This window comes from Sinohyriopsis cumingii, chromosome 18 (genome assembly GCF_028554795.1).
Source record: "Sinohyriopsis cumingii isolate HCF-2022 chromosome 18, ASM2855479v2, whole genome shotgun sequence".
Classification (NCBI taxonomy): domain Eukaryota; kingdom Metazoa; phylum Mollusca; class Bivalvia; order Unionida; family Unionidae; genus Sinohyriopsis; species Sinohyriopsis cumingii.
Window position 1 is genome coordinate 28,928,010 of NC_142978.1, and position 515,260 is coordinate 29,443,269.

The following is a 515,260-nucleotide window of genomic DNA, read 5'->3' on the forward strand; positions in this document are numbered from 1 at the left end:
ATAAAATGAGTATTCAGCCATTAAATAGCCCTTCCTGTGGTTTTGTTGATATCCAATGGGGTTGGCATCAGTTTGTATGTTCTGGCAGTCCCTCAGTAACTTGTTCCCTGACTTGCTGTGTGGTCTTTGTTTTGTGCATGAGCCATCAAGTAAAGGTGTAATTCTTAACTGAACATTTATGGTTAACCAGGGCTGGATTGATCAATTCCTAACTAAAACATTTCATGTGATGTGCTGTAAGTGAAGACAACTTTTAAATTAAAAATTTCACAAACTTGTCATAATCTAAACGGATAAACATAACACATTCATTCTCATGCCACCCATTGTAGGGATATACAATGGTCTTTTTTCTGACTTCCATATTTTTTTCATTTATTGCATATTTATGACCCCACTAAGGTTGCCTTTATTGGGCCTTCTTTGAGTTTGTCAGATATTTTAGTGTGAATGGCAGATGTCTGCTTTCTAAGAGTTGCTTAGGTTATAGTTTGAGTGGAAGATGTCTATTTTCTAAGCGTTTGTTAGATGTTATGGTTTGAGTGGAAGATGTCTGCTTTCTAAGAGTTTGTCAGATATTATACTTTGAGTGGAAGATGTCCATATTGTCTAGATGGTTACGCTAATTTAATTTCTTTTTGTTCAGTTATTAACAGATTTAGTGAATATATGTGTGTGTGTGTTTTAATCTAAGGGTTAAATGTTTTTAAGATTGTTATTTTATTTCGAAATTTATCTTCAGATTCCTTGTCGGAAGTGCCGAAAGAAATGCATCCAAATAGATTGGTCAAATTTGATGAAATCTTCAAAATGTCAGCTAAGAACAGAGAGAACACAGATGTGATAAAGCAGCGTTTACGAGAATTTCTTGATCTCTATGCAGGACTGAAGGAAACCAATAATTCCCTCCTTGCAGACTTGCAGAATCTTCCATCTGGGGATGAACCCTATAGTTCTAAAAAGGAAATCAGAAAAATAAAATTAGTTTAGCCATTAATTATTTTCTGCTCATTTTGTTTTATATAAATTTTAAAAGTTCTGGATTTCACACCAGAGGTAAAGACACATACACTCACACAGAACAGTACAACATTATGAAAAATTAGAAATTCATTTGCAGCTTTCTGCTTTCTAGGAGAAATTGTCACATCCGTTTATAAAACATTGCCAGCTTTTAAATTATTCTTTGTTTCACTCAGTATATTATATTTATCTATTTCCCGTTGATACTGTCTGTGAAAGTAAAAAGTGTGGAAATATTCCTACAGTCAGTCAGTGAGAATATATTAATAGTATGTGTGCAAATATTGCTGCATGCACACTGATACTGCAAATTGAAATGGACCCATCATTGGCTTGAAAATCTTGTTGTGTGACTTCTCCTGAATGAAAGTAATATTGCATTTTTGTTTTAACTAGAAGACTTCTTGTGGTGTCTAGTAGGTCCATCATGAAAATGGTGCCTTTTGGACATTCTGATAGGGCTGCCACAGTGTCCATCGTGAATGAATGGTTGTAGCAACATGGAGATTTTACTAAATGACTTCTTACAATGTCTGGTTGGTTCAAAGTGAAGATGTGCTGCTCAGAAATCAAGTATAACCACCACATTGCCCATCTAAAAAATCTTATCAGAACTCCAGAGAGATTGGTGGGGTTTTGACAAGAAGACTTTTTGTGATGTCTAGTTGATCATTGGTGAAAATGGTGGTGATCTGAATTTCATTATGGCCACATACTGGCCATCTTGAAATACCATCCCAACTTTGGGGCTGGTCATATCAGTATTGTGCTTCAAATGAAAGATAACATCTGACATAAAATATGGCCACCATTGCAACCATCTTGAAAATCTTGTCATTCCTCCTCCAGAATGGAACATCATATAAACATAGGCATACATGCCAATAATTTTGGCATAATCATTAGCTTTTGTTCACCTAATTTCATCTTCTGCTCACCTATATATGAATTATGCCTTACTGGTACATTAAAAAATTAATATAAAGCAGTAAGTTTTGTCATTTTTACCATCAATTCCTTAATCCCACTCATAATATAAATTTGAGAATATTCTAAAAACAATGACTGCTGTATAAGAATGGCATAAGAGTTAATTTGTACATTCTACATCTACTTCCCTTATTTTCTATTTATACCAAATATATATGACCCATTTCCAAGAAAACACGAGTTTCTTTAACTTGAAAGATTGTCTTGCAGATTCATTATATTGACAGTGAAGGTAGTTAGTGGTCCATACTTTTAAAGAAAATGGCACTAGTAGTTTAGCAAAACAGGATTTTATGGTGTCTTGTGGATGAAAATTGTTACAGCAGATGGGTATTTTTAAACTTAAAATCATATCCAATCAGAAAAATGACAAATCAAAAACCACTTAATAAATTTGAAAAGAAGAATATTGGAGTGATATAATACAGACTTTGGATTGAGTACAAAAGAATTTGTAGACTTTATGATCATTCACCAATAGTTAGGCATGTAGAGTAGGTAATATAAATAATCTGTCGGTATGTTTTGTATTTGTATTCTGGTTCAAATCCACATGTATTTGCCAATAATGTTCGCATGCTGCAAAAATAAATGTTTATTTTTCATACAGTCTACTGTAATCAGGGCATATAATATATAGATTACACTTTTTATGCTCGGATTACACCTTTTTTCCCCATTTATATTACTAAAAGTTGTGCATATACCTTACTTAGGGTTGGCATGTATGCATAGGGTTTCCAAAAGAAGACTTATTATAATTTCTTCTTAGTCCTAAATAAAATCTTGCTGTTTCTAAATTATAATGTTGCCACTCTGACATCCAGTATATCTACCACAGTAGCTAAAATGAAAATTTTGTCATTGCTAAAGAATATTATTAACACAGTTTCATCACCCAGTAGTTAAAAAGGAAGATATGGCCTTATCTTGAATTCATGGAAATTCTTTTTGACCAGTAGAGTTTCAGTCCCATTTGAGGTACTCTTGTTTATTTTTATTGGTTTTAATAGCACTTTAACACTTTATTAACCATAGCAAGCTGGACATACAAAGGCATCTGACCCATGCTGGCCCGGTTGGGTGTCAAACCTGCAATCCTTGGATTTTGAGTCTGCCAATCTGCCAACCGAGTTACTACAGTTACCTGTTGAAATCTGAATTGATGTTGAACATTGTCAGCACAAGACAAAGTTTGAATCTTGGAACATACTATATTTAGCACTTGCCAATGAACCATTGCCACTAATGTTAAGGCTTGAAACAATGCAAGAAAATTTGGAAATATGACACAAGATTGTTCTCAGCATTTCATATTTAGCTTCTGATTAAGTTTATGCTATTCACACCCATACAATTTTGCATTATTCGTCGTAACCTTCATTTTGAATCTGGGGGCCCCGAGTGGCCGAGTGGTCTAAAGCGCTGTCCGTTACGGACCACTGCCATCTCACCTCTGTCTGCGTGGGTTCGAGTCTCGGATTCAGCCAATGTGGGTATGTGAGAAAGCTTGCCAGTAGCTTCTCGTGGGTCGGTGGTTCTTTCCAGGGTTTTCCCAGGTTCTTCCTCCACCATTAATACTGGCCGCCATATATGGCCTATCGTGTGCTGAAAAATGGCGTTAAACCCTACAACAACAACAACAACATTTTGAATCCTAAAAATGTTTTATAAGTGCTAGACCAGTCGTGAACTGCTTATCACTTTAAATGAAGGTTTTAAAATCCTACTAATAATTTGGCTTTTGGGGACTTTCAGAAATTGCAACTTTCATAAAGCAAAAACTAGCTTTGCTGATCATATTTTAAAAATGTCAATATTTTAAAAAAAAAATTCAGATAAACTACTTAAACCATACCTAATACCAACACCGTGTGTAGTGTGTCAAATTCCTATCAGTTTCAACAAATTCCAATAATGTTTATTCCCATTAATTCCTTGATATCAAATGTTTTCTGATTTGAAATGTTGAAATTAGCCAAATCACTTGGTAAAGCCTTATAAAAAATTAGTCTATTATTCCAGTTTAGGAAGTTACTCAGTTTCCAAATAGTTTGCTCTTGTACATATATGTCACAAAGCACTAGCACTTAATAACAAACAGATTCACATATTCTTCATGACTGAGGAAAGCTTGTCTAGCACCATTTCAACTCCTCATACCATAGGTAGATGAGATTTAAAAAGTCAATAGGAATTTAAAGCAAGTAGCAAAGATAATTCACATGATCAATCCTGTTTCTTGGTATATCACTGACAGCAGTTGAAATGTAGCCAATAGATTTATTATAAATCATAAGACTTGTTTGCCTCCACAACAGTGACAGGAGTGGACATTATTTTGCTGATATTCATCTGCATGGACACAAATCTGTGAGTCTGTCCTAAATTTGTCTGCTTGAACCACTAAAGAGTATACTTTCAGCGTCACCATCTCAGTGAAAATGCATTGTTGCTTCGTTGCGACTTCTGCTTCGTTTCATTGTTGGTGTCTGTCCAAGTTCAGAATGCAGGCCCATGATCTTTTCCAATCCGCTGTATCGTTCTTCTCATCATAAGCTAAAGCAACGACGATGGGATGGGCTAAGCACATTTCATCTTGACTTATTAATTTGAACGATACTCTTTTTGGTATGCAAATTTCATCCACAGATAACATTTAGATGCCTTGTCTGCTAAGTCAAGTTGGTGAAATGTGTGCATTGTGAGGATTTTTTCCCATCAAACTATGTCAAACTTGTCATTTAATTGTTTAATGTGTTGAATTTTGTCGATAATTTTGGATGGTGGTAATTCTGCCGGTGTACTAAATTCTATCCATATAGGAGGCTTTAAGATGTCATGATTGATTGTGAGTCTCAAACGATCAACATCATTTGCTTGGCACTGTCATTTCAATGCCTCTAACAACGAATTCCATAAATCTGTAATTAAACCTGCTGTTTTCTCTGGTGGCTACTGAGACTTTAACTATTTAAATTTCTCTGTGTATGTGTAAGCAGTCGGTCAAAATTTTCTGGAAGTCACCTTCAGGATCTCATGAATGTGAAAATAATCTTTAGTTGCTACTGAATGATTTTTCTGGTGGGTCTTGAATCTTTTGGCCTGGCGGTGGAAGTAGATGGTGTAGGTTCAGATTCACTCCTGTCATCTTCGAAATCACTGGGATGCACTTTTGTTAATATTTCACTAAGCATCTGAGGCAACACCAAAAGTCGTCATCTCTTGGGGTTTTTTCTGGTTTCTATGAATAATGTATACGACTGCATGAACGACATACAAGAGGACAACACAGTTTCAATTGACTCGTCACCATACATTTGGGATACAGAATTTCAGCGGCAACCATTAGCAGCATTTGAACCTGTCTCTATGGATTTAGTACATACAGTTGTGACGAAGAGTGTACCAGAGACATGTGAACTTGATCCAGTTTTAACATCACTGCTGCTTGAGTGATTAGATCCTGTATTGTCTTCACTAACTCATGTTATTAATACCTCTCTCTCATTCGGGGAATTTCTATCATTTTTCAAAACTGCCATTGTAAAGCGTCTGCTGAAGAAACCAACACTTGACTATATCGATTTAAAGATCTACCACCCAGTTTCTAATCTCCCATTTAGATTAAAAAATCTTAGAAAAAGTTGTTCTGTTCCAACTTGTATCTCATCTGAATTCCAATAGTCTTTTTAGCAATGTACAGTCTACATATCGCCCTTGCCACAGTAATAAAACTACTTTTCTGAAAGTAGTTAATGACATTCTCTCTGCATTGGACAGCGGAAAGATTATAGTCCTCACCCTCCTTGATTTGTCTGCAGCATTTGACACAACAGACCATGATATATTACTTCACCATCTCCAACATGTATTTGGCATTCATGATACAGCCTTACAATACACTCCAGCCCAGTTGATCTATGTTGTGGTGTTCCACAGGGCTCTGTTCTTGGACCTGTTCTCTTCATTCTATACACTCAACTGCTCTCATGTGTCATAGATCATCATCCAGTATCTCACCAATTGTACACTGACAACACCCAAATATACAAATCTAGCCACCCAACTGAAGTTGATGCTACCATCCAAAGTGTAGAGAGGTGCATTTCTGATGTGAAATCATGGATGACTTGTAACAAGCTGCAGATAAATGATGATAAAACTGAGGCCATTCTGATCACAACACAAAGACTTTCTCATTCACATCCTTTACCTCAAACAATAAATATCAACAACACCAACATTAAATTCATGCAGTCAGTATGAAACCTAGGTGTTACTCTGGACAGTACTCTCACATTGCATCAACATGTCACGAACATATGCAAGGCTGCATATCTTGAGCTCAGATGCATCAGCTCCATTCGCAGATATCTTTCGTTGATGCCACTAAAACACTTGTATGTTCATTACTACTTTCAAGACTGGACTATTGTAATTCAATTGTATCTGGTTCGTCTCAATATCTACTCCAGAAACTTAAGAGAGTTCAAAACACAGCTGCTTGGATCATCCTTAGAGTACCATGATCAGAGCACACCTTCCCACTGCTCTGTACCCTACACTGGCTATCCATTCGATCCAGAATCAAACACAAAATTTGTTCTCTGTGCTATGTTTCTCTGATGGACTCCAGTCCAACATACCTATCCAACCTCATCCATGTGTACACACCAGCAAGATAATTATTCTCCTCTTCTGACAATCATATACTCATTATTTCCATTATGAAAACAAAGTCATATGGACAGCGTTCTTTTGCATACCAGTGCCCACATAGACACCGTGATCCCAATCAAGAGTGCTTTTAAACTCAATAATTTCAACTGCAAGAACAAAAAAACTTAAAGACCTAATAATGTTTCCTATCTTCAATATTTTCAGCATGTTTTTTATGTTTTCTAATTTCATGGTGTTTTTTTGGGAGGGGGTTGTAATCATATTATATGCATAACCTATCATGGACTGAACATATCAAACATATCAGTACAAAAGCCAATTCAAGTTTATGGCTTTTTTATGTTATAGATGTTCTCTAATGTCTTAAAGCACTTAGAGCTTTTAAAGATTAGGTGCTATACAACGTCTTCATTATTATTATTATTATTATTATTCTCCAAAAAGGGGAGATGTTTGGTATCATAGTTTACTTGCTAGTTCTAACTAATAACTGCTCCTCTTGGTAGCTGCAACATTAGATAGGGACTGCTCCCTGAGGAGGCAGAGGGTGCCATGATCCATCATAGAAGCTTATTGATGTATACTCAGAACGTGTGTGAATAAATACTCTTTGTGTAACAACTTGAGACTCCTCGTTTTCATGACACCAGCTAAATTTTCCTTTCTTTCATTCTGGATTGATAATAGCCCTAATGCTCTTTTTTGAAGATGTCCTAGCTTTGCTATGTTTTTATCATTTGAATTACCCCATACTGTATTACAGTAGTGTAAATACAGTTGTAACTGTTATAAAATAGTTTTCTGTGCTTTTCAGGGAGAAAATGATTTATCCTACTGAGAAGCCATAAACTTGAATTGGCTTTTGTACTGATATGTTTGATATGTTCAGTCCATGATAGGTTATTATCTACCAAAACACCAAGCAATCTATCATGACAGACCATTTGCAAATTTTTATCCTTCCACGTCAGACATAGTCCATCACTGTCGAGATTTGTTCTTTTTTGCCATGTTGATATAAGTGATATTTTAGTTTTACCAGTGTTTACCACCATGCCATTGTATGTGCACCAGCTGTCCAGTTTGTTAAGGGCATCCTTTAAAGAAATTTCCAGTTCATGCTTTGTGTTTTGAATGTCTGACAATGTTGTATCATCTGCATATAGATCTGTAAATGAAATTGAATCCCCTATAATAAAAAAGTGGTAGGTCATTAATAAATAATATAAATAGTTATGGATCTAGAACTGAGCCTTGTGGTACTCCAGATCTAACTGTTCCAGGTTCAGACAGAACATTATTTATATAAACATGTTATGTTCTCTCACGTAAGTATGACGTAAACCATCTAATTATGCTTTCACCACATTGGTAAATTTTCAGTTTCTTCAAAAGGATTTCATGATCGACCATGCCAAAAGCTTTCCTTAAATCTACAAAATTTAATACAGATCCTACAATTCTACCTTGATCAAGTGCATGAAGCCATTTATCAATTAGGGAGATCAAGGCAGTCTAACATAAATGTTCCTGTCTAAAGCCTGATTGATTAGGGTTAACATTAAGTGTTTGGTTAAATATGATATGAATGAGTCATGGACATGTTTTTTAATCAATTTTGTCAAGTGTGGTAGTATTGAGATTGGTCAGTAGTTATCAACATCATCCTTAGAACCAGATTTGTGAATAGGCATTACTTTTGCATTTTACCATATTTTGGGGACAGATGAGGTTGCAATACTTAAATTGATTATGAATGTTATGGTATTTAAAATATTAGAGGCAGAAGATTTAATGAGTTGTGGACCAATCTGATCAAATCCTGTAGCTTTTTTGGTATAAAGTTCACTGAAAGATTTATTTTAGCAAAGTGTTTTTTTTATACTGGTGGGATCAAGTTTATATCCATGCTCAATTATATTAAAGAATTCCATTTACTGCAAGAGGTAATCTGTGTCAGAAATGCAGCAGTGATTTCTGTTCACAGTAATAGTTATTGTATACATCTGCAATGTGATATTGAATTTTCTATACAGTAACAGTTATTGCATACCTCTGCAATGTGATATTGAATTTTCTATACAGTAACAGTTATTGTATACAGCTGCAATGTGATATCGAATTTTCTATACAGTAACAGTTATTGTATACAGCTGCAATGTGATATTGAATTTTCTATGCAGTAACAGTTATTGTATACAGCTGCAATGTGATATTGAATTTTCTTTACAGTAACAGTGACTGTATGTGTCTGAAATGCAATACCAATTGTGTACTTATAAGAGTTTTTAAACAAAATAGCATACATTTAATTTATCGGCTACTAATGATTTGTTTGCTTTTGAAGCATGTTTTTATGGAGTAACAACAGTCGCATTGTATCCCCATCTGTCAGTCTTTCGGTCAGGCTAACTAAAGATTATGTGTCCAAAAATAATCATATCCCCTATTTTATCAGTGACCTGTCATTAGACTTATATTAGTGATGTCTTGCTACACTTGTTGTATAGGTTCAGGATGTGAGGAAAATTGACCTTTAAGATTTGAAGGTCATGCTTATTGCAGTAGATCAGATTCAATTTTAGCATCTTGGATATAATATCCCAGACTTTTTATTATCATCAGATTTTACACACAAGGTTACAAGGATATTTGAACAATTCTTGGTGGTGAGAATGTGAAATTTCAAAGTCACATGTGCAACGAATTTAGAATTTGTAAATATTTGCACATTTATATTGATACCTCTAAAACTGTATCTTCAAGTTGAACTTAAGAGTGTACGCAAGTTTTGCTGACAAAATGGGTAAAAGGGTGAAATATAGAGGTCAGTAGAGCATAACTTTTGGAAATGAATATACCATATGTGTTCTAGTGTTAAATTTTATTATTGCATAACACTCATTTTCGTGCCCTAAAAGGTTGTTCACTACACTGTAATGTAATGCCTAGCAATGTCACATGGCAAGATGATCGAGTAGTGCAAACTCATTAACTGTATTTGATAAATAGAATCATAAACTCGTGTTTCTTAAACATTTGTGAAACTTATTGGTACAAATATGCATCTTGTGCAGTTTAACAGATAGATTACATATTTATATATAAAAGACACTAATGACAACCATAGATAGACTACATATTTATATATAAAAAACTCTAATGACAACCATTCAGAGCTGAAGGAAACACTAAACATGTACACCAACAATCATATGTCAGATCTGTTTTGCACAAAACCACCAAACGAAAAGAACAAATTGAAATGAATAATGATAAGAAGACTACCAGTGATAAAAAGTACTGAATCTGAAATAAATTATATATATATTTTATACAGAGTCTACGCGAAATAACATATATCAAAGGCAGAAGTATCAGACCTGTATGTGAATTTTAGGATGCCTGATAAATTATTTGCTGAGGTAAGCCCATGTTTTAAATAAGAAACAATTTCAATGCCATTTTATGGAGTACTACTTAGAAATATCTTTATTGTAAAACATTTTGTATTCAATTTTGTATGTATATATGTATGTGGGCCTGTCATATACATGTATAGTGCACAAATAATTAAATTCCCATAGCCTATAATGCTAATGTTTAGCAGAATTACAATGCATTCATCATAAGAAAGGAAATATATGCTGACATTGCATAAATGAGAGTAGGCATTTAAAAGGAAAAAATTAAATATGCAGCATTGCTCGTTTGGGGAAAAAATTTGTATGTGCCCATGATCAACGTTTAGCTGAGTGTCATCTCCATTTTCACCTGGAAAGTACATGTGAGGCAAAAGTGATAAACTACAATGGTTTTAGATTGAAGACCACTGTTCTGTACAGTTTACCCACATGCAGGATTCTTCTGAAAAAAATAATGCTGAAAAAATCCAGTAATTGTTTTGGCCATTCAGTGACCTTCATTCCTCTAAATAGGGTCTTTGAAGGAAAAAAATTTGCTTGCTACAGATTGATTTTATTAAGTATTTAATGTGTAGGAAACTAAGAAGACCATAGTTGATTATTGTTGTTTTCCTTCAAAACCTAACAGAGTTATAGCCCGTGTTTGACTTAGAATTTTTAAATCCAACTACATCATTCTTAAATCCAACTACATCATTGCGGTAGTGGCATTTTTATTTGTTTTATACTCAGCTGTATTCCAAACATATGCCACAGGCTGTGAAATCTAACATATTCAACTAAAGGGTGCATATACAATGATTCACAGCTAAGGAAGTTTAACAATAGATATGAAAGAGAGATATGATGTATGCTTTCATATTATGATTCATTATACAAGTTAATGCATTCATTACTATACCATTACAACTTCTATATGAATCTGGTTGCACTTATTAACACCAAATGAATGGAAATATATACAAAATTTCATTCATTTCCACTCAGCAGTTTAAAAATATATGGACAACTGATTTCAAACATTCATGTTGATAGTCAGGACTGAGAACTGATAGTAGATATGGTTTTGAAATCGCATGGTCACATCTTGTCTAGCACAATACATTGCTCTATCGATGTTTACAATTACATCTTCTGGAACTGTTGAAAATAAAACTACACTCAGAATTACACAGAACAATAATATTTATAGTAAATAATGAAGATAATTTCCGATTATGAAGATAAACAAAGTATTAGTTTATATGAATGTCAAATTCATTGAGCCCACTCCAGGAACGTACTATTTTTCTTTATGTCAAGATATACTACAATAAAACCTCTCTTTATAGACCACTGCTATAAATTACCACCTGTCTTGAAACGCAATATATAAACTAATCTATTATATAGAGAAATGACTTCCAACAAGAGACCAACTGTTCTGAGAGACCTCGTTTTGTTGGTGGCAGGGGTGGCCTTCCAAATCTGGTTATAAGTCTACTAAGTATCACTGCTCCAAATTTTATCAAGACATTTAAACCTGAGTGGAAGCTGTCTTAGTCTGTCAGATGTTAGTAGTTTGAGTAGAAGATGTCTGAGTCTGTCAGATGTTATAAGTGAGTGGAAGATGTCTGAGTCTGTCAGATGTTATAGTCTGAGTGGCAGATATCAGAGTCTGTCAGGTGCTATAGTTTGAGTGGAAGATATCTGAGTCATTCAGATATTATAGTGTGAGTAGAAGATGTCTGAGTCCATCAGATGTTATAAGTGAGTGGAAGATGTCTGAGTCTGTCAGACGTTATAGTTTGAGTAGAAGATGTCTTAGTCTGTCAGATGTTATAGTTTGAGTAGAAGATGTCCGAGACTGTCAGATGTTATAAGTGAGTGGAAGATGTCTGAGTCTGTCAGATGTTATAGTCTGAGTGGCAGTTATAGTCTGAGTAGATGTCTGAGTCTGTCAGATGTTATAGTCTGAGTGGCAGATATCTGAGTCTGTCGGATATTATAGTTTGAGTCGAAGATGTCTGAGTCTGTCAGATGTTATAGTCTGAGTCGAAGATGTCTGAGTCTGTTTTTCTTAAAAGGTACTTTGACTGAGACGTGTTTCTCACATTGTAGTAGATATTTATATTGACTATATTAATAACATTTTGAGGATCTAGTCATATGCTCAGAACAACTTTGAAATACAGTGTCTCAAATACTGTTATGTGAACTTCCAAACAAATACTCTTTCTTCGCCAACATCTTTTGTTATCCATACATATCCAAAGCCATACTGATAGAGCATATCTTTAATCTTCGTAACCCATGTTGACGCTACCAACTTCCTCTAACTTTCTCAACATAACACTGATGTGGATATTATCTGATAATTGCATAGTTTTAATTCAATAATTTATACATATTATGAGGTAGAGGGAATGAACCTATCGCAATCCTCTGTTGTTGTTGTTGTCGCAATCCTCTGTAGACATCCAATTAATTGTGGCATATGAAACAGAGAGATAACTCTTACAAAATTGAAACTGCACTTGCACATTATCTTTTGAGTATTTCAATCCCCATATTTCAGCTCCATTGTATAATATTGATTTAATCACTGAGTCAGATATTTTAAACATATCTGTGACACGAAATTGCCCAAACCATGATGTTGATTTAATCATTGATTTTTATTTTAAACATATCTCTGACATGAAATTGTCTGAACTGCTTTTTCAAATAAAATATTTGTGTAAGAGATTTATTTATTTGTGCAGCTAACATTTGTTTAGGATTGGCCATTTCAACTTTGGTGTAAAAAGAATCCCATATATGTATCATAAGGCATTACTTCTATTTGTTCCTCATTAAAATGTCATGTTTCCGTTCTCTTCTAATATCTCCCATTCCTAAATACCACTAATTTTGTCTTATATAGGTTTACATCCATGCTAATTCTATCACAGAAGCTTTGTATAATATATAATTGTTGTTGCAGTAATCTAACTGATTCAGAGCAGTTTGCCATATCATCTGCTTACAATGAAGCAACTAGTTCTTCAATGTCTGGAGTGATAAGACTGTCTTTGCTGTATCTGCTTCTTAACTCTGTGATCAGATCATTTATATGCAAACTAATTTAAATTGGGCTTAGCACACAACCCTGTATTGTTCCTAGAATGCAGTTAAAATAATCTGTCAAGCTAGTATTTCTAACACAACTCTTTAAGGATGCATACATTTTTCTCAGTATATTTATCATCTTACGTCAGAGACCTTTATGGATAAGTGGTACCCGCAGTTTCCCATGATCAACTTTGTTGAACACCTTTTTAAAGTCACAAAAAGGCAATAAAATTCTCCTTTACTTTTGGATAAGAACTGAGGCTTGTAAATTAAACATGTTATTAATGGTACAATATTTATTTCTAAAACCCATTTTCGTTTTTGCCTCATCCATGAGATTAGTTTCCTCTTCCCAAGAGTAAATTCTTTTGTTTAAAATGTGTGATAACCGTGCATAGTGTATTAATTAATGATATATCTCGATAATTATTAGGGACCCCTCTACTCCCATTCTTATATATTGGGCAAATAATGCTTTTAGCCCAACCATTAGGAAAGTTACCACAATGAAGTATTCTATTAAAAAAAAAAAAGAGTTTATGGATAGTAAAACATTCTTACTCCAAAACGTGTCACAAATCAAATACATTTTCGTAGAACATAAAATCGAATCCACTATACGTATTCCAATAGTACGTTATGCGTGTAAAATTGCCAGCATTATACAATCTGCCATTGACAATATGCATGTCGTATACTCTACTGGTAAGAAAATTGTATAAATGTTTATTGTGTGCATTACAATCACCTGCCAGTAGCAAATTTACATCTGAAAACAGATGTAAAATCAAATCAATCATTTCACACAAAAGAGAAATCCAATTTTCTTCTAGATCAATATATTGGCTATCCTTTCTCGTAAGACGTGCATACATAAGAACAATATCCATACTTCTTTGTTCAGAGGTAAATAGGAGATGTAATATTATGTAATCTTGGAAATATTCAACCTCCTTCTTGTCGCCAAGCAGCAGAGAGGGCGAACAGCCTCTAATTGACCTACTCTCAAATCGTAAAAATAAGCCTTCCTGAAAATCGCCAAAAAAAAAAAGATCGTGGTGGTGACTGGGGTGCCGAGACAACACCCTCGTTGCTGCTATTATCCACAAAATTTATCAAGATCTATACGATAACGCGATCATGGATCATGCAAGTTTATTGTTATAAATGCATGTGGAGTTGACTGATAAATTTCTAAACTTAATTATGTTCATATCTTCGCTGTTCCAAGTCTGATGAATATTTCTCAAAATATGTGTATCAACTCCGTTAAATACAGCTAAAATATTACAGAAGGCTCTGATCACTTTAGGTATTTGTGTATACCAATGACTAACATAAATCACATCTGTGTTTTAATGACTGCCTTGAGAAAATATCCGAGCTGGATTTGACGGTCTAGCATTACATCGTCATATACAATTAAACTGTTAATAAATCAATCAAGGTCATCTACGGATGGCGCTTCAGCGATATCAGTAGTAAATTCAATAACATCATCACCGTTTTCATCCAACAACACTTTGCATATTCATTAAAGTCTTTAAGTACATCATAACATTGTTGACCTCCGGTGGCCTAGTGGTTAGAGTGTCTGCCTCGGAAGCGGGAGGTCGTGGGTTCGAACCCCGGCCGAGTCATACCAAAGACTTACAAAAATTGGTACAAACAGCTGCCTCGCTAGGTGCTCAGCATTAAGAGATTAGTGTTAGGACTGGTCGGCCTGGTGTCAGGATAATGTGACTGGGTGGGACATCATGCTACACTGCAGACGTCATAGCGATATGACTGAAAAATTGTTAAAGCTACGTTAAAAATCCTACTCACACACACAAACATCGTTGATCATCAACTGATGGTGGAACTAAGTACAACTTGTCCCATTTGATCCATCTCATTATCAAATTAAGCAGTAGTTGCGTTTTACCAGACCCAAATGGACGTACTATGATCATTCGGACAGAATTTGGTAGCGCAGCATGATGCTTGACCGGCTCTTGCTTTTGTGTTGCTGAGAAATCAATTACATCCATGTTGTAGAAATATAATAAATAATATGGATTTATATTGTGTAAAATGCAGGACGCGTACCCTCACAAAAATAACAGATCATCAGTTACAGGTAAGTGTGAACGATGTGGTACAAAAAAAATTAAGTTTATATTGCCGCGCAGTTAACGATGTTATCAGGAACTCCATGGGCAAAATATCCAGGAGAAAAACATGTTCCAGGATATAATTACTGTGGTCCTGGTACTCGACTTGATATCAGACTTGATAATCAAGATCAACCAAAACCAGGTTAATATCCAGTAAATGCTATTGATAAAGCGTGAGCTCATGGTGTAGCTTATAAAAGTAAAAACATACAAGATATACATATTGCAGATGTAAAATTCATGCACTAAATTCCATAAAAATATATCTTTCAAAGAATCATTAGCTAATTGGTTGGTGAGATATGCGATGAAGGGTAGGCTTGTATTAGGAGCCGGTAATTAATCAACCGATTATTATTGTAATGGAGTCGATTTATTATAGCCCAAGAGGATACTGGAGGGGTAGAGCAGCGATCAGTAAACTCGCTGAAGCATCAGGTGTCAAACGTGTTGCTGCTGAAAATGGTTAGCACAACAGGCAATATGGCAAATTTAACTACCACTGCTGAAAAAATTCAGTACGCATATTTTGATGTTAGCGTGCCAAATGAAGTTCATCGGGCCGATATTTTATTTTTACCTCATGATACTCTCAAAACACGTAGATGTCATTTAACATACAAATATGTGTTAACTGTCGTTGATGTTGCAGGTAGATACAAGGAAGAAGAGCCGCTATTAATAAAGACAGCAAATGAAGTAGCTTCTGAACGAATTTATCAACGTGGTGGTCTATGATGGCCATAGCTGTTACAAGTTGATCCTGGCAAAGAATTTTAGGATGCAGTATCATCGTTGATGAAAAAACATAACGTTAAAATACGACGAGGACATACTGCAATTCATCGTGATCAGGCAATTGTTGAGCGATTTAATCGAATGCTTGCTGAGCGGTTAATTGGATATCAATACGCGAAGGAAATAATTCAAGACAAAAGGTCTCGCGAGTGGGTTGCAAGATTATCAAGTGTGATAGCTGCATTAAATAATGAAATTACTCGAACAATCAACATGAAACGTATTAGCGCGATCACAAAAAACATACACCCATACAATGACGTGATTTTTCAAAACAGCCAGTATTGGATAATGTTACTGTAAGATATTTATATGAACCCGGTGAACTTGAAGGTGGTAAAAAAGAGCAACTGATCCTATCTGGAGTATTACGACACATAAAATTTCCAGTGTGGTTACATCTACGGGTAGACCCGCGAGCTACATATTAGATTCAACTGCTCCTGAACATGGATTTACACGTGAAGAATTACAAGTAATTCCTGAAGACACTCAGTTACCACCGCGGTCACTCAACTAGCACCCCTACGTCGATTACATTCAAGACAGGTGAGCATCACATTTTCGGGTGTATGACCAAGACTACAATCTTTTCTACCTACGGTAATAGTTTTGGATTATTAATCGAGTACTGCCACAACATTACTGTATTACAGCTCGCACAATGATTATTCTGCTGTTGTCTCAACGTCATGATAAATTCAACATCTAGTTCAAAGTCTCGTTTTATTTTTTTTGTGGTCACATTGTTTATAAGCAGCTAATTTTTTGTCTTATTATAGCGCTGTCACCTCAACATTTATCAAAGACATCATTGATGGTTTCTGTAGCGTCTATGACAATTCTCCGCAGCTGAGATATTTTTCTGACTCCAGACACTGCGAGATAAACTAAGTTTGACCATTCGACATGATCATCGACAATCCAAACTCGCGTATCAGAAATAGTTAACCCCTGAGATGAGTGAATTGTCACTGCGTATCCCAGCGTCCATGGAGTCTTGTTCGTGCTCAGAACATCCTCAACAACACTGACATCAACTGCGACAACATCATTTAATACGAGATTCTGTTTCTCAGTCTGTCCTGGTATATCAACTTCGACATTCTGTCATAGTGTATCAGCTGGTATATAACACAATGGTACACGTATATTTGAAAACTTCTTTATGCAGCTGAAATAACCGCTGTTGAAGTGTATCACGAACTATCTTTCTACTTGCCACTATCAAACCATTTGGTCTCCACGTTTGCAGAAAATAGTTCATTGAAGTTTCTGAAATTATTTCACACATTATTTCACACTGAATTTTATTTGGTTGTAGTTTGATTAATTTTTTAAACTCCCTTTATTCTACATCAAGAGATCTATGATCATCAGTTATCTCCTCGTAATGATCTACAAAATTCTTTAGCCACCCTTGTGGAGATAACCCAACAAACGGCGGTGGTTGACCATGATCACAGCTGTATTTTTCAATAACAGCCAATCGAGAAATATTTTGTATGTATCTTTAGATACTGTGCATACTTCATCTCAAATGATGATCTTTGGAATATATTTCTCTCTCATTCGATCAGGAGTCCATTAGTCTCCTTTCCATCGAAATAGGCTATGATAAGTACATGATCGCACTCCTCGTTGTTTCATTACTCTTGCGAGTCTGTGTGTAGGTGTCAAAACAACCATATCATCCAAACTCTGCCAAAATAATTCAATAACTCGCGTTGTTTTACCAGAACTTCCCAGTCCGTTTAGATAGACCGTCTTGTGTCTGGATACTAGATCATACACAGATGCCGCAGACAATAATTCTAATATCTGATTATTTTTATAATAAATATCTTTGATTTCAACATCTGCGGATTCAGAATAATTATATAACATTTCTTGTTTTCTTCTCCATTTACTCCACGATGCATCAGTGATTGTAAATTGAGTCAGTAATTCTGTATATTTTTTTCGATATAGAATAAATCCGTTGCAACTCTGACTGCAGTGGTAGGGAATCAATTTATCATCGATAATAAACTTATAGAAACATAGGCGAGCATTGAGGATCTTAAATGAGTAAACTGAGGTGACTCACCATGAATATAACCAACAATTGTACCTAATCGTGTTCCGTTAGACAAGTAAGCATTTTCTCGACTTACAAATATATTTCTCTTCGTTTCAGCAGCGATTATAAAATCATATTCAACATCATCCATGATTAATCATGCATAATGTCGTTTATGATCATATGCTCCGCCTTGAGTAAATTTACCAAATTATTCTTCTACCAAAATATTTTGCGGTTTTTTTTTCATCATCAGAACTCTGATGTGGTGGTAACCAAACTATCGTTTCTACTATTCTTGGAAATTTTAATTAATTTACTTCCTAACTCGGCGACATCATTTAATGTAGCTCCGGTATCCTTAACCGATTTAGCCCATTTGCTTATTTTTTTCACGTCGTAGATCTGTTAACCCATTTCCATGCATCGCGTTTGTAAAATGTTCAATTACTCGTTCGGCTACACAATTCAACGATGAAAATCTTATTGGCGCAAGATCATTAATGTTGGGGTTATCATTTAGCTGAAAAATTCCATAAATAAACGCGGTCACATTATTTGGTCGAGCGTAATATGGTTTATCAATACCAGTCAGCATTCCTGACTTGGAATTTTTACTTAGCACAGAGGTTTTGCCATTAGCAAGGACAGGGCTACGTTTGTCACAGATAAACCACTCAGCGGAATCTGTTTCTGCTAGCACAAAAAATATTATTCTGAAAAAAATATTTTTGATCTTGAGATAATCAATCGTTTTCGCTCGCTCATCGTTCATTGTAGCATCAATGATTTCGTTAACACCTTTGGTGTTGCGTATAATTTTGAATGTTGACGATACATGAGATGCCCCATCATCGCGAAATTCTTTTTTAGCATCCCGAATTATATTAATCAGATTATTCATCGGATCAGCCAGAGCTCACCTTCGCAAGTCAGGAGTTCGTCTGTCAAGATCGAATCTGGATTCAGGAAACGAAGTTTTCCAAGGATTGATTGTACATAATCTCCCAAACTCTTCCATATTATATTTATAACAAATATTTAAATTAAGATAATATATATATATATATATATATATATATATATATATATATATATATATATATATATATATATATATATATATATATATATATATATATATATATATATATATATATATATACAATGACTCAAATAAGGAATCAGTGCAAGTGGTTGATGATAAGGTCTTCAACTCCTTGTAACAAATCCTATGTAAATGAATTCTGCTGACAACATTTACAAAGCATGAGTTGATGAAGTCTTGGTCCAAAATCCTGTTTACGGTGTGATGTTGGAGTTAGAGCGAAAACGCCGTTGTGTGTGCAATGTGGCGGTAAAAATATAGAGAACTAAAACGATATTATGATAAAAAGAATAACAATGTTGACTCACTCTGCTCTTGATAAAGTTATAAGAAACCCTGAAGAATATATAGCTATATTTGTAAAGACAAATTATAATTTAGACAAATAATATTATATATAATGGAGCAAAAAGAATTTGTCCGACATCCTATCAAAAGAATTATGAAGCATATCGTGATGGTGTAATCAGACACTGTCAGCGGAAAAAAGCAGTTGGTACTATTGATAATACCGGTTGGGTCGGCATGACGTCACAAGTATAGCGACCTACTTTCCGCCATATTGCGGAGGTGAAAACAATTGCTTAGTAACAGTACAGTAGCGTTAGTTATGTTCGATATGCAAATCATTTTAGTTTACCTGTATTTTGTTTATTATTTCTGTTTTTCTGTTCAGAAGTGATGCATAGTCTTCTATAAAAGCAGGATATAAAACCACGAATGTGTCTGTTGAATATTGTTAAAGACGTAATATATTTTAGGTTGATAAGGGTTATAGTGGTGTGTATGTGCACAGGAGTCTGACTTTTTATCAACAAAGTACGGCGAAATCTCTGACAACATGAAATCATCTTGTCGGTAATATAAATGAACACAAGAAGTGCAAGCGTGACCAACACAACCCTCCGCTCAATTCGACTTTTTCTCACGCGTCTTTAATCGCTTCAGAAACGCAAGAAAACTGAAAAACTACACATATACATTCAAAAGGCAGTGACGTACGCATAACTCTCGGACGACCATGTCATGAATCCAATCCACCGAATTAACCTTTATTTTGACCATTACGGCCACAAACTCTTTCTGTTAGAATCCATTGTGTTTGAATGATTTTCTAGAGGTTGCCACCTGGTAAAATTATCTGTTGTTTGTACTGATATTTTTTTCATAACAGAAAATAATAGTGGAGAAGAAAATATGATACTTATATGAGAGATGTATTATTGATGATGATGATGATGATGATGATGATGATGATGATGATGAAAATGATTGAGAGAAGAAGAAAAAAACAATAAGAAAGGAGAATATATTACCGATAAGATAAGCTGATTTCATGTCAGAGATTTACCGTACTTTATTGATAAAACGTCAGACTCCTGTGGTACGTGTCACGTACATGTGTAAACGACAATATACGCCAATTAGTGTCAAGGCAGTTTGAAGACTGTTTGTTATATAGTTTGTGTATTGTACACTTTTCATTTATAAAATGAATATAAATGCAAGGTTCATAAGATCAGTTGGCCATTCTTGCAATGTCTTACGTTTACAAAGAGACGCTGGATAGCGATGCTAATGCACGATATTTACATAAACTTAAAAGTTGTGGAAATTAATGATTTTAAATTTTCAGCAAATATTTGGGTAAATTACCCAACAAAATGGCCTGAAGTGACTTGGCCTGATATTTGCAACTATCTTACAGATACACCTGGTGAATTTGTTTTCTAACAAAATATTTAGTTGAAGTAAATTGAACACCTTTTTCTCAAAGCTATTTTTCTTTAATTAAACTATATCAAAATCTGAAATTTTCAGTCGGTATTACTTGTGATCCTAATTACACTGGTCAACAGTGAAATCATTACTGACTTGAAAAGGCCCTAATCTGTAGTATTTTGGTGTGCCGAACACGAATATAACCGTGAAAAATTTGTATTGGCTCTCGTTTTGAAGATATTCATATACCTCATTTTCTATGTTTCACTGTGTAAATTTCTCCAGTAGGACTGCAGCAACATCCGGAATAATGATGTAACATTGCATAATACCATCATGCTCACATCATCCACAGTTGATTGTATCATTTTCTGATGCAATGCAATACTAATGCCATGCGGCTGCTGAAGTAAGTTGACGTCAGCAGTGTACTATACATGTGTAGGCCTATTATACTAATGCCAGGCGGCTGCTGAAGCTGACGTAAGCAGTGTACTATATAAAGCCCAATCAGATAGGTTCAGCATTTAAAATATTTTAGACGTTGTGCGAGACAGTTCAAGCTACTGTTACATAAAACTTATTATTTTATCCATTTACGTACAATAAAGAACAGTAATGCCTCGAAAGTGTTTTAATACCGCGGACAATTTTTGCTATATTTGTGGGGAAGTGACATTTGCCAACCAGAAGAAAAGTATCAATTCTCAAGTGAAGAAGGCATATCATCTTTACTTCGGATGCAAGGTTGGTGACCAAGACAAGCCTTGGGCTCCGCATATATGCTGTGCTACATGTACAACACAGCTTTCACAGTGGTTGAATTGCAAAAGGTCATCAATGCCGTTTGCAGTCCCAATGGTGTGGAGAGAGCCAAGCAACCACCTAAATGACTGTTACTTCTGCTTGGTTCCTCCTCTTTCCGGCGGAATAACGAAGCGAAAGAAGTCGAGAATAGTCTACCCAAACATTCCGTCTGCATTGAGACCAGTTCCACATGGTGAGGGACTTCCTATTCCAGAACCTCCAGCAGAATATTCTCTTGATTCATCTGACGAAGACAAAGGTGAGTCGACCTGTTCTTCTCCTGGTCCATCAGCATGCAGTGATCCAGATTTTCACTGTGGTGCATCATCAACCCCACACAGAATAACACAGGAAGAACTAAATGACCTGATTCGTGATTTGGACTTATCAAAGAACAAGGCAGAATTGCTAGGATCAAGACTCCAACAATGGAATCTTCTAGAAGAAGATGTCACAATTACTGCATATCGAAAGCGCCACCAGCAATTGGAGCCTTTCTTCAGAAAGGAAAGTAATCTGATATTCTGTTCCGATATTGAGGGCCTCATGAATGCTTTAAAAATCACTCATGACCCACAAGAATGGAGACTATTTGTGGACTCTTCGAAACTGAGTCTCAAGGCTGTGCTTTTGCACAATGGAAACATTCTTCCATCTATTCCAGTAGTGTATGCTGTCCACATGAAAGAGACATACGATAACTTAAGGCAGCTACTGAATTCCATTGAGTATAACAAGTACAGCTGGCACCTCTGTGGTGATTTGAAGGTAGTTGCCCTTTTAATGGGACTGCAGCAAGGATATACAAAATACATGTGTTTCTTATGCGAGTGGGATAGCCGAGCAAGGGAAATGCACTACATGAGGAAGGAATGGACTCACAGGCAGAATGTAGCCATTGGAGAGAAGAATATCCAACACCCAGCTCTGGTTGAGGCTCAGAAAATCTTGCTACCACCCCTTCACATCAAACTAGGTTTGATGAAGAACTTCGTGAAAGCCATTGACCGGACTTTGCCAGCATTCCGATACCTGCATGAAAAATTCCCTCGACTCAGCGAAGCAAAGATTAAAGAGGGAGTTTTTGTGGGTCCTCAGATTCGAGAGCTTTTCAAAGATGACCGGTTCAACAACTTGCTGGAAGGTGACGCGAAACAAGCATGGAATGCTTTTCGCCTAGTTTCTACAAACTTCCTCGGAAATGTTAGGGCAGAAAACTATAAGGAACTAGTAGAAGACATGTTGATGAAGTATAAGAAACTTGGCTGCAATATGTCTCTAAAGATTCACTTCCTTCATTCCCATTTGGATTTCTTTCCTAGCAACTGTGGTATTGTTAGTGATGAACACGGCGAACGTTTTCATCAAGATATCGCAACAATGGAACAAAGATACCAGGGAAAATGGTCCACTACAATGCTGGCTGACTACTGCTGGACACTCCTCAGAGATGCTCCCGAACAGCTGTACAAGAGACAGGCGAAGAAATCTAAGATGTAGTCAATGACTTGATTTTTTATAGGTAGGCTATTACAGTTGACCTTTTACTATTGGAATGCATTTCGTTATGTAAACATTAATTTCTTGCAGATTACAAAAAAACTAGAGCCAATTTTGCAATTTGACTGTCATATTCGTGTTCAGCACATAAAAATTGATAAGAATTGACTAATTTTATTTCAGTAACATGACTTTTGTAAAAATTTGTTGTCCAGTGTTATTTTTGAAAGTTCTCATTAATTTATATTTTTTCATAATTATTATTCTTTATTTGTCCTATTAAATCTTAGGCATATTTTAAAATGTTGTACAAATGTCACCCACACGTTCCTAAAGTCCCTATAACAATGGCGGTCGTTTTCACCTCGGCGGTCGTAACTATGCACTGAAAATGCCCGGATGTGAAAAAGTGCCCGGATTCCCGACCCAACCTATCTTAGATTCAACGCTGGAGGAAAGCGGTATTACTGTCACAGGTTTGTGTACGAGACTTTTCACACGGTGATCAAAAACGATCCTGTGATCGATCATAATGACGAACAAAAACTCAATAACTCTTTACACAACCTTCAAGCTATTACACAGAGTGAGAATTCTGCACGTGGTAATTTTGGTAGATGTAAAACTTTTTCAAGGAGGGCAGTTAAATCCATACATATTGAGACAGGCGAAGAAATAATATTTCAGTCAGTGACCACGGCTGGCAAGTATTTCGGCATTAACTCAAGCGGGGTACAATGTGTTGCAGATAAAGTAACCAATTTGGTTTTTAACACAAGTATGAATAATGGATTTCATTTTGTTATGTTCCAATCGTGATAGACAACATCCTTGATAAAATCAACGGAGTTAACTCTGCCGCGGATATGTAATGTGGTTGAGAGAGTTGTCGTTGTTCTCTTGATTTTATCTTTGATTTTATCAACGGAGATAGATTTCAGAATGCTTGTAAATAAATACTTTTTTGTTATCTAGCCGCTGAAATCATACAATTTAAATGTCTACGTGATATAGTTATACACATAATGTTTTCGGTGAGTTATTTTGGGAAATCACACACGATGATTCACTGGAAATTTTGTGTATAACTATAAAGACGGAGAATCAGCGACTTTCTAGTCAGTCCGGACTGAAGTTTACAGGGGTAAGTAAAATATTTTCTTCAGTAATCTTTTACACAATTGTGTTATATCATATGGTTGAGAGATGTAATTTAAAGATATATGATATACTGTATAATGAACTATGCAAATATCAATGATATTATTTCTGCTATTAAAGAAATAGAAAAAGACGGCATAAATATAACTGATGAACTAAATACTGAAACAAAAATATTTCTGATTTTGAAACATTACAAGAACGTAAATTGAAGGTGGATACACACTATCAGAACATGGGAATTCCTCTCTCTCTCTCTCTAGCGCGCGCAACAGAATAAAAATAGATTAGAAATGTCTCGTGAATACGAAGCAAAAAAGACAATTAACACTCGCACAAGACAATTAAGAAGGATTATGTCAGAAACCATCAGTGGTAATGAAAATGAAAGTTAGAGTCATTCATGGAAATGAAAGTGAAAATATGTCAGATTTTAGTCTTTCTCTCACTGATTTTAGTCCATTTGTCAGTTTAAAAAAATATCCACCCCTTTGATAAAATCAGGGGATGAAAAGGGACGGGGATTATTGTTCATATTATTTGTAATGTGCCTGATCTCCGTCACTGCCATTTTTCAGGTATGTAATGTTCCCCTGTACTCTACGATAAAAAAAATCCTCGAAAATCGTAGGTTTGTAAGATTTCACAAATAATTTCAGACTTAGCGTTTCATTTCGTCAGTCAAGCAAATGGCCGGTCTGATCAGTTAGTTTGAACGTTATTCTTGATAATAGCGGATTATGAAAACGCAGATAGACCGGTTTGATCGGTTCTTGCACAATCGGATATCCGGGCGGTACTTGCGGTGTAAAAGTATACAAGATATATCATTGCTGTGCTTGATTTGATACGTCTGTGTTCGTCTGATAGCTGCCATCAACTACGTCACATACAAGATTGACTGCGATCGTTGAGGTTATATTTACAATTCCCGGTGAAATCTGAAGGCATTGTCCGTGTTGTCCATTGTTGTATCTGAGAATGTTATCCTGATGTGTTTTTATTTTTCTCCATTGTTCAAGTATTTTAGGAAAGTTTTCGTTGATAAGATCGCTGATTGATTTTGTTAGTTTGTCAGTGGTATTACAAATGTTGATAATTGTTCTTCAGTTATTTTATAGTGATCAAGAAATAAACTTTTAATATCTACCCGTGCACGCCAATCAAAATAAGTAATGTCGTGCTTGATAACTTTTTGATTTGCTTGTTCAAAGTCTGATATAATATGAGTTAAGGTTTGTATTGTTTAAATAATTTGCTTTTTTAGCTCATCGTTAGGATATTCTGAAATATTATTTTTTAAACAGCAGTGTTAATGTATTGGCGTAGTTGTTGTACTCGGCTTTAATAGTATGAGCTAAATATACAAGGATTTTTTCGTTAAAAATAAGGTTTTTGCCGGTAAAATTAGGTATATGCAGTTCTCCAATACCACTATGAATTTTGTCGGTCCATACACGCCAGTAATAATCATGAGTTTTTCGATAATTTGGTTTCATTATATATTGCTTTTTGTCTGAAGTAAAATCAGCCCGTGTTGGTTCTGGTATTGGTGCAGGCAGGGGGGGAGCTATATCAGGACACCCTAGCACTGCTCTGATCAATGAGTGATAGATATCCACGGCGTGATCGGGGGGGGGGGATTTATCTCAATCACGGCGGCCATTGTTGGTACATATACTGTTATGACTATCTTGAATTCTTTCCCCGTAACAGATTTAATTCCACGTTGAAATGCGTCATTGATCTGTTCGATCTGATGACTGTCAGTTGGTATTCCAATGACCTGCCAATCGAGTGTTCCATCTGGTTTATTTTTATTTGCAAATACCAACGAATTATTCGATTGTAGACCGCCGAATGATCTTGACCTGCCAACTGTAGTATACTCGCAACTGCGCAAGGGTGATTTCCTTTACTGGAATCGCGGTTTAAAAATTTAATACTGAACTCAGGGTTGGTTGAGCTTACTGATATCGTGGTTTTCAGCGGACTTATATTTGCGACTATCTGCTGAAGTAGTTCTGTCATTATTTAAACTCTTATGATTTAAATCATGTTTTTCTAAATCAATTACTTCATTGTATGTATTAACCATTATATCAAATTCAGAGTCTGATATCGTCGTATCGTCAAGGCTTGATGATATCAGCGACGATAATTTAGAGTACGCGTTTGTTGCCGTGTGTAATCGCACAGCATAATCATGCAGTTTCGTGGTCGTGCACGTGGATATCTTTTTCGCAATGATATTTAAAACACCAGCAATTGTTGCCGATGATGAAACATATCGTTGTTACTGCTACCGTTAATGGTGTTAGCGCTGATAATACCACGCCGGTGGATGCAACGAGTGTAGATACAGAGTATAAAATGACATCGATGGCAGCTACCCTTTTTTATACTTGTCAACGATGGTTTTTAGCGCTGTTTGCCATTCACGTACTCGATCATATCTAAATTTTTGAACGTCCATTATACTTTACACAGTAACCAATTGAGGCATTTCAGCAACAAATTCCAGACACCACCAGTATGATTCTGCGGTAAATTTCTTATCATCTGATTCCAGTATAAATGTTTCTTCGTCCCCGTTTATTAACACAAGAGACACAACCCCGAAAAACTTATCGGTTGAATGCCGCCAGGGATATGTAGTGTATATACTAAATTTTGCAGCGCTGAATCCAGACAACCTGTACACACCAGTGACCGCGCGGTATGTTTGATAGTATTATTTTGCTGTGAACATGTTGAGAATCCTGAAGACACTGTGTGTGCGTTATTGATGATCTGTTTGTGGGGAATTTTAATCAGATTTATTTTGTTGACGATATCAGGAATTCCACTTACGACATCTTCTAGTGTTTTTTAGATCGTTTTAATGACCTTCTTGACATCAGAGTTTCACGTCAGCGGTCAACGGGGTACCAAAGAAATCATATGCGACTTCATTAGGTTTTCGAAAGTTTCTACGGAGATTTGTAAACGCACTTACGTGAGCGTCATACTCGGCCGGAAACGTGGATAATTTGCCATCTATGGTGCTGTAGTTAACGTCCACATATTTTTTTGTTGCGGCATCTTCGTCAGATGTTGGATCTCTTAGCACGACTATTTTATTTCCGTTCATGTTGAGTTCACCTGTCATTGTGTCGCCGGTATTCTTCAAATGATTAGCAGCGCTTCTTGCAATTTCATCTCTGATGGTTATAAACGATATATTTGAGTCTCTGATTCTACCTCCGTCAGTAAACACAGAGATGTTATCCGTGGTTGCACAGAGAACTCTACGAATTATATCATTCCATTTGATATTACTCGTTTTTAAAACGCCGTATTTATCCTGAAAACCAACAACCTCATCTCAGTCAACCCCAGAGAGGTTCACGATATCAGCGAGTTCGTCTTTAGTCGCGTAATTTGACAAATCTATTTCGTCGAACTTTCTTTTATTCTTAGTAGTATCACCGCGGGATCTTCCGTACATATCTACCATTATTCTTTTCTTTCTGATCTAAATCAATGATTTCTCAAACTGTTGACTTGTATAATTAGATACGACTTTGTGATGTGGCAATCATGGCGTCTTTGATACAGCGTCAAGTACAGCAATTGCTTCACGGCCGCATATTGGTGGATCGGTTAATGTTTGTGCTGGTAGCGTCGAGTACCAGATTGGCACTTTGTGTCCGACTTTGTACGCAGAAACATAGTGCATAAATTCCTGCGGTGGAGCCAACCCGTACGAGTCAAAATAAATAATCCCACGGGGATCAATTGCTTATGCTACCCAATGAGTTCCTACACCGGAACTATTATCGAGATTAATAATACCCGTCTCAGTGTTGTTTGGTCGTTGCGGTAACTGATCGCGCATACAAAACACCTCTAATTTTTTTTCAGTTGCTTGGAAACATCAAGTAAGTCAAAATTTTACATCGGCGAAATTAACGCAGTGTTCCGTTGCATTCCAGCAGCGGTTCCAACAGCACCTAACGCAGTTGCTTTTGCAACGTATGGAGCTTCAGTGGCTATCAACGCTGACACTACCGCGAGAAGTGGAAAGATACCTCCTGTTTTAGCAGTATCCTTGATGGCACCGATGGAAAGTTCAAGTCGTATTCCAGTCTGGGATAGTTTGGCTTTATTAAAATGTTTAAGCTGACGCGCTGTCAACGACAGTTTATTTTCACCGCCTGTGATTTGATTGTACTTTAGCGTTATTGTGGTTCCTGTTTTTTTTTTCACTGACGCGGATAGTAGTTTTTTAATCTGACCAGGAGTCAGACTGACACTAACGTGATGGTAAGACATTTTTATAAAATACTCGTGTTTTCAAATCATTACATATTTTCCACTGTCAGCGCCTTCAAGCAACACTGCCTTGTCGTTGAGTATAACCGCAGTTGCTCTGTAAGTAACACCACCTGAATTTACTCCAGCTCTACAGTGTATATCAACGACAGATTGCCTAAATAAATCTAAATGTTCCATTGAAAAGTAATAGATCGGATACAGTGCTGTAAAACCTAACTGTGAGATTTGTAAACCAGTGTATATGTTTTGATCACGTCCCATATACGACAGCAAGCGATGATACGCGCGCGCAACACTATTATCAAAATTCAGGATTATATTCTCGGATGTTTCTTGTTGTCCGTTTATTCGTAACTTCAAGGGGATCAAATATCATGTGACTGCATTCTTGATTACCCAGCCGATTAGTATTTTGCAGCGCAACAAATATGTATCTTGGTGCAGAGACACATTGCTGAGTTGTTATTTGCCATGTAAATACATCGGCAAAATTATGTTGAATGATATCCGTGGACACTGAGTGCCATTACAACAGAAACTTACCACCTGTGTCCATGAAAAAAGTAATCGTTGTTCTTCAGCGATCGATGAAGTCATTACTGGCATCCACAGTGAAAGTTTAAACTGTTTACCTTGCCAGCAGCAGCTCCACCAACACGCCAAATATCATCATCGTCGTTACCTTTTCGTACAAGTACAACTTTGTGTTTCGCTCCAAAGATAACTTTTCTGACATTTCTGTAATTCCAAAGATATGTGACAGTGGAATCGCGCATGAAAATCTTCTACGGTTACCTACCAGCACTTTCTTACGCGCAGCAAATCCAAGGTTGTAATTGTCGTTGGTGCTTTGTAACATCAAAAATTCACCAGCTGGTCTTTCTATTGTTGCATGTGGTCGTGGTTGTCCCACAATTGCGGTATCTCGTGGTACTTGTACTTGTAGAAACTGCCTGTGATCAGGATGATCAGAGTTACCTTTGTAAAACATCATCGACGGACCAATGGATCGTGTATAATCGTCGGAGTATTTTGCTAACCCTACTATTGTTGTGGCAACATTAACATCCTTTTGAATTGTCTCGATGTTTAATCCATCAATCATGTAGGTGACTCTGTCAAATAAGGCCATAATACCATTATTAACAAAACCAAATATAACCCCATCACCGTATTGTGTATTGGCAACAACATCTGTTACAAGCTCACCTTCTATTTCAATTAATGCTTCGGAGGGTAGAACATATCTACTTGTATCATGGACTTGCAATTCAAGTATTCCTCGTGCATTAGGTGCACGTGCGTCGTAAGAATAAAACTGATAATCGCGTACAGATTCGTCTTTGTGAATTGGTTGATCCATTTCGAATGCTGTGTCAGATATGCGTTTGAACATCTTATTGAATTGTCGTTTTTACAAATGGTTATCGCGCAAACCTACGAAGACCACTTCCCGAAAAGAAAACTTGTGTTTGTTTCCTAGGTTCTCCTTGTCCTACCAGCTTTGCTAGTTTTTATTATTTTACTGACATTTGCGGCCATAACTTCGGTAGTTGGTAATTTTACTGGTTGCGGCACCACCTTTCGTCTACATATTAATCGTGTTATTCTGTCTTTAATTGCCGTGAACGCTTTACCAGCAAGGTCGCTGATTGCACCAAGAGTTTTCCACGAATAACTTTAACGGCTTTCATTGATAATTGTTTTGCGATTGGCGCTGCTTTGGAAGCTATCCTTGTAAATAATCCCCGAACAACATCGCCAAGTCCATCTCCGTAATACGCGCTGTAAACGGGTAATCGCGAGTTTACTACTCTGACCATCTTGGACCTGCGGTGACCGTTATTGTGTATAATCATCTTATTTGTTAGTTATTCGTTTAATCGCTGTGGTAGCCGTCCGCGATTTCATCAATAAGTTACCGATAAACATTAATATCCAAGATGCCGCCGCAAAATAATCGTTGACAAATATCAGCTGCTTCATTCATTATTTCCGGAGAATTATTTCCAGCTCGTTTTCCTCCTATGAGAACTTCTAGTCATTGCACGTCATTGATGATGTTGTTAGGACAAGTAATAAGACCACTTCACGTAAATTCGCTACCATTAGCGCCGGTGCCAGGTGCATCATAAAATTCTTCTTACTCAATACGAGGTGGAGCATATGCAGTTTTTTTAATGATAAAATATCTCCTGGTAACGGATGTTTTTTTTTATCTCTTCAACTTCTTTCATAAATTGCGTGAATTTATCCTTGTATTTACCAGTGATTCTTTGTATATTTTCAAATCCTCGAAATATAAAAGGAATCCATTTTTCTTCTGAAACATCGGCGGTGTTTGGATCTAATAATTTATCACGATCTTTATCAACCTAGCTTTCTGATGAAGTAGTCTATAACCCTCTTGGGTAAACTGAGCTGGTGGTTTTGAAGGTGGTTTTGATTCTGGCGTAACAAGTTTCTTTACATCACTGACCTCCTTGCGGACTTTATCAATACTATCAAATATTTGTTGTATTTATTCACCGACGGGTGGATGTTGAGCTGCAGCTATTTCAGCTGGAAGTTCTCGTAAAATCATTTTTGTTTGTTTAGTTCTCGCCGCTATTTTTCTAGTTTGCTCAGCGGTTTGTTTTCCTAATGGAAGAAGACCTTCAGTATCCGTTGAGACTCTTTCAGTAACTGTTGTGATAGGCTTAAATAACTGTTCTGTGCCTGTAGCGAATTCAACTTTGCTTCTTGACGCACTTGCAGTTTTTGCTTAACAGAATCTCTCAACGGAATATATTTCTTAAATTGCTTCTAGTCGCTCTCGAGCAAATCTAGCTGTGTAAGATTCCTGCGCTGGTGGCATTATCTGATATAATTTTATTTTAATTGACAGCAGCAGTCATCGCCGCGATTTTTTTTTGTTGTTGCGATTTTCAGGAAGGCTTATTTTTACGATTCGAGAGTGAGTCAATTAGAGGCTGTTCGCTATCTCTGCTCCTCGCCAGTTGAGCAACAATTTGCTACAAAATCTCAAACAATCACGAGTTTTAAATCTATAAGTAAATACGCAATGGGTGTTTTAGTAGCATCGTTATGTGCATATTTTAACCAAGTTGTTCCTATTTGGAAAACATTAAAACGTTAAAGTTATCTCTTGGACTTTTAAACAATACAGCATAATGAGATCGTTGGTGCGATGTTGAAATAAATTCGAGTACACTGTAATATAAATAATAATGATATTACGATGATTTTCTGTTCGTATAAACCAAAGTTTAATTTCTTTTTAGTCTTTTCCTAACATGTCATCGAAGATGTCATCGAAGATGACAAGATGTATTTGACTGAAGTCAGACACGATCCCGTCGTATTCGTGAGGAATGCCTTCTACAAACGAAATAGATTTCCCTTGCTTTTTTGGAGCAATGTGCAAGCCGATCTCCATTTTTTTTGGAAAACCACTTTGGGAACTGAGGAGAGGATGCAGCCATATCACTGGTGTTCAGAACTGTGCAATTACCATCAAAGTCACATGATATTTTATACATTTTAAACACGTTTAATGTCTTTCTCTTTACACTGAAAATGTAACGCAAAAATATATTTGAAAAATCAATATACAATAATTAAAATGCGAAAACCAACAAGGCATAATTGGTTCCGTACATTAAGAAGGCAAAATTATAATCACCAAAGCTGCATGTAAACAAGTTAGTGTACACATCTCGATCTATCTGTGTCGCACGTAATCTACGAACACGCTCTAATCTAGGGGAAATTGATTGTTGCTGATTTTCCTGGAATGTCATTTTCTACTATTCGATAGTTCCATTACTCTCGTAGACTTGTAGTTTATCCCCCTCTGTTTCATGTTCTGCTGCCACTGTTTAAAGTTGTCTTTAATGTCGATTTCACTTCTGGCTTCTCTTTCACTGGTTTTAAGTTAACTTCTTTTCTTGGCTCATTGACACACAATGAATTTGGCATAATAAGCCACTTATTTTTGGACGGTGTTAATCCAGCTAGTGTGATAATTTCGATCCAGACATTAGACTTTAGACTATCGTGATTGATGGAAAACCTAATGAAACCAGCTGTTTTTCTGGTAACATTTGAGACTCGAACTGTTTACATTTCAATGTGTTTACCTGTAAGCTGTTAGTCAACATTTTTCGAAATCATATTTTGTGTCTCTCAAATGTGAAATTAACTTTCGGGAGCTTCTCAACGATTTTTGTTTTTAATGGATCTTGACTTTCTTGACCTTGTGGTAGAGGTTGTTAGCTCAGTTTCACTTACGTAATCTTCCAAATGACTGGCATGCACTTTTGTTAACACTTCACTTAGAGTAAGACGAAAGTCTCCGTCGTCGTCTCTTGTCTTCTTCTTTTGACTTTTATCTGCAAGGTGTGATCGTTTCATCTTGATTCCAAAATGTTATTTAACTTGGTTTTACACACTCTGTCATTGTATATAGAGACAGCTTCTCAACCTAAGAAAATATATTCATTCTGCTTTCAGACTGTGGAGAAGCTGGAAGAGTCAAAACAGTTCACCCATCTCGTGATAGATTGGCGAAGCGATTAGAAAGTACACCACTTCCAACAAGACAATGGATTACTACACTCCCGATAAAAAGTCAAAATACTTCATATGTTTTGTCAGAAAAAGGGCGCTGGGCACCAGACCACAAAGAAAAGGAAAGAGAAGAGAAAAAGAGAGACAAAGGTGAAGATACCTGTAATCATCAACAAGAGAAAAGGACAATGTCATCAGTGTCTCAAGTAAAACGATACCAAGCAAGAGGAGAAGCAGGAGGAGGAGCATTCAGAAACCAAAAGAGAAAGAAGAGAAGAATTCCAACTGGTCAAGAAACGCAGTACGGCAAGACAACTAGAAGAAACTAGCAAGAAAAAACCTAACCAGTAATGATATCTTTTAACAAAAGATAGTGGAGGAATGAAGAAGAAAATGGTTATTTTATTGTGATTGTTATTCGTATATTGTTTTATTCATATCGACAAGATAATTAAACACTCGCATGCACGCCAATAAAAGGGTGTTAAGTTAAACATGAGGAGAAGCAGGAGGCGTTATACAAAAATAAATGCCAACGTTTCTTTGTATGGTCACCTATATATCGCCGAAAAGAGACACTACTCAATGATTGCCAAAAGAAAAAAGAAAGAAAGAAAGAAAAAAAAAACGTTGGCGTTTTAATAAATAATAAAAGACTCATGAATTTGACACCGTCAGCTTTAAATATATTTTTCCACGTCCAAGTCCTTTTACTGCTGGCTTTTCCGTGGCGTTGAGAGTGGATGTTGTGATAGAAGGTTTAGAAGTTTTGGATCGTGTAGGTCTTTTTCTCTTTAGCTGAGTTAAAGAAGTTTAATACATTTCTCGTAGTTGCTTTAACTCTGCCAAATTGTCGTGTGACAAACTCGTCGTTTCGTTTTAACTCTTCTTTTTCTTTTTTTTTTCATTTTTCCTCCTCTTCTTCTTGTTAAACAAATGCCCGTTCTTTCTAATGTTGTAAAAACTTCTCCCGCTGTTCGTTTTTTTTTCTCTTTCTGAAATCATCAACCACTGAGGGTAGTACTACCGGCGAAGGCAAAATATTCTTGTGGAGACGATAGGAAATCAGCTAAACTTAAAAAGAAGTCATCCTTAGCAGCAGCAGCAGTCGTAAACGTTGTACTATCACTTCGTGTATACGTTGTATTCGCAGCAGGAGAACTCCAATACATTGTCTTAATTTTTCATCCATAGGTATTGTACATAAACCGCTCCGCAATGGAAAACATTAGGAACGCTCGTGCGCATATATATTGAAAGTGACGCTTATGCAGTCTTCTGATTGAAAGATGGACCCGCCGATCTGATTGAAGTTTTTACCACGCGTTTTGATTTGTGGAGCATTTCAGTCTGTTGTCAACCAAGTCCCAGACTACGCATACAGCTACATTCCCCTATGGTGTCACCTATTCTCAAGACAACTCGACATCGTGAAGAGAAGAATATGTGGAAAAATAGGGATGTCAGAGAAAATTGGCGTACAAGCCTAATGTGAGGAGAAGTTTGTTAAAAACAAATTAAAGCGATGTCACTTATGTTAACCCTCTTGGATTAACAAAAACAAACGAACCTTATCAGGAATGTCCATATCTCTAGAAAAGGGTTAATAATCAGTTACCAAAACAATTTGTGTTTTTGTATGTTTTTGTGTACGTTTTGTGTATGTCTATATCTTCCACAAAGAACTAAAACTTAAAGCCCCTTAACTCTTCTTTATTCTGTATGATAGAATGCGTGAGGGTATAATCGTGTCTATAAGCACTTCCTATTCTTGTGTGATAGTATGTTTTTGAGTATGAAAATATAGGTTGTATGCATAAACAAGCCTACCCTTTTCTCGTCTGAGTGTAGGTATGTGTCAAGAAACAGTCGCTTGATAGTGGACGGAGTGTGTTTTGATACCAGTCAAAAAGCAGTCACTGGATAGTGGGGTTATGATAGAGAGTAATCAAAAAGTGGCTATTGGATTGGATAGCATATGCAGTGTGCTGGATTGTAATTAAAACGTGCGCGCTGGATAGTAGGGTATGTGCTGCATGATAATCGAAAAGCGGCAGCCAGATATTATATGTGGTGTGTGTGTGGAATGTAATACAATGTAATACAATCGTTTCGGCATTGCCTTTACCGTTTGTCCCTCAAAACATTTGTTTCCCCCAAAACCTTCCACCTTAAACCTATAAATAATTTGAATACAAGATTTCCCTACGTTCCCAGAAAGTTTCTTAATGCTAATTTCCATACGTCCAACGATAACCACTGGCCGTAAAGAATACGCCTCTGATAAAACAAAGCTCAGATGTAAGAAAAAAAAAACATATCGATAATCAAGACATTGTCTAAAAGTAGGAGTTCGACAACGCGCTAGAGAGGCTCTGTGCAATAGCAAAGGGTATGTCGGCAGAATAACCGCTTTCCAGGTGGCCAAGCCTGGTGTCACCATGGCTGGCCACTTGGATATGAGTAAAAATACTGTTACACGCGTAGCCTCTGAAGATGTTGCGACCGAATCGTACGTTACACATTCTACCAAGGCGGCGTGGGTGTGCCCCTGCGTCCCTCTAATATAAATTCAATTAAAATTACATTTTCGGAAAACGCCATGCGAATATTTGATGGTAAAAGGTTTGACGTTTACTTTTTCTTCGCGCAAAAAGATAACTTTGTCTTGCTCTAAGTTGAGGTCTGTTGACTACCAGTTTGTTTATATATCAACTCTCAATACTGAAAGCTCTGGTTAAGTCAATTTTATCAGAGCTGTTAATATTTCATTGCTTCTCGGAAAGTTCACCTTTACGATTTAAAGATGTCACTTAAACTCGTATTACAAAATATCCCTCGCTGCTCCGTGCAACCCCGAAAAAGAGAGCGATATTGATGACTCTCTCTCTCTCTCCGTGTCGACGATATGGTGGTAACATCCAGCACTGTAACCATATGCGTCGGGATCGCGGGTATGAGTGTGCTTGCCACACTAGCTGCTGCCCCTCGTGCTATCTCATCAAAAGGTGTCACTCGTGTGCGGACTGTTCTCGCTGTCTGGGCAATTCACCTCCGAATGAAGGCCGACAAGCACGATCAAATCTGGGTCTTCGCTGCGAGCAAGCTGAACTCCACGTCAGACTTGGTCTCGCGAGCACCAAGAGGATGTCTCTCTATGTGAGGAGTTTACTTTAATATTGGAGAAGTTGAATACCTTACACAACACTTATGAACGACATACGGGTAGTCGTCAGAGGACTTCTCTTCCATGCCTCTTCCGGACCCCTATCGATACAGATTGCAAGCACTCATGGTCTATGATTTTATCCCATTAACACATCTCATCACTGATTGGTATCACACACTTTGTATTATGCTACCTTGATATCCCCTCCCGCCTACTGACCACCTGCAAAAGTTCCCGGGACCTAATAAAAATAGTATAGCTCCTTGACTGAGCATAATGAGGGATCAGGTGGGGCGAACCTTCTCCTCATTTACTACTTGACCGCATGTTTTGGTCGGCGTTTCATTCCAGACAGCCACTGAGCCATATTCGTAAGGAAAAAAATCAGGATTCTAGTCTGTCCCGGTATTACATTACCAACTGTGCACTATTTTGGTAGTTTTAAGAAAATTCAACATTTCAACTTGAAATGATTATCTTACCCAAATCCTTTGCAAACCCCTTCTGAAGTCCAGTAATGTCTTCAATCATTCTAAAAGCACATTAAAATTGGCACGTAAATCCCAGAGGTGTTCCGATTATGGGAGGGAACAATTTGTATTCGATGATAACTTTGAGGATTGTAAGCCTAATACCATAGAGAGCTCTACAACTGAATTAGTGAGGTCTCAAGTTCAACTGGAATAGTCACTATTTCTTTTACAATCGTATTCAGATCATTGCTTGCAATAATTAAATTAGAGAGATCTCTAATTGACATACAGAGGTCTCTACGTGATATAAAGAGCTTTCTAAATAAATTGTAGCACCATCATTTATTTGGAGAGCTTGCTAAACAATTAAAGAGCTTTATATTGAATTGAACATATATAACAACTGCCGCCCATGCACATCAGCGTCAACATGTTGTGATTTATTCTACTGGAAAGATGTATCTGCTCTGAAAAGCATGTTTTTCTGTCTAGTGTGTTTTAAATCTGCGGAACCGTTGGACATGTCTTCCCCATCATGTTGTAACATCTTTTGTGTCATGTTTTATAATATGTCAGAATGGCAGACACCCATTAGAAATATTGCTGCTATTCAAGCCATGAGTTCTAATCTGATGGTGCCTATATTCGTGTATACGGTACTACAAGGATAGAGGAAAATGTGAGCTGAATGGACGCCTTTTCCCGACACACATTCCATCAGCAAGGCTACGCGTCTTTCGCCTTCTTTGCTTATATTTTATTTTCTAATGTGGTACAGCGGTTCAAATATGAAGACAAAGTTCGATTTGGTGAATTATCAAGCTTTATTGACTCTCTTTGTCTGGGTTAATGTGGATGAAGTCAGTACATTCAATGTGGACAATTGAAAGGCCATTTACTTTCAGGAAGAAGAAAATGCAATGTTCGGATACACTGTAGTTTTCATAGCGAATTGCTCTGGTACAACAAGGTGGGTTGTTTGGTGCCCCCCCCCCCCCCCCGAAAGTTTATCAAATACACGTTTATCTGGGTACATTTGTTGTGTGGTGAAATTAGCACAGACACATAGGGTTACTCCATCCCCTTTGTTAAAATTTTGGCGGTTGATTCAGTTTCAAAAGTCACCCTGTTACATTTCATTTGTGGTCGGAAGTGTGTGTGTGTGTGTGTGTTTTGAAAGAGAGAAAGAATTTCTGGAGTCATGACAAAATGTTTCCGACAAAATTAGTTTAAAGAAGAGATAAGTGACTTTATTAGTGTGAGTTTTGCCTTTACCGACTTTATGAAAAGCATTGCCATTGTTTGTGTTTTTGCTGTTATTATTACTATTATTTCTATAAAAGAACACAAAATGCATAGGCATGAAATGGATTAACAGTTCACGAAAGAGTTGCACGTGATCTTTCTTGAAGCGAATTTTTTCCCCAAACACTCATCCAATGCGAGAACAGTATTGACTTATTCTGTCCGTTCTTCAGTTTTTCTAATAAGAGAGAGAGAGAGAGAGAGAGAGAGTATCTATACGGGATCGGAAATGTATTTATTGGAGAAAATAAGCGTCCATGTAAGCTGAGTGCATTTTGAATATATATGGGGGTCTACTTCATTCACATAAGTAGGTCACATTCTGCACTGCTATCAACGGCAATCCAACGATTCGCCACCTTTTAGGGGAACAAATATGGGGGGAAAATGGCATCATCAATTCATTAATTGAATGTCACGCGTTTATGTTAATCCGTTGGATGGTTGGAGACCGACCACCATTAATGTAGGGGCAAGGTATGGGGTAGCGGTATTTACTATTTTGAACCGGGTTTTTATTCTTTTCTTCTTCTCAGATTAATTAACTTTTTTTTTAATTGATACAGCAGAATCGTTTTTTCTATAAATCAGGGCAGGAATATCTCTTTCATTTATAAATCTTGCCCTAACCCCTTTCCCAAATAAATTGTGGGTCTTATTTATGGTATTTCATTTGAATGGAATTACATCACAATTAATACTTCCAGTTCAGTACCCACGAATGTAGTTCTAGTCTATTTTTAGAACATTTTTTCCTCTCTCATTTTGGTGGTGATAGAAGAGTCTTATTTATGCATTTTTGGTAGGGATTTAAAGGTAACTGTTTATTCTTGATAATATGAGCTGAGGGTGTTGTTGTCTGTATGTATTTTGGCGACAGTGCACAGTGAGTAATAAGGCCTTGGTGATGATCCGGAAGTGAAATATGTGTTCTGTTTACATGCTGTTATGTTGACAGTCAATCATCTAAAAAAAGAGCAGGTCAACCTTTGACAAGAACTTCACCGTGAAGTCATCTTTGAAGGTATTTTAGATTAACATATGATTTGCATTGATTGTCACACAGTGGAAAGGTCAGTACTGAGAAATACATGTAAAGAACATATAGCAAAATTAATTGTGTACTATGTCCGAATGTCACGCGTTTCTGTTTCCGTTCATCCGTTGAATTGTTCACAGAAGTGAAGCTAGTCATGGTGACATACGCGGATATGAATTATGTTGCAATCATCAATTTACATCTAAAAGCGCCATATATATCTTTTCCCGGATTACAAATAAGTTATTTGTTTACAAAGATAGTATTAAAACACATTTAAACATACTTGATATACTCCAATAATTATGTGTCCCAAGCCAGGGGAGGGAAGCATGTTGATTTTCTTTTACCCGTCCGTCCTTCTTGTATCACAAGATAGCTCAATCAGACTACATTTGATATTTATATTAATTGGGTGGTTCCCGAGACTTCATTTGATATTTATATTAATTGGGTGGTTCCCGAGACTTCATTTAGGCTCTAATGACGGTGACTTTTTAATTCTTTTATGTGCATTTAATTTTTATCTTTTAGGCAAAATAACTTTTGAGCATATTTAAGCAAAGAATAATTGAGATGGACAAATACCATTAATTATGCATACTTGTAAATTAAATTTTAGTCTCCCTTGCCATTGTTCCAATCTTTTTTATTTTTATTACAGATTTTTACACTTTTGGGCATGAACCACACTCTCTCTCTGCCTCTGTCTCTGTCTCTCTCTCTCTCTCTCACACACACACAAACACACACGCAGACACACACACGTTAGCATGCTTAAGAAAAGTCACTGCAATTAGACAAAATAAAATTTGAAAGACTTGTTTGTACAATGATGTCGATAAGCTGATTATATTTTCAAACAAATTCCACATTTTGGAAATATTTGTACCATTTTAACAAAACCTTGTTAGCAAGATTAAGCAAGGTGAAGTTAACAATATTTGTAGTTATATGTATCTATCGTCTCTAAATTTTCCGCCATTTATAGTAGCGATTTCAGTTTTCTCTGCACATTTTTCAACTCGTGGATGTTGACGTTGTTTGTATTTTGGTTTGGTTTTTTGTTTTGTTTTGTTTTCGGGGTTTGGGGGTGGTTTGTTTTTTGTTTTTTTTACAAAATCATTCTTTGCACAATCTAGCAAAAACCATTTAAGGTAGAAAGTGCATATGTGTATGTACATAATTTTATTACATTTGATGTCATTATATAAATTTTCGACATTTATTTAATTTTCGTTTACTTACACGTGTTTGGTCTGTAGTACTTGCACAAATACAAGTCCTTCTTGTTGTTGAACCAATATTTTAGTCCTGTATCCCTTTTTTTACTAAATTTTTTTTTAAAGCTTATGCTTTCTGAACGTTAATTATATTGATTAACAATTTTAATCTAATAAGTTAGCTTCCTTTTGTAAAGTACCACTGTTACAGAATGACATTAACTGACATTGGATAGATGGGGGAGGGGACGAGAGACACTTTAGTGGGGTTTTAGACGTCACATCTTTATATACTAACATACCACACAATGAAGGGATACAGACGTGTAGAGAAGCATGGGAAACAAGAACTATAGTCAATCCACCCACTCACTTCCTAGTCAAACTCCTGGAGCTTGTCCTAAAACTCAATAACTTTGAATTTAATGAAGAACACTGCCTGCAAATCAATGGAACCGCAATGGGTACAAAAATGGCCCCTTCGTATGCAAATATTTTTATGGGGAAACTGGAGGTTCAACTCTTAGCATCGGTGGAACTTGCACCATAGCAGTGGGTGCGCTTCATCGATGATAAAGAAATGAAGTGGCAACATGGAAGAGAAAATCTAGATAATTTCGTATCAAAGGCAAACAACTTCCATCCGTCAATAAAATTCACGGCAGAAGTCTTTAACTCAAACCACATTTTCCTGGACACAACAACCAGACTGGTAGAAAAGAAACTCCATATAGACATATACTCTAAACCATCTGACAAACACCAGTATCTCCTCCCAACCAGCTTTCATCCAAAACACTGCATTTGAAACATCCCATATAGCCAGGCACTGAGGATACGCAGAATTTGCTCCGACGATGAAACATTCCAAAAAAAGGTCTAAAGACTTATCTAAACATTTGATTTGCCGAGGCTATGACAAAAACCGGACTGCGGAGGCAACCCAAAAAGGCGAAACAAACAAACCGCAATGACCTACTAAAATATTGAGAGAAGAAAATGCTGATAGAATACCATTTATCCTGATCTACCATCCAGACAACCCGAAAGTAGGTAAAATCATCGGGAAACACTGGCCCATCGTGGAATCGTGTGACACACTAAAGTTAATACTCCCGAACAAACCTGTAGTAGCCTACCGGAAACCAAAAAGCCTCAAAGACATCCTGGTCAGGGCGAAGCTAACGCCAATCACTAACCAAGACCACACTAGTCAATCTGGGCCCTGTGGCGATAAATAGTGCAAAATCTGCCAACATATGATAGAAACCAGGACTTTTTCTAGCACAGTGACTAGAGAAAAACTGAACATGCATGGATCAAACAAAACGTGCAAAACAGAGAATGCAATTTATCTCATCACATGTAAGATCTGTAGCATCCAGTATGTCGGAGAAACTGAAAAACTACACAAAAGGATCAACTTTCATAGATCTGATTGGATGACAAAGAAGCTATACAGAAGCCCAGTCGCAGAACATTTCTCCTCCCATGGCCACACTTTCAGTGATATAACACTTATAGCAATTGCTCACAACCCCAAATGGTGTTCCGAAACCAGGTAAGAAAAGGAATCTTACTGGATACGCCGCCTTAGAACATTGAAACCAAGCGATTTAAGCCAAGATTTAAACCAAGAAGACTAGAAAAAAGACAGCCATTCACAAATAAAATTACCTTTTTGCAGCCGGCATATTATCTTTTCAATAATTCTCTAAATTTGCTCTTTAGTCACCCAATATTATATATTTACAACTATATCAATGCAATATCCGGGATAGAATTTGCGCGTACATAGATTTACATAAAATAACCGATGACACTATGGCTCATCGATTTCTAGGTCAATACAAAATATCTTTCAGCATCCGCAACAAGTCATCGTCACGTAAAGTTTTACAAAGACAACGGTTTGTCTGTTTTATTTGTTTGTCTTGTCAGTATTTTGTATTTGCTTTTGAAAATACTAATTAAGAGTCGAAAGTGCTTAGGCTAGCTAGATACTAGTTTTTGCACTGTTCGTAGTCAGTTTATTACATTTATCTTAATCAATCCCCGATAAACGTGATCCCTTGCTGGATCCAGTTGAAAGGACTGTTATTCTGTTCGCCATATGATTTGTATATATATATATATATATATATATATATATATATATATATATATATATATATATATATATATATATATACCTCGTTATATGTAATTAAATAATGCATTGTTTATTATTTAATGCCGATATAGAAAATAATACCGCGGCGAAGATTATTTAATGGATTATTTAATGAATAGGGTTACATACTTTATTATAAATCATTTAATACGCTAGTCTTAATTTCTATATACTTATATGAATGCATAGTCATATATATATACCTCGTTATATGTAATTAAATAATGCATTGTTTATTATTTAATGCCGATATAGAAAATAATACCGCGGTGAAGATTATTTAATGGATTATTTAATGAATAGGGTTACATACTTTATTATAAATCATTTAATACGCTAGTCTTAATTTCTGTATACTTATATGAATGCATAGTCATGTTCGTCCGCATGGGCAATATCGTATTTATCTCGTTCAAGTATATATGTGTGATAATGTTTTGCTCATTTGAGACAGGCATTTGGGCCACACCTATTCCGGACTGCTCCGGTGGCCTAGTGGTTAAAGCGTCCTCCTCGGATGCGGGAGTTCGTGGGTTCGATCCCCGACAGAGTCATACCAAAGACTTACAAAAATGGCGCTCAGCATTAAGAGGTTAGTGTTAGGTCTGGTTGGCCTGGAGTCAGGATAATGTGACTGCGTGGGACATAATGCTACATGTCTGCGACATGATGTCTCAGTGCTAGGCATCACTATCAACTGCCACACTGCAGACATCGTAGCGATATGACTGAAAGATTGTTAAAGCTACGTTAAAAATCCTAACCACACACACACACACACACACACACGCACACAAAACACACACCTATTCCACGTAAATGTACCCATTCACATTGTAAATGACTTCAGTCAGCTTCTTAAGTCATAAGCGTCTGCAAGGTTTCTTCCTGCTTGAATAGTGAAAAGAAAAAATTTGTTTGCTTTTTCTTGCTAACTAAATTAGCTATGCTAATCAAGTTAACATTTCTGGAGAATACACAGTATTTCTAATTATCCTTACCGATAGTATGCTATATTTCTTTTTACAAGTACTGTTTTATAGTGAGAAATGAGAGAAATGTAATCCACCACATGCATTGATATATAATATGGAAATCCCCATTCTTGTTTACTCTCGGGTGAGATCTTCGTATCCAACACCAATGCATGCGGTGGATTATATTGATCTCAACGTGCTCTTCCGCAAATCTCAAGTATTGGAGTTAACACTATGTATCATTATCGATCAGCATTCACATCTTCTCTCAAACATGTTAACATTCTGAAGACAGACGGAGGTATCCAGACTGAGATACAGGAAAAAAGCAAATATTTCGTTTTGCAACCTGATATATGTTTACACGTTAAAATATCTTTAATGTTTCTCTTGGTGGGATAGACTCTAGTCTCATCTTTGTATCGTATTTACGTTTCTCATAACTTAAGCACAAATGTGACTAGCTTGCTAATCCCCACCCCCATCAACCCATCCAACGTCACCGGAAACAAAAACAGAAATAAAAATATTAATGAAAACGTTTAGTAATATTCACTAGAGGAAGAAAGCGAGATAGTATTCCTCTCTACACTCCCTGGACACGTCTCAGATATCTTCTTTATTCTTTTAAAACTCAGTCGGTAATATTTACATCATTATAAAGCATTTTCAAGCTGGCCCTATCTGTTGAATGCATAGAGTACGTTGTAATCTTTGATTGAAAATATATAATAAGTCATATATTGTAGGAGTTTACATTAGATAGTAAAACATATTTACTGGTGTTGAGATGTGGTGTTATGGTAAATTATATTGCACAATAATTATATATATATCATCCATAGCCGTTGTGCATACAATAGATCGTCCATTTCTTGACTTGAATTGCACTCTACTTTGGAACACAATACCTTTTTGAAAAATGTATATACTTATTATTTTGAATATTTCTATGATGGTATCCAACAAATTAAACTTATTGGCAACGTATTAAAAACAACAGATGCTTTCATTATGATTTAATATTGGTAATCTGAAGATCTGTGTACTTCTATTACTTTGTAAACTTCGTACAAAAGGAGTTCCGTTGTCTAAGGGTCATTTTATTGTTTATTTTTTATTTGTCAAACCAACTTTTAGGGTCATTTTATTATTTATTGTATATTTGTAAAACCAATTTTAATTTCATTCAAATAAATATCAACTTTAAATGAGCAGTTATGTAGGATATCGAATTTTAACGGGATTGACACTTACTGAATATTTAGATTATAAAATAATGGCGGCAAAGGTGATTTCACAGTGACGGCATTACTTTTGACATTGTTTGTTCTGGTGATAGTTAATTACAATTTTCTTTTCATCAATTAGCATTAACCATGCTGTAAACTATATATTACATGCTATCAATCTGAATTAATTGGAATGTATATTTTCTGCTGTGCCCATCTGAAGTCAACTTGCCAAAATATATGGTGCAATGACCAAAGGGTCGACAGACACCGAAAGGTCCTTGGCGATACGCCATACAATATCTTTATAAAATTGTGTGATTATTTACTTGAGTCAGCCATCACAGGCACTTGATTCTGGGGTAAACTGATGTGTACAACTCTCGCCGGTCACAATCTATCCCCTGGCTGACACAGGTGCTCGACGCGAGCTTGATGTTGAGAAAGAAAACAATACTCTAAAGGAAAAACATTCATACAGAGTGACAAAAATACCGTAGATTACCCCCATGACCCGTTCTGACATATGACCCTCTCTATCATAATATATAAGAGAGAAGGTACGGAACTTCCAAATACTTCGTTCTACCCATGGCCCTCGATTTCCTTCTGCTATTTCCGTCTTTAAAGGCACACAGCCATACTATATGGCTTGGTTTACTCCTGAGATATTTTTCTCTCCATCAAGCCACATTGACTTTTCTGCGTTGTATCAAACTGAAGTTACGGGCTCCGAAATGTGCGATTTTCGCGAATTTTTACTCTGAGACAAGTACGTGCACATGTGAAAACCGGTGACAAGAACTACATGTACCATGTTTACGACTCTACGATGCATCCCTTCTTGAATTACAGAACAGCGGTAGATGCAAAAGTAAGATTTTACTTACCATTAACTCGATTCAACTTTATGAATCCTGTTCCATGCAAGAATTAGACATTGTCTTCTTCGCTGCACATACATTGTATACATGCGACTTTATTTTAAAAATAGGTAAACTATGCGGCACACACGTCAACGCCGAAATATGATTGGCTTAAAAGGTTATACTTATTATCACATGAGCTCGGACTTGTCTCAGAGTAAAAATTCGCAAAAATCGCACGTTAGGACATTGACTTCGCTTACCAGCGGCAAGTCTTAAATTACCACGTGAACGACTACTAAGTATTACCGTATTAATTTATACATGCTGCTACATGTACGATTACTATTGCATGAAATTCAAAAGAAATGTAATTCATGGCATTCCTTAACTATAAGATTATTCAAGCATTACAAAATCATATATAATTAGGTAATTATCGTTAACTCACGATGATCTGTATCGTCCTAACAACAAAGGAAGCTTTTTCATATAACTATATGAAGTCCTACACATATGAACATTTGGATCGCATGCAATCAATTCTACCAATGAACTAATAACTGTAAAATTAAAATGGTAAATTGCATAACAATTCTATAATCAAGACTTTCCATGAAACTGAATAAAATATAGTGCATAATAACTCTAGCATCAACATATTTCCATGAAATTGAATAAGATAAACTGCATAACAACTCTAACTTCAACACAATTCCATGAATTGAATAAACGATACATACTATGGAAACCTATTCATAGCAAAGACATTTGCATAAAGCAAGCAATCAAATAATAGAATAGTACGTGAAACTAAAATTGCGTACCATGTCGCTGTATTTTTTCCCCTTTCTTCAGAACTTGTACTTCCTAGCACTAAACATGCCTTTGCTTTTACACGACGACCAACTGGTCCCCTTTCTTGTTTCACGAGGAAAGCAGTAATCTTAGGCTTCGCACGAGTCGAGACAAACTCCTCTTCTAGGAAATTTCCAGACTAAAGAATTTCGACAAGGGTCGTCACTTTACATCAGACTGTTCTAAAGTGTACGCCCTAATTTATTCTACCCAATCGTAGGCGGTGGTCCTTAATCTTTCCCAAATAAATAATTCCTTTCATCAGATTTAGACAGCTCATAATCTGTGTACGACAGTGCGTGACAATTTCCATTTGAAAATATGATAAGTTGGACATAGGTTCCTACCAAGCGGTTAGGGTTGGTAGCTCAAATGTTTACTTCCTAAGGACCGTGTTAAGATACCCCGGTCAATTTCACTGGGTCGGAAATATTGTTCCTTTGAAGTTTACACTGACATGGGGGAAGAGGAACGAAGAAAGTTCGAAGTGACCTTTCACAAAGACCTTTCTGGGCTAACTGCGATAAGACTTTAATTGCTAAATGCATTCAGCTTTAAAATTTTCTGTAATTCAAAATTCGACACTTCACAGACAGCCTTCACATCCGGGTATTCTGATCCTTAACATGAAGTGTACCTCTTCTTCAATCTCTGATCTGAATTCAGAACTACTCAATTTTTAAAATTCTTTCCTATTACCATTTTTACAATACAGTCAAGCTTCTTCAACAACATAATAAGCATAATCATTCATTCCACCAAGGGTTACCAACACCATGCTTTTGATTATTATGAAAAACGTCTGGTACAATATGTTTGCTAGATAACATTTTATCCATCCCAGCGTTGAAAAAATATATCCATATGCTACATCAGTGAATGACTGATTGCAGAAACTAAACTTTAATTAAGAAGTAGCATCAGTATTCGTCTGACTATGGAAACTAAACTCCAATTTAAAAACAGCATGAGTGTTTGTCTGACTATGGAAACTAAACTCCAATTTCAAAACAGCATGAGTGTTTGTCTGACTATGGAAACTAAACTCCAATTTAAAAACAGCATGAGTGTTTGTCTGACTATGGAAACTAAACTCCAATTTCAAAACAGCATGAGTGTTTGTCTGACTATGGAAACTAAACTCCAATTTAAAAACAGCATCAGTATTTGTCTGACTATGGAAACTAAACTCCAATTTAAAAGCAGCGTCGGTGTTTGTATGAATACGGAAATTTTAAAAACAGCATTGGTTTTGGTCCGATTGCATAAACTTAATTCCAATTTATAAACACCATGAGTGTTTGTCTGACTAAGGAAACTAAACTCTATTTTAAACACAGCATCGGTGTCTGTCTGACTGCAGAAACTAAGATCAAATTTAAAAACAGTAGCAAAATGATCATAGGCAACAAATGGTGTTAAGGGGTGTCTCTTTTTTCATAACTTCATAAAACATTACCTTTGACGGTGGAAGTCAGTTTTCCATGTAATGACAAAAGGGTCTAGATTTGGCGCCAGTACAAAAGAACTGACAAGACAGCCCTGTTTATTCAGCTGGTCACTCTATGGAGAATAAATTCGAAGTAAAAGATTACATCGTCACTCTCATGACTTATATACAGTAGAAAACGACACAGTTAGATTCATTAGATTAGAGCCACTATTTATACACTTGTTAAGAAGATGGAATAAATATTGTAAACATGGAATTAAAACTAGAGCCTTATTAATCAAACATATTCAAAGTGTACTTAACGATGATGATGCACTTGATGGGCCCTCCGGGATTTCACCTCTTAGCAGGTTTTGGCCTACATCCGTAAAACTTAATATCTTACCACTTCATGTTTGTTCCCCCCACCCACTCCAAATAATTATACGTATGCCCCTGTCATGTTTTTTTTAAAAACATGTATATTACTGTAGCATCACTAATTTTTTGTGGGTTGCCAATTTTCGTCGATTTCATTGTAACCACATATCATGTATCTAAAGACCCAACGAAAAACTAGCAAAGTATGACGAAGAAGTTCCCTTTCCCAAATGTTCGGACACACTTTTCATGCTGTGTTTTATTCTTATAGATCAACAAAGCTATTTGATAAATCAACATAATTACTGTGTACACTGGTCATAAAATACTACATGTGTTTGCTTTATTATAATCCTCTGATAAAAGATATACGAAGCATTTGGTATTGTTTCATTACATATTTTAAGTTAAGCGCAATTCAACACATTTTTGCCATATTTAAAGCATGATATGGGTTTATATGCATGAATGACAGTGGTCGTCTCTGAAGTATTCATACAATACGATCCATACACTCTACTGACATTCCATTATTATGTTATCCATTTCAAATAACAAGAGTCATAAGTAATAAATATATATTACATAACAGAATTTTGTCATAAAATGAATTTCATAATCCAGTGATTATAGTTTATCAAAGTACAAAGATGTAAGTTCCTGTCGATTAGGTACGAAATCAGCAACTGAATTCACGCACACGTCCAGAATGTAGCTAAGACTCCGATGATTGGTAGCAGATGAGTGGGTGATTTTTTTCTTCTTCGTTCTTGTTGATGGCAAGGATGATTTCATCTCATCATATGGACAACCCGGGGTGGTGTTGGGGGTGGGGGGAATGAATGTAAGCCATCAGCAACTCATTTTAATTAAAATATTTTTCAAGCTAGAGAGAGAGATACGTTTCCCCATAATATCCTTTCCCTTTAGATTATGGGTGCCAAGTAAGAGACAAAATGTAACAATACCAAAAGACACAAACCTTTCACTCCATTCTGATATTTTGGGAGGAATGTTTAAGCTGAAGAGTGCCAAATATTACAATGTAAGTTAAGATACCCCTATTTATTACTCTACACTTAATTTTGAAGTATGACGATGAGTAAATTAAATAAAGTACTGAATTTAAATTATTAGCAATGGATTTTTCGATTGTAATGAAAGGATTTAAAATTAAAGTTTATTTATCATTTTTGTTACAAATTGTGCAAATGGGTTTTTAAAAAGCCATAGTGCACATTTTGTTAATACAAATACAAAATTCCTCATTTACATCCCATTTTCCACCAAGAGTTGCTTAATTGTCTCAATAAATTACACGATGATCAAACTTGTCTAGCCCCTTTAATAAATGCACCTTGTGATATCACAGTGTAATGGGAGCCTCATCTGCATTGTAATAGTGATGGTGACAGAACACATAGGAAGTTTCCAAAACCCCTTTATGTTAATCCCTGACAAAAAAGTATTATTGCATTTAAGAATTAATTCACTCATATATAACTATTACATGTCATTACAAATATTTACTAGTTTGATTTTTGCTGAAATACTTTGAACCAAAAGAACAAGTGATAAATGACAACTAAGAATATATATATATATATATATATATATATATATATATATATATATATATATATATATATATATATATATATATATATATATACACACACACACACACACAGAGGGAGAGTCATAAAAATAACCATCATCACCCCAATAGATAAAAGATCAATAGGGAACACTGTTGTCTGTGTGTTGCTTTTAATACTTGTCTGCATTGCCGCATATAGATCTAAGTATATTGCCTTTAGCTGTACTGGTCATAAGCCAAAATAGCTTATGGCTGGTTTTCCGGTATCAGTATTTTCATTGTAACATGGTTTTTTTTTTTTTTAAATCACTATTCTTCCTGAACTATTTTGAGGATTGCCATAAACTTTTATACACACGTTCATGTAAAGTCACAGCGACATTAGATTTTCATTAGAAAACTTATAATGCAAATGGTGCTGATCTGACATCAAACATGGCCACCAAAGCATCCATCTTAAAATATTATATTGTTCTTACTCGTCCTAAATGGAAAGTCATATCAACATGGGATTTCCACCAAAAGACTTCTGATGGTGTCTGGATGGTTCTGAAGAAAACAAATTATGCAGAGAGTGCCTTAAGAGAATAATACCCAGAAAATGGCTATAAGCCAAACATAATTATATTGGAAATCATTTATGTGTTAATAAAAGATAATACCCCACTTCACCCGCTTACACTGGCCCCCCCCCCCCATTGTTTTCAACCAGGATTCAGGAACAGTATGTTTGTTTTATACACACTGACCTTCTAAATTTTTCATTACATGTATCAGTTCATATTTATTTGTCTGTATTCCTTCCAAGCTGTTTATGCTTTCTCTCTTTATAGTGTACTCAAAGCGAATATATCTAACCGCTTACGCAACATAGACTCGAGAAATAAATAAAATCAGATACATTAAAAGACTGCCATTAGCGTTAGAAATGTTTCCCTTTCTCCATCTTCTCCTCCTTATAATTATTTTTAGAGGAATTTTAACATATTCGTTATTAGTGGTGTCCAAACAAGTTCTTATTCAGGAGGTCCTGATCTGTTGTAATTCATGGAATCATAATACGTTCTATTTAACATTGAATAGAAATTTAAAAGAAACTGAAAACCATTTTTTTCTTTCTTTTTATATGCCGCATAAATTCTGGATCACTGTCAAACAATGATACTTAAAAAATTCAACCTATCTCAAATAGACAGAAAATGGATGTATCCACTTATTAACGTTGGTGTGAGCATAACTTTGTATTTTGGGGCATAATGAATTTTTTATATTAAGTTGTTGTTGTGGGGTTTAACGCCATTTTTCAGCACACGACAGGCTATGAATGGTGGCCAGTATTAGTGGTGGAGGAAGAACCCGGGAAACCCCCTGGAAGAACCACCGACCCACGAGAAACTACTGGCAAGGTTTCTCACATATCTACATTGGCAGAATCCTAGACTCAAACCCACGCAGACAGAGGTGAGATGACAGTGCTTTATACCACTCGGCCACTCGGGGCCACTTTATATTAAGTTGGGTGGCCATAAATATGCTGGCAAAACAGTTGGGTAGCCACCCTTGTCATCTTGCTATGCCTTACCTCTGTTATTTCTATAATTTATTGTATGCCTGTACATATATAAAAAATAATGTCAATAAACAGATATGATGAGTTCATGTTGAATTGTAAGCCATTACACTATGTGCCTTCTGCTTCAGGTGTGACAAGAATAGCCTAGCAATGTGCTACAGGGAACAGCGATTTACTAGGCAAAAGAACTGTCTGAGGCAGTGATAATATCACAACATTGTATTATGTACATTTAATTTGTTTTGTGTGATTGACCGTTGTCTATAATCGAGGGTACGAGCTGGGCCTACTTTACTAATGTCTCTTTTTGTAAACAACATATTACAGAGCTAATTTTTTTCCATGATTGTAGATTTTAATATTAAGATAATAATAAAAATGATAATACTAATACTACTACTACTACTAATAATAAAAATTATTATTATTATTATTAGTGTGTGTGTGTGTGTGTGTGTGATTTAGACTTTTAACGCACTTTTTAAAATGTTTCAGTCATATCGCTACGACGTTTGCAGTGTGGAAGTTTAAAGTGATGTATAGTACCGGGTCATCATGCCACATATATGTAGCATGATGACCCACCAAGTCACATTATCCTGACATCAGTCCTAACACTAGCCTCTTAATGTTGAGCGCCTAGTGAGGCAGCTGTTAGTACCATTATTGTATATCTTTGGTATGACTCTGCCAGGGTTCGAACCCGCGACCTCTCGCATCCGAGGCTGACACTCTAACCACTAGGCCACCAGAGCAGTCTTATTTGTAGGTAATCATATTTACTGAGGCTTGAATTCAGGGCAATGGTATTCCCTCGGGAATTCCTGTTGTACCTGCTATTTGCTATGTTCTTTACAATATTTTACTAATAGACCTGATATTGCTGACAACAAAGAATGTTCTAGAAATGAACGTTTGGCCCTCCTCCTGGCACTCATGTTGTGATGTAGGCTTTTATAAAAGAAAGAAGTAAAACATCTTCATTCCTATCTTAACATCCAAAGTAGAATCAGTCTTTTAACTGTGTTCAGTTTTTATTTGAGAGGATTTATTTAAATTATTCACTGGAATTACAAAGTTAAGGACTAAAAACACTTTTTGGATTATTGTTCATTCATTAAGAGACATTTTAGATTATACATTTGGGATGCATCAAGACTATTATTAGCACATCAACACTATTCCAAACTATTGTTGCATCAGCACTTTCAAGACTGGAATTCATTCGGAATGCTCTATAATGTTGGACTTGAGATATAACTTTTAGGACCATTTAGGATTTAATTCACAATACTGTCAGTCCTCTTTAAAGTCTTACTTTGTATTTTTGGTAAAAACATTACTGTAGAACTTTAATAAACTTGTTGATTCTCGTTCTTTCTGTCACCTAGTTTAAGACCATAGAGTCTAATAATTGGCACGCTTCATTCTCACAAGTTATAAATGCAATTTTCTGTTTGGAAATGCACACAAAATTAACTTTCGATATGTAAAACAATATAAATAACTCTAATTCCTCATATTTAGAAGAGTTGAAGGATACTATTAAAGACGTATTCTTCAATTATCTTTCTTAATCATTTAAATCACAAATACAATTTAAAATGAGTTCTTTTATAGATCATTCATTGGTTTTAGTTTAATGTTTGAATTGGAATGAGTGAATGGATCTCACTCAACGGTTTTAGTTTAATGTTTGAAATGGAATGAGTGAATGGATCTCAGTCAATGGTTTTAGATTAATGTTTGAAATGGAATGAGTGAATGGATCTCAGTCAATGGTTTTAGTTTAATGTTTGAAATGGAATGAGTGAATGGATCTCAGTCAACGGTTTTAGTTTAATGTTTGAAACGGAATGAGTGAATGGATCCCAAGCCATGGATTTAATTTAATGTTTGAAATGGAATGAGCGAATGGATCTCAGTAAATGGTTTTAGTTTAATGTTTGAAATGGAATGAGTGAATGGATCTCATTCACTTGTTTTAGTCTAATGTTTGAAATGGAATGAGTGAATGGATCTCAGTCCATGGTTTTAGTTTAATGTTTGAAATGGAATGAGTGAATGGATCTCAGTCCATGGTTTTAGTTTAATGTTTGAAATGGAATGAGTGAATGGATCTCAGTCAATGGTTTTAGTTTAATGTTTGAAATGGAATGAGTGAATGGATCTCAATCCATGGTTTTAGTTTAATGTTTGAAATGGAATGAGTGAATGGATCCCAACCCATGGTTTTAGTTTAATGTTTGAAATGGAATGAGTGAATGGATCTCAGTCAATGGTTTTAGTTTAATGTTTGAAATGGAATGAGTGAATGGATCTCAGTCCATGGTTTTGGTTTAATGTTTGAAATGGAATGAGTGAATGGATCCCAATCCATGGTTTTAGTTTAATGTTTGAAATGGAATGAGTGAATGGATCTCAGTCAATGGTTTTAGTTTAATGTTTGAAATGGAATGAGTGAATGGATCCCAATCCATGGTTTTAGTTTAATGTTTAAAATGGAATGAGTGAATGGATCCCAATCCATGGTTTTAGTTTAATGTTTGAAATGGAATGAGTGAATGGATCTCAGTCCATGGTTTTAGTTTAATGTTTGAAATGGAATGAGTGAATGGATCTCAGCCAATTGTTTCAGTTTAATGTTTGAAATGGAATGAGTGATTGGATCCCAATCCATGGTTTTAGTTTAATGTTTGAAATGGAATGAGTGAATGGATCTCAGTCCATGGTTTTAGTTTCATGTTTGAAATGGAATGAGTGAATGGATCTCAGCCCATGGTTTTAGTTTAATGTTTGAAATGGAATGAGTGAATGGATCTCAGTCAATGGTTTTAGTTTAATGTTTGAAATGGAATGAGTGAATGGATCCCAATCCATGGTCTTAGTTTAATGTTTGAAATGGAATGAGTGAATGGATCTCAGCCAATGGTTGTAGTTTATGTTTGAAATGTAATGAGTGAATGGATCCCAACCCATGGTTTTAGTTTAATGTTTGAAATGGAATGAGTGAATTGATCTCAGTCATTGGTTTTAGATTAATGTTTGAAATGGAATGAGTGAATGGATCCCAATTCATCATTTTAGTTTAATGTTTGAAATGGAATGAGTGAATGGATCTCAGTCAATGGTTTCAGTTTAATGTTTGAAATGGAATGAGTGAATGGATCTCAGTCCATGGTTTTAGTTTAATGTTTGAAATGGAATGAGTGAATGGATCTCAGTCCATGGTTTTAGTTTAATGTTTGAAATGGAATGAGTGAATGGATCTCAGCCAATTGTTTTAGTTTAATGTTTGAAATGGAATGAGTGAATGGATCCCAATCCATGGTCTTAGTTTAATGTTTGAAATGGAATGAGTGAATGGATCTCAGCCAATGGTTGTAGTTTATGTTTGAAATGGAATGAGTGAATGGATCCCAACCCATGGTTTTAGTTTAATGTTTGAAATGGAATGAGTGAATTGATCTCAGTCATTGGTTTTAGATTAATGTTTGAAATGGAATGAGTGAATGGATCCCAATTCATGATTTTAGTTTAATGTTTGAAATGGAATGAGTGAATGGATCTCAGCCCATGGTTGTAGTTCAATGTTTGAAATGGAATGAGTGAATGGATCCCAATCCATGGTTTTAGTTTAATGTTTGAAATGGAATGAGTGAATAAATCTCACTCAATGGTTTTAGTTTAATGTTTGAAATGGAATGAGTGAATGGATCCCAATTCATGGTTTTAGTTTAATGTTTGAAATGGAATGAGTGAATGGATCTCAGCCCATGGTTGTAGTTCAATGTTTGAAATGGAATGAGTGAATGGATCTCAGGCCCATGGTTTTAGTTTAATGTTTGAAATGGAATGAGTGAATGGATCCCAATCCATGGTTTTAGTTTAATGCTTGAAATGGAATGAGTGAATGGATCTCAGTCCATGGTTTTAGTTTCATGTTTGAAATGGAATGAGTGAATGGATCTCAGCCCATGGTTTTAGTTTAATGTTTGAAATGGAATGAGTGAATGGATCTCAGTCAATGGTTTTAGTTTAATGTTTGAAATGGAATGAGTGAATGGATCTCAGTCAATGGTTTCAGTTTAATGTTTGAAATGGAATGAGTGAATGGATCTCAGTCCATGGTTTTAGTTTAATGTTTGAAATGGAATGAGTGAATGGATCTCAGTCCATGGTTTTAGTTTAATGTTTGAAATGGAATGAGTGAATGGACCTCAGCCAATTGTTTTAGTTTAATGTTTGAAATGGAATGAGTGAATGGATCCCAATCCATGGTCTTAGTTTAATGTTTGAAATGGAATGAGTGAATGGATCTCAGCCAATGGTTGTAGTTTATGTTTGAAATGGAATGAGTGAATGGATCCCAACCCATGGTTTTAGTTTAATGTTTGAAATGGAATGAGTGAATTGATCTCAGTCATTGGTTTCAGATTAATGTTTGAAATGGAATGAGTGAATGGATCCCAATTCATGATTTTAGTTTAATGTTTGAAATGGAATGAGTGAATGGATCTCAGCCCATGGTTGTAGTTCAATGTTTGAAATGGAATGAGTGAATGGATCCCAATCCATGGTTTTAGTTTAATGTTTGAAATGGAATGAGTGAATGGATCCCAATCCATGGTTTTAGTTTAATGTTTGAAATGGAATGAGTGAATAAATCTCACTCAATGGTTTTAGTTTAATGTTTGAAATGGAATGAGTGAATGGATCCCAATCCATGGTTTTAGTTTAATGTTTGAAATGGAATGAGTGAATGGATCTCAGCCCATGGTTGTAGTTCAATGTTTGAAATGGAATGAGTGAATATATCTCAGGCCCATGATTTTAGTTTAATGTTTGAAATGGAATGAGTGAATGGATCCCAATCCATGGTTTTAGTTTAATGTTTGAAATGGAATGAGTGAATGGATCTCAGTCAATGGTTTTAGTCTAATGTTTGAAATGTAATGAGTGAATGGATCCCAATCCATGGTTTTAGTTTAATGTTTGAAATGGAATGAGTGAATGGATCTCAATCCATGGTTTTAGTTTAATGTTTGAAATGGAATGAGTGAATGGATCCCAATCCATGGTTTTAGTTTTATGTTTGAAATGGAATGAGTGAATGGATCTCAGTCAATGGTTTCAGTTTAATGTTTGAAATGGAATGAGTGAATGGATCTCAGCCCATTGTTTTAGTTTAATGTTTGAAATGGAATGAGTGAATGGATCCCAATCCATGGTTTTAGTTTAATGTTTGAAATGGAATGAGTGAATGGATCTCAGCCCATGGTTGTAGTTCAATGTTTGAAATGGAATGAGTGAATGGATCTCAGGCCCATGGTTTTAGTTTAATGTTTGAAATGTAATGAGTGAATGGATCCCAATCCATTGTTTTAGTTTAATGTTTGAAATGGAATGAGTGAATGGATCTCAATCCATGGTTGTAGTTTAATATTTGAAATGGAATGAGTGAATGGATCCCAATCCATGGTTTTAGTTTCATGTTTGAAATGGAATGAGTGAATGGATCTCAGTCAATAGTTTTAGTCTAATGTTTGAAATGTAATGAGTGAATGGATCCCAATCCATGGTTTTAGTTTAATGTTTGAAATGGAATGAGTGAATGGATCTCAATCCATGGTTGTAGTTTAATGTTTGAAATGGAATGAGTGAATGGATCCCAATCCACGGTTTTAGTTTAATGTTTGAAATGGAATGAGTGAATGGATCTCAGTCCATGGTTTTAGTTTCATGTCTGAAATGGAATGAGTGAATGGATTTCAGTCAATGGGTTTAGTTTAATGTTTGAAATGGAATGAGTGAATGGATCTCAGTCAATGGTTTTAGTTTAATGTTTGAAATCGAATGAGTGAATGGATCTCAACCCATGGTTGTAGTTCTATGTTTGAAATGGAATGAGTGAATGGATCCCAATCCATGGTTTTAGTTTAATGTTTGAAATGGAATGAGTGAATGGATCTCAGTCAATAGTTTTAGTCTAATGTTTGAAATGTAATGAGTGAATGGATCCCAATCCATGGTTTTAGTTTAATGTTTGAAATGGAATGAGTGAATGGATCTCAATCCATGGTTGTAGTTTAATGTTTGAAATGGAATGAGTGAATGGATCCCAATCCATGGTTTTAGTTTAATGTTTGAAATGGAATGAGTGAATGGATCTCAGTCCATGGTTTTAGTTTCATGTCTGAAATGGAATGAGTGAATGGATCTCAGTCAATGGGTTTAGTTTAATGTTTGAAATGGAATGAGTGAATGGATCTGAGTCCATGGTTTTAGTTTAATGTTTGAAATGGAATGAGTGAATGGATCTCAATCCATGGTTTTAGTTTAATGTTTGAAATGGAATGAGTGAATGGATCTCAGCCAATTGTTTTAGTTTAATGTTTGAAATGGAACGAGTGAATGGATCCCAATCCATGGTTTTAGTTTAATGTTTGAAATGGAATGAGTGAATGGATCTCAGCCAATTGTTTTAGTTTAATGTTTGAAATGGAATGAGTGAATGGATCCCAATCCATGGTTTTAGTTTAATGTTTGAAATGGAATGAGTGAATGGATCTCAGTCCATGGTTTTAGTTTAATGTTTGAAATGGAATGAGTGAATGGATCCCAATCCATGGTTTTAGTTTAACGTTTGAAATGGAATGAGTAAATGGATCTCAATCCATGGTTGTAGTTTAATGTTTGAAATGGAATGAGTGAATGGATCCCAATCCATGGTTTTAGTTTAATGTTTGAAATGGAATGAGTGAATTGATCTCAGTCATTGGTTTTAGATTAATGTTTGAAATGGAATGAGTGAATGGATCCCAATTCATGATTTTAGTTTAATGTTTGAAATGGAATGAGTGAATGGATCTCAGCCCATGGTTGTAGATCAATGTTTGAAATGGAATGAGTGAATGGATCCCAATCCATGGTTTTAGTTTAATGTTTGAAATGGAATGAGTGAATGGATCCCAATCCATGGTTTTAGTTTAATGTTTGAAATGGAATGAGTGAATAAATCTCACTCAATGGTTTTAGTTTAATGTTTGAAATGGAATGAGTGAATGGATCCCAATCCATGGTTTTAGTTTAATGTTTGAAATGGAATGAGTGAATGGATCTCAGTCAATGGTTTTAGTCTAATGTTTGAAATGTAATGAGTGAATGGATCCCAATCCATGGTTTTAGTTTAATGTTTGAAATGGAATGAGTGAATGGATCTCAATCCATGGTTTTAGTTTAATCTTTGAAATGGAATGAGTGAATGGATCCCAATCCATGGTTTTAGTTTTATGTTTGAAATGGAATGAGTGAATGGATCTCAGTCAATGGTTTCAGTTTAATGTTTGAAATGGAATGAGTGAATGGATCTCAGCCCATTGTTTTAGTTTAATGTTTGAAATGGAATGAGTGAATGGATCCCAATCCATGGTTTTAGTTTAATGTTTGAAATGGAATGAGTGAATGGATCTCAGCCCATGGTTGTAGTTCAATGTTTGAAATGGAATGAGTGAATGGATCTCAGGCCCATGGTTTTAGTTTAATGTTTGAAATGTAATGAGTGAATGGATCCCAATCCATTGTTTTAGTTTAATGTTTGAAATGGAATGAGTGAATGGATCTCAATCCATGGTTGTAGTTTAATATTTGAAAAGGAATGAGTGAATGGATCCCAATCCATGGTTTTAGTTTAATGTTTGAAATGGAATGAGTGAATGGATCCCAATCCATGGTTTTAGTTTCATGTTTGAAATGGAATGAGTGAATGGATCTCAGTCAATAGTTTTAGTCCAATGTTTGAAATGTAATGAGTGAATGGATCCCAATCCATGGTTTTAGTTTAATGTTTGAAATGGAATGAGTGAATGGATCTCAATCCATGGTTTTAGTTTAATGTTTGAAATGGAATGAGTGAATGGATCCCAATCCATGGTTTTAGTTTAATGTTTGAAATGGAATGAGTGAATGGATCTCAGTCCATGGTTTTAGTTTCATGTCTGAAATGGAATGAGTGAATGGATTTCAGTCAATGGGTTTAGTTTAATGTTTGAAATGGAATGAGTGAATGGATCTCAGTCAATGGTTTTAGTTTAATGTTTGAAATCGAATGAGTGAATGGATCTCAGCCCATGGTTGTAGTTCTATGTTTGAAATGAAATGAGTGAATGGATCCCAATCCATGGTTTTAGTTTAATGTTTGAAATGGAATGAGTGAATGGATCTCAGTCAATAGTTTTAGTCTAATGTTTGAAATGTAATGAGTGAATGGATCCCAATCCATGGTTTTAGTTTAATGTTTGAAATGGAATGAGTGAATGGATCTCAATCCATGGTTGTAGTTTAATGTTTGAAATGGAATGAGTGAATGGATCCCAATCCATGGGTTTAGTTTAATGTTTGAAATGGAATGAGTGAATGGATCTCAGTCCATGGTTTTAGTTTCATGTCTGAAATGGAATGAGTGAATGGATTTCAGTCAATGGGTTTAGTTTAATGTTTGAAATGGAATGAGTGAATGGATCTCAGTCCATGGTTTTAGTTTAATGTTTGAAATGGAATGAGTGAATGGATCTCAATCCATGGTTTTAGTTTGATGTTTGAAATGGAATGAGTGAATGGATCTCAGCCAATTGTTTTAGTTTAATGTTTGAAATGGAACGAGTGAATGGATCCCAATCCATGGTTTTAGTTTAATGTCTGAAATGGAATGAGTGAATTGATTTCAGTCAATGGGTTTAGTTTAATGTTTGAAATGGAATGAGTGAATGGATCTCAGTCAATGGTTTTAGTTTAATGTTTGAAATCGAATGAGTGAATGGATCTCAGCCCATGGTTGTAGTTCAATGTTTGAAATGGAATGAGTGAATGGATCCCAATCCATGGTTTTAGTTTGATGTTTGAAATGGAATGAGTGAATGGATCCCAATCCATGGTCTTAGTTTAATGTTTGAAATGGAATGAGTGAATGGATCCCAATCCATGGTCTTAGTTTAATGTTTAAAATGGAATGAGTGAATGGATCTCAGCCAATGGTTGTAGTTTATGTTTGAAATGGAATGAGTGAATGGATCCCAACCCATGGTTTTAGTTTAATGTTTGAAATGGAATGAGTGAATTGATCTCAGTCATTTGTTTTAGATTAATGTTTGAAATGGAATGAGTGAATGGATCCCAATTCATGATTTTAGTTTAATGTTTGAAATGGAATGAGTGAATGGATCTCAGCCCATGGTTGTAGTTCAATGTTTGAAATGGAATGAGTGAATGGATCCCAATCCATGGTTTTAGTTTAATGTTTGAAATGGAATGAGTGAATGGATCCCAATCCATGGTTTTAGTTTAATGTTTGAAATGGAATGAGTGAATAAATCTCACTCAATGGTTTTAGTTTAATGTTTGAAATGGAATGAGTGAATGGATCCCAATCCATGGTCTTAGTTTAATGTTTGAAATGGAATGAGTGAATGGATCCCAATCCATGGTCTTAGTTTAATGTTTGAAATGGAATGAGTGAATGGATCTCAGCCAATGGTTGTAGTTTATGTTTGAAATGGAATGAGTGAATGGATCCCAACCCATGGTTTTAGTTTAATGTTTGAAATGGAATGAGTGAATTGATCTCAGTCATTGGTTTTAGATTAATGTTTGAAATGGAATGAGTGAATGGATCCCAATTCATGATTTTAGTTTAATGTTTGAAATGGAATGAGTGAATGGATCTCAATCCATGGTTGTAGTTTAATGTTTGAAATGGAATGAGTGAATGGATTCCAATCCATGGTTTTAGTTTAATGTTTGAAATGGAATGAGTGAATGGATCTCAGTCCATGGTTTTAGTTTCATGTCTGAAATGGAATGACTGAATGGATTTCAGTCAATGGGTTTAGTTTAATGTTTGAAATGGAATGAGTGAATGGATCTCAGTCAATGGTTTTAGTTTAATGTTTGAAATCGAATGAGTGAATGGATCTCAGCCCATGGTTGTAGTTCAATGTTTGAAATGGAATGAGTGAATGGATCCCAATCCATGGTTTTAGTTTAATGTTTGAAATGGAATGAGTGAATGGATCTCAATCCATGGTTTTAGTTTAATGTTTGAAATGGAATGAGTGAATGGATCCCAATCCATGGTTTTAGTTTAATGTTTGAAATGGAATGAGTGAATGGATCTCAGTCCATGGTTTTAGTTTCATGTCTGAAATGGAATGAGTGAATGGATTTCAGTCAATGGGTTTAGTTTAATGTTTGAAATGGAATGAGTGAATGGATCTCAGTCCATGGTTTTAGTTTAATGTTTGAAATGGAATGTGTGAATGGATCTCAATCCATGGTTTTAGTTTAATGTTTGAAATGGAATGAGTGAATGGATCTCAGCCCATTGTTTTAGTTTAATGTTTGAAATGGAACGAGTGAATGGATCCCAATCCATGGTTTTAGTTTAATGTTTGAAATGGAATGAGTGAATGGATCTCAGCCAATTGTTTTAGTTTAATGTTTGAAATGGAATGAGTGAATGGATCCCAATCCATGGTTTTAGTTTAATGTTTGAAATGGAATGAGTGAATGGATCCCAATCCATGGTTTTAGTTTAACGTTTGAAATGGAATGAGTGAATGGATCTCAGTCAATGGTTTTAGTTTAATGTTTGAAATGGAATGAGTGAATGGATCCCAATCCATGGTTTTAGTTTAATGTTAGAAATGGAATGAGTGAATGGATCCCAATCCATGATTTTAGTTTAATGTTTGAAATGGAATGAGTGAATGGATCTCGGTCCATGGTTTTAGTTTCATGTTTGAAATGGAATGAGTGAATGGATCTCATCCCATGGTTTTAGTTTAATGTTTGAAATGGAATGAGTGAATGGATCTCAGTCAATGGTTTTAGTTTAATGTTTGAAATGGAATGAGTGAATGGATCTCAGTCAATGGTTTCAGTTTAATGTTTGAAATGGAATGAGTGAATGGATCTCAGTCCATGGTTTTAGTTTAATGTTTGAAATGGAATGAGTGAATGGATCTCAGTCCATGGTTTTAGTTTAATGTTTGAAATGGAATGAGTGAATGGATCTCAGCCAATTGTTTTAGTTTAATGTTTGAAATGGAATGAGTGAATGGATCCCAATCCATGGTCTTAGTTTAATGTTTGAAATGGAATGAGTGAATGGATCCCAATCCATGGTCTTTGTTTAATGTTTGAAATGGAATGAGTGAATGGATCTCAGCCAATGGTTGTAGTTTATGTTTGAAATGGAATGAGTGAATGGATCCCAACCCATGGTTTTAGTTTAATGTTTGAAATGGAATGAGTGAATTGATCTCAGTCATTGGTTTTAGATTAATGTTTGAAATGGAATGAGTGAATGGATCCCAATTCATGATTTTAGTTTAATGTTTGAAATGGAATGAGTGAATGGATCTCAGCCCATGGTTGTAGTTCAATGTTTGAAATGGAATGAGTGAATGGATCCCAATCCATGGTTTTAGTTTAATGTTTGAAATGGAATGAGTGAATGGATCTCAGTCAATGGTTTCAGTTTAATGTTTGAAATGGAATGAGTGAATGGATCTCAGTCCATGGTTTTAGTTTAATGTTTGAAATGGAATGAGTGAATGGATCTCAGTCCATGGTTTTAGTTTAATGTTTGAAATGGAATGAGTGAATGGATCTCAGCCAATTGTTTTAGTTTAATGTTTGAAATGGAATGAGTGAATGGATCCCAATCCATGGTCTTAGTTTAATGTTTGAAATGGAATGAGTGAATGGATCCCAATCCATGGTCTTTGTTTAATGTTTGAAATGGAATGAGTGAATGGATCTCAGCCAATGGTTGTAGTTTATGTTTGAAATGGAATGAGTGAATGGATCCCAACCCATGGTTTTAGTTTAATGTTTGAAATGGAATGAGTGAATTGATCTCAGTCATTGGTTTTAGATTAATGTTTGAAATGGAATGAGTGAATGGATCCCAATTCATGATTTTAGTTTAATGTTTGAAATGGAATGAGTGAATGGATCTCAGCCCATGGTTGTAGTTCAATGTTTGAAATGGAATGAGTGAATGGATCCCAATCCATGGTTTTAGTTTAATGTTTGAAATGGAATGAGTGAATGGATCCCAATCCATGGTTTTAGTTTAATGTTTGAAATGGAATGAGTGAATAAATCTCACTCAATGGTTTTAGTTTAATGTTTGAAATGGAATGAGTGAATGGATCCCAATCCATGGTTTTAGTTTAATGTTTGATATGGAATAAGTGAATGGATCTCAGCCCATGGTTGTAGTTCAATGTTTGAAATGGAATGAGTGAATGGATCTCAGGCCCATGGTTTTAGTTTAATGTTTGAAATGGAATGAGTGAATGGATCCCAATCCATGGTTTTAGTTTAATGTTTGAAATGGAATGAGTGAATGGATCTCAGTCAATGGTTTTAGTCTAATGTTTGAAATGTAATGAGTGAATGGATCCCAATCCATGGTTTTAGTTTAATGTTTGAAATGGAATGAGTGAATGGATCTCAATCCATGGTTTTAGTTTAATGTTTGAAATGGAATGAGTGAATGGATCCCAATCCATGGTTTTAGTTTTGTGTTTGAAATGGAATGAGTGAATGGATCTCAGTCAATGGTTTCAGTTTAATGTTTGAAATGGAATGAGTGAATGGATCTCAGCCCATTGTTTTAGTTTAATGTTTGAAATGGAATGAGTGAATGGATCCCAATCCATGGTTTTAGTTTAATGTTTGAAATGGAATGAGTGAATGGATCTCAGCCAATTGTTTTAGTTTAATGTTTGAAATGGAATGAGTGAATGGATCCCAATCCATGGTTTTAGTTTAATGTTTGAAATGGAATGAGTGAATGGATCCCAATCCATGGTTTTAGTTTAACGTTTGAAATGGAATGAGTGAATGGATCTCAGTCAATGGTTTTAGTTTAATGTTTGAAATGGAATGAGTGAATGGATCCCAATCCATGGTTTTAGTTTAATGTTAGAAATGGAATGAGTGAATGGATCCCAATCCATGATTTTAGTTTAATGTTTGAAATGGAATGAGTGAATGGATCTCAGTCCATGGTTTTAGTTTCATGTTTGAAATGGAATGAGTGAATGGATCTCATCCCATGGTTTTAGTTTAATGTTTGAAATGGAATGAGTGAATGGATCTCAGTCAATGGTTTTAGTTTCATGTTTGAAATGGAATGAGTGAATGGATCTCAGTCAATGGTTTCAGTTTAATGTTTGAAATGGAATGAGTGAATGGATCTCAGTCCATGGTTTTAGTTTAATGTTTGAAATGGAATGAGTGAATGGATCCCAATCCATGGTTTTAGTTTAATGTTTGAAATGGAATGAGTGAATGGATCTCAGCCCATGGTTGTAGTTCAATGTTTGAAATGGAATGAGTGAATGGATCTCAGGCCCATGGTTTTAGTTTAATGTTTGAAATGTAATGAGTGAATGGATCCCAATCCATTGTTTTAGTTTAATGTTTGAAATGGAATGAGTGAATGGATCTCAATCCATGGTTGTAGTTTAATATTTGAAATGGAATGAGTGAATGGATCCCAAACCATGGTTTTAGTTTAATGTTTGAAATGGAATGAGTGAATGGATCCCAATCCATGGTTTTAGTTTCATGTTTGAAATGGAATGAGTGAATGGATCTCAGTCAATAGTTTTAGTCTAATGTTTGAAATGTAATGAGTGAATGGATCCCAATCCATGGTTTTAGTTTAATGTTTGAAATGGAATGAGTGAATGGATCTCAATCCATGGTTGTAGTTTAATGTTTGAAATGGAATGAGTGAATGGATCCCAATCTATGGTTTTAGTTTAATGTTTGAAATGGAATGAGTGAATGGATCTCAGTCCATGGTTTTAGTTTCATGTCTGAAATGGAATGAGTGAATGGATTTCAGTCAATGGGTTTAGTTTAATGTTTGAAATGGAATGAGTGAATGGATCTCAGTCAATGGTTTTAGTTTAATGTTTGAAATCGAATGAGTGAATGGATCTCAGCCCATGGTTGTAGTTCAATGTTTGAAATGGAATGAGTGAATGGATCCCAATCCATGGTTTTAGTTTAATGTTTGAAATGGAATGAGTGAATGGATCTCAGTCAATAGTTTTAGTCTAATGTTTGAAATGTAATGAGTGAATGGATCCCAATCCATGGTTTTAGTTTAATGTTTGAAATGGAATGAGTGAATGGATCTCAATCCATGGTTGTAGTTTAATGTTTGAAATGGAATGAGTGAATGGATCCCAATCCATGGTTTTAGTTTAATGTTTGAAATGGAATGAGTGAATGGATCTCAGTCCATGGTTTTAGTTTCATGTCTGAAATGGAATGAGTGAATGGATTTCAGTCAATGGGTTTAGTTTAATGTTTGAAATGGAATGAGTGAATGGATCTCAGTCCATGGTTTTAGTTTAATGTTTGAAATGGAATGAGTGAATGGATCTCAATCCATGGTTTTAGTTTAATGATTGAAATGGAATGAGTGAATGGATCTCAGCCAATTGTTTTAGTTCAATGTTTGAAATGGAACGAGTGAATGGATCCCAATCCATGGTTTTAGTTTAATGTTTGAAATGGAATGAGTGAATGGATCTCAGCCAATTGTTTTAGTTTAATGTTTGAAATGGAATGAGTGAATGGATCCCAATCCATGGTTTTAGTTTAATATTTGAAATGGAATGAGTGAATGGATCTCAGTCCATGGTTTTAGTTTAATGTTTGAAATGGAATGAGTGAATGGATCCCAATCCATGGTTTTAGTTTAACGTTTGAAATGGAATGAGTGAATGGATCTCAGTCAATGGTTTTAGTTTAATGTTTGAAATGGAATGAGTGAATGGATCCCAATCCATGGTTTTAGTTTGATGTTTGAAATGGAATGAGTGAATGGATCCCAATCCATGATTTTAGTTTAATGTTTGAAATGGAATGAGTGAATGGATCTCAGTCCATGGTTTTAGTTTCATGTTTGAAATGGAATGAGTGAATGGATCCCAATCCATGGTTTTAGTTTAGTGTTTGAAATGGAATGAGTGAATGGATCTCAGCCCATGGTTGTAGTTTAATGTTTGAAATGTAATGAGTGAATGGATCCCAATTCTTGGTTTTAGTTTAATGTTTGAAATGGAATGAGTGAATGGATCTCAGTCATTTGTTATAGTTTAATGTTTGAAATGGAATGAGTGAATGGATCTCAGTCAATGGTTTTAGTTTAATGTTTGAAATGGAATGAGTGAATGGATCCCAATCCATGGTTTTAGTTTCATGTTTGAAATGGAATGAGTGAATGAATGGATCTCAGTCAATGGTTTTAGATTGATGTTTGAAATGGAATGAGTGAATGAATGGATCTCAGGCCCATGGTTTTAGTTTAATGTTTGAAATGGAATGAGTGAATGGATCCCAATCCATGGTTTTAGTTTAATGTTTGAAATGGAATGAGTGAATGGATCTCAGTCAATGGTTTTAGTTTAATGCTTGAAATGTAATGAGTGAATGGATCCCAATCCATGGTTTTAGTTTAATATTTGAAATGGAATGAGTGAATGGATCCCAATCCATGGTTTTAGATTAAAGTTTGAAATGGAATGAGTGAAATGATCACAGTCATTGGTTGTAGTTTAATGTTTGAAATGGAATGAGTGAATGAATCTAATTCATTTGTTTTAGTTGAATGTTTGAAATGGAATGAGTGAAATATTCACAGTCATTACTTAGTGTCTTGATAATTTGACTGCATATCACAGTAAACGGATGTATCTATGCTATATTATCAAAATATCCATAGTCTAAATAATCTCAGTCATGCCATCTATTTATACGAATAGTTATGGTTTACAAATATCAACTTATTCTTTTCCAACTATCATTTTAGTCTTCTTGTCCGAGCACCAAACCGAACTGATGTAGATGGCATCAAAGTATTACGGAGGGTTTTACGAGTGTGAGAATAATTCTTTTAGATCAGAAAGAGGCAACTGCCAAATCTCGCAGTGTTTGGAGTCAAAAGAATATCTGAGCTGCGGACGGTTATCATAGACTTTACAGAAACTGCTGGTAATAGCAATAATGTATAAACAATGTGACAACAAAATTAAACGTGACTTTAATCTCGATGTTGAATTTATCAGGAAGCCGAAACAACATCAAAATAATCATTGTGCAAGTTGTAACACAGTAATGTTATGACAGTATTCAGATAATAATTCAAGACAATTTACCGTAGACCGAATTAATAGTAATTTTTGGTCATACACGCGAAAATGTGATGTTAACCTGTCTTGAATGTAATCGACGCAGAGGCGCTAGTTTACAAAAGTAAACGCGGTGGTAATTGCGTCTTCAGGAAATACTTGTAATTGTTCACGCACAAATCCACGTTGAGGAGTAGTTGAATCTAATCTGTAGACCAGAAGTGGATCTTACCACGCTGGAAATTGTATGTATCGTAATAATCCAAATAGGATCAGTTGCTCTTTTTTTACCACCTTCAAGTTCACCGGGTTCATAAAAATATCTTACAGTCACATTAGCTAGTACAGGCTGTTTTGAAAAGGAGTTATATCGTTGTACTGGTATATTTTTTTTGTAATTGCTCTGATGGGTTTCATAGAAATTGCACGAGATTCTTCATTATTTAAAGCAGATATCACACTTTGTAATCGTGCAACCCATTCGCGAGATCTTATATCTTTCTGATTTTTTTCCTTCGCATGGTGATACCCAAACAATCTCTCAGCAAGTGTTCGATTAAATCGTTCAATAATTGCCTGATCACGATGAATTACGGTATGTCCTCGTCTGATTTTGACACTATGTTTTTCAATTAGAGATGATACTGCACCAAGTAATTTTTTGCCAGGACAAACCTGTAATGAATGTGGCCATTGCAAGTCTCCTCGTTGATAAATTTGTTCAAAAGCAGAAGAAACTTCATCTGCTGTTTTGGTTGATAGTGGTTCTGCTTCTTTATTCCTACTTACAACGTCAACGACTGTTAACGCGAATTTGTATATATGTGATTGACGTCTACTAATTTTAATAGTATCTTGTGGTAAAAATATATCTGCTTGATGAGCTTCATTAGGAGTGCTGACATCAAAATGTACATTCTCATTTTTTTCGGTGGTGGTAGCTAAATTTGCCATATTGCCTGTCGTGCTAACCAATTTACAATAGCAGAACGTTTAACATATGTTGCATCAGCAAGTTTACTAATCGTTGCTCTACCATTCCAATATCCTCTTGAGCTATAATAAATCAATCCCATTATAATAATAATAATCGGTTGATTAATTACCGGACCCTAATACTAGTTTACCTTTCATCGCAGATCTTATCAACCAATTAGTTAATGAATCTCTGAAAGATTTATTTTTGTATGGAATTTAACGAGTGAATCAACTTCACATTTGCAATATGTTGTTGTTGTAAATCCTTATTTTTATACGCTACATCATGAACGGGACATGGTTGATCAATTGCATTTATTGGATACTCTCCAGGTCTTGGTTGATCTCGTTCGTCAAGTCGGATATCAAGTTGTGTTCCAGGACCACATTACTTATATCCGAGACGTTTTTCTTCTGGATACTTAGCCCATGGAACTCCTGGTAATTTTTTTAATGAAGCGGCTATATTACCATCAGACTGTCAGGGAGATAAATTTATAATTTTCTGTACCACATTTTACACATTTACCTGTAAGTGCACGTTTTTTTTATTGTTTGTTGTTATTGTTGTTACTCCACTTGTGGGGGTAGATACTCTGCATCGAACACGATATAAATTAATATTATTAGATTTGTACAACGTGGATATCAGCATTAACAAATTCCATCAGAATGATAACAATAGGTCCATCCAGATCGGGTTAAACACAATTACTGCTTAATTTGATGATGAGATGGCTCAAGATAAATTATATTTAGTGACACCATCCGTAGATGCTCAGAGATGCTACGATATGCTTAAAGATTTTAATGACGAGGACGGCAATGATATTATTAATTTTATCACCGATATTGATGAAGCCCCATCTGTAGATGACCTCGATGGATTTATTAATAATCTCGTAGTATACGACGATATAATGCTCGACAAACAATCAAATCAAGCTCGGATAATCTACCCCACACGGATTTATCAGGATAAATTTACATGATCCTCGATCACGATATCGTAAAATATACGTCTTGATAAAAGCTTTGGTTGAGAGGCTAATATAATGATGATTTAATTACTCGCACATTAAAGCAGCAGAGAGGGTGCGACCAAAAATGAGTGTCCGACTGGTAAACAAAAACACTTATTAAAATTTAGTAAAACACAAAGCGACAAAAATGAAGTAACAATATCAGCTAACCAAACTAGAGAAACTCAGTTTTAGTTATTTCGTTATTTTTCATAATTGGTTTTAAAGCAAGAGGTCTGTTCACCCTCTCTGCTGCTGAACCATATAGAACCAAAACTCAGACAAATGCGTTGCTTAGACCAAGAATTCATCGTTGTTAGTATATATAAAAAAATGTCTTGCTCTTTGGATCGGCTGAGCTATCAAATGAAATAAACATCCGCATCTTTGAACTCTTCCAGACACTTTAAAGAGACTAAAATATTTCAATAATTGTCCAAGATAAACAACCTGCTGGCTTGATCACCCTCCAGTACCCGCGACGGAATCCTTTTATATTCTCAAACTATCCCCTTTTTCCTTCTTCAAATTAGTTGCTATTCACTAATCTTGTATTCACATTTCTAGTATGATGAATTTTACGATGTTCATTGTTTTAATGCACTGTACTACTGGTCCATGCATAAGTATATATACGTACTGTTAGTCCTTGCCACTTTTCATGTACCTACTTGTGTATTTGGCGGAGGGCTATTGCTAAGTTGTGAGAACTTGTAGCCCCACCCCATGTACTGTAAATATGGATATATAAATGTTCGTATCAAAAAAGAAAAAAGGAAGAAGAAAGAAAAAAAAAAAAAAAGATGCGCTAGAACTTTCACTTTGTACACTGCTAACAAGAAATAACTCGATATAGTATAATCATAGTACTAGAGGATGTAGCCCCACTTCCGGCTCGGATATTGTGATGTGCTATTATTTATTCGTCATTTGTGAAACAATATCATCAAGACCGACTGTTCCTGCATTTTATTTAAAATTTGATTCTTAATATACTGGTATCTCTGTACGGAATATAAGAAGGAAAAAAAAGAGCTGTCAACAACTGGCAATACGTATGTTACTATGAGGTCATAGAAAACCCCTTTTTAGTTCTTATATGGTTTTGGATTTTATTAAAGTAGCATTACCGCAAACAGAGGATGGAAAAAACAAGCAACCTCTCAAAACAGAGAAAACAATAAAATGTTTCATTCCATGTAACTGGTTTCCATTTAAGTGATTCATGAAATTACAGAGCATCTCCCATCTATTTTTGTTTTCTTTTTCAAAATTAGTTGTAAATGTGCAGACCATCCCAACCCCCAAATATCAGAACAGTTTCCGGAAATTACACATTATGGATGGTGATAGGCTAGCGAAAGCAATCAAACTGGGAAAATTTTAAAGTTTAAGACTTTCTCAATTTTATGACGTTACATACTAGTATCTGTTTATCAGGTAATAATAGGCCCCGGGTGGCCGAGTGGTCAAAGGCAGGGTCAACGTGGGTATGTGAGAAAGTTTGCTAGTAGCTTCCCGTGGGTTGACGGTTGTTCCCGGATTCTTCTTCCACCAGATAATCTGACCGCCATGTGTATCCTATCATGCGCTGAAAATTGGCGTTAAGGTCTCACTGGATAGTTTCATATTTTGATCCCCCCCCCCATTTTTAAGGTAGAAGGCATGAACCTAATTATCACAAGCCTAGCATTTATAAATTCACACATAAGCTAAATCTATAATGTGGTTTAGATTTACTTTGAGTTAGGTTTGGAAATAGGTTGGCTTGTTGGTGACTGCCTGTCACAGTTAGATGAGCATTGGAGATCAAATGCGTAACTTGGGCTGCAAATGAGCTGCCAACTTGGCTTACGTATTTATGTGTGTCTGCTACAGAGGTAAATATCTAAAAATCTAGATGGTTGAGGGGTGATGAAAAGTATGCTAATTTGTTATAGTACTAGTGAACTTGATTCATGCATAAGGCACATACTGATTCTTTTAGCTGCCTTGTCACAGAAAAATATTCAAAATAGCTATTTCTTGTCAAAAATGAATGTAAAATTTAGGGGGTGGTGGCAGTGTTGGTTCAGTATAAAAACCACCAGTTGCATCAAGAATTAACCTGATTACTGCAGTCTAAATCTTACATGTATGCTTTCTACAAAAATCATTAGTTTGTTTTTATTTGTATCTTCAGTGTAAAATTATTCTCATTTTTCTGTAATTGGTCATTGTCGGATGAAAATTCACCAGATAAACTGTCCAGTGAGACCTTAAACCCACAATCAGTGGCATCGCTACGGAGTGTTAGCCTTGTAGCTATATTGATACAGTACATGTAAGCTGGGCTTACGAAAAAATGATTTTGTGGTTATAACTAACTACAGGGGTATTTTTTTTAAAAAAAATACTAAATTTCTGTTGAAACACCGCAAAAATTTTTATAGACAGTCATTTTGGTGTCATTGGGTGCAGGCCGCACCGCCCAGGGACGCTAGTGCCCACAATAGCAACAACACTCAGGAAAGTTCTTTATTTTCTATATATAAGTTTTAATGAGGTCGTTTTCCATGTCACTACTAATAATACATTCCTATTCCCATGATACAGTGTAGTCCTATGCTGCTATACATGATGTAATTATACACTTTGTCTTCTTGATTATTATGCAACCCATTGTTGTCTCAGCAGTTCAACTTCCTTTGTTATCATTTTTCTTGAGCTCTTTCATTATCTCGCCATCTTAATCGAATGCAGCAGTCATTGTGGCATTGAACGCTGAAATCAAAGACAATGAAAACCGCCTTATCAGCTTCAATTTTGATTTGTGGCGGTATACAGAATCCATGTTAAAGTTTCAGTAATACTCAGTTAAGAAACAAAATAGACAGAAAGCCATTGGTATGTATACTTTCGTAAACGTCATTTGTATTAAACATATCCCTTCAGTGAATCAGTCTTTCCCACGCAATTTACATGATCAACATTCGAGTCAAGTCAAATCCATGAGGTCAAGTCTAACAGTTCAAGTCAAAATTTGGCTGTCTGTAGTAATATGATTGTGTATGTAGTTCCCATATTTTCCCGAAGTATGTATCTTGACTAACGCATGCACACATACATGCATCTACCCATTCATCTTTCCACCTTCCACACACACATACATACATACATACATACATGCATGCATACATACATCCATACAAACATACATACATACTTACATGCATGCATGCATGAATACTTACATGCACGCACGCACGCACATACATACATACATACATACATACATACATACACAGATCCATACATATATCCACACACACACACACACACACACACACCCACACCCATACAAACATGAGTGATTTTCAGCATCCCAGTTCATCAGTTGTAAATCAGCCAGCACACTTCCGTCCAAACACTTATCACGGACCACCATCATCAAGCTGTAAAGCTACTCTCTTCTCTGAAACGCTGTATTTCTATCTAATGTGTGTTTTAAATTTGCAGAACCTTTTAAACATATCTTCCACATCAAGTTGTAACATCTGTATATAATGTTATCTATTACGTCAGAATGGCAGACACCCTTTATAAATATTGCTGCTCCTCAAGCCATGGGTTCTAATTTGAGGGTCCCTGTATAAGTATATACGGTACTACAAGGATACAGGAAAATGTGAGACGCATGGACGCCCTTTTCCGACACACATTCCAACAAGAGGCGTACGCCTTTTGCCATCTTTGTTGATATTTCATTTCCCAATGTGATACAGAGATTCAAAAATGAACACAAAGTTCGGTTTGGCGAATCGTCTAGCGTTATCAACTATATTCGTCTGGGTTATTGTGGATGAAGTCAGTACATTCAATGTGGACGATAAAAAGCCCATCTATTTTCAGGAAGAAGAAAATGCAATGTTCGGATACACTGTAGCTTTCATAGAGAACAGCTCTGGCAAAACAAGGTAGGTTGTTTGGGTTTGTTTTATGAAAGTTCATCAAATTCTCGTGTATGTGGGCACAACTGTTGGTGAATTTAGCGACGACCCATAGGGTTTACCCCATCCCTCTTCATGAACTTTTCCCTATATATGTTTTGGGCGGTTGATTCACTTCCGAAAGTCGCATTTTTAGAATGTTTTCATTTGTGTTGCAAGATGTGTGTGTGTGTGTGTGTGTGTGTGTGTGTGTGTGTTATTCAGATGTGAATGTCAGGATGAAAAAAAGGTGCATGTAAGCTGTGTGGATCCTAAAATCATATCCAGCTTGAGTAACTTAAACTAATGACCGCTAGGGCGAAATATTTTCTATAACATCCATCCAGATATATGTGTGCAATCTCTCTCTCTCTCTCTCTCTCCACTTATAGCTAATCGCAACCCCCTCCACTGATGAAGTGCTAAGTAAACCCTATCCCAAAACAGACTGGTAAACCTGGTTGGCATTGAGTAATGGAGTATATTAATGTCGGTTATCACCAGACATCACAAAACTATTGGAACATTGGATGTTATATTTATTACTCCATATGCTGTATCAGTGTAAAGCATAATCGATAAAAGAAGGAACGACCTGCAATGCTAATGTATATTAGTCCAAATTCCGTTCTTTCTATTATCAGAAACATTGTAATCGATTTTTGTTTTATGTGAGATATATGTAAACCACTGCATACTAGCGCCCTTCAACATACATGTGCGTTCCATGGGGGAATCATTGCAGTTGGGCAGCCGGTGAAAGCACAGAAGAATTGAACCGGTGATTGCAATTATCGCGACGAGAGAGAGAGAGAGAGATTAGATTTTCATGCTTTTTTTTTTTTTTTTACAAAACCTTGTGAGCACGACTAAGCAATATGCCCTTAAAGTAGACTTGTGTAGTTAAATTAATGTGTTTTTACGTGCGTTTGTCCTGTTTAAAGTTTCAGGCAATTACAGTAGTTATTAGTTATTCCGTTTTGGGTTTAATTTTTGTGTGATTATTGTTTTTTGTGTGGTTATTGTTTTTGATATGGTTATTGCTTTTGGTGTGGTTATTGTTTGTTTTTTTCTGTACATTTTTTTGAACAGCTTTAATCTAGATGAATGTGCTAAAATCCCGATCTTAAAAATCAGGCAAAATGTCAATTTCATTTTGTTCACATTGATATATTTTTCTTTCCTTCTGTCCAATACCACTGTCATATACCGACATTAACTAAGCTGTGGTATGGGGTGGGGAGCATTTTAATGGCTTATTTTCAGCTTCTCACTTATATCTTCTGATCATCTTATTTTTTAACATACTTATTGTAGTGACACAAATTCGAGTAATCTCGGTTTTTTTTGTTCGCGTCAAGGGTTTAATTCTGCATCCACAATTTTAATTAGTAGGATGAGAAACAAAAAGATAAATTGGATATTTTTTTTAATTGGCAGCACAAAATACTTACTAAGATACTTGAATATCACACCGCTTGATTGATGATTCTCAGATTGAATTCATTAATACCATAGTTTTAAACAAGTGCAGTTTATTCATCCAATTAAAACGGATATGTCGTCTAGGTCACCATTACCACATACTAAACAGTATCTTCGTTTTGTTTAATTCTATTACCACCATACCTATTAGTTTCATTAAATTATATTACCATCGTGCCTACCCGTTTCGTTAAATTATGTTGCCACCGTGTCTACCAGTTCGTTAAATTATATTGCCGCCGTGCCTACCAGTTTAAATCTTCAATTTGTATAGTAAAACATATATTCTGGAATATCAGACCTGTTTCCAGTTGCAAAATATATTATGATATTGTTCAAAAGACATGAATGATTTTACATTTGCATGGAGTAACAGCTTTGGCGAAGTATAGAAAAAAGTATCCCCGTCAGATACGTATAAAGTTGCAAGTAGTTTTATTGAATTCAAACTGTGAAAAGCCCCCACCCTCCCAAAACAACAAAATTCAAATTCCCAAAACAAACTAGAAAAGAAAACCATCAATAATAAAATATCCAGGAAGCATCTCCAATTATTATAATACAGACATGTAACAGAAATATATATATATATATATATATATATATATATATATATATATATATATATATATATATATATATATATATATATATATATTATATATGTATGTGTGTGTGTGTGTGTGTGTGTGTTAGAGAGAGAGAATAACTGGAATATAAAAAGCAAAGCCAGTTTTTAAGCTCTGTACATTTTCTGTGAACCAACTACGGATTTATGTTTTGATATTATCAAAACCCCATATTCAACAACGCCTTAGAAAATGCATATACCGTTTGGTCCCTTAGGAAGCAAGCATGCATCGTGTCGTGGTCTGATTGTCATATCTGACACACATTCAATATCTGATCATTCATAATTGTGTTGGAGTGGTACAATATTAGAAACGGAAACATGCACATGCCACAAATATCTCTTCGGGATTCAGAAAGTTTTGTTAAGATTAGCAATGAACTTATCAGTAAAGGAATGTAATGATACCATACTTATATTGTTGTTGTTGTTGTTGGGTTTCACGCTATTTTTCAGCACACGATAGGCTATACATGGCGGCCAGTATTAGCGGTGGAGGAAGAACCCGGGTAAACCCTGGAAAGAACCACCGACCCACGAGAAGCTACCGGCAAGCTTTCTCACATACCCACACCGGCCGAATCCGAGACTCGAACCGACGCAGAAAAGAGGTGAGATGGCAATGATCCGTAACGGAGAGCGCTTTAGACCACTCGGCCACTCGGGGCCTCCATACTTATACGGAGAGGGATTACCGCACTAATTCTATGCATGTATTTTCTAATCTTCCTTGATGATCCATTGTAGACGGCTGCTTGAAAGGTTTGAGCAAAATGCTGATAACTGCACCTCGAGGCCATACTTTCGTTTCTTATTTATTCATGAGAGAGAGAGCACATTACAGAGATGTTGTTGTTGAGTTTAATTATAGTAGCGTTCGCACAATTGTGCATGTGCCACTTTTTTCTGACTGCACCGCAGCCTGCTAGTTGTTCGTGGGGAAGGGGATGGTGCCACCTCCCCCAGGCTTTTATGGATTCAAGGAACCCTGATAGTTTGGCCTCAACCTGTGGGTCCATAAAGGTCCCTACAGTTAAATGGTTGGCTGTCATTAGTGGGAAGGAGAGCTCGGAACGGTCCTGCTTGCTTTACATCGCTGGTTTCTTGTTGCATTTGCCTGGTGTTTTTTTTTTTTTTTTTTTTTTTTTTTCCGAGATTTTTTTTCTTTTTTTTTTTCTTCTTCAAAATGTTCTAAAAGGAACATCTTAAGATGATCACTGAGATGAGGATTTTGTTATATATATATATATATATATATATATATATATATATATATATATATATATATATATATATACAGAAGAAGTAAGGTAAAATTATACATAGTTCTTATATATTCATGGCATGGATGATTATGCAATAGCCAGCAAGTATTGTCACTAGTTGTCTGTGACAAGTATGTCATATCTCCTATTTCATTTTAAATCTCCAATTCCAATACAACAGCAAGATGCAAATGACTTGAAACGAGGACATCACATAAAATGCATATATGCTACAAAAATATGAACTTATTTCATTATATAAGAAAAGAAATTCTAAGAGTATGAAATATATTTTCTATGTGCAAACATAAAGAACAAGTCCATATGATTAGTAGATACTTTATTTCGATAGATATCGAACTGGAAACTACATTTTCTTTAAAAAAAATATTTAAAACCGTACTCATCCAGATATGAAGCGATATTTATAGTACAGATAAGATGACTGACTGTGTGGTACCCCACTGATAACACATCAGACTCCTTAGGTCATCCATTATACAAATATAATAGATTGAATATAAATAACATTGATACCGCAACCAGTCAACAGTTCAATTTGTATTTATTATTACTGCTACAGTACAGTACTAAAAGTGCTTGCTATATTTGGATATGAAATTAATGTAGTAGTTAAAAAGATTAATAATTTTTTTGTACATGTATTATCTACAGATGTAATTGTTTTCTGTTAGAAGAATAAGACACACACACATAATTTTCTAACAAAACTTGTAAAGTTTTTAAAGCTAGTCACAGCTCAGGATGTTGTAGCATCCATCACCTCCGCCGCTCCACATAAACATCTTCATTTGTCTGTGAGTTTATCATTATTTAATCCTGTTTAAAATATAAGCTAATATTGTCGTGACACAAAAAAATATCAACACAATACAACTATGCAATAAAGCAAAATAAATAAATAAAAACAATATACAGTCTTGTATTTAGCTTTTGATAGGAAATATAAGAAGAAAAAAGTTTAAACCGGCATTCATAAAAACAATATTGTTAGATGAATTATTCTGAAACAAATATCATCATACAGGTAGGCAATTATAAGGAACATATATCTGGATTGTCTTGTTACATTGTTCTTATAGATTTATTTGCCAATCCCTTTTGTTTTTTACTTTCACATAAATAAAACATGAATGAAAACAAGCTTTTCACACAATCTGGCTTTTGGAATTGTCATACACTCATCATTGCAAATTCTGAGGAATTAAAACTGTAAATTCTGGATTGGCCAAGACACTTTACCTTTTGTGTACCACATACTGTACATTTGTAAATTATGACTCAAGTTCAGTCAGGTTATATTCCCTAGTGTCTGTCAAGAATTAATCCCCAAAAACATCAATTACTGGATCTGTATTAAATATATTTATTATACGCTCATTTTTTCCCTCGTTAATTTTACATTGTCAGAATTGTTGAGTATTACCCGATATTGAATCCGCGCGACAATATACATATAGCATTCACGTGCATAAAAACTACTTTCTATTGTAAACAAACAATGAACGCAGACGCCAGCACTTTTGATTTGTGCACAAATCATGTACACTCTCGTAAGAGGCTCTTTACGCTGAGGTTGTTTAAATTTGTTTCTAAATGAACAAAAGCAGCTGTGTCATGGACTGCCACATACCATCTGTTTTGGCACATTCTGTGTTGATACAATGTTACGGATTTAAGCTAGCTAGAGTATATAACATACGCAAGATAAGGTCCTTACAAATAACATACAAGTGACAATTCATATACTGTCTTCTTTAGATGATGATTCTTCTTTAGATGATGATAAGAATGGCAAAATAAAATATACTTACGGTTTTACATCCTGAATTTCCTCAAAATGTATTTTCTTAATTCTGCAAATCCGAATTACACGAGCCATGTCATAGGTTTTTAATCTGGATTACACATTTCGAAGTTGTACTGTAATTTCGATGATAAGTGCAATTGCATCCTCCTTACTACACTCAAAATGAAATAAGCATTAAATTCCATAGCGTCTTTTTGATGATTGCAATTGAAAGACTTCATACTTTTCCCACATTATGATTTCAAACATTCAATGACAGAAACAGAAACACATTTCAGATGTCAACACGCTTCTGCCCAGCCTATTAAATCTCATGTATTTTATGTGGAATCGTCACATACAAATCCAGTCCATAATCAAGAAATTTCCTAGAATCGAGAAAGATAACAAAATCTATTCATTCCAGTTCAAATGGAAAAGTTGTTGCAATGCACATTCATTCACAATATGACTCCAAATTTCAATTTTAACTAGACACGCCATTTTCTTTCGAAAGTTATGTCGAGCGCGCGACTAAGTTCAAATTTATCTGGGTTGAGTTATGTGCGCAGTAATGATGTTGATTTGTGTAATGATGAATATGCGCTTGTGTATTTGGTTTGGAATGCGGCATACATTAATTTACGTTGTTTCTTGTAGTGTATTGTGTTTATATAATTAAACCTTAGGTAGAATTTTTAAAAATGAGCAAATAATAAAAAGCTTACTGCATTTGAATGGGAAAATATGATCTCGTTTTGTCAAAAGGATATACTTCACGACCTTGGGAGTGCAGTATATCCTTCTGGCAAAACGAGATCATATTTTCCCATACAAATGAAGTAACCTATAAATACTGTGCAAAAATGCTCACTTTCTGATGAATTTATTTTGTGGGCAATAAAAACAAGTTGTTTGCACTTGCTATGGGCACAAAACCATGAATAGGATTATATTTTATTTGCTAATGTGTTATTCTGATACTTTGACCTTCATAAAACTATTATATTTATGAACCTGAGATGAAACTGAAATTTGGCCTCTTACCCCTACTGTATGAGCCTTGGAACAATGGATAAGTTAAATTCCATAATTTAAATGTCTTAATCACTAAGCAGAGAGAGAGAGAGAGATATTCATAAATAAGTTAGTCTTTTTAAGGAATAATAGAAACCAATATCCAATTTATGACTGCAGTTGCAATATATCTGAGCAGAAAATAATAGCTACTTTATAAGCATGCAAATCATTTTAATGTGAGTTATAGGCCCTCAGAGAAGACAAAAGACTGGGCTTTAGAAATTAAAGCCACACAAGTACCAGTTTGTTACTTTGTGAAAAATGGGGTCATTATGAGAAAATGGAGACACCTGATGTACTTGCTGGTGATGAGTGAGCAATCAAATTGTTGTTCCAAAGTCATATAGACAGGAAACACATAGTCTATCCCATAAAACTCCTTAACCTAGTCATTTTTGTGTCAGTAAGACATATCACAAGATCCTGAATTATTTTGATTTGCCGAAAATTAAAAGTGATGTTTATAGGTACCATAGCTCTTGTCACACTTATCAAATGGTAGGAAATCCCAATCAAAAGATATCTAAGGCACATCTGCAACCTATTCCTGCATTTGACCATTTGACAAGCCATTTAACAGAAAAATGGTAGACTGACGGTTCTGTCCAGCAAATTTTGTTTGATTATTTCCAACAACTTATGCATGAATTAGACATCCAACAGTTTAATTTTTCTATCTGTCACCCTGCAAGTAATGGGGCTAGCTCAAGACTGTCCGAAAACACTCTCACCTACCCAGGATACATGTTTACCGTTATATTGAATCAAACCTTAAAAAGGACAGTGATCAGTAAAATCCTGCATTGTATAATTATAGAGTAAGATCAGGAGAGTTTCCCCCCCCCACATATTGGCATTTATCACCAAATGAAAGACCCCATGACTACCCTAAAACAACAAAAGACTGTTCCAAAAACACCCTCAACTACCCAGGATACATGTAGGCAATTAAATAGAATAAAACCAAATAAAAAGACAGCGATCTGTAAAATTCTACCCTGTATAATTATCGAGTAAGATCAGTAGAGTTTATTCTTTTGTTGATACTTCCTGAAGACTGTCCCAAAACACACTCATCAACTCAGGAAACTTGTAGGCAATTACAATGAAATATGCAGTTTTAGTGCATTCTCTCTTTCTTTCTCTTTCTTTGATCATAGATAGTTCACTAAACTACTTTCATATTGCAAAGAGCAGCACAATTAACAAGTCAGAATCATGCGTCACTACACTCATATTTCAAAATTCTTTTGTCTCTGATTTTTTTCACTTTTAGAGACAAAGGTTTTAAAGAATGCAAACCAGTTTTAAAGCTGGTTTATTGGTTGTAAATATAAATATATTCAAATGTTGAGGTTATGTACATTAACAATGCAACTTAAGTATTGGAAAAGAATTGTACACTAAATCTAATCTATGTAATCGCAAGTAAGCATTTTTATCATGATACAATCATGATTTTCCAGTTTGATTATTTCGGTTTTTGCGGCAAAATATGTTCCCAAATGAAGATCGTGATACGAATAAGAGCACCTTTAAGGAATGATCAATTTTTTAAACGTCATTGTACCTGTAAACATTTTTCGTATGTGCTATTGATGTTGCTATGAAACATTTTATTTTCGCGGGAGCTTACGTACACGAGTATCATAGGAAAAGATAGACGTCTGTGAGATGAGTCAAAATGGGTGACATACAATACAAGCCTTATAACCAGGGTTCGTCTAATGAAAGCTCTTTAGAGTTCAAAGGAATATATCATTGTCATTTCTGATCCTTATCAAAATAACTAATGTTTCCAAAGTAATGAGATATATCACTAAGAAGTAAATTTCTTAAACTGTGAAGGTAACTACTTAAGTGCGTCAAAACCGGGGATGAAAAAGATGGACCACCTTGCTGTACTGTATGCATTTTCGGTTTCGTAACGTGCTATAAACCACTTAGATCATCGAGAAAGCATATGGCTTTAGAGACGATTAAAACTTTGTTGCTAACGTACACCTTAAAAAGGGACTGAAGGAGTTATCGACAGAAAATGAATGTCGTAAAGCTCCATGCGGAGCATTCATTTTTTTCTGGTAAATTAAAACCCTAGAAAATTAGAGCGCCGTCTGTTGTCATAATGCCATGCTAATCTCTAGTATGCCATTATGACAACAGATGGCGACACAAGTTACACAACAAAGACAATAGTAGTAAAGCTTAGTATATACATTGTTGCAAGGCCATATCTGTTTGAAAACAGTAATTGGAATGATGTAATTGTAAAGTTTATAAACAGAATATACAAAACTTCTAATAACTGACATAGCGTTTGTCATACGACAAACTACATAATCATTTCAGTATATGGCAAATCGCAAGATACAATGACAGAGAAGGAAAGTAGATCAAAAAACTTGCAAGCAACCATTTACAGCTTGGATCAATAAAAAAATCATGTCTAGAATTATGAATGTAGCACTTGCACGCAGTCATTTAAAATAATGCAAAATGAAAGTAGTACTTGCAAAATGCCACGTCCAATTTGCATCAATGGAAATACAATACACGTAGACAGAATTGTGAAAGTAACACTTGCAAGCAGCCATTTGCAATAATGCATCAAGGAAGACTGGGAAATACACGTAAATAATGATGGCGGTAATCCCCCTCCATATACCAAGTCATATGCATCTTTTGAGTCAATTGTGTATTTTTAATTCTGAACCTTTGAAAGTCAGGTTTTCGCTTGTGAAGACACATTGGAAACAAATACATCGTGTTCAGGAAGTACATACATTACTACCAAGTTTAATCGAAATTGGTTCAACCGTTTTGAACAATCAAATAGGTTTCCCGCGTGTCACTCTGCGCGCTAAATTAGTCACTGCTCTCTAGAGATTTATGTTCCTATTTCGGACATTATCCCTACGCCGATCACATCCGAGGTTACGTCTTTATGTTCAGAGCAACACATTAGTTCCAAGCACGTGGCCCCTTTACTTTGCTAATTTGCATGACTCGAGTCAATCTAACACATCTGTTGGAAGTAATTTTAACTAGGTACAATTCTTTCCAATAAAAGTGTGTTAATATTTTTGGGCAAGGCGTAAGATTGCCGATGCTTGTTTTAGCACTTCTGTTGTAAAATCTCCGTTTTCGGGGGTGAGTAGTTTTATACGCTGTAAAGCTCTTGAATTTCTGAAGTAAATAAATCTTGCTACTCTGCGCCGTAGTCGCTAAATAAGCGACTCTGCTGTCTAGCGAGTTACTAACCAGTTTTGGATATGATCCCTACTCCGACCAGCTCTCAAGTGACGTCTGTTATCTCCAGAGCAACAAATTTGTTCCAAACACGTGGCCCATTACTTTGTTAATTTGTGTGGGTCACTTAAATTACTCAAACTACATCTCTTGGAGGTAATTTAAAACTGAGCACAAATTTGTCAAAAAATGCGTTAATGTGTGTTTTTGCATAGCGAAAAATTGCTGATGCTTATTAGTGCACTTTCGTTTTGTCAAATCTTCAGAGGTCATCACCAGCATCATCATTTAAATTATAGACGTTTTCGCCCATACAGGCATGTACGTCTGGTTAATGTCCATAAGCGGACTATTTAATTGATCCCGTGGGAAGGAATTTAGCCTCTTCCTCTAGGAATTCCTGTGAATAAAAGGCACTATTTAATTGAGCCGTCAGGTCTTGAGTAAATATGACTGGCTTCATAGACCCTAACGACCTGGATGTAAGGCTATACTCGAGTGGGGATAGTCCCAGCATACACTCAAATTAAAGGTAGCAATTCAGTCTGCATTAGCTGCGCTAGGTGTCAACCAAGCAGTATGTGACGCCAGTGGCGATTAGTCGCCACTATGACGTTACATAGGGACACCTAGGTTTTTATTCCCATGTGGAGGGTTAATTATTGTTCCTGAAGAGAGGAAAAAGTGCCTCTCCATTCACGCATTTAATATGTGCTATGCACTTTTATTAATTTAATGTCCGGCAGTGGCGAGGAGGAAGGTTCGGTCAGGGAGGAGCCTGCTCACTAGGATGGCACCTTGGTTTATCCAGGGTATACATTTTTTGTCTCCCTTGCCAAAATGTTAATGAATTGTTGTCTTGACGCATTTTTAGAGATATATTCTGTGCCGTTTTTTAAAATATAGTACCACACCAATGACCGCTTAGTGATAGTCTATAGGGTTATTTAAACTTTATCTATTGAGTCTAATTCGGATGGGGTGGTTCATGTTTTGGGTTTACCCTTTTGTGTATAACTGTTTAAACTTTCCTAGGCTTAATGGTGCGCCGCTGTATGCCGCCGGGCCTGATGGTCCTTGGGGCTTGGACCACCTTATAGGTAATAATTTTAGGGCTATAGTAAGTTCTCCTATCTTGATAAACTTTGCCGCCTTGTGCAGCAGGGCCTGATGGTCTTGGGCTTTTTAGACCACCTTATATATTCTAGTTTTTGGGGTCTTATCTAGGTGTTCTAATTGTTTTAGTGCCTCAAGGAGAGGCTGTGCTTTAGTGCAGTTGCGTTTGTTGTACTAAATATAATCTGTGGTCACCTTACGGTAGGAAAGGATGTTAGTGTCCTTAATTTTATGTTGTAGGATTGTGGTGCCCTAGAAAAATAATTAATTTTTAAACAATTTAAAAAAAAGAAAAGCAAATACAAGAAAAGAATTTTTTTAAAAATGTATTTTACGGGTTATTGCAGTTTATTTGTTTCTATATGTGTTGGTTTAGGGTTGGGCTAATCTATCTTTATGTTTGATTTAGTTTCCTAGTTTTTCGATAAAGCTATTAGTATGTTGTTATTTTATTTTCAGGCTAAGTCTATTTGATTAGGACAGATATCTGTGCCGAATTTTCTAAGACATGTCAAAGACATCTGATCTTATGTGTTCCCTAATTTTAAGTTTATTAGCCTGTCTACTAGTTATGATAATTGTTCTTATCTTGTTTTATTTATGTGATGTTATTTTATTTTCAGGTTAAATCTATTTTGATCAGACAGATATTTTTGCCGAACACTCGGGTCGCTAAGACTTGTCAAAGACATCTGTTCTTATTGATTCCCTTATTTTAAGTTTGTTAGCCTGTCTACTAGTTTTGGTAGGCTTGGGCTTATTTTGTTTTGATTATTGTCCTATCTTGTGGATAGAGTTATTTATGTGATGTTATTTTCAGGCTAAATGTGTTTTGATAAGACAGACATCTTTGCCGAATACTTGGGTCGTTAAGACATGTCAAAGACATCTGGTCTTGTTGTTCCTTACGTTTAGTTTGTTAGCCTGCCCCCTAGTTGTAATTAATTAAATGGTATTTATTTATTGTTTAGCGGGTCATACACTTTTGTTTAAATACCCCCTTTTTTCCCAATGTCGGTGAGGAAGTTTATAATAATTTTGTAAGTAATGTCTTTATTTAAGCTTTGTTCTTTGAGGAAATCTGGATAGGTCGGTGGGGACCCTATTTTGTGTTGTTTAGTCCTAAACCTAGTTCTTTGGGTTCCAAACTTATGACAGGTATTAAAAACATGTTCTAAATCTTTTTAGAGTTGGCAGTGTGGGCATTTGTCATTTGAGTTTATGTTGATTGTCAAATATTACCCAAAGCTGATGGCTAATTTAGTTTTACCTATGAGTATCCTATTGATAAGTTTTTGATCCTGACTTCTAACGAGTTGTGATGGGTTGGAATTTCTTGCGACCTTATTTAGTATGGAGTATAGCTTGCGTCCCTTTTTGCTGATACTCCATTGTTGTTGCCACTTATTCTCGATTTTAATTCTGATGATGCTATACAATTCTTGGACGCTGTAGTATAATGCTATGGAGTCAGGTTCATGTAAATATTGTTTAGCTACTTGGTCTGCTTTATTGTTACATGCTTGTCCGATATGGGAGGGCAACCACACGAACTCTATTATATGTTTATTATTGAACAGTTGTTTAATTAAGTGGTTGTCTTTCTTCAGGAAGTTGCTTCTTGTGAAAGAGTGGTTTGATTTAATCGAGTTGATGAAACTAAGGGAGTCGCTAATGATAACTGCTATCTAACGTTTGTTAGTTGGATCCATTTTAGAGCTTCAATAATTGCTCAGAATTCGGCTGTGTAAATGGAGCAGGTTTCGGGTAATCTAGCTCCGAATTCTGTGTTGGTGTTAGGGATTACTACTGCAGCAGCAGTTTTGTACGGTTTTGTAATTTTTTAGCCATCGGTGTATATCTTGGTGTACCCTATGTATTTTTCTTCTAGCTCGGCTAATATTTTTTCCCTTATATCATGTACCTGGTTTTGTTTGTTGCCATAAGTAAGGGCTATTGTGTTACAATTAAGGTCACCTCCCGTCCATGGTGCAGGAATGCACTTAATTCATATTCTGATCTCTATCACATGTGATCATAATAATATATTGTCTCCGCAGTTCATTTAATTGTTCTTGCGTCAACAAAACGTCTTCGTTGCCGTATTCATCAGTAGTTATATTAATAATAAACTGGGGACGGTGTCATTATTGTTATGATGGCGTTTTCAAGTACGTCTTTGTCGTGTATGAAAACTCTCACATGTTGGTACATTATATAATACCTCTTGATCAAATAATTAATTGTAAATAATTAATTGTAAATAATTAATTGTAAAAAACTCTACAATGTTAAAAATCGTTAAAATTTTACGTATATATTAATATTTAAATTTTCATTTCTTAAGCCAATCAAGTGTCCGCTCTGGTCAGTAAGTTTGAAATGTATTCTTGACAATAAATTATTATGACATCGTAGATAAACCGGATTGATCAGGCCTTGTACAATCAAATATCCAGGAGGTAATTGCGGTGTAAATGTACATAAAATATCCTTGTTGAGCTTGTCTGTATTTTTCAAGATCTATTTGATAGCTGCCATCAATTACATCACATACAAGATTAACTGCAATAGTTGAAGTTATATTTACAATTCCCGATGAAATTTGACGCCCGCCTCAGCATTGATCATTGTTATATTTGAGAATACTTGGACATGGATTTCTTTTTCTCCATGGCTCAACAATTTTAGGAACGTTTGCATTGATAAAATCGCTGAATGATTTCTATGTTTTATTTCGTCGGTTTTAAATCCTGGTAGAACACATTTTGGTGATTGTTCTTCTGTGATCATGTTGTGTCTCATAAACGACTGTTTAAATGTTTTACGCATGGATATTGAGGAATTTGATACGTTACATGATCACCAAAGTCGCAACAATCTGTTTATTGATAAACTCTAGATCTGATTCAACCTGGATTAGATGTTGTTTTGAATCAATGATCTGTTGCTTTATATCATCGATGTAATGTTGTGTGGCACTGGAAAATACATTTCGTAATTTATTACTTACTTTTTTATGTTCAGACTTTAATGACGCCGGAAAATGATTTGATTTTTTTCCAATTGACGAAATGTTTATTTTCCTCGTCTACATCTTGTACATCGTCAATAACCTAGGGTGTCTTGTGGCATCAAACTTAGTAATATAATAAGATATATCTGCTATGTGTCAAGGATGAGTTTTTCGATAATCTGGATTTTTTTTTTAAATCGTTAGTTGAGAAATCATCTCGTTGAGGCTCTGGCAGTCCTTTATATTCGGGTGTTATTTCTGGCCATCCTAAAATAGATCTGATCGTGAACTGTCATAGCTATTTTGGATTCTCTTCCGATTATCGATTTTATTCTGCGCTGAAATTTATCATTGATCTGTTCGATCTGGTACTACCTGTTGAATTTCCAACAATATTCCAGTCTGGTGTTCCATCATCTTTATTTTTTACTTGCAAATACAAGCGAATTATTCGCCTGTAATCTACCGAATGATTTTGATCTGATATTTGGTCAACTATGGTATACTCGTAATTGTGATAGTGCGATTGCTTTTACTGGAATTTCTGTTGGAAAATTGACATTAATTTCTGGATTAGTTAAGCTCACTTATATCATTGTAGTTTTTGACGGAGTTGTATTAACGGCAATCTGCTGGAGTAGCTCATTCGGAGTTGACATTATTATTTAAATCGTGATTTTCTAAGTCATGCGTGGATTCTCTCAAAGTCATTACTTCCTTGTAAATTTTAATAATATCCGTGAACTCAAAATCTGATATTTGTCTATCACTAACACTTGTTGATAATAACGAAGATAATTTGGAGTATGCTAACGTCACTGTATGTAATTTTATTATATAATCATGCAATTTTGAATTTGTACACGTGCATATTTTTTGCGATGATATTAAGAATACCGGCAATTGTTGTTGCAGCTGAGACAAATCTCTCAACTGCTGGTGATGTCATTGTTATTGTTGATAATAATACGCTGGTTCCAGCAATAACAGCAGACGCTGAATACACAATTATGTCAACAATAACTACACGTCTGCGATATTTTATTTATATACTTTTATTGTATAATCATCAACGATGTATTTTATTTTTGTTTTCCATTCAGGTGCTTGATTGTATCTAAAGCGTTGAACGTTGATCGGAAGGCTCATTATATTTATTTAGTAATCAATTGAGGTGTTTCAGCCACTAATTCCAGACACCAACATTAAGATGCTGCGGTTAATTTTTTTTTATCAAATGATTCCAGCATACACGTTTCTTCGTCTCCTTTATTTAACACAACATACACGGTTCTAGAAAAATTATCGGGATACGTGGTAAATATACTAAATTTTGCACCGCTGAACATGGACATCCTATACATTTCAGTGGGTTCTGTGGTATGTTTATAGCGTTGTTTTGCTGTGACCATGTTGAGAACCCTGATGACACTGAGTATACTATGTTGGTAATCTGTTTGTGGGGAATTTTAATCAGTTTAATATTTATAACGAGATCAGGAATTCCAATTATGACATCTTCTAATTGTTTTCTAATAGTTTCAATATCTGATATTGCTGTTTTAATATCACCGTTTTTGTGTTAATTTCAGATAGTTTCACGTGAATACGCAACGGATTTCCAAAGAATTCCTCTTCGATTTCATTAGTTTTTCCAAAATTTCTACGAAGATTTGTAAACATATTTACATGAACGTCATACTCAGCTCGTAGCGTGGTTAATTTAGTATCTACTTTAGTATAGTTATTGTCTACATATTTTTTTGTTTCGGCATCTTCATCAGATGTTGGATCTCTTAAAACGTATATTTTATTTCCATTCGTGTTAAGTTCATCTGTCATTGTATGTATGACCGGTAGATCATAAACGTTTAGCAACACTTCTTGCAATTTTATTTCTAATAGTTGCGATTTATATATTTTAGTCTCTGATTCTACCGCCGTCAGTAAATACTGGAATATTATCCGTGGTAACGCCAAGAACTCTAAGAACTAAGAACATTGTCATTCCATTTAATATTACTCGTCTTTAAACACCGTATTTATCCTGAAAAACAACAACTTCATCTCGGTCGACTCCAGGGAGTCCAAAATATGAGCGAGTTCATCTTTAGTCACGTAATTTGACAAATCAATATCATCTTCCTTTTGTTGTCTTGGATAGAAGATCTTCCGTAAATGTCAACCATTATACTTTAAGATCTGTTTAAAACGATTAACGGCTGTTTGTATAATCGTTCAAGACTTTATGAGGTGGTAATGTTGATGAAGATATTGCATTTAATACATTAATTACTTCACGACCACATATTGGCGGATCGGTTATTGTTTGTGATGGTAATGTTGAATACCAGTTGGAGTTTTTATTGTGTTTACTTAATTTATAGATTATTTTGGTGTAGCCAACCCATGCCAATCGAAATAAACAATTCCACGTGGATCAATTACGTATGTCACCCAATAAGTTCCTGGACCAGAACTATTCTAGAGATTAATAATGCCTGTTTCAAAACTGTTTGGTTTGAAAGGTAACTGATCAAGCATAAAAACACCTCTAAAATATTTGGCATTTGATTTTTTAGCAGTTTCAAGTAAATCAAAATTTAACAAGGAAAATATAAACGAAGTGTTCCGGGAAGTCTCAGACCTCTTCCATATCAATAAGGGGTTCCTGGTAATCTTATACCTTTCCCCCTTTTAAAAAATCCCTGCCCTGTTGCTTTCTTTAATGCCGTTCCAGCGAAGGTTCCAACAGCACCAAGTGCAGCTGCTTTTCCTACAGATGGAGCTGCAGCGGCTATTAACGCGGGTATAGCCGTAAGAAGTGGAAATATACCGTTTTAATTGAGTCTTTAATGGAACTTGGAGAAAGATGAAGTTGAACTCCTGTTTTTTATTCTAAAGCTTTATTAAAATGTTTAAGTTGATTCTTGGTTAATGATAATTTTTTTGGAACGCCACTAGAAATTTGATCTTTTTTTAACGTTATTTGTTGTTCCGCATTTACTTGCAAGTTTTGATTGTAATTTTCTCACCTGACCGGAAGTCAGAGTGACATTAACGTGACTATATGACATTATAAATATCATGAGCGATTTAATTTGATGTTTTCTACTGAAGCGTCAATAACTCTCATTTGTCCACCGACACCTTCAAGTAACATTTTTTGTCGATGAGTATAACAGTGATTGTTTTATAGCCACCAGCGGTCAGTCGAGTTACACGAGCTCGGAACTGTATATCAACGATAGATTGCCTGAATAAATCTAAATGTTCCAACGAAAAGTAATAGATCGGAGATAATGTTGTGAAATCCCGCTGAGATATTTGTAAACCAGTGTCAACATTTTGATCACGACCCATGAATGTTATCAACCGATGATAAACACATACAAATGATTTTGACCAAAATTTAACAAAACATCTTCAGGTGGTTCTTGATGTCCATTTATCATTAAAGCAACTTCAGAATCTCCATGTTTGTCAAATACCATTGGATTTCGTTCCTGTGAATCTATTTAGGATTTTGCTGAAATACGATGAATATATGTCGTGGTGCAGAAATTCCTGGATGTGATTCTATTTGCCATGTAAATAAACCAGCCGATTTCTTTGAACGCTATCTGTAGTCATTTTCAACCATGATAAAAACAATAATTTACCACCTGAATTCATAAAAGCAAGTAGTTTTTCTTCTTCAGCATCCAGAGTGACAATTTTGATAATGTTACTTTACCAGTATCAACTGTGTTAGGTCGCCATATTGCATCATTGTCTGTGGTTTTCTTTCAAGTACCACAGTGTGTTTAGCTGCAAATATAACTTTTCTGACATTTCTATAAAATCCAAAGATATGTGATAGTGGAATCACACATGAAAATTGTTCTTCTTCATTTAATATTTGTCTGCGTACTGCGAATCTTAAGTTGAAATTGTCATTCATCGATGCAAATGTATCCCCAACTGCATTTAGTCTCACGTTGCTACCCTCGAGGTTATCAGTGGTATCCTTTGCAAACATCATTGACGGACCAGCTGACCTCGAATAATCATCGCTGTATCCTGCAGACCCAATATCATCATGGCAATATCAACATTTTCGAGACACGATTCAATATTTTTTCCGTCAATCATGTATATAGCACTGTTATATAATGCCACGACACCTTTATTAACAAATTCAGGTCGATCTAAAAGTCCGTACTCTGTATCTTCTGTTTTCAAAGGACTACCATCTACTTCGATAAACGCTTCAGCAGGTAAAAATATCTACTTGTATCTTGAACTTGTAATTCGATTCGACCACGCTGACATTGTACACGTGCGTCATAAGAATAAAACTGATAATCGCGTATGATTTCATCTTTAACAATTGGTGCGTCCATATCGAACGATGGATCGGATACACGTTTGAACATTTTATTATAATTGTTATCGTCTAACACGAAGACCACTTCCTGCTATTAAACTTGTCGTTATATTTGTTTCTTTTTCTGACTGGGGTATATTAGCAAACTCTGTTAGTTTTGTATTGCAGCTTGATTTATTATTTTACTGATATTTGCAGGCATAACTTCGGTGCTGGGTAATTTTGCTGACTGAGGTCTTCGTCGTGTTAATCTGCCCTTGATTGGCGAGAATGCTTTACCGGCAACATTTTCAACTGCGCTCGGAATGTTTTCACGAAAAAATCAATAGATTTCATTCCTAGTTGTTTTTGCAATCGGTATTGCTTTTGGGGTTATCATTCTAAATGAACCTAGAACAATATCACCGAGTCCAACTCCGTAAATTGCTTTGTAAGTTGGCAATCAGGAGTTTACTACCCTAACTAATACAGGCCTACTTTGAGCATTATGTATAATCATTTTAATTATTATTTATTTATCGATGAGATAATGATAAATGTTATGATCCATAACACCGCCTGTAAATAATCTTCGACAAATATTGAAGTTTTTGTTTGAGAGCGCCACGAACAGTGAGATATTTTCTAATTGTTTCTAATCTTTCTCTAGCTAGTCTACTAGTGTAAGATTCCATTATCGATATAGAAATGATTTAATTACAGCAGCAGAGAGGGTGCGACCTCAGTGACGTCCGGTGGGTAAACAAAAGCACATAAAAATTTATAAAAACAATATCGACAAAAATAAAATGACACAATAAACTAACCCAATTAGAGAAACTCTCGGTAAGTTAGGGGCTTCGGTTGAGCGTTGGTGACCTTATTTTTTTCGAAAATAAACACTTTCATCACAATGATGAGGAAAAATTACGAAAATACATTAGCATTACCTTAATAGAGAAGAAAATGGACGTAGTTACTTATTTGTTTACTCGAAGCAGAATGTAAGCGAAGACAGTTTGCAATATGATCATGTACACGGCAGTACATGTACAGTTTGCAATATGATCATGTATAAGGCAGTACACGTACAGTTTGCAATATGATCATGTACAAGGCAGTATATGTACAGTTTGCAATATGATCATGTACAGTGCTGGCACCCAAAAATATTTACTGAGATGATGAATATTTGAACAAGTCGTTGATATATGATGCAGGAATGCAAAATTATTATAGAAAATGAATTGGCATTTTAGGCAGAGGTATTCCAAGATTAGGTTAATATACCCATAACAGGAGATTATGTATTATCTTCATGCATAATCATATATGATGTACGCTTAGTAGGACAATTATTTGACAGGTAATATGTTTTGTTTTAATATATTGTGATGGGGGAGAGGGTTACGCATTCCTGTTTTATTTTGTTCAAATTAGAGCGATACGGGGTATTTTTAAAGTACAAGCAATATAGGTCATGTGTGCGTTCAGTAGTAGCTATTTCCGTAATGGGTGTAATATTAATAAATAAATAAAAACATACCGTTTAATGACGATTATTCACATTATTTGATTCTCATATATCCATGTTCCTTTGGAAGGTAATTATGTACATACCCGACAAACACATACCGTAAAATCCAACGTTAAAGTACGCTGACACTTTTTGACGCGTTCAACTTAATGGTGTGATCCAGTATAAACTCTGTAGACTGTCACATGCTGTAAACGTTAAGCAGATTGAGAAAAAAAAAGCTTACTACCCTATATTGTGATGATTAGACCCGACATGCTCTTTTCTTGATCAAGTTTAATATGGCCACCATTGTACAACTCCATAGCGATAAAATAAATTGTCCGGAAATTTCTTGACAGTTATGGTGGATAGTATTCAGTAATCATGATTGAATAGGCTTTGGTTAAACTGTGCTAGCATACAATTTTAGAACAACAATTAATATTTAATTTAAGATGTCCAACTGCGCCTACATGACCACAATGACATGCACTATATGTGTTGGAAAGTACATACCACATGCAGCAATTGCAGGTGTAAAGGCCTTTTCACATGGCCTTACCTCTCGTTATTATCGTATAGAGAAAAAGGTTATAGATGTAAAGAATTTACATCAGTGTGACGCAAATAACACTTTTCCTTTTTTTCTTTTTATGCATATTTATTGACAGACTTTAAAAAAAAATAGATACCAAACTATTTGGTCTCGGGTTTGATACCGCCTAGGCCAGCTAGGGCGGCCACCTCAGTTTATCTTTGGGAAGGTATCATTCTTTTTCACAACCTCCAAGTTGTGTATTATCGACCTTGCTCCACGCCAGTAGCGTATCGAGAACAAGTTTAAAGATGTCAAGTACTGACAGCAGTGCGATTTACATAACACTTTATCTTTTTATTTTACATAACAAACGATTTTACCCCAGCTACAGTACCGCCCTGGTCAGCTAGGGTCGGTCGCCTCAGTATGTATTTGGGACAGCCATCTAACTCCCATTTACGCAATATGATAAAGCTAAAAATGTGGTCTAGTGACATTTATCTCTCTGTATTTCACGTTTTCTTCTAAGAATCGTTTTATTTCTTCCCTTTTATACAATTTTAAATACTTTTCCCTTCTTTATTCCACACTAGTCGACTCATTACAGTACGAAAAAGAAAAAATGGAATACGTAGTAATAGAAAACCGTTCTTGTACGGTGTCCATTTTTAAACGAAAAAAGATGAACTTTACGTATAAATCTAGATATCATTTGAGGATACCGATCATGCATTGATTAATTTTATTTATTTCTGAAGACAGGATGCATAGTACTGATTGATTATTTGTTCCAGTCGTTTTGTTTTTAAAACGTTGAAGGCACAAATTTGTTAAATGTCAGGAGACATTTATACTTAGAGAGGGAGTATGTGACCCAGGTGCGTGTTTGTCATGAGTGAACCTGAGAGCAAGTGCATGAAAGGGATGATAACGTCGAGCTCCTGGCTTCCAATAAAAGCCCTAGGCACTCGTCGTATCGTCTCTGGACGAACGACATCTTACTCATTTTGCACAGGTCTATGGTGGTGATCATAATTCGAAAGAACTGTACCATTTGAATATTTAGGGTCTTCATGTTTGGTATGTTTTCATTTATGTGTTATCGTGTTGCTATATTAAAATACCGGCATGCGGGTTGTGTATAGTTGTGCATCGTATTTGTTCCGTTCTGTTTCAGTATTGTATATTTAAGTATTCGTTCTTTTTTGTTGTAGGTTTTTTTCTTTTATCTTGTATGTTTTCATGACGGATAATAAACCTGCGAGTGTTGTATTAGCTCAGTTTTATGTAACGCCCGGCTCAGACTTATCTTCCTTAAAGAACTTCGAAATTTATACTTTCTCGCATAAAAAAATATTGATTTTTATATAACCATATTCAGAAGATGATGGTGGTTCACATTGAGGGACTAATTTATGGCGAATTTCAACCTTGAAAGGTCAGGTAATTCGGCACTGTTAGAACCATCTGCGCATTTGTTTTGATGATACGTCACATAGAGATGCTGATCTTGTTCAAGAGTATAACATCTAGCTATTATAATGTATTTATCCTCAAACCCTCCCCCCCCCATTTATAATTATTATTAGTGGTAAAGTCGATTCCGGCAAATACTGTTCAAACATCAAACACAAACTTGGACTAGGCGAACTTAATGAAACATTCCTTTGACAGTGGAATTATTCAGGTCAATTTTCTATTATTCCTATAAATGACATCACCTACCCACCCACAAATATGTGTTGATACTGGTGGATGATATATGGATCTGATGTCATCTGTTTATTAAAATGTGCAATTTTGCTGGTGCAAAATCTTTCCGGAACACATCTGCGTGCGCTTTAGACACTTACTGATATTGTTGGGAGCCATATCTAGCGCGAAATTCAAAATGGTCATAGGACAGAGGGTTGTGCTATTTCATGTGGATTTACGAGTCACCAAACATAGGAATTGCTCCAGGAATATAAAGTAGATTTCGCAAAAAAACAAAAACAAAAATACCCCCCAAAACAACATTCATCCGACTGTATCTTCACAGTTAAGAGAAACACCGATACGTGTATAAATTGTACACCGATAAGTGCAGACAAGATTGACTGCAGATATTTTCTGGTTTTAATGTATAGGCCATATCATTCCACAAAACACCAGTCATTATCATGTCAGGTGTGGGGATGATTTATTGGCCTAGGGTGCGAATACCAAGAACTGTGATGACTAGTTCGTTACTCTGTGGACATAAAATTCAAAGTGAAAGTTTACATCAACATCTTCATGACTTATAGTAGTCAACTACAGAGTGACCTTTCGTAGATATTTATGTAAAATCATCTATTTACAACTGGTAAATATATATAATTTTGAATCAATCGAAACATTAATAAACAAATATCAACATGTATTACCAGAAAATATGAATGGATCAGTTAACCCTGAGAGTGTGTGTGTATGCGATGATTTAATTATTTAACATTTTACCATCAACACTATGATTGATTACCTTACTTTTACAGAAGCGTTTTGCTCCAAACATTTCCAAAGGCTTTGAGTAAATCAAATACAGGTTGCAAATAGTTTCTGTTTGTACCATTTAATGGTGTATCCATCTACTCCCGGGATAAAACTTTGAACTATTTCTAACGTAAATTCGAATTTCAATTTTGTAGCCCATTGCTATTTCATGTTCTTTAAGAGTTGTAATCTCTGTAATACATTTTTTAAAATCATTTGTGGAACGTCATCATAACAGACAGATTCACTACGGCAACAGTTTTAAAACGTAAAATACCAATGACAGACCGAATTAATGGAGCTACGGTTATGGTACATCAGTAGGTATTAGAGTCAATGCAGAACAAGTATGTTATATATAAAACCTGATGTGGATTTATAAACATCAACACAGCAGTTGTGTCATAAATATCCATGCAAAATGATCCAAACCTGGATGTTCCAAGGTAGCCATCTGAAAAAAAGCATGATCCATAAGTAGTAAATATATATCACACAACAGGGTTTGTTCATAATTGAGTATTATCATCCACAGAGTATAGTTTATAAAGGTATAGACGTGTCAGTGTCTGTCGATTATGTATGCAATCAACAACTTGATTCACGCACATGTATACAATGTAGGTAAGGCACTAATCATTTGTTTGGGGTAGTTTGGTGATTTCCTATACGGACATAATTTTTGCTTTCGTACTGAGGTCATGGGGTTATGTTCATCTCATAACATGGATAATTTGGGGTTGTGGGCACGTCATCACAGTCTTCTTTGAATTGCTGCGTATAGATCTAAGACGGATTTCTATAGCCTTTAGCTGTACTGGCTATTAGCCAAAGAGCGTATGGATCAGCCTGTCTTCCATTGTCCGTCTGTTCGTTTCACCACATTTGCTATCGCTATTCTTTGTAAACTGCTTGGAAGATTGCAGTAAAACTTTATACGCATATTTATCCCAAGGTCTAGTTGGTCCTGTATGACAATTCTGCTACTCGGGCATGCAGTATCCCTGTCACTTTGACTGCCTTGAAAATCTTGTTATTGTTACTGCTCTCAGATGGAAAGAAATATCGACGTTGGGTTTTCACTCTCATACTTTTAGTGGTTAGGACCAACAACTAGATGGTCCTGAAGGAAAACAATGACGATATTACCTTTAGGGTATAATACCCAGAAATCTGCTATGAGCCAAATATAACTGAACTGGCCATCTTATATCAGTTTATAGAAATAATGCCCCAAGTCCCCCACCCCACCTCCTGACACTTTTCAGTCAAGTGTAAGGAACAATGGTCTTCATATCTTCAATCTCATAACAAATCTTCAATCTCAGACTCCTTTGCGAGAAATACCTTCAGCTTCAGCAGAATCAATACCACGTCTTTATAGATTTCAAGAAGGCATTTGATAGGGTATGGTATGCGGCCCGATGAGCAACTATGACGAAGTACAACATCAGCTCAAACCTGGTGCGGCTTGTGGAGTATCCCTATGACAACCCCGTCAGCACTGTCCTCATCAATGGCATCTTAGGAGATTGGTTCCGGACAACAGTTGGAGTCAGACAGGGATGTATACTGTCACCTGCACTCTTCAACATTTTCCTGGAAAGGATCATAGAGGATACCTTGCATGATCACAATGGCACTGTCAGCATCTTGGGAAGAACCTTTGCTTCACAGATCATATTGACAGCTTAGCAGGAGATGAAAAAGTATTGGCTGACTTGGTTGAGCGCCTTGACACCCCCCCCCCAGCATACGGTATGGAGATTAGTGAAAAAAAGCAACACAAAATGATGACAAACAACACCATTGACATCAGTGCAGAAATAAAGGTCAGTGGACAGAAGCCGGAAAGAGGCACAAGCTTCAATTACTTAGGATCAATTATCACAGTTAAGGGCTCCAACCAGAACTAAATTGCAGGATAGCCCAGACATCAGTAGCAATCGCAAGATTGAGATCAATATGGAAAGATACCAACATTGATTTTGGTTCCAAAATAAGGCTGATGCGCAGAATTGTCATATCCATTTTTCTGTATGATTATGTAACATGGATGCTCATATTAGATTTCAAAGACCGCTCCGGTGGCCTAGTGGTTTGAGCGTCCGCCTCGGATGTGGGAGGTCGTGGGTTCGATCCCTGGCCGAGTCATAGCAAAGACTTACAAAAACGGTACTAACAGCTGCCTCGCTTGGCGCTCAGCATTAAGAGGTTAGTGTTAGGACTGGTTGGCCCGGTGTCAGGATAATGTGACTGGGTGGGACATCATGCTACATGTCTGCAGCATGATGCCCCAGTGCTAGACATCACTATAAACTGCCACACTGCAGACATCGTAGCGATATGACTGAAAAATTGTTAAAGCTACGTTAAAAAAATCCAAATCACAAATCACATTAGATTTCAAAGAAGGATTCAAACCTTCGAAACGAGATACTACCACAAGAACTTGGCCATCTCATACATTGACCATGTAACCAAAAAAGATATAATAAACAGGACCTATGAAGACCTCTTGACCACTGTAAAAAAAAGCGCAAACTGAAGTAGTACGGTCATGTCTCAAGATCATCTGGACTGGCAAAAACAATCTTGTAAGGCCCAGTGCGCGGGTGCAGAAGAAAAGGCATACAGAAAAAGCAGTGGGAAGACAACATTAAGGAGTGGACAGGAATGGGATTTGGAGATTCCCAAAGGACAGTAGAGAACAGGGAAAAACGGTGAGAATTGGTTGTAAAGTCATTTGTCGTGCCCCAACGACCTCTTGGGTTAAAGGATAGATGATGATGATGATGTAAGGAACAATATGTTGTTTAATGCACCATACACTGCCCATTTTTTAAAAAAAAAACATGTATCACTATTTCTCTGTCAATCTATGGACCGTTCCGGTGGCCTATTGGTTAGAGCATTCACCTCAGATGCGGGAGGTCATGGGTTCGATCCCCGTCCGAGTCATACCAAAGACTTACAAAAATGGTACTAACAGCTGCCTCGCTTGGCACTCAGCATTAAGAGGTTAATGTTAGGACTGGTCATCCTGGTGTCAGGATAATGTGACTGGGTGGGACATCATGCTACATGTCTGCGACATGATGCCCCAGTGCTATACATCACTATAGACTGCCACACTGTCACATCATAGCAATATGATTGAAAAATTGTTAAAGCTACGTTGAAAATACGAATCATACACACACACACATGCACACACTGTCAATCTCTGTTTTCTTGATCCCTCTCTTTATTGTATTCAAAGTGGTTGACACTAACAACTTTCACAACCGAGAAACTGTAGATAAAAATCTCTCACAAGCTTCTGGAATTATTCCTCTTTCTCTATTTCCTCCTCATTATCATCATTAATTTAGGGGAATCCTAACCTGTTCTAATTTAGGGGAATCCTAATCTATTCTAATTTAGGGGAATCCTAACCTATTCTAATTTAGGGGAATTCTAACCTGTTCTAATTTATGTGAATCCTAACCTATTCTAATTTAGGGGAATCATAACCTTTTCTAATTTAGGGGAATCCTAACCTGTTCTAATTTAGGGGAATCCTAACCTATTCTAATTTAGGGGAATCCTAACCTGTTCTAATTTGGGGAAATCCTAACCTATTCTAATTTAGGAGAATCCTAACATGTTCTAATTTAGGGGAATCCTAATAATTTCTAATTTAGGGGAATCCTAACCTATTCTAATTTAGGGGAATCCTAACCTTTTCTAATTTTTGTGAATCCTAACCTATTCTAATTTAGGGGAACCCTAACCTATTCTAATTACGGGGAATTATAACCTTTTCTAATTTAGGGGAATCCTAACCTGTTCTAATTTAGGGGAATCCTAACATGTTCCAATTTAGGGGAATCCTAACCTATTCTAATTTAGGGGAATCCTAACCTGTTCCAATTGAGGGGAATCCTAACCTATTCTAATTTAGGGGAATTCTAACCTGTTCTAATTGAGGGGAATCCTAATCTTTTCTAATTTAGGGGAATCCTAACCTATTGCAATTTAGGGGAATAATGATCTGTTCTAATTTAGGAGAATCCTAACATGTTCTAATTTAGGGGAATCCTAACCTATTCTAATTTAGGGGTATCCTAACCTATTCTAATTATGGGGAATCATAACCTTTACTAATTTAGGGGAATCTTAATCTGTTCTAATTTAGGGGAATCCTAACCTGTTCCAATTTAGGGGAATCCTAACCTATTCTAATTTAGGGGAATCCTAACCTGTTCTAATTTAGGGGAATCCTAACCTATTCTAATTTAGGAGAATCCTAACCTTTTCTAATTTAGGGGAATCCTAACCTATTCTAATTTAGGGGAATCCTATCCTGTTCTAATTTAGGGGAATCCTAACCTATTCTAATTTAGGGGAATCCTATCATATTCTAATTACGGAGAATCGGAATCCTAACCTATTCTAATTTAGGGGAATCCTATCCTGTTCTAATTTAGGGGAATCCTAACCTATTCTAATTTAGGGGAATCCTATCATATTCTAATTACGGAGAATCGTAACCTTTTCTAATTTAGGGGATTCCTAAACCGTTCTAATTTATGGGAATCCTAACATGTTCCTATTCTGAAGAATCCCAACCTGTTCTAATTTAGGGCAATCCTTACCTGTCCTAACATGTTCTATTTTGCCTTGAATTGAAATTTAAAAGAAATTGCACACAACTTTGTTTCTGTTATTTTCATATGCTACATACATTTTGGGCAATTGGGTAGAAAAGCTACTAAAACAATTTTCAATCTGTCCCTGATTAACAGCTTTTTCCACTTCTTAAAGTTGGTGCCATTATAAACTTTGTATTTTGGGGCATAAGGAATTTTCCACATTGCTGTGTGGCCAGAAATCCTTACTTGTATGTGCATAACCGGCGAAACATTTCAGTTGTCATCCCGGTCAACCTGCTTCAGTGCCTTTGCTATGTCTTACTTCTGTTATCTCTATACCTTATTATAGGCCTACACAGATGAAAAAATGTAAACAAATATGACAGATTCATTTTGAATTGTAAACCGCTATCCTGTGTACCTCTGCTGTGGGTGTGATAAGAATATCCATAGAAACTTCAATAGCTACAGTGAACATCGATTTGCTGTAAATAATCATGACCTCATGCAATCATAACAGTGGCAAGCAGCTGACCAACATTTTCACAGCTTGTAAATGTAATTTTCTCTTGGAAATGTGCCCGTGATTGACTCTCGATATGTTAAAGGATGTATTTAACTCTGGTTCCTCATATTTGTAAGAATGGACATTGAATACGTATTCTTTATTTATCTTTCTTAATTTAGTCATTTAAATTACAACCACAAATTAAAATGAGTTATTTTATAGATCACTCATTGGTTTTAGTTTAATGTTTGAATTGGAATGAGTGAATGGATCCCAGTCCATGGTTTTAGTTTCATGTCTGAAGTGGTATGAGTGAATGGATCTCAGTCAATGGTTTTAGATTAATGTTTGAAATGGAATGAGTGAATGGATCTCAGTCGTTGGTTTTAGATTAATGTTTGAAATGGAATGAGTGAATGGATCTCAGTCAATGGTTTTAGATTAATGTTTGAAATGGAATGAGTGAATGGATCTCAGTCAATGGTTTTAGTTTAATGTTTGAAATGGGATGAGTGAATGGATCTCAGTCATTGGTTTTAGATTAATGTTTGAAATGGAATGAGTGAATGGATCCCAGTCCATGGTTTTAGTTTAATGTTTGAAATGGAATGAGTGAATGGATCTCAGTCAATGGTTTTAGATTAATGTTTGAAATGGAATGAGTGAATGGATCTCAGTCAATGGTTTTAGTTTAATGCTTGAAGTGGAATGAGTGAATGGATCCCAGTCCATGGTTTTAGCTTAATGTTTGAAGTGGAATGAGTGAATGGATCCCAATCCATGGTTTTAGCTTAATGTTTGAAATGGAATGAGTGAATGGATCTCAGTCAATGGTTTTAGTTTAATGTTTGAAGTGGAATGAGTGAATGGATCCCAGTCCATGGTTTTAGTTTGATGTTTGAAATGGAATGAGTGAATGGATCCCAGTCCATGGTTTTAGTTTGATGTTTAAAATGGAACGAGTGAATGGATCCCAGTCCATGGTTTTAGTTTAATGTTTGAAATGGAATGAGTGAATGGATCTCAGTCAATGGTTTTAGTTTGATGTTTGAAATGGAATGAGTGAATGGATCTCAGTCAATGGTTAGTGTCTTAATTGCATAAAACATTGCTTGTTTGCATCAAACAGATGTATGTTATATTTTCAACCTATTCATAGTCTGAAATAAGCATATTCACACCATCTTTTTATAAGAATATTTAGTGTTTTCAAATGTAATATTATCTTTTTCCAACTATCGTTTGTAGTCTTCTTGTTGGAGCACCAAACCGAACTGGTGTGGATGGCATCAAGGGTTATGGCGGCTTTTATGAGTGTGAGATTAATTCGTTTAGCCAACGAGGGAGCTGCCAGAGACAAGAAACTGTGGACAATATGTGCCGTGAGTAATATACAGTGGTCCCTCACAATTTACTTTACTAATCCGACAGCTATGTATATTATTGTCCTGCGTATTATGTTTGTATGGTGTCTGTTTGGGGGTGGGTGATTTGGATTTTTAATGTAGCTTTACAAATATTCCATTCGTATCGCTACGATGTCTTCTACACTGTGGCAGTTTATGGTGATGTCTACTATTGGGGTATCATGCCAGTCACATTATCATGACACAGCGGTCTCTCAAAATTTACTTTACTAACTGGTATAATCCGACAGCCATGTATATTATTGTCCTGCTTATTATGTTTGTATGGTGTGTGTGGGTGGGTGGGTGTTTTGGATTTTTAATGTAGTTTTAACAAAATTCCAGTCATAATGCTACGATGTCTGCACTGTGGCAGTTTATGGTGATGTCTGGTACTGGAGTATGATGCCAGTCACAGTATCATGACACCAGGCCAACCAGTCCTAACACTAACCTCTTAATGGTAAGCACCAAGCGGGGCTGTTAGTATAATTTGTATAAGTCTTTGCTATGATTCGGCCGGGGGTGGTGGTCAAACCCGCGACCTCCAACATTCGAGGTGGTAGCTCTATCCACTAGGCCACCAGAGCTGTCATGTGTTTATGGTCATTGATCACATTTATTTTGTTAATCTTTTATATTTTTATTGTTGTTATATAGTTGGTAGTTATTGGCTGCTTAGAACCATTTACAACTCGACCTCAGTATAAGGCAATTCTCTGTAACACATTCCCTTTTATAAGCTGGGTATAGCCATATAACCCATTTCATTATTTAACAATATATATAAATACCTCAATATAATATGATCTCACAATGAAACAGTCCACTTGGTCATTCATGCAGTAGTATATTACCATCATTTATTATAGACTTTGTTGTGCTTTACTCATTAGATTATCCCTAGTGCACAATTTAACATGCAGTGCTACTCCAACTCTTTTCATTCGATTATCCCTGCTACACAATAATTGGCCTTATTGTTTATTTCCAACTCATTAGATTATCCCTATTACACAATAATTGGTCTTATTGTTTATTTTCAATTCATTAGATTATCCCTATTACACAATAATTGCCTTATTGTTTATTTCCAACTCATTGGATTATCCCTACTACACAATAATTGGACTTATTGTTTATTTCCAACTCATTAGATTATCCCTACTACACAATAATTGGACTTATTGTTTATTTCCAACTCATTAGATTATCCCTACTACACAATAATTGGACTTATTGTTTATTTCCAACTCATTAGATTATCCCTACTACACAATAATTGGACTTATTGTTTATTTCCAACTCATTAGATTATCCCTACTACACAATAATTGGACTTATTGTTTATTTCCAACTCATTGGATTATCCCTAATACACAATAATTGGACTTATTGTTTATTTCCAACTCATTAGATTATCCCTACTACACAATAATTGGCCTTATTGTTTATTTCCAACTCATTGGATTATCCCTACTACACAATAATTGGACTTATTGTTTATTTCCAACTCATTGGATTATCCCTACTACACAATAATTGGCCTTATTATTTTATTTCAATTCATTAGATTATCCCTATTACACAATAATTGGACTTATTGTTTATTTCCAACTCATTGGATTATCCCTACTACACAATAATTGGACTTATTGTTTATGTCCATCTCATTGGATTATCCCCGCTACACAATAATTGGCCTTATTATTTTATTTCAATTCATTAGATTATCCCTATTACACAATAATTGGACTTATTGTTTATTTCCAACTCATTGGATTATCCCTACTACACAATAATTGGACTTATTGTTTATTTCCAACTCATTAGATTATCCCTACTACACAATAATTGGACTTATTGTTTATTTCCAACTCATTGGATTATCCCTACTACACAATAATTGGCCTTATTATTTTATTTCAATTCATTAGATTATCCCTATTACACAATAATTGGACTTATTGTTTATTTCCATCTCATTGGATTATCCCTACTACACAATAATTGGACTTATTGTTTATTTCAATTCATTAGATTATCCCTATTACACAATAATTGGACTTATTGTTTATTTCCAACTCATTGGATTATCCCTACTACACAATAATTGGACTTATTGTTTATTTCCAACTCATTAGATTATCCCTACTACACAATAATTGGCCTTATTGTTTATTTCCAACTCATTGGATTATCCCTACTACACAATAATTGGACTTATTATTTCCAACTCATTAGATTATCCCTACTACACAATAATTGGACTTATTGTTTATTTCCAACTCATTAGATTATCCCTATTACACAATAATTGGCCTTATTATTTTATTTCAATTCATTAGATTATCCCTACTACACAATAATTGGACTTAGTGTTTATTTCCAACTCATTAGATTATCCCTATTACACAATAATTGGACTTATTGTTTATTTCCAACTCATTAGATTATCCCTATTACACAATAATTGGCCTTATTATTTTATTTCAATTCATTAGATTATCCCTACTACACAATAATTGGACTTAGTGTTTATTTCCAACTCATTAGATTATCCCTATTACACAATAATTGGACTTATTGTTTATTTCCAACTCATTGGATTATCCCTACTACACAATAATTGGCCTTATTGTTTATTTCCAACTCATTAGATTATCCCTCGAGCATAACTACAAAGCAGACTTTACTTTGCTTCTCAAACTCGGCTTGTTTATTATCCCTATTGCACAACTGATTCAACAGTGTTTCTGCAACTGTAGATCATCCTTGCTGCACAATTGACCTAACTGTTCTTCTCCAAACTCTGATCTTTTGATTATCCTTACTTCATAGCAGACTTTAATGTGCTTTTCCAACTGTAATAGATTATTCCTACTGCATTTACTGTGCTTTTCCAACAGTAATAGATTATTCCTACTGTATTTACTGTGCTTTTCCAACTGTAATAGATTATTCCTACTGCATTTACTGTGCATTTTAAACTGTAATAGAGTACAAATACTGCATTTACAGTGGTTTTCTGACTGTAATATATTATTCCTACTGCATTTACTGTGCTTTTTCCAGCTGTAATAGATTATTCCTACTGCATTTACTGTGGTTTTATCCAATTCTAATAGATTATTCCTACTGATGTACCGTGCTTTTCTGACTGTAATAGCTAATTCCTACTGCATTTACTGTGCTTTTTCCAACTGTAATAGATTATTCCTACTGCATTTACTGTGCTTTTCTGACTAATAGATTATTCCTACTGCATTTACTGTGCCTTTCTGACTGTAATAGATTGTTCCTACTGCATTTACTGTGCTTTTCTGACTAATAGATTATTCCTACTCCATGTATGTGCTTTTCTGACTGTAATAGCTTATTCCTACTGCATTTACTGTGCTTTTTCCAAGTGTAATAGATTATTCCAACAGCTTTTACTGTGTTTTTCCAACTGTAATAGATTATTCCTTACTGTATTTACTATGCTTTTCTCAACTGTAATAGATTATTCCTACTGCATTTATTGTGCTTTCTGACTAATAGATTATTCCTACTGCATTTACTGTGCCTTTCTGACTGTAATAGATTATTCCTACTGCACTTACTGTGCCTTTCTGACTAATAGATTATTCCTACTGCAAGTACTGTGCCTTTCGGACTGTAATAGATTATTCCTACTGCACTTACTGTGCCTTTCGGACTGTAATAGATTATTCCTACTGCATTTACTGTGGTTTTATCCAATTCTAATAGATTATTCCTACTGCATTTACTGTGCTTTTTCCAACTGTAATATATTATTCCTGCTGCACTTACTGTGCCTTTCTGACTATAATAGATTATTCCTACTGCATTTACTGTGCTTTTTCCAACTGTAATATATTATTCCTCCTGCACTTACTGTGCCTTTCTGACTATAATAGATTATTCCTGCTGCACTTACTGTGCCTTTCTGACTGTAATAGACTATTCCTACTGCACTTACTGTGCTTTACCGACTGTAATAAATTATTCCTACTGCACTTACTGTGCCTTTCTGACTAATAGATTATTCCTACTGCAAGTACTGTGCCTTTCGGACTGTAATAGATTATTCCTACTGCACTTACTGTGCCTTTCGGACTGTAATAGATTATTCCTACTGCATTTACTGTGGTTTTATCCAATTCTAATAGATTATTCCTACTGCATTTACTGTGCTTTTTCCAACTGTAACATTATTCCTATTGCATTTACTATGCTTTTCCAACTGTAATAATTAGAGTATTTCTACTACACAGCATACTTTACTTTGCTTCTCCAACTATACTCGCTAGATTATCCATTGTACTGCAGAATTGACTTTATTGTGCTTCTACAAGCCCACTTGTTTGACTTTATAATCCCTAATGTGTTGTGCTTTTCAGTTGTATTATTAGATTATCCCCATTGCACAACAGACTTTACGTGTTCCCCAAACTCATTAGATTAACCCCATTGTACAACAGACTTTACTGTGTTCCTCAAACTCATTAGATTATCTCCATTTGTAACGTAGTCGAGCTGACCCTTTGAGACCGGGCAGGGTTTTAAAGAAACAATAAACACGTTCGTGGATGACAAATGATAATATATTAAACACTGGTACTAATGATATGAAAACAGAAAAGCATATAAAATGAATATAAAACACATACGAAATATACTTTGACTGACTACTATGTCACATTCAAGTAGTCAAAAAGTTCTAGAAACACTATGTAAACTTCATGTACACATATCTCTAGCAAACGTTCATATAAACAAATACTTGTTGCAAACCCATATAATCAACTACTGGTTGCAAACATTTATGTAGTCAGACACTACTGTCGTAATTCACATGTAGTCAAACCACTACTTGCTATTGTTCTTTTACTTTTAGTCAATACACTACTTGTTATTGTACTTTACTTGTAGTCAAAGCACTACTTGTTATTGTGCTTTACTTGTAGTCAGTACACTACTTGATTGGAAGATATACGTTGACACGGCCTTCTCTCTGGCACGGTCACTTTCCCCTCCGCACTTGTACCCGTACGCTGGCACTGAATTGGTGGGTTATACTAGTAATGGTACACCAGACGTCATGGTATTCACAAGCCCATCAGGCTGCTCATAACCGGCGAGCTGAATATGGAAAATAAACACACCTTTCCAATAGTCTAATTTAATTGGGATGGGTTTTGTTGCAACTACTTTAAGAATATACGATAGGCACAAAGTATGACATAGGAATGCTATGCAATAAAAACAAATATACGTAATGCTATGACATTAATACATACATACTATGTTTTCGAAATTGGTCGTGATAGCGACTAGATGAAATTAACTTGCTACCACATTGCCTAGGTTATATCTTAATAAACTGAATTGCAAATACGATAAACGATGTGACCACAGAATACAACAATGAACGTGCTTTTACGAAACTGAATAATTATTGTAAATAATAAAAAGAGTTGACTTAAAAAACATTCGACTCACCCAACTGTTTGGCTTTAACGAAATTACAATGGCACCTGCCCGACAGTTGAATATGTTTAAGAGCTTCCCTCTATATTGGCTGTGCCCTTCAATATCTCTACCGGATATATATATAGTAGTGCGCAATAATACATTATTTCGCACGTGCCGCGCGAGCAATAAAAGCGTTACGCGATACGACGAAAAATTACATTTACAGAAATATTACGGCGCGTGAAACAAGACAACCTGATTTAAATGAAAAGTATGGAAGACTAAATGAGCCATATCGGGCATTTCGTAACACCATTTCACAGCATACTTTACTGTGTTCCTCAAACTCATCAGATTATCCACATTGCACAGCATACTTTACTGTGTTCCTCAAATTCATTAGATTATCTCCATTGCACAACATACTTTACTGTGTTCCTCAAACTCATTAGATTATCTCCATTGCACAACATACTTTACTGTGTTCCTCAAACTCATTAGATTATCTCCATCGCACAGCATACTTTACTGTGTTCCTCAAACTCATTAGATATCCCCATTACACAACAGACTTTACTGTGTTCCCAAACTCATAAGATATCCCCATTGCACAACAGACTTTACTGTGTTCCTCAAACTCATTAGATATCCCCATTGCACAACAGACTTTACTGTGTTCCTCAAACTCATTAGATTATCTCCATTGCACAGCATACTTTACTGTGTTCCTCAAACTCTTTAGATTATCCCCAATGCACAACAGACTTTACTGTGTTCATCAAACTCATTAGATTATCTCTATTGCATACATTTGTACATAGTGAAGTAATGATTAAATACATTTGTACATAGTGAAGTAACGATTAAATACTTTTGTACATAGTGAAGTAACTATTAAATACATTTGTACATAGTGAAGTAAGGATTAAATACATTTGTACATAGTGAAGTAACGATTAAATACATTTGTACATAGTGAAGTAACAATTAAATACATTGATTAAATACATTTGTACATAGTGAAGTAATGATTAAATACATTTGTACATAGTGAAGTAACGATTCAATAGATTTGCACATAGTGAAGTAACGATTAAATACATTTGCACATAGTGAAGTAACAATTAAATACATTTGCACATAGTGATGTAATGAAGTAACGATTAAATACATTTGTACCTGGTGAAGTAATGATTAAATACATTTGTATGTAGTGAAGTAACAATTAAATACATTTGTACATAGTGAAATGTAATGATTAAATACATTTGTACATAATGAAGTAATGACTAAATACATTTGTACATAGTCAAGTAATGATTAAATACATGTGTACATAGTGAAGTAATAATTAGATACATTTGTACATAGTGAAGTAATAATTAAATACATTTGCACATAGTGATGTAATGATTTAATACATGTGTACATAGTGAAATGTAATGATTAAATACATGTGTACATGGTGAAGTAATGATTAAATACATTTGTACATGGTGAAGTAATGATTAAATACATTTGTACATAGTGAAGTAATAATTAAATACATTTGTACATAGTGAAGTAATTATTAAATACATTTGTACATAGTGAAGTAATGATTTAATACATTTGTAGATAGTGAAGTAATGATTAAATACATTTGTACATAGTGAAGTAACGATTAAATACATTTGTACATAGTGAAGTAATGATTAAATACATTTGTACATAGTGAAGTAATGATTAAATACATTTGTACATAGTGAAGTAATGATTAAATACATGTATACATAGTGAAAAGTAATGCTTAAATACATTTGTACATAGTGAAGTAATGACTAAATACATTTGTACATAGTGAAGTAATGAGTAAATACATGTGTACATAGTGAAGTAATGATTAAATACATTTGTACATAGTGAAGTAATTATTAAATACATTTGCACATAGTGAAGTAATGATTAAATACATTTGTACATAGTGAAGGAATGATTAAATACATTTGTACATAGTGAAGTAACGATTAAATACATTTGTACATAGTGAAGTAATGATTAAATACATTTGTACATAGTGAAGTAATGATTAAATACATTTGTACATAGTGAAGTAATGATTAAATACATGTATACATAGTGAAAAGTAATGCTTAAATACATTTGTACATAGTGAAGTAATGATTAAATACATTTGTACATAGTGAAGTAAGGATTAAATACATTTGTACATAGTGAAGTAAAGATTAAATACAGTTCTGCATAGTGAAGTAATGATTAAATACATTTGTACATAGTGAAATAACGATTAAATACATTTGTATATAGTGAATACATTTGTACATAGCGAAGTAATGATTAAATACATTTGTACATAGTGAAGCAATGACTAAATGCATTTGTACATAGTGAAGTAAAGATTAAATACAGTTGTACATTGTGAAGTAAGGATTAAATACATTTGTACATAGTGAAGTAAGGATTAAATACATTTGTACATAGTGAAGTAATGATTAAATACATTTGTACATAGTGAAGTAATGATTAAATACATTTGTACATAGTGAAGTAAGGATTAAATACATTTGTACATAGTGAAGTAAAGATTAAATACAGTTGTGCATAGTGAAGTAATGATTAAATACATTTGTACATAGTGAAGTAATGATTAAATACATTTGTACATAGTGAAATAATGATTAAATACATTTGTACATAGTGAAGTAACGATTAAATACATTTGTACATAGTGATGTAATGATTCAATAGATTTGTACATAGTGAAATAATGATTAAATACATTTGTACATAGTGAAGTAACGATTAAATACATTTGTACATAGTGATGTAATGATTCAATAGATTTGTAGATAGTGAATACATTTGTACATAGTGAAGTAATGATTAAATACATTTGTACATAGTGAAGTAATGATTAGATACATTTGCACATAGTGATGTAATGAAGTAATGATTAAATACATTTGTACATAGTGAAGTAATGATTAAATACATTTGTACATAGTGAAGTAACAATTAAATACATTTGTACATAGTGAAATGTAATGAGTAAATACATTTGTACATAGTGAAGTAATGACTAAATACATTTGTACATAGTGAAGTAATGATTAAATACATGTGTACATAGTGAAGTAATGATTAAATACATTTGTACATAGTGAAGTAATAATTAAATACATTTGCACATAGTGATGTAATGATTAAATGCATGTGTACATGGTGAAGTAATGATTAAATACATTTGTACATAGTGAAGTAATGATTAAATACATGTGTACATGGTGAAGTAATGATTAAATACATTTGTACATAGTGAAGTAATGGTTAAATGCATTTGTACATAGTGAAGTAATGATTAAATACATTTGTACATAGTGAAGTAATGATTAAATACATTTGTACATAGTTAAGTAATGATTTAATACATTTGTACATAGTGAAGTAATGATTAAATACATTTGTACATAGTGAAGTAACAATGAAATACATTTGTACATAGTGAAGTAACGATTAAATACATTTGTACATAGTGAAGTAATGATTAAATACATGTATACATAGTGAAAAGTAATGCTTAAATATGTTTGTACATAGTGAAGTAATGATTAAATACATTTGTACATAGTGAAGTAAGGATTAAATACATTTGTACATAGTGAAGTAAAGATTAAATACAATTGTGCATAGTGAAGTAATGATTAAATACATTTGTACATAGTGAATACATTTGTACATAGTGAAGTAATGATTAAAAACATTTGTACATAGTGAAGTAACGATTAAATACATTTGTACATAGTGAAGTAATGATTAAATACATTTGTACATAGTGAAGCAATGACTAAATGCATTTGTACATAGTGAAGTAAAGATTAAATACATTTGTACATAGTGAAGTAAAGATTAAAACAGTTATACATTGTGAAGTAAGGATTAAATACATTTGTACATAGTGAAGTAACGATTAAATATATTTGTACATAGTGAAGTAAGGATTAAATACATTTGTACATAGTGAAGTAAGGATTAAATACATTTGTACATAGTGAAGTAAAGATTAAATACAGTTGTGCATAGTGAAGTAATGATTAAATACATTTGTACATAGTGAGGTAATGAGTAAATACATTTGTACATAGTGAAGTAATGATTAAATACATTTGTACATAGTGAAGTAATGATTAAATACATTTGTACATAGTGAAGTAATGATTAAATACATTTGTACATAGTGATGTAACGATTAAATAGATTTGTACATAGTGAAGTAATGATTAAATACATTTGTACATAGTGAAGTAATGATTAAATACATGTATACATAGTGAAAAGTAATGCTTAAATATGTTTGTACATAGTGAAGTAATGATTAAATACATTTGTACATAGTGAAGTAAGGATTAAATACATTTGTACATAGTGAAGTAAAGATTAAATACAGTTGTGCATAGTGAAGTAATGATTAAATACATTTGTACATAGTGAATACATTTGTACATAGTGAAGTAATGATTAAATACATTTGTACATAGTGAAGTAACGATTAAATACATTTGTACATAGTGAAGTAATGATTAAATACATTTGTACATAGTGAAGCAATGACTAAATGCATTTGTACATAGTGAAGTAAAGATTAAATACATTTGTACATAGTGAAGTAAAGATTAAAACAGTTATACATTGTGAAGTAAGGATTATATACATTTGTACATAGTGAAGTAATGATTAAATATATTTGTACATAGTGAAGTAAGGATTAAATACATTTGTACATAGTGAAGTAAGGATTAAATACATTTGTACATAGTGAAGTAAAGATTAAATACAGTTGTGCATAGTGAAGTAATGATTAAATACATTTGTACATAGTGAAGTAATGATTAAATACATTTGTACATAGTGAAGTAATGATTAAATACATTTGTACATAGTGAAGTAACAATTAAATACATTTGTACATAGTGAAGTAATGATTGAATATATTTGTACATAGTGAAATAATGATTAAATACATTTGTACATAGTGAATACATTTGTACATAGTGAAGTAATGATTAAATACATTTGTACATAGTGAAGTAAGGATTAAATACATTTGTACATAGTGAAGTAAAGATTAAATACAGTTGTGCATAGTGAAGTAATGATTAAATACATTTGTACATAGTGAAGTAACGATTAAATACATTTGTACATAGTGAAGTAATGATTAAATACATTTGTACATAGTGAAGTAATGACTAAATACATTTGTACATAGTGAAGTAATGATTAAGTACATTTGTACATAGTGAAATAATGATTAAATACATTTGTACATAGTGAATACATTTGTACATAGTGAAGTAATGATTAAATACATTTGTACATTGTGAAGTAATGATTAAATACATTTGTACATAGTGAATACATTTGTACATAGTGAGGTAATGATTAAATGCATTTGTACATAGTGAAGTAATGATTAAATACATTTGTACATAGTGAAGCAATGACTAAATGCATTTGTACATAGTGAAGTCCATTCTGGTGCTCCTAGTTATTGTTAGGATCACAGGCATTGATTGGTTTAATCTGCTTGTTCCTGAATTCAAAGTGGTCACTCTGATACATCATGTATGAATTCAGAATGGTCACTCTGATAAATTATGTATGAATTCAGAATGGTCACTCTGATGCATTATATATGAATTCAAGGTGGTCACTCTAATACAGTATGTCTGATTGAAACTGGTCACTCTGATACATTATGTATGAATTCAAGGTGGTGACTGATAAATTATGTATGAATTCAGTGTTCACTCTGATACATTATGTATGAATTCAAAGTGGTCACTTTGATAAATTACATATGAATTGAAAGTGGTTGCTCTGATACATTATGTATGAATTCAAGGTGGTCACTCTGATAAATTAAGTATGAATTGAAACTGGCACTCTGATACATTATGAATGAATTCAAGGTGGTCACTCTGATACATTATGTATGAATTCAAAGTGGTCACGCTGATACATTATGTATGAATTGAAAGTGGTTACAGTGATACATTAGATATGACTTCAAAGTGGTCACTCTGATACATTTTGTATGAAAAGCAAATGATGATAATAATAATAATAATAATAATAATCTCACAACAAGACTTGGACGACCAATGTTTTGAGAGATTCATATAATACATGACCATATTTGTTAAGCAGAAGTCAGTTTTGTTATATGATGACCTCCATTGAAAGATCACTTTTCTTGAAAGACCACCACTTGTTTTGAGACTATGTCTCAAGAAACCATTGGGAGGGATGGAACGTTCTGTTCAGTGAAATCTTTATTGTATGTACATAGTGTCACAAGATATATGTGAAAGGTAAACATAATACTGCACAAATAGTAAATGAAAGTATTAACTATTATTGTTTTTATTATTTTTATTTTATTATTATTGCCAATATTATTATTATTATAGGGGCATTTAAATCTCAATACAAATGTGAGGACTATCAGATGTTGGGAGCCACTATTGCAGTGAACCACAAGTATCAAGATGTGAAGTACAATATGAATATACCCAGGGTATCGGTGTGTATCATCATATTATCATAATATCATCTTGTAATTATCTGTAATTACTATGTTAATTACACCATATATTGTATTACAGAAATTTCTGTTTATTACAAATGCATTATTTCACCATCACATTTCTGTATTATTTATGTTACTCAGATTTTGTGGACTTGTTTTTGTCTGATTGAGGTCTTTATTATTTAACCTCATAACTACAGTATAAAATCAATAGTCACAAGATGTATGTGCATACCATCAATAATCATAATAATAATAATAATAATGAGGACTTTGTATAGCACCTAATCTTTTGAAGCTCAAAGTGCTTTACAACATTAGTCAACACCTATAACATAAAAACATATAATGATATGATACCAAAAATCAAACACCATCAAATTAGAAAACATAAAACATGCTGAAAATATTTAAGGTAGGAAACATTATTAGGTCTTTAAGTTTGTTCTTGCACTCGAAATAAGTGAGCTTTAAGAGCACTCTTGAATGGAATCACTGTGTCTTTGTGTCTAAGTTCAGTGGGCAAGTCATTTCACATTGCTGGGCCCTGGTATGGAAAAGAATGTTGTCCATATGACTTCATTTTCATAGTGGGAATAATGAGTATATGACTGCCAGAAGAGGAGCTTAAGTATATTGTTGGTGTGAACACATGGGTAATGTCAGATAGGTATGTTGGACTGGAATCCATCAGTAAAACATACAATTGGTGAGACACTGGATGATGATCTGTGACACTTGAGAGCGACTGAGTGTATAGAATGAAGAGATGTTATTGTATCTATAGTCACAAGATGTTAGTGCTTACCATCAGTAACCACAAGATGTTAGTGTATACCATCAATAGTCACAAGATGTTAGTGCATACTATCAATAGTCACAATAGATGTTAGCGCATCAGTGCCAGATTACCTGTTAATAACACTAAGCACATGCTTAGGGCACCAGCCCAACAGGGACACCAGAAAAAATTGAAACGAACTGGTTGATAATAAAATTGAATGGTCTGCATCTATGAGTATTTTGATTAGGAATGATTACAACACTAGTATTTTCCAACCTTTTTAGCTTTTAATATTGTTTTTTTTAATATTTTTAGTTTCACATTTTGTAGAAGGGGTTTGGAGCACCATAATATTTACAGTGCTTAGGGCCCTGGGAGGCCTTAATCTGGCACTGCATGGTATGCTATCAACAGTCAAAAGATGTTAGTGCATATTTACAGTGCTTAGGGCCCTGGGAGGCCTTAATCTGGTACTGCATGGTATGCTATCAACAGTCAAAAGATGTTAGTGCATATTATCAATAGACACAAAATGTCAGTGTGTACTATCAATAGCCAAAAGATGTTAGTGTATACTATCAGATGTTTGTGTATACTATCAATATCACAAGAACTTAGTAAGTAAAAATGAGAGGCATGACCCAGATCAGGCCATAAACCTCCTGAGCATGTCTGACCTTTCATCAAGAATAATCTACCTTGCAATTTGCAGAGATAGATGGAAGTCTATTTGAAAATTTTAAACACTCTCCTTACTTTGTTTTTAAAATGGCAGATGAGCTTTCTTTCCTACCCACCCATCTTTTTTGTTGGCTACAAATTATTTAGAAATTACACAATAAATTAAATGCCTGAATCATTCCAAACATTTTTCAGATTACTTATGATTTTCTTCAAGACCACAATTGGCTTATAATGGTTAGTGAAAACAAAATATGTTTGTGACTGATCCAGTGTCTTAAGTGGGTTGAGCATCTGCCTTAGATGCAGGAGGTCACTGGTTTGAACCTTGGCCAAGTCAATTCAAAGACTATAAAAATGGTACTGACAGCAGTCTTGCTAGGCACTCAGCATTAAGAGGTTAGTGTTAGGACTAGTCAGCCTGGTATCAAGATAATGTGACTGGATGGGACATGTCTGTAACATCATGCTCCACCGCGGGACATCACTATTAATCTGCCACACTGCAGACATTGTAGTGATATGACTAAAATTGTTAAAGATACATTAAAAATGTAACTCACATGCACAAAAAATATTTTTGTAATCAATGTTGGATTCTTATCTTTAAGTTGCCAGAGATACAAATTTGTAAAATAATTTTCATTGGTTCAGACATTGTAATTTTCTCTCAGTAAAAGAAAGAATGAAATATGTTTTCACCACTGTTTAAAAGAATCAGAAATGAATTTGCTATGTAGGAATGTCCATATTACTGACACACAAAAAGAATATTTCTGTATATCAAAACTCTGGATCTACTTAATGATGTGGGATTTATCACCCCAAACCAACCGAATGAACAAACATCATTCTTTACTTTGTTAAATCTACTATATATACTTAGTAATCCCCACTTCCATTATCAGATTCCTACTTTAATATAAAGAGAAGTGAGACATTACAATGATGGTAGCTTGTATATATTTCCTGAACCTCTTCATGATAAATACTCATTATACTTAGCATGAATCAGTACAGTGATTATACTTAGCATGAATCAGTACAGTGATTATACTTAGCATGAAGCAGTACAGTGATTATACTTAGCATGAATCAGTACAGTGATTATACTTAGCATGAAGCAGTACAGTGATTATACTTAGCATGAATCAGTACACCGATTATACTTAGCATGAATCAGTACAGTGATTATACTTAGCATGAATCAGTACACCGATTATACTTAGCATGAATCAGTACACTGATTATACTTAACATGAATCAATACGGTGATTATACTTAGCATGAGTCAGTACAGTAATTATACTTAAGATGAATCAGTACAGTGATTATACTTAGCATGAATCAGTGCACCGATTATACTTAGCATGAATCAGTACACTGATTATACTTAGCATGAATCAATACGGTGATTATACTTAGCATGAATCAGTAGTGATTATACTTAGCATGAATCAGTACAGTGATTATACTTAACATGAATCAGTACAGTGCTTAAACAATTCACTCTATGATGTGTTCAGTCACTCTTTTGCCTTGAGGTCAGGGTCACTGTCATAGAAGACTGTTATGGTTTTAGTTTTTTTTTTAATTTGCTGAGATTTCCTAAAGACCATTTTGTTTATACATAGCAGGCCTTGGTCTTATTTTGAAATGGAGGAGGACAATTCATTTCTAGAATTTACCTTGAGTATCCACACTTACAGTCTCACAAAATCTGCCTAATATTGATATTATGTTGGATTATAAATTTTGAAATGTAAATGATCTGTATTGATCGATTATAGTTTTTGTACTGTTACTATATATTGTAGGTGAGACTTATGTGCGGGTGGGCAAGCTTATTGCTGCTAGATAATTATATCCAACTGTATCAAAACAAAACTGTTTAATGTGTACTTGTCCGCCTCGGATGCGGGAGGTTGTGGGTTCGATCCCCGGCCGAGTCATACCAGAGACTTAAAAAATGGTACTAACAGCTGCCTCGCTTGGCGTTCAGCATTAAGAGGTTAGTGTTAGGACTGGTCGGCCTGGTGTCAGTATAATGTGACTGGGTGGGACATCATGTTACATGTCTGCGGCATGATGCCCCATTGCTAGACATCACTATAAACTGCCACATTGCAGACATCATAGCGATATGACTGAAAAATTGTTAAAGCTACGTTAAAAATAAAAATCAATCACATAAACAAAATCACATTTAATGTGTACTATATCTGTTTAATTTCTATAATGAAATTACTTTCCTCAAATGATGAAGAGTACAGCTATAAATATTTTCTATGAATGAATTGCACACAAATGTGTGGTGTAACTTGATGCATGTATGTCTATTGTTAAATCATATACTGTGTCATCATTGTATGTAGCAGCACATATATTGGGTCCTTCATGTGCATAACAGCACCTTGTAATGCCCCATTAAGAGGAAAATAATGACTGGGCAATTCCTGTCACACAATACATTTGTTTGGGATACATATATCACAAAATTGTTGCATAGTAATTATATAGTAATTTAACTTAACCTGTGAATATACTATGTACTAAATAAGTCCATGCAAAATTCTGAATTTTGGGATCTTCACTTCAGGTTTGTGCTCCTGGTTGGAAATACCCTTTGACTAGGAAGAGCTTTACCATTCCAGTGGGAAAGTGCTATCATTTCAAAGAAACATGGCAGCAAGAGGTGTGTGAAAATGAATATGAGTAAGTACTGCAGTCCATTCATGTTTTGTTGTCTAGCCTTAATCTGAGTAAAGTTTATTCCCTTTATGAGTCACCGAACAAGATAGGCCACACTCTCATCATTGGCTACATTGTGAGACACCAAAATAGTACAGTGTGACCCCAGTGTAATACAAATTCAGATATAAGACAATTCTGGTGTGGCTCATGACATTTCATATACATGTATTTTTCTAGTACGAAGTGCAAAAAAAAATCATATCACGCATTTTTTGTCATACATAAACAAATACTTTTTTGCTTGAAAGTATAACAAATAAGATGTAAAATTATCATTTTGGGGAATGGATCATGTATGAATTGTAATACAAGATAATCATGGAATGGCTCCTGAATTTTCATGTAAATGTGTTTATGTTGTACATGAAAGTTTCTTGTTTTCTTCTTAAAAGTATGAAAATAATGTGTAAAAAAAATTATTCAGGGATCATGCTGGGTTTCACTAGTGTCACAAGTTGTGATATTTACATTTTTAGTGACAAAATATACTATCTGATGGTTTTTTTGGCAACAACATTGCTGGCTGTTTAAACTTGTATATGCAATCTTGGGTTCGATGTGGAGAAATTCAGTTTGCACCATGAAAGGGAAACACAAATTTTGATATAAAATGCACTGGAATCTATCTATTGTTTCATAAATCCTTTACTTTGCTCCTATTGACAAACCCAGCTTAACAGTGCAATGTTACATCATAATCCGCTTATGCCGATATCTGGTCCAAGTACCGTATGCTGTGATACACTCAACTTGTCATGCTACTGGATAAGGTACAATCAACTAACCTTGGAAGGCAGCAATCAACCAACCATGGAAGGAACTTCTACAATCAACCAAATGACAGCTAATTCTTTATTTTTCTAAATGTACCCATATAAATAGTTTTGCTGAAAAGTCAAAGAAAACTTATTACCTTTGAAGCACCGATTGTTGTGTATAATAATAATAATAATAATGAGGACTTTGTATAGCACCTAATCTTTAGAAGCTCTAAGTGCTTTACAACATTAGACAACACCTATAAGATAAAAAACATATATAATGATATGATTACAACAACAAACACCATGAAATTAGAAAACATAAATAACCTGCTGAGAATATTTAAGGCAGGAAACATTATTAGGTCTTTAAGTTTGTTCTTGCAGTCGAAATAAGTGAGTTTTGACAGCACTCTTGAATAGGATCACTGTGTCTTTGTGTCTAAATTCAGTGGGTAATTCATTCCATGTTGCTGGGCCCTGGTAAACAAAAGAACGCTGACCATATGACTTTGTTTTCATAGTGGGAATAATGAGTATACGATTGTCAGAAGAGGATCATAAGTATCTTGCTGGTGTGTACACATAGGTGAGGTCGGATAGGTATGTTTGACTAGAGTCCGACAGTGAAACGTAGCACAGAGAACAAATTTTGTGTTTGATTCTGGATCGAATGGATAGCCAGTGTAGGGTACAGAGCAGCGGGGAGGTGTGCTCTGATCATGGTAATCTAAGTATGATCCGAGCAGCTGTGTTTTGAACTTTTTTAAGTTTCTGGAGTAGATATTGAGATGAACCAGACAGGATTGAAGTACAGTAGTCCCGTCTTGAAAGTACTAATGAACACACAAGTGTTTTAGTGGCATCAGCTGAAAGATATTTGCGAAAGGAGCTGATGAGTCTCAGTTCTAGATATGCAGCCAACATCTAGGTTTTGTACTGATTGTGTGAATTTAATGTTGGTGTTGCTGATATTTATTGTTTGAGGTAAAGGATGTGAATGAGAAAGTCTTTGTGTTGTGATCAGAATGGCCTCAGTTTTATCATCATTCATCTGCAGCTTGTTACATGTAATCCATGATTTCACATCAGAAATGCACCTCTCTACACCTTGGATGTTAGCATCAACTTCAGTTGGGTGGCTAGATTTGTATATTTGGGTGTCATCAGCGTACAACTGGTGAGACACTGGATGATGATCTATGACACTTGAGAGCGGCTGAATGTACAGAATGAAGAGAACAGGTCCAAGAACAGACCTCTGTGAAGCACCACAACATAGATCAACTGGGCTGGAGGGTATTCCATTTGCAGACACAATTTGCGTCCTTTTGACCTAGTAGGACTTGAACCACAGTAAGGCTGTATCATGAATGTCAAATACATGCTAGAGACGGTGAAGTAATATATCATGGTCTATTGTGTCAAATGCTGCAGACAAATCAAGGAGGGTGAGGACTTTAATCTTTATGCTATCCAAAGCAGAGAGAATGTCATTAACTACTTTTAGAAGAATAGTTTCAGTACTGTGGCAAGGGCAATATGCAAATTGTACATTGCTAAAAAGACTGTTTGAATTCAGATGAGATACAACCTTTTCTACGATTTTTGATATGAATGGGAGATTTGAAACTGGGCTGTAGTTCTTTAAATTGTTATGGTCTAGTGTTGCTTTCTTCAGCAGAGGCTTTACAATGGCAGGTTTGAAAAATGATGGGAATTCATCAGATGAGAGAGAGGTATTAATAGCATCAGTTAGTGAAGGCAATACTGGATCTAAGCACTCAAGCAGAAGTGATGTTGGAATTGGATCAAGTTCACATGATTTTTGTGCACTCTTCATCATGATTGTACATACAGAATCCATAGAGACAGGTTCAAATGCTGCTAATGGTTGCCGCTGAAATTCTGTATCCCAACTGTATGGTGACGATGAGTCAATTGAAATTGTGGTGTCAAGCTTATCTCTAATGGTTTGTATTTTGCCACAGAAGAAATTTGCAAACATGTCCGGAAAGTCAACTGGAGAGAAGGTAGTTGGAAGTGGTGTTGATTTGTTCCTTGACATTAGCTTGTTAGTAATCTCGAAAAGCTCTTTGCAGCTGGAACTTTCCATGATCTTAGTAGTGTAGTGGGCTGATTTCGCTGCATGGACTATATTTCTGAATCACACTGGAGAAGCCCCAAGTGGAAATAATGTTATGTATCGACACCAGCATGCACAGTTAGTGTGTGCCCACTTGTTGCCGGACTTCACTACTGTCAGCGGAAATTGGGAGCCAGGGGAACAACCTCTACACATCAGCACCCAAGAAATGAAGGCTATCATCAATGCTTTTCATTTATGAAAAGATTGAATCTCAGGCTCATATTGGACACATTTCTGCATAATGGCAGACCTGATTTTGGTCATGATACAGACCTGTTGGATCTTTTGTCCCTATGGTCTCAATCCTTCGCTCTGTTTCCAAATGGAACCAATCCTGGGTTTTAACAAGAATCAGTTTGATTCAATTTGAGCCTTTATTACACTCTTCCCTAAAGTTACTATCATACGACATGTTTCCTTACAGCATTAGTTTCCACATGCAAGGTAAGATAGTTGTATTCCCTTTATGTCAACCCGAACTCTTTTCAGTTCAAATTGGAGGGTTTGGTGGTTCTCTGGACACATACAGTCTTTGTAGCCAAAATTGGTTACCATCCATCGGTCACCAAAGAGTCATCACTTGTTTCACTCTCTCCCATAGTCAGGTCGAGAAAAGCAGCCATACAAGATCCTGTTTGTGCTCTAAAGTACTACTGGAAAAGCACAGAAACAGGTTGTGGCACAAGCAAACACCTCTTTCTTCCTGTAAGAGCTGGGACACAGGACATCATCCCTCAAGCCTTTGTTTCTGAAATGGGTTGTATGCTTGGTGTACTCTGACCTCTAACCAGAACAGAGTCATCTAATGTAGATTACAGTTCGTAATGATTGGATTCGAGATATAATTTGTTGGCCTGCATGCGGAGTCAACCTTCTCATTTTTATCTCAAAGATTCAGCATTGCAGAAGAAAAACTTACATTTGGTTGGTCTGGTGGTGGCCCCAAAGTTAACTGGTAGCATGTTAGCTTTGCTTGATTTGCTGGTGAAATTTTGTAAGTAAGAAGATTTCAATATTCATCTTCTTAACTGTATGTTAGGGTCACAGGTCAAGGGACCCCAGGCTGTGCTGCTTATGTAATTAGGAGAATTTGTTATCACTCACATGGGGCATCCAGCTCTTCTTCCCTACAAGGAGGCTCAGCATCCCTCCTCTTCTTACTTATTCTCCTAGTGTAATGTGTTTCGGGTAGGTATTTGAAGGAGAAAGCAAATTTTGAAGTAAATTGTTTTTCAGAGAATAATTACGCAATCACAATACTTTAAAACCCTTCCACCCACCCTGCCATGCAAGAATCCTCGTGAGTATATCACTCAAATAAATCTAGCAAAACCTGGCAGTGCCAAGGGAGATAAGGGACAGGAGTTATTCCCCATTGTCTATTGAAATAGACAAAAAAAGGTGATTTGTATCTTTTAGTAGGGCTGGATTTGTGAGGTAGATGGCTATTATTCCTCATGCAATGTGATTGGGGATTGTCTTGGAGAAACATAATTGATTTAAAAATTTGCTTTCATCAAAGGAAGTCAGCACCAAACTAAATAAAAGCAATGGACTCTGAGGGATTGTTGCATTTTCCAAAGTGACTGAGCCACGGAAGTTTCCTTTTTGCTGGAGAAAGGTTTATGCTTATGATCGCTAGCAACATCTGCATAAAATGTAACTTTCCACTTCTTTGAAACCATATGTATATCTGGATATAAAGTTAATTGAAGGAATGGCATCTCGCAAAGATGTTCATTTAACTTTTTGATTTGTCAATATGTTTTCATTTCCCAGTGAATAGTCTCATCCTCTTGACAGTTTTGGCAATATGACAGCTGTCTCCAGCTGACCAAAATCTAGGCCAGTTTAAGTACATGTAGAATCTAAACAGCTATAGCCACATCCTATTGGCGACAGTGAATATTGTAGTGAATTGATTGTGTACATGTTTGTTGACAATGGGATAAAGATCAGATGAGGACTATAATTTTTATGTATGTGTTGTTTGCGTTTTCTAACAGGTGTGATTGATAGATGAATTTTATAACATGTGATCTTTACATAATTTATGGATTTTTCTTATACATTTAGTGTACTTAATGCATTATGGATTGTACTGCATAAATGTAAGTTGTTGTAAACACAAATATATTTCAGACTAGTTTTATCTTCTTTTACTCAAAAGCACATTTTTTGCACCCACTTTTATAACCCCTTTCGCCTTTGCTGCCTCTGATCAAGGAGAAAAAGCAAAATAATGAATATTTGGTATGACCCCTCTATAACATGATGCTTGGAGTCAATAGAATCCAACCACATTTTGATATAAACAACTTTTCTGACTATAATGGCATTCATCAGGAAATGGAAACACATACATTATGACTATAATGGCATTCATCAGGAAATGGAAACACATACATTATGACTATAATGGCATTCATCAGGAAATAGAAACACATATGTTTCTGACTATAATGGCATTCATCAGGAAATAGAAATAGATACTTTTCTAAATATGATGGCATTCATCAGGAAATAGAAACACATACTTTTCTGACTATGATGGCATTCATCAGGAAATAGAAACACATACTTTTCTGACTGATGGCTTTCATCAGGAAATGGAAAGACGTACTTTTCTGACTATAATGGCATTCATCAGGATGCAGAAACACATACTTTTCTGACTATAATGGCATTTATCAGGAAATAGAAACACATACTTTTCTCACTATGATAGCATTCACCAGGAAATGGAAAGACGTACTTTTCTGACTATAATGGCATTTATCAGAAAATGGAAAGACATACTTCATTGACTATGATTGCATTTGTCAGAGAATGGAAAGACATACTTTTCTGACTATGATGGCATTTATCAGAGAATGGAAAAACATACTTTTCCGACTATGATGGCATTTATTAGAGAATGGAAAAATGTACTTTTCTGACTATAATGGCACTTATCAGGAAATAGAAAGAGATAGTTTTCTGACTCTGAGAGCATTCATCAGAAATGGAAAGACATACTTCATTGACTATGATTGCATTTGTCAGAGAATGGAAAGACGTACTTTTCTGACTATAATGGCACTTATCAGAAAATGGAAAGACATACTTCATTGACTATGACTGTATTTATCAGAGAATGGAAAGACATACTTTTCTGACTATAATGGCATTGATCAGAAAATGGAAAGACATACTTTTCTGATTATAACGGCAACTGTAGTTGTTCTACATGAAATTACATATTGTTGATAACTAGCTGTTTTACATGAAATAACATATTGTTGATAACTGGGGCTGTTTTACATGAAATTACATATTGTTGGTGACTATATCTGATTTACATAAAATTACATAATGTTGATAAGTGTAGCTATTTTACATGAAATAACATATTGTTGATGACTGTTGCTGTTTTACATGAAATTGCATATTGTTGATGACTATATCTGATTTACATAAAATTACATATTTTTGATAACTGTATCTGTTTTACATCAAATTGCATAATGTTGATGACTATATCTGTTTTACATCACATTACATAATGTTGATAACAATAGCTGTTTTTCATGAAATTACATATTGTTGATAACTGTAGCTGTTTTACATGAAATTAGATATTGTTGATAAACTCTAAACATTCATTTACTTAAACTCCTTTCTGTTTTTAAATTAAATGTAAAAGCTAGATACATAATTAAATAAATGAATAAGCATAAGAAAATTATATTTTTTATGTACAGGTATTGTTTTCCATTTTGGAAGAAACCTGATGAATATTTTCTACCAGATGGCACTGATGACTTTGCTCTAGCTATGGGTGGCTTCTCTATGAAATATTCCCAGGTAAGTTCAAAGAACAGCCTTGGAAATCGTAAAACTTCTTCAGTGCAAACATCAGTCTCAGATGCTGTGTTTTGGAAATAACACTAGCACCATAGGTGAAAAACTAAAATGTAAAGAAACATTTGATAATACTTAGTCTACAGAATTTGAAAGAACAAGGTTAAGTGGGGTCTGATTTTGGCCCCCAAATTAGAGATACATTAAAGTGATTGTATGAGTATTTGTTATGGTTATGCCACATCCACTGTATACCTACTGTAACATGTATACACATCTACTGTATGCCAACTGCAACATGTATAGACATGATATAATGCCACATCAACTGTATAACAACTGCAACATGTATAGACATCCACTGTATACCAACTGCAGCATGTATCCACATCCACTGTATACCAACTGCAACATGTATACACATCCACTGTATACCAACTGCAACATGTATACACATCCACTGTATGCCAAGTACAACATGTATACGCATCCACTGTGTACTGACTGCAACATGTATACACATCGACTGTATACCAACTGCAACATGTATAGACATGATATAATGCCACATGCACTGTATAATAACTGCAACATGTGCACACATGATATAATGCCACATCCACTGTATAACATCTGCAACATGTATACACGTCCACTGTATACCAACTGCAACATGTATATACATGATATAATGCCACATCGACTGTATAACAACAGCAACATATATACGCATGATATAATGCTGCATCCACAGTATAACAAATGCAACATGTATATATATCCACTGTATACCAACTGCAACATGTACACACATGAGATAATGCCACATCCACTGTATAACAACTGCAACATGTATATACATGATATAATGCCACATCCACTGTATAACAACTGCAACATATATATACATAATATAATGCCACATCCACTGAAGAACAACTGGAACATGTACACACATGATATAATGCCACATCCACTGTATAACAACTGCAACATGTATACACATGATATAATGCTGCATCCACAGTATAACAACTGCAACATGTATACACATCCACTGTATACCAACTGCAATATGTACACATATGAGATAATGCCACATCCACTGTATAACAACTGCAACATGTATATACATGATATAATGGCACATCCACTGTATAACAACTGCAACATGTATATACATGATATAATGCCACATCCACTGTATAACAACTGCAACATGTATATACATGATATAATGCCACATCCACTGTATAACAACTGCAACATGTATACACATGATATAATGCTGCATCCTCAGTATAACAACTGCAACATGTATACACATGCACTGTATACCAACTGCAATATGTACACACATGAGATAATGCCACATCCACTGTATAACAACTGCAACATGTATATACATGATATAATGGCACATCCACTGTATAACAACTGCAACATGTATATACATGATATAATGCCACATCCACTGTATAACAACTGAACATGTATACACATGATATAATGCCACATCCACTGTATAACAAACAACTGCAACATGTATACACAGAACGGCCTTATTTAAAGAGGGTAACACAATTAGCTAAGGACTAATCTACCTTCAGGCCCTCATACAAAGGAATTTATTTTAGCTGCATCTTTGAAGCCACTGGATATATTGGGTTTGGAAGAAGGAAATAGAGTGGGCATTTCTAATCTCAACTGGAATACTCTTCCAGAGCAGAGTTCCAGAGTACTGGAAACGTTTTTTAAATAACTCCTTCTTTGGGAATTTTATACTGTTTGGTAGACATGGATTGCAGGTGGAGAGTATTACCAGCTAGCCTATACTGGAATAGTGATTGTAAATATTCAGGAGCACTATTATGAGATATCCTGTACATTAATTTGGCTTTTCTCAAACAGATTCGGTCTTTAATAGGTAATATTTTTAACCTACCAGCTAAAAAGTTTCCTTGCTTTATTTCTGAATTGATATTAGCCCAAATGCTCCTTTTTGAAGATGTGCCAGCTTTGCTATGTTTTTATCATTTGAATTACCCCATACTGTATTACAGTAGTCTAAATAGGGTTGTATGTAACTGTTACAAAATAGTTTTCTGTGTCTTTCAGGGAGAAACTGTTTCATCCTACTGAGAAGCCATAAACTTGAATTGACTTGCATGATATAATGCCACTCAATTGTATTACAACTGCAACATGTATATACATGATATAATGCCACATTCACTGTATAAGAACTGCAAAATGTATACACATGATATAATGCCACATCCACTGTATAACAACTGCAGCATGTATACATATGATATAATGCCACATCCACTGTATAACAACTGCAACATGTAGATACATGATATAATGCCACATCAACTGTATACCAACTGCAGCATGTATACACATCCACTGTATAACAACTGCAACATGTAGATACATGATATAATGCCACATCAACTGTATACCAACTGCAACATGTATACACATCCACTGTATAACAACTGCAACATGTATATACATGATATAATGCCACATCCACTGTATAACAACTGCAGCATGTATAGACATCCACTGTATACCAACTGCAACATGTATACACATCCACTGTATACCAACTGCAACATGTATAGACATGATATAATGCCACATCCACTGCATACCAATTGCAACATGTATAGACATGCACTGTATACCAACTGCAACATGTATACACATGCACTGTATACCAACTGCAACATGTATACATGTCCACTGTATACCAACTGCAACATGTATAGACATGATATAATGCCACATCCACTGTATAACAACTGCAGCATGTATACACATAATATAATGCCACATCAACTGTATACCAACTGCAACATGTATACACATCCACTGTATACCAACTGCAACATATATAAACATCCACTGTATACCAACTGCAACATGTATACACATCCACTGTATACCACCTGCAACATGTATACGCATCCACTGTGTACTGACTGCAACATGTATACACATCCACTGTGTACTGACTGCAACATGTATAAACATCCACTGTATACCAACTGCAACATGTATAAACATCCACTGTATACCAACTGCAACATGTATACACATCCACTGTATACCAAGTGCAACATGTATACACATCCACTGTGTACTGACTGCAACATGTATACACATCCACTGTATAACAACTGCAACATGTATTCACATCCACTGTATACCAGCTGCAATATGTATAGACATGATATAATGCCACATCAACTGTATAACAACTGCAATATGTATACACATCCACTGCATACCAAGTGCAACATGTATACACATCCACTGTATACCAACTGCAACATGTATACACATCTACTGTATACCAACTGCAACATGTATACACATCCACTGTATACCAACTGCAACATGTATACACATCCACTGTATACCAACTGCAACATGTATAGACATGATATAATGCCACATCCACTGCATACCAATTGCAACATGTATAGGCATGCACTGTATACCAACTGCAACATGTATACACATGCACTGTATACCAACTGCAACATGTATACACATCCACTGTATACCAACTGCAACATGTATACACATCTGCTGTATACCAACTGCAACATGTATAGACATGATATAATGCCACATCCACTGTATACCAACTGCAATGTGTATACACATCCACTGTATACCAACTGCAACATGTATGCACATCCACTGAATACCACCTGCAACATGTATACACATCTACTGTATACCAACTGCAACATGTATAGACATGATATAATGCCACATCTACTGTATACCAACTGCAACATGTATAGACATGATATAATGCCACATGCACTGTATAACAACTGCAACATGTACACACATGATATAATGCCACATCCACTGTAAAACATCTGCAACATGTATAGCCATCCACTGTGTACTGACTGCAACATGTATACACATCCACTGTATAACAACTGCAACATGTATACACATGATATAATGCCACATCAACTGTATACCAACTGCAACATGTATACACATCCACTGTATACCAACTGCAACATGTATGCACATCCACTGAATATCACCTGCAAAATGTATACACATCTACTGTATACCAACTGCAACATGTATAGACATGATATAATGCCACATGCACTGTATAACAACTGCAACATGTACACACATGATATAATGCCACATCCACTGTATAACATCTGCAACATGTATACACATCCACTGTGTACTGACTGCAACATGTATACACATCCACTGTATAACAACTGCAACATGTATACACATCGACTGTATACCAACTGCAACATGTATAGACATGATATAATGCCACATGCACTGTATAACAACTGCAACATGTACACACATGATATAATGCCACATCCACTGTATAACATCTGCAACATGTATACACATCCACTGTGTACTGACTGCAACATGTATACACATCCACTGTATAACAACTGCAACATGTATACACATCCACTGTATAACAACTGCAACATGTATACACATCCACTGTATAACAACTGCAACATGTATACACATCCACTGTATACCAATTGCAACATGTTTACACATAATATAATACCACATCCACTGGATACCAAATGGAACATGTATACACATCCACTGTATACCAAATGGAACATGTATAGACATGATATAATGAAACAGTGTCAAATTAACTGTTAATTTTGTTCCTAGATAAACCTGTGTTCAATCATAAACTAAAATTTTTGTACATTTCCGCTTCTTTGAAGATCTAAGAAACTAACAGTACATTTGAGAATTTGTTAGAATTTTTATATAGAAGAAATATTTTGTCACCATCTAACAAATTTCCAGATTTCATATATGTATTTGGAACTTCTTTATAAACAAATGATGTACGCTTTTATAGGTTTAAGTTTATTAGATTTGTTTGTGAATGAACTAAAACAGCTGTTTCGTGTATTTGAAAGTAGAGATGATAAAGTGAACAATTTGGATGCGTTTACTGTGAAACTTTCAAACAAGCAAATAATGATCATGATATTCGCAATGTCTACAACAAAAACGTGAGAGAAGCAGTGTTGAAAATACCATTCTGATCATTTAAACAGTTATTTTAGAGAAGTGTTCATAACTTTTCGTTAATGGAATGGTTCAGATTATGGCCAGTGCTCTCTGGGTTTATGAAAATAATACAGAAAAGCATACTGAGGACAAGGGCTATCACATATCTATCAGATACATACCATTTTTGTGTGATTTAGAATTTTAACATAGATTTAATAATTTTTCAGTCATATCAATTTGAAATTGCTAAATTCATGGGAAAAAAATGACACTGAAGGTTTTGGTTGAAAAGTAAGTACCTTAGAGCCAATAAGCCAAAACGATGAAGAATTCTTATTTTCACTGGCTGAATGGATTGTGACTAGCTGCTTTACAATTTTCTGTGATTAACTTTTTTGATGCAATGTTTTGGATTTAGGCTAGTGATAGACACCATACAGGTCATAACATAGCTGGGGAAACATGACAAGGCATTAATATGTCTACTTTAGCTGGTAATAAGAATGGCCAAAAATATGCTTACATTTTTGTTTCTTGAATTTCCTCAAAATGTACTTTGTTAGTTCTGACAATCCGAATTACATGAGTATGTCATGGGATCTAAAGCTTGATTACAGTTAGAAATTGTACTGTAATTTCAACTATGTTCCAAGTGCAATAACATTCTCATTACTGTGCTCAGAATGAAGTGTAGGTGATACTCCATAGTGTCATTTTGATAATTAGAATTGAAAGAGTTCATAGCATTGTTCTTCATTGGTACCAGGTTTGATTCAAAGTTCAAGGATTAACTGCAGTATTTGGCCATCCGTTATTCAATCTAGGTTATTTAGGACACATCAGCATCATCCACGGTCATCCATTATTCAATCTAGGTTATTTTTTAGGACACCCCAACATCATCCACTGCCATCCATTATTCAATCTAGATTATTTAGGACACACCAACATCATCCATGGCCATCCATTATTCAATCTAGGTTATTTTTTAGGACACCCCAACATCATCCACGGCCATCCATTATTCAATCTAGGTTATTTAGGACACACCAACATCATCCACGGCCATCCATTATTCAATCTAGGTTATTTTTTAGGACACCCCAACATCATCCACGGCCATCCATTATTCAATCTAGGTTATTTAGGACACACCAACATCATCCACGGCCATCCATTATTCAATCTAGGTTATTTAGGACACCCCAACATCATCCACGGCCATCCATTATTCAGTCTAGGTTATTTAGGACACCCCAACATCATCCACGGCCATCCATTATTCAATCTAGGTTATTTAGGACACCCCAACATCACCCACTGCCATCCATTATTCAATCTAGGTTATTTAGGACACACCAACATCATCCAGGGCCATCCATTATTCAATCTAGGTTATTTTTTAGGACACCCCAATATCATCCACGGCCATCCATTATTCAATCTAGGTTATTTAGGACACACCAACATCATCCATGGCCATCCATTATTCAATCTAGGTTATTTTTTAGGACACCCCAACATCATCCACGGCCATCTATTATTCAATCTAGGTTATTTAGGACACACCAACATCATCCACGGCCATCCATTATTCAATCTAGGTTATTTAGGACACCCCAACATCATCCAAGGCCATCCATTATTCAGTCTAGGTTATTTAGGACACCCCAACATCATCCACGGCCATCCATTATTCAATCTAGGTTATTTAGGACACCCCAACATCACCCAAGGCCATCCGTTATTCAGTCTTGGTTATTTAGGACACCCCAACATCATCCATGGCCATCCGTTGTTCAATCTAGGTTATTTAGGACACCCCAACATCATCAACAGCCATCCATTATTCAATCTAAGTTATTTAGGACACCCCAACATCATCCATGGCCATTCATTATTCAATCTAGGTTATTTAGGACACCCCAACATCATCAATGGCCTTCCATTATTCAATCTAGGTTATTTAGGACACCCAACATCATCAACGGCCATCCATTGTTCAATCTAGGTTGTTTAGGACACCCCAACATCATCCGCGGCCATCCATTATTCAATCTAGGTTATTTAGGACACCCCAACATCATCCATGGCCATCGATTATTCAATCTAGGTTATTTAGGACACCCCAACATCATCCACAGCCATCCGTTGTTCAATCTAGGTTATTTAGGACACCCCAACATCATCCACAGCCATCCATTATTCAATCTAGGTTATTTAGGACACCCAACATCATCAACGGCCATCCATTGTTCAATCTAGGTTGTTTAGGACACCCCAACATCATCCGCGGCCATCCATTATTCAATCTAGGTTATTTAGGACACCCCAACATCATCAACGGCCATCCATTATTCAATCTAGCTTATTTAGGACACCCCAACATCATCCACAGCCATCCGTTGTTCAATCTAGGTTATTTAGGACACCCCAACATCATCCACGGCCATCCATTATTCAATCTAGGTTATTTAGGACACCCAACATCATCCAAGGCCATCCATTATTCAATCTAGGTTATTTAAGACATCATCCACGGCCATTCATTATTCAATCTAGTTTATTTAGGACATCATGCACGGCCATCCATTATTCAATCTAGGTTATTTAGGACACCCCAACATCATCCACGGCCCAACAGGACGCTGACTGGGGATCAAGTTTAAAATCACATAAATGCCAGGATCCTTTTAAAGAAAAGTACATGCCATTTTTTACCTTTTGTACAGAATGCAAAGTCACACAATTATAATAACAATAACAATAATAATAATAATAATAATAATAATAATAATAATTTATTTATAGAGGATGACTCAAAGTAAAGTACCATTCCCCCTTTAAGTACACATAAGAAGAGTATAATAATGTTCGTTATATGAAAGATAACAGTGGTTACTGTTTATTTTAATGTGTTTAGTATTAAAATACCCAATTCCATTATAATCTTTCAGAAACACAGATGGAGGAGGTTAGTTGGTATTATAAGGTCTTTTAAATTGTAAATGGTGCCATGCTATCTTTCTTTGTAACTGTCTCTTTTGAAGTGAGGAGGATGGATAAATAAAACGAATGTAACAAAAAATGATTCTGTGAAAGGAAAATAAATTATTTTTAAATTTTTGTGCTATTTTCAGGATGGAAAGTACAGCTTCATTGGAGGTCCAGGAGTGAAAGAAGGACGGGGTACAATGTTATATATTTTAATTCTAGCTTTTAATTTTGTTCATTACATACTATTGAATTTTGATGCTAAATAGTTTCATTTTTCTAGATTGAATGCTTTTGACTTTCAATGCTAAGGTTCTCTTTTCTAGATCAAATATTGTATAGAAGTATTTATATTATTAGACTTCTTTAATTGCTAATCTATACAGGTATAATGGCAATAGTTATTTGGCTGAGGAGTCATATTTATATCTATGTAAACAGTGTTAATAATTTAAATAAGCAATGTTAGTTGGTCATTACTTACAGTTGTTCATTTCCTTAATTAGCCATCCTTTTTTTAAACATGTTCAGCCATTTAGTTAGTTAAATATAACTGAGGAAGGTCATGTGATTCAGCCATCAGATTCCATTAAGTTACATAGTACAATTGCTTACTAATGTTTGGATTGGTACATGTACTATGTTATATAAGGGCAACAGCATGGCTTCACATACAAATATTGTGACTGTACCTCTGTGGGTTTTATTGTTTTTTGTAAATCCCAGTCCTGTAAATACCTTTTGCAGACTTAGTTTCAAATACCAATCCTGTAATTCTTGTTGCCTACAAGGTAATGTGTGTATAGGATTATTTTCATCTCTCTAATTGCTATTTGCAGCATTTTTTCCATCACAATATAATGTTTATTTCACCATCACCTTAGAATAAATTGAATCATTGATTGGGAAAGAAAAACTGGTTGATGGTAAACATTTTATATTTTTCATATCAGAAAGAATGCAACTTTGTAACCCAGAAATGTAAACATAATCTACTATTTCTTTAAGGTGCCGTTAAATCACATCAAATAAGTAGAGAACACATCTTTGACAGAAGAAAAGATGGGCTGTGGGTGCAGTATTTTGGTAAGGATTTCTCTTAAAAGTGGAAGAATTTTAATTGACCAGACCAGAAAGTTTTTGTTTTAAACATCTACTCATCTACTCATTCTTACATGAGTTTTTGTTTTCCTCCCATGCAAGCAACAATCAATCATTGACATTTTTGTCTGAGTATAGTCCCTTGTCCAGCAGGAAAGTGACAATTTACAAAGGTTTCAAGTCCAGAGGCCTTGTAAACTTAATTATTGTGAATTTATTTCATCTCTTTTTTTTAAACACAAAATTTGTGTCAGTTCCTCAAGTTTTGGATTGGGGTAGAATTCTTATTGTTCAATTGGGTTTTCAAATTTATGGTTTGTATAGGTAACAACAACAATATCCAAAAAACTTGTTATCCCATCAAAAAATAGTGAATTCACTGTACTATATGCATCTGTCAAGCATTTTCTGTCATCTGTTATGCATGTATCTACCATATTGTGTTTTATAAATCTCAACCTTTTTTCATGCTTTGTCTATTATCTGTCATGCATTGTCATGAATCATATGTCATCTGTCATGTCTGCCATATGTTGTGCATTTGTCTGTGGTGTCATGTATTGTCTATTGTCTATCCTCCATCTTCATATGTCCATTAATCTACATAAAAGTTTTGTAAAGATAGTGTGAATAATTTAGACAACATTTTCAAAAATATTTTTCCTGGTATTGGTTCTTTTTATGTATAAATGATTATTATTGTATGACATTCAGTGTGGTTGTTACATCTAAGTAAAGGGAAGAAAAGGAATGAAAACAAAATTGACTGATGGTTTTCTGAAATGCTAACCAAATTACACATGGAGAACCCCGACATCATGGTTTTCTGAAATGCTAACCAAATTACACATGGAGAATCCTAACATCATGGTTTTCTGAAATGCTAACCAAATTACACATGGAGAATCCTAACATCATGGTTTTCTGAAATGCTAACCAAATTACACATGGAGAATCCTAACATCATTGTTTTCTGAAATGCTAACCAAATTACACATGGAGAATCCTAACATCATGGTTTTCTGAAATGCTAACCAAATTACACATGGAGAACCCTGACATCATGGTTTTCTGAAATGCTAACCAAATTACACATGGAGAATCCTGATGTCATGGTTTTCTGAAATGCTAACCAAATTACACATGAAGAATCCTAACATCATGGTTTTCTGAAATGCTAACCAAATTACACATGGAACACCTGACATCATGGTTTTCTGAAATGCTAACCAAATTACACATGGAGAATCCTAACATCATGGTTTTCTGAAATGCTAACCAAAATACACATGGAGAATCCTAACATTATGGTTTTCTGAAATGCTAACCAAATTACACATGGAGAATCCTGATGTCATGGTTTTCTGAAATGCTAACCAAATTACACATGGAGAACCCTGACATCATGGTTTTCTGAAATGCTAACCAAATTACACATGGAGAACCCTGACATCATGGTTTTCTGAAATGCTAACCAAATTACACATGGAGAATCCTAACATCATGGTTTTCTGAAATGCTAACCAAATTACACATGGAGAATCCTGATGACATGGTTTTCCAAACTGGTGATAATAATAACATCTCTATTAAGTCAAGGAGATATACTTCTCTATGAAAGTGACTTGACTGCTGACTTTTAACCAAATTCTTAAAAATAAATACACAAAGCTGCATTCTCTGAATGCTTCCTGCAATTAAGGTTAATTTACTTTCTATATGTATCTAAGTGATGCAGTATGGTTATTTTTGGTCATTGGAATGATCCTAATGTTTTCTTTATGAATAGAATAATAACTGTGGATGTTTCTTAGATAGAATATAGTTCCAAATGAAAAAGATGCAGTTTAATAGCAGTAATCAGAGATGCTGTCATGTCACTGGATTGCAGGTTTCTTGCAAAAATGATCCAGTCATTCCACTTTTACCACCCAGTGGGGAAAACTATTGCACATGTTACTTGTGGTTCACACAATTTCTTGTACTCAATGTGTGATTTTTAAAAGTTTGGTTTTAGCTTAGTTGATCAGATCATGTCCTTTTTGCCTTTTCTCTGTGATCTCAATTAATCCTATATCAATGGAGAATATTGTTTAAATATAAACACCTTTATGTTGAAAATCTATTGGAGTATTGCATAAACTGTGGAAGAATTCTAATTGGGTTGTTTTCTGGATGGGTACAGTTAATTAATCCATTGGTGAGCAATTAGGGAAATGTTTAAAGGACAACAACAGCATGTCATGTTGAAACAAAAGATAATTTATTTCTCTATGAAAAGTCAGCGAGATTGAAAGATTATATGCTCAGGACAAAACTGGGGACAATGAAATAACTGATGGTTTACTTATTAACTAAACATAATTCATAAAGCAGAGTTACCAAAATTAACTGGCATGATGTTGTTTACTATAATTTAGATTTGGTCATTGCAGAAAATCTGTTTTGGATATATATTCTGAAAACCAGTTCCTGAATGTATTAAGACTAGCCATAGTTGCAGCAGTTATGATTTTATCATAGGCTGATTGTGAAGGAAGATTAAGTTGTCTAGGCTACCCACAGACCTTTGAAACTATAGCTGCAGTAAGAAAATGTCAGAATATCTAAGAGTAAAAGCAAATAATTTATATGCAGATATGTAATTCAGATTTTGTATATATATATATATATATATATATATATATATATATATATATATATATATATATATATAATTTGCATTGTTTTTTAGGTTTATTTTAATTCTTTTATTTCATTATATGGTATTGTAATGTAACATTGTATGTTGGACTTTGTAAACATGGCTATCTCAATTTGTCACAAACTTTGAAAATTCCCTATCAAGTGCTAAGTCTACTCGTTGTTTACTACACATTTCATATTATAATTTTAGCAAGAGACTGCTGATAATAAATAACATTTTATTTTGTAAACATTAAGAACTTTCCAGAAGGTTTTTTCCATTAGGTAATGGGTTATTTTTTATTTTAAATGTTAACCATGGCAGTGTGGAAGCCATATATTTATGGATAATGTCACCTGGTTGTGTATGCAGGAACCATATATTTATGGTCAAATGTCACCTAGCTCTGTGTGCAGATACCATATTTTTATGGCACAGGACAGTGACGTCTATGGATGTCCAATCTAGGCAAATCATTAATTGTGTGCTAAGAAGAACAGGGAGATAGCATATGTAATTGTCTAGAAGATCATGGCTCTGCATCAGTGTAACTGAACATCAGTGAAACAAATATTCAAACCGACTTATTTGCCCAGTAAAGTCTGTTGTCATAGTGGATGTTGATGCAAACAATATAATAGCTGATAACTAGTTGCAGTCTGGTAGCTGTCCCATACCTAGTTGGTGCCAATTACTGTATATATGTATGGGATAGTCAAAATTAAAATACAGTTTGTTAGGGCTTTGTGTGGAGGAATAAATAGCAATACACAGATTTTGAGAATTAATTTTCTGCAGGAATATACCATGTGCTAATATGAAGGTGCTGTGACACTATGGCTTGTTGATATGAAAGTGCTCTGACACTATGGCTTGTTAATATGAAAGTGCTGTGACACTATGGCTTGTTGATATGAAAGTACTCTGACACTATGGCTTGTTGATATGAAAGTACTCTGACACTATGGCTTGTTGATATGAAAGTACTCTGACACTATAGCTTGTTAATATGAAAGTGCTCTGACACTGGCTTGTGTATATGAAAGTGCTCTGACACTATGGCTTGTTGATATGAAAGTGTTCTGACACTATGGCTTGTTGATATGAAAGTGCTCTGACACTATGGCTTGTTGATATGAAAGTGCTCTGACACTGGCTTGTTGATATGAAAGTACTCTGACACTATGGCTTGTTAATATGAAAGTGCTCTGACACTGACTTGTTTATATGAAAGTACTCTAATACTATGGCTTGTTGATCTTCATGGCCATCCCATTCAATAACAACTTTAAGGTTACACTAAATCAAGCTTAAACTCTATAGTAGCTTAGTTATCAAAGCATCTGTCATGTGCAGAGCCTTTACTTATGTTGGGTGATACATTGTATCATCAAGAGTGAGAACTGTATGAGCCAGAAAGAGACCAACAATTCATTTTATGGGGTGGGTGGGTGTATGTGTAGACTCCCAACATATTCTTTCCATGCCTATGTATGCTTCTCTATCTCTCTCATTCTTTCTCAACAGTCCATTTGAAAAAGAAATGGACAAGAGAGAGAGAATGAGGGAGATTCATTTCTTAATTTAACCCACTCTTACACATGGAGAATCCTAACATCATGGTTTTCTGAAATGTATGTTTGTTTTGTTTTGTTAAATGAGAGCTAGTTTTTGATTAATATTTGTTCTTTATCAATGAACTATACAAATAATTAGAGTTATGTTTTATATGGAGAAATTTGTGAATAATAACTACATAAATATTGCACCACCTAAATATTGTATGATACTGAAATGTAGAGACATGTTTGAAAGTAAAGTTTTAATTATCTAGCATAGGCCTTAAAGTAATGAACTGAGGATATGTAATATGTAGAAACAAATTAACTGTCCATGTAAACATTCAGAATAACTATAAATGATAGAAAAGTATACACTATATTCGATTTTTTTTGTTGTCAAAACTTACTTTTCCACCCATTTTCTCTATTTCGCTGCTATGTTAACCATGAACACACATCAATTTCATCGACATTTTTAGTGTTTGATTTCTGCATGCATACCTGCATCACTTTGTACAATTTCAAAGCAATCTGATTATAAATACTAGTTTAGTAGTTTTTATATGGATTTAGCCCAAAAAGTCTGTATTGTTCTAAAACAATTCAGCATACACAGAGAGGGCAGTTAGAAACAAATCGGCACTGGTTTCAAGGTGATCCCAAACCAGCACAGCACTACCAGGGTTAATATCAGCACTGGTTTCAAGGTGATCCCAAACCAACACAGCACTACCAGGGTTAAAATCAGCACTGGTTTCAAGGTGATCCCAAACCAGCACAGCACTACCAGGGTTAATATCAGCACTGGTTTCAAGGTGATCCCAAACCAACACAGCACTACCAGGATTAATATCAGCACTGGTTTCAAGGTGATCCCAAACCAACACAGCACTACCAGGATTAATATCAGCACTGGTTTCAAGGTGATCCCAAACCAACACAGCACTACCAGGGTTAATATCAGCACTGGTTTCAAGGTGATCCCAAGCCAACACAGCACTACCAGGGTTAATATCAGCACTGGTTTCAAGGTGATCCCAAGCCAACACAGCACTACCAGGGTTAATATCAGCACTGGTTTCAAGGTGATCCCAAACCAACACAGCACTACCAGGGTTAATATCAGCACTGGTTTCAAGGTGATCCCAAACCAACACAGCACTACCAGGGTTAATATCAGCACTGGTTTCAAGGTGATCCCAAACCAGCACAGCACTACCAGGGTTAATATCAGCACTGGTTTCAAGGTGATCCCAAACCAACACAGCACTACCAGGGTTAATTGAGGTCAAGTGGAAGGCTTTATAATCTTGTTACTGGAAATATTATTCATTCTTGCTTAAGTTTACACATAATTAATTTGTATTATTGTTATGACCAGTAGTTCACATGGACTGGGATTTATTTCTTTAAATTGTTCATTTCAAGTGAATTTTCTCTGGAAATACAGAGTGCTCAATAAAAAATAATATTCTTGGACAGAGACATTCACTGGGATTTATAGTGAATTCAAACCTGGAATTATATTAGTGTGTTTAAAAAAAGACTTGGTACAAGAACACAATACAGGCCATCACAGGCACATCAAAACCTTCAGTGTTGGACTTATTTGGATTTTTACTTAGGCTTATTCAGAACTATAAATAAGGACTTGTGTCTGTAATTCTAGGATTATTTGGGATTTAATTTGCCATACCCTATTATTTGTGGATTTTACAAAACGGAAAGGAATTATTTTTGCAAGTTTTTCTATGATATGCTGACATTAATTTTGTGGTACTAATTTCTTAAAGTTTAAAAAGCCTGTGGGCTAACATCTAATGATTAAATAAATTGATTACTATATAGATGTGTGTATATGTGTGGTCCAAAAAAATGATTTTGATAAGTATAAAAGAATTATTGCTCAGATAATTAAGTATCCATCTACCTTATACATTTATTGTCAAAGGAGTCATACAGAATTATTAAATGCTTATTTTTAATTAGGTGTTTCTACACCTTATATTAATTATTAAACTAATCAGCATAGTTTACCACTGCCTCTGCTCCCAGTTATTTGTACCCCCTCCCCAGAGGTGTAGGGGACCTCCCAGATGAAGAATTTTCACTAGCAGCATATCTGCATTGTCTAGTTTTATTATATCGCTATCTCCTTTGCTAACCTTCAGTTTAAGGTGAAAATACCCTCACATTACCTTATTAACTTGCCTATAAGTCACTGTGGATTTTAAGTTGAATTTGCAAATTTTGTAATTCATTTACAAGTTGATGCTGGGTATGAGACGAGGCCAAATCAATTCCTCAATTTCATCTTTTGACTATAGTTCATTCCACACAGCATTACAAATTTTACATCTGTAATTCTGTAAATTTTCAGGTTAGTATCATTAAATGTAGACCATTCCAGTGGCCTAGTGATTAGAGCATCTGCCTCAGATGCTGGAGGTTGTGGGTTTGAACCCTGGTCGAGTCGTACCAAAGACTTATAAAATGATACTAGTAGCTGCTTCACTTGGTGCTCAGCATTATGGGGTTAGTGTTAGGACTGGTTGGCATGGTACCAGGATAATGTGACTGGGTGGGACTTCATGCTACATGTATGTGGTACTAAAATCATTTTAAATTGCCACACTGCAGACATTGTAGCAGAATGACTGAAAATTTGTTGAAGCTACACACATTAAATGTAGCTAAAAATACCTAATTCATTTCATGCTAGTTATTACTTTTACTGACACTTCTTTTAGAGGGTTAAAAATGTGTAACTGGTTGAGAAACTTACATAAGTGTTTCCTTGCATTACACAGTACCTTATTCACAATACTCTATGGGTAGCCTCATTTCCCTATTGGTTGCCAAGTTTTTCCCTTAAACAGGTTTAAGATGGGATGACCTGACCAAAGCTATAGCATATTTAATTAACATGTAAATATGTTGCAAAACCATATTTTTCTTGGGACAATGGATGTTGAAATTAGGACTAGATGGAATTGTTTACACAGCGGTTTTGATTGAAACTGGAATATACTATTGCCCTTGTAAATGAGTAAGATCACAGTTTTCAGGTAACTAAAATAATACATATTATAATCATCCTACCCCCTCTCTCTCTTATAGCAAGGTATATTTTATTTGATCACGAGGTGCAAGGAGAAAACTGTAGTGGAATAACAGCTTTAGTCCACTGCAAGCAAAAGGAAGATTCTAGTGCCAGCCTGTCAGCATAATTATGTACAATCCTCACAGAATGTTTTATGTATCCATGCATATCAGAGAATCTCTTTAGCTGCAGGTAAAGTGAATAGTACACTTGTTGGCAAGAAGGTTTAAAACCAAGGTACCACTTTATATATCCCCAAGGTCATGACAGCACATGCGGAGGTGGACACTATACAGTCTGACACTGAATTCATACACCTTCCCACCTTTCAGAATAATCCCTCAAGTTCTTCAAATAGTGAGGACTTCATCTTCGGTGTTCATCTTGTGGCACCAGTGGTCATGGTATAGCAATCTCAGTATGTTGATGGACACCACAAGGGAGTTACCACTGATGAGGAATCTGCTGTCAGCACAGATGATCCTTTTTCATAACAATCCACAAATACTCTACCTTCCTTGCTGGCTCATATCAAATGATCTGTTTGACAAGATCAGTTTTCAAGCAGGATTGCATACTGCATCACTCAGGTTAGGAGGCAGTCATACTCCAGGTTTACAACGCCAGGTGGAAGGTCTTATATAAATGTGACAGTCAACAGAGCAATGGCCTAATCTGCTTCTCTTTGGCTTGGGACCTTTTTCTCTTCCATTCTGAGGAAAATGAATGTTTATAAAGCACCTCTTTCAAACACTGTGAAGTGCTTATCAGGTATTTTGAATTCTTGAGGCCAGTCTCTTGCTCAATAATGCCTGATTGGAACATTTAATTTTTTTCTTTGGTGGTTTTCATGTGCCTAAGAGTGAGATTTCTTTCGAGAATCTCATTTTTCTTTTTTTGTTAGTGTCAGTTAGTAGAAGGAGTAAAATTCATGTCTGATTGGTTTAAGAGCTATGAGAAGGGTGAATTTCATGCTTGATTGGGTAAGAGGTAGGAGGGGGTGAAATTCATGTCTGATTGGTTTAAAAGCTAGGAGAAGGGGTGAAATTCATACCTTATTAGTTTAAGAGCAAAGAGAAGGAGTGAAATTCATGCCTGATTAGTTTCAGAGCTAGTAGAAGGGGTGAAATTCATGCCTGATTGGTTTCAGAGCTAGGAGAGGGGTGAAATTCATGCCTAATTGGTTTAAAATCCAAGAGAAGGGGTGAAATTCATGCCTAATTGGGTTAAGATCTAGGAGAAGGAGTGAAGGTCTTGCCTGATTGGTTTAAGAGCTAGGAGAAGGGGTGAAAGCCATGCCTGAATGTTTTAGAGAGCTGGGAGATGGGATAAAATTCATGCCTTATTGCATGTTGTTTCCTTCATTGTAATGGCAACAACATTTCAGTCTGTGCAAACCTGGTTTTCTGACCAAGAATCAGCAACACAGTGTTGTTTGGACTAGGGATGATGGACTTCACTGTCAATTATGAACTTTATGTTTCTATTTGGCTAAACGAAAGTGTCTTTCTTCCTCTCAAAGGTACATGTGATATATCAATGGTCACTATGTTCTAGGTGAATCAGGCTGACTATCAGAATGTCTTCTCATTGATAGAGATCCTTCATGTGATTCAAAAGCCTTAAAGTTTGAGCTATTGGTAGATTTTGTTCCGTTATTAATCATTGCTTTCTGGATGATTTCATGAAAGGCACATTTTGGCATCCTCATTCCACTTTCTCCTAGTTCAGTGGAGCACCAGAGCAAAGGCATTTATGCCTCATTTGTATTTGTACTGAAGAAAGCTATGAAGTTTTTCTTGACAGCTATTATGGGATCATCATGCCAGGAAAAGAGACAACAGAATAAAAGTGTTACTTCATTAAAATTAATAACCAGCCACACATATTTTTTTTATAAATATCTTCCAACTATTATTCTTGAATGGCTTACCTATTTTTGGATATGTGTCAAGAGCTCTTTCAATGTTTGCATATGTCATTTTATATCTATATGAAATAAGTGATTTGTCAGTTTCATAGACAAGAATATAATTGGGAAAATTTGAATTTAGATTCTTTAGATCCATCCATTATATTTCAGGCTTTTCCTTGACAACTGCAGACTTCAAGGAGCATGGAAGTTTTACAGCTGGAATTCCAAATTATCACCCTGAACAACGGGGATTTACTGGAAGAGTAATACTCTATACTTTATTTTAATTACAACAGCAAGCTCTTATGGTAACCTACTCTATACTTTAATTACAACAGCAAGCTCTTATGGTAACATACTCTATACTTTCATTACATCAGCAAGCTCTTATGGTAACCTACTCTATACTTTAATTACAACAGCAAGCTCTTATGGTAACATACTCTACACTTTAATTACAACAGTAAGCTCTTATGGTAACATACTCTATACTTTAATTATAACAGCAAGCTCCAATGGTAACCTACTCTATACTTTAATTACAACAGCAAGCTCCTATGGTAAATTCTCTATACCTAAATTACAACAGCAAGCTCTTATGGTAATTTAGTCTATACTGTAATTACAAAACCAAGCTCTTATGGTAACATTCTCTATACATGTACTTTAATTACAACAGCGAGCTCTTATGGTAGCATACTCTATATTAAACTCTAATTTACATACTCTATATTTTACTCTAATTACATCAGTAAGGTGTTATGGTAACATACTCTATAATTTAATTACAACAGCAAGCTCCTATCGTAACCTACTCTATACTTTAATTATAACAGCATGGACTTATTGTAACATGTATCTTCTATCAAAGACATGCCCCACTATAATGGTTCTGCTTGATAAAGCCTTGGTTTCCTTTTCTGTTTCTGGTTTAATTATAATTAATTCCATTTAGTACTTAAGCAGAGAAAGCACAATTCAAAACAATAAAGTCAAGGGTGGCAGATAATATTAATTGTTCCAATTACAAATTCATCAATGAAAATGTTTTTGATATACTGTAGTTATAAAAGGATTGCAACCCTCACAATGGAAAAACACTTCCTCTGTGCATGTTCAAAATGTAAACTTGCTGCTGTGTATAATATTTCCATGAAGACTTGCAATGTAATGGTTGTACCCATGTATTCCTCCACTATATTAAGATGTGCCCAGTACGTATATGCATTTGGTCAGTCAGTATAGGTGTGGTTGAAACAGTACTTGCATCTCCTAGATTTTGCCAATTTCATATTATATCCTTTTTGTCATTCTTTACTTCATTAAGTTAGTTTTAATGTATCTACCATACCTATGGATGGATTATACAATGTTGCACATGTTTGTCCATTCCATAACATTCTATCAATCAGAAATGTTATTTCCACTCACTGATGTCTAAAGCATTAAATGGATCAAAGTAAAATTTGGTATGAGGTTTTACAATAAGACAGTTTCAGTTTTTACTATTTTCTAGCCAAATTGAATAGAGTTCACTAAATGGCATTTCACCTTTGTTTCCACTCAAGATAACTTCATGTATTGATATCAAATTTAGCATGACACTTTACATGAAAACCTAGGTCAAGTTATTCACCTTTTAAAGAACATTTGACAGTAATGACTGTTGTAGTCTCCTGCATGACTTAGAACTTTGCCCTTCAATTTTTGCCTAATGACTTTGAAAGGACTTCATAAATTAAAACCAGATTGGATATGAGGCCAAATATTAAAAACCTAGGTGAACAAAATCTTTAATTGTTAATGCTTTCTGGCAAAATGTTTTGGAGTTGTGGCCCCTGTTTGACTAGGACCATTAGATGTCTCATATTGATGGTTTATAGTACATTTCTAGTTTTATTAGCTCACCTAGCCACCATTCAAAGTGAATTTATGATCTGACCTTTCAACCATCATATTTATCTACCCCATTGTCTATCTATCAAGAAATGATGTTTCCATTTGTTTTATACCAATTACAGTTAAACTAGGCACAGCACATCCTGCTATAAGGTGTTTCAGATTTATATACATGATGTTGAATGACCGTCAAGTGTGGCTGTCTATAAGACTTCTTTTCTAAAGCTACTAACTAGAATTTAATAAAGTCTGACAGAAATCACCCTGGCCTTTCAGATTTGCACAGATGATGCTGATCTGCTGCCAACACGTAGCCACCATTATCACAAATAGAAATCCATCTGTTGTCAATCAGATATTGTTTAATTCATTGAAAGTATATCAAACAAAAGATTATTTTAAAGCATAAAGTCCTTACAGTATATCGTCAAACACTTGTTAAATGCACAGTATTCCCTGAAAAAGATTTTCCATGAAGCTAAGAGTTCACACACACAAACAAATTATGTCTCAAAAGGTGTAAGTAGATTCACTTGACTAGACTGTTCTACTGCATGTGGTCACTGGCAAGATTCACCTTAAAGAAGTATACATGGGTTATTTGTGTTCTATACATGACTGGCATATTACTACTTTCTGTAATTGTTCTAGGATTCCACATTTTAGTGAAGGGTTTGTGTTCTGAAGCTTGTTTGTTGAGTTTTCTTTTCCAATATTTTGCCAAGTAGATAGCGAATGCCAGTGTATGTAATATTTAAAACCAGAACACTGTATTTGGAATTTTCTCTACAGAGACAAGTGATAGCATTGCAGCATTGGCTGCTTTATCTGCCTTTTCATTAACCTTGATATCAATATGATATGAATAGGCAGCCAACAGTACACGGTATTTTTAAAGGCAACTAAAGTTTATGTAAGATCTGAGATATTACTGGTAACATGTCAGATTTAAAGTTGTGCAAGGTTTTCTTTGTGGACAGAGTTGCTAGTAAGTTTCACTGTAGTTCAGAGATTGAATGTGGCTGCAATTTGTGTGGTAAGAAAGAAGGCATTACCTTTTAACAAGATTTTGATGTGTGGTGATGCAGTGTCCATGTCACTTTCTTTCTGAACGTAGATATACAGAGACATATGACCACAATAGGAGGCTCATATTTTGTTGAATTTACTCCCCCAAAAAATGAGAGGATTGTTGAGGACAATTTGGGTTAGAAAAGTTCAAATATTATTTGGGTGATTTTGATTACAGAGAGGGTGAGGGAGACTGAGGAATATAGAATTTTTTAGTATTGGCAAAACACAAATCTGACACTGAGGAGGCTGCAGTGTGTGGGACACATAAAGTCATCAGGAAACTTGCAGAAGTGTTGAATTGTGATGTGCACAATTACACACGTTTTTGGGGACAGATAGTGTCAATGAAATGTGTCATCTATATAGAAAATGGGACACAATTCATGGATATTGGTGAAGAACATAAATGGTGTCATAAATTTACTCTACATTTATTTACCGTATTTGTTGGGAGACCAATTGATTTTTATAGTAATTGTTTAGTGCACTGTATGATCTGGGACACGTTTTTTTCAAGTCATAAGTTGTGGGACACCTTTTAAATCATTTGAAAATTACATGCTGGTAAAGACACTCCAAATGAAATGTTATTTAAAAAAATGTAAAACTGTGTACTTGAGATAAAATTCTTTAATCCACTGCAGCATCATCTAGTAAACCCAAACCTTCTCCTGCACACATACAATCCATTCTTTTGGTGCATGAATATGTTTTTAGCTTACTTATGCTGTGACAAATTATCATTGGATGCAACATAACCCCTGAAACAGAAACTGCCATGTCTAAAGTTAGATTTTTTAAATATCTGCACCAGTCATGCTAATTCTCACACTTTTAACAATTGTCTTATAGACATTCCGACATATAGTTGAAAAATGTTTCACCCTAAGTTCTGGGACAGGAAAAAAAAATTATATTATCATGTCCCAATACATATGGTAAATATGGTAGTCTGGTCCCATAGACATATTACAAACTCAAAAAATCACTTTTCTGAATGAAACAGTAAGTCACAAAAGCAACAAGCACTATGACAGTATTCAGCAGTGCTTCCACTATGCACAATGGTGTGACTTCTTTGGCAAATTAAACACATGGAAAGTTCAGTATTATCAATGGGCTGGCTTTCTACTTGAAAGATTTTGAGTGAACTAGGCACTGCAAAAATATATTTTTTTACATCATATATTCAACAACTAAATTATGAAGGTCAAGTTATTAATAATTATGAAGAAATTGCAAACTCTTTTAATTAATTTTTTATCAGAAATAATGGAACCAATTTTAAACTTTCATCTCCATGAACAATGAAATTATTTCATACATTTTTTTTATTCCAAAAGCAATTTTTTTTGTTCCTGCCATATCAGCTAGTAAAGTTTGGATATTCCTACAAACTGTTGGTATAAACAAAGCATTCGGTTTGGACAATATTGGGTCACACCTGCTGCAATCAGCAATATGAGCAAATCCTCCTCTGTTTTCCCCATATCATTATCAATATCTAAAGTTACCCCCTTTCATAATCAGGTAACAAAGTCAATATAAATAATTTCAAGCCAGTCTTACTAGCACTATCAAATGATAATTTTATGATGTACATGTACATATCAAACCACAACATGCATCACCAAAACCAGTCTGATGAATTGATGGGACTAATACTTGTGTACCATTGGATGGCTTTTGACCTTGACCATTGGATGGCTTTTGACCTTGTAGATCATTATATTCTTATCGATAAATTGAAGATGTATAAACGTTATACAGCATCAGTATGCCTACTACTTTTGATCATGGTGTTTGGTAGTAAATGACAACCTTTCTCAAGAGGAATCAATAACATGGCAAGAACCACAGGGTTCTCTACTGGGTCCACTCCCTCAGTTTCCTCTGCCTTTAAATTTGGTAACTATCTTTCCTCCACTGATCTGTATGCTGATGATACTACCCTGTCAACCATATTAAGATTACTTCAAATTATTTTTATATCTGTGGAAAATGTTTGACAGGAATATATTGTATAAATAATGTTGTAAATGACCTAATTTTAGTATGTATATAAATAATGTTGTAAATGACCTAATTTTAGTATGTATGTAATTAACATGTTATGGTGACAAATCAATGTCATGAGTATGTTTTGTTTTATTGCTTTTATTTCTCGAATTCACCCCACCACAAATTTAAAGTTAGTCATAACTTTAGAGCAAAAAAAGAGATATGACATTATCTTTCTCACTGAGTATCATACATTTACAAACATGAAAGTATGGAGGGGAAATGCTGATGTTTCTTTTGTTACTGATATTATATTTCCTAAACAAGAGTTCCTTTTCTTTTTCAGGTTGAGGTCTTTAGTATGGCTGATTTCACAATGAAGAATGCCCTCAACTTTGGAGAGACAACATCAGTACATTTTTGTCATTTTTAACTCATTATTTTCAGATTTTAAAAAAATCTTTATTTACTGTAATTTCTCTATTTACCAGTTTTACAAGACCTCACTCATATTAGTCACTCCTTTCCTGATAGTCGTTTTTACATAGTGGTCACCTGTTCATGAAGACCATTGTTTATACCTCCCCCATCAAATTTTCTATGCAAATATCATGTGTGTACTCAGCATCTACTTTATGTGGCCAGGTCTTTGTTAACTAAACAGTGGTTTCTCCCCATCTTAAGTAGTCACTGGAGCATATTTGCAGTAACTGCTCAACCAATGCAAACTAAAATTTTGTTCCATAATGGAAGCATTGTTTAGATAAAGGTACATCACATAAATCCATAAGCAAACATTTGTTTTCTCGCTTATAATCACCATATGTATGAGAAATGGCAGCTATGGTTGGTCATGTGACTTCACGGACTTGACAGAGAACAAACTCTTTCAAGATTTTAACGCACATAAAAAATTGTTCCATGAAATATAATTACACAGCTATAAAACCTGACTTTACTCTTAAATTTTTCCATACATAATAGATGTGTACTAAAAAGCTTAAAACAAAACTAGCTTTTACCATCCTGGGACATACTGAAAAGTAAAGTGCTTCATCATTCGTTATGGGATTCTGCTATGTTTATCCACTGAATTCAGACCTATATGACCTGTGACAGAATTGTTGAATATTTTAAATCTGTGTGCATTTTTTCAATGGAATTACTTGTATTGTGGATTCAATATATATGATGACATTTGCAGATGAGTACATGGTGTTGATACTCTATTCATGCTATACATAATACATATATATATATAAACAGTATAGATGTATATTTACCATTCTATGGCTCTCTAAATAAAGTAAAATATATATGCTTTATCTGTTTTCACTACAGGGGTATTTCTCATTTAATATGCATCAATATAAGATGGAACTGTGCCAATGAAGCTCATATTTTACTGCCTGCATTTATTACCTACCCCCCCCCAATTTATTTTGGAGTACATGCATTATTTTCTAACTGACCTGGATGCTTATAACATGGTTCGGTCTATAACACTGTCAGGTTCCATGGCTCTCAACTACCATGTTATAGTGGGGTCACAATGTATGTCAAATTTGAAACTGAGGCTGTTATTAGGGTAAGTGGTCAAACCAGTTAATTTGCTGGATGATGGAGCAGTAATGGAAGTTACCTTTTGTGCCAGTATAACAGGTATGGTCTCATATTTTCATCAACTTGCCTGATGAAAAAGTTAATCTTTGAGATCAGATACAAGTTACGGCCATTTTCATCAGGGGTCATTTAATATTCATAACTAAAAGGTAGACAAAGTTTTGGTTCATAGGACACAAAGAATTGCCAGATATTGCTTATTTTGATTCCCTTCTCATCATTTTGAACATAAGCTGACTGTCTTTTCATCTCAGCAAGACTTACTAATCTAGATATTGTGACATGGTACACAAAATGAGCTAACATCAGAGATTATTTTAAGTTGGTGATGATTTCATTTATAGGCTGGATTAAAGTGAGCAGGATACCATAATACTGTGTGAACAAAAATTGGGGAGAAAACAACATATATATGTATTTTATGATTTGCTGAATAGTGCACATAAAACAATCTTGTTAATAATAATAATAATAATAATAATAATATTCAATGCATTGTAAATGTTAACAAAATTTTGAATGGTGAACCTGCATACAGAGCCACCTATGTAGCAAGTTTTACCTTTTTTCCATGGACAGACTCTCTTCATTTCCAGTATCAACAGCTGCCATTGTGACATTGATTTGAAATGTGTTTGATTTGCTCTGTGTTCAGTTTATTATTTATGAGATATTAATTTAATGGATAAATAATTTAATATAAAAAAGTATTCTTTGGACAGTGAACATTGCCATACAAAAAAGTTTAAATGTAAAGTCCACTCTCATTCAGTCTAGTTTGATAGATGATAATTTAAATGTCGTTCTTTACCTTTTAACTGCCTTGTGAAATTCTGTCCCAGATTCAATTTTCATTTAGTTGGCAAGACTGCAATTTGAAAAATGTGCTCTTGAAGAAAATCTTTGTAAGCACTGGGCCATGTTTTGTAATATCCATGTCTTGAACTGAATAAGTTTACTGTAGATGGCATAATAACAGTAAAATTTTGATTTGTTTGACCAGTTTACTGTAGATAGCATAATAATAGTAAGATTTTGATTTGTTTGACCAGTTTAATGTAGATGGCATAATAACAGTAAGATTTTGATTTGTGTGACCAGTTTAATGTAGATGGAATAATAACAAAAATTTTGATTTGAAACACCAGTTTACTGTAGATAGCATAATAAAAGTAAGATTTTGATTTGTGTGACCAGTTTAATGCAGATGGCATAATAACAGTAACATTTTGATTTATTCAATCAGTTTACTATAGATAGCATTACTATAGATGGCATAAAAGTAAAATTTTGTTTGTTAGACCAGTTTTATGTAGATGGCATAATAACAGTAAAATTTTGATTTTGACCAATTTAATGTAGATGGCATAATAACAGTAAAAGTTTGATTTGTTTGACCAGTTTAATGTAGATGGCATAATAACAGTAAAAGTTTGATTTGTGCGACCAGTTTAATGTAGATGGCATAATGACAGTAAAATTCTGATTTTGACCAATTTAATATAGATGGTATAATAACAGTAAAATTTTGATTTGTTCAACCAGTTTAATGTAGATGGCATAAGGATAGGACTCGGATAAAGGACTCGGATAATTTTTGTTGTTTCCCAAATAGTGACTACAATTCTGGGGGGCCCCAAGTGGCAGAGTGGTCTAAAGCGCTCACCGTTATGGATTACTGCCATCTCAGCTCTGTCTGCACCGGTTCGAGTCTGAGATTCAGCCAATGTGGGTATGTGAGAAAGCTTGCCAGTAGCTTCTTTTGGGTCGGTGGTTCTTTCCGGGGTTTTCACTGGTTCTTCCTCCACCATTAATAATGGCTGCCATGTATAGCCTATCATGTGCTGAAAAATGACGTTAAACCCCACAACAAAGACACAAACAAAAGGCTCCAATTCTGAATTTCCCAAAGTGTCTAAGTCCTAATGAATCAAATGTTAATCTAAAGCAGCTTATTAGATGAACTCACAGAGAAGTTCTTGTCATTGGTTATTGGTCATTTTCAGAGAGGCTGGATTGTAAACATTCCGTTGTGCAATAGGTCACAAATTTTGTTTCCAGATCAGCATCATTGATTCATTACTCACTGTGCACTATTTCCAAAATACATGCAGACAAACAACACTGTTACGCTCTTATTCTAAACAATAATTACCTTTAAATCAGTACCAAGAATGCCTAAATCCAACTCTTATATCACCAACAAAATGAAAGAGGAAATAAAAGCTCTGAAATATACTGGTACTCTATTTGTGGGTACTGAACTGAAAGTAATAATTGTAACCCAAGATGGACACTGGGTTATAAAAGACAAAACCGCACAGTATCTTGAATATCCTTAATAGACAAATTTCACTGGATTTTTTTTCTAAATGCAGTGTGATGGTGATATTACTGTCATACCCAATGACCAACCCCAGAGTGGCTCTAAGTTTGGATACATTGTTGAAGGGATCAATGTTGACAACAAAGAGATGGATGAATTGTTTGTTGGAGCTCCATTCTACTCTGACTTTGCGAAGAAAAGAGTTGTTGCCCCTGAGACAGGACGTGTATTTGTGTATCGTGTCACAACAGAAAAGGTGAGAAACTGTATCATGACTTTTATAAACCTCTTGCAAGCAGTGTCATGATATAATTGCAATGCCAGTAGCTGGTACAGGAAAGTAACATTTCCACTGGTCAGAATGTTACCACGTGATCAAAACGAATTGTGTTCATTTCTGTATGAACTGTAAGGAGAACTACTTTTCCACTTCTATAAATAGAGTCACATGTACAGCATAAGATAAACACCGCCAGTTAAGGCAGACATGAAGTAAGCATTAAAGAAAAACAACATTCTAACAAACAAACAAAAAATAATTGAAAAAATTGGCTTCCATTGGTTGAAGGACTGGTATTATGATGACCTTATTGCGATCAAGCTGGACATCCCAAGTGCTATAAATAGCTACGTAACAGAAAAACCACAAACATGTATTACTATGCTCAATTAAGATTTCTGTTTTTTAATGATGCAAGCAAAATAACATAACAAATAATTAAAATTTCAATTATAAGAGTTTAACGTTTTTTCTGAGTTCATCGTGGTATAAACTGTCAGTTGCCGACTCACACAGCTTACATAATGCCCTTTGGGCGTTATTTGCCGTGTGAGTCAGCAACTGACAGTTTATACCACGATGAACTTAGAAAAAACAACATTAAACTCTTACTTGGTTGCACCCATCTGTCTGTCTTGAGCTCATTATCATGCAAGTAGTACCTGATGAAGACAAATTTGATGGGCATATCTAGATTACTTTATTAGATTTATTTTGCTACTGAATTTGTTCCAATTATTTTTAAATTAAAATCATTTTGGGATTAAATTAAAAATATTTGGTGCAAAGCCCCATTAGCATGATTGTATAAAAACCATTTGACACTGACAAATGAAATTTTTTCTGCATCATTTTGTATGTATATGTTGGTAACCTAATTAGATTTTTCATGCCAATTAAGCAATTTTGATATTTGTGATGATTATTTTTGAACATTTTGGAGCCAACGACTTTGTGAAAATCTGGTACCATTGTGTAAAGGTCACTGGACATGGACATATTTTGATGTATTTGCAGGTAACATGTTTTGATTTTCATGTCACTAAAGTAATTATTTATTTTCCACTAAATGTTTTAACTTAAATGTTTTTGGTTGAAGTATGTGTGGTTAACAAAAACAAATAATTCCTAAAGGGTGATACACACATACCATCTTTTAAAGACCATATTATTTTTATTACACCAGATGTTTTAATTGCTTTAGAACTGTGAATAACATCAATAAACTGTATGCACATCTTTTGGTGGATGTAACATTTTTAGAATCTTGTCTGCTGTTGTACATGCAGATAAAATGTAATTCATTACAGAAGATATTGTACTTAAATCAAACATTGCTGTAAATTGTTAAATTTTTGTGAATGAATAAAAGTTAATACCTGAGGTATCATATCTAAAATAATTACAAATTTCAAATGTCCAAGAGAGATTGCAACCTAAACAAGCACAAAGAAACAAATAATGGACATATTAATATTTTTTACTTGGAGAATTAAAAATTTCATATTGATAATTATAAATGCTTAATAGTGTCTATAAATGGAGGGAACACAAAAAAATAAGTTTTAATGGCCATAATTCAAATACCTACTCTAACTGCATATTGTTTCTCAGTCCATTGACATTATTCCTCCTGCTATTCATAATTGGAGGTCTAGAATGAAGGTCATTATCCCAGTCTGATAATGGAGGTACCCCACTTTTTTGTCAAAATATCTTCCTTCTTTTCCTTGGACTTTGAGTACTTATAGATAGTTTCTTGAATGTTCAACATTTTGTCTATCAAATTGTCTTTTGGCATTTCTATTTTCAATAATATTCTTTTTTTGTTGTATTTGTTTTTTCTTCTCAGTACATGGGCTATTTTCATGTATCTTCTACCCTTTTGTTCTTCTGGTTCATTGTTGTATTTATGTATTTCCTTTCAGTAGTTAATAATGCCTCAAAGTATAGGCGAATGTAAGCATAAAAGGATAGTGTCAGATGCCTGTCTGCATCCATGGCATGTGTATGCACAATGGTTGCCCAATTTGTTGTTGTGGACAAAGTTTGGGACTTGCCAGAAGTCTCCATTTTAGAGAGGCTCTTTTGGGTTCAGCTGAAGTCAAACCTGTTGTTGATCCCTCACTTGGCAATGGTGATGCAGCTGACTCAGAAAGCATTTGAAGGCCCAAATGTGGTCAGACATCCTGTCCCCTTTTCTGTGCTTTTACTCAAGGTTTCATCTAATAGGTACAGGATTTATTTGTCTGCTTGGCCTCTTGGCCCCATAAGACCCAACTTTGCATTCAGCTCTCTCCCATGTGAGAATTTTGGCAGGTACATGATGCCATCCCCTTTTATGGTTCTGAAGGTATAGGAACTGAAGGCAAAGACAAAAGTTTCTATAGCCTTACACAGCATCCTTCAATTTGTTGAAGGGGGAATCTTTGTTTCCAGCAACCTTGAGGGCACTGTTAGAGGCTGTGACCAAGGTATTGAAACATACGGTCTCAATATCTATGGTGCCCTCTTAATCTCAGGAGGAATCCAACCTTGGAGATGTTCAAGGACATGCCCTAGAATCCATCCTCATTGATCATGGTCTGAAACCTTCCTTCAACATCTAGTCATTGTAAATTGTCATCATCTAGTCATTTTAAAAATTGTCATCAACTAGTCATTGTAAATTGTCATCTTCTAGTCAGTAAATTGTCATCATCTAGTCATTGTAAATTGTCATCATCTAGTAATTGTAAATTGTCATCAACTAGTCAGTAAATTGTCATCCACTAGTCAGTAAATTGTCATCATCTAGTCATTGTAAATTGTCATTGTCTGGTCATTAATATCATTTGACTCCGTTTCTTTGGCTTCACTATCATGTGTGTGCATGTGTGGAGATTGAGCACAGGCTGTAAGTGTCAAACTCCTGGCTTGATCAGAGGATTGTCACATAGGAAAACAAACATTAACTGGAAATTGTAGAACTTTACTTGGCACTGAACAAGTACATGTAGTAAATTCTCAGCTTGATCAAACAGATTGTCAACTTGAAAACAAGGTGAGTTATGCCTATACAAGCCAAGGGCTTATCAGGCCATATGCACATGCAGAAAACATAGGAAATATTGGGTATTAAATCTAACATTTGGAAAATGAAAATACATCCAAAATTGTTATTACATCAAAGACAGCGGTTATATAGCTTAGCCCAACTATTAATACAAATACAGGTTGTTATACATCATATGTATGGTCATGGATGACATGTTTGGTTATATAACACATCTAGTCATGTATCATATTTATTGTTATGTGATTCATATAATCATGGATTACATGCATTGTTATGTAAACTATAGTCATGGATCATGGGTATGGTCGTGCAAGAGATGTCTGGTAATGGATCACAATGAATTGGTCAAATTTATTCTTTAATTTGTTTTGTTTTTATACATTTGTTTTTAGTATTTTGTTGATGGGAACCAGTTGTAATACAATTTCAGACATCAGCTATTATATCATTGTGTTTTAATGTATTATCATGATACAGCCATGTTGTAATGTCCAAGAGTAGGAGGTTACCTCTTTTAAAACATGGATCACTTTCATTGCTTTCATAAACATTTTAATAAATAGAGAGCACTGTATATCATCTATACTCGCATACCAGTCAAGTTCATCAACAAATAGCATAGACCCTGATCTATTGTCTTATAATGCCCAGGCAGTGTTCTTTCTAGTGATAACTCCTAACAAGCTGCATAGACCCAGATCTGCAAGTGCAGTATGTGATAACAGGTCTTTGTGCAGTTTACATTGGACTCAATTTATAAGTGCACATAGATGGTATCTACAAATGTAGCAACGGTACCTCATTTGAATTTCTGCCTTTTCAGCTACTATGTCTTGCAGAAATGTTGAAATGTCATTGTATCTACTTTACCTCCACTGGCTAGTCAACTTTATTGATATTCATATAAACACAAAACTATTCTGTGAGAGGTCATTGAATTCTAGTTACTTTTGTATAGCATGTACCCATCCTTTGGACAGCGCTGACCCATATTTACAATCACATAAGTTATCTTGGTCAAAATAGTTTAATTAGAACCATACACATAACAGAACAGACCCTGACCGAAGTATGTTTTATGTAATGGTAGATACATGGTTTTGCTGTTCACATTTGTTTGCTTTTTTTTTATCTTGAACATTGTAAGTATAGCATTGAGTGAAAGGACTAAAAATGAAACCAGTCCATTTTGACAGTGATTGTGATGGACAATGTTCCCAGCAAGATGGTCGATCAATATTGGTCATGAGTGAGACTCTATTTATTTCCAAATTTTTCTTATTCAGATTTGTGGACCCATTGTTGTGCTGACAGGTGCTGCGTCAGATCCCTCATTACGGAAGCTTGCAGCCTATGCAAGATTTGGCACAGCTATCAGCTCAGCAGGAGATCTTAACCATGATGGGTACAAAGGTCTGTAAAAGCAGGAAAATGAAATTTTTAAAATAAATTTCAAAAATAAATTTTTTAAGATTTTTTAAATTAAAAAGATTTTCATTATTTCAAACTGCTCAAGTGGCCTAAGTGGTTAGAGTATCCTCCTTGGATGTGGGAGGTAGTGGGTTCAAACCCTGGCTAAGTCCTACCAAGACTTTCAAAAATGGTACTAGCAGCTGCCTCTCTTGGTGCTAAGCATTAAGAGGTTAGTTTTAGGACTGGTTGGCCAGGTGTCAGGATAATATGACTGGGTGGGACATGATGCTACATGTCTGTGGCATGATGCCCCAATGCTAAACATCACTATAAACTGCCACACTGCAGACATCATAGCGATATGATTTAACATATTTTAAAGCTACATTAAAAGTCTAAATCACACACATATTATTTCAAAAAATTCTTTTTAAAATAAAAATATTTTGATTATTATGAAAACATATTTTCATTAGTTTGAGAAGAAACTTTTTTACTCTTACTGGTTAAATATGCTTCCTTAATATACTCTCTCGAAATTCAAAGTACTACACGTGTAAAACATGTACATTTTTCAAGGTATAGGTGTTAAAAATGTGTACATGTATAGGTATTAGAAAGGTGCAAAAGATGTTTCTATGGTGGACATTGTAAACATTATAAAGAAAGTCATATTTAAAGAATATTTTGAGATGCAGAGCAAATGTTAATTTTTTTGTAAAGTTCATCTCTCAACTTTATATGTCGAAGTCAAAATTATGTACAGTTGAATGACAATGAATACTGTTTACATCAAGTTCATATGTCAAACTTAAAAGTATGTACAGCTGAATGACAATGAATACTGTGTACATCAAGTTCATATGTCAAACTTAAAAGTATATACAGCTGAATGACAATGAAAACTGTTTACATCAAGCTCATATGTCAAACTTAAAATTATGTACAGTTGAATGACAATGAACACTGTTTACATCAAGTCCATATGTCAAACTTAAAATTATGTACAGTTTAATGACAATGAATACTGTTTATGTAATAAATTGTCTTTTTTTTAAAGTTTCCTACAGTTATTTAGAAGTAAATACCAGTTTATATATAATTTGAATTGAAACTTTATTTCATCTATATTTTTCCAGATATTTACATTTTTAATAGTTTGGCAAACTTATGCCAAAAATATACATGGTTTGATGAAGACTGAGTCTCTGTAGGTTGAAACAATTTAATATGGACATTATGATATTATTGGAATGACTGCCAAAAAGGTTTGGCTTTCAATGTACAGTTTAGGCATATTTCATTAAATATCACAGAAAGTCAGTGTATAATTTAATGTTTTGATTGACAGAATAGAGTTTTAACATAGCTTTAACAATTTTTCAGTCATATCACTACGATGTTTTCAGTGTGACAGTTTATAGTGATGTCTAGCACTGGGGCATCATGCTGCAGACATGTAGCATCATGTCCCACCCAGTCACATTATCCTGACACCAGGCCAACCAGTCCTAAAACTAACCTGTTAATGCTGAACGTCAAGTGAGGCAGCTGTTAGTACCATTTTTGTAAGCCTTTGGTATGACTCAGCCGGGGATCAAACCCATGACCTCATGCATCCAAGACCACCGCTCTAACCATTAGGCCACTAGAGTGGTTAATGATGACAGTAATTCAGTAAATAGACAGTATAAGGATTAAAGCTGTAATTCAGTAAATGGACAGTATCAGGATTAAAGCTGTAATTCAATAAATAGGCAGTATTAGGATTAAAGCTGTAATTCTCTAAATAGACAGTATCAGGATTAAAGCTGTAATTTCAGTAAATAGACAGTATCAGGATTAATGCTGTAATTTTTTAGAAATAGTATCAGGATTAAAGCTGTAGTTCTCTAAATAGACAGTACACTGTATTAACTTTAAACCTCTAATTAAGTAAATAGACAATAACAGGACTAAATATTATTTCATAAAAAGACAGCATCTGGATTAAATCTATGATTCAGTAAATAGATAGTGTCAGGATTAAAGCTTTAATTCAGTAAATAGAAAATGTCAGAATTAAAGCTATCAAGCCCACACAACTACAAAGAATAAAGACAGTCAAATGAACCCATTGCACTTAACTGAATACAAAAAAGTTTCTATTTTAAACTCAGTTATTATCAGCAGCAATCAATGTTAAAAATAACGAAAGAATTGCCAAAATTTCTGAATGAATAGGCCCTTGTTATGGATGTAAATGACTGATTACTAATACACCAAAATTTGAAAATTAATGGGATTTTCTTTCCAAAATATAACATTAAAATAAAATCTATCTTCCTAAGCTTTTATACCCATTGGTATTATTAAAATCATTCTTTTATACCCATTGATATTATTAAAATCATTCTTTTATACCCATTGATATTATTAAAATCATTCTTTTATACCCATTGATATTATTAAAATCATTCTTTTATACCCACTGATATTATTAAAATCATTCTTTTATACCCATTGGTATTATTAAAATCATTCTTTTATACCCACTGATATTATTAAAATCATTCTTTTATACCCATTGATATTATTAAAATCATTCATTTATACCCATTGGTATTATTAAAATCATTCTTTTATACCCACTGATATTATTAAAATCATTCTTTTATACCCATTGATATTATTAAAATCATTCTTTTATACCCACTGATATTATTAAAATCATTCTTTTATACCCATTGATATTATTAAAATCATTCTTTTATACCCATTGGTATTATTAAAATCATTCTTTTATACCCATTGATATTATTAAAATCATTCTTTTATACCCACTGATATTATTAAAATCATTCTTTTATACCCATTGATATTATTAAAATCATTCTTTTATACCCACTGATATTATTAAAATCATTCTTTTATACCCATTGATATTATTAAAATCATTCTTTTATACCCATTGATATTATTAAAATCATTCTTTTATACCCATTGATTATTAAAATCATTCTTTTATACCCACTGATATTATTAAAATCATTCTTTTATACCCATTGGTATTATTAAAATCATTCTTTTATACCCACTGATATTATTAAAATCATTCTTTTATACCCACTGATATTATTAAAATCATTCTTTTATACCCATTGATATTATTAAAATCATTCTTTTATACCCATTGATATTATTAAATTCACTCTTTTATACCCATTGATATTATTAAAATCATTCTTTTATACCCACTGATATTATTAAAATCATTCTTTTATACCCATTGATTATTAAAATCATTCTTTTATACCCACTGATATTATTAAAATCATTCTTTTATACCCATTGGTATTATTAAAATCATTCTTTTATACCCACTGATATTATTAAAATCATTCTTTTATACCCACTGATATTATTAAAATCATTCTTTTATACCCATTGATATTATTAAAATCATTCTTTTATACCCATTGATATTATTAAATTCACTCTTTTATACCCATTGATATTATTAAAATCATTCTTTTATACCCACTGATATTATTAAAATCATTCTTTTATACCCATTGATATTATTAAAATCATTCTTTTATACCCATTGATTATTAAAATCATTCTTTTATACCCACTGATATTATTAAAATCATTCTTTTATACCCATTGATATTATTAAAATCATTCATTTATACCCATTGATATTATTAAAATCATTCTTTCATGTAATCAGATTTCTCCAAAGTAACATGTTTCTCTAACCATACATTAAAACAAGGTAATGAATCATTACTCATGTTGGAGTTTAAAGCAGTATTCTGGTTTGTAATTGGGTCATGAGCAGAGAACTAAATCTTTCAAAAATTTGAACTCTGTTATGAAATTGTCTTGAAAGATATCTGTCCTAGTTTTATTGAAGATTACTATGGGAATTCTTTGTTAGAATCACCAACATTTTAAATACAAGTCCATATAATGGTGAACGTCATTCAGACTGCAGTAGTGGTAGTAGATGTTGTGGTGCTATTGAATCCTAAAATAGTTTAGTGACAACACTGCAATAGTGGTGATATGTTATTGTGATATCGTGTCCTAAAATAGTTTAGTGACAACACTGCAATAGTGGTGATATGTTATTGTGATATCATGTCCTAAAATAGTTTAGTGACAACACTGCAATAGTAATGATATGTTATTGTGGTATTGTGTCCAAAAATAGTTTAGTGACAATACTGCAATAGTGGTGATATGTTATTGTGATATCATGTCCTAAAATAGTTTAGTGACAACACTGCAATAGTAATGATATGTTATTGTGGTATTGTGTCCAAAAATAGTTTAGTGACAATACTGCAATAGTGGTGATATGTTATTGTGATATCATGTCCTAAAATAGTTTAGTGACAACACTGCAATAGTAATGATATGTTATTGTGGTATTGTGTCCAAAAATAGTTTAGTGACAATACTGCAGTAGTGGTGATATGTTATTGTGGTATTGTGTCCAAAAATAGTTTAGTGACAACACTGCAATAGTAATGATATGTTATTGTGGTATTGTGTCCAAAAATAGTTTAGTGACAATACTGCAATAGTGGTGATACGTTATTGTGGTATTGTGTTCTAAAATAGTTTAGTGACAACACTGCAATAGTAATGATATGTTATTGTGGTATTGTGTCCAAAAATAGTTTAGTGACAATACTGCAATAGTGGTGATACGTTATTGTGGTATTGTGTCCTAAAATAGTTTAGTGACAACACTACAATAGTGGTGGTACATATGTTTTGCAAACTCTAATTCTTGTTCTTATTCATATCTTTTTTTGTCTAACTGTCACATCTAACCATTTCTTATAATGTAAAAGAAATATTTTTATTGTTATCAATCAGTTATTCAAAGCATGTAAATTATTGTCACTTTTCTCATGTAGATGTGGCCATTGGTGCACCATATGAAGATGAGTATACAGGTGCGGTGTACATTTATAATGGGGGAACAGATGGTGTTAAGGATGTGTTCTCACAAAGAATAACTGGTAATCACTTTCACATATATTGTTTTAATTTAGATTTATACCATTCTATAATCACTATCCCATATATTATTTTAATTTAGATTTATACCATTCTATAATCACTATCCCATATATTATTTTCATTTAGATTTATGCCATTCTGTAATCACTATCCCATATATTATTTTCATTTAGATTTATACCATTCTGTAATCACTATCCCATATATTATTTTCATTTAGCCTTGCATCATTCTGTCCTCATCTATATTAAAGTTTTATTTTATAAATTGTAATCTTCATTTGAAAATAAAATTGTTTGAGTAAATATTCCTCCTTGTATTGTCTTATCTTTAGCTTTCTTTCTTTCATAATTGAAAGGCCAAGTTGGAAGCCAAACAAAAGAATGTGATACACTGGTTCCTCATTACAAACCCCCTCAGTATAATGTACATTAATATTCAGTTATTGGCCTCATTCAAATGTCCTTACATTTATTTCATATTTAGTCATCAACCTCATTAATGTGGACTAACATTTATTTCTTTTTAAGTCATTGACTTCATTGAAGTGGCCTAACATTTATTTCATGTTCAGTGATTCTCATTAATGTGGCCTAACATTTATTTCATGTTCAGTCATTGACTTCATTGAAGTGGACTAACATTTATTTTGTGTTCAGTCACTGACCTTATTAATGTGGCCTAACATTTATTTCATGTTCAGTCACTGACCTCATTAATGTGGCCTAACATTTATTTCATGTTCAGTCATTGACTTCATTGAAGTGGACTAACATTTATTTTGTGTTCAGTCACTGACCTTATTAATGTGGCCTAACATTTATTTCATGTTAAGTCTTTGACCTCATTTAAGTGGCTAAACATTTATTTCATGTTTAGTCACTGGCCTCATTAAAGTGGTCTAACATTTAATTCATGTTCAGTCATTGACCTCATTAAAATGGCCTAATTTATAATTGTTACCTATTTCATCTGATATTAGCTCTTGTTTGATGGTTTATGCATCCTAAAATAGCTTTTAAATGCTGTCTTGTGTACAAAATACTGTCCAGTTATTATATATATCTAAGTCTTATGTGACCTTACTTACAATGTCTGCCATGCAAAGAATCATAATGTATTTATTTAGTCAGTAGTTCTTCATATTTAAATGGCTGCTAAAATAATACATACTACAGAATAATCTCTTTCAGACAAGTCTACCCCCAGCAATTGTTATACTATACTCAATCAAAAGTCACAATAACTTTATGCAAGAAACTCATGTGTATTGAAAGAAAAACACTAATTACTGCACCTAATAAACTCATTTCAATAAATAAGGCTCACAGAATGTACAAGCAGTTTGCTAACATGTGGCACTTTGTGCATCCACTTTGTGAGTTATCAAGATAGCATTCATTGGTATTAATCCATGTAGTTTGTGAATTATCAGCATTCATGGGTATTAATCCATGTAGTTTGTGAATTATCAGCATTCATGGGTATTAATCCATGTAGTTTGTGAATTATCAGCATTCATGGGTATTAATCCATGTAGTTTGTGAATTATCAGCATTCATGGGTATTAATCCATGTAGTTTGTGAATTATCAGCATAACATGGGTATTAATCCATGTAGTTTGTGAATTATCAGCATTCATGGGTATTAATCCATGTAGTTTGTGAATTATCAGCATTCATGGGTATTAATCCATGTAGTTTGTGAATTATCAGCATTCATGGGTATTAATCCATGTAGTTTGTGAATTATCAGCATTCATGGGTATTAATCCATGTAGTTTGTGAATTATCAGCATAACATGGGTATTAATCCATGTAGTTTGTGAATTATCAGCATTCATGGGTATTAATCCATGTAGTTTGTGAATTATCAGCATTCATGGGTATTAATCCATGTAGTTTGTGAATTATCAGCATTCATGGGTATTAATCCATGTAAATTATGTGTTGTCAAGAGAACATTGGCGTGAATCCATGCACAATATGATATACAAAGATGACAGTGGTGTAAATCCATGTATATTATAAGTTACCAAGATTGCATCTGTGAAACTCCATGTATATTATGTTTTACCAAAGATGGCATTGGTGTGAATAAATGAATATTATGAGTTATGGAGATGATATTGTGAGAATCCATGTTAATTAAAGGTTATCAAGATGACATTGGTATGAATACATGTATATTATGAGTTGTGAAGATGACATTGGTATGAATCCATGTATATGATGAGTTATCAAGATGACATTGGTGTGAATACATGTATATTATGAGTTATCAAGATGACATTGGTATGAATCCATGTATATGATGAGTTATCAAGATGACATTGGTATGAATCCATGTATATGAAGAGTTATCAAGATGACATTGGTGTGAATACATGTATATTATGAGTTATCAAGATGACATTGGTATGAATACATGTATATGATGAGTTATCAAGATGACATTGGTGTGAATACATGTATATTATGAGTTATCAAGATGACATTGGTGTAAATCAATATATATTATCAGTTATCAAGATGACATTGGTGTGAATCCATGTATATGGTGAGTTATCAAGATGACATTGGTGTGAATCCATGTATTTGATGAGTTATGAAGATAACATTGGTGTGAATCCATGTATATTATGAGTTATCAAGATGACATTGGTATGAATCCATGTATTTGATGAGTTATCAAGATGACATTGGTGTGAATCCATGTATATGAAGAGTTATCAAGATGACATTGGTGTGAATCCATGTATATGATGAGTTATCAAGATGACATTGGTGTGAATACATGTATATTATGAGTTATCAAGATGACATTGGTGTAAATCAATGTATATTATCAGTTATCAAGATGACATTGGTATAAATCCATGTATATGATGAGTTATCAAGATGACATTGGTGTGAATCCATGTATATGGTGAGTTATCAAGATGACATTGGTGTGAATCTATGTATTTGATGACTTATCAAGATGACATTGGTATAAATCCATGTAAATGATGAGTTATCAAGATGACATTGGTGTAAATCCATGTACAGTATATGATGAGTTATCAAGATGACATTGGTATAAATCCATGTAAATGATGAATTATCAAGATGACATTGGTATAAATCCATGTATATGATGAGTTATCAAGATGACATTGGTGTGAATCCATATATATGATGTGTTATCAAGATGACATTGGCATAAATCCATGTATATGGTGAGTTATCAAGATGACACTTTTGTAAATCAATGTATATTATCAGTTATCAAGATGACATTGGTATAAATCCATGTACACCGCTCCCTCGATAACTCGCGCCCGGATAACTCGCGATCCCGCTTATAACGCGGTGTCCGTCTTGGCTCCCGATTTTTTCCAGAGAAAATGTATTTAAAATATCTTTAAAATATGCTGAACATGAAAAAAATTACGATAAGAATTGATAAATTAAACCTTGATACATTGCTCGTTTTATCATCGAAAATGGTGATTAATGCCCGTAAAAATATAATCCATATTTTGAAATTTGCAAGTTCTAGAGAAGAATTAATTTCAGAGATCTCGAAAACGCTTAATTACGCGTATTTGGACGCCAATTTTTGATCTGGGACGCAGAAAAGGCGGGAGTCCTCCGTACGCATGTAATAGGTACGCGGGAAAATTCAAAGATTTGCCGGTCCTGTTTCAGCCACCTGCTTTGTGGGGAAAATGTGTTGATCAGTTTACTGTGCTGATATTTACAATGACAGAATTCAGTGACTGAACGACTCTTTGATGTACTGTTGCTATTTCATAAGAGTACATTAAAAAAAAAAAGAACATGATGCAACAGCTAGGCGGCTAGTTCAAAGGCTTTGACTTGGCGGCCGAGTGAAAAAATATACTGATATTTAGTGATTGAATTCAGAGGCAGAAAGACCCAGTTTTAAAATCCTAGCGAGACCTCTGTTTAAAGATATCATATATTATGTAAGTTTTTAGGATAAATAGTTGTCATTATACTGTAAATAAACAGTCTGGTGAAATAGCGATCAATGAAAACTTCTGGTAAATGTTAACAGGTGGCAACAGAGAATGAAATAAACACCAATTAAACGACTTTCTGTGTGAAAGTCACGTTCTAATCCTTTAATTCCGTTTCAGTGTAAACATTATAATTACAACATAGTCTGTTCATTGAAAACATGAAAAGAGTCAATCGACCGTCACATCGAAACCCGTGAGTACTTCTGTGAGAACCTAATTACATGTACATGCCGGCTTTGTTTTGATCAACAACTTGGGGAAGTGTTTGTTGGATTAAAAAAAAAAATCGATTACAAGAGACCTCGGGTGCTGGATTAAGGGTCTTGGAGTTGCCTTTGACGTAAAGCAAAACAGTAACAGAAACAACGACGACGATAGTGACTTCGAATGTTTCAGTGAAACTGATGTCATTAATGCCGAGGCTGTTTGGGAGAAATTAGTACAGACTCATGGTCCTGAGATGGGCGTTTCTCTTGATGGAGGAGTGGATTTGTTCTGACAATGATTGCCCTACAGCTGCATACATGTCAGATGAAACTATAATTATTTCTATAGCGAACGAATTTGCAGCAGAAGACGATTCTACCTGGAATAACACAAGTGTTGAAAGTGATGCAGACACAGATGTCGCACCCCCACCCCTCTGCACAGGAAGCAAATATTTTGATATTGCCATAAGGTGGCTGGAGACCCAAAATGTTGACTACGTAAAGCTCATGCAGTTGAGAAATCTGAGGGATTTTGCTCGGCGGCAGAGAAACCAAGGAGTAACACACACAAAAAAAATTAACTGATTTTTTTCAAAAAGTGAATTGATATTTTTCAAGCGTGGCACAAACGGCAAGTATTAACTTGTTCTAATTTACGTTGTTTTAAATTTGAGACCAATTAAATATGTTAGTACTGATTAACTCTTGGTTTTTTTTTCCATTTTACTTCTATCGCATTCAAATCTATCTATCTATCTATCGTTCGATCGACACTGTTTCTCGAAAAGAGTCGATCTTTTGTGTAAAAAAAATTATAATTTGGCTCAAACAATAAAACTAGAATGTATACAATTCAACATAAAAATTAGTGACGTAGTACACAATGTGTGAAGTGGTACACATGTTCAGCGAACGGAAACCACGTGGAACAATGTTTTCGATGATCGCCTCAATACACTGTAATTTATCCTGAAATTTTTAATGTTGTCCTATGAGAAAATAATAAAGTACACCGTTATGAAGAGATATTTATTAACAGTTAATCTCAGAACGATTATAAAGTGAATATTCAACAGTATAATCTGCCTACCCCCCCCCCATTTTTCCGTTATGTCGTCAATCACTTTATTGGTTTTGGGCTTATTTTATAGGTCCCTCGATAACTCGCCCCTCGCTTATAGTGCGGTCGATGTTTCTGGACCCCGATGTGCGCGAGTTATCGAGGGAGTGGTGTATATGGTGAGTTATCAAGATAACATTGGTGTGAATCCATGTATATAATGAGTTATCAAGATGACACTGGTGTAAATCAATGTATATTATCAGTTATCAAGATGACATTGGTATAAATCCATGTATATGATGAGTTATCAAGATAACATTGGTGTGAATCCATGTATATAATGAGTTATCAAGATGATACTGGTGTAAATCAATGTATATTATCAGTTATCAAGATGACATTGGTATAAATCCATGTATATGGTGAGTTATCAAGATGACATTGGTGTGAATCCATGTATATGGTGAGTTATCAAGGTGACATTGGTGTGAATCCATGTATTTGATGAGTTATCAAGATGACACTAGTGTAAACCAATGTATATTATGAGTTATCAAGATGACAGTGGTATAAATCCATGTATATGGTGAGTTATCAAGATGACATTGGTGTGAATCCATGTATTTGATGAGTTATCAAGATGACATTGGTATAAATCCATGTAAATGATGAGCTATCAAGATGACATTGGTATAAATCCATGTAAAGGATGAATTATCAAGATGACATTGGTATAAATCCATGTATATGATGAATTATCAAGATGACATTGGTATAAATCCATGTATATGGTGAGTTATCAAGATGGCATTGGTGTGAATCCATGTATATGATGAGTTATCAAGATGACATTGGTATAAATCCATGTATATGGTGAGTTATCAAAATGACATTGGTGTAAATCCATGTATATGATGAGTTATCAAGATGATATTGGTGTGAATACATGTATATGGTGAGTTATCAAGATGACATTGGTGTGAATCCATGTATATGGTGAGTTATCAAGATGACATTGGTGTGAATCCATGTATATGTTGAGTTATCAAAATGACATTGGTGTAAATCCATGTATATGATGAGTTATCAAGATGACATTGGTATGAATCCATGTATATGGTGAGTTATCAAAATGACTTTGGTGTGAATACATGCATATTATGAATTATCAAGATCGTGTTTGTGTGAATGCATTTATTTTATGAATTAATCAAGATCGCATTGGTGTGAATCCATGTATATGTCGATGAATTGCCAAGATGACATTGGTGTGAATCCATGTATATGGTGAGTTATCAAGATGACATTGGTGTGAATCCCTGTATATGATGAGTTATCAAGATGACATTGGTATGAATCCATGTATATGGTGAGTTATCAAGATGACATTGGTGTGAATACATGCATATTATGAATTATCAAGATCGTGTTTGTGTGAATGCTTGTATTTTATGAATTAATCAAGATCGCGTTGGTGTGAATCCATGTATATGTCGATGAGTTATCAAGATGACATTGGTGTGAATCCATGTATATTACAAATTACCAAGATGACATTGGTGTAAATCCATGTATATTATGAATCCTGATCTAGTGGGATAAATGAGTTATCAAGATGATATTGGTGTGAAGCCATGTATATTATGAATTACCAAGATCGCGTTGGTGTGAATCCATGCATGTAATGAGTTATCAAGATGACATTGGTTTAAATCCATGTATATTATGAATTAACAAGATGACATTGGTATGAATCCATGTATATTATGTGTTATCAAGATGACATTGGTGTGAATACATGCATGTTATGGATTTCCAAGATCGCGTTGGTGTGAATCCATGTATTTTATGAATTATCAGGATGGTGTTTGTGTGAATCCATTCATTTTGTGAGTTACCAAGATGATATTGGTGTGAATCAATGTATATTATGTGTTATCAAGATGGTGTTGGTGTGAATCCATGCACTTTATGGGTTATCAAGATGACATTGGTGTGAATCCAAACCAGTGGGATAAATGCAGATGTTGAGCTATGTAAGTGATGGAGAAAGTATTATTTTGTAATGACTTGTTTTAAAGTTATCTGTTGAGATAACATGATATAAGCTTTATTCTGTTGTAATGAAAGTCGTTTCCATTTCCAAATGTCTCTCATTATCTTCCTCTTTCTAAGCCTACTCCTCTTTCTACCACCGGTACAAGCCTCCATTATGATATTAATGAAGTGATTTGGATTTGGATTTTTTTTTAAACGTAGCTTTAACAATTTTTCAGTCATATCACTACAATGTCTGCAGTGTGTCAGTTTTAGTGATGCCTAGCACTGGGGCATTATGCCACAGACATGTAGCATGATGTCCCACTCAGTCACATTATCCTGTCACCAGGCTGACCAGTCCTAACACTAACCTCTTAGTGCTAAGCACCAAGCAAGGCAGCTGTCAGTACCATTTTTATAAGTCTTTGGTTTGACTCAGCCGGGAATCGAACCCATGACCTTTGCATCCAAGGCAGATGGATTACGATTATGATTATGATTATTATGAAAGCCATTTCCATTTCATCTTTTTACACTTTTTTCTCCTTCCCTACATTTGTCATTACATCCTTCTCATCTGTCTACTGCCACTGTACATCATTATAATGATATTAATGAAGTCTCCATAATTATATTAATGTAGTGCTTCATTATTTGATTACAGGTCGGGTCATTACATCAAAAATACCTGGATCAAATATTCAGACGTTTGGTTGGCACATTAATGGTGAATATGATGTGGATAAAAATGGATTTACAGGTGAAATTTAGCTTTCAGCAAGGGGTCTTATTTATTTCACACTATAATGTTGTTAAATTCAGTTAATGTTAAGAAATTATTGTGAAACAATTGCATTTTTTTCTTAAATATATATGTACCAGTTTTGTTATGTCACATTTTACAAGAAAACAGGAATGTCATGAACTTATTGTGCAATGTAATTGAGACCTATTATAATATATGCTATTTTATGCCAGAATTGTAATAGCAGAAGCTGTTGTCCAACTGTTCATCCTCACAACCATACTTCAGTACATCCACACAACCACACTTAAGTACATCCTCAAAACCAACTTAAATACATCCTCACAACCATTCTTCAGTACATCCACACAACCATACTTAAGTACATCCTCACAACCATACTTCAGTACATCCTCACAACCATGCTTCAGTACATCCACACAACCATACTTAAGTACATCATCACAACCATACTTCAGTACATCCACACAACCATACTTCAGTACATCCACACAGTTATACTTCAGTACATCCACACAACCATACTTCAGTACATCCACACAACCATACTTCAGTACATCATAGTAACCATACTTCAGTACATCCACACAGCCATACTTCACTACATCCACGCAACCATACTTAAGTACATCCACACAACCATGCTTCAATACATCGACACAACCACACTTCAGTACATCCACACAACCACACTTCAGTACATCCACACAACTATACTTCAGTACATCCAAACAACCATACTTCACTACATCCACACAACCATACTGCAGTACATCCACACAACCATGCTTCAATACATCGACACAACCACACTTCAGTACATCCACACAACCACACTTCAGTACATCCACACAACTATACTTCAGTACATCCAAACAACCATACTTCACTACATCCACACAACCATACTTCAGTACATCCACACAACCATACTTCAGTACATCCAATCAACCATACTTAAGTACATCCACACAACCATACTTCAGTACATCCACACAACCTCAATTCAGTACATCCAAACAACCATACTTCAGTACATCCAAATAACCACACTTAAGTACATCCACACAACCATACTTCAGTACATCCACACAACCACACTTAAGTACATCCACACAACCATACTTCAGTACATCCAAACAACCATACTTCACTACATCGACACAACCATACTTCATTACATCCAAACGACCATACTTCAGTACATCCACACAACCATACTTCAGTACAACCACATATTTGTCCCATTTTAGTATCATAACATACAAATTATTAAAATTAGATGTTTTAAAATTTTATTTGCTTTATTTGGCCATAATTAGATGACCTGATCAGACTTTCAACCCATTACAGTAGTTTGTAAGTCTGCACAGCTTGCAGCAGGTCTATGTTGATTTGGTTCTGTATAGCTGACCACTCATGATAGGTCTCCATTGCTTGCAGCATGTACTTGTTGGTTTGGCCTGGTATGGATGGCCACTAAGGTATGTCCCCACTGTGCTTGACTCAGTCAGCCTTTCTACTTATGTGTGTCATCAGTCTGTCTATACATGGGTCAGTCTGTCTACTTATGTGTGTCATCAGTCTGTCTATCCATGGGTCAGTCAGTCTTGTTAATCATGAGTCAGCCAGTGTGTCTGTCTTTGGGTTGGTCAGTCTCTCTATCCTTTGGATGGCAAGTCTGTCTCCCCAAGACTCAGTCTTTTGATCCATGGGTCAGTCTATATATCCATGGGTTGGTCAGTAGGCCTATCTATTTGTGGGTCAGTCTTTCCAAGGCTCAGTTAATTTGTCTATTCCTGACTCAGTCTATCTATGGGTTAGTCAGTCCATCTATCTATTCATGGGTTGTCCAGTCTCTATCCAATACTCATTTAGTCTGTCTATTGATGGGCCAGTCAGTCTGTCAATCCACTGGCCAGTCATTCTGGCTATCTGTCTTTGGGTGAGTCAGTCTGTCTATCCTTTGGTTGTCTAGTCTCCGTATCCAGGACTTATTCTGTCTGTCCTTGCATTAGTCTATCTATCCATAGGTTAGTCAGCTTGCCTGTTTATGAATAGGGTCAGCCAATCTATCTGTCCATGATTCAGTCTTTATATGGTTCAGTCTGTCTATGAGTTAGTCATTCTGTCTATCAGTGACTCAGTCTGTCAATCTATGTGTGAGTCAGTCTGTTTATCCATGGGTTAGTTTCAGTCTGTTTATCCATGGGTTAGTTTGTCTTTCTATCCATGGGTCTAATATAATATTTTATGAAGATGAGCAGATGATAGTGACATTTTCAAATCTTGAGTGAGTGTCATGGGGATGAGGGTGTAGAGTGAGTCAGTAATGAAAATATGTGGCCATTTCAATGGCTTCTATGTCTAGTTTAATGCATACCTGTCTAATCATGCCATGTCACATGAAAAACATGACTTTAAATTGGAAAAGATGATATGATTGCAATGTACAAAATATGAATTCCTAAATATGTGGCCTAACAAATGGAAGAATGGGGAGAATTTCAAACATTAGTAAAAATATATTCCTCTTAAAAACAATATCCTGATAGGGTAATTTCATAGTGTTTAGACGTTATTAAGCAAGGTATTACAAAGTCATTTACAATTCTTATTACAAATATATCCAATAAAATCTACAGTATCTGCTTTTGAAATCACATCTAAACAAGTGTAATTCACAGGCAAAGTAACTATTATAGCTTAGAACACAATTCTGAATTGCTGATCAAGAAAAAGGAACATGAAAAAATATGGAATTAATATCTGATTATAGAATTTCAACCTTACTCTTTAAAAATGAAATAAAATAAAATGAAATAAGTAAAACAAACAGGAGGAATTTTGGCATTGTTAAATAAGTAAGTCCTGAAAAGGTAATTAGTAAATTAATAGTCCTTATAAAGTAAATAAGAAAGTAATAGTCCTTCTAAAGTAACTAGCAAAGTAATAGTCCTGATGAAGTAATTAATAAAGCAATAGTCCTGATGAAGTAATTAATAAAGTAATAGTCCTTATAAAGTAATTAATAAAGCAACAGTCCTGTTGAAGTAATTAATAAAGCAATAGTCCTGTTGAAGTAATTAATAAAGAAATAGTCCTGATGAAGTAATTAATAAAGCAATATCCTGATGAAGTAATTAATAAAGCAATAGTCCTAATGAAGTAATTAATAAAGCAATAATCCTGTTGAAGTAATTAATAAACTAAGAGTCCTGATGACCAGATAAAATAAAATTTCAAGGAGTATTATCATCGATAACCATTGCTTGTTTATTATTGTACTATGTTAATTAAATAAATTAATGAAATAATTTATTAATTAGCTCATTTTCAATTCATTATATGTTGATTACCTTTGTCATACACAGTGATCACCTTTTCAACCATAAAACCATTGGTAGGTATGGACTATGTTATTTCCAGTTGCTTCTATGTCTAGTTTTAATGCACTTTCACTTTTCTGCATAATAAGAACAAAAATGTGCAATTTTGCTATCATCTTTTGGATTATGAGCATTTCAAACAATGTAAATTATTATACAAGTCTGTGAGATGTTTGAAAGTGGCAACTAATTTATGGCTAAATGTGTATGTATCTTTCTAATTATTTTGTTCATCATCTCTAGATTTGGCCATTGGAGCATACAAAAATGATGTTGCAATAATTTTGAGAACACGTCCTATTGTAAATGTAATCATGGACATCAGACTGTTTCCAAGCATAATTCCCCTGAATGGTACACCAGGATCAGCCTGCGGGGATGCACCATGCCTGCGCCTCATGGTCTGCTTTAGCTACGTGGTAGAGAAGCCAGCTCCTGTTGGAGTAGCAGAGAAACTGAGTAGGATTTTTCTTTATGATTCTATCTTCTAAATCAGCAATCTTTATTGTGGAAGTATGTGTTGAGGTGGATTGATTATGTATGTAGCTATATTGCAGAGCTGATTGTTCCTAGCACTGTATGTATGCAATCTCATTAAAATCAGATCTTCACTGTCCTAGTGAAGATCTGACAGCAACCACTTAGGGATCACCTTTGAATTAGCTAATGGAAATGCAGCTTTCAGAAATCTGAAAGTAAATCAAATCATTCAGTACACATTTATACTATTCTGCTATACTACTTAGTCTCCAAAACTTCAAGATATAAGGCTTCATCTGATTGGCTGATAAAATTATTGATTATGGTAATAATTTCACCAGAACATAACCCCTAAGCTTTTCGCTGTCAGATCTTCACATATGACAGTGTTGATCTGCTTTTAATAAGACTGTGTATGTATATATAGCTACATTTTAGAGTGGATTATTCCTGACAGAGTAGTAAAGACTCAGCCTTTTCTTCCTTAAATACGTTACAAAATGATAAAACCTTAGGAGAACTACTACCATCTTGCAAATCCAGCCCTTCCAGATAAAACTTTAAGCTAAAAAGAGCTAACTAAAGTTATCTGCCAACTTAGGTGGTGGTTGTGTAGAGTGTTCTCCCCTTGATACAGGGATTGGTGGCAAAACCCATGAATATCCCAGTTACTACTTTTGCTCATGCCAAGAAGCACACAAATCATGAGAGACATCACAAAAGCCAGAATCAGTGTTGATACAAATTGGAGGAGTTCTCACTTCACAAGAAAAGTATACTTATCTATGTTTCCAACTTTTCTTTCTTGGTATGTCAACAAAGTTCTGCCTTCACAACTATACCACATTTTGTCATCTTTACACATTTAATTGTACTTAGTTACTTGCACAGGTAGCCTATGTGACTTCACAAATAAGTTCAGGCCATACTTTTAATTTATGTTAAAATGCAAGTTCCTGAGACCTATAGAAAACACAATATAGTGTGACCCCACTATAACACAGTGGTTGAGTTCCATAGAATCTGACTGTTATTAACTGAACTATGTTATAACCAACCAAGTCAGTTTGCTGAAGAAAATGATGCATGAACCAAACAAATGGTGGAGTTGGTGTGGTGGTTGTGGTGGTATAAAAACAGGCACAAAAATATGTGCTTTTGATTAAAATGAAGACAAACTGGTCTATTGACAACTTAAATTTGTGTTGTACAATCCATAATCTGTTAAGTACTGTACATATATATTAAAAAGATCCATGAATTTGAGTATAAATCACATGTTATAAAATTAACGTATTAGTCGCATCCTGTTAGAAAACACAAATAACAGATATATAAAAAAATAATCTATATCAGATTGACACTAAACAATTCACTACAATACTGTCACCAGTAGCATGTGGCTGTAGTTGTTTACATGTTTCATGTACATGTACTTGGCCTAGAGTTTGTTCAGCTGGAGACAGCTATCATCTGGCTGAGACTGCGCAAGGGAGACAGCTATCATCTTGCCGCAAGGGATGAGGCTATTCATCATGAAATGAAATTGTGAAGGTATTAAAAAGTTTAACAAACAGCTTTGTGCGATGCCCCATCTTCAATTAACTTGAGAGCCAAATATATATGATTTCAAAAGATTGGAAATTGAATTTACATTTTATGCTGCTCTTGGTAGCAATCATAAGTCTAGCATAAACTTTGCAAAAATTAAACTTCTGTGGCACAATAAATGTGTTTAAATCATTTTGGAAAATGCAACAATCCATGAGATTCCATTGCTTTTATTTACGTTTGGCGCTTACTTCCTTTAATGAAAGGTTCTTTGTTCATATTGAAGATTGTAGTCAGTCTTTTTTTATGAAAGGTGTATTTGCTATTCAGCTCACTGCGAAAGGACAGCTTTGAAGGACCAAAGAAATGTCCCTTTCTTATTGTGGCAGCAATATCTAAATAATTGTAGAACATTCACTAAATTTTTTCATTTGCTTAGTATTTGTACAGAACAATTGGTGTATCAAAAATAACCAGTTTTCTTTGAAAGTTCAGCAAAACTTTTTTCAGGGCACATTTTAAAAAAATAAGGAATTAGCCATCATTTGGTTGATTGTAGTGGTTACTGTTCCTGCTTTAAAAGGTTGGTCAATTGTAGCATGACTATTGGAGTGTATCACAGCTTTCAGTACTCAGGCCAAATGTCAGCATAAGTGGATTATATTATAATGGACAGTTAAGATGATTTGTCAATGTGAACAAAGAATTTGTTTATGTAACATAGATAGATTCCAGTGCATTTTATATCAAGTTTGAGGCTTTCTTTCATGGTGCTTTTGAATTTCTCCAATCTAAACCCAAGATTTTATATACAAGTTTAAACAGCCAACAATGTCAAAAAAAATTTGCCAGATGGTATATTTTGTTACCAATAAGGTGAAAAAGCCCAACCTGCAACAATTGTGAAGCCTGGCATGATCCCTAAACAATCTTTTAAGACATTATATTTTGTACTTTTAAGAAGAAAAAAGATTTTTTCGCTTGTGAGAAAAAAGATGTATTTGAAATTTCAGAAGCATGCCACAATCTTCTTATATTGGAATTCATATGTGATCTCTTCCCCATAATGTTAACCTTTTTACACCTTATTTTTCATCCTTTTGAGAGAAACAATTCTCTTCATTTTCAAGAAAAATACACATATATGAAATTTTGGGAGCCACACCACAATCATGTTATATCCTAATTAATGTTATGATGCAGCATACTATAGCAGAGTCACACTGTATATGTATAATTCTACAATGACTGGCTTCATACAGGTGAGTTTTCTCTGCTAATACATTTATTATGTGGATAGCATTTACTTGTATGGGTCATCCTTGACCCTCTCACTGGTAGTATGGTGAATTATTTTGGTTATTACCTGGACACTTTATAACTTTATTATTCTGTCTGCTAATTTCCAGATAACAGAAAAAGACATAGCTCTGCACTGATTTTGTGTTCAATAATAAGAGACAGGTGCAGAGATACAACAGGTTTGTAAGTTCTGCTCCATTTGTCTTACCAATAAGACCATGGGCGAAGCATAAAATGCACGACTAAGGACAAAAACACTGCAGACATTTTTGGCAGATAAGGGAGATAAATCAATAAAGGGTTCTCCAGTTACAAAACAATGGAAATCTGCATGATCAGAGACAACCCCAGCACTTATGTCCATGACAGAATTTCTCATTACCTTTAGGCCTTGCTTCATCAGGGTTCCACTCTACAGCTGTTGACCATAAACAGTTAGTGAATGAACAAAACAAAGTATCTTTTAGCTCCACCAATCCATGGACCATTCACATGGATCAAGCATTCCACAACCCATCCCATCATTATGACTCAGATGACATCCTTCCTGCAAACATGTCCTATTTTCATTTTGACCAGCCTAGGCCTACTATAAGAGATCTTCAGGGACAAAGACTTCAGCACAATAAGTACCTGGAAATTAATATGTTGTCCAGTCTGTCAAATCCAGTGTATACAGGCAATTATGGAGACTAGTCTAACCCACATTTGGCCTAACTGCACTCTCCATTTATGATGCTGAGCTTAGAACCTCAGCTTCAACAGATGCCACCTCTCATGGTCAGTAGAATGCACTCTTTAATTGTTGACCAATTGGATATCATCATATCTACTTCATAGAGCTCCATGAATTTTATCAGTGGCAGACCTGGACACTCTTCATCAGCTGTGTCTCATGCAACTGAAGAGACATCAGCCTCAACTCATGCAAGCAAAGACAATGAGCTTGCTCTCAGGTTCCTTATTTAATTCTTGATTTCACTATATCACAGGAAAACTCAGCCTTCAGAACTTCATTTGGAGAAGTCTTAGACCTTTTATCTTTGGTACAGGAACATTTCGTGAAACCAACAAAAGGAACCAAGGGACATGCCTTGAACATAAACCTCTGACGGGTTGTCCTATAGTAGTTACGTTGAAAACCACAGTTTTTATGAACTAAAGTGGACACATGACAGAAGTAGCAATTGCTTATGCCAAAGTTTCTGTCCATAATCACCTTCATCTCTCAAAAAATGACACTGTCTCCAGATTGCCCTTCACAGAGATCCCGGCAGGCTTCAGTTCATTGCTGCCAAATGGGACAAGATTTGCCACAATGATCATTGGACTCAACAATTGGTTTCCATGGGTCTCTGCATCACTTTCAAAATGCTTCCTCCTCTGTCCAGATTGCCATCAGCTACAAACATTGCAAGAGACCCATTCAAAGCCACCACCCAGTAGCAAGGAATAAATGACCATCTTCAGAAAAGTGAAGTAGAAATCATTTGAAATAAAATTTCCCCAGGATTTTATTCCAGATATTTCTTGGTCCCAAAAGGCAAAGAGCCCTGTCATCAACTTAAGTGCCCTCAATCATTTAATTTATGCTCATTGGTTCTTGATGAGAACACCAAGGCACATTTTGAATGCCATTCAAAAGTGAGATTTTGCAGTTAGAGTGGACTTACAAGACATGTATCTTCACATCCCTATTCACAAAGCTTCCAAAGAGCTTCCTGCGTTTCATCTACAACAACATCGTTAATCAATTTTGAGCACTCCCATTTTGACTCAACATCGGTCCCTGGGTCTTCACTCATCTGATGAACCATGTTATGACTCATGTCTGAACCATCTCCAAGGTGGTGACATCAAGTTACATGAACGGCATCCTGCAAAAACAACAGGTGAGTTATATGTTAGAACAAAATATAATAACCCTTGTCACACTGGTCACATATCTTGGTTTCTTCATCAAGAAGGAAAAATTTGACCTGGTACCATCTCAACAATTTGTTCATCAAGATATGGAATTTGACACATAGGTAAATGAAGTACATCTCCCTCAGGAGCAGGCATTGAAAATCAGGACAATTGTGGCTTCATTACTTTCAAAGGAATCTCTAATTCCTTGGTCTTCTAGGCTTGTTCAGTGTGGCAGACCTCATCATTCTAGGTAGTCTTGATATGTGCCTATTACAAATGATTCTTTTATCTCAGCTTGCCCACTGTTCCAACTTCTCCCCATCTGTACAAATGTGAGGTACTATCTGCAGAGTTGGTGTGTCCTAACTTGGCTCATAGCAGGTACACATTTGCAAATACAAATATCAGAGATCTTATTCTGTACATATGTAAGTACAGAGGTTGGGGGGATGCACACCTATAACTGTCTTATATAATGATATGATTACAAACACAAACACCATGAAATTAGAAAACATAAAAAACATGCTGAGAATATTTAAGGTAGGAAGCATTATTAGGTCTTTAAGTTTGTTCTTGCAGTCAAAATAAGTGAGTTTTGAGAGCCCTCTTGAATGTGATCACTGTGTCTTTGTGTCTACATTCAGTGGACAATTCATTCCACGTTGCTGGACCCTGGTATGCAAAAGAACACTGTCCATATGACTTTGTCTTCATAGTGGGAATAATGAGTATACCATTGTCAGAAGAGGAGTGTAAGTATCTTGCTGATGTGTAAACATGGGTGAGGTCAGATAGGTATGTTGGACTAGAGTCCATCAGTGAAATGTAGCACAGAGAACATATTTTGTGTTTGATTCTGGATTGAATGGATAGCCAGTGTGGGGTACATAGCAGCAGGGAGGTGTGCTCTGATCATGGTACTCTAACTTTGATCCAAGCAGCTGTGTTTTGAAGTTTTTTGAGAAGATATTGAGATGAACCAGACATAATTGAGTTAAAATAGTCCAGTCTTGAAAGTACTAATGAACACACAAGTGTTTTAGTGGCATCAGCTGAAAGATATTTGCGAATGGAACCAATGCATCTCAGCTCAAGTTATGCAGCCTTGCATATGTTCATGGCATGTCAGTGCAGTGTGAGAGTACTGTTCAGAGTAACACCTAGGTTTCATACTGATTGTGTGAATCTAATGTTGGTGTTGCTGATATTTATTGTTTGAGGTTGTTGTTTTTGTTGTTGTTGTAGGGTTTAATGCCATTTTTCAGCAGACATTAGGCTATACATGGTGGCCAGTATTAATGTTGGAGGAAGAACCCGGGAAAACCCCGGAAAGAACCACTGACCCACGAGAAGCTACTGGCAAGCTTTCTCACATACCCACATTAGCCAAATCCGAGACTCAAACCCACACAGACAGAGGTGAGATGGCAGTGATCCATAACAGAGAGCGCTTTAGACCACTCATCCACTCAGGGCCCCCATTGTTTGAGGTAAAGGATGTGAATGAGAAAGTCTTTTCATTGTAATCAGAATGGCTTCAGTTTTATCATCATTCCTCTGCAGCTTGTTACATGTAATCTATGATTTCACATAAGAAATGCACCTCTCTACACCTTGGATGGTAGCATCAACTTCATTTGGGTGGCTAGATTTGTATATTTGGGTGTCATCAGCGTAACTATTGGGTCTTATGAGCTAAATATTTTATCTGGCAGGGGTGACATTAAGTTGCGAGGTAGTAGTAGTTCTCCTATGGTATTATGACTGGGTAAGTATTCATGAAGAAACACATTAAAAGATAGTTTCTTATGAATTCTAGCATCTAAATCAGCCATCCTTATGAACCATGCAATAGTCTGGCTTGGTGACAACCGATTCAAAGTATATAGTGCTTGAACAGTAAATATCCATGAACCAAGTACCTATGATCATTATCAGCCATCCTTATCAACCATGCAGTAGTCTGGCTTGGTGACAACCAATTCAAAGTATATAGTGTTTGAACAGTAAATATCCATGAACCAAGTACCTATGCTCGTTTTCAGCCATCTTTATCAACCATGCAGTTAGTCTGGCTTGGTGACAACCGATTCAAAGTATATAGTGTTTGAACAGTAAATATCCATGAACCAAGTACCTATGCTCGTTTTCAGCCATCCTTATCAACCATGCAATTAGTCTGGCTTGGTGACAACCGATTCAAAGTATAAGTATATAATGTTTGAACAGTAAATATCCATGAACCAAGTACCTATGATCATTATCAACCATCCTTATCAACCATGCAATAGTCTGGCTTGGTGACAACCGATTCAAAGTATATAGTGTTTGAACAGTAAATGTCCATGAACCAAGTACCTATGCTCGTTTTCAGCCATCTTTATCAGCCATGCAATAGTCTGGCTTGGTGACAACCGATTCAAAGTACATAGTGTTTGAACAGTAAATGTCCATGAACCAAGTACCTATGCTCGTTTTCAGCCATCCTTATCAACCATGCAGTTAGTCTGGCTTGGTGACAACCGATTCAAAGTATATAGTGTTTGAACAGTAAATATCCATGAACCAAGTACCTATGATCATTATCAACCATCCTTATCAACCATGCAATTAGTCTGGCTTGGTGACAACCAATTCAAAGTATATAGTGTTTGAACAGTAAATGTCCATGAACCAAGTACCTATGATCATTATCAACCATCCTTATCAACCATGCAATAGTCTGGCTTGGTGACAACCGATTCAAAGTATATAGTGTTTGAACAGTAAATATCCATGAACCAAGTACCTATGCTCGTTTTCAGCCATCCTTATCAACCATGCAGTTAGTCTGGCTTAGTGACAACTGATTCAAAGTATATAGTGTTTGAACAGTAAATATCCATGAACCAAGTACCTATGCTCGTTTTCAGCTATCCTTATCAACCATGCAATTAGTCTGGCTTGGTGACAACCAATTCAAAGTATAAGTATATAATGTTTGAACAGTAAATATCCATGAACCAAGTACCTATGATCATTATCAGCCATCCTTATCAACCATGCAATAGTCTGGCTTGGTGACAACCGATTCAAAGTATATAGTGTTTGAACAGTAAATATCCATGAACCAAGTACCTATGATCATTATCAACCATCCTTATCAACCATGCAATAGTCTGGCTTGGTGACAACCGATTCAAAGTATATAGTGTTTGAACATATATATATATATCAGTTGATTAGGAGAGATTATTGAATCATGAGATATAAGTATTTTGCAAGAATTCTATCACTGATATAGACAGGGATTACTATAGTGAATTTTCTATGTCGTCTAGTAAATTCTTCCTTTTCGAATAGTTTTGCAGTATGATGTTGAATTGGACACGCTTGCAAAAGAGAAGAATGATCCAGTACGGGTAAAGTTTCAGAATGACAGTAATATTGCAAGAAAGAATATTACATTAGAGAGATCTATTGATTTACTACGAGGAGAGTGTAGAAATTCCACAATTGTTGTCAAGGTAAGTTTATCACTTTTACCATATCCCAGGCACTGTATTTTAAGTGAAGGACATCTTGGTTTAGTCCTGTCCATATATCTCTCTGTCTGCCATGTTCTTCAGTCATCCATAGAAATTAATTGTAGGCAGCACTGAACAGTTATGCATGAGTTGTCATATGATGATTTTTTTTTATTAAAGAGATATCCTTTCTTTCTCTTCATTATTCAACCTCATTATATCCAGAGGCATTATACATTATACATTATTTTGTATACATAAAGAGATGAGTCAGGTGCAGAAGCACATTAGAATGCATGATGTTATGTTGTATTCATAAAGGGATGAGTCAGGTCCAGAAGCTTGTGTTAGGAATGCATGATTTTATGTTGTCACAAATCAGCTAATTCCATGTGGATTAGTAGTTAGTACAAGAGTATAGACACAAAAGATATTGATAAATTATTTATGCATAACACTCACTTAACTAGTCTGTATGTATAAAAATAGTTATAAAGTCCAAAAATTATGATTGTTGTATTAAATCACTGTCAAATTCTTATTTCAAAATTTTTAAAGTGATATTGATTTGTTCTTTTCTGGATGCAGCATGTTTTTAAGTTTAACAAAATCCCTCTTCTTAAACATTTTTTAGTCTTATAAAATCCATCAGACACATCGATAAAGCCCATTTATTATGATATCTGGAGCCATTTATTTTCAGTTTAGACTGACCTGCTATGTATCTGGTATGAAAATAGAATGAATCTGTGAAATTTGTTTCACATTCAAGAAACCTGTCTGTTTTCCTGGAACTGTTTCATGTATATACTATGAATAAAGAAATTAGATGGAGGTCTGACATTGAACACAGGGGCTTGTATCATTGTTTCCAATTTAACGATCAATCATTTATGTACTATATAATAACAAAAAAGTAAGTTGTAAATAGATTTAGTACATCATTTTCCATTGGCCAATGAGAGGGCATCTTTATGACCTTTACAAAAGAAATTTTCACAATTCTCTGCAGAATTAACTAACTGTTAGAACAGAGAGAAAACATCCAACTTTTCCTTCATTCTGAAGGCTGGAATGCATCCCACTTTCTTGTCTGTGATCCTATTTCAGTTCCCAGTCCATAATTCAGCCTAGCTGAAACATGATGCCTGACACGTGTAGGATTCTCTGACTACCCAGGGTCACTGCCCTCAGCTAGTTGGTCCCCTTTATAATTTATTGCATTGATCTTGCAAATGAATGTTCTCATGAAAACACTAGTGTCCCTTAACATCACACTTCCTAACTAATTTCATCACATTATCTTTCAGACTCCATTAAGTTCTGTATAGGTAGCTTTTAATATAAATGTCACTTGTGTCAAGATGTGTTATCATTAGTTTTCACACAGGAACTATGTCAAATTTGTTATCATTAGTTTCCACACAGGAACTATATCAAGATTTGTTATCATTAGTTTCCAAACAGGAACTATCACAAGATGTGTTACCTTTGTTCAATGTAACCAATTTTCTCTGCAGAAAAATGGTGATGCCTATGTACCAAATGATCTTTGGACGCCGGTAAGGTTTGCCATAAACTTTATATTACTACAACCAACCAGTGACTTTTCTGTGTTGGATCCAGTTCTTAAACCAGAAGTACAGTCTACAAAAATAGTAGAAGTAAGTTACAACAAGTAATTTCTTTGATGGAAACAGTTAATTATTATTATCAGTGGTTATGCCATTTGAATTTTTATATAAAAATATTGTTTGAAGATGCCTTAAAGCATAAGCATGTTGAATTCATTGTTGCCCAAACTTATTAGTCATATGCAAATTTCAGATTTTTTAACAGCTGATAACAAATGTTTAAAGTTATTTCACAAAGTATTAAAATTAACCTATAGTGTAAATACTGTACAAATACATTCAAGGCTGCGGGGCATTCCTTACCAGCTTGGAGCCAGATAATTCACCCCACTACATTTACTTTACAACTGTATACTTTTAAAGGAAGCCTTTATACCTTTGGGGGAGGTCCCCCTACTCACTTTGGCAACTAACCCTCAATTTTAAATCTAATGGATGGCCCTGAAGACTGTAATAAAAAATATAATACATTTGAGAAAATTATAAATATATTGAACGTGAAATTTCATGCAAAAGTTTTCAACCCAAAATTGTCATGTATTATGACTTTCTCCTTAGGATTTTTCTTTCAACATTTGTAAATGGTTTATTTTCAAAATGTGAATGATCATACCATTATTTAATTATTTTTAGGTGAATAAAATAATATATGTATATGTGTGTTTGCAGGCCAATTTTGACATAAAATGTGAGAACAAGTCATCTTGTCAATCTGACCTGGATTTGGCAGTGGAGGTCAGATGCTTGCAATCCAGCAACTGGGCTCTTGTAGATGAAAACACAAAACTGGTTGTTGGGGATGCCAGGGAATTAGAGTTAACAGCAAAAGTTACAAACAAACTTGACTCAGCATTTAGGGTCGATTTGCTGGCCTTCGTACTGGCACCATTAAAGTCCACAGAGTGAGTATTTCCCCAAACTATTATTGATAAAGTAAACCAATTTCTGTACAGAAACTTCTGAGAACTTGATGTGTTATTATACAGGTCCCAAATTTTCAGTTCAAGTTTTTGGTTGTTCAAGTTTGAGTTCACAGACAAGATATATCTTCATGGCAGGACTGAGGAAATCCTTTGAGTGAAGGAGTGTATACACCTGCATAATGCATGTGTTATCAATAATTTGATGCATTCACCATTACAGAAATAAAACTTGATGTGTAGTCTGTTTGTGTCACATTTAATACAAAGATGTTTGAATCTTGATATAATCTATGTGAGTACTTTTTGAATTCTGATGGAATCTGTCAGAGAACTGTCTTGATTCTGATGGAACATAACAATCCAAGTACTGTTAAAATCCTTATGGAATCTAAAATTCCAATCATTGTCTAAATCTTGATGGAACCTATAAATATGAGTACTCTCTGAATCTTCATAGAGACTATCAGTTGGAGTACTGTCTGAATCTTGATGGAATCTATTATTTAGAGGACTGTCTGAAGTTTTATGGAATCCACCAGTCTGCATATTCTCTGAATACTGATGGACTCTGTCAATCCAATACTGCCTTAATCCTGGTGATTTAAGTCAATCCAAGTACTGTCTGAATAATGATGAAATATGTCAATACAAGTACTGTCTGAATCCTGGTGGTATCTATCAGAGTACTGTCTGAATCCTGATGGTATCTATCAGAGTACTGTCTGAATTTGATGTTATCTATCAGAGTAATTTCTGAACTTGATGGTATCTATCCAAGTACTGTCTGAATCCTGATGGTATTTATCAGAGTACTGTCTGAATTTGAAATAATCTATCAAAGTACTGTCTGAATCCTGATGGTATCTCTCAGAGTACTGTCTGAATTTGAGGGTATCTATCAGAGTACTGTCTGCATTTGATGTTATCTATCAGAGTAATGTCTGAACTTGATGGTATATATCCAAGTACCGTCTGAATCCTGATGGTATCTATCAGAGTACTGTCTGAATTTGATGTTATCTATCAGAGTACTGTCTGAATTTGATGGTATCTATTACAGTACTGTCTGAATTTGATGAAATCTAACAATCCAAGTACTGTTTAAGTTCTGATGGAATTAAGCAATCCAAGTACCTTCTGAATCTTGATGGGATATATAAGTCTTGAGTATTGTCTGAATCTTGGTGGAATCTTAGTATTGTTAAAATCTTGATGGAATCTATTAGTGCAGGTACTGTTTGAATCCTGATTGAATGTATGATAGTACTATCTGAATTTATATAAAATCTGTGTCTGAGTACTTGCTGAATCTCGATGGAATCTATTGATTCACAAATTGTCTGAATCTTGAGTACTGTCTGAATTTGATCAAATCTATCAATCCAAATACTGTTTAAATTATGATGGAATCTGACAGTCCAAGTAGCATCTGAATATTGATGGTATTTATCTGAGTACTATCTGCATCTTCATGTAATCTATCAGTCTGAGTACTATCTGAATACTGATGGTATATATCTGAGTAATATCTACATCTTCATGTAATCTATCAGTCTGAGTACTATCTGAATATTGATGGTATCTATATGAGTACTATCTGCATCTTCATGTAATCTATCAGTCTGAGTACTATCTGAATATTGATGGTGTCTGGGTACTATCTGCATCTTCATGTAATCTATCAGTCTGAGTGCTATATGAATATTGATGGTATCTATCTGAGTACTATCTGCATCTTCATGTAATCTATCAGTCTGAGTGCTATATGAATATTGATGGTATCTATCTGAGTACTATCTGCATCTTCACGTAATCTATCAGTCTGAGTGCTATATGAATATTGATGGTATCTATCTGAGTACTATCTGCATCTTCACGTAATCTATCAGTCTGAGTGCTATATGAATATTGATGGTATCTATCTGAGTACTATCTGCATCTTCACGTAATCTATCAGTCTGAGTGCTATATGAATATTGATGGTATCTATCTGAGTACTATCTGCATCTTCATGTAATCTATCAGTCTGAGTACTATCTGAATATTGATGGTATCTATATGAGTACTATCTGCATTTTCGTGTAATCTATCAGTCTGAGTACTATATGAGTACCATCTGAATATTGATACTATCTGAGTACTATCTGCATCTTCATGTAATCTATCAGTCTGAGTACTATCAAAATATTGATAGTATCGATCTAAACACTATCTGCATCTTGATGGTATTTATCAATCAGATAAACCCCTGCTTGAAGATGAGTATATACACCACTTTTACAACTTTTTGATGAATTTTCATTAAGAATTAAAGCAAGTTCAATTACAAACTCACTCCCTATTTTCAATAATTTTACTGGATGAATGCCCTTGACTTATAATAGTAGAATAATGTATACATCATATAAGGATGAGAACAAAATTATCAAAGTCAAATTTAAAATAAAAAAGATCATAATGCTTTGCTTACTATTGCAGCTCAAAGCGTGGTGTTGTAGGAGCATTGTGTCAGGAAAATCAAGCACCAGGTTTGACACATTCGAATGTGACATGCACAGCAAATGGCAAGTTGGATGCAAAGCAGTACATTCAAATTGTTTTCAAGTATGATGTTTCAGAAAAGTGGCTGCTGCCAAGTGTACAAGATTTAGCTAAGATGCCAAAAGAGATTACAATATTTGCACAAGCTAACCAGGCAAATACAGATGTCAATTTGACCAACAACATCTTCAACATTACTATACCTGTAAGACTGGAGGCAACTGTAGAAATTATTGCGAGGTAAGTTTCAAGAAAGAACAGTCTGCTGGCATGTTTGTTAGATCCTAAGATTTATGTATAATTCTTATAGGTTTAATGATAATAGAACTCACCCACTCTACCCCTTCAGATGGCATATGTGTACTGTTGACTTAAGCTGACCCACACTACTCCTCCAGATGGCACATGTGTACGGTTGACTTAAACTCACCCACTCTACTCCACCAGACAGTGCATGTGTACTGTTGACTTTAACTCACCCATACTACTCCTCCAGATGGTACATGTGTACTGTTAACTTTAACTCACCCACTCTACTCCACCAGACAGCGCATGTGTACTGTTGACTTTAACTCACCCATACTACACCTCCAGATGGTACATGTGTACTGCTGGCTTTAACTCTCCCACTCTACTCCTCCAGATGGCACATGTGTACTGTTGACTTTAACTCACCCATACTCCTCCAGATGGCACATGTGTACTGTTGACTTTAACTCACCCATATTCCTCCAGATGGCACATGAGTACTGTTGACTTTAACTCTCCTACTCTACTCCTCCAGATGGCACATGAGTACTGTTGACTTTAACTCACCCACTCAACTTCTCAAAATGGCTCATGTTTACTGTTGACTTTAACTCACCCAATCTACTCCTTCAGATGGCACATGTGTACTGTTGAACTCCTCCAGATGGCATGTGTGTGCTGTTGACTTTAACTCACCCACTCTACTCCACCAGACAACGCATGTATACTGTTGACTTTAACTCACCCATACTACTCCTCCAGATGGTACATGTGTACTGCTGACTTTAACTCTCCCACTCTACTCCTCCAGATGGCACATGTGTACTGCTGACTTTAACTCATCCATACTACTCCTCCAGATGGCACATGAGTACTGTTGACTTTAACTCTCCCACTCTACTCCTCCAGATGGCACATGTGTACTGTTGACTTTAACTCATCCATACTACTCCTCCAGATGGCACATGAGTACTGTTGACTTTAACTCTCCCACTCTACTCCTCCAGATGGCACATGTGTACTGTTGACTTTAACTCACCCATATTCCTCCAGATGGCACATGTGTCCTGTTGACTTTAACTCTCCCACTCTACTCCTCCAGATGGCACATGAGTACTGTTGACTTTAACTCACCCACTCAACTTCTCAAAATGGCTCATGTTCACTGTTGACTTTAACTCACCCACTCTACTCCTTCAGATGGCACATGTGTACTGTTGAACTCCTCCAGATGGCATGTGTGTGCTGTTGACTTTAACTCACCCACTCTACTCTCCAGATGGCACATGTGTACTGTTGACTTTAATTCACCCACATTACTCTTCCAGATGGCACTATCAACTTTTGGGTTAATTGTTTTTAAAATTTTTGTCCCTCTAATATGTAATACAGTAGGATATAGCTGTTGCTATGTGTATCTCTCAGTATGGGTAACTGGGAGCATAAGCCATCACTAAATGAATCTTGTACTAATGTACAAAAATTACCTGAAACAAAAAAGAACATTCAAGAATTTTCCATGGTATATTGATGCCATATCAAAGTGATGGCAGAGTTTCATTACTAGACACACGTCATGTACAGTGAAGTGTAATTTATATATTTGAATTTATACAGAATATAATTTTCATAACAGCATTTCCTAATGCAATGAGGTATATTGGTCAATACAAGTTGGATGTTTTAGGAAGTCTTTATCAAAATAAAGTGATGGAGGATTAAAAGAAATGACAAATTTTATAAAAAGATTTTGATACTAACTATACATTCAGATTGATTTTTGAATCTGATTGGTCAGCCATCAGAATCTGATAAACAGTCAAAATATTGACCATAATGTTATGTCATGACACAGTAGATTAGTGCCAGAAGATTATAATTACATCAGTTTTTGTTATATTTTTTAAAAACATAATACACAATGGAATGGGAATGACAATGTTGTATTTGAGAGATATTTATTCCTCCTCCTGATTTCCCCTCTTTCCCAATGGAGACATTAGTTTTGTGATGTTTTCCCATCCACCAAGCTGCCTTTCTATCTATCCAACTACTCCAGTGGCCTAAGTGGTTAGAGCATCCACCTCAGATGCAGGAGGTTGTGGGTTAAAATCTTGGCCAAGTCATTGCAAAGTCTTTAAAAAATGGTGCTTAGTGCTCAACATTAAGAGGTTAGTGTTAGGACTGGTAGGCCTGGTGTCAGGATAATGTGACGGGTGAGACATCATGCTATGTGTTTGGGGCATGATGCCCTAGTGCTAAACATTACTAGCCACACTGACACACTACAGACATCATAGTGATATGACTGATGACTGAAAAATTGTTAAAGCTACATTAAAAATCCAAAATCACACACATCTCTCCATCTATCACACTTACCATGAATCATAATATTTAAATTCTGGTACTAACTGTGACTTGAAATTTTGAAATTGGATATTTATTTACTTTTAGCACATCTAAACCTGATCAGTCTGATAAATGTGACTTAATTTTGAAATTGGATATTTATTTACTTTTAGCACATCTAAACCTGATCAGTCTGATAAATGTGACTTAATTTTGAAATTGGATATTTATTTACTTTTAGCACATCTAAACCTGATCAGTCTGATAACTGTGACTTAATTTTGAAATTGGATATTTATTTACTTTTAGCACATCTAAACCTGATCAGTCTGATAACTGTGACTTAATTTTGAAATTGGATATTTATTTACTTTTGGCACATCTAAACCTGATCAGTCTGATAACTGTGACTTAATTTTGAAATTGGATATTTATTTACTTTTGGCACATCTAAACCTGATCAGTCTGATAACTGTGACTTAATTTTGAAATTGGATATTTATTTACTTTTGGCACATCTAAACCTGATCAGTCTGATAACTGTGACTTAATTTTGAAATTGGATATTTATTTACTTTTGGCACATCTAAACCTGATCAGTCTGATAACTGTGACTTAATTTTGAAATTGGATATTTATTTACTTTTAGCACATCTAAACCTGATCAGTCTGATAACTGTGACTTAATTTTAAAATTGGATATTTATTTACTTTTGGCACATCTAAACCTGATCAGTCTGATAACTGTGACTTAATTTTGAAATTGGATATTTATTAACTTTTAGCACATCTAAACCTGATCAGTCTGATAACTGTGACTTAATTTTGAAATTGGATATTTATTTACTTTTAGCACATCTAAACCTGATCAGTCTGATAACTGTGACTTAATTTTGAAATTGGATATTTATTTACTTTTGGCACATCTAAACCTGATCAGTCTGATAACTGTGACTTAATTTTGAAATTGGATATTTATTTACTTTTGGCACATCTAAACCTGATCAGTCTGATAACTGTGACTTAATTTTGAAATTGGATATTTATTTACTTTTAGCACATCTAAACCTGATCAGTTTTCAACATGTATTAACTTAGACTTTTTGGACCAAAGCCTTTTGAGTAGGATTAAGCAAAGGTCATTAAAGATACAAAAATAAAATTTGTTTGGAATCCGTATTCATATGTAGATTACCTGATCAATTATTTTTTATCATTCTTCAAAATTGTATAGACATTTTAAAACTTTCTGACAAATACTTTGTAAGCTTGATTATGCAGAATTCACACAAATTAAACAAATTTGGTAGGCATTTTTCTATTATATATTATGTTTAGATTTTCAGACCATTTCAGGAATGATACATTTTTTAACCACATTTTAAAACTTTTGAACAAAAACCTTGTAATCATGACTAAGCAAACATGACTTGAGATAGACAAATTAAATTTTTGTGACTTATTTTTGTTACCTTGAAGATGATTTTCACAGCCATATCACAATAATTTTTAAATTTATTTTACCATCTATACTTGCTTATAAGACAAGTCCAACTCCAAACTGCACAGACCCAGATCTGCCCTTGCATAATGCACCAGCACGTCTGTGAAATTTAGAAGTAATCAGTAGAAGAATCAAAATAGACTCTGATCTGCAGGTGGACTCAGCTTATATAGAGTAAGCTATTTGTATCTACTGGAGGGTGGGTGATATGTAGCTATTATGATGTTGGTAATATGTCTGTATGTTTGCCCATACATTTTTTAATTTCTGGAACATAACTCAAAAATTGTTCAAAATATCTTGATGAAATTTGGTGCACTTATTAGGCTAATGGTGTACATATGCCTTACTTATTGGGGTAGCAGTGTACTTATGCCTTACTTATTAGGGTAGCAGTGTATATATGCCTTACTTATTAGGCTAATGGTGTACATATGCCTTACTTATTGGGGTAGCAGTGTATATATGCCTTACTTATTAGGCTAATGGTGTACATATGCCTTACTTATTAGGATAGCAGTGTATATATGCCTTACTTATTAGGCTAATGGTGTACATATGCCTTACTTATTGGGGTAGCAGTGTATATATGCCTTACTTATTAGGTTAATGGTGTACATATACCTTACTTATTAGGGTAGCAGTGTATATATGCTTTACTTATTAGGCTAATGGTGCAGATATCCCTTACTTATTAGGATAGCAGTATATATATGCCTTACTTATTAGGCTAGTGATGTACATATGCCTTACTTATTAGGATAGCAGTGTATATATGCCTTACTTATTAGGATAGCAGTGTACATATGCCTTACTTATTTGGCTAGTGGTGTCGATATGCCTTACTTATTAGTGTAGCAGTGTACATATGCCTTACTTATTAGGCTAGTAGTGTAAATATGCCCTACTTATTAGGGTAATAATGTACATATGCCTTACTTATTTGGCTAGTGGTGTCGATATGCCTTACTTACTAGGCTAGTGGTGTTGATATGCCTCACTTACTAGGCTAGTGGTGTCGATATGCCTCACTTACTAGGCTAGTGGTGTCGATATGCCTCACTTACTAGGCTGGTGGTGTTGATATGCCTCACTTACTAGGCTAGTGGTGTCGATATGCCTTACTTATTAGGCTAGTGGTGTACATATTCTTTACCTACTAGGCTAATGGTTATAGAAGCCTTGCCTATTAGACTAATGGAGTAGATATGCCTTACTTATTATGGTAGTGGTTTAGATATGCTTTACTTATTATGGTAGTGGTTTAGCTGTACCTTACTTGTTAGGCTAGTGGTGTAGATATGCCTTACTTATTATGGTAAGTGGTGTAGATATGCCTTACTTATTTTGGTAAGTGGTGTAGATATGCCTTTCTTATTAGGCTAGTGGTGTACATATGCCTTACTTATTAGGGTAGCAGTGTACATATGCCTTACTTATTATGGTAGTGATGTAGATATGCCTTACTTATTAGGCTAGTGGTGTACATATGCCTTACTTATTAGGGTAGCAGTGTAGATATGCCTTACTTATTATGGTAGTGATGTAGATATGCCTTACTTATTAGGCTAGTGGTGTACATATGCCTTACTTATTAGGGTAGCAGTGCAGATATGCCTTACTTATTTTGGTAGTGGTGTACATATGCCTTACTTATTAGAGTAGAAGTGTAGATATGCCTTACTTGTTAGGCTAATGGTGTACAAATGCCTTACTTATTATGGTAGTGGTGTAGATATGCCTTACTTATTTTGGTAGTGGTGTAAATATGCCTTACTTATTGTGGTAGTGGTGTAGATATGCCTTACTTATTTTGGTAGTGGCGTAGATATGCCTTACTTGATAGGCTAGTGGTGTAGATTTGCATTGTGTTAATGCTTTTTATGTATTGGTCCATTTGTCTGTTCATCCATCTATTCATGCTATGACTTTGAGAGCAAACTTTACAATCATTCAAGATATTGGAACCAAACTGTATGCCTATAATAGACTGGTGGTCTACATGTGTCTTTTGCAATTAGGAATTCTACTGTTTAAATTAGTTTTTATGCTTTTGTCCATAAATCCATATATCATTAGGAAACTGTTCTCTAAATGTTATTATCCATACTGTTGGATTAATATCTGAGTACACTTCTCCAGTTTTTATTCATGATCTTTAATTCTAAATGGCTCAGTTCGATATGTAGGAATCTTTTCCTCTGGTGCTAAAGGTTGCTTTTCTGGGCTGTTCAGTAGTTTCATAAAGACAGCTTTCATGACTTGTGCTGGATTTGCTGGAGGGAAAATGTTTCCCTTTCAAAGCTGTTCCCCGACATATTGAGTCTAATTTCCAGTCAGGTTACCTAGAAGCTGCCTCACATACCTTAGGGGGCTGGAGGTGGTCTCTCCAGGGTAAGGATATGTATCTCCCTCCACCTGTTATCTGTTCTTCTAAGGTATTATGATTGGGTAACATATTTGAAGAAGAAACCAATTTCTGGGGTAAAATGTTTGTTTGATAATACTTACCCAGTCATAACACACATGCACCTTTCCATCCATGTATCATTAGGAATTCTTTAGTTTAAATATTTTGTTTGCATATACCCATTGATCTATCCATACATCCATTAATTATTAGGAATTCTTTAAGGTTCAGTCTTTTTTATGCATTGATTCATTTGTTTGTTCATCCACCCATATATAATTCACTTTTATTTCTGGAGAAAAACTTAAGCCCATTAAATATATTTTTGAAGTCCATTAAATATATCCTTTTGATACTTGGCATAGATATGTTGCTTGTAATCCTGATAAGACACCATCTTCTTGTTTCCCATCGAACTATAAGATAATTGATTGGACTACCTCATTTTAAACTATGATAGAAATAATGGAGGTTAAGACAGTCCACACTGTGTATAGACAGACCAACACTTTGTATAGACAGACCAACACTTTGTATGGAACATTTGCCATTGATCAAACATTGTAAGCTTTAAAACTTTTATGTACCATCTGTTCATAAAAGGATTTTTAAAGTAGAATGGAAGAACATTATGTTTTTATCCACCAGGTATGGAATATGGAAGGGGATATAACTATTGTTATGTTTGTATGTCTGTCTGTAAACATCTTGTTTTTGGCGCATAGTGTTCTTGCTTAAGTACTATAATAATTGTGTGTACATAAGTAGGGAAATTATTGACAGTTCTGTGTCATACGGTACTTGAATAAGCAATAAAAGAATGATAGTTCTTTGATAAGATAGTAGTATAAGTATAAGCAGTATAAGAATTCACAGTTCTGTATGATAGGGTACTAGCATAGGCAGTACAAGAATTGACAGCTCTTGGTCATAGGGTACTAGCATAAGCAGTACAAGAAATGACAGCTCTTGGTCATAGGGTACTAGCATAAGCAGTACAAGAAATGACAGCTCTTGGTCATAGGGTACTAGGATGAGTGGTACAAGAATTTACAGCTCTTTGTCATAGGGTACTAGCATGAGTAGTAAAGGAATTGACAGCTCTTGGTCATAGGGTACTAGCATAAGCAGTACAAGAATTGACAGTTCTTGGTCATAGGGTACTAGCATAAGCAGTACAAGAAATGACAGTTCTTGGTCATAGGGTACTAGCATAAGCAGTACAAGAATTGACAGCTCTTGGTCATAGGGTACTAGCATAAGCAGTACAAGAAATGACAGCTCTTGGTCATAGGGTACTAGGATGAGTGGTACAAGAATTTACAGCTCTTTGTCATAGGGTACTAGGATGAGTAGTAAAGGAATTGACAGCTCTTGGTCATATGTGAACTAACATAAGCAGTAGAAGAATTGGCAGCTCTTGGTCATATGTGAACTAACATAAGCAGTACAAGAATTGGCAGCTCTTAAGAATTGACAGCTCTTGGTCATAGGGTAATAACATAAGAAGTACAAGATTTGACAGCTCTTGTTCATAGGGTACTAGCATAAGCAATACAAGAATTGACAGCTCTTGGTCATAGGGTAATAACATAAGCAGTACAAGAATTGACAGCTCTTGTTCATAGGGTAATAGCATAAGCAGTACAAGAATTGACAACTCTTGGTGTTACATATACTTGATTTAATTTATATTTGAATTAATTTGTGTTTGATTTGAGTTGATTGTTTCTGGGTTTGGGAGTCTTTTTATTTTCTTTATATGTCAATGTAATGTAATTTTGTTTACTAAGAATTTGATATTTTCCGGAAAATTCAGTTTGACCTGAGTTTATCCTTAGATACCTAATAATAGAAACACTTGTTTCTATTTTGGCTTAGTTCCTGGCCTTGATTGAGGGTCAAGTAAACAACTTGTTCTCTGAGTAAAATGATTGGTTCTTATCAAGGACATACAGGAGCTATGTGACTTTTAGATGTAAACATGATCATGTCATTCTCTGGACCAGAAACGTTCACATTTGCAAGAGCAAAAAGAAATGAACTTAAACAGTTATTATTTGAATATGAGCACTTATTTCCAGATGTTCCTATAAGAACGAACACAATTTTTCATGATGCTGAAATTCTAAATTCCAAACCTGTGAAACAACACCCATTCAAGATGAACCCTCTTAAACAGAAATACTTGAAAAAGATAATTCAATATTTGCTGGATAATGACTTTACAGAGCCCATTAAAAGGGACTGGAGTTCACCATGCATACTTGTTCCGAAACCAGATAAAACTTTCCATATGTGCACTGATTATAGGATGGTGAATAGTGTGACAAAAACAGAGTCATTTCCATTACCAAAAAGCAATGATTGTATTGATAAGATCGAGAGTGCCAAGTATGTCACCAAATTTGACCCTCTGAAAGGATTTTGGCAAATTCCACAAACAAAGAGCAAAGGAAATTTTGGCATTCGTGACTCCAGATGGACTTTACCAATATAACATAATGTCATTTGGGATGAAAGGGTTGCCAAGTATAGAAAGAACATTTAGCAAAAATTCGGAAATTCTTTGACAGACTCACAGATGCATGTTTGACAATTAATTTATCTGAAAGTGAGTTATGCCATGCTAGTGTTACATTTCTGGGACACATCATGGGACATGGACAAGTTAAGCCTATAGATGCTAAGGTCAAGGCTATCTTTGAATTTCCCATGCCTGTTAATAAAAAAGCAACTGATGCAATTTTTAGGTATGGGCGGTTACTATCAAAAATTTTATTCCAATTTTTCTATAATTGCTGAACCCCTGACAAATTTATTGAGTCAGAAAAACAAGTTTCTTTGGACTGAAAAATGTTAGGAGGCTTTTTCAAAACCATACTCAAAAGCGCACCAGGTCTTACACCTCCAAATTTCAGCCAATCATTTAAATTTTCTGTTGATGCAAGTGATGTTGGGGTTGGAGCAGTTTTGATTCAAGAAGATGAAAATGGTATTGATCATCTAGTGTGCTATTTTTCTAAGAAATTAAATAAGCACCAAAGAACTTATTCAGCAATTGAGAAGGAATGTTTGGCTTTGATATTGACATTGCAACATTTTTAAGTTTACATTAGTTCAGCTCCTTCTTCAATTATTGTGTTTAATGACCACAACCCCTTACTTTCATTGGCAAGATGATCTTGACATCAGGCACATCAAGGGAAAAAATAATATAATAGCAGATGCACTTCACCCATGTATAACAATGTATTATTTCATATACACTGTGTGTAATCCATAAGAGTTATTCTCATATTTTTCTTTAATCTGTGTTAAAAAGAAAGCTTTATCATATAATTTTTTTTTCTTTATGGGAGGAAGTGTTACATATAGTTGAATTAATTTATGTTTGATTTGATTGATGTTTGTTTGATTTGATTGTTTGTGGGTTTGGGAGTCTTCTTTTTGAACATGTCAATGTAATGTAATTTTGTTTACTAGGAATTTTATATTTTCCAGAAAATTCAGTTTGACATGAGTATATCCTTAGATACCTAATAATAGAAACACTTGTTTCTATTTTTGGCTTAGGTCCTGGCCTTTCTTTAGGGTCAAATAAACAACATGTTCTCTGAGTAAAATGATTGGTTCTTATCATGGACATACACGAGCTATGTGACTTTTAGATGTAAGCATGATCATGTCATCCTCTATTTTGCAATTAGGCATTTCCAAAATTGCAAAATACTTAGTATTAGTAGTGATGTTTAGAGGGATAGATCTCAGTCTGGCTTCTAAACACTTGATGTCAAGTTGTTTTCTTCTGTTGTGACCAGAATTGAAGTTTTGAGGTATTGAGTTATATATTAATTTTTCTTCAGGTTTTTTGGACTCTAGAAGATTAATTCGTTTCTCTGGAAATATTATAGCATTCATACAGAACTCTTGAAAAAAGGACTTTTCTTGACAGATTTATTTGGATTTCCAAGACCAGAGGATTAATTATTATGTTTCTACAAGGAACTGTAGACATCAACACAGTACAGGCTACATCATGTGTCATTGCCTTCCATCTTGGATTCTTCATCGGTCTTGAACTTGGAATCATTAGAACATTTCAATATTAGGACTTCAAAAAGTTGTATTCGTGTATTATTCTTGTATTAATTTTGGATTTGATTCTGGAAACTGTCAGTTCTCATATTTTTTCATTTTACAGTATTTTTCCAGGGAAATAAAATATTTATTATATTTTTCAAAGATTGCTGTTTTCAATCTTTCTTGTTTTAATGTTTATTTAAGCCTAAACATGTAACATTGGTCATAGGGTACTAGCATAAGCAGCACAAGAATTGACAGTTTTGGATCATAAAATATGTGAATAAGCAGTACAAGAATTGAGAAGAGTTTTGGATTATAGTGTACTGTATTTATGTTGGGGATCTGTGGGAGTATGCCATCTCTAGATGGGTCTTATTTTCCACGATGTCTCCTGGGCCATCTTTTTGACAAGTGTCAAGTTTTCTAAATTGTTTGCAAAGTTTTATCTCTCTGCATGCTGCTTATATTGACCAAATTGGTTTTGATCATAAAAGAGAAAGTCTAAAAGCTGATCTGAATTTAATACAGGTAATATTTTCACCCTTAGAAACTGGACCACAAGATGTCTGCATTTCTTTGGCTTGATCCGCACCCAGTGACAGACAAGTTTTTTTATTATATACTCGCAGTTAAAGACATTTCTCAACTAGATAAACCTTGAACATTTTTATAATAATGTAGTTTATATTTTGAAAAATTGACCCTGTGTATTAAAGGATTTGATTTTTATTTCATTATTTTTATATTTAATTTTATATACATTTTATCATTTTTAGCATTTATACTTGATCTTGTTGGACTATATGTTTACATTTATTTATAAGGGTTTAAATTCTGATTGGCTTTGTATAATAGCTAGGATTTTGTTGATATGCTGTTAATCCTGGCACATAAATATTTCTGGGGTTGAATGTGTTAATCCTGATTATACTTTGTTCCCTCACAGTACATTTCAAAATTGAAAGTTGACATTAGTGCTAAATGTCACTATAAACTGCCACACTGCAGACATCATAGCAATATGACTAAAAATTTTAAAGCTACTTTAAAATTCCAAATCTCTCTATCTCTCTCTCTCACACACACACACACACACACACACACACATTCAAAATCAATAAGTTGACATCAGTTATTATCACAAAATGGTTTCCAGATACTTTCACACTAGTGAACATACATTGCTTTGCATAGAATCTCAGCTAGTGACCTTAGAAATCTGCTGAAGGTCACCAGAACCAAAAATAAGTAGCATCTGGAAAAACGATAATTGAAAAATGTTTTTTGCAACATTCTCAACAAAACCTTTATTTTATCCACTTTGCAAATTTTTCCTTCCATTCTGTCAAGAACCAGTGTTACAAAATGAGATTATTGTCATGGTGATGGTGGAATATATACTGTTGGTTTCCAAAACCAATTCCCTTCTAGTTTGATGATGTTAATAGTAGCTTTACTGAGCAAATATATACTTTAGAATCACCATATCCTAAATTGTAGAATCACCATATCCTAAAATATATGACTTGTACATCATACCATGTCCATGTCCTAAATACAACACTGCTATACATCATAGCATCTCCATGTCCTAAATATAACACTGATATACATCATAGCATTTCAGTGTCGTAAATACAACACTGCAATACATCACGACATCTCCATGTCCTAAATACAGCACTGCTATACTTCACAACATCTCCATGTCCTAAATACAACACTGCTATACATCACAACATCTCCATGTCCTAAATACAACACTGCTATACAACACAACATCTCCATGTCCTAAATACAACACTGCTATGCATCACGACATATCCATGTCCTAAATACAAAACTGCTATGCATCACGACATATCCATGTCCTAAATACAACACTGCTATACATCACAACATCTCTATGTCCTAAATACAACACTGCAATACATCACAACATCTCCATGTCCTAAATACAACACAGGTATATAAAATTAATTATAGAGACCTGGGTTCAAATCTCCATAGAGCACAAATTAAAGAATTCTCCAACCTATATGATAGTTTTATTTGTATTAAAATATTAATTCTGCCTACTATTATCAAGCATTCTTCTATGGAATCCATGGATAGCACTTTCTGTTCTGTTTGGTTTATATTTATAATTCTCTTTAATCAGTTCTATATACCTTGATTTCTTTTCATAGGAATCCGGGATGACTATACATAGATGAGAATTAATTACTAGGTCATCATGCGAGTGTGTCTGTTACACACGTTTGCATACACCGATTGAGTAAAATCAGTTTTTGGTGATGTATGCTTCAAAAGTCACAAGGGTTTATGGGCTCATGTGTGCAGGCAAGTCGATGGGTGCTGTTAACCCGCAGACCTGGGTTTGAATCTCTTTGTGTTTGGTGTATGTGTGTGTGTGTGTGTGTGTGTGATTTCGATTTTTAATGTAGCTTTAACAGTTTTTCAGTCATATCGCTACGATGTCTGCAGTGTGATAGTTTATAGTATGTCTAGCACTGGGGCATCATACCGCAGAGATATAGCATGATGTCCCAGCCAGTCACTTTATCCTGACACCAGGCCAACCAGTCATAACACTAACCTCTTAATGCTGAGCGCTATGCGAGGCAGGTGTTGGTAACATTTTTGTAAGTCTTTGGTATGACTTGGCCAGGGATCGAACCCATGACCTCTAACCACCTGGCCACCAGAGCAGTTTGAATCTCTGTAGAGTATGAATTAATAAATTCTCTAACCTGAATGATAGTATTATTTGTATATATATATATATATATATATATATATATATATATATATATATATATATAGCTCCCATGCAGTTAGTTTCCACACTCCAGTTTCCATTCATTTGTCATGATATTGTTTGCACATTTGCCTCCAACTATGTACCTTTTATCTGTATTTTTGCAGCAAATCTATGTCGGAACAAGTGGAGTACAAGAATGACCCACAGAGTGTTAGAAACCTTTACATACTTCACAGATATCACCTCATCAATAATGGACCAAGTCCACTTATAAATGCTACCATCAATATCACTGTCCCCATTGGCAATAATGGCAACACATTGGCAGTGATTATGGTAAGCATTGATTAGTATAGTTCTCATTATTTTACAGCACCATCAATAAATACTTGGCCTTTCATATAGTGCTTGGATCACTAATTCCTTTATGAATCAAGATAATATTAGCATTTAGGGTGGGAAAAAATATTTTGTGCACATGATTAACTAGTCCAATATTCAGAACAAGAATGTACCAGTCCAGTATCAATCACAAAGATTTATCAGTCCAGTATCCAGAATAAAGGATGTACCAGTCCATTATCCTGAATGAAAGGGTGTACAAGTCCATTATCATGCATATGGATGTACCAGTATAGTATCAAGCACACAAGGAATTTTTAATGAGTGTTATAAGTTTAGGTTTGGGCACTACATGTATACATAATTTTTTAGTTCAGCTGATTATAGACAAGAACTTTATTCCATCATTCTTTAGCACAAGTTTATCACTACAAATCCTCTTAACTACTGGGAGGATTGCCATGACATTTTACAAATGCATTCACCCAAAGGTCTCATTACTCCAGATTAATGTTAATGCTGACCTAACATCCACTGTGGCTGTCATGGTGGCCATCTTGAAAACAATTTAATTTGCTACTCCTCCAGAATGGATGGACATATTGATATGGAATTTTCATTCAAAGGCTTTTTATAATCTCTAATTAGTTCTAATGAAAGTGGTATCCCACAGACATTAGATATGGTAGCCATGTTGAAAATCTTTATATGGCTACTCCATCTGGACATAGAACACAATTAATTTTACTATATATTCTCGACATTTGTTTCTCAGTACTGACCTTTCCACTGTGGGACAATCAATACAAATCATATCCTAATCTAAAGTACCTTCAATGATGACTTCATGGTGAAGTTCTTGTCAAAGGTTGATCTGCATTTTTTTGATAGGCTGCACTGTAAACAGAGCAGCATGTAAACAGAACACAGATGACACTTCCGGATCATCACCAAGACATATTAGTCACTGTGCACTGTTGCCAAAACGCACAAGGATAACCACACCATGAGTTCATATTCTAAAGAATAAACAATTAGCTTTAAATCCCTTCCAAAAATGCATAAATCTAACTCTTCTATCACTACCAAATTGAGAGAGGAAAAAATGTTCTAAAAAAAAGACTACTTACATTCGTGGGTACTGAACCAGAAATATTAATTGTGGCCTAATTTTTTCAAAATGGATCATATTATTGTAATGGGGTTTTCTAGTTGTTCCGAAATGAAAAAAGTTGTAAATCTTACATCCATCTTGAAGATTTTCTTATAGTTTCTTGTCCTGAATGGATAAACACAACTGCATTTGGCTTGCAGGAAAATATTCTTATGTTATCTAATTGACCTTGAATTAAATAGGTGCCTGTCAAAAACTCTAATATGACTGCCAAGTGGCCATCTTGAAAAGCTTGTGTTAGCTATTTCTCCTTAAGAAATGATAATAATATTGACTTGAAGTTTTTAGTAAAATACTTTTTATGATATCTTGCTGTCTCGACTTCCAGCAAGGTAGTCATCTTGAAAATATTGTTATCAGTAGTCTTCTGGTCATATTGACAATTTCATAATACTTCTCACTCTGAATGAAAATTATATCAGCATGACCACCCAAAATTTGACAACAGCAGCTTCTCCAATCTGAATGGCTTTTTCTGAAACTACTATTTCCCTCTGGATATGGTTGTACCTGTTTTCAAATCATGCAGATACAGCTTCAGAAATAGATGCCTTTGACAGACATAATTGATAATGAATGGATGATTGTATGGACATGACTTTTCGCAAGAACACTGTTATTATATGGCATCCAGCATGACACCATATTGAAAATCATGTTATTACAACTCCTCTTGCATCATTGGAGGCATTGGCATGTTTTTTATTTTTTGTTAAAACACTTCTTGCAGCATGAATTGGTTCCAAATGAAAATGGTCAAGATCTTACTGCTAATTTGTCAACACTCTTGTAAAAACCAGACCTTGGTGTCAAGCAAAGGCCACTGCTTGTTTTTTTTTTTTTTAGTACTTTACTGAGAACACTGTGACTTGTACATATAACTGAATTTTAATTAGACTTTATATTATGCATTCTACTTAATAAATTCATAGTAATCAGACATTAATTTAAGGTCAAAGATTTTGACTTGGGGGATGGGAGTAGCTGTATTGTGAGTACGATAATACAAACCAGTATGCATACATTTTTATCCAATTCAGTTTATGAAGAATACTTTGAATTAACTTGAATAACTTTACAGTATTACTTATTGATTTAACCAAACTTTTCATCTGTTTGTATTTTGACATTACTAGAGATGAGTTCATTGATCTGCATGCCATGATATCTTTTGCAAGATCAATGTTATGACATGTACTGTTATGTACTGCACTTATAGATATCATCTGTATGTGTTAACTGAAATATCAGAAAAATAGTTTTTCATACCAAATTTGGCATGTTGGAGTAAAAAAAAAAGTTTCTGATACCTAATTTTCTTGTTGGAGTAAAAAAAAGGTTTTGATACCAAATTTGGCATGTTGGTGTTTCTCAAGAATGTCAGGAATGGTTTCAGTACTCATAGAAGAACTGGAGTTACCAACTCCTTGGATTATTGGAAATCTTTTTTGGCCTTACGTTAACAAAAATATTAATTAAGATGGGTACATTTACCTTAGTAGAGTTGAGCTGGATTGGCATGGAATACTTTTGTTTGACAAGAAACATGGAATGAATTAAATATTATAAAAGCACTAATATTTTCAAGTTTTATGCTGACAGATGGCAGGACCTCAAAGGATGCAGCTTTATGCTGCATTCCTTCCTAAAACCAATATTTACTACTCACATTATAAGTATAGATATCATGTGCTGCCTACACATTGCTTTGACACCCCTTGAGTAAATTATTGTTGGGGTTCACATAGTTGCATTTATCATGGTAACTACCTTAATTTTTCAGTTTGCTGATTTTGTGATACAGTTGTATGATAAACACAGTACCGACCTTATTTAAATGTCTAATCTCACTGGTCAACAGTGAAATCATTACTGACTTGAAAAGGCCCTAATCTGTAGTATTTTGGTGTGCCGAACACGAATATAACCGTGAAAAATTTGTATTGGCTCTCGTTTTGAAGATATTCATATACCTCATTTTCTATGTTTCACTGTGTAAATTTCTCCAGTAGGACTGCGGCAACATCCGGAATAATGATGTAACATTGCATAATACCATCATGCTCACATCATCCACAGTTGATTGCATCATTTTCTGATGCAATGCAATACTAATGCCATGCGGCTGCTGAAGTAAGTTGACGTCAGCAGTGTACTATACATGTGTAGGCCTATTATACTAATGCCAGGCGGCTGCTGAAGCTGACGTAAGCAGTGTACTATATAAAGCCCAATCAGATAGGTTCAGCATTTAAAATATTTTAGATGTTGTGCGAGACAGTTCAAGCTACTGTTACATAAAACTTATTATTTTATCCATTTACGTACAATAAAGAACAGTAATGCCTCGAAAGTGTGTTAATACCGCGGACAATTTTTGCTATATTTGTGGGGAAGTGACATTTGCCAACCAGAAGAAAAGTATCAATTCTCAAGTGAAGAAGGCATATCATCTTTACTTCGGATGCAAGGTTGGTAACCAAGACAAGCCTTGGGCTCCGCATATATGCTGTGCTACATGTACAACACAGCTTTCACAGTGGTTGAATTGCAAAAGGTCATCAATGCCGTTTGCAGTCCCAATGGTGTGGAGAGAGCCAAGCAACCACCTAAATGACTGTTACTTCTGCTTGGTTCCTCCTCTTTCCGGCGGAATAACGAAGCGAAAGAAGTCGAGAATAGTCTACCCAAACATTCCGTCTGCATTGAGACCAGTTCCACATGGTGAGGGACTTCCTATTCCAGAACCTCCAGCAGAATATTCTCTTGATTCATCTGACGAAGACAAAGGTGAGTCGACCTGTTCTTCTCCTGGTCCATCAGCATGCAGTGATCCAGATTTTCACTGTGGTGCATCATCAACCCCACACAGAATAACACAGGAAGAACTAAATGACCTGATTCGTGATTTGGACTTATCAAAGAACAAGGCAGAATTGCTAGGATCAAGACTCCAACAATGGAATCTTCTAGAAGAAGATGTCACAATTACTGCATATCGAAAGCGCCACCAGCAATTGGAGCCTTTCTTCAGAAAGGAAAGTAATCTGATATTCTGTTCCGATATTGAGGGCCTCATGAATGCTTTAAAAATCACTCATGACCCACAAGAATGGAGACTATTTGTGGACTCTTCGAAACTGAGTCTCAAGGCTGTGCTTTTGCACAATGGAAACATTCTTCCATCTATTCCAGTAGCGTATGCTGTCCACATGAAAGAGACATACGATAACTTAAGGCAGCTACTGAATTCCATTGAGTATAACAAGTACAGCTGGCACCTCTGTGGTGATTTGAAGGTAGTTGCCCTTTTAATGGGACTGCAGCAAGGATATACAAAATACATGTGTTTCTTATGCGAGTGGGATAGCCGAGCAAGGGAAATGCACTACATGAGGAAGGAATGGACTCACAGGCAGAATGTAGCCATTGGAGAGAAGAATATCCAACACCCAGCTCTGGTTGAGGCTCAGAAAATCTTGCTACCACCCCTTCACATCAAACTAGGTTTGATGAAGAACTTTGTGAAAGCCATTGACCGGACTTTGCCAGCATTCCGATACCTGCATGAAAAATTCCCTCGACTCAGCGAAGCAAAGATTAAAGAGGGAGTTTTTGTGGGTCCTCAGATTCGAGAGCTTTTCAAAGATGACCGGTTCAACAACTTGCTGGAAGGTGACGCGAAACAAGCATGGAATGCTTTTTGCCTAGTTTCTACAAACTTCCTCGGAAATGTTAGGGCAGAAAACTATAAGGAACTAGTAGAAGACATGTTGATGAAGTATAAGAAACTTGGCTGCAATATGTCTCTAAAGATTCACTTCCTTCATTCCCATTTGGATTTCTTTCCTAGCAACTGTGGTATTGTTAGTGATGAACACGGCGAACGTTTTCATCAAGATATCGCAACAATGGAACAAAGATACCAGGGAAAATGGTCCACTACAATGCTGGCTGACTACTGCTGGACACTCCTCAGAGATGCTCCCGAACAGCTGTACAAGAGACAGGCGAAGAAATCTAAGATGTAGTCAATGACTTGATTTTTTATAGGTAGGCTATTACAGTTGACCTTTTACTATTGGAATGCATTTCGTTATGTAAACATTAATTTCTTGCAGATTACAAAAAAACTAGAGCCAATTTTGCAATTTGACTGTCATATTCGTGTTCAGCACATAAAAATTGATAAGAATTGACTAATTTTATTTCAGTAACATGACTTTTGTAAAAATTTGTTGTCCAGTGTCTTCTGTCTGATGTTTTGGTTTCCTGTTGTGATTCCCCATTCTTCAATGGAATCATAATACTTTAAGAAGAACTACTGCCTCACAAATCCAGCCTTTCCAGATACTACTTTTAGCTAAATGGAGCTAAAAGCTGTCTTCTGACCTATGTGGTGCTCGGGCAGAGTGATCTCCTCTTATGTATAAGACTTTTTGGCAAAGTCTAAGGATACATCAGTTACTACTTCAGTTGCTAGCGTGCTCTTGTCACAAGAGACCTTGCAAAAGCCAGAATCTACATGGGGAATATATCATTACAAGTTGGGGAGTTTTTTACTTCTAAAGAAAGTATACTTTTCTCTTTTAATCATGACAAAGTTCTAACTTTCAAAGTGCTAACACTTTGTTGTCATCACACATTTAGGTACTTACAGGGTGAGACTAAGTGACTTCACAGTAAGTTTGGGCTATAATTAATTATGTATGTGCAAGTCTTTAGCACTTATAAAAACTGATAATATGTGTGCAATGCCATTACGAATGGGTACATATTGGCGATTTTGTATTACAAGTCATTCATAGCATCCAGGTGCCAACTTCGATGTTTTTATTTGTACAGGTGGTCAGTGGGCTTTTTCCCTACAGGTATTTGCCTCATTTTGGATATTGTTGCACCTACTTTGTAAATATCTATAACAGTACCTCAGTTCCTTTTATGTGAAGGTTTTGTGTGTAACATAGACACTTGTGTACATTTCTGTATTGGGGGGCCTCGAGTGGCTGAGTGGTCTAAAGCGCTCTCTGTTTCAGATCACTGCCATCTCACTTTTGTCTGCATGGGTTTGAGTCTTGGATTTGGTCAGTGTGGGTATGTGAGAAAGCTTGCCAGTAGCTTTTTGAGGGTCTGTGGTTCTTTCTGGGGATTTCCTGGGTTCTTCCTCCACCATTAATACTGGCCACCATGTATCATGTACTGAAGAATGGCGTTAAACCCTACAGCAACAACATTTCTGTATTGCTTCACCTGTGATTGGACAAGGAAAGGTTATAAGTCATGTTCTACTTTTCACGTTTGTATAAGCAACACTTGAGTCCTGTTTATCTGCATAAAAATTCCATGATATTTAAAGAGCACTTAGTCACTCACATGGGTAATCTATGCAACTTCAAAAGATAGGTTCTGGTTACAATATTTATATATGTGCAGGTCTTTATGCCCTTAGCGAACTCTTTATATATGTATATACAGGTGAGTTTCCTTTACCACATCATCTTTAGCTATGGAAAATCATGCTTCAATGGTTCTACCTGTACATGCTTTCTATGACCTTCCCTACAGTTAGCATTGTAACTGAGATCATCTGCTATCACTTTTTTCCAGATAACCATCATTTGGTATAGCTCTTGTGTCCACACTGTAGTCAAATATCACATGTTCAGGCCCACAGATGTATACTTCTCCTCCATACAGGTGATATTATCATTATAATTTACCTGTATGCTTCATTGCTTTATTAGACTGTTATTAATTTCTGGGTCAATTTTGTTACAATTTAGCTCTGCACAGACATTGCATTCTAAAAATCAGGTGCAGGACCTCATTTTTACATTTTTCTCTATTTGTCTTATAGATTAGAACAATGGGTAAAGTGCAAAAACACACAGCTCAAAAAGAATACTAACTAGTCTGCATGCTGACCTTTCCTCGGTGTAAAAATTTCTGGCAGACAAGGGAGATAAATAAACTTACCCTTCACCTTCAGCCATGAAGCACTGGACATTGCCATGCTCTGAAACAGTTCTGGCATCCAAGTCACCACCACATGACAGCATTTTTGGCACCTCTCTCTACTTTGCCCCTTCATGGTTCAACTTGATTTCTTTTGCGGAACAGCGAGGGACAGAGCTAACAAACAGCTAAGTTTCCTCTCACTCAACATACATATGGATAGGTTATATGGATCAAACATCCCACAATCCATCCAAACTGATAATCCTAATGATATCCTTCCCATTCAGATGGCCTATTCCTGCTGTGACTGGCCAGGCCATGTAATTGGGATCACAAGGGACCAAAACATCAATATTATGGATTAAGTTTCCGTCACTGAAGGGGACCTTACCCTCACCTCATGCATCCATGATAATGTTGCTTGTTCTCCAGTGCTGTCTTCTATTCTACACTAAATAAGTCCTGGAAAGATGTTGTCTTCTGAGCTTTTTCCATTGCGAAAGTTTTCCACTTTGGCCCCCTGAATTTTGTCCTCCTCCTCCTACTTCATTAACAACCTGGACCATCTGTGGATCTTACAAAAGAGTCCAACAGAGTGCTGCCTGTACAAGCCAGGAGCTTATGGGTCCACTTGTACTGTTATAAAACATGTATACTGTAAACGGGTATCTGGTGGCACATTGTATTACCCAGGTTATTATCAGTGGTTGAGTACATGGATAGCCATTCACAACTCTATCAACCAGATGGAAAGAAAAAAATATATGTAAATTTAATTATCCATGGACATTGCAAAGTAGGCATATACGAAAAGCAAAAAAGGTGACCAATATGCATTTTGTGCAGTTTGCAGTTCTGACTTTTTAAATATTTCATGAACAGAAAAACGATGTTGAGTATTGCAAGAATTCCACTCATGTAACTAATAATAAAATGGCTGGGTCAATGACAAAACTCAACATGTAATTTTCAGTGAAAGATGATAGTTTACACACATATATATATGCCACTTTAAATGACCAACAGTCCCACTTTCATTACCATAAAAGGCGTCTGATAATGAAACATAGAACATTCAGAAAAAACAAAAATTAAATAAGATTTCATACATCAAACTTATTATATTTTTATTAAATTCAGCATAAAATAGTCATTATTTACTGACCAGTGCAATGTTGCTGATCCAGATCATTACACAACTCAGCTAGAGTTGGGCTTCATGATCAAACCATTAATGACCAGTCAGAAAAATAGTCTGAAAAAGAATTAAGATCAACATTGATTGATGTCTTCATCGACAGTATTAGAACAACACCTAGCCTTACAAGATTAGGCTGTGGTATCCAATGTATAGTTGCTCATAAAATTAGGTCTGCAGAGGATGAGTTCCAGCAATGGATCGCTGGAACCAGAACTGGATCAAATGCATCCACATCAAGCAGAATGCAAATGAACAGTTCTTGTCCATTCAGCTTAACATCATGAATGATATCCATGACTGTAGCTCAGTGAATTTTCACATCAGCATCTTAAAACATAGATGCAGTTACATAATTCAACCCATCATCTGCATCATCATTTTCTTTAAACTAATTGCCAATTTTACTTACTAGATGTTTGTGAGATTTGTAGTAGATCATATGTGTTTGCCTGTGGCATGTGACAGATCCAATAATTGCTTAGGCCTGTATAAAAAATGAATTCTTCCATAACTCCAGGGAAAATGTGTCTGATCTCATCAACACAGACCACTCTTTTTCAAGATGTATCGAATGAGTAGTGCTGCTCTTTGTGTTGATACAGATGGTGTGGAAATCATCTGTGCATGAAATGAATTCAGTAACTTAAGCTACATTTTGAGAGGCTCATGTAAAATTCTCTGGCTGTAGTCTTGAATATCAATGAATGAACATTGTCATGATGTTAGCATGCAATCTGTTTCTATGTATTTCATGCAAATTCTGTAACCCAACTATTGTTTTCATTCCATCGTGTCATACAATTTTGAATAGTTAATTTTTTCTTGGCTGTGTTTATTTTTCTTACCCTCAGGTGACTTCCAGGTATCCAAATACTTGATGACATTGGGAATCAGAAATAGCATGTGTCATCAGACATTGGACAGATGCATAAGAAGTCTTAATTTGAAGTTACCAGCAACTTTTGAATGCAAATCAAGTGCGAGTTATTTATGATCTTATATCCCCCAGATTCATGAGTGATCATCAGAAACATGTCACCATCATTATTTATCACTTGGATTTTAATATTTATTTGCGGTATTAAAATTATAATTTGAATTTGCTCAATATTACTAAAATTCCAAATGGCCAGATGGACTGGCTATTCATTCTTTGCCCCAGTCAGCCATGAAATTGGCTGGCGTATGCTGCATGAAAGTAACATGATGTGTTTGTTTTCTGTTGGATTCTGTAGAATGTCTCAGCAGGCTGTGTTATAACATATACAGAGAGTGACAAAATCCTGATGTCATCTACAACTGTGGGGCCCACAGAACGAACAACACGCATTATAGACAGCCTACCAGTACCTAATCAGCAAAGGCGCAAAAGAGACGATCCACATGGTGTTCAGATGTCAGAATTGACAGTTCATGATCCATCAAAACTTGATATTGTAAGATTATTCATATATTTGCATGGTGATCAAATTTCCAGATTTTGCAACACATGATGTTTTCATTGCTACTTAAAAAGATGTGGATTTAAATTTGTCAACTGATGCAACCTGGTCTGTTGCCTTTATAGATTATCTGTATGGACTTAAATATGTGGATTGTGTTTAGAACACAGTCTGTTGTCATTATACATGTTTGAATATGTAAATGAGCTCAGTCTGCTATCTTGATAGATGGATTGTTTTTTGCTGTTCTTTTAAATTCATGCTTTATTTGTTTCCATAAGGCAGGAAAAGTGATGTCAAGATTGGAAAACTTTCAGTTCACCAATTTAGAAACATGACAGTGGAATTTAAAGTTATTTTTGCAATAGGCATGATAATATATTGAAATGTGTTTATTATCTATTTGTAATAAATTAATAGAGATATTTTGTTTTCATTGGTCATGTGACCAGAATGCTGTCACATGACGAAAATATCAGCATGCAACTATTATCAAAGTTGAACATGTCAGATTACAAATTGGACTGATTAATACGATAGTGTTCTGATCAATTTGGGTTACAGTGTACAAGTAATCCTTCTATTTTTTAATATGTCACTTTATTAAACCATGGTAAGAGTCACATTACAAATTAATGATTATACAAGTTATATGATTAATCTGGACACTTGAGTCACATGACCAAAATGGCCATTCGAAATAAGAGTCACAGCTGATTCTCTTCTTGATATTGATTATTCCTTGATTATTTATTGATATAGCATTATGGTTCAAATTGGCAACATGAGGTAGGGATGTGTTATTCCACAGGGATTTACAAGTTGTTAATCTTCAGATTTGATATGGAAAGGTACTTTGCACATTGCCAAAGGCCATTTCATCTGACTGTAACCCAAGAGCCACATTGGATATCAGTAACCACCTAAAAACTGTTCATATCTGCAATGATATGTTGTAGACAGACTTGGCCACAATCATTGCAATGTTTTATGAATAGGTGAGATCAGATCCCAGACTGGAAGCATTATCAATACAAGATCTGGGTCAGTTAATTGGACCAACTGAAAATGTAATTATCTACCAAATTAAAACACACAGCAAGATGAAATTTTGTATGGATATTTATTACTAGCCAGATGAATGCAGTTAGTTAATTAGCAGACTGATTGATCTTTATTTTATTTTCCAATTAGAATTGAGTTTTGTGTATGGTATATTCCTAGATTAAATTCTTTAGAGAGCAAGCACAAATAAGCATTAAACTGACAAAACTAGCTGCAAAGACATTTACATGGAAAAGCTAGCATAGTTATATAGTGTGAAACATGTTAGGACTCATATCATGATAGCACATGATTATTTCTTCTTCACAGATCATCCATTTATGTTAACATTTCCTTATGTTTACTTTGAAGCTAAATTATTTGTCATATTTTGAATGGGCAGTTCATTTTCTTCAGCTGAATCTGTTTCTGATTTTCATTGTTCCAATACCCCCAATCCTTATATCAAAGATTGGAGATATTGTCTTATATTTGTAAATTATAATGTCTGAGACTTCTTAGTTTATCGTTAATTTAATATCAAATAATAAACTTTTTACATGTTTTATGTACAGAAAGAATAAATCCAATGAAAATCTTTTTTTGTGTTGTAGACTTGCACAAACTATCAGTGTCGTCTGGTCACGTGTAATATAGGTGCTGTAAAAGGAGAAGAAAAGAAAACCGTGGATGTGAATATTAACATTGTTGAGAAAAACATTCCATCAGATAAGGTAGTTGTTTTAATTTCACTCCATTATTCGATGCAGATTTCTCACTACATTATTTTAAAAGCACATTATTATGTATGACTGATATGCAGTAATGACTTTTATTCACAGTAACAGTTATTTTGTATATGTCTTATATGCAGTTATGACTTTTGTTCACAGTAACAGTTATTATGTATATGTCTGATATGCAGTTATGACTTTTGTTCACAGTAACAGTTATTATGTATATGTCTGATATGCAGTTATGACTTTTGTTCACAGTAACAGTTATTATGTATGTCTGATATGCAGTAATGACTTTAATTTACAGTAACAGTTATAATGTAAATATCTGATATGCAGTAATGATTTTAGTTTACAGTAACAGTTATTATGTATGTCTGATATGCAGTAATGACTTTAGTTTACAGTAACAGTTATTATGTATGTCTGATATGCAGTAATGACTTTAGTTTGCAGTAACAGTTATTATGTATGTCTGATATGCAGTAATGACTTTAGTTTACAGTAACAGTTATTATGTATGTCTGATATGCAGTAATGACTTTAATTTACAGTAACAGTTATTACGTATGTCTGATATGTAGTAATGACTTTAGTTTACAGTAACAGTTATTATGTAAATATCTGATATGCAGTAATGATTTTGGTTTAGTAAATTATTATTTATGTCTGATATAATGATTTTAACTTACAATAACATTTATTATGTATGTGTCTGATATGCAGTAATGATTTTTGTTTACAGTAACTGTAATGTATGCATCTGATATGTAATATTGATTTTTGTTTATAGCAACAGTTAATGTATATATCTGAAATACAAAAATGGTTGTATGCTTTATAAGAGTATTTTAAAAACATAACATCCATTTAATATTATCATTGGCTTCTAATTATTTGTTTGCATATGAGGTATGTTATTTTGAAGCGAGACCTGACAGACATATTGTCTCCGCATCTGTCAGTCTATCTAGCTCGCTAATGATTATGTATCCAGATATATTTTATCAGTGATATGTCATTAGACTTGTAGATATTTACACATTTATATAGACATTTATCAAACCGTATCTTCAAGATGAACTTGGAGTATACATGATTTTTGTTGATAAAGTGGGGAAAAAGCTTAAATATAAAGGTCACTGGACCATGACTTTTGGTAATGACTACACTCAACCTGTTTTAGTGTTAAAGTAATTTATCAAACCATGCTCATTCTTAATGTAGTTAAATATTATTTGCCACACTGCAATGTAATGCTTAGTAAGGTCACAAAGCAGCACAAAGTAATGCAAACTCATTAACTGTATGTGATAAATAGTGTAAAGGTCTTGTAGACTACCTTAGGTTGGGGTGGGGTGCTCCCAGTATATCTTTAATTATTACAGGAGACCCACCCTGGCTCGTTTTTGTCAGAAATTGAAGTAGTGATAGAGATGCAAAGGTCCGAGCCCCCAGTCAGTGATGCCGACAGTTAAATTACTGAATACACAAAAGGTGAAATTCAAATAAACAAACAAATTTAATATCATTCAATTACAGATAGTCCTACCTCAAATGAAATTCAATATTCAAAACCCTATCACTCGTCTTTCACTCGACCAAGTGATGGCCTATTTCATCATCTGACTTAGTGTGATAGATTTTCCTCCTGTCCTGTGTTTCTACTCATCAATAGTATTCTTGACTGGTACCCAGTACCCTTTTAGTCCAACAATCACGTCCTTCACCCTTCCACATTCTCCACTTCCATTCTCTCCTTTTCTTGTCTCCTACAGCTCCTCCGGTCCCTTAAAGCTTCCCAGAATAGCATTGTTTCCTGCCAATTTTGAATGATGTCGGAGTAGCTTATAACTTCCTTATGTAATTCCCGCAAGATGGTTTAGCGACTACTTACATTTAGTTTCAAGACACTAGATTTAAACTTGCAATTCCAATGGTGGCAGGGCCCCAAGTGGTCTAAAGCACTCTCCATTACGGATCAATGCCATCTCACCTCTGCCTGTGTGGGTTCGAGTCTCGGATTCTGCTAATGTGGGTATGTGAGAAAGCTTGCCAGTAGCTTCTCGTGGGTCGGTGGTTCTTTCCAGGGTTTTCCCATGTTCTTCCTCCACCATTAATACTGGCCGCCATGTATAGCCTTTCGTGTGCTGAGAAATGGCGTTAAACCCTACAACAACAACAACAGCCAATGCTGGCCACGCCATGCTCAATTCTGAGTGGATGTCGATTCACCCATGGTCTACATAATTAGCAGACATTGCCTCCTCCCCAGCAGTCTGTCAAGGGTGGATTTACAACCCCCACTTGATATTCCTTTGAGCCCAACACCAGCAATTTATGCCACTTACCTGTGAATTGTATGCAGCCAAATAAGGCGCTAGTAACAAGTTCCTATGGCTATGTTATATACAACTGGCTTCCCACGTGTCCTTTTGATGTCGGCTTACACTATCATAACATAAGCCGGCCGGCCAGTTGTATACACATCGCTTTGACACTCATTGTTTGCAAGGCTGACACTCGCAACATTTATGAAGCGAATAATTAGCCTCAGGGTCTAGTATATACATGCTGCAATCTGGCTTTTGTTCCTTACATATAACGTGACAAATGGAATCATAAAATTGTGTTTCATAAAAATTTGTGAAATTTATTGGTACAAATATGCCACTTGCTGTAAGCTGCTTGTGGCATTTAATATTATTACTTTCACAAATATTATTTAAATGGAATTTTAAGATTTTCTATATAATTGTTGAAAAAATCACCTGCTAAATTGGAAGATTGTGGTAATTGTGGTTGCAACACCATCATTATTGCAGGTAAAAAGTTTGGAAGTCATTTTATTTAATAGGATGTTGGAAAATCATAAAAGTTATAGATTGCTAACATATATTAAAAAAACAACCCATTCTTCAAAACATAAGGAAACAGTGAACATCTACTCCAATAAGGACACTTCAGACTTGCCATGAATATAAAAATCTGAGAAATTTGTGCATAAAACTATTAAAAGAAGGAAATATCTAAATTGAAATGATTTGTGATAAGAAAACTACCAAACTTAAATGTACAGTGATAAGTGATAAGAAAAGTAATGAATATGAAATGTACAGTGATAAGAAAAGTATTGTATTGAATTGTACAGTGGTAAGAAAAGTACTGAATTGAAATCTACATTGATAAGGAAAGTACTGAATTGAATTGTACACTGATAAGAAAAGTACTGAATTGAAATATATAGTAATAAGAAAATCAATGAATCAAAGAAATATACAGTGATAAGAAAAGTAATTGAATTTAAAATGTAGTGATAAGACAGGTACTGCATTGAAATGTGGTTGATAAGAAAAGTACTGAGTGTCACTGTACATGGATAACAAAAGTACAGAATTTAAATGTACAGTGATAAGAAAAGGATAGAATTAAAAAATGTACAGTTATGAGAAAAGTACTGAATCAAGGAAATGTACCATGATAATAAAGGTATTGAACCAAAGAAATTTAGTGATAAGAAAAGAATAGAGCTAAAGAAATGTACAGTGATAGTACAAATAATACAAATATAGAATTAAAGAACTCTACAGTGATAAGAAAATTACTATGATTGACATTTTATATATTTTGTGCAGAGTCTACGAGAAATAACATACATATCAAAGGCAGAGGTATCAGACCCGTATGTGACTTTTAGGATTCCTGATAAATTACTTGCTGAGGTAAGCCCATGTTTTAAATAAATGATTTCAGTGCCATTGAGTATATGACTTAGAAATAACTTTATTGTAAAACATTTCTGATTCAATTTATGTGTGTGTGTGTGTGTGTGTGTGTGTGTGAGAGAGAGAGAGAGCCATACATCATATTAGGGCACAAATAATTAAAATACCATGAACCATAATGTTAATATTTAGCAAAATTACCATGCATTCAGCATAAGAAACAAAAATATGTCAACATCCCATACATGAGACTAAACATTAAAAAGAATGAAAATTATACATGCAGCAAGACTCATTTTGGGAAAAATTCCTTGTATGTGACCATGACCAAAGTTTGGCCGAGTCATTTCCATTTTGAACCAAGAGTACATGTGAGGTAAATGTGATAAAATGAAAATGGTTTAGATTCAAGCCTTCTATTTCATATATTTTAAGCACATGCAGGTGGGTCAAAGAAAAATTGGCTTTTTGAAGTCCTAAAAGTGGAGTTGTGGTCGACTTATCAATGAATACATTTAGTTGGTATACATAGGTTAGTTTTGTAATTCATAAAATTCTTAGTTGTATGTGACCAATTAATCCATTAAATTATTTGAATAACAGAATAATACTTAGTTTATCTAGCTCATCATACTAGCTTTTCAATGTTTTCCTTCAGAAAAGGACAAGACTGGTGATAAGCCAGATCTCCATTCCTCCAAGTGACATCAACATTTGGATTATAATAGGCTCAGTAGCAGGAGGCATTTTGTTGTTGATCATTGTCATCATCATCTTGTGGAAGGTTTGTAACAGTAACAACTTTAGCATTTAAATGTTGGCAGATGAGAATTTGTTAGTTGAGTAGCTCCTTACTATTTTGAGTAAATCAGAATCCAAGCAAGACTTAGTCAGACGGGTGGGAGGATTATTTTAAGATTTTGAGCTATAAGTTTTCGTCCTTTTTACCTTCTCTACCCCTTACAAGCATCCTTTGTCTCTTCACCTTTACAATAGTGCAGTTATCTTGTACATGCATTTTTTCACAACTAACTATCAAAACTTCTGTACTATCTGTAAATTATTGAATATAAAAAAATTGGATTCTTCCACAATAGGGGTTCATTTTAACCAATGAAATTTGGACCCAAGTGTTTCAATGATAAATTTTTGTAAAAGAACTGTTGATAATTCTCCTCATTTATAAGCACCTGCTAGATAAAATGTTTCTAATTTCTGTATAAATAACATATTGACTCTCTATATTTGTATTATTAGTGTGGATTCTTCAAGAGGAAGCAGCATAAACAAATCCAGAACTACAAGAAGGAAAGTCTGTATAAAAGAAAAAGTACAAGGATGAGCTCAATGGGGAGTGACAAAAGACCACAGTAACAACCATAGAACTCTTTTAACTATCTCAGTGTCCACAGTGTCCTCATTTGCAGTTTAGTAATTAGAATTTCTAATGGGGTGAATTTGATTCAGGCATATATTGACTCCATGCCCAGCTCTCTGCTGACCTTTGAACTGGTTTAGAGAATGTAAACCCTTAAAAAGCTGGGAAGATGGTAACTGAGCAAAGCTGTTTAGATTTGCCTTTGGCAGCAATTTTTAGTATTTGTATGCTTTACACTTTATCTTTCTGTAAAATAATGACTTCATGTTTGCTTATTTGTTTCTTTGTTTTTTCCCATCATTGTCAGTGCTAATTGATAAATACTTGACAGAGGTAGTAAAACTTAGCTGTGCTAATCAATTTTCTCACAAAAACTGCCAACTTTGATTCAGAACTGCCTAATGTATTTTGCATTGGTGCCACTCAGTCACCTGTATGACATATGAAGTGTGTCAAGAATAAAATAGTATGTAAGATTCTGAAACAAGTTCACCCTTCATGTACATTAGGTAGTGAATACTAGGCATAATGCAGTGAACTGATTGACTTTTACAGACTGGAATGTAATTAGTATTACTCCAATGAAATTTGACTTAATTTACTGTAATACTGCTGCCTGTGTTTGATACATGTCTTTGTTTATGATGAATGGCAGGTTTTTACTTTTTCACAAAATTAAATATTCTTGTTTCTTATATCTCATACTATTTTTGACCTGACTTAGATATCTCATTAAACAGTTTTTTCATTATGTCTCACTGTCATTTACTTCATACTGATCCTCATTGTGGATGATTTAATCAAACAGTAAATCACATAGCATTCAACACTATCACATCATAAAAATAATTTACAACACTGTGTCATGACATTTAGCAATAAGATAGAGAGGTGCTAAGTCCTTAAAGATAGGTGATATATAGAATCTCAACACCATTTTCATCTGACGTGATAGAGAGATGCCAATGAGACATCTGATTTCTTTTGTTTTTGAACTTTGATTGATTGCTCAGAAAATGTGCTATAGCATAATAACAATTGCCTTGTATCAACTCATGTCTAATCAGATCTATTTTTGAGAGAGTGAAAGGAAAACAGCTACTAAAATGCACTTTACTAAAATAACAAATGCATAAGTCAGCAATGAATCTATAATAACTGCAATAAATATAAAAATATAGTTATGGAGTAATAGTCTGCATTTTCTTTTTTTTCTTAATTTCGTTCACATAAATATTATACAGACACATTTTCCATTGATGATATCATAATATTTATAGCAGTTATTACATCTTCCTTGGCAAAAAGAATTTCTAGCAAGGAGAGAAAACCTGTCAGTGAAGATTTTGATTTTGAGAGAAAACTTGTTAGTGAAGATTTTGATTCTGGACTATCGTGGAAAAAGGCTTTGACTGGATATATATTGCAGTAGATTGAACATAATTGAGTTTCAGATCAATTCTTGACATGCATTTTGTGTTTTTTTCTATTTATGTTTATCATTTATTCTTCTACATTCTAAATTTGGTATTTGTGGTTCTCAGTTTCATAAAAATGCAATTAGACATTTTTGTGTGCATTCATTCTTTGATCTGTTTGCATTCCCAATTTGTTTCACTGGTAAAATTTCTGTCAGGGTCTATACAAACAACACATCCTAACTTTTCAATTAGATTCAAGACATGATTTTAAATATAACTGTTGACTTGAACAAACATTGTAACAGTTTTTAAAATGTTGAAATTGTTTACTGAGTATCAAGATTAGATTATTCAGATCTTTGTTGCAAAATGTACTGCACACCTCTGTGTACAAACTTTAGTGAACATATGAAAAGAAAATTAGTTATTGGTTATAATAGTTCTTGTTTACATGAAACCTTCTAAGATTTAACAGTGCTACCATCGGATGCATGCAATAATGTATTTTGAAGAACTGATGACAAAATCATTTATCCAAGGATGACAAATTCTAATAGTAAGAAATGTATCTTGCAATCTTTGTGGAACTATGATATTCGATTTAATTCTCAGGCTAATAATGAATCGAATATTTTAATTCTCACATTATTAATAGATGGAACTAATTACTCTTTAATGGTCTTACATTATTTTGCTTTTTACAATCAGACACATTCCATATAAATTGTTTCTCATAATATATGTATCTGTGTATGTACATGAGACACCTATGATCTTTAATGTCTTTTATATTTTTTATTTAGATGTCTGTACCATGCAGTCTAAAATAAAGAATTCTTATAAGGAACAACATAAAAAATTACATTAACTACTTGTGTTTAACATTCTCAATAAAACATTAACATTCTGCATAAAGAACTATCTGCCAGCAATTTATACTTTGCAATATTTGTGTAATGGTTCTAATGGTGTACATATAGGTGTAAAGCTTTTGTTTTAAATAGGAATAGTTCATTTACATCTTTGTACCTGTATCATGTGTTTTCCTGATAAGCTAGCTGTACAAAACACTTCAATCACAATACAAGCAAATGCATTCATATGATGTAAGCATCTGATTAACAGAATATGTTGCTTTTATGTATGAATGGGGGGGGGCAGTTTACAGGGACCAAAGTTGAGGTATTGCACAGTAAGATGAATGTCTATATTCAGCCTTTGAAGGAACAGACAAGAATCAGATTAAAGAACATGTATTAACATGTATACATGGAGGGCAAGGATGATGTGTTTTTTGATTTTTAACATTGCTTTAACAATTTTTTAGCCATATCACTATGATGTCTGCAGTATAGCAGTTTATGGTGATGTATAGCATTGGGGCATCATGCCGCAAACATGTTGTCCCACCCAGTCACATTATACTGACACCATGCCAACCAGTCCTAACACTAACCTCTTAATGCTGAGCATCTGGCAAAGCTGATTTTCGTACCGTTTTTATAAGTCGTTTGTTTGACTTGGCCATGGTTCAAACCTGCAACCTCCCACATCCGAGGCAGATACTCCAATCACTAAGCCACAAAGATGTTGACAGCAGTGACTATAAAACTAAGGTTAAAGCATAACCCTCCTGCTTTTTTCTTAATAGAGTCAAACAGACAAGGACCAGCTGTTTTGTAAAGACCAAATAAATTGAAGCTGTCAACTATTGTCTTTACTCTGAAACTGTAAAATTTATGTCCTAGTTTTCTTCTAGAAAATCTAGTGAACAATTTTGTTGTTTATAATTTGTGTAAATCACATGTAGACTTGTGCTGTTAAAACCAAAGTACAGTTGGAAAGATGAACAACATAACTAGTTATTGGTGTCTATGTTATATAGTTTCATTTGTAGTAATGGGGAATGATGGTTGATGACGTAGTTTCGTAGAGTTTTAAAGATTAATTATTTTTAATCAAGCTGGTCAATAATTGACCTCTTGTGACAGACTTGTCTTATAAATGTTTTCACTACAGCAAAGATAAAATGCATACTTTTAAAAAAAACTGCTTTCTTATAACTGAAATTATGAAGTACACAAGTTTATCCTAACTGAAATGTGATATTATTCAACAATTACAATTGTGTTAGCATGATAATGTACCTTGAGAATGACAATGACTTACTCAAGAAGGATGCAACTTTTATGCTGTTACAAATGAGAAATTCATTGTAAAATTGAAGATGTGACTGTTTTATAAAAGTGTGGAAAGTTAACAAAAACAGTAAGAATTCAGCAATGATTTATTTCATATTTCAATAACAATTAGAAAGTTGCAACAACTCTTAAACATTTAGGGTACAAGATTTCTTTATGAAACACTTGTATACATTTTTTCAGAAAATGAAAATGTATGAACAGAATACATGGGTACTGTCTCCATGCTTTCCAAATTTAACCAGTGGTATTACAGCACCACATTATGAAAGTGTATTCATACAATGAGTATCAAATATTGGAGAAGACTGTTTCTCCAGAACATCTAAACATCAATTAAAACTCGTCAATAGAAAAAAAAATCATTTTTTTTTATTTTGATGGTAAAAAAAGTTTAAAACCTCAAAATTATAGATGCAAATATGGAAGCTGTCCAAAACAAAACATTGGAATCACTTAATATCACAGAGGGCAGCAACACCACGCAGAATCCAATGATCAGGACTTTGGGTGGTTTTGAGCACAATGAATGAGATGTATGTGAGATCAGTACGATTAGGTTTCTTGTAGATAGGACATTGATACAGACGTGGATCCTTCGGTGCTGTGGAATTGATGGCATACATATGGACCACAGTGAGAGGAGTGAATAAGATCTTTGTTGTAGGTTCACACAGGCGACAATTTCTTTTGTCCCACCCAGCACCATCCAGGTACAAGCCATAAATAAAGACACCCTCCTGCAAAAAACATTGAATATTAGAGCCTAAACGTCACCAGTCAGATTGGGCATTAAAATAATTTTTGAAAGATGTTGGGGAAACAGAAGTATTAGGATAACAAGACATTGCAGTTACCAGATTAGTGAACTGGTCAATGGTTGTCATTAAATTCCTTATTTATGGTTATTAAGTCCTTTACCAGTAACTCCAATGGACCATGAAACTAGGTTCTATGACTAGTGCAGTTTTGCTTTCAGAAGCAACTTTACACATTCAGCTAATTTAAATGACAGATGTTTGCATATCATATTCATATGGTTTATGGAATATTTCTTACATGAAAAACAAAACATCACCTAGAATAATGCTCAAGTTTTGAAGTGTAAGAGTGGCATACATATTTTTAAAAAAATAAAGGATACATATTATGCTTACTCATCTGTTCAGCATTTTCCAATATTTTACAGCATCATTAGCACAGGCACTAGCAGAGCATGGTCAACTCTGGAGAGTGCTGTCCAATGTGCCATGGTGCTCTTCACATCGATCTTTTAACCATTGCCAATTGCATCTTTCATTGCCAAAAAGATAACCCAGTTGTCACTTTTGAAGAATGAAGATAGAAATCAAATGTTTTTCATGAGCTATTGTGACCTCGACCTTAAGCTTCAAACCAAAAAAAGAGAGACATTTGGATGTAACAGCATGAAAAGCATCATATAGAATTGACAAAAATAAAAATAATGAATTAAAAGCACAATCAAAATGAAAACCTCCTTTAATTAAACTGTGATTATAAGAGTAGGAAATTCCACTCCAATCTATTTATCATACTTACTGGAGGAGAAGAAGTAATGTCCTCCTTAAACTGCTTGATCACTTCATTATGGAGTGTCACAGAATCAAGTGCCCAGCCTTTATGTGCTCTAGTAACTTCTTGTCTCATAGCAGTCAAGAAACCTGCAAATATGGGAAGAAACTACATCCAACACAACTTGCTTTAAGAACATAAACCAAACTGTGTTTTAAGAAACAGAGCTGTCAACCAATATGAAATGCTGCAGTATGAAAAGGCATAACCTAATGACCCTAACCAGGTGCATGGTCATGGGCAAAACTGCACAGGAAGTACAACTTTATTATATTGTTACATATATTAAATAGGGTTTCCATTCTGGATTCAATTATGATTCAGGGAATGAAAACTAAGTGTATATCCCATGGACATGCTCTAGCAGCCAGCTCGGGCTGTCTGAAGAAGGTAGTGAAACGGTGATCTTGGATTATTAGTCTGTCGCTATACCAACTGAGCTACCACAGCTCCCATTTGGAAGAAATGCTGAAAATAGGTTTTCTATGAGGTTGCTATGGAAGCTAATCCAAAACATAAATTGTACAGAAATGTCCTAACATTCTTAAGAAGTTTTATCAAAATTGCCTCAGCTGTCACAGAGCGAAGCAGCAAGAAACCAGGTCTTTTTCCCACATGTTTGCCAAATGAGACTATTTTTCAGGAAGTTAATCCAATCATATTTTTCATAGAACATGCCCAAAGAAGCATTCCTACCATGTTTGATCAACATTGAGTCAAGCTATTGTGAAAAACAAATTTACAACCTGTTTTCCATACAGCTGCTGTGGAACCTACCCAAGACACAATTCTGATATGGCATGTACTAAGAAACACTACTACTAAGATTGACTGAACCTGCGACCTCTCGCATCCAAGGCTGACACTCTAACCACTAGGCCACCAGAACAGTCTTATATGTAGGTAATCATATTTTTACTGAAGTTTGAATTCAGGGCAATGGTATTCCCTCGGGAATTCCTGTTGTACCTGCTATTTGCTATGTTCTTTATAAACATTTTAGTAATAGACCTGATATTGCTGACAACATAGAATGTTCTAGAACTGAACTTTTGGCCCTCCTCCTGATCCTCGTGTTGTGATGTATGCTTTTATAAAATAAAGAAGTAAAACATGTTCATTCATATCTTAACATCCAAAGTGGAATCAGTCTTTTAACTGTGTTCAGTTTTAATTTGAGAGGAGTTATTTAAATTATTCACTGGAATTATGAAGTGTTCAATAATACTTTAGGACTAAAAAAATGGATTATTGTCAGTTCATTAAGAAACATTTGGGTTATATAATTTGGATGCATCAAGACTATTAGCACATCAACACTATTTCAAACTACTGTTACATCAGCACTTTCAAGAATGGAAGTCATGGAACGCCACTGGAATTCATTCGGAATGCTCTATACTTTTATAATTGTGATATAACTTATAGGACCATTTAGGATTTAATTCACCAAACCATCAGTTCTATTTAAAGTCTTACTTTGTATTTTTGGTAAATACATTATTCTTGAATTTTAATATACGTACTGATTCTCGCTCTTTTTGTCATAAGTTACAAATGCAATTTTCTGTTTGGAAATGCACACAAGATTGACTCTCAATATGAAAAGAACATTAATAGCTATAATTCCTCATATTTAGAAGAGTTGAAAGGATAATATTAAACATGTATTCTTCAATTATCTTTCTTACGTTAATCATTTAAATCACAACCACAAACTAAAATGAGTTCTTTTATAGATCAGTCATTGGTTTTAGTTTAATGTTTGAAATGGAATGAGTGAATGGATCTCAGTGAATGGTTTTTAGTTTGAGGTTTGAAATGGAATGAGTTAATGGATCTCAGTCATTGGTTTTAGTTTCATGTTTGAATTGAAATGAGTGAATGGATCCCAGTCAATTGTTTTAGTTTCATGTTTGAATTGGAATGAGTGAATGGATCTCAGTCAATGGTTTTAGTTTCGTGTTTGAAATGGAATGAAAGGATGGATCTCAGTCAATGGTTTTAGTTTAATGTTTGAAATGGAATGAGTGAAAGGATCACAGTCATTGCTTAGAGTCTTGATAATATGACTGCATATCACAGTAAACGGATTTATGCTATGCTATATTCTCAAAATATCCATAGTCTAAATAATCATATTCATGCAATCTATTTATACGAATAGTTACGGTTTACAAATATCACCTTATTCTTTTCCAACTATCATTTTAGTCTTCTTTTCTGAGCACCACCAAACCGAATTGATGTAGATGGCATTACGGAGGGTTTCATGAGTGTGAGATTAATTCTTTTAGATCAAAAAGAAGCAACTGCCAAAATCTCGCAATGTTTCGAGTCAGAAGAATATCTCAGCTGCGGAGGGTTATTATAGACTTTACAGAAACTGCTGTTAATGGCAATAATGTTATTCATAATGATGTAGTAAGAAAACATCAGTCGGTTATATATAATGTGACAAAAAATTTAAACGTGGCTTTAATCTCGATGTTGAAACAACATCAAAATAATCATCGTGCAAGTTGTAACGCAGTAATGTTGTGGCATTATTTAGATAATAATCCAAGACAATTTACCGTAGACAGAATTAATAGTAATTTTGGTCATACAGGCAAAAATGTGATGTTAAACTGTCTTGAATGTAATCGACGCAGAGGCGATAGTTTACAAAAGTGAACGCGGTGGTAATTGTGTGTCTTCAGGAAATACTCGTAATAGTTCACGCACAAATCCACGTTGAGGAGTAGTTGCATCTAATATGTAGACCACACGTGGATCTTACCACGCTGGAAATTGTATGTGTCGTATTAATCCAAATAGGATCAGTCACTCTTATTTTACCACCTTCAAGTTCACCTGGTTCATATATATATCTTTTAGTCACATTACCTAGTACAGGCTGTTTTGAAAAGGAGCCATGTCGTTGTACTGGTATATATTTTTTTTAATTGCATTGATGGGTTTCATAGAAATTGCACGAGTAATTTCATTATTTAACGCAGATATCACGCTTAGTAATCTTGCAACCCATTTGCGAGATCTTATATCTTTCTGAATTATTTCCTTCGCATAGTGATACCCAAACAATCTCTCAGCAAGAGTTCGATTAAATCTTTTAATAATTGCCTCGTCACGATGAATTTCGGTATGTCCTTGTCTGATTTTGACACTGTTTTTTTTCTTCATCAGAGATGATACTGCACCAAGAAATTCTTTGCCAGAATCAACCTGTAATAAATGTGGCCATTGCAAGTCTCCTCGTTGATAAATTTGTTTAAAAGCAGAAGAAACTTCATCTGCTGTTTTAGTTGATAGTGGTTCTGCTTCTTTATACCTACTTACAACGTCAACGACGGTTAACGCGAATTTGTATATATGTGATTGACGTCTGCTAATTTTAATAGTATATTGTGGTAAAATAAAATATCTGCTTGATGAGCTTCATTAGGTGTGCTGACATCAAAATGTGCATGCTGAATTTTTGTCGGTCATTAATGATTCTCTGAAAGATTTATGTTTGTATGGAATTTAACGAGTGAGTCAACTTCACATCTGCAATATGTTGTTGTTGTAAATCCTTATTTGTATGCGCTACATGATGAACGTGATATGCTTGATCAATTACATTTATTGGATACTCTCTAGGTCTTGGCTGATCTCGCTAGTCAAGTCGGATATCAAGTAGAGTTCCAGAACAACACTACTTATATCCGAGATGTTTTTCTCCTGGATACTTAACCCATGGAACTCCTGGTAATTTTCCTAATGAAGCGGCTATATCACCACCAGACTGTGTCAGGGAGATACATTTATATTTTTCTGTACCACATTTTATACATTTACCTGTAAGTGCACGTTTTTTTATTGTTTGTTATTGTTGTTATTCCACTTGTGGGGTAGATACTCTGTATCGAACACAATATAAAATCATATTATTTATTATATTTGTACAACGTGGATATCATTGATTTCTCAGAGACACGAAAACAAAAGCCAGTAAAACATATTTCAGCATTAACAAATTCCATCCGAAGGATACGAATAGGTCCATCCAGATCTAGAGAAACACAATTACTGCTTAATGTGATAATGAGATGGCTCAAGTGGGATAAATTATATTTAGTGGCACCATCCGTAGGGCTCAGATATGCCAAGATATGCTTAAAGATTTTAATGAAAAAGCAATACTGTTGGAGGAGGACGGCAATGATATTATTAATTTTATCCCCGATATTAACGAAACCCCATCTATAGATGACGTTGATGGATTTATTAATAATTCAGTAGTTTATAACGACGTAATGCTGTACAAACAATTAAATCCAGCTAGAATAATTTCTATGCTCAGGCATAAAAGCACGGATGTGATTTATGTTACTCAGCGATATACACAAATACCTAAAGTGATCAGATATAACTGCAATATTTGAGTTGTGTTTAATGGAGTCGATACACATACTCTGCGAAATATTCATACGACTAGGTGTAATGTAGACAAGGACATGATTAAGTTCAAAAACTTCTTTTCAAAAGCACAATCTACCCCACACGGATAAATTTACATGATCTTCGATCACGATATCGCAAAATATACGTCTTCATAAAAGCTTTGGTTGAGAGACTAATATAATAATGATTTAATTACTCACATATTATATCAGCAGAGAGGGTGCGACCAAAACTGAGTATCCGACGGGTAAACAAAAACACGCATCAAAATTTAGTAATATACGAACGACAAAAATCAAGTAACAAAATCAGCGAACCAAATTAGAGAAACTATGGGTTTGGGTTATTTGGTTATTTGTCATAACTGGACTTTAAAGCAAGTGGTCTGTTCCCTTTCTATTCTGCTGAAACATACATTACGGCGACCCAGACAAATGCGTTGCTTAGACCAAGATATCATCGTTGTTAGTTAAAAAAGGTTTTGCTCTTTGGATCGGCTGAGCAATCAAATGAAATAAACATCCGAATCTTTGCACTCTTCCAGACACTTTAAAGAGACTGAAAGATTTCAATAATCGTCCAAGACAAACAACCTACTGGCTTGATCTCCCTCCAGTAACCTATTGCTAAGTTGTGAGAACTTGTAGTCTCACTCCGTGTACAGTACATATGGATATAAAAATGTTTGTATCAACAACAAAAAAAAAAATAGAAGAAGAAAAAAAGAGAAGAAATAGAACCGGATGGGCTAGAACTTTCACTTTGTACACTGCTAAAAAGAAGTGACTCGATATAGTATAATCATAGTACTAGAGGATGTAGCCCCACTTCCGGTTCGGATATTATAAGGTGCTATTACTTATTCGTCATTTGTTAAATAATATCCTCAAGTCCGACTGTTCTTCCATTTTATTTAAAAGTTGATTCTTAATCTACTGATATCCTTGTACGGAATGTAAGAAGAAGAAAAAAAAGAGCTGTCAACAACTGGCAATACGTATGCTACTATGATGCCATAGAAAATGTCTTTTTAGTTCTTATATGGTTTTAGATTTTACTAAGCAGCATTACCGACAAACAGATGATGGAAAACACAAGTAACCTATCTAAATACAGAGAACAACAACATGTTTCATTCCATGTAACTGCTTTCCATTTAAGTGATGCATGAAATTACTGAGCATCTCCCATCTATTTGTCTTTTCTTTTCAAAATTAATTGTAAATGTGTAGACCATCCCCACCCCACCCCGAAATATCAGAACAGTTTCCGAAATTACACAGTATGGATGGTGATAGGCTAGCGAAAGGAATCAAGCTGGGAAAATTTTAAAGTTCAAGATTTTTGCAATTTTACAACGTTACATCTGTTTATCAGGAAATGGGCCCCCGGGTGGTCAAAGGTGCTTGCTTGTACTGAGGACTGCCATCTGTTCGAGTCTCAGGCAGGGCCAACGTGGGTATGTGAGAAAGTTAGCTAGCAGCTTCCCGTGGGTAGATAGTTGTTCTCGAGTTCTTCTTCCACCAGATAATCTGACCGCCATGTATATGCTATCATGCGCTGAAAATTGGCATTCAACCCACAATCAGTGGCATTACTAGGGTTAGTGTCATCCAGTGCAATAACTCATGGTGTCACCCCTACGGAGTTTTAGTCTTGTAGCTATATTGATACAGTACATGTAAGCTGGGCTTAGGAAAAATGGGTTTTGTGGTTATAACTAACTACAGGGGTATTTATAAAATATAAAAAAAAATATGTTGAAACACTGCACAATTTATTTAGACCGCCCCTTGACTCTACTGCCCACAATAACAACAATACTCGGGAAAGCTCTTTATTTTCTATATGTAAGTTTTAACGAGGTCGTTTTCCATGTCACTATGATACAAGTAAGAGAGACATACTAATAATACAATCCTATTCCCATCATACAGTGTAGACCTACGCTGATATACATGATGTAATTATACACTTTGTCTTCTTGATTATTATGCAACTCATTGTTGACTCAGAAATTCCTATTCCCATCATACAGTGTAGACCTATGCTGATATACATGATGTAATTATACACTTTGTCTTCTTGATTATTATGCAACTCATTGTTGACTCAGAAATTCAACTTCCTTTGTTATCATTTTTCTTGAGCTCTTTCATTATCTCGCCATCTTAATCGAACGCAGCGGTCACTGGCATTGAACGCTGAAATCGAAGACAATGAAAACCGTCTTATCAGCTTCAATTTTGATTTGTGGCAGTATACAGTATCCATGTTAAAGTTTCAGTGATAATCAGTTAAGAAACAAAATAGACAGATAACCATTGCCAGGTATACTTTCGTAAAAGTCATTTGTATTAAACATATCCCTTCAGTGAATCAGTCTTTCCCACGTAATTTACATGATCAACATTCGAGTCAAGTCAAATCCATGAGGTCAAGTCTAACAGTTCAAGTCAAAATTTGGCTCTCTGTAGCAATATGATTATGTATGTATACATTCGTACATACATAGATACTTACATGCATGCATGCATACATACATACATACATACATACATACATACATACATACATACATGCATGAGTGATTTTCAGTATCCCAGTTCATCAGTTGTAAATCAGCAGCACACTTCCGTCCAACCACTTATCACGTATCAGCATCAGCAAGCTGGAAAGCTACTATCTTCTCTGAAACGCCTGTATTTCTGTCTAATGTGTGGTTTAAATTTGCAGAACCTTTTATATATATTTTCTACATCATGTTGTAACATCTGTATATAATGTTATCTATTACGTCAGAATGGCAGACATCCTTTATAAATATTGCTGCTCCTCAAGCCATGGGTTCTAATTTGAGGGTCCCTATATTAGTATATACGGTACTACAAGGAAAATATGAGATGCATGGACGCCCTTTTCCGACACACATTCCAAAAAGAGGCCTACGTCTTTTGCCATCTTTATTGATATTTCATTTCCCAATGTGATACAGAGATTCAAAATTGAACACAAAGCTCGGTTTGGCAAATCATCTAGTGTTATCAACTATATTCGTCTGGGTTATTCTGGATGAAGTCAATACCTTCAATGTGGACGATAAAAGCCCATCTATTTTCAGGAAGAAGAAAATGCAATGTTCGGATACACTGTAGCTTTCATAGAGAATGGCTCTGGCACAACAAGGTAGGTTGCTTGGGTTTGTTTTATGAAAGTTAATAAAATTCACGTGAGTAGTGCATGGGGACGGTTAAGCGTCAAGGGGAATTAGCATTATAAAAATCCCTGGGACTGTTTAGCGAAAGGATGGTGAGTAGTCCTTCGGCTTGTTTGAAGAAAATTGTCGATGACCCCTCGCAAAGCTCTGATGAAAAGTTCGATCTGTGTAGGCTCTTCCATTGTTCTGCTCGTTTTGAGAGTGGAATGAATAGTGGAAGTCAAGACACACACTCTTTATATATACGCTTGTCTGCCATGGATATAAAGTGACCATGGTGTTTAACGTATAGTCATTTGACTTTTTGCAGTCAAGATGAAACGATCGAATCAATTCGAGAAGAAAGAAGAAGAACGTAAGAGGCAGAAACGTGATCTATCGCCTCGTACAATAGCTGAAGTCTTGGCAAAAATTCGTGCCAGTGATTTTGAAGATGACATGAGTGAACCAGAATCCAGACCCATAGAGTCTTCATCTAAGTAAAGTTTAGCACCCTTAGTAAACCCTGAATATTACTATCATATTCGAGAGACGGAAAAGCGCTCCTCTAGAAAATTTGGAACCACAGTTTACACTTATAGGGTGAAGTTTAAAGATTTCAAGGCCGACGTACCACTGGAGAAAGCAGAGGGCTTCATCACCGATGTGTGGGATTCTTTGTTAACCTCACTTAAACACCAATGTCAAGCCAAATAGGTCGATCGCTTGAGACTTTGTATTTATTACGACGGTTTGAAATCCCCTGTTTTGATCGAATTTAGTAGCCCAGCAGAATTGACACCTTCCAAATTGATGGACAAATTTCAACACGTGCAACAATCCACTGACCAATTTTACATCACCGATGCAAAAGCGACACTGTTCATGACTCACGTCTCTCTCCCCAACGCAAAAAGGTGTTATTGGTGGACGACCTTAGCAGCACCAAAAAGAGCATTGTCCAAATTAACAATCCTCAAGACCAGATGTGTTTAGCCCGAACCATCGTGTTGGGACGAACGTATGCCAACAAGAACGACACGGCAGAATGGAAAAGATCCTGGAAAACTATTCAACAATCGGACCGAGCCAAACAACGAAATGAAGAACTCCCGTTACATCAAGCGGGGCTAACCAAAGACACACCCTGTGGCATTTCTGAAATGCAAAAATTGCAAGACGTCTTGGCTCCAAGCTACACCTTGAAAGTGCATCCTCAAGAAGTGCGCGGATCTCTGTTGTTTCGAGTCAGAGATTTCCAAGACGGAAAATACATTCACGTCTATCACCATGAGTATTTTTATGACATTACCAGTATCACCGCATTCTTGGGATACGGTTATTACTGTGAGAAATGTGACTATGGCTATAACAATCGAGAGCAACACAAGCATTGTGGATCGAAATGCTCAGGATGTTTGGCCTCTCAACCCTGTCTGGACGAAGGACAAGAACGAGTTCATTGTCCAGCTTGTCAGCGCACTTTTGTCAGCCCTACCTGTTACCAACATCATTTGAAGGCACAAGGTTCACAGCAGAAAAGTGCTTGTCAAATCTTGAGATTGTGCCCCACTTGTGGACAAGGCATACGTATCAATAGTGCCAAGGCGCACGTATATCAAGGAAAGAAACAATGTCACATTTGTCACCAAATCGTGGACTTGGAGCAGCGATGCTACATTCAAAAATACCAACCACAACAAGAGAAAGATAATGACCACAAGAAGATAGGGAATTGCATCTTTTTCGATTTCGAATGCATGCAAGAGACCGGCATTCACATTCCTAATTTCTGCATGGCTCATCCAGCGTGCGAGAAGTGCATTCAAGAGCCTATCTTGATTCATTGCCCTCCCTGCAGCAAGATTCCCGGAGGATGCGAAACAATCTTTTGGGGACCGAACACGCTGGCCGATTTTGCCCGATGGCTCTTAGACCCCATCGACGAGACGTGGAGTCAAGAGGACCTTGAACGTTATGGAGATTGTCATCGCCATGCCACGGTGATGACCACAATTTTTCGGGATACGATGGACAGTTTATTCTCAGATACTATACTGAACAAGGAACCGAACGTCCTAATGTGACTTTGAACGGAGCCAATATCATTTCCCTGCAAGTGGAACACGTACAGTTTAAAGATTCGATGAGCTATTTGGCCATACCTTTGAGTCGAATGCCTAAAACGTTTGGAATGACAGAAATGGCTAAAGGTTATTTACCTCGCTTTTTCAATACCGAAGCCAATCAACATGTCGTTCTACCCCATTTGCCTGAGGCTCAGTATTACGACCCTGACAACATGCGTACCGAAGAACGAGAAGCTTTCTACGTTTGGTACCAGACCCATGCCTCGGACCCTTTCGACTTGCAGGGAGCGGTGTTGCTGTGGAAAATGTCGAGAACTGTTCATAGAACAAGGAGGGGTCGATCCTTTGAAAGAAACCTGCACCATTACCAAAGCGTGTTCCTTAGTATACCGCCAACGATTCATGTCTAAAAACACACTGGCTGTCATCAGCCCTCAAATGGCCAACTTTGTCAAACGTCAATTCTCCGTCAAAGCCCTACGCTGGTTACATTACTTGTGCGACAAGGAATACAAAAGGATTCAGCACGCCCACAACAAAGGGGGCGAAAAGACCACCGGAGCGTATTCGGTGGATGGCTGGGACTTAGAAAATCCCAAGATCGTGTACGAGTTCAACGGTTGCTTATTTCACGGATGTCCCCTCTGCTGCCGTGAACGTGACACTAAAAATCCGTTTTTACAACGGACCATGGAAGACTTGTACCAGGCCACTTGTCAGCGGCGATTGAAGTTTGAACAGCAATGATACGAAGTGTTTAAATGTGGGAACACGAGTACGATCACCGTCTGAAAACCGATCCCGAATTTAAACGCATCGTAGAAAGTTGCAAGTTGATGGACCGACTAAACCCGAGGGATAGTTTGTACGAAGGAAGGACACATGCCACTTGTTTGCTGTACCAAGCCGACGAGGAGAAAGGAGAATAAATCAAATACTTGGACGTGTGCTCACTGTATCCCTACGTGTGCAAACATTGTCGCTTTTCTGCAGGCACCCTCAATTGCTGACGGAACACATTAACCTGGACAACATTCGACAATACGAAGGCTTGATTAAATGTAAAGTCTTGCCTCCCACGGACTTGTACCATCCCGTGTTACCTCACCATTGTCAAAGCAAACTGATATTTTCCCTGTACCGCACTTGCGCCGAAACGTGCAACCAAGACCAGCCTTGTCAGCACACCCAGGAAGAACGCGCCTTGACGGGGACGTGGGTTAGCGTGGAATTGTTCAAAGTTCTGGACATGGGATACCAATTGTTAGAAGCGTATGAAATTTACCATCTTCCCAAGACACAACAATACCACAAGGGTGACCCAACTCAGAAAGGCATTTTCGCAGACTACGTGGATGCCTTTTTAAAACTGAAACAAGAAGGCAGTGGCTATCCTTCCTGGTGTCACACTCCCGAAGACCGAAAGACATTCAAAGAGAAATACTGGGAACAAGAAGGCATCACTTTAGACCACATCAAGAAAAATGAAGGCAGGCGATCGTTTGCCAACGTGATGTTAAATTGTTTGTGGGGCAAAATGGCACAAGGACCGTGTTTACCCAAGATGGAATATTTGACAGAACCTTCCCGCTACTTCCAGATGATTCACGACAAAACCAAATACATGAAACACGTGGACGTCGTTCGCGAGGATTTGATTTTAGTCAATTACGAAGAAGATCTGGACTTTGTACAAGCCGACGAATTTGGAAATGCCATCATTGCGGCTTACGTGACAGCCCAAGCTCACTTAAAATTGTACGAAGCTTTAGAACTGTTAGGGGATCGCGTCCTGTACTTTGACACGGACAGTTGCATTTACCTCGATCGCCCGGGTCAACATCACCATGGCATCGAAGGAGACCGTTTAGGAGCCCGGACAGACGAGCACCCCGACAACAAGCTTTTAAGTTTTGCTAGTAGTGGTCCCAAATATTACGGCTACGAATACCGGGACAAACAAGGAGAAGTGCACAGCGAGTGTAAAGTGAAAGGATTGACTCTGAATTATCGCACCGGTCTAGTGGTGAACTTTGGGATATTGATAGAAGCCTTGTAGTCTGGAGAGGATGGAAACTTTAAAGTGACCACCTACCAACCTAACAAGATTGTATGTTTACCCACTCACTAAATCGTCAGTCGACCTTTGGAAAAAGTCTATCAAATTGAGTACCAGAAGCGAGGCGAGTGCGACTTCCAACCACTTTACTTTGCCGTACGGTCACATCGATATTGGTCAACATATAAAAAGGGACAATATGCAAGATCGATAGTTCATTGTGCCTACCAAGATCAAGTGAACAAGATGAAACTTTCAGAGAAACATAAGACATGTTCAGACAGGCACAATTCAAGTTTGGGGCCTCTGAAGTGGAATGCGATGCTGAGCCTTGCGATGTGAGCGATGCTGTACGTTGTGACGTCAGTGATGCGGTAAAGCATCATGGGAACTTTGCTATCACTACTACCACTACACCTATCATGGAAAGTGATGCTGTGCGTGTCAAACCCGATGGATATGAAAGCGATACTGGTCCTTATCTGGACACTTTACTGGTTTTCATGGTAGATGTGGATGTCAACCTTCACGCCTAATACCCTACGGATGTCATTCAGCTCTGAGCAAACTCCTATCGATGTCACCCTACCCTCATCGAGAACCTGCGAAAGACGAATATTCGTTCCCTGTACGTTTGCCTGAATACTGTAACGTTGAAAATCGTCTTCAATCGTTCAAAGGAAAATGGCCTAAATATCTGGGACGCCCGATCCCTGAAGAATTAGCCAGAGCCGGATTTTTCTACTTGGGCGAGGGGGAGTAAATGAAGTGCTTTAGTTGTGGTATGTCACTATATCAGTGGGAACAACAAGATTCAGCCTACCTGCAACATGCCCGATGGTCTCCGAATTGTCACTACCTACCTTTAGCGGGACCAAGTCATTGAAGTAACCTACCATGTCGTTGAAGAAAGCAGATTGGCTTTTAGTCAAACGTGGATATCACCGAGATCAATATTTAAACCCCATTTAAAAATGATAGTCTAGCATTACCTAAAGAACTGCAAGAGAAGATCTACAAGGAAATTTGGCATGGACTTGCTAGAGCGAAATCTCAATGGGTGACGTTAAAACTTTTGTGTCGAGAAATTCACAAGAGGAAAGTGAAAGGAGTTAACAAATGTGTTAGATTTCTCTGGATCAAGGGTACGTTCGTCCTATTATACCGCTTTAGACCGTTTACATCAGAAGATTTCATTGACATTCTTGGGCGTTACCCTGAATGGCAGTGGCCAGAAATTACTTACTTTGTTGATTACTTTTGCTTTAGGAGAAGATTGCAAATACAATAATACTGACTGACTTAATCATGGATACTTTGCAAGAGAACATTCGGGGATTGTCTGTGGAATTGAGATAACGCATTTACCGAGAACTGGTCAAAATACAAGTCAAACGTAAAGAACATTTGCATCCGTTACGTCACCGGTGTTTGAACCATTGGTACCTCAATGCTATAAGAGGTCTGATTCGCGAGAAAGTGTTCCAGTGGTCAGACATTGTTAAAATGTCGAGGTCGCGAATGATCAACATGTTCATGATTTTTGTTACTTCGAGATTCACCTACTGCAACGAATTGAGGAAGAAAAGTTGAAGGATTACAAAAATCTGTTATGCAAAATTTGCTTAGTGGAAGTCGAAACTTCTAAACGAACTCTGAACTGTAGGTTAGTGTTTAGATCATTTAGATTCCCTACTGGAGTACGAAGATCTCTGGGTAGAAAGAACATTTATTGCTTCCGATAAAAGAGGGTATACAAACAGGCTGCCATTCCAAGGCTTTTATCACAAGTGATGTAACATATTCCGTGGAAGGAACTCAATGACAGTATTGAAACCGTGGATGATTATCATCACTTATTACAAGAACTGTTTCTGTTGAATTTCGGTCGACAAGTGTGTGTCTTAATGACTTGTTTTCTGGGATTTCGTTTACCAGCCGATTCCTTTTGGACTCTTTACGAACAGTACTTACCACCCAAATGGACTTAAATGGTCACGAGAAACTCATTTTGCTCAAATCCTTTCGTTTTCATCTGTATACTTCTCGACCACTACATATGAAAAAGATTCTTCAACTTTTAGCTACCGAAGAGATGTATGAAGATGCGTATGTAGCTTGTGACTTACACCCCCATTGTACAGATGTGTGTCATTGGAAAAAATGGGGTTTTGAGGCTTGGACCCAAGAAGTGGCTCATTATGCTCGAGAGTTGTGATCCAACATTTCAACGTCCAAGGAAAAGAGTCACTTTTCAATCTGTGTTAGTGACAATACCAGAAGAACCCGTCATGGACATTCCTGAAAGGCTCTTTCGGGAGGACACTTGTGTGACATTACCCTCTATACCTATCAGAACATTACCCAAAACATGTTGTACAGAAACTTGTTTCTATTCCACTTTGATCGTTTTCATGTGGATTTTATCGTTGTACTTAAGCTTTTGGTTTTTATCTATTTTTGTCTTTCGTGTTCATTTTTAAAACATCAATAAACGTGTCCTAAAAAAAAAAAAACTCTTGTCTTGTCTGTTTTCGTGTCACAAGTGACATTCCTGACACTATGGTTACCTCTACTGTCTCTGCTCCCTCTTCCTCCACTTTCAAAGTCATCGACGAACACTTAGATCGTGCCAGTTGGGAGGCTTTGTATCATCGCCATCCCTTTAACATGCTCATTGCTGAACCTAGTAGTTCAGGCAAAACCGAATTTGTCAAACGTTTTATCGAACATAAACATCATTTGATCGATCGTCCACCTCAACGCATCGTGTGGTGTTACACAGAGTGGCAATCTGCGTACATTCTCTTGTGAGAAAGTCAAGGCGATTCCATCGTGTTTGTGGAAGGCATTTCTAAAGAAGACGACGGAATCTGATTGGTCATTTCGACGACATGTTAGGAGAAGACGAAGAAGAAATTAAACTTTGGTATACGCGCAAAGAGCATCATCGTAATGCCAGTTTCATTTACATCAATTCAACAAAGAAAAGCTCATTACACCATCAGTCTCAATGCTCATTACGTGGTCCTGTTTAAAAGCCCTCGAGATAAATCGTAAGTGCAAGTCTTAGCAAAACAGTTAGGAACGCCTTGGCTAACTCAGGCGTTCGACGATGCCACTCAAGCTCCTTTTTACTCGTCGATTTGAAACCCACTATCCCCGATTATTTCCGATTTCGTACCCATTTGTTTCACCACTAGTGGCAAGACGGAGGGCCTGTCCTGTACATGTCTCCGTTCTCGACTTAACCCCGCCAAAAAATCTATAAAAACCTCGGAGACTTTTCGTCTGTCTTACACATCGCCAACATGACGTGCCTTCAGTCTCATCTTCTAGTCAAATTGATTCGTGCCTTGTTTGGAATCAGTCGCGAAAAAATCCACAAATACGTGCTCGTGTCTTAGAAGCCAGTCTCAGATAAGTCTAGCGATGGTTTACGGTGACATCACGTCAATTAGTGCAAAGTATCATTCCGATTCCTCATCAAACCAAACGCTTTTTTGATAGAAACAAAGTAGCTTTGATCCAACTGGCCAATCCCCGCATCGACACTCAAACCAAAAAACAAATCATTTTGAAAACTGGAGGAAGCGGTACTCTAGGAGGCGTCATCATTCGCTCCCTCTTAAGATGGGATCCTAATGCTCCCAAAGTTCTCCCCAAGAAAAAAGTCAAACGAAGCCCCAAGAAGAAAAAGAGCAACAGGTCAAGACCAGGTCAAAATCTCAGAAAAAGAAAATACCATAGGAAAAGAAACAGAAAAATCCCCAGAAAAAGAAAAGCCCTAGTCGCAAGACAAGCATTTCAGCCAGGACGCAACCTGACATTCGCAAACCACGACCTGCAGCGACGGTGACTGCGTCTCCGGTAGCCTCAGGTCCATCCACTTCTCCGTTGATGACACCATGAAAGCCCGTGTCTCCAAGAACTTCTCCTTCAGTGGTGACACCCTCCTCCTCTTTAACTGCCGTGGCAGCTACTCACAATGTAGCTGCTCCAAGAGAGAGCGGGCATGGTACAGAGTTTACTGGATTTGTCCAAGCAAGAACTGTCTCGATTTAATTCGTTACGATCCCTTGCAAAACGCGTGATGTCTGTCATCAAGTTGATACGACGTAAAGACAATCAGTGGCGACGCGTTCCAGTATAAAAAAGGTCTGAGACAAAGCATGAGTATCAGTGTTTTTTTGCTCCTGAAGATCCAAAGATGTCACCCCCAAGAAAGCATCCCTCTTCTAAACCCAAAGGAAAGAAAAGGAAAGGACTGCCTCCTCGTTTAGTCAAATTGGGGGATATGATTGTCCTGTCCAAAGCTTCTCCGTCCATGCGAAAAAAAGTCATTCAATCAGCCTCCAAAGATGTCATCGATACCGTGTGAGAAAGTTGTTTGAACGTCTTGAAAGGTAAGATCCCTTTGTCGAAACACCAGAAACAATGCTTAGGCAAATGGTTCAAAAGAAAATCTCCATTCGTCAAAAGAAGAAGATGTTGGTCCAACGTGGAGGAATTTTGCCACACTTGTTAGGACCTTTGCTGAAAGGAGTCTTTGGAAACATGTTGTGAAAACTCGTGGGAGCAAGATAAAAAGACCCTCTGGAGTCCCAAGATCTCAGACGTAACCCTTGACATCGAATGGAAGGACTAAAACTAGCTTTAGTGCCTTACAAACGATGGATGGAATACCATCGTTGGCCAAAAAAACAAAACAAAAAACGAACCTCGCATTTGCCTGCGAATCCCAGTTTGAACCAGATGTCCCAGATACAACACGATTTGTAGTCGTTGATGGATCGCCACGATTTGTTTGAAACAGAAAAATCGCAAAAGTACGGTCAACTCTTACAACGACTGGAACTCTTTCACCAGAAAGCTTTAGACGAAACAGCTCTACCCACTCTGAAAGATTGTAAGACCTTGATGAAAAGTCCATCCCCCACACCACCATTAATGTCGGTTTTCACCAGACATCACAAAACTATTGGAACGTTTGATAATATATTTATTACTCCATATGCTGTATCAGTGTAAAGCATAATCAATAAAAGAAGGAACGACCTGCATTGCTAATGTATATTAGTCCAAATTCCGTTCTTTCTATCATCAGAAACATTGTAATCAATTTTTGTTTTATATGAGATATATGTAAACTACTGCATACTAGTGCCCTTCAACATACATGTGCGTTCCATGGGGGGGGAATCATTGCAGTTGGGCAGCCGGTGAAATTGTAGAAGAATTGAACCGGTGATTGCAATTATCGCGACGAGAGAGAGAGAGAGATTAGATTTTCATATTTTTTTTTACAAAACCTTGTGAGGACGACTAAGGAATATGCCCTTAAAGTAGACTGGTGTAGTTAAATTAATGTGTTTTTACGTGCGTTTGTCCTGTTTAAAGTTTCAGGCAATTACAGTTGTTATTAGTTATTCCGTTTGGGGTTTATTTTTTGTGTGGTTATTGTTTTTTGTTTGGTTATTGTTTTTGATGTGGTTATTGTTTTGTTGTGTACATTTTTTTGAACAGCTTTAATCTAGATAAATTTGCTAAAATCCCGATCTTAAAAGTCAGGCAAAATGTCAATTTCGTTTTGTTCACATTGATATATTTTTCGTTCTTTCTGTCCAATACGTTGTCATATATCGACATTAACTAAGATTTTTAGTCCTTTTATAAGCACGTGTGGGTTTGCTTCGTGTAGCAATTTAACACTTGCTTTACATGATAAGTTTAACAAATCCGAATATTTATTGATAATCTTACCTATATTAGGCAAACTTGGATTATATTCAATAACAAAAGGAATGATATCTTCATTTCTACTTTTGATTTTATATTGTAAAAATTGAAGCTGTGGAAGAGAAGATACTTTTTGGAAAGCAGTATTAATGATGTCAATAGGGTAATTTCTATTTAAAAAATGCTGACCTAGCTCTGTCAAAGATGATTTCAAAACACCGTCATCCGAAATAATTCTTCTGTATCTTTTTGCTTGGCTATATGATATCCCATTTTTACATCATTTAGGATGGCATGAAGAATATTCAACATATTGATGAATATTTGAGTTTTTATCACGAACCATTGTAGTAATGTCATTATTTTCATTTTTTACGACATCTACGTCCAAAAATGAAACTTTAGTTTTAGAGACATTGAATGTAAATTTTATTGTTGGATGTAATTTGTTTAAATTGTCTATAAAGTAATAAAGGTCTTCTAATGAATAACTCCAAATCATGAAGATATCGTCTAAAATACATAACCATATATCCGGTTTTAAGAGGCATTTGTTTAGAAAATCATTTTCTAATTCTCCCATAAATAAAGATGGATAAGCAGGTGCCATAGGACTACCCATTGCTGTTCCCATTTTTTGTAGATAGTTTGTATTACCAAATTGAAAAAAGTTATTTTCGAGCACAGGTTTTATCAAATCACAAATATGTTCTTTTGATAGTTTATATGTATATTCGTTTTCTTCATGATAATAATTACACACTTCGATGCCATCATTGTGTGGTATGTTCGTGTAGAGTGAAACCACATCAAGTGTAACAAGGAATGAATTTTCAGTTAGTTTCGGTAAAGATTTCAATTTGGTAATAAAATCAAAAGTATCTTTGACGTATGAAGGTAATGATTTCATTAGTGGTTGTAAAATGTGATCAATATATTGCGATATATTATTTGTAATTGAGTTGTATGTAGAAATAATGGGTCTACCTGGATATCCTAAAGGTAGTGACTTATCAACCGTTTTATGTGTTTTGGTAAAATATAAAACTGAGGTGTGCGTATTTTATTTGGGAAGATATCTAGTTCATCATATATGGAACAATTGTGTACAGAGATTTGATTAATACATTGGCTTATTTTTTCTTTTGTTTCTTCAGAAGGATTATAGGAAAGTTTTGTGTAACATTCTTCATCATTTAATTGTCTTTCTACTTCTTTAATATAATCCTCCTTGTTCATTGTTACTATGGTGCTAGACTTATCCGCATTTTTAATAATAATACTTTCATTTTGCGATAAGCTACGTAAAGAATTTAGTTCTTCTTTAGATATGTTTGTAAAATGTTTTCTTTTAGGACTGTTGTTTAAAATTTCTTATTTAGTTGCTTCAATATAAAAATCGAGATAAATATCTCGTCCACTAGAAGGTGTAAATGTTGATTCTTTTTAATTGTAAAAGGGCTTATTTTGTAGATGAAAACTATTTTCATATTGTGAAGATGTACATGATTGTGAGAAAAATTCTTTTAATTTTAACGATCTTGTGCATTTGAAAAATGCTTCTGCTAAATTAATATTATCATGCACTTTGGTTCTCGGACAATATGATAATCCCTTACCTAGAAGAATGTAATCACTATTACTTAGAATTCGTTTAGAAAGTGTAACACAGTTTCTTTTCCTCTTTCGATTTCCTTTTTTCTTTTCTATTGTTTCTTCCATCTGTTCTTGTTTTGTATTCTAATGAATCTCCTATTCTTTCTTCTGTTTGTGTAGTTTTCAACAGATCCTTCAGGGTTTCCATTAGACTTTGTATTGTTTCTATAACGGTTCTGTTGGATTCTTGTGTAGTTTTCTTCGCCCCAGTTTTTACTGCATCTGCATAGGTCGCCTTTTGTGTGCTGGGGTTGTTAAGTTTTTTGCTTGATCATTTTTGCAATTATTTCGAATGGATCTATTATTTTTTTTCAGTGTGATTTGGTTGATAGATAATTCTTGCTCTTGTAGCCATTTTTGTTCTTGAGTTTAATTATAGTGGCGTGCGCACAATTGTGCATGTGTAACTTTTTTCTGACTGCACCGCAGTCTGTTAGTTGTTCCTGGGGAAGGGAATGGTACCACCTCCCCCAGGCTTTTATGGATTCAAGGAACCCTGATAGTTTGGCTTCAATCTGTGGGTCCATAAAGGTCCCTACAGTTGAATGGTTGGCTGTCATTAGTGGGAAGGAGAGCTAAATCCTATTCCCACGATATAGTGCAGTCCTATGCTGATATAATGCTGATATACATGACTTAATTATACACTTTGTCTTCTTGATTATTATGCAACTCATTGTTGACTCAGCAGTTCAACTTCCTTTGTTATCATTTTTCTTGAGCTCTTTCATTATCTCGCCATCTTAATCGAACGCAGCAGTCACTGTGGCATTGAACGCTGAAATCAAAAACAATGAAAACCGCCTTATCAGCTTCAATTTTGATTTGTGGCAGTACACAGTATCCATGTTAAAGTTTGAGTGATAATCAGTTAAGAAACATAATAGACAGAAGGCCATTGGTATGTATACTTACGTAAACGTCATTTGTATTAAACACATCCCTTCAGTGAATCAGTCTTTCCCACGCAATTTACATGATCAACATTCGAGTAAAGTCAAATCCATGAGGTAATCAGCCTCCACACTTCCGTCCAACCACTTAACACGGATTAGCATCATCAAGCTGGAAAGCTAGTATCTTATCTGAAACGCCTGTATTTCTGTCTAATGTGTGGTTTAAATTTGCAGAACCTTTTATATATATCTTCTACATCATGTTGTAACATCTGTATATAATGTTATCTATTACGTCAGAATGGCAGACATCCTTTATAAATATTGCTGCTCCTCAAGCCATGGGTTCTAATATGAGGGTCCCTATATTAGTATATATGGTACTACAAGGATAAAGGAAAATGTGAGATGCATGGACGCCCGTTTCCGCCACACACTCCAACAAAAGGCGTACGCCACTTGCCATCTTTGTTGATATTTAATTTTCCAATGTGATACAGAGATTTAAACATGAACGCAAGGCTCGGTTTGGCGAATCGTCTAGTGTTAACTATATTCGTCTGGGTTATTGTGGATGAAGTCAATACATTCAATGTGGATGATAAAAAGCCCATCTATTTTCAGGAAGAAGAAAATGCAATGTTCGGATACACTGTAGCTTTCATAGAGAACAGCTCTGGCACAACAAGGTAGGTTGTTTGGGTTTGTTTTATGAAAGTTAATAAAATTCACGTGGGTAGTGTATGGGGACGGTTAAGCGTCAAAGGGAATTAGCATTACAAAAATCCCTGGGACTGTTTAGCGAAAGGATGGTGAGTTGTCCGTCGGCTTGTCTGAAGAAAATTGTCTGATAACCGCTCGCAAAGGTCTGATGAAAAGTTCGATCTGTGTATGCTCTTCCATTGCACTGCTCGGTTTGAGAGTGAAATGAATAGTGGAAGGCAAGACACACACTCTTTATATATACGCTGGTCTGCCATGGATATAAAGTGACCATGGTGTTTAACGTGTAGTCATTTGACTTTTTGCAGTCAAGATGAAACGATCGAATCAATTCGAGAAGAAAGAAGAAGAACGTAAGAGGCATAAACATGATCTATTGCCTCGTACAATAGCTGAAGTCTTGGCACAAATTCATGCCAGTGATTTTGAAGATGACATGAGTGAACCAGAATCCAGACCCATAGAGTCATCTAACCAAAGTCACCACTCTTAGTAAACCCTGAAAATTAATATCATATTCGAGAGACGGAAAAGCGCTCCTCTAGAAAATTTGGAACCACAGCTTACACTTATAGGGCGAAGTTTAAAGATTTCAAGGCCGACGTACCGCTGGAGAAAGCAGAGAGCTTCATCACCGATGTGTAGGATTCTTTGTTAATCTCACTTAAACACCAATGTCAAGCCAAATAAGACGATCGCTTGAGACTTTCTATTTATCACGACGGTTTGAAATCCCTTGTTTTGATCGAATTTAGTAGCCCAGCAGAATTGACCCATTCCAAATTCACGGACAAAATTCAACACGTGCAACAATCCATTGAAAAATTTCACATCATAGATGCAAAAGCGACACTGTTCATGACTCACGTCTCTCTCCCCAAGGGGACCGGACAACGCAAAAAGGTGTTATTGGTGGACGACCTTAGCAGCACCAAAAATGGCTTTGTCCAAATTAACAATCCTCAAGACCAGATGTGTTTAGCCCGAGCCATCGTGTTGGGACGAAGGTATGCCAACAAGAACGACACAGCAGAATGGAAAAGATCCTGGAAAACTATTCAACGATCGGACGGAGCCAAACAACAAAAGGAAGAACTCCCGTTACATCAAGTGGGGCTATCCAAAGACACACCCTGTGGCATTTCTGAAATGCAAAAATTGCAAGACGTCTTGGCTCCAAGCTACACCTTGAAAGTGCATCCTCAAGAAGTGCGCGGATCTCTGTTATTTCGAGGCAGAGATTTCCAAGACGGAAAATACATTCACGTCTATCATTACCATGAGCATTTTGATGTCATTACCAGTATCACCGCATTCTTGGGATACGGTTAATACTGTGAGAAATTTGACTATGGCTATAACAATCGAGAGCAACACAAGCATTGTGGATCGAAATGCTCAGGATGTTTGGCCTCTCAACCCTGTCTGGACGAAGGAGAAGAACGAGTTCATTGTCCAGCTTGTCAGCGCACTTTTGTCAGCCCTACCTGTTACCAACAGCATTTGAAGGCACAAGGTTCACAGCAGAAAAGTGCTTGTCAAATCTTGAGATGGTGCCCCACTTGTGGACAAGGCATACGTATCAATAGTGCCAAGGCACACGTATGTTTAGGAAAGAAAAAATGTCACATTTGTCACCAAATCGTGGACTTGGAACAGCGATGCTACATTCAAAAATACCAACCACAACATGAGAAAGATGATGACCACAAGAAGAAAAGGAATTTCATCTTTTTCTATTTCGAATGCATGCAAGAGACCGGCATTCACATTCCTAATTTCTGCATGGCTCATCCAGCGTGCGAGAAGTGCATTCAAGAGCCTATTTTGATTTATTGCCCTCCCTGCAGCAAGATTCCCGGAGGACGTGAAACAAATCTTTCGGGGACCGAACACGCTGGCCGATTTTGCCCGATGGATCTTAGACCCCATCGACGAGACGTGGAGTCAAGAGGACATCGAACGTTATGGAGATTGTCATCGCCATGCCACGGTGATGACCACAATTTTTCGGGATACGATGGACAGTTTATTCTCAGATACTATACTGAACAAGGCATCGAACGTCCTAATGTGACTTTGAACGGAGCCAAAATCATTTCCCTGCAAGTGGAACACGTACAGTTTAAAGATTCGATGAGCTATTTGGCCATGCATTTGAGTTGAATGCCTAAAACGTTTGGAATGACAGAAATGGTTAAAGGTTATTTACCTCACTTTTTCAATACCGAAGCCAATCAACATGCTGTTCTACCCCATTTGCCTGAGAATCACTATTACGACCCTGACAACATGCGTACCGAACAACGAGAAACTTTCTACGTTTCGTACCAGACCCATGCCTCGGACCCTTTCGACTCTCAGAGAGAAATGTTAAAGTAGTGTCGTTCCGACGTTGACATTTTACGGTGGTGTTGTGGAAAATATCGAGAACTGTGCATGGAACACAGAGGGGTTGATCCTTTGAAAGAAGTCTGCACCATTGCCAAAGCGTGTTCCTTAGTGTACTGCCAACGATTCATGCCTGAATACATACTGGCCGCCATCAGCCCTCAAACGACCAACTTTGTCAAACGTCAATACTCCGACAAAGCCCTACGCTGGTTACATTACTTGTGCGACAAGGAAGACAAAAGGATTCAGCAAGACGGCAACAGAGGGGGCGAAAAGACCATCGGAACGTATTCGGTGGATGGCTGGGACTTAGAAAACCACAAGATCGTGTACGAGTTTAACGGTTGCTTATTTCACGGATGTCCCCTCTGCTACCGTGAACGTGACACTAAAAATCCGTTTTTACAACGGACCATGGAAGACTTGTACCAGGCCACTTGCCAGCGGCGATTGAAATTTGAAAAGCAATGATGCGAAGTGTTGACATGTGGGAACACGAGTACGATCACCGTCTGAAAACCGATCCCGAATTTAAACGCATCGTAGAAAGTTACAAGTTGATGGACCTACTGAACCCGAGGGATAGTTTGTACTGAGGAAGGACACATGCCAATTGTTTGCTGTACCAAACCGACGAGGAGAAAGGAGAATAAATCAAATACTTGGACGTGTGCTCACTGTATCCATACGTGTGCAAATAGTGTTGCTTTCCTGCATTGCACCCTCAATTGGTGACGGAATATATTAACCTGGACAACATTCGACAATACGAAGGCTTGATTAAATGTAAAGTCTTGCCTCCCACGGACTTGTACCATCCCGTGTTACCACATCATTGTCAAGGCAAACTGATGTTTCCCCTGTGCCGCACTTGCGCCGAAACGTGCAACCAAGACCAGCCTTGTCAGCACACCCAGGAAGAACGCGCCTTGACGGGGACGTGGGTTAGCGTGGAATTGTTCAAAGTTCTGGACATGGGATACCAATTGTTAGAAGTGTATGAAATTTACCATCTTCCCAAGACACAACAGTACAACAAGGGGGACCCAACTCAGAAAGGCATTTTCGCAGACTACGTGGATGCCTTTTTAAAACTGAAACAAGAAGCCAGTGGTTATCCTTCCTGGTGTCACACTCCCGAAGACCGAAAGACATTCAAAGAGAAATACTGGGAACAAGAAGGCATCACTTTAGACCACATCAAGAAAAATGAAGGCAGGCGATCGTTTGCCAACGTGATGTTAAATTGTTTGTGGGGCAAAATGGCACAAGGACCGTGTTTACCCAAGATGGAATATTTGACAGAACCTTCCCGCTACTTCCAGATGATTCACGACAAAACCAAATACATGAAACACGTGGACGTCGTTCGCGAGGATTTGATTTTAGTCAATTACGAAGAAGATCTGGACTTTGTACAAGCCGACGAATTTGGAAATGCCATCATTGCGGCTTACGTGACAGCCCAAGCTCACTTAAAATTGTACGAAGCTTTAGAACTGTTAGGGGATCGCGTCCTGTACTTTGACACGGACAGTTGCATTTACCTTGATCGCCCGGGTCAACATCACCATGGCATCGAAGGAGACCGTTTAGGAGCCCGGACAGACGAGCACCCCGACAACAAGCTTTTAAGTTTTGCTAGTAGTGGTCCCAAATATTACGGCTACGAATACCGGGACAAACAAGGAGAAGTGCACAGCGAGTGTAAAGTGAAAGGATTGACTCTGAATTATCGCACCGGTCTAGTGGTGAACTTTGGGATATTGAAAGAAGCCTTGTAGTCTGGAGAGGATGGAAACTTTAAAGTGACCACCTACCAACCTAACAAGATTGTTGTTTACCCACTTACTAAATCGTCAGTCGACCTTTGGAAAAAGTCTATCAAATTGAGTACCAGAAGCGAGGCGAGTGCGACTTCCAACCACTTTACTTTGCCGTACGGTCACATCGATATTGGTCAACATATAAAAAGGGACAATACGCAAGATCGATAGTTCATTGTGCATACCAAGATCAAGTGGACAAGATGAATACTTTCAGAGAAACATAAAACATGTTTAGACCGGCACAATTCAAGTTTGGGGCCTCTGAAAAGGAATGCGATGCTGAGCCTTGCGATGTGAGCGATGCTGTACGTTGTGACGTCAGTGATGCGGTAAAGCATCATGGGAACTTTGCTATCACTACTACCACTACACCTATCATGGAAAGTGATGCTGTGCGTATTAAACCTGATGGATATGAAAGCGATACTGCTCCTTATCAGGGACTCTTTACTGGTTTTCATGGTAGATGTGGATGTCAACCTTCACGTCTACCACCATACGGATGTCATTCAGCCCTGGGCAAATTCCTAACGATGTCACCCTCCCCTCATCGAGAACCTGCGAAAGACGAATATTCGTTCCCTGTACGTTTGCCTGAATACTGTAACGTTGAAAATCGTCTTCAATCGTTCAAAGGAAAATGGCCTAAATATCTGGGACGCCTGACCCCTGAAGAATTAGCCAGGGCCGGATCTTTCTACTTGGGCGAGGGGGATAAAATGAAGTGCTTTAGTTGTGGTATCTCACTTTATCAGTGGGAACAACAAGATTCAGCCTACCTGCAACATGCCCGATGGTCTCCGAATTGTCACTACCTACCTTTAGCGGGACCAAGTCATTGAAGTAACCTACCATGTCGTTGAAGAAAGATGATTGGCCAGGAGTCATACGCTGGATATCACCGAGACCAATATTTAAACCCCATTTAAAAATGATAGTCAAGCATTACCTAAAGAACTGCAAGAGAAGATCTACAAGGAAATTTGGCATGGACTTGCCAGAGCGAAATCTCAATGGGTGACGTTAGAACTTTTGTGTCGAGAAATTCACAAGAGGAAAGTGAAAGGAGTTAACAAATGTGTTAGATTTCTTTGGATCAAGGGTACGTTCGTCCTATTATAACGCTTTAGACCGTTTACATCAGAAGTGGCCAGAAATTACTTACTTTGTTGATTACTTTTGCTCTAGGAGAAGATTGCAAATACAATAATACTGACTGACTTAATCATGGATACTTTGCAAGAGAACATTCGGGGATTGTCTGTGGAATTGAGATAACGCATTTACCGAGAACTGGTCAAAATAAACGTAAAGAACATTTGCATCCGTTACGTCACCGGTGTTTGAACCATTGGTACCTCAATGCTATAAGAGGTCTGATTCGCGAGAAAGTGTTCCAGTGGTCAGACATTGTTAAAACGTCGAGGTCGCGAATGATCAACATGTTCATGATTTTTGTTACTTCGAGATTCACCTACTGCAACGAATTGAGGAAGAAAAGTTGAAGGATTACAAAAATCTGTTATGCAAAATTTGCTTAGTGGAAGTCGAAACTTCTAAACGAACTCTGAACTGTAGGTTAGTGTTTAGATCATTTAGATTCCCTACTGGAGTACGAAGATCTCTGGGTAGAAAGAACATTTATTGCTTCCGATAAAAGAGGGTATACAAACAGGCTGCCATTCCAAGGCTTTTATCACAAGTGATGTAACATATTCCGTGGAAGGAACTCAATGACAGTATTGAAACCGTGGATGATTATCATCACTTATTACAAGAACTGTTTCTGTTGAATTTCGGTCGACAAGTGTGTGTCTTAATGACTTGTTTTCTGGGATTTCGTTTACCAGCCGATTCCTTGTGGACCCTTCACGAACAGTACTTACCACCCAAATGGACTTAAATGGTCACGAGAAACTCATTTTGCTCAAATCCTTGCGTTTTCATCTGGATACTTCTCGACCACTACATGTGAAAAAGATTCTTCAACTTTTAGCTACCGAAGAGATGTATGAAGATGCGTATGTAGCTTGTGACTTACAGCCCCCATTTTACAGATGTGTGTCATTGGAAAATATGGGGTTTTGAGGCTTGGACCCAAGAAGTGGGTCATTATGCTCGAGAGTTGTGATCCAACATTTCAACGTCCAAGGAAAAAAGTAACTTTTCAACCTGTGTAAGTGACAATACCAGAAGAACCCGTCATGGACATTCCTGAAAGGCTCTTTCGGGAGGACATTTGTGTGACCCTCTGTACCTGTCAAAACATTACCCAAAACATGTTGTACAGAAACTTGTTTCTATTCCACTTTGATCGTTTTCATGTGGATTTTATCGTTGTACTTAAGGTTTTGGCTTTTATCTAGTTTTGTCTTTCGTGTTCATTTTTAAAACACCAATAAACGTGTCCTGAAAAGAAATATAAAGTCTTGTCTTGTCTGTTATTGTGTCATAAGTGACATTCCTGACACTATGGTTACCTCTACTGTCTCTGCTCCCTCTTCCTCCACTTTCAAAGTCATCGACGAACACTTAGATCGTGCCAGTTGGGAGGCTTTGTATCATCGCCATCCCTTTAACATGCTCATTGCTGGACCTAGTAGTTCAGGCAAAACCGAATTTGTCAAACGTTTGATCGAACATAAACATAATTTGATCGATCGTCCACCTCAACGCATCGTGTGGTGTTACACAGAGTGGCAATCTGCGTACATTCTCTTGTGAGAAAGTCAAGGCGATTCCATCGTGTTTGTGGAAGGCATTTCTAACGAAGACGACGGAATCTGATTGGTCATTTCGACGACATGTTAGGAGAAGACGAAGAAGAAATTAAACTTTGGTATACGCGCAAAGAGCATCATCGTAATGCCAGTTTCATTTACATCAATTCAACAAAGAAAAGCTCATTACACCATCAGTCTCAATGCTCATTACGTGGTCCTGTTTAAAAGCCCTCGAGATAAATCGCAAGTGCAAGTCTTAGCAAAACAGTTAGGAAAGCCTTGGCTAACTCAGGCGTACGACGATGCCACTCAAACTCCACACGCCTTTTTACTCGTCGATTTGAAACCCACTATCCCCGATTATTTCCGATTTCGTACCCATTTGTTTCACCACTAGTGCCAAGACGGAGGGCCTGTCCTGTACATGTCTCCGTTCTCGACTTTACCCCGCCAAAAAATCTATAAAAACCTCGGAGACTTTTCGTCTGTCTCACACATCGCCAACATGACGTGCCTTCAATCTCATCTTCTAGTCAAATTGATTCGTGCCTTGTTTGGAATCAGTCGCGAAAAAATCCACAAATACGTGCTAGTGTCTTAGAAGCCAGTCTCAAATAAGTCTAGCGATGGTTTACGGTGACATCACGTCAATTACTGCAAAGTATCATTCCGATTCCTCATCAAACCAAACGCTTTTTTGATAGAAACAAAGTAGCTTTGATCCAACTGGCCAATCCCCGCATCGACACTCAAGCCAAAAAACAAATCATTTTGAAAACTGGAGGAAGCGGTACTCTAGGAGGCGTCATCATTCGCTCCCTCTTAAGATGGGATCCTAATGCTCCCAAAGTTCTCCCCAAGAAAAAGTCAAACGAAGCCCCAAGAAGAAAAAGAGCAACAGGTCAAGACCAGGTCAAAATCTCAGAAAAAGAAAATGCCATAGAAAAGAAACAGAGAGGTCCCCAGAAAAAGGAAAGCCCTAGTCGCAAGACAGGCATTTCAGCCAGGACGCAACCTGACATTCGCAAACCACGACCTGCAGCGACGGTGACTGCGTCTCTGGTAGCCTCAGGTCCATCCACTTCTCCGTTGATGACACCATGAAAGCCCGTGTCTCCAAGAACTTCTCCTTCAGTGGTGACACCCTCCTCCTCTTTAACTGCCGTGGCAGCTACTCACAATGTAGCTGCTCCAAGAGAGAGCGGGCATGGTACAGAGTTTACTGGATTTGTCCAAGCAAGAACTGACTCGATTTAATTCGTTACGATCCCTTGCAAAACGCGTGATGTCTGTTATCAAGTTGTTACGACGTAAAGACAATCATTGACGACGCGTTCCAATATAAAAAAAGGTCTGAGACAAAGCATGAGTATCAGTGTTTTCTTGCTCCTGAAGATCCAAAGATGTCACCCCCCCAGAAAGCATCCCTCTTCTAAACCCAAAGGAAAGAAAAGGAAAGGACTGCCTCCTCGTTTAGTCAAATTGGGGGATATGTTTGTCCTGTCCAACGCTTCTCCGTCCATGCGAAAAAAAAGTCATTCAATCAGCCTCCAAAGATGTCGTCGATACCGTGTGAGAAAGTTGTTTGAACGTCTTGAAAGGTAAGATCCCTTTGTCGAAACACCAGAAACAATGCTTAGGCAAATGGTTCAAAAGAAAATCTCCATTCGTCAAAAGAAGAAGATGTTGGTCCAACGTGGAGGAATTTTGCCACACTTGTTAGGACCTTTGCTGAAAGGAGTCTTTGGAAACATGTTGTGAAAACTCGTGGGAGCAAGATAAAAAGACCCTCTGGAGTCCCAAGATCTCAGACGTAACCCTTGACATCGAATGGAAGGACTAAAACTAGCTTTAGTGCCTTACAAACGATGGATAGAATACCATCGTTGGCCAAAAAAAAAAAAAAACGAACCTCGCATTTGCCTGCGAATCCCAGTTTGAACCAGATGTCCCAGATACAACACGATTTGTAGTCGTTGATGGATCGCCACGATTTGTTTGAAACAGAAAAATCGCAAAAGTACGGTCAACTCTTACAACGACTGGAACTCTTTCACCAGAAAGCTTTAGACGAAACAGCTCTACCCACTCTGAAAGATTGTAAGACCTTGATGAAAAGTCCATCCCCCACACCACCATTAATGTCGGTTTTCACCAGACATCACAAAACTATTGGAACGTTTGATAATATATTTATTACTCCATATGCTGTATCAGTGTAAAGCATAATCAATAAAAGAAGGAACGACCTGCATTGCTAATGTATATTAGTCCAAATTCCGTTCTTTCTATCATCAGAAACATTGTAATCAATTTTTGTTTTATATGAGATATATGTAAACTACTGCATACTAGCGCCCTTCAACATACATGTGCGTTCCATGGGGGAATCATTGCAGTTGGGCAGCCGGTGAAATTGTAGAAGAATTGAACCGGTGATTGCAATTATCGCGACGAGAGAGAGAGAGAGAGAGATTAGATTTTCAGACTTTTTTCTTTTACAAAACCTTGTGAGGACGACTAAGCAATATGCCCTTAAAGTAGACTGGTGTAGTTAAATTAATGTGTTTTTACGTGCGTTTGTCCTGTTTAAAGTTTCAGGCAATTACAGTAGTTATTAGTTATTCTGTTTTGGGTTTAATTTTTGTGTGGTTATTGTTTTTTGTGTGGTTATTGTTTTTGATGTGGTTATTGTTTTTGGTGTGGTTATTGTTTTTTTGTGTACATTGTTTTGAACAGCTTTAGTCTAGTTGAATGTGCTAAAATCCCGATCTTAAAAATCAGGCAAAATGTCAATTTCATTTTGTTCACATTTATATATTTTTCTTTCCTTCTGTCCAATACCATTGTCATATACCGACATTAACTAAGCTGTGGTATGGAGTGGGGAGCATTTTAATGGCTTATTTTCAGCTTCTCACTTACATCTGATCATCTTATTTTCTAACATACTTATTGTAGTGACACAAATTCGAGTAATCTCGGTTTTTTGTTAGCGTCAAGGGTTTAATTCTGCATCCACAATTTTAATTAGTAGGATGAAAAACAAAAAGATAAATTGGATATTCTTTTTAATTGGCAACACAAAATACTTACTAAGATACTTGAATATCACACCCCTTTATTGATGATTCTCAGATTGAATTCATTAATACCATAGTTTTAAACAAGTGCAGTTTATTCATCCAATTAAAACTGATATGTCGTTTAGGTCAACATTACCACATGCTAATCAGTATCTTCTTTTCGTTTAATTCTATTACCACCATACCTGTTAGTTTCATTAAATTATATTACCATCGTGCCTACCGGTTTCGTTAAATGTCTTTAAATTCTCTTGCCACCGTGTCTACCAGTTCGTTAAATGATATTGCCGCCGTGCCTACCAGTTTAAATCTTCAATTTGTATAGCAAAACAAATATTCTGGAATATCAGACCTGTTTCCAGTTGCAAAATATATTATGATATTGTTCAAAAGACATGAATGATTTTACATTTGCATGGAGTAACAGATTTGGCGAAGTATAGAAAAAAGTATCTCCGTCAGATACGTATAAAGTTGTAAGTAGTTTTATTGAATTCAAACTGTGAAAGGCCCCTACCCTCCCAAAACAAAAAATTTAAATCCCCAAACCAAACTAGAAAAGAAAACCATCAATAATAAAATATCCAGGAAGCATGTCCAATTATTATAATACAGACATGTAACAGAAAATGTTATATATATATATATATATATATATATATATATATATATATATATATATATATATATATATATATATATATATATATATATATATATGTATATATATATATGTATATATATATATATATATATATATATATATATATATATATATATATATATATGTGTGTGTGTGTGTGTGTGTGTGTGTGAGAGAGAGAGAGAGAGAGAGAGAGAGAGAGAGTAATTGGAATATAAAAAGCAAAGCCAGTTTTTAAGCTCTGTACATTTTCTGTGAACCAACTACGGATTTATGTTTTGATATTATCAAAACCCCATATTCAACAACGCCTAAGGAAATGCATATACCGTTTTATCCCTTAGGAAGCAAGCGTGCATCGTGTCGTGGTCCGATTGTCATATCTGCCACACATTCAATATCTGATCATTCATAATTGTGTTGGAGTGGTACAATATTAGAAATGGAAAGATGCACATGCCACAAATATCTCTTCAGGGATTCAGAAAGTTTTGTTAAGATTAGCAATGAACTTATCAGTAAAGGAATGTAATGATACCATACTTATATTGTTGTTGTTGTTGTGGGGTTTCACGCTATTTTTCAGCACACGATAGGCTATACATGGCGGCCAGTATTAACGGTGGAGGAAGAACCCGGGTAAACCCTGGAAAGAACCACCGACCCACGAGAAGCTACCGGCAGGCTTTCTCACATACCCACACTGGCTGAATCCGAGACTCGCAGAAAAGAGGTGAGATGGCAATGATCCGTAACGGAGAGCGCTTTAGACCACTCGGCCACTCTGGGCCCCCATACTTATATGGAGAGGGATTACCGCACTAATTCTTTGCATGTATTTTCTAATCTTCCTTGATTATCCATTGTAGATGGCTGCTTGAAAGTGCTACTTTCAGAATTCTATCAATGTATATTGTATTCTTCATTGGTGCCGATTGTACGTGGCAGTTGCAAGTGCTACATTCATAATTCTATTCATAAATTTTCTACTGTTAATTGATGCAAGCTGTAAATGACTGCTTGAAAATGCCTAGATCTACTTTCCTTCTGCGTCCTTGTATCTTGCAATTTGCCAACTACTAAATTGATTATGTAGCTTTTCGTATGGCATATTCTATGTCAGTTATTACAAGTTTTAACATTTCATTATAAACTTGCTTTATCAAACTACATCTCTTGGAGGTAATTTTAAAGTAAGCACACTTTTTAAAAAAAAAAATGCTGATGCTTATTGGTACACTTTCGTTTTGTCAAATCTTCATTTTCGGAGGTGCGTTGTTTTGCACTAAATCAAAGCGCTTCAACTTCGGAGGTCATCGCCATCATCATCATTAAAATTATAGACCTTTTGCCCATACGGGCATGTACGTCTGCTTAATGTCCATAAGCGGACTATTTAATTGATCCCGGGGGCAGGAATTAAGCTCCATCCCTCAGAAATTCCTGTGCATGAAAGGCACTATTTAATTGAGTCGTCAGGTCTTGGGTCAATATGACTGGTTTATCCAGGGTATACATTTTTTGACTCCCTTGCCAAAATGTTAATGAACTGCCGTTTGACGGATTTTTGGAGATATATATGTGCAGTTTTTTAAAATAAATATAGTACCGCACCAGTGACCGCTTAGTGATAGTCTATAGGGCTATTTAAACTTTATTTGTTGAGTTTGATCCGGGTGGGGTGGTTCATGGTTTGGGTTCACTCTTTTGTGTATGGTTATTTAAACTTTCCTACGCTTAATGATGCGCCGCTGTATGTGGTCGGGCATGATGTTCCTTGAGGCTTGCACCACTTTATAGGTATTAATTTTAGGGTTATAGTAAGTTTTCCTATCTTGATAAACTTTGCCGCCTTGTGCAGCGGGGCCTGATGGTCTTATGCTTTTGAGACCACCTTATATATTCTAGTTTTTGGGGTCTTATCTAGGTGTTCTAATTGTTCTAGTGCCTTGAAGGGAGGCTGTGCCGTAGTGCAGTTGCGTTTATTCTACTAAAATTAATGTACGGTCATCTTGCGGTAGGAAAAGATGTTAGTGTCCTTAATTTCATTTTGAAGGATTGGGGTGCCCTAGAAAAATAGTTTTTTTTTTAAATTTAAAAAAAAATACAAGAAAAGAATTTTTTTGAAAAATGTAGCTTACGGGTTATTCCAGTTTATTTGTTTCTATATGTGTGGGTTTAGGGTTGGGCTAATCCATCTTTATGTTTGATTTATTTTCGAGTTTTTCAATGAAGCTATTAGTATGTTGTTATTTTATTTTCAGGCTAAGTCTATTTGATTAAGACAGATATCTTTGCCGAATACTCGGTGTGCTAAGACATGTCGAAGACATCTGATCTTATGTATTCCCTAATTTTAAGCTTATTAGCCTGTCTAATAGTTATGATAATTGTTCTTATTTTGTTTTATTTTAGTGATGTTATTTTATTTTCAGGCTAAATCTATTTCGATCAGACATATATCTTTGCCGAATACTCGGGTCGCTAAGACTTGTCAAAGACATCTGTTCTTATTTATTCCCTAATTTTAAATTTGTTAGCCTGTCTACTAGTTTTAGTAGACTTGGACTTATTTTATTTTGATTATTACCCTAGCTTGTGGATATAGTTATTTATGTGATGTAATTTTCAGGCTAAATCTATTTTGATAAGACAGACATCTTTGCCGAATACTCGGAGCGTTAAGACATGTCAAAGAGATCTGGTCTTATTGTTCCTTACATTTAGTTTGTTAGCCTGTCCCCTAGTTGTAATTAATTGAATGGTATTTATTTATTGTTTAGCGGGTCATACACTTTTGTTTAAATCCTCCCTTTTTTCCCCAATGTCGGTGAGGAAGTTTATAATAATTTTGTAAGTAATGTCTTTATTTAGGCTTTGTTCTTTGAGGAAATCTGGATAGGATGGCGGTGACCCTACTTTATGTTGTTTAGTCCTAAACCTAGTTCTTTGGGTTCCAAACTTATGGCAGGTATTAAAAACATGTTCTAAATCTTCTTAGAGTGGACAGTGTGGGCATTTGTCATTTGAGTTATGTTGATTGTGAAATATTTCGCAAAGCTGCTGGCTCATTTAGTTTTGCCTATGAGTATCCTATTGATAAGTTTTGATCCTGACTTCTAACGAGTTGTAGTGGGTTGGTATATCTTGCGGCCTTATTTAGTAAGGAGTATAGCTTGCGGCCCTTTTTGCTGATACCCTATTGTTGTTGCCACTTATTGTCGATTTTAATTTGCATGATGCTATACAATTCTTGGACGCTGCAGTATAAGGCTTTGGAGTCATATTCATGGAGATATTGTTTAGCTACTTGGTCTGTTTTATCGTTATCTGCTAGTCCGATATACAAGGGCACCCTCTTGAACTCTATTAGATGTTTGTTATTTAACAGCTGTTTAAGTGGTTGGCTTCCTTCGGGAAGTTGCTGCTTGTGATAGAGGGGTTTGATTTAATCGAGTTGATGACACTAAGATAGTCTCTAATGATAACTGCTTGTCTAGTGTTTGTTAGTTGGATCCATTTTAGAGCTTCAATAATGGCCCAGAATTCGGCTGTGTAAATGGGGTAGGTGTCGGGTAATCTAGCTCCGAATTCTGTGTTGGTGTTAGGGATTACTGCTGCCGCAGCAGTTTTGTACCGTTTTGAAATTTTTGAGCCATCGGTGTATATTTTGGTGTACCCTATGTATTTTTCGTCTAGCTCTGCTAATATGTTTTGTCCTTATACCTGGTCTTGTTTGTTGCCATAAGTAAGGGCTATTGTGTTACAATTAGGGTTACCTCCCGTCCATGGTACAGGAATGCATATAATTGAGAATCTGATCTCTATCACATGTGATCATAATAACTTGCTGTCTCAGCAGTTCATTTATATGTTCCTGCGTCAACAAAAGGTCTTTGCTGACGTTTTCATCAGTAATTATATTAACACTAAACTGTTCTGCACGGACTGGGTCTGTGTCATTATTGTTCTGATGGCGTTTTCATGTACGTCTTTGGAGTGTATGAAAACCGTCACATGTTGGTACATTATATAATACCTCTTGATTAAATAATTAATTGTAAAAAAAATTCTACAATGTTAAAAATCGATAGGATTTTAGGTATATATTAATATTTAAATTTTCATTTCTAAAGTCAATCGAGTGTCCGCTCTGGTAAGTAAGTTTAAAATGTATTCTTGACAATAATTATTATGACATCGTAGATAAACCGGATTGATCGGGTCTTGTACAATCAAATATCTAGTAGTTACTTCCGGCGTAAATGTACATAAAATATATCCTTGTTGAACTTGTCCAGATTTTTCAAGATATATTTGATAGCTGCCATCAATTACGTCACATACATGATTGACTGCAATAGTTGAAGTTATATTTACAATTCCCGGTGAAATATGACGCCCGCCTCCGTATGGATCATTGTTATAATTGAGAATACTTTGAGGCGGATTTTTCTCCATGACTCAACATTTTTAGGAACGTTTTCATTGATAAGATCGCTTAATGATTTTTTTTTTCGTCGGTTTTAAATCCTGGTAGAACACATTCTGGTGATTGTTCTTCTGTGATCGTGTAGTGTCTCATAAATAAATGTTTAAATGCTTTACGCATGGATATGAAGGAATTTGATACGTTACATGATCACCAAACTTATAACAATCTGTTTATTGATAAACCCGAGGTCTGATTCAACCTGGATTAGATGTTGTTTTGAATCAATGATCTGTTGCTTTATATCATCGCTGTAATGTTGTGTGGCACTGGAAAATACATTTCGTAATTTATTACTTGCTTTCTTATATTCAGGCTTATGACGCCGGAAAATGATTTGACTTTTTTTCGCTGACGAAGCGTTTATATTCCTCGTCTACATCTTGTACATCGTCAATAACCTAGGATCTCTTGTGCATTCAAACTTAGTAATATAATAAGATATATCTGCTATGTGTCAAGGATGAGTTTTTCGATATTCTGGAGGTTGTTTTTTTTTAATCGTTAGTGGATAAATCATCTCATTGAGATTCTGGCAGTCCTTTATACTCGGATGTTATTTCTGCCCATCCTAAAACAGATCTGATTGACGATTGATAAATATCTACAACGTAATCTGGAGAATATATTTCAATTGCAGAAGATAAAGTTGGTTCGTAAACTGTCATAGCCATTTTGGATTCTCTTCCGATTATTGATTTTATTCTGCGCTGGAATTCATCATTGGTCTGTTCGATTTGATACTACCTGTTGATATTCCAACAACATTCCAGTCTGGTGTTTCATCATCGTTATTTTTATTTGCAAATACAAGATAATTATTCGCCTGGAATCCACCGAATGATTTTGATCTGATATTTGGTCAACTGTAGTATACTCGTAATTGTGATAGTGCGATTTCTTTTACTGGAATTGCAGTTGGAAAATTAACATTAAATTCTGGATTAGTTAAACTCACTTATATCATCGTAGTTTTTGACGGAGTTGTATTAACGACAATCTGCTGAAGTAGCTCGTTCGGAGTTGACATTCTTATTTAAATCAAGAGTTTCTAAATCAGGCGTGGGTTCTATCAAAGTCATTACTTGTAGATTTTAATCATCTCCGTGAACTCCAAATCTGATATGTTTCCATCACTAAGACTTGTTGATAATAACGAGGACAATTTGGAGTATGCTAACGTCGCTGTATGTAATTGTGTTATATAATCATGCAATTTTGAATTTGTACACGTCCATATTATTTTGCGATGATATTAAGAATACCAGTAATTGTTGTTGCAGCTGAGACACAAATTATTTCAGCTGCTGGTGATGGCATTGTTATTTTTGACAACAATACGCTGGTTCCAGCAATAACAGCAGACGCTGAATAAACAATTATGTCAACGATAACTACACGTCTGCGATATTTTTTTATACTTTTACTGTATACTCATCAACGATATATTTTATGTTTGTTTGCCATTCACGTGCTTGATTGTATCTAAAACGTTGAACGTTGATTGGAAGGTTCATTATATTCATTTAGTAATCAATTGAGGTGTTTCAGCCATTATTTCCAGACACCACCAGTAAGACGCTGCGGTTAATATTTTATGAAATGATTCCAGCATAAACGTTTATTCGTCTCCTTTATTTAACACAACAGACACGGTTCTAGAAAAAATTATCGGGATACGTGGTAAATATACTAAATTTTGCACCTCTGAACACGGGCATCCTATACATACCAGTGGCTTCTATGGTATGTTTTTAGTGTTATTTTGCTGTGACCATATTGAGAATCCTGATGACACTGTGTATACTATGTTCGTAATATGTTTGTGGGGAATTTTAATCAGATTAAATTTTTTAACGAGGTCAGGAATTTCACTTATAACATGTCGATTTTTTTCTAATAGTTTCAATATCTGATATAGCAGATTTGTGTTAATTTCAGATAGTTTTACGTAACCAAGCAACGGATTTCCAAAGAATTCCTCTGAGATTTCATTAGTTTTTCTAAAATTTCTACGAAGATTTGTAAACATATTTACATAAACGTCATACTCAGCTCGTAGAGTGGTTAATTTAGTATCTACTGAATTTTAGTCATTGTTTACATATACTTTTTCTTTCGGCGACTTCATCAGATCTCTTAAAACAACTATTTTATTTCCATTCATGCTGTGTTCACCTGTCATTGTATCGCCGGTAGATCGTAAACGATTAGGAACACTTCTTGAAATTTCATTTCTAATACTTGCGATTTATATATTTTAGTCTCTGATTCTACCGCCGTCAGTAAATACTGGAATGTTATCCGTGGTAGCGCCGAGAACTCTACGAACTATGTCATTCCATTTAATATTACTCGTCTTTAAACACCGTACTTATCCTGAAAAACAACAACTTCATCTCGGTCGACTCCAGGGAGTCCATAATATCAGCGAGTTCATCTTTAGTCGCGTAATTTAACAAATCAATATCATCTTCTTGTTTTTGTCTTGGATAGAAGATCTTCCGTAAATATTGACCATTATACTTTAGGATCTGTTTAAAACGATTAACGGCTGCTTGTATAATCGTTCAAGACTTTAAGAGGTGGTATTGTTGATGAAGATATTGCATTTAATACATTAATTACTTCACGACCACATATTGGCGGATCGGTTATTGTTTGTGTTGGTAATGTTGAATACCAAATTGGAGTTTTTATTGTGTTTACTTAATTTATAGATTATTTTGGTGTAGCTAACCCATACGAATCGAAGTAAACAATTCCACGTCGATCATTTGCGTATGCCACCTAATGAGTTCCTGGATCAGAACTATTATAGAGATTAATAATGCCTATTTCAACATTGTTTGGTTAAAAAGGTAACTGACCACGCATACAAAATCTCTAGAATGTTTGGTATTTAATTTTTTTAGCAGCTTCGAGTAAATCAATATTTAACATTGGAAGTATCAACGAAGTGTTCCTGGAAGTCTCAGACCTTTTCCATATCGATAAGGGGTTACTGGTAGCCTTAGGCCTTTCCCCCTTTTTTAAATCCCTGTCCTGTTCCTTTTTTAATGCCATTCCATCGGCGGATGCAACAACATCAACTGCAGCTGCTTTTGCTACAGATGGAGCTGCAGCGGCTATTAACGCTGGTATAGTCACAAGAAGTGGAAATATACCGTTTTAATTGATTCTTTAATGGAACTTGAGAAAGATGAAGTTGAACTCCAGTTTTTTATTCTAAAGCTTCATTAAAATGTTTAATTTGAGTCTTGGTTAATGATAATTTATTTGGACCGCCACTAGAAATTTGATCTTTTTTTAACGTGATTTGTTGTTCCGCATTTACTTGCAAGTTTTTATTGTAATTTTTTCATCTGACCGGAAGTCAGTGACATTAACGTGACTATATGACATTCTAAATATCATGAGCGATTTAATTAACATGGTTTCTACTGAAGCGTCAATAACTCTCATTTGTCCACCAACATCTTCAAGTAACATTTTTTTGGTTGTCGATGAGGATAACAGCGATTGCTCTATAGCCACCAGCGGGCAGTCGAGTTACACGAGCTCGGAAGAGTATATCAACGATAGATTGCCTGAATAAATCTAAATGTTCCAACGAAAAGTAATAGATCGGTGATAATGTTGTGAAATCCCGCTGAGATATTTGTAAACCAGTTTCAACATTTTGATTACGCCCCATAAATGTTATCACCAGATGATAAACACATGCAAATGATTTTGATCAAAATTTAACAAACATCTTCAGATGGTTCTTGATGTCCGTTTATCTTCAAAGCAACTTCAGAAACTCCATGTCTGTCAAATACCATTGGATTTCGTTCCTGTGAATCTATTCTTGGATTTTCCTGAAATACGATGAATATATGTCGTGGTGCAGAAACTCCTTGCTGTGATGAATTTGCCATGTAAATGAACCAGCCTCGTTACTTTGAACGCTATCTGTAGTCATTGTCAACCATGATAAAACGATGATTTACCACCTGAATTCATAAAAGCAAGTAGTTTTTCTTCTTCAGGATCCACAGTGACAGTTTTGTTAATATTACTTTACCAGTATCAACTGCGTTAGGTTGCCAGATTGCATAATTGTCATGGCTTTTCTCACAAGCACCACAGCGTGTTTAGCTGCAAATATAACTTTTCTGACATTTCTTCAATATCCAAAGATATGTGATAGTGGAATCACATATGAAAAATATTCTTCTCCATTTAATATTTGTCTGCGTGCTGCGAATCCTAAATTGAAATTGTCATTCATCGATGCAGCTGTGCCCCAATTGCATTTAGTCTCGCGCTGCTACCCTCTGTGTTATCAGTGGTATCATTTGCAAACATCATTGACGGACCAGCTGGCCTCGAGTAATCATCGCTGTATCTTGCCAGACCCAATGTCGTCGTAGCAATATCAACATTTTCGAGACACGATTCAAATTATTTCCGTCAATCATGTATATAGCACTGTTAAATAATGCCACGACACCATTATTAACAAATTCAGGTCGATCTAAAAGTCCGCACTCTGTATCATCTGCTTTCAAAGGTCTACCTTCTACTTCGATAAACGCTTCAGGAGGTAAAAATATATACTTGTACTTGAACTGATTATCGTGTATGGATTCATCTTTAAGAATTGGTGCGTCAACATCGAACGCTCATCGGATACACGTTTGAACATTTTATTATAATTATTATCGTCTAACACGAAGATCACTTCCTGCTATTAAACTTGCCTTTATTTTTGTTTCTTTTTCTGACTGGGGTATATTAGCAAAGTCTGTTAGTTTTGTATTGCAGCTTGATTTATTATTTTACTAATTTTTGCAGCCATAACTTCGGTGCTGGGTAATTTTGATGACTGCGGTTTTCGTCAAATTTATCGTTCTAGTCTGCTCTTGATTGCCGAGAATGCTTTACCGGTAACATTACTAACTACGTTAGGACTTTCTTCACGAAAAAATCAATAGATTTCATTCCTAGTTGTTTTGCAATCGGTATTGGTTTGGGGTTATCATTCTAAATAAACCTAGATCAACATCACCGAGTTCAGGTCCATAAATCGCTTTGCAAGTTGGGAATCGTGAGTTTACTACCCTAACAAATACAGGCCCACGTTGAGCATTTTAATTATTATTTATTTATTTAATAAATATGATAATCATCAACAATTTCATCGATGAGAGAATGGTACATGTTATGATCCATAACACCGCCTGTAAATAATCTTCGACACATATCAGATATTTCATTAATAATTTCTGGAGACTTATTTCCTGCGCGTTTTCCTCCGATCGGAATTTCTAAGCGATCAACATCGGCAAGAACACTGTCAGGACAGATTCATTAAGTAACTAAACCACTTCCAGTTGTTTCATCTTTCTTATTTGTTTTTTATTATTCTGCTTCTTCTATACTTGGTGAATAACTTAATTTCTTCAATCGTCTAATTTTATGTATCGTATCTTCTTCCTTTTGTTTCCCATCTCGTTCAACCTCTTTAAGTTTCGACATCATTTCTTTTTCTCTTTGCTCCCTTACGTTTGCATTTTCAAGTTGCAACTTTATTTCTTCTTCATTTTGTCTCCTTTACAGTATTGCTGGTCTAATATGCTCATCTACTGTTTTGTTAAAAATGTCAAAATTGTTAACATCTTCCTCAGATCTGATGTTTGGAGTATCAGTAGCGATGCGATATACATCTCTTCTCCAATCAGCACTTTTTAAAGTTTTAATATATTCGGGTTTTACATACTTATCTCTATCATGATATCCAAACGCGGCAATATCAATTATTTGGTTTGGGTCCTTGATAGCGGCAATACCTTCGGCTTGAATTTATCTGTAATGATAGTTCTACCTCTTGGCAGAGGTTGTGGTTCTTCAGGTTGTGGTTGAGGATGTTGCTGGGGTGGTGGTTGAGCTATTTGAAGACGGCCAGCAATATCAAAAGGCAAGGTCTCGAGTGCTTTTTGAGCCGCATCAGTGCTGTACAAAAATTCTTGGCTGGTTCGATAATTGATTTAAGTAATTTTTATGTACCTTCTGCATATTCAACCAGTGCTTCTTGACGTTCTTGTCATTTTTGTTTGACAGCGTCACGAACAGTGAAATATTTTCTAATTGCTTCTAATCTTTCTCTAGCTAGTCTACTAGTGTAAGATTCCATTATTGATATAGTAATGATTTAATTATCGCAACAGAGAGGGTACGACCTCAATGAAATGTCCGGTGGGTAAAAAAAAAAAAAACACATGCAAAGTTAGAAAAACACTTACGACAAAAATAAAATGACAAATAAACTAACCCAATTAGAGAAACTCTCTGTAAGTTAGAAGCTTCGGTTTAGCGTTAGTGACCTTATTTTTTTTCGTTTTCGTAGGAAAATTTATTTTCAAAAATGACGTTTCAGCAAAAGGTCTGTTCACCCTCTCTGCTACTAAAAGACGGTAGAAACGCGGTTGTCAAAAATTCAATTTTTTTAGTTAAATTTTACATTAACCTAAATTATAATTTTGAAGAAATGTCATATGCACAAGTAAAAAATAAAACTTACTTGCAAACAGTGGCATTGATAGGGTTGGTGACACCCAGTGCGGTAACTCATGGTGTCACCCCCATGGACCTCCTTCCTGCACAAAAATTCAAAACTTGTATAGACAGTCATGTGTGGTAACTCATGGTGTCACCCCCATGGGCCTCCTTCCTGCACAAAAATTCAAAATTTGTATACACAGCCATTTTAGTGTCACCCCCTCTGCCACGGATTACAAATATTGTATATTACTCCTCTATCCCATTCATTGTTGAGTATCCCTACAAAAGATCAATGATATCAGCACGCTACTTCTTTTTTCCACGTGATTGTACCTACATTCCCCCTTTACTAGTAATAGATCAATCCAACATAAACTTTCTTGACTCGGTCTAACGCCGAACTGCCTCTGTAACGCCCAAAGGTCCATATCGATCGATAATTTGGCTCAGGACATTTTGTTATAACAACTGTTGTGAAGATCACTAAAAGAAATCACGATTGATAAAACATTGTTAGAAGTGTATTACGAATAAAAATTTTAACTAACATTATTTTTTAAATTTATATTAGTAAATGCTCATACAGGACCTGTATGACTTAAACTGTAGATCTTCGCAGGAACCAAGCTGAACCACAACTGCCAGAACGTCAGATCTCACCCCTATTTATAGGCCTTGGGAACACACTGGGGATAGTCAATGTTACAACTTTCAAGAATATTGCCAACTATTGAATAATTCCAAAACATTTACATGAGCTCGTTCTAGTGGGAATGTAGTAAAAATGGCGCCCGATTTTAAACAGTTGTAATAGTATACATTTCACTATTGCATTGCGAGCTGAAGAACAATTGAAAATAAACACTTTCATCACAATGATGAGGAAAAATTACGAAAATACATTACCATTACATTAATCATGAAGAAAATGGACGCAGTTACTTATTTCTTTACTCGAAGCAGAATGTAAGCAAAGACAGTTTGCAATATGATCGTTTACACGGCAGTACATGTACAGTTTGCAATATGATCATGTATAAGGCAGTACATGTACAGTTTACAATATGATCATGTACAGTGCTGGCACACAAAAATATTTACTGAGATGATGAATATTTGAACAAGTCGTTGATATATGATGCAGTCATGCAAAATTATTATAGAAAATGAATTGGCATTTTAGGCAGAGGTATTGCTAGATCTGGTTAATATACCCATAACAGGAGATTGTGTATTATCTTCATGCATAATCATATATGATGTACGCTTAGTAGGACAATTATTTGACAGGTAATATATTTTATTTTAATATATTGTGATGGGGGAGAGGGTTACGTTTTCCTGTTTTATGTTGTTCAAATTAGAGCGATACGGGGTATTTTTAAAGTACAAGCAATATAGGTCATGTGTGCGTTCAGTAGTAGCTATTTCCGTAATGGGTGTAATATTAATAAATAAATAAAAACATACCTTTTAATGAAGATTATTCACATTATTTGATTCTCATATATCCATGTTCCTTTGAAAGGTAATTATGTACATACCCCGACAAACACATACCGTAAAATCCAACGTTAAAGTACGCTGAAACTTTTTGACGCGTTCAACTTAATGGTGTGATCCAGTATAAACTCTATAGACTGTCACATGCTGTAAAAGTTACGCAGATTGAAAAGCTTACTACCCTATATTGTGATGATTAGACCCGACATGCTCTTTTCTTGATTTAGTTTAGTATGGCCACCATTGTACAACTCCATAGCGATACAATAAATTGTCTGGAAATTTCTTGACAGTTATGGTGGATAGTATTCAGTAATCATGATTGAATAGGCTTTGGTTAAACTGTGCTAGCATACAATTTTAGAAAAACAATTAATATTTAATTTAAAATGTCCAACTGCGCCTACATGACCAGAATGACATGCACTATATGTGTTGGAAAGTACATACCACATGCAGCAATTGCAGGTGTAAAGGCCTTTTCACAATGGCCTTACCTCTCGTTATTATCGTATAGAGATAAAGGTTATAGATGTAAAGAATTTACAGCAGTGTGACGCAAATAACACTTTTCCTTTTTTTCTTTTTATGCATATTTATTGACAGACTTTAAAAAAAAAATAGATACCAAACTATTTGGTCCCGGGTTTGATACCGCCTAGGCCAGCTAGGGCGGCCACCTCAGTTTATCTTTGGGAAGGGTATCATTATTTTTCACAACCTCCAAGTTGTGTATTATCGACCTTGCTCCACGCCAGTAGCGTATCGAGAACAAGTTTAAAGATGTCAAGTACTGACAGCAGTGCGATTCACATAACACTTTATCTTTTTATTTTACATAACAAACGATTTTACCCCAGCTTCAGTACCGCCCTGGTCAGCTAGGGTCGGTCGCCTCAGTTTGTCCTTGGGACAGCCATCTAACTCCCATTTCCGCAATATGATAAAGCTAATAATGTGGTCTAGTGACATTTATCACTCTGTATTTCACATGTTTTCTTCTAAGTATCGTTTTATTTCTTCCCTTTTATACAATTTTAAATACTTTTCCCTTCTTTATTCCACACTAGTCGACTCATTACAGTACGAAAAAGAAAAAATGGAATACGTAGTAATAGAAAACCGTTCTTGTACGGTGTCCATTTTTAAACGAAAGAAGATGAACTTTACGTATAAATCTAGATATCATTTGAGGATACCGATCATGTATTGATTAATTTTATTTATTTTTGAAGACACGATGCATAGTAATGACTGATTATTTATTCCAGTCGTTTTTGTTTTGTTTTTACGTTGAAGGCACAAATTTGTTAAATGTCAGGAGACATTTATACTTAGGGAGGGAGTAGGTGACCCAGGTGCGTGTTTGTCATGAGTGAGCCTGAGAGCGAGTGCATGAAGGGGACGATAACGTCGAGCTTCTGGCTCCCAATAAAAGCCCTAGGCACTCGTCGTATCGTCTCTGGACGAACGACATCTTATTCATTTTGCTCAGGTCTATGGTGGTGATCATAATTCGAAAGAACTGTACCATTTGAATATTTAGGGTCTTCATGTTTGGTATGTTTTTATTTATGTGTTATCGTGTTGCTATATTAAAATACCGGCGTGCGGGTTGTGTATAGTTGTGCATCGTATTTGTTCCGTTCTGTTTCAGTATTGTATATTTAAGTATTCGTTCTTTCTTGTTGTAGGTTTTTTTTCTTCTTTTTTCTTGTATGTTTTCATGACGGATAATAAACCTGCGAGTGTTGTATTAGCTCAATTTTATACAACGTCCGGCTCACACTTATCTTCCTTAAAGAACTTCGAAATTTATACTTTCTCACATAAAAAAACATTGATTTTTATATAACCATATTCAGAAGATGATGGTGGTTCACACTGAGGAACTAATTTATGGCGAATTTCAGCCTTGAAAGGTCAGGTAATTCGGCACTGTTAGAACCGTCTGCGCATTTGTTTTGATGATACGTCACATAGAGATGTTGGTCTTGTTCAAGAATATAACATCTAGCTATTATAATGTATTTATCATCAAACCCTTCCCCCCCAATTTATAATTATTATTAGTGGTAAAGTCGATTCCGGCAAATACTGTTCAAGCATCAAACACAAACTTGGACTAGGCGAACTTAATGAAACATTCCGTTGACAGTGGAATTATTTAGGTCAATTTTCTATTATTCCTATGAATGACATCACCCACCCACCCACAAATATGTGTTGATACTGGTGTATGATACATGGATCTGATGTCATCTGTTTATTAAAATGTGCAATTTTGCTGGTGCAAAATCTTTCTGGAACACACCTGCGTACGCTTTAGACACTTACTGATATTGGTGAGAGCCATATCTAGCGCGAAATTCAAAATGGTCATAGGACAGAGGGTTGTGCTGTTTCATGTGGATTTACGAGTCACCAAACATAGGAATTGCTCCAGGAATATACAGTAGATTTAGCAAAAAAAAAAAAAAAAAAAAAAAACAACATTCATCCGACTGTAGCTTCACAGTTAAGAGAAACACCAGTACGTGTATAAACTGTACACCGATAAGTGCAGACAAGATTGCCTGCAGATATTTTCTGGTTTTAATGTATAGGCGATATCATCCCACAAAACACCAGTCATTATCATCTCAGGTGTGGGGATGATTTATTGGCCTAGGGTGCGAATACCAAGAACTGTGATGACTAGTTCGTTACTCTGTGGACATAAAATTCAAAGTGAAAGTTTACATCAACATCTTCATGACTTATAGTAGTCAACTACAGAGTGACCTTTCGTAGATATCTATGTAAAATCATCTATTTACAACTGGTAAATATATATAATTTTGAATCAATCAAAACATTAATAAACAAATATCAACATGTATTACCAGAAAATATGAATGGATCAGTTAACCCTGAGAGTGTGTGTATGCGATGATTGAATTATTTTAACATTTTACCATCAACACTATGATTGATTACCTTACTTTTACAGAAGCGTTTTGCTCCAAACATTTCCAAAGGCTTTGAGTAAATCAAATACAGGTTGCAAATAGTTTCTGTTTGTTACCATTTAGTGGTGTATCCATCTACTCCCGGGATAAAACTTTGAACTATTTCTAACGTAAATTCGAATTTCAATTTTGTAGTCCATTGCTGTTTCATGTTCTTTAGGAGTTGTTATCTCTGTAATATTTTTTTTAAAATCATTTGTGGAACGTCATCATAACAGACAGATTTACTACGGCAACAGTTTTAAAACGTAAAATACCAATGACAGACAGAATCAATGGAGCTACGGTTATGGTACATCAGTAGGTATTAGAGTCAATGCAGAACAAGTACAGTTTTGGAACATAAGGATCACTAGAGTTGCGGTTTCGGAACATGAATATCTATGACTGAATCACTAGAGTCCACTCAATAAATAAATGTATGTTATATATAAAACCTGATGTGGATTTATAAACATCAACACAGCAGTTGTGTCATAAATATCCATGCAAAATGATCCAAACCTGGATGTTCCAAGGTAGCCATCTGAAAAAAGCATGATCCATAAGTAGTAAATATATATCACACAACAGGGTTTGTTCATAAATTGAGTATTATCATCCACAGAGTATAGTTTATAAAGGTATAGACGTGTCAGTGTCTGTCGATTATGTATGCAATCAACAACTTGATTCACGCACATTTATACAATGTAGGTAAGGCACTAATCATGTGTTTGGTGTAGTTTGGTGATTTGCTATAAGGACATAATTTTTAGTTTCTTATTGAGGTCATGGGGTTATATTCATCTCATAACATGGATAATTTGGGGTTGTGGGTACGTCATCACAGTCTTCTTTGCATTGCTGCGTATAGATCTAAGACGGATTTCTATAGCCTTTAGCTGTACTGGCTATTAGCCAAAGAGCGAGCAGCAGAGAGGGCGATCAGACCACTTAAGGGAGTGGTCACCCTTGTGTTTGGACCAAAACAAAATAGTGACCCTTCATAGAGGTCAATACCACGTCTACGATTATTGTTTGTCCCAAACAGAATTGTAGACGCACCCTCTCTGCTGCTATTCATGTTGTAAAAGAAATTTTTACCATCATATCAAGTTTGATGAATATTTTTCTTTTCATCTGAATCATGGGAATCTTCGGAATCTTCATCTGAATCATGGGAATCTTCGGAATCTTCGGAATTTGTTCTATATTTCATGTAATATTCAAGTTCTGATGGTGGTTTTTCTATTTTTGGATTTATGTTCTTTCTGTGTTTATAATATATCATGAAACTTCTGTATCGATCTCCACCGCAATTTTTGCAAATCTGATATAATCCTCTAACGCCGTTGTTACATCCAACACAACTTCGTGGACCAGCATGAGGATTTTTCTTTATAAGATAATTATGTTTCTTGCAATATTCTCCACGGCATTTTTTTATCACATTTGTTAGTGGTTCCTTGACGCAGCCACGCACAGTTGTTCATTATATGAATGATATCTTTTTAATTAAATGTACACCCCTTCTGCTGATATTAATTAAATCATTATGGCATAATAAAATGGTACATTCGGAATCTCATACTGCAAGAATAGCTCGAGAACGATTAGAAGCAATTAAAAAATTTCTTCCTGTCAGAGACTCATTCAGAAAAAATCTGCAAGCGCAGCAAGAAGCACAAGTTGAATACGAAGAGGACATTGAAAAACTGTTTAAGCCCGTCACTGCAGCTACTAAGAAAGTTAGAACTGTCATCAAAGATGATCTTCTTCCGGTATCAGAACAAACTGCAGCGCTGACTGAACAGACAATGGAGATTTTACGAAATCTTCCAACTAATATAGCTGCGGCTCAGCCTCCATCTGCTGGTGAGGAAATACTTGAAGAAATTGGAAAACTTCGTACTGAAGTCGCCGACGTGCAAAAAGAACATGCACCTAAACCCGAACTAGTAGAAAAAAACGTAGAATTGATTGCAAAATTCAAAGAAGGAGTTGTTGAAGAAATTAGAAATACTAAAGAAGAACAATTACCCGAAGCAATATTAAATATACTATTTAATAAATCTAGTATTTTAAAACCCCGTCATGAAAAAATAAATGATGATAATCTTATTAAATATATATATCGCGTATATTACAACAAAAAACAAGCTAAAGGTCAAGAATATAAAAATCTTAATAAAGAAATAAAAAAACTTCATGGAAAGAGACTGAAACAACAAGAACAAGAACAACTCTCCCAGTATCAACTTCCTCCACCTCTGCAACAAATAGAACAACAACAATCTTCTTCACCGCTGTCAAAATTTAAAAAGCTATTTAGAACAACACCATCTAAGAAATCAGAAGAAGGAGCAACGGGAAGTGGTCTGGGAGATGATTTTGTTTGTCCCGATAATATCATCAATGACGTGTCACGGTTAGAGGTTCTCATAGGAGGAAAACGTGCCGGAAATAATTCACCAGAAATAATTAATGAAGCAGCTGATATTTGCCAACGATTATTTCGCGGCGGCATCATGGATATCGGAGTTTACCGAGAACTTATCGATGAACTTGTTGATGACTAGTTGTTAGATAAATGGTAAATAAAAATAAGATGATAATACATAATAATCATCGCAAACCTGTACAGGTCAGAGCGGTAAACTCACGATTACCAATCTATGGAGCTACTTACGGAGATGGACTTGGTGATGTTATTCAGGGATTATTTACAAGGATAGCTCTAAAAGTAGCACCCATTGTAAAACAATTATCGATGAAGGCCATTGATATTGTTCGTGATAAAGCTCCTGGTGCAATTAACAATGTTGCTGGTAAGGCGTTCTCGGCGATCAAAGAAAGACTAGCACGATTGCGACGAAAACGACAACCACCAGTAAAATTACCAAGTACTGAGGTGATGCCTGCAGATGTCAGTAAAATAATAAATCAAGCTGCAAATCAAAAACTAGCAGCGTTAGCAGATCAAGGACTCGGTGAATCTGGAAATAATATCTCAAGTTTGATATCCGGAAGTGGAATTTCCCGAACGCGGTAATCAACGTGTTAGACGAAAATAATTATAATAAAATGTTCAAGCGCGTATCCGACACAGCATTTGACATGGAAGCACCCGTCCTTAAGGATGAATCGGTACGTGATTATCAATTTTATTCCTATGACGCAAAACAACCAGATCAGCGGGGCAGAATTGAACTACAAGTTCATGACACAAGTAGATACTTTTTACCCGCTGATGCTTTTCTTGAGGTAGAAGGTACAATTGTAAAAACGGATGATACTAATTACTTAGATCCAGTAAAAATTGGTATTGTCAACAACGGGATCATGGCATTATTTAGTAGCGCCACATATATGATCGATGGAAAAAATATTGAATCAATTCAGAATGATGTCGACGTTGCTACAACAATAATAGGATTAGCAAGATATTCTGATGATTATACAAGATCAGCAGGTCCCACAATGATGTTTGTGAAAGATAACTCCAATCACCCTGAAAGCAATCCGTATGATATAAGACGACCAAGAAATTTTGCCAATACCGCTGATGCTGAAGTGTGGCCAGTAGTTCATGGTTCTAACGAAAATTTCAACTTGGGATTTGCAGCGCGTAGAAATATGTTGCTAGGAGGCAATAGAGGTTTTTCATGTACAATTCCACTATCGCATATTTTTGGATTTTGCAGGAATGTTAAAAAGGTTATTTTTGGAGCTAGACACACGGTTGTTTTTGTAAGAAAGAATGATGATAACGATGCTCTGTGGAGACCCGCTGGTGATGCTGGTAAAGTAATATTATCGAAACTTTCACTGTGGATGCCGGTAATGACTCCAACGATCGCAGAAGAACAAAAATTGATTTCTTTCATGGATGCAGGTGGTAAATCCTTGTTGTCATGGTTAACAACAAGCACGGATAGCATGCAAACTAACGTTAACGGTCAGTTTACATGGCATATAGCATCACAACAGGGTGTTTCTGCACCACGACATATTTTTATTGCTTTTCAGGAAACTAATCGTTTAAACTCACAAACTCGCTCTCATATGACATCTGACCAACTAGGTCTCACAAATATTTCCTTACGGATAAACGGACAACAGGAACCAACAGAGAATATACAACTAAATTATGCACAAAACCATATAGGACGTGCATATCATTGTTTGATGTCATTTATGGGACGTGATCAAAATGTTGATACTGGGTTGCAAATATCTCAACATGATTTTAGAACTTTATATCAGATTTATTATTTTTCATTGGAGCATCTTGATCTATCAAAACAATCTGTCGTTGATATACATCTTAAAGCAACATTGAATACAGATGGTGTTGATTACAGAGCAATCGCGGTCATACTCAGCGATAAAGCCATGTTACTTGAAGGTGGTAGTGGTCGAATGAGAGTCGTTGATGCACCAGTGGAAAATCTTTAATTATTCAGAAAAATATTATTTATATAAAAATGTCGTATAGTCATGTTAATGTTACTCTGACTCCTGGTCAGGTCAAAAAGCTTCAATCAAAAACCGCCAGCAAATGTGGAACTAAAATATCACTAAAACGAGATCAGATTAGTGGTGGTCCAAACAAATTATCGTTGACAAATAATCAGATTAAACATTTCAATAAAGCCCTGGAATCAAAAACTGGAGTTCAATTTCATCTCTCTCCGAGCGCCATCAAAGACATGGTTAAAATAGGTGGTATATTTCCACTTCTTGCGGCTATTCCAGCGTTAATAGCTGCTGCTGCTCCAGCCGTAGCAAAGGCAGCCGCGTTAGGTGCTGTTGGAACAGCTGCTGGAATGGCTCTAAAGAAAGCAACAGGAAAGGGGTACAAAAAAAAAGGGACGCGGTCTAAGATTACCTGGATCTCGCTGGGGAAGAGGTCTGAGGCTTCCACGTTAGATGTTCCAGCATCAGATTTTGATTTACTTGATGCTGATAAAAAATTAAAAATAAAAGCCTTTAGAGGTGTTTTTATGCGAGATCAATTACCGAAACAACCAAACAAACTCGAAACAAGTATTATTAATCTAGACTCGAATTCCGGACCCGGTACTCATTGGGTATCATACGCGGTTGATCCACGTGGAATCGTTTATTTTGATTCGTACGGGTTAGCTCCACCCGTTGAATTTATCAAGTATGTTGAACCACTTCATAAAAAAGTTTGGTATTCAACGCTACCCACACAAACAATGACAGATCCGCCAATATGCGGCCGTGAAGTAATTAATGTACTCGACGCTATATCAAAATCATCCAAACCACCACATAAAGTTGTGCATGATTATACAAGTAACCGATTCGTTGCGCGTAAAGCGTTTTAAACAACAGGTCTTATTATAATGGTTGATATTTACGGAAGATCTTCTACTAGTAAGAAAATAAAATCCGATGTTGATCTGTCGAAGTATGCGACTAAAGATGAACTCGCTGATATCATGAACCTGGCTGGAGTTGACCCAGATGAGGTTGTTATTTTTCAAGATCGATATGGTAAACTAAAAACCAGCAATATCAAATGGAATGATATAGTTCGACGAGTACTTGGTGCAGTTGCGGATAATATTCCCGTGTTTACTGACGGTGGTAGAATCAGAGATTCAAGTGTATCATTAGCAACAATTAGAAATGAAATTGCAAGAAGCGTTGCTAATCGTGTGAAAAACACCGGCGACATAATGACGGGTGAACTCGGCATGAACGGAAATAAAATAGTAGTTTTAAGAGATCCAACATCTGACGAAGACGCAGTAACAAAAAAATACGTCGACAACGTGGATGGAAAACTATCCACGCTGCGGGCCGAGTATGATGTTCACGTAGGCGCTTTTGCAAGACTCCGAAGAAACTTTCAAAAAACCGACGAATCCATAAATAAATTCTTCTGCACTCCGCACACCATTGATATAAAACTTTCTGATATCAAGACCAACATTGACACGATCAAACGAACACAGCTAGACATCATAGCGGGAATTCCTGAGATCGTCAACAAAACCAATTTGATTAAAATTCCAGCTGGAATAACTCCCGGGCATATCACAAACATCGTATACACGGTATCATCGGGTTTTGCAACATGGTCGCAGCAAAATAATACTATCAAATATACCGCAACAGTCACTGGCGTGTACAGGTTGTCCGTGTTCAGTGCTGCAAAATTTGAAATATTTACAACGTTTCCATGGCGTCATTCCACCGACAGGTTTTCCGGGGTTGTATCTGTTATATTAAATAGCGGAACCGAAGAAATTTTTATCCTGGAAGCAGCTGATAAGAAATTAACCGCAACATCTTACTGGTGGTGTTTGGAATTTGTAGCTTAAACACCTCAATTGATTACTGCATAAAAATATATATGGATGGTGCACAATACAGGTACAATCAAGCGCGTGAATGGCAGGCGGCGCTAAAAGATCAAGTCGATCAATATACTGTAAAAGTAAAAAAATATCGACGACGATTAGTTATCGTTGATGTGATTGTTTATTCAGTATCCGCTGTTGTTGCTGGAACCGGTGTCATATTATCAGCGTTGACAATGATGGCACCAGCAGCTGTAACTATTTGTATTTCTGCAGCAACAACTATTGCAGGTGTGCTTAATATCATCGCAAAAAAAAATATGTACTTGCACGAACGAAAAAGTATCCGATTACATAATAAAATTACATACAGCGACGGTAGCATACTCGAAATTATCCTCGTTGTTATCAGCGAGTCTTAGTGATGGAATTATATCTGATTTCGAATTTTCAATGATAACTAAAATATACGACGAAGATATCGGTATTAAAGATACAAATATTAATAATGACAGAATTACTGCAGCAGATCGTGACCAACACAACTCCGCCAAAGATAACGATGATCTCGGTAAGTTCGTCTAATCCTGAATTTAGTGTTAATTTTCCTACTGCAATTCCAGTAAAAGAAATAGCATTAGTGCAATTACGGGTATATTACAGCTGGCCAAATATCAGATCAAAATCATTTAATGGTACACCAGCAAATAATTCGCTTGTATTTGCTAGTAAAAATAAACCCGATGGAACACCTGACTGGGTTGTTGTTGGAATACCAACTGGTAGTTATGAGATCGAACAAATCAATGATGAATTTGCGCGTAGAATAAAATCAATAACCGGAAAAGAAGCAAAAATATCAATTAATGTTTATGAACCGACCCTGTCCTCGACGGTAGAGATACATTCTCCTGATTATGCCGTTGATATTTATCAGTTCACGATAAGATCCGTACTAGGTTGGCCTGAAATACCCCCGGTGTATGAAGGACCACCAGAACCAAAATTAATTGAATTTCTCAAGGACGAAGCCAGGTTTATAACAACTCTAGAATACCGAAGTTTGTATCCATGGGCTGGTAGGGGTTTTCGTGTTATTAATAATGGAAAATATTATCCTATGACACCGTTTTCTATCTATGATTTTGATGAAAAAACTTCAACTATTATCGTTTATGAAAGATATTTCAGATCAAGTGCTAACGAAATTAAAACCGAATACACAACTACATTAACAACACTAGCACAGTTGTTTAAAAACTATATCCTGGAGTATCCTAATGACGATCTAAGACATCAGATCATTGCAACGATACAACATTTAAATCAAATTGTATTAGATCTTAAATATTTTAATCAGACCATTATTGAGGTAATAAATGCTAATAATTATATAGATATAGGAAAAAATAGTGTCAAACAAGCATACATTGATCATTATAAAATAACTGAAGCAGAATTATTAAAATTTACACTACCAGGATTTGAAACTGACGAATTAATAAGATCACTCAAGGATCTTATCAAGAAAAACTTTTCTGAAATACTCGATGCATGGAGAAAACTAGCACCACTAGCAACTGTTCTTAGATATGATAATGATCCACATGGTGGCGGGAGACACGTATCTCCGGGAATCGTTAGTATAACGTCGACGGTCGCGGTTAATCTAGTTTGTGACGTAATCGATGGCAGCTATCAAATAGATCTCGGAAGATCAAATCAGGCTCAACAAGGATACATCCTATACATGTTCACACCACAAGTTCCCCCCGGAAGTTTAATCGTGCAAGAACCAACTAATCCTGTGTATCTGCGGTGTCACAATAATATGTTAACACGAATAAATTTTAAACTCACAGACCACCTTAATCGCTTAATTGACATACGTGGAGAAGAACTTGTGATAAATCTGTATGTGAAATCTTAAATATTATGTAATGGAGTGTTTTTATACATTAAACACGGACACGAGGATTTCTTAACAGAGATCAGACTCAAATTCGATCAACTTAAAAAAAAATAAATAAAATATTTTTTTATTACTGATACAAATTAATCAGCCTTGCAAAAAAAATTATGTTTTTATTTTTTTTTCTGAAAATTTAAGTCTAGCCCACAGGTGGTTAGCGTTGACAGGGACCCCAGTTACCAAAACTTTCATTTTCATTATTACTTTGGATCGTTTCACCAGGAACGGGGTTACTTTGGATCGTTTCACCAGTAACGGGGTTACTTTGGATCGTTTCACGATCTGACATAATTTTTCTTAATTGTCTTATACGAGTACTAATCGTTTTCTTTGCCTCGTACTCGTGGGATAACAGCGATCTAATTCTTTCTACGGCGGCAGAGAGAGGAACGAATTCCTTCACCTGATTATCTTCTACGGTAGCTAGCGACTGAAACATTGCCGCCTGAATCCGCTTCATGGGCTTGTACTCAGATGATAGTGTGTGTGTTCCCTGGTTTTTACGTTCTTGTAAAATCTCAAAATCAGAAACTATTTTTTCAGGATTTAGTTCATCAGATATATTATATCCATCTTTTTTCAATTTTTTAATAGCAACAATTACATCATTGATATGTTCATGGTTCATTATGTAATATACAAATCTTTAAAATAAAAAAAAAATTATCCCCTAGAACCCCTATCGAGTCTTTAGCGAGTTCGTCGGGATGTTTCAAGGACAGTACAACCAAGAACTCGTAGCTTGCCACCGCAATCTACCAAGTTCATTAGGCACATGAAATATTCCCTCTACGAGAGCCCCTAACCCGCCAAACAACGGTCTAGAAGGCCCAAGAGGGGGGACGGCACAATCCTCATTAAACTCGTAGCTTGCCACCGCAATCTACCAAGTTTAGAGGATATACACATAACATTCAATGAATGAAGGACAGTACAAACATACACGCTCAGCAAAACCCCACCCACAATAATTATGTATCAACCACCGGTCAATATTGTGGTTGAATTTTGCTGAGCGGGGGGGGGGGGAGTTTGCGGTTCCCCCATTATTATAAAAATCGCAATTATGCGTACCACCGACAAATTGTCAACCATGGGGATTCGATCCTGGACCGCGAGCGTCACAGTCCAATACCATACTGATTGAGCTATCGAACTTTGTTACGAACATATGTTTCGGAAGTTAATATATAGCTAAGGAACCAATACAATTCTGAATTCAAGAAATACGTTTTCACCAAACAAGTTAGATTTATAAAAGCTGGATTATTTACTATACCACGCCATCTAACTGTTAGATCTTTTCATCCTTCCTATAATATAACTGTTAGATGTTTAAATCCTTCCTATAATATAACTGTTAGATGTTTTCATCCTTCCCATAATATAACTGTTAGATGTTTTCATCCTTCCTATAATATAACTGTTAGATGTTTTCATCCTTCCTATAATATAACTGTTAGATGTTTTCATCCTTCCTATGACTATACGAGATTTTCAGTCCTCTCTATGTCTGTTCTATGGAAAAATATATATTACGAGATTTCCCACTCGGAAATCTGTATCGTGGTCAAGGGAGTATTTAGTTATTAATATTACCCGATAAAGAAAAAGTAACCACACATACGCACACAAATACATAATCACACATACGCACACAAATACGTATACAAATATATTTTGCTCTGAACAAGGAAAATGCAATTGATTTTTAATTCCAAACACTATATACATGTATTTCTGTAATCGAGAAAATGCATGCAGGATCCCTGTACTGTTAACCCGCCACGATCGATACATACTAGACGCTGGATTCTACATTCAGTAAGCTGGCATATAAATGTCGGTTTTCTGTAATTTAGATGTAATGTATATGCTGTCTATGTGCTGTGTTGTTCTAAATGTTTCACGAATAGAACAGAAAAATACACGAACTGCATATTTTTGTAAGTTAGAAACCGAAATAATTATGATCATAAAATTACCTCCCTTTCATGAGTCAAAAATAAATAGTGTATGGGGGAAATTCTGTGACATAAATTAAAAAAATTAATTCGAGGTGGTAATGATAGTTAACAATACTGAAAGGTGATTTTCTGTTTATATTTTTTCGAGAAAGCGGTTTTATATATATTTTTTACCACTTTTTGTACTGAAGACGGATTAATATCAAAGTATTTCGCAGCTGAATGCATCGAACGAAATATAATTACTTCGCCAGTTTCTGTGTTTGTGGAATTTACCGCCCTCTTTCCGATTGTTTTACATCTTCCTGTATTACCACATGCAGAGTTCACGCTTTGCGTGACAATACGAAGGTTGGATAAGGAGTTGTTCTGAGGATTCCCATCAATATGATCAATAATAAGACCATCATTGATCACTCCGAAGAAACATTCATACGTGAATCTATGACAGAAATAATGTTTCTTTCCTCCCTCGTATGTGAACCTCAGATAACCATGATTATTAACAACACCAATTGGTTTTTTTAGCCTACAGTGTCTGATGACACCATTAATATCTGATTCATAGTTTGTTATGACAGGATGTGGGACAAATTTATTTTGCTCCATTATAATAATATTATTTGTTTAAATCATTGTTTGTCTGAAATCTTGATATATAATCCTCCACGGATTTTATAGCGTTTTCACCGTTATTATTTTTTTTGTCATAATATCTTTTAAGTTCTCTGAACCGTTTTCCACCGCACTTTCCACATAATTCTGTTTTTCCTCGCACTCCAATACCACATCGCAGACACGGTATTGGTCCTAGACTTCCTCGTCGTATGTTTTGTGAGTGCATCCAACAAAATTCCTTTCTGCAGGATTTGTTGCATCGATTTACTGAGCCGATCATCAACCATTTGCATTGAGACATTGTATATATAATATTTTTTATTTTAAATATTTGTTTTAATTATATGAATGAGTTTGAGAGATTATCCCAAACTAGGCCTGTTAAATATAAATTCAACCTCGACAGATTATCTCACTTGCCAGTGCGAGATTTGGTTGATCCGAAAAATAAAAGTTTGATCTCGAAAATTCACGACGCCAAGAAAGAATTTTACACGGATGGTGCATCTCATACATGGTCAACGTTCAAGATTATACGCAACACTGACTTTGTCACGGACGCCACAATGAATGACAAACGAGCGGCAACTATCATTAACTACATCGCTGAATACGAGGGCAATCAAAAATATTTCTTCAGAGTAAAATTTATTGTATTAACAGAAACAGGTAGTTGGATTATCCGTGACAAATATGATCCTGTCCTTGGCAATAATAAAACTGTCATATTAAGTAAAAATTCCAGACCGGGTCTACTGACGGGTATTGACAAACCGTATTATGAGCGAGCGTATCCTGTAACAGCGGTTATTTATGGAATCTATGAGATAAATAAAAAACCCAACGTTGATAAACTAGCGCCGATGAAATTTTCAAGGTTAAATTGTGTAGCCAAACGGGTAATAGAACACTTTACAAACGCGATGCGTGGAAATGGATTAACTGATTTAAGGCGTGAAAAAATAAACTCGTGGGCTGATTCAGTTAAGGATACAGGTGCTACAATAAAAGATGTTGCTGAACTAGGAAAACTATTTAAATTTCCAATAACCGTAGCGACAATAACGGGAGAGGTACTGTACGAATCAAAATATAAATCGAAAGAAGCTCCAATAAATATTATTGATCATAACGCGCATGCATGGACTAGCGCAGTAACAATATTTCCACGTGATCGAACTGTTAGATTTTACCCCGGAGGTATGTTTGATTTTATTAACGAAATAAGTAAAAACGATCCTGTATCAGTATGGTTATTTAAAAGTAATGAGGAAGGTGAATTTGATCAGTTTGTCAGACCAAATGGTGAAATATATCGAACAAAATCCCTCCATGACGAGATGAAAAATCTTGCGGAGAAGTTTTTAGAGTGCAAGCACGCGGAAAATACTGACAAATTACTAACTAATTGTTTTACCGTTCCATCTGTTGCGGCTCATTTCGCGAGAGAAAAAAATTCATGGAAACCAACACGATTTGATTTACTCGAGGACGTACGCGCAAATTGCGTCGAATACGGACATGGCGGATTATGGAATGCCAAATATAATTACAATGATGTTATTTCGGTTGATATGGTTGCATGTTTTCCAGGAAGTTTTCTAGGATACGGAGATTGTTCTGTGTACTTTAAAAGATTTGGTCACCCTACAAACGAGATGACGCGAGTGGCAATTAATGGACCATTACCTGGTTTTGATCTGACTGGATTCGCCTGTATTGAATCATTCGAGTTTAACGAAAATCTTCACAAGATTTGTTATGTTTGGTTTGGTAGACATTTTTGTGAAAAACGTTGGGCACCTATAGTTTTATTACGATACATGCTAGATTGTGCGATACTGACATCGTTGGTGGTCAGTGAGGCGATTATATCATATCATGCACAGACGAAAGTTTGGTTGCCCATGTCAGATTCTGAAGTTATTAGCGAGTTTAAGGATGTTTCCGAAGATGATATTCCTAAAATTCTCGAGAATAAACTCAAAACCGCAAAAGATCTCGGTAGAAAAATTATAGGTAAATTTACTCAAGGTGGTGCATATGATTATAAAAGACATCACGCACGATTAATTCTAGATGATGCTAAGTACGATTTTATAATCGCTGATACAACAGCGAGAAATATTTTTGTAAATCGAGAAAGTGTTTATTTATCCGACGGAACAAAATTGGGTACGATCGTTAGTTATATAAATGACATCTCCCCACAGTATACTCATCTAAGATCTTCCATGCTGGCTTATGTTTCTATAAATTTATTATCGATGATTAATAGATTTCCCAAGACCGCAGAGTCGCAACAGATTCGTTTTATATTTCAAGTAAATATTTAGAATCTGTTATGAAATTTACAAGTAATGATGAACGATGGGGTTCGTGGAGAATAAAAAAAGAACTATTACACAATTATACAGAATCAGCAGATGTTCCAATGAGAGATTTTTATCGTAAGGGTAATAAAATATCAGAAATGTCGAAAGCGCCATCGTTGAGTGATCCAATAACCAGATATAAGACAGTATATCTCAATGGACTTGGTGGATGCGGCAAGACGACTCGAGCAATTAATATTTTTAGAAATTCAGATATAATCGTGCTGACACCCACACATAGACTCGCACGCGAGATGAAACAGCGGCAAGTACAATCGTGTACGTATCATAGTTTCTTTCGGTGGCGCGGAGATACATGGACTCCTGAACGAATGGGAGAAAAATATATACCTAAAATAATTATTTGGGACGAGATATGTACGGTGTCATTGGATACATTAAAAATGTTTCTTGATTGGTTGTTGACGAAAAATACCGCTATAATAATGTATGGCGATCATGGTCAACAGCCGCCTTTTGTTGGACCATCTCCACATGATTGGTTAAAAAATTTCGTTGATTATTACTAAGAAATAGATGATGATCATAGAGCTCTTGATGCAAATTTAAAGGAATTTAAAAAATTAATCAGATTACAATCAAACAAAATTCAGTGTGAAATAATACGTGGAGTGATCTCAGAGACCTCAATGAGTGATTTTTTAAATTTATGGAGACCCACCGATTTGATCGTAGCAAGTAGAAAAATAATCAGAGACGATTTACAACAACAGTTATTTCAACTACATAAAGAAAAATATTCAGAATTACCCATACCGTTGTGTTATAGACCATCAGATACACTAAAACAGAATATTAATATTGATATTCCAGGACAGACTGAAAAACAGAATCTCGTATTAAATGATATTGTCGCCGTTGATATCAGTGTGGTCGAAGATGCATTACGCGCTGACAAATCTCCATGGGTGTTGGGATACGCTATGACGATCCACTCGTCTCAGGGATTAACTATTTCTGATACACGAGTCTGGATTGTAGACGATCGCATCGAGTGGTCAAATTTAGTTTATTTAGCGGTATCGAGGATCAGAAAAATATCTCAATTACGGAGAATTATAATTCCTGAAATCGTTGATAAATTTAACGTCATCGATGATGATATAATAAGAAAAAAATTAATCGGATACAAACAATCTGACAAAAAAAATAAACGTGACTTTGATCTTGATGTTGAATTTATTATTGAGTTAAAACAGCAGCAGAATAATCATTGTGCCAGTTGTAATTGTATAATGCTGTGGAGGTATTCGAGTAATGATTCAAGACAATTTACCGTAGACAGAAAAGATAATAGTCGCGGTCATGCACGAGAAAATACCATGTTGACCTGTCTTGAGTGTAATCGACGTAGAGGCGCTAGTGCTAGTTAAGTGATCGCGGTGGTAGTTGTGTATCCGCGGGGATTATTTGTAGTTGTTCACGTACAAATCCACGTTGAGGAGCAGCCGAATCTAATCTGTAGATTGCAGGTCTACCTGAGGATCTTGTCACGGTGGATATTTTGTGTGTGGTAACACTCCAAATAGGATCAGTCGCTCTCGCTCTACCACCTTCAAGTTCACCAGGCTCATATAAATATCTAACTGTAACATCACCCAATATTTTTTGTTTTTCAATATCTTTTCGTTGTGTTGGTATATTTTTTTTGTGATTGCATTAATGGGTTTCATGTTGGTTGTTCGTGTAATCTCATTATTTAATGCAGCTATCACGCTTGGCAATCTTGCAACCCACTCGCGAGATCTTTTATCCTGAATAAATTCCCTCGCGTATTGATATCCAAATAACCGCTCAGCGAGTGTTCGATTAAATCGCTCAACAATTGCTTGATCACGATGAATTGCAGTATGACCTCGTCGTATTTTGGTATTATGTTGTTTCATCAGCGATGATACTGGACCAAGAAATTCCTTACCAGGATCAACCTGCAATAATTGTGGCCATCGCAGACCACCTTGTGGTCCGAGTCCTCGTTGATAAATTCGTTCAAACGCATCGGCTACTTCAGATGATGTTTTCGCTGATAGCGGCTCTGCTTCTTTATATCTACTTGCAACATCAACTACGGTTAACGCGTACTTGTATGTTTTTCTACGCACAGTATCATGCGGTAAAAACAGAATATCAGCTTGATGAACTTCATTAGGAACACTGACATCGAAATACGCGTACTGAATTCGTTTCGGTGGTGGTAGATAAATTTGCCATATTGCTTGTTTGGATAACCACGTTTTAGCAGTAGAATGTTTAATCTCTGCTGCATCAGCAAGTTTACCAATTGCTGCTTTGCCTCTCCAGTATCCTCTTGGTGAATAATAAATCGATTCCATTATTAATTACCAGCCCCAAGCGCTAATTTACCTTTCATCGCGGATCTTACTAACCAATTAGCTAATTTTTCTTTGATATTTTTATTTTTTATAGAATTTAATGCATGAATTAATTTCACATCTGCAATATGTCTATCTTGTAGATTTTGACTTTTATAAGCTACATCATGAGCGTGACAAGCTCGATCAATAGTGTTTATTGGTTCCTCGCCTGGTTTTGGTTGATCTTGATTATCGAGCCTGATATCAAGTCTGGTACCAGGACCGCAATAATTATATCCCGGTAGATGTTTTTCTCCGCTGTATTTAGCCCATGGAGTACCTGGAAACTTTGACATCAAATTAGCAATATCACCACCTCGCTTATTAGGTAAAAACGAAAATTTATTTCTACCGCATACAGAACATTTTCCACCATATGCTATTTTTTATTTTTTGTTGTAACCGTAGCTAAATCAGTAGTTGGAGTTTTAACTCTACAGCGTAAGCAATATAAATTCATGACATAATATATATGTATGGATATAATTGATTTCTCATGGACAAGAAAACGAGAGCCAGTTAAACACCACCCTGCGTTACCAAATTCCATCAGAATGATTATCATAGGACCATCTGGATCGGGTAAGACGCAGTTATTACTTAATCTGATAATGAGATGGTTGAAATGGGATAAATTGTATTTAGTAGCACCATCCGCTGATGATCAACGATGTTATGATGTACTTAAAGATTTCAATGAAAACGCGCGATTACTGGATGAAGGTAATGATGTTATAGAGTTTATAACCGATATTGATGAAGCGCCGTCCGTAGATTCCATAGACGGATTTATTAATAATTTAGTTGTATACGACGATGTGATGCTAGATAAACAATCAAATCCAGCCAGAATATTTTCCCGAGGGAAACATAAAAATACAGACGTGATCTATGTTACTCAACGATGCAAACAAATTCCGAAGGTGATTAGAGACAACTGCAACATTTTAGTTGTGTTTAATGGCGTGGACACACACACACTTAGAAATATTCATCAAACTTGGTGTGGTGGTGACATGGATATAATTAATTTCAAAAATTTCTTCTCACGAGCGCAAGCTACTCCACATGGATTTATAACAATAAATTTATATGATCCAAGAACAAGATATCGTGTGGGTCTTGATAAAATATTTGGGTAAATTTAATTAAAAAGATATCATTCATATAATGAACAACTGCGTGGCTGCGTCAAGGAACCACTAACAAATGTGATAAAAAATGCCGTGGAGAATATTGCAAGAAACATAATTATCTTATAAAGAAAAATCCTCATGCTGGTCCACGAAGCTGTGTTGGATGTAACAACGGCGTTAGAGGATTATATCAGATTTGCAAAAATTGCGGTGGAGATTGATACAGAAGTTTCATGATATATTATAAACACAGAAAGAACATAAATCCAAAAATAGAAAAACCACCATCAGAACTTGAATATTACATGAAACATAGAACAAATTCCGAAGATTCCGAAGATTCCCATGATTCAGATGAAGATTCCGAAGATTCCTATGATTCAGATGAAAAGAAAAATATTCATCAAACTTGATATGGTGGTAAAAATTTCTTGTACAACATGAATAGCAGCAGAGAGGGGGCGTCTACAATTCTGTTTGGGACAAACAATAATCGTAGACGTGGTATTGACCTCTATGAAGGGTCACTATTTTGTTTTGGTCCAAACACAAGGGTGACCACTCCCTTAAGTAGTCTGATCGCCCTCTCTGCTGCTGAGTGTATGGATCAGCCTGTCTTCCATTGTCCGTCTGTTCGTTTCACCACATTTGCTATCGCTATTCTTTGTAAACTGCTTGGAGGATTGCAGTACAACTTTATACACATATTTATCCCAAGGTCTAGTTGGTCCTGTATGACAATTCTGCTACTCGGGCATGCAGTATCCCTGTCACTTTTACTGCCTTGAAAATCTTGTTATTGTTACTGCTCTCAGATGGAAAGAAATATCGACGTTGGGTTTTCACTCTCATACTTTTAGTGGTTAGGACCAACAACTAGATGGTCCTGAAGGAAAACAATGACGATATTACCTTTAGGGTATAATACCCAGAAATCTGCTATGAGCCAAATATAACTGAACTGGCCATCTTATATCAGTTTATAGAAATAATACCCCAAGTCCCCCACCCCACATCCTGATAATTTTCAGTCAAGTGTAAGGAACAATGGTCTTCATATCTTCAATCTCATAACAAATCTTCAATCTCAGACTCCTTTGCGAGAAATACCTTCAGCTTCAGCAGAATCAATACCACGTCTTTATAGATTTCAAGAAGGCATTTGATAGGGTATGGTATGCGGCCTGATGAGCAACTATGACGAAGTACAACATCAGCTCAAACCTGGTGCGGCTTGTGGAGTATCCCTATGACAACGCCATCAGCACTGTCCTCATCAATGGCATCATAGGAGATTGGTTCCGGACAACAGTTGGAGTCAGACAGGGATGTATACTGTCACCTGCACTCTTCAACATTTTCCTGGAAAGGATCATAGAGGATACATTGCATGATCACAATGGCACTGTCAGCATCTTAGGAGAACCTTTGCTTCACAGATGATACTGATAGCTTAGCAGGAGATGAAAAAGTATTGGCTGACTTGGTTGAGCGCCTTGACACAACCTCCACAGCATACGGTATGGACATTAGTGACAAAAGAACAACACAAAATGATAACAAACAACACCATTGACATCAGTGCAGAAATAAAGGTCAGTGGACAGAAGCTGAAAAGAGACACAAGCTTCAATTACTTAGGATCAATTATCACAGTTGAGGGCTCCAAACCAGAACTGCTTTGCAGGATACCCCAGACATCAGTAGCAACCGCAAGATTGGGATCAATATGGAAAGATACCAACATCGCTTTTGGTTCCAAATTAAGGCTGATGCGCTCGATTGTCATATCCATTTTTCTCTATGATTGTGTAACATGGATGCTCACATTAGGTTTCAAAGAAGGATTCAAACCTTCGAAATGAGATACTACCACAAGAACTTGGCCATCTCATACATTGACCATGTAACCAAAAAAGAGATCAAAAACAGGACCTATGAAGACCTCTTAACCACTGTAAAAAAAAGCGCAAACTGAAGTAGTACGGTCATGTCTCAAGATCATCTGAACTGGCAAAAACAATCTTGTAAGGCCCAGTGCGCGGGTGCAGAAGAAAAGGCATACAGAAAAAAGCAGTGGGAAGACAACATTAAGGAGTGGACAGGTATGGGATTTGGAGATTCCCAAAGGACAGTAGAGAACAGGGAAAAACGGTGAGAATTGGTTGTAAAGTCATTTGTCGTGCCCCGACGACCGTTTGGGTTAAAGGATAGATGATGATGATGTTGTAAGGAACAATATGTTGTTTAATGCACCATACACTGCCCATTTTTTTTAAAAAAACATGTATCACTATTTCTCTGTCAATCTGTGGACCGCTCCGGTGGCCTAGTGGTTAGAGCATCCACCTCAGATGCGGGAGGTCATGGGTTTGATCCCCGTCCGAGTCATACCAAAGACTTACAAAAATGGTACTAACAGCTGCCTCGCTTGGCATTCAGCATTAAGAGGTTAGTGTTAGGAGTGGTCATCCTGGTGTCAGGATAATGTGACTGGGTGGGACATCATGCTACATGTCTGCGACATGATGCCCCAGTGCTATACATCACTTTAAACTGCCACACTGTCACATCATAGCAATATGATTGAAAAATTGTTAAAGCTACGTTAAAAATACAAATCATACACACACACACACACACACACACACATGCACACACTGTGAATCTCTGTTTCCTTGATCCCTCTCTTTATTGTATTCAAAGTGGTTGACACTAACAACTTTCACAACCGAGAAACTGTAGATAAAGATCTCTCACAAGCTTTGGAATTATTCCTCTTTCTCTATTTCCTCCTCATTAACATCATTAATTTAGGGGAATCCTAACCTGTCCTAATTTAGTGGAATCATAACCTGTTCTAATTTAGGAGAATCCTAACTTATTCTAATTTAGGGGAATCCTAACCTGTTCTAATTTAGGGGAATCCTAATCTTTTCTAATTTAGGGGAATCCTAACCTGTCCTAATTTAGGGGAATCCTAACCTGTTCTAATTTAGTGGAATCCTAACCTATTCTAATTTAGGGGAATCCTAACCTGTCCTAATGTATGTGAATCCTAACCTATTCTAATTACGGGGAATCCTAACCTATTCTAATTTAGGGGAATCATAACATTTTCTAATTTAGGGGAATCCTAACCTGTTCTAATTTAGGGAAATCCTAACCTGTTCCAATTTAGGGGAATCCTAACCTATTCTAATTTACGGGAATCCTAACCTTTTCTAATTTAGGGGAAACCTAACCTATTCTAATTACGGGGAATCATAACCTTTTCTAATTTAGGGGAATCCTAATCTTTTCTAATTTAAGGAATCCTAACCTATTCTAATTTATGGGAATCCTAACCTGTTCTAATTTATGTGAATCCTAACCTATTCTAATTTAGGGGAATCCTAACCTGTTCTAATTTAGGGGAATCCTAACCTATTCTAATTTAGGGGAATCCTGACCTGTTCTAATTTATGGGAATCCTAACATATTCTAATTTAGGGGAATCCTAACCTATTCTAATTTAGGGGAATCCTAACCTTTTCTAATTTAGGGGAATCCTAACCTGTCCTAATGTATGTGAATCCTAACCTATTCTAATTACGGGGAATCCTAACCTATTCTAATTTAGGGGAATCATAACATTTTCTAATTTAGGGGAATCCTAACCTGTTCTAATTTAGGGAAATCCTAACCTGTTCCAATTTAGGGGAATCCTAACCTATTCTAATTTACGGGAATCCTAACCTTTTCTAATTTAGGGGAAACCTAACCTATTCTAATTACGGGGAATCATAACCTTTTCTAATTTAGGGGAATCCTAATCTTTTCTAATTTAAGGAATCCTAACCTATTCTAATTTATGGGAATCCTAACCTGTTCTAATTTATGTGAATCCTAACCTATTCTAATTTAGGGGAATCCTAACCTGTTCTAATTTAGGGGAATCCTAACCTATTCTAATTTAGGGGAATCCTGACCTGTTCTAATTTATGGGAATCCTAACATATTCTAATTTAGGGGAATCCTAACCTATTCTAATTTAGGGGAATCCTAACCTTTTCTAATTTAGGGGAATCCTAACCTGTTCTAATTTAGGGGAATCCTAACATATTCCTATTCTGAGGAATCCCAACCTGTTCTAATTTAGGGTAATCCTCACCTGTCCTAACATGTTCTATTTTGCCTTGAATTGAAATTTAAAAGAAATTGCACACAACTTTGTTTCTGTTATTTTCATATGCTACATACATTTTGGGCAATTGGGAAGAAAAGCTACTAAAACAATTTTCAATCTGTCCCTGATTAACAGCTTTTTCCACTTCTTAAAGTTGGTGCCATTATAAACTTTGCATTTTGGGGCATAGGGACTTTTCTATATTGCTGTGTGGCCACAAATCCTTACTGTATGTGCATAACCTTTCAGTTGCCATCCCGGTCAACCTGCTTCAGTGCCTTTGCTATGTCTTACTTCTGTTATTTGTATACCTTATTATAGGCCTACACAGATCCAAAAAAATGTAAACAAATATGACAGATTCATTTTGAATTGTAAACCGCTATCCTGTGTACCTCTGCTGTGGGTGTGATAAGAATATCCATAGAAACTTCAATAGCTACAGTGAACATCGATTTGCTGTAAATAATCATGACCTCATGCAATCATAACAGTGGCAAGCAGCTGGCCAACATTTTCACAGCTTTTAAATGTAACTTTCTCTTGGAAACGTGCCCATGATTGACTCTCGATATGTTAAAGATGTAATTAACTCTGGTTCCTCATATTTGCAAGAATGGACATTGAATACGTATTCTTCAATTATCTTTCTTACTTTAATCATTTAAACCACAACCACAAATTAAAATGAGTTCTTTTATAGATCAGTCATTGGTTTTAGTTTAATGTTTGAAATGGAATGAGTGAATGGATCTCAGTCAATGGTTTTAGTTTAATGTTTGAAATGGAATGAGTGAATGGATCTCAGTCCATGGTTTTAGTTTAATGTTTGAAATGGAATGAGTGAATGGATCCCAGTCCATGGTTTTAGTTTAATGTTTGAAATGGAATGAATGGATGGATCCCAGTCCACGGTTTTAGTTTAATGTTTGAAATGGAATGAGTGAATGGATCTCAGTCAATGGTTTTAGTTTGATGTTTGAAATGGAATGAGTGAATGGATCTCAGTCAATGGTTAGTGTTTTAGTCGCATTAAACATTGCTTGTTTGCATCAAACAGATGTATGTTATGTTTTCAACCTATTCATAGTCTGAAATAAGAATATTCACACCGTCTTTTTATAAGAATATTTAGTGTTTTCAAGTGTAATATTATCTTTTTCCAATTATCGTTTGTAGTCTTCTTGTTGGAGCACCAAACCGAACTGGTGTAGATGGCATCAAGGGTTATGGCGGCTTTTATGAGTGTGAGATTAATTCGTTTAGCCAACGAGGGAGCTGCCAGAGACAAGAAACTGTGGACAAAATGTGCCGTGAGTAATACACAGCGGTCCCTCACAACTTACTTTACTAACTGGTATAATCCGACAGCCATGTAAATTATTGTCCTGCTTATTATGTTTGTATGGTGTGTGTGGGGGTGGGTGGGGGTGATTTGGATATTTAATGTAGTTTTAACAAAATTCCAGTCATAACGCTACGACGTCTGCACTGGGGCAGTTTATGGTGATGTCTAGTACTGGGGTATGATGCCGGTCACAGTATCATGACACCAGGCCAACCAGTCCTAACACTAACCTCTTAATGGTAAGCGCCAAGCGGGGCTGTTAGTGTAATTTGTATAAGTCTTTGCTATGATTCGGCCGGAGGGGGGGGGGTCAAACCCACGACCTCCAACATTCGAGGTGGTAGCTCTATCCACTAGGCCACCAGAACTGTCATGTGTTTATGGTCATTGATCACATTTATTTTGTTAATCTTTTATATTTTTATTGTTGTTATATAGTTGGTAGTTATTGGCTGCTTAGAACCATTTACAACTCGACCTCAGTATAGGGCAATTCTCTGTAACACATTCTCTTTTATAAGCTGGGTATAGCCATATAACCCATTTCATTATTTAACAATATATATAAATACCTCAATATAATATGATCTCAAAATGAGGCAGTCCACTTCGTGATTCATGCAGTAGTATATTACCATCATTTATTATAGACTTTGTTGTGCTTTACAACATACTCATTAGATTATCCCTAGTGCACAATTTAACATGCAGTGCTACTCCAACTCTTCTCATTCGATTATCCCTGCTACACAATAATTGGCCTTATTGTTTATGTCCATCTCATTGGATTATCCCTACTACACAATAATTGGACTTATTGTTTATTTCCAACTCATTAGATTATCCCTACTACACAATAATTGGCTTTACTGTGCTTTTCCAACACATTAGATTATCTCTACTACAAAATAATTGACCTTAGTGTTTATTTCCAACTCATTAGATTATCCCTACTACACAATAATTGACCTTAGTGTTTATTTCCAACTCATTAGATTATCCCTACTACACAATAATTGGCTTTACTGTGCTTTTCCAACACATTAGATTATCTCTACTACAAAATAATTGACCTTAGTGTTTATTTCCAACTCATTAGATTATCCCTACTACACAATAATTGGCTTTACTGTGCTTTTCCAACACATTAGATTATCTCTACTACAAAATAATTGACCTTAGTGTTTATTTCCAACTCATTAGATTATCCCTACTACACAATAATTGGACTTATTGTTTATTTTCAATTCATTAAATTATCCCTACTACAAAATAATTGACCTTATTGTTTATTACCAACACATTAGATTATCCCTTCCACACAATAATTGGCCTTACTGTGCATTTCCAACTGCGGTCCCTGAGTGGCTGAGTGGTCTAAAGCGCTCTCTGTTACGGATCACTGCTATCTCACCTCTGTCTGCGTGGGTTCGAGTTCAAGGCTCGGCTAATGTGGGTATGTGAGAAAGTTTACCAGTAGCTTCTCGTGGGTCGGTGGTTCTTTCCGTTGTTTTCCCGGGTTCTTCCTCCACCATTAATACTGGCCGCCATGTATAGCCAATCGTGTGCTGAAAAATGTCGTTAAACCCTACAACAACAGCATTTCCAACTCATTAGATTATCCCTACTACACAATAATTGGCCTTATTGTTTATTTTCAACTCATTAGATTATCCCTACAACACAATAATTGGACTTACTGTGAATTTCGGGGACCCCGAGTGGCCGAGTGGTCTAAAGCGCTCTCCGTTACGGATCACTGCCATCTCACCTCTGTCTGCGTGGGTTCGAGTCTAGGATTCGGCCAATGTGGGTATGTGAGAAAGCTTGCCAGTAGCTTCTCGTGGGTCGGTGGTTCTTTCCGGGGTTTTCCCCGGGTTCTTCCTCCACCATTAATACTGGCCGCCATGTATAGCCTATCGTGTGCTGAAAAATGGCCTTAAACCCCACAACAACAACAACTGTGAATTTCCAACACATTAGATTATCCCTACTGCACAATAATTGGCCTTATTGTTAATTTCCAACTCATTAGATTATCCCTATTGCATAAATACAAAGCAGACTTTAGTTTGCTTCTCAAACTCGGCTTGTTTATTATCCCTATTGCACAACTGATTCAACGGTGTTTCTGCAACTGTAGATCATCCTTACTGCACAATTGACCTAACTGTTCTTCTCCAAACTTTGATCTTTTGATTATCCTTACTTCATAGCAGACTTTAATGTGCTTTTCCTACTGTAATAGATTATTCCTACTGCATTTACTGTGCTTTTTCCAACTGTAATATATTATTCCTACTGCACTTACTGTGCCTTTCTGCCTGTAATAGATTATTCCTACTGCATGTACCATGCTTTTCTGACTGTAATAGCTTATTCCTACTGCATTTACTGTGCTTTTTCCAGCTGTAATATATTATTCCTACTGCACTTACTGTGCCTTTCTGACTGTAATAGATTTTTCCTACTGCATTTACTGTGCTTTTGTCAAGTGTAATAGATTATTTATACTGCATTTAGTGTGCTTTTCTGACGGTAATAGCTTATTCCTAATGCATTTACTGTGCTTTTCCAACAGTAATAGATTATTCCTACTGCATGTACCGAGCTTTTCTGACTGTAATATCTTATTCCTACTGCATTTACTGTGCTTTTTCCAACTGTAATAGATTATTCCTACTGCATTTACAGTGGTTTTCTGACTGTAATAGCTTATTCCTACTGCATTTACTGTGCTTTTCCAACAGTAATAGATTATTCCTACTGCATTTACTGTGCTTTTATCCAGTTCTAATAGATTATTCCTACTGCATGTACCGTGCTTTTCTGACTGTAATAGCTTATTCCGACCGCATTTACTGTGCTTTTCCAACTGTAATAGATTATTCCTACTGCATTTACTGTGCCTTTCTGACTGTAATAGATTATTCCTACTGCACTTACTGTGGTTTTCTGACTGTAATAGCTTATTCCTACTGCATTTACTCTGCCTTTCTGACTGTAATATATTATTCTTAATGCATTTACTGTGCTTTTTCCAGCTGTAATAGATTATTCCTACTGCATTGGCTGTGGTTTTATCCAATTCTAATAGATTATTCCTACTGCATGTACCGTGCTTTTCTGACTGTAATAGCTTATTCCTACTGCACTTACTGTGCCTTTCTGACTGTAATACATTTTTCCTACTGCATTTACTGTGGTTTTCTGACTGTAATAGATTATTCCTACTGCATTTACTGTGCTTTTCTGACTGTAATATATTATTCATACTGCGCTTACTGTGCCTTTCTGACTGTAATAGATTATTCCTACTACATTTACTGTGCTTTTTCCAACTGTAATAGATTATTCCTACTGCACTTACTGTGCCTTTCTGACTGTAATAGCTTATTCCTACTGCATTCACTGTGCTGTTTCAAACTGTAATATATTATTCCTACTGCACTTACTCTACCTTTCTGACTGTAATAGATTATTCCTTACTGCATTTACTGTGCTTTTTTTCAACTGTAATATATTATTCCTACTGCATTTACAGTGGTTTTCTGACTGTAATAGATTATTCCTACTGCATTTACTGTGCTTTTCTGACTGTAATATTTTATTCCTACTACATTTACTGTGCTTTTTCCAACTGTAATATATTATTCCTACTGTACTTACTGTACCTTTCTGACTGTAATAGATTATTCCTACTACATTTACTGTGCTTTTTCCAACTGTAATAGATTATTCCTACTGCATGTACCGTGCTTTTCTGACTGTAATAGCTTATTCCTAATGCATTTACTGTGCTTTTTTCGACTGTAATATATTATTCCTACTGCACTTCCTGTACCTTTCTGACTGTAATAGATTATTCCTTACTGCATTTAATGTGCTTTTTTCAACTGTAATGGATTATTCCTACTGCATTTACTGTGCTTTTCTCACTGTAACATATTATTCATACTGCGCTTACTGTGCCTTTCTGACTGTAATAGATTATTCCTACTGCATTTACTGTGCCTTTCTGACTGTAATAGATTAATCCTACTGCACTTAATGTACCTTTCTGACTGTAATAGATTATTCCTTACTGCATTTACTGTGCTTTTTTCAACTGTAATAGATTATTCCTACTGCATTTACTGTGCTTTTCTGACTGTAATATATTATTCATACTGCGCTTACTGTGTCTTTCTGACTGTAATAGATTATTCCTACTACATTTACTGTGCTTTTTCCAACTGTAATAGATTATTCCTACTGCACTTACTGTGCCTTTCTGACTGTAATAGATTATTCCTACTGCATGTACCATGCTTTTCTGACTGTAATAGCGTATTCCTACTGCATTCACTGCGCTGTTTCAAACTGTAATATATTATTCCTACTGCACTTACTCTACCTTTCTGACTGTAATAGATTATTCCTTACTGCATTTACTGTGCTTTTTTTCAACTGTAATATATTATTCCTACTGCATTTACAGTGGTTTTCTGACTGTAATAGATTATTCCTACTGCATTTACTGTGCTTTTCTGACTGTAATATATCATTCATACTGCGCTTATTGTGCCTTTCTGACTGTAATGGATTATTCCTACTGCATTTACTGTGCTTTTTCCAACTGTAATATATTATTCCTACTGTACTTACTGTACCTTTCTGACTGTAATAGATTATTCCTACTACATTTACTGTGCTTTTTCCAACTGTAATAGATTATTCCTACTGCATGTACCGTGCTTTTCTGACTGTAATAGCTTATTCCTAATGCATTTACTGTGCTTTTTTCGACTGTAATATATTATTCCTACTGCACTTCCTGTACCTTTCTGACTGTAATAGATTATTCCTTACTGCATTTACTGTGCTTTTTCAACTCTAATGGATTATTCCTACTGCATTTACTGTGCTTTTCTCACTGTAACATATTATTCATACTGCGCTTACTGTGCCTTTCTGACTGTAATAGATTATTCCTACTGCATTTACTGTGCCTTTCTGACTGTAATAGATTAATCCTACTGCACTTAATGTACCTTTCTGACTGTAATAGAATATTCCTTACTGCATTTACTGTGCTTTTTTCAACTGTAATAGATTATTCCTACTGCATTTACTGTGGTTTTCTGACTGTAATAGATTATTCCTACTGCATTTACTGTGCTTTTTCCATCTGTAATATATTATTCCTACTGCACTTACTGTACTTTTCTGACTGTAATAGATTATTCCTACTGCATTTACTGTGCCTTTCTGACTGTAATAGATTAATCCTACTGCACTTAATGTGCCTTTCTGACTGTAATAGATTATTCCTACTGCACTTAATGTGCCTTTCGGACTGTAATAGGTTATTCCTACTGCACTTACTGTGCCTTTCGGACTGTAATAGATTATTCCTACTGCACTTAATGTGCCTTTCTGACTGTAATAGATTATTCCTACTGCACTTACTGTGCCTTTCTGACTGTAATAGATTATTCCTACTGCACGTAATGTGCCTTTCTGACTGTAATAGATTATTCCTACTGCACTTACTGTGCCTTTCTGACTGTAATAGATTAATCCTACTGCACTTAATGTGCCTTTCTGACTGTAATAGATTATTCCTACTGCACTTACTGTTCCTTTCGGACTGTAATAGATTATTCCTACTGCATTTACTGTGCTTTCCCAACAGTAATAGATTATTCCTCCTGCATTTACTGTGCTTTTTCCATCTGTGATATATTATTCCTACTGCACTTACTGTACTTTTCTGACTGTAATAGATTATTCCTACTGCATTTACTGTGCCTTTCTGACTGTAATAGATTAATCCTACTGCACTTAATGTGCCTTTCTGACTGTAATAGATTATTCCTACTGCACTTACTGTGCCTTTCTGACTGTAATAGATTATTCCTACTGCACTTACTGTTCCTTTCGGACTGTAATAGATTATTCCTACTGCATTTACTGTGCTTTTCCAACAGTAATAGATTATTCCTACTGCATTTACTGTGCTTTTTCCAACTGTAACATTATTCCTACTGCATTTACTGTGCTTTTCCAACTGTAATAATTAGAGTATCTCTACTGCACACCATACTTTACTTTGCTTCTCCAACTATACTCGCTAGATTATCCATTGTACTGCAGAATTGACTTTATTGTGCTTCTACAAGCCTTCTTGTTTAATTATCCCTAATTTATTGTGCTTTTCAGTTGTAATGATTATATTATCCCCATTGCACAACAGACTTTATTGTGTTCCTCAAACTTACTAGATTATCTCCATTGTGCAACATACTTTTTCCTGAAACTCATTAGATTATCCCCATTGCACAACATACTTTACTGTGTTCCTCAAACTCATTAGATTATCTCCATTCCACAACAGACTTTACTGTTTTCCTCAAAGTCATTAGATTTTCCCCATTGCACAACAGACTTTACTGTGTTCCTCAAACGCATTAGATTATCCCAATGCACAACAGACTTTACTGTGTTCCTCAAATTCATTAGATTATCCCCAATGCACAACAGACTTTACTGTTTTCCTCAAACTCATTAGATTATCTCCATTGTGCAACATACTTTTTCCTGAAACTCATTAGATTATCCCCATTGCACAACAAACTTTACTGTGTTCATCAAACTCATTAGATTGTCTCCATTCCACAACAGACTTTACTGTTTTCCTCAAAGTCATTAGATTTTCCCCATTGCACAACAGACTTTACTGTGTTCCTCAAATTGATTAGATTATCCCCAATGCACAACAGACTTTACTGTGTTCCTCAAATTCATTAGATTATCCCCATTGCACAACAGACTTTACTGTTTTCCTCAAACTCATTAGATTATCTCCATTGTGCAACATACTTTTTCCTGAAACTCATTAGATTATCCCCATTGCACAACAAACTTTACTGTGTTCATCAAACTCATTAGATTGTCTCCATTCCACAACAGACTTTACTGTTTTCCTCAAAGTCATTAGATTTTCCCCATTGCACAACAGACTTTACTGTGTTCCTCAAATTGATTAGATTATCCCCAATGCACAACAGACTTTACTGTGTTCCTCAAATTCATTAGATTATCCCCATTGCACAACAGACTTTACTGTTTTCCTCAAACTCATTAGATTATCTCCATTGTGCAACATACTTTTTCCTGAAACTCATTAGATTATCCCCATTGCACAACATACTTTACTGTGTTCATCAAACTCATTAGATTGTCTCCATTCCACAACAGACTTTACTGTTTTCCTCAAAGTCATTAGATTTTCCCCATTGCACAACAGACTTTACTGTGTTCCTCAAATTCATTAGATTATCCCCATTGCACAACAGACTTTACTGTGTTCCTCAAATTCATTAGATTAACCCCAATGCACAACAGACTTTATTGTGTTCCTCAAATTCATTAGATTATCCCCAATGCACAACAGACTTTGCTGTGTTCCTCAAATTCATTAGTGTATCCCCAATGCACAACAGACTTTGCTGTGTTCCTCAAATTCATTAGATTATCCCCATTGTACAACAGACTGTACTGTTTTCCTCACATTCATTAGATTAACCCCATTGTACAACAGACTTTACTGTGTTCCTCAAATTCATTAGATTAACCCCATTGCACAACAGACTTTACTGTGTTCCTCAAATTCATTAGATTATCCCCAATGCACTGCAGACTTCACTGTGTTCCTCAAACTCTTTAGATTATCCCAATGGACAAGAGACTTTACTGTGTTCCTCAAACTCATTAGATTATATCCATGGCACAACAGACTTTAATGTGTTCATCAAACTCATTAGATTATCTCCATTGCACAACAGACTTTACTGTGTTCCTGAAACTCATTTTATTATTTCTACTGCACTTGCTCTCTTTTTCCAACTGTAATAATTAGATTATCCCTACTGCACAACAGACTTTATTGTTCTTCTCCAACTCTACTTATTTGATTTTCTATTGTGGAAAACTCCATGTTTTCTTGCAAATTATTGATCTTTGTTTTCAGAGCATTTTTTAGTATACAGTGAGAAATGTGGCAAAAACATGTGAAGAGAAGGTGGGGAGTAATGATTGAATACATTTGTACATAGTGAAGTAATGATTAAATACATGTGTACATAGTGAAAAGTAATGCTTAAATACATTTGTACATAGTGAAGTAATGATTAAATACATTTGTACATAGTGAAGTAACGATTAAATACATTTGTACATAGTGAAGGAAGGATTAAATACATTTGTACATAGTGAAGTAGTGATTAAATACATTTGTACATAGTGTAGTAACGATTAAATACATTTCTACACAGTGAATACATTTGTACATAGTGAAGCAATGATTAAATACATTTGTACATAGTGAAGCAATGACTAAATGCATTTGTACACAGTGAAGTCCAATCTGGTGCTCCTAGTTATTGTTAGGATCGCAGGCATTGATTGGTTTAATCTGCTTGTTCCTGAATTCAAAGTGGTCACTCTGATCAATTATGTATGAATTCAGAATGGTCACTCTGATAAATTATGTATGAATTCAGAATGGTCACTCTGATACATTATGTATGAATTCAAAGTGTTCACTCTGATACATTATGTATGAATTCAGAATGGTCACTCTGATACATTATGCATGAATTCAGGGTGGTCACTGATACATTATGAATGAATTCAGTGTTCACTCTAATACAGTATGTCTGATTGAAACTGGTCACTCTGATACATTATGTATGAATTCAAGGTGGTCACTCTGATACATTATGTATGAATTCAGTGTTCACTCTAATACAGTATGTCTGATTGAAACTGGTCACTCTGATACATTATGTATGAATTCAAAGTGTTCACTCCGATACATTATGTATGAATTCAGAATGGTCACTCTGATACATTATGCATGAATTCAGGGTGGTCACTGATACATTATGAATGAATTCAGTGTTCACTCTAATACAGTATGTCTGATTGAAACTGGTCACTCTGATACATTATGTATGAATTCATGGTGGTCACTCTGATAAATTATGTATGAATTCAAGGTGGTCGCTGTGATACATTATGTATGAATTCAAAGTGGTCACTGAGAAATTATGTATGAATTGAAACTGGTCACTCTGATACATTATGTATGAATTCAAGGTGGTCACTGATAAATTATGTATGAATTCAAAGTGGTCACGCTGATACATTATGTATGAATTCAAAGTGGTCACTCTGATCCATTTTGTATGCAAAGCAAATAATAATAATAATAATAATAATAATAATAATAATCTCACAACAAGACTTGGACGACCAATGTTTTGAGAGATTCATATAATACAAGACCATATTTGTTAAGCAGAAGTCAGTTTTGTAATATGATGACCGCCATTGAAAGATCTCGTGTCTTGAAAGACCACCACTTGTATTGAGACTATGTCTCAAGAAACCATTGGGAGGGGTGGAACGTTCTGTTAAGGGAAATCTTTGTTGTATGTACATAGTGTCACAAGATATATGTGAAAGGTAAAAAAAATACTGCACAAATAGTAAATGAAAATATTAACTATTATTATTTTTATTTTTGTTATTATTTTTATTTTTATTGTTATTGCTATTATTATTATTATTATTATTATAGGGGCATTTAAATCTCAATACAAATGTGAGGACTATCAGATGTTGGGAGCCACTATTGCAGTGAACCACAAGTATCAAGATGTGAAGCACAATATAAATGTATCCAGGGTATCGGTGTGTATCATTATATTATCGTAATATCATTTTGTAATTATCTGTAATTATTATGTTGATTACAACATATATTGTATTACAGAAATTTCTGTTTATTACAAATGCATTATTTCACCATCACATTTCTGTATTATTCGTGTTACTCAGATTTTGTGCACTTGTTTTTGTCTGATTGAGGTCTTTATTATTTAACCTCATAACTAAAGTATAAAATCAATAGTCACAAGATGTATGTGCATACCATCAATAATCATAATAATAATAATGAGGACTTCGTATAGCACCTAATCTTAAGAAGCTCTAAGTGCTTTACAACATTAGTCAACACATATACATAAAAACATATAATGATATTATTAACAAAAAACAAACACTATCAAATTAGAAAACATAAAACATGCTGAAAATATTTGAGGTAGGAAACATTATTAGGTCTTTAAGTTTGTTCTTGCACTCGAAATAAGTGAGTTTTAAGAGCATTCTTGTATGGAATCACTGTGTCATTGTGTCTAAGTTCAGTGGGCAATTCATTTCACATTGCTGGGCCCTGGTATGGAAAAGAACGTTGTCCATATGACTTCATTTTCATAGTGGGAATAATGAGTATATGACTGTTAGAAGAGGAGCTTAAGTATCTTGGTGTGTACACATGGGTAAGGTCGGATAGGTATGTTGGACTGCAGTCCGTTCGTGAAACATACAATTGGTGAGACACTGGATGATGATCTGTGACACTTGAGAGCGACTGAGTGTACAGAATGAAGAGATGTTATTGTATCTATAGTCACAAGATGTTAGTGCTTACCATCAATAGCCACAAGATGTTAGTGTATACCATCAATAGTCACAAGATGTTAGTGCATACTATCAATAGTCACAAGATGTTAGTGCATGCTATCAATAGTCACAAGATGTTAGCGCATCAGTGCCAGATTACCTGTTAATAACACTAAGCACATGCTTAGGGCACCAGTCCAACAAGGACACCAGAAAAAGTTGAAACTTACTAGTTGATAATAAAATTGAATGGTCTGCATGTACGAGAATTTTGATTAGGAATGATTACAACACTAGTATTTTCCAACCTTTTTAGCTTTTAACATTGTTTTTTTTTTATATTTTTAGTTTCACATTTTGTAGAAGGGGTTTGGAGCATCATAATATTTACAGTGCTTAGGGCCCTGGAAGGCCTTAATCTGGCACTGCATTGTATGCTATCAATAGTCAAAAGATGTTAGTGCATATTATCAATAGACACAAAATGTCAGTGTGTACTATCAATAGCCAAAAGGTGTTAGTGTATACTATCAGATGTTTGTGTATACTATCAATATCACAAGAACTTAGTAAGCAAAAATGAGAGGTATGACCCAGATCAGGCTATGAACCTCCTGAGCATGTCTTACCTTTCATCAAGAATAATCTACCTTGCATTTTGCAGAGATAGATGGAAGTCCATTTGAAAATATTAAACAATCTCCTCACTCTGTTTTTAAAATGTCAGATGAGCTTTCTTTCCTAGCCACCCATCTTTTTTGTTGACTACAAGTTATTTAGAAATTACACAATGAATTAAATGCCTGAATCATTCCAAACGTTTTGCAGATTACTTATGATTTTCTCCAAGACCACAGTTGGCTTATTATGGTTAGTGAAAACAAAATATTTTTGTGACTGCTCCAGTGTCCTAAGCGGGTAGAGCATCTGCCTCAGATGCAGGAGGTCACTGGTTCGAACCTTGGCCAAGTCAATTCAAAGATTATAAAAATGGTACTGACAGCAGTCTTGCTAGGCACCCAGCATTACGAGGTTAGTGTTAGGACTAGTCAGCCTGGTATCAAGATAATGTGACTGGGTGGGACATGTCTGTAGCATTATGCCCCACTGCTGGACATCACTATTAAACTGCCACATATCAGACTTTGTAGTGATATGACTAAAGTTGTTAAAGCTACATTAAAAATGTAACTCACGTGCACAAAAAATATTTTTGTAATCAATGTTGGATTCTTATCTTTAAGTTGCCTGAGATACAAATTTGTAAAATAAATTTCATTGGTTCAGACACTGAAATTTTCTCTCAGTAAAAGATAGAATGAAATATGTTTTCACCACTGTTTAAAAGAATCGGAAATGAATTTGCTATGTAGGAGTGTCCATATTATTGACACACAAGAAGAATATTTCTGTATATCAAAACTCTGGGTCTACTTAATGATGTGGGCTTTATGCTGACTTCTAAAAATATCACCCCAAACCAACCGAATGAACAAACGTCTTACACCCTATTTGCAAGCTATACCTTTCTTTACTTTGTTAAATCTACTATATATTTAGTAATCCCCACTTCCATTATCAGATTCCTATTTTAATATAAAGAGAAGTGAGACAATATGATGATGGTAGCTTGTATATATGTCCTAAACCTCTTCATGATAAATTCTCATTATACTTAGCATGAATCAGTACAGTGATTATACTTAGCATGAATCAGTACAGTGATTATACTTAGCATTAATCAGTACAGTGATTATACTTAGCATGAATCAGTACACCGATTATACTTAGCATGAATCAGTGCACCGATTATACTTAGCATGAATCAGTACACTGATTATACTTAGCATGAATCAATACGGTGATTATACTTAGCATGAATCAGTAGTGATTATACTTAGCATGAATCAGTACAGTGATTATACTTAGCATGAATCAGTACAGTGATTACACTTAGCATGAATAAGTACAGTCATTATACTTAGCATGAATAAGTACAGTCATTATACTTAGCATGAATCATTTCAGTGATTATACTTAACATGAATCAGTACTGTGATTATATTTAGCATGAATCAGTACACCGATTATACTTAGCATGAATCAGTACAGTGATTATACTTAGCATGAATCAGTACTGTGATTATACTTAGCATGAATCAGTACGGTGATTATACTTAGCATGAATCAGTACAGTGATTATACTTAGCATGAATCATTTCAGTGATCATACTTAACATGAATCAGTACAGTGATTATACTTAGCATGAATCAGTACACCAATTATACTTAGCATGAATAAGTACAGTGATTATACTTAGCATGAATCAGTACAGTGATTATACTTAGCATGAATCAGAACAGTGCTTAGACAATTCACTCTGTGATGTGTTCAGTCATTCTTTTGCCTTGAGGTCAGGGTCACTGCCATAAAAGACTGTTATGGTTTTAGTTTTATTTGAAATTTGCTGAGATTTCCTAAAGACCATTTTGTTTATACATAGCAGGCCTTGGTCTTATTTTGAAATGGAGGAAGACAATTCATTTCTAGAATTTACCATGAGTATCCGCACTTACAGTCTCACAAAATCTGCCTAATATTGATATTATGTTGGATTATAAATTTTGAAATGTAAATGATCTGTATTGATCGATTATAGTTTTTGTACTGTTACTGTATATTGTAGGTGAGACTTATGTGCGGGTGGGCAAGCTTATTGCTGCTAGATCATTATATCCAACTGTATCAAAACAAAACTGTTTAATATGTACTATATCTGTTTAATTTCTATAATGAAATTACTTTCCTCAAATGATGAAGAGTACAGCTATAAATATTTTCTATGAATGAATTGCACACAAACATGTGGTGTAACTTGATGCATGTATGTCTATTGTTAAATCATATACTGTGTCATCATTGTGTGTCATCATTCTGTGTAATCATTGTGTAATTATTGTACATGTATTGCTTCCTGCATGTGCATAACAGCACCTTGTAATGACCCATTAAGAGTGAAATAATGACTGGGCAATTCCTGTCACACAATACATTTGTTTGGGATACATGTATCACAAAGTTGTTGCATAGTAATTATATAGTAATTTAACTTAATTTGTGAATCTACTATGTACTAAATAAGGCCATGCAAAATTCAGAATTTTAGGATCTTCACTTCAGGTTTGTGCTCCTGGTTGGAAATACCCTTTGAGTGGGAAGAACTATACCATTCCAGTGGGAAAGTGCTATCATTTCAAAGAAACATGGCAGCAAGAGGCGTGTGATACTAAATATGAGTAAGTATTGTAGTCCATGTTCATGTTTTGTTGTCTTGCCTTAATTTGAGTAAAGTTTTTTTCCCTTTACGAGTCACCGAACAAGATAGGCCACACTCTCATCATTGGCCACATTGTGAGACACCAAAATAGTACAGTGTGACCCCAGTGTAACACAAATTCAGATATAAGACAATTCTGGTGTGGCTCATGAAATTTCATATACATGTATTTTTCTAGTACGAAGTGCAGAAAAGAATCATATCATGTATTTTTTATCATACATGAACAAATACTTTTTGCTTGAAAGTATGACAAATAAGATATAAAATAATTATTTTAGGGAAGGGATCATGTATTAATTGTAATACAAGATGATCATGGAATGGCTCCTGAAATTTCATGTAGATGTGTTTATGTTGTACATGAATTATTTTTGTTTTCTTCTTAAAAGTATGAAAAATAATGTGTAAAAAAGTATTCAGGGATCATGCTGGGTTTCACTAGTGTCACAGATTGTGATATTTACCTTTTTAGTGTCAAAATGTAGTATATGATGATTTTTTTTTCACCAACGTTGCTAGCTGTTTAAACTTGTATATAAAATCTTGGGTTCAATGTGGAGAAATTCAGTTTGCACCATGAAAGGAAAACACAAATTTTGATATAAAATGCACTGGAATCTATCTATTGTTTCATAAATCCTTTTACTTTGCCCCTATTGACAAATCCAGCTTAACAGTGCAATGTTACATCATAATCTGCTGTTCCAACATCTGGTCTGAGTACTGTATGCTGTGATACACTCAACTTGTCATGCTACTGGACAAGGTACAATCAACTAACCTTGGAAGGCAGCAATCAACCAACCATGGAAGGAACTTCTACAATCAACCAAATGACAGCTAATTCTTTATTTTTTTAAATGTACCCATATAAATAGTTTTGCTGAAAAGTCAAAGAAAACTTATTACCTTTGAAGCACCGATTATTGTGTATAATAATAATAATAATAATAATAATAATAGTAATAATGAGGACTTTGTATAGCACCTAATCTTTACAAGCTCTAAGCGCTTTACATTAGACAACACCTATAAGATAAAAAACATATACAATGATATGATTACAACAACAAACACCATGAAATTAGAAAACATAAAAAACATGCTGAAAATATTTAAGGTAGGAAACATTATTAGGTCTTTAAGTTTGTTCTTGCAGTCGAAATAAGTGAGTTTTGACAGTACTCTTGAATGGGATCACTGTATCTTTGTGTCTAAGTTCAGTGGGCAATTAATTCCATGTTGCTGGGCCCTGGTAAGCAAAAGAACGCTGACCATATGACTTTGTTTTCATAGTGGGAATAATGAGTATACGATTGTCAGAAGAGGATCATAAGTATCTTGCTGGTGTGTACACATAGGTGAGGTCGAATTGGTATGTTTGACTAGAGTCCGACAGTGAAACGTAGCACAGAGAACAAATTTTATGTTTGATTCTGGATTGAATGGATAGCCAGTGTAGGGTACAGAGCAGCGGGGAGGTGTGCTCTGATCGTGGTAATCTAAGTATGATCCGAGCAACTGTGTTTTGAACTTTTTGAAGTTTCTGGAGTAGATATTGAGATGAACCAGACAGGATTGAGTTACAGTAGTCCAGTCTTGAAAGTACCAATGAACACACAAGTGTTTTAGTGGCATCAACTGAAAGATATTTGTGAATGGAGCTGATGGGTCTCAGCTCAAGAAATGCAGCCTTGTATATCTTCATGACATGTTCGTGCAATGTGAGAGTACTGTCCAGAGTAAACCTAGGTTTCGTACTGATTGTGTGAATTTAATGTTGGTGTTGCTGATATTTATTGTGTGAGGTAAAGGATGTGCATGAGAAAGTCTTTGTGTTGTGATCAGAATGGCCTCAGTTTTATCATCATTCATCTGCAGCTTGTTACATGTAATCCATGATTTCACATCAGAAATGCACCTCTCTACACCTTGGATGGTAGCATCAACTTCAGTTGGGTGGCTAGATTTGTATATTTGCGGGTAATCAGTGTACAATTGGTGAGACACTGGATGATGATCTATGACACTTGAGAGCAGCTGATTGTATAGAATGAAGAGAACAGGTCCAAGAACAGACCCCTGTGAAACAACACAACATAGATCAACTGGGCAGGAGGGTTTCCATTTGCAGACACAATTTGCGTCCTGTTGACCAACTAGGACTTGAACCACAGTAAGGCTGTATCATGAATGCCAAATACATGCTAGAGACGGTGAAGTAATATATCATGGTCTATTGAGTCAAATGCTGCAGACAAATCAAGGAGGGTGAGGACTGTAATCTTTCTGCTATCCAAAGCAGAGAGAATGTCATTACCTACTTTTAGAAGAATAGTTTGAGTACTGTGGCAAGGGCAATATGCAGATTGTACATTGCTAAAAAGACTGTTTGAATTCAGATGGGATACAACCTTTTCTGAGATTTTTTATATGAATGGGAGATTTAAAACCGGGCGGTAGTTCTTTAAATTGTTATGGTCTAATGTTGGTTTCTTCAGCAGAGGCTTTGCAATGGCAGGTTTGAAAAAAGATGGGATCTCATCGGATGAGATAGAGGTATTAATAACATCAGTTAGTGAAAGCAATACTGGATCTAAGCACTCAAGCAGCAGTGATGTTGGAACTGGATCAAGTTCACATGACTTTTGTGCACTCTTCATCATGATTGTACGTACAAAATCCATAGACACAGGTTCAAATGCTGCTAATGGTTGCCGCTGAAATTCTGTATCCCAACTGTATGTTGACGATGAGTCAATTGAAATTGTGGTGTCAAGCTTATCTCTAATGATTTATATTTTGTCACGGAAGAAATTTGCAAACATGTCCGGAAAGTCAACTGGAGAGAAGGTAGTTGGAAGTAGTGTTGATTTGTTCTTTGACATTAGCTTGTTAGTAATCTCGAAGAGCTCTTTGCAGCTGGAACTTTCCATGATCTCAGTAGTGTAGTGGGCTGATTTCGCTGCAAGGACTATATTTCTGAATCACACTGGAGAAGCCCCAAGTGGAAATAATTGTATGTAATGGCACCAGCGTGCACAGTTAGTGTGTGCCCACTTGTTGCCGGACTTCACTACTGTCAGCGGAAATTGGGAGCCAGGGGAACAGCCTCTACACAACAGCACCCAAGAAATGAAGGCTATCATCAATGCTTTTCATTTATGAAAAGATTGAATCTCAGGCCCATATTGGACACATTTCTGCATAATGGCAGACCTGATTTTGGTCATGATACAGACGTATTGGATCTTTTGGCCCTATGGTCTCAGTCCTTCGCTCTGTTTCCAAATGGAACCAATCCTGGGTTTTAACATGAATCAGTTTGATTCAATCTGAGCCTTTATCACACTCTTCCCTAAAGTTACTATCATGCGACATGTTTCCTAACAGCTTTAGTTTCCACATGCAAGGTAAGATAGTTGTATGCCCTTTATGTCAACCCGAACTCTCTTCAGTTCAAAATGGAGGGTTCGGTGGTTCTCTGGACACATACAGTCTTTGTAGCCAAAATCGGTTACCATCCATCGGTCAAGAGTCGTCACTTGTTTCACTCTATCCCATTCTCAGGTCGAGAAAAGCAGCCATACAAGATCCTGTTTGCGCTCTAAAGCACTACTCGAAAAGCACAGAAACAGGCTGTGGCACAAGCAAACACCTCTTTCTTCCTGTAAGAGCTGGGACACAGGACATCATCCCTCAAGCCTTTGTTTCTGAAATGGGTTGTATGCTTGGTGTACTCTGACCTCTAACCAGAACAGAGTCGTCTAATGTAGATTACGGTTCGTTATGATTGGATCCGAGATATAATTTGTTGGCCTGCATGCAGAGTCAACCTTCTCATTTTTATCTCAAAGATTCAGCATTGCAGAAGAAAAACTTACATTTGGTTGGTCTGGTGGTGGCCCCAAAGTTAATTGTTAGTATGTTAGCTTTGCTTGATTTGCTGGTGAAATTTTGTAAGTAAGAAGATTTCAATATTTATCTTCTGAACTCTATATTAGGGTCACAGGTCAAGGGACCACAGGCTGTGCTGCTTATGTAATTAGGAGAGCTTGTTATCATTCACATGGGGCATCCAGCTATTCTTCCCTACAAGGAGGCTCAGCATCCCTCCTCTTCTTACTTATTCTCCTAGTGTAATGTGATTTGGGTAGGTATTTGAAGGAGAAAGCAAATTTTGAAGTAAATTGTTTTTCAGAGAATAATTACGCAATCACAATACTTTAAAACCCTTCCACCCACCCTGCCATGGAAGAATCCTCGTGAGTATATCACTTAGATAAATCTAGCAAAACCTGGCAGTGCCAAGGGAGATAAAGGGCAGGAGTTATTCCCCTTTGTGTATCGAAATAGACAAGAAAAGGTGATTTTTATCTTTTAGTAGGGCTGGATTTGTGAAGTAGATGGCTATTATTCCTCACGCAATGTGATTGGGGATTGTATTGTAGAAACATAATTGATTTAAAAATTTGCTTTCGTCAAAGGAAGGCAGCACCAAACTAAATAAAAGCAATGGAATCTGAGGGATTGTTGCATTTTCCAATGTGACTGGGACAGATTTACTGAGCCATGGAAGTTTCCTTTTTGCTGGAGAAAGGTTTATGCTTATGATCGCTAGCAACATCTGCATAAAATGTAACTTTCCAATTCTTTGAAACTATATATATATATATATATATATATATATATATATATATATATATATATATATATATATATATATATATATATATATTTATTTATATCTGCCTATAAAGTTAATCGAAGGTATGGCATCTCGCAAAGATGTTCATTAAACTTTTTGATTTGTCAATATGTTTTCATTTCCCAATGAATAGTCTCATCCTCTTGGCAGTTTTGGCAATATGACAGCTCTCTGCAGCTGACCAAAATCAAGGCCAATTTAAGTACATGTAGAATCTAAACAGCTATAGCCACATCCAATTGGCGACAGTGAATATTGTAGTGAATTGATTGTTTACATGTTTGTTGACAATGGGATAAAGAGCAGATGAGGACTATAATTTTTATGTATGTATTGTTTGTGTTTTCTAACAGGTGTGATTGATAGATGAATTTTATAATATGTGATCTATACATAATTCATGGATTTTTCTTATACATTTAGTGTACTTAATGCATTATGGAATGTACTGCATAAATGTAAGTTGATGTAAATACAAGTATATTTCAGTCTAGTTTTATCTTCTTTTAATCAAAAGCACATTTTTGCACCCTCTTTTATAACCCGCTCCCACCTTTGCTGCCTCTCATCAAGGAGAAAAAGCAAAATAATGAATATTTGGTATGACCCCACTATATCATGATGTTTGGGGTCATGATAATCCAACTATATTTTGTTATAGACAGCTTTTCTGACTATAATGACATTCATCACGAAATAGAAACACATACTTTTATGACTATGATGACGTACTTTTCTGACTATAATGGCATTCATCAGGAAATAGAAACACATACGTTTCTGACTATAATGGCATTCATCAAGAAATAGAACACAAACTTTTCTGACTATGATGGCATTCATCAGGAAATAGAAACAAATACGTTTCTGACTATGATGGCATTCATCAGGAAATAGAAACACATACTTTTCTGACTATAATGGCATTCATCAGAAAATAGAAACACATACTTTTCTGACTATGATAGCATTCATCAGGATAATGAAACACATACTTTTCTGACTATGATGGCATTCATCAGGATAATGAAACATACACTTTTTCTGACTATGATGGCATTCATCAGGAAATAGAAACACATACGTTTTTGACTATGATAGCATTCATCAGGAAAGAGAAAGACACACGTCTCTGACTATAATGGCATTCATCAGGAAATAGAAACACATACGTTTCTGACTATAATGGCATTCATAAGGATACAGAAACACATAATTTACTGACTATAATGGCATTCATCAGGAAATGGAAACACGTACTGTTCTGGCTGTAATGGCATTCATCAGGAAATAGAAACACATACATTTCTGACTATAATGGCATTCATCAGGAAATAGAAACAGATACTTTTCTGACTATAATGGCATTCATCAGGAAATAGAAACACATACGATTCTGACTATGATGGCATTCATCAGGAAGTAGAAAGACACAGGTCTCTGACTATAAAGGCATTCATCAGGAAATAGAAACACATACGTTTCTGACTATAATGGCATTCATAAGGATATAGAAAGACATAATTTGTTGACCATAATGGCATTCATCAGGAAATGGAAACACATACTTTTCTGGCTGTAATGGCATTCAACAGGAAATAGAAACACATACATTCCTGACTATAATGGAATTCATCAGGAAATAGAAACAGATACTTTTCTGAATATGATGGCATTCATCAGGAAATAGAAACACATACGTTTCTGAATATAATGGCATTCATCAGGAAATAGAAACACATACGTTTCTGACTATGACGGCATTCATCAGGAAATAGAAAGACACACGTATCTGACTATAAAGGCATTCATCAGGAAATAGAAACACATACGTTTCTGACTATAATGGCATTAATAACGATATAGAAATACATACTTTACTGACTCTAATGGCATTCATCAGGAAAAGGAAAGATATACATTTCTGGCTGTAATGGAATTCATCAGGAAAGAGAAACACATACATTTCTGACTATGATGGCATTCAGGAAATAGAAAAACAGATACTTTTCTGACTGTAATGGCATTCACCAGGCAATAGAAACACAAACTTTTCTGACTATGATAGCATTCAACAGGATCATGAAACACATGCTTTTCTGAATATCATGGCATTCATCAGGAAATAGAAAGAGATACTTTTCTGACTATGATGGAATTAATCAGGATAAAGAAACACATACTTTTCCGACTATAATGGCATTCATCATGGAGTAGAAAGAGATACTTTTCTGACTATAATGGCATTCATCAGGAAATAGAAACGCATACTTTTCTCACTATGATAGCATTCATCAGGATAATGAAACACATACTTATTTGACTATGATAGCATTCATCAGGATAATGAAGCACATACTTTTCTGACTATGATGGCATTCATCAAGAAATAGAAACATATACGTTTTTTACTATGATGGCATTCATCAGGAAATAGAAACATATACTTTTTTGACTATAATGGCATTCATCAGGAAATAGAAACACATGCTTTTATGACTATAATGGCTTTCATCAGGAAATAGAAACAGACATGTTTTTGACTATGATGGCATTCATCAGGAAATAGAAAGACACACGTCTCTGACTATAATGGCATTCATCAGGAAATAGAAACACGTACGTTTCTGACTATGATGGCATTCATCAGGAAATAGAAAGACATACTTTTCTGACTATAATGCCATTCATCAGGAAATAGAAACACATACGTTTTTCACTATGATGGCATTCATCAGGAAATAGAAACACATACTTTTCTGACTATGATAGCATTCATCAGGATAATGAAACACAAACGTTTCTGAATATGATTGCATTCATCAGGAAATAGAAACACATACTTTTCTGAATATGATAGCATTCATCAGGATAATAAAACACAAACTTTTCTGAATATGATGGCATTCATCATGAAATACAAACACATACGTTCTTCACAATGATGGCATTCATCAGGAAATAGAAACACATACGTTTTTGACTATGATGGCCTTCATCGGGAAATAGAAACTCATACTTTTCTCACTATGATAACATTAATCAGGATAATGAAGCACATACTTTTCTAACTATGATGGCATTCATCAGGAAATAGAAACACATACGTTTTTGACTATGATAGCATTCATCAGGAAAGAGAAAGACACACGTCTCTGACAATAATGGCATTCATCAGGAAAAAGAAACACATACGTTTCTGACTATAATGGCATTCATAAGGATATAGAAACACATAATTTACTGACTCTAATGGCATTCATCAGGAAATGGAAACACATACTTCTCTGGCTGTAATGGCATTATCAGGAAATAGAAACACATACATTTCTGACTATAATGGCATTCATCAGGAAATAGAAACAGATACTTTTCTGAATATAATGGCATTCATCAGGAAATAGAAACACATACGTTTCTGACTATTATGGCATTCATCAGGAAATAGAAACACATACTTTTCTGACTATGATGGCATTTAGGAAATAGAAACAGATACTTTTCTGACTATAATGGCATTCACCAGGAAATAGAAACACATACTTTTCTGACTATGATAGCATTCAACAGGATAATGAAACACATACTTTTCTGAATATCATTGCATTCATCAGGAAATAGAAAGAGATACTTTTCTGACTATGATGGCATTCATCAGGATATGAAACCCATACTTTTCTGACTATAATGGCATTCATCAGGGAATAGAAACAGATACTTTTCTGACTATAATGGCATTCATCAGAAAATAGAAGCAAATACTTTTCTGACTATGATAGCATTCATGAGGATAATGAAACACATACTTTTCTGGCTATGATAGCATTCATCAGGATAATGAAACACATACTTTTCTGACTATGATGGCATTCATCAGGATATAGAAACACATACGTTTTTGACTATAATGGCATTCATCCGGAAATAGAAACAGATACTTTTCTGACTATGATGGCAGTCATCAGGAAATAGAAACAGATACGTTTTTGACTATAATGGCATTGATCAGGAAATAGAAACACATATTTTACTAACTATAATGGCATTCATCAAGAAATCGAAACACATACTTTTCTGGCTGTAATGGCATTCATCAGGAAATGGAAAGACATACTTTTCTGACTATGATGGCATTCATCAGGAAATGGAAACACATACTTTTCTGGGTATGTTGGAATTCATCAGGAAATGGAAACACATATCTCTCTGTATGTAATGGCATTCATCAGGAAATGGAAAGACATACTTTTCTGACTATGATGACATTCATGTGGAAATGGAAAGACATACTTTTCTGACTATAATGGCATTCATCAGGAAATGGAAAGATGTACTTTTCTGATTCTGATGGCATTTATCAGAAAATGGAAAGTTATACTTCATTGACTATCATGGCATTCATCAGGAAATGAAAACACATACTTTTCTGGCTATAATGGCATTAATCAGGATGTAGAAACACTTACCTTTCTGGCTATAATGGCATTCATCAGGAAAAAGAAACATACTTTTCTGACTGATGGCTTTCATCAGGATATAGAAACACGTACTTTTCTGACTATAATGGCATTCAATAGGAAAAAGAAACACATACTTTTCTGACTGATGGCTTTCATCAGGATATAGAAACACGTACTTTTCTGACTATAATGGCATTCATCAGGGAATAGAAACAGATACTTTTCTGACTATAATGGCATTCATCAGAAAATAGAAACACATACTTTTCTGACTATGATAGCATTCATCAGGATAATGAAACACATACTTTTCTGACTATGATGGCATTCATCAGGATAATGAAACATACACTTTTCTGACTATGATGGAATTCATCAGGATATAGAAACACATACGTTTTTGACTATAATGGCATTCATCAGGAAATAGAAAGGCACACGTTTCTGACTATAATGGCATTCATCAGGAAATAGAAACACATACTTTACTATCTATAATGGCATTCATCAGGAAATGGAAACACACACTTATCTGGCTGTAATGGCATTCATCAGGAAATGGAAAGACATACTTTTCTGACTATGATGGCATTTATCAGGAAATGGAAACACATACTTTTCTGAGTATGATGGTATTCATCAGGAAATGGAAACACATACTTTTCTGGGTGTAATGGCATTCATCAGGAAATGGAAAGACATACTTTTCTGACTATGATGGCATTCATGAGGAAATGGAAAAACATACTTTTCTGACTATAATGGCATTCGTCAGGAAATGGAAAGATGTACTTTTCTGATTCTGATGGCATTATCAGAAAATGGAAAGTTGTACTTCTTTGACTATGATGGCTTTTTTTCAGAGGATGAAAAAATGTACTTTTGTGACTATAATGATATTCATCAGGATGTAGAAACACACACTTTTGTGACTATTATGGCATTCATCAGGAAATGAAAACACATACTTTTCTGGCTATAATGACGTTAATCAGGATGTAGAAACACTTACTTTTCTGGCTATAATGGCATTCATCAGGGAAAAGAAACACATACTTTTCTGACTGATGGCTTTCATCATGATATAGAAACACGTACTTTTCTGACTATAATGGCATACATCAGGAAATAGAAACAGATACTTTTCTGACTATGATGGCATTCATCAGGAAATAGAAACACATACCTTTCTGACTGATGGCTTTCATCATGATAGAGAAACACGTACTTTTCTGACTATAATGGCATTCATCAGGAAAAAGAAACACGTACTTTTCTGACTATAATGGCATTGATCAGGAAAAAGAAACAGATACTTTTCTGACTATAATGGCATTCATCAGGAAATATAAACACATACGTTTTGGACTATGATAGCATTCATCAGGAAAGTGAAAGACACACGTCTCTGACTATTATGGCGTTCATGAGGAAATAGAAACACATACGTTTCTGACTATAATGGCATTCATAAGGGTATAGAAACATATACTTTACTGACTATAATGGCATTCATCAGGAAATGGAAACACATACTTTTATGGCTGTTATGGTATTCATCAGGAAATAGAAACACATACATTTCTGACTATGATGGCATTCAGGAAATACAAACAGATACTTTCCTGAATATGATTGCATTCATCAGGAAATGGAAACAGATACCTTTCTGACTAAAATGGCATTCACCAGGAAATAGAAAAACATACTTCTATGAGTTTGATAGCATTCAACAGGATAATGAAACAAATACTTTTCTGAATATCATGGCATTCATCAGGAAATAGAAACACATACGTTCCTGTCTATAATGGGATTCATAGGGATACAGAAACACATACTTTACTGATTATAATGTCATTCATCAGGAAATGGAAACACATACTTTTCTGACTATGATAGCATTCAACAGGATGATGAAATACATACTTTTCTGAATATCTTGCCATTCATCAGGAAATAGAAAGAGATACTTTCCTGACTATGATGGCATTCATCAGGATATAGAAATACATACTTTTCTGACTATAATGGCATTCATCAGGGAATAGAAACAGATACTTTTCTGACTATAATGGCATTCATCAGAAGATAGAAACAAATACTTTTCTGACTATGATAGCATTCATCAGGATAATGAAACACATCCTTTTCTGACTATGATAGCATTCATCAGGATAATGAAACACATACTTTTCTGACTATGATGGCAGTGATTAGGAAATAGAAAGAGATACGTTTTTGACTATAATGGCATTCATCAGGAAATAGAAACACATATTTTACTAACTATAATGGCATTCATCAGGAAATGGAAACACGTACCTTTCTGGCTGTAATGGCATTCATCATTAAATGGAAAGACATACTTTTCTTCATCAGTATATAGAAACACATGCGCTTTTGACTCTAATGGCATTCATCAGGAAATGGAAACATATACTTTTCTGACTATGATGGCATGCATCAGGAAATAGAAACATATACGTTTTTGAGTATGATGGCATTCATCAGGAAATAGAAACACATACTTTTCTGACTATGATAGTATTCATCAGGATAATGAAACACAAACCTTTCTGAATATGATGGCATTCATCAGGAAATAGAAACACATACTTTCTGACTATGATAGCATTCATCAGGAAAAACAAACACATACGTTCTTCACGATGATGCCATTCATTTGGAAATAGAAACACATACGTTTTTGACTATGATGGCCTTCATCAAGAAATAGAAACTCATACTTTTATCACTATGATAGCATTCATCAGGATAATGAAACACATACTTTTCTAACTATGATGGCATTCATCAGGATATAGAAACACATACGTCTTTGACTCTAATGGCATTCATCAGGAAATGGAAACATATACTTTTCTGACTATGATGGCATGCATCAGGAAATAGAGACATATTCGTTTTTGAGTATGATGGCATTCATCAGGAAATAGAAACACATACCTTTCTGACTGTGATAGCATACATCAGGATAATGAAACACAAACCTTTCTGAATATGATGGCATTCATCAGGAAATAGAAACACATACTTTTCTGACTATGATAGCATTCATCAGGATAATAAAACACAAACTTTTCTGAATATGATGGCATTCATCAGGAAATGGAAACACATACTTTTCTCACTATAATATCATTCATCAGGAAAAAGAAACACATACGTTCTTCACGATGATGCCATTCATTTGGAAATAGAAACACATACGTTTTTGACTATGATGGCCTTCATCAGGAGATAGAAACTCATACATTTCTCACTATGATAGCATTAATCACGATAATGAAACACATACTTTTCTAACTATGATGGCATTCATCAGGAAATAGAAATACATACGTTTTTGACTATGATAGCATTCATCAGGAAAGAGAGAGACACACGTCTCTGACAATAATGGCATTCATCAGGAAATAGAAACACATACGTTTCCGACTATAATGGCATTCATAAGGATATAGAAACACATAATTTAGTGACTATAATGGCATTCATCAGGAAATTGAAACACATACAATTTCTCTCTGTAATGGCATTCATCAGGAAATAGAAACACATACAGTTCTGACTATAATGGCATTCATCAGGAAATAGAAACAGATACTTTTCTGAATATGATGGCATTCATCAGGAGATAGAAACAGATACTTTTTTGACTATAATGGCATTCATCAGGAAATAGAAACACATACGTTTCTGACTATGATGGCATTCATCAGGAAATAGAAACACACATTTCTGACTATTGTGTCATTCAGGTAATAGAAACAGATACTTTTCTGAATATCATGGCAATCATCAGGAAATATAAAGAGATACTTTTCTGACTATGATGGCATTCATCAGGATATAGAAACACATACTTTTGTGACTATAATGGCATTCATCAGGATAATGAAACACATACTTTTCTGACTATGATGGCATTCATCAGGTTATAGAAACACATACGTTTTTGACTATAATGGCATTCATCAGGAAATAGAAACAGATTCTTTTCTGACTATGATGGCAGTGATCAGGAAATAGAAACAGATACGTTTTTGCCTATAATGGCAGTCATCAGGAAATAGAAACACATATTTTACTAACTATAATGGCATTCATGACGAAATGGAAACACATACTTTTCTGGATGTAATCGCATTCATCAGGAAATGGAAAGACAAACTTTTCTGACTATGATGGCATTCATCAGGAAATGGAAACACATACTTTTCTGAGTATGTTGGCATTCATCAGGAAATGGAAACACATACTTCTCTGGCTGTAATGGCGTTCGTAAGGAAATAGATAGACATGCTTTTCTGACTATGATGGCATTCATGAGGAAATGGAAAGACATACTTTTTTGAATATAATGGCATTCGTCAGGAAATGGAAAGATGAACTTTTCTGATTCTGAAGGCATTTATCAGAAAATGGAAAGTTATACTTCATTGACTATGATGGCATACATCAGGGAATGAAAACACATACTTTTCTGGGTATAATGGGATTAATCAGGATGTAGAAACACTTACTTTTCTGGCTATAATGTCATTCATCAGGAAAAAGAAACACATACTTTTCTGACTGATGGCTTTCATCAGGACATAGAAACACGTACTTTTCTGACTAAAATGGCATTCAACAGGAAATAGAAACACACACTTTTCTGACTATGATGCCATTCATCAGGAAATAGAAACAAATACGTTTTGGACTATGATAGCACTCATGAGGAAAGTGAAAGACACACGTCTCTGACTATGATGGCTTTCATCAGGAAATAGAAACACATCCGTTTCTGACTATAATGGTATTCATAAGGATATAGAAACTCATAATTTACTGACTATAATGATATTCATCAGGAAATGGAAACACATACTTTTCTGGCTGTAATGGCTTTCATCAGGAAATAGAAACACATACATTTCTGACTATAATGGCATTCATCAGGAAATAGAAACAGATACTTTTTTGACTATGATGGCATTCATCAGGACATAGAAACACATACGTTTTTGACAATAATGGCATTCATCAGGAAATAGAAAGGCACACGTCTCTGACTATAATGGCATTCATCAGGAAATAGAAACACATACCTTACTATCTGTAATGGCATTCATCAGGAAATGGAAACACATACTTTTCTGGCTGTAATGGCATTCATCAGGAAATGGAAAGACATACTTCTCTGACTGTGATGGCATTTATCAGGAAATGGAAACACATACTTTTCTGGGTATGATGGTATTCATCAGGATATGGAAAGACATACTTTTCTGGCTGTAATGTCATTCATCAAGAATTGGAAAGGCATACTTTTCTGACTATGATGGCATTCATGAGGAAATGGAAAAACATACTTTTCTGACAATAATGGCATTCATGAGGGAATAGAAACAGATACTTTTCTGACTATATTGGCATTCATCATAAAATAGAAACACATACATTTCTGACTATGATAGCATTCATCAGGAGAATGAAACACACACTTTTCTGGCTATGATAGCATTCATCAGGATAATGAAACACATACTTTTCTGACTATGATGGCATTCATCAGGATATAGAAACACATACGTTTTTGACTATAATGGCATTCATCAGGAAATAGAAACAGATACTTTTCTGACCATGATTACAGTGATCAGGAAATAGAAACAGATACGTTTTTGACTATAATGGCATTCATCAGGAAATAGAAACACATATTTTACTAACTATAATGGCATTCATCAGGAAATGGAAAGACATACTTTTCTGGCTACAATGCCATTCATCAGGAAATGGAAAGACATACTTTTCTGACTATGATTTCATTCTTGAGGAAATGGAATGACATACTTTTCAGACTATAATGGCATTCGTCAGGAAATAGAAACAGATACTTTTTCGACTATGATGCCATTCATCAGGAAATAGAAACAGATACTTTTCTGACTATAATGGCATTCATCAGGAAATAGAATCACATACGTTTCTTACTATAACGGCATTCATAATGATATAGAAATACATACTTTTCTGACTATAATGGCATTCATCAGTAAATGGAAACGCATACTTTTCCGGCTGTAATGGAATTCATCAGGAAATAGAAACACATACATGTCTGACTAAGATGGCATTGAGGAAATAGAAACAGATACTTTTCTGACTATAATGGCATTCACCAGGAAGTAGAAACACATACTTTTCTGACTCTGATAGCATTCAAGAGGATAATGAAACACATACTTTTCTGAATATCATGGCATTATTTATTAAATAGAAAGAGATACTTTTCTGACTATGATGGCATTCATCAGGATACAGAAACACATACTTTTCTGACTATAATGGCATTGATCAGGGAATAGAAACAGATACTTTTTAGACTATAATGGCATTCATCAGAAAATAGAAACACATACTTTTCTCACTATGATAGCATTCATCAGGATAATGAAACACATACTTTTCTGACTATGATGGCATTCATCAGGATAATGAAATACATACTTTTCTGACTATGATAGCATTCAACAGGATAATGAAACACATACTTTTCTGAATATCATGGCATTAATCATTAAATAGAAAGAGATACTTTTCTGACTATGATGGCATTCATTAGGATATAGAAACACATACGTTTTTGACTATAATGGCATTCATCAGAAAATAGAAAGGCACACGTCTCTGACTATAATGGCATTCATCAGGAAATAGAAACACACACTTTACTATTGATAATGGCATTCATCAGGAAATGGAAACACATACTTTTCTGGCTGTAATGGCATTCATCAGGAAATGGAAAGACATACTTTTCTGACTATGATGGCATTCATGAGGAAATGGAAAAAACATACTTTTCTGACTATAATGGCATTCGTCAGGAAATGAAAAGATGTACTTTTCTGATTCTGATGGCATTTATCAGAAAATGGAAAGTAGTACTTCATTGACTATGATGGCTTTTTTTCAGACGATGAAAAAATGTACTTTTGTGACTATAATTATATTCATCAGGATGTAGAAACACACACTTTTGTGACTATTATGGCGTTCATCAAAAAATGAAAACACATACTTTTCTGGCTATAATGGCATTAATCAGGATGTAGAAACACTTACCTTTCTGGCTATAATGGCATTCATCAGGAAAAAGAAACATATACTTTTCTGACTGATGGCTTGCATCAGGATGTAGAAACACGTACTTATCTGACTATAATGGCATTCATCAGGAAATAGAAACAGATACTTTTCTGACTATGATGGCATTTATCAGGAAATAGAAACACATACCTTTCTGACTCATGGCTTTCATCAGGATAGAGAAACACGTACTTTTCTGACTATAATGCATTCATCAGGAAAAAGAAACACATCCTTTTCTGACTGATGGCTTTCATCAGGATATAGAAACACGTACTTTTCTGACTATAATGGCATTGATCAGGAAATAGAAACAGATACTTTTCTGACTATAATGGCATTCATCAGGAAATAGAAACACATACGTTTTGGACTATGATAGCATTCATTAGGAAAGTGAAAGACACACGTCTCTGATTATGATGGCATTCAGGAGGAAATAGAAACACATACGTTTCTGACTATAATGGCGTTCATAAGGATAAAGAAACTCATAATTTACTGACTATAATGGCATTGATCAGGAAATAGAAAGACACACGACTCTGACTATAAATGCATTCATCAGGAAAGAGAAACACATACGTTTCTGATTATAATGGCATTCATAAGGGTTAAGAAACATATACTTTACTGACTATAATGGCATTCATCAGGAAATGGAAACAGATACTTTTATGGCTGTTATGGTATTCATCAGGAAATAGAAACACATACATTTCTGACTATGATGGCATTCAGGAAATAGAAACAGATACTTTCCTGAATATGATTGCATTCATCAGGAAATGGAAACACATACCTTTCTGACTGAAATGGCATTCACCAGGAAATAGAAAAATATATTTCTCTGACTTTGATAGCATTCAACAGCATAATGAAACACATACTTTTCTGAATATCATGGCATTCATCAGGAAAAAGAAAAAGATACTTTTCTGGCTATGATGGCATTCATCAGGATATAGAAACACATACTTTCCTGACTATAATGGAATTCATCAGGAAATAGAAACACATACTTTTCTTACTATGACAGAATTCATCATAATAATGAAACACATACTTTTCTGACTATGATGGCATTCATCAGGATATAGAAACACATACGTTTTTTACTATGATGGCATTCATCAGGAAATAGAAACACATACTTTTCAGACTATAATGGCATTCATCAGGAAATAGAAAGACACACGTCTCTGACTATAAAGGCATTCATCAGGAAATAGAAACACATACGTTTCTGACTATAATGGGATTCATAAGGATATAGAAACACATACTTTACTGACTATAATGTCATTCATCAGGAAATGGAAACACATACTTTTCTGGCTGTAATGGCATTCATCAGGAAACAGAGACACATACATTTCTGACTATGATTTCATTCAGGAAATAGGAACAGATACTTTTCTGACTATAATGGCATTCACCAGGAAATAGAAACACATACTTTTCTGACTATGATAGCATTCAACAGGATGATGATATACATGCTTTTCTGAATATCATGGCATTCATCAGGAAATAGAAAGAGATACTTTCCTGACTATGATGGCATTCATCAGGATATTGAAACACATACGTTTCTGACTATAATGGCATTCATCATGGGAAAGAAACAGATACTTTTCTGACTATAATGGCATTCATCAGAAAATAGAAACACATACTTTTCTGACTATGATAGCATTCATCAGGATAATGAAACACATACTTTTCTGACTATGATCGCATTCATCAGGATAATGAAACACTACTTTTCTGACTATGATGGCATTCATCAGGATATAGAAACACATACGTTTCTGACTATAATGGCATTCATCAGGAAATAGAAACAGATACTTTTCTGACTATGATGGCAGTCATTAGGAAATAGAAAGAGATACGTTTTTGACTATAATGGCATTCATCAGGAAATAGAAACACATATTTCACTAACTATAATGGCATTCATCAGGAAATGGAAACACACACCTTTCTGGCTGTAATGGCATTCATCATGAAATGGAAAGACATACTTTTCTGACTATGATGGCATTCATCAGGATAATGAAACACATTTTTTTCTGACTATGATAGCATTCATCAGGATAATGAAACACATACTTTTCTGACTATGATGGCATTCATCAGGATAATGAAACACATACTTTTCTGACTATGATGGCATTCATGAGGATATAGAAACACAGACGTTTTTGACTCTAATGGCATTCATCAGGAAATGGAAACATATACTTTTCTGACTATTATGGCATGCATCAGGAAATAGAAACATATACGTTTTTGTGTATGATGGCATTCATGAGGAAATAGAAACATACTTTTCTGACTATGATAGCATTCATCAGGATAATGAAACACAAACCTTTCTGAATATGATGGCATTCATCAGGAAATAGAAACACATACTTTTCTGACTATGATAGCATTCATCAGGATAATAAAACACAAACTTTTCTGAATATGATGGCATTCATAAGGAAATGGAAACACATACTTTTCTGACTATAATGGCATTCATCAGGAAAAACAAACACATACGTTCATCACGATGATGCCATTCATTTGGAAATGGAAACACATACGTTTTTGACTATGATGGCCATCATCAGGAAATAGAAACTCATACTTTTCTCACTATGATAGCATTAATCAGGATAATGAAACACATACTTTTCTAACTATGATGGCATTCATCAGGAAATAGAAATACATACGTTTTTGACTATGATAGCATTCATCAGGAAAGAGAAAGACACACGTCTCTGACAATGATGGCATTCATCAGGAAATAGAAACACATACGTTTCCGACTATAATGGCATTCATAAGCATATAGAAACACATAATTTAGTGACTATAATGGCATTCATCAGGATATGGAAAGACATACCTTTCTGGCTCTAATGGCATTCATCAGGAAATAGAAACACATACAGTTCTGATTATAATGGCATTCATCAGGAAATAGAAACAGATACTTTTCTGAATATGATGGCATTCATCAGGAAATGGAAACACATACGTTTTTGACAATGATAGCATTCATCAGGAAAGAGAAAGAAACACGTTTCTGACTATAATGGCATAAATAAGGAAATAGAAACACATACGTTTCTGACTATAATGGCATTCATAAGGATAAAGAAACACATAATTTAATGACTATAATGGCATTCATCAGGAAATGGAAACATATACTTTTCTGGGTGTAATGGCATTCATCAGGAAATAGAAACACATACATTTCTGACTTGAACAGCATTCATCAGGAAATAGAAACAGATACTTTTCTGACTATAATGGCATTCATCAGGAAATAGAAACACATACGTTTCTGACTATGATGGCATTCATCAGGAAATAGAAAGACACACTTCTCTGACTATAAAGGCATTCCTCAGGAAATAGAAACACATACGTTTCTGACTATAATGGGATTCATAAGGATATAGAAACACTTACTTTACTGACTATAATGTCATTCATCAGGAAATGGAAACAGATACTTTTCTGGCTGTAATGGCATTCATCAGGAAATAGAGACACATACATTTCTGACTATGATGGCATTCAGGAAATAGGAACAGATACTTTTCTGACTATAATGTCATTCACCAGGAAATAGAAACACATACTTTTCTGACTATGATAGCATTCAACAGGATGATGAAATACATACTTTTCTGAATATCATGGCATTCATCAGGAAATAGAAAGAGATACTTTCCTGAGTATGAGGGCATTCATCAGGAAATAGAAACACATACTTTTCTGACTATGATGGCATTCATCAGGGAATAGAAACAGATACATTTCTGACTATAATGGCATTCATCAGAAAATTGAAACACATACTTTTCTGACTATGATAGCATTCATCAGGATAATGAAACACATACTTTTCTGAATATGGTAGCATTCATCAGGATAATGAAACACATACTTTTCTGACTATGATGGCATTAAATGGAAAGACATACTTTTCTGACTATGATGGCATTCATCAGGATAATGAAACACATACTTTTCTGACTATGATAGCATTCATCAGGATAATGAAACACATACTTTTCTGACTATGATAGCATTCATCAGGATAATGAAACACATACTTTTCTGACTATGATGGCATTCATCAGGATATAGAAACACATACATTTTTGACTGTAATGGCATTCATCAGGAAATGGAAACATATACTTTTCTGACTATGATGGTATGCATCAGGAAATAGAAACATATACGTTTTTGAGTATCATGGCATTCATCAGGAAATAGAAACACATACTTTTCTGACTATGATAGCATTCATCAGGATAATGAAACACAAACCTTTCTGAATATCATGGCATTCATCAGGAAATAGAAACACATACTTTTCTGACTATGATAGCATTCATCAGGATAATAAAACACAAACTTTTCTGAATATGATGACATTCATCAGGAAATGGAAACACATACTTTTCTGACTATAATGGCATTCATCAGGAAAAACAAACACATACGTTCTTCACGATGATGCCATTCATTAGGAAATAGAAACACATACGTTTTTGACTATGATGGCCTTCACCAGGAAATAGAAACTCATACTTTTCTCACTATGATAGCATTAATCAGGATAATGAAACACATACTTTTCTAACTATGATGGCATTCATCAGGAAATAGAAATACAAACGTTTTTGAGTATGATAGCATTCATCAAGAAAGAGAAAGACACACGTCTCTGACAATAATGGCATTCATCAGGAAATAGAAACACATACGTTTCCGACTATAATGGCATTCATAAGGATATAGAAACACATAATTTAGTGACTATAATGGCATTCATCAGGAAATGGAAACACATACTTTTCTGGCTGTAATGGCATTCATCAGGAAATAGAAACACATACATTTCTGACTATAATGGCATTCGTCAGGAAATAGAAACATATACTTGTCTGAATATGATGGCATTCATCAGGAAATAGAAACAGATACTTTTCTGACTATAATTGCATTCATTAGGAAATAGAAACACATACGTTTCTGACTATGATGGCATTCATAAGGAAATAGAAACACACATTTCTGACTATTTTGGCATTCAGGAAATGGAAACAGATACTTGTCTGACTATAATGGCATTCTCCAGGAAATAGAAACACATACTTTTCTCACTATGATAGCATTCAACAGGATAATGAAACACATACTTTTCTGAATATCATGGCATTCATCAGGAAATAGAAAGAGATACTTTTCTGACTATGATGGCATTCATCAGGATATAGAAACACATACTTTTCTGACTATAATGGCATTCATCAGGAAATGGAAACACATACCTTTGTGGCTGTAATGGCATTCATCATTAAATGGAAAGACATACTTTTCTGACTATGATAGCATTCATCAGGATAATGAAACACATACTTTTCTGACTATGATGGCATTCATCAGGATATATAAACACATACGTTTTTGACTCTAATGGCATTTATCAGGAAATGGAAACATATACTTTTCTGACTATGATGGCATGCATCAGGAAATAGAAACATATACGTTTTTGAGTATGATGGCATTCATCAGGTAATATAAACACATACTTTTCTGACTATGATACCATTCATCAGGATAATGAGACACAAACTTTTCTGAATATGATGGCATTCATCAGGAAATGGAAACACATACTTTTCTGACTATAATGGCATTCATCAGGAAAAACAAACGCATACGTTCTTCACGATGATTCCATTCATTAGGAAATAGAAACACATACGTTTTTGACTATGATGGCCTTCATCAGGAGATAGAAACTCATACTTTTCTCACTATGATAGCATTAATCAGGATAATGAAACACATACTTTTCTAACTATGATGGCATTCATCAGGAAATAGAAACACATACGTTTTTGACTATGACAGCATTCATCAGGAAAGTGAAAGACACACGTCTCTGACTATGATGGCTTTCATCAGGAAATAGAAACTCATCCGTTTCTGACTATAATGGCATTCATAAGGATATAGAAACTCATAATTTACTGACTATAATGACATTCATCAGGAAATGGAAACACATACTTTTCTGGCTGTAATGGCTTTGATCAGGAAATAGAAACACATACATTTCTGACTATAATGGCATTCATCAGGAAATAGAAACAGATACTTTTTTGACTATGATGCCATTCATCAGGAAATAGAAACAGATACTTTTATGACTATAATGGCATTCATCAGGAAATAGAAACACATACGTTTCTTACTATAATGGCATTCATAAGGATATATAAACACATACTTTTCTGACTATAATGGCATTCATCAGTAAATGGAAACACATACTTTTCTGGCTGTAATGGCATTCATCAGGAAATAGAAACACATACATTTCTGACTATGATGGTATTCAGGAAATAGAAACAGATACTTTTCTGACTATAATGGCATTCACCAGGAAATAGCAACACAAACTTTTCTGACTATGATAGCATTCAACAGGATAATGAAACACATACTTTTCTGAATATCATGGCATTCATCAGGAAATAGAAGGAGATACTTTTCTGACAATGATGGCATTCATCAGGACATAGAAACACATACGTTTTTGACAATAATGCGATACATCAGGAAATAGAAAGGCACACGTCTCTGACTATAATGGCATTCATCAGGAAATAGAAACACATAGCTTACTATCTATAATGGCATTCATCAGGAAATGGAACCACATACTTTTCTGGCTGTAATGGCATTCATCAGAAAATTTAAAGACATACTTCTCTGACTGTGATGGCATTTATCAGGAAATGGAAACACATACTTTTCTGAGTATGATGGTATTCATCAGGAAATGGAAACACATACTTTTCTGGCTGTAATGTCATTCATCAAGAATTGGAAAGACATACTTTTCTGACTATGATGGCATTCATGACGAAATGGAAAAAACATACTTTTCTGACAATAATGGCATTCATCAGGGAATAGAAACAGATACTTTTCTGGCTATAATGGCATTCATCAGAAAATGGAAACTCATACTTTTCTGACTATGATAGCATTCATCAGGATAATGAAACACATACTTTTCTGGCTATGATAGCATTCATCAGGATAATGAAACACATACTTTTCTGACAATGATGGCATTCATCAGGATATAGAAACACATACGTTTCTGACTATAATGGCATTCATCAGGAAATAGAAACAGATACTTTTCTGACTATGATGGCAGTCATTAGGAAGTAGAAAGAGATACGTTTTCGGCTATAATGGCATTCATCAGGAAATAGAAACACATATTTTACTAACTATAATGGCATTCATCAGGAAATGGAAACACATACTTTTCTGGCTGTAATGGCATTCATCAGGAAATGGAAAGACATACTTTTCTGACTATGATGGCATTCATCAGGAAATAGAAACACATACTTTTCTGAGTATGTTGGCATTCATCAGGAAATGGAAATACATACTTCTCTGGCTGTAATGGCATTCATCATGAAATGGAAAGACATACTTTTCTGACTATGATGGCATTCATGAGGAAATGGAAAGACATACTTTTCTGACTATAATGGCATTCATAAGGATAGAGAAACAGATACTTTTTCGACTATGATGCCATTCATCAGGAAATAGAAACAGATACTTTTCTGACTATAATGGCATTTATGAGGAAATAGAATCACATACGTTTCTTAATATAGTGGCATTCATAAGGATATAGAAACACATACTTTTCTGACTATAATGGCATTCATCAGTAAATGGAAACACATACTTTTCCGACTGTAATGGAATTCATCAGGAAATAGAAACACATACATTTCTGACTATGATGGCATTCAGGAAATAGAAACAGATTTTTTTCTGACTATAATGGCATTCACCAGGAAATAGAAACACATACTTTTCTGACTATGATAGCATTCAACAGGATAATGAAACACATACTTTTCTGAATATCATGGGATTCATCAGGGAATAGAAAGAGATACTTTTCTGACTATGATGGCATTCATCAGGGAATAGAAACAGATACTTTTCTGACTATAATGGCATTCATCAGAAAATAGAAACATACTTTTCTCACTATGATAGCATTCATCAGGATAATGAAACACATACTTTTCTGACTATGATGGCATTCATCAGGATAATGAAACATATACTTTTCTGACTATGATGGCATTCATCAGGATATAGAAACACATACGTTTTTGACTATAATGGCATTCATCAGAAAATAGAAATGCACACGTCTCTGACTATAATGGCATTCATCAGGAAATAGAAACACATACTTTGCTATCTATAATGGCATTCATGAGGATATAGAAACACATACGTTTTTTACTATGATGGCATTCATCAGGAAATAGAAACACATACTTTTCAGACTATGATGGCATTCACCAATAAATAGAAACATATACGTTTTTGACTATGATGGCATTCATCAGGAAATAGAAAGACACACGTCTCTGACTATAATGGCATTCATCAGGAAATAGAAACATATACTTTACGAATAATAATGGCATTCATCATTAAATGGAAACACATACTTTTCTGCCTGTAATGGCATTCATCAGGAAATGGAAAGACATACTTTTCTGACTATGATGGCATTCATCAGGAAATAGAAACAGATACGTTTTTGACTATGATGGCATTCATCAGGAAATAGAAAGAAAGACGTCTCTGATTATAATGGAATTCATCAGGAAATAGAAACAGATACGGTTCTGACTATAATGGCATTCATCAGGAAATGGAAACACATACTTTTATGGCTGTAATGGCATTCATCAGGAAATGGAAAGACATACTTTTCTGACTATGATGGCACTCATCAGGAAATGGAAACATATACTTTTCTTAGCATGATGGCATTCATCAGGAAATGGAAACACATACTTTGCTGGCTGTGAAGGCATTCATCAGGAAATGGAAAGACATACTTTTCTGACTATGATGGCATTCATGAGGAAACGGAAAGACATACTTTTCTGACTATAATGGCATTCGTCAGGAAATGTAAAGATGTACTTTTCTGATTCTGATGGCATTTATCAGAAAATGGAAAGTTATACTTCATTGACTATGATGGCTTTTTTCATAGGATGAAAAAATGTACTTTTCTGACTATAATGGCGCTCATCAGGATGTAGAAACACACACTTTTGTGACTATTATGGCATTCATCAGGAAATGAAAACACATACCTTTCTGGCTAGAATGGCATTCATCAGGAAAAAGAAACACATACTTTTCTGACTGATGGCTTTCATCAGGATATAGAAACACGTACTTTTCTGACTATAATGTCATTCATCAGGAAATAGAAGCACATACTTTTCTGGCTATGATGGCATTCATCTGGAAATGGAAACACATACGTTTTTGACAATGATAGCATTCATCAGGAAAGCGAAAGAAACACGTCTCTGACTATAATGGCATTCATCAGGAAATAGAAACACATACGTTTCTGACTATAATGGCATTCATAAGGATATAGAAACACATAATTAACTGACTATCATGGCATTCATCAGGAAATGGAAACACATACTTTTCTGGGTGTAATGGCATTCATCAGGAAATAGAAACACATACATTTCTGACTTGAACGGCATTCATCAGGAAATAGAAACAGATACTTTTCTGACTATAATGGCATTCATCAGGAAATAGAAAGACACACGTCTCTGACTATAAAGGCATTCATCAGGAAATAGAAACACATACGTTTCTGACTATAATGGGATTCATAAGGATATAGAAACACATACTTTACTGACTATAATGTCATTCATCAGGAAATGGAAACACATGCTTTTCTGGCTGTGATGGCATTCATCAGGAAATAGAGACACATACATTTCTGACTATGATTTCATTCAGGAAATAGGAACAGCTACTTTTCTGACTATAATGGCATTCACCAGGAAATAGAAACACATACTTTTCTGACTATGATAGCATTCAACAGGATGATGAAAAACATGCTTTTCTGAATATCATGGCATTCATCAGGAAATAGAAAGAGATACTTTCCTGACTATGATGGCATTCATCAGGATATTGAAACACATACGTTTCTGACTATAATGGCATTCATCAGGATATAGAAACACATACGTTTCTTACTATAATGGCATTCATCAGAAAATAGAAACACATACTTTTCTGACTATGATAGCATTCATCAGGATAATGAAACACATACTTTTCTGACTATGATCTCATTCATCAGGATAATGAAACACATACTTTTCTGACTATGATGGCATTCATCAGGATATAGAAACACATACGTTTCTGACTATAATGGCATTCATCAGGAAATAGAAACAGATACTTTTCTGACTATGATGGCAGTCATTAGGAAATAGAAAGAGATACGTTTTTGACTATAATGGCATTCATCAGGAAATAGAAACACATATTTTACTAACTATAATGGCATTCATCAGGAAATGGAAACACACACCTTTCTGGCTGTAATGGCATTGATCATTAAATGGAAAGACATACTTTTCTGACTATGATGGCATTCATCAGGATAATGAAACACATATTTTTCTGACTATGATAGCATTCATCAGGATAATGAAACACATACTTTTGTGACTGTGATGGCATTCATCAGGATAATGAAACACATACTTTTCTGACTATGATGGCATTCATCAGGATATAGAAACACAGACGTTTTTGACTCTAATGGCATTCATCAGGAAATGGAAACATATACTTTTCTGAGTATTATGGCATGCATCAGGAAATAGAAACATATACGTTTTTGTGTATGATGGCATTCATGAGGAAATAGAAACACATACTTTTCTGACTATGATAGCGTTCATCAGGATAATGAAACACAAACCTTTCTGAATATGATGTCATTCATCAGGAAATAGAAACACATACTTTTCTGACTATGATAGCATTCATCAGGATAATAAAACACAAACTTTTCTGAATATGATGGCATTCATCAGGAAATGGAAACACATACTTTTCTGACTATAATGGCATTCATCAGGAAAAACAAACACATACGTTCATCACGATGATGCCATTCATTTGGAAATAGAAACACATACGTTTTTGACTATGATGGCCTTCATCAGGAAATAGAAACTCATACTTTTCTCACTATGATAGCATTAATCAGGATAATGAAACACATACTTTTCTAACTATGATGGCATTCATCAGGAAATAGAAATACAAACGTTTTTGAGTATGATAGCATTCATCAAGAAAGAGAAAGACACACGTCTCTGACAATAATGGCATTCATCAGGAAATAGAAACACATACGTTTCCGACTATAATGGCATTCATAAGGATATAGAAACACATAATTTAGTGACTATAATGGCATTCATCAGGAAATGGAAACACATACTTTTCTGGCTGTAATGGCATTCATCAGGAAATAGAAACACATACATTTCTGACTATAATGGCATTCGTCAGGAAATAGAAACATATACTTGTCTGAATATGATGGCATTCATCAGGAAATAGAAACAGATACTTTTCTGACTATAATTGCATTCATTAGGAAATAGAAACACATACGTTTCTGACTATGATGGCATTCATAAGGAAATAGAAACACACATTTCTGACTATTTTGGCATTCAGGAAATGGAAACAGATACTTGTCTGACTATAATGGCATTCTCCAGGAAATAGAAACACATACTTTTCTCACTATGATAGCATTCAACAGGATAATGAAACACATACTTTTCTGAATATCATGGCATTCATCAGGAAATAGAAAGAGATACTTTTCTGACTATGATGGCATTCATCAGGATATAGAAACACATACTTTTCTGACTATAATGGCATTCATCAGGAAATGGAAACACATACCTTTGTGGCTGTAATGGCATTCATCATTAAATGGAAAGACATACTTTTCTGACTATGATAGCATTCATCAGGATAATGAAACACATACTTTTCTGACTATGATGGCATTCATCAGGATATATAAACACATACGTTTTTGACTCTAATGGCATTTATCAGGAAATGGAAACATATACTTTTCTGACTATGATGGCATGCATCAGGAAATAGAAACATATACGTTTTTGAGTATGATGGCATTCATCAGGTAATATAAACACATACTTTTCTGACTATGATACCATTCATCAGGATAATGAGACACAAACTTTTCTGAATATGATGGCATTCATCAGGAAATGGAAACACATACTTTTCTGACTATAATGGCATTCATCAGGAAAAACAAACGCATACGTTCTTCACGATGATTCCATTCATTAGGAAATAGAAACACATACGTTTTTGACTATGATGGCCTTCATCAGGAGATAGAAACTCATACTTTTCTCACTATGATAGCATTAATCAGGATAATGAAACACATACTTTTCTAACTATGATGGCATTCATCAGGAAATAGAAACACATACGTTTTTGACTATGACAGCATTCATCAGGAAAGTGAAAGACACACGTCTCTGACTATGATGGCTTTCATCAGGAAATAGAAACTCATCCGTTTCTGACTATAATGGCATTCATAAGGATATAGAAACTCATAATTTACTGACTATAATGACATTCATCAGGAAATGGAAACACATACTTTTCTGGCTGTAATGGCTTTGATCAGGAAATAGAAACACATACATTTCTGACTATAATGGCATTCATCAGGAAATAGAAACAGATACTTTTTTGACTATGATGCCATTCATCAGGAAATAGAAACAGATACTTTTATGACTATAATGGCATTCATCAGGAAATAGAAACACATACGTTTCTTACTATAATGGCATTCATAAGGATATATAAACACATACTTTTCTGACTATAATGGCATTCATCAGTAAATGGAAACACATACTTTTCTGGCTGTAATGGCATTCATCAGGAAATAGAAACACATACATTTCTGACTATGATGGTATTCAGGAAATAGAAACAGATACTTTTCTGACTATAATGGCATTCACCAGGAAATAGCAACACATACTTTTCTGACTATGATAGCATTCAACAGGATAATGAAACACATACTTTTCTGAATATCATGGCATTCATCAGGAAATAGAAGGAGATACTTTTCTGACAATGATGGCATTCATCAGGACATAGAAACACATACGTTTTTGACAATAATGCGATACATCAGGAAATAGAAAGGCACACGTCTCTGACTATAATGGCATTCATCAGGAAATAGAAACACATAGCTTACTATCTATAATGGCATTCATCAGGAAATGGAACCACATACTTTTCTGGCTGTAATGGCATTCATCAGAAAATTTAAAGACATACTTCTCTGACTGTGATGGCATTTATCAGGAAATGGAAACACATACTTTTCTGAGTATGATGGTATTCATCAGGAAATGGAAACACATACTTTTCTGGCTGTAATGTCATTCATCAAGAATTGGAAAGACATACTTTTCTGACTATGATGGCATTCATGACGAAATGGAAAAAACATACTTTTCTGACAATAATGGCATTCATCAGGGAATAGAAACAGATACTTTTCTGGCTATAATGGCATTCATCAGAAAATGGAAACTCATACTTTTCTGACTATGATAGCATTCATCAGGATAATGAAACACATACTTTTCTGGCTATGATAGCATTCATCAGGATAATGAAACACATACTTTTCTGACAATGATGGCATTCATCAGGATATAGAAACACATACGTTTCTGACTATAATGGCATTCATCAGGAAATAGAAACAGATACTTTTCTGACTATGATGGCAGTCATTAGGAAGTAGAAAGAGATACGTTTTCGGCTATAATGGCATTCATCAGGAAATAGAAACACATATTTTACTAACTATAATGGCATTCATCAGGAAATGGAAACACATACTTTTCTGGCTGTAATGGCATTCATCAGGAAATGGAAAGACATACTTTTCTGACTATGATGGCATTCATCAGGAAATAGAAACACATACTTTTCTGAGTATGTTGGCATTCATCAGGAAATGGAAATACATACTTCTCTGGCTGTAATGGCATTCATCATGAAATGGAAAGACATACTTTTCTGACTATGATGGCATTCATGAGGAAATGGAAAGACATACTTTTCTGACTATAATGGCATTCATAAGGATAGAGAAACAGATACTTTTTCGACTATGATGCCATTCATCAGGAAATAGAAACAGATACTTTTCTGACTATAATGGCATTTATGAGGAAATAGAATCACATACGTTTCTTAATATAGTGGCATTCATAAGGATATAGAAACACATACTTTTCTGACTATAATGGCATTCATCAGTAAATGGAAACACATACTTTTCCGACTGTAATGGAATTCATCAGGAAATAGAAACACATACATTTCTGACTATGATGGCATTCAGGAAATAGAAACAGATTTTTTTCTGACTATAATGGCATTCACCAGGAAATAGAAACACATACTTTTCTGACTATGATAGCATTCAACAGGATAATGAAACACATACTTTTCTGAATATCATGGGATTCATCAGGGAATAGAAAGAGATACTTTTCTGACTATGATGGCATTCATCAGGGAATAGAAACAGATACTTTTCTGACTATAATGGCATTCATCAGAAAATAGAAACACATACTTTTCTCACTATGATAGCATTCATCAGGATAATGAAACACATACTTTTCTGACTATGATGGCATTCATCAGGATAATGAAACATATACTTTTCTGACTATGATGGCATTCATCAGGATATAGAAACACATACGTTTTTGACTATAATGGCATTCATCAGAAAATAGAAATGCACACGTCTCTGACTATAATGGCATTCATCAGGAAATAGAAACACATACTTTGCTATCTATAATGGCATTCATGAGGATATAGAAACACATACGTTTTTTACTATGATGGCATTCATCAGGAAATAGAAACACATACTTTTCAGACTATGATGGCATTCACCAATAAATAGAAACATATACGTTTTTGACTATGATGGCATTCATCAGGAAATAGAAAGACACACGTCTCTGACTATAATGGCATTCATCAGGAAATAGAAACATATACTTTACGAATAATAATGGCATTCATCATTAAATGGAAACACATACTTTTCTGCCTGTAATGGCATTCATCAGGAAATGGAAAGACATACTTTTCTGACTATGATGGCATTCATCAGGAAATAGAAACAGATACGTTTTTGACTATGATGGCATTCATCAGGAAATAGAAAGAAAGACGTCTCTGATTATAATGGAATTCATCAGGAAATAGAAACAGATACGGTTCTGACTATAATGGCATTCATCAGGAAATGGAAACACATACTTTTATGGCTGTAATGGCATTCATCAGGAAATGGAAAGACATACTTTTCTGACTATGATGGCACTCATCAGGAAATGGAAACATATACTTTTCTTAGCATGATGGCATTCATCAGGAAATGGAAACACATACTTTGCTGGCTGTGAAGGCATTCATCAGGAAATGGAAAGACATACTTTTCTGACTATGATGGCATTCATGAGGAAACGGAAAGACATACTTTTCTGACTATAATGGCATTCGTCAGGAAATGTAAAGATGTACTTTTCTGATTCTGATGGCATTTATCAGAAAATGGAAAGTTATACTTCATTGACTATGATGGCTTTTTTCATAGGATGAAAAAATGTACTTTTCTGACTATAATGGCGCTCATCAGGATGTAGAAACACACACTTTTGTGACTATTATGGCATTCATCAGGAAATGAAAACACATACCTTTCTGGCTAGAATGGCATTCATCAGGAAAAAGAAACACATACTTTTCTGACTGATGGCTTTCATCAGGATATAGAAACACGTACTTTTCTGACTATAATGTCATTCATCAGGAAATAGAAGCACATACTTTTCTGGCTATGATGGCATTCATCTGGAAATGGAAACACATACGTTTTTGACAATGATAGCATTCATCAGGAAAGCGAAAGAAACACGTCTCTGACTATAATGGCATTCATCAGGAAATAGAAACACATACGTTTCTGACTATAATGGCATTCATAAGGATATAGAAACACATAATTAACTGACTATCATGGCATTCATCAGGAAATGGAAACACATACTTTTCTGGGTGTAATGGCATTCATCAGGAAATAGAAACACATACATTTCTGACTTGAACGGCATTCATCAGGAAATAGAAACAGATACTTTTCTGACTATAATGGCATTCATCAGGAAATAGAAAGACACACGTCTCTGACTATAAAGGCATTCATCAGGAAATAGAAACACATACGTTTCTGACTATAATGGGATTCATAAGGATATAGAAACACATACTTTACTGACTATAATGTCATTCATCAGGAAATGGAAACACATGCTTTTCTGGCTGTGATGGCATTCATCAGGAAATAGAGACACATACATTTCTGACTATGATTTCATTCAGGAAATAGGAACAGCTACTTTTCTGACTATAATGGCATTCACCAGGAAATAGAAACACATACTTTTCTGACTATGATAGCATTCAACAGGATGATGAAAAACATGCTTTTCTGAATATCATGGCATTCATCAGGAAATAGAAAGAGATACTTTCCTGACTATGATGGCATTCATCAGGATATTGAAACACATACGTTTCTGACTATAATGGCATTCATCAGGATATAGAAACACATACGTTTCTTACTATAATGGCATTCATCAGAAAATAGAAACACATACTTTTCTGACTATGATAGCATTCATCAGGATAATGAAACACATACTTTTCTGACTATGATCTCATTCATCAGGATAATGAAACACATACTTTTCTGACTATGATGGCATTCATCAGGATATAGAAACACATACGTTTCTGACTATAATGGCATTCATCAGGAAATAGAAACAGATACTTTTCTGACTATGATGGCAGTCATTAGGAAATAGAAAGAGATACGTTTTTGACTATAATGGCATTCATCAGGAAATAGAAACACATATTTTACTAACTATAATGGCATTCATCAGGAAATGGAAACACACACCTTTCTGGCTGTAATGGCATTGATCATTAAATGGAAAGACATACTTTTCTGACTATGATGGCATTCATCAGGATAATGAAACACATATTTTTCTGACTATGATAGCATTCATCAGGATAATGAAACACATACTTTTGTGACTGTGATGGCATTCATCAGGATAATGAAACACATACTTTTCTGACTATGATGGCATTCATCAGGATATAGAAACACAGACGTTTTTGACTCTAATGGCATTCATCAGGAAATGGAAACATATACTTTTCTGAGTATTATGGCATGCATCAGGAAATAGAAACATATACGTTTTTGTGTATGATGGCATTCATGAGGAAATAGAAACACATACTTTTCTGACTATGATAGCGTTCATCAGGATAATGAAACACAAACCTTTCTGAATATGATGTCATTCATCAGGAAATAGAAACACATACTTTTCTGACTATGATAGCATTCATCAGGATAATAAAACACAAACTTTTCTGAATATGATGGCATTCATCAGGAAATGGAAACACATACTTTTCTGACTATAATGGCATTCATCAGGAAAAACAAACACATACGTTCATCACGATGATGCCATTCATTTGGAAATAGAAACACATACGTTTTTGACTATGATGGCCTTCATCAGGAAATAGAAACTCATACTTTTCTCACTATGATAGCATTAATCAGGATAATGAAACACATACTTTTCTAACTATGATGGCATTCATCAGGAAATAGAAATACATACGTTTTTGACTATGATAGCATTCATCAGGAAAGAGAAAGACACACGTCTCTGACAATGATGGCATTCATCAGGAAATAGAAACACATACGTTTCCGACTATAATGGCATTCATAAGGATATAGAAACACATAATTTAGTGACTATAATGGCATTCATCAGGAAATGGAAAGACATACCTTTCTGGCTGTAATGGCATTCATCAGGAAATAGAAACACATACAGTTCTGACTATAATGGCATTCAGGAGGAAAGAGAAAGAAATACTTTTCTGAATATGATGGCATTCATCAGGAAATGGAAACACATACGTTTTTGACAATGATAGCATTCATCAGGAAAGAGAAAGAAACACGTCTCTGACTATAATGGCATTAATAAGGAAATAGAAACACATACGTTTCTGACTATAATGGTATTCATAAGGATAAAGAAACACATAATTTAATGACTATAATGGCATTCATCAGGAATTGGAAAGAGATACTTTTCTGGGTGTAATGGCATTCATCAGGAAATAGAAACACATACATTTCTGACTTGAACGGCATTCATCAGGAAATAGAAACACATACGTTTCTGACTATGATGGCATTCATCTGGAAATAGAAAGACACACTTCTCTGACTATAAAGGCATTCCTCAGGAAATAGAAACACATACGTTTCTGACTATAATGGGATTCATAAGGATATAGAAACACATACTTTACTGACTATAATGTCATTCATCAGGAAATGGAAACAGATACTTTTATGGCTGTAATGGCATTCATCAGGAAATAGAGACACATACATTTCTGACTATGATGGCATTCAGGAAATCGGAACAGATACTTTTCTGACTATAATGTCATTCACCAGGAAATAGAAACACATACTTTTCTGACTATGATAGCATTCAACAGGATGATGAAATACATACTTTTCTGAATATCATGGCATTCATTAGGAAATAGAAAGAGATACTTTCCTGACTATGAGGGCATTCATCAGGATATAGAAACACATACTTTTCTGACTATAATGGCATTCATCAGGGAATAGAAACAGATACTTTTCTGACTATAATGGCATTCATCAGAAAATTGAAACACATACTTTTCTGACTATGATAGCATTCATCAGGATAATGAAACACATACTTTTCTGAATATGGTAGCATTCATCAGGATAATGAAACACATACTTTTCTGACTATGATGGCATTAAATGGAAAGACATACTTTTCTGACTATGATGGCGTTCATCAGGATAATGAAACACATACTTTTCTGACTATGATAGCATTCATCAGGATAATGAAACACATACTTTTCTGACTATGATAGCATTCATCAGGATAATGAAACACATACTTTTCTGACTATGATGGCATTCATCAGGATATAGAAACACATACATTTTTGACTCTAATGGCATTCATCAGGAAATGGAAACAGATACTTTTCTGACTATGATGGCATGCATCAGGAAATAGATACATATACGTTTTTGAGTATGATGGGATTGATCAGGAAATAGAAACACATACTTTTCTGACTATGATAGCATTCATCAGGATAATGAAACACAAACCTTTCTGAATATGATGGCATTCATCAGGAAATAGAAACACATACTTTTCTGACTATGATAGCATTCATCAGGATAATAAAACACAAACTTTTCTGAATATGATGGCATTCATCAGGAAATGGAAACACATACTTTTCTGACTATAATGGCATTCATCAGGAAAAACAAACACATACGTTCTTCACGATGATGCCATTCATTAGGAAATAGAAACACATACGTTTTTGACTATGATGGCCTTCACCAGGAAATAGAAACTCATACTTTTCTCACCATTATAGCATTAATCAGGATAATGAAGCACATACTTTTCTAACTATGATGGCATTCATCAGAAAATAGAAATACAAACGTTTTTGAGTATGATAACATTCATCAGGAAAGAGAAAGACACACGTCTCTGACAATAATGGCATTCATCAGGAAATAGAAACACATAATTTAGTGACTATAATGGCATTCATCAGGAAATGGAAACACATACTTTTCTGGCTGTAATGGCATTCATCAGGAAATAGAAACACATACATTTCTGACTATAATGGCATTCGTCAGGAAATAGAAAGATATACTTGTCTGAATATGATGGCATTGATCAGGAAAAAGAAACAGATACTTTTCTGACTATAATTGCATTCATTAGGAAATAGAAACACATACGTTTCTGACAATGATGGCATTCATAAGGAAATACAAACACACATTTCTGACTATTATGGCATTCAGGAAATAGAAACAGATACTTTTCTGACTATAATGGCATTCTCCAGGAAATAGAAACACAAACTTTTCTCACTATGATAGCATTCAACAGGATAATGAAACACATACTTTTCTGAATATCATGGCATTCATCAGGAAATAGAAAGAGATACTTTTCTGACTATGATGGCATTCATAAGGATAGAGAAACAGATACTTTTTCGACTATGATGCCATTCATCAGGAAATAGAAACAGATACTTTTCTGACTATAATGGCATTCATCAGGAAATAGAATCACATACGTTTCTTACTATAATGGCATTCATAAGGATATAGAAACACATACTTTTCTGACTATAATGGCATTCATCAGTAAATGGAAACATACTTTTCCGGCTGTAATGGAATTCATCAGGAAATAGAAACACATACATTTCTGACTATGATGGCATTCAGGAAATAGAAACAAATACTTTTCTGACTATAATGGCATTCACTAGGAAATAGAAACACATACTTTTCTGACTATGATAGCATTCAACAGGATAATGAAACACATACTTTTCTGAATATCATGGCATTCATCAGGAAATAGAAAGAGATACTTTTCTGACTATATTGGCATTCATCAGGGAATAGAAACAGATACTTTTCTGACTATAATGGCATTCATCAGAAAATAGAAACACATACTTTTCTCACTATGATAGCATTCATCAGGATAATGAAACACATACTTTTCTGACTATGATGGCATTCATCAGGATATAGAAACAGATACGTTTTTGACTATAATGGCATTCATCAGAAAATAGAAAGGCACACGTCTCTGACTATAATGGCATTCATCAGGAAATAGAAACACATACTTTGCTATCTATAGTGGCATTCATCAGGAAATGGAAAGACATACTTTTGTGACTATGTTGGCATTCATGAGGAAATGGAAAAACATACTTTTCTGACTATAATGGCATTCGTCAGGAAATTGAAAAATGTACTTTTCTTATTCTGATGGCATTTATCAGAAAATGGAAAGTTGTACTTCATTGACTATGATGGCTTTTTTTCAGAGGATGAAAAAATGTAGTTTTGTGACTATAATGATATTCATCAGGACGTAGAAACACACACTTTTGTGACTATTATGGCACTCACCAAAAAATGAAAACACATACTTTTCTGGCTATAATGGAATTACTCAGGATGTAGAAACACTTACTTTTCTGGCTATAACGGCATTCATGAGGAAAAAGAAACACATACTTTTCTGACTGATGGCTTTCATCAGGATATAGAAACACGTACTTTTCTGACTATAATGGCATTCATCAGGAAATAGAAACAGATACTTTTCTGACTATGATGGCATTCATCAGGAAATAGAAACACATACCTTTCTGACTGATGGCTTTCATCAGGATAGAGAAACACGTACTTTTCTGACTTTAATGGCATTCACCAGGAAAAAGAAACACATCTTTTTCTCACTGATGGCTTTCATCAGGATATAGAAACAGATACTTTTCTGACTATAATGGCATTCATCAAGAAATAGAAACACATACGTTTTGGACTATGATAGCATTCATCAGGAAAGTGAAAGACACACGTCTCTGATTATGATGGCATTCATGACGAAATAGAAACCCATACGTTTCTGACTATAATGGCATTCATAAGGATAAAGAAACTCATAATTTACTGACTATAATGGCATTCATCAGGAAATACAAAGACACACGTCTCTGACTATAAATGCATTCATCACTAAAGAGAAACACATACGTTTCTGACTATAATGGCATTCATAAGGGTATAGAAACATGTACTTTACTGACTATAATGGCATTCATCAGGAAATGGAAACACATACTTTTATGGCTGTTATGGTTTTCATCAGGAAATAGAAACACATACATTTCTGACTATGATGGATTTCAGGAAATAGAAACAGATACTTTCCTGAATATGATTGCATTCATCAGGAAATGGAAACACATACCTTTCTGACTAAAATGGCATTCACCAGGAAATAGAAAAATATATTTCTCTGACTTTGATGGCATTCAACAGGATAATGAAACACATACTTTTCTGAATATCATGGCATTCATCAGGAAATAGAAAAAGATACTTTACTGACTATGATGGCATTCATCAGGATATAGAAACACATACTTTCCTGACTATAATGGAATTCATCAGGAAATAGAAACACATACTTTTCTTACTATGACAGCATTCATCATAATAATGAAACACATACTTTTCTGACTATGATGGCATTCATCAGGATATAGAAACACATACGTTTTTTACTATGATGGCATTCATCAGGAAATAGAAACACATACTTTTCAGACTATGATGGCATTCATCAATAAATAGAAACAGATACGTTTTTGACTATGATGGCATTCATCAGGAAATAGAAAGACACACGTCTCTGACTATAATGGCATTCATCAGGAAATAGAAACATATACTTTACGAATAATAATGGCATTCATCATTAAATGGAAACACATACTTTCTGGCTGTAATGGCATTCATCAGGAAATGGAAAGACATACTTTTATGACTATGATGGCATTCATCAGGAAATAGAAACAGATACGCTTTTGACTATGATGGCATTCATCAGGAAATAGAAAGAAAGACGTCTCTGATTATAATGGAATTCATCAGGAAATAGAAACACATACGTTTCTGACTATAATTGCATTCATAAGGAGATAGAAACACGTACTTTACTAACTCTAATGGCATTCATCAGGAAATGGAAACACATACTTTTATGGCTGTAATGGCATTCATCAGGAAATGGAAAGACGTACTTTTCTGACTATGATGGCATTCATCAGGAAATGGAAACACATACTTTTCTGGGCATGATGGCATTCATCAGGAAATGGAAACACATACTTTTCTGGCTGTGAAGGCATTCATCCAGAAATGGAAAGACATACTTTTCTGACTATGATGGCATTCATGAGGAAATGGAAAGACATACTTTTCTGACTATAATGGCATTCGTCAGGAAATGGAAAGATGTACTTTTCTGATTCTGATGGCATTTATCAGAAAATGGAAAGTTATACTTCATTGCCTATGATGGCTTTTTTCAGAGGATGAAAAAATGTACTTTTCTGACCATAATGGCGCTCATCAGGATGTAGAAACACACACTTTTGTGACTATTATGGCATTCATCAGGAAATGAAAACACATACCTTTCTGGCTAGAATGGCATTCATCAGGAAAAAGAAACACATACTTTTCTGAATGATGGCTTTCATCAGGATATAGAAACACGTACTTTTCTGACTATAATGTCATTCATCAGGAAATAGAAGCACATACTTTTCTGGCTATGATGGCATTCATCAGGAAGTGGAAACACATACGTTTTTGACAATGATAGCAGTCATCAGGAAAGAGAAAGAAACACGTCTCTGACTATAATGGCATTCATCAGGAAATAGAAACACATACGTTTCTGACTATAATGGCATTCATAAGGATATAGAAACACATAATTTACTGACTATAATAGCATTCATCAGGAAATGGAAACACATACTTTTCTGGGTGTAATGGCATTCATCAGGAAATAGAAACACATACATTTCTGACTTGAACGGCATTCATCAGGAAATAGAAACAGATACTTTTCTGACTATAATGGCATTCATCAGGAAATAGAAACACATACGTTTCTGACTATGATGGCATTCATCAGGAAATAGAAAGACACACTTCTCTGACTATAAAGGCATTCCTCAGGAAATAGAAACACATACGTTTCTGACTATAATGGGATTCATAAGGATATAGAAACACTTACTTTACTGACTATAATGTCATTCATCAGGAAATGGAAACAGATACTTTTCTGGCTGTAATGGCATTCATCAGGAAATAGAGACACATACATTTCTGACTATGATGGCATTCAGGAAATAGGAACAGATACTTTTCTGACTATAATGTCATTCACCAGGAAATAGAAACACATACTTTTCTGACTATGATAGCATTCAACAGGATGATGAAATACATACTTTTCTGAATATCATGGCATTCATCAGGAAATAGAAAGAGATACTTTCCTGACTATGAGGGCATTCATCAGGATATAGAAACACACACTTTTCTGACTATAATGGCATTCGTCAGGGAATAGAAACAGATACTTTTCTGACTATAATGGCATTCATCAGGAAATAGAAACACATACGTTTCTTACTATAATGGCATTCATAAGGATATAGAAACACATACTTTTCTGACTATAATGGCATTCATCAGTAAATGGAAACACATACTTTTCTGGCTGTAATGGGATTCATCAGGAAATAGAAACACATACATTTCTGACTATGATGGCATTCAGGAAATAGAAACAGATACTTTTCTGACTATAATGGCATTCACCAGGAAATAGCAACACATACTTTTCTAACTATGATAGCATTCAACAGGATAATGAAACACATACTTTTCTGAATATCATGGCATTCATCAGGAAATAGAAGGAGATACTTTTCTGACAATGATGGCATTCATCAGGACATAGAAACACATACGTTTTTGACAATAATGGGATTCATCAGGAAATAGAAAGGCACACGTCTCTGACTATAATGGCATTCATCAGGAAATAGAAACACATACCTTACTATCTATAATGGCATTCATCAGGAAATGGAAACACATACTTTTCTGGCTGTGATGGCATTCATCAGAAAATTTAAAGACATACTTCTCTGACGGTGATGGCATTTATCAGGAAATGGAAACACATACTTTTCTGAGTATGATGGTATTCATCAGGAAATGGAAACACATACTTTTCTGGCTGTAATGTCATTCATCAAGAATTGGAAAGACATACTTTTCTGACTATGATGGCATTCATGACGAAATGGAAAAAACATACTTTTCTGACAATAATGGCATTCATCAGGGAATAGAAACAGATACTTTTCTGGCTATAATGGCATTCATCAGAAAATGGAAACTCATACTTTTCTGACTATGATAGCATTCATCAGGATAATGAAACACATACTTTTCTGGCTATGATAGCATTCATCAGAATAATGAAACACATACTTTTCTGACTATGATGGCATTCATCAGGATATAGAAACACATACGTTTCTGACTATAATGGCATTCATAAGGAAATAGAAACAGATACTTTTCTGACTATGTTGGCAGTCATTAGGAAATAGAAAGAGATACGTTTTTGACTATAATGGCATTCATCAGGAAATAGAAACACATATTTTACTAACTATAATGGCATTCATCAGGAAATGGAAACACATACTTTTCTGGCTGTAATGGCATTCATCATTAAATGGAAAGACATACTTTTCTGACTATGATGGCATTCATCAGGAAATAGAAACACATACTTTTCTGAGTATGTTGGCATTCATCAGGAAATGGAAACACATACTTCTCTGGCTGTAATGGCATTCATCATGAAATGGAAAGACATACTTTTCTGACTATGATGGCATTCATGAGGAAATGGAAAGACATACTTTTCTGACTATAATGGCATTCATAAGGATAGAGAAACAGATACTTTTTCGACTATGATGCCATTCATCAGGAAATAGAAACAGATACTTTTCTGACTATAATGGCATTCATCAGGAAATAGAATCACATACGTTTCTTACTATAATGGCATTCATAAGGATATAGAAACACATAATTTTCTGACTATAATGGCATTCATCAGTAAATGAAAACATACTTTTCCGGCTGTAATGGAATTCATCAGGAAATAGAAACACATACATTTCTGACTATGATGGCATTCAGGAAATAGAAACAAATACTTTTCTGACTATAATGGCATTCACTAGGAAATAGAAACACATACTTTTCTGACTATGATAGCATTCAACAGGATAATGAAACACATACTTTTCTGAATATCATGGCATTCATCAGGAAATAGAAAGAGATACTTTTCTGACTATATTGGCATTCATCAGGGAATAGAAACAGATACTTTTCTGACTATAATGGCATTCATCAGAAAATAGAAACACATACTTTTCTCACTATGATAGCATTCATCAGGATAATGAAACACATACTTTTCTGACTATGATGGCATTCATCAGGATAATGAAACATATACTTTTCTGACTATGATGGCATTCATCAGGATATAGAAACAGATACGTTTTTGACTATAATGGCATTCATCAGAAAATAGAAAGGCACACGTCTCTGACTATAATGGCATTCATCAGGAAATAGAAACACATACTTTTCTGAGTATGATGGTATTCATCAGGAAATGGAAACACATACTTTTCTGGCTGTAATGGCATTCATCAGGAAATGGAAAGACATACTTTTCTGACTATGATGGCATTCATGAGGAAATGGAAAAACATACTTTTCTGACTATAATGGCATTCGTCAGGAAATTGAAAAATGTACTTTTCTTATTCTGATGGCATTTATCAGAAAATGGAAAGTTGTACTTCATTGACTATGATGGCTTTTTTTCAGAGGATGAAAAAATGTAGTTTTGTGACTATAATGATATTCATCAGGACGTAGAAACACACACTTTTGTGACTATTATGGCACTCACCAAAAAATGAAAACACATACTTTTCTGGCTATAATGGCATTACTCAGGATGTAGAAACACTTACTTTTCTGGCTATAACGGCATTCATGAGGAAAAAGAAACACATACTTTTCTGACTGATGGCTTTCATCAGGATATAGAAACACGTACTTTTCTGACTATAATGGCATTCATCAGGAAATAGAAACAGATACTTTTCTGACTATGATGGCATTCATCAGGAAATAGAAACACATACCTTTCTGACTGATGGCTTTCATCAGGATAGAGAAACACGTACTTTTCTGACTATAATGGCATTCATCAAGAAATAGAAACACATACGTTTTGGACTATGATAGCATTCATCAGGAAAGTGAAAGACACACGTCTCTGATTATGATGGCATTCATGAGGAAATAGAAACCCATACGTTTCTGACTATAATGGCATTCATAAGGATAAAGAAACTCATAATTTACTGACTATAATGGCATTCATCAGGAAATACAAAGACACACGTCTCTGACTATAAATGCATTCATCATTAAAGAGAAACACATACGTTTCTGACTATAATGGCATTCATAAGGGTATAGAAACATGTACTTTACTGACTATAATGGCATTCATCAGGAAATGGAAACACATACTTTTATGGCTGTTATGGTTTTCATCAGGAAATAGAAACACATACATTTCTGACTATGATGGATTTCAGGAAATAGAAACAGATACTTTCCTGAATATGATTGCATTCATCAGGAAATGGAAACACATACCTTTCTGACTAAAATGGCATTCACCAGGAAATAGAAAAATATATTTCTCTGACTTTGATGGCATTCAACAGGATAATGAAACACATACTTTTCTGAATATCATGGCATTCATCAGGAAATAGAAAAAGATACTTTACTGACTATGATGGCATTCATCAGGATATAGAAACACATACTTTCCTGACTATAATGGAATTCATCAGGAAATAGAAACACATACTTTTCTTACTATGACAGCATTCATCATAATAATGAAACACATACTTTTCTGACTATGATGGCATTCATCAGGATATAGAAACACATACGTTTTTTACTATGATGGCATTCATCAGGAAATAGAAACACATACTTTTCAGACTATGATGGCATTCATCAATAAATAGAAACAGATACGTTTTTGACTATGATGGCATTCATCAGGAAATAGAAAGACACGTCTCTGACTATAATGGCATTCATCAGGAAATAGAAACATATACTTTACGAATAATAATGGCATTCATCATTAAATGGAAACACATACTTTTCTGGCTGTAATGGCATTCATCAGGAAATGGAACGACATACTTTTATGACTATGATGGCATTCATCAGGAAATAGAAACAGATACGTTTTTGACTATGATGGCATTCATCAGGAAATAGAAAGAAAGACGTCTCTGATTATAATGGAATTCATCAGGAAATAGAAACACATACGTTTCTGACTATAATGGCATTCATAAGGAGATAGAAACACATACTTTACTAACTATAATGGCATTCATCAGGAAATGGAAACACATACTTTTATGGCTGTAATGGCATTCATCAGGAAATGGAAAGACGTACTTTTCTGACTATGATGGCATTCATCAGGAAATGGAAACACATACTTTTCTGGGCATGATGGCATTCATCAGGAAATGGAAACACATACTTTTCTGGCTGTGAAGGCATTCATCCAGAAATGGAAAGACATACTTTTCTGACTATGATGGCATTCATGAGGAAATGGAAAGACATACTTTTCTGACTATAATGGCATTCGTCAGGAAATGGAAAGATGTACTTTTCTGATTCTGATGGCATTTATCAGAAAATGGAAAGTTATACTTCATTGCCTATGATGGCTTTTTTCAGAGGATGAAAAAATGTACTTATCTGACCATAATGGCGCTCATCAGGATGTAGAAACACACACTTTTGTGACTATTATGGCATTCATCAGGAAATGAAAACACATACCTTTCTGGCTAGAATGGCATTCATCAGGAAAAAGAAACACATACTTTTCTGAATGATGGCTTTCATCAGGATATAGAAACACGTACTTTTCTGACTATAATGTCATTCATCAGGAAATAGAAGCACATACTTCTCTGGCTATGATGGCATTCATCAGGAAATGGAAACACATACGTTTTTGACAATGATAGCAGTCATCAGGAAAGAGAAAGAAACACGTCTCTGACTATAATGGCATTCATCAGGAAATAGAAACACATACGTTTCTGACTATAATGGCATTCATAAGGATATAGAAACACATAATTTACTGACTATAATAGCATTCATCAGGAAATGGAAACACATACTTTTCTGGGTGTAATGGCATTCATCAGGAAATAGAAACACATACATTTCTGACTTGAACGGCATTCATCAGGAAATAGAAACAGATACTTTTCTGACTATAATGGCATTCATCAGGAAATAGAAACACATACGTTTCTGACTATGATGGCATTCATCAGGAAATAGAAAGACACACTTCTCTGACTATAAAGGCATTCCTCAGGAAATAGAAACACATACGTTTCTGACTATAATGGGATTCATAAAGATATAGAAACACTTACTTTACTGACTATAATGTCATTCATCAGGAAATGGAAACAGATACTTTTCTGGCTGTAATGGCATTCATCAGGAAATAGAGACACATACATTTCTGACTATGATGGCATTCAGGAAATAGGAACAGATACTTTTCTGACTATAATGTCATTCACCAGGAAATAGAAACACATACTTTTCTGACTATGATAGCATTCAACAGGATGATGAAATACATACTTTTCTGAATATCATGGCATTCATCAGGAAATAGAAAGAGATTCTTTCCTGAGTATGAGGGCATTCATCAGGATATAGAAACACACACTTTTCTGACTATAATGGCATTCATCAGGGAATAGAAACAGATACTTTTCTGACTATAATGGCATTCATCAGAAAATTGAAACACATACTTTTCTGACTATGATAGCATTCATCAGGATAATGAAACACATACTTTTCTGAATATGGTAGCATTCATCAGGATAATGAAACGCATACTTTTCTGACTATGATGGCATTAAATGGAAAGACATACTTTTCTGACTATGATGGCATTCATCAGGATAATGAAACACATACTTTTCTCACTATGATAGCATTCATCAGGATAATGAAACACATACTTTTCTGACTATGATAGCATTCATCAGGATAATGAAACACATACTTTTCTGACTATGATGGCATTCATCAGGATATAGAAACACATACATTTTTGACTCTAATGGCATTCATCAGGAAATGGAAACATATACTTTTCTGACTATGATGGTATGCATCAGGAAATAGAAACATATACGTTTTTGAGTATGATGGCATTCATCAGGAAATAGAAACACATACTTTTCTGACTATTATAGCATTCATCAGGATAATGAAACACAAACCTTTCTGAATATGATGCCATTCATCAGGAAATAGAAACACATACTTTTCTGACTATGATAGCATTCATCAGGATAATAAAATACAAACTTTTCTGAATATGATGACATTCATCATGAAATGGAAACACATACTTTTCTGACTATAATGGCATTCATCAGGAGAAACAAACACATACGTTCTTCACGATGATGCCATTCATCAGGAAATAGAAACACATACGTTTTTGACTATGATGGCCTTCACTAGGAAATAGAAACTCATACTTTTCTCAGTATGATAGCATTAATCAGGATAATGAAACACATACTTTTCTAACTATGATGGCATTCATCAGGAAATAGAAATACAAACGTTTTTGAGTATGATAGCATTCATCAAGAAAGAGAAAGACACACGTCTCTGACAATAATGGCATTCATCAGGAAATAGAAACACATACGTTTCCGACTATAATGGCATTCATAAGGATATAGAAACACATAATTTTGTGACTATAATGGCATTCATCAGGAAATGGAAACACATACTTTTCTGGCTGTAATGGCATTGATCAGGAAATAGAAACACATACATTTCTGACTATAATGGCATTCGTCAGGAAATAGAAACATATACTTGTCTGAATATGATGGTATTCATCAGGAAATAGAAACAGATACTTTTCTGACTATAATTGCATTCATTAGGAAATAGAAACACATACGTTTCTGACTATGATGGCATTCATAAGGAAATAGAAACACACATTTGTGACTATTATGGCATTCAGGATATAGAAACAGATACTTTTCTGACTATAATGGCATTCTCCAGGAAATAGAAACACATACTTTTCTCACTATGATAGCATTCAACAGGATAATGAAACACATACTTTTCTGAATATCATGGCATTCATCAGGAAATGGAAAGAGATACTTTTCTGACTATGATGGCATTCATCAGGATATAGAAACACATACTTTTCTGACTATAATGGCATTCATCAGGAAATGGAAACACATACCTTTCTGGCTGTAATGGCATTCATCATTAAATGGAAAGACATACTTTTCTGACTATGATAGCATTCATCAGGATAATGAAATACATACTTTTCTGACTATGATGGCATTCATCAGGATATATAAACACATACGTTTTTGACTCTAATGGCATTCATCAGGAAATGGAAACATATACTTTTCTGACTATGATGGCATGCATCAGGAAATAGAAACATATACGTTTTTAAGTATGATGGCATCCATCAGGAAATAGAAACACATACTTTTCTGACTATGATACCATTCATCAGGATAATGAGACACAAACTTTTCTGAATATGATCGCATTCATCAGGAAATGGAAACACATACTTTTCTGACTATAATGGCATTCATCAGGAAAAACAAACGCATACGTTCTTCACGATGATTCCATTCATTAGGAAATAGAAACACATACGTTTTTGACTATGATGGCCTTCATCAGGAGATGGAAACTCATACTTTTCTCACTATGATAGCATTAATCAGGATAATGAAACACATACTTTTCTAACTATGATGGCATTCATCAGGAAATAGAAACACATACGTTTTTGACTATGACAGCATTCGTCAGGAAAGTGAAAGACACACGTCTCTGACTATGATGGCTTTCATCAGGAAATAGAAACTCATCCGTTTCTGACTATAATGGCATTCATAAGGATATAGAAACTCATAATTTACTGACTATAATGACATTCATCAGGAAATGGAAACACATACTTTTCTGGCTGTATTGGCTTTGATCAGGAAATAGAAACACATACATTTCTGACTATAATGGCATTCATCAGGAAATAGAAACAGATACTTTTTTGACTATGATGCCATTCATCAGGAAATAGAAACAGATACTTTTATGACTATAATGGCATTCATCAGGAAATAGAAACACATACGTTTCTTACTATAATGGCATTCATAAGGATATAGAAACACATACTTTTCTGACTATAATGGCATTCATCAGTAAATGGAAACACATACTTTTCTGGCTGTAATGGCATTCATCAGGAAATAGAAACACATACATTTCTGACTATGATGGCATTCAGGAAATAGAAACAGATACTTTTCTGACTATAATGGCATTCACCAGGAAATAGCAACACATACTTTTCTGACTATGATAGCATTCAACAGGATAATGAAACACATACTTTTCTGAATATCATGGCATTCATCAGGAAATAGAAGGAGATACTTTTCTGACAATGATGGCATTCATCAGGACATAGAAACACATACGTTTTTGACAATAATGGGATTCATCAGGATATAGAAAGGCACACGTCTCTGACTATAATGGCATTCATCAGGAAATAGAAACACATACCTTACTATCTATAATGGCATTCATCAGGAAATGGAACCACATACTTTTCTGGCTGTAATGGCATTCATCAGAAAATTTAAAGACATACTTCTCTGACTGTGATGGCATTTATCAGGAAATGGAAACACATACTTTTCTGAGTATGATGGTATTCATCAGGAAATGGAAACACATACTTTTCTGGCTGTAATGTCATTCATCAAGAATTGGAAAGACATATTTTTCTGACTATGATGGCATTCATGACGAAATGGAAAAAACATACTTTTCTGACAATAATGGCATTCATCAGGGAATAGAAACAGATACTTTTCTGGCTATAATGGCATTCATCAGAAAATGGAAACTCATACTTTTCTGACTATGATAGCATTCATCAGGATAATGAAACACATACTTTTCTGGCTATGATAGCATTCATCAGGATAATGAAACACATACTTTTCTGACTATGATGGCATTCATCAGGATATAGAAACACATACGTTTCTGACAATAATGGCATTCATCAGGAAATAGAAACAGATACTTTTCTGACTATGATGGCAGTCATTAGGAAATAGAAAGAGATACGTTTTTGACTATAATGGCATTCATCAGGAAATAGAAACACATATTTTACTAACTATAATGGCATTCATCAGGAAATGGAAACACATACTTTTCTCGCTGTAATGGCATTCATCAGGAAATGGAAAGACATACTTTTCTGACTATGATGGCATTCATCAGGAAATAGAAACACATACTTTTCTGAGTATGTTGGCATTCATCAGGAAATGGAAATACATACTTCTCTGGCTGTAATGGCATTCATCATGAAATGGAAAGACATACTTTTCTGACTATGATGGCATTCATGAGGAAATGGAAAGACATACTTTTCTGACTATAATGGCATTCATAAGGATAGAGAAACAGATACTTTTTCGACTATGATGCCATTCATCAGGAAATAGAAACAGATACTTTTCTGACTATAATGGCATTCATCAGGAAATAGAATCACATACGTTTCTTACTATAATGGCATTCATAAGGATATAGAAACACATACTTTTCTGACTATAATGGCATTCATCAGTAAATGGAAACATACTTTTCCGGCTGTAATGGAATTCATCAGGAAATAGAAACACATACATTTCTGACTATGATGGCATTCAGGAAATAGAAACAAATACTTTTCTGACTATAATGGCATTCACTAGGAAATAGAAACACATACTTTTCTGACTATGATAGCATTCAACAGGATAATGAAACACATACTTTTCTGAATATCATGGCATTCATCAGGAAATAGAAAGAGATACTTTTCTGACTATTTTGGCATTCATCAGGGAATAGAAACAGATACTTTTCTGACTATAATGGCATTTATCAGAAAATAGAAACACATACTTTTCTCACTATGATAGCATTCATCAGGATAATGAAACACATACTTTTCTGACTATGATGGAATTCATCAGGATAATGAAACATATACTTTTCTGACTATGATGGCATTCATCAGGATATAGAAACACATACGTTTTTGACTATAATGGCATTCATCAGAAAATAGAAAGGCACACGTCTCTGACTATAATGGCATTCATCAGGAAATAGAAACACATACTTTGCTATCTATAGTGGCATTCATCAGGAAATGGAAACACATACTTTTCTGGCTGTAATGGCATTCATCAGGAAATGGAAAGACATACTTTTCTGACTATGATGGCATTCATGAGGAAATGGAAAAACATATTTTTCTGACTATAATGGCATTCGTCAGGAAATTGAAAAATGTACTTTTCTTATTCTGATGGCATTTATCAGAAAATGGAAAGTTGTACTTCATTGACTATGATGGCTTTTTTTCAGAGGATGAAAAAATGTAGTTTTGTGACTATAATGATATTCATCAGGACGTAGAAACACACACTTTTGTGACTATTATGGCACTCACCAAAAAATGAAAACACATACTTTTCTGGCTATAATGGCATTACTCAGGATGTAGAAACACTTACTTTTCTGGCTATAACGGCATTCATGAGGAAAAAGAAACACATACTTTTCTGACTGATGGCTTTCATCAGGATATAGAAACACGTACTTTTCTGACTATAATGGCATTCATCAGGAAATAGAAACAGATACTTTTCTGACTATGATGGCATTCATCAGGAAATAGAAACACATACCTTTCTGACTGATGGCTTTCATCAGGATAGAGAAACACGTACTTTTCTGACTATAATGGCATTCACCAGGAAAAAGAAACACATCTTTTTCTCACTGATGGCTTTCATCAGGATATAGAAACAGATACTTTTCTGACTATAATGGCATTCATCAAGAAATAGAAACACATACGTTTTGGACTATGATAGCATTCATCAGGAAAGTGAAAGACACACGTCTCTGATTATTATGGCATTCATGAGGAAATAGAAACCCATACGTTTCTGACTATAATGGCATTCATAAGGATAAAGAAACTCATAATTTACTGACTATAATGGCATTCATCAGGAAATACAAAGACACTCGTCTCTGACTATAAATGCATTCATCATTAAAGAGAAACACATACGTTTCTGACTATAATGGCATTCATAAGGGTATAGAAACATGTACTTTACTGACTATAATGGCATTCATCAGGAAATGGAAACACATACTTTTATGGCTGTTATGGTTTTCATCAGGAAATAGAAACACATACATTTCTGACTATGATGGATTTCAGGAAATAGAAACAGATACTTTCCTGAATATGATTGCATTCATCAGGAAATGGAAACACATACCTTTCTGACTAAAATGGCATTCACCAGGAAATAGAAAAATATATTTCTCTGACTTTGATAGCATTCAACAGGATAATGAAACACATACTTTTCTGAATATCATGGCATTCATCAGGAAATAGAAAAAGATACTTTTCTGACTATGATGGCATTCATCAGGATATAGAAACACATACTTTCCTGACTATAATGGAATTCGTCAGGAAATAGAAACACATACTTTTCTTACTATGACAGCATTCATCATAAAAATGAAACACATACTTTTCTGACTATGATGGCATTCATCAGGATATAGAAACACATACGTTTTTAACTATGATGGCATTCATCAGGAAATAGAAACACATACTTTTCAGACTATGATGGCATTCATCAATAAATAGAAACAGATACGTTTTTGACTATGATGGCATTCATCAGGAAATAGAAAGACACACGTCTCTGACTATAATGGCATTCATCAGGAAATAGAAACATATACTTTACGAATAATAATGGCATTCATCATTAAATGGAAACACATACTTTTCTGGCTGTAATGGCATTCATCAGGAAATGGAAAGACATACTTTTCTGGCTGTAATGGCATTCATCAGGAAATAGAAACACATACATTTCTGACTATAATGGCATTCGTCAGGAAATAGAAACATATACTTGTCTGAATATGATGGCATTCATCAGGAAATAGAAACAGATACTTCTCTGACTATGATGGCAGTCATTAGGAAATAGAAAGAGATACGTTTTTGACTATAATGGCATTCATCAGGAAATAAAAACACATATTTTACTAACTATAATGGCATTCATCAGGAAATGGAAACACATACTTTTCTCGCTGTAATGGCATTCATCAGGAAATGGAAAGACATACTTTTCTGACTATGATGGCATTCATCAGGAAATGGAAACACATACTTTTCTGAGTATGTTGGCATTCATCAGGAAATGGAAATACATGCTTCTCTGGCTGTAATGGCATTCATCATGAAATGGAAAGACATACTTTTCTGACTATGATGGCATTCATGAGGAAATGGAAAGATATACTTTTCTGACTATAATGGCATTCATAAGGATAGAGAAACAGATACTTTTTCGACTATGATGCCATTCATCAGAAAACAGAAACAGATACTTTTCTGACTATAATGGCATTCATCAGGAAATAGAATCACATACGTTTCTTACTATAATGGCATTCATAAGGATATAGAAACACATACTTTTCTGACTATAATGGCATTCATCAGTAAATGGAAACACATACTTTTCCGGCTGTAATGGAATTCATCAGGAAATAGAAACACATACATATCTGACTATGATGGCATTCAGGAAATAGAAACAGATACTTTTCTGACTATAATGGCATTCACTAGGAAATAGAAACACATACTTTTCTGACTATGATAGCATTCAACAGGATAATGAAACACATGCTTTTCTGAATATCATGGCATTCATCAGGAAATAGAAAGAGATACTTTTCTGACTATGATGGCATTCATCAGGGAATAGAAACAGATACTTTTCTGACTATAATGGCATTCATGAGAAAATAGAAACACATACTTTTCTCACTATGATAGCATTCATCAGGATAATGAAACACATACTTTTCTGACTATGATGGCATTCATCAGGATAATGAAACATATACTTTTCTGACTATGATGGCATTCATCAGGATATAGAAACACATACGTTTTTGACTATAATGGCATTCATCAGAAAATAGAAAGGCACACGTCTCTGACTATAATGGCATTCATCAGGAAATAGAAACACATACTTTGCTATCTATAATGGCATTCATCAGGAAATGGAAACACATACTTTTCTGGATGTAATGGCATTCATCAGGAAATGGAAAGACATACTTTTCAGACTATGATGGCATTCATGAGGAAATGGAAAAACATACTTTTCTGACTATAATGGCATTCGTCAGGAAATTGAAAAATGTCCATTTCTGATTCTGATGGCATTTATCAGAAAATGGAAAGTTGTACTTCATTGACCATGATGGCTTTTTTTCAGAGGATGAAAAAATGTAGTTTTGTGACTATAATGATATTCATCAGGACGTAGAAACACACACTTTTGTGACTATTATGGCATTCATCAAAAAAAGAAAACACATACTTTTCTGGCTATAATGGGATTACTCAGGATGTAGAAACACTTACTTTTTTGGCTATAACGGTATTCATGAGGAAAAAGAAACACATACTTTTCTGACTGATGGCTTTCATCAGGATATAGAAACAGATACTTTTCTGACTATAATGGCATTCATCAGGAAATAGAAACACATACGTTTTTGACTATGATAGCATTCATCAGGAAAGTGAAAGACACACGTCTCTGATTATGATGGCATTCATGAGGAAATAGAAACCCATACGTTTCTGACTATAATGGCATTCATAAGGATAAAGAAACTCATAATTTACTGACTATAATGGCATTCATCAGGAAATAGAAAGACACACGTCTCTGACTATAAATGCATTCATCAGGAAAGAGAAACACATACGTTTCTGACTATAATGGCATTCATAAGGGTATAGAAACATGTACTTTACTGACTATAATGGCATTCATCAGGAAATGGAAACACATACTTTTATGGCTGTTATGGTTTTCATCAAGAAATAGAAACACATACATTTCTGACTATGATGGATTTCAGGAAATAGAAACAGATACTTTCCTGAATATGATTGCATTCATCAGGAAATGGAAACACATACCTTTCTGACTAAAATGGCATTCACCAGGAAATAGAAAAATATATTTCTCTGACTTTGATAGCATTCAACAGGATAATGAAACACATACTTTTCTGAATATCATGGCATTCATCAGGAAATAGAAAAAGATACTTTTCTGACTATGATGGCATTCATCAGGATATAGAAACACATACTTTCGTGACTATAATGGAATTCATCAGGAAATAGAAACACATACTTTTCTTACTATGACAGCATTCATCATAATAATGAAACACATACTTTTCTGACTATGATGGCATTCATCAGGAAATAGAAACACATACTTTTCAGACTATGATGGCATTCATCAATAAATAGAAACAGATACGTTTTTGACTATGATGGCATTCATCAGGAAATAGAAAGACACACGTCTCTGACTATAATGGCATTCATCAGGAAATAGAAACATATACTTTACGAATAATAATGGTATTCATCATTAAATGGAAACACATTCTTTTCTGCCTGTAATGGCATTCATCAGGAAATGGAAAGACATACTTTTATGACTATGATGGCATTCATCAGGAAATAGAAACAGATACGTTTTTGACTATGATGGCATTCATCAGGAAATAGAAAGAAAGACGTCTCTGATTATAATGGAATTCATCAGGAAATAGAAACACATACGTTTCTGACTATAATGGCATTCATAAGGAGATAGAAACACATACTTTACTAACTATAATGGCATTCATCAGGAAATGGAAACACATACTTTTATGGCTGCAATGGCATTCATCATGAAGTGGAAAGACATACTTTTCTGACTATGATGGCATTCATCAGGAAATGGAAACACATACTTTTCTGAGCATGATGGCATTCATCAGGAAATGGAAACACATACTTTTCTGGCTGTGAAGGCATTCATCAGGAAATGGAAAGAGATACTTTTGTGACTATGATGGCATTCATGAGGAAAAGGAAAGACATACTTTTCTGACTATAATGGCATTCGTCAGGAAATGGAAAGATGTACTTTTCTGATTCTGATGGCATTTATCAGAAAATGGAAAGTTATACTTCTTTGACTATGATGGCTTTTTTCATACGATGATAAAATGTACTTTTCTGACTATAATGGCGCTCATCAGGATGTAGAAACACACACTTTTGTGACTATTATGGCATTCATCAGGAAATGAAAACACATACCTTTCTGGCTAGAATGGCATTCATCAGGAAAAAGAAACACATACTTTTCTGACTGATGGCTTTCATCAGGATATAGAAACACGTACTTTTCTAACTATAATGTCATTCATCAGGAAATAGAAGCACATACTTTTCTGGCTATGATGGCATTCATCAGGAAATGGAAACACATACGTTTTTGACAATGATGCCATTCATCAGGAAATAGAAAGACACACGTCTCTGACTATAAAGGCATTCATCAGGAAATAGAAACACATACGTTTCTGACTATAATGGGATTCATAATGATATAGAAACACATACTTTACTGACTATAATGTCATTCATCAGGAAATGGAAACACATACTTTTCTTGCTGTAATGGCATTCATCAGGAAATAGAAACACATACATTTCTGACTTGAACGGCATTCATCAGGAAATAGAAACAGATACTTTTCTGACTATAATGGCATTCATCAGGAAATAGAAACACATACGTTTCTGACTATAATGGCATTCATAAGGATATAGAAACACAGAATTTACTGACTATAATGGCATTCATCAGGAAATGGAAACACATACTTTTCTGGGTGTAATGGCATTCATCAGGAAATAGAAACACATACATTTCTGACTTGAACGGCATTCATCAGGAAATAGAAACAGATACTTTTCTGACTATAATGGCATTCATCAGGAAATAGAAACACATACGTTTCTGACTATGATGCCATTCATCAGGAAATAGAAAGACACACGTCTCTGACTATAAAGGCATTCATCAGGAAATAGAAACACATACGTTTCTGACTATAATGGGATTCATAATGATATAGAAACACATACTTTACTGACTATAATGTCATTCATCAGGAAATGGAAACACATACTTTTCTTGCTGTAATGGCATTCATCAGGAGATAGAGACACATACATTTCTGACTATGATTTCATTCAGAAAATAGGAACAGATACTTTTCTGACTATAATGGCATTCACCAGGAAATAGAAACACATACTTTTCTGACTATGATAGGATTCAACAGGATCATGAAATACATGCTTTTCTGAATATCATGGCATTCATCAGGAAATAGAAAGAGATACTTTCCTGACTATGATGTCATTCATCAGGATATTGTAACACATACGTTTCTGACTATAATGGCATTCATCATGGAATAGAAACACATACTTTTCTGACTATAATGGCATTCATCAGAAAATAGAAACACATACTTTTCTGACTATGATAGCATTCATCAGGATAATGAAACACATACTTTTCTGACTATGATCGCATTCATCAGGATAATGAAACACATACTTTTCTGACTATGATGGCATTCATCAGGATATAGAAACACATACGTTTCTGACTATAATGGCATTCATCAGGAAATGGAAACAGATACTTTTCTGACTATGATGGCACCATTAGGAAATAGAAAGAGATACGTTTTTGACTATAATGGCATTCATCAGGAAATAGAAACACATATTTTACTAACTATAATGGCATTCATCAGGAAATGGAAACACACACCTTTCTGGCTGTAATGGCATTCATCATTAAATGGAAAGACATACTTTTCTGACTATGATGGCATTCATCAGGATAATGAAACACATATTTTTCTGACTATGATAGCATTCATCAGGATAATGAAACACATACTTTTCTGACTATGATGGCATTCATCAGGATAATGAAACACATACTTTTCTGACTATGATGGCATTCATCAGGATATAGAAACACAGACGTTTTTGACTCTAATGGCATTCATCAGGAAATGGAAACATATACTTTTCTGACTATTATGGCATGCATCAGGAAATTGAAACATATACGTTTTTGTGTATGATGGCATTCATGAGGAAACAGAAACACATACTTTTCTGACGATGATAGCATTCATCAGGATAATGAAACACAAACCTTTCTGAATATGATCTCATTCATCAGGAAATAGAAACACATACTTTTCTGACTATGATAGCATTCATCAGGATAATAAAACACAAACTTTTCTGAATATGATGGCATTCATCAGGAAATGGAAACACATACTTTTCTGACTATAATGGCATTCATCAGGAAAAACAAACACATACGTTCATCACGATGATGCCATTGATTTGGAAATAGAAACATATACGTTTTTGACTATCATGGCCTTCATCAGGAAATAGAAACTCATACTTTTCTCACTATGATAGCATTAATCAGGATAATGAAACACATACTTTTCTAACTATGATGGCATTCATCAGGAAATAGAAATACATACGTTTTTGACTATGATAGCATTCATCAGGATAGAGAGAGACACACGTCTCTGACAATGATGGCATTCATCAGGATAATGAAACACATACTTTTCTGACTATGATAGCATTCATCAGCATAAAGAAACACAAACTTTTCTGAATATGATGGCATTCATCAGGAAATGGAAACATACTTTTCTGACTATAATGGCATTCATCAGGAAAAACAAACACATACGTTCATCACGATGATGCCATTCATTTGGAAATAGAAACATATACGTTTTTGACTATCATGGCCTTCATCAGGAAATAGAAACTCATACTTTTCTCACTATGATAGCATTAATCAGGATAATGAAACACATACTTTTCTAACTATGATGGCATTCATCAGGAAATAGAAATACATACGTTTTTGACTATGATAGCATTCATCAGGAAAGAGAAAGACACACGTCTCTGACAATGATGGCATTCATCAGGATAATGAAACACATACTTTTCTGACTATGATGGCAGTCATTAGGAAATAGAAAGAGATACGTTTTTGACTATAATGGCATTCATCAGGAAATAGAAACACATATTTTACTAACTATAATGGCATTCATGAGGAAATGGAAAGACATACTTTTCTGACTATAATGACATTCGTCATGAAATGGAAAGATGTACTTTTCTGATTCTGATGGCATTCATCAGGATACAATTACACATACTTTTCTGACTATAATGGCTTTCATCAGGGAATAGAAACAGATACTTTCCTGACTATAATGGCATTCACTTGTAAATATAAACACATACTTTTCTGACTATGATAGCATTCAACAGGATAATGAAACACATACTTTTCTGAATATCATGGCATTCATCAGGAAATAGAAAGAGATACTTTTCTGACTATGATGGCATTCATCAGGATATAGAAACACATACTTTTCTGACTATAATGGCATTCATCAGGGAATAGAAACAGATACTTTTCTGACTATAATGGCATTCATCAGAGAATAGAAACACATACTTTTCTGACTATGATAGCATTCATCAGGATAATGAAACACATTCTTTTCTGACTATCATGGCATTCATCAGGAAATGAAAACACATACTTTTCTGGCTATAATGGCATTAATCAGGATGTAGAAACACTTACTTTTCTGGATATAATGGCATTCATCAGGAAAAAGAAACACATACTTTTCTGACTGATGGCTTTCATCAGGATATAGACACATACGTACTTTTCTGACTATAATGGCATTCATCAGGAAATAGAAACAGATACTTTTCTGACTATGATATCATTCATCAGGAAATAGAAACACATACCCTTCTGACTGATTGCTTTCATCAGGATAGAGAAACACGTACTTTTCTGACTATAATGGCATTCATCAGGAAAAAGAAACACATACTTTTCTGACTGATGGCTTTCATCAGGATATTCAAACACGTACTTTTCTGCCTATAATGGCATTCATCAGGAAATAGAAACAGATACTTTTCTGACTATAATGGCATTCATCAGGAAATAGAAACACATACGTTTTGGACTATGATAGCATTCATCAGGAAAGTGAAAGACACACGTCTCTGACTATGATGGCATTCATGAGGAAATAGAAACACATACGTTTCTGACTATAATGGCATTCATAAGGATAAAGAAACTCATAATTTACTGACTATAATGGTATTCATCAGGAAATAGAAAGACACACGTCTCTGACTATAAATGCATTCATCAGGAAAGAGAAACACATACGTTTTTGAGTATAATGGCGTTCATAAGGGTACAGAAACATATACTTTACTGACTATAATGGCATTCATCAGGAAATGGAAACACATACTTTTATGTCTGTGATGGTATTCATCAGGAAATAGAAAGACATACATTTCTGACTATGATGGCATTCAGGAAATAGAAACAGACACTTTCCTGAATATCATGGCATTGATAAGGAAATGGAAACACATACCTTTCTGACTATAATGGCATTCACCAGGAAATAGAGAAACATACTTCTCTGACTTTGATAGCATTCAACAGGATAATGGAACACATACTTTTCTGAATATCATGGCATTCATCATTAAATAGAAAAAGATACTTTTCTGACTATGGTGGCATTCATCAGGATATAGAAACTCATACTTTCCTGACTATAATGGCATTCATCAGGAAACAGAAACACATACTTTTCTGACTATGATAGCTTTCATCAGGATAATGAAACACACACTTTTCTGACTATGATGGCATTCATCAGGATATAGAAACACATACGTTTTTTACTATGATGGCATTCATCAGGAAATACAAACACATACTTTTCTGACTCTGATGGCATTCATCAATAAATAGAAACAGATCCTTTTTTGACTATGATGGCATTCATCAGGAAATAGAAAGACACACGTCTCTGACTATAATGGAATTCATCAGGAAATAGAAACATATACTTTACTAACTATAATGGCATTCATCAGGAAATGGAAACACATACTTTTCTGGCTGTAATGGTATTCATCAGGAAATGGAAAGACATACTTTTCTGACAATGATGGCATTCATCAGGAAATAGAAACAGAAACGTTTTTGACTATGATGGCATTCATCAGGAAAGAGAAAGACACACGTCTCTGATTATAAAGGAATTCATCAGGAAATAGAAACACATACGTTTCTGACTATAATGGCATTCATAAGGAGATAGAAACACATACTCTCCTAACTATAATGGAATTCATCAGGAAATGGAAACACATACTTTTCTGGCTGTAATGGCATTCATGAGGAAATGGAAAGACATACTTTTCTGACTATGATGGCATTCATCAGGAAATGGAAACACATACTTTTCTGAGCATGATGGCATTCATCAGGAAATGGAAAGACATACTTCTCTGGCTGTAATGGCATTCATCAGGAAATGAAAATACATACTTTTCTTTAAAGAATGCCATTCATCAGGAAAAAGAAACACATACTTTTCTGACTGATGGCTTTCAACAGGATTTAGAAACACGTACTTTTCTGACTATAATGTCATTCATGAGGAAATAGAAGCACATACCTTTCTGGCTATGATGGCATTCATCACGAAATGGAAACACGTACGTTTTTCACAATGATAGCATTCATCAGGAAAGAGAAAGAAACACGTCTCTGACTATATTGGCATTCATCAGGAAATTGAAACACATACGTTTCCGACTATAATGGCATTCATAAGGGTATAGAAACACATAATTTACTGACTATCATGGCATTTATCAGGAAATGGAAACACATACCTTTCTGACTTGAACGGCATTCATCACGAAATAGAAACAGATACTTTTCTGACTATAATGGCATTCATCAGGAAATAGAAACACACACGTTTCTGACTATGATGGCATTCATTAGGAAATAGAAAGACACACGTCTCTGAGTATAAAGGCATTCCTCAGGAAATAGAAACACATACGTTTCTGACTATAATGGCATTCATAAGGATATAGAAACACATACTTTACTAACTATAATGTCATTCATCAGGAACTGGAAACACATACTTTTCTGGCTGTAATGGCATTCATCAGGAAATAGAAACACGTACATTTCTGACTCTGATGGCATTCAGGAAATAGGAACAAATACTTTTCTGACTATAATGGCATTCACCAGGAAATAGAAACACATACTTTTCTGACTATGATAGCATTCAACAGGATAATGAAACACAAACTTTTCTGAATATCATGGCATTCATCAGGAAATAGAATGAGATACTTTTCTGACTATGATGGCATTCATCAGGATATAGAAACACATACTTTTCTGACTATAATGACATTCATCAGGGAATAGAAACAGATACTTTCTGACTATAATGGCATTCATCAGAAAATAGAAACACATACTTTTCTGAATATGATAGCATTCATCAGGATAATGAAACACATACTTTTCTGACTATGATAGCATTCATCAGGATAATGAAACACATACTTTTCTGACTATAATGGCATTCATCAGGATATAGAAACACATACGTGTTTGACTATAATGGCATTCATCAGGAAATAGAAACAGATATTTTTCTGACTATGATGGCGGTCATCAGGAAATAGAAAGAGATACGTTTTTGACTCTAATGGCATTCATCAGGAAATAGAAACACATATTTTACTTACTATAATGTCCTTAATCAGGAAATGGAAACACATACTTTTCTGGCTGTAATGGCATTCATCATGAAATGGAAAGACATACTTTTCTGACTATGATGGCATTCATCAGGAAATAGAAAGACATTCTTTTCTGAGTATGTTGGCATTCATCAGGAAATGGAACCACATACTTCTCTGGCTGTAATTGCATTCATCAGGAAATGGAAAGACATACTTTTCTGACTATGATGGCATTCATGAGGAGATTGAAAGACATACTTTTCTGACTATAATGACATTCGTCAGGAAATGGAAAGATGTACTTTTCTGATTCTGATGGCATTTATCAGAAAATTGAAAGTTATACTTCATTGACTATGATGGCATTCATCAGCGAATGAAAAACACACACTTTTCTGGCTATAATGCCATTAATTAGGATGTATAAACACTTTCTTTTCTGGCTATAATGTCATTCATCAGGAAAAAGAAACACATACTTTCATGACTGAGGGCTTTCATCAGGATATAGAAACACGTACTTTTCTGACTATAATGGCATTCAACAGGAAATAGAAACAGATACTTTTCTGACTATAATGGCATTCATCAGGAAATAGAAACACATACGTTTTTGACTATGATAGCATTCATCAGGAAAGTGAAAGACACACGTCTCTGACTATGATGGCGTTCATCAGGAAATAGAAACACATACGTTTCTGACTATAATGGCATTCATAAGGATATAGATCTCATAATTTACTGACTATAATGACATTCATGAGGAAATGGAAACACATAATTTTCTGGCTGTAATGGCATTCATCATGAAATAGAAACACTACATTTCTGACTATGATGGCATTCATCAGGAAATAGAAACAGATACTTTTTTGACTATGATGCCATTCATCAGGAAATAGTAACAGATACTTCTCTGACTATAATGGCATTCATCAGGAAATAGAAGCACATACGTTTCTGACTATGATAGCATTCATAAGGATATAGAAACAAATACTTTTCTGACTATAATGGAATTCATCAGTAAATGGAAACACATACTTTTCTGGCTGTAATGGCATTCATCAGGAAATGGAAACACATACATTTCTGACTATGATGGCATTCAGGAAATAGAAACAGATACTTTTCTGACTATAATGGAATTCACCAGGAAATAGAAACACATACTTTTCTGACTATGATAGCATTCAACAGGATAATGAAACACATACTTTTCTGAATATCATGGCATTCATCAGGAAATAGAAAGAGATACTTTTCTGACTATGATGGCATTCATCAGGGAATAGAAACAGATACTTTTCTGACTATAATGGCATTCATCAGAAAATAGAAACACATACTTTTCTGACTATAATGGCATTCATCAGGGAATAGAAACAGATACTTTTCTGACTATGATGGCATTCATCAGAAAATAGAAACACATACTTTTCTGACTATGATAGCATTCATTAGGGTAATGAGACACATACTTTTCTGACTATGATAGCATTCATCAGGATAATGAAACACATACTTTTCTGACTAAGATGGCATTCATCAGGATATAGAAACACATACGTTTTTGACTCTAATTTCATTCATCAGGAAATTGAAACAGATACTTTTCTGACTATAATGGCATGCATCAGGAAATAGAAACAGATACGTTTTTGACTATGATGGCATTCATCAGGAAATAGAAATGCACACCTCTCTGACTATAATGGCATTCATCAGGAAATAGAAACACATACTTTACTAACTATAATGGCATTCATCAGGAAATGGAAAGACATACTTTTCTGACTATGATGGCATTCATGAGGAAATGGAAAGACATTCTTTTCTGACTATAATATCATTCGTCAGGAAATGGAAAGATGTCCTTTCTGATTCTGATGGCATTTATCATAAAATGGGAAGTTGTACTTCATTGACTATGATGGCTTTTGTTGAGAGGATGAAAAAATGTACTTTTGTGACTATAATGATATTCATCAGGAATTAGAAACACACACTTTTGTGACTATTATGGCATTCATCAGGAAATGAAAACACATACTTTTCTGGCTATAATGGCATTAATGAGGATGTAGAAACACTTACTTTTCTGGCTATAATGGCATTCATCAGGAAAAAGAAACACATAGTTTTCTGCCGATGGCTTTCATCAGGATATAGAAACACGTACTTTTCTGACTATAATCGCATTCATCAGGAGATAGAAACAGATACTTTTCTGAGTATGATGGCATTCATCAGGAAATAGAAACACATACCTTTCTGACTGATATCGTTCATCAGGATAGAGAAAAACGTACTTTTCTGACTATAATGGCATTCATCAGGAGAAAGAAACACATACTTTTCTGACTGATGGCTTTCATCAGGATATAGAAACACGTACTTTTCTGACTATAATGGCATTCTTCAGGAAATAGAAACAGATACTTTTCTGACTATAATGGCATTCATCAGGGAATAGAAACAGACACTTTTCTGACTATAATGGCATTCATCAGAAAATAGAAACACGTACTTTTCTGACTATGATAGCATTCATCAGGATAATGAAACACATACTTTTCTGACTATGATGGCATTCATCTGGATAATGAAACATATACTTTTCTGACTATGATGGCATTCATCAGGATATAGAAACACATACGTTTTTGACTATAATGGCATTCATCAGGAAATAGAAAGGCACACGTCTCTGACTATAATGGAATTCATCAGGAAATAGAAACACATACTTTACTATCTATAATGGCATTCATCAGGAAATGGAAACACATACTTTTCTGGTTGTAATGGCATTCATCAGGAAATGGAAAGACATACTTTTCTGACTATGATGGCATTTATCAGGAAATGGAAACACATACTTTTCTGAGTATGATGGTATTCATCAGGAAATGGAAACACATAATTTTCTGGCTGTAATGGCATTCATCAGGAAATGGAAAGACATACTTTTCTGACTATGATGGCATTCATGAGGAAATGGAAAAACATACTTTTCTGACTATAATCGCATTGGTCAGGAAATGAAAGATGTACTTTTCTGAATCTGATGGCATTTATCAGAAAATGGAAAGTTGTACTTCATTGACTTTGATGGCTTTTTTTCAGAGGATGAAAAAATGTAGTTTTGTGACTATAATGATATTCATCAGGATGTAGAAACACACACTTTTAGGACTATTATGGCATTCATCAGGAAATGAAAACACATACTTTTCTGGCTATAATGGAATTAATCAGGATGTAGAAACACTTACTTTTCTGGCTATAATGGCATTCATCAGGAAAAAGAAACACACACTTCTCTGACTGATGGCTTTCATCAGGATATAGAAACACGTACTTTTCTGACTATAATGGCATTCATCAGGAAATAGAAACAGATACTTTTCTGAATATCATGGCGTTCATCAGGAAATGGAAACACATACCTTTGTGACTGATGGCTTTCATCAGGATAGAGAAACACGTACTTTTCTGACTATAATGGCATTCATCAGGAAAAAGAAACACATACTTTTCTGACTGATGGCTTTCATCAGGATATAGAAACACGTACTTTTCTGACTATAATGGCATTATTCAGGAAATAGAAACAGATACTTTTCTGACTATAATGGCATTCATCAGGAAATAGAAACACATACGTTTTTGACTATGATAGCATTCATCAGAAAAGTGAAAGACACACGTCTCTGACTATGATGGCATTCATCAGGAAATAAAAACACATACGTTTCTGACTATAATGGCATTCATAAGGATAAAGAAACTCATAATTTATTGACTATAATGGCATTCATCAGGAAATAGAAAGACACACGTCTCTGACTATAAATGCATTCATCACGAAATAGTAACACATACGTGTCTGACTATAATGGCATTCATAAGGGTATAGAAACATATACTTTACTGACTATAATGGCATTCATCAGGAAATGGAAACACATACTTTTATGGCTGTTATGGCATTCATCAGGAAATAGAAACACATACATTTCTGACTATGATGGCATTCAGGAAATAGAAACAGATACTTTCCTGAATGTGATGGCATTCATCAGGAAATATAAACACATACCTTTCTGACTACAATGGCATTCACCAGGAAATAGAAAAACATACTTCTCTGACTTTGATAACATTCAACAGGATAATGAAACACATACTTTTGTGAATATCATGGCATTCATCATTAAATAGAAAAAGATACTTTTCTGACTATGATGGCATTCATCAGGATATAGAAACACATACTTTCCTGACAATAATGGCATTTATCAGGAAATAGAAACACATACTTTTCTGACTATGATAGCATTGATCAGGACAATGAAACACATACTTTTCTGACTATAATGGCATTCATCAGGATGTAGAAACACATACGTTTTTTACCATGATGGCATTCATCAGGAAATAGAAACACATACTTTTCTCAATATGATGGCATTCATCATTAAATAGAAACAGATGCGTTTTTGACTATGATGGCATTCATCAGGAAATAGAAACATGTACTTTACTACCTATAATGGCATTCATCAGGAAATGGAAACACATACTTTTATGGCTGTTATGGTATTCATCAGGAAAAAGAAACACATACATTTCTGACTATGATGGCATTCAGGAAATAGAAACAGACACTTTCCTGAATATGATGGCATTCATCAGGAAATGGAAACACATACCTTTCTGACTATAATGTCATTCACCAGGAAATAGAAAAACATACTTCTCTGACTTTGATAGCATTCAACAGGATAATGAAACACATACTTTTCTGAATATCATGGCATTCATCAGGAAATAGAAAAAGATACTTTTCTGACTATGATGGCATTCATCAGGATATAGAAACACATACTTTCCTGACTATAATGGCATTCATCAGGAAATAGAAACACATACCTTTCTGACTATGATAGGATTCGTCAGGATAATGAAACACATACTTTTTTGACTATGATGGCATTCATCAGGATATAGAAACACATATGTTTTTTACTATGATGGAATTCATCAGGAAATAGAAAGAGATACTTTTCTGACTATGATGGCATTCATCAGGATATAGAAACACATTCTTTTCTGACTATAATGGCATTCATCAGGGAATAGAAACAGATACTTTTCTGACTATAATGGCATTCATCAGAAAATAGAAAAACATACTTTTCTGACTATGATGGCAAAAATCAATAAATATAAACAGATACGTTTTTGACTATGTTGGCATTCATCAGGAAATAGAAAGACACACGTCTCTGACTATAATGGCATTCATCAGGAAATAGAAACATATACTTTACTAACTATAATGGCATTCATCAGGAAATGGAAACACATACTTTTATGGCTGTAATGGCATTCATCAGGAAATGGAAAGACATACTTTTCTGACTATGATGGCATTCATCAGGAAATACAAACAGATACGTTTTTGACTATGATGGCATTCATCAGGAAATAGAAACACATACGTTTGTGACTATAATTGCATTCATAAGGAGATAGAAACACATACTTTGCTAACTATAATGGCATTCATCAGGAAATTGAAACACATACTGTTCTGGCTGTAATGGCATTCATCAGGAAGTGGAAAGACATACTTCTCTCACCATGATGGCATTCATGAGGAAATGGAAAGACATACTTTTCTGAATATGATGGCATTCATGAGGAAATGGAAAGACATACTTTTCTGACTATAATGGCATTCGTCAGGAAATGGAAAGATGTACTTTTCTGATTCTGATGGCATTTATCAGAAAATGGAAAGTTATACTTCATTGACTATAATTTCTTTTTTCAGAGGATGAAAAAATGTACTTTTCTGACTATAATGTCGTTCATCAGGATGTAGAAACACACACTTTTGTGACTATTATAGCATTCATCAGGAAATGAAAATACATACTTTTCTGGCTAGAATGGCATTCATCAGGAAAAAGAAACACATACTTTTCTCACTGATGGCTTTCATCAGGATATAGAAACACGTACTTTTCTGACTATAATATCATTCATCAGGAAATAGAAGCACATACTTTTCTGGCTATGATGGCATTCATCAGGAAATGGAAACACATACGTTTTTGACTATGATAGCATTCATCACGAAAGAGAAATAAACACGTCCCTGACTATAATGGCATTCATCAGGAAATAGAAACACATACGTTTCTGACTATAATGGCATTCAAAAGGGTATAGAAACACATAATTTACTGAGTATAATGGCATTGATAAGGAAATGGAAACACATACTTTTCTGGCTGTAATGGCATTCATCAGGAAATAGAAACACATACTTTGCTAACTATAATGGCATTCATCAGGAAATGGAAACACATACATTTCTGGCTGTAATGGCATTCATCAGGAAATGGAAACACATACTTTTCTCGCTGTAATGGCATTCATCAGGAAATGGAAAGACATACTTTTCTGACTATGATGGCATTCATCAGGAAATGGAAACACGTACTTTTCTGAGCATGATGGCATTCATCAGGAAATGGAAACACATACTTCTCTGGCTGTAATGGCATTCATCAGGAAATGAAAATACATACTTTTCTGGCTAGAATGGCATTCATCAGGAAAAAGAAACACATACTTTTCTGACTGATGGCTTCCATCAGGATATAGAAACACGTACTTTTCTGACTATAATGTCATTCATCAGGAAATAGAAGCACATACCTTTCTGGCTATGATGGCATTCATCAGGAAATGGAAACACATACGTTCTTGACTATGATAGCATTCATCAGGAAAGAGAAAGAAACACGTCTCTGACTATAATGGCATTCATCAGGAAATTGAAACACATACGTTTCTGACTATAATGGCATTCATAAGGGTATAGAAAAACATAATTTACTGACTATCATGGCATTTATCAGGAAATGGGAACACATACTTTTCTGGCTGTAATGGCATTCATCAGGAAATAGAAACACATACATTTCTGACTTGAACGGCATTCATCAGGAAATAGAAACAGATACATTTCTGACTATAATGGCATTCATCAGGAAATGGAAACACATACGTTTCTGACTATGATGTCATTCATTTGGAAATAGAAAGACACACGTCTCTGACTATAAAGGCATTTCTCAGGAAATAGAAACACATACGTTTCTGACTATAATGGCATTCATAAGGATATAGAAACACATACTTTACTGACTATAATGTCATTCATCAGGAAATGGAAACACATACTTTTCTGGATGTAATGGCATTCATCAGGAACTAGAAACACATACATTTCTGACTCTGATGGCATTCAGGAAATAGGAACATATACTTTTCTGACTATAATGGCATTTACCAGGAAATAGAAACACATACTTTTCTGAGTATGATGGCATTCATCAGGATATAGAAACACATACTTTTCTGACTATAATGGAATTCATCAGGGAATAGAAACAGATACTTTTCTGACTATAATGTCATTCATCAGAAAATAGAAACACATACTTTTCTGATTATGATAGCATTCATCAGGATAATGAAACACATACTTTTCTGACTATGATAGCATTCATCAGGATAATGAAACACATACTTTTCTGACTATAATGGCATTCATCAGGATATACAAACACATACGTTTTTGACTATAATGGCATTCATCAGGAAATAGAAACAGATACTTTTCTGACTATGATGGCGGTCATCAGGAAATAGAAAGAGATACGTTTTTGACTCTAATGGCATTCATCAGGAAATAGAAACACATATTTTACTTACTATAATGTCATTCATCAGGAAATGGAAACACATACTTTTCTGGCTGTAATGGCATTCATCATGAAATGGAAAGACATACTTTTCTGACTATGATGGCTTTCATCAGGAAATGGAAACACATTCTTTTCTGAGTATGTTGGCATTCATCAGGAAATGGAACCACATACTTCTCTGGCTGTAATGGCATTCATCAGGAAATGGAAAGGCATATTTTTCTGACTATGATGGCATTCATGAGGAGACTGAGACATACTTTTCTGACTATAATGACATTCGTCAGGAAATGGAAAGATGTACTTTTCTGATTCTGGTGGCATTTATCAGAAAATTGAAAGTTATACTTCATAGATTATGATGGCATTCATCAGGGAATGAAAACACACACTTTTCTGGCTATAATTAGGATGTAGAAACACTTACTTTTCTGGCTATTATGTCATTCATCAGGAAAAAGAAACACATACTTTTATGACTGAGGGCTTTCATCAGGATATAGAAACACGTACTTTTCTGACTATAATGGCATTCAACTGGAAATAGAAACAGATACCTTTCTGACTATAATGGCATTCATCAGGAAATAGAAACACATACGTTCTTGACTATGAAAGCATCCATCAGGAAAGTGAAAGACACGTCTCTGACTATGATGGCGTTCATCAGGAAATAGAAACACATACGTTTCTGACTATAATGGCATTCATAAGGGTATAGAAACATATACTTTACTGACTATAATGGCATTCATCAGGAAATGGAAACACATACTTTTATGGATGTTATGGCATTCATCAGTTAATAGAAACACATACATTTCTGACTATGATGGCATTCAGGAAAAAGAAACAGATACTTTCCTCAAGATGATGGCATTCATCAGGAAATGGAAACACATACCTTTCTGACTATAAGGGTATTCACCAGGAAATAGAAAAACACACTTCTCTGACTTTGATAGCATTCAACAGGATAATGAAACACATACTTTTCTGAATATCATGGCATTCATCAGGAAATAGAAGAAGATACTTTTCTGACTATGATGGCATTCACCAGGATATAGAAACACATACTTTCCTGACTATAATGGCATTCATCAGGAAACAGAAACACATACTTTTCTGACTATGATAGCATTCATCAGGATAATGAAACACATACTTTTCTGACTATGATGTCATTCATCAGGATATAGAAACAAATACTTTTTTACTATCATGGCATTCATCAGGAAATAGAAACACATACTTTTTTGACTATAATGGGATTCATCAGAAAATTGAAACACATACTTTTCTGACTATGATGCCATTCATCAGGAAATAGAAACAGATACGTTTTTGACTACGATGGCATTCATCACGAAATAGAAAAGCACACGTCTCTGACTATAATGGCATTCATCAGGAAATAGAAACACATACTTTACTAACTATAATGGCATTCATCAGGAAATGGAACACATACTTTTCTGGCTGTAATGGCATTCATCCGGAAATGGAAAGACATACTTTTCTGACTATGATGGCATTTATCAGGAAATGGAAACACATTCTTTTCTGAGTATGATGGCATTCATCAGGAAATGGAAACACATACTTTTCTGTCTGTAATGGCATTCATCAGGAAATGGAAAGATATTCTTTTCTGACTATGATGGCATTCATGAGGAAATGGAAAGACATACTTTTCTGACTATAATGGCATTCGTCAGGAAATGGAAAGATGTACTTTTCTGATGCTGATGGCATTTATCAGAAAATGGAAAGTTGTACTTCATTTACGATGATGGCTTTTTTCAGAGGATGAAAAAATGTACTTTTCTGGCTATAATGGCATTCATCAGGAAATAGAAACAGATACTTTTCTGACTATGATGGCATTCATCAGGAAATAGAAACACATACGTTTTGGACTATGATAGCATTCAACAGGAAAGTGAAAGACACACGTCTCTGACTATGATGGCATTCATCAGGAAGTAGAAACACATACGTTTCTGTCTATAATGGCATTCATAAGGATAAAGAAACTCATAATTTACTGACTATAATGGCATTCATCAGGAAATAGAGAGACACACGTCTCTGACTATAAATGCATTCATCAGAAAATAGAAGCACATATGTTTCTGACTATAATGGCATTCATAAGGGTATAGAAACATATACTTTGCTGACTATAATGGCATTCATCAGGAAATGGAAACACATACTTTTATGGCTGTTATGGCATTCATCAGGAAATAGAAACACATACATTTCTGACTATGATTGCATTCAGGAAAAAGAAACAGATACTTTCCTCAATATGATTGCATTCATCAGGAAATGGAAACATATACCTTTCTGACTATAATGGCATTCACCAGGAAATAGAAAAACACAGTTCTCTGACTTTGATAGCATTCAACAGGATAATGAAACACATACTTTTCTGAATATCATGGCATTCATCATTAAATAGAAAAAGATACTTTTCTGACTATGATGGCATTCATCAGGATATAGAAACACATACTTTCCTGACTATAATGGCATTCATCAGGAAACAGAAACACGTATTTTTCTGACTATGATCGCATTCATGAGGATAATGAAACACATACTTTTCTGAGTATGATGGCATTCATCAGGATATAGAAACACATACGTTTTTTGCTATCATGGCATTCGTCAGGAGATAGAAACACATACTTTTTTTGACTATAATGGCATTCATCAGAAAATAGAAACACATACTTTTCTGACTATGATGGCATTCATCAGGAAATAGAAACAGATACGTTTTTGACTATGATGGCATTCATCAGGAAATAGAAAGAAACACGTCTCTGACTATAATGGCATTCATCAGGAAATAGAAACATATACTTTACTAACTATAATGGCATTCATGAGGAAATGGAAACACATACTTTTCTGGCTGTAATGGCATTCATCAGGAAATGGAAAGACATACTTTTCTGACTATGATGGCATTCATCAGGAAATAGAAACAGATACGTTTTTGACTATGATGGCATTCATCAGGAAATGGAAACACATACTTTTCTGGCTGTAATGGTATTCATCAGGAAATGGAAAGACATACCTTTCTGACTATGATGGCATTCATGAGGAAATGGAAAGACATACTTTTCTGACTATAATGGCATTCTTCAGGAAATGGAAAGATGTACTTTTCTGATTCTGATGGCATTTATCAGAAAATGGAAAGTTATACTTCATTGACTATGATGGCCTTTATCAGAGGATGAAAAAATGTACTTTTCTGGCTATAATGGCATTCATCGGGAAATAGAAACACATACTTTTCTGATTGATGGCTTTCATCAGGATATAGAAACACGTACTTTTCTGACTATAATGTCATTCATCAGGAAATAGAAACACATACTTTTCTGGCTATGATGGCGTTCATCAGGAAATATAAACACATACGTTTTTGAGTTTGATAGCATTCATCAGGAAAGTGAAAGACACACGTCTCTGACTATAATGTCATTCATCAGGAAATAGAAACACATACGTTTCTGACTATCATGGCATTCATAAGGATATAGAAACACATAATTTATTGACTATAATGGCATTCATCAGGAAATGGAAACACATACTTTTCTGGCTGTAATGGCATTCATCAGGAAATAGAAAAACAGTCATTTCTGACTTGAATGGCATCCATCAGGAAATAGAAACACATACGTTTCTGACTATGATGGCATTCATCAGGAAATAGAAGGACACACGTCTCTGACTATAAAGGCATTCATCAGGAAATAGAAACACATACGTTTCTGACTATAATGGCATTCATAAGGGTATAGAAACACATACTTTAATGACTATAATGGCATTCATCAGGAAATGGAAACACATACTTTTTTGGCTGTAATGGCATTCATCAGGACATAAAAAAAACTTACATTTCTGGCTATGATGGCATTGAGGAAATAGAAACACATACATTTATGTGATAGCATTCAACAGGATAATGAAACACATACTTTTCTGAATATGATGGCAGTCATCAGGAAATAGAAAGAGATACTTTTCTGACTATAATGCCATTCATCAGGATATAGAAACACATACTTTTCTGACTATAATGGCATTCATGAGGAAATAGAAACACGTACTTTTCTGACTATGATAGCATTCACCATTGAATAGAAGGAGATACTTTCCTGAATATGATGGCATTGATCAGGAAATGGAAACACATACTTTTCTCACTATAATGGCATTCACCAGGAAATAGAAACACATACTTTTCTGACTGTGATAGTATTCAACAGGATAATGAAACACATGCTTTTCTGAATATGATGGCATTCATCAGGAAATAGAAAGAGATACTTTTCTGACTATGATTGCATTCATCAGGATATAGAAGCACATACCTTTCTGACTATAATGGCATTCATCAGGAAATGGAAACAGATACTTTTCTGACTATAATGGCATTCATCAGGAAATAGAAACACATACTTTTCTGACTATGATAGCATTCATCAGGAAATAGAAACACATACTTTTCTGATTATGATAGCATGCATCAGGATAATGAAACACATACTTTTCTGACTATGATAGCATTCATCAGGAAATAGAAACACATGCTTTTCTGACTCTGATGTTATTCATCAGGAAATAGAAACAGATACGTTTTTGACTATGATGGCATTCATCACGAAATAGAAAAGCACACGTCTCTGACTATAATGGCATTCATAAGGATATAGAAACACATACTTTACTAACTATAATGGCATTCACCAGGAAATGGAAACACACACTTTTCTGGCTGTAATGGCATTCATCAGGAAATGGAAGACATACTTTTCTGACTATGATGGCATTCATCAGGAAATGGTAGCACATACTTTTCTGAGTATGATGGCATTCATCAGGAAATGGAAACACATACTTTTCTGGCTGTAATGGGATTCATCAGGAAATGGAAAGAGATACTTTTCTGACTATGATGACATTCGTAAGGAAATGGAAAGACATACTTTTCTGACTATAATGGCATTCGTCAGGAAATGGAAAGATGTACTTTTCTGATTCTGATGGCATTTTTCAGAAAATGGAAAGTTATACTTCGTTGACTATGATGTCTTTTTTCAGAGGATGAAAAAATGTACTTTTCTGACTAGGATGGCATTCATCAGGATGTGGAAACACACACTTTTGTGACTATGATGGCATTCATCAAGGAATGAAAACACATGCTTTTCTGCCTATAATGGCATTAATCGGGATGTAGAAACACTTACTTTTCTGGCTATAATGGCATTCATCAGGAAAAAGAAACACATACTTTTCTGACTGATGGCTTTCATCAGGATATAGAAACACGTACTTTACTGACTGATGGCTTTCATCAGGATATAGAAACACGTACTTTACTGACTATAATGGCATTCATCATTTAGTGGATGATGTACTTTTCTGACTATGATGGCATTCATAAGGAAATGGAAAGACATACTTTTCTGACTATAATGGCATTCGTCAGGAAATGGAAAGATGTACTTTTCTGATTCTGATGGCATTTATCAGAAAATGGAAAGTTATACTTCGTTGACTATGATGTCTTTTTTCAGAGGATGAAAAAATGTACTTTTCTGACTAGGATGGCATTCATCAGGATGTGGAAACACACACTTTTGTGACTATGATGGCATTCATCAAGGAATGAAAACACATGCTTTTCTGCCTATGATGGCATTAATCGGGATGTAGAAACACTTACTTTTCTGGCTATAATGGCATTCATCAGGAAAAAGAAACACATACTTTTCTGACTGATGGCTTTCATAAGGATATAGAAACACGTACTTTACTGACTATAATGGCATTCATCATTTAGTGGAATGATGTACTTTTATGACTATAATGGCATTCATATGAAAATGGAAAGATATACTTTTCTGACTATAATGGCATTCATCAGGAAATGGAAAGATGTACTTTTCTGACTATGATAACATTCTTCAGGATATAGAAACATACTTTTCTGACTATAATGGCATTCATCAGGAAATGGAAAGATGTACTTTTCTGACTATAATGGCATTTATCAGAAAATGGAAAGACATACTTCATTGACTATGATTGCATTTATCAGAGAATGGAAAGACATGCTTTTCTGACTATGATGGCATTTATCAGAGAATGGAGAAATGTACTTTTCTGACTATAATGGCACTTATCAGGAAATGGAAAGACATAGTTTTGTGACTATGTGAGCATTCATCAGAGGTGGAAAGATGTACTTTTCTGACTCTGATGGCATTCATCAGAGAATGGAAAGATGTACTTTTCTGGCTATAAAGGCATTCGTCAGAGATTGGAAAGACTACAATTTTCTGACTATGATGACATTCATTAGATAATGGAAAGACATACTTTTCTGACTATGATGGCATTCATCAGAAAATGGAAAGATGTACTTTTCTGACTATAATGGCATTCGTTAGAAATTGGAAAGACTAACTTTTCAGACTATGATAGCATTTATTAGAAAATGGAAAGACGTACTTTTCTGACTATAATGGCATTCATCAGAAAATGGAAAGACATGCTTTTCTGACTATAATGGCAACTGTAGCTGTTCTACTTGAAATTGCATATTGTTGATATCTGTTTTACATGAAATTACACATTGTTCATAACTGTTGCTGTTTTACATGAAATTAGATATTATTGATGACTTTATCTGTTTTACATGAAATTACATATTGTTGATAACTGTAGCTGTTTTACATGAAATAACATATTGTTGATGACTGTAGCTGTTTTACCTGAAATTACATATTGTTGATGAATATATCTGTTTTACATGAAAGTACAGAATGTTGATGACTGTAGCTGTTTTACATGAAATTGCATATTGTTGATAACTGTATCTGTTTTACATCTAATTACATATTGTTGATGACTATATCTAATTTACTTAAAATTACATATTGTTGATAACTGTATCTGTTTTACATCAAATTACATATTGTTGATGACTATATCTGATTTACATAAAATCAAATATTGTTGATAACTGTATCTGTTTTACATCAAATTACATATTGTTGATGACTATATCTGATTTACATAAAATTATATATTGTTGATAACTATATGTGTTTTACATCAAATTACATATTGTTGATAACTATTAGCTGTTTTACATGAAATTACATATTGTTGATAACTATAGCTGTTTTACATGAAATTACATATTGTTGATAACTGTAGCTATTTTACATGAAATTAGATATTGTTGATAACTGTTTATGTTTTATATGAAATTACATATTGTTGATAACTATTAGCTGTTTTACATAAAATTACACATTGTTGATAACTATTAGCTGTTTTACATGAAATTACATATTGTTAATAACTATTAGCTGTTTTACATGAAATTAGATATTGTTGATAAACTCTAAACATTCATTTACTTAGACTCCTTTCTGTTTTTAAATTAAATGTAAAAACTAGATACATAATTAAATAAATGAATAAGCATAAGAAAATTATTTTTTTATGTACAGGTATTGTATTCCATTTTGGAAAAAATCTGATGAATATTTTCTACGAGATGGCAGCGATGACTTTGCTCTAGCTATGGGTGGCTTCTCTATGAAATATTCCCAGGTAAGTTCAAAGAACAGCCTTGGAAATTGTCAAACTTTTTCTGTGCAAACATCACTCTCAGATGCTGTGTTCTGGAAATAACACTAGCACCATAGGTGAAAAACTAAAATGTAAAGAAAGATGTGATAATGACTTAGTCTACAGAATTTGAAAGTACAAGGTTAAGTAGGGTCTGATTTTGGCCCCCAAATTAGAGATATATTAAAGTGATTGTATGAGTACTTGTTATGGTTATGCCACATCCACTGTATACCTCCTGCAACATGTACACACATCTACTGTATACCAACTGCAACATGTATAGACATGATATAATGCCACATCCACTGTGTACCAACTGCAACATGTATACACATCCACTGTATACCAACTGCAACATGTATGCACATCCACTGTATAGCAACTGCAACATGTATACACATCTACTGTATACCAACTGCAACATGTATAGACATGATGTAATGCCACATCCACTGTAAAAGAACTGCAACATGTGCACACATTATATAATGCCACATCCACTGTATACCAACTGCAACATGTACACACATGATATAATGCCACATTCACTGTATAACAACTGCAACATGTATACACATGATATAATGCCACATCCGCTGTATGACAACTGCAACATGTACACACATGATATAATGCCATATCCACTGTATAACAACTGCAACATGTACACACATGATATAATGCCACATACACTGTATAACAACTGCAACATGTATACACAAGATATAATGCCACATCCGCTGTATAACAACTGCAACATGTACACACATGATATAATGCCATATCCACTGTATAACAACTGCAACATGTACACACATGATATAATGCCATATCCACTGTATAACAACTGCAACATGTACACACATGATATAATGCCACATACACTGTATAACAACTGCAACATGTATACACAAGATATAATGCCACATCCGCTGTATAACAACTGCAACATGTACACACATGATATAATGCCACATCCACTGTATAACAACTGCAACATGTACACACATGATATAATGCCATATCCACTGTATAACAACTGCAACATGTACACACATGATATAATGCCACATCCGCTGTATAACAACTGCAACATGTACACACATGATATAATGCCACATCCGCTGTATAACAACTGCAACATGTACACACATGATATAATGCCATATCCACTGTATAACAACTGCAACATGTACACACATGATATAATGCCACATACACTGTATACCAACTGCAACATGTATACACATGATATAATGCCACATACACTGTTATAACAACTGCAACATGTATACACATAATATAATACCACATCCACTGGATACCAAATGGAACGTGTATAGACATGATATAACAAAGCAGTGTCAAATTAATTGTTAATTTTGTTCCTAGATAAACCTGTGTTCAATCATAAACTAAAACTTTACCAGATTTCCGCTTCTTTCAAGATCTAAGAAACTAACAGTGCATTTGAGAATTTGTTAGAATTTTTTATATAGAAGAAATATTTTGTCACCATCTAACAAATTTCCAGATTTCATATATGTATTTGGAACTTCTTTATAAACAAATGATGTAAACTTTTATAGGTTTAAGTTTATTAGATTTGTTTGTGAATGAACTAAAACAGCTGTTTCGTTTATTTGAAAGTAGAGATGATAAAGTGAACAATTTGGATGCGTTTACTGTGAAACTTTCAAACAAGCAAATAATGATCATGATATTTGCAATGTCTACAACAAAAACATGAGAGAAGCAGTATTGAGAAAATACCATTCTGATCATATAAACAGTTATTTCGGAGAAGTGTTCATAACTTTTCGTTAATGGAATGGTTCAAATTATGGCCAGTGCTCTCTAGGTTTATGAAAATAATACAGAAAAGCATACTGAGGACAAGGGCTATCACATATCTATCAGATACATACCATTTTTATGTGATTTAGAATTTTAACATAGATTTAATAATTTTTCAGTCATATCAATTTGAAATTGCTAAATTCATGGAAAAAAAATGACACTGAAGGTTTTGGTTGAAAAGTAAGTACCTCAGAGCCAATAAGCCCAAACGATGAAGAATTCTTATTTTCACTGGCTGAATGGATTGTGACTAGCTGCTTTACAATTTTCTGTGATTAACTTTTTTGATGCAATGTTTCGGATTTAGGCTAGTGATAGACACCATGCAGGTCATAACATAGCTGGGGGAACATGACCAGGCATAAACATGTCTACTTTAGCTAGCAATAGGAATGGCCAAAAATATACTTACATTTTTGTATCTTGAATTTCCTCAAAATGTACCTTGTTAGTTCTGACAATCCGAATTACATGAGTATGTCATGGGTTCTAAAGCTTGATTACAGTTAGAAATTGTACTGTAATTTCAACCACGTTCCAAGTGCAATAACATTCTCATTACTGTGCTCAGAATGAAGTGTAGGTGATACTCCATAGTGTCATTTTGATAATTAGAATTGAAAGAGTTCATAACATTGTTCTTCATTGGTACCAGGTTTGATTCAATGTTCAAGGATTAACTGCAGTAGTTGGCGATCCGTTATTCAATCTAGGTTATTTAGGACACATCAGCATCATCCACGGTCATCCATTATTCAATCTAGGTTATTTTTTAGGACACCCCAACATCATCCATGGCCATCCATTATTCAATCTAGGTTATTTAGGACACACCAACATCATCCACGGCCATCCATTATTCAATCTAGGTTATTTTTTAGGACACCCCACCATCATCCACGGCCATCCATTATTCATTCTAGGTTATTTAGAACACCCCAACATCATCCACAGCCATCTGTTATTCAATCTAGGTTATTTAGGACACCCCAACATCATCCACAGCCCAACGGGACACTGACTGGGTATCAAGTTTCAGATCACATAAATTCCAGGATCCTCTTTAAGAAAAGTACATTTCCTTTTTTACTTTTTGTACAGAATGCAAAATCACATAATAATAATAATAATAATAATAACAAAGTCACATAATAATAATAATAATAATTTATTTATAGAGGGTGACTGATAGTGAAGGACCTTTCCCCCTTTAAGTACACATAAGAAGAGTATAATAATGTTCGTTATATGAAAGATAACAGTGGTTACTGTTTATTTTAATGTGTTTAGTATTAAAATACCCAATTCCTTTATAATCTTTCAGAAACACAGATGGAGGAGGTTAGTTGGTATTATAAGGTCTTTTAAATTGTAACAGTGATGGTGCCATGATGTCTTTCTTTGTAACTGTCTCTTTTGAAGTGAGGATGACGGATAAATAAAATGAATGTAACAAAAAATGATTCTGTGAAAGGAAAATAGATTATTTTTAAATTGTTATGCTATTTTCAGGATGGAAAGTACAGCTTCATTGGAGGTCCAGGAGTGAAACAAGGACGGGGTACAATGTTATATATTTTAATTCTAGCTTTTAATTTTGTTCTAGATTAAATGCTATTGACTTTCATTGCTAAGGTTCTCTTTTCTAGATCAAATATTGTATAGAAGTATTTATATTATTAGACTATTCTTTAATTGCTAATCTATTCAGGTATAATGGAAATAGTTATTTAGTTGATGAGTCATTTTTATATCTATGTAAACAGTGTTAATAATTTAAATAAGCAGTGTTAGTTGGTCATTACTTACAGTTATTCAGCTCATTAATTAGCCATCATTTTTTAAACATGTTCAGCCATTTAGTTAGTTAAATATAACTGAGGAAGGTCATGTGATTCAGCCATCAGACTCTATTAAGTTACATAGTACAATTGCTTACTAATGTTTTGATTGGTACATGTACTGTATTATATAAGGGCAACAGCATGGCTTCACATACAAATAGTGTGTCTGTACCTCTGTGGGTTTTATTGTTTTTTGTACATCCCAGTCCTGTAAATACCTTTTGCAGACTTAGTTTCAAATACCAATCCTGTAATTCTTGTTGCCTACAAGGTGATGTGTGTATAGGATTATTTTCATCTCTCTAATTGCTATTTGCAGCATTTTTTCCATCACAATATAATGTTTATTTCACCATCACCTTAGAATAAATTGAATCATTGACTGGGAAGGAAAAATTGGTTGATGGTAAACATTTTATTTTTATCATAGCAGAAGAAATGCAACTTTGTAACCCTGAAATGTAACCATAATCTACTGTTTCTTTAAGGTGCTGTGAAATCACCTCAAATAAGTACAGATTACATCTTTGACAGAAGAAAAGATGGTCTGTTGATGCAGTATTTTGGTAAGGATTTCTCTTAAAAGTGGAATACTTTTAATTGACCAGACCAGAAAGTTTTGGTTTTAAAAATCTACTCATCTACTCATTCTTACATGAGTTTTTGATTTCCTTCCATGCAAACAACAATCAATGATTGACATTTTTGTTTGCGTATAGTCCCTTGTCCAGCAGGAAAGTGACAATTAACAAATGTTTCAAGTCCAGAGGCCATGTAAACTTAATTATTGTGAATTTATTTCATCTCTTTTTTTAAACACAAAATTTGTGTCAGTTCCTCAAGTTTTGGATAGCGGTAGAAGTCTTATTGTTCAATTGGGTTTTCAAATTTATGGTTTGTAGGTAACAACAACAATATCAAAGAAACTTGTTACCCCATCACAAAATAGTGGATTCACTGTACTATATGCATCTGTCATGCATTTTCTGTCATCTGTTATTTATTTATCTACCATATGTTTTATAAATCTCTACCGTCTTTCATGCTTTGTCTATTATCTGTCATGCATTGTCATAAATCATATGTCATCTGTCATATCATTTAAAAAAAAATAAAAATCACAATATTTCTATTGCATTATAAAGTTCATTTTGCTCTGCTTCTCTATCTCTCTCATTCTTTCTCTCTCAACAGTCCATTTGAAAAATGAATGGACGAGAGAGAGAGAGAGAGAACGAGGGATATTCACTTCTTCATTTAACCCACTCTTACATCAGCAATGTGAAATGTATGTTCGTTTTGTTTCATTAAAAGAGAGCTAGTTTCCGATTAGTATTTGTTCTTTATCAATGAATTATACAATTAATTAGAGTTATGTTTTATATGGAGAAATTTGTTAGTAATAACTACATAAATATTGCACCACCTAAATATTGTACCATACTGAAATGTAGAGACATGTTTGAAAGTAAAGTTTTAATTATCTAACAGAGTCCTAAAAGTAATGAACTGAGGATATGTAATATGTAGAAACAAACTAACTGTCCATGTACACATTCATGATAACTATAAATGATAGAAAAGTATACACTATATTCGATTTTTGTTGTTGTCAAAACTTACTTTTCCACCCATTTTCTCTATTTCGCTGCAATGTTAACCATGAACACACATCAATTTCATCGACATTTTTAGTGTTTGATTTCTGCATGCATACCTGCATCACTTTGTACAATTTCAAAGCAATCTGATTATAAATACTAGTTTAGTAGTTGTTATATGTATTTGGCCCAGAAAGTCTGTATTGTTCTAAAACAATTCAGCATACACAGAGAGTGCAGATAGAAACAAATCAGCACTGGTTTCAAGGTGATCCCAAACCAGCACAGCACTACCAGGGTTAATATCAGCACTGGTTTCAAGGTCATCCCAAACCAACACAGCACTACCAGGGTTAATATCAGCACTGGTTTCAAGGTGATCCCAAACCAACACAGTACTACCAGGGTTAATATCAGCACTGGTTTCAAGGTGATCCCAAACCAGCACAGCACTACCAGGGTTAATATCAGCACTGGTTTCAAGGTCATCCCAAACCAACACAGCACTACCAGGGTTAATATCAGCACTGGTTTCAAGGTGATCCCAAACCAACACAGCACTACCAGGGTTAATATCAGCACTGGTTTCAAGGTCATCCCAAACCAGCACAGCACTACCAGGGTTAAAATCAGCACTGGTTTCAAGGTGATCCCAAACCAGCACAGCACTACCAGGGTTAAAATCAGCACTGGTTTCAAGGTGATCCCAAACCAACACAGCACTACCAGGGTTAATTGAGGTCAAGTGGAAGGCTTTATAATCTTGTTACTGGAAAGATTATTTATTCTTGCTTACATTCACACATAATTAATTTGTATTATTGTTATGACCAGTAGTTCATTTGAACTGGGATTTATTTCTTCAAATCGTTCATTTCAAGTGAATTTTCTCTGGAAATACAGAGTGCTCAATAAAAAATAATATTCTTGGACAGAGACATTCACTGGGATTTATAGTGAATTCAAACCTGGAATTATATTAGTGTTGTTCAAGAAAAGACTTGGTACAACAACAGAATACAGGCCATCACAGGCATATCAACACCTTCAGTGTTGGACTTACTTGGATTTTTACTCACGCTTATTCAGAACTATAAATAAGGACTTGTGTCTGTAATTCTAGGATTATTTGGGATTTAATTTACCATACCATAATTTTGTTTTTAATTTTCACTTTGTATTGTAGGGAAATTAATTATTTGTGGATTTTACAAAACGGAAAGGAATTATTTTTGCAAGTTTTTCTATGATATTCTGACATTAATTTTTTTATACTAATTTCTTGAAGTTTCAAAAGCCTGTGGGCTAACATCTAATAATTAAATAAATTGATTACTATACAGATGTGTGTATATGTGTGGTCCAAAAAAAATGATTTTGATAAGAATAAAAGAATTATTGCTCAAATAATTAAGTATCCAGCTACCTTATACATTTATTGTCAAAGGAGTGATACAGAATTATTAAATGCTTATTTTTAATTAGGTGTTTCTTCACCTTATAATAATTATTAAACTAATCAGCATAGTTTACCACTGCCTCCGCCCCCAGTTATTGGCCCCCCCTCCCAGAGGTGTAGGGGACCTCCCAGATGAAGAATATTTCACTAGCAGCATATCTGAATATTGCATTGCCTACTTTTATTATATTGCTGTCTCTTTTGCTAGCCTTCACTTTCAGGTGAAAATTCCCTCTCATTACCTTATTAGCTTGCCTATAAGTCAATGTGGATTATAAGTTGAATTTGCAAATTTTGTCATTCAAATACAAGTTGATGCTAGGTATGAGACGAGGCCAAATCAATACCTCAACTTCATCTTTTGACTATAGTTCATTCCACACAGCATTACAAATTTTACATATGTAACTCGGTAAATTTTCAGGTCAGTATCATTAAATGTAGACCGTTCCAGTGGTCTAGTGATTAGAGCATCTGCCTCAAATGCTGGAAGTTGTGGGTTTTAACCCTGGTCGAGTCGTACCAAAGACTTATAAAAATGGTACTAGTAGCTGCTTCAATTGGTGCTCAGCATTATGGGGTTAATGTTAGGACTGGTTGGCATGGTGCCAGGATAATGTGACTGGGTGGGACATCATGCTACATGTCTGTGGGACTAGACATCATTTTAAACTGCCACAGTGTAACAGAATGACTGAAATTTTTTTGAAGCTACACACATTAAATGTAGCCTTAAATACCTAATTCATTTCATGCTAGTTATTACTTTTACTGACGCTTCTTTTAAAGGGTTAAAAATGTATAACTGATTGAGAACTTACATAAGTGTTTCCTTGCATTACACAGTACCTTATTCACAATACTCTATGGGTAGCCTCATTTCCCTATTGGTAGCCTCACTAATTTGAATTGGGTTGCCAAATTTTTCCCTTAAACAGGTTTTAGATGGGATGACCTGACCAAACCTATAACATATTTAATTAACATGTAAATATGTCGCAAAACCATGTTTTTCTTGGGACAATGGATGTTGTAATTAGGACTAGATGGAATTGTTTACTCAGTGGTATTGATTGAAACTGGAATATAATATTGCCCTTGTAAATGAGTAAGATCACAATTTTCAGGTAACTAAAATAATACATGTTACAATCATCCTGAATCCCGCCCCCCACCCCTCTCTCTCTCTCATATCTAAGGGTATATTTTATTTGATCATGAGGTCCAAGAAGAAAACTGCAGTGGAATACCAGTATTTGTCATGTCATTTTCTAACTTGTCATTTCTAATGCATGTCTATGTAATCTGATTTAAACATGGTATATTACTAATGCATGTCTATGTAATCTGATTTAAACATGGTATATTACTAATGCATGCTTTTAGGGATTTGCTTCCTCATCTGCTGATCCCCTTTGTCCTGGCATCCCAGTGGGTGCAACATTGGGATGGTTTTAAGAGGCTTGGACGGATCTAATGAGAGAGGATTATTGGCTTTGCTTCTGAGACCCTTAGCCTTTTTATATGAGACCAGTTTGGAACTTTCAACAGAAGATGTGTACATCTTTCTAAAAGAGGCAATAGAATTTTATATGCCCAAAACTTGGAATTTGATTCCTGGATCTTCCTGATGTCAAAATGGGGACAATTCCCATCTCATCGTCTATCTATCCCCTTTAAATGAAAGTTTATTGAAGAAGAGTGTTTCAAGACTGAGATATCTGTCTCAAGAACACCAAACAGTTGAATGACAGTCTCCATAGACCTTGAGGTGCATACTTAAACATACCCATTTTTCTTCTCACAGGAATTTTCCGTGGTTCTGTCTTGACAAGGATGTCTTTCAGTTTTGGGCTCTTCTCTTTGGCCAACTTTCTCTCATTTACAGTCTTTACCAGTGTGTTCAGAATTATAGTTACTTATAAATATGTTGGAGTTTTCTATCAGTATTTGATGACTGGTTGATACACAACTTCCTCAGAGATATTTTACTTACAGACCTGTCATTCTTTTGAAAACACTGGCTTTTCTCAATTTAGTCTGCAATCTGGAGAAATCTTTACCAGTCAAGTTTTAGTTGTTTTCAAGACTCGGTGTATCATCAGAAGTACAGAGATGATATGTGTTCCTTTCAACACAATCATGCAGATGTTCTCTCACACAATACGAGTGTCATCTCACATGTGCTTCTCTCTTCTGAGGACCCAGAACGTGGTAGTGGATCTAATCACTTAACATGTACTTCTCTCTTCTGAGGACCCAAAACATGGCAATAGATCTAATCACCTCACATGTGCTTCTCTCTTCTGAGGACCCAAAACATGGCAGTGGTTCTAATCACGTTGCGTATACTTCTAACTTCTGAAGACCCAAAACTTGACCATGAGTCTAATCATCTAAGGAAGACTTAATATGATGCCTCTACAGTCTAATGAGACTTCCTTTCAGTTTAGATTTCATTGGGATCAGAATGTTTGTCACTACCTCAGATGGTAGATCAATCTGGACAGAGGTTTTAGTGGAAGTTCTTATACATGCCTCAGAATCTTACTTTTACCTGTATTCTGATGTCTCAGATTTATGCTGGGCATTCACCTAGAGCCAGAGTGAGTTGTCCTTCAGTGACTTTTGTCTAAGCAGGACTCTGTTCTTCACAAAAACAACCTAGAAATTGGTGCTGTTTCTTACACTTCAGGGGTTTGTCACTCTTCAAAGACACAATTGGGTTATGGTTGTTGTTGTTGTTTTGGTTGAACACCATATGATAGGCTATACATGATGGCCAGTATGACTGGTAGAGTAAGAACCTAGGAAAACCCTGGTAAGAACTACTGACCCACATGAAGCTACTGACAAACTTTCTCACATACCCACATTGGCAGAGCCTGAGACTCGAACTTGTGTGGACAGAGGTGAGGCAGTGATTGTAAAGGTGAGCACTACCCAGCTACCCGGGGTCCCTGTTATGGTTGTCACATACAGCATGACAGTTGTGACTTATCACTGACACCAAGGAGGTTCTCATTGCTTGGGAGTCTGGAATTTCCTTTGATGGACAGCTTTACTCCATTGCAAGCAAAAGGAAGATTCTAGTGACAGCCTGTCAGCATAATTATGTACAGTTCTCACAGAATGTTTTATGTATCCATCAATATCACAGAATCTCTTTAGCTGCATGGATACACTTGTTTGCAAGAAGGTTTAAAACCAAGGTACCACTTTATATCTCCCCAAGGTCATGACAGAGCACATGCTGAGGTGGACACTATACAGTCTGACATTGAATTCATACACCTTCCCACCTTTCAGAATAATCCCTCAAGTTCTTCAAAGAGTCAGGACTTCATCTTCGGTGTTCATCTTGTGGCACCAGTGGTCATGGTATAGCAATCTCAGTATGTTGATGGACACCACAAGGGAATTACCACTGATGAGAAATCTGCTGTTAGCACAGATTATCCTTTTTCATAACAATCCACAAATACTCCACCTTTCTTGCTGGCTCATATCAAATCATCTGTTTGACAAGATCAGTTTTCAAGCAGGATTGCATACTGCATCACTCAGGTTAGGAGGCAGTCATACTCCAGGTTTACAATGCCAGGTGGAAGGTCTTATGTAAATGGAACAGTCAACAGAGCAATGGCTGAATCTGTTCTCTTTGGCTTTGGACCTTTTTCTCTTCCATCCTGAGGAAAATGAATGTTTATAAAGCACCTCTTTCAAACACTGTGAAGTGCTTATCAGGTATTTTGAATTCTTGAGACCAGTCGCTTGCTCAATAATGCCTGATTGGAACATTTCATGTTTTCTTTGGTGGTTTTCATGTGCCTCTGAGTGAGATTTCTTTCGAGAATCTCAATTTTCCTTTTTTCATTAGTGTCAGTTAGCAGAAGGAGTAAAATTCATTTCTGATTGGTTGAAGAATTCATGCCTGATTGGGTTAAGAGGTAGGAGAGTGGTTGAAATTCATGCCTGATTGGGTTAAGAGCTAGGAGAAGGGGTGAAATTCCTACCTGATTGGTTTAAGAGCTAGGAAAAGAAGGGAAATTCATGCCTGATTGGTTTGAGAGCTAGGAGAAGGGTTGAAATTAATGCCTGATTGGTTTGAGGGCTAAAAGAAGGGGTGAAATTTATGCCTGATTGGTTCAAGAGCTAGGAGAAGGATAGAAATTCATGCTTTATTGGTTTAAGAGCTAGAAGGAGTGAACTTTATGTCTGATTGGTTTAAGAGCTAGGGGAAATGGTGAAGAGAAATTCATGCCTGATTGGGTTAAGAGGTAGGAGAGGGGGTGAAATTCATGTCTGATTGGTTTAAGAGCTAGGAGAAATGGTGAAGTGGTGAAATTTATGTCTGATTGTTTTAAAAGCCTGGAGAAAGGGTGAAATTCATGCCTTATTAGTTTAAGAGCTAGGAGAAGGAGTGAAATTCATGCCTGATTGGTTTCAGAGCTAGAAGAGGGGCTATGAGAAGGGGTGAAATTCATGCCTTATTGCATGTTGTTTCCTTCATTTTAATGGCAACAACATTTCAGTCTGTGCAAACCTGGTTTTCTGACCAAGAATCAGCTACACAGTGTTGTTTTTACTAGGGATGATGGACTTCACTGTCAATTATGAACATTATGTTTCTATTTAGCTAAACGAAAGTGTCTTTCTCCCTCTCAAAGGTACATGTGATATATCAATTTCCACTATGTTTTAGGTGAATTAGGCTGACTATGAGAAGAGCTTCTCATTGATAGAGATCCTTCATGTGAATCAAAAGCCTTAAAGTTTGAGCTATTGGTAGATTTTGTTCCTTTATTAATCATTGCTTTCTGGATGATCTCATGAAAGGCGCATTTTGGCGTCCTCTTTCCACTTTCTCCTAGTTCAGTGGAGCACCAGAGCAAAGGTATTTATGCCTGATTTGTATTTGTACTGAAAAAAAGCTATGAAGTTTTTCTTGACAGCCATTATGGGATCATCATGCCAGGAGAAGAGACAACAGCGTAAAAAAGCAGTTAAGTGTTGCCCTCATTAAAATTAAAATTAATAACCAGCCACACATATTATGTTTTATAAATATCTTCCAACTATTATTTTTGAATGGCTACCTATGTTTGGATATGTGTCAAGAGCTCTTTCAATGTTTGCATATGTTATTTTATTTCTATATGAAGTAAGTGATTTGTCAGTTTTATAGACAAGAATAAAATTGGGAAAAGTCAGATTCTTTAGATCCATCCATTATATTCCAGGCTTTTCCTTGACAACTGCAGCCTTCAAGGAGCATGGAAGTTTGACAGCTGGAATTCCAAATTATCACCCAGATCAACGGGGATTTACTGGAAGAGTAAATACTCTTTACTTTATTTTAATTACAACAGCAAGCTCTTATGGTAACATGCTCTATACTTTAATTACAACAGCATGGTCTCATGGCAATATACTCTATACTTTAATTACAACAGCAGGCTCCTATGGTAACATTCTCTATACTTTAATCACAAAAGCAAGCTCTTATGGTAACCTACTACATACTGTAAGTACAACAGCAAACTCGTATGGTAACCTACTCGACACTTTAATTACAACAGCAAGCTCCTATGGTAACATTCTCTATATTTTAATTACAACAGCAAGCTCTTATGGTAACATACTCTATACTTTAATGACAACAGCAAGCTCCTATGGCAACGTTCTCTATACTTTAATTACAACAGAAAGCTCCTATGGTAACATACTCTATACTTTAATTACAACAGCAAGTTCTTATGGTAACATAGTCTATACTTTAATTACAACAGCAAGCCCTTATGGTAACATACTCTATCCTTTAATTACAACAGCAAGTTCCTATGGTAACATACTCTATACTTTAATTACAACAGGAAGCTCCTATGGTAACATACTCTATACTTTAATTACAACAGGAAGCTCCTATGGTAACATACTCTATACTTTAGTTACAACAGCAAGCTCTTATGGTAAATTACTCTATACTTTAATTACAACAGCAAGCTCTTATGGTAAATTACTCTATACTTTAATTACAACAGCAAGCTCTTATGGTAACATACTCTATACTTTAATTACAACAGCAAGCTCTTATGGTAACCTACTCTATACTTTAATTACAACAGCAATCTCCTATGGTAACATACTCTATGCTATAATTACAACAGAAAGCTCTTATGGTAACTTACTCTATACTTTAATTACAACAGCAAGTTCTTATGGTAACATACTCTATACTTTAATTGCAACAGCAAGTTCCTATGGTAACACACTCTATACTTTAATTACAACAGCAAGTTCCTATGGTAACATACTCTATACTTTAATTGCAACAGGAAGCTCCTATGGTAACATACTCTATACTTTAATTACAACAGCAAGCTCTTATGGTAAATTACTCTATACTTTAAGTACAACAGCAAGTTCTTATGGTAACACACTCTATACTTTAATTACAACAGGAAGCTCCTATGGTAACATACTCTATACTTTAATTACAACAGCAAGCTCTTATGGTAACATACTCTATACTTTAATTCCAACAGCAAGCTCTTATGGTAACTTACTCTATACTTTAATTACAACAGCAATCTCCTGTGGGAACATACTCTATGCTATAATTACAACAGCAAGCTCTTATGGTAACTTACTCTATATTTTAATTACAACAGCAAGCTCTTATGGTAACATACTCTATACTTTAATTACAACAGCAAGCTCTTATGGTAACTTACTCTATACTTTAATCACAACAGCAAGTTCTTATGGTAACATACTCTATACTTTAATTACAACAGCAAGTTCTTATGGTAAATTACTCTATACTTTAATTACAACAGCAAGCTCTTATGGTAACATACTCTATACTTTAATTACAACAGCAAGCTCTTATGGTAACAAGTATACTTTAATTACAACAGCAAGCTCTTATGGTAACATACTCTATACTTTAATTACAACAGCAATCTCCTATGGTAACATACTCTATGCTATAATTACAACAGCAAGTTCTTATGGTAAATTACTCTATACTTTAATTACAACAGCACGTTCTTATGGTAAATTACTCTATACTTTAATTACAACAGCAAGCTCTTATGGTAACATACTCTATACTTTAATTACAACAGCAAGCTCTTATGGTAACAAGTATACTTTAATTACAACAGCAAGCTCTTATGGTAACTTACTCTATACTTTAATTACAACAGCAAGCTCTTATGGTAACATACTCTATACTATAATTACAACAGCAAGCTCTTATGGTAACTTACTCTATACTTTAATTACAACAGCAAGCTCTTATGGTAACATACTCTATACTTTAATTACAACAGCAAGCTCTTATGGTAACTTACTCTATACTTTAATTCCAACAGCAAGCTCTTATGGTAACTTACTCTATACTTTAATTACAATAGCAATCTCCTATGGGAACATACTCTATGCTATAATTACAACAGCAAGCTCTTATGGTAACTTACTCTATATTTTAATTACAACAGCAAGCTCTTATGATAACTTACTCTATACTTTAATCACAACAGCAAGCTCTTATGGTAAATTACTCTATACTTTAATTACAACAGCAAGCTCTTATGGTAAATTACTCTATACTTTAATTACAACAGCAAGCTCTTATGGTAAATTACTCTATACTTTAATTACAACAGCAATCTCCTATGGTAACATACTCTATGCTATAATTACAACAGCAAGCTCTTATGTTAACTTACTCTATACTTTAATTACAACAGCAAGCTCTTATGGTAACATACTCTATACTTTAATTACAACAGCAAGCTCTTATGGTAACATACTCTATACTTTAATTACAACAGCAAGCTCCTATGGTAACATACTCTATACTTTAATTACAACAGCATGATCTTATGGTAATGTACTCTATACTTTAATTACAACAGCAAGCTGTTATGGTAACATACTCTATACTTTAATTACAACAGCATGGTCTTATGGTAACATACTCTATACTTTAATTACAACAGCATGCACTTATTGTAACATTCTCTGTACTCTAATTACAACAGCAAGCTGTTATGGTAACATGTATCTTCTGTGAAAGACATGCCCCACTATAGTGGTTCTGCTTGATAAAGTCTTGGTTTCCTTTTCTGTTTCTGGTTTATTATAATTAACTCCATTTAGTACTTCAGTGGAGAAAGCACAATTCAAAACAATAAAGTCAAGGGTGGCAGATAATATTAATTGTTCCAATTACAAATTCATCAGTGAAAATGTGTTTTTGATACACTGTAGTTATAAAACGATTGCAACCCTCACAATGGAAAAACACTTCCTCTGTACATGTTCAAAATGTAAACTTGTTGCTGTGTATAATATTTCCATGAAGACTTGCAATGTAATGGTTGTCCTCATGTATTCCTCCACTATATTAAGATGTGCCCAGTAAGTATATGCATTTGGTCAGTCAGTACAGGTGTGGTTGAAACAGTACTTGCATCTCCTAGATTTTGCAAATTTCATATTAATATCCTTCTTGTCATTCTTTACTTCATTAAGTTAGTTTTAATGTATCTACCATGTATATGGATGGACTATACAATATTGCACATGTCTGTCCATTCCATAACATTCTATCAATCAGAAATTTTATTTCCACTCACTGATGTTTAAAGCACTAAATGGATCAAAGTAAAACTTGGTATAAGTTTTTACAATAAGGCAGTTTCAGTTTTTACTATTTTCTAGCCAAACTGAATAGAGTTCACTAAATGGCCTTTCACCTTTGTTTCCACTCAAGATGACTTCATGTATTGATATGAAATTTAGCATGACACTTTGTATGAAAACCTAGGTCAAGTTATTCACCTTTTAAAGAACATTTGACAGTAATGACTGTTGTAGTCTCCTGCATGACTTAGAACTTTGCCCTTCAATTTCTGCTTAATGACTTTGAAAGGACTTCATAAATTAAAACCAGATTGGATATAAGGCCTAATATTAAAAAACCTAGGTGAACGAAATCTTTAAATGTTAATGCTTTCTGGCAAAATGTTTTGGAGTTGTGGCCCCTGTTTGACGAGGACTATTAGATGTCTCATATTGATGGTGCATTGATGGTATATAGTACATTTCTAGTTTTATTAGCTCACCTAGCCACCATTCAAAGTGAGTTAATGATTTGACCCTTCAGCCATCATATTTATGTACCCCATTGTCTATCTATCAAGAACTGATGTTTTCATTTGTTTTATACCAATTACAGTTAAACTAGGCACAGCACATCCTGCTATAAGGTGTTTCAGGTTTATATAAATGATGTTGAATGACCGTCAAGTGTGGCTGTCTATAAGACTTCTTTTGTAAAGCTACTAACTAGAATTTTATAAAGTCTGACAGAAATGACCCTGGCCTTTCAGATTTGCACAGATGATGCTGATCTGCTGCCAACATGTAGCCACCATTATCACAAATAGAAATCCATCTGTTATCAATCAGATATTGTTATTCAAAAACTTCCAAACCAATTTTAACCATACTTGGTGCAAAACATATAGGCATAAAGGCCTTTAAGATTATTTTTTTACAAATAATGCCAATCCAAAATCAAAACATGGCAAACATTGCTAAAAAATAGAAAAACATCTAAATTACCTCTTATTCAATACTACTGAACAGAATCTGATTTTTCAGTTGTTAATCAAATTCTTCTGAAATACTGCTCAACAGAATTTGATCAGTCTTTACAGAAAACAGCATGGCGGGCTTTATGGAAAAGAATTTAGATGATATATTCCCAGCAGAACTTGGCCAAATTTGACAGAAAGCATTCTATTAATAAGGGCTTACAAATATATGGAAAGTATATTGACCCACCATAAATATGGCCACCATTGCTAAAATGGAAAGTAAATTGAATAACCTCTTTAACAAAAAACAAGTAAAAGAGATCTGGCAACATTTCAAGTAAAGCATTCTTTCATGAAGGGCTTTATGCTTGTATGCAATGCCAATCTGCCATCATATATGGCTGATGTTGCTAAAAATAGAAAAACCTTTAATAACTTTATGTAAATAGTTGCTTATGAGAATTTGACAAAACATGACCGCTCTAGCCTGAATGCATTCACAAATGATGCTCTTCAGCCATCAAATATGATGTTACTAAATACTTAGACTTCTTTACACAATTTTATCACAAAAATGCACTGAACAGAATTCAACCATCTTTGACACAAAGTATTCTGGCATGACAGTATTGGAGAAATGACTCTGACGTGCATTCAATTATGACTTAAGATACAAAAAGTTGAGAAACTTTGAAACAGGTGTTTTCATAAAATATTCAGTCATCAACAAGGTAGAGATTTCAAGAGAGGCACCCTACTGACAGAGGCATCTACCGACAGAGGCATCCTATTGACAGGGCATTCTACTGACAGATTTATTGACTCTTGCATTTGGCTGTTTGGCAGATCCAGTTTACTTTATTGTTGGTTAACTTGCAAGGTCTTTGATTCATTAGCAGATTAATATATTAATGAAACTGTATGTATGTGTGTGTTTGTATGTGTGTGTGTGTGTTATTGGGTTTAATGGGATAAAGATAAAAGATTACAAAGACAAAAAATACAAAAATTATAAAGACAATTTTTTCCAGAGAAATAAAAAAGCACAAGAGATAAATTTTCAAAGCAAAGAGATGTTAATTCATTGAAAGGTATATCAAACAAAAGATAATGGTAAAGCATAAAGTCCTTACAATATAGGTCAAAACTTGTTAAATGCACAGTATTCCCTGAAAAAGATTTTCCATGAAGCTAAGAGTTCACACACACAAACAAATTATGTCTCAAAAGGTGGAAGTAGATTCACTTGACTAGATTGTTCTACTGCATGTGGTTACTGGCAAGATTCACCCTCAAGGAAATATACATGGGTTATTTGTGTTCTATACATGACTGGCGTATTACTACTTTGTCTCTGTAATTGTCCTAGGATTCCACTTTTTAGTGAAGGGTTGATATTCTGAAGCTTGTTAGTTGAGTTTTCTTTTCAAATATTTTGCCAAGTAGATAGCGAATGCCAATGTATTTGGAATCTTCTCTACAGAGACAAGTGATAGCAGTGCAGCTTTGGCTGCTTTATCTGCCTTTTCATTAACCTTAATATCAATATGATATGAATAGGCAGCCAACAGTACACAGTATTTTTACAGGCAACTAAATTTTATGTAAGATCTGAGATATTACTGGTAACATGTTGTCAGATTTAAAGTTTTTCAAGGCTTTCTTTGTGGACAGAGTTGCTAGGAAGTTTCAATGTAGTTCAGAGATCGAGTGTGGCTGCAATTTTTGTGGTAAGAAAGAAGGCATTGCCTTATAACAATATTTTGATATGTGGTGATGCAGTGTCAGTGTCTCTTTCTTTCTGAACATAGATATACAGAGACATATGACCACAATAGGAGGCTCATATTTTGTTGAATTTACCCTAAAAAAATGAGAGGATTGGTTGAGGACAATTTGGTTTGAAAAGTTCAAATATGATTTTGATAACCGGGAGGGGGACGGAGACTGAGGAATATAGAATTTTTTAGTATTGACAAAACACAAATCTGAGACTGAGGAGTCTGCAGTGTGTGGGACACATATAAAGTCATCGGGAAACTTGCAGCTGACTTGAATTGTGATGTGCACAATTACACAAGTTTATGGGGACAGATACTGTTAAGGAAATGTGTCATCTATATAGAAAATGGGACACAATCCATAAATATTGGTGAAGAACATAAATGGTGTTATAAATGTACTGTATTTACCGTATTTGTTGGGAGACCATCAATTGATTTTTATAGTAATTTTTTAGTGCACTGTATGTTCTGGGGCACATTGGTTTTTTTCAAGTCATAAGTTGTGGGACACCTTTTAAATCATTTGAAAATTACATGCTGGTAAATACACTCCAAATGAAATGTTATTTTAAAAAATATAATACTGTGTACTTGGATAAAATTCTTTAATCCACTGCAGCAGCATCTAGTAAACTCAACCCTTCTCCTGCACACATACAAGCCGTTCTTTTGGTGCATGAATATGTTTTTAGCTTTCTCATACTGTGAAAAATTATCATTGGATGCAACATATCCCCTGAAACAAAAACTGCAATGTCTAAAGTTAGATTTTTTAAATATCTGCACCAGTCGTGCTAATTCTCACACTTTTAACAATTGTCTTATAGACAATCCAACATATAGTTGAAAAAAGTTTCACCCTAAGTTCTGGGACAGAAAAAAAATTAATTATATTATCATGTCCCAATATATATGGTAAATATGGTAGTCTAGTCATATAGACATATTACAAACTCAAATAATCTCTTTTCTGAATGTAAAGTAAGTCACAAAAGCAACAAGCACTATGACAGTATTCAGCAGTGCTTCCACTATGCACAAGGATGTGACTTCTTTGGCAAATTAAACACATGGAAAGTTCAGTATTGTCAATGGGCTGGCTTTCTATTTGGAAGATTTTGAGTGAACTAGGCATGGCAAAAGTATATTTTTTTACATCTTCATATATTCAACAACTAAATTATGGTCAAGTCATTAATGATGATGAAGAAATTGCAAACTCTTTCAATTAATTTTTCATCAGAAATAATGGAACCAATTTTAAATTTTCATCACCATGAACAATGAAATTATTTCATACATTTTTTTTATTCCAAAAGCAAATTTTTTTTGTTCCTGCCATATCAGCTAGTAAAGTTCGGATATTCCTACAAACTGCTGATATAAGCAAAGCATTCGGTTTGGACAATATTGGATCACACCTGCTGCAGTCAGCAATATGAGCAAATCCTCCTCTGTTTTCCCCATATCATTATCAATACCTAAAGTTACCCCCTTTCATAATCAATATAAATAATTTCAGGCCAGTCTTACTTGCACTATCAAATGATAATTTTATGATGTACATGTACATATCAAACCACAACATGCATCACCAAAACCAGTCTGATGAATTGATGGGACTAATACTTGTGTACCATTGGATGGCTTTTGACCTTGACCATTTAATGGCTTTTGACCTTGTAGATCATTATATTCTTATCGATAAATTGAAGATGTATAAATGTTATACAGCATCAGTATACCTACTACTTTTGATCATGGTGTGTGGTAGTAAATGACAACCTTTCTAAAGAGGAATCAATAACATGGCAAGAACCACAGGGTTCTCTACTGGGTCCACTCTGCCTTTAAATTTGGTAACTATATTTCCTCCACTGATCTGTATGCAGATGATACTACCCTGTCTGATGGTAAACAATCCAAATCAGACTTAGAGGCATTGTTACTATTGGCTTTGGTTAAATTAGATTCCTGGTGTAAGGATAATGGTATAAAGATAAATACTCAAATACTAAAATGTTTTAATCAATACTAATAAACAAAGGAGAGAAAATTTGGAAAATTATACCACGAAAATTTGGAAAATTATACCACAAGTCTTAAATAGAACAATTCATGAACACAAATTGCAGCCCTAGACAAAATTCTGTAATTGTTTACAACAATTTGCAATGTTATGAACAGATACAGGCTCTGTGTAAAAGAAAATAAATCATTTGATGTGGTTATTATCCAGAATGAAACCATATTTGTCAGTCAAACAGGGTATAACGTTCTATAAAAGCTATTTTCAACCATATTAAGATTACTTCAATTTATTTTTTATCTGTGGAAAATGTTTGACAGGAATATATTGTATAAATAATGTTGCAAATGACCTAATTTTAGTATGTATATAAATGTTGTAAATGACCTAATTTTAGTATGTATATAATTAACATGTTATGGTGACAAATCAATGTCATGAGTATGTTTTGTTTTATTGCTTTTATTTCTTCACTTCACCCCACCACAAATTTAAAGTTAGTCATAACTTTAGAGCAAAAGAAGAGATATGACATTACCTTTCTCACTGAGTATCATACATTCACAAACATGAAAGTATGGAGAGGAAATGCTGATGTTTCTTTTTTAACTGATATTATATTTCCTAAACAAGAGTTCCTTTTCTTTTTCAGGTTGAAGTCTTGAGTATGGCTGATTTCACAGTGAAGAATGCCCTCAACTTTGGAGAGACAACATCAGTACATTTTTGTCTTTTTTAACTCATTATTTTCAGATTTAAAAAAAATCTTTATGTACTATACTTTCTCTATTTACCACTGTTTTACAAGACCTCACTCATATTAGTCACACCTTTCCTAATGGTAGTTGTTACACAGTGGTCACCTGGTCATGAAGACCATTTTTGTACCCCCCCCCCATCAAATTTTCTATGTAAATATCATGTGTGTACTGAGCATCTACTTTATGTGGCCAGGTCTTTACTAACTAAACAATGGTTTCTCCCCATCTTAAGTAGTCACTGGAGCATATTTGCAGTAACTGCTCAACCGATGCAAACTAAAATTTTGTTCCATAAGGGAGGCATTGTTTAGATAAAGGTACATCACATGAATCGATGAGCAAACATTTGTTTTCTCGCTTATAATCACCATATGTATGAGAAATGGCAGCTATGGTTGGTCATACGGCTTCACTGACTTGACGGAGAACAAGTTCTCTCAAGATTTTAATGCACATAAAAATTGTTCCATAGAAAATAATTACACAGCTATAACGATCTGACTTTACTCTTAAATTTTTCCATACATAATAAATGTGTACCAAAAATGTAAAAATGGTTAAAATTGCTTTTAAACGTAACATAAACTACATTGCTTAACAGTTAACAGGCAGGCCTATGTGTATGGAGTTGGATAGGTAACATATGTTCTGTTTATAGTGCACTGCACTGGGTAAGTTTGCTACATGCGTATCGAAGGGCTAAAAAGCCATATACTCATTGTTATATCATAATCCGCTTATGTTGACATCGAGCATGAGTACTGTATGTTGTGAGATATCCGCTTTTTATTTTGTTGTTGACATTTCTGGTAGTGGATATCAATCGGACGAGGCATTATCTTATAATCTATCTTCTGTCAGATTTTCAGCCACTTGCTAGTAATTAACATATTTACATAGACCAACAGTTGTCTGTGGATGGACGTAAACTTCATATTCTTTCCACTCAGAATTAAATCCATCAGAACACCCACATGTTCTGTACTAATCCATGTCATCAGACCAGAACAGCTCTATCTCTATCGTTCATTGACCCTTTTTTAAATTGAGTCAAAGGCATCATCACTCCGCTACCACAAATGTAAAAAAAAATTTAAAAATCTTACTTGCTCGTTTATTCAATATGCAGAGAGGAACTGTAACTACAATGGACCAAACAACGGCCAATTCCTTTTTTAAAAATGTACCCAGATAAAATAGTTTGCTGAAATTTCAAAGAAAACATTACCTTTGAAGTACTGACTGTTATGAAAACATACTAAGCAAATGAAAAAAAAAAATCAATCTCAATCATGAAATACAATTTATTGATGTTGCTGCCACAATAAGATATGGGCATTTGTTTTGTTCTTCAAAGCTGGCCTTTAGCGGTGACTTCAATAACGCATGCACTTCATCAAGGAAAGCCACCTACAATCTTCAATAAAAACAAAGAACTTTTCTTCAAAGGAAGTCAGTACCAGACTTTTTCATTTCCCAACATGACTGGAACACGTTTACTATGCTGTGAAAGTTTCCTTTTTGTATTGAAAACGTTTGTGCTTATAAATGCTACCAATTGTGGCTTAAAATGCAAACTAACTTTTACCGACATGGGACGTACTGAAGAGTAAGGTGCATCATCTTTTCTTGTGTGATTGTGCTATGTTTATCCACTGAATTCAGACCTATCTGACCTGTGACAAAATTATTGAATATTTTTAATCTGTGTGCATTTTTTCAATGGAATTACTTGTATTGTGGTTTCAATATATGTGATGAGATTCACATGTGAGTACACGGTGTTGATACTCTATTCATGCTATACATAAGACATGTATGTATAATAATAATAATAATAATAATGAGGACTTTGTATAGCGCATAATCTTTAGAAGCTCTAAGTGTTTTACAACATTAGACAATACCTATAAGATACAAAACATATAATAATATTATTACAAAAACATTAAAAAATAAAAAACATGCTGAGAATATTTCAGGTAGGAAACATTATTAGGTCTTTAAGTTTTTCTTGCAGTCGAAATAAGTGAGTTTTGAGAGCCCTCTTGAATGTAATCACTGTGTCTTTGTGTCTAAGTTCAGTGGGCAATTCATTCCACATTGCTGGGCCCTGGTATGCAAAGGAACGCTGTCGATATGACTTTGTTTTCATAGTGGGAATAATGAGTATACGATTGTCAGAAGAGAAGCGTAAGTTTCTTGCTGGTGTGTACACATGGGTGAGATCGGATAGGTATGTTTGACTAGAGTCTGACAGTGAAACGTAGCACAGAGAACAAATTTGGTGTTTGATTCTGGATCGAATGGATAGCCAGTATAGGGTACAGAGCAGTGGGGAGGTGTGCTCTGATCGTGTTACTCTAAGTATGATCCGAGCAGCTGTGTTTTGAACTTTTTTAAGTTTCTGGGGTAGACATTGAGATGAACCAGACAGAATTGAGTTACAATAGTCCAGTCTTGAAAGTACTAATGAATACACAAGTGTTTTAGTGGCATCAACTGAAAGATATTTGCGAATGGAGCTGATGCGTCTCAGCTCAAGATATGCAACCTTGCATATGTTCATGACATGTTGGTGCAATGTGAGAGTACTGTCCAGAGTAACACCTAGGTTTCATACTGATTGTGTGAATTTAATGTTGGTGTTGCTGGTATTTATTGTTTGAGGTAAAGGATGTAAATGAGAAAGTCTTTGCGTTGTGGTCAGAATGGCCTCAGTTTTATCATCATTCATCTACAGCTTGTTACATGTCATCCATGATTTCACATCAGAAATGCACCTCTCTACACCTTGGATGGTAGCATCAGCTTCAGTTGGGTGGCTAGATTTGTATCTTTAGGTTATCAGCATACGATTGGTGAGACACTGGATGATGATCTATGAAACTTGAGAGCGACTGAGTGTAAAGAATGAAGAGAACAGGTCCAATAACAGACCCCTGTGGAACACCACAACATAGATCAACTGGGCTGGAGTGTATTCCATTTGCAGATACAATTTGTGTCCTGTTGACATGTACACATACATGTACCATTCCATGGTTCTCTAAATAAAGTAAAATATATATGCCTTATCTGTTTTCACTACAGGTGTATTTCCAATTTAATATGCATCAGTTTAAGATGGTAACTTTGCCAGTGAAGCACATATTTTGCTACCCACATTTATTACCGACCCCCCACCACCCACAAATTTGTTTGGAGTACATAGATCATTTTCTTCAGCTAACTAACCTGGTTGCTTATAACATGGTTCGGTCTATAACACGGTCGGGTTCTACGGCTCTCAACTACCATGTTATAGCGGGGTCACAATGTATGTCAAATTTGAAGCTGAGGCAGTTTGTTGTTAGGGTAAATGGTCAAACCAGCTAATTTGCTGGATGATGGAAAAAAGTAGTCATACTCACACAGCAGAAATGGAAGTTGTCTTTTGTGCCATTATGACAGGTATTGTGTCATATACTCATCAACTTGTGTGATGAAAACTTTAGTCTTTGAGATCAGATACAAGTTACAGCCATTTTCATCAGGGGTCATTTAATATTCAAAACTAAAAGGTAGGCAAAGTTTTGGTTCATAGGTTACAAAGAATTGCCAAATATTGCTTATTTTGATTCCCTTCTCATCATTTTGAACATAAGCTGACTGTCTTTTCATCTCAGCAAGACTGACTAATCTAGATATTGTGACATGGTACACAAAATAAGTTAACATCAGAGATTATTTTAAGTTGGTGATGGTTTCATTATAGGCTGGATTAAAGTGAGCAGGATACCATAATACTGTGTGAACAAAAATTGGGGAGAAAACAACATATATATGTATTTTATGATTTGCTGAATAGTGCACATAAAACAATCTTCTTAATAATAATAATAATAATAATAATAATAATAATGATATTCAATGCATTGTAAATGTTAACAAAAGTTTGAATGGTGAACCTGCATACAGAGCCACCTATGTAGCAAGTTTTACCTTTTTTCCATGGACAGACTCTCTTCATTTCAAGTATCAACAGCTGCCATTGTGACATTGATTTGAAATGTGTTTGATTTGCTCTGTGTTCAGTTTATTATTTATTAAGTAGTTATTTAATGGATAAATATTTTAATATAATTAAAAAAATAATTTGGACAATGAACATTGGCCTATGAAAAAGTTTAAATGTTAAGTCCACTCTCATTCGGTCCAGTTCAATAGATGATACTTTAGATGTCGTTCTTCATCTTTTAACTGCCGTGTGAAATTCTGTCCCAGATTCAATTTTCATTTAGTTGGCAAATCTGCAATTTGAAAAATGTGCTCTTGAAGAAAATGTTTGTAAGCACTGGGTCATGGTTTGTAATATCCATGTCTTGAACTGAATAAGTTTACTGTAGATGGCATGATAACAGTAAAATTTTGATTTATTTGACCAGCTTTATGTAGACGGCATAATAACAGTACAATTTTGATTTGTTCGACCAGTTTAATGTAGATGGCATAAAAACAGTAAAAATTTTATTTGTTTGACCAGTTTACTGTAGATGGCATAATAACAGTAAAATTTTTATTTGTTTGACCATTTTTATGTAGACGGCATAATAACAGTAAAATTTTGATTTGTTTTCGACCAGTTTACTGTAGATGGCATAATAACATTAAAATTTTGATTTGTTTGACCAGTTTAGTGTAGATGGCATAATAACAGTACAATTTTGATTTGTTTGACCAGTTTAATGTAGATGGCATAATAACAGTAAAATTTTGATTTGTTTGACCATTTTTATGTAGATGGCATAATAACAGTAAAATTTTTATTTGTTTTCGACCAGTTTACTGTAGATGGCATAATAACATTACAAATTTTATTTGTTTGACCAGTTTAATGTAGATGGCATAATAACAGTAAACATTTTATTTGTTTGACCAGTTTACTATAGATGGCATAATAACGGTACAATTTTGATTTATTTGACCAGCTTAATGTAGATGGCATAATAACAGTAACATTTTCATTTGTTCTGATGGTTTAATGTAGATGGCATAATAACAGTAAAATTTTGATTGTTTTGACCAGTTTAGTGTAGATGGCATAATAACAGTACAATTTGGATTTGTTCGACCAGTTTAATGTAGATGGCATAATAACAGTAAAATTTTTATTTGTTTGACCAGTTTAGTGTACATGGCATAATAACAGTAAAATTTTTATTTGTTTGACCAGTTTACTGTAGATGGCATTATAACAGTACAATTTTGATTTGTTTTCGACCAGTTTAATGTAGATGGCATAATAACAGTAAAATTTTGACTTTTTCGGCCGGTTTAATGTAGATGCCATAATAACAGTAAAATTTTGATTTGTTTGACCAGTTTAATGTAGATGGCATAAGGATATGATAATTTAATAGACAAATTACACTGAATTTTTTTTTCTAAATGCAGTGTGATGGTGATATTACTGTCATACCCATTGACCAACCCCAGAGTGGCTCTAAGTTTGGATACATTGTTGAAGGGATCAATGTTGACAACAAAGGGATGGATGAATTGTTTGTTGGAGCTCCATTCTACTCTGACTTTGTGAAGAAAAGAGTTGTTGCTCCTGAGACAGGACGTGTATATGTGTATCGTGTCACAACAGAAAAGGTTAGAAACTGTATCATGACTTTTATAAACCTCTTGCAAGCAGTGCCATGTTGTGGTTGCACCCATCTGTCTGTCTTGTGCTCATTATGATGCAAGAAGTACCTGATGAAGACAAATTTGATGGGCATATCTAGATTACTTTATTAGATTTATTTTGCTACTAAAATTGTTCCAATTATTTTTAAATTGAAATCATTTTAGGATTAAACTAAAAATATTTGGTGCAAAGCCCCATTAGCATCATTGTATAAAAACCATTTGACACTGACAAATGAAATTTGTTCTGCATCGTTTTGCATGTATATGTCGGTAACCTAATTAGATTTTTCATGCCAATTAAGCAATGTTGATATTTGTGATGATTGTTTTTGAACATTTTGGAACCAGTGACTTTGTGAAAACCTGGTACCATTGTATAAAAGCCACTGGACATGGACATATTTTGATGTATTCGCAGATAACCTGTTTTGATTTTCATGACACTAAAGTAATTTTATATTTTCCACTAAATGTTTTAACTTAAACGTTTTTGGTTGAAGTATGTGTGGTTAACAAAACAAATAATTCCTGAAGGGCGATACACGCATGCCATCTTTTAAGACCATATTATTTTTATTACACCAGATGTTTTAATTGCTTTAGAACTGTGAATGACATTAATAAACTGTATGCACATCTTTTGGTGGATGTAACATTTTTAGAATCTTGGCTGATGCTGTACATGCAGATAAAATATAATTCATTACAGAAGATATTGTACTTAAATCAAAAATTGCTCTAAATTGTTAAATTTTTGTGAAGGAATAAAAATTAATTCCTGAGGTATCATAACTAAAATAATTGCAAATTTCAAATGTCCAAAAGAGATTGCAACCTAAACAAGCACGAAGAAACAAATAATGGACATATTAATATTTTTTACTTGGAGAATTAAAAATTTCATATTGATAATTATAAATGCTTAATAGTGTCTATAAAACGAGGGAACACAGAAAAATAAGTTTTAATGGCCATAATTCAAATACCTACTCTAACTGCATATTGTTTCTCAGTCCAAGGACATTATTTGTTTTTTCTTCTCAGTACATGGGCTATTTTCATGTATCTTCTACCCTTTTGTTGTTCTGGTTCATTGTTGTATTTATATATTTCCTTTCAGCAGTTAATAATGCCTCAAAGTATAGGCAAATGTAAGAATAAAAGGGTAGTGTCAGATGCCTGTTTGTATCCATGGCATGTGTATGCACAATGGTTGCCCTATTTGTTGTTGTGGACAAAGTTTGGGACTTGCCAGACGTCTCCAGTTTAGAGAGGCTCTCTTGGGCACAGCTGAAGGCAAACCTGGTGTTGCTCCCTCACTTGGCAGTGGTGATGCAGCTGACTCAGAAGGCATTTGAAGGCCCAAGAGTGGCCAGGCATCCTGTCCCCTCTTCTGTGCTTTCACTCAAGGACTCATCCAATAGGTACAGAATCCATTTGTTTGCTTGGCCTCTTGGCCCCATAAGACCCAGACTTTGCATTCAGCTCTCTCTCCCATGTGGGAATTTTGGCAGGTACATGATGCCATCCCCTTTTATGGCTCTGAAGGCATAGGAACTGAAGGCAAAGACAAAAGTTTCTGTAGCCTTACACAGCATCCTTCAATTTGTTGAAGGGGGAATCTTTGTTTCCAGCAGCCTTGAGGGGACTGTTAGAGGCTACGGCCAAGGTATTGAAACATACGGTCTCAGTATCTATGGTGATCTCTTAATCTCAGGAGGAATCCAGCCTTGAAGATGTTTAAGGACTTGCAGGATCACAGCAAAAGCCACTTTATGGTTTTCCCCTCTGGACACAGGTCGTTTCTGTGATTTTGTTTGGGACAATAGATCTTCTGTTCAGGTTCTTCCATTTGGCCTAGCTTCTTCATCTTTAACCTTTTGCAGGGTGATGGGTGTAATAATGGCTCATTAAGGTCCTAGTTACTTAAATGACTAGTTGGTGCGGAGTGTCCTCTGATGTTCCCTTCTGATGGATAATATATATACTCGATTTTAAGTTGACTCAACTACAAGTCACTACACCCCACCCACTTTTAGCACTTCAAAGACCTATTAGAGTTGCACTTTGGAAAAATACACAGGCCGAGAGAGAGAGAGAGGAGAACCAGTTATCTTATTGGGTGGAATATGTCACAAGTAAATTGACATAATACAATTTGTTCTAATTAAATCTGTTAAAATACATGATGCTTGATATTTGAAATCTAATTGTTTGATAAATCCATCAATTCAATTACAGGACATATTCCATTATAAAAATAGTTCTGAGTGATCCAATTCACAATATCCCATAATTTGTTAATTCCACACATCTGACAAATAAAAAATGAAGTTCAGTCTACATTTTTTATAATTCACAATATACTATACCAAATCTACTGTCATCTGGTAAAAAGTCCTAGAATCCATCCTTATTGATCATGGTCTGAAACCCTCCTTCAACTAGTCATTGTAAATTGTCATCATCTAGTCATTTTAAATTGTCATCAACTAGTCATTTTAAATTGTCATCAACTAGTCAGTAAATTGTCATCCACTAGTCAGTAAATTGTCATCAACTAGTCGGTAAATTGTCATCCACTAGTCAGCAAATTGTCATCATCTAGTCATTGTAAATTGTCATCATCTAGTCATTGTAAATTGTCATCCACTAGTCATTTTAAATTGTCATCAACTAGTCAGTAAATTGTCATCAACTAGTCAGTAAATTGTCATCATCTAGTCAGTAAATTGTCATCATCTAGTCAGTAAATTGTCATCATCTAGTCATTGTAAATTGTCATCCACTAGTCATTTTAAATTGTCATCAACTAGTCAGTAAATTGTCATCCACTAGTCAGTAAATTTTCATCCACTAGTCATTGTTAAATTGTCATTGTCTTGTCATTAATATCATTTGACTCCATTTCTTTGGCTTCACTGACATATGTGTCCATATGTGGAGATTGAGCACAGGCTGAACGTATCCAAGTCCTGGCTTGATCAGAGGATTGTCACATAGGAAAACAAACATTAACTGGATATTGTAGAACTTTACTTGGCACTGAACAAGTACGTGTAGTAAATTCTCAGCTTGATCAAACAGATTGTCAACTTGAAAATAAACTGAGTTATGCCTATACAAGCCAAGCGCTTATAGGGCCATGTGCACATGCAGAAAACATGGGAAACATTGGGTATTAAATCTAACATTTGGAAAATGAAAATACAACCAAAATTGTTATTGCATCAAAGACAGTGGTTATATAGCAAGCACAAATATTAATACAAATACAGGTTGTTATGGCTTGCATGAAAATATACTTACCCACAGTAAACAACATTCATGGACACTTCACCATGCAGGTAGTGTTTAATTTACATGTAATATTTTCAAATTATTAAATTCCAAATAATTGTAGAGGCAGTATTTTGTAATGAATACTGCCATGAATAGATGCAGTGCATACCATATCTAAATGGGAATAGAGGCATGAAAATGTAAAAAATATTTTAATTTACATATTTTTGTGCTCTGCAAACATCTAGAGTTTCCAACATTAACCCTAGATTTTAACAAAAAATGTTTGTACTTTGCACTTGTAAGTCAACTCCTACTCTGCTAGAATAAAATGTCTTCTTTAAATACATTTCCCAATCATAATACCTTAAGAGAATTACTACTACCTCACAAATCCAGCCCGCCCAGATACTACTCTTAGGTAAAGGGAGATAAAAGTTGTCTGGAGACCTAAATGGTCTTTGGGTAGAGTGATCTCCTCTTAAGTATAAGGATTGGCAGCATAATGCCTCAACCCCTCAGTTACTACTTCTGCTCATGCCAAGAAGCATGCTCTTGTCATGAGAGACCTTGCGGATGTCAGAATCTACATGGGAGATACAGGATCACAAGTTGGAGGAGTTTCACATCTGTATTTCCAACTTTGTTTTTCCTATGCCAACAAAGCTCTGTCTTTATAATTTGCTAAAACTTTGTCATCATCACACATTTAGGTACTTGCATGGGGAGCCTAGGCAACTTCATATTCAGTTCAGGCTGTAATTATGTTGTATGTGCAAGTCTGTAGCACTTATAAAACCTTCTAATATATGTGAAATTCCATTACGAATGGGTACATATCAGTGAGTTTCCATTCCAGTGCATTCATAGCATGCAGATGCCAACTTTAATGATTTTTTCTCATGCCAAAAAAATAAAAACGTGGACTGTGGGCCTTTTTCCCTACAGCAAATTGCCACATAATGGATATTATCGCACCTTCTTTGCAAGTATCATAATGGTGCTTTAGTTCTCTTTAAGGTAAAAGATTTTGTCATTAATATAGATACTTGTGCACATTTCTGTCTTTCTTCTGCTCTGGTATATGCACGTTTTCTATACTTAGTTTACTCAGTTGTATCTTCTTTGTGCATGTTTCCATAGGTTTGAGTGATGTTTATCTGCATAAACATTCCATCATATTTACTGAGCACTTAGAAACTTGCACAGCTAGCCTATACAACTTCACAAGATAGGTTCGGGCAACAATATTGATATGCATTTATGTCTTTTTGCCCTTAAGAAACTCTTTATATATGTAAAATGTCATCATTGTTTGTTGTAAGTTTCCTTTACCATGGCATCCTTAGCCTTGGAATAACATGCTTCATGTCTTCTACCTGTAAATGCTGTCCTTTACCTTCCCTACAAGTAGTATTGCAACTGAGATCATCTGCTATCACTTTTTTCCAGGTAACCATCATTTGGTATAGCTCTGTGCCCACTCTGTATTCAAACATCACATGTGCAGGCCCACAGGTTTGTACTTCTTTTCCTAACAGGTGGTATTTTCATTATATTTTACCTGTGTGCTTCATTGCTTTATTAGACTGTCTGTTATCAGTTTCTTTTAACATTTATCTCTCCACTGATATTGCATTCTAAAGACAGGTGCAGGGCTACAGTTTCATACATCTTACTCTATTTGTCTTACACATTAGAACTTTGGGCAAAGCACAAAAATGTGCAGCTGGGGATGAAGACATCGCCAGTCTGCATGCTGACCTTTCCTCAGTGTGAGAATTTCTGGTGGACAAAGGAGATAAGTCAATCCTTACCCTTCAGCCATGACATGCAGGACATAGACACACTTCAAAAACAGTCCAGCATACAAGCCATCACAATAGAATTATTGGTGACTACTATCTACCTTGCCTTCTTGTGGTTTGCCTATATTCCTATTAAGGACCAGCAAGGGAAAGAGCTACACAATCAGCCATGTTCCCTCTCGCTCAGAAGACATATGGACCAGTTACGTGCATCTAACATCCCATAACCCATCATAACCTGATGATCCTGATAATATCCTCAGTACATAATGGCCTAATTCCACTATGACTATCATGGGACACATAATGGCCTATTTCCACTGTGACTAGCATGGGCCACATAATGGCCTGTTTCCACTGCATGGGCCACATATTTCCAATGGCCTATTTCCACTGCATGGGTCACATGCTAGGGATCATGAAGGGTCAAATCAACAATATTACAAAACTCAATCACTAACAACCCGACTTCTAGTATGTTGAACCCAACTTTTGCAGACATGTGCAGGGACCAGTCTAACTGACATAACACTTCATTACTCATTCAGTACGATGCCAGGATTAGTTCCTAATGTTTAAACAGAGGTATTCAAGATGTTGCTTGTTCTCAAGTTTCAACAGATGTCAATTTGTAATCGCTCTATATTCTGCTATGAGAAGAGATTTCTTTACTAAGTGATTGTATTGAAGTCATGGTTTCTGATTCAGGGCATTCTTTGAGTTTAGTGAGTGGCAGACCTCATCACTGTTTCGCAGCTAAGTCTCAAGCATTACAGGGTACTTCAGCCTCACCTCAGGCAACATAGAAGATGTTGCTTGTTCTTAGTGATGTCATCAGTTCCAGATTATCGGATGTCACAGAAAAATTCAGCCTTTTGAACCTCCATGGAGGATGTTTTCTGCCTTTGAACCCTGGAATTCTGCCCTCCTCCTCCTCCAACTCCATCAACAACCTGGATCAAGGTCAATGCATATGCTGATCCTATGATGCAATGGAGTCCAACATAATTACTTCTGCAGTTATTGACATTCTAGCCTGCCTTCATCGTCAGTTTGTTGGTGGTTCTACCTTGGCCATACACAAGTATTTCATTTTGATACCCAAGCAGCTGACAGTGACATCGACACTCTGGGGATACCAAAACCACACTCCATATGTATGAATCAGATATCCTTTTATGACACTGAGCAGTTAGAGTGCAATATTGTTTCTGTGGCTTCACTCTTGGACTTTGTCTCTATCGATTTTTTCTCCCACTCTGAATACATCAAGGCATGTATTGGAATCCATCTCAAGAATGGCCCAAGTGCTGAGCAAAGCCTTTCAACACACTTTGGCCAATGCTGTAATTGCAGGTACTAGTTGCAGTTGGTAGAATCCAACTCATTGCTCTCTGCTTGTACTTTCCTATAGGACCGCCATAAGGCCAAGCAAAGAGCGCGGCTTTTATTCTGTAACCAAAGTGGATAAAGCACCAAGAGGGTACTGATGTTCATCCCAACATTTCTCCAGGGTTTTCTTCCAGAATTTTCTTGGTCCCAAAGGCAAATGGCACTCTGTGCCTGATCATTGACCTTAATGACCTCATGTACCTTAGTTCTCAATGGAAACACCATGGCACATTTTAAATGTCATCCAAGAGGGAGACTTTGCCATCTATGTGGACTTGAAAGACACATACCTTCGTGTCCCTATTCACAAAGTTTTTAGAACATTCCTGTGATTCACCCACATTGTATACCAGTTCAGGGCAATCCCACTGGGACTAACATCATCGTCTTTACTTGAGTAGTAATGGCACATCACCGGACCATTTCTGCGACAGAAACATCAAGTTACTTGGACAACATCCTGCTTTAACAGCAGGTGAGTTATATCTAAACATGACATGATAATCCTTGTTACACTGCTTACCAACCTGGGCTTCTTGTCAACAAGGAAAATTCTGACCTAGTACGATCTCAACAATTTGTTCACTTAGGTATTGAGTACAATACACAAGTGACATAACTTGTCTCCTTCAGTATCGGGCATTGAAAATCTGAACCATGATGGCTTCTATCTGCACAGAAATCCTTTGCCTACTATTCTTGCTCAATATGGCAGCGGACCTCATTGTCCTAGGTTACCTTCATCATGAGTGGGTAGATCTAGGTCTTTGTTATTTACCGTTGGCTGCACATTTATACAGTACTTCCTCATTATAAAGCCCATCTGTATACTTCTGTCTCTCATGAGACATGGATAAGCATGGAACACATCTATATTCATAAATCATATGTATAGCAATGGATCAGATTGATCATCATGGATCACATGTATTGTCATGGATCACATTTGTAGTCATAGATAACATATATAGTCATGTGTATAGTAATGCATAATGTTTATATTCATGGATCATGTATAGTAAGGAACACATGTATAGTCATGTAACACATGAATAGTCATGAATCATGTATAGTCATGGATAATGTGTAGTCATGGATGATGTGTGTATCCATAGATCACAAATATACTCATGTAACACATGTATATTCATAGATCATGTGTAGTCATGGATTATGTGTGTATCCACAGATCACAAGTATAGTCATGTAACACATGTATAGTCATGGATCATGTGTAGTCATGGATTATGTTTGTAGCCACATATCATGATTATAGTCATGTAACACATGTATAGTCATGGATAATGTGTAGTCATGGATTATGTGTATAGCCATAGATTACAAATATAGTCATGTTACACATGTATAGTCATGGATAATGTGTAGTCATGGTGTATGTGTGTAGCCACCGATCACAAGTATAGTCATCTAACACGTGTATAGTCATGGATAATGTGTAGCCCTAGATAATGTGTATAGCCATAGATCACAAGTATAGTCATGTAACAAATGTACCATCATGGATCATGTACATTTGTGGATCACATCTATGGTCATGTAACACATGTATCATCATATATCACATGTATGGTCCTGTAGCACATGTATAGTCCTGGATTACATGTATAGTCATGCAATACATGTATAGTCACTGTGCACATGTATAGTCATGAAACACTTGTATAGTCATGCACCACATGCATATTATTTGAACTTTTGGATCACTTGTATAGTAAATAATCATGTGCACATTTATAGTCATAGAACACGTGTATATTTATGGATCATGTGTATAGTAATGGATCACACATATAATCATGGATGATGTTTATTGTCTTGGATTATGTATTTAGTCCTGAATTACACAAATAGTCATGGATCACATTTATTGTCATGAAACATGTATAGTCATGGATCACATGTGTGGTCATGTGACACCTGTATAATCATGAATCACATATATTGATCACCTTGATGGTGTGGCAATGTATCACATGTACAGTCATGGATCATGGGTATGGTAATGTAACATGTATAGTCATGTAACATGTATAGTATGGATCACTTGTAGAGTCATGTATCATCATGTGGCATGTATATTCATGGATCATACGTATTCATGAAGCACATATATAGTCATGTATCACATGTATGGTCATGTAACACATGTATGGTCAGGTAACACATATATGGCCATGTAACACATGTATGATCATGTAACACATGTAAAATCATGATTACATGTTTAATCATGGATCACATGTAACATATATATGACCATGGATAACATGTATGGTTATATAACATGTGTATGATCATGTTGCACTTATAGTCATGGATCACATGTAGGGTTGTGTAACATGTGTAAAGCCATGTATCACATATATATGGTCATGTAACATACATAGTCATGGTTGACATGTATGGCCATGTAACATGTATAGTCATGGATCACATGTATAGTAATGAAAAACATGTATGGTGATAAATCACTTGTATTTCATATAACAGTCATGGATCACATGTATTGTCATGTAACACATGTATGGCAATTGATCACAAGTATGGTGATGTAACATGTATAGTCATGGATCACATGTATTTTCATGTAACACATGTATGGCAATTGATCAGAAGTATGGTGATGTAACATGTATAGTCATGGATCACATGTGTGGTTATTTAACACATGTATGACCATTTATCACATATAGTAATGAAACTCGTGTATGGCCATGAATTACTTGTATGGTCATAAAACATTGATGGATCACATGTATAAACATGTAACACATGTATGGTGATTGATCACATGTATAGTCATGTAACATGTATGGTCATGAATCACATGTGTAGCTATGTAACACATATATGGCCATGGATCACTTGTATGGTCATAAAACAGTCATGGATCACATATATAGTCATGTAACACATGTATGGCAACTGATCACAGGTATGGTCATGGATCACATGTGTGGTTATGTAACACATATAGTCATGGATCATATGTATGGTCATGAATGACATGTGTGGTTATGTAACACATATAGTCCTGGATCATATGTCTGGTCATGGATCACATGTTTGGTTATGTAACACATAGAGTCATGGATCATATGTATGGTCATGGATGACATGTGTGGTTATGTAATGCATCTAGTCATGGATCATATTATGGTCATGGATGACATGTTTGGTTATGTAACACATAGAGTCATGGATAATTTGTATGGTCATGGATGACATGTTTGGTTATGTAACACATCTAGTCATGGATCATATGTATGGTCATGGATGACATGTTTGGTTATGTAACACATAGAGCCATGGATCATATGTCTGGTCATGGATCACATGTTTGGTTATGTAACACATCTAGTCATGGATCATATGTATGGTCATGGATGACATGTTTGGTTATGTAATACATCCAGTCATGGATCATATGTATATTCATGGATGACATGTTTGGTTATGTAACACATCTAGTCATGGATCATATATATGGTCATGGATGACATGTTTGGTTATGTAACACATAGAGCCATGGATCATATGTATGGTCATGGATGACATGTTTGGTTATGTAACACATAGAGCCATGGATCATATGTATGGTCATGGATGACATGTTTGGTTATATTATTGTTGCCATTGTATATATGGCAGCCAATGGACGAAGAATATAGGAAACCCTGGTAAGAACAACAAATCCATGGGAAGCTAGTTTCTCACACTGGCAGAGTCCAGAACTCAGACCCACATGGAAAGAAGTGAGATGGCAGTGATTGGTTAAGGTGAGCATTTTAGACCATTCAGCCAACCGGAGCCCTTTATAGTTAGGTAACACAGTCATAGATCACATGTATGGTCATGAACCACATTTGTCATCATGGATCACATGTATGGTTATGTAACACATATAGTCACGGATCATATTTATTGTTATGTGATACATATAATCATGGATTACATGCATGGTTATGTAAAATATAGTCATGGATCATAGGTATGGTCATGCAAGAGATGTCTGGTAATGGATCACAATGAATTGGTCAAATTTATTCTTTAATTTGTTTTTGTTTTTTATACATTTGTTTTTCTTTAGTATTTTGTTGATGTGAACCAGTTGTAATACAATTTCAGACATCAGCTATTATATGATTGTGTTTTAATGTATTATCATGATACAGGCTTGTTGCAACGTCCAAGAGTAGGAGGTTACCTCACTTAAAACATGGATCACTTTCATTGCTTTCATAAACATTTTAATAAATAGAGAGCACTATATATCATCTATACTCACATACCAGTCAAGTCCATCAACAAATAGCATAGACACTGATCTATTGTCTCATAATGCCCAGGCAGATTAGGGTCTGTGTTTTTTCTAGTGATGACTCCTAACAAGCTGCATAGACCCAGATCTGCAAGTGCATTATGTGATAACAGGTCTTTGTGCAGTTTACATTGGACTCAATTTATAAGTGCATATAGATGGTATCTACAAATGTAGCAATGGTACCTCATTTGAATTTCTGCCTTTTCAGCTACTATGTCTTGATGAAATGTTGAAATGTCATTGTATCTACTTTACCTCCACTAGCTAGTCAAATTTATTGATATTCATATAAACACAAAACTATTCTGTGAGAGGTCATTGAATTCTAGTTACTTTTATATAGCATTTACCCATCCTTTGGACAGTGCTGACCCATATTTACAATCACATAAGTTATCTTGGTCAAAATAGTTTAATTAGAATTGTACACATAACAGAACAGACCCTGACCGAAGTATGTTTTATGTAATGGTAGATCCATGGTTTTGCTGTTCACATTTGTTTGCTTGTTTGTATCTTGAACATTTTAAGAATAGCATTGAGTAAAAGGACTAAAAATGAAACCAGTCCATTTTGACAGTGATTGTGATGGACAGTGTTCCCAGCAAGATGCTGATCAATACTGGCCATGAGTGAGACTCTATTTATTTCCAAATTTTTCTTGTTCAGATTTGTGGACCCGTTGTCGTGCTGACAGGTGCTGCATCAGATCCCTCATTACGGAAGCTTGCAGCCTATGCAAGATTTGGCACAGCTATCAGCTCAGCAGGAGATCTTAACCATGATGGGTACAAAGGTCTGTAAAAGCTGGAAAATGAAAATTTTTAAATGAATTTCAAAAAGAAACTTTTAAAGATTTTTGAAATTAAAAAGATTTTCATTATTTCAAACTGCTCAAGTGGCCTAAGTGGTTAGAGTATCCTCCTTGGATGTGGGAGGTAGTGGATTCAAACCCTGGCCGAGTCCTACCAAAGACTTACAATAATGGTACTAGCAGCTGCCTCTGTTGGTGCTCAGCATTAAGAGGTTAGTTTTAGGACTGGATGGCCATGTGTCAGGATAATATGACTGGGTGGGACATGATGCTACATGTCTGCAGCATGATGCCCCAATGCTAAACATCACTATAAACAGCCACACTGCAGACATCATAGCGATATGATTTAACATATTTTAAAGCTACATTAAAAGACTAAATCACACACACATATTATTTCAAAAAAATCGTTTCAGAAAAACAATATTCTGATTATTATGAAAACGAATTTTCATTAGGTTGAAAGGAAATGTTTTTACTCTTACTGGTTAAATATGCTTCCATAATGTACTTTCTCAAAATTCAAAGTACTACACGTGTAAAACATGTACATTTTTCAAGGTATAGGTGTTAAAAATGTGTACATGTATAGGTATTAGAAAGGTGCAAAAGATGTTTCTATGGTGGACATTGAAAACATTGTAAAGAAAGTCATATTTAAAGAATCTTTTGAGATGCAAAGCAAATTTAATTTTTTTGTAAAGTTCATCTTTCAACTTTATATGTCGAAGTCAAAATTATGTACAGTTGAATGACAATGAAGACTGTGTACATCAAGTTCATATGTCAAACTTAAAATTATGTACAGTTGAATGACAATGAATACTGTTTACATCAGAGGAATAAATTGTCTTTTTTAAAAAAGTTTTCTCCATTTATTTAGAAGTAAATACCAGTTTGTATATAATTTGAATTTAAACTTTATTTCATCTACATTTTTCCTGATATTTACATTTTTAATAGTTTGAATGTACATTTTAGGCATATTTCATTAAATATCACAGAAAATCAGTGCATAATTTAATGTTTTGATTGACAGAATAATGATGACAGTGTGTGTGTGTGACTTAGAGTTTTAACATAGCTTTAACATTTTTTCAGTCATATCACTACAATGTTTTCAGTGTGGCAGTTTATAGTGATGTCTAGCACTGGGACATCATGCCACAGACATGAAACATCATGTCCCACCCAGTCACATTATCCTGACCCCAGGCCAACCAATCCAAAAACTAACCTGTTAATGCTGAGCGTCAAGTGAGGCAGCTGCTAGTACCATTTTTGTAAGTCTTTGGTATGACTCAGCCAGGGATCAAACCCATGACCTCCCACATCCAAGGCCACTGCTCTAACCACTAGGCCACTAGAGTGGTTAATGATGACAGTAATTCAGTAAAAAGACAGTATAAGGATTAAAGCTGTAATTCAGTAAATGGACAGTATCAGGATTAAAGCTGTAATTCAATAAATAAGCAGTATTAGGATTAAAGTTGTAATTATCTAAATAGACAGTATCAGGATTAAAGCTGTAATTCAGTAAATGGACAATATCAGGATAAAAGCTGTACTTCTCTAAATAGACAGTATGAGGATTAAAGCTGTAATTTCACTAAATAGACAGTATCAGGATTAATGCTGTAATTTTTTAGAAATAGTATCAGGATTAAAGCTGTAGTTCTCTAAATAGGCAGTACACTGTATTAACTTTAAACCTCTAATTAAGTAAATAGACAATAACAGGATTAAATATTATTTCATAAAAAGACAGCATCTGGATTAAATCTATAATTCAGTAAACAGATAGTGTCAGGATTAAAGCTGTAATTCAGTAAATAAAAAATGTCAGGATTAAAGCTATCAAGCCCAAACAACTACAAAGAATAAAGACAGTCAAATGAACCCATTGCACTTAACTGAATATAAAAAAGTTTTTATTTTAAACTCAGTTATTATCAGCAGCAATCAATGTTAAAAATAACGAAAGAATTGCCAAAATTTCTGAATGAATAGGCCCTTGTTATGGATGTAAATGACTGATTACTAATATACCAAAATTTGAAAATCAATGGGATTTTCTTCCCAAAATATAACATTAAAATAAAATCTATCTTCCTAAGCTTTTATACCCATTGGTATTATTAAAATCATTCTTTTATACCCATTGATATTATTAAAATCATTCTTTTATACCCATTGATATTATTAAAATCATTCTTTCATGTAATCAGATTTCTCCAAAGTAACACATCTGTCTAAACATACATTGAAACAAGGTAATGAATCATTTCTCATGTTGGAGTTTAAAGCAGTATTCTGGTTTGTAATTGGGTGATGAGCAGAGAACTAAATCTTTCAAAAATTAGAACTCTGTTATGAAATTGTCTTGAAAGATATCTGTCCTAGTTTTATTGAAGATTATTATGGGAATTCTTTGTTAGAATCACCAACATTTTAAATACAAGTCCATATAATGGTGAATGTCATTCAGACTACAGTAGTGGTAGTAGATGTTGTGGTGCTATTGAATCCTAAAATAGTTTATTGACAACACTGCAATAGTGGTGATATGTTATTGTGGTATTGTGTCCTAAAATAGTTTAGTAACAAAACTGCAATAGTGGTGATATGTTATTGTGTCCTAAAATAGTTTAGTGACAACACTACAATAGTGTTGGTACACATGTTTTGCAAACTCTAATTCTTGTTCATATTCATATCTCTTTTTTCTGTCACATCTAAGAAATATTTTTATTGTTATCAATCAGTTATTCAAAGTAAATTATTGTCACTTTTCTCATGTAGATGTGGCCATTGGTGCACCATATGAAGATGAGTATACAGGTGCGGTGTACATTTATAATGGGGGAACAGATGGTGTTAAGGATGTGTTTTCACAAAGAATAACTGGTAATTACTTCCACATATCTTGTTTTAATTTAGATTAATACTATTCTATAATCACTATCCCATATATTATTTTCATTTAGATTTATACCATTCTGAAATCACTATCCCATATATTATTTTCATTTAGATTTATACCATTCTGAAATCACTATCCCATATATTATTTTCATTTAGATTTATGCCATTCTGAAATCACTATCCCATATATTATTTTCATTTAGATTTATGCCATTCCGAAATCACTATCCCATATATTATTTTCATTTAGATTTATACCATTCTGAAATCACTATCCCATATATTATTTTCATTTAGATTTATACCATTCTGAAATCACTATCCCATATATTGTTTTCATTTAGATTTATACCATTCTGTAATCACTATCCCATATATTATTTTCATTTAGATTTATACCATTCTGTCCTCATCTATATTTAAGTTTCATTTTATAAATTGTAATTTTCATTTGAAAATAAAATTGTGTGAGTAAATTCCTCCTTTTCTTGTCTTATCTTTAGCTTTCTTTCTTTCATAATTGAAAGGCCAAGTTGGAAGCAAAACAAAAGAATTTGATACACTAGTTCCTCACTTCAAACCCCCTCAGTATAATGTACATTAATATTCAGTTATTGACCTCATTCAAATGTCCTTACATTTATTTCATATTTAGTCATAAACCTCACCAATTGAAGTGGCCTAACATTTATTTCGTGTTCAGTCACTGACCTCATTGATGTCGCCTAACATTTATTTCGTGTTCAGTCACTGACCTCATTAATGTGGCCTAACATTTATTTTATGTTAAGTCATTGACCTCATTGAAGTGCCCAAACATTTATTTCATGTTCAGTCATTGACTTCATTAAAACAGCCTAATTTATAATTGTTACCCATTTCATCTGATATTAGCTCTTGTTTGATGGTTTTTGTATCCTAAAATAGCTTTTAAATACTGTCTTGTGTACAAATACTGTCCAATTATTATATATATCTAAGTCTTATGTGACCTTAAATACAGTGTCTGCCATGCAAAGAATCATAATGTATTTATTTAGTCAGTAGTTCTTCACATTTAATTGGCTGCTAAAATAATACATACTACAGAATAATCTCTTTCAGACAAGTCTACCCCCAGCAATTGTTATACTATACTCAATCAAAAGTCACAATAACTTAATGCAAGAATCTCATGTGTATTGAAAGAAAAACACTAATTACTGCACCTAATAAACTCATTTCATTAAATAAAACTCACAGAATGTACAAGCAGTTTGCTAACATGTAGCACTTTGTGCATCCTCTTTGTGAGTTATCAAGATAGCATTCATTGGTATTAATCCACATAGTTTGTGAATTATCAGCATTCATGGGTATTAATCCATGTAGTTTGTGAATTATCAGCATAACATGGGTATTAATCCACATAGTTTGTGAATTATCAGCATTCATGGGTATTAATCCATGTAGTTTGTGAATTATCAGCATAACATTGGTATTAATCCATGTAGTTTGTGAATTATCAGCATTCATGGGTATTAATCCATGTAGTTTGTGAATTATCAGCATTCATGGGTATTAATCCATGTAGTTTGTGAATTATCAGCATAACATGGGTATTAATCCATGTAGTTTGTGAATTATCAGCATTCATGGGTATTAATCCATGTAGTTTGTGAATTATCAGCATTCATGGGTATTAATCCATGTAGTTTGTGAATTATCAGCATTCATGGGTATTAATCCATGTAGTTTGTGAATTATCAGCATTCATGGGTATTAATCCATGTAGTTTGTGAATTATCAGCATTCATGGGTATTAATCCATGTAAATTATGTGTTGTCAAGAGAACATTGGCGTGAATCCATGCACAATATGATATACAAAGATGACAGTGGTGTAAATCCATGTATATTATAAGTTACCAAGATTGCATCTGTGAAACTCCATGTATATTATGTTTTACCAAAGATGGCATTGGTGTGAATAAATGAATATTATGAGTTATGGAGATGATATTTTGAGAATCCATGTTAATTAAAGGTTATCAAGATGACATTGGTATGAATACATGTATATTATGAGTTATCAAGATGACATTGGTATGAATCCATGTATATGATGAGTTATCAAGATGACATTGGTGTGAATACATGTATATTATGAGTTATCAAGATGACATTGGTATGAATCCATGTATATGATGAGTTATCAAGATGACATTGGTGTGAATACATGTATATTATGAGTTATCAAGATGACATTGGTGTAAATCAATATATATTATCAGTTATCAAGATGACATTGGTGTGAATCCATGTATATGGTGAGTTATCAAGATGACATTGGTGTGAATCCATGTATTTGATGAGTTATCAAGATAACATTGGTGTGAATCCATGTATATTATGAGTTATCAAGATGACATTGGTATGAATCCATGTATTTGATGAGTTATCAAGATGACATTGGTGTGAATCCATGTATATGATGAGTTATCAAGATGACATTGGTGTGAATCCATGTATATGATGAGTTTTCAAGATGACATTGGTGTGAATCCATGTATATGATGAGTTATCAAGATGACATTGGTGTGAATACATGTATATTATGAGTTATCAAGATGACATTGGTGTAAATCAATGTATATTATCAGTTATCAAGATGACATTGGTATAAATCCATGTATATGGTGAGTTATCAAGATGACATTGGTGTGAATCCATGTATATGGTGAGTTATCAAGATGACATTGGTATAAATCCATGTAAATGATGAATTATCAAGATGACATTGGTATAAATCCATGTATATGATGAGTTATCAAGATGACATTGGTGTGAATCCATATATATGATGTGTTATCAAGATGACATTGGTATAAATCCATGTAAATGATGAATTATCAAGATGACATTGGTATAAATCCATGTATATGATGAGTTATCAAGATGACATTGGTGTGAATCCATATATATGATGTGTTATCAAGATGACATTGGCATAAATCCATGTATATGGTGAGTTATCAAGATGACACTTTTGTAAATCAATGTATATTATCAGTTATCAAGATGACATTGGTATAAATCCATGTATACGGTGAGTTATCAAGATAACATTGGTGTGAATCCATGTATATAATGAGTTATCAAGATGACACTGGTGTAAATCAATGTATATTATCAGTTATCAAGATGACATTGGTATAAATCCATGTATATGTCGATGAGTTATCAAGATGACATTGGTGTGAATCCATGTATATTACAAATTACCAAGATGACATTGGTGTAAATCCATGTATATTATGAATCCTGATCTAGTGGGATAAATGAGTTATCAAGATGATATTGGTGTGAAGCCATGTATATTATGAATTACCAAGATCGCGTTGGTGTGAATCCATGCATGTAATGAGTTATCAAGATGACATTGGTTTAAATCCATGTATATTATGAATTAACAAGATGACATTGGTATGAATCCATGTATATTATGTGTTATCAAGATGACATTGGTGTGAATACATGCATGTTATGGATTTCCAAGATCGCGTTGGTGTGAATCCATGTATTTTATGAATTATCAGGATGGTGTTTGTGTGAGTCCATTCATTTTGTGAGTTACCAAGATGATATTGGTGTGAATCAATGTATATTATGTGTTATCAAGATGGTGTTGGTGTGAATCCATGCACTTTATGGGTTATCAAGATGACATTGGTGTGAATCCAAACCAGTGGGATAAATGCAGATGTTGAGCTATGTAAGTGATGGAGAAAGTATTATTTTGTAATGACTTGTTTTAAAGTTATCTGTTGAGATAACATGATATAAGCTTTATTCTGTTGTAATGAAAGTCGTTTCCATTTCCAAATGTCTCTCATTATCTTCCTCTTTCTAAGCCTACTCCTCTTTCTACCACCGGTACAAGCCTCCATTATGATATTAATGAAGTGATTTGGATTTGGATTTTTTTTTAAACGTAGCTTTAACAATTTTTCAGTCATATCACTACAATGTCTGCAGTGTGTCAGTTTTAGTGATGCCTAGCACTGGGGCATTATGCCACAGACATGTAGCATGATGTCCCACTCAGTCACATTATCCTGTCACCAGGCTGACCAGTCCTAACACTAACCTCTTAGTGCTAAGCACCAAGCAAGGCAGCTGTCAGTACCATTTTTATAAGTCTTTGGTTTGACTCGGCCGGGAATCGAACCCATGACCTTTGCATCCAAGGCAGATGGATTACGATTATGATTATGATTATTATGAAAGCCATTTCCATTTCATCTTTTTACACTTTTTTCTAATTCCCTACATTTGTCATTACATCCTTCTCATCTGTCTACTGCCACTGTACATCATTATAATGATATTAATGAAGTCTCCATAATTATATTAATGTAGTGCTTCATTATTTGATTACAGGTCGGGTCATTACATCAAAAATACCTGGATCAAATATTCAGACATTTGGTTGGCACATTAATGGTGAATATGATGTGGATAAAAATGGATTTACAGGTGAAATTTAGCTTTCAGCAAGGGGTCTTATTTATTTCACACTATAATGTTGTTAAATTCAGTTAATGTTAAGAAATTATTGTGAAACAATTGCATTTTTTTCTTAAATATATATGTACCAGTTTTGTTATGTCACATTTTACAAGAAAACAGGAATGTCATGAACTTATTGTGCAATGTAATTGAGACCTATTATAATATATGCTATTTTATGCCAGAATTGTAATAGCAGAAGCTGTTGTCCAACTGTTCATCCTCACAACCATACTTCAGTACATCCACACAACCACACTTAAGTACATCCTCAAAACCAACTTAAATACATCCTCACAACCATTCTTCAGTACATCCACACAACCATACTTAAGTACATCCTCACAACCATACTTCAGTACATCCTCACAACCATGCTTCAGTACATCCACACAACCATACTTAAGTACATCATCACAACCATACTTCAGTACATCCACACAACCATACTTCAGTACATCCACACAGTTATACTTCAGTACATCCACACAACCATACTTCAGTACATCATAGTAACCATACTTCAGTACATCCACACAGCCATACTTCACTACATCCACGCAACCATACTTAAGTACATCCACACAACCATGCTTCAATACATCGACACAACCACACTTCAGTACATCCACACAACCACACTTCAGTACATCCACACAACTATACTTCAGTACATCCAAACAACCATACTTCACTACATCCACACAACCATACTGCAGTACATCCACACAACCATGCTTCAATACATCGACACAACCACACTTCAGTACATCCACACAACCACACTTCAGTACATCCACACAACTATACTTCAGTACATCCAAACAACCATACTTCACTACATCCACACAACCATACTTCAGTACATCCACACAACCATACTTCAGTACATCCAATCAACCATACTTAAGTACATCCACACAACCATACTTCAGTACATCCACACAACCTCAATTCAGTACATCCAAACAACCATACTTCAGTACATCCAAATAACCACACTTAAGTACATCCACACAACCATACTTCAGTACATCCACACAACCACACTTAAGTACATCCACACAACCATACTTCAGTACATCCAAACAACCATACTTCACTACATTGACACAACCATACTTCATTACATCCAAACGACCATACTTCAGTACATCCACACAACCATACTTCAGTACAACCACATATTTGTCCCATTTTAGTATCATAACATACAAATTATTAAAATTAGATGTTTTACAATTTTATTTGCTTTATTATGGCCATAAGTAGATGACCTGATCAGACTTCCAACCCATTACAGTAGTTTGTAAGTCTGCACAGCTTGCAGCAGGTCTATGTTGATTTGGTTCTGTATGGCTGACCACTCATGATAGGTCTCCATTGCTTGCAGCATGTACTTGTTGGTTTGGCCTGGTATGGATGGCCACTAAGGTATGTCCCCACTGTGCTTGACTCAGTCAGCCTTTCTACTTATGTGTGTCATCAGTCTGTCTATACATGGGTCAGTCTGTCTACTTATGTGTGTCATCAGTCTGTCTATCCATGGGTCAGTCAGTCTTGTTAATCATGAGTCAGCCAGTGTGTCTGTCTTTGGGTTGGTCATTCTCTCTATCCTTTGGATGGCAAGTCTGTCTCCCCAAGACTCAGTCTTTCAATCCATGGGTCAGTCTATATATCCATGGGTTGGTCAGTAGGCCTATCTATTTGTGGGTCAGTCTTTCCAAGGCTCAGTTAATTTGTCTATTCCTGACTCAGTCTATCTATGGGTTAGTCAGTCCATCTATCTATTCATGGGTTGTCCAGTCTCTATCCAATACTCATTTAGTCTGTCTATTGATGGGCCAGTCAGTCTGTCAATCCACCGGCCAGTCATTCTGGCTATCTGTCTTTGGGTGAGTCAGTCTGTCTATCCTTTGGTTGTCTAGTCTCCGTATCCAGGACTTATTCTGTCTGTCCTTGCATTAGTCTATCTATCCATAGGTTAGTCAGCTTGCCTGTTTATGAATAGGGTCAGCCAATCTGTCTATCCATGATTCAGTCTTTATATGGTTCAGTCTGTCTATGAGTTAGTCATTCTGTCTATCAGTGACTCAGTCTGTCAATCTATGTGTGAGTCAGTCTGTTTATCCATGGGTTAGTTTGTCTTTCTATCCATGGGTCTAATATAATATTTTATGAAGATGAGCAGATGATAGTGACATTTTCAAATCTTGAGTGAGTGTCATGGGGATGAGGGTGTAGAGTGAGTCAGTAATGAAAATATGTGGCCATTTCAATGGCTTCTATGTCTAGTTTAATGCATACCTGTCTAATCATGCCATGTCACATGAAAAACATGACTTTAAATTGGAAAAGATGATATGATTGCAATGTACAAAATATGAATTCCTAAATATGTGGCCTAACAAATGGAAGAATGGGGAGAATTTCAAACATTAGTAAAAATATATTCCTCTTAAAAACAATATCCTGATAGGGTAATTTCATAGTGTTTAGACGTTATTAAGCAAGGTATTACAAAGTCATTTACAATTCTTATTACAAATATATCCAATAAAATCTACAGTATCTGCTTTTGAAATCACATCTAAACAAGTGTAATTCACAGGCAAAGTAACTATTATAGTTTAGAACACAATTCTGAATTGCTGATCAAGAAAAAAGGAACATGAAAAAATATGGAATTAATATCTGATTATAGAATTTCAACCTTACTCTTTAAAAATGAAATAAAATAAAATGAAATAAGTAAAACAAACAGGAGGAATTTTGGCATTGTTAAAACAGTAAGTCCTGAAAAAGTAATTAGTAAATTAATAGTCCTTATAAAGTAAATAAGAAAGTAATAGTCCTTCTAAAGTAACTAGCAAAGTAATAGTCCTGATGAAGTAATTAATAAAGCAATAGTCCTGATGAAGTAATTAATAAAGTAATAGTCCTTATAAAGTAATTAATAAAGCAACAGTCCTGTTGAAGTAATTAATAAAGCAATAGTCCTGTTGAAGTAATTAATAAAGAAATAGTCCTGATGAAGTAATTAATAAAGCAATATCCTGATGAAGTAATTAATAAAGCAATAGTCCTAATGAAGTAATTAATAAAGCAATAATCCTGTTGAAGTAATTAATAAACTAAGAGTCCTGATGACCAGATAAAATAAAATTTCAAGGAGTATTATCATCGATAACCATTGCTTGTTTATTATTGTACTATGTTAATTAAATAAATTAATGAAATAATTTATTAATTAGCTCATTTTCAATTCATTATATGTTGATTACCTTTGTCATACACAGTGATCACCTTTTCAACCATAAAACCATTGGTAGGTATGGACTATGTTATTTCCAGTTGCTTCTATGTCTAGTTTTAATGCACTTTCACTTTTCTGCATAATAAGAACAAAAATGTGCAATTTTGCTATCATCTTTTGGATTATGAGCATTTCAAACAATGTAAATTATTATACAAGTCTGTGAGATGTTTGAAAGTGGCAACTAATTTATGGCTAAATGTGTATGTATCTTTCTAATTATTTTGTTCATCATCTCTAGATTTGGCCATTGGAGCATACAAAAATGATGTTGCAATAATTTTGAGAACACGTCCTATTGTAAATGTAACCATGGACATCAGACTGTTTCCAAGCATAATTCCCCTGAATGGTACACCAGGATCAGCCTGCGGGGATGCACCATGCCTGCGCCTCATGGTCTGCTTTAGCTACGTGGTAGAGAAGCCAGCTCCTGTTGGAGTAGCAGAGAAACTGAGTAGGATTTTTCTTTATGATTCTATCTTCTAAATCAGCAATCTTTATTGTGGAAGTATGTGTTGAGGTGGATTGATTATGTATGTAGCTATATTGCAGAGCTGATTGTTCCTAGCACTGTATGTATGCAATCTCATTAAAATCAGATCTTCACTGTCCTAGTGAAGATCTGACAGCAACCACTTAGGGATCACCTTTGAATTAGCTAATGGAAATGCAGCTTTCAGAAATCTGAAAGTAAATCAAATCATTCAGTACACATTTATACTATTCTGCTATACTACTTAGTCTCCAAAACTTCAAGATATAAGGCTTCATCTGATTGGCTGATAAAATTATTGATTATGGTAATAATTTCACCAGAACATAACCCCTAAACTTTTCGCTGTCAGATCTTCATATATGACAGTGTTGATCTGCTTTTAATAAGATTGTGTATGTATATGTAGCTACATTTTAGAGCAGATTATTCCTGGCAGAGTAGTAAAGACTCAGTCTTTTCTTCCTTAAATACGTTACAAAATGATAAAACCTTAGGAGAACTACTACCATCTTGCAAATCCAGCCCTTCCAGATAAAACTTTAAGCTAAAAAGAGCTAACTAAAGTTATCTGCCAACTTAGGTGGTGGTTGTGTAGAGTGTTCTCCCCTTGATACAGCGATTGGTGGCAAAACCCATGAATATCCCAGTTACTACTTTTAATCATGCCAAGAAGCACACACATCATGAGAGCAAAAGCCAGAATCAGTGTTGATACAAATTGGAGGAGTTCTCACTTCCCAAGAAAAGTATACTTATCTATGTTTCCAACTTTTCTTTCTTGGTATGTCGACAAAGTTCTGCCTTCACAACTATACCACATTTTGTCATCTTTACACATTTAATTGTACTTAGTTACTTGCACAGGTAGCCTATGTGACTTCACAAATAAGTTCAGGCCATACTTTTAATTTATGTTAAAATGCGAGTTCCTGAGACCTATAGAAAACACAATATAGTGTGACCCCACTATAACACAGTGGTTGAGTTCCATAGAATCTGACTGTTATTAACTGAACTATGTTATAACCAACCAAGTCAGTTTGCTGAAGAAAATGATGCATGATCCAAACAAATGGTGGAGTTTGTGTGGTGGTTGTGGTGGTATAAAAACAGGCACAAAAATATGTGCTTTTGATTAAAATGAAGACAAACTGGTCTATTGACAACTTAAATTTGTGTTGTACAATCCATAATCTGTTAAGTACTGTACATATATATTAAAAAGATCCATGAATTTGAGTATAAATCACATGTTATAAAATTAACGTATTAGTCGCATCCTGTTAGAAAACACAAATAACAGATATATAAAAAAATAATCTATATCAGATTGACACTAAACAATTCACTACAATACTGTCACCAGTAGCATGTGGCTGTAGTTGTTTACATGTTTCATGTACATGTACTTGGCCTAGAGTTTGTTCAGCTGGAGACAGCTATCATCTGGCTGAGACTGCGCAAGGGAGACAGCTATCATCTTGCCACAAGGGATGAGGCTATTCATCATGAAATGAAATTGTGAAGGTATTAAAAAGTTTAACAAACAGCTTTGTGCGATGCCTCATCTTCAATTAACTTGAGAGCCAAATATATATGATTTCAAAAGATTGGAAATTGAATTTACATTTTATGCTGCTCTTGGTAGCAATCATAAGGCTAGCATAAACTTTGCAAAAATTAAACTTCTGTGGCACAATAAATGTGTTTAAATCATTTTGGAAAATGCAACAATCCATGAGATTCCATTGCTTTTATTTACGTTTGGCGCTTACTTCCTTTAATGAAAGGTTCTTTGTTCATATTGAAGATTGTAGTCAGTCTTTTTTTATGAAAGGTGTATTTGCTATTCAGCTCACTGCGAAAGGACAGCTTTGAAGGACCAAAGAAATGTCCCTTTCTTATTGTGGCAGCAATATCTAAATAATTGTAGAACATTCACTAAATTTTTTCATTTGCTTAGTATTTGTACAGAACAATTGGTGTATCAAAAATAACCAGTTTTCTTTGAAAGTTCAGCAAAACTTTTTTCAGGGCACATTTTAAAAAAATAAGGAATTAGCCGTCATTTGGTTGATTGTAGTGGTTACTGTTCCTGCTTCAAAAGGTTGGTCAATTGTAGTATGACTATTGGAGTGTATCACAGCTTTCAGTACTCAGGCCAAATGTCAGCATAAGTGGATTATATTATAATGGACAGTTAAGATGATTTGTCAATGTGAACAAAGAATTTGTTTATGTAACATAGATAGATTCCAGTGCATTTTATATCAAGTTTGAGGCTTTCTTTCATGGTGCTTTTGAATTTCTCCAATCTAAACCCAAGATTTTATATACAAGTTTAAACAGCCAACAATGTCAAAAAAAATTTGCCAGATGGTATATTTTGTTACCAATAAGGTGAAAAAGCCCAACCTGCAACAATTGTGAAGCCTGGCATGATCCCTAAACAATCTTTTAAGACATTATATTTTGTACTTTTAAGAAGAAAAAAGATTTTTTCGCTTGTGAGAAAAAAGATGTATTTGAAATTTCAGAAGCATGCCACAATCTTCTTATATTGGAATTCATATGTGATCTCTTCCCCATAATGTTAACCTTTTTACACCTTATTTTTCATCCTTTTGAGAGAAACAATTCTCTTCATTTTCAAGAAAAATACACATATATGAAATTTTGGGAGCCACACCACAATCATGTTATATCCTAATTAATGTTATGATGCAGCGTACTATAGCAGAGTCACACTGTATATGTATAATTCTACAATGACTGGCTTCATACAGGTGAGTTTTCTCTGCTAATACATTTATTATGTGGATAGCATTTACTTGTATGGGTCATCCTTGACCCTCTCACTGGTAGTATGGTGAATTATTTTGGTTATTACCTGGACACTTTATAACTTTATTATTCTGTCTGCTAATTTCCAGATAACAGAAAAAGACATAGCTCTGCACTGATTTTGTGTTCAATAATAAGAGACAGGTGCAGAGATACAACAGGTTTGTAAGTTCTGCTCCATTTGTCTTACCAATAAGACCATGGGCGAAGCATAAAATGCACGACTAAGGACAAAAACACTGCAGACATTTTTGGCAGATAAGGGAGATAAATCAATAAAGGGTTCTCCAGTTACAAAACAATGGAAATCTGCATGATCAGAGACAACCCCAGCACTTATGTCCATGACAGAATTTCTCATTACCTTTAGGCCTTGCTTCATCAGGGTTCCACTCTACAGCTGTTGATCATAAACAGTTAGTGAATGAACAAAACAAAGTATCTTTTAGCTCCACCAATCCATGGACCATTCACATGGATCAAGCATTCCACAACCCATCCCATCATTATGACTCAGATGACATCCTTCCTGCAAACATGTCCTATTTTCATTTTGACCAGCCTAGGCCTACTATAAGAGATCTTCAGGGACAAAGACTTCAGCATAATAAGTACCTGGAAATTAATATGTTGTCCAGTCTGTCAAATCCAGTGTATACAGGCAATTATGGAGACTAGTCTAACCCACATTTGGCCTAACTGCACTCTCCATTTATGATGCTGAGCTTAGAACCTCAGCTTCAACAGATGCCACCTCTCATGGTCAGTAGAATGCACTCTTTAATTGTTGACCAATTGGATATCATCATATCTACTTCATAGAGCTCCATGAATTTTATCAGTGGCAGACCTGGACACTCTTCATCAGCTGTGTCTCATGCAACTGAAGAGACATCAGCCTCAACTCATGCAAGCAAAGACAATGAGCTTGCTCTCAGGTTCCTTATTTAATTCTTGATTTCACTATATCACAGGAAAACTCAGCCTTCAGAACTTCATTTGGAGAAGTCTTAGACCTTTTATCTTTGGTACAGGAACATTTCGTGAAACCAACAAAAGGAACCAAGGGACATGCCTTGAACATAAACCTCTGACGGGTTGTCCTATAGTAGTTACGTTGAAAACCACAGTTTTTATGAACTAAAGTGGACACATGACAGAAGTAGCAATTGCTTATGCCAAAGTTTCTGTCCATAATCACCTTCATCTCTCAAAAAATGACACTGTCTCCAGATTGCCCTTCACAGAGATCCCGGCAGTCTTCAGTTCGTTGCTGCCAAATGGGACAAGATTTGCCACAATGATCATTGGACTCAACAATTGGTTTCCATGGGTCTCTGCATCACTTTCAAAATGCTTCCTCCTCTGTCCAGATTGCCATCAGCTACAAACATTGCAAGAGACCCATTCAAAGCCACCACCCAGTAGCAAGGAATAAATGACCATCTTCAGAAAAGTGAAGTAGAAATCATTTGAAATAAAAATTCCCCAGGATTTTATTCCAGATATTTCTTGGTCCCAAAAGGCAAAGAGCCCTGTCATCAACTTAAGTGCCCTCAATCATTTAATTTATGCTCATTGGTTCTCGATGAGAACACCAAGGCACATTTTGAATGCCATTCAAAAGTGAGATTTTGCAGTTAGAGTGGACTTACAAGACATGTATCTTCACATCCCTATTCACAAAGCTTCCAAAGAGCTTCCTGCGTTTCATCTACAACAACATCGTTAATCAATTCTGAGCACTCCCATTTTGACTCAACATCGGTCCCTGGGTCTTCACTCATCTGATGAACCATGTTATGACTCATGTCTGAACCATCTCCAAGGTGGTGACATCAAGTTACATGAACGGCATCCTGCAAAAACAACAGGTGAGTTATATGTTAGAACAAAATATAATAACCCTTGTCACACTGGTCACATATCTTGGTTTCTTCATCAAGAAGGAAAAATTTGACCTGGTACCATCTCAACAATTTGTTCATCAAGATATGGAATTTGACACATAGGTAAATGAAGTACATCTCCCTCAGGAGCAGGCATTGAAAATCAGGACAATTGTGGCTTCATTACTTTCAAAGGAATCTCTAATTCCTTGGTCTTCTAGGCTTGTTCAGTGTGGCAGACCTCATCATTCTAGGTAATCTTGATATGTGCCTATTACAAATGATTCTTTTATCTCAGCTTGCCCACTGTTCCAACTTCTCCCCATCTGTACAAATGTGAGGTACTATCTGCAGAGTTGGTGTGTCCTAACTTGGCTCATAGCAGGTACACATCTGCAAATACAAATATCAGAGATCTTATTCTGTACATATGTAAGTACAGAGGTTGGGGGGATGCACACCTATAACTGTCTTATATAATGATATGATTACAAACACAAACACCATGAAATTAGAAAACATAAAAAACATGCTGAGAATATTTAAGGTAGGAAGCATTATTAGGTCTTTAAGTTTGTTCTTGCAGTCAAAATAAGTGAGTTTTGAGAGCCCTCTTGAATGTGATCACTGTGTCTTTGTGTCTACATTCAGTGGACAATTCATTCCACGTTGCTGGGCCCTGGTATGCAAAAGAACACTGTCCATATGACTTTGTCTTCATAGTGGGAATAATGAGTATACCATTGTCAGAAGAGGAGTGTAAGTATCTTGCTGATGTGTAAACATGGGTGAGGTCAGATAGGTATGTTGGACTAGAGTCCATCAGTGAAATGTAGCACAGAGAACATATTTTGTGTTTGATTCTGGATTGAATGGATAGCCAGTGTGGGGTACATAGCAGCGGGGAGGTGTGCTCTGATCATGGTACTCTAACTTTGATCCAAGCAGCTGTGTTTTGAAGATTTTGGAGAAGATATTGAGATGAACCAGACATAATTGAGTTAAAATAGTCCAGTCTTGAAAGTACTAATGAACACACAAGTGTTTTAGTGGCATCAGCTGAAAGATATTTGCGAATGGAGCCAATGCATCTCAGCTCAAGTTATGCAGCCTTGCATATGTTCATGGCATGTCAGTGCAGTGTGAGAGTACTGTCCAGAGTAACACCTAGGTTTCATACTGATTGTGTGAATCTAATGTTGGTGTTGCTGATATTTATTGTTTGAGGTTGTTGTTTTTGTTGTTGTTGTAGGGTTTAATGCCATTTTTCAGCAGACATTAGGCTATACATGGTGGCCAGTATTAATGTTGGAGGAAGAACCCGGGAAAACCCCGGAAAGAACCACTGACCCACGAGAAGCTACTGGCAAGCTTTCTCACATACCCACATTAGCCAAATCCGAGACTCAAACCCACACAGACAGAGGTGAGATGGCAGTGATCCATAACAGAGAGCGCTTTAGACCACTCGGCCACTCAGGGCCCCCATTGTTTGAGGTAAAGGATGTGAATGAGAAAGTCTTTTCATTGTAATCAGAATGGCTTCAGTTTTATCATCATTCCTCTGCAGCTTGTTACATGTAATCTATGATTTCACATCAGAAATGCACCTCTCTACACCTTGGATGGTAGCATCAACTTCATTTGGGTGGCTAGATTTGTATATTTGGGTGTCATCAGCGTAACTATTGGGTCTTATGAGCTAAATATTTTATCTGGCAGGGGTGACATTAAGTTGCGAGGTAGTAGTAGTTCTCCTATGGTATTATGACTGGGTAAGTATTCATGAAGAAACACATTAAAAGATAGTTTCTTATGAATTCTAGCATCTAAATCAGCCATCCTCATCAACCATGCAATAGTCTGTCTTGGTGACAACCGATTCAAAGTATATAGTGCTTGAACAGTAAATATCCATGAACCAAGTACCTATGCTCGTTTTCAGCCATCCTTATGAACCATGCAATTAGTCTGGCTTGGTGACAACCGATTCAAAGTATATAGTGCTTGAACAGTAAATATCCATGAACCAAGTACCTATGATCATTATCAGCCATCCTTATCAACCATGCAGTAGTCTGGCTTGGTGACAACCAATTCAAAGTATATAGTGTTTGAACAGTAAATATCCATGAACCAAGTACCTATGCTCGTTTTCAGCCATCTTTATCAACCATGCAGTTAGTCTGGCTTGGTGACAACCGATTCAAAGTATATAGTGTTTGAACAGTAAATATCCATGAACCAAGTACCTATGCTCGTTTTCAGCCATCCTTATCAACCATGCAATTAGTCTGGCTTGGTGACAACCGATTCAAAGTATAAGTATATAATGTTTGAACAGTAAATATCCATGAACCAAGTACCTATGATCATTATCAACCATCCTTATCAACCATGCAATAGTCTGGCTTGGTGACAACCGATTCAAAGTATATAGTGTTTGAACAGTAAATGTCCATGAACCAAGTACCTATGCTCGTTTTCAGCCATCTTTATTAGCCATGCAATAGTCTGGCTTGGTGACAACCGATTCAAAGTACATAGTGTTTGAACAGTAAATGTCCATGAACCAAGTACGTATGCTCGTTTTCAGCCATCCTTATCAACCAAGCAATTAGTCTGGCTTGGTGACAACCAATTCAAAGTATAAGTATATAATGTTTGAACAGTAAATATCCATGAACCAAGTACCTATGATCATTATCAACCATCCTTATCAACCATGCAATAGTCTGGCTTGGTGACAACCGATTCAAAGTATATAGTGTTTGAACAGTAAATGTCCATGAACCAAGTACCTATGCTCGTTTTCAGCCATCTTTATTAGCCATGCAATAGTCTGGCTTGGTGACAACCGATTCAAAGTACATAGTGTTTGAACAGTAAATGTCCATGAACCAAGTACGTATGCTCGTTTTCAGCCATCCTTATCAACCATGCAGTTAGTCTGGCTTGGTGACAACCGATTCAAAGTATAAGTATATAATGTTTGAACAGTAAATATCCATGAACCAAGTACCTATGATCATTATCAGCCATCCTTATCAACCATGCAATAGTCTGGCTTGGTGACAACTGATTCAAAGTATATAGTGTTTGAACAGTAAATATCCATGAACCAAGTACCTATGATCATTATCAACCATCCTTATCAACCATGCAATAGTCTGGCTTGGTGACAACCAATTCAAAGTATATAGTGTTTGAACATATATATATATCAGTTGATTAGGAGAGATTATTGAATCATGAGATATAAGTATTTTGCAAGAATTCTATCACTGATATAGACAGGGATTACTATAGTGAATTTTCTATGTCGTCTAGTAAATTCTTCCTTTTCGAATAGTTTTGCAGTATGATGTTGAATTGGACATGCTTGCAAAAGAGAAGAATGATCCAGTGCGGGTAAAGTTTCAGAATGACAGTAATATTGCAAGAAAGAATATTACATTAGAGAGATCTATTGATTTACTACGAGGAGAGTGTAGAAATTCCACAATTGTTGTCAAGGTAAGTTTATCACTTTTACCATATCCCAGGCACTGTATTTTAAGTGAAGGACATCTTGGTTTAGTCCTGTCCATATATCTCTCTGTCTGCCATGTTCTTCAGTCATCCATAGAAATTAATTGTAGGCAGCACTAAACAGTTATGCATGAGTTGTCATATGATGATTTTTTTTTATTAAAGAGATATCCTTTCTTTCTCTTCATTATTCAACCTCATTATATCCAGTGGCATTATACATTATACATTATTTTGTATACATAAAGAGATGAGTCAGGTGCAGAAGCACATTAGAATGCATGATGTTATGTTGTATACATAAAGAGATGAGTCAGGTCCAGAAGCTTGTGTTAGGAATGCATGATTTTATGTTGTCACAAATCAGCTAATTCCATGTGGGTTAGTAGTTAGTACAAGAGTATAGACACAAAAGATATTGATAAATTATTTATGCATAACACTCACTTAACTAGTCTGTATGTATAAAAATAGTTATAAAGTCCAAAAATTATGATTGTTGTATTAAATCACTGTCAAATTCTTATTTCAAAATTTTTAAAGTGATATTGATTTGTTCTTTTCTGGATGCAGCATGTTTTTAAGTTTAACAAAATCCCTCTTCTTAAACATTTTTTAGTCTTATAAAATCCATCAGACACATCGATAAAGCCCATTTATTATGATATCTGGAGCCATTTATTTTCAGTTTAGACTGGCCTGCTATGTATCTGGTATGAAAATAGAATGAATCTGTGAAATTTGTTTCACATTCAAGAAACCTGTCTGTTTTCCTGGAACTGTTTCATGTATATACTATGAATAAAGAAATTAGATGGAGGTCTGACATTGAACACAGGGGCTCGTATCATTGTTTCCAATTTAACGATCAATCATATATGTACTATATAATAATAAAAAAGTAAGTTGTAAATAGATTTAGTACATCATTTTCCATTGGCCAATGAGAGGGCATCTTTATGACCTTTACAAAAGAAATTTTCACAATTCTCTGCAGAATTAACTAACTGTTAGAACAGAGAGAAAACATCCAACTTTTCCTTCATTCTGAAGGCTGGAATGCATCCCACTTTCTTGTCTGTGATCCTATTTCAGTTCCCAGTCCATAATTCAGCCTAGCTGAAACATGATGCCTGACACATGTAGGATTCTCTGACTACCCAGGGTCACTGCCCTCAGCTAGTTGGTCCCCTTTATAATTTATTGCATTGATCTTGCAACTGAATGTTCTCATGAAAACACTAGTGTCCCTTAACATCACACTTCCTAACTAATTTCATCACATTATCTTTCAGACTCCATTAAGTTCTGTATAGGTAGCTTTTAATATAAATGTCACTTGTGTCAAGATGTGTTATCATTAGTTTTCACACAGGAACTATGTCAAATTTGTTATCATTAGTTTCCACACAGGAACTATATCAAGATTTGTTATCATTAGTTTCCAAACAGGAACTATCACAAGATGTGTTACCTTTGTTCAATGTAACCAATTTTCTCTGCAGAAAAATGGAGATGCCTATGTACCAAATGATCTTTGGACGCCGGTAAGGTTTGCCATAAACTTTGCATTACTACAACCAACCAGTGACTTTTCTGTGTTGGATCCAGTTCTTAAACCAGAAGTACAGTCTACAAAAATAGTAGAAGTAAGTTACAACAAGTAATTTCTTTGATGGAAACAGTTAATTATTATTATCAGTGGTTATGCCATTTGAATTTTTATATAAAAATATTGTTTGAAGATGCCTTAAAGCATAAGCATGTTGAATTCATTGTTGCCCAAACTTATTAGTCATATGCAAATTCAGATTTTTTAACAGCTGATAACAAATGTTTAAAGTTATTTCACAAAGTATTAAAATTAACCTATAGTGTAAATACTGTACAAATACATTCAAGGCTGCGGGGCATTCCTTACCAGCTTGGAGCCAGATAATTCACCACACTACATTTACTTTACAACTTTATACTTTTAAAGGAAGCCTTTATACCTTTGGGGGAGGTCCCCTACTCACTTTGGCAACTAACCCTCAATTTTAAATCTAATGGATGGCCATGAAGACTGTAATAAAAAATATCATGCATTTGAGAAAATTATAAATATATTGAATGTGAAATTTCATGCAAAAGTTTTCAACCCAAAATTGTCATGTATTATGACTTTCTCCTTAGGATTTTTCTTTCAACATTTGTAAATGGTTTATTTTCAAAATGTGAATGATCATACCATTATTTAATTATTTTTAGGTGAATACAATAATATATGTATATGTGTGTTTGCAGGCCAATTTTGACATAAAATGTGAGAACAAGTCATCTTGTCAATCTGACCTGGATTTGGCAGTGGAGGTCAGATGCTTGCAATCCAGCAACTGGGCTCTTGTAGATGAAAACACAAAACTGGTTGTTGGGGATGCCAGGGAATTAGAGTTAACAGCAAAAGTTACAAACAAACTTGACTCAGCATTTAGGGTCGATTTGCTGGCCTTCGTACTGGCACCATTAAAGTCCACAGAGTGAGTATTTCCCCAAACTATTATTGATAAAGTAAACCAATTTCTGTACAGAAACTTTTGAGAACTTGATGTGTTATTATACAGGTCCCAAATTTTCAGTTCAAGTTTTTGGTTGTTCAAGTTTGAGTTCACAGACAAGATATATCTTCATGGCAGGACTGAGGAAATCCTTTGAGTGAAGGAGTGTATACACCTGCATAATGCATGTGTTATCAATAATTTGATGCATTCACCATTACAGAAATAAAACTTGATGTGTAGTCTGTTTGTGTCACATTTAATACAAAGATGTTTGAATCTTGATATAATCTATGTGAGTACTTTTTGAATTCTGATGGAATCTGTCAGAGTACTGTCTTGATTCTGATGGAACATAACTATCCAAGTACTGTTAAAATCCTTATGGAATCTAAAATTCCAATCATTGTCTAAATCTTGATGGAACCTATAAATATGAGTACTCTCTGAATCTTCATAGAGACTATCAGTTGGAGTACTGTCTGAATCTTGATGGAATCTATTATTTAGAGGACTGTCTGAAGTTTTATGGAATCCACCAGTCTGCATATTCTCTGAATACTGATGGACTCTGTCAATCCAATACTGCCTTAATCCTGGTGATTTAAGTCAATCCAAGTACTGTCTGAATAATGATGAAATATGTCAATACAAGTACTGTCTGAATCCTGGTGGTATCTATCAGAGTACTGTCTGAATCCTGATGGTATCTATCAGAGTACTGTCTGAATTTGATGTTATCTATCAGAGTAATTTCTGAACTTGATGGTATCTATCCAAGTACTGTCTGAATCCTGATGGTATTTATCAGAGTACTGTCTGAATTTGAAATAATCTATCAAAGTACTGTCTGAATCCTGATGGTATCTCTCAGAGTACTGTCTGAATTTGAGGGTATCTATCAGAGTACTGTCTGCATTTGATGTTATCTATCAGAGTAATGTCTGAACTTGATGGTATATATCCAAGTACCGTCTGAATCCTGATGGTATCTATCAGAGTACTGTCTGAATTTGATGTTATCTATCAGAGTACTGTCTGAATTTGATGGTATCTATTACAGTACTGTCTGAATTTGATGAAATCTAACAATCCAAGTACTGTTTAAGTTCTGATGGAATTAAGCAATCCAAGTACCTTCTGAATCTTGATGGGATATATAAGTCTTGAGTATTGTCTGAATCTTGGTGGAATCTTAGTATTGTTAAAATCTTGATGGAATCTATTAGTGCAGGTACTGTTTGAATCCTGATTGAATGTATGATAGTACTATCTGAATTTATATAAAATCTGTGTCTGAGTACTTGCTGAATCTCGATGGAATCTATTGATTCACAAATTGTCTGAATCTTGAGTACTGTCTGAATTTGATCAAATCTATCAATCCAAATACTGTTTAAATTATGATGGAATCTGACAGTCCAAGTAGCATCTGAATATTGATGGTATTTATCTGAGTACTATCTGCATCTTCATGTAATCTATCAGTCTGAGTACTATCTGAATACTGATGGTATATATCTGAGTAATATCTACATCTTCATGTAATCTATCAGTCTGAGTACTATCTGAATATTGATGGTATCTATATGAGTACTATCTGCATCTTCATGTAATCTATCAGTCTGAGTACTATCTGAATATTGATGGTACCTATCTGAGTACTATCTGCATCTTCACGTAATCTATCAGTCTGAGTGCTATATGAATATTGATGGTATCTATCTGAGTACTATCTGCATCTTCACGTAATCTATCAGTCTGAGTGCTATATGAATATTGATGGTATCTATCTGAGTACTATCTGCATCTTCACGTAATCTATCAGTCTGAGTGCTATATGAATATTGATGGTATCTATCTGAGTACTATCTGCATCTTCATGTAATCTATCAGTCTGAGTGCTATATGAATATTGATGGTATCTATCTGAGTACTATCTGCATCTTCACGTAATCTATCAGTCTGAGTGCTATATGAATATTGATGGTATCTATCTGAGTACTATCTGCATCTTCACGTAATCTATCAGTCTGAGTGCTATATGAATATTGATGGTATCTATCTGAGTACTATCTGCATCTTCATGTAATCTATCAGTCTGAGTACTATCTGAATATTGATGGTATCTATATGAGTACTATCTGCATTTTCGTGTAATCTATCAGTCTGAGTACTATCTGAGTACCATCTGAATATTGATACTATCTGAGTACTATCTGCATCTTCATGTAATCTATCAGTCTGAGTACTATCTAAATATTGATAGTATCGATCTAAACACTATCTGCATCTTGATGGTATTTATCAATCAGATAAACCCCTGCTTGAAGATAAGTATATACACCACTTTTACAACTTTTTGATGAATTTTCATTAAGAATTAAAGCAAGTTCAATTACAAACTCGCTCCCTATTTTCAATAATTTTACTGGATGAATGACCTTGACTTATAATAGTAGAATAATGTATACATCATATAAGGATGAGAACAAAATTATCAAAGTCAAATTTAAAATAAAAAAGATCATAATACTTTGCTTACTATTGCAGCTCAAAGCGTGGTGTTGTAGGAGCATTGTGTCAGGAAAATCAAGCACCAGGTTTGACACATTCGAATGTGACATGCACAGCAAATGGCAAGTTGGATGCAAAGCAGTACATTCAAATTGTTTTCAAGTATGATGTTTCAGAAAAGTGGCTGCTGCCAAGTGTACAAGATTTAGCTAAGATGCCAAAAGAGATTACAATATTTGCACAAGCTAACCAGGCAAATACAGATGTCAATTTGACCAACAACATCTTCAACATTACTATACCTGTAAGACTGGAGGCAACTGTAGAAATTATTGCGAGGTAAGTTTCAAGAAAGAACAGTCTACTGGCATGTTTGTTAGATCCTAAGATTTATATATAATTCTTATAGGTTTAAAGATAATAGAACTCACCCACTCTACCCCTTCAGATGGCATATGTGTACTGTTGACTTAAGCTGACCCACACTACTCCTCCAGATGGCACATGTGTACTGTTGACTTTAACTCACCCACTCTACTCCACCAGACAGCGCATGTGTACTGTTGACTTTAACTCACCCATACTACACCTCCAGATGGTACATGTGTACTGCTGGCTTTAACTCTCCCACTCTACTCCTCCAGATGGCACATGTGTACTGTTGACTTTAACTCACCCATACTCCTCCAGATGGCACCTGTGTACTGTTGACTTTAACTCTCCCACTCTTCTCCTCCAGATGGCACATGAGTACTGTTGACTTTAACTCTCCCACTCTACTCCTCCAGATGGCACATGAGTACTGTTGACTTTAACTCATCCACTCAACTTCTCAAAATGGCTCATGTTTACTGTTGACTTTAACTCACCCACTCTACTCCTTCAGATGGCACATGTGTACTGTTGAACTCCTCCAGATGGCATGTGTGTGCTGTTGACTTTAACTCACCCACTCTACTCCACCAGACAGCGCATGTATACTGTTGACTTTAACTCACCCATACTACTCCTCCAGATGGTACATGTGTACTGCTGACTTTAACTCTCCCACTCTACTCCTCCAGATGGCACATGTGTACTGTTGACTTTAACTCATCCATACTACTCCTCCAGATGGCACATGAGTACTGTTGACTTTAACTCTCCCACTCTACTCCTCCAGATGGCACATGTGTACTGTTGACTTTAACTCACCCATATTCCTCCAGATGGCACATGTGTACTGTTGACTTTAACTCTCCCACTCTACTCCTCCAGATGGCACATGAGTACTGTTGACTTTAACTCACCCACTCAACTTCTCAAAATGGCTCATGTTCACTGTTGACTTTAACTCACCCACTCTACTCCTTCAGATGGCACATGTGTACTGTTGAACTCCTCCAGATGGCATGTGTGTGCTGTTGACTTTAACTCACCCACTCTACTCCTCCAGATGGCACATGAGTACTGTTGACTTTAACTCACCCACTCAACTTCTCAAAATGGCTCATGTTCACTGTTGACTTTAACTCACCCACTCTACTCCTTCAGATGGCACATGTGTACTGTTGAACTCCTCCAGATGGCATGTGTGTGCTGTTGACTTTAACTCACCCACTCTACTCTCCAGATGGCACATGTGTACTGTTGACTTTAATTCACCCACATTACTCTTCCAGATGGCACTATCAACTTTTGGGTTAATTGTTTTTAAAATTTTTGTCCCTCTAATATGTAATACAGTAGGATATAGCTGTTGCTATGTGTATCTCTCAGTATGGGTAACTGGGAGCATAAGCCATCACTAAATGAATCTTGTACTAATGTACAAAAATTACCTGAAACAAGAAAGAACATTCAAGAATTTTCCATGGTATATTGATGCCATATCAAAGTGATGGCAGAGTTTCATTACTAGACACACGTCATGTACAGTGAAGTGTAATTTATATATTTGAATTTATACAGAATATAATTTTCATAACAGCATTTCCTAATGCAATGAGGTATATTGGTCAATACAAGTTGGATGTTTTAGGAAGTCTTTATCAAAATAAAGTGATGGAGGATTAAAAGAAATGACAAATTTTATAAAAAGATTTTGATACTAACTATACATTCAGATTGATTTTTGAATCTGATTGGTCAGCCATCAGAATCTGATAAACAGTCAAAATATTGACCATAATGTTATGTCATGACACAGTAGATTAGTGTCAGAAGATTATAATTACATCAGTTTTTGTTATATTTTTTAAAAACATAATACACAATGGAATGGGAATGACAATGTTGTATTTGAGAGATATTTATTCCTCCTCCTGATTTTCCCTCTTTCCCAATGGAGACATTAGTTTTGTGATGTTTTCCCATCCACCAAGCTGCCTTTCTATCTATCCAACTGCTCCAGTGGCCTAAGTGGTTAGAGCATCCACCTCAGATGCAGGAGGTTGTGGGTTAAAATCTTGGCCAAGTCATTGCAAAGTCTTTAAAAAATGGTGCTTAGTGCTCAACATTAAGAGGTTAGTGTTAGGACTGGTAGGCCTGGTGTCAGGATAATGTGACGGGTGAGACATCATGCTATGTGTTTGCGGCATGATGCCCTAGTGCTAAACATTACTAGCCACACTGACACACTGCAGACATCATAGTGATATGACTGATGACTGAAAAATTGTTAAAGCTACATTAAAAATCCAAAATCACACACATCTCTCCATCTATCACACTTACCATGAATCATAATATTTAAATTCTGGTACTAACTGTGACTTTATTTTGAAATTGGATATTTATTTACTTTTGGCACATCTAAACCTGATCAGTCTGATAACTGTGACTTTATTTTGAAATTGGATATTTATATACTTTTAGCACATCAAAACCTGATCAGTCTGATAACTGTGACTTAATTTTGAAATTGGATATTTATTTACTTTTGGCACATCTAAACCTGATCAGTCTGATAACTGTGACTTAATTTTGAAATTGGATATTTATTTACTTTTAGCACATCTAAACCTGATCAGTCTGATAACTGTGACTTAATTTTAAAATTGGATATTTATTTACTTTTGGCACATCAAAACCTGATCAGTCTGATAACTGTGACTTAATTTTGAAATTGGATATTTATTTACTTTTAGCACATCTAAACCTGATCAGTCTGATAACTGTGACTTAATTTTGAAATTGGATATTTATTTACTTTTAGCACATCTAAACCTGATCAGTCTGATAACTGTGACTTAATTTTGAAATTGGATATTTATTTACTTTTGGCACATCTAAACCTGATCAGTCTGATAACTGTGACTTAATTTTGAAATTGGATATTTATTTACTTTTAGCACATCTAAACCTGATCAGTCTGATAACTGTGACTTAATTTTGAAATTGGATATTTATTTACTTTTAGCACATCTAAACCTGATCAGTCTGATAACTGTGACTTAATTTTGAAATTGGATATTTATTTACTTTTGGCACATCTAAACCTGATCAGTCTGATAACTGTGACTTAATTTTAAAATTGGATATTTATTTACTTTTGGCACATCTAAACCTGATCAGTCTGATAACTGTGACTTAATTTTGAAATTGGATATTTATTTACTTTTAGCACATCTAAACCTGATCAGTCTGATAACTGTGACTTAATTTTGAAATTGGATATTTATTTACTTTTGGCACATCTAAACCTGATCAGTCTGATAACTGTGACTTAATTTTGAAATTGGATATTTATTTACTTTTGGCACATCTAAACCTGATCAGTCTGATAACTGTGACTTAATTTTAAAATTGGATATTTATTTACTTTTGGCACATCTAAACCTGATCAGTCTGATAACTGTGACTTAATTTTGAAATTGGATATTTATTTACTTTTGGCACATCTAAACCTGATCAGTCTGATAACTGTGACTTAATTTTGAAATTGGATATTTATTTACTTTTGGCACATCTAAACCTGATCAGTCTGATAACTGTGACTTAATTTTAAAATTGGATATTTATTTAATTTTAGCACATCTAAACCTGATCAGTTTTCAACATGTATTAACTTAGACTTTTTGGACCAAAGCCTTTTGAGTAGGATTAAGCAAAGGTCATTAAAGATACAAAAATAAAATTTGTTTGGAATCCGTATTCATATGTAGATTACCTGATCAATTATTTTTTATCATTCTTCAAAATTGTATAGACATTTTAAAACTTTCTGACAAATACTTTGTAAGCTTGATTATGCAGAATTCACACAAATTAAACAAATTTGGTAGGCATTTTTCTATTATATATTATGTTTAGATTTTCAGACCATTTCAGGAATGATACATTTTTTAACCACATTTTAAAACTTTTGAACAAAAACCTTGTAATCATGACTAAGCAAACATGACTTGAGATAGACAAATTAAATTTTTGTGACTTATTTTTGTTACCTTGAAGATGATTTTCACAGCCATATCACAATAATTTTTAAATTTCTTTTACCATCTATACTTGCTTATAAGACAAGTCCAACTCCAAACTGCACAGACCCAGATCTGCCCTTGCATAATGCACCAGCACGTCTGTGAAATTTAGGAGTAATCAGTAGAAGAATCAAAATAGACTCTGATCTGCAGGTGGACTCAGCTTATATAGAGTAAGCTATTTGTATCTACTGGAGGGTGGGTGATATGTAACTATTATGATGTTGGTAATATGTCTGTATGTTTGCCCATACATTTTTTAATTTCTGGAACATAACTCAAAAATTGTTCAAAATATCTTGATGAAATTTGGTGCACTTATTAGGCTAATGGTGTACATATGCCTTACTTATTGGGGTAGCAGTGTACTTATGCCTTACTTATTAGGGTAGCAGTGTATATATGCCTTACTTATTAGGCTAATGGTGTACATATGCCTTACTTATTGGGGTAGCAGTGTATATATGCCTTACTTATTAGGCTAATGGTGTACATATGCCTTACTTATTAGGATAGCAGTGTATATATGCCTTACTTATTAGGCTAATGGTGTACATATGCCTTACTTATTGGGGTAGCAGTGTATATATGCCTTACTTATTAGGTTAATGGTGTACATATACCTTACTTATTAGGGTAGCAGTGTATATATGCTTTACTTATTAGGCTAATGGTGCAGATATCCCTTACTTATTAGGATAGCAGTATGTATATGCCTTACTTATTAGGCTAGTGGTGTACATATGCCTTACTTATTAGGATAGCAGTGTATATATGCCTTACTTATTAGGATAGCAGTGTACATATGCCTTACTTATTTGGCTAGTGGTGTCGATATGCCTTACTTATTAGTGTAGCAGTGTACATATGCCTTACTTATTAGGCTAGTAGTGTAAATATGCCCTACTTATTAGGGTAATAATGTACATATGCCTTACTTATTTGGCTAGTGGTGTCGATATGCCTTACTTACTAGGCTAGTGGTGTTGATATGCCTCACTTACTAGGCTAGTGATGTCGATATGCCTCACTTACTAGGCTAGTGGTGTTGATATGCCTCACTTACTAGGCTAGTGGTGTCGATATGCCTCACTTACTAGGCTGGTGGTGTTGATATGCCTCACTTACTAGGCTAGTGGTGTCGATATGCCTTACTTATTAGGCTAGTGGTGTACATATTCTTTACCTACTAGGTTAATGGTTATAGAAGCCTTGCCTATTAGACTAATGGAGTAGATATGCCTTACTTATTATGGTAGTGGTTTAGATATGCTTTACTTATTATGGTAGTGGTTTAGCTGTACCTTACTTGTTAGGCTAGTGGTGTAGATATGCCTTACTTATTATGGTAAGTGGTGTAGATATGCCTTACTTATTTTGGTAAGTGGTGTAGATATGCCTTTCTTATTAGGCTAGTGGTGTACATATGCCTTACTTATTAGGGTAGCAGTGTAGATATGCCTTACTTATTATGGTAGTGATGTAGATATGCCTTACTTATTAGGCTAGTGGTGTACATATGCCTTACTTATTAGGGTAGCAGTGTAGATATGCCTTACTTATCATGTTAGTGATGTAGATATGCCTTACTTATTAGGCTAGTGGTGTACATATGCCTTACTTATTAGGGGAGCAGTGCAGATATGCCTTACTTACTTTGGTAGTGGTGTATATATGCCTTACTTATTAGAGTAGAAGTGTAGATATGCCTTACTTGTTAGGCTAATGGTGTACAAATGCCTTACTTATTATGGTAGTGGTGTAGATATGCCTTACTTATTTTGGTAGTGGTGTAAATATGTCTTACTTATTGTGGTAGTGGTGTAGATATGCCTTACTTATTTTGGTAGTGGCGTAGATATGCCTTACTTGATAGGCTAGTGGTGTAGATTTGCATTGTGTTAATGCTTTTTATGTATTGGTCCATTTGTCTGTTCATCCATCTATTCATGCTATGACTTTGAGAGCAAACTTTACAATCATCAAGATATTGGAACCAAACTGTATGCCTATAATAGACTGGTGGTCTACATGTGTCTTTTGCAATTAGGAATTCTACTGTTTAAATTAGTTTTTATGCTTTTGTCTATAAATCCATATATCATTAGGAAACTGTTCTCTAAATGTTATTATCCATACTGTTGGATTAATATCTGAGTACACTTCTCCAGTTTTTATTCATGATCTTTAATTCTAAATGGCTCAGTTCGATATGTAGGAATCTTTTCCTCTGGTGCTAAAGGTTGCTTTTCTGGGCTGTTCAGTAGTTTCATAAAGACAGCTTTCATGACTTGTGCTGGATTTGCTGGAGGGAAAATGTTTCCCTTTCAAAGCTGTTCCCCGACATATTGAGTCTAATTTCCAGTCAGGTTACCTAGAAGCTGCCTCACATACCTTAGGGGGCTGGAGGTGGTCTCTCCAGGGTAAGGATATGTATCTCCCTCCACCTGTTATCTGTTCTTCTAAGGTATTATGATTGGGTAACATATTTGAAGAAGAAACCAATTTCTGGGGTAAAATGTTTGTTTGATAATACTTACCCAGTCATAACACACATGCACCTTTCCATCCATGTATCATTAGGAATTCTTTAGTTTAAATATTTTGTTTGCATATACCCATTGATCTATCCATACATCCATTAATTATTAGGAATTCTTTAAGGTTCAGTCTTTTTTATGCATTGATTCATTTGTTTGTTCATCCACCCATATATAATTCACTTTTATTTCTGGAGAAAAACTTAAGCCCATTAAATATATTTTTGAAGTCCATTAAATATATCCTTTTGATACTTGGCATAGATATGTTGCTTGTAATCCTGATAAGACACCATCTTCTTGTTTCCCATCGAACTATAAGATAATTGATTGGACTACCTCATTTTAAACTATGATAGAAATAATGGAGGTTAAGACAGTCCACACTGTGTATAGACAGACCAACACTTTGTATAGACAGACCAACACTTTGTATGGAACATTTGCCATTGATCAAACATTGTAAGCTTTAAAACTTTTATGTACCATCTGTTCATAAAAGGATTTTTAAAGTAGAATGGAAGAACATTATGTTTTTATCCACCAGGTATGGAATATGGAAGGGGATATAACTATTGTTATGTCTGTATGTCTGTCTGTAAACATCTTGTTTTTGGTACATAGTGTTCTTGCTTAAGTACTATAATAATTATGTGTACATAAGTAGGGAAAGAATTGACAGTTCTGTGTCATACGGTACTTGAATAAGCAATAAAAGAATGATAGTTCTTTGATAAGATAGTAGTATAAGTATAAGCAGTATAAGAATTCACAGTTCTGTATGATAGGGTACTGGTATAGGCAATACAAGAATTGACAGCTCTTGGTCATAGGGTACTAGCATAAGCAGTACAAGAATTGACAGCTCTTGGTCATAGGGTACTAGGATGAGTGGTACAAGAATTTACAGCTCTTTGTCATAGGGTACTAGGATAAGTGGTACAAGAATTTACAGCTCTTTGTCATAGGGTACTAGGATAAGTAGTAAAGGAATTGACAGCTCTTGGTCATATGTGAACTAACATAAGCAGTACAAGAATTGGCAGCTCTTGGTCATATGTGAACTAACATAAGCAGTGCAAGAATTGGCAGCTCTTAAGAATTGACAGCTCTTGGTCATAGGGTAATAACATAAGCAGTACAAGAATTGACAGCTCTTGTTCATAGGGTAATAGCATAAGCAGTACAAGAATTGACAACTCTTGGTGTTACATATACTTGATTTAATTTATATTTGAATTAATTTGTGTTTGATTTGAGTTGATTGTTTCTGGGTTTGGGAGTCTTTTTATTTTCTTTATATGTCAATGTAATGTAATTTTGTTTACTAAGAATTTGATATTTTCTGGAAAATTCAGTTTGACCTGAGTTTATCCTTAGATACCTAATAATAGAAACACTTGTTTCTATTTTGGCTTAGTTCCTGGCCTTGATTGAGGGTCAAGTAAACAACTTGTTCTCTGAGTAAAATGATTGGTTCTTATCAAGGACATACAGGAGCTATGTGACTTTTAGATGTAAACATGATCATGTCATTCTCTGGACCAGAAACGTTCACATTTGCAAGAGCAAAAAGAAATGAACTTAAACAGTTATTATTTGAATATGAGCACTTATTTCCAGATGTTCCTATAAGAACGAACACAATTTTTCATGATGCTGAAATTCTAAATTCCAAACCTGTGAAACAACACCCATTCAAGATGAACCCTCTTAAACAGAAATACTTGAAAAAGATAATTCAATATTTGCTGGATAATGACTTTACAGAGCCCATTAAAAGGGACTGGAGTTCACCATGCATACTTGTTCTGAAAGCAGATAAAACTTTCCATATGTGCACTGATTATGGGATGGTGAATAGTGTGACAAAAACAGAGTAATTTCCATTACCAAAAAGCAATGATTGTATTGATAAGATCGAGAGTGCCAAGTATGTCACCAAATTGGACCCTCTGAAAGGATTTTGGCAAATTCCACAAACAAAGAGCAAAGGAAATTTTGGCATTCGTGACTCCAGATGGACTTTACCAATATAACATAATGTCATTTGGGATGAAAGGGTTGCCAAGTATAGAAAGAACATTTAGCAAAAATTCGGAAATTCTTTGACAGACTCACAGATGCATGTTTGACAATTAATTTATCTGAAAGTGAGTTATGCCATGCTAGTGTTACATTTCTGGGACACATCATGGGACATGGACAAGTTAAGCCTATAGATGCTAAGGTCAAGGCTATCTTTGAATTTCCCATGCCTGTTAATAAAAAAGCAACTGATGCAATTTTTAGGTAATGGCGGATAGTATCAAAAATTTTATTCCAATTTTTCTATAATTGCTGAACCCCTGACAAATTTATTGAGTCAGAAAAACAAGTTTCTTTGGACTGAAAAATGTTAGGAGGCTTTTTCAAAACCATACTCAAAAGCGCACCAGGTCTTACACCTCCAAATTTCAGCCAATCAATTAAATTTTCTGTTGATGCAAGTGATCTTGGGGTTGGAGCAGTTTTGATTCAAGAAGATGAAAATGGTATTGATCATCTAGTGTGCTATTTTTCTAAGAAATTAAATAAGCACCAAAGAACTTATTCAGCAATTGAGAAGGAATGTTTGGCTTTGATATTGACATTGCAACATTTTTAAGTTTACATTAGTTCAGCTCCTTCTTCAATTATTGTGTTTAATGACCACAACCCCCTTACTTTCATTGGCAAGATGATCTTGACATCAGGCACATCAAGGGAAAAAATAATATAATAGCAGATGCACTTTACCCATGTATAACAATGTATTATTTCATATACACTGTGTGTAATCCATAAGAGTTATTCTCATATTTTTCTTTAATCTGTGTTAAAAAGAAAGCTTTATCATATAATTTTTTTTTCTTTATGGGAGGAAGTGTTACATATAGTTGAATTAATTTATGTTTGATTTGACTGATGTTTGTTTGATTTGATTGTTTGTTGGTTTGGGAGTCTTCTTTTTTAACATGTCAATGTAATGTAATTTTGTTTACTAGGAATTTGATATTTTCCAGAAAATTCAGTTTGACCCGAGTTTTTCCTTAGATACCTAATAACAGAAACACTTGTTTCTATTTTTGGCTTAGGTCCTGGCCTTTCTTTAGGGTCAAATAAACAACATGTTCTCTGAGTAAAATGATTGGTTCTTATCATGGACATACAGGAACTATGTGACTTTTAGATGTAAACATGATCATGTCATCCTCTATTTTGCAATTAGGCATTTCCAAAATTGCAAAATACTTAGTATTAGTAGTGATGTTTAGAGGGATAGATCTCAGTCTGGCTTCTAAACACTTGATGTCAAGTTGTTTTCTTCTGTTGTGACCAGAATTGAAGTTTTGAAGCATTGAGTTATATATTAATTTTTCTTCAGGTTTTTTGGACTCTAGAAGATTAATTCGTTTCTCTGGAAATATTATAGCATTCATACAGAACTCTTGAAAAAAGGACTTTTCTTGACAAATTTATTTGGATTTCCAAGACCAGAGGATTAATTATTATGTTTCTACAAGGAACTGTAGACATCAACACAGTACAGGCTACATCATGTGTCATTGCCTTCCATCTTGGATTCTTCATCGGTCTTGAACTTGGAATCATTAGAACATTTCAATATTAGGACTTCAAAAAGTTGTATTCGTGTATTATTCTTGTATTAATTTTGGATTTGATTCTGGAAACTGTCAGTTCTCATATTTTTTCATTTTACAGTATTTTTCCAGGGAAATAAAATATTTATTATATTTTTCAAAGATTGCTGTTTTCAATCTTTCTTGTTTTACTGTTTATTTAAGCCTAAACACGTAACATTGGTCATAGGGTACTAGCATAAGCAGCACAAGAATTGACAGTTTTGGATCATAAAATATGTGAATAAGCAGTACAAGAATTGAGAAGAGTTTTGGATTATAGTGTACTGTATTTATGTTGGGGATCTGTGGGAGTATGCCATCTCTAGATGGGTCTTATTTTCCACGATGTCTCCTGGGCCATCTTTTTGACAAGTGTCAAGTTTTCTAAATTGTTTGCAAAGTTTTATCTCTCTGCATGCTGCTTATATTGACCAAATTGGTTTTGATCATAAAAGAGAGTCTAAAAGCTGATCTGAATTTAATACAGGTAATATTTTCACCCTTAGAAACTGGACCACAAGATGTCTGCATTTCTTTGGCTTGATCCGCACCCAGTGACAGACAAGTTTTTTTATTATATACTCGCAGTTAAAGACATTTCTCAACTAGATAAACCTTGAACATTTTTATAATAATGTAGTTTATATTTTGAAAAATTGACCCTGTGTATTAAAGGATTTGATTTTTATTTCATTATTTTTATATTTAATTTTATATACATTTTATCATTTTTAGCATTTATACTTGATCTTGTTGGACTATATGTTTACATTTATTTATAAGGGTTTAAATTCTGATTGGCTTTGTATAATAGCTAGGATTTTGTTGATATGCTGTTAATCCTGGCACATAAATATTTCTGGGGTTGAATGTGTTAATCCTGATTATACTTTGTTCCCTCACAGTACATTTCAAAATTGAAAGTTGACATTAGTGCTAAATGTCACTATAAACTGCCACACTGCAGACATCATAGCAATATGACTAAAAATTTTAAAGCTACTTTAAAATTCCAAATCTCTCTATCTCTCTCTCTCTCACACACACACACACACACACACATTCAAAATCAATAAGTTGACATCAGTTATTATCACAAAATGGTTTCCAGATACTTTCACACTAGTGAACATACATTGCTTTGCATAGAATCTCAGCTAGTGACCTTAGAAATCTGCTGAAGGTCACCAGAACCAAAAATAAGTAGCATCTGGAAAAACGATAATTGAAAAATGTTTTTTGCAACATTCTCAACAAAACCTTTATTTTATCCACTTTGCAAATTTTTCCTTCCATTCTGTCAAGAACCAGTGTTACAAAATGAGATTATTGTCATGGTGATGGTGGAATATATACTGTTGGTTTCCAAAACCAATTCCCTTCTAGTTTGATGATGTTAATAGTAGCTTTACTGAGCAAATATATACTTTAGAATCACCATATCCTAAATTGTAGAATCACCATATCCTAAAATATATGACTTGTACATCATACCATGTCCATGTCCTAAATACAACACTGCTATACATCATAGCATCTCCATGTCCTAAATATAACACTGATATACATCATAGCATTTCAGTGTCGTAAATACAACACTGCAATACATCACGACATCTCCATGTCCTAAATACAGCACTGCTATACTTCACAACATCTCCATGTCCTAAATACAACACTGCTATACATCACAACATCTCCATGTCCTAAATACAACACTGCTATACAACACAACATCTCCATGTCCTAAATACAACACTGCTATGCATCACGACATATCCATGTCCTAAATACAAAACTGCTATGCATCACGACATATCCATGTCCTAAATACAACACTGCTATACATCACAACATCTCTATGTCCTAAATACAACACTGCAATACATCACAACATCTCCATGTCCTAAATACAACACAGGTATATAAAATTAATTATAGAGACCTGGGTTCAAATCTCCATAGAGCACAAATTAAAGAATTCTCCAACCTATATGATAGTTTTATTTGTATTAAAATATTAATTCTGCCTACTATTATCAAGCATTCTTCTATGGAATCCATGGATAGCACTTTCTGTTCTGTTTGGTTTATATTTATAATTCTCTTTAATCAGTTCTATATACCTTGATTTCTTTTCATAGGAATCCGGTATGACTATACATAGATGAGAATTAATTACTAGGTCATCATGCGAGTGTGTCTGTTACACACGTTTGCATACACCGATTGAGTAAAATCAGTTTTTGGTGATGTATGCTTCAAAAGTCACAAGGGTTTATGGGCTCATGTGTGCAGGCAAGTCGATGGGTGCTGTTAACCCGCAGACCTGGGTTTGAATCTCTTTGTGTTTGGTGTATGTGTGTGTGTGTGTGTGTGTGTGATTTCGATTTTTAATGTAGCTTTAACAGTTTTTCAGTCATATCGCTACGATGTCTGCAGTGTGATAGTTTATAGTATGTCTAGCACTGGGGCATCATACCGCAGAGATATAGCATGATGTCCCAGCCAGTCACTTTATCCTGACACCAGGCCAACCAGTCATAACACTAACCTCTTAATGCTGAGCGCTATGCGAGGCAGGTGTTGGTAACATTTTTGTAAGTCTTTGGTATGACTTGGCCAGGGATCGAACCCATGACCTCTAACCACCTGGCCACCAGAGCAGTTTGAATCTCTGTAGAGTATGAATTAATAAATTCTCTAACCTGAATGATAGTATTATTTGTATATATATATATATATATATATATATATATATATATATATATATATATATATATATATATATATATATATATATATATATATATATATATATATATATATATATAGCTCCCATGCAGTTAGTTTCCACACTCCAGTTTCCATTCATTTGTCATGATATTGTTTTTGCACATTTGCCTCCAACTATGTACCTTTTATCTGTATTTTTGCAGCAAATCTATGTCGGAACAAGTGGAGTACAAGAATGACCCACAGAGTGTTAGAAACCTTTACATACTTCACAGATATCACCTCATCAATAATGGACCAAGTCCACTTATAAATGCTACCATCAATATCACTGTCCCCATTGGCAATAATGGCAACACATTGGCAGTGATTATGGTAAGCATTGATTAGTATAGTTCTCATTATTTTACAGCACCATCAATAAATACTTGGCCTTTCATATAGTGCTTGGATCACTAATTCCTTTATGAATCAAGATAATATTAGCATTTAGGGTGGGAAAAAATATTTTGTGCACATGATTAACTAGTCCAATATTCAGAACAAGAATGTACCAGTCCAGTATCAATCACAAAGATTTATCAGTCCAGTATCCAGAATAAAGGATGTACCAGTCCATTATCCTGAATGAAAGGGTGTACAAGTCCATTATCATGCATATGGATGTACCAGTATAGTATCAAGCACACAAGGAATTTTTAATGAGTGTTATAAGTTTAGGTTTGGGCACTACATGTATACATAATTTTTTAGTTCAGCTGATTATAGACAAGAACTTTATTCCATCATTCTTTAGCACAAGTTTATCACTACAAATCCTCTTAACTACTGGGAGGATTGCCATGACATTTTACAAATGTATTCACCCAAAGGTCTCATTACTCCAGATTAATATTAATGCTGACCTAACATCCACTGTGGCTGTCATGGTGGCCATCTTGAAAACAATTTAATTTGCTACTCCTCCAGAATGGATGGACATATTGATATGGAATTTTCATTCAAAGGCTTTTTATAATCTCTAATTAGTTCTAATGAAAGTGGTATCCCACAGACATTAGATATGGTAGCCATGTTGAAAATCTTTATATGGCTACTCCATCTGGACATAGAACACAATTAATTTTACTATATATTCTCGACATTTGTTTCTCAGTACTGACCTTTCCACTGTGGGACAATCAATACAAATCATATCCTAATCTAAAGTACCTTCAATGATGACTTCATGGTGAAGTTCTTGTCAAAGGTTGATCTGCATTTTTTTGATAGGCTGCACTGTAAACAGAGCAGCATGTAAACAGAACACAGATGACACTTCCGGATCATCACCAAGACATATTAGTCACTGTGCACTGTTGCCAAAATGCACAAGGATAACCACACCATGAGCTCATATTCTAAAGAATAAACAATTAGCTTTAAATCCCTTCCAAAAATGCATAAATCTAACTCTTCTATCACCATCAAATTGAGAGAGGAAAAATTTTCTAAAAAAAAGACTAGAACTACATTCGTGGGTACTAGACCGGAAATATTAATTGTGGCCTAATTCTTTCAGAATGGATCATATTATTGTAATGGGGTTTTCTAGTTGGTCCTAAATGAAAAAAATTGTAAATCTTACATCCATCTTGAAGATTTTCTTATAGTTTCTTGTTCTGAATGGATAAACACAACTGCATTTGGCTTGCAGGAAAATATTCTTATGTTATCTAATTGACCTTGAATTAAATAGGTGCCTGTCAAAAACTCTAATATGACTGCCAAGTGGCCATCTTGAAAAGCTTGTGTTAGCTATTTCTCCTTAAGAAATGATAATAATATTGACTTGAAGTTTTTAGTAAAATACTTTTTATGATATCTTGCTGTCTCGACTTCCAGCAAGGTAGTCATCTTGAAAATATTGTTATCAGTAGTCTTCTGGTCATATTGACAATTTCATAATACTTCTCACTCTGAATGAAAATTATATCAGCATGACCACCCAAAATTTGACAACAGCAGCTTCTCCAATCTGAATGGCTTTTTCTGAAACTACTATTTCCCTCTGGATATGGTTGTACCTGTTTTCAAATCATGCAGATACAGCTTCAGAAATAGATGCCTTTGACAGACATAATTGATAATGAATGGATGATTGTATGGACATGACTTTTCGCAAGAACACTGTTATTACACTGGACAACAAATTTTTACAAAAGTCATGTTACTGAAATAAAATTAGTCAATTTTTATCAATTTTTATGTGCTGAACACGAATATGACAGTCAAATTGCAAAATTGGCTCTAGTTTTTTTGTAATCTGCAAGAAATTAATGTTTACATAACGAAATGCATTCCAATAGTAAAAGGTCAACTGTAATAGCCTACCTATAAAAAATCAAGTCATTGACTACATCTTAGATTTCTTCGCCTGTCTCTTGTACAGCTGTTCGGGAGCATCTCTGAGGAGTGTCCAGCAGTAGTCAGCCAGCATTGTAGTGGACCATTTTCCCTGGTATCTTTGTTCCATTGTTGCGATATCTTGATGAAAACGTTCGCCGTGTTCATCACTAACAATACCACAGTTGCTAGGAAAGAAATCCAAATGGGAATGAAGGAAGTGAATCTTTAGAGACATATTGCAGCCAAGTTTCTTATACTTCATCAACATGTCTTCTACTAGTTCCTTATAGTTTTCTGCCCTAACATTTCCGAGGAAGTTTGTAGAAACTAGGCGAAAAGCATTCCATGCTTGTTTCGCGTCACCTTCCAGCAAGTTGTTGAACCGGTCATCTTTGAAAAGCTCTCGAATCTGAGGACCCACAAAAACTCCCTCTTTAATCTTTGCTTCGCTGAGTCGAGGGAATTTTTCATGCAGGTATCGGAATGCTGGCAAAGTCCGGTCAATGGCTTTCACGAAGTTCTTCATCAAACCTAGTTTGATGTGAAGGGGTGGTAGCAAGATTTTCTGAGCCTCAACCAGAGCTGGGTGTTGGATATTCTTCTCTCCAATGGCTACATTCTGCCTGTGAGTCCATTCCTTCCTCATGTAGTGCATTTCCCTTGCTCGGCTATCCCACTCGCATAAGAAACACATGTATTTTGTATATCCTTGCTGCAGTCCCATTAAAAGGGCAACTGCCTTCAAATCACCACAGAGGTGCCAGCTGTACTTGTTATACTCAATGGAATTCAGTAGCTGCCTTAAGTTATCGTATGTCTCTTTCATGTGGACAGCATACGCTACTGGAATAGATGGAAGAATGTTTCCATTGTGCAAAAGCACAGCCTTGAGACTCAGTTTCGAAGAGTCCACAAATAGTCTCCATTCTTGTGGGTCATGAGTGATTTTTAAAGCATTCATGAGGCCCTCAATATCGAAACAGAATATCAGATTACTTTCCTTTCTGAAGAAAGGCTCCAATTGCTGGTGGCGCTTTCGATATGCAGTAATTGTGACATCTTCTTCTAGAAGATTCCATTGTTGGAGTCTTGATCCTAGCAATTCTGCCTTGTTCTTTGATAAGTCCAAATCACGAATCAGGTCATTTAGTTCTTCCTGTGTTATTCTGTGTGGGGTTGATGATGCACCACAGTGAAAATCTGGATCACTGCATGCTGATGGACCAGGAGAAGAACAGGTCGACTCACCTTTGTCTTCGTCAGATGAATCAAGAGAATATTCTGCTGGAGGTTCTGGAATAGGAAGTCCCTCACCATGTGGAACTGGTCTCAATGCAGACGGAATGTTTGGGTAGACTATTCTCGACTTCTTTCGCTTCGTTATTCCGCCGGAAAGAGGAGGAACCAAGCAGAAGTAACAGTCATTTAGGTGGTTGCTTGGCTCTCTCCACACCACTGGGACTGCAAACGGCATTGATGACCTTTTGCAATTCAACCACTGTGAAAGCTGTGTTGTACATGTAGCACAGCATATATGCGGAGCCCAAGGCTTGTCTTGGTCACCAACCTTGCATCCGAAGTAAAGATGATATGCCTTCTTCACTTGAGAATTGATACTTTTCTTCTGGTTGGCAAATGTCACTTCCCCACAAATATAGCAAAAATTGTCCGCGGTATTAACACACTTTCGAGGCATTACTGTTCTTTATTGTACGTAAATGGATAAAATAATAAGTTTTATGTAACAGTAGCTTGAACTGTCTCGCACAACGTCTAAAATATTTTAAATGCTGAACCTATCTGATTGGGCTTTATATAGTACACTGCTTACGTCAGCTTCAGCAGCCGCCTGGCATTAGTATAATAGGCCTACACATGTATAGTACACTGCTGACGTCAACTTACTTCAGCAGCCGCATGGCATTAGTATTGCATTGCATCAGAAAATGATGCAATCAACTGTGGATGATGTGAGCATGATGGTATTATGCAATGTTACATCATTATTCCGGATGTTGCCGCAGTCCTACTGGAGAAATTTACACAGTGAAACATAGAAAATGAGGTATATGAATATCTTCAAAACGAGAGCCAATACAAATTTTTCACGGTTATATTCGTGTTCGGCACACCAAAATACTACAGATTAGGGCCTTTTCAAGTCAGTAATGATTTCACTGTTGACCAGTGTTATATGGCATCCAGCATGACACCATATTGAAAATCATGTTATTACAACTCCTCTTGCATCATTGGAGGCATTGGCATGTTTTTTATTTTTTGTTAAAACACTTCTTGCAGCATGAATTGGTTCCAAATGAAAATGGTCAAGATCTTACTGCTAATTTGTCAACACTCTTGTAAAAACCAGACCTTGGTGTCAAGCAAAGGCCACTGCTTGTTTTTTTTTTTTTTAGTACTTTACTGAGAACACTGTGACTTGTACATATAACTGAATTTTAATTAGACTTTATATTATGCATTCTACTTAATAAATTCATAGTAATCAGACATTAATTTAAGGTCAAAGATTTTGACTTGGGGGATGGGAGTAGCTGTATTGTGAGTACGATAATACAAACCAGTATGCATACATTTTTATCCAATTCAGTTTATGAAGAATACTTTGAATTAACTTGAATAACTTTACAGTATTACTTATTGATTTAACCAAACTTTTCATCTGTTTGTATTTTGACATTACTAGAGATGAGTTCATTGATCTGCATGCCATGATATCTTTTGCAAGATCAATGTTATGACATGTACTGTTATGTACTGCACTTATAGATATCATCTGTATGTGTTAACTGAAATATCAGAAAAATAGTTTTTCATACCAAATTTGGCATGTTGGAGTAAAAAAAAAAGTTTCTGATACCTAATTTTCTTGTTGGAGTAAAAAAAAGGTTTTGATACCAAATTTGGCATGTTGGTGTTTCTCAAGAATGTCAGGAATGGTTTCAGTACTCATAGAAGAACTGGAGTTACCAACTCCTTGGATTATTGGAAATCTTTTTTGGCCTTACGTTAACAAAAATATTAATTAAGATGGGTACATTTACCTTAGTAGAGTTGAGCTGGATTGGCATGGAATACTTTTGTTTGACAAGAAACATGGAATGAATTAAATATTATAAAAGCACTAATATTTTCAAGTTTTATGCTGACAGATGGCAGGACCTCAAAGGATGCAGCTTTATGCTGCATTCCTTCCTAAAACCAATATTTACTACTCACATTATAAGTATAGATATCATGTGCTGCCTACACATTGCTTTGACACCCCTTGAGTAAATTATTGTTGGGGTTCACATAGTTGCATTTATCATGGTAACTACCTTAATTTTTCAGTTTGCTGATTTTGTGATACAGTTGTATGATAAACACAGTACCGACCTTATTTAAATGTCTAATCTCACTGGTCAACAGTGAAATCATTACTGACTTGAAAAGGCCCTAATCTGTAGTATTTTGGTGTGCCGAACACGAATATAACCGTGAAAAATTTGTATTGGCTCTCGTTTTGAAGATATTCATATACCTCATTTTCTATGTTTCACTGTGTAAATTTCTCCAGTAGGACTGCGGCAACATCCGGAATAATGATGTAACATTGCATAATACCATCATGCTCACATCATCCACAGTTGATTGCATCATTTTCTGATGCAATGCAATACTAATGCCATGCGGCTGCTGAAGTAAGTTGACGTCAGCAGTGTACTATACATGTGTAGGCCTATTATACTAATGCCAGGCGGCTGCTGAAGCTGACGTAAGCAGTGTACTATATAAAGCCCAATCAGATAGGTTCAGCATTTAAAATATTTTAGATGTTGTGCGAGACAGTTCAAGCTACTGTTACATAAAACTTATTATTTTATCCATTTACGTACAATAAAGAACAGTAATGCCTCGAAAGTGTGTTAATACCGCGGACAATTTTTGCTATATTTGTGGGGAAGTGACATTTGCCAACCAGAAGAAAAGTATCAATTCTCAAGTGAAGAAGGCATATCATCTTTACTTCGGATGCAAGGTTGGTAACCAAGACAAGCCTTGGGCTCCGCATATATGCTGTGCTACATGTACAACACAGCTTTCACAGTGGTTGAATTGCAAAAGGTCATCAATGCCGTTTGCAGTCCCAATGGTGTGGAGAGAGCCAAGCAACCACCTAAATGACTGTTACTTCTGCTTGGTTCCTCCTCTTTCCGGCGGAATAACGAAGCGAAAGAAGTCGAGAATAGTCTACCCAAACATTCCGTCTGCATTGAGACCAGTTCCACATGGTGAGGGACTTCCTATTCCAGAACCTCCAGCAGAATATTCTCTTGATTCATCTGACGAAGACAAAGGTGAGTCGACCTGTTCTTCTCCTGGTCCATCAGCATGCAGTGATCCAGATTTTCACTGTGGTGCATCATCAACCCCACACAGAATAACACAGGAAGAACTAAATGACCTGATTCGTGATTTGGACTTATCAAAGAACAAGGCAGAATTGCTAGGATCAAGACTCCAACAATGGAATCTTCTAGAAGAAGATGTCACAATTACTGCATATCGAAAGCGCCACCAGCAATTGGAGCCTTTCTTCAGAAAGGAAAGTAATCTGATATTCTGTTCCGATATTGAGGGCCTCATGAATGCTTTAAAAATCACTCATGACCCACAAGAATGGAGACTATTTGTGGACTCTTCGAAACTGAGTCTCAAGGCTGTGCTTTTGCACAATGGAAACATTCTTCCATCTATTCCAGTAGCGTATGCTGTCCACATGAAAGAGACATACGATAACTTAAGGCAGCTACTGAATTCCATTGAGTATAACAAGTACAGCTGGCACCTCTGTGGTGATTTGAAGGTAGTTGCCCTTTTAATGGGACTGCAGCAAGGATATACAAAATACATGTGTTTCTTATGCGAGTGGGATAGCCGAGCAAGGGAAATGCACTACATGAGGAAGGAATGGACTCACAGGCAGAATGTAGCCATTGGAGAGAAGAATATCCAACACCCAGCTCTGGTTGAGGCTCAGAAAATCTTGCTACCACCCCTTCACATCAAACTAGGTTTGATGAAGAACTTTGTGAAAGCCATTGACCGGACTTTGCCAGCATTCCGATACCTGCATGAAAAATTCCCTCGACTCAGCGAAGCAAAGATTAAAGAGGGAGTTTTTGTGGGTCCTCAGATTCGAGAGCTTTTCAAAGATGACCGGTTCAACAACTTGCTGGAAGGTGACGCGAAACAAGCATGGAATGCTTTTCGCCTAGTTTCTACAAACTTCCTCGGAAATGTTAGGGCAGAAAACTATAAGGAACTAGTAGAAGACATGTTGATGAAGTATAAGAAACTTGGCTGCAATATGTCTCTAAAGATTCACTTCCTTCATTCCCATTTGGATTTCTTTCCTAGCAACTGTGGTATTGTTAGTGATGAACACGGCGAACGTTTTCATCAAGATATCGCAACAATGGAACAAAGATACCAGGGAAAATGGTCCACTACAATGCTGGCTGACTACTGCTGGACACTCCTCAGAGATGCTCCCGAACAGCTGTACAAGAGACAGGCGAAGAAATCTAAGATGTAGTCAATGACTTGATTTTTTATAGGTAGGCTATTACAGTTGACCTTTTACTATTGGAATGCATTTCGTTATGTAAACATTAATTTCTTGCAGATTACAAAAAAACTAGAGCCAATTTTGCAATTTGACTGTCATATTCGTGTTCAGCACATAAAAATTGATAAGAATTGACTAATTTTATTTCAGTAACATGACTTTTGTAAAAATTTGTTGTCCAGTGTCTTCTGTCTGATGTTTTGGTTTCCTGTTGTGATTCCCCATTCTTCAATGGAATCATAATACTTTAAGAAGAACTACTGCCTCACAAATCCAGCCTTTCCAGATACTACTTTTAGCTAAATGGAGCTAAAAGCTGTCTTCTGACCTATGTGGTGCTCGGGCAGAGTGATCTCCTCTTATGTATAAGACTTTTTGGCAAAGTCTAAGGATACATCAGTTACTACTTCAGTTGCTAGCGTGCTCTTGTCACAAGAGACCTTGCAAAAGCCAGAATCTACATGGGGAATATATCATTACAAGTTGGGGAGTTTTTTACTTCTAAAGAAAGTATACTTTTCTCTTTTAATCATGACAAAGTTCTAACTTTCAAAGTGCTAACACTTTGTTGTCATCACACATTTAGGTACTTACAGGGTGAGACTAAGTGACTTCACAGTAAGTTTGGGCTATAATTAATTATGTATGTGCAAGTCTTTAGCACTTATAAAAACTGATAATATGTGTGCAATGCCATTACGAATGGGTACATATTGGCGATTTTGTATTACAAGTCATTCATAGCATCCAGGTGCCAACTTCGATGTTTTTATTTGTACAGGTGGTCAGTGGGCTTTTTCCCTACAGGTATTTGCCTCATTTTGGATATTGTTGCACCTACTTTGTAAATATCTATAACAGTGCCTCAGTTCCTTTTATGTGAAGGTTTTGTGTGTAACATAGACACTTGTGTACATTTCTGTATTGGGGGGCCTCGAGTGGCTGAGTGGTCTAAAGCGCTCTCTGTTTCAGATCACTGCCATCTCACTTTTGTCTGCATGGGTTTGAGTCTTGGATTTGGTCAGTGTGGGTATGTGAGAAAGCTTGCCAGTAGCTTTTTGAGGGTCTGTGGTTCTTTCTGGGGATTTCCTGGGTTCTTCCTCCACCATTAATACTGGCCACCATGTATCATGTACTGAAGAATGGCGTTAAACCCTACAGCAACAACATTTCTGTATTGCTTCACCTGTGATTGGACAAGGAAAGGTTATAAGTCATGTTCTACTTTTCACGTTTGTATAAGCAACACTTGAGTCCTGTTTATCTGCATAAAAATTCCATGATATTTAAAGAGCACTTAGTCACTCACATGGGTAATCTATGCAACTTCAAAAGATAGGTTCTGGTTACAATATTTATATATGTGCAGGTCTTTATGCCCTTAGCGAACTCTTTATATATGTATATACAGGTGAGTTTCCTTTACCACATCATCTTTAGCTATGGAAAATCATGCTTCAATGGTTCTACCTGTACATGCTTTCTATGACCTTCCCTACAGTTAGCATTGTAACTGAGATCATCTGCTATCACTTTTTTCCAGATAACCATCATTTGGTATAGCTCTTGTGTCCACACTGTAGTCAAATATCACATGTTCAGGCCCACAGATGTATACTTCTCCTCCATACAGGTGATATTATCATTATAATTTACCTGTATGCTTCATTGCTTTATTAGACTGTTATTAATTTCTGGGTCAATTTTGTTACAATTTAGCTCTGCACAGACATTGCATTCTAAAAATCAGGTGCAGGACCTCATTTTTACATTTTTCTCTATTTGTCTTATAGATTAGAACAATGGGTAAAGTGCAAAAACACACAGCTCAAAAAGAATACTAACTAGTCTGCATGCTGACCTTTCCTCGGTGTAAAAATTTCTGGCAGACAAGGGAGATAAATAAACTTACCCTTCACCTTCAGCCATGAAGCACTGGACATTGCCATGCTCTGAAACAGTTCTGGCATCCAAGTCACCACCACATGACAGCATTTTTGGCACCTCTCTCTACTTTGCCCCTTCATGGTTCAACTTGATTTCTTTTGCGGAACAGCGAGGGACAGAGCTAACAAACAGCTAAGTTTCCTCTCACTCAACATACATATGGATAGGTTATATGGATCAAACATCCCACAATCCATCCAAACTGATAATCCTAATGATATCCTTCCCATTCAGATGGCCTATTCCTGCTGTGACTGGCCAGGCCATGTAATTGGGATCACAAGGGACCAAAACATCAATATTATGGATTAAGTTTCCGTCACTGAAGGGGACCTTACCCTCACCTCATGCATCCATGATAATGTTGCTTGTTCTCCAGTGCTGTCTTCTATTCTACACTAAATAAGTCCTGGAAAGATGTTGTCTTCTGAGCTTTTTCCATTGCGAAAGTTTTCCACTTTGGCCCCCTGAATTTTGTCCTCCTCCTCCTACTTCATTAACAACCTGGACCATCTGTGGATCTTACAAAAGAGTCCAACAGAGTGCTGCCTGTACAAGCCAGGAGCTTATGGGTCCACTTGTACTGTTATAAAACATGTATACTGTAAACGGGTATCTGGTGGCACATTGTATTACCCAGGTTATTATCAGTGGTTGAGTACATGGATAGCCATTCACAACTCTATCAACCAGATGGAAAGAAAAAAATATATGTAAATTTAATTATCCATGGACATTGCAAAGTAGGCATATACGAAAAGCAAAAAAGGTGACCAATATGCATTTTGTGCAGTTTGCAGTTCTGACTTTTTAAATATTTCATGAACAGAAAAACGATGTTGAGTATTGCAAGAATTCCACTCATGTAACTAATAATAAAATGGCTGGGTCAATGACAAAACTCAACATGTAATTTTCAGTGAAAGATGATAGTTTACACACATATATATATGCCACTTTAAATGACCAACAGTCCCACTTTCATTACCATAAAAGGCGTCTGATAATGAAACATAGAACATTCAGAAAAAACAAAAATTAAATAAGATTTCATACATCAAACTTATTATATTTTTATTAAATTCAGCATAAAATAGTCATTATTTACTGACCAGTGCAATGTTGCTGATCCAGATCATTACACAACTCAGCTAGAGTTGGGCTTCATGATCAAACCATTAATGACCAGTCAGAAAAATAGTCTGAAAAAGAATTAAGATCAACATTGATTGATGTCTTCATCGACAGTATTAGAACAACACCTAGCCTTACAAGATTAGGCTGTGGTATCCAATGTATAGTTGCTCATAAAATTAGGTCTGCAGAGGATGAGTTCCAGCAATGGATCGCTGGAACCAGAACTGGATCAAATGCATCCACATCAAGCAGAATGCAAATGAACAGTTCTTGTCCATTCAGCTTAACATCATGAATGATATCCATGACTGTAGCTCAGTGAATTTTCACATCAGCATCTTAAAACATAGATGCAGTTACATAATTCAACCCATCATCTGCATCATCATTTTCTTTAAACTAATTGCCAATTTTACTTACTAGATGTTTGTGAGATTTGTAGTAGATCATATGTGTTTGCCTGTGGCATGTGACAGATCCAATAATTGCTTAGGCCTGTATAAAAAATGAATTCTTCCATAACTCCAGGGAAAATGTGTCTGATCTCATCAACACAGACCACTCTTTTTCAAGATGTATCGAATGAGTAGTGCTGCTCTTTGTGTTGATACAGATGGTGTGGAAATCATCTGTGCATGAAATGAATTCAGTAACTTAAGCTACATTTTGAGAGGCTCATGTAAAATTCTCTGGCTGTAGTCTTGAATATCAATGAATGAACATTGTCATGATGTTAGCATGCAATCTGTTTCTATGTATTTCATGCAAATTCTGTAACCCAACTATTGTTTTCATTCCATCGTGTCATACAATTTTGAATAGTTAATTTTTTCTTGGCTGTGTTTATTTTTCTTACCCTCAGGTGACTTCCAGGTATCCAAATACTTGATGACATTGGGAATCAGAAATAGCATGTGTCATCAGACATTGGACAGATGCATAAGAAGTCTTAATTTGAAGTTACCAGCAACTTTTGAATGCAAATCAAGTGCGAGTTATTTATGATCTTATATCCCCCAGATTCATGAGTGATCATCAGAAACATGTCACCATCATTATTTATCACTTGGATTTTAATATTTATTTGCGGTATTAAAATTATAATTTGAATTTGCTCAATATTACTAAAATTCCAAATGGCCAGATGGACTGGCTATTCATTCTTTGCCCCAGTCAGCCATGAAATTGGCTGGCGTATGCTGCATGAAAGTAACATGATGTGTTTGTTTTCTGTTGGATTCTGTAGAATGTCTCAGCAGGCTGTGTTATAACATATACAGAGAGTGACAAAATCCTGATGTCATCTACAACTGTGGGGCCCACAGAACGAACAACACGCATTATAGACAGCCTACCAGTACCTAATCAGCAAAGGCGCAAAAGAGACGATCCACATGGTGTTCAGATGTCAGAATTGACAGTTCATGATCCATCAAAACTTGATATTGTAAGATTATTCATATATTTGCATGGTGATCAAATTTCCAGATTTTGCAACACATGATGTTTTCATTGCTACTTAAAAAGATGTGGATTTAAATTTGTCAACTGATGCAACCTGGTCTGTTGCCTTTATAGATTATCTGTATGGACTTAAATATGTGGATTGTGTTTAGAACACAGTCTGTTGTCATTATACATGTTTGAATATGTAAATGAGCTCAGTCTGCTATCTTGATAGATGGATTGTTTTTTGCTGTTCTTTTAAATTCATGCTTTATTTGTTTCCATAAGGCAGGAAAAGTGATGTCAAGATTGGAAAACTTTCAGTTCACCAATTTAGAAACATGACAGTGGAATTTAAAGTTATTTTTGCAATAGGCATGATAATATATTGAAATGTGTTTATTATCTATTTGTAATAAATTAATAGAGATATTTTGTTTTCATTGGTCATGTGACCAGAATGCTGTCACATGACGAAAATATCAGCATGCAACTATTATCAAAGTTGAACATGTCAGATTACAAATTGGACTGATTAATACGATAGTGTTCTGATCAATTTGGGTTACAGTGTACAAGTAATCCTTCTATTTTTTAATATGTCACTTTATTAAACCATGGTAAGAGTCACATTACAAATTAATGATTATACAAGTTATATGATTAATCTGGACACTTGAGTCACATGACCAAAATGGCCATTCGAAATAAGAGTCACAGCTGATTCTCTTCTTGATATTGATTATTCCTTGATTATTTATTGATATAGCATTATAGTTCAAATTGGCAACATGAGGTAGGGATGTGTTATTCCACAGGGATTTACAAGTTGTTAATCTTCAGATTTGATATGGAAAGGTACTTTGCACATTGCCAAAGGCCATTTCATCTGACTGTAACCCAAGAGCCACATTGGATATCAGTAACCACCTAAAAACTGTTCATATCTGCAATGATATGTTGTAGACAGACTTGGCCACAATCATTGCAATGTTTTATGAATAGGTGAGATCAGATCCCAGACTGGAAGCATTATCAATACAAGATCTGGGTCAGTTAATTGGACCAACTGAAAATGTAATTATCTACCAAATTAAAACACACAGCAAGATGAAATTTTGTATGGATATTTATTACTAGCCAGATGAATGCAGTTAGTTAATTAGCAGACTGATTGATCTTTATTTTATTTTCCAATTAGAATTGAGTTTTGTGTATGGTATATTCCTAGATTAAATTCTTTAGAGAGCAAGCACAAATAAGCATTAAACTGACAAAACTAGCTGCAAAGACATTTACATGGAAAAGCTAGCATAGTTATATAGTGTGAAACATGTTAGGACTCATATCATGATAGCACATGATTATTTCTTCTTCACAGATCATCCATTTATGTTAACATTTCCTTATGTTTACTTTGAAGCTAAATTATTTGTCATATTTTGAATGGGCAGTTCATTTTCTTCAGCTGAATCTGTTTCTGATTTTCATTGTTCCAATACCCCCAATCCTTATATCAAAGATTGGAGATATTGTCTTATATTTGTAAATTATAATGTCTGAGACTTCTTAGTTTATCGTTAATTTAATATCAAATAATAAACTTTTTACATGTTTTATGTACAGAAAGAATAAATCCAATGAAAATCTTTTTTTGTGTTGTAGACTTGCACAAACTATCAGTGTCGTCTGGTCACGTGTAATATAGGTGCTGTAAAAGGAGAAGAAAAGAAAACCGTGGATGTGAATATTAACATTGTTGAGAAAAACATTCCATCAGATAAGGTAGTTGTTTTAATTTCACTCCATTATTCGATGCAGATTTCTCACTACATTATTTTAAAAGCACATTATTATGTATGACTGATATGCAGTAATGACTTTTATTCACAGTAACAGTTATTTTGTATATGTCTTATATGCAGTTATGACTTTTGTTCACAGTAACAGTTATTATGTATATGTCTGATATGCAGTTATGACTTTTGTTCACAGTAACAGTTATTATGTATATGTCTGATATGCAGTTATGACTTTTGTTCACAGTAACAGTTATTATGTATGTCTGATATGCAGTAATGACTTTAATTTACAGTAACAGTTATAATGTAAATATCTGATATGCAGTAATGATTTTAGTTTACAGTAACAGTTATTATGTATGTCTGATATGCAGTAATGACTTTAGTTTACAGTAACAGTTATTATGTATGTCTGATATGCAGTAATGACTTTAGTTTGCAGTAACAGTTATTATGTATGTCTGATATGCAGTAATGACTTTAGTTTACAGTAACAGTTATTATGTATGTCTGATATGCAGTAATGACTTTAATTTACAGTAACAGTTATTACGTATGTCTGATATGTAGTAATGACTTTAGTTTACAGTAACAGTTATTATGTAAATATCTGATATGCAGTAATGATTTTGGTTTAGTAAATTATTATTTATGTCTGATATAATGATTTTAACTTACAATAACATTTATTATGTATGTGTCTGATATGCAGTAATGATTTTTGTTTACAGTAACTGTAATGTATGCATCTGATATGTAATATTGATTTTTGTTTATAGCAACAGTTAATGTATATATCTGAAATACAAAAATGGTTGTATGCTTTATAAGAGTATTTTAAAAACATAACATCCATTTAATATTATCATTGGCTTCTAATTATTTGTTTGCATATGAGGTATGTTATTTTGAAGCGAGACCTGACAGACATATTGTCTCCGCATCTGTCAGTCTATCTAGCTCGCTAATGATTATGTATCCAGATATATTTTATCAGTGATATGTCATTAGACTTGTAGATATTTACACATTTATATAGACATTTATCAAACCGTATCTTCAAGATGAACTTGGAGTATACATGATTTTTGTTGATAAAGTGGGGAAAAAGCTTAAATATAAAGGTCACTGGACCATGACTTTTGGTAATGACTACACTCAACCTGTTTTAGTGTTAAAGTAATTTATCAAACCATGCTCATTCTTAATGTAGTTAAATATTATTTGCCACACTGCAATGTAATGCTTAGTAAGGTCACAAAGCAGCACAAAGTAATGCAAACTCATTAACTGTATGTGATAAATAGTGTAAAGGTCTTGTAGACTACCTTAGGTTGGGGTGGGGTGCTCCCAGTATATCTTTAATTATTACAGGAGACCCACCCTGGCTCGTTTTTGTCAGAAATTGAAGTAGTGATAGAGATGCAAAGGTCCGAGCCCCCAGTCAGTGATGCCGACAGTTAAATTACTGAATACACAAAAGGTGAAATTCAAATAAACAAACAAATTTAATATCATTCAATTACAGATAGTCCTACCTCAAATGAAATTCAATATTCAAAACCCTATCACTCGTCTTTCACTCGACCAAGTGATGGCCTATTTCATCATCTGACTTAGTGTGATAGATTTTCCTCCTGTCCTGTGTTTCTACTCATCAATAGTATTCTTGACTGGTACCCAGTACCCTTTTAGTCCAACAATCACGTCCTTCACCCTTCCACATTCTCCACTTCCATTCTCTCCTTTTCTTGTCTCCTACAGCTCCTCCGGTCCCTTAAAGCTTCCCAGAATAGCATTGTTTCCTGCCAATTTTGAATGATGTCGGAGTAGCTTATAACTTCCTTATGTAATTCCCGCAAGATGGTTTAGCGACTACTTACATTTAGTTTCAAGACACTAGATTTAAACTTGCAATTCCAATGGTGGCAGGGCCCCAAGTGGTCTAAAGCACTCTCCATTACGGATCAATGCCATCTCACCTCTGCCTGTGTGGGTTCGAGTCTCGGATTCTGCTAATGTGGGTATGTGAGAAAGCTTGCCAGTAGCTTCTCGTGGGTCGGTGGTTCTTTCCAGGGTTTTCCCATGTTCTTCCTCCACCATTAATACTGGCCGCCATGTATAGCCTTTCGTGTGCTGAGAAATGGCGTTAAACCCTACAACAACAACAACAGCCAATGCTGGCCACGCCATGCTCAATTCTGAGTGGATGTCGATTCACCCATGGTCTACATAATTAGCAGACATTGCCTCCTCCCCAGCAGTCTGTCAAGGGTGGATTTACAACCCCCACTTGATATTCCTTTGAGCCCAACACCAGCAATTTATGCCACTTACCTGTGAATTGTATGCAGCCAAATAAGGCGCTAGTAACAAGTTCCTATGGCTATGTTATATACAACTGGCTTCCCACGTGTCCTTTTGATGTCGGCTTACACTATCATAACATAAGCCGGCCGGCCAGTTGTATACACATCGCTTTGACACTCATTGTTTGCAAGGCTGACACTCGCAACATTTATGAAGCGAATAATTAGCCTCAGGGTCTAGTATATACATGCTGCAATCTGGCTTTTGTTCCTTACATATAACGTGACAAATGGAATCATAAAATTGTGTTTCATAAAAATTTGTGAAATTTATTGGTACAAATATGCCACTTGCTGTAAGCTGCTTGTGGCATTTAATATTATTACTTTCACAAATATTATTTAAATGGAATTTTAAGATTTTCTATATAATTGTTGAAAAAATCACCTGCTAAATTGGAAGATTGTGGTAATTGTGGTTGCAACACCATCATTATTGCAGGTAAAAAGTTTGGAAGTCATTTTATTTAATAGGATGTTGGAAAATCATAAAAGTTATAGATTGCTAACATATATTAAAAAAACAACCCATTCTTCAAAACATAAGGAAACAGTGAACATCTACTCCAATAAGGACACTTCAGACTTGCCATGAATATAAAAATCTGAGAAATTTGTGCATAAAACTATTAAAAGAAGGAAATATCTAAATTGAAATGATTTGTGATAAGAAAACTACCAAACTTAAATGTACAGTGATAAGTGATAAGAAAAGTAATGAATATGAAATGTACAGTGATAAGAAAAGTATTGTATTGAATTGTACAGTGGTAAGAAAAGTACTGAATTGAAATCTACACTGATAAGGAAAGTACTGAATTGAATTGTACACTGATAAGAAAAGTACTGAATTGAAATATATAGTAATAAGAAAATCAATGAATCAAAGAAATATACAGTGATAAGAAAAGTAATTGAATTTAAAATGTAGTGATAAGACAGGTACTGCATTGAAATGTGGTTGATAAGAAAAGTACTGAGTGTCACTGTACATGGATAACAAAAGTACAGAATTTAAATGTACAGTGATAAGAAAAGGATAGAATTAAAAAATGTACAGTTATGAGAAAAGTACTGAATCAAGGAAATGTACCATGATAATAAAGGTATTGAACCAAAGAAATTTAGTGATAAGAAAAGAATAGAGCTAAAGAAATGTACAGTGATAGTACAAATAATACAAATATAGAATTAAAGAACTCTACAGTGATAAGAAAATTACTATGATTGACATTTTATATATTTTGTGCAGAGTCTACGAGAAATAACATACATATCAAAGGCAGAGGTATCAGACCCGTATGTGACTTTTAGGATTCCTGATAAATTACTTGCTGAGGTAAGCCCATGTTTTAAATAAATGATTTCAGTGCCATTGAGTATATGACTTAGAAATAACTTTATTGTAAAACATTTCTGATTCAATTTATGTGTGTGTGTGTGTGTGTGTGTGTGTGTGAGAGAGAGAGAGCCATACATCATATTAGGGCACAAATAATTAAAATACCATGAACCATAATGTTAATATTTAGCAAAATTACCATGCATTCAGCATAAGAAACAAAAATATGTCAACATCCCATACATGAGACTAAACATTAAAAAGAATGAAAATTATACATGCAGCAAGACTCATTTTGGGAAAAATTCCTTGTATGTGACCATGACCAAAGTTTGGCCGAGTCATTTCCATTTTGAACCAAGAGTACATGTGAGGTAAATGTGATAAAATGAAAATGGTTTAGATTCAAGCCTTCTATTTCATATATTTTAAGCACATGCAGGTGGGTCAAAGAAAAATTGGCTTTTTGAAGTCCTAAAAGTGGAGTTGTGGTCGACTTATCAATGAATACATTTAGTTGGTATACATAGGTTAGTTTTGTAATTCATAAAATTCTTAGTTGTATGTGACCAATTAATCCATTGAATTATTTGAATAACAGAATAATACTTAGTTTATCTAGCTCATCATACTAGCTTTTCAATGTTTTCCTTCAGAAAAGGACAAGACTGGTGATAAGCCAGATCTCCATTCCTCCAAGTGATATCAACATTTGGATTATAATAGGCTCAGTAGCAGGAGGCATTTTGTTGTTGATCATTGTCATCATCATCTTGTGGAAGGTTTGTAACAGTAACAACTTTATCATTTAAAAGTTGGCAGATGAGAATTTGTTAGTTGAGTAGCTCCTTACTATTTTGAGTAAATCAGAATCCAAGCAAGACTTAGTCAGACGGGTGGGAGGATTATTTTAAGATTTTGAGCTACAAGTTTTCGTCCTTTTTACCTTCTCTACCCCTTACAAGCATCCTTTGTCTCTTCACCTTTACAATAGTGCAGTTATCTTGTACATGCATTTTTTCACAAGTAACTATCAAAACTTCTGTACTGTCTGTAAATTATTGAATATAAAAAAATTGGATTGTTTCGCAATAGGGGTTCATTTTAACCAGTGAAATTTGGACCCAAGTGTTTCAATGATAAATTTTTGTAAAAGAACTGTTGATAATTGTCCTCATTTATAAGCACCTGCTAGATAAAATGTTTCTAATTTCTGTATAAATAACATATTGACTCTCTATATTTGTATTATTAGTGTGGATTCTTCAAGAGGAAGCAGCATGAACAAATCCAGAACTACAAGAAGGAAAGTCTGTATAAAAGTAAAAGTACAAGGATGAGCTCAATGGGGAGTGACAAAAAACCACAGCAACAACCATAGAACTCTTTTAACTATCCCAGTGTCCACAGTGTCCTCATTTGCAGTTTAGTAATTAGAATGTCTAATGGGGGTGAACTTAATTCAGGCATATATTGACTCCATGCCCAGCTCTCTGCTGACCTTTGAACTGGTTTAGAGAATGTAAACCCTTAAAAAACCGGGAAGATGGTAACTGAGCAAAGCTGTTTAGATTTGCTTTTGGCAAAAATTTTAGTATTTGTATGCTTTACACTTTATCTTTCTGTAAAATAATGACTTGCTTATTTGTTTTTCTTTGTTTTTCCCATCAGTGTCAGTGCTAATTGATAAATAGTTGACAGAGATAGTAAAACTTAGCTGCGTTAATCAATTTTCTCACAAAAACTGCCAACTTTGATTCAGAACTACCTAATGTATTTTGCATTGGTGCCACTCAGTCACCAATATGACATATGAAGTGTGTCAAGAATAAAATAGTATGTAAGATTCTGAAACAAGTTCACCCTTCATGTACATTAGGTAGTGAATACTAGGCATAATGCAGTGAACTGATTGACTTTTACAGACTGGAATGTAATTAGTATTACTCCAATGAAATTTGACTTAATTTACTGTAATACTGCTGCCTGTGTTTGATACGTGTCTTTGTTTATGATGAATGGCAGGTTTTTACTTTTTCACAAAATTAAATATTCTTGTTTCTTATATCTCATACTATTTTTGACCTGACTTAGATATCTCATTAAACAGTTTTTTCATTATGTCTCACTGTCTTTTACTTCATACTGATCCTCGTTGTGGATGATTTAATCAAACAGTAAATCACATAGCATTCAACACTGTCACATCATAAAAATAATTCACAACTCTGTGTCATGACATTTAGCAATAAGATAGAGAGGTGCTAAGTCCTTAAAGATAGGTGATATATAGAATCTCAACACCATTTTCATCTGACATGATAGAGAGATGCCAATGAGACATCTGATTTCTTTTGTTTTTGAACTTGTATTGATTGCTCAAGCAGCAGGGAAGTTCTACAGACCAGACGTTCCAGACCAAATAAACCTTCCTACGAGAACTTTCTCCGTAGAAGCCTCAGATTTCAAAAATAAAGCTTCCTACGAAAAATAATTTGCGTAAATTCGACCCAGAGTGCAATTTTTGTGTGCAAATTATATCATTCTGGACAAGTGTTTTTAGGGGGGGGGGTGGGAAAAAGATCGGGTGTCGATGAAGTTTGCAAGGAAAAGGCTGCAATTTCATGAGTAAATTTGATCAAGACCGATTCGATATCTACTACGCGGATCATGAAGATTAATCGTGATGAAACCATGCGGTGTTGCCTGAGCGTGACTGAAGAAATTTTTAAATTTATTTATATCCATATCGCCGTTACACCAAGTCTGATGAATGTTTCTCAGCGTGTGAGTGTCAACACCATTGAATACCGATAAGATATTACAATTGTCTCTAATCACCTTTGGAATTTGCGTATATCGCTGCGTCACGTAAATCACATCGGTGTTCTTGTGTCGGCCACGCGAAAATATCCTAGCTGGATTGGTCTGCTTATCCAGCATCACATCATCGAAAACGACAAGATTATTAACGTCGCCATCAAAATTTTCCACCGATGGAGCGTCATTGATATCCGTGATAAATTCTATTGTGCCCTCATCAGTATTGTCGCTAAATTCTTTTAATACTTGATAACATCGCTGATCATCAACAGATGGCGCAACCAAATACAATTTGTCCCATTTCAACCATCGCATTATCAAATTTAATAACAACTGCGTCTTTCCAGATCCCGACGGTCCAATGATTATCATTCTTATCGAATTTGGTAATGCCGCGGTGTGTTTTATTTGCTCACGTTTCTTCGTGGCCGAAAAATCAATTACATTCATGTTACTAGAATACATGGATCTATATTGTGTTAAGTGTCGCACGCGCACAGATACGATAAATCCAATCGAAATCGTCACACGCAACAACAGGAACGCAATCAAGGGTGAATGCGCAGTTTGTAGCACGCGCAAGTTTAAATTTGTAAAAAAAAAAGTAGAAGAATCGGAGGAGACATCACATCCCTCTTGTCAAAATTACCAGGGCTGCCCTGGGCAAAATATCCCGGAGAAAAACATCTGCCAAAATACAATTACTGCGGACCTGGAACAAGACTCGATATCAGACTAAATGAGTATAGCCAACCAAAACCTGGCGAGAATCCAGTAAATGCCATCGATAGGGCGTGCTACTATCACGATCTCGCGTATCGTAATGCTGATTTACAACAACGGCATCTTGCAGATGTAAAGTTAATTCACGAAATAAACGCGATTCCTAATAAAAGTCTCGCGGAGCATGCGGCAGCTTTAGTGGTGAAATTAGGAATGAAAGGTAAATTAGTATTCGGCGCTGGTAGATTATAATGGAGCAAATATATTATTCTCCGCGAGGATTCTGGCGAGGAAAATCAGCAATTGCCAAACTTGCCAAGGCAGCAAAAGTAAAACAGTCTGTTGCTGCATCATGGCTATCGAAACAGGCAGTCTGGCAAATTTATCTTCCACCGCCTAAAAAAATACCATATGCGAGTTTTTCCGTCAGCGTACCCAACGAAGTTCATCAGGCTGATTTAATGTTTCTTCCTCACGATACCGTTGACGGAGTTACATACAAATACGTCCTAACGGTTGTTGATATAGCAAGTAGATACAAAGAAGCAGAACCATTATCAAATAAAACAGCAACGGAAATTGCAAAGGCGTTTGAGAAAATTTACTCACGATCTCCATTGACATGGCCGAAGCTTCTCCAGATTGATCCAGGACGAGAATTCCTCGGTGCGGTTACTTCATTGATGAAAAAAAATAATGTTAAAATCCGACGTGGCATAGTTGGTGTTCACCGTAGTCAGGCTATCGTTGAAAGATTCAATAAAACACTAGCGGAACGATTATTCGGATATCAATACGCGCGCGAATTTATCCAAGATAAACGATCTCACGATTGGGTAACAAGATTACCTCACGTGATTAACGCATTAAATAACGAAGTAACACGAACAATAGCAATGAAGCCTGCAATTGCAATTACAAAAACAAATATACCACTAAAGCGAGATTCTACTATTCCACCTGTGCTAGGTAGCGTCATGGTCAGATATTTATATAAAGAAGGAGAAGCCGAAGGAGGAAGAAAAAGAGCAACCGATCCAACTTGGAGCGTTACGACACATAAAATATCAGCCGTAACAAGATCGTCAGGAAGACCGGCAATTTATTTTCTGGATTCGCTAGCACCACAACGCGGATTTACCAAAGAAGAATTACAAATAATACCAAAGGATACTCAACTACCGCCATCGTCGTTAATGTAAAATTTAATTCTACCTGAGATAATTTTCTTACTCGAGACACGGCCAGATAAATTAAATTTGACCAGGAAATTCTATCATCGACGATCCAAACTTGGCCATCTACTGTCAATCCCTGCGATGAGTGTATCGTTGTTGCGTATCCAAGTTTCCATTGTGATCTTTCTGCGTTTATCGCATCATTGACAAGATTAATATCAACGAAAATAATATCATTCAAAACTAATATTTTTTCTTCTCCGCATGGCAAAGTAACATTAATATTTTGTTTCCTGGTATCAGCGGGCCTGTAACACAACGGTACCTGTAATGTTGGAAATTTCTCGCAATGAAGCTTGAATAACATTTCCTGAATAGCATCGCGAACAATTTTCCTGCTAGCAACGATCAAATGATCTGGACGCCACGAATTTAGAAAAATATCCATCGGAGTCTCGTCGATTATTCTTCTCATCACGTCACATTGAAATTTATTCGATTGTAATCGAATTATTTTCTTAAACTCGGTCAGTAAAATATCATCAGATCTATAATCAGCGTCAATCTCTTCATAATAGTCTACGAAGTTTCTGAGCCATTCATGAGGAGATTCGCCATCAATAGGATCAGGCTGGCCATGATCTCCGCACATTATTACAGCGGTATTTTTTCCCTCAAGCCAGGTCAGGAATGATTTTAACACAACTAAATTTACCGTGCAAATTTCATCAAATATTATAATCTTGTTGATATATTTGTTTCCCATGCGAGCTGAATCCCACAATCCACCGCTGTATTTGAAATAACTGTGATACGTGCCAGAATTAACGCCGCGTTGTCTTATTTCTCGCGCTAATCTATGAGTTGGAGTCAACACGACCATATCAGAGTTTGAAAATAAATTTATCGCTCTCGTTGTTTTACCGCTACCGCCAGGACCATTCACGTAGACAAATTTGTTACGTGAAATTGGATCGAACGCAGATGCAGCCGTCGATATTTCTTCGCATTTATCTTTATGAAATTTATCGCAATCTTCGACATCGGCGTCCTCGCAATAATCTAGAATATCTTCGTTTTTTATTCTCCAAGTTCCCCAAGAGCCATCGGTGATTAAATTTTCCAATCTACACTGATATTTCTTGTCGATATAAAATGAATCCGTCGCTACCCTTACCGCGATATCAGAAAATTTATTTATCATCGATAGCAAATTTATACTCACATAAGCGAGCATCGACGATCTCAGATGCGTATATTGCGCTGATTCCCCATCGAGGTAACTAATCACGGTACCTAACTTCGTTCCATCAATGATAATATTCTCTCTGCTGCAGAATATTCCACGCGATACCGTATCAGCAATAATAAAGTCCATCTCGGCATCATTGATAAATAACCTAGCGTGGCGATGTTTATGATCAACGGATCCTCCTTGAGTAAATTTACCAATTATTTTTCTTCCGATATCTTTCGCATTTTCACAATCCGTCGGCAACCACACCTCGGTCTGCTTTCTATACGATATAATCGCCTCGCTCACCGTCAACGATATTAACATCGACGAATCTAGCATATATCTCAACAACACTATAGGGACCCATCTTCGCTGAGATAAATGCCGACCAAACCAAATATAACAAATCTTATGTAAATTTTCAGCAAACTCGAACGAAGTAACATGAGCGAATCCTGTCATGACAAAATCAGGTAACGGTCCGTTAATTGCAACTCTCGACATCTCACTGGTTGGATGGCCAAATTTAGCAAAATAATCTGCACAATCGCCATATCCGAGGAAACTTCCAGGATAGCACGCGCTCATGTCAACGGAGATCATATCTTCGAAATAATATTTGGTATTCCATAATCCTCCATGGCCGTATTCGATACAACTAAGTTGAATATCAGCGAGATATTCATTCCTCGTAGGTTTCCACGAATTTTTCTCTCTGGCAGCGTGAGCAGCAACAGACGGAACCGTAAAACAATTCGTTAATAACTGATCTGGATTTGTCGAATATTTCACCGCGATATTTTTCATCGATTCATGTAATTTTTCATCTCGGTAAATATCTCCTCGCGGCAGGATAAACTGATCATATTTTTCTTCACTTGAGAATAACCAGACCGATATTGGATCAGACGCTGCTAATATTTTGATATACCTAAACATTGCATCGGAATTGTCTTTCCCGGAATCTACGGGATAAAATTTAACAACACGATCCCTCGGGAATATCATCACTGACTGCGACCATGCATGCGAATTATGATCAACAATTTCGATTGGTAATCCTCGAGATTTATACGGTGACGAATATAATATTTCTCCAGATAGTGTTTTCACCGTGATAGGAAATTTAAGTTTCCTGCTCAATGCAGCAACATCGTCAATCGATGCGCCATCAACAACTGTCTTTGTCCATGAGTTAATTTTATCCAATCTCAATTGGGTCAAGCCAGATCCACGACGGGCATTTTTCATGTGCTCGATGACGCGCTCAGCAACACAATTTATCATCGGTGATTCCTTCATCGCGGGTAGATTTTTCATGTCAGGATTATTATTCAGCCGATAAATTCCATAAACAACAGCACTAGAAGGATAAGCTCTAGCATAATAAGGACCATCAATTCCCAATAATAATCCTGGCTTCGAATTTTTATCAAGAATAACATTTTTCTTACCACCGCGTACTGGATCTCGTTTATCGCGAATGATCCAAGTGTCGTCAGGCATTTGTGCAATAAATTTTATTCCGAAAATAAATCGTTCTTCTTTGTGTTCGATTTTTATATGCTCGATTATCTTCTTCGCTCGCTCCAGATTCATCGTAGCATCAACGAAGTTAGTTTTCCAAGTTGACCAAACATGAATCGCTCCATCATCGAAAAATTCCTTTTTGGCACGATCGACCTCTGGAATGATATATTCTGCCTCATCAAGATCAAATGCATCCATTATTATATTTTAGACAAATATCTAAATTATAATATGCAATGCAAATGGATAACGGTTGGATCAACAAAATCATGCGACAAATCCTGCAGAGGAGATTATTGTGGAGCTCACATATATGCAATTCGACGAGGCAGTAAAGGACCACAACGATGTTTAGTTTGTCAAGTTGGCATTCGAGGAAAAACTCGATTATGTTTCTCCTGTGGAGGGAAAAATTATCGTGAGTTACGGAGATATTATGAAAGAAAATCTTCCTCGGTGATATCTTGTGAAGAAGATTATATTAATCGATTCAAGGCAAATTACGATTTAGACAAATAGATTATCATATATGAATCACAAATCAACGATTCCTGCAATGAAAATCACACACGAGTATAGATCGCATCCTACGATCGAGGGTTACGAGGCGTCATTGGATGGTGTTGTCAGACATATCAGAACAAAGAAACGTGTTGGTAATGTTGATATCAATGGATATTTCAGATTTACAGTCGGTAAAAATAAAAAACGAAGATGCACGAGTTATTCATGTCACAGATTTGTGTACGAATGCTATCGCGGACCGATAGAAATTGGACTTGTCATTGATCATATCGACGGGGATAGGCTTAATAATAAATTATCTAACCTTCGAGCTGTGACTCAGAGTGAAAATTGTAGGTTTGGTAATACAGGTGGTTCACGATCAGCTAAGTCGGTCAAATCAGTAAATCAGGAAACAGATGAGGAGCTTATATTTGAGTCGATGAGAGGCGCTGGAAGGTATTTTCGTATTCATCCAGCATCGGTGAGATATGTAGCAGAGGGGATAAATCATGCAACATTTTCCTATCGATTTGGCGCGTGGATCAAGTTTTCCTATATCCCAATAATATTTGAATCGGATAGCGACGAAGAATAATTGAAGATTACAGGATTGTAATATAATGGACGAACAAACCATAAATGATATCATTGGAGCCATCGATGATCTGAGGAAAAAAATAAATCTTCCATCGGAGTTGGATACAAATAAAATTAGATCCGAGTTCGAAACAATCATCCTAGGGAAACTCGAATACAAATACACGCTACCATCCGAATATAAATTAATAAAGAAAATCCAAATTGCGATGTACCAATCGCTAGCTACAGTCAGCGATGATCAAATCGGAGATTTTGTTAAATTATCTACGCTGGTAGAAAAAGCTAGGTTGATTTTATCAGACGCATACGAATCAAGAAAAATTACAAGCTCACGCGTCAGGCAGTTGAAAAAACTTGTCGATGAAAGCAAGGAAAAGTAAATTCCTGAATCCTCCTAGATTGTTTTCATCAAACAAAAATTAAAAAAAAAATTAATTTTGAAAATTTCCTTGGATTTTACTTATTTTTTTGGCCCATTTTTCCTTGGAGGACAGATTGACTCTCACGATCTTACTAGCAAATTTATACTTACAGTCTCTCCTCGTATATCAAGTAAATTTCCTTTTTGATCCGTTAGTTTGAAATTTATTCTTGATAAAAATCGATTATGACATCGCAGGTAAAACGGATTAACTGGCTCCTTTATTATCAAATAACCAGGAGAGGCGCTAGGTGAAAACGAATACAAAATAAAACCCTGATGGGCTTGATTTGACACTGACGAATCAACATTATAGCTACCCTCGACAACATCCGCGTGAAGATAAATCGCGATAACTTCCGTTATATTAACGATACCCGGCGATATATGCCGTCCAATTTTGTTCGGATCGTTATTGTGTTTGAGAAACAGCGCTAATTGTGTTTTTTCTGCCCACGCGGCGTGTAATTTCGGAAATAAATCATCGATGGTATCGGTGACGGATTTTCTCATTTCATCAACGTTATAACCAGGAAATTTGTAATTTGGTAGCGTTTCCTCGGTTAGTTTTTTTTCTTTCATAAATTGATTTTTAATAATGATATCCAAATCATCATCAGATCTAATGGAAATTAATGTTTTAATCGATAATTCGTTTATTTTTTCCATATCAGATGCTAATTGATTTAATCGCTCCACGCGTGTGATAATTTCTCCACACGAGCCTGACACATCAAAGATGCATTCATGAAAAAATTGTTTTAATAATTTTAGTTGTTTTTCGTGTAGATTATTAATTTCCTTAAACCATTTTTCATTATCACCTAAAAAGAAAAATTTTGATATATATCTACTCGTTAATAAAAGGGAAGGGAAGGGGACAAGTTTTTCTTCAGGAAATTGACCTTTTTCAAATTTGGATAAACGATCCTTATAACTTGGAACGATATCATGATAATCTTTTTTGTCACTGATAAAATCTTCCTTTTTTGGTTCTGCGGGAGGTGGTTTTTCGGGAGGTGGAATTTCTGGCCAGCCTAATATGGTCCTGATCGACGATTGGTAAATATCTACCATGTACGGTGATTTCACTTCTATCATTGATGATAGCGTTGGTTCGTGCGCAGATATCTTTATTCCCGGAGTAGCATCGCCGGTTATATTTGATATTCTGGTGGTAAACTCCTTATCTAGCTGTTCAATTTCATAACTGCCTGTTGGTATACCGACATGTATCCAATCGGGTGTTCCATCGGGTTTATTTTTATTTGCAAAAACAAGTGAATTATTTGACATCAAACTACCGAATGACGTCGATCTAACATTGGGCCAGCTGTTGTAGACGCGCAATTGTGTTAGCGCAATTTCATTAACTTCGATTGGTGTTGAAAAATTAATGCTAAATTCTGGTTTCGTTGAACTCAGCGATATCAGTGTTGTTGTCGGCGGTGTTGTGTTTGTCGCGATCTGGGCTAGCTCGGACATTATTAATATTCATTTGTTCAATCTCCGAGTAGATACTTATCATCGAAGAAAATTCTAGATCGGATATAACGCCGTCGTTGAGACTCTCCGAGAGTAGCGATGATAATCTCGAATACGCGTCGTTGATCTTGGTTAGTTTATTTTTGTACGATGATAATTTCTCACTCGTGCACGATGAGATTTTTTTTGCGATGATATTTAAAACACCCGCGATTGTTGTTGTTGACGAGATTATTATCGTTGCTACGATTGGCGCGATTGTTGTTACCACGGATAGAATAATTCCTGCACCAGCGACTATCGCGGAAACTGCGTACACGGCAACATCAATGGTAACTAATCTTCGTTGGTATTTCTTTATTTTTATCTGATAATCGTCAAGGAGTTTTTTTAGCGAATCTTGCCATGATCGCGCCTGATTATAACGGTAATCCGATGCGGTCATTTATTAGTTATTTATCTAGCCAATTCTTGGTAAAATTGCCTTTCCATTTTCAACTGGTTGGGGATTTTCTATCTCGTCAGATGCGATTGGTTGGGAATTTCCTATCTCGGCAACTACGACTGGTTGGGGATTTCCTATTTCGGCAATTGCTTCCTGTTTAGGTTGATCAACGACTGGTTCGGGTTGACCGATTTCGGACCAAACCGATAAATATTCGAAAATTATAAAATAAATAACCGATCCTGTGGTGGTTCTGTCGGGTGGTTCTAGCGTCAAAAATTCCGTGACATTTTCGTCCATGGAAATAATGAAAAATCCAGGATGGTATTGGTAAATTTTATGAGAAACAGCTGTAATCTTGAAATCTACCTTCGAGATAATATATGCTCGATAGACACCTTGAATATGCGAGGTAAATCTAAATACATCGTTCTCAGGTGTCCAGGTGAAATTATTCGTCCGCAACACAAATGGCACATGGCAGCGTAAATTTTTTGTCACCACCTGATCTGGTATATAAAACTTCGCTAATTTGGGAATATTCAACGGTGATATTTTTGCGTTGATTTCGTTGGCGATTATTTCTATATCAATAATTTTCTCATTGATGATTGATACATCATGGTCGTGCATTGATACATAGGCCTTTTTATTCACTAAATTTTGTACCGTGGTGAGGTCCTTGTCAATATTCGTAATGGTATCTTCGATAGATTTTGTTTTTTCGTCATGTGAAGTTTTATCGACTTTCTGGATTATTGCGGTATTTATTTTAGTAATTTCCTCGTTGATAGATTTTATTTTTTCGTTGATATCATCGTACGATACTTTATTCGTTGCGGCATTTGTCTTGGTAATTTCCTTTGTTCTCTCCTCGAATTTCTGATGCATCAATATTCGAACTGAGTTAATATCTTTATTGATTTGCTCGATATCTTCATTGATTTTTGTTATTTTTTTATTGAGTTCGTCATGTGTGGTTGATGAATCATTGATGAATTTTTTTATATCATCGTCGATTTTTTTGTTGATATTCTTTGATACATCATCGAGTTTTTTAAGATCGTTAGTTAGCCTATTAAATCTCTTCGTTATTTTGTCCTGGAAATCATCGTATGCTGCCTTATCGGCCTTTAGGATTAACTTCGCTGATAGATCTTTATCGGATTTTTCTACATCCGCGATATTAGCCTTTAGGATTAACGCCGCTGATAGATCTTTATCGGATTTTTCTACATCGGCGATATCAGCCTTCGATGGTAATACTGATAACATATCAGTAATATCAGCGATGGATTTTAATACCAACTCCGATTGGCGGGTAAATTGACTGATATGATCGTTATATTCTTCTCGCTTGATTATATGAGCTATTTTGATATTGCTAGTTTGTAATCGCCCTTCTGCATTTTGAAAAACAGCAACTTCGCCAGGATCCACCTCTGACAATGATAGAAGATTGTTAATATCGCTCTTGGTTGCAAATTTTAATGTATCGATGTCGCCTATTTCCCCTTTCTCTTTTCTGAATAGTGATCTACCGTAAATGTCAACCATGATATTTATCTACGGTATATTCAAATAAAATTTTATGATAAGGACCGGATGATTTTGAAATTGCATCGAGGACGTTAATTGATTCTGGACCGCATATTGGTGGATCTGCTAATGTTTGTGTTGGAAGCGTAGAATACCAAACCGGAAGTTTCAACGAGGATATATATTTGATAAATTCGTTTGGTGGCGCTAATCCGTACGAGTCAAAATAAACAACCTCGCGAGGATTAATCGCGTAGGCAACCCAGTGAGTGCCAGGGCCGGAATTTTCATCGAGATTAATTATTCCTGTCTCGGTAGAGTTTGGTTTGTCTGGTAGTTGATCCCGCATAAATACGCCTCTGAAAAATTTTTTTTTTTTTTTCTTGCTTCGTTGATTAGATCTAAATTTGAGGCTGGTAGGTTTGTCTTAGGCCGGATCCGTATATTGGTGGTCGTCTTAATCTTAGGCCGGATCCTTGTTTTTGTTGTCGCATCATTTCTCCAAGGAGAAGAAGGCCGGCGGGGGCCAATGGCTCTTGGGCCAATTTCTCGAATTTTTTGTATCGTAGCAGCAAAGGGGGAGATGAGAGGGATGGCTCCTCCTCTCTTTTTTTTACGGTATTGTCCTCCGGAAATTTTTCGCATTACTGTAGAGCCTAATTCAGAACCAAGGCCTCCAAGCGCACCTAATCCGAATGCCTTTCCAATTGCTGGAAGAGCTAGTTTCGCAAGAGGTATCAACGCTTGAAAAAATCCGCCTACCTTTACCATATCCCTGATGGCGCCTATTGAGAGACTTAGGTGAATACCAGAATTCGCTGATCTGGCTCTGGTGAAATGTCTATGCTGATTTTTAGTTAGCGATAGTTTGTTAGGTCCACCGTGAAGCTGATCATTTTTCAGGGTTAAATTCAAACCTCTCTGTGCTGTTGTTGCTGCTTGAAGTTTTTTTATCTGACCCGGGGTCAGAGTTACACTAACGTGATCGTATGGCATATTAATAATCGCTTAATCTAAATTTGGAATTTTGTCACATTCTCTCGACGGGAGCATCGATGATTCTCATTCTACCACTGATGCCTTCCAGAATCATTGTTCTATCACTGAGGATTATCGCAACTACCTTGTGTCGAACATTTCCTGTCTGAATCCTAGCTTTGAAATGGATATCAACAACGGATTGTTTTACCAAATCGAGATGCTCCAGGGAAAAGTAATAGATGGGATAGCGAGTATTAAAATCCAACTGTGATATTTGCAATCCAGTATCGATATTTTGATCGCGACCCATGAAACTTAACAATCGATGATACGCGCGTGCAGTCGAATAATTGAAAAAATCAATTGCTATTTCCTCAGATGGCTCTTGTTGGCCATTTACTCTCAATGATACGTTTGTTGCTCTGAGATTATCGAATATCATATGGCTGTATAATTGATGATATCTTCGCGTGTGCAAAAAAGCAATAAAGATATGTCGTGGTGCAGAGGTACCTTGCTGTGATGCGATGCGCCAAGTAAAATCACCATTAATATCGGTAGTTGTGGAATCTGTTGTTGTCGTCAACCAAGACATTATAGATTTACCACCCTGATTCATGAATGATAATAATTTTTCTTCCTCGATTATTGATGGAGTTATCGCTGGCATCCACAAGGTAAATTTTAGTAAATTTACTTTACCTGCATTTGCGGCATCTCCGGCTTGTATCACGTTAGTAGCATAATCGATATCACCCTCTCGCCAGATAGCATCATCGCTATTTCCTTTTCTAATGAATACTACGGTATGTTTTGCTCCGAAGATAATTTTCCTGAAATGCCTGCAAAATCCAAATATGTGAGATAACGGAATAGCACAAGAGAATCTTCTACGATCTCCTTGTAACATAGATTTTCTCGTGGCAAATCCAAGATTGTAATCATTATTAGTGGCAAGCGCTATAGGGACGTTGGTGGCGGCGGCAGTATCACCGGCATTTCTCGGTATACCTAAATTAAGCGACCTATGATCGGGGCGATCAGAATTATCTTTGGCAAACATCATGCCTGGACCAGCTGATCTAGTAAAATCATCCGAGTATCTGGCTAGGCCTATTATTGTTGTTGCTAAGTCAACATCATCGGTAATTGACTCAATTTCTCTTCCGTCGATCATGTAGGTGGCACTCTTGAATAATGCCATAATGCCGTTATTGACTAATCCAACTCTAAAATCTGCCCCATAATTGGTATTGTCCGTTTTAATAATTTCCCCAGTAACTTCGATATATGCCTCAGATGGAAGAAAATATCTTGTTGTATCGTGAACTTGAATCTCCAAGCGGTTATCAGTATTGGGCGTCACTGCGTCGTACGAGAAATACTGGAAATCTCGTACTGATGTGTCCCTCCCTACTGGCTCGTCCATGTCAAATATCTCATTTGACACTTGTGCGAACATTATTATTAAGAATATCATCTAAAACGAAGACCGTCGCCTGAAAAACTTGTATTAGCAATTTCATTTGCTAGATTTGTCTTAGTAATTTTCTTTGCTAATTCCTGTACGAGATTTGAGTTAGCGACTTCTTGTAGGAGATTTGCGTCAGCAACTTTCTGCGATAAATCATTTAATTTTTTATTTGCCGCGCCATTTATGGCTTTGCTGATCTCGGATGGCATTTCGCTGGTGATAGGTAATTTGACTGGTTCTTTTTTACGCATTAAACTTGCTATTTTTTCTCTGACAAAATCGTAGCCTTTACTGCCTATTTTTTTGATACCAGAAATGACAGCAGTCTGGCCAAGTTTTCCTATTGCTTTTAATGCAATCTGTTTTGCTATAGGTCCGATTTTGGGCATTATTCGAGTAACGAGGCCTTTAACGATATCGCCAAGTCCATTACCGTGGATATATTTGTATACAGGCAATCGAGAGTTAACTACGCGGACCGGTATTGGTCTGCGTTGATGTTTGTGAACAATCATGTTATTTCAATTGTGTTATTTTAATCGATGAGCTCATCGACAAGTTCTTTGTAAACATAAGAGTCGATGACACCACCGCGGAATAATCGCTGACAAATATCTGATGCTTCGTTGATTATTTCGCGAGAGTTATTTCCAGCTCGTTTTCCTCCGATTAACACTTCGAGGCGAGATACGTCGTTGACAACACTGTCGGGACAAACGGTATATCCGCTTCCTGTCTTTGGCGCTGATGGATCGCGAAACCATCTCGACGCCACATCCTCTTCCTCTTCTTCTTTTTGTTCTCCTGATTCTCTTATTTCTCTCTGAAATTTTACAAAATCTGGATCATCAGAATTGACATTACCCCCCCCATAGCAGCAAAATACACAGCGGGAACCCATTCCTCCCTGGTAAATTTATTGAAGGATCCTTGTTTTAAATAATTTCTCCTATCATCGTAATTTTTGGCGATTTCAATTAATTCATTTTTGGCACTTTTTTGTAACACAATAAGCCCCTTCGAGGTAAATTCCGCGGATGGAAAGGTATTCTCAATATCAGAAACTACATGAGTAGTAGTAGTAATTTGTTCTGTATAATTTTTAAACTTAGTAAAATTGTCATCATCTTCCCTAGCCTGATATTTATCAAATTTTATTCTGTGTATCGCTTTATCCCATTTATTTTTATCAAAATAATCAATTCCCTTACTCGTTAAATATTTCTCTCTCTCATTGAAACTACGATTTGCAAAATATCCAAGCTCATCAAGATTCATAGAACTAATTTTTTGCAATTCTACTTTTATATTTAGCAGTCCTATATCAGTAAATTTATCTCTCATGCCCGCGATAGGATCTTTTTTCTTCTTTTTTTTCTTCTTCTATTTTCCTTCTTAGTTCTTCTTCTTGTTCTTTTTCCTCTCGTTGTGCTTGTTCTTGCTCTCGTTGCGCTTGTTCTTGTTCGTCTATCTGTTTCCCTCGAGCTTCTTGCAATTTTCGCTCTTGTTCTTGTTCTGCCCATTCCTGTTGTTCTCTTTCAAAATCTTCCAATTCTTCCTCTCGCCAATCTTCCTGTGGTTGCATTCATGATTCCGATTTCATTTTTTTTTTTGTGCTTGCTGTAATTGTTCTCGCAACTCTCGCGTTTGTGCTTGTATCTGTGCTTTTGTTCGTGCCTGCTGTATTTGTCCTTGTAGCTTTTGTGTTTGTGCTCGCACTCGCGATTGTGATTCCCTTGCCACCGCATCTGCTTGTTCTTGATGAATGCGATCCAACTTATCAGGAACCACTCGAGTGTGTTGCTCGATATCTCTCGTCATAGGAATAAGCCCTTTCTTCCTAAGTTCCTTATCTTCCTTTTTATCGCCGTATGCGACTTGTTCGATTACTCCGGTGACTGGACTCAGCCATTTTGACGATACCTCACCGATATGGTATTGAGAATCATCGTGTTCACGAACTTTTTTCTTAAATAATTGTTTTGTCGGAATGAGTTTTCTTACTGCCGCTAATTCTTCTCGCGCTAATCTGGCAGAATGCGGTTCTCCAACTCTACTATTTTTCCGACTCATCTTATTTTCAACTATATTGTTTTAATGTGAGGTAAAATTAGGATCCGCAGCCTTTTCCTTGCAAACTTCATCGACACCCGATCTTTCCCCCCCCCCCCTAAAAACACTTGTCCAGAATGATATAATTTGCACACAAAAATTGCACTCTGGGTCGAATTTACGCAAATTATTTTTCGTAGGAAGCTTTATTTTTGAAATCTGAGGCTTCTACGGAGAAAGTTCTCGTAGGAAGGTTTATTTGGTCTGGAACGTCTGGTCTGTAGAACTTCCCTGCTGCTTTGCTCAGAAAATGTGATATAGCATAACAACAATTGCCTTGTATCAACTCATGTCCGATCAGATCTATTTTTGAGAGAGTGAAAGGAAAACAGCTACTAAAAATGCACTTTACTAAAATAACAAATGCATAAGTCAGCAATGAATCTATAATAACTGCAATAAATATAAAAATATAGTTATGGAGTAATAGTCTGCATTTTCTTTTTTTTTTTCTTAATTTCGTTCACATAAATATTATACAGACACATTTTCCATTGATGATATCATAATATTTATAGCAGTTATTACATCTTCCTTGGCAAAAAGAATTTCTAGCAAGGAGAGAAAACGTGTCAGTGAAGATTTTGATTTTGAGAGAAAATTTGTTAGTGAAGATTTTGATTCTGGACTATCGTGTAAAAAGACTTTGAATGGATATATTTAGCAGTAGCTTGAACATAATCGAGTTTCAAATCAATTCTTGACATGCATTTTGTGTTTTGTTCTATTTATGTTTATCATTTATTCTTCTGCATTCTAAATTTGGTATTTGTGGTTCTCAATTTCGTAAAAATGCAATGAGACATTTTGTGTGCATTCATTCTTTGATCTGTTTGCATTCCAAGTTTGTTCCACTGGTAAAATTTCTGTCAGGGTCTATACAAACAAAACATCCTAACTTTTCAATTAGATTCAAGACATGATTTTAAATATAACTGTTGACTTGAACAAACATTGTAACAGTTTTTAAAATGTTGAAATTATTTACTGAGTATCAAGATTAGATTATTCAGATCTTTGTTGCAAAATGTTGTTGTTGTTGTTGTAGGGTTTAACGCCATTTTTCAGCACGCGATAGGCTATACATGGCGGCCAGTATTAATGGTGGAGGAAGGACCCGGGAAAACCCCGGAAAGAACCACCGACCCACGAGAAGCTACTGGCAAGCTTTCTCACATACCCACATTAGCCGAATTCGAGACTCGAACCCACGCAGACAGAGGTGAGATGACAGTGATCCGTAACGGAGAGCGCTTTAGACTACTCGGCCACTCGGGGCCCCTGCAAAATGTACTGCACACCTCTGTGTACAAACTTTAGTAAACATATGAAAAGAAAATTAGTTATTGGTTATCATAGTTTTTGTTTATATTAAACCTTCTAAGATTTAACAGTGCTACCATCGGATGCGTACATTAATGCATTTTGAAGAACTGATGACAAAATCATTTATCCAAGGATGACAAATTCTAATAATAAGAAATATATCTTGCAATCTTTGTGGAACTATGATATTCGATTTAGTTTTCAGGTTGATAATAGATCGAATATTTTAATTCTCACATTATTAATAGATGGAACTATTTAATCTTTAATAGTCTTACAGAATTTTGCTTTTTACAATCACATTCCATATAAATTGTTTCTCATAATATATGTATCTGTGTATGTAGATGAGACACCTATGATCTTTAATGTCTTTTATATTTTTATTTAGATATCTGAACCATGCAGTCTAAAATAAAGAATTCTTATAAGGAACAACATAAAAAATTACATTAACTACTTGTGTTTAACATTCTCAATAAAACATTAAAATTCTGCATAAAGAACATCTGCCAGCAATTTATACTTTGCAATATTTGTGTAATGGTTCTAATGGTGTACATATAGGTGTAAAGCTTTTGTTTTAAATGGGAATAGTTCATTTACATCTTTGTACCTGTATCATGTGTTTTCCTGATAATCTAGCTCTACAAAACACTTCAATCACAATACAAGCAAATGCATTCATATGATGTAAGCATCTGATTAATATACTATGTTGCTTTTATGTATGAATTGGGGGGATGCAGTTTACAGGGACCAAAGTTAAGTACTTTTTATAATGAGAACGCAGACAAAAAAAATGGATTACATATATTGATCTTTGTGCAAAATAATGACATAATAAGTCATTGGAGCATGAAAGGTATTGCACAATGATCTATCTTTAAGCCTGTAGCAGTTCTCAAGATGAATGTCTATATTCAGCCTTTGAAGGAACATACAATAATCAGATTAGAGAACAGGTATTAACATTTACACATGGAGGGCAAGGATGATGTGTGCTTTTTATTTTGAGCATTGCTTTAACAATTTTGTAGTCATATCACTAGGATGTCTGCATAATAGCAGTTTATGGAGATGTCTAGCACTCTGGCATCATGCCGCAAACATGTTGTCCCACCCAGTCAAATTGTCCTGACACCATGCCAACCAGTCCTAACACTAACCTCTTAATGCAGAGTGCCTAGCAAAAGCTGATTTTAGTACAGTTTTTATAAGTCTTTGGTTTGACTCGGCCATGGATCAAACATACAACCTCCCACATCTGAGGCAGATACTCAAACCACTAAGCCACAAAGATGTCCACAGCAGTGACTATAAACTAGGGTTAAAGCATAACCCTCCTGCTTTTTTCTTAATAGAGACAAACAGACATGTATCAGCTGTTTTGTAAAGACCAAATAAATTGAAGCTGTCAACTATTGTCTTTACTCTGAAACTGTAAAATGTATGTTCTAGTTTTCTTCTAGAAAATCTAGTGAACAAGTTTGTTGTTTATAATTTGCGTAAATCACATGCAGACTTGTGTTGTTAAAACCAAAGTATAGTTGGAAAGATGAACAACATAACTAGTTATTGGTGTCTATGTTATATAGTTCATTAGTGGTAATGGGGAATGATGGTTGATGTTGTAGTGTCGTAGAGTTATAAAGATTACTTATTTTTAGTCAAGCTAGTCAATAATTGACCTCTTGTGACAGACTTGTCTTATAAATGTTTTCACTACAGTATAGATAAAATGCATACTTTAAAAAAACTGCTTTCTTATAACTGAAATTATGAAGTACACAAGTTTATTATAACTGAAACGTGATATTATTCAATAGTTACAATTGTGTTAGCATGATAGTGTGCCTTGAGAATGATAATGACTCAAGAAGGATGCAACTTTAATGATGTTACAAATGAGAAATTCGTTGGAAAATAGAAGATGTGAATGTTTTATAAATGTGTGAAAAGTTAGCAAAAACACTAAGAATTCAGCAATGATTTATTTTATATTTCAATAACAATTAGAAAGTTACAACAACTCTTAAACATTTAGGGTACAAGATTTCTTTATGAAATACTTGTATACATTTTTTTCTGAAAATTAAAATGTATGAACAGAATACAAGGGTACTGTTTACATGCTTTCCAAATTTAACCAGTGGTATTACAGAACCACATTATGAAACTGTATTCATAGAAACAATATCAAATATTGGAGAAGACTGTTTCTTCAGAACATCTAAAAATCAATTAAAATCGTCACTAGAAAAAAAAATCATTATTTTTTTATTTGATGGTGAAAATGTTTAAAACCTCAAAATTATAGATGTAAATATGGAAGGTCCACAAAACAAAAGATTGGAATCACTTAATGTCACAGAGGGCAGCAACACCATGCAGAATCCAATGATCAGGACTCTGGGTGGTTTTGAGCACAATGAATGAGATGTATTTGAGATCAGTATGATTAGGTTTCTTGTAGATAGGACATTGATACAGACGTGGATCCTTCGGTGCTGTGGAATTGATGGCATACATATGGACCACAGTGAGATGAGTGAATAAGACCTTTGCTGTAGTTCACACAGGCGACAATTTCTTTTGTCCCACCCAGCATCATCCAGGTACAACCTCCTGCAAAAAACATATTGAATGTTAGAGCCTAAACGTCACCAGTCAGATTGGGCATTAAAATAATTTTTGAAAGATGTTGGGGAAACAGAATTATTAGGATGACAAGATATTGCAGTTACCAGATTAGTGAACTGGTCAAAGGTTGTCATTAAATGCCTTTTTTTTTTTGGTTATTAAGTCCTTTACCATCTATTTATATGAATAGTTAGGTTTACAAATATCAACTTATTCTTTTCCAACTATCATTTTAGTCTTCTTGTCTGATGTAGATGGCATCAAAGGATTACGGAGGGTTTTACGAGTGTGAGATTAATTCTTTTAGATCAGAAAGAGGCAACTGCCAAATCTCGCAGTGTTTCGAGTCAGAAGAATATCTCAGATACGGAGGGTTATTATAGACTTTACAGAAACTGCTGATAATGGCAATAATGTTATTGATAATGATGTAGTTAGAAAAAATTAGTTGGTTATATATAATGTGACAAAAAATTTAAACGTGACTTTAATCTCAATCTTGAAACAACGTCAAAATAATCATCGTGCAAGTTGTAACGCAGTAATGTTGTGGCATTATTCAGATAATAATCCAAGACAATTTACCGTAGACAGAATTAATAGTAATTTTGGTCATACACGCAAAAATGTGATGTTAAATTGTCTTGAATGTAATCGACGCAGAGGCGATAGTTGACAAAAGTGAACGCGGTGGTAATTGTGTGTCTTCAGGAAATACTCGTAATAGTTCACGCACAAATCCACGTTGAGGAGTAGTTGCATCTAATCTGTAGACCACACATGGATCTTACCACGCTGGAAATTGTATGTGTCGTATTAATCCAAATAAGATCAGTCGCTCTTATTTTACCACTTTCAAGTTCACCGGGTTCATATACATATCTCTTAGTCACATTACTTAGTACAGGCTGTTTTGAAAAGGAGCCATGTCGTTGTACTGGCATATATTTTTTGTAATTGCATTGATGGGTTTCATTGAGATTGCACGAGTAATTTCATTATTTAACGCAGATATCACGCTTAGTAATCTTGCAACCCATTTGCGAGATCTTATATGTTTCTGAATTATTTCCTTCGCATAGTGATACCCAAACAATCTCTCAGCAAGAGTTCTATTAAATCTTTCAATAATTGCCTCATCACGATGAATTTCGGTATGTCCTTGTCTGATTTTGACACTGTTTTTTTTTCTTCATCAGAGATGATACTGCACCAAGAAAGTCTTTGCGAGAATCAACCTGTAATAAATGTGGCCATTGCAAGTCTCCTCGTTGATAAATTTGTTTAAAAGCAGAAGAAACTTCATCTGATGTTTTAGTTGATAGTGGTTCTGCTTCTTTATACCTACTTACAACGTCAACGACGGTTAACGCGATTTTGTATATTTGTTAATGACGTCTGCCAATTTTAATAGTATATTGTGGTAAAATAAAATATCTGCTTGATGGGCTTCATTAGGAGTGCTGACATCAAAATGTGCATGCTGAATTTTTGTCGGTCATTAATGATTCTCTGAAAGATTTATGTTTGTATGGAATTTAACTAGTGAGTCAACTTCACATCTGCAATATGTTGTTGTTGTAAATCCTTATTTTTATGCGCTACATGATGAACGTGATATGCTTGATCAATTACATTTATTGGATACTCTCTAGGTCTTGGTTGATCTCGCTCGTCAAGTCGGATATCAAGTCGAGTTCCAGAACCACACTACTTATATCCGAGAAGATGTTTTTCTCCTGGATACTTAGCCCATGCAACTCCTGGTAATTTTCCTAATGAAGCGGCTATATCACCACCAGACTGTGTCAGGGAGATACATTTACATTTTTCTGTACCACATTTTACACATTTACCTGTAAGTGCACGTTTTTTTTTTTATTGTTTGTTATTGTTGTTACTCCATTTGTGGGGTAGATACTCTGCATCGAACACAATATAAAATCATATTATTTATTATATTTGTACAACGTGGATATCATTGATTTCTCAGAGAAACGAAAGCAAAAGCCAATAAAACATATTTCAGCATTAACAAATTCTATCCGAAGGATACGAATAGGTCCATCCAGATCTAGTGAAACACAATTACTGCTTAATGTGATAATGAGATAGCTCAAGTGGGATAAATTATATTTAGTGGCACCATCCGTAGGGCTCAGATATGCTAAGATATGCTTAAAGGTTTTAATAAAAAAGCAGTACCGTTGGACGAGGACGGCAATGATATTATTAATTTTATCACCGATATTAAAGAAACCCCATCTATAGATGACCTTGATGGATTTATTAATAATTCAGTAGTTTATAACGACGTAATGCTGTACAAACAATTAAAGCCACCTAGAATATTTTCTATGCTCAGGCATAAAAGCACGGATGTGATTTATGATACTCAGCGATATACACAAATACCTAAAGTGATCAGATATAACTGCAATATTTGAGTTGTGTTTAATGGAGTCGATACACATACTCTGCGAAATATTCATACGACTTGGCGTAATGTGGACAAGGACATGATTAAGTTTGAAAACTTCTTTTCAAAAGCACAATCTACCCCACACGGATTTATCAGGATAAATTTACATGATCCTCGATCACGATATCGTAAAATATACGTCTTGATAAAAGCTTTGGTTGAGAGACTAATATAATAATTATTTAATTACTCACACATTATATCAGCAGAGAGGGTGCGACCAAAAATGAATGTCCGACGGGTAAACAAAAACACGCATTAAAATTTAGTAATATACGAACGACAAAACTCAAGTAACAAAATCAGCGAACCAAATTAGAGAAACTCTGGGTTTGGGTTATTTGGTTATTTTTCATAACGGGACTTTAAAGCAAGTGGTCTGTTCACCCTCTCTGCTTCTGAAACATATAGTACGAAGACTCAGATAAATGCGTTGCTTAGACCAAGATATCATCGTTGTTAGTCAAAAAAATGTTTTGCTCTTTGGATCGGCTGAGCTATCAAATTAAATAAACATCCGCATCTTTAAACTCTTCCAGACACTTTAAAGAGACTGAAAGATTTCAATAATCATCCAAGACAAACAACCTACTGGCTTGATCTCCCTCCAGTAACCTATTGCTAAGTTGTGAGAACTTGTAGTCCCACCCCGTGTACAGTACATATGGATATAAAAATGTTTGTATCAACAAGAAACAAAAATAGAAGAAGAAAAAAGAGAAGAATTAGAACCGGATGGTCTAGAACTTTCACTTTGTACACTGCTAAAAAGAAGTGACTCGATATAGTATAATCATAGTACTAGAGGATGTAGCCCCACTTCCGGTTCGGATATTGTGATGTGCTAGTATTTATTCGTTATTTGTTAAATAATATCCTCAAGTCCGACTGTTCTTCCATTTTATTTAAAAGTTGATTCTTAATCTACTGATGTCCTTGTACGGAATGTAAGAAGAAAAAAAAAGAGCTGTCAACAACTGGCAATATGTATGCTACTATGATGCCATATAAAATGCCTTTTTAGTTCTTATATGGTTTTGGATTTTACTAAGTAGCATTATCGACAAACAGATGATGGAAAACACAAGTAACCTCTCATAATAGAGAAACCAATAAAATGTTTCATTGCATGTAAGTGGTTTCCATTTAAGTGATGCATGAAATTACTGAACATCTCCCATCTATTTGTCTTTTCTTTACAAAATTAGTTGTAAATGTGTAGACCATCCCCACCCCACCCCGAAATATCAGAACAGTTTCCGAAATTACACAGTATGGATGGTGATAGGCTAGAGAAAGGAATCAAGCTGGGAAAATTTTAAAGTTCAAGATTTTTGCAATCTTACAACGTTACATCTGTTTATCAGGAAATGAGCCCCCGGGTGGTCAAAGGCGCTTGCCTGTACTAAGCACTCCATCTGTTCGAGTGTCAGGCAGGGTAAACGTGAGTATGTGAGAAAGTTTGCTAGCAGCTTCCCGTGGGTAGACAGATGTTCCCGAGTTCTTCTTCCACAAGATAACCTGACGGCCATGAATATCCTATCATGCGCTGAAAATTGGCGTTCAACCCACAATCAGTGGCATCACTACGGTTAGTGTCATCCAGAACGATAACTCATGGTGTCACCCCTATGGAGTTTAGCCTTGTAGCTATATTGATACAGTACATGTAAGCTGGGCTTAGGAAAAATGGATTTTGTGGTTATAAATAAAACAACAGGGGTATTTATGAAATATAAAACAAATTATGTTGAAACACTGCACAATTGTTTTAGACAGTCATTTTGGTGTCATCGGGTGGGGTCCGTACCGCCCCTTGACGCTACTGCCCACAATAACAACAATACTCGTGAAACCTATTTATTTTCTATATGTAAGTTGTAATGAGGTCGTTTTCCATGTCACTATGATACAAGGAAGAAAGACATACTAATAATACATTCCTATTCCCACCATATAGTGCAGTCCTATGCTGATATAGATGACTTAATTATACACTTTGTCTTCTTGATTATTATGAAACCCATTGTTGACTCAGCAGTTCAACTTCCTTTGTTATCATTTTTCTTGAGTTCTTTCATTATCTCGCCATCTTAATCGAACGCAGCAGTCACTGTGGCATTGAAAGCTGAAATCAAAGACAATGAAAACCGCCTTCTCAGCTTCAATTTTGATTTGTGGCAGTATACAGTATCCATGTTAAAGTTACAGAGATAATCAGATTAGAAACATAATAGACAGAAAGCCATTGGTATGTATACTTTCTTAAACGTCATTTGTATTAAACACATCCGTTGAATCAGTCTTTCCCACGCAAGTTACATGATCAACATTCGAGTAAAGTCAAATCCATGAGGTAATCAGCCAGCACACTTCCTTCCACCCACTAATCACGGATCAGCATCATCAAGCTGGAAAGCTACTATCTTCTCTGAAACGCCTGTATTTCTTTCTAATGTGTGTTTTAAATTTCCAGAACCTTTTATATATATATTATTCTACATCTTGTTGTAACATATGTATATAATGTTATCTATTACGTCTGAATCGCAGACATCCTTTATAAATATTGCTGCTCCACAAGCCATGGGTTCTAATTTGAGGGTCCCTATATTAGTATATACGGTGCTACAAGGATAAAGGAAAATGTGTGATGCATGGACGCCCTTTTCCGACACACATTCCAACAAGAGGCGTACGCCTTTTGCCATCTTTGTTGATATTTCATTTTCCAATGTGATACAGAGATTCAAACATGAACACAAAGCTCGGTTTGGCGAATCGTCTAGTGTTATCAACTATATTCGTCTGGGTTATTGTGGACGAAGTCAATACATTCAATGTGGACGATAAAAAGCCCATCTATTTTCAGGAAGAAGAAAATGCAATGTTCGGATACACCGTAGCTTTCATACAGAACAGCTCTGGCACAACAAGGTAGGTTGTTTGGGTTTGTTTTATGAAAGTTAATACAATTCACGTGAGTAGTGTATGGGGACGTTAAGCTTCAAGGGTAATTAGCATTATAAAACTCCCTGGGACTGTTTAGCGAAAGGATGGTGAGTTGTCCGTCGGCTTGTCTGAAGAAAATTTTCTGATAACACCTCGCAAAGCTCTGATGAAAAGTTCGATCTGTGTAGGCTCTTCCATTGTTCTGCTCGGTTTGAGAGTGAAATGAATAATGGAAGGCAAGACACACACTCTTTACATATACGCTGGTCTGCCATGGATATAAAGTGACCATGATATTTAACGTGTAGTCATTTGACTTTTTGCAGTCAAGATGAAACGATCGAATCAATTCGGAAAGAAAGAAGAAGAACGTAAGAGGCAGAAACGTGATCTATCGCCTCGTACAATAGCTGAAGTCTTGGCACAAATTCATGCCAGTGATTTTGAAGATGACATGAGTGAACCAGAATCCAGACCCATAGAGTCTTCATCTAAACAAGGTCACCACCCTTAGTAAACCCTGAAAATTAATATCATATTCGAGAGACGGAAAAGCGCTCCTCTAGAAAATTTGGAACCACAGCTTACACTTATAGGATGAAGTTTAAAGATTTCAAGACCGACGTACCGCTGTAGAAAGCAGACTGCTTCATCACCGATGTGTGGCATTCTTTGTTAACCTCACTTAAACACCAATGTCAAGCCAAATAAGACGATCGCTTGAGACTTTCTATTTATCAAGACGGTTTGAAATCACCTGTTTTGATAGAGTTTAGTAGCCCAGAAGAATTGACCCCTTCCAAATTCATGGACAAAACTCAACACGTGCAACAATCCATTGACCAATTTCACATCAGCGATGCAAAAGCGACACTGTTCATGACTCACGTCTCTCTCCCCAAGGGGAAGGGACAACGCAAAAAGGTATTATTGGTGGACGACCTTAGCAGCACCAAAAAGAGCTTTGTCCAAATTAACAATCCTCAAGACCAGATATGTTTAAGGCGAACCATCGTGTTGGGACGAACGTATGCCGACAAGAATGACACGGCAGAATGGAAAAGATCCTGGGAAACTATTCAATAATCGGACCGAGCCAAACAACAAAATGAAGAACTGCCGTTACATCAAGCGGGGCTATCCAAAGACACACCCTGTGGCATTTCTGAAATGCAAAAATTGCAAGACGTCTTGGCTCCAAGCTACACCTTGAAAGTGCATCCTCAAGAAGTGCGCGGATCTCTGTTATTTCGAGGCAGAGATTTCCAAGACGGAAAATACATTCACGTCTATCATCACCATGAGCATTTTGATGTCATTACCAGTATCACCGCATTCCTGGGATACGGTTAATACTGTGAGAAATTTGACTATGGCTATAACAATCGAGAGCAACACAAGCATTGTGGATCGAAATGCTCAGGATGTTTGGCCTCTCAACCCTGTCTGGACGAAGGAGAAGAACGAGTTCATTGTCCAGCTTGTCAGCGCACTTTTGTCAGCCCTACCTGTTACCAACATCATTTGAAGGCACAAGGTTCACAGCAGAAAAGTGCTTGTCAAATCTTGAGATTGTGCCCCACTTGTGGACAAGGCATACGTATCAATAGTGCCAAGGCAGACGTATGTTTAGGAAAGAAAAAATGTCACATTTGTCACCAAATCGTGGAATTGGAACAGCGATGCTACATTCAAAAATACCAACCACAACATGAGAAAGATGATGACCACAAGAAGAAAGGGAATTTCATATTTTTCGATTTCGAATGCATGCAAGAGACCGGCATTCACATTCCTAATTTCTGCATGGCTCATCCAGGTTGCGAGAAGTGCATTCAAGAGCCTATTTTGATTTATTGCCCTCCCTGCAGCAAGATTCCCGGAGGACGTGAAACAAATCTTTCGGGGACCGAACACGCTGACCGATTTTGCCCGAAGGATCTTAAACCCCATCGACGAGACTTGGAGTCAAGGGGACATCGAACGTTATGGAGATTGTCATCGCCATGCCACGGTGATGACCACAATTTCTCGGGATACGATGGACAGTTTATTCTCAGATACTATACTGAACAAGGCTCCGAACGTCCTAATGTGACTTTGAAAGGAGACAAAATCATTTCCCTGCAAGTGAGACACGTACAGTTTAAAGATTCGATGAACTATTTGGCCATGCCTTTGAGTCGAATGCCTAAAACGTTTGGAATGACAGAAATGGCTAAAGGTTATTTACCTCACTTTTTCAATATCGAAGCCAATCAACATGCCGTTCTAGCCCATTTGCCAGAGGCTCACTATTACGACACCGACAACATGCGTACCAAACAACGAGAAGATTTTTACCTTTCGTACCAGACCCATGCCTCGGACCCTTTCGACTTTCAGAGAGAAATGTTAAAGTAGTGTCGTTCCGACGTGAACATTTTAGGTGGTACTGTGGAAAATGTCGAGAACTGTTCATGGAACACAGAGGGGTCGATCCTTTGAAAGAAGCCTGCACCATTGCCAAAGCGTGTTCCTTAGTGTACTGCCAACGATTCATGCCTGAATCTACACAGGCCGTCATCAGCCCTCAAACGACCAACTTTGTCAAACGGCAATACTCCGTCAAAGCCCTACGCTGGTTACATTACTTGTACGACAAGGAAGACGAAAGGATTCAGCAAGCCCGCAAGAGAGGGGGCGAAAAGACCATCGGAACGTATTCGGTGTATGGCTGGGACTTAGAAAACCACAAGATCGTGTACGAGTTTAACGGTTGCTTATTTCACGGATGTCCCCTCTGCTACCGTGAACGTGACACTAAAAATCAGTTTTTACAACGGACCATGGAAGACTTGTACCAGGCCACTTGTCAGCGGCGATTGAAATTTGAACAGCAATGATACCAAGTGTTGACATGTGGGAACACGAGTACGATCACCCTCTGAAAACCGATCCCGAGTTTAAACGCATCGTAGAAAGTTGCAAGTTGATGGACCTACTGAACCCGAGGGATAGTTTGTACTGAGGAAGGACACATGCCACTTGATTGCTCTACCAAACCGACGAGGAGAAAGGAGAAGAAATCAAATTCTTGGACGTGTGCTCACTGTATCCCTACGTGTGCAAACAGTGTCGCTTTCCTGCAGGGCACCCTCAATTGCTGACGGAACACAATAATCTGGACAACATTCGACAAAACGAAGGCTTGATTAAATGTAAAGTCTTGCCTCCCACGGACTTGTACCATCCCGTGTTACCTCACCATTGTCAAGGTAAACTGATGTTTCCCCTGTGCCGCACTTGCGCTGAAACGTGCAACCAAGACCAGCCTTGTCAGCTTCCCAAGACACAACATTACCACAAGGGTGACCCAAGTCAGGAAGTCATTTTCGCAGACTACGTGGATGCCTTTTTAAAACTGTAACAAGAAGCCATTGGTTATCCTTCCTGGTGTCACACTCCCGAAGACCAAAAGACATTCAAAAAGAAATATTGGGAACAAGAAGGCATCACTTTAGACCACATCAAGAAAAATGAAGGCAGGCAATCGTTTGCCAACGTGATGTTAAATTGTTTGTGGGGCAAAATGGCACAACGATCGTGTTTACCCAAGATGGAATATTTGACAGAACCCTCCCGCTACTTCCAGATGATTCACGGCATAACCAAATACACGAAACACGTGGACGTCGTTCGCGAGGATTTCATTTTAGTCAATTACGAAGAAGATCTGGACTTTGTACAAGCTGACAAACTTGGAAATGTCATCATTGCGGCTTACGTGACAGCCCATACTCACTTACAATTGTACGAAGCTTTAGAACTGTTAGGGGATCGCGTCCTGTACTTTGACACGGACAGTTGCATTTAAATTGATAGCCCGGGTCAACATCACATTTAGCGGGACCAAGTCATTGAAGTAACCTACCACGTTGTTGAAGAAATCAAATTGGCTAGGAGTCAAACGTTGGATATCACCGAGACCGATATTTAAACCCCATTTAAAAATGATAGTCAAGCCTTACCTAAAGAGCTACAAGAGAAGATCTACAAGGAAATTTGGCAGGGACTTGCCAGAGCGATATCTCAATGGGTGACGTTAGAACTTTTGTGTTGAGAAATTCACAAGAGAAAGTGAAAGGAGTTAACAAATGTGTTAGTTTTCTTTGGATCAAGGGTGCGTTCGTCCTATTATACCGCTTTAGACCGTTTACATCAGAAGATTTCATTGACATTCTTGGGCGTTGCCCTGAATGGCAGTGGCCAGAAATTACTTACTATGTTGATTACTTTTGCTCTAGGAGAAGATTGCGAATATAATAATACTGACTGACTTAATCATGGATACTTTGCAAGAGAACATTCGGGGATTGCCTGTTAAATTGAGATAACCCATTTACCGAGTACTGGTACAAATTCAAGTCAAACGTAAAGGACATTTGCATCCGTTACGTCACCGGTGTTTGAACCATTGGTACCTGAATGCTATAAGAGGTCTCATTCGCGAGAAAGTGTTCCAGTGGTCAGACCTTGTTAAAACGTCGAGGTCGCAAATGATCAACATGTTCATGATTTTTGTTACTTCGAGATTCACCTACTACAACGAATTGAGGAAGAAAAGTTGAAGGATTACAAATATCTTTTATGCAACATTTGCTTAGTGGAAGTGGAAACTTCTGAACGAACTCTGAACTGTAGGTTAGTGTTTGGAGCATTTAGATTCCCTACTCGAGCACGAAGATCTCTGGGTAGAAAGTACATTTATTGCTTCCCAAAAAGAGGGTATAAAAACAGGCTGCCATTCCAAGACTTTTATCACAAGCGATGTAACGTGGAAGGAACTCAATGACAGTATTGAAACCGTGGATGATTACCATCACTTATTACAAGAACTGTTTCCGTTGAATTTCGGTCGACAAGTGTGTGTGTCTTAACGACTTGATTCCTTGTGGACTCTGCACGGACAGTACTTACCACCCAAATGGACTTAAATGGTCACGAGAAACTCATTTTGCTCAAATCCTTGCGTTTTCATCTGGATACTTCTCGACCACTACATGAAAAAAAGATTCTTCAACTTTTAGCTACCGAAGAGATGTATGAAGATGCGTGTGTAGCTTGTGACTTACACCCCCATTGTACAGATGTACGTGATTGGAAAAAAATGGAGTTTTGAGGCTTGGACCCAAGAAGTGGCTCATTATGCTGGAGAGTTGTGATCCAACATTTCAACGTCCAAGGAAAAGAGTCACTTTTCAACCTGTGTTAGTGACAATACCAGAAGAACCCGTCATGGACATTCTTTCGGGAGGACACTTGTGTGACATTACCCTCTATACCTATCAGAACATTACCCAAAACATGTTGTACAGAAACTTGTTTCCATTCCACTTTGATCGTTTTCATGTGGATTTTATCGTTGTACTTAAGCCTTTGGTTTTTATCTATTTATCTTTCGTGTTCATTTTTAAAACATCAATAAACGTGTCCTGAAAAAAACAAAACTCTTGTCTTGTCTGTTTTCGTGTCATAAGTGACATTCCTAACACTATGTTTACCTCTGCTGTCTCTGCTCCCTCTTCCTCTACTGTCAAAGTCATCGACGAACACTTAGATCGTGCCAGTTGGGAGGCTTTGTATCATCGGCATCCCTTTAACATACTCATTGATGGACCTAGTGGTTCAGGCAAAACCAAATTTGTAAAACGTTTGATCGAATATAAACATCATTTGATCGATCGTCCACCTCAACGCATCGTGTGGTGTTACAAAGAGTGGCAATCTGCGTGCAGCCTCTTGCGAGAAAGTCAAGGCGATTCCATCGTGTTTGTGGAAGGCCTTCCTAACGAAGACGACGGAATCATGTCTGACTCCCGTCAAACCCATTTGGTCATTTCGACGGCATGTTAGGAGAAGACGAAGAAGAAATTAAACTGTAATTTACGCGCAAAGGGCATCATCGTAATGCCAGTGTCATTTATATCAATTCAAAATTTGTTTCAGCAAAGTAAAGCTCATCGCACCATCAGTCTCAAAGCTCATTACGTTGTCTTGTTTAAAAGCCCTCGAGACAAATCGCAAGTGCAAGTCTTAGCAAAACAGTTAGGAACGCCTTGGCTAACTCAGGCATACGACGATGCCACTCAAGCTCCACACACCTATTTACTCGTCGATTTGAAACCCACTACCCTCGATTATTTGCGATTTCGTACCCATTTGTTTCACCACTAGTGCCAAGACGGAGGGCCTGTCCTGTACATGTCTCCGTTCTCGACTTAACCCCACAAAAAAATCTATAAACTCCTCGGACACTTTTCGTCTGTCTCACACATCGCCAACATGACGTCACCTCAGTCTCATCTTCCAGTGAAATTGATTCCTGCCTTGTATGGCATCAGTCGCGAAAAAATCCACAAATACGTGATCATGTCTTAGAATCCATCCTCAAATAAGTCTAGCGATGGTTTACGGTGACAGCACGTCAATTACTGCAAAGTATCATTCAGATTCCTCATCGAACCAAACGCTTTTTTAATAGAAACAAAGTAACTTTGACCCAACTGGCCAATCCCCGCATCGACACTCAAACCAAAAAACAAATCATTTTGAAAACTGGGGAAGCGGTACTCTAGGAGGCGTCATCATTCGCTCCCTCTTAAGATTAGATCCTAATGTTCCCAAAGTTCTCCCCAAGAAAAAAGCCAGACGAAGCCCCAAGAAGAAAAAGAGCAATGGTGACAAGACCAGGTCACAACCTCAGAAAAAGAAAATCACCCAGAAAAAGAAACAGAGATGTCCCCAGAAAAAGAAAAGCCCTCGTCGCAAGACGCAACCTTACATTCGCAAAACACGACCTGCAGCGACGGTGACTGCGTCTCCGGTAGCCTCGGGTTCATCCACTTCTCCGTTGATGGCACCATGGAAGCCCGTGTCTCCAGGAACTTCTCCTTCAGTGGTGACACCCTCCTCCTCTTTAACTGCCGTGGCAGCTACTCACAATGTACCTGCTCCAAGAGAGATCGGGCATGGTACAGAGTTGACTGGATTTGTCCAAGCAATAACTGACTCGATTTAATTCGTTGCTATCCCCTGCAAAACGCGTGATGCCTGTCATCAAGTTGATACTACGTAAAGACAATCAGTGGCGACGCGTTCCAGTATAAAAAAGGTCTGAGACAAAGCATGGGTATCAGTGTTTTTGTGCTCCTGAAGACCCAAAGATGTCACCCCCCAGATAACATCCCTCTTCTAAACCCAAAGGAAAGAAAAGGAAAGGACTGCCTCCTCGTTTAGTCAAACAGAGGGATATGTTTGTCCTGTCCAAAGCTTCTCCGTCCATGCGAAAAAACTCATTCAATCAGCCTCGAAAGATGTCATCGATACCGTGTGAGAAAGTTGTTTGAACGTCTTGAAAGTTACGATCCCTTTGTCGAAACACCAGAAACAATGCTTAGAAAAAAATCGTCACGTTCTTCGCCAAATGGTTCAAAAGAAAATCTCCATTCGTCAAAAGAAGATGTTGGTCCAACGTGGAGGAATTTTGCAACACTTGTTAGGACCTTTGCTGAAAGGAGCCTTGGGAAACATGTTGGGAAAACTCGCGAGAGCAAGATAAAAAGACCTTCTGGAGTCCCAAGATCTAAGACGTAACCCTTGACATCGAATGGAAGGACGAAAACTAGCTTTAGTGCCTTAAAAACGATGCAGGGAATACCATCGTTGGCCAAATAAAATGAACCTCGCATTTGCAGATGTCCCAGTTACAACACGAATTGCAGTTGTTGATGGATCGCCACGATTTGTTTGAAACAGAAAAATCGCAAAAGTACGGTCACCTCTTACAACGACTGCAACTCTTTCACCAGAAAGCTTTAGACGAAACAGCTCTACCCACTCTGAAAGATTGCAAGACCTTGATGAAAAGTCCATCCCCCACACCACCATTAATATCGGTTTTCACCAGACATCACAAAACTATTGGAACATTTGATAATATATTTATTACTCGATATGCTGTATCAGTGTAAAGCATAATCAATAAAAGAAGGAACGACCTGCATTGCTAATGTATATTTAGTCCTAATTCCGTTCTTTCTATCATCAGAAACATTGTAATCGATTTTTGTTTCATATGAGATATATGTAAACCACTGCATACTAGCGCCCTTCAACATACATGTGCGTTCCATGGGGGAATCATTGCAGTTGAGCAGCCGGCGAAATTGTAGAAGAATTGAACCGGTGATTGCAATTATCGCGACGAGAGAGAGAGAGATTCGATTTTCATACTTTTTCTTTTCTTTTACAAAAGCTTGTGAGCACGACTAAGCAATATGCCCTTAAAGTAGACTTGTGTAGTTAAATAAATGTGTTTTACGTGCGTTTGTCCTGTTTAAAGTTTCAGGCAATTACAGTAGTTATTAGTTATTCCGTTTTGGGTTTAATTTTTGTGTGGTTATTGTTTTTTTGTGTGGTTATTGTTTTTGATGTAGTTATTGTTTTTGGTGTGGTTAATGTTTTTTGTGTACATTTCTTTGAACAGCTTTAATCTAGATGAATGTGTTTAAATCCCGTTCTTAAAAATCAGGCAAAATGTCAATTGATATTTTTTTCTTTTCTTCTGTCCAAAACCATTGTCATATACCGACAATAACTAAGCTGTGGTATGTGGTGTGGAACATTTTAATGGCTTATTTTCAGCTTCTCACTTATATCTGATCATCTTATTTTCTAACATACTTAAAGTAGTGACCCAAATTTGAGTAATCTCGGTTTTTTGTTCGCGTCAAGGGTTTAATTCTGCATCCACAATTTTAATTAGTAGGATGAGAAACAAAAAGATAAATTGGATATTCTTTTTAATTGGCGACACAAAATACTTACTCAGATACTTGAATATCATACCGCTTGATTGATGATTCTCAGATTGAATTCGTTAATACCATAATTTTAAACAAGTGCAGTTTATTCATCCAGTTAAAACTGATACGTCGTCTAGGTCAAGATTACCACATAATAAACAGTATCTTCTTTTCGTTTAATTCCATTACCACCATACCTTTTAGTTTCATTAAATTATACTACCATCGTGCCTACCCGATTTCGTTGAATTTCGTTCAATTCTCTTGCCACCGTGTCTACCAGTTCGTTAAATTATATTGCCGCCGTGCCTACCAGTTTAAATCTTCAATTTGTATGTTAAAATAAATATTCTGGAATATCAGATCTGTTTCCAGTTGCAAAATATATTATGATATTGTTCAAAAGACATGAATGATTTACATTTGCATGGAGTAACAGCTTTGGCGAAGTATAGAAAAAAGTATCCCGTCAGATACGTATAAAGTTGTAAGTAGTTTTATTGAATTCAAACTGTGAAAAGCCCCCACCCTCCCAAAACAACAAATTCAAATCCCCAAAACAAACAAGAAAAGAAAACCATCAATAATAAAATATCCAGGAAGC

General features: G+C 35.3%; 5 protein-coding genes across 7 annotated transcripts in view; 4 read left to right on the forward strand and 1 right to left on the reverse strand.

Moving 5' to 3' along the window:
* The window catches only part of LOC149776295 (GTP-binding protein 10 homolog), a 73,604-nt gene extending 71,596 nt beyond the window's left edge, over window positions 1-2,008 (forward strand). The window contains exon 10 of the mRNA XM_089942756.1: window positions 743-2,008. Within this exon, the coding sequence (XP_089798882.1) occupies window positions 743-990 (248 nt within the window). The 3' untranslated portion in view covers window positions 991-2,008. The remainder of the gene's footprint in view (window positions 1-742) is intronic.
* A 71,565-nt stretch (window positions 2,009-73,573) lies between these two features.
* On the forward strand, window positions 73,574-221,207 carry LOC149776296 (integrin alpha-V-like). The gene is made up of 24 exons (XM_089942765.1): window positions 73,574-73,900; window positions 102,877-103,010; window positions 114,986-115,098; window positions 119,169-119,284; window positions 125,977-126,079; window positions 134,293-134,341; window positions 135,155-135,232; window positions 144,682-144,776; window positions 149,834-149,899; window positions 153,489-153,692; window positions 158,061-158,187; window positions 163,104-163,208; window positions 171,217-171,312; window positions 174,951-175,166; window positions 183,297-183,460; window positions 184,981-185,124; window positions 185,764-185,996; window positions 188,496-188,798; window positions 202,088-202,259; window positions 211,834-212,034; window positions 213,699-213,818; window positions 217,457-217,543; window positions 218,205-218,330; window positions 218,804-221,207. The coding sequence occupies exons 1-24, from the start codon at window positions 73,719-73,721 to the stop codon at window positions 218,918-218,920; spliced, it is 3,351 nt and encodes a 1,116-aa protein (XP_089798891.1). The 5' UTR covers window positions 73,574-73,718; the 3' UTR covers window positions 218,921-221,207.
* Window positions 221,208-222,614: 1,407 nt separating this feature from the next.
* LOC149776297 (dynein axonemal heavy chain 8-like) lies at window positions 222,615-244,386 on the reverse strand. 2 transcript variants are annotated; one of them, XM_089942766.1, is made up of 3 exons: window positions 244,244-244,386; window positions 224,107-224,228; window positions 222,615-223,286 (listed from the first exon to the last, which is right to left on the reverse strand). In XM_089942766.1, the coding sequence occupies exons 2-3, from the start codon at window positions 224,212-224,214 to the stop codon at window positions 222,999-223,001; spliced, it is 396 nt and encodes a 131-aa protein (XP_089798892.1). In that variant the 5' UTR covers window positions 224,215-224,228; window positions 244,244-244,386; the 3' UTR covers window positions 222,615-222,998. The 2 variants fall into 2 exon arrangements, with proteins under 2 accessions (XP_089798892.1, XP_089798893.1); XM_089942767.1 differs by lacking the exon at window positions 244,244-244,386 and having other exon boundaries at window positions 224,107-224,683.
* A 256-nt stretch (window positions 244,387-244,642) lies between these two features.
* On the forward strand, window positions 244,643-481,473 carry LOC149776298 (integrin alpha-V-like). 2 transcript variants are annotated; one of them, XM_089942762.1, is made up of 24 exons: window positions 244,643-244,913; window positions 293,309-293,442; window positions 303,106-303,218; window positions 307,177-307,292; window positions 384,875-384,977; window positions 388,371-388,419; window positions 389,191-389,268; window positions 397,006-397,100; window positions 405,845-405,910; window positions 411,390-411,593; window positions 423,129-423,255; window positions 426,079-426,183; window positions 430,624-430,719; window positions 434,310-434,525; window positions 442,653-442,816; window positions 444,337-444,480; window positions 445,118-445,350; window positions 447,922-448,224; window positions 461,490-461,661; window positions 473,640-473,840; window positions 475,505-475,624; window positions 479,263-479,349; window positions 480,009-480,134; window positions 480,608-481,473. In XM_089942762.1, the coding sequence occupies exons 1-24, from the start codon at window positions 244,735-244,737 to the stop codon at window positions 480,731-480,733; spliced, it is 3,357 nt and encodes a 1,118-aa protein (XP_089798888.1). In that variant the 5' UTR covers window positions 244,643-244,734; the 3' UTR covers window positions 480,734-481,473. The 2 variants fall into 2 exon arrangements, with proteins under 2 accessions (XP_089798888.1, XP_089798889.1); XM_089942763.1 differs by lacking the exon at window positions 244,643-244,913 and adding an exon at window positions 293,112-293,143.
* A 24,098-nt stretch (window positions 481,474-505,571) lies between these two features.
* Window positions 505,572-515,260, forward strand: part of LOC149776299 (integrin alpha-V-like) — a 165,587-nt gene continuing 155,898 nt past the window's right edge. Inside the window, exon 1 of the mRNA XM_089942773.1 lies at window positions 505,572-505,795. Coding sequence (XP_089798899.1) covers window positions 505,614-505,795 — 182 coding nt within the window. The 5' untranslated portion in view covers window positions 505,572-505,613. The remainder of the gene's footprint in view (window positions 505,796-515,260) is intronic.

What these genes read in the sequence shown, in the direction of transcription:
- LOC149776296 (XM_089942765.1), top strand. Translation starts at nt 73,719, where the DNA reads ATGAACACAAAGTTCGGTTTGGCGAATCGTCTAGCGTTATCAACTATA. An exon ending in GGATAAAAATGGATTTACAG is followed by an intron (nt 171,313 to 174,950) that starts GTGAAATTTAGC and finishes CATCATCTCTAG; the next exon opens with ATTTGGCCATTGGAGCATAC. An exon ending in ACACATTGGCAGTGATTATG is followed by an intron (nt 202,260 to 211,833) that starts GTAAGCATTGAT and finishes TGGATTCTGTAG; the next exon opens with AATGTCTCAGCAGGCTGTGT.
- LOC149776297 (XM_089942766.1), bottom strand. Translation starts at nt 224,214, where the DNA reads ATGAGACAAGAAGTTACTAGAGCACATAAAGGCTGGGCACTTGATTCT. An exon ending in ACATTACTTCTTCTCCTCCA is followed by an intron (nt 223,287 to 224,106) that starts GTAAGTATGATA and finishes TGTTTTTTGCAG; the next exon opens with GAGGGTGTCTTTATTTATGG.
- LOC149776298 (XM_089942762.1), top strand. Translation starts at nt 244,735, where the DNA reads ATGAACGCAAGGCTCGGTTTGGCGAATCGTCTAGTGTTAACTATATTC. An exon ending in TAAATGTATCCAGGGTATCG is followed by an intron (nt 303,219 to 307,176) that starts GTGTGTATCATT and finishes TCTTCACTTCAG; the next exon opens with GTTTGTGCTCCTGGTTGGAA. An exon ending in GTTTTCACAAAGAATAACTG is followed by an intron (nt 426,184 to 430,623) that starts GTAATTACTTCC and finishes ATTTGATTACAG; the next exon opens with GTCGGGTCATTACATCAAAA.